General features: G+C 37.2%; 1 protein-coding gene and 2 long non-coding RNA genes across 3 annotated transcripts; 1 reads left to right on the top strand and 2 right to left on the bottom strand.

Moving 5' to 3' along the window:
• Nucleotides 1-90431: 90431 nt before the first annotated feature.
• Nucleotides 90432-436184, bottom strand: NRG3 (neuregulin 3). Its single transcript, XM_071563791.1, has 9 exons — nt 434545-436184; nt 299679-299808; nt 195241-195314; nt 162144-162170; nt 127357-127459; nt 122221-122347; nt 114903-115030; nt 106201-106371; nt 90432-101018 (listed from the first exon to the last, which is right to left on the bottom strand). Exons 1-9 carry the CDS (start codon nt 435239-435241, stop codon nt 100511-100513), a joined length of 1965 nt encoding a protein of 654 aa, XP_071419892.1. The 5' UTR covers nt 435242-436184; the 3' UTR covers nt 90432-100510.
• Nucleotides 154667-155223, bottom strand: LOC139675936 (uncharacterized). Its single transcript, XR_011698563.1, has 3 exons — nt 155098-155223; nt 154837-154980; nt 154667-154718 (listed from the first exon to the last, which is right to left on the bottom strand). It is a non-coding gene; the product is annotated as an uncharacterized lncRNA (long non-coding RNA).
• Nucleotides 273595-312250, top strand: LOC139675742 (uncharacterized). Its single transcript, XR_011698533.1, has 4 exons — nt 273595-273708; nt 294483-294718; nt 307468-307547; nt 308573-312250. It is a non-coding gene; the product is annotated as an uncharacterized lncRNA (long non-coding RNA).
• Nucleotides 436185-576716: the final 140532 nt, after the last annotated feature.

Raw genomic sequence — 576716 nt, 5'->3', positions numbered from 1 at the left:
CTAAGAATTTTCTCTTAGAAGGGAAAAGGTTGAATTCTTTGCAGAGCTAAACTAACATATTCTTTAGAATAGGAGAGGTTATATGTGTGATTGGCCAGACCAACAAATGGAAACCGGCTCTCTCCTCTTTCAGGAGAGAGAAACCCTGCACTGACCCCAAGATCCCACTGTAGGTAGACATTAACTCTGTTTAGAGCACATGCATCTACAGTGCCCTGACCAGCTGCAATTGCCCTGCCACATCAGGTCAAATGTTACACAACCAGAGCCTAAGATATAAGAAAATACTAGTAAATTCTGGTAAAGTGGGAGGAGACAAATAGTCAGGGAAGGCAGGGGTAGTTAATAGCAAGTTTTTGTTCAATCCCAATGTTTCTAGATAGGATAATTGATCTAAGAAGCTCTCTAAAGATGTCTGTGCACAGGTGTAGGCAGGTAGTTAGCACCTGTATTACCAGTAGATCCATTGAAGGGTGTGTATGGCTTAGACTTCATTGAAGACCAGTATATTGTGTATATATTTCCCATGGCTTTTAAAATACAAGTGTTTATCTCAGCTTTTTCATATACTATGATCATTAACATGGCTGTAACGTAAGCTACAAATACGTTCCTACAGCAAACCTTCAGGTGGGACTCAGGCTTGTGGTTTGTCAGTAATGCAGCCATCCAAAAAAAACTGCTAACAGAGACGGAAAACAGAAATAGACCCATTTTTTCCATTTCATTAAATTTTAAAGAATTGAGAAATTACATCTAAAGGATGTAAAAGGTCCTGCATAAAGAGAGGAATGGATCCAAATCACTATCTAAGTAGGAAAGTTCATTTAATTTTGAAGAATTCTGTTCAGTTCTAATGAGTTCTGGATGCAGAGATGGGAGAAGTGACTGCCAGATGGAATTTATTTCACACTGTCTGAACTATTTTCCCCAGAGAGCCACAGGATTCTGACTACAAGGGGGTAGAATACTAAGAAATGGAAACTGTCTCATCTGTCCATTGTATCATATTAATTCAGTGGAAATATTCTGTTTTACTTTGAGCCAAGAACACAATTCTGAAGGGGGTTTTGTTAAAACAATATTTTAAAATTTTTAAAAAGTGTATATTCATTAATGAAATAACCAAGACAAATAGTGTTAAAAGGTACAAGCCAATCGAAGCCTGACTAGGAATATCCATGTAATCCATCATTCCACATTTATCACCTCACCCACATTCTTTCAACATTGTTGTATTCTTGGCCTGCCTAGAGACTGTGAATAAACTCAGTTGATTAAAAGGATAAGGTAACTGCAAGACAGGAGAAAAGAGGATGAAAACACTAACTCGTTTCACAGATTATCCAGGTGCTGATAGCTGCTAACAAATTCTGGTTATGCAAGAGTCACTGAGAAGAAATCTAAAGGCTCCCTTGGATTTGTGTTGCTGAAGTGTCTCTGAGAAGTTCCCCTTGGGTAGAAAAGTCACTCTGCTTAACTGTTTCTTAGCCTTTCTAAAGCAACGATCGACCTTGACCTAACTTGGGAAGCTTTTGACCAGACTGGTCAGAAGGTACAAAAAGGTACAGAGAATAGCAGTGCCACAGGGCCTTCTGGTTTATAGAAAAGCATGGAGACACCACAGGAGACTACAAAATTGCAACCAATACTGCAAAATTTTTGCCTTTCACAGAGGAGAGCACTCTGGCATTGAATAACAAAAACTTTTTTTTTTTAAATAATATAGGGAATCTATTATAGATCTGGAAATTGCATTCAGACCTCCTTAGGACCAGCCCTAAATTTAAACTTCTGTTGCTTCACATGTTTAGTGTCTTTCAGAACTGCATATTTTCAATGCCTTTATTTTCCATATTAAAACAGGAATGTAGCTTAGCATAAAATTTCGAATACCTCAGGCTCTATCGAAGGTCATTCTCAATATAGTTCCTTTATATCTACACGTGTACATCCACATGAAATACACAGAATATGTTGATGTTGCTACACTTCTTAAAGACAAAACATGTCCTGGCTTTTCCAGAACATTAAAGGTATTTGTGAAAATTGCTGAAAGCACATCTCATACACAGCACTCTGGCATTTCTGTGAAGACTGGCAGCTTTACATGGCCAAATGTGACCCTGGCAGTCATAAGCTCAGCCACAGATCCAGAGAAAGCAGCTACAGCGTTCAAATATACTGCACTAAAAGTATTGAGAACCACACTCCATTTGTTCAAAGAGGGAAAGACAAATGGAATTATATATACTTTCTCATAAATAAGTATTGCAGTAAGTATTCTGAATGCAACATGAGTGTGAAGATCAAAAAAGATAAATGACTCAAGACTAAGAGCATTTCAATATTGAACATTGTGAAGGCAACACCACAGCGTTCCAATCAGGTTCACAGTTTATCCTTTAGCTCAACTAGATTTGGCACCACGACTTGCAACAAAGCACGTAAGAAAAAATGTGCCTGTGACCCTCGAGACCAATTGGTGTCATTTTGTCAGCAGAAAGGTTTCCATGCATATCACATTACAGATGCTGTAAAAAGTCCTCTATATCCTGCAGCTGAATAGTCAGGCCTAATAACACATTTGACCTTTACAAATATACAAGCAGGATGGCAGAAGAGATTATTTTAATCAGATCTGAATGCATATGAGAGGGCAACATGCGTTATGCAATATGAGTTATGCAATTATGCTTCTATGTAAAATTTCAGCAGAAATCAACTTAGGAAGCCAATAGAGATTCCTGTTGCAATTGCCACGAAGCACAGTAGCACTTGGATTATAATTTAAAATCCATTTTATCAAACACACATAGACTTTCACTGGCTAAAAAAATAACCACCTCAGACTGACTTTTAGAGATATGACAACACATATCCTACTGATGAGTGTACAACTGAACTTCACAAGCTCACTGATCTTTGCTCCATATGTAGAGTATGTGTGCAATTATTTTTGCTGCAAGATTTCTCCCCATCTCTGGACGGTGAGAAGTTTCTGGTGAGAAGCAGGAGCTCCAAATAAATGGTATTGAAAAAAAAATACACATTCTCAATCCCTTAGAGTACTGCTTGTTGAGCTAGTTCTACCATCACAAACAATAATCTCCTAGTCCCTCATGAAAAACTCCTCATACATACATAAAGAATCAGAATAGATGACTATTGGATATGCCCCAGGGTGAGCCACGTGTGTGAAGGACAACACTGAAAATGGGAAACTTAACGAAAAGCAAGGCAGTAATGCCTATCCAGAAAGAACCAATGAAATAAATAATTGAACCAGATAATAATTCTGCAAATTCCACAGTCTTCAAGAGAATTATAACAAACCATTAACATAGGAAGCAGTTCAAGAAGAACAGAGTACAGGGATAGATTCTCATCTTCATGGTCATCTCCTGATGTGGTAGAAACAACTGAAATCCCTGTTGGGGATGAACTGGAAAGAGAGTTGGCTTATAGGCTGGCAAGCCAGTAGGAGAAGTAGACTTTTAACTACATTCTTTGAGGCTTTTACTTTCCTATTTTAATCAGAGCACTTATCGGGACATGTCTATCTTCCACCCCGTTCCTAGAGATATACCTACCAGATTTTGCCTATGGTTACCCTGAAATGCAACATTCCTATGGGATCACTGAAATTAGCATAAACCACACATTAGCTGTTGTTCCAGACCATAAATGCTGATTTTACTGCTTTGCTTCTGCTTTTGATCAAGCTAAACCTAAGTTCACTTTTGACCCTTGCCTCATTTCAAATCCTTTTTAATGATTCAATAGCACAAAACCCAGCCATATTTTTCTTTACTCACACAGAAATTAATTTGTTTTCTATAGCAACACTATGGAAGTGCTGCTAATATTCTGGGAGACATGAGCTGGCATTTAAATAGATTTTTATAAAATCTGTCATTTTGTTAGCCAAAAAGATGGCTAGGAGAATAAGGAGGACACAATTACAAATACAGATTAAGGAATGTAGCTCAAACAGCTTTTCAGGGTTTTCTTTGTTTTTATTTTAAACTTTTTCTATTGAAATGCCCACCTATTCCAATAAAGGAAGAAGAGATGTATTAACTACTCATGCTAGACACTATACACATTGAATCTGAACTAAACCAAAAGGGTTTAAAAGGATAAAAAGGAGCCATACATTACGCAGGGGAAAAGCCACTGATGGATAACTGTTATCGAACCAGAAAGAAATAATGAGGCCATGGCTTGCAAGTGAAAAAGATGGGTTTAAGAATGATCACTTAAGAGACACAGACACACTGCTTCAGGATCCTTCCATTCTTTCTCTGAGAATGCAAAAGACATAATAAACAAGAAAGGAGACCCTCAAGTATGTGAAACTAAGAAGAAACATGAAGTAAATTGCAGCACATGAGACCTGGTCTAATCAGGAAACTGACAGAACTGCTTAACTTCCGAACAGTCTATAGAAATTATGGATTCCTATAGGCAGAAAAGGATGCAGAGATACATTGCAGAAGGAGGGGCAGCACAAGGCAGAAGAAAGGAAAGACATATGCATGCTGACTGCAGCAGCAATGCCAATTTGTACTGAATTGAAAGATGTATGGTTGGAATTATATGGGAAATTGCAGCAGAGCTCCAGGGTGAGATAAGAAGCCAGACTTGGCAATCTTTAATAGGGGAAAGGAAAGAAAAGTTATAATGGTGACCAAGAAGAGTTTGGAAGATGTACATCCTAGATAGGATAAAGATTGCAGAATGATACTGAAAGAAAACAGTTTTTCTGCAATGCTAGGATCATGTTCATGGCTACTTCCTGCTTGACACTAAGAAGTGAACAGAAATCCTGTGCTTGGCAAAATAGCAGGTAGCTGATCAAAATGTGATGAAATCTAAGAGTGTTTAAAGTCATATTTACAAGATGGCACTGCAAATTTATTCTATTCCCTTAAAGCTCATATTTCAGACATATATAAAATTGAGAGATCTGCCTAAATCAAATGCCTTTTAGGAAAAAAAAATCACAGAATACATTTACATTTCAATTGAACCATCACTTGTGATCAAAACAAGAGACCAAGCCCAGTGCAACCTCAGAAAAAGAAAGAAGAGTTGCAGGGAGTTTCCAGCTCTGAAATAAAAAATCCACGTTTTGTGTGTTCTGTCAATCTTTACTGGGAGATCTCAGACACTGGCAACACTAATGGCAAGGACACATGAGACCACAGAACAATAACACTGCTGTCTATGAATAGGGAGGCAAAGTAGCAATGGGTTTATGTTTTCAAGGATGAAATTTTTCTCTCTCAAAAGGACCAAACCTAATTCTGAACTCACTCTGATGAGAAAAAGGTTAGTGTCTATCAGACTAGGTGGTACCACTCCTATTAGTAGAGCCAAAATAATATTTTGTCACATCCGGATTGATCTATAACCACTGACAAGTTATTTGAGAATCCCACAGTTTTATTTCAGAAGTCAGGCTCACATTTCATTACTGAGTAGCTTGTCAAGCCTTCACAGTTTGTTACTTTTTGCCTCCGTTCAACACATTCAGCCAAAACTGGACAGGCTGGTGATGAAAGCTATCAGACAGGGCAGGTACCAAAGGAAAAAGCTTCTACATTTCATTTGACCTGCTTCACATATGAATTTCCCAAATCCCATGTGGTAACAAGATTTAGAATGTCTGACTTTCAGTTACTGACAAAAACATGCAGGAGCCCATTAAGACAGTCTTAATGTGGTAATATATTGCAATTTTAACTCTGGACTTTGCTATTGAGAAAGAGCAATGTCAAAAAAAATAAATTAATTTCATAGAATAGCATACATTTATTTTCTTCTTAAATCAAGAAAGGTTTTCCCATCACATGTTAGATAAAAATTTTTGACTTAATTTTTTCCTGCCTGTCTTTCTTCAAAACTATATAAAAATCTGTCATCTCTGATCAGCATTCATACTAGTTGTATTCTTATGCTACAGCTTAAAAAGAAAAGCATGTCCTCAGTCTGGAGCAGTCCACCTACCAAGCTGCCTTAGAATCATGAGTCTTAGAAACCTGCAAGTTTCACCTTTCAGGGAGAGATGAGCACAATTGCCAGAAACCCCTAGTTTGTCATGCTCTCAGTTGCTTGTCAACCTGCCAGGCAATTGCCAAAGGCTGAGGAGGAAACCCAGCAGGAATCTGTCAGAACCCAACCTCAGCTTTGCTGAACTGAAAATGGTCTGTGCAAAATGGTCTGATTTCAGCAAACCAACAAATTCTAATGAACCTGCACAGTGGTTTGTTACTTCGAAAGGAAGAACTATGACAGAAGTTGTTTTTTCCTATATTCCTATGAAGAAAATATTTATGAGAATTTTCCTGGTCTGTCTTTCTCAGGCTAAGTCAGACACATCTTCCCCAGGTCACCTTCAGAGACAGGAACTTGAATTGTATTTTATAAACAGATTCATCTCCTATCTAAACCAAACATGCTTTTCCTTCCTTGTGTTTTCCATAGATGAAGGGATAATTATTTTGGTACTAAACTATTCTTTCTGTTCATATGTTATGTTTGTAACACCAGTGAACTAGACTCATTTAGCTTTACTGCCAGCCTTTGCTGGTACTTTCTTTTGGATTTTTAACCAGACTCTGCTCTTCGTTGGAAATTAACTTAAGAAAAAAACAGCTAAAAACCAGAACCCATGAGCTAGAAATTGAGCAGATCTTCCATTTAATTTCTTTCCTGATCAGCACTTCTTTGCCTTCTGATTTGCTATTAAGTGGTTCGTGTCAGCTGTGAGGGAAGAAAATTGTGAATGAACAGTGGAAATGTATTCTGAGTACCAGGGGGAACTCAAAGTGGTTCTGATCTTTGGCTTATCCAGATAGTGACAGTTTTGATACTGAGAACAATTCCTTTTCAACAAGATTGTGAAACAGAAGAATGGAGGAATGATAGAGCAATACAGAGATAATGTTTTCTTAATCTGAAAGGTCCATGATATAAATTTAAGAGTTTCCAGGCAACTTCAATCTTTAGGATTGCCCAATTGTTTGAAATGCAACAAGAGGTTTCATGTATTACATTAGCCTTTAGAGAAGACAAGGCACTACAGGAAAAAACCCAAACCCTGGCACTATCAAATCAGAAACATCTCTTATGGTAACGCTAATTCTACTAAACAGAATATTTTTGTTAGGACACCAACCTTCCATTAGATACTTCCATGCTGGCCAAATACTTGTTTATCTAGGTCACCAACATATTTTGAAAATCAGTATAAATAATGAGGAGCCAAGCTCTGCTCTGAAGTCAATGCAAGTAACTCTGAACTACTAAGACTGTGAAATTTGGTTCTGTAAGAAGGCTGGTCACTCATATGATGAGTGTATTAAGCTCACTGGGTGATGACAGTAATCAATCATTCAATGTTGGTCTGAGCCAAGGGGTGGAACGTGTCTGCACCTTCATGATGGAAAGCAGCTCAGAGGAGATGAGAAAACATTATGAGCTCAGGGAATAATGTAAAGAATGACCAGCAGTTATCACAAAGCAAGCTGAAGTTATCTCAGTGCAAGGAGGGCTAGGGGTAACGTTTGCTTTTAGGTATACTGCTGTCCCAGCACATCACCTGGTTGTATAACAGCTTTTTCTGAGGTCATTAGCTGGGATGGGAAAGCACATACGTGGCTCAGGCCAATAAAACCTCTAAAAATTGGAAAGCTAAAAAACTTTGAAGACAACAGGCTTCAACCTACGTATCAGAGTAAGGTTTCCCTGCCCATGGTAGAGAGGGTGGAAACTGGATGATCTTTATGGTCCCACTCAACCCAGACCATTCCATGATTCTATGATTCCTTCCCAGTAATTGTGGACAACCAGCATCATGTGAACATATAGGGGCTGGTCTTGTGATATTACATTTGTGTTATGATTTCAGTATACTGCTGTATCACTGCACTAAATCAAAATCCCTTGAAACTCCAAATACATCAAATGAATAAACTTGATAGTTAATCGTTAAACCATCCTTGCATGGAATACCTAAAAGGAACCTGGTCAGACAGTATTGAACTCCCTTACTTTCACTTCCACTGAAAGTCCCCCTTACTTTCACTTCCACTGAAGAAAACTGGAAGAAAAAGAACAGTAATGTTACAGGGCAACCATCAGAGCCTTGGCTTTTAACTGAGTTCCTCCATATGAAAACTATAGTGACAAATGTTGGCTGAATCAAATTCCTGCCAGCCTTCAACTAAAGGCATCAGACATTTCAATGAATGTATCTTAACAACACTTTACTTCATATATTTGCAAAAAAGGATGAATGAAACAGCTGCTACTAAAAACCCACAGGTTCTCGCTTTTGTTATTTAAGCTGAATCTGACTAATAGTAAACAGAAAATTCTATATGTTAAAATTGTCAGTCTTTTGTCCATTGTCATGTATCTTCAGTGTTGCAGGGATGTTTTAAATCTCTGCCTTGATTAAAATCATTATAGGATTTACTTGAATTTGGTTGCATTTAACACAGAGAAAAAAACCCCACCAAGATAAATACTTGTTCTTTTCCATCTAGAAAACATGAGAACACCATAGAGCAAGGAAAAATTTAGTTGATTTCTTTCAAATAGCACAAAGCCTTGTATTCAAGAAAAAATAATACTGCATTTTACAAAGAGCCTGTAATAGTATAGAAACTTATTCTATACTTCTGACCTGACAATAAGCATGTTAAATCTTTCAGATATTTGATCAAACTTATGGTTTCAGTATTCCTGATTAAATACACCCTCTGTCTTGCAATTACACTAACTAGCATAGATCCAACATGCCAGCATCAGCACTCACCAGAAAAAGGATTTCTAGGAAAAAAAATTGAAAAACATGAATTTTGAAGAGGTTGGAAATACATACAGTGATAAATGTGTGTAACAATTCCAAAGATATGTGACAGCATGAAGAGGAGTGGGTTGATGAAGAAACACTGTAATTATAAAACCCTGTAATCTGGAACAGGGCTAGCTGATTCCTGTAATGGTGTAATTCTGCTGTTTTTAACATTACACTGTGCAGTTCTGGTATCTGATTAGGTAATTTACATGGAGTGATTTGACAGGAATTTTAAAACATCCTTACCACTTTATATATCTATTAGAAAGGAACATTTCTATTTTACTGTCTATGCAGTGAGGCAAGGATTCTTATATCTGTCAGAATATGAATCCAGCAGACTAGAATTTAATTACAAAATGTGTGCTACATAAAGACTCAAGTAAGACTTTTTCTGCAAAGTCCTCCAAACACATTATTTTTAAATTGGAGAGATTCACCCTTTTAAATTCTTAGATTTGTCTAAACCAGTTCAGATTTTCTGCTTGTTTAAAACTCTGGTCTCCCTTTTCCATTTACTTTGGCCTTCTTTTAACACCACTATAAGACCATATTTTGTTTTCCCATTGCTGTTTCTCCTCCATGATCTGTCACAGCCTTGCTTTTCATTAGAGGCTCATTCTCCAGCAGTCCACATTTATGTTCCTTGCTTTGCTTTATCTTTGTGCTTTTCTCTAATTGATCTTACACACATACAGTTTCCCCAACTGTTTCTAAACTTGCATCTCACAGTTCTGTTGTTTATTTCTGACTTGCTTTTTCAAACTAATATTTAACTTTCCTGTACAGATACCTTCTCCAAGGTAGCATAGGTCATTAAAAGGGTTGATATCATCTACTTGTGCACAGTTCTGCCTTATGAACTGCTTATATATTAGTGGAAAATTCTGGCAGAGAGGTTAGGATAGGAAGGATAAATTTGGGCTTTCTCTATCAGCCGTAGCCCAACATCTTATTTTAGATTCCTGGCTTGGAAAATGAACCCTATCCAAAGGTACATTTGTGCTAGCAAATTTAGCAGTGCCAGGAACGAGATACCACACTGTCAATGAGCTTTGAAACCTGTTTTCACTGTTATATTTTTAAGTCTCAAATAGTTTTCCCATGTAGCAAATCACACTCCATTAAACAATTTCTTTGTTCTGGAGACAGCAGATAAGGATCATTCCCAGAAAAAACACATCAGCTTGGATTTTGCCTACCTCTTCCGTATGCTGGAGTCTAAAAATATTTCATAATACAGACACGAGTTTTTCCATGCCAGCTTGTCTCACTCTGAGAATGGTGCAAAGCACATCTAATTTAACTGAACAGATGTAACCAGTAAGGTCACTACTATCTGCTATCAATCCTGCCATTTTAAATGACTTTGGAGTTTACTGATGGGCAAGAGAGAGCAATACAAGAGCAATTTAGAATAAAATAGCTAAGTGGGTCTTTAATTATTGAATCCTCTGGTGATGTCATTTGGGATCAATGAGGGAATTTCCACTCAACATCACATTGACTTCTCCAAGAGGTTTTTCTTCAATGTCAAATTTCTTTATACAGTTTAACCACTGGAAGCTTATTTCTAAGTGATGGAACCAGGAGTTAGCTACAAAAAGAGCAAACATGACTGATGCATGTGAAACTTTCTATCTGAACTTTGCATGGCAATTCAGTATTCATGAGACAGATGCAGTACATGTTTATGGCTGCCGGCATACTGATAGCACAGTGCTATTTTACACTGACAACACAGCACTTCGGCAATCCAGAATTCGGAGACGTTGCATGGATTCAGGTCAGGACTGTAAATCCAATCTCTCAGGAGTTTCATGCTGAGTAACTGACATTTCAGGAGCTCTACCTCTTCCCTGATACAAAACTGCAAATTATAGAGGGTTTAAGTAATAAGCTCAGCAAACAAACCTTGCTAAATACCACTCTGTCATTCACTTACTTCATAACAACTCAATAAAATACGTACATCTGATGAACACAGACAGCATTACAGGCAAACTAAAAGTGCATACAGGAAGAGTTTTGACAGTCTTGTTGTAAACCAGTAATATGCAATTGTGGGAAGACCTCAAAGGAAAAATAGTCTTTGTCGTTTCTGCACAGCAGTTACACAAGTGTTCAGAACTAGACACACAAGGGTCAAACCCAGTTGTTTACAACACACATATTAATGGTTCAGAAATCTCAGTTATTCTATAGTACTTGGGTTTCAAGTTTTCTGAAGCATTTAAGCCTTTCAAACTATTTTCCCAGTATTTAGTTACATTAATAGCTGGATTGCCAGCTGTGGAAAGTGACCAATACTCATGATCTAGCACTATGCTAGAATGACCTTGGCAGTGAGGAACCCTTACAGAGCAGTTAAAGTGATCCTTCTGCTGGAGTCAGTGCAGTATCACTGTTTTTAAATTTTGTCAGTAAATAAAACTAATATTTTACCTTTCTAAATTTAGCATCTCACAAGGTATGGTCCCAGCTGCACAAGAATGATGTATCTGCATTTTATCACTAAAGGATTCTTACACAGTTTATGTGCCACACTATTTAAAAGCAAACCTTATGACAAGGAAGAGGGATGTCTCCTCTCCTGTCTCACTCATCACAGGAGAGCAGATGAGACCTGTGAGAAGGATAAGAGGGTTGCATATTTGCCAGGAAGAGTGAGAAGAGTTCTCTGTTCCTTTACTTTTCTAGAAGTGGTATGATGAAGGAATCGCTGAACTTTGACAGGCCTTAACTACATTGAACCGGAAGTAGTCGAGGCTCCTGTAAGATGACAGATAAGTCAGCTGTTACAAAGCAGTAGGTAAGAGGACTTTGGAGGTGCTGTTTTCTCGTTGAAAACCTGGGGAAAAACCTGTTTCACATAACACTGCAAGCAACTCTGACTTACATAAGCTAAGGAGCTAAGACTTTGATTTTTGAACATGTTTACAGCAGCTCCTTCAAAGGTTTATATAACAGTAATTTTCCAAAGGACAACCCAGGTTACTCAGTAATAAATTCTATTTCCTCCTGCCAACCTTATGTGTATCTGGTTCCCCAATACACTGACATTCACCAGAGTTGTATCCTTCCCTAACTGAAATTGTTCTGTGTGAAGAATTTAACAGTCTGTAGGTTCCAACATCCTCTTACAGCAAATATTTTTTAATTAATGACTAAGAACAGTTGGAATTCAAGGAAACCCACAGATGGAGTAGTTTATGAGAACAGGCACCAACAAACTATCTGTTCATGTTTATCCAAGGGATTCAGTTCAGAATTAGCACACATCATCATTTCGGATGGCAGAACCATGAAATACATCAATACTCCTGTCAGTTTAAAGTGGTGTAATGATGTAGTATTGACATAACCACCTAGGATGAAAACAAGATATTTAAGAACATGAAGCTAGCAACAATTTTAATAGTTTCCTTCAGAATCTACATAATTAAGATGAAAATATCCCTTTGAGGTTGCACTAAAACTTTATAGCATAAAAAAGTTAAAAGAATTTTATGTTTAAAAATACCCTAAAAGCAGGAAGAATTATAATTTGTTTGAATAAATGCCCGATCTTCAGTACAGTTTTAGAAAATGTGACTCTGCTTTAGAGTCCAGCATGATACACATGTTCTAAAGAACCAGCATTCCAGAGACAGGAGGCCCTACTGGCAGATGGCACTAACTAGGAACAGAAGCATTCAGGATAAATCAGCATGTCCTCAGGCTGCTGGTTTTCCAGTGAATTAGAGAGAAACTTTTCCTATTCATACATTTTGGGCTTTGGGCAGACTGCCATTAAAAACAAAAACAGTGAATCAGTAAAATTTATGTCCTACAATCTGCATGATATTCATGCTAAATCTGTCCTCTCTCCTCATGCCAGCTCCTTTAACACTGCTGCAGGTGTCAACTTTGTACATGACCAAGACAACTGAAGATAAACTGGCATTTTTTTCCTATTTGTGTTCCACACAGAATCCACTGATTGAATTTTTTTCATGTCTAATAGTAATTAAATTCTGATTGCTTGACTTGAACCAAAAGTACAAGAAAACATAAAAGCTCAACTTAAAATTTCATATTAGTTTTCTAGCTAAAACTTTCACACTTCCCTCATTATTCTGAGCTATTTTCAGCACAAACTAGCATGAGAAAATAATTCCCTTTTTGTCAAAACCCTCCAAACCGAAACTTGGTCTTCATCCGGTTCCCATTCTCTCCACATTTTATTTTAGTTATAAAAGATCTTCAGCAAGTCATTTACTCACACTGCACTTTTAGCTTTGCATAGGTATAAAAAAATCCACAAAACCCCAATGTATTGCTGACTTCATACATATCTAATTATGCATTACCACAATCATCTTTCCATAGAAAAGAAAGTGTCACTCAACTCTTGGGGTTTTGGGAAGGTCTTTGGTAGATGGAATTCTTCCACATTCCTTTTGTTCCTCTTGGGTTCTTCCACGATTCAATCTGAGGGGCCAGAATTCTTCCCTTTTGGAATCCTGACAATTATTATAATTATAAGGTGACCTCGGATATAAATATTAAGACTTAATGAATCACCTTCCCAAATCCTCCACCTTGTGGTGTTTGGATTTTATTACATTTTCTGCAAAAACCCCATAGATACGGATTTAACAAATTCTCTTTAGAAGCTATTGTGTTGGTATTTACTGGCTATCATTATTTCTTAACTGCATCACTACTGAAGCTGAAGGAGCTGTTAATTCATGGTGTCAGATGAACATGCGCTGCTGTACGTTACTAAATAATCACCCAGTCTAGAGCAGAAAATTTTACCTGTGCAATTTCAATACTGTAATTTTGAAATAGTGAGTGCACAGATATGACATTTATTCTTACAGTATCTACTTCTATAAATTCTTCTCCAGGTTGGATACTAAACTCTTAATATTTGATCAGCAGTCAGAGCTTTTCCTATTACAACACAATTACCTGTTTGTATTCTTACATACAGTTATCAAGATAATTCTTTTCAATAAATTCCCTTAGTTTAACACATACATTGGATATTTTGTTTGAAACAAAAAACACTACACAACGCGGCACCTCTGTGGTCACAAAAGACAAGTTAAGATGCTGCCAGAGATCATAAACCTCCTGTCCAGAGATGTGCAGGACCCTTCATTTCTGTTCATGCTAAACTCTGCCTGTCTGGTAGTGGTCACAGTTCTCACTCCCTTAGGAGGGTAAATGCTAAAATGTGTACTCATCTGCCATTAGTTCACAGTGATGAAAGGGATTCCTTAAAAGTAGCAGCTATTCCCAGAGCTGCTTCTTCACCACATTATATCAAGTTTATGACCGTAGCATTATTGACATCAAAATGGGCAATCAGACACTACCTTCTTCGTCTCCCAATAGTTGCTTTAATTAGAACTCAGTATATTAATAATAATTACCTAGTAATAATGTTCATCACCTATATGCCATCATTTTCAAAGTAGTGCATACATATCACATTAAGCAATTAATTCTCAGAACAACTTTATGTGACAAATAAATTCCATCTTCACTTAAAAGGCAGGAGAGCTGTAGCTAAATGATACTCCCATGAAGCATCATTTAGAAGTAAGATTAGACCGCAGCAAGTTATGAATATGACCATATATTCATGCTTTCATCTTCTGCCAATACTACACAAGCCTTTCAAGGTAAGATTTATAGTACAATTATGCTAAAATAGGAATAATTTGCAAGAAAAATAAAACAGAAAATTAACAGATCGAGTAGCTCAGCATATTATACTTTCAAATACTGATGGAAACCCTGGGCTATGTTTCAGCCTTTTACACAGCAGAAATAAACCACCACCAAGATTTCCCAAGTATTTATTACAATCCTCACTCCCAAAGTGACAAGTTCCATGGAAACTGCCATGCTGAATTTAGTTTTCATTTTCACTCCTTAGTCGTTCTAGTATTAGAGGCCTAATTTCCAAGTACATTAAGGTTTCTAATCTGTCTGAAAAAGAATACCAAAATATCTTCACTACTAGAAATTACAAACTTGTTCTGTGAATCTGTATTACCCATGGGACATGTCAATGCTTTTTGGCTATTTTAAAGGGAAAAGGAGCAAGGACCTGCATGAGGCTAAGATAACTTAGTTACCATAGCAATTCCCTTCCAGGAGCAAGGTTTTGTTTGAAGTTGTTCCAGGTTCTGCTCTTTTTTTACCAGATGCTCCTCCAGCAGTGCCAGACTGAACAAAGTTTGGTTTTGTAAGTGTCAAATATTTGACAGATGCTTCAGTATTTCCACACTAGAATTGATGGCCAGGTTTAATCTCATCTTTTGCCTCTATTTACAGGAGGCAAGCAGCTGGTGTTAGCTATATTTCTCTTGTCTGTACCATGCAAAAATAATTGACTTGCTGCAGTTCCTTGGTTCAGGATTGCATTTCCCACCTGCTTCATTTGCAGATGGAGTTCACAATCAGGTAAACTAAGACAATTTGGTTTTGTTTGTTGCTCTTGCCCCTGCTCTGATCCCAATATTATAAACTTTATGAGCTTTAAAGTTGAGTTCTACTATTTGTGCATCTCAAGTCACCAAAAAGGAATTCAGTGACTTTGAGCTTGATATTCAAGTCACATATTCAGGCTTCCATAACCTCCAACTCCAGCAATCTTTCTTACCAGTTATGACCATAAATACTTTGTTTACTTCTATAGGATTCCCTTAACCTTAAAATATTAAGAAAAACGTTTCTGGCTAGTTCTACTGCACTAAGACAAATGCACAAGTTTCTTCCAAACACCAGCTAGCAATGCCAAGCATTTCTCTATGTAAATCCTCTTGAAACAAATAAGCTGTGGTGTTTGGCTGGATTTCAGAGGAGAAAGCAGCCACAAACTCTGTACCATTCAGATCAAGTTACTTCTTACCATTTTACTTGGCACATTATTAAAAGATAATCGTTCCAGCTAAATTAGCAAAGCATGATATAAGCCCTGTTCTTCATGCAGTTAGGCACACTACAGGACAAGCTTTTAACTGCCCTTGTCCACAAAGACATTTCTAACACAGCTGTGCAAAGCAAAGGGGCTATAGGATTGAAATTGTACCAAAGACAGTTAACTCTTGAAAGACTTGTGGAGCTTAGGAACAAGGATATGTCTACAGCTCTTGTATTCCGAGCTTGAAGTCTCTGGCTGAAATGGTTACATCTCTTGCAGTACAGGCTGAGAACAACTCTCAAGCCTTCAGAATGCCTTTTGCACTATGACCTTCGCAGTCGTGTTCTCTTGAGTAAAGAAAACTGCTCTAATAAGACTTCATTTATACAATCTCTATTCAAGTTATTGCATGACAGAGGCAAATGCAGTATTAACAATCATGTTAATGAAATATAAACAAGAGGTACTACAGAAAAATAAAATCACATTTCATTTGAAAAGAACCATATTAAACCAAATCAATTTATAAATATAAATACAGCTGTGGAAATGCAAATATAGCCATCCTGTAAAATGAGAAATGAGTAAGTGGATGGAACCATATCTATAGCACCATTTCTGAGTATTCCAACACTTATGTCATCACATTTCCTTCTCTAAACCTCCTAAAGCAATACTGCAATACCACAACACACCAGAAAACCAATTGCTCAATAAGTTTTGATTTATGGTAACACAATCCTTACCTTCTATTTTACCATCCTTCTCCAAAGGATTCAAAATGCAAATGACTGAATTGAAGAGGGAGGAAAAGGAATAAATTACTATGGGAAGAACCAAATCCTTTATCTTGACAATAGGCAAAGGAAATATCTCACATGCACACAAACAGAAACTTGACAGTGAAGGCAGATTTCATAGCTGTTTGTTCAGGGTTTTATTTCTGCCAGGTAATCTCCACACTTAGACACTATGATAAAACAAAATAGTTATCCAATGTAAAAGTTTCAGGAAAAATCCCTAAAAATGAAGTTCTGAACAGTTCTAGTTCATATCTTCAACCTAACTACAAACTTCCTCTCAACTTTTAAAAGAAGAGCTCTCTTTGGCCCTGCTGTCATACTCTGTTTTGGTTTGCATTTCAGTCTTCTCAGTCAGAAACCAAATATTTTGTATTTTGATTTTTTCTATTTGTGAAAGAGACATTATCCTACCTGTCGAAGTAGTTTAGATTTTTCTTTGAAAATCTGGAAAAAAAATCTGAAAAATATCTATATCTCTTTCAGAAACCAGCAAGTTTTCCCTCAAGTCTTGCTAATTTCTGGGTAGCAGTTTCTAGTCACACTTATTGAGTTCAGCAGATAGTTTTAGATGAGATAATAGAGCTTAACATGAAGGCTAGAATAAGGGAACCCAACCCTACAAATGTATTAGTATTATTTATGACAGTTACTACAAAGGGACTTCAACAAAAATAAACTTCTGTAACACTTTATTCATCATTTTCTTTCTTACATTGAACCAGGTTTATCACAGTAATGCAGAACAGTTGGGAAAAGATTTATTTATTTTGAGCCATCAGGCAAACAACACAACAGAAAGCAGAGACATTAAAAAAAGTGAGCACCAAATCACAGCAGGTACACAAGTGAAATCCAAGAAGCAAAGCCAATAGGAAACATTGATGGAGGTTTTTTGCTATGTGGGCCTTGGAAGAATTCTCTTGCAAGTCAAACACACACCATAATGAAACACTATAGATACTCCTAACACTTTTAGGTCAGCATTTCCTTCCCATGCCAGTTTAACTTGGAGCAGTCTCATGTATGTGTGCAGAGCTGGGTATTAGCTTATCAGTAATAGTCCATGCCTGATACAATCTGCACTGGAGATTCTATATATTGCCCAGAGACCTTGAAAAATGCTAAGTAGAAGAAACTGCGAGCTGCAGATTAGTTACTGTTATTAAAAAGGACAATTATCCTGAGGGATACATTTCGCACTGAAACGTTTAGCAAGTTTGCTTCTTTTTCAGCTGAATAAAGAGCCTGCAAATCCCTGCCTGACATTAGGATAATTGGGATGCCAGAAACTCCATTAGAATGACAATCCAAGAGTGTTTTGTTAAAATACAAAACTTTATTTGCATTTCCTCCTCACAACAGCATTGAAAACAAACCAGATGTTACTTCCATATTCAAAATTTGGAGACTTTGTTTAAAGTAGCCACGAGTTAGGATAAAAGCTCACAAAACAGACCAAGAAAAAACAAAGAAGAAACCCTTCTACCACCTGACAAAACAAAAACGTTCCTATTTGGAATTCATGATGGGGAACGCTTGCAATGAAATTATGTGGTATAGGAGACTTGTTAGGCTGAGTACCCAAAACAGCTGTTGGCACTGCACAGGCAACCGCACGGAGGACGGACTACACGGGACCTCCCGGGAGCTCAGGGCGCTGCCTTCCCTCCACTGCATCGCACTCACCCGCGGGCGGCTCAACGAGGGCCAGACAGACCTCTCCTTTTGCACCAACTACGAGCAGCTCCAGAAAAACATCCCGAACCACCCAAACGGGGAGCGGGAAAGCCCAAGCGCCGGCCCCGGCAAAACAACACCGACAGCAAGAGCGTTAAGACATTCCAGAAGAAAAACAACAACAACCCCAAAGAAACAAACCAACCAAACAAAAGGCCACCGCGGCAGTGGATTGGTTTCGATTCTATCCATATGCCCAGCGAAATTCCCAGGCACCATTCACACGGCTGCCGAGGCACGGCGGGACGGGACCCGCGCCCGCGGCCACGGCCACGCCGCGCCCACACCGCCACCCTGCTGGAAAGTTCTCCGCGACGCCGCCGCCGAGCGAAGCCGCTGCTCGCTACGACAGGCACGGGCGGCCCCTCCCCAGCGCCCCGCCGGCCCGCACAGCACTTACCGAGCAGGTCCCGCAGCCGCCTCGGTCCGGCCCCGATAGAGGGAAAGGCAGCACCTGCCCCGGTCGCGTTTAAATAGCCCGCCGGCGGCACGTGACCCGCCGCGTTAGCCCCGCTCTGCCCGCACAGCCCTGCGGACCCCGAGGGCCTCAGCAGCGCTGGCTCCTCTGGCTCAGAAAGCACTAGAAAGGCACTAAAACACTAAATCCTAAACCCTAAAATGGTTTTTAGCTGACCGCATTAGCTATTTTGGCGTGATCGGAAATTCAGCTCTATGGCCCTGGTCAGTTTTTCAGTACTCAGCAGAGCTCCGATGTGCGGTGCTGCCATTCCCTGCGGAATAGGCTGCTCCCTCTGGGGCCAGATGAACCCCCCGGTGTTCAACCCATTTAGAAAACAAGCCATCAAAAGTTAAAGCAAAAGGCTGATTGCTGACAGAGGAACAAGAGCCATTCTGGAGCCACATAGGTCTTGCTGCCAAGCCTTACACCAAAATTAAATAGAGCTTTAAAACAGCCAAACTTGTTCTGAACAACCATCTAACCATAATAGTTCATAGCATTCCCCATTAAAATTTGCTGTAAAATGGGAAACAACTAAGTGTAGAGCTCACTTTCTCTGTGCCTCCCCACGTGCCGTGGCCAGGGTTCGACGCGGCACACTGGGCTGAGCTCTGAAGGGAAGGCACCAACACGGTGGACTTTCCTTGGCACTTGCCTTTTCATTCTTTACTAATTCTCTTCAAGTTGAAATTGCTTACCATGGAAGTGTACGGCATTTTTAGTTATTAAAACGCCAAGACTTAGGGCTGTGTACAAGAGGAGTTCCCTTTCAGGGCCTTTTCCCAATATTAAGGCATCACTCTCAGTCACAAAACTCTCTGTGTAACCTTGTTAATGCATAAGTTCTCATGCATAAAACTGCACGGTTTCTTAAGTTTGGCTGCATTACATGCACTCAGCCATCCGTGGTGTGGCAGTGTAGATCTGCCTGGTGTCCAGGTTGTGCTTTGTATTTCTGCCAGGGCTCATAGAAGCTTTTGCCTGACTGTTCTATTTGCTGGGCAGGTTCTGTGGTACACTCACTGCACTGGCTTAGGAACACAGAGTTGAAAGGGGCTTCCTGCTCCCCAGGGTCCTGGCTCCAAAGGTTTTTTTTTTAAATGCCAGAGATGTCTCCTGTAGACAGGTCCAAGCACCATCTCACAGCTGAGGAGAAACAATACTACCTTGTGCCCATTCACAAGGCCTATTTAAATATGCTGTATTTGCACATAAATGGAAGAGTAATAATGAAGTCATGGGGCTAATAACATCCCTATAAGAGCAGTGGCTTTCTTAGATAAAGGTCCCAGGTGAGCTTGGTGTAATATCATGACTCAGTCTGTAGAAGAGGGTAGAAAACAAACCTTAATACCTGCTCATGATCTGATGCAGAGAAAATTCCCATTTGGCTCTATATCTATGCTTGGCTTTATGCTAAGTGGATTAGCAAAACACCAACAAACACATCTGAATTTCATGCTCTTTGCTTTTTCTGTCAGCTTACTAACACATGTTCTCCACAGAATTCAGATTTTCTCTTGTGTGAAAAGCATAATACATCAAGTGCAGGTTATTGTGCGTACCTTGCCAAAATCCTATGTGTAACTGAAGCCAAACTACAATGCTGCAGAGGTTAGCAGATACAATATATCAAAGCCAGAATGTCAAAATCAATTAAAAAATCTTCCTGATCTCCCATGAGTACATCAGAAGAAACATGGAGACCTGAGATTAGTATGGTATAAACACTAAGCAAATAAACTATCTGATTTTGAGCCTTCTACTATAGTTCTGCAGTTATGCAAGTACAACAGAAATCTAAACATTAGCAGGACAGACTAAGGGAACAAATGTTTTCTTGAAGAGGGCATGGTTTATGAGAAAAAGCTAGTAGCCCCACTTCTCTCATACTGTCCTTTCCATATCTTTATCTTTTAAATTAAGTTGCTTCAACTGCATGCATCTGCTGGATTTGAATGCCATTATTTAATTACCCAGAGTCCATCTCTCTAAATATAAAACATCAGGCACATCTCTAGGATCGCTCTTTCTCCAAATATTTTGGGGATAGTCTAGTCTGCTAGCAGCACAGCCAGCCAGACCTTCCCCCTCAGAGTAAAGAGAGGCTCTACAGCCTCCTTCTATCTTGTTACAATGAAAGGATGGGTAAGGTGGTAGCAACCTATACTTGATTTTGTCATGCGGTCCTCACCCCTACAGAACACACATGCAGGGAGGAGGTGATAGGTGTGCCAAGCAAGAGCCATGGAGCCAGCACTATGCAGATCAATAGATGTCTTCATTTCACATCCCAGCACTTGGGTGCCTTACAGAAACACCAGTCTTATGAACTTCTGAACATTAAAAATGCTTCTAAGCAAAACATTTGATATTCTACTGGTTTGTTTGACCATAGCTTAGGAAAGCACCAAGGGAGTTAGATTTCAATGCCTGGGTCGACAGCCTTCTCCACTAGTCATATTTGGCATACATTTCCCAGCTATAAGTGCTTCTGTTTCAAGAGTTGTTTTAAGTATTCCTAAGCAATATATATGGAGTTTATTAGGATTTGTGCTGACAGTTCTTAAATCTTTATCTAGAAATAGTGTCTTTTTCCAGCAGTTTTCAGAGAAAAAGACATTCAGCTAGTACAGCTTTCACTAATAAGGGCTGACCATCAGGCTACATCTCAATGAATCAGTCTATTATATGAGATTGTTTCACTGGTGCAAACATTAGTCAGAGATAACTTTCTTGTAATTCTCTAGTATTCCTAGAGGATGATTAATACCCAATGTCATTTCACATAAACTTGTGTTTTCCTTGCTCCTCTGTGTTTTAGGGAGTATATGTTGTATACCACAACAAAATCACCTAATATCTGATTTTGGACCTAGAAATTCCTTTTAATAGAATTACAAAAGCAAAACCAATTGTCATAACTTGAAAGAAATCAAACTCTCTATGGCAACTTTTGAAAATTTTTGAAGTATGCTTCTGTTGGATAATATGCTATCTTTAGACAACCACATTTTGGGAGAGGAAGACAGAAAATAGCTGTCAGACTTCAAAGCATTTCTAATACTTGGGATGAGGATTGCATTAGGAAGCCTAATGCTCATTTTTATCATGAAATGCTTCATAAATATTGTTTTCTCTTCTATTGTAATCCATGCTTGTTCCTTTCAAAAAGCCAGCCCTTCAGCTGTTTACAATAGCATAGTGGCACCAAAAAAAGTCTCAATTAGAGTTTGCCTATTCCTGCATAGTTGTTTTCATATGTTTGTATTCCTTGTAGGTGTCACTAAATACCTGTTTTGTTTTTTTCCCTTGCCTCATTATAGTTATCTCTTCATTCTTCCTTCTGTTCTATGTTTTTCTTAGTAATTAGACACCTTTCACCTGATGAGTTACAGAAGGAAAGTGTCTCATAATTCAGTCTGCATTCATTATATCCATGGCCACTCCATGTTCTTTGTGTAGTTTTGGGATAAAGTGAAGGGGCTCTCAGGCTCAGAGTGTATACAAATCTTGGCAGATGGTCCTTTGACTCAGGAGGAGAATCAAGGGGCACAACACTGGCAGCATGTGAAGGGGCTCATACAGTAGCAGAGGCCAGGAACTGTCCAGTGTGCCAGAAAAGGGATTAAAACTTCCAACTGTGCTCTAACTCTAGTCTTGTCAGGATTCAACCTTAGATCCTGTCAACTATTTTAGGATAAGTGGGAGAGCTCAGTTGCAGGTTCTTCCTAGGCATTAGAGGAATTAATGAAATCTTTAATAATCTTTGCAAAAATCAGACTGAGTTTTTATCCAGCATACATGCTAAGCACTGAATCTGGATCAGGACTCATGTTGCAAAACTGTACATTAATCTGCTCTTCTGTATGGTCATCTTTTTAAATACTTAATGGGGTTTTGCTGCTCATTTAGTGTATAAACCTGGCTGTTTGCTGTCTTCTCCATTGCTTCTCTAATGCTGGGTTATACCCTCAGCCTTTTAACCAGGTAGCCTGGAGGACTGAGGTTTTGAATGGCAGCTGCATACTGTGTTTTCTTCACAGAGATCTTAGGGTAGCTCTGTAACCCTTAATTGTGACTGAAAGACTCAATTGGTTCCTGTGTGCTTCTTTAAAACACCATACAGATTAAGAGTGGTTCTCCTTTTTCATTCACTTGCTTCCCATTGAGAGAGACTGCACAGATATTTTTTATTTCTTTATGCTAAGTTCATGTCTATGAGGAAAATATGCTTCATGCACAATTCACCCTAATCTCAACTGATGTAGCCCCCTCCCTGGGCATTTCACTAACTGCAGCTTCATGCAGTTAGAAAATACTTTACCAGAGCAAGACAAAGAGACATAAACACACCCAAACATAAATACGTGGAAACTTTAAAAGATTTTGTACAACCTAATAAGTAACAAAAAATAACAAAAAAAATCTAAATTATTTTTACTATGGACTCATTTGATAGATGACCAAGCCAAATACAATCCCACAACGCGCATTGTACTGAGACAATGTTCGCAAGAAAAGAGGTCTAGTTTTTCAACCTACTTCTCTAACAGAGAGATCAAGAAATCCCAGGGTTAGATGTGGATGAATCATTGTACAGATACAAGTCCTTTGAATTAAGTCTTCCTTAATTTACATCAACAAGTTCAACTTTGAATTACTACCCTTAGGGATATAGATTTAGGTTTGGAAGTATCTACTTGCATTAGTTCAAGTCAGTGCTGTCTGGGAAGCAACAAGAAAAACCCAGAGGGAAAAAAACATCATCCACTGATTAGTCCCAGTTGTAACATTGGTATGGGACTCATGTGGACTAGTAGGCTTCAAAGCCAATATTTGCCTTTAATTCAGACTCTACCAGCTCACAGTCTGTCCATTATCACTCCCTTAGAGTGGACAATAAAAGAAGTGGGGTCAAATACAGCCCAATTTCAAATAAAAACACTATATCTCCCCCAGAGAACTGTATCACATGAGAATGAGCCTATGTAAAACCTCAGGAGCTTGCTCATTTTCCCATTAAAATTAAACCTACCTCTTCACCCTGAATTTCTGTCTTGAATCACTTCCTCATTGTTATTTTCACCATTTTCACTCTGCAGTTCTTATGACATTGACTTATTTTGCTGCCCATCATGCCAAAGTGCAAGGGCTGCTCTAATGTAGTCATAAAATGTCATTGGTGGTAGCCTGCCAGCAAAACAGAAAGAGTGGGCCTTTAAAAGCAATCCTGGGACACTTTTAGGGATAACATGGTATTTTGTGGCTTTTTGCTGATATTACCTACAAGCCGATAGATTGTTATGAGTTTTCAGTAAAACCATTCTGGACTGGAAAATAAACTGAGAACCCAATTGCTCATCCCCCTAGGAATATGAACAGTTCTACTTACTGAGCTGACTTCCCCTGAGCTTAGACCAGACACAGAGAGATAAAAGGCTTGTATCTTTCTACTAATAATTCTGTCCACCTCAGTCATCAATACCTTAATACTGCCTGAAGAAGTAAAGAACTGCCTCTCACAGCAGTAGATTAGAGCTAATGAAAATCTTATTTGTCTCAGACACAGGAAAAAATAAAAAAGATTCAGCAAGGAACAACTGAAAATGTAATTGTATTTACAATGAAAATAATGACATTAGTATTAGTAATAGTACATTTCACTGCTTTTCTACATTTCATATTATCAACTTTACCTACACTTTAAATGGATTAATGATATCATCAACATATTTTAAAAGCAAAAAAGACTTTAATAAAATAGTCCCAGAGTAACTAATTGGCGGGTGGTAGAGTGTTATCCACAGTTCATAGAACTACCACAATACACTAAGGCACAGATGGAAATACACACTCAGGAGAGAAACGAGGCAAATGAGTTGAGAAAACTGATTTCTTCTACAGGGGGAAATACATTCTTTTAATGAATTGCAAATCTAAGCATTAATCTTCTACAGCCTTTGTCGTCAAAGAGATCAAGTTCTAAAATCTCTGTTTTGCATTACAAATACAAGTGGTACTTTCTGATACAGTGTCAGACAGTTTAGCTTCTCCCCCAGTGTTCAAGTATCATTGGTGCTGGTGGTTGACAAGCAAAGCTGAGATTGCACATCACTGCCATGGCTTGGGGTGACACTGGGGTGCTGCTTCATTGCATCACAGGCAAAGCCAGGCAATTCTCCCACAGGTACAGCAGGCTGAATCTGAATAACTGAAGAGGCATTTTCTTGAAGGTAAAACCAAATCTGAATTAATGAGCGGAATGAAGGGCACTCACGTAGGAAGCACAGAATGAAAGGGTAGTCCAAAATGTCCAGGGCTTGTGGTAAGAAAGGAGATGTTCTGTGCATAGTGAACACTGGATTTATTCACATTAATCCAAATCACTTGGGGTAGAAAATGAGTTCAAATTATGCTTCCATATCTGTTCCTCAAAGGTTTTAAATGGCTTTATCAAAGGAAATGGGTGGACTTTGAATTTCCTTCCTAAAATCATTTGGTGTTAGATTTAGCTATTCATTACATATGAAATTCAAGATAAGGAGGTCAGCTTCTGGTGGATTCCTCTTTGTAGCAGCAAGTGAAATTCCTGAAAAGAAGTGGAGCTTTATGAGATAGCATCAGGAAATTTAGCTTTTTCCTTGTAGAAGCAAAAAAAATGTTTGATGAACTTTAAAACAAGAAACTTCTAAAGCTCGTTTTGCCTTTGCTGTTAAAAACACCATGTCAGATTCATGAAAATCCATTTTAGTTTATGCTTCCTACATTAGTAAGAGGAAATAGTAGTTCTGAGCCTTATCACATGGGAGCTTGCATGAAAGAGAAATTTGACTTTGCCAGAGCAGCATCTTCTGTCTTCTCTGCATAATGCATTCAGTTCAGCTGCATGCTGCTCTTCCTCCTGGCAGTCAACATATGCAACAGTGTGTTTATGCAAGTTTGACCTTCCTGTTCTTCCCTGTCTCATTTCTGTTTGCGTGAGCACTGTGAGCTGATAAAGTCAAGTACATTTTAAGGTCTCTCTATTTTGAAAAGCCTTGGAAAGAAGACATCTCTTTCTCTGACACAAAGCTGTTAAAAATAGACCAGACATATTCCTTCCCAGCACAGTCATAAAAGAGCACTTAAAGCCCTTCATTTGTTGAAACAAGTAGGCAAATAGCATACAATACACTTTGTCCTATGCCCAGCAAAGCCTCCATGAAGCACGAAGTTAATAAAGCTGCATTCCCTGGCAGCTGGATAAATGACTGGCTCTATATGGACACTAAACCTTGAATGTTTTAAGGACAAGTTACCATAAATCTATATCAATTTATAATCAAAGTTGACTTCCTAATTTTCCTTTTTTTCCCTCTTCAAAAGAAGAAAATAGTTGCCCTAAACACAGCTGATGGCATGCACCCACACATTTTGCCACCTCTGTCTAGCATTTCAATTGATTTTATCAAGGTTCCAAAATTATTTTTTTTTTATTTAAGCTACACCTGAGTGCCTCTTTCCTAATAAACAATTACTGTCTTTAACAAAAAGAAAAATTAGATTCAACTAGTTTGAACCTACAAACATTACTGTAATGTTGGCTTCACAGTTACCTTTTCAAAAGCATGCTCAGTGGTACTTGGCAACTAAACAAAATTAGCTAAATAAACATTTGGGATTTTTTTTTCTGACTTTTGAGCCAAAAAAACAGTTGATAATCACAATTATGAAAGGAAAAGCCCAGCTGTAGCTTTTCTACAAATCAACATGAAATAGTGAGAAAGGTTTAATTTCCAAGTTCACATAAACATAGTAAAATGTTAACATTTCCTACAGAAAAAAGTACATTCGAAAGAGATCACATTCCTGCAGATGAACTCATAGGAATATAGGGATTGTCCTGTTTGATTAAATCAGCTGGACTTCAGATCATGTATCATTTCTTGGAAGCATATTTCAAAGATGGACAAAATAGTAAATGCTACAAAAAATATAGGACATTGCCAACACCAAGGCCAGCTTTTCCTAACTGGAGGTTGATTTAATTGAACCTCCAAAACCAGCCGTGCTAGTTTAACACTGTCAGTTGTGGAAACCCATTATAGTAGCTTATGGCTTTGCTACATTTTAGCATCATATTTTGCATAAGCTTTACATATATCAAGAAAAACTTTTCTGTCATTTACCAGAAAGATTCTGGGGGAAAAGATCATAGGTTAATTTTTAACATGAGTATCTTAAACCTGCTTAATTTTAATACCTCTGTAGTTTGGTAAGTGGACTTAAAAAATTGTGACCTTTTGTGGATAGGAGAGCTGTTTCTGTTGGAAAACATAATTATTATCACCTCACTTTCTGACCTATACCGGTATGTGCTTTCAGGAGAGAATATTTCATTGTCTAGTAATATTTTGTCGATATGAGCTCTGGATTGTGGTCAGAGGAGTGGAATGGCAACCTGTATCATTAATGTTGCATTTGGGGCAAAAAGTTATAGTATTTAAAGTGGGACAAGGAGCTGAAGAAAAGAGAAGATAGTCCTATGGCTTAAAAGAGTACAATCTACTCTGGTGAATGGAATTTTAACTCTGCCAGAACTAACCCCTGATGTGTATTGTTGCACAACTAAGAAAACCAGTACTTGTTAGAGACCCTTAATAAAGTGAACTGAATTCTTTGTGTAAGAGATATCCAGTTCTGGTTTGCAGAACTGTTACTTGAAAAGTAGCCAAATGGCTAATTTATGCTTTATAAATTGTATATAAAAAATAAATCTATCTCAGCATCTTTTAGTATTGTGCCTTTGTCCTATCCTTCAATTTCTCATATGTAAAATGGAAAGCATAATATCTCATAGAGGTGTTGTGAAGATAAAAGCATTAGTTTATGGTAAGAGCTCAGATTTCATAGTAAAAAATCCCAAAAAACCAACCACAAGCAAAAACCTCTGAGGGCATTAGTAAATTTTTTATCCACAGAGAGAGTGATGCAGTGAATAAGGCACTGACACCACAGAATGAATGAGAAAGATGTAAAAAAAATATTAAATAGGTGGTTGTAGAATAAGCCTAGGGCATGAGAAAAGATGTCATGAGCCAAGAGCAGGGGATGACGAATCTGGTGGAAGAATAAAGCAAATTGACTTAAATAGTGAGTTAAATGGATGCAACAATACTTTTGATACTCTCTAACGTCTTAGTAAATTAATTTTATATTATTTTCTTTGCCCTATCATAATAATGTCAGCAGTGCTGTTCCACAGATTTGGCTTTGTACAAGAAACACATTATATGCAAGCAGTTTTTACAAATAGGTCAAAGAAAATATGATAACAAATGCTGTAATAATACTGTACCTCAGAAATAATAAATCCCTCTTAAAAATGCTTCAGCATATATATTTTATTTTATCATGTCATGAATTTAGTGTTCTTGCAGCACTCCACTCACCAAGTTTTCTTTGTTAATGGAGAGTATGAGTAGGAAAAAAAAACAATAGAAAAACACAGTTGAATTATTCATGGTAATGATTTCACACCTAAACATTACATGAAAAACACTAACTGTGCTGTTAAAATGAAAGGTAGCTTGACTTAGTAGATGATTCTGAGAATGTTTCACTTGTGAAAAGGTTTTCTTTATGTGTTACTTGATGTGACATAATTGAGTATTGAAAAAGTTTAATTGCAAGATCTTGGGTGTTGGAAAGCACTGGCAGGCAGTGGGTTTGCATTTGTATTCCCTTAGGGCCATGTGGACAGGTGTGCAGAGGTCCTTAAAGAGAAGGCAAACTTATGTCAGCTAATCTGAATCTCTGCGGGGTAATTTTGGGAAAGTTAGAAATTCAAGAAAAGAACTGGAAAGCACTAGCTTGGAAGACCTGGCATGAGGCACCAATTTAAGGTGCCTGCACTAAATATCCAGTCTGGGGCTCAGCCTCATAAACACACAACATGCCTCAAATTGCATAAAACAAAATGCAAGTTGTTTTAGCACAAGAATGTCAAATTCACATGAATTCATAACATCTTAATAACATCTATGAAAAAGTTAATTCTAGTTCTCATTGAAGATGAGAGCTTAAAAGATGAATGGGCTTAGACTATGCTATCACCTATGGAGAGGCTGTCTACATACATCAGAGTATTCTGTGCTTTTGTTGTGTTTGTCCAGACCTCTGTGTTTCACTTAACACAAAAAAAAATACGTCCCTGCTCTGCTAGTGATGATGATAAAAATGGTTTGCAAGTACGGTCTTGCTCCCCGTTTCCAGTTCTTATGGTAAGGTGTGTACCATAGTATGAAGCTGAAACTAATGAGAGGGAGCTCTAGGTGGGAGTTTGGTGTTTGTATAGCACCACAGCCCCCACCAGCTTTTTCATACCATGCAGTCAGAAGGCTGAAGTGCTATCACTATCCTGATGGCACGTGGAACCAGAGCAATGCCAAAGACTTAGGACTGCGATGCTGGTTCTGTGGTCTCCTTTGTTTTATCTTCTTTTCCCTTTCTGGATCCTGGAAAACAGCTTATATAGTGTCTTTTGGCTTTCAGTGAAATGTTGTAATTGAACTATTTTCAGCCTCAAAAAACATTACATTTTCAATTACAAATTTAAACTAATTGCTGGTTGTGCTGTTGCTTCAGCCTTGGGTTTTGTTTGATTAGCTCAAATATTTATTTGTGGGTGCCTCTCAGGAAGCAATTTAGCCCATCATCTCTTCTACAAACTTGGTTTTCAGCCAGAGGTTACCCTGCACAAAAGAAGTTACAAGCAAAAGTGGCAATTTGGCTCAGGCTGAGCTCTTCCTGGGATACTGGCTCTTGCACGAGGAGCAACACTTTGGTAACCCTTGAAAATGGCAGCATTGTCTTACAGGACAACAGCATCTACCTAGAACTCTACTTCTCCTGTTTCAGGCCTGGAGACTGACTCTGACCTCCAGCACAGAGCTAAGATGACTACAGACTTCTCGGTTCTGTAGACAAAACTGAGTTTTACAGTAGAAGTGGAATGGGAGAGAAAGGAAGTAGAGGAAGGAAGGAAAATTCAAATATAAAACAAAGATTCTTCCTCTGCCATAACACTTGACACATCTCCTACAGACCATCCCTCCTAACCTTTCCTGTCCCCAAAAAGTGTCCCCATCCCACAGCTGTGCTTCCCTCATTCTCAAATATCTCTGCTGATATTCATAGGGGAAAGAAGGAAGTTTGTTTCAGTCAAATATAAGACGGCTCCTGCTGTTCCTGGAAAGATCCACCATCTGTGAGAGCTGACACCCTCATCAGCACCCATCAGAAGAGCAGGTTAAAGGTAGGGGCAACTCTTCAGGTTAAAATAGCTGATATCAAGCTTCTGCCCTTGTTTTCCCATGCCTGTGCAACAATGCAGGACATTCAGACCTTTCTGGGAACTTTGCTGGACGTGTGTGTGATCCTTCTGTTCATGTGAGATCCATGCTGAAGCAAACCTTCAGCCTTTTAAGTAATAGACTGCAGTTTATGTTCCTGTATGCTAAAACCTGAGGGCCGTTTTCATTTATTTCTTACTAAAACAGGCTGCCTCTCAAAATGCTGGGAGCTTGCCTTAGTGAAAAATATCAGAGGGAAAAAAAAAGATGGTACTTGGCTCACAGGCAGGGCTGAAGGACAGCAGAAGAACACGATGCTTTAGCCATCTCACTGGAAAAATGAAGTAATGCCATTTGAACAACAGTAACCTCTGTAGGTTCCCCTAATTTAGGGTATATATATATATATATATATATATATATACACATATATATCATTTGATTTTAGAAAAAAAATTCCTTCAATCTGAAGCAGGAGGAATGGCAGTGAAACATACCATGAATTTTGTTGTGATTGAAAATGAAAAAAGATTTCCCTTTTATGTTTCCTTTATATCTTTTTTGTTTTGGATGTTTTGGTTGGTTGGGTTTTTGTTGTTTTTGTTTTGTTATGTTTTTCTGAGTGGGGAGGCAGTTTAATAAAAGGTTCAATGTGCATGAAAGTGAAAGAAAAGAAACAAGACCTGCATTTTAGTCCTGTTTTCCTGCTATGTTTCAAAGAGAAAAGTATTAAATTTCCTCAGATACATTGCAGTCTTCCTTTTTCTTTGCCTCATTGTGTATAGCATGTGTTTGTGGAAAATATAAAGAAATCTTGTCTAAGATCTCTCAACTGAAAATTTGGGCAGTTACAGTTTTTTGGGTCCAATTTTCACATGACAAAACAAAATGTATACATACCATATCGAACATAAGGGAGAGTAAAATGATGTAAGCCTCACTGGGGCTTCCCATTCAACAATCTAGGATGGGGGTCAAGGTGACTTCTGAGCTGCAGGCAGTGTCACACTGTAGGATAGCTGCTGCATGGCAGTAACTTAACTATACCTGTGACAAAATATAGACCACAGGGCTGTTTCGCTAGAGGAGGCATCAATGATTCAGATTTTTATTACTTAAAAAGAAAGGGGGAGAGGGGGGACAGTGAATGAAAAACCAACTAAAATTTGGATAATTGCTCTTAGAGTTCATTCAAACTTCCATCTTTTATTGGATCAAAGTCAGAGGAGTTTTGGTTTGATCTTGAAACCCAGCTAAGAGATGGTCTCCAAATCCTTCCAGTCCTTCAAAGTCACAGAACATGCTAAGCTGAAGGGACCCACAAGGACCATCAAGTCTAACTCCTGGCCCTCCACAGGCCCATCCCCAAGAGTCACCCCCTGTTCCCCAGAGCATCATCCAAACCCTCCTGGACAAGCCCTAAGCCTCCAACAGGACCTTCTACACCAAGTACACTATTCCCAAGTGCATTTGATACTTTCCAGTCAGACAAAAACCCTGTTTAAACAAAGGCTAAAAGGTATTTTGTCTTCATTAAGCAGATCTCCATTAAAACCAACTAGCCAACCCTTCAGCAAGGACAGAGGGACAGTGAGGTGTGGCAGGGGACACTGAGCTGCCTGGTGTGCCCTGGCTCTCTGGGGAAGGGTCAGAGCAGCCACAGAAATCAGGACATCTGTTTTTGAGAGAAGAGGCAGTGACTGTAACCCATGCAACAGGAGGGTGAGGTTCATGCAATCATCATGACTCAAATTCCTCCTTCAGAGCTTGGGTTTCATATTCTCCCCAGAACTACCTATAACATGACAAATCAATAGGTAGTTTTAGGCAGTAAATGTCACCAGGAGTGCCCAAGGTCCTACTGCTGCAGCCTCAGTACTGGGGAACATCCTAGAATCTGGGAAAGTCATCCTGCAGAGGTTGTAGAGGGGACAATAGACACATCAGAAACACTCAATAAATATGTATTGAAGTATCAGATCAGGTCTTATAGTTGTAGATCTGAAGAGTGAAAGAATTTTTGAACTCCAGAAAGAAAATAAGAGATGCTCTGTGATGTTTGCCACTCATCCTTTTCTGAAGAAATACAGATCTCAGCACACATTCAGACAGAGCAATATCTCATTACAAGTGATCTACTTATGTAGGGCTCTGAGTGCAAGTCCAGATTTAGGAAAAGGAAACTTTAGAGACAGGACTGCCTGGAGGACCTTAGTCCAGGGACTGGCATTCTCTAAGCACGTCTGTTCAATGCCACCGGATCTAAGACACAGCTCTACTTGGGGTGAATGCAAGACAATTAGTATTTTCATATCATCTTAAGTGAGGCACTTAAAATTGATGGATGCTTCTTTGGGGACTCATATTCCTTGACAAAAGTTATTTTAACCAGGAAGAAAAAGGCAAAAATTTGGTGAGGTTTAATTATTTAGCAAATAATTTGTTTAGTTTCAGATGTTTGTGATAACCTTTGCAGTAGGTGCACATAAGAACCTGGCCTTTTAGATTAAGAGCAGCATCATTGTGTTTTGCTGAAATGCCTCTTGGCAGGCAGTGAAATAAGTGGCTGCATATTTACATGCAAAATGTCATTTATATAAATCAAATCTTGAACACAAATACCTGGAGATATTGTTTTCCTGTATGCAAAGGTTCATCATGATATTTTGTGTGTTCTTGAGTGTAAGGCATGAATTAATCAATTGAAGCAGCATTCAGGAATCTCAGAGAGTCAATGCTCCTATCTTGGGCAGCATGTAGAGAAATGACAAAATCTCTTCCCCAAACCAAGGATTTTAAGATTTTATGCCAGAATGTTTACTGTGTGAAAATATCTTGAGAGCAGAAGCCTATGAATTTAGGAACTCTAAGCTGGAAATAAGGCTAGTTAATACCTTAAAAATAACTGATCACTCTTGAGAGCTAAAAACAGGAAAAAAAAAGGAAAATGGAGCATCTTAAGTGAAATAAAATTATATAAGAAAAAATGAAGTACAGTGCTACTTAAATTCCTCACCTGGGATTAGACCCTCTGCTATGATCTGTTCTATACAAATATCTCATGTTTTAATACAGAAAAGAGAGAGGGGATTTGAGTTAGGGAAGGGCTAAAGGGAATATTTTTTAAGATATGCTTGTGATGGTTTAACACCAGCCAGAAATTAACACTTCCCTTTCCCACCTGCCTCTCTGGAAAGAGAGGGACAAATGCAGAAACTATGGGTTGAGATAGCAATTTACTGAAAGCAATGGAAAAAGAAACACACAGGCACAGCAGAAATAAGAATAAAAAAATACACAAAAGTAGAAGATGCGTTACATACCAAAGGTGTTCACCACCTCAGCTTAGTTCTGTGTGGCTGCTGGGACAAAGGCAAGACAGCAGATACTCCACATAGGTCATGTCCATGTGGCCTCTGGGACAAAGACTTAATGGCAGGTGCTCCCTGCAGCTGGCTCTCCCATCCCTGAGCCCAAGCCAAAGAAAAACAATGAACCCCCCCCCCCCCCCAAAAGCTGGATTGTCCATGCTGTGCTGCCCCTGAAGTTTTTTACCTGACTGCAGCATTCTGCCTGGCTCTGCTCGAGCTCTCCCTAAGAGTCATTCTGTGAAAATGGAGTCCACCAAAGGACTGAACACTACTGAGCACGGCATGGTACACAACAGGATCTCTTTTGTCTTTTGTCTGTAATTCAAAAAGTCACCTGCAGGTTTCAGAGACAAACCACTGTTGAAATTTGCAGTTACCCTTAATAGAAATATAAGCTCTTTCAGATGCCCATTGTAACACTCCCCCATCCTGAATGGTGTAAGAGGGAGGAAAATAATCCTTTGGGATTCATCCTAACTGGAGCTACTAATCTGTTAGCAGGAAAGATAGAAATTAGTTTTGCTCTTCTGCAGAGGCTCCTCTTCACTGCAAAGCAATAAGGTGGAATAAAAGATTTTTGTGTCAAAGTCTCGAGAAGTGACTGCAGTGACTGCAATAAACGTGGAACGTCTTTTGGTCTGAAATGCCACAGGTGCTCAGATGATTTTCTCCCAAGTTACAGACATTATCTTCCTAAAAACTGCTTCCTGTGAAATATTCAGCAATTTCAAACTGGATCCAAAAGCAACAGGACACGTTTAATCCTCTCTGTCTCCTTAATGAGGAGAAATGGAGACCTGGAACCCCATTGAACAGGTAGAGAAGTGTTACTACAGTCTTAATGTTAATTTTCTGAGACAGCCCACGGGCCTGATATGAGTGAGCTTCAATCAGATTTCCACAGAGAAGTCTGTTTTTATTTTTTCCATCTGATATACAGAGAGATTGTCTTGTCACGGTTGTTTCAGTCGTAGACATCCACTCTGCTTTGCTCCATTTGGTTTTACAAAATGTCTAGTTTCTACAAGAAGACTGGTTTTGCTTTTATTTCTTCAGCTGAATTGCCTCTTCCTGCCTTAAGCAATTTTACTTGAAGAAGCTTGACATACAGGGATAAGGGATACTTATGGTAGCTCTGTTTGCAGGATGCCTTCCTGATACAAAAGATTAAAATCTGAGACTAGGTGATTTTTATGACATTTTTACATCCTTTTTTGTGTGCTTGTTCTGTTAGCTACAGTGTGATTGTTATCAACAGATTTTGTTCATTTTTGGGATCTCCCAGTGCCATGTTTTATGGGGAGAATAACTTTCATTGGCCCGTCTGATATGACTGAAAAAAGAAAAAAGATGTTTGCTTGGGCCCATCACCTTTTTTCAGATCTGAAAAATAATTTGCATGCTGCAGGAAGAGTCCTAGCTATGCAGCTGGCTCTTATCACACAGTGTTCTCAGCTTTAAAATGTATGAACAAATGTATTTGGAATGATGAATAATAAATAATCTTTATCTCAACACATTCTTTTATTCCACAAAGTCTCAAGAGGCTTCACAAAAAGTAATAAACTTTCTGTAAAGAATAAAGACCAATGTGCTGCCACCTCCACAAGGAGAAGTGGCAAATCCTTAAACATACACAGGCCTCTGAAGAGTATGGATGCACACTCTCACAGAGAGCATTTGTGTGTTGAAGCAAGCATAAAAGATAGGAAGAGTATTCCTCATACCCACAAGCACTTGTCTGTTTATGAAAAGTAAACTGGAAATGGAAGATAACCAAGGACAAAGGTTGCATTATCATTATTTCTAAACTGAAGTTTTAATTTGGTTTTTAAAAACAAATGGTAACCCATACTTTAGATGACCTTTAAAAACAGAGTGGGACTGACCATCTTGGAGTTTCCCCAGAACACCAAGTTTGAGACACTTGCCCATTGAAAAACCACCCAGTTCCTGTCAAACATCTGCCTTACTCTATATTTAAAGAGTGCAGGAGCTGCAGAAGGGCAGTGCCTTCTCAGGCCAGATTCTAGGCATTTGCTAACCACCAGCTCAGGAACCTACACTTAAGAATTCCCTGAAAACGTTACTGCACTGCAGCTTCATGCACTTTCCATGCAAGTTTTCCTTTGAGTTTTATGCTGCAGTTCTTTATGGCATTGGGGCAGCGAATGTGAATTGGTTTGAAGATACAACCCTTGATACCCTGTGGCTGAAGCCCCAGCCTGGTTTTACAGAACACAATTGCTATTGTGAGAGAGTTTTATAGAAAAATGCTTTTAAGGCATGAGCAAGCCCATGAGCTAAAGCTATGAAGGCTAAGAAAAGCAAAATAATAGACTCAACAGCATTTGCTGAGATGGGGTTACTTAAAGCTCAGGGATTCAAGAGGAAAATACTGACATGAAAAGCTGTAAAATCCTAGGAAAAGAAAAGAATAGGAAGACAGCAAATCTGCAACATCAAAGATCAGTCTACACCAAGGAGCAAAGGCAGATTCTTCCTCACCTGACTGATGACTGCCTTTTCAGCAGGCACTCATTCAGAATCACAAGAATATTTGCCTGACCCTGTAGCACAGTAGTCCCAGCTGTGCACTGCATGTATCCACCAATAAATAAATGCCATGTAATCTGAAGAAGTTTTTTTTTTGCTTGCAGATTCAACCACAGTAGAGAGACCCAACCAAAAGCAACTCAGAGGCAAAACGCTAAGGAGTAAACAAGCCTTTGGAAGAGGGACATGTACTTCCATCCTTCTTCCCCTCATTAATTCCCTACTATCTGTTTTCTCTGAGAATCCCAAACTGTCAGCTAAGTCCATGTTCATGGCAGCTGGTCATGTTAGGGCAAGAATGCTGCTGATTGAAGAGAGGAAAGGAGATACATGTCAGGTCTTTTCTCTCACTTTCCTCGTGGCTAAAGGAGAAGGAGCAGACATGGGGAATGAAGCCAGCAAGACGAGGTAGTTCAGAGTAGAACTAAAAATTAGTATTGCTGCCTTTGGTATGATGGTTGTGGAGACTCAGAGTATGCTAGTGCAAACCTAATTAGGCTAGAGTCATATTTGTCTCCAAAAGGAAAAGCAGGACACAGTCTAAAACTAAGTACTCCCCGAAGAAGGAAAACAAATGCTTTTGTCCCCTTCTAGTTGCTCTCCCCAAAAGAAATACAGCAGTGCAGTAGGATTTCGACCTAACCCAGACAGTAGGAGCTCGGGTGCTTGTTGCCAGCACCTGTGGGCTCCCAGTAGCCCAAACAGGAATGAGCTGCATAAGCAGGGCTGTGGAGAAGGAGAAGGCCTGTGCTTTGCAGAACTGACACCCCTGTGCTGCCGTACAGGCCTATTCAGATCCACGTTAGCCATGAAACCTGGCTTACAGCCCAAAGCAGGAATCCTTCAAGCAATGCAGATTTTCTAGTTCAAAGGAAGTGTTCCTTTCTTCCCATTTTCATGTTTTAGAAACCTCTCTTTTTTAAATCAAGGTTTAATCACAAACAAACAAATGTTAATAGAAAAGATCACATGCATAACCCCTGCAGTGTATTTACCTATGTAAATAACATGTAATTTTCACTCTTTAATTACTGTTTCATGTCCCATTTCCTCCTGTAGCCTATATTTAAATTGCATATTTGCCTCTATCTACTTTCTCATAATGTGTCTTGATATGAATATTCATGCCACCATTGAGTGGTTGATTACTTCTGTGCTAACCTTGAAAATGCTTCCTTTGCAACACAGCAAACAACCGGGTGCTGTGGTTGCATAACAGCAAAGAAAATAAAATACAATAAATAATGCTCAGGCTGTTTGGGATCAGACTGTATTCTCCTTTGTTTTTACCTCAGCAGGTTTATTTTTCATCTTCTTATAAATTAAGCCAAGTTACTCCTGACTGTAGTTCCCTGAATTATAACTCTAGAGACTGGATTTCCATAGGAAAGAAGTGGTGCAAATAATAGGCAATGAAGAATTCCTGCACATTCCTCTCCCTTTTCTCATATGGGAAACAGTTTCTGTTGCAGCTGAATGCGTATTTCTTTTTAATCGTGAAATCAAAAAGAGCATTTTTACAGTTCTAAATCAGAAAAAAAAATATTACAGTCTGAAGGAGTTATCTGAGGGCAAAAAAAGAGAGAAAGACCAATGGAATTAAGCCTGATCAAGTATCTTGGAACCAATCTGAATTTGAACTTACATCCATTATGATTGGTTTGCATCATAAAGATTTGATGTTCAACAAAGGGGTTTTCTTTTCATTTATTTTTAATGAACAGAACAATTTATTTGGAAAAAGAGTGGGAAGACTTTATTTCAACACTTCTCTATTTCATAATTCAAGATCTGGGAAGAGAAGCAGGCTAATTCCCTCATCTCTTTTGTAGTTTAATCCCTAGGATGGAATGAACCATGGCCTGGCAGAGCCTGTTTCCCCTACACTAACTATGGAGAAAGTCTAGAGACTCTCAAACACAGCCAGGTGTGTCCTGGGCAGGGTGACTCCCCACATCCAGGACTAATAACTTGTGACAGAAAGACAGACAGGCTTGCCTGTGGTGGGTAAAAGGGTTATTTTATGATAATGTCATATTGAGTGCCAGAGACACACCAAACAGGCTGTTACTCTTCTAAGTCCTTGTTTACCTCCTTTTGCACAAAACCTACACACCACAGTTTCCCAACCTTGCAGAGTTAAGCTCCTTGAGGGTGGTTTAAAGATGCCTACATACAAGCTGCTGTTCACCCTTGGAGCACTGAGCTCAAAACTAAGTAACTGTGTCTACTCTTTTTTTTTTAATTTTTTTTTTTTTTTAGACGAACTCATTACTTTAGGCTATGCTGCTGATACCTTCACCTCTAGGGGTATCTTGTAAGTGTCTTCACACCTAAGGCATCATTCCTTAACAGCTTTGCAGTTATGACTCATGACTTCAGAGATTTCCAGCCTACAGAAGAGTAAAAACTGGTCTGAGGTATGAATTTACTTCTGTGAGAAGCCAGGGAGAAGTCATGTCCTAGTGAGACATGATTTTATTTCATGACCTCCACTGATTTCTCATGTGCTATGGAGCGGTTAAGGAAGGGAATTATAGCTCCTGAGAAAATGCAAAACATTTAGGTTGTTATGGATCTTCACGTAATTAACGTGCAGTGGTTGAGACTCATCCAACTCCATCGTCTCCCCTTCTTTTACTGTCTCCATTTTTGCCTGTAAAATCACAAGTGAGGCTCTTTAAATCTACCAATTGATAGAGCTGCACAGAGGCCAAATATATTAATTCATACTAAGACCACAAATGGACACAATCAGTATGGCAAGATTTAGATATGACAGCCTTTCCCCTGGCTCCTAATTACCAGATTTGTTACAACATTGGCTAATAATCAGGCTAAAATGTATCCCCACTCTTCCACTTGTGGGTTTTATGGAAGGAAGAACTCTAGATGACAGCACCTTATATTGCTCGGTGACAAAGGTGCACTCACTGGCAGAGCCCATTATTGAAGATCAGATCCTAACCACTTCATTTTTGGCCAGGTGAGATCATTCTTTACTGAGGACAGCTTTTTTTCCCACATGATAATTTTTAAAAGAGTTCTACTGGTTATAAAAATGCCAAAAATACAATTGCCAAAATTATTAAAATTAGATCATTGCTATGTAACATACATCTGTTTTTAAATCTGTGCAGGCTGCATCTTGCTCTTTTACACAGTTCAGTGTTGAGATGGACAAACGCTAAGTAACTATAAGGTACAGCAGGAAACTATAAGATCCCAGAACTGTTCTGAGCTTTAAATAAGTTTCATATTTAATGATTCTATTCTGCCTCCAAATAAACTGAAAAATGACTAGAATCTAAAGCTTATTTGGGAAGTTGCCATAGTAACAATTAGCTACCTCTAAGCTTTTCAGCTTTATCTTTTTTCACTGAGGTGCCCTAAATTACTTGAATCCTCAATAGCTACAGTAATATATCCATGTCTTTGAACTAAATGACATGGTTTTGCTAGAGCCCTCATTATGTGAATATTGATTGAATTTCTAATTGGGACTAGGCATCATCTTGCTGACAGCATCACTGCAAGAAGCCATGTAAGAGTGAGGAAGATTAACAAAGAAGTAGAAAAAAAAAAGGATGCTGTTTCTCAAGGGAAGCAGATAGGGTGATCAAACTGAAGAAACAGTGAATGGAGTAGAATTAACTTTAATGATTGAGTTTATATGGACTACGGATCTCCTCTAGTTGCAGTGCTGTTTGTTTCTGCTATTATCCTCTTACACTCTATTAGAAAAAAGTATCAGAGGAACCCAAAGAGACTGATTTGATCTGTGGATTAAATAATTGCACATGCCAATGTAAAGGGCCTATTAACCCTAATTATTCTAATTCAGGTGCATTTTCCACTCACTTTGTCCTGACATGAACAAACCTAGTAAATTGTTTAATGAACTACTGTGACCTGTATTTTCCTTTATTACTTTGTCTGTTGTCATTTGACTTTATCTTTGATGAAGCAGTTTCTAAAGTGATAGTGCTTCTTATGTAATTAAAAATAATTGTCATATTCTCAAGGATGAAATTGTGCCCAGGCATCCATTCCTGGTGTTTTCCCTACTAACATTAATTCTCAGATGGATAAATCTGAGCTGCAGAAGCCACATCTAGTCTGGTATGTGGAGATCATTCTTGGATGGAAAATCCCTGAGAGGACCATACCAGTGGTTTTTTCTTTTAGAGACTCCAAGCATTGCTGAGGGCAGAGTGTAGGAAAACATGACATGGAGAATACCCTCACCAGCTTGTGTGCAAACCACTGCATGCTGGTGCTACTCGGTGTACTCCATGCATGTTCTGTTTTCTAATTATCTTTTCATATTACTTCTGTGGATTGTTTTCTTGGAGTTCCTCATAGCTGTAGGTGCCTGGATTTTCTATGTTACCTCTCCTGGGCATGGTCTGGTTACCAAGGAGAACTGCAGCACCTCATAAGGAGCAAATAACAGCACCTCTGACTAATGTGGCTTCTTCTTCTGTTTGCCAAGGCAAAGAGGGGCAATGGAAGTGCCCCGGTAATTGTGATAGCTCCAAAGCTTAATTTGGCTCTGAGGAACACTCTGGGTAGCAGTCTCAAATCTCACTTTTTTGTTGTGTGTGCTACTTCTCCATCCAACTTTACAGTAGGAACCAGTGGCTTTGAAAAGAAGTTTAAACATCTCATTCCTGTGCTGTAGCAATTGCCACCTTGCTTTCAGCCCCTAAGGTCTTCTGGGATCAGAGTTAGCACCTGGACTGTTGCATTCCACAGTCAGTAATGACCAGAAGCAGCCATCTACCAGTATTTCTTAGTTGAGGCTGAAATCTATAGCACTAACACGTGCTGCTGCTCTCATGTCTGTTCTGCATTCACAGCATTTTGGTCACTCACCTTTCAAATCACTCTTGTTTGTTTTGTGCATAGCCTTTATTTATTGCTCCAGAAAAAGGAGTGCATTTCCCTCTTGTGTTTTGTCGTTTTTTTGTTGATTTTTTTTTACCATAAAGACAACATATTTCTAACTTCCCAAGTGAAAGTGGGAAAACCATACCCATCTGAGGCACTCTTGGAAAAGGAAGTAGCCTTTCTTACATCAGATAACTACAAACAGTAACTGATAAAAACTGAACTTTAAATGAAGTGGAGCAAAGTAATTCCCAATTTCACTTGATATGCCTTTTCTTATGTCAGTCCTAAGGCAACAGCAAAAAAGCAGATGACTTCAGTATTGCTTTGATGAAAACAATATTCATCTGGATTACCCTTAAACCTGTCCTGGGGTTTAGTAATCACTTTATTTCTCTTAAGCTATCTGCAGTTAGCTTAATACTGGTTCTGTATTATTTTCTCCACATCTGAAAAGAATGTCTGCAAGTTTGCTGAATGTCTTTTTTGATAATAAAAGAACAATATCCTAAAGCAAAGATGTTAGCTCCATCCCTACATCTGACAGGAAGAAACACAATCATACAATGCAAATAAAATCTAGAAGAAAATGGTAAGGTATGGTCATTTTTGAAGCAGAGAAAATGATTCAGCAACCATAGATTTCTTGTCTGCACTGCAGTTCTCAACATTTTCATAATTTACATGACTAAGAGGTGTTGGGCTGCTCAATCTTGTAATTCACGGGAAAATAGCATCTGGATATTAAGACTGTTATATTGACCTTGGAGGGCTTCCTGTACATATTTTTCTCTGCAAAAATGCCTATTGCTGTCAAATAAAGCAAAAAAAACCCAGTGACACCAATCATCAGAACGTTATATAGCATGAACTGGAATCTTTTCCTGGGCCATACATTGTTTGCACTCAGCATAGGAGAGGACACGTGGGCTGGCAGAGTGAATGGAATTTTGAGCCACAGCTGCACTCTGTCATGAAAGGTGCAAATTTGAACAGTACAAAACAGTATCTATCACCCGAACACATTCCAGCCAAATCACCCTTCTCCCATACAACAGCTACTAGTTTCTATCTCCTCTTATTGTTTTGCTAAAATTATTCTGACAGACCCTGCCTTTAAGGCAGGATATCTGGAGGTGGCTGACTGTGAAACATCTGACTTGCATTGCAGGGAAGATGGATGAGTGGATGAGGGAGAGCCACTGGGGCTGGGGACAGTGTCAGTGCAGCACTGGCTGTGGCCATTACTCACTGCCTAGCAGCAGGCTGCCTTACTGACAAGGGGATAAACGGGGCTTGAGAGGCTGGAGAGTACAGGCACTGCCTCCCCAGGTGGTGCAGGCATGCTCTAGCAAACACGGGGATGGAAGCAGCTCTGAACAAGCTGACCTCCCACGAGCAGCAGGTGAGGGACTGCCCACCCACTCTCAGCAGTACTGGGACAAAGATCACTTCTATAGACAACTTCTACAAGGGCTGCTTGCGAGTCAAATGGAAACAGCTAGAAAGGCAGTTGCAACATACCCTGCATCTCTTCAGCGTCAGTTTTCATCAATGGCTTCTGAAAGCACCTATCCCTTCTTTCTATTTGTTTTCCCAGGATAGGCAAGCTGCATTTTCTGAAAACTTCTCACTTTGGAAGCAACTTCTTACCCTGTGCACTAATCTCACAATTAGCTACCACACCTTTAACTCTTTTGGTTCCTGAGGCCCTCTGATGTTCCGTCCACCATCTCCTCCCTCCTTCTGCTTTGCACACATGGACCTCTGGCTTGATGGAAAGGCAGTTTGCCAATCCTTTCCTCTGAGACCTGCAAGCAGAGGAGCATCACAGCCCCAGAGCCCCTCTCCATACCTTCTTTTCAAGGAAGGCTGTGACCATGCACATGAAGGGTCTGTCTTCCCTCCCCTTCCTCTGGCCCACCTGCCTTTCTCGGTCAGACAGGACAAGACCTCCCCACTGTGTCCCTCACCACATGTAACACTCAGCACAACACCTGAATGTGCAAACACATGCTTTTTCAGACATATGCTTCATTTGTTCGGCCCTGTTTAATTCAGACACATTGGTTCATGCATTTACTTTCCTTGGAGATAATAATACAAGCTCATACATACAGAATGAGAAAAGAAGTAGAAATAGCATTGAAATTGGCCTGTAACAGATGGTAGCAAAGATAGCTGCAATGTCTGCCTGGCATACATCTTTGTTTCTTGGGTGATTAGACTGGTAGAGAAATAGAGGAGAAGGAGAGAGAAACATTGTAAACTTTAGGTGTATGTCTGGAAATGAAACAATTTTGTACATTCATTGCTTCTGTCTGGAGAGGAGACATCTTAAAACTCACTGAATTACACCCTGAATCTGAGGAGAAAAACTATGCCTTTGATTTCTTACAGAAATGTGCTGAGGTTTTTCTATAGTGAGCAGAAAAAAAGAGTGTGCTTCAAAAGTATTTGGAGTAGGTTACAAAAGGAACCAACTGTTAAGGTGTCCCAAGGCTGGAGCCTGGCACTGAAAGGCAAAACGCTCAGTAAAAACCTAGTTTGTATCTTCTGCGGAAATAGTTTTAGACAAATGCACAGGTATTTTCCTTTGGTATTTGTGAAAACATATTTGGATACCACCAAGGAAAGCATTTATAGCTACTAGACATGAGAGATGCAGTAAATGAATGACTGGTTGTCAAAAATGGTGGTTGAAATCACTGAAGTATGGGCTTTATCTTTTTTTCTCCCCCCTGCTCTCCTTACTTCTGCAGTTCTCATATTCCCAAATTATACTGAAAAAGCTTTGCAATAATTTCTAGACTGAGCTGCTAATTTACGTTACATTACCCAAAACACACACTAACACTTGTAATGTTCATTATTACATATAAAGGTGTTTGATTTTTCATGGTGCTTTTCATGGTATCTCATGATGTGTAGCATCACTGCAGGGGGATCCAGTGGCTGTAGAACATTCATGCAAAGGCACAGTCTATAAGCATCATTATGTCCCTTGTAAAGTGCTTGATCTTTGTGATAAGACAGAAAAATTCTTTTGCTTTACTGACTCTCATTAAATGTTTGGTTTAGATTTGTCTTCTGCTCTACACGGACCACTGAAATAAGTTCACATTCAGTATAAAATAAGTATAATGCAATGAAAGATGCACTGGAAAATCACAATGCTTATAGTTGTCACATATCTTAAACCCACATAATTATACTTCTCTTCAGAGGCTCAGGTCCACCATTAAACTCCCTTAAGCACATTTGTATTAAAAGCAGTTATTTAATAAATTTCAAGTTCTGTTCCTGAAATGATAAAGAACAAAGTTACAGAGATATGCAAATTTCTTTACTACGTATTTTGTCCAAAGGATGGTACATTTTTTATTAGCAGAAATTTGAGAGCTACCTTGCTTTAAATTTTTTTGTTCATTCACAATTTGTTAGCTTGGTATTTAATAATAGACTTTACTATTTTCATTTGACTAATGTCCATTGTTAATTATTACAAATAATTATTTCTTTACATAATCCCCCTTTTTATTTCTTTAATTAGACCTCTGCTGTCATACACTAAGAGTTCATGTTTTCTTTACATACGTAACCCTGTATATTGCGACTAGGTTGGCAAGGCTGTTTTGCATTTTGTCCTGTTTCATGTAGCCTGGGTTTATCTTGTGATATGATAAAGTAAGTGATACGGGCAAAAAATATCTGATAAAAAAAATCTCTTCCTGTATTTCATTCTGTTTTCATAAGTGGCACAGTTGAAGGATGCATGGAAAATAAAAGAGGTCAGCAAGTGAGGCTGAGCCCAAAGTCCTGTTTGTTTTTTCACCTGTATGAATTGATCTAATCAAAACTATTACTTCTTCACTAAATTTGATGAACTCTTAAGAAGGGGCTGTGTGGCACTTTAAAAAGGATAGGGAAAGACAAATATAGTCCAGTAAAGTGAAGCAAATGCCCCAAAGCCTCTGCCTAACTTCATCATGTACGATGAGCCAAGCCTATGTTTACCTTTCTGTATGGTCTGTCTCAATCACAGGAACAGAGCAGCACACTTTCAAAGGTATATTTCAGAAATACCACATTTGTATAAGCAGACCCCTTCTTCCAAAGTCTGAGACAGCCCTGAAAACTGAAAAGACTTACAACAGAGGAGGGAGAGTCCTGAGCTCTGCCACTGCTACATGGATGAGTTCTGAGGAGTCAAATTCTCGGTCTGGACATCACCAAAAGAACAGGTGATAGCTTTGTTGGAAAAGAAATTGTTAAAAAGTCAAAAAAAAAGAAATCCAGTACCTCTAACTCTGTATTATTTAAACAGAAATCAGCATTTTTATAAACCTCAAAATGTTTTGAGAAAAAAATAAAGAAAAATTATGCATGCACTTTGTACCCTTCAATACACTAATCACTAAGAAGTTCTTTTATATTTTAAATAGAAACACAGATTGACTTCCGCTTAGAAATCTCGTATAACCTTTCAGCCATTTAAATGGCTTACTTTTTTTTTTTTACTGGAAACATTTCCTCTGATTAATATTCATTGAAGAGTCTCATTCTTTTAAGCAAGGTCAAAGCATAGTTTCCCTGGTCTCAACATGCTTGGACTTCCTAAGATTGTTAGATTTTACCTTGGGTTGGCTTATTTGCATTTCCAGCTCGATCTCTGACCTTCACTAAAGGGACTTCAGTTATCCTTCATGCAGGATCCAAGCTCTAGTCATTGCCTTCATCCTTTGCTGATAATTTAAAAATCAATAATATTCTTTTAATAAATTATTTTTAAAAGAAAATTTAATTACATGTCAGTACATGCCATTACAGCTGCTTTGTCTTACCATCCCTTGTGACTTAGAAGAAAGAAAGAAAAGGCTGGTCAGGCTAACCACAATGGGCAGCAATGTCTTGTTGTTATTGCACTTTTAAAATTCTAACTTTTCAGGTTTGGTAAGAATTGAGCATACAGCTGGGCAAGGAAGCAAAATCTATTATAAAGGTTTTTCAATAGAATGCTCCTAGGGAGAAATTTAGAAAAGGAAATGGTAAAATTTTCGATGACAACTATTCTCTAGAGATACCTATTGAACAACTGTAACAGTCAATACAATCATGAAACACTGATTATTGCTTTTTTTAATAAAGAGAGATTGAAGGCAAGTTTGTTGTGCCCTAACCAGTAAAAGTGTTTGCTCAAATCTCCTGTCTATCAGATTTCAGAATATCTTTAACAACAGAAGCTACCTAGAGACTCTAAGTAATTCAGTTTAGATGATGTCATGAAATACCATTGATTAGGACAAAAGCTTATTCTGATTTCTTATTCTGCAGGCTCAGGGACAAGTTCTGAAGTATTTCACCCAAGACAACCAAGTTTAAGAAAGTTAAAGTTAGAAAATTAACAAAACACAAGAAAGCATGCAGTAAAGCAAAGTGCTTTTTTCTCCCCCTAGTTCCCCCAGATTTGCTGTTAAATGTCACGTCTGTAAAACTAGCTCTTGACTATTTAATGTGATAACCTTATAGGTGAACACTTCTGAAAGTAGAGAGGTTTTAGATACATGCAGCATAATTCCAACATGCCCCTGCCCTCAAAATGACCTAAAGAAATAGCTGGGACATTATTGCAGTAGTCTGCATACCCCCCATCCTGCCTGGTATCTCTCCACTGCAAAGATTTTTCCTCTCTAAGTTTAATTATGAATTGTAAATATATATGAGCCTTGCTAGCAACTTTCTCTTTTATGTGAATTTGCAACCTATTTAGAAAATGAAGCATTACAGCGGAAATAGACGCATTCATGATTCATGAAAAGCTTTGGGCACAGATTCAGGAGGACACTTCTCAAATCTGCACTGTATGCTCCTCCCTATTCACAATGTATCCATTCAGATGTACATTTCAAGATCATAAAATTCAGTAGGAATTGAAAACAGACCTCAATACCTTCCTAAGAAGGCATTCTTTGTAAGTATCAGGCTGAAAACTCTTAAAATAAAAATGCCTGGCTGTGATTTATTCTGGTATTTGTAGTTTAGGATCCCTAAAAACAACCTGCAACGTGTCCCACTGTGGTCCATAGTTTTTGGAGCAGAACCTTAGTAACCAAGTGTTTCACAGTGGTTTTATCCTCAATGATGGGTCTCACAGTAATCAAAGCGTCATGAAATATTAAAAATTGATGACAGGTTATGGGCAATAATAGGTGCTCAAGAGATTTGCTATGTCCAAATCTGAGTGTAAGAAATTGTCTTGGTAAAAGGGCAGGAAATTTGCTTTCCCAGCAATTAATCTGTTTGGAGATGTTCTTTTTAAACAGAGTTCCCTGGCTAAATCAGTAAGTGTTTGACTTGCTACTTAAAACTGTGTATCTTAAAAGGGTACTTGTAGTCTGCTTTTCATCACCCAGAAATTCCAATATTTGAACCACCATTCTGCAAACAAGGCCACTGCCTTACCTCAGAGCTTGCAGTTCCATACACTGAAAAGGAGATAACATCCTGTTCACTTGCATATCTCCGTAATTTACCTTAAACTCCAAAGGCATCACCAACTGAAGCACATTATGGTGTTGTGCTCATGAGTTAATGATCAGAGCTAGATTTCAAGGAGTCACTCCCAGTTAGGCACAGCATAGAGCATTTCTTCAAAAATCCATTATAATGATCTGCAGGCTATTTTTCATGTGCTTTGAGTCAAGGCTTACACACATCTGAACTCATCCCAGATGGGGTTCAAATAATCTTGAGACTGATATTGGAACACAGTGCATCTTGCACAAGTTGCTGAGTAATTTCTTGTCCATATTTTCATATATATAGATTTATATTCACACCCTTAGTGACTATGTATGTATTGGGCTAGACAGATTACCAGATTCATCTGGAAGGGCATGATATATGTTCATATGGATAGCCTTCCTCCAAGGAAACAGTATCTCCCAAAACAGTACAAATATTCATCTCAAAAAGATGTTCCTACTCTCTCTGGGGAATCCTGTCTTCCATACTGGCAAATGCCACTATCTTACAAGGGGAGAAGCTCAAGACAGTGAAAACTAATTCACAATGGACTTTCTGGATTTCCCCCTTTTAGTTAGGCTCCTCAGTGAATGCTACCAACTTCAAGGTAGTTCACTATTCCTATTTTCATGCTCCTTAGGTGCACATAGATGGCAAATAAACTTGGTTGATTCACCGTGAAACATTTATTTGGGACTTAAACTACAACTGTTGCTACTATGGGGTATTTAAATATAAATAGTAAGTCAGAAGTGATATAAGTCAATAGAACAAATATAGTGGCAAGATACTCTTTGCAACTACATAACACAAACCAGATCCTAAATCACATTGCATCTTTAATTGCTGGTCTTAGACTACATTAAGGAAACAGTTTGGAGACAATTTTTTTTCTTTTCTTGTTCTATCGTCCCCAACTCTATATTGGTGAATAACCCTTCATAACTTGAAATTTCTACAAACAGCTGCATGACAGATAGTCACTGTCACTTGTAGAGGAAATGGAGGCTTGCAAATTATCTAGAACAACAGAGGCAAAAGCTTTTTACAGCTCAGCACACTCGTTAAATGCTTGTGTTGTAATTGGGAATCTTGGAAAAAATAAAAGAAAATCCAAAGCAGAGGATTGTTGCAGTTTCTGACAAAATGAATTAAAAAAAATCACATAGAGTTAACATTTTACATTGCTTCCTTAAGAACCTATTATGGGCACTCCTTTCTGGTGCTGCTTTGCAAGAATATTATGGTTGCCATTGGAATAAATCAGGTAAAAATTCCACTGTTCAATGTACTAGTTGATAGTTGCTCCTTTTTCATAAATAATATTTATTTTAATATGCAAATGCATGGATCACAGACCTCTCTCACCCCTCCTATTTCCTTCATGTCAATTACAGCTTACAATTGTTTCTAACTCTCCACATTATAAAGCACTCCAGTTTCCTCATTTTAAATTTGATTTGGTAAACTGACTGTGCTTCAAAATCACATTCCCGTTGATTTTGTACACTGTAAAAAATGAACTTTTTGATAATGTTTTGGTTTAGAAGGTTTCACAATTTGCATAAAGTAATTCAGACTGGACAAAGCAGTAGCCATCTAGAATTCTTATGTCAAATTGATGAATGGATTTTCTCTTGTGGGAAGGTTCATATTTCATCCAGATTCAGTTTCCAGTAGTATTTGAGGTATCAGCAAATCAGAACTATGCCAGAGCTCAATCAATTTAACTGTGAGTAAGAACAGAACTGGAAGCAGCTCCCATAAGCCAGAGAAAGTGAAGAGAAAAAAAGGGGGAGTGAGATAATGTTAATTGGCTCCTTGACATGTTACCATTTCCTGCTGAGCCAAGTTTCAGGTAAGACATTTGAATGTGGATAAAAATGTGATAAGCTAGTTTTAGATGATTTATAGAGAAACTATGTTTCTTCATCTACCTACGTATCGTTACATTTTACCATTAAAAACACTCAGGCTAGATGTATCTACAATTTAAATATTTCAGAGCTTACTATGATTAAAGTGTTACATAGCCTCAAATTTCTCATCTGTAGCATAAGCTTCTTGAGGAACCTGAAGAAGGAGCTGTTAAATGCTATAGTGAGTTGTGACACTGTGTGAAGATACCTACATATGATATTTAATGCATATTTGAAGTATATCTGCTCTCTTCTTAGAGAAATTCAGTGGTGAGAGGGAGGCGAACCTCATGAGAAATCACTAGAAAGGATCTGATGATGGATGAGAATCAAACGAATCATCTGGAGAAGCGTGCAATCATTTGTAAAAGATAACCACTGTCTGTGAATACTCACAGCTTTGGAGAAACACTGCATGAATTACAGATGAAAGAGAACTTGAGTTCTGAAGAATAGAGACAATGTTTACAGTGATAACACACGTCAGGGTGTGCTGGCTTTCTGATTCACCTTAGCCTGGAAACAATTGGCTGTGGGGGTGGGAGTCTGTTATGCTCAAATTCTTTGGAAATGAGTCCATGGATTCTTTGGGGCACGGCTCCAGATTGAGCTAGGAATTTGGTAGATTTCTCTTAGTGTATGTAAGCATGAATACCCTGCAATCATTACTTTTGCATTACTCTGCCTTTTGGTTTTAATATAGTAGGCTAAGAAAAGACAGAATTTTGAGGGTATCAAGGGCAAAAGTGAGATCATTATCTATTATATATTATGTGATATCATGTGTTAAGTCACAGCCTCCTTTAATCTCTTAAAGAACTCAAACTGTCTTGTTTGACCCAACCTATCTCTTTTCTCCCTCAACTTTATTATCCCCATTCTCCTCAGATGGGCCACTGGTAGGATAAAATAAAACATGACACAATGACTAGACGATTGGTTCAGACAGGTGAAAAGTTAAACAGAGAGCACTGCTTTTTAAATATGAGAGCTTTTAAACATTTTCTGCAAGAAGATGCAAAAGAGAGTACTTGGTTCTTGACTTTTTAGCCATCACCAGGTTTGCTTCAACTCAGACAGAAATCATGAACCTGTTCAGGGAACTGGCAGGTGAAATCCTCTGGCCTTTTATAGAAACTCCAGTTTCTTATCATAGTAGTCCCTTAAAATCTACTAATCTGTTTTCAACCATGTCAAGTGCAATAGCTCTTCATACAAAATGGCATCTCTGTTGCCTTTATTCTCTTGTCAATGGATCCTGTTAGCTACAATTTAGTTTGGCAAATGAAGAATCTAGAAGACTGACATATGAGTTCTTTTTAGATTGCCTGCTGAGGCTTTAATTCCAGGAGACTGCAATATAGGCAGCCCTTGCATTTCTTTCAATAGATCTTGCATATAAATATTTTACTGTGCACTGATATAAAAGTTTGATAGAATTTGAACTGAGAAGGCATAGATGAGACAAGGATATTCAAGCTTATCTTTATAAAATAAAAGCTTTTTTTATCTTGGCTCTTATACTAAAGCAATTTTGAAGAAAGTATATTTGGTGCTCTAGGTTTTGCAGAGACAGACATATTTTATAATATTGTATTAATCAGGAAACACATGTTTGTCTTACATCTACTTTATAATGACAAATGACTGACCTCAGTGGATAACCACACAAGCAATGTGATTTTTTCCAATGCCAAAAGGGAGATTGTTAAGCTGTTCTGAGCCATAACAACTTCAGAAAGTCACACCCACAGAGCATATTTTCACTATGACTGTAGTGTTAAGAGGCCAGGCCTTTGTACAAAATTATACTAATTTACTAAATGTCTCTGTGATAAGATTTCTCTCATTTCATCATCAGCAGAACAGTGGAAGTAGATGACAAAGTTTACAAGTAAATTGGTTATGAAATTCTGGCTATTTTGTTGATAGAAACAAAACAAATTTTGACCTTGTAGGTAGATAAATATACTCTAAGCTTGAAAATATGGATTACTGAAATGAAAAATTGTATCTTCACTATAATTGCATACCCCTAAAAATAGCAAAAAGTGTATTTAGAGGGTTGAGTTTCAAGAGTCTGAAAATTAATGGTGAAGAAGTGATGTAATTTGGGACTAATGTGTTTCAAGTTATCAAAATGTGAGACATGTCAGGATTTTTCTAAATAGAAACTGAAAAATGCCGCCCACCTTGCAGTTACCAGCTCCAAAATAGCCAATGCTATAAATAGTAATACAAGTTTATGTGCTATTTTCCCTTTTAGTAGAAGTTTAAATGCATTGGCCTTGACACCATACTCATGCTTCTGTCACTTAACTTTGTTTTTCCATTTCCAGAAACAAGATGCTTGTACTGCAAAATTTGCCCACAATAATTCCTTTAAACATGGTTTATTTTTATCCTAAAAACTAAGTTTAAAAATTCAAGTCACTATACTTCTAAACTGCTCAATGTTGTTAACATTCTCCTTTCAGCTTTGCATAATATACAAGGAGCATTTCATTTGCCTAATGAAAAACATATTTAAACTAATGAGTACACAGTGTTTTTATTTACATATGTAATTAAAATTTACCACTATTAATAGCTGACAGAGGGAAAGGGAAAGTGTGATTATTTCAGTAAGTTCACACTCTTTCAAGAGGATAGCACTTCACAGGGAGCACTAAAGTTAGAGATTAAAAGTTGTCATCAGTGTGGAAGCTCAGAGGTGTCCTAATCCCCGTGGTGCATTCCTGAAGACAAAGCCTTTGGCACTTTCCTCCTCCCAAGGTGCACCAGAATTGATCATCCCTTTATAGAGCCCCTGGCTCCTGTTGCTGCTGCTCCCTGGAGGAGTGCGGGAGGGTTCTCCTACAGAACCCATGTCATGTTTTATTCTGTGAAAACAGAGCTGTGGGCATCAGGCAGACGCTGTGCTTCTCAGAGCCTGGTGGGAGGTCGGGTAAGTGAGGGAATATGCTCCTCTGCAGACATGCAGGAGAGAAAAATAACACCAAGTGTACACTGAGTGAGGAAGGAGAACAAGGATCACTTGCTACAAATTGCACAGGGGTGAAAATGCTAAAGATGGGGCTGCCTTGCAGCAGACAGCAGCTATCTGACATTGACATACAGGCAGGACACAGAGAAATGAGATTAATCAAAGAGTCAGAGTTACAGAGATCTTTAGCCCACCCCATTCTTCTTAGAAACACAGTTCAAAGACAAGCATCAGACATCAGCTATCTCCACATGGACAAACATGGCAAAGAGTGCTAAATCTTCCACCTTTCTGCTGTTATCTTTCACAGATTTTACAGAGCCTGCCAGGGGAAAGCAGATTTCTGCTTAAAGCTGCACTATGTGCAAACATGCTCCTGCTGAACAGTGCTGTTACTACAGCACTCTCTGTTCTGGCAAGGGAAAATTTTACCAGCAGCACTATGAAAGTACTCATATTGAATCCTTCATTATTGATATGCACCGATATGCATCTTTCTAAACATTTTGTGAATACTGTAATCATAGCTAGAACAAAAAAGTATTAGTAATATACATGAAAACAATCTTACTGCAGTTTTACAGGCAGCAATAACTTCACTTTGATTTGAAACTTTGGGTTGAGTTACCCATTATTTAGTTAAAGGAGGACTTATGAAGAGACAGAAAAGATAAAAATATAATGATACATGTACTGAACAGTGGGATTTCTTTAAACTGGCAATCTTGATCAAAACTTTTTCAAATGAAAGAGAAACCACAGACTATAAAAGCAGCTGAATGTGAGTTTACCTTGCATGGTTGGATGCAGTCACTCCATACTTAGCTGGTCTCCTCCTGTGTGAGTGGGAGAAGGGTCAGCAGCACCAAGGCTGATCAAAATAATCATGATTAGTTTGCTGGCATGGACAGAAACTCACATACTGCAAGGTAAAATGGTTTGAAAGACTGAAAGGGTGTGAAAACTCCAAGTCCTCATGTCCAATGATGAACTGCTACTACAGTTAACTTTACTAAGGTGGAAGACTTTGAAAAAAGGTAAATACACTGAGAGGTGCATATGCAGTTCTGAGGTATAAGTGATTAATGACATTAGGGATAATTTTGCACATACAGTATCTGTGTAAATGCCTGGACAGAACCATGGCTAACCATTACAGCCCTGGATCTGGATCATGCAGAACGTCCCTTGCGCTGACATGTGGTGCAGGTTTAGCGGCTGTAACATTGCTGTGTCTCCAGGTGGTGCTGTTGCAAATGGAGTCGTACATTATTATGTGAACTCGAAGGATTCTGTTGTTTCGTGGAGAAACTTGTGAGTTGTGAAGATCACTTTAAGAGCTGAATCAGTTGTTTATTACCTGTATCGTTCTAACTCTCAGCTTCAATGTGCTGTTGCTGTTTACAGCATATGAAGAAACAAAAGGACTATCCGATACCAAAAGGCTAGAGATAACACTTCGGAGTTAAACAGTCTGTAAGGAAATTGGCAAGCAAATCTGTAAACACAGACTAGAGGAATCACCAAGTGCTATGTACACTATAAAACCAATCCTCTTCACAGTGCCAGAAGACAGATTCAGGATCCTACAGTTAGGTAATAATTTATTCCTTTCTTCCTCTTCTCTACTTTCATTGATGGTCTCAGTGTATGTGATGGGGGAGAATAATCAAGATGATGGCTCTGTGAAAATACTGTACTATGTAAAAGGTGCCGTTCACATCTCTGATTTGTGTATTTCCAATTATACAGTATCATGAAGCACGAGCAGGATTGTCAGCACAACAGACTCAATATTGTTGTGAAAGACTGAACTGTATTCTTTCCCACCTTCTGCTACAATAACAAAATTCTATGGTAAGTTTTTATTCTAGGACATTTGCAGTAGCTGATGATGATGTATTAAGCAGAAAGAATATGTGATTTTTAAACTGCATTCAGTTGTTACAGTAGGAATACTTGAAATTATATTATTTCCAAACTCCTAAGATTCATAGTGGAGTGCTCTAACTATATTAATTATGGAATACTTAAATTTTAAGAGTTAACTTTTAACTAATTGCTGTGTTAGAAGTGCAGTTCTAGAATCTCTTACCTCCCCCCATCCTCCCCAGAGTTAATTAGTATTTCAAAATTAAATAAATTCTAAGGCTTTGGTTAACTGACTCAGGTAGGTTCCAAATAGTTGTAACTGATAAAGTTGCAGCACCTTAAGTTCTACTGACAGTTTGAGATCCCAGAAGAAACATTAAAAAGCATCTCCATACATGCTTTATACATGATAATCACTGAGTTACATTAAAACATATATGGTCCGGTTTGAAGGAAAACAGTTTATGAATTAATATGAAATGGCTTTCAAAGAGAAAAAACCCACTCAGTATATGAAGATAAGTTTCACCTCGTCTTTCATTTTCTTTAAGCTTATGAATTTTTGTAAGTTTTTCTCCACCCCCCCCTCGAAATCCATTGATGATTTTGCCTTGAAAATGCAGCATATTTTCATAAGACTCATTTCCAAAACAGCATGGGAAACGTATTGCTCAAATACAAAGATATTGCACACAAAAATGAACGGGTCAAATAACGTAGCTGCTCTGAATTATTCACAGCTATCTAGCAAGCATTGCTTGCAATACAGCAACCAAGTAAATGGACAGAAAATGAGTTTTGGCACGATTCTAGGAATTAGCATTCTTCATTTCTATGGTAACACTGATAAAGAGTTGTTACTAATAATAATGAAATGCATACAGAATAAAAAAAACAAGGAAGCTAAATAGAAGGCATCTATTGTAAGCTTAAGTGTTTTTCCCTTTTTAATGGGAAACACATGTACAAACTTGCACACATCTCAGCTTTGGTACAGTGCAGACTAATGCCTATATTATTAGCTTATTTTGCCAGCAAGTAAGGACAGATGTTCCATGAATACATGTGCAACCTAGGATAGATATAGGAAGACTATTAAAATAGAAAACTGTGAACAGAGATTGTGTTGGTTTCACAGGCATTTTGTAGAATCATAAATTTATTATGAACTACTATAGAATCCAGGGTACATTAACATTTGTGGAAGATTTACTCTGACAAGAATGACACAATGGTAAATATACCCAGAAGAAACTTTTTCAGATGGGAAAATTTGCCTAACACTTTTTTAGTGTGACATAGAAAAGAACTTCCTTTGCTTCCAGCTACTAATACAATGTATTATATAATTGTTATCAGTGGGTATATATATATACATATTTATATATTTTCATTGGTTTATAGATCTGTTTCAAGGGGGGAAATAAAAAGCTTCTCCTAAGCAGGGATTCTCACATCTCAGTTGTAGTGGAAGGAAAATCACGAAAACCCCATAAATGCAAATCTTACCATCCTCTCCCCTCCCCTTACTGGAAAATGTGTGAAGGTTCTGATGATAGAGGAGAGAAGTCTGATCCCATCATCAAATAAATCAAAATCCATTACAGGGAGACAAGAAAGAGCAATAGGGATGAAGAATTATAAAACTTCACCTTCATGTTAATCTTTGCCTCAAATACAAATTGAATGTTCAGGAAAGCTCTACTACATTTACATAACCAGAGCTTCTTGTTCATTTTCACAGGGTTCTGTATTTTTAAGTTCCAGATAGAAGGAAAAAACACTGAAAGTTACCAGATATTTTCAGCTTTTGGGTAGAACTGAATGCCTGATCTGAAAGACATTTAGAAAGTCTTCCAGGACATGCTCAAAATCACAAATAATTTAGAGAGACTGTGGGGAGATGAAGCATTTAAATGAACCAGCAGAAGCGAGAGCAGTTGGAGGAAAGTATTATCTAAATCATCTGGAGATAAGATTAATACAACACATACCACATGTACACTAGGAAAATAGATTTGGACAAAAGATACAGTGTGAAGCATGGCAAGAACTTCTGAAAGGAGCTACAGTCAGTGCTGTTAATGTCTCAGCCTATGGTCCTCAAGTGCCCACCTGCACCTCCCTGTGCTCTCTTGTGCTTTTGCTTCTCCTCCTTTACGGGCTAAACCCCTACCCGAACCTTACATGCCCTCAGGTCTGTACCAAGGTTCACACTCACCCTCTGGGTAATGTAGTTTGAAAACTCTGTCTACAATATTGTCTGTTTGATAAGCTTGGTGAGGACTAGACACAGGAGGCTCCTTTGAGAGTCCCAGCCAGGAGAGTGGCTGGATGACCACTGTAACTTCCTGTGGAATGCACCCTGTTTGCCTTGCACCCCAGGCATACCACACAGCTGATCAGTTCAAGGTAGGAAGTGAAACATTGCACATGTATTGTTTGTCATAGCTGCATAAAAATCATGAGGTTATTTCATTCTGCTGGCTATTCCAGTCTGTAACTATTAGAAGGAATTGGATGACCAGCATCCAGTGGTCATCCAGGTCATTCCAGGGCAGAGCTACACCAGGGTAACACCTGTCTGGATGGGCTGGAGCAGTCAGGTCCTGTGGAAGGAGGTTGCAAGCCCCTGGACCAGACTGGTTTTCTCTAACAGAAAGGTATTTGTAAGCACCAGTGGTAGCAGACCCCACCTTGCTCCTAGCTTTTCTCATCAAAGAAATTTTGAGACTAGCAGTCTTACCTCTGGAGATTAGGAACCATCAAAGACCAAAGCCACTGGAGACAGAAGTACAGCACTGAAGTCTTGATATTGTCATTTGACTAATTTGTTTGATAAGTGCCTACTTTTTTAGCTGTTACCATTTAGATTATCATGAACTGCTTGCCAAACAAGTGTCTGCTTGGAGTTTAGAGGTTTATCTGGTTTCTCACTCTATCAGAGAATCTCAGCCATCATGGCTATCCCCCAGTTCCCTTTTAACAACAACCAAGACAGTGCAGTGCCAGAGAAGCTTCATTTTATTTTTGATCCCCGTCACTGGAAAACTGTCAGAGTTAACTGAAGTGGTAAGAAAATGCTGGCAGGTCTGAGGTGCCTTGAGTTGACTCTCCCAATCCAAGAACATCACTGGATATCAAAATTTTGTAAGAATAAAACTTGCAGCAATAACAACTAATTAAACATGTTTAGTAAAGGTATTTCAGTCTCTGTTATGTCCCACCACACCTCAGTACCATGTGCCTCATTTTTCATGGTTTTCCCATGAAAGAAAGCCTTTCCACTTGTTTCCCTGAGAACCCCATCTCTTAAAAAAGGTGTTAGGAAAGGCTGAACTGTTTGCAACCAGTATTACTATGGAAATAAGCTAATTTGGAGAGTGAAACACAAAACTGAAATAATAATCTTTTATTTGCTCAGAGAAAACATTTCAAAAGACTATCCAAAATGCTCTTCGGTGAGGGATGTAGGACATAATTTAGATACCATGTATGTCACATGAGTTATTTTGGAAATTCAGGCTGGAACTTTCTCTAGTCATAGCTGTACACAAATCAAGATAATTAAAAAAATTATAATGCATAAGATATGGGTCTTCTAGGGATGAAGAAAACTCATTTGAAGGGTAATTTTCATAAAAATGAAATAAAGAACAGATTAGAAGATGTGCAATCCATGAAATATTAAAAAGCTTCATTTAGGTACTTGCTATAGGACTTAAAGTTAAAAAAATAAGGCAGTTTAAAAGATTGACTGGCCTCACAGGTTGAGAGACACAAAAACATTTGGATTATTAGTTCTGATGGATCTCTCATCTTGCTGTTTCTTAATCCTTTTCAAAATGTTAGGTTTTTTTCAGGATCTTTTAGCTTGTTCTTAGATTTCCTTACAAAGAGAGGTTTATAGTGAGCTCATTTACACTCTAAGCATGCAAAGACAGAACCCCCTCGCTTTTAGTATTACACTATAAGTAATGCAAACTGTATTTGCATTGCAAGTTCTAACTGATGCCTTAACTGGTCAATATCGTTTGTCAACTTGGTTAATTAACAAAAACCAAAGCCACGTCACAACCTCAGCACTATTTATGTAAATTATTGAACAAACCTGGACTAAAAGGATTGACTCAAAAGATAAAGCAGAATCTGTTGATTATCACTTCTGTGATTTTCCCCCAAGACTTGGGAATTTGCTCCTTTCTACAAGATGACTGTTTTTGTCCTTATTTGCATGTGTGTCTCTATATATACTGATCTGTAGAAAGTATTTGTTTCCATAGATAATCAAAATAATATTTTACTAGTACAACAATTTTTCTCCAGAGTGGCTGTATGTATTCTAATTATTTACCCTCCTAAAAACACCATTCTCAGATGATTCTTACTTAATGCACTTTTTTCATCACTTCTCATGTGCATTTGTCTTGACAAATGAATTCCTAAACCTCATGCATTAAAAAAATTCTATTACATCAGTGCTTTTATTTATAAATTGAGATTGAAATTGGTAGAGAACTACCTTTTCTCTTCCTGTAACCAGTGACACCAAGCCTAGATTAATGCCAGGACTTCAGCATAGAAACACAGCTACAACACCTTACATCTTAAGTGTTTTCTCTTTTTAATCAATTTTGCCCTCAGCCAAAATTGTGGTAATGTAGAAATAAACCTGTCAGATGTAATTTTACTTCTGCAGTTTGCCCGCTGCAAAGCACAGAGTCGTGCTGTTCATCAGCGTGGGTATAACTGCTGGGAAGCCTTTAGCCAAAGCCCCCTTTTCAGCATAACTCTACTTCCATGTTTTAATTCAAAAAGAGTATTAAAATAATCATTCAGATGTAGAACTCTTCCTCCTATTCAGAGGGAATGCAAAGATTTCACTGCTTAGATCTTGCAGCATCCTCTGGTTATCCCATTAAACACAGAACCCAGAATGGGACATTTTTAATAGTGCATTGATTCACTTCACCAGACAATACTTTTCCATGATTGCTTTTCTCGTATCATTTATCCCTTCAAATAACATCAAAAGTTATTCACCAGCTGAGATTTGTTGGGCCTTCCCAGTGCTGGAGCCAACACCAATGCTATTACAGAGAGCTCTTGAAGAGACAGAGGCCCCTATGGCGAGTCAGTGGGTAGATGAAAACCCAGAGAACTGGAATGGCACATCAAAGAGTTTAAGAAAACTGCTGAAGTGACTTATAAATAAAATCTGGGATCCAAGGAAAGGATCAGCTCATAGTCTTACTAGGCTACTTACATGCCTTACACTGAGCAAAAAAAATTCTGCTCTCCAGGTGTACGTGTGCCTTGATCTGTCAGTTATTTGGGGTCCCTGCTGGTATGTTTTTGCATAAGAGTGAGCACAGTATCAAGATCAGGGGGTGCCTGATTGTCACACCTTCTGCACCTGGCACCCCTGGGGGCTGCACACTGGAAGGGCGAGCATTGATGGTCTTCTCAGAGATTGCCCTTGATCACAAGTCTAGTGTGGGGGGAACACAGACAAAGAGCATGTGAAAAACATCACAAATCTTTTAAACTCTCCCCCCCCCCCTCTAACTTTGTGCTAAGTGTATACCTGGCAGCAGGTAAAATACTGAAGGCTGTCTCAGAACAGCCTCTCTCTGCTCTTCCTTACACTTCGGCATGTGCTTTCTGCACTTTGCCAACAGCCCTCTTGCACAGCTTAATCCTTATCCTGAAAAATCCTAATGCACGGGGATTTACAGGACACAGATGTAGGATTTCTCATTTAGGGCTATGTCATATACACAGATTTCTCCACGAGTCCCCTAAAGTCACCTTTATGGGAACAGTGCAAGGCAAAGATGCAATGGCAACAGCCAGAGTTTGGCCGAATTTATTCACCCTTAAAGAAAACCAAGAAGCTTCAGAGCGTACTGAATGACAATAATATTTGTTTGCTGGACTAATGCCTGGAGATCCTTACTTGCTACAGATAATGGAAGCAGTTTCGTGGTGTGCCAGCCAAGAAAAACATCCATTGCTCAGCATGACATCCAGCTAAACTAATCTTTGCTTTCCACAGGAGATGCGTTTTCAATAATTTCTAAGAGCTAAAGGACTTCATTATGAACCATGCAGGCATTGATCCAGATGTTAAACCTCTCTGTACAACAGGAAGCCCTCTTGGAAAGCAGAAAAGAATAATTGGTTCACTGTTATCTGGTCTTGAGAAAAGAGAGCAGTATTGCCCATTTATTTGATGTTACTATATGGAGGAATTTATTTCATTGTGTACATGCTGTTTGAAATGCATTTAATTAAAATGTGTTTGTGTAACTAAAGTGTAGGTAAACATTCAATTTCCATCTAAATGCCTTACTGTAGCACTGAAATTTTTTATTGTTGCTGAATCTTATCCCAAGAAAAGCATAACACATGAGAAGTAAAACAGGATTCATTTTTAAATAATCAGTGATAACCACAAGTAATACTTCCCAGTTTTTCTTAGTAGAATTTTCTTTTTATATTGCTTTTCTGTCATCTTTAACTTTGGAAAATGATAATATTGTAAAAATAATTCTTAGATGGGTAAGTAAACATCTAAATTGTAAAGTAATTGTGTCCCTCATGCCTAAGAAACTTGTAACATGCTAATTTCTCTTGACAAATTTCTATATAGACCTGGCAATGCCATTTGAGGTATGGTCATGATGATATGTTGCCCTTTACCAATTTACTCACACTTAAATAAACTATGATTAAAGGAGAAATAATTCTAAATAAACTTGGCTTTGAAACCTGACCACTGAGTATCTCTAAAAAGCAGCTGTTTGGAGGCAATTTCTTTTTCAGTGTCTCAGCAAGTTCATCACTTTCTGCTCCATTAGTGGAATTCACTATGGATTTTCAGGAGAGTTATGCTGTGACCTGCACTTCTCTTTATGTTTCAGACATGTTCTTCAATCTGTCCTGCAAAGCCACATTGCTTCACTGTGGTGCTTATAAAGGAGCTGACCAAGCAGGCATCTGATGCCTGCCTTGTTAAAGTCAGTAGAATTATGACCAAATTCTTTTCCTTGATTTTTTTTGAATGAAAAGAAATTTCTACACTACCATGTTGCACATCAGTTTGGTGCATATCTCAATTTCCACTGTGCTGCCCCGAATCTTCCTATAACACCTTTCAGCCAAGAAATTCCTATGTTTTGGGAGATCAGAAGGCATTGTATGAGTGTTTTCCAAGGATCTGAAATGTGACACAATAAATCACATACTCTTTTGCTTCTGAAAGGATAAACCTAAGCTAGCTAAAGTACATTGTTTGCAAGAGTCCTATAGATAACTGCTTCTAAAAAGAGAGGGCAAATTTTTTAAAAATAATTGCAGAGCTATTTCCACAGCATAAGAATGTTGATGGAGAAGTTTGAATAGAATAAAAAAAATAGAAGCCAAACCTTTGAATGGCAATGACTTGAAGCCCCATTATTTCAGACATTGGAAATGGGACTGATTAAAGCCATGGAATTAGGTAAAAGCATCTTCCTCTTCTAGAGGAAGAAAGGTTATATTACTCAGTGTCCTTCTCTGTCTTTCTCTACTTTGCCTCTCCTTCTGAACCAAAAAATTCTCTTTGTTTAGCACCCTAAATGATTCTTGGCACAAAAAAATTAAAAAAAAAAAAGGGGGGGAAGCAAAAAAATCCAGCTTACGAGATGGTTATGGCAATGATGAACCACGAAATCACAGCCTGAACTTCAGTTTGCTTTACCTCAATATTCTTTTGCTTTGCAGTCCTTTGTGATACATGAGACTCAAATGTGTGAAACTCTCACTTGAAAGGGTAATTACACTTTATTCCCAAACTTGTCTTATTTGAAGATGATTACAGCATCATACATTTTTTCTGTAATCGCTATTTCCCTATCCATCACAGAAACAGGTATGCTCATGAAAGTCTTATCTCCTAGAAAAAACAGATGTTTTAGATGCAACAGAAGTAAAAAACTTCAGCATTTCCCATTGTGAAATGTCACACACATTTCAATAAAGAAAGGATGTACATTATAACTATATATATATTAAATACACATACAAAACAGCATATATGTTTTTGGTAAATCCTGTGTAGTAAGTTCCTCATACTGGCACCCTTTTCATATATTAATCTCAAAAGAAATAAGGACAGGGTTTGGGGTTTTTTTCCCCCAATAGAAATTTCTAATTCTTTGAATGCAACTTTCCAGTCAAATTATAGAAGCTTAAAATTTTTCTAATAACAAGAGACATTCCTTTTTATGACAAAAATAATGGTCTCTAAAAATTTTGATAGCAAAATATCAACCACCTCCATTGTGAGGACTGTTCAATTAATTATATACAATGGATATATGGGGAGAAAATCCAAGGGTATATTATTCCCCTTTCTTGAAAAAACTGCTATTTTCAATGGCAACAGCTCAAACAAGGTCATCTCTGGCAAGTAAGTTCATGAACTTCAGGAAAACAAAACACAGAATGATTGCATTAATCCATAAAAAAGAATAAGGAATACTTTATCACAGAATGCGTCAAGTTGGAAGGGACCCACAAGGATCACCAAGTCAAAATTCATGTTTTTCCTTGGATTGTATTTTTAGCTCATTAGTGCATAGTTTCAAGCCACAGACCAAAATAAGCAGTACTTGGAAGACAAAAAATACACTCAATCCTAGGTCAGGTTTCCTCTACGAATTTCAGAGAAAATAACTCACCGGGAGAATAGTGTTCAAACATTCCCAATTTTCACATTTTTATTTCTCTTGCTATCTCAGAGACCCTTCTTTTCATGGCCAAAAAAGCAGCTGCATCCCATGAACACACAACGGCAGAGCTCCAGCAGAGACTCAAGGCAGTGTGAGGCCATGATTTCTTAGACACTGAATAGTGATGTGTCTGGCAGCCACTCCCCACCAGTGGGATCCTTCTCTTAAGGTGGTGGATCCTTAAATTGAGGGCTCCTTCTTTTAAATACATTTGTCCACCAACCACATTAAAGGTCCCTGATCCCTGGCTGAAAGTTCTCTTTTCAGAAATAGGGCAGTTCTTTCAGTGTGTAGGCCTGGACATGTTCAACCCTTGTAGCACATGATTTTGTTTGAAGATGTGTTTAAAAACAGAAGAGATGGCCTGGTCAGAGTCCCCTATTCAGTCTGTGATTAGCCTGTCATCTTCACCACTGCTTTGTTTAAAAAAGCAAAAGGATAATACATCTAAAATAATGAATGAGAAGATTAAGGGACTGAACAAATGCAAAGAAAACAAAATTGTTTTCTTTATTTTAATTTTTAAAATGTGCCAGACTCTTGTTCTAACAGGCAGTTTAGAAATGCTTATTACTGCAGACAGAGAGAGACAGGAGAGGAAAAAAGTATAGATCTAGCAAGGCTATAGATGTAATTATGGATGTCCTCAGAGCGACATATTAGGAAATTCTGGAAATTCATTCTTAATGAAAATACATTTAATGAAACATATTAATGAAATCTGCGTTGATATTACTGTAGGGATCCAGGCAGAAATTTTCTTAGAAGAATTACTTCCATGCCAATCAGCTTTTTCAATTTAATTTAGAGCAGCCTGAATTTACTGAAAAGTACAAAATTGATTGATTTTTGAAGATCACATCTTGTAGAAAATGGCATTGCTCTGTCTGGGGAAGGAATTTGATGCCATTTCTCTCCCGTGTTTGTAGAGGTTGGATCAATGCAGTTTCAGGCAAGAGTCGACTCTGGACTTTTTTGCTGGAGAGCTCTTTGGAGACTGGACTGCAGGTCCAGGGCAGGGGCTGGCTGTGGGCACTGCTCTCTCCAGCTGTAAACCAAAGCTCTCTCTGCGAGCAGGCAAATGCTATTCCTTCCCAGCCACAAACTGTATGAGCACATTTAAGCTTTCCATAATTTCCTGGCCTTTAAGATTACTTTCTAAGGTGTTTTTAGGTAAAGGTAGAGTAAGCGCAAAAGAGGCCATTTAAAAAGGGTCTGTTATGTTTTGTGTTGGGGAAAAATCCTGTTCTTTGTGGTTAGACCATCGTCACTATTAAACTTGAACTCAAGCCACTTCTGATTCATAAAAAGTAAAGTGTAATTGCTGATAGCTATCAAACTCTAAAGGAAATCCACTAACACTTCTCCCATGTCACAACTAAAAGGAAGAAATAGTGTTGGGAAGACCTTCATAGATCAGCAATGCCACAGAGGATTCAGGCAGCCATATCACTCAAAAACCAACTCATGCAAATAACATGAAATGAATACGACAGCCTTCAAAAGTGGCTGAGTGATGAACTCAAGTGTGTCAACTCAGCTCAAGCTATCAAATATCTCATTGATGACAACACTCAGATAGAGGCTATTTATGGCAATGGTAAGCTGCCATCACATTCCTGTGTCACAGTAACAAGAGGTACACTCTGAGCACTGAGACAAAGTATGCTTTCCCCCTCACTTTAAAATGCAAACCAATATCAGAAACCAAGCTGTGGTGCTCTTTGCTCCTATAGATCTGCTACAGAATTCACATAGGTACCATTTGCTAAAGCAGTAAAAATCTCTCTATATTATTTTGCCCATGACGTAGCTCCTGGAAGCAGATAAAAGTTATTTACTAGAATATGCATTTTCAAACTGTTTTCCAGCTCTCAGAAGTATTCTTGATTATGGTTCTGCCCTCTGTAGTAGAAAGCAGGTCTGATATAAATTGAGATAGGGTTATAAACGTTATATTTTACTTACTCAATACAATTCACCTCTATTTCAGGTGGCACATATATGCACACATTCATTTTTAGCCTGCAAGCATTCATCCTGAGACACCACTCAGCCTTAGCTAATCAGCTGGGGCTGATGTTTGATTCACTTGCCAGTTCCCTACTGCCACTTGTGGGTTTTTTTGGTTATTACAATAGGCTTTTCAGTTTCTACAAAAGAGAAAAAATTCCACCTGACACATACTTTGAGAGAGAAAAGCATATTTGTTACCATAAGAAATACAAAAACGTCCTCTACTTCAGACATATGAACTGAATTTGTATTAAAACATTTTCTTCACCTGACACTGGGTACTGCAGCCAGAAGGGATATTGATTGCTCTGTACAAATGCTCTAGTGTTGGCTTTAACAATACTGTCAGCCTGCTTCGCCAATCATGCTAATATATTTAGCCAAACCCCATCTGTAGTGTGTCATTTACCCAACCACTGCACATTCACTATTTTAAATTCTCATTCCATCACATTTATACGGTTACCTCCATAGTCCCTCCACAGCACACAGATTGCCACATCCATTTGAATTTCTGCAGCAGGCAGAAAAAGCCTGAGGCAAGGATTTTAATGGAGCCACACACACACCTAGAAGCTCCTTTCCCTTTTATTGGAAACCCAGCATCACCTGTCCATCTACAGCCAGCTTTCAGATGCAGTTTCACTGAGCACCAGAGCTCTGCCATTTCTATTCTAAAATGAAACAACTCATCCATGGTGCCAGAGCAAACTGATCAGACCCACTCCCTTGGTGGGACCATGGGGCACCAGGTGAAGGGACACAGAATCTGTCCACTTCTCCTGTGACATCCTGTCACTTGCATCCTGTGATTTTTGATTCCTGTGCCATAAGACAAAATTCTTTCCTCTGCACAATTCTTTCAGGAAGCATATGTGTGATCAACACCTAAAGTGGGAATTATTTATAAAACAATCATTGTGAGGGCTGAGGACTCAGTAATTACACTGTGCAATTAGTCCCCAAAGTAGTGTGAGACTGCACTCCCAGGTGATCTAAGCTATGGAAACATTGTGAGTGCTTGAGAGAAGATACTTCTCTCTGAAAGAGGTTGGCTACAAAAAACAATCACTTTGAGGAGGGAAGGAAAAGGACTACAGGTAAAAGGCAGATCAAGGAATTTGAAATTCCTTTTCCTATATATCCTTTTGTGTCCTCTGCCTCCCCTAGAAGAAGCAGGTACCTGCCATAAGGTGAAGCAAGTGCTTTTGCTATGGCAGCTATTGAATAAGAACACAGAAACTGGAATACATTTAGACATTATCAAATCAGAACATAAAGGTTTCATGCCCCTGAATACTGCTGCCATCTCCTCTTCAGTGAGCAGCCACCAGCTCAGAGACTTTTTTCATATTTTATCATGGGAAAGCTTCATTCCAAACATCTCAGCAAAGAAAGGACTCATCTTGGAAAAGGCTGTTCAAAATTATGTTTGATTTTTAAATTAAAATGTGCTCTTCTGCTCTAGCTCAGTATTTATGAAAAAACAGGCATGAGATGAAGCACTTTTTCCCTAAGAGATGAAGTCAACAAATGGTAAATCTTCCTTCCCCACTGAAGAAATATGGCAAGTCGAATTTATGAGTGTCACGAGACTCACTGACTCTGTGCCTTGTAGGGTGATCACTCTGCTCAGGGTAGTGCTTGCCAGGCAAATGCATCACATCTGCCCCCCAAGAGCAGACCCAGGACTTTTAATCCCTCAGTCCTTCTCAAATCAGTTTCTGGTCTCCTGTTCATTCTGATCTGAATTGGCAGAAGAGGTGAAGCATCTCCTTTCCAGTCCCTTGCCCCTCCCAGACAGCATCTGCCCCATCAGATACCTGCGTTAAGGGCTCAGATAGAAAAAGAAAAGTAATGCTTTCCACTTTTGGGATGTTGAAATATCTCCCAAGCAGATGAATCAAGGAAAATGTAGGTGGCTGTTTGGGAAAATGCATTTTGTTTAAAGTGTAGATGTCTGTACTTAGATGAGTCATGCTCCATTGTTTTCAAATCAATAATTTGAAGGAGTTACTCGAACACAGGATAGACAACACCGGCTCTCAAGGTCTAGACAAAACTCTGAACAGTGTGGGACTTGTTATTAACTTTATGCATTTTTTAAATCATTCCATCAGGAAGTTGATCCCCCAGCAAAGGCCAGAGATGAGGTGAGAGGACTGCAAGGGGTAGGGTCTCACAAAAGGATCTGCACTGCATCACAGCAGAGGGAGACAGGAGAGGTTCAGGCGTTCTTTAACGCATATTGTCACCTGATGGGAAAAACTGTGTTTCCCAGAGGAATACTTCATTTGATTACCCCCAAAATGTCTAATTGTCCTTGAGATAAAATAACACTAGAGTTAATTAGTATTGTATTAAACTTAAATCTTGACAGCTTGGTCTGTTGCTTCAACTTTTAAGACTTCTGTGCTTGGATTTACTTCTAAAAGCCTGCAGGTGATTGTCTGTACTTTGTCATAGTTCACAGGGTAGACAGAAACTCAAACAGAACCATGTCCTTGCAAGAATATTATTTGATCTGAAGTGCAAACTAATAGGAAGGTCACATTCTACCCTTTTTTCCTCCCCTCTCCCTTAAACACCTTATTTGCTATAGTTACAGAGATTTAGAAAGGAAACTCAGGACACTGTATAATGATTCATAGGCAAGCACAGCAGAAGCATTAATCATTCACATCCTTAACTCTAAAAGCATATAAACTTCCAAGGGTGATCAGTCAATGTGACACATTTATATTTTAGCTGGAAATCAGATTTAGAAATGGAAGATCCTGAACTTCTGACCAGACAACAAAGTATATGAAATGCCACAGAGTCATTCTCAAGGAGGCCAAATGTGTGGTTTCTACTCATGGAAAGAGGTAGCCTTTCATATGAGCAATCCTATTTTTTGAAATTCAGGTCAGGAAAATATCAGGAAAGATGAGCCAGAGGAGCAGAACTGAGCCAAATGTGTCATGTCTGTCTCTCTCAACAAGAAGAGTAAAAGCAGGATGCTGATGCTTGACAGAGTTCAAAAGCGGAAGAGACTTGTGTAAATTATTCTCCTATACAAATAGATCTTGGTGATCTTTCTAATGATTCTCACATATATTTCTAGTGGGTCTTCTGGGGTTAGAAATTTTGAAAGAGAAGGCACTGAATGAAAGCTCCACCCAGTGACACATGGCAAAAACCATAGGAAAAAGAAAATCCAGCAGACAAGTAGCCAGGAGCAACAAACATCATATGTAAGAAATGAGAAGAGGACAAGGCATGCTATATGATTTTTTAAATATCTCTAGTAGCATTTTATAAGGGTCCATAGTCTGGAAAAAATAGAGATTTCCCTTCTATACTTAGTGTCTGGGTTTCATTGCCTGCAGTGGTGATGCAACAAGAAAAGCACAGGCCCACAATACCAGGATTTCCACTAGACATTCAATATGTCCATTTTGCCATTCTGTATCTCCCTTTGTATTCTTTACATGAAAATGAAATGCCTTCATATACTCTGTATTGTCTTTTATAAAAAAATAAAATTCTGAAAAAAAGAAAAACTTTTTCCCATAACACAAGCTGAATTTCTGTGTAAAATAGAAACTATCAAAGTTGTTAAATTCTTCCCAACATACAAAATTTTATAATTAACATTAGGGAAGAGGGTAACAAAATATAATGTCAACACCCTCTCAGCAAAACAAAATTGCTGTTGTTAAAAAGAGTTTAGCTTCTATTTATACAGATAGTTTTCTGATTAAAATAACCACACAATTTATAATTATGTGCCATTTGCATTATTTAACATGGAGAAACATGAAGAAATATATTGAAAAAGTAAACTATTGTCTTTTCCTTTCTTCCATTTTAGGTTTACCGTATCAGTAAGTTAATATACCATGAGTCATATTTGAACTCTAAGGCTGTTCTATCTATATAGTTGTCACAACAGCAGCAGTATCTTCTAGAAACACAGCAATAGGAAAAGAATTTTAGAGATAAGAAAAAAATTTATTATACTGTTGATGTGCCTGTTCTGCATTATATACCAGAAAATAAGCTAGGAACAATGAAATTTAAAGCAAGTTTGAAAAGTAGTAGCAGAGAAACTGGCAATGAGCTCAGTTTTGTGGCTTAGAAGCCTTGGGAGTGTATTTCATTGTTTATTGATACTCCTGAAGCAAAGCTTTCCTGGGAGCCTTGATACTCTATAAACAGAGGGCATGGTGAAGTTTGCATGTTTTCTGAGAACCCTCCACTAGTTAGAAATCTTGGTTTTAGACTGTAGTTCTTCATAGTGACAAATGTAGAAGGCAGTATCCCAATCAAACAGCATCCTGTATCCTCCAGAGTCAGACCCATAGCTTGGCATTCAGGGCATGGGCCCCTCCCACTCACAGAGACATTGCCCACATCAGCATTATCTATGGAAAGTCAGCTTTCTTCTGTTACTGAGGAGAAACACTTACAGGATAATAAAAAGCTACTAATACAAGATAAGAACTGAGAACTGCCTTGGCAGTCCTGTCTTACCAATACGGTCACTGGGGAGAGGAACTGCTTTACATTCTAGATAATACTCCTCCTGCAGATACATCTTTCTGCCTGTTCCCTGCATGTTATCACCTGCTGTTTTCCAAGTTCGAGTTTCAGCTGTACACTTACTGATGTCTCTCTCTTGTCACCACAGTCCACAAACAGACCACAGCAAGCGCTACATACAAACAATAGAAAAAGGTTCTTCATCCAGAGGGTAGTTGGGTGCTGCAACAGGCTCCCCAAGGAAGTGGTCACAGCACTGAGCTTGACAGAGTTCAAAAAGTGTTACTTCAAGGGTGATACTCTTGGGCACATTGTGTGACTCTTGGGGATGGTCCTGTGCAGGGCTAGGAGTTGGACTTGATGATCTCTGTGAGTCCCTTCCAACTCAGCATACTCTACAATTCTGTTCTGTGACCCAATTAAAGTGTGTGACTGTTGTCCATCCCTGCCTGCCACGCTGGTGGAAAACACACCCTGAAGGGGTCTGTCTGCACACAAGCCCAGCCACACATGGCACTGCCCTGGGGGAGCTTCAGGGTCTATTTGGAGCAGTCCCACCCCTTCCCTGCACTAGTACCTGCCAGAGGAAAGCTCTCAGCTCAACACCAGCTCCAGGTACGACCAGCAGCAGCCTGGCTTCACCCATCCACCACCATCCCAGCAGTGCTCTGGCAAAGGAGAATTGATGACACTTCCTTCTGAGTTGCAGTTCACTTATCTTTGCATAGTAACCTGTGATCTATGCTCCTTTCTCATTTATAAGAAATAAAAATATGGTAAGATGGTAAATATACCATCTTCTATGATGTCACTTCTTACTCAATAATACGTGACCAAATGTAAGAATTATTTAAAGGAAAATCAGAAATTTAGCACAACCTTTATCATAAAGCTTGTTAAAAATAAGGCCAGGATGGTGCCTGTAATGGTCAGGAGCTCTAAGTATCAAAGGAATTTAGGAAAAATTGTGCCATTTGTTCAGTTGGAAAAAAGCTGAAACAACAACAAAAAAAATCAGGCTATGACAGCATATTATTAACAACAAAATCTCTTCTTAGAATTAGTTTAGTGGTACAATTGTGAACCAGGCTAAGAATATATGGAAGAGGAGCTGTAGATCCTTTTTTAGCTCAGAACCGCAGATGAAAGTGTAGATTATTACTAGTTTGCAGTACAGGGCATTTTAAACATCTCTGATGATTTTAGCAATTCAGGTTTCCAGGACTTAGCCAAGGACCTGCATAAGTGCAATTGGTAGTCATTAATTCCAATTAAAATTATTCCTGCTCAAACATCAGTTATCAAGACAGAATGGCAAGAATGCCAGGGAGAATTTCATTTATCAAATAACTAAATCAAAACATAAAGTGACATAAAAATTACCATTAGCATTTCATATGCCTGAAAGGTGCACAGTCAAATATAATTCTCTGCATTTATATGGAAATCAAGATAGCCTGCCAACTGAATGGATTATTGCACTCTGCTTTAATATACTGACCCTTGGCTTTCTGCCATTATGAGCTTTGTCCCAGACAAGCCTGTGGTGATGAAAGTCTGCTCTCTTCAATATCTCCACTCAGGTCACAAATGGTAACTAGTTTGGAAAAAACTCACAGCAAAAAAGTAGGTTTCCATCAGAGAGAAGGAGGCTCAAGTGCCTGTGCATGAGAGGAGGAGGAAAATACTCTTGGAATATGCTGGGCATCAAGGAACTTGGTAAGCACAATGGCATGCCCCTTGCTCATCAAGCAGGTCTGTGGGCAAGCAGAAACACAACTCAGCTGACCAACAGCCACCTCCCTGCTCTGATTCAAAGCAAGAGCCCTTGCTGTGCGTGCCAAAGGAAATCTCCCTCTGATTGCTAAAAGCTCAGATGAGCTACTTCAAAAGAAAATAAGCTTTTGTTGTTCCCTCTCTAGCAAAAACATATCTGGGAACCTCAGGTTTATTATAGACTCCTGTATTTGTGCTCCACCTCCTAATAACATCCATGGTGAAAGTGCATTAGCATGGAGAGTGAAAAACAACAGCAAAGCAGACAAAAACCTGAGCAGTATGCTCAGGAACAGTGCAATCAGGTAGCAAGTATCTTTTCGATGATTTCCCCGGGTTCTTGCTTGGAATTCATCAGTCTGTGATGCCCTAGTGGGTACACTTGTAAAGAGTGCTGAGTACATGCTGACAAGCATGACAGAAGCAAAGAGGACAAGGGCCTAATACCTGACCCCTTCCGCAGCTCAGCTGGCTCATGCAGTAGCAGCATAGGCCAAGAGGAGAGCACAAGGAGCTGTTGGACGCAAATTGCCTGAAAAAGTATGATCTGCAATAGCTCTCTCCTCCTTTAGTCTCAACCAAGAGCACCACAGATAATAAGTATCCTAGTCTTGTTATCTATTTTTTTTTAAGTCCCCTTTCTTTGAGCTCCATCATGGCTACACTTCATGAAGGAATACTAGGGAAGGGCACTACCCACACTTGCTGCAAGTGTGCTGGTGGCTAAAGAGGCTGATGCAGGACAGGCAGGTCCAGTCACAAAACACACAGCAGAACGTCTCCTTTGGCAATATTGGTGAGGAATGTTTTTTTCTGCATTGTCTTTTCTCCTCAAGACTGACTCTGTGTGCATTCTCAAAGAAGAAGCAGTGTTGTGAATGTGTCTCCCCATGAATCCCTGTTGGAGGCCAGAGTGGACCATTGATGGTCCACGAGCTGCTTTTAAGCTTCTTATTGATACTGAATGCCACTATGATTTGTTAACACACACACACCTTTTCTCTCCCTAAGCAAACAATGAAACAAAACCCTGTCCCATCTGATGGGGTTGTCCTTTCTGAGGTATAACTGCATGCACACAGGGAACAATTCTTGTGCTCAAATGCACTTAGAGGGGAGTCTCCAATGCAAGGAAGCTGTTCTAGCACATGAGGATATGCTTAAGTTTCCATATGCCGAAGTCCTATCACCTGTAAACACTTTCTGAATATCATAACTGAATATACATTATGGAACCCTCACTGCACAGTTACAAATAAAGGACCTTCAGCACAATCTCTGAATTTTTCCTAAATTAGTTTACAAAGAAACAATGCTCTGTGTGGCCCAAAGATTCTCTTAACATTAACAAAAAGTTACTGAAAATCTCCCAATATCTACACTGGTTGTTCCCTCTCCCCCATCCCTTAGCTACATGCCTTCAAAAGATACCTGCCTGACTAAATCAGAGGTGAGTCCCAGAAGGATGCTACTGGTGCCCTGAATTTTGTTTTTATTTGACTGTTCGAATTGGATCTGCAAGAAGCAGCTGGACAACAATAACTCACGATGTACAAGGCATTTGGAAATGAACTGACATGCTGATTAGTAAATCCTGCAATCTGTGCTAACTGAGTTTTAATTTTTTTTTTTAAATAACACCTACAGTATTAATGAACTAAGTAGCAATTTATCCCACTGTTAACCCTCTCCTTGCAGCCACACACCACCCTGAGTAAACACCCATCACGAAGTTGCAGTTTATGGCACATGGATACAAAGCAGGTCAGTTACGGCAGCTCTCAGAATGCTATCACATTCTGGCAAATGCTGGCAGGGACAGGACAGAATATCTCCATGGAAAAACCAACCCATTATGTCAATCCCTACCCTAGTGCTATCCCACTCCCATCACTGGCTGAGAAACCTCAGGGAGCAAGGCTGCTGCTTCATAGCTACAGCTATGAAATCAAAGACCCTTCCCAGAGCCTGCCACCCATTATTCATGACACTATTTTGCTTTGCCCTGTAGGAATTTTACCTGTGTAGGAAGTTATTATTAGTGTCACATGTGATGTCAAAATGTTTAATGATTGCACAAGTTCACCCACCCCACAGCTGTGGTTCAAGCCAGTAAGATTTAGGTTTGAGGTTTTTTTGTTGGTGTCCCTCCTATTCTGTTCCCTCAGCCTTAAAAAAACTGAGTACTAAAGGGAAATATGCCTGGAAGGTTTGTTTTATTTCTTATCTTTTTAGCCTGAACAACATAATATAATTAAACCAGTAAATTCTTACGCAACCACATAGCTTATTATAAAGCTGTTATGGGACAGTGAAATCAAATAGCCTTTGGATCTTTACAAGCTACCTGCAGGAGCATCAGCAGGGAATTAGCAGTGACTGATACTTGGCCTTTACTTGGCTTTCCAGGGAGGTTTCATCAAGTGCCTGGCAGTATGAAGTGTGAGTGGCTCCTTATCTAGGCTGCACTAGAGCCATATCAATTTTCAATTAATTGATGTAAACCCCCTGTTTCCTGTGAGGTTGTTATCTTGGCTTGAAAGTGAACCAACACAAACTATATTTTAATATAGCCTATTATACAAGCACTGACAGTTTGCACTGCTGTAATTAGAGGCTTCTAGTGCTTCTCATACTCTGAAAAGAGCAGTTTCTTTCAGCAGGCTTCTGCATATAGTTCACATGGACTCCAGAGTAGTTCTTTCAAAGCTTAAATAATAATCAGGAGGGATGGTTTTAAGCATGTGGTTGCACTACCTAGGAAATGTGCTAAGTGACCTGAACTCAGTTTTAACTATTAACAGTCCTTATCATATTTATGATGTTAGTGGCCTGTGAGGAGACAGAAAATTGCACACTGTGAATTTGTTTTTCTTATAAAATGTTTTGAAATTTTCAATTGAGAAGAATGCTGGTCCATGGCCACCTGGGTGCTATTTGATACAGCCACAGCATCCTCTGCAGACTTTTAAAGTGAATCTGTACTTGCAAAAAAAATCTCATAAGAGGGGAGTCTTCATCTGTGATCAAAATTGTGAATGTCTGTACTGTGGGCAGAACAAACTGACAAATGCACACTTGTATATACGAAAAACACATTAGTCGATACTGCTGCATGAGGGGGAGTTGGAGTCCTCAAATTTAGAGCCAGGCGTTAAATACGTAGAGAAGAGATTTCTTTCCCACCTGAAGTTATCTTTGACTGATTTACATCCTGAAGTATGAGCAATTGATTCTGCCTCCTGCTCTGTCATGTATCCTCTTCACTCATAGCACTGAGCTGACACTACAAAATACACAGTGGAGGTTTTACCTGGCGGAGGACAAGTCATGCAGCTTTGAGTCTCAGCAAATCCCACTTGAATTTCAGAGGAGAAAAGAATTTGACACCTGTGCAAGATGACGCTTGCAGATATTTAGAGGCTGAAGACGACTTTTCCCCTCCCCCCCCTCCTTCCTCCCCCAACAAAAAGAATATAATTCATAAACTATTGAATACGGCATCAAGTTTTTAGCTGCTCTGTTCAAGTCTTAAATTAGTTCAGTATGAAATATTATGTGGAGAACTCTTCTGCTCACTGCTTTGGTTGTGGAGGGTCCTTCTCTGCACATTCACAGCCCTGGCCAGATCCTGCTGGATTCTACACATGTACCCACATATGTACACGGGAGAACTGGGTAAGGGTACAATAGCAGCATGATTTGCTAATTCCATTGGGAAAACTTTACATAATGGAAATAGCTCAGAGCTCCTGCTTCCAGTCCTTAAAGCAAACATGACAAGTTTCCCCTGAAATAATTTGAACAGCACTTTCCCTGGCACAGCAGTGATGAAGACATTCTAACTGCATCTCTAAAACACAAGGCACCAAGCACCCCTGTTAATTAACACCTGCATTCCTGCAAACACAATCCACCTTCTCTGCTCCTGCTGTGCCGATGTACCTGGAGACTTATCATTAGAAATGGTGACCCATCACAAGAACAGCTGAAAGCAATTCAGGTTTCTGTGTAATTTGAATTCAGTGGGTCATTCCTCTTACAGCCAGCCAAATGATGACACTTAATTTTAACTAGATTATTCAGTGCATGTTTGAATTGTGAGCTAGTAAGTAGTCTAAAAATAGGAAAGAAATCCATTTAATCTCTTTTTTCCTCTTTGAAATAGACTTAAAATAATGCTCAGTTCATCAGCCAGGAGTTATTGTTCTGGTGGGTTACAGAGATAAGAATAGATTCATGTATAGAGTGGTGACCAATATTTGATCTATGTGTAACACCAAAGTCCTTAGAGACTCATGAACAGAAGGGATATCTTCAACATGGAATATACATGCCATGCAAAGAGTAGCAATAGCAAATAACATACATTTCTTGATATCATCCTGGTCTTATCCAGAATATAAACGAAATTAATCTTCAAACACAGGGATGAAAACATTTGCTTTCCTAACTGCATTCAAAATATTTTTGACATGTTTTCAAACCTGACTGTCTGTTAATGGAAATGTAATGCTTCTTTTAGTTTAACAATATCAAGGTAGACGCTTTCCTTGTATTTACATGAGAGCTGTTAAAACTATGAAAAACAAGAGTATCAAAGAGATTTACCTAGTAAATAAAGTTTATTATTTATGTTTCAGAGGTTTTCAGTGTGACAGGTTGCTTTATTTCTGTGCTTTGTTTCATTTTCCTGTCTTTCTTTTCAAACAAACATAGAGAGGGAGAAAATACAATGCAGCTGACAAAGACTTTCTTAAAAAGAAATCTGCATGTACAACAGTTGGAAAATTCATAAAGAAAAGAAACATGAAATGACATGTAAAGAAATTTGACGAGTATCTTGCATCTCAAAGTGTTCTGAAGTCTGATTTCTGCAAACACAGCTTTGATACCATTGCCGTTGTAGTCTTCACTGATAATTATGTTTGACAGAAGTTCCTTTAGAAGTCAGAATGAACCTATTACTAAGCACATTTTCTTGACAGGGGACAAAAAAGGAGCTTTTACCAAGCTATTCATTTTTCCTGCATATTTTCAGAAAGTGTCTCTCTCTCTCCATTTGCAGAAGTGTTCATAGCCTATTCTTTGCTGTGCCATTTGGTCCCTGCCTGCTGCAGAAGGGAGGATTCTGCATTTCCCACCGCTGGAGTCATGCCAGATTTCAGTACTCAGAGAACAAACACTACACGCCCCACTCACCTCAATTTTCAACTGTTGGCTTTATCATTACTCACACAGAGGAGAACTGCAGTTCAGGCCCCAGGGGAATACTTAGAGATAACTGTCAGTGCAAGTAGCACCCTGAGCTCCATCTTGTCTGCCTTAAAAACCTGGAGCATTTACACTCATTATCATTTGGAAAGAAGTTGCAGCCACCCTTCATTAAAGATTGATTCTAAAAAAGCTGCAAAGGGAAGACAAAGTTTCATGGTTTTTCTTTTCTCTTGTTATACTGGGCTTTCTGATGGAATTTAACAGAGGTTAATTTATTCTGCTTCTGGATGCTCTGCCTACTGTTTCTTTGATTCTCGGCAACAAATTTGCAGTCACAAAATGTTTGAAATTGGCCTCCAGCCAGGATCTGCTAAGGTTTCCCCAGGTAGCTTTTCCTCTCCATTTAGCTGATGTATGCCAAACACTACTGCACATCTGCACAAACACCAAAACACCCCACCAACCCTCCACTGAAAACTCTGTGCTCCGAGACACCAGTACACTCCTTTTTTAGCAAGCCATTAAAGCAAACAGAACAGACATCGCTCCATATATTGCACTTGACCTGCACTGAAGGAGTTGGTCACATAAGGTGAGTATTACTGGTATCTGAATCAATTTTATGTTTATGTTGTTCTCCTGCTCTCCAGTGCTGATTCATATATTTGGAAGCCACTAAGGCCACTAGCTGTGTTTGGCCATTAAGCAGAGATATGTTTCTGTAGCCCCTGGGCCACAGAAATAAGCTCTTGCTCCACCAAAACCATGTCTGGACAGAGATGCCACGCCACAGGGAGAACCACCCAGTTCTCATCTTACATTTTTGGCCACATTTTATCCCTGAATTTCAGTGGCTGCAATTTTTGTCACCATAGCATTTAAATTACTTCACTGCTCTTCAAAATAAGACATAAAATGGGATTTTCCACTTTTTAAAGTAAGGTTTTCCTTTATTTGTGCATAATCCCTAAAATCCAAACATACACCCACTGAAAGAATTGCACAAGTGTAGTCAACTGCTCTGCAAAATACTCATAGCAGAAATCCTTGTAGGGAAGTGCCATAGGATGGAGGCCCTCAGTAGCCTCCAGTATTTCCTGAGAAAGCAGAGGGGGTAAAACACTAGAGATTTTAACTATTAAAATGACATTTTCTTTCTATAAGTAACTTTCCACAGTGATTAGAAAGCAATGGAAAACTGACTTGACTAGGTCTGTCTCACTGCCTGAACTCTTTAGTTCTGAAGAATGTACTACAATATCCATCTTTCAGTAACAGTCCTGAAGGCAGATATCCATTAAAGTAGATTGTCCACATTAAAGTCTACCGTTAGTCATTAGGTAGAAAAATTAGATTAAGTTATTTTTAAGAGGCTACCTGAGTTTTAATGAAATTTTATAGTGTTTGGTTTTGTTCTAAATCAAGACTGTCTTAATCTGATTGCAAACAGGAGTTTCTTCTGTTTCATATCTTCTGCTTCCATCCATTCCACATGGTTGTCTTGCTTCCCTCAGAATACAACTTTTAGCTCTGCTTTATGTCAACAAATAAGCAAATGGGGGTACCCACACACCAGGGCAGCCCATTTAGATTCAGGACTGTTCATCTGCCATTCTTTTTAGCCCAACTCAGTCCATTCCCCATTCCTTTCACTTTCTTCAGCTAAAAACTGAAAGGAAAAACACTGACCAAAACCACATATCATGACAGTGTTATAATCACAAGAGAAAATAGATGCTCTTGAATTTTCAGCTTGAGCTCTGAACCCAGTCAACAATATCTGAGATCTAAAAAAGCAAACAAACTATATACTTTTCCCATGTCTTTCTTAAAGTAGTGCTATCAAAACTGAGTTAAATTTTCATTAGCAACCATAGAAAGTACATGCATAAATGGCAATTTAAGCATGAATTGTAAGTCTGAATTGCAAATCACCCATAAACATGAGAAAATCTGAAAGTGAAATAGAATGCAGTGAGATTTAATTAAGAGCAAATTTTAAAGCATTGCAACCACTCTTAATGTAACTCTTTGCTACCACGTTCTGTAGAAAAACAAGCAACTCATCTGCCAAACTACTGAAATAATCCAACTATTGAGGAAACACATAGAGGCTAATTTTACTGTGTATTAACCTTTCTGTGCATGTTCTTTACTTTTTTCTCCTGTTCCTCTCCATGCTCTCCAAGATCCTCTTGCAGAGTTTTTTCCAGAGGGCACTAAGAGCATTCCTCTGGGTGGAGAGCTTTCCAAGAGGAGCAGTGGGGACAGGAGGAACATTTGCTTGGAAACTGATGCTGTGGATCTCCAGCAGCTTCAGTAATTCTGTCAGTCTTTCTCTGCAGCCTGAGACTGTACACATATCCAAACTGCAGTCTTTCACTGCAGGCTGTCTCCTTACAGTCTTATGGAAAAAAAAATCCAGGTTTTATGGAAGGCTATTGATGGCTAATGTAAGTTCTTTTGAAAAAGTAACATTTTGATTCAGCTTTGGCCACTCAAAACACTTACAGAAAATCAGTAGATATATACAAAACCCAACTATGTCTAAACAGGATGCTAAAAGCACATCCAACTGAAAAACCATTCTCAGTACTACAACATGAATAAGCTTTGAAAATTTCATCCAAGTCTTTGAAGCTCTACTCCCTGGGTGCAGAGGCTCTATTTTCTGAGTGGTGAGTGGTAAAATTCTGATTAAACAATTCATTAGTACCAGCAAACTTTTTATTAACTACTGAAGGATAAACTGGAAGCCCATTTCTGTTCAGATAAGTAATCTAAAGGGTTCATTCTGGTTTTCAGAAGCATTCAGGCCTTGGTACAGTAGACTTTGATTACTAACTGGGAAGGTAAGATTACTCTTCAGCAGTGTGACTCAGTAATTTCCTACTGACTGAGGCAGAAGAGGCAATCCTATTCATATACATTCTAGCTATTGTCCTGATAGGAACAGTTGTTCCTTCCTATCTCCTCTGGAAATATACACAGCACACATATCTTGAGTATGTGATGTCACTGGTGAGTCATGAGAATGCTGAGAAAACACACAAGTGTAAGTCTTTATTACTGTTATTCTCAGTTTTCCCCAAAGCTAGTGTAGTGTAAAGATCCTTGATTCCACATTTACTGTGCCACTTTTAGTGTCTACTACATATTACATATCTCAAGACGCAAAAATTTATTTCCTGATCCTTAATTTTGCCACATTAATTATGAAAAGTCTGTGGAAGAGTCTGGCCAGGCTTCTGTTCAGTCAATAATTGTATTTAAACATTTAAAATGTCTAATATATTGATCACCTTGAACTAGCTAAAGAGCAGCAACACATTAAAAATTAAGTAAAACTACTCAATTTCTTAACTCCCATGAAGGGCATTAAAAATCAGAATTCTGAGAACACTAACTAATCTGGGATAATTTTTGTTAAGTATTCAAGGAATATGTGTTTAAAATGCACATGTAATATCACTAAGGTTTAGTGCATCTGTTCTTTGAAGTCCACAAAACCTGTGCTTTAAATCATTCTCTTTGAAAAACCAAGTGGTGTCTTGCTTACAACACTGTCTGGAGTTTGTGTGTGGCAGCATCAGAGCATACACAGACCTGAAAGCCTCATGCAGTAGAAGCATCTGCCTGGGCAGGGTGGGCACTGTCAGAAGGTGGGGGAACACTGTCAATGCTGCCTCAAAATACATCCCTCAGACCTGCCAGGACTCTGGCTGCAAGAGAACTGCCTCATTTCCTTTGCTGTGTAAATAAAGTAGAGCTATCTGGTTTATCAGCACCTACAGGAGGGACCTTTTACAAGGCAAGGAGCCTCCATTTAATCTGTCACATTTCCATACTGCCTGCCAGAGGTGTTTGCTTGTGTCTCTGCCTGTCATAAGCCTCAATACTTGTGTTTTGCCACACTAGATTCTGTATTCCTGCCTTGGCAAATGCTTCCCTCGGGCTCTATGGAATTTGCCTTAGAAGACATTGCTGGAGTCAGTTTCTCTCCAGACAGTTATACATCACTGTTGAGAGCTCTCATATGAGCTGGAAACACTGAAAAACTCAAGCAGAGTGTCCGTGAGAAATAAGTGAGGATGGGAGGAAGGAGGACATCTGGGCTAACCAGTCTCTTAAGGATACCAGAAGAAAGAAACAATTTGTGGGCACACACAAGGAAATCAAAGCATTTCTGCTCTTGAATTCAATGATTCAATTCATTTGGTTTAAATTTTACTGGGGTCTGCAGATACTAATAAGAAACATGGGTTTGTCAAACACCACCTGTATCAATCCAATCTCCTTCCTGGATAGGACAGCAGACCCTGTAGGCAGAGAAGCCTGGGCAAGTAGGTACCTTGATCATAATAAGACTTTAGTTACCCTGTCTGATGAAAGAGAAAACATGGGCTAAGTGAAAACAATGCAACATGAAGGTTGATTTTAATGGTAAAACTGTACTTGGTAATTATCAAGTTTTCCTTGTTGTAACTGGGGGAAGACACTGGCTCAAGCCTTCCTTGGTGGAAAGGAGTTGTGAGGGCAAGGTGGCTCCAGAACACACCCAGGGAGAGGGGCAGCCCAGGCTGAGAGAGATCTGCAACAGTCCTCAATTACTCAGGGAGCTACAAAGTGAGAGATGGCAAACTTCTCTGCATGTCAAAGAAGAGGCCATTAAGTCTTCATTTACAGCAAAGGCAATAAAGGATTAGAATTTGAAATAAATAGAAGAGGTTGTCCAGGGAAATTGCACAAGCTTTGGAGTAGATGAGCACTGATCCAAGGAGCCAATGTTACTGTGGCTTCCTCATGTCCCTTCTCAGTCCATTTCCTGGAACTCCAGAATAGACACTCCTTAACTTTAGAAAAAAAGGCTTACTTATTTAACAGGTATTTACACTTCTAAGATATAAATATTTAATATAAACGATGACAAGTGACCAGATCACTTCTCAGTCTTTTTCATCTTAGCAGCCCTTAACTAAACAACTCTGATTTAGTAGAATGATGTTTATGTGTATTTAGAACTTCTATTTCACACACACGCAATTTATTTTTATTATAGTCAACAGTAGATTTACTTTCAAAGGTTGCAGTAATTTTAACATCAACAAAAATACCCATTATAAATGCACCTATAGATGTAAATTCTCTTATCCTTTAAATGGGTCAACAAGACACCCTATGCATGAACTTGCTGAAATTCTGCCATTTTGGTGGGAGGTTAATATCTGCCTACTCCACTAACCGGCTGAAATGCATCATTTGTGTCTCATACAATAATTGTTTATGATTCAAGTTTCAGTTATTTGCACTGGTGCTTAAACTCACTGGGTTGATGTCTTTTAGAACATGATAGGGAATAGCATGTCCCTCTCCATCTGCTCACTTTGACCACAAAATCAGATCAACTAGAACAGTAGTAAAAAAGAAACCTAGAAGGAAGTATGTGGGGGAAATATGAACTATGCAGAACCAGACAAGTTCAGTAGCATTTTTCATTATAGCAGCAATCAAATCCTTTCTTAAAGTACAGGCATAACAATGCTCTCCTTTTGCTCAGAAAGCTGTATGCCATACTCAAAAAAATCTGGCTGGCCTGCTCTGTACTTGTCCTCAATGCTGCTCATAGACACCAATTTGGTGACTGCACTGCCATAGTACTAATTGCAAGTGAATTAGGAGCTGAGAACTACCTTGCCACATGGTAAACTCCTTCTATGTCACCATTTTAGCAGACACTGGTCCCCATCCTGAGGCCCAGGGGAATCTCCAAGCCCAGCTTCTAACTGCACAGAGGTCAGTGTGGCTGGTCGCAGAGCAGTCATCACTAGAACTGGGAGCTGCTGTCAAGGCATATGCAAGACTACTGCTGATAAGGCATCAGGAACCATCAGATGTGCTTCACTTTTGGCTCTCCTGCAATCTGCTGCCAGTTATTTGCTACATTTAGAAGGTTTCATTGTCCTCCTGCATGGGAACAGAAGCCTGGACTCCTCATTTCAGGACACTGAGGCAGTCGTGGCCCCAGCACAGCCAGGCTTTGGGGTTTGCCAAGCCCAGCAGCCATCCCCAACACAGTCTGGCTGTCTGCAGCTCATTTCTCCTCTCTCCAGAAAGTCACAGGTGCTGTTGCTTCAGCAATTGCCAAGCACACAGTCACTCCAAAATGCTCTCTCAAAACAATGCTACCACCATAAAAAGCCTGTTAATGGTACCAAGTGCTCCTTCTAGGCAACAGGGATAACAACACCCCACTGGGAAGGAAGGGTATGTGTCTATTAAAGCCTACCTGCAGGGTCTGAAATAAAGATATACAGGAAAGAGATAGACTATCACTAATAAGGAGTAATAGAAATAAAATTCCAATATATGTTTTGAAACAGCAGCCATGAGAGGAACTCTCCTTTGAAGCAAAAACATATCGGCCCAAAAAATAAAATAAAAACTTGGTTCAATCTCTCCTGCCTATGTGAGCAATAACAAACCTGATTCAGAGCTCTGCTGCAGCAGCCCCAGCTGTGCAGACAGCAGGGCCAGGAGAGGAGCCAGGTACAGCAGAGACATTGACCAGCCTCAGAAGGTGCTGGCAGCATTGCTGCCATGCTGCCTTCACCCAGCCCTGCTCACTCCGGAGGGTAGAGAGGTGGAGGAACAGCACAACTCTCTATGCACCAAAGAAGGGTAACTGTGCTGGTGGAGAAAGCCTCATGATATCCCTTCTGCCAACTTCAAGTTCCAGCATATCATCTCCATGTACCCTGTGATGGCAGAGAATTCTGTTTTGGTTTGGAGGAGCTCTACTTACTGCCACAAAATACTTTGACAGCTGGCAAGCCACTTGTGTGAATCTGAAGAATACTCTGGGAAATATCCCACCAGTAATGAAAACAAATACTCAAGACCTCCGCAACCAACAGATATGGCACCAAAGAGGCAGAAAAGCCCTGGAAGATCAGGTACTGGAAAGATGCCATCACAGCTGGGCAAAATGGCTTTCATGGAAAGCTGAGCAGGATTGACACAAGTGTTCCTGCTCCACAAGAGAAAAGATTATGGCTGTTAAATCACTACATATCTTGGTCTCAGGTGGCCTCTTACATAATTCAAGATGAAAAGACCATGGCTTTCAATGGAATAAATAAGGTAGGGGAACCACTTATTGTTCTCCTGTCCAAGAACCCTTCTAGGCCCTTTATCCTTGCTTTCCCCACATTCATTAAATTCTCCATGTTGCTTTCCTTTCCATTCTGCCTGTCATCAAGCTTAGTTTGCAAGCCATGAAGATAAATAGAAGATTTTCATTAGTTTCCAAATCATGTTTTTTCCATACATTCTGAAACCAAATTGAAACTTTGTCCCTCTATGCCATTTTGTGCATCACTAAGGGCCCTCCTTGTTACTTGGTTGATGTGTCTTCGAGAGGGCTGCTGGGAACCATTGCCTTTCCCACAGTGATCACTGCAAAATGACAAAAACATCCTTGGTTTCCTTTCTCCAGTATCTTTCTGAATACAGATGAGATGTATCACTAGTTCTTTTAAAAAAAACAGTATGTTGAAAACTAGAGCAAGAGGGCTGCTTTCCTGATTAGAAATAACTTACCTTCAGTTTCACACAAATTCCTCCTCCCCAAGGTCTCTGGCTGGATGGATTCATCACCTCTACAAGTAACTTGTTATGGTGTTTATGGTTTTTTCAGTTGCTTATCAGACTCATTTTTATGCTCCTGAAACCTTCTTAATACTTTGCTGCTGCTTATACGTTAAGTGGCTTATTCTAAAGAACTTCACAGAAAAATTCTTTTTTCCTTTACCATCCCCAAATACCCCAGGGGTCAGCTACATATGAGTCATGTGTCTTACTACTTTATCTTCTTATTCCGGACAGAGAAGCTTCTATGTTAACTTGCAAGCTATCATTTTGGTAATCTTGCCCAGGTAACAGGTAATATTGCCTTTCTGTTGGAGCACAGATCAACCACCTGTCCCCCACATTGCTTTGGGATTTTGTTGTTTAGATGATATTTTTTTCTTTCCTTTAGAAACTTCATTCCTTTCTTTCATATTTTTTTTCAAAACTGTGTTGAAATATTTAATTATTTGTATAGCATTGGTTATCAAGCCAAGAAACAGTCAGACTTTTGCAGTCTGCTTTTATCAACAAGCTTTATATATAAATACTTAGGTATTTGTAATACAAAAGTGTAATTATTTTGAATTACACTGAAAGAACTTTAATATAAGGAAAAATCCACATGCACTCTAGCAAAATACAGCAAAAACACCAGGGCAGATAGAGTCAGACACCTCTGACATCCTTCTAATGAGCAGCTCCAGCTTTAGTGGAAAGACTACATTCAGTTCTTGCTAATCAGTTGCTAAGGTAATGATGGTTTCAATCACCCTGATGAAGTTGATGACAATGATTAAGCTGGCTATTTTAAATGTCATTTTGATTAAAGTGATATTTAATCCATAAATCATGAAATTCACTCCCATTTGGTCTCATGACATATCTTTCATGAAACTCAGGTGAGAAGTTTTCATCCAGGGTGACAAACTGTTTTTTCCATTTACCTTTATTCGCAGTAAATAGAATGAAGGAGGCTTTGCCCAACTAAGAAATTGGGTATCAGCAAGTATTCAATTACCACCACTTCTTGCACATAACAGTAGCTCAGTGTTTCACAATTCTAAATACAAGAAAAAAATAATTCAGCCTTTGGCATTGTGAGTTCTTGGACTCTAGGCAATCTCAGACTGCAAACATGCAGTAAATTATCATCTTACCTCTCCATCATCTTTAACTAGACAGAGTCAATTACTTCCAGCATACAAAAGAAATCTAGTGGATACTAATAGTGAACACTTTCTTTCTCTTCTCAAAGAGGCATGGAATACCGCAGTGTGCTCATGTGGGGAATAAAAGGGACACTATTCTGCTAAGGTATCCTCAGCTATTGCTCTGAGTGTGCTTATTGAAATTCTCCCTACGCACTGTTATTCCTTCACAGTATTTGTAAGACATTAGTAGAGCAGTAAATGTCATGAGAAGAGCACTAAACTAGAAGGCTTCAACTAATATTGGGGTCATAATTACTTCAGGTCACTGTAGCCATATAAAAATAGTAACTGATTGAGGAAAGGAATTAATAGCCCAGTACAGTAAGATAATTAATGACAGCTTTCTAAGAAAGGTTAATCCATTTAATTCATGGAGAGAAAAAGCTCTGTATTAGAGAATTTAAACTGCAATTACCTAGATAGGAATGAAAGGTTCATTTGATTGAAATAAAAATTTGCATCTCTATACCTTGCTGGTCTAAATTAACAGTAAAAATTATCACCAGTAAATCTATAAGTGCTGTTCAATGCAAACTAAGAAATCTTCCAGAGCAAGGTATACCCCATAGAGTTTGGTCAAGAAGTTGTTACAGTCAATTGTAAAATACAGACTGCTAAGAGAAGCAACCAAAAAGCACCTGATCTCTGCAGTGCTCTGGAAAGCTCACAAATCAAGCACATCTGAGAGTGAAAGGCAAAAATCTCCCCCCTTATCCCAATTGCTCTGCTGGCTGGATGGAAATGATCAGATACCTGCATCCATCTGTCCCACCCACCTTGGTGATGTATTGTAAAACCAATGTAGTGCACACGTTCCTTACTCTGCTGGTGGCAAAGAGGACAAGCCAATGTCCATAAATCGTAGTTCACCCTAAAAATTTGTACCAAATTACTGCTATAACTTTAGCTCTTGGGGTACTGTTAGCACAGCAGTGATTTCACAAGTCATCTTAGCAGGTAAGTCTCCACATCTCCCAGGAAGGTCCCCAGGAAGTTTCTCCCACCCCCTGTGTAAACACCTCGACCCAATCCAGCTTACTGGCTAGAAGGCCAGCCTCAGGCCCTCCAGAATTCCTGCAGACTTGGCCAAAACCACAACTACCCTTTATTTTAAAGAAAGTCCTGAATGTTGTCATATCTGCTATCCCTGGTATAAATCACAGCCAAGAATAGCCTCACTATTTTTAGAAGAGTAGCAGCAAACTATCAAGCATGACATAGAAAGAGAACTAGAGCATGAGACACATAGGAGAAACCCTGAGAAGGACAGCTGGCAACTTCATGTAAGACACCAAAAAAGATAGCAGGGGCATGCTGCAGCTATAGGGATTAGCTGTTGGGAAGAAGCCATATTTTCTCCATTCCCACCAGCTCAGGTCCACTGCATCAGAACATTTTCTGAAAGAAGAAAGAAATAGTGGGAGGAGACCACTATAAATGAGTGATGCTGAGTGCAGCACGAGAGGCACATGTATGCCTGCAGTACCCAACCTGACTGCAGAATCAGTAATGTTATCTACTATCCCAGGCTACAGGAACTATTTTTTAAAGTTTTTTTTTCCTTAAGTTAGTTCCTAAAATTAAATCCCTGAAGCCTTCTCTGGCCTGACTTCAAGGGGAAAAGCAAATTAAATAACTAACCAAATATCTCAAACTGAACACCCCCCCCCCCACCTCTTTGATTCCTTAAAAATAAATCAGTTGTGCTGGAAAACATCATCTTTATACTGGATTTGTCAATCTACTACCTTCACCATTCCCGATGCAAGCCATCTGACAGTTTGATGAGTTAGGAGGTACAGCTGTGGGTCAAGAACACACGGGCACCAAACATCACAGGCTTCACCTGCAAATCTCTGTTTTGCTCACAAGATTATGTTGAGGAAGAACTTGCATTTGGAGCCACCCTTTTTTCTGTTAGATAATTACCAAGTAGAAAAACCAAGAAGTCTTATTTTCAGAGTTTTGCAAGTAGCTCCCCTTAGCTGACCTGGAACTGTCCATCTGGCTTACATCCATCTGAATATGGAGGAGATTCACAGAGTTTGTCCTCTAAATTCTTGGCACACAGATATCCCAAAATCTGTCTTCATCTTAGATGAGAACCACCCTTTCCCCAGGCCCTGGCTTCCTCCAATTCCTCTGCTGCACACAGCCAGAGCCTCCCAAAGAGCCAGCCTCTTCCTTGCATCTTTGCATCTCAGTAAATCCTACTGTAATAATGCATATGAACATTTAAAAACACAGCTACAAACTTGTGAGAAGAGGGTAAACCCAGGATTTTGTGAGTGATTGCTCTTTTATTGCCTGCCCACCTCCAATTTCATCTCTCACCATACTGAAGAGACTCAAGGCTAAAAAACATCCAAAACCTATAGACATAAGTACACTATTTTAAGTAATATTAATTTAGTAGCAAACCCTTTTTTGGGGGATCAGTGCTACTCCTGAAACCAAATAGCTTCACCATCATCTTTGCTTCACCTGTGGTGGAGCAGAAACAGTTTGCAAGTAAGTAAGCACTTCACTGAGAGCTGTATGTGCAAGTCCTAGCAAAAAATATGCTTACAATAAGGCTTACTCTTATTTTTGCACAGTACCAATGACATTCCTATAGGCATTTTGCTAGCAAGTAACTGGAGTGTTTGCCATTAGCAGTAGACACTAAATATAGCTTGAGAGGCATACCTGTTAGCATCTTTAGCAAGTTGCTATGGATCTGTGAAGAGCATGAATTAAAAACACTTAAGTGATTTGAGGAAAATTTTTGTTCTGCAGATGACTGCCTAAGCCAAGTGGTCTCAGTAATTAGGATACAGATCATCACAGGACATTCCTGAAGCTGTATAATACATGCAATAACCTTACTTCAGAAAGCACTCATAATTAACATCTTTTTGGAAATAGGCATTCCATCAGAACATGAAATTTTAAGTAAGTATCAAACATGACTCTCAATGGGAATTTTATGAGACCCTCTAATGAATTCTTATTTGTTAGAGTTGAAGTTACACCCTTGGAATTTCACAGAGTTCCTTAGCACACAGGATGTTTTATGGGATGGCTGGACACTATACAGTGCCCATCATGACATAAACCACGCTCTAGGTAAGCTTAACATTTTTCCATTCTAGAAAGGAACAGAAAAAAAGAACAAAGAACTTGCAGTTTACCCTTAGGTGAAGAGGAAATCTGAGGACATCTCTTACCAAGCACACACATTTTTAAAACAGTCAACCATAGCTTTGAATCAAACTTCAAGATTAAGTTAAGAGACTCTTGTACTCCAATACCTTAATCTCTGCTCAGTCTAATAAACTCAGTTACTACATAGAATAAAAAAAATACCTACTCCAAGAAATACCAGCACAAACCAAATGGTAAAAAAGAAACAAACAAAACCCCCAAACACCTCCAAAAAGCATATGCAGGGAACAAACTTCCTCCCAGAGCCATACCTTCAGACCTGCCTCCTCCCAGCCAGACAGGGCCCTTCTGCTGCAGGAACGCCAAGGGAAGAGACATGAATGTGTGGACACTGGTGGGAAGACAAAGGTTGTCCTCAGTGGTTACAGCTGTGACTGCAAACCAGGTGAACAGCTCCACCTAACAGCTGTGGTTTGCCTGTGGGTGGGGCCCTTACCTGGAGCAGCATTACACACCCACCCAAATCTGCCCTTAGCCTTGAGCAAAAAGAAAAAACCTTCTTACTAGGCCAGTGGCTTTCAGCATCAAACTCACCTCTGCCTCGGCCTCAGGGTATGAGTGGCCTGGAAGAGTGGCTTGAAAGTAAAGCTTTCTTTTTGCTATTTCGTAACATTGGTGTGCTCAAAACACTTGGACTTCCACTGCCAATATGCACTAGTGGAAACCAAGTGTCAGGTTCAGAGAGCTGTTCTGAACCACACAGGATGAAAAAAAAAAAGAAAAAAAAATGTACTTTGTATCTGCAGAACAGTGCCCAGCAGTGATGTGGAGGGAGATGAACTGAGGGATGGAGGAGCTGGGGAATACTCACAGCCCAGCTGAGATTCCAGGCGGTCAGCACACTGAGTGGAGCTGATGGTGGCAGGGAGCTGCAGCGAGTCAGGGCTTCACTAAGGGGCCCCTGGCATCAGCTGGAGAGGCATTTTGGAGTCACTCAAGCAGAAATCCTCTTTGGGGTTTGGATGATGAATAAGCTCAGCACAAAGTACAGAGATGTGCTTGAAAACACGACCCCAGGCACAGGAGATACATCGGCACAAGGTGGCGGGGGCTGCGAGGGGTGGACACCACATCTGCTGGGGCTGCCCCACCTGGGGGCCCCTGGCTGGTCATGGGTGGATTGCACTGAAATTTTGCTCTGACCCCACGGCTGCTGCTGTGACACCTAGATATGTTTCACTCTGTTCAGGCAAGTTACTTTGCAAAAAACTTGTGCGCTTTTTTTTTTTTTTTTAATTGTGACTCCAGAATTAGGGATAGTGCTATTTTTGCCTCTCTTCTCAGCTGATCCTCCCTGGGAATGTGTTAGTTTGGACAGCTCAGCCTTTCTGCCTGATACATTTAGCCCCAAGCCAAGAGGCTAGCAGGTGAGACTGGAAGCATTGAATTCTGCAGCAGAAAACTTGGGCTTCCCAGATAGGTGCCTCTCCACGTGCCGAGACATCAGAGGTTCCTGTACATCATTCTCTCCATCTCCAGCTAACCCTGGCTGATCCTCCCACCAGCAAGGCTGAATGAAGAGAACTCGTGTCTTCAGATGGATTGGTCTCAACCCTCTTTGTGGCTCTGTGAACAAATGAAATCTCTGCTTGGAGTGAGAGATGACTGGTGACAGCAGGAGCACACCACTCGAGCAGGGAAAAAAGACTGAATTAAGTAACACAGTAAAACTCATTTGTAAGACTAAATAGAAAAATTATACTGTTCAGTGTCACTTACACATATGGTAAACCAGCCTGGGTGTGGGGAGTATAAAAATGAGTCAAAATACAGGTTGATTCTGAAATCAGTTCTTTTTTTATCCTTTAGAACCATGGACAGGAATGTACAGCTCCACAAAAACGGAGGCCAAACATATCAAACCAAAACATTTCCTGGGATGCTGCAAGACAGTTTTTCTAAGGATATTTCCTTTCAACCACACTCAGTCTAAAAGCGGCTTTCATTTGCAGTTAAAGTAATCATGGTACACATTGCACACTCCTTAAAACACAATCTTTGTCATAGGCACTATGATTATTTTTCTTCTCATTTGTTTTTACCAGTGAAAAAATAAACATGGGTGAAAATAAATACCTTTTACCCCCTACTTCAACGTGTTTAGGCTATGTGGTTAAGTGGATATTTCTCCAGCTATTTTGATGAACAAAATTTAAGTTGGAGCATTCATTTATGTGTTCTAAAAGAAAATTTGTGCATGTAGCTTTACATATATGTATAATCAGAAGCCCCAAATCCAACTCAAGTGTTTATCAGTGATTTTATTGACAGCAGAATGCATTTTGTTGAAATCAAATAGTTATCTTATTTCAGTGAATGGTTCAAGACTTTCAACTGCTAAAAAAGAAGGTTTCACAAGACTTGCCCTGTACATTGAGAACACTCAGACTTCATGTTTACATTAGGTGCTGTCTCAGGCATATCCACAGAGCAGTTCTTAGGCAAACAAAATTTTATGTGATATAGAAAAGATCCAGTGATCAATAAAGGAAAGCACAAAATCAGGTGTAACTCTACAATAAAAGTTTGCCTATTAAATGAAGCTTGATTGACTACTTATTGAGTGCTCAGTAAAAAATCTGAAATATTGGATTTGTGTCCATTAACATTAGTACTGGGAACCAAGAATTTAATTTTTATTTCTGGGCATCTTAAGGTCCTTGTTGACTAAATAGGGAGAACTGAAAAACTGTTCAACCAATAAATCAGGCACATGATTTGCAAAAGCAACTCTTCCCTTGCTGTTATTCCAGCTATCCTAGCTGGATATACAGAGTGAACAAACCACATTTCCACCACCTCTGTTCCATTTTTAAATGCTTCTAGTACAGGGGTTTGCTCCAGGTTTCAGCAGCAGCCAGCAAGCAAAGAGTACAGGGCACTGTCTGGTCTTCTCTCAGCTGAGTAAGGGAGACAGGCTGAGTGCTGATGCCCAGACCCCATCCACAAGGATGGAAAGCTGCCCAGGAGCTACAGCACCTTCACAGAGCACAGCCATTCACAGTGATGCGTTCTCTTTGCTCTCTGAAGCCATCTAGAGACAGTTTTAACATAATGTAAAAGCAAAACTACTGCTCACTAGAGAAATTGAAACGGAAATCAAAACTTTGTTGCAAATCTGTACAGAGAAGCCTTGTTTTGAAGGACTGTGATGTCTAGTGGTTTATTCCAAGTTGTCCTTTTATCTCAATATTGGGAGGCCTGTTCTATTGTGAAACCTGATTCCTTGCCTGTGGGATGCTTCCCCACAATCCAGAGAACTGCTCAAGGCTTAAGGAAGGACTGGCTTGCTCTGCTTGCCAGAAGATGATCTGGGGTTTGCTGCAACACCAACACATCTGGCAAGGGAGAGTCACTGCTGCCCACGTCATAGAAACATTCATTAGACAAATGAAACTGAGGCGGAGGATAAGGAGAGTGGTAAATGCTGACCTGGGCACTCTGAAAGTCCATCTAAGATATTACAAACCAGAGACAATTTCAAACAGGTTATATATGCCACAGCCTGTAAATGAATGTGACCAAGCCATACAGTCATTTTAACATCACCTGTCTGTGCAAATATTTGTGGAATCAGCTGGAAAGGTTTTTGGTAATTAGCACTTACTTATGTCCCTGTCCCCTCTGCAGAGAAGACAGAGCACTTCTCTAGCCTTACCCTTGCTTAATGTTTTCAGTGTTTTTAGGAACAGAGGCTCTTAGAAGAAAGAAGTTTTCTTAGGAAGAAAGACAGATTAGATAACAACATATCTGGACATACATGGACAAAACCTGCTCATAACCCTGCTCTGCCCAGGTAGATCAGAATGGGTCTCCTGAGCTGCTTTGGAAAAAATCATACTGTTGAATGCCGACAGGCTGAATTTGCCTTCATTGCTTCTCTATACAACGTACAGAGCAGCAACAGAGAAATTATATACAGGAGATAGTTACCCTGGTGGGCATAGATATTTCTGCTTAGCTTGCCCTGGTTCAGGCAGTGAGAACTAACAGGTCAGATCAAATGATGGGGCCATAGCCTCAGAAATTGTAAATCAGCATTACTGCTGGCACTCCATATAACCTGGCAATACCTGGGAGAATCAGACCCATCAATTTTTAGTTCATAGTATTTAATTTTGATTTAATGAGGAGCCTTCACAGAAGTCAATGCTGTCACCTGCCTTTTGGTATAGTCACTGGTGGAGGAGCTGCAGACACCCTGTGGGCCACCTTTAGAAAGGGGCATAGGTTAGCACTGCAGAGGTAGAAATTTGGGTTTTATTTCAGCCAGCTCAACTGCTGAGCCACCATAAATAACCTCCATTGGGAGTTTCATTCCCTTCATATTTACTGTGCTTTCACTGAAACAGCTGCCACTCGTACAATACCAGTCTGACCTGGAAGTTTTATGTTCCATTTTTTTCTTTGAAAATATCTTATTTACCTTCCCATGTAAAACTCAAAGTTGCCATTGATGTGCACAGAAGTCTCCAACATTTTGTGGGAAATTTGATACATAAAAGAACTAACTTGAATGTGGTTAGCACAGTTTGGATTGGAAGGGACCTCTAAAGGTTGTCTAGTTCCAACTCCTGCAACAAGCAAGGGCATTTTCAACTCTAGGAGAGAAACACAGATCTTACCCACCCTCTAATAGCATGATGTAAATATTTGTAATTTTGATGTGTAACACCTAATTTTTTTAAAAAAATAGTTAACATAATACAGCATTTCAATTAAAGATTGCTTAAAAAATCACAGAAGAAATTTTACTTTTTTCTTCATAAGTCTTTGCTTCCAAAACTCAACACTTTAAAGGATCTCAGAATTTTGAAGGCACTGAAATGAGAAAGATCTGAGGAAGAAATAAAGGGCAAGATGACGTGACCTGGTCTGATGCAAATTCATCCCTCCTCACCCATGGAAAAAGCTGTACCATAGCCCAGAGCAGTTCCCTACCCTATTCTCCAGTAGCTCACAGTGTGTATCTTAGTAGGGTGGTGGGGGTTGTAATATTTCTACTGCCTGCTGTTTCTCCCATCAGGAACAGTCAAAAATCTCAGCTATTTCTAGAACACTCAAGTGAGCAGATGGCTCCAATCTTAAAAATTGATAGATTTTTGGGAAAAAAAATTACTTATTCTTGCCTGGAAGTGATCAGAGAATCTAAAGTAAGTGAGTTTAGCTTGAGTCAGAAAGCCAAAGTGAAACCTATGCTGTGTTTCTGTCCTGCTCATGCTGAGGGATGCAATACTTGGATCTGTACTGGAGTAAGCTTCACGTTATGGAGGAAACATCTTCTTAATGTATTGTCAAGCCAGGCAAGCTCTAGGCTTGAATTCCTTGAGAAAAGTCTTAGACACGTGACTTATGAAACATCCTCACTGAATCTTCTTCATATCCCTAAAGCATTTCAATAACCTTCAACTAATATTATTTTAGAGAAAGCAAGGAACTGTTTTTTATTTTATATTATTCTTTGTATTCTTTTCTATGCCTGTATTGTTGCTTGTATTTTTAGTTTCCAAATATTTACACAACTGGGAGCTCGTTTCATATTGTTTCAAAGCAAGACAAACACTAAAAAAATAATATTTGCCACATAACTCTTAATTTTATGAACTTTGGCATTACTTATAATACATAATGAAATGAAATGCATATTAGAGAATCTTAACCTTGGAGACATTTTAGTAGTAAGAGACAGGAAGTCACATCTGAAGCTATAGCTTAGGACATTTCAGATGACTTCTGGTCTTTGGTATGCTAAAAAAAGGTCTGAGGCTTCTGGTCTGTAATCTCACAGTACTTCCCAGTGCTGGGCAGGAGAACTCAGAGAGACCAGCTGACTGAAGAGACTGGAAATGTTGGTAGTGGCAGGTATGAAGGAATGGCAGGAAAATGCCTTGCAGCATGGGCTGCATAAATCCTTCTCTGAGGGGAAGATTTCCTGTTAGGTCAACCCAAAGCAGACAAATGTAAGTGCATAAAATTGTTTTAGGCCTTAAATTTACTTAGCAGACATCTCCAGTGTCCCAAATGTCCAGCTGATACTCTTGATTCTGAAGGTGAGGTAAAACTGAACATGAATAAAGATACCGAATCATTACAAATTCAGTGATTTCAGTAAACCCAGAGCAGGCATGGGATAGCACGGAAGTGGCCTTGCAATTCAAGAGGAAGAAATAAGGACAGGGTACATCAACATCCGGGTCACTATGGAAATGTGGTACAAGACCATTGTCCCTGTTGAAGAAATAAAAAATATAAATAGCATGTAGGTCTTCTCCTGATGGTGTTATGAGAATGTATTATTAAAAGCTATGGTACAAACACGGGATTTCTATATATTATTTACATTCTTCAGTAATGAATAATCTCTCTCCATTATAGTTATAAAATTAAATATAGTTTCTTACAAAAAAAGTCCCACAAAATTATAGTGCTCTTGCTGTATTTTTACTTTATTATTTATCTGGGAAAACCTGCACAAGAACAGCCTTGTGGGGTACTAGAAAATCACTCCTTGTTTACAGACTGTTGATCAAAGAGGAGACTGCTAAATCTTTTCAAGCAAGTGAGCGTCACACAGGCTGTCAGTGAGGTGTGATCACTGCCTCTGTAGCACTGAAAACTGTGCTGTAATAATAAAGAATCAAAACATAATTAATTTTGTCCCCAGGGACAGGAAAAGCATTACAAACTTGGGAATTTCTGCCCCTTTTCCTTGTGTCAAACACTATCACCATGGTTCTTAATAAATTCAGATAATCTACCTTTTATAGCAATTTCACAAGAAAAACAATTATATTGGTTTTTACTATTAAGATGAAAGCACTTTTATCCCCTGCAGCAGACACTGGATGACTGTCCTCCTCCACTGCAGCTTTTGTAGTTCTGGGCTACAGGAATGAATTTCCACTGCCACTAATATATTCTGTGATTGTATTTTCTTACAAGAGACTACCAATTCCCATGACTCAATCCTCTAATTGCTAAGGAATAAAAATGAAAAAAAACCCCAAACCACAAACCCACTTTCTTAATAAGTTTACTGCTGTTGTAGCTATTTCATTTCCACACCATGTTTTAACTCTGCTATTTAAAATACAAAAATCCCATTTGATATAATGATTTAGAAGTGTCAAGTCTAAAACCTGAAAACTGGGTGTCACAGTTGTTTTCATGTGAGTAGACATCAAAACCGTGGCAGCATAATCTTGCTGTAAATTCATCAAAAATGCAGTACAAAGAGCAAAAAGCTTGTACCACTTTATGTTTTCAGAAAGATAAAGAAATATTCTATTAATAAATTTTAAATAAAATTTAGAGAAAGTCTCGTTCTCTTTAAAGAAATCTAACAATCCAGTATTTGGACCACAAAAGGGACAGACTTTATGACTATTTGTCAGACAATACAGATAATTGCATCATTGACCTGTTGGACTACTGAAATTAAATTAAAAAAAATAGATCACAAAAGCTGAAAAATCTATACTAAATATTTGCTTTTCCCCAATCAGCTTGAAGATGAGCATTTTAAATTCAAGGCAAGATAATAAATCACTTTAAAAGCTCACTGTTTTCCCAAGTGATAAACAGTTTACAGGGAAATTCCTTTTTATTGAAAGGCAATTGATATTAATATCAGTGTCAAAACCAGTTTTTATTCCAGGTCTGGTCTTTCAAGCTTCACTTTTTTATTTACTGCACTAGCACTCTGGAAGAGTTCTTTGGTTTTCATTTTCAGGATTTCTTACAAGAGTGAAAAATGTTCAAGTAACGTCCAAAATTAGACTGAAGGAAGCTGGGGATGAATTGGGAAAAGGGATCCAGATTTTCTACCTACTCACATGAGAAGTAGACATGAATTAATTGAACACTGCAATTCAGGAACACATGCCTGGTCATAAGCACATGCCATTGACTCACTGTTTTTTTCAAATTTTAAACCTGGAGCTGTAGGATTCTGATGAGTGACTTTGGAATTAGCCCCATGGTGGTAAGTTCATTGCTGTTACAGCCTGGTCAGGGACACTCAGCCTCTGTGACAGATAGACCTGACAAACCAATCACTCAGCCAATGGACCTCACACCATATTCCACTGAGAGTGTTCACACACTGCTGTAATTTTCATAAGCAAAATGCAGGTAGCTCCATAAATCACTGCAGCAGTGCTTGCATCATGTGATAGACTAGTAAGCTTTGTCATATTAATTTGGACTTGGAGCAGTACAGATTTGGGATGTGATCCCCTATTAATATGTCCTGTCACTGCACTAACTGCCCCAGCCAAGATCATGGCCAGGTGGCTAGACACTAAAAGCATCCTGGACAGCTCTTTCTCCATGGAAGCATTTGTTAATCTAAATATGATCCTGAAAAAAATTAAAACATTTCAGTTTGGGTCATGGGGTACTGAAATGGAAGAGTTTTTCAATGGTTAAAACTATGAAATGTGCCCATACTTACCCACATTTCCCATTTCAAATGCTGGGATGGTTCCTTTTTTTTTTTTTTTTTAGAGTTTGGATTGTTTTTGAAGAAATTCTAAACAAAAGATCAGGATATACACCTCTCACAATTCTACTCCACAGGATTAAGCTGAAGAGAGACAAGCTTTCTCTGTTCAGTTTGGAGAAAGCTGAATTTATTTAGTCAGCTGTTTGCCCAGTCTGCTTGAATGCAATGCTACATGGGTAAGTTTTCACAGCAGACTACACCTGGAACTTCATAGGTCAGATGAGCTTTTTAATTGTGTCACAGTTAAACAACTGAGTTCACAGCCTCTTCTAGGGGGATTGCAGATTGCTTCCAAGGTTGGGAACAGATCTAATTTTAGGAATGAACTGCATGTCACACTAACTCACATCCCTTTCAATCCATGGAGTTCAGTGGGACCTGAAGCAAAGCAAAATTTGGCCTACCATTTTGGCTGTTTCAGTACAACTTTCTTATGGATCCTTTACTTAATTAGTTGTCAGACCTCAGAGAAAATGTTGTCCCATTCACTGTAAAATAGGAAGGTCCACAGAGGAAAACAGTTGCATTAGAGAACCACACAAATGACGTTAAGGCTATCTAGTTTGATGGTTTCAAACCTTTTTGTTTTCCTCTGCAAACAACGACAGTTTCAATAGGATCTAAGTGATACTCTCAACAAATAATACAATAGTCTGTCATATGGTTAATATTAACATCTCTCTATTCAAACATGCTGAAAACTGAATAGAACAGTTAACATATAACAGTCACACATCCTTTGCTGAGTACAAGATCGCATCTCTGACATGAACCAAAGATAGCCTCACCATTTCAGATCTTCATCTGTCATTCAGTTAAACATTTCATTCTCTTAAATACATTGCTCGTCCCCTCTTTCTGATCTTTCAGGGGTGCAGCTTGAACACATTCTCTCCATAAAGGCATTGCTTATGTTATGCTTCTTTCTTCAACTGAAATCTTGTTGTGTGTTTTCATTATGTTGCCAGAGGTGAATTTGTAGAGTTTGGAAGAATTTGGGGGTGAGAAGGTCTTATGTCTGGATTGAGAAGATTTAATTTTAAAACATAAATTTGGACAGAATTCTGCACTTTACAGCAGAAAGATCATCTCAATAAAATTCATGGTGTACACTAAATTAATAGTGATCACACTTTACAAATTGTTGAACCAGAGCTTTATATAGTAACCAGCTTTTGTATGACAGGTATATTCACAAAGCTTATGGGCAGAGTCCTCAGAGGGTGGGATGTAAATGGGATCGACAGAAAAGTCATGATTGTAGGGATGAAAAGCTGAGCACCACCAATTACCCCTTGTCTTTGAAAGGGTTTATGTGTTGTGGGCTTGGGGCCATACCCACTGCAGGCGGCTCAGTTCCCACACAGTGAGACTGTGTGAGGCAACCACACAGGGCAGAAACAGGCTGGGGTGAGACCCTCATAGTAATCCACCTCACTGAGATAACAAAAGCTCTGTATTTTTGCAGAAAGGAGTCTGAAGAAGACAGGCTCCAATCTGGGCCATCAAACAATAGCTTGCCCTCAAGCATATTTCTACTGAAAACACACAGCAAAGATTGCAGCCATAGAAAGTTCTGTAAACAAGACAATTTCATCAACTTTTCCTTTAAAAGAAACTCCAAAATCAAACCCATAAATGAAACCCAAAATAAGACTTGCTTAATGAAGACTGTGAATACTAATTTTTTTACTGCCTTAACAAAAAAAAAAAAAAGACATACACCTTCAGCATTTCTTTTCCAAATTTACTTGACAGAGGTTAAAATATTGCTTTATTCTGACTCAACATACAACAGCACGGCATGATTGGATGTGCTATTTTGGGAAGTCTTGAGACTTGTGAACTAGAAAGTGTAGAGCACATTAATAAATTTAACCATTAATTTGCTGCAAAGAAATATTTGAATACATTCCATATATAGTGTAATTTTTAAAAATCAATCTTCTGACATTAACTAGGGAAGGCTGTCCAGCAATTAGTTGTTATAGTTGACTTTTTTCCCATCAAGAATAAGCAGATATTTTAATACTAATAAAAACAGTAATGTGTGTCACTGAACCCAATTCATTGCACTATTGGGTTATTTTGCTACAATTTCTGGGGGAAAGAGGGACTCAAAATAAAGATAATGTGAAAAGTGCTTATAATGTGTCAGGATACAGCAACCAGGGAATGACACTTCTCTAGGGCCTTGATTCCCTGCAGGGAGAGACTTGGTGGAAACCATCTGCTCTTATACAGTTCCATTAGAATGGGATCTGTGCATGCCTGTGAGTCTGTCCATTCTGAACCATCTGCAGGGTTGAAACTTTGAAGTTCACAAGCCTAAGACATAATTAATTAAAGTGACTGGATAACTGAATGCAGGAACAAATTAGGCATCGTGGACACTTATCGGCTGGATTTTGATCATATTGGATCTCCCTGACTCTTCTCTGAACAACCCATAATAAAAGTTTAAAAAAAATACACAGACACCGAGAAGTTCTCCTTGAGAGCTTACAAATGCCTTCAAAGTGTAAAAGTTTAGAACTGTCAAGGGCTGCTAATAAACAACAGTTTATGTTCCCACTCAAAAAAACCCAAAAAACCGAAATCAGAAACCAAAACCACCCCTATTGTAATACACACTGCTGTATTTTCCCTTGATCCTCCTAACTCTCCACCAAGCCAGCTCTGACAGGCAAAGCTTAGAAGACGGAGCAGCCACAGGCTTCTAACCACTGAAAATCTCCACAGATGCCAATCCCTCTCCACACCTGGCCAAACCCAAAGCTCCTAAATGAATCTGTTGACTTTCTTGAGCTGACCGACACATTAAATTAAGGCCAAGAGTTAAGCATCTGTTCAATTTAGGGATGTTGTTCTCATTCCACAGCAGGTACCAGATCTCAGAAGTAGGCATCTGAGGGCCTGTTTCTGTGGTATGAACCTGGAATCAAGAGGAGAGGGGATGGGATCTGTGCTGGACTTACAGGACTTGGTCCCCAGGGTCTGAATCCCTGGCCAGTAGCTCACTGCAGTGCTGCCCTGAAACCAGAAACGCATCTAAGAACGGTCTTGGCCTTTACTGAAAAAAAGATGCATAGCCTAAGCCTTTGGACAGCTGAACGGGACTGTGGTAAAATCCACTGTAACTGAAACTGTGTAATCCTGCCTGGAAAGCACCTGATGCACACTTCATGCCTCCTGGAACTTTTCCCTTAAAAAAATATTTTGTTAAAAAACACTATGATATGAGGGCAATTGACTATTTGGTTTCTTCTAAGTAGATGCTCTTAAATTAATGCATATAAATAATTTGTATTTAACTTCCTCCCTTCCTGTTTAGCAAAGCATCGAATGCACAGATCTCTCATTTCCCCTCCCATAACCCCCACACAAAGTCACTTGGTCAATACTGAGTCTCTTTGCGTTTCACTTTTTAAGACAAATTGTGCCTCTCGCTCTGCCTTGGCCAAGGGGCTCATGGGCAGAAAGGCCGTGTTCTCACTCGCGCTGCTCGCGGCTGCTGCGCTTGCCAGTTCATAGTCCTCCGACCGCCTCGCGTCCGTCAGGATCCGAATCTGCTCCTGCACAGTTTCTAGCAATATTTTCACTTCATGTTGTTCTGCTATAAGACAATTACTCACTGGGGAACTCACATTGACAAGTTCAGCAGAATAGGAGTTTTTGCACCATTTGATGCCTGTTACTTCAGAAACGTTTTGCATTTGCATGCAGGCTTCATCCAAGCCCACAGACGGGATGATGGGAACGGAGTTGGCCCTTGAAGATGAATAGCTGACCAAGTCCTTCTGATCCATGTTATTAAAATATGGGGTTGTCTCTCTTGAAGGCAGTTGCATATTTATTGAAGAATTCTGAGAAGTTTTTAAACCACTGGATGAATACCTGGAAAAAGTAAGAGAAAGTTTTCATTGCACATCAAGTGGTCAGATCTAACTGGTAGCAGGGAAACTCTAGGAGGTTTAGTGAACTGTGCTGAAAGGACACATTTTCCCCTCAGTCTACAAGCACTTGGCATTGGTGGGGTCCTGGGGAAAACAACCATCTCTGGAGACTGCTTTTGATTCTCAGATCTGCTGGTGGCAAACCACTGCTTTTCTCTCAGTCTCATTTTGCTCACCAGTATATGAGAATAATGAAAACTTCTTTTAAAATATTTCAAAAGTTATAATGTATTATTAATTTGCTTTGAAATGAAATTTGAAATTCCATTCCTACATTTCAGACTGGATTGATACTTTCAGACTGGGAAAATGGATTGATACCTTCTTCAGTGATAGGACTCTCAATGTCACATGGTTATTTCAGTAAAACACTTCAAAAGAGATAAAAGCACTTTAAACATACATGGCTGCGTATTTTTTGTTTACATAGAAATTATTGTCTGTACTCCCCTTCAAAAAAGTAGAGCATCTAAGTGCAGTGTACCTCTGAAAAACACTTGTTTTTTCAATAGCCCATACTCATAATGTTGGCCTGATTTGTTTTATTAGCTCTCATCTGGAAATAGAGCTAATATATAAGGCTTTAGCAAATATCTGTGTTCTCCTGTTATTGTAACATTGTTGGAAAAAAAAATTCCTTTATCCCCCTCTAATACATATCATAGCATGATTTTATTTATTGTGAGGCAACTTGGTGCCTTTTTATCAGCATTTCCATTTTGTTTCAAAGCCAGATTCATTATTTTGATAGGGAAACATTTTGTTTACAAAAAATACTAAAAAAACCCTAGAAATGAAAAGTATGCTAAATATAAAAATAAAAGGAAACAATGAAAAAAAAAGATGTTTCCCATCTGAAAAGAATATTACTAGAAATATGGTGCTCTAAGAATTACTATATCTACCACTTATGATTGCTAAGGACCACAGACATTATCTTAGCACCAGAATATACTTTATTTATAATCAACTTATCACTATTTAATAAGGCAAGCTAACAGTGAATCTAATATGTTTTATCCATGGATGAAGAACAGCAACATTTAGATCTGATGTGGAAGCAGATGCTCTGACTTGAAAGCTCTCTAAGCCTGCTAGACCTCATTAGGAATATCCTTCTACTCATATGTACCTCCCTGCTTTTTGGTATGAGCAGAAAAAAGCTAAGGAAAAGAAACTGAACCACACGAAACAGCCATAGTACAGTATTAGCACACTAAAGTAATTAACTGGAAAGGCTTCTCTGGCCCCATGCTCCTGGCCATGTGTCAGACAGGAGAGGGCAGGAGATATCTGCAGGCTCATTTCCAGCAGGGCGCCACTGCCCTGTAATTAACTCATCTCTGGTGGCACCGTGTTTGTAACAACTGCTTGACACATTAACCTGCACACGTGCACACCTGAAGGTCTGTACAGAAGTCTCCAGGCATCCCCAAAAGACCAGAAGCTGCATCTGAGAGCTCTGTGATAAGGAGGAGGTGTGAACTTTGCTGCTACATGATGGAAAGAGATACTGCTTTGGAAAGTGGGACCCTGGGGAATAATAAAGCAAGCAGGGTTTTCAGATATGTGCTAGAATTCTAGTCCATGCCATACAGCTGCAGTTGTTTTACAGATATCTGAGCCAGTGGAGACAGCGTTGGTTAGTTACATTTGCACTACGCTTAGATACACCTGTAGCCATTCATGGAGGGGTTTTTTAGAATGGTTCTCAAGACTCAGTATGAAGGAAATACTGATCAGGGATATTATTCTCGAGGTAGGACAATTAAAAAAAATAAACGAAAACAAAACAGTGCAGACCTTTGGGTTGTGCCCATTCTTGTTTCCTTTGCTTATATATAATTGTTCAAACGACTATAGCTGGAGAGATCGCATCAGTTGCATTAGTCCCTTTTTTGGTAATTCAGGCCCTAAATATATTCTGGGCTGCACCCTGAAAACAAAGGGAGTGAATGTTTTTAATGAATTTCACATGCAATGGATGCATTATATGGATGATATATAAGCAAAACCAAGAAAAGACTGAATTAAAATGGTTTGGTGAGAAAACAGTAACATTTGCCAGTTCCATAATAGAGATTCAATCATTCTTGGTATTTTGAAAACTAACTGGCAGCAACAGTAACATGTAACGCAATGCCTGGCATATTTCCACAGTATTTTTTGAAATACAGATAGACACGCCAATTTTATGCCAGAATTACATGTTTCTGCCTTGTGCTCACAGGGCTTTCGAAGGAGAACTGAGGTTGAACTAGAGTGTATACACTGTGTGCAACAGGTGAGGTATTAAACTAGAAGGGATATCACAGTTAAACCATGTGAGACTTGGCTTTTGGTTAATTACAAACTGATCCATGCTTCTATGTGTGACACCAGACTGCTGCAGTTTTCAATAGATTGAGCCTTAGAACTATAATTGCAGAACCTTAATTACATTTTCCTATAATTAACTTTCTCAGAACCACAGTTCCTCCAAAGAAATATATCTGTTTTTTATCTGAAAAATTATTTTGTCTGAACAAATTAATTCATCTGCATGTGTTTCAAAGTGTAGCTCTCTCTCCACCCTACTCCTAAAACCAAGCAACAAAAGAAAAGCAAACATATATAAATATTCAACAGTAATTATGTTATACAGTGCTTAAGAGTCTAATTTAAAGAATGAAACAGAAAGAAGCATAATAATTTTACTGCCCCTTTAAAAATAGATGTTAAAGAAAGAGAGAAGGGACTGGAACTTAAAATACAAAATGGATGTTATTTAGCATTTATTTTAGTCCCAACAGCTTTGCGCTAAGACCTATGGCTAAAGATGTGCAGTGTATGAGCCTGATGACAAGGTCCATTAAGATGAATGGGAATCATTCCAGTGGTTCTGTCAGGCTTTGGTTCATTGTAAGCACTTACACTGATATATTCACATCCCCCATTTTCTGTCTGTAAACATAACACACTGGGTCTTGTATACAGGAACACATTAAATCTGTAGATGTACACATTCCCAGGCTGTAAGGCACTGCTGCTAACCCTTCCTGCAGGCTCACTGACAGCTGGAGATCAAAACACTGTCCACTTTACTGCATGTGAACCCTTAACACCCCCAGGGACTCACACTAGCTGAAATCTAAGTGACATGTTGATGGTTTCCTTAAGCCACACATTTCAAGCAGATTTTTCTACTCTTTCAAGTAGTATACTGAATAAATAACTGGTATTAGCTGTATTTGACTCAAACACTATTAGATCATACTGCAAATAACATGACCTGGTGCTTTTTGAAAGCAGCAAAAGCTTTCTTCTCAACATGGAATGTGAAGAGAAGCACTTTTGCAGGAGTAAATAAACACTATCAGGTAATTTATCCTCTTTCCTATCAAATATAAACATACAAAAATCTGATTAAACTTCAGCCAGACCTGCTGATGGACAAAGTATAATAAGAAAGGAAGTAGTGTAACTTCTGGAGGGGACAAAGGAACTTTTCATTTGAGCTGGAAATCCAGTGAGAATACCAAAAGTGTGAAACCAACAGGTATTTAGATGGTAAACATCATTAGTGCACAAAATCGGGATGAAGTGACGAGTGGATTGAGGCCAGGTCAGTCTGGTCCTAATATCAAACTTCTGCAGAGCTGCAAATTTAAAACTCAGGCCAGTTCAAGACAATACTTGTAGTATTACACATTTCCTAGATAAGAGTAAATATAACTACCCATGGCTTTGCTGTTATGTACCTCACTTTTCAGCTTAGGATGATGTTACAGCACTCCCCAGAGCCTGTGTTAGGAGACATTGCTGCCAGAGGGGGAAGGCTGTCAGCCTGCTCCTTTCAGGAAGGGTTGAAATTTCAGCAACAATTTTCACAAGGACATATATGCACATTACCATACAAATTAACAATAATACATTTACTGCAAGAGGTAATAAACATTTTTTTTCTCAGAGGAAGCAAATGGTAACAGTGACAGAAATGTGAGTCAAACTTATTTAAAAGAAGTCACCAGACATGCAAATCTTTTGCTGCTTTGCTTTCTCCTTTCCCAGGTAAGGCCTGTTCTTGGTTTGTCTTTCCTAATGAGTGTGATCAGAGACTTGTTAGGTAGATTCAGCTACCACACAGTGAGCCAAGGGCAGCACTGGAGGGTGTGTGCCTACATGTGTGATGATGGCCACGTGCACACACAACACTTATTCTCAGTCAGCACTTGTGGCTCTCATTTCTCAGGAGGTCAGATTGATTAGTGGTAATAGCTCCTTTCTTCCCTGAGGAAAATTACATCCATAGGTGACCTCAGTTCTGCATTTCATAAAGTCAGTTCTGATACAAAAACATGGGGCTTCTTTCTCACAGTGTAACTCTTCACTGTGACTTACAGGTGTGCAGATAAAACTGGAGTTTTTTTTATTCCATTCCAAATACTACTCCTGTTTTTATATAATATACTTGCAATGATTCTAGAAAATCTTTGGAAATCTGTAGGGATATGTAAATATTATGCAAAATATCTCAGCAGTTGCAAGACTTCAAAGGCAGCTGTAGGTGCTCAGGAGCATTTCTGAAATTCAGACCCTATGTACAGCTGAAACTCCCAGTCAATGTTGCAATAAACTGAAATAAAAAAGGGGGAAAAATAGTGAAATTTTGGTGCATTTTCAAAGACAAACCTGTGTGAAGTGACTAGTCTTCAGTCTATAGAAAACCAATTTCACAATGTACACTGATTTATTTAAAAAACCCATGAAAGTTGGACTTCTGAATTATTTTCTCTTATTTAGCCAATGCTGATTGATGGAAGAAAAACACTATCCATAAATTACTAGAACATCACAGTACCACTACAAAAACCAATTATAATGAGCAATGTTGCCAATCACTTAGTTTGTTCTAATCCCTCCCTCTACAGCCTTTGAAAGGCTTAAAAAAAGCAGCCAGCCAAATAAAATCATACTACCTTCAAAGACCCAGTATACTGAAAACATTCTTCCACTATCAGCACTATAAACCCTGGATCCACAGTACGCTACGACAGAGTAGGAAGGGCTGTAATGGCAAAGCATATTAACCTCCTAACAACAGCCACTCACAAACTGGATCACTCGGTTATGTTATTACTTACCCGTGACAAGGTATTGTGTCCTGGTCTGTGATCCTTGACTCTTCTAGCTGTTGATATGCTGGTCCTGTAATTCCATTGAACCTACCCCGAGGCAAGGGAGGAGTTCTACGAAAGGCATTTTTATGTAGCATCCCACTTTTTTGTCCTGGGCTGCAGCATGAAGAGAGACTTCTAGGAACAACATCAAGAGTACAGTAAAAATTATCACAGCGAAAGCATAAAATTCTGCAATGTAAAGGTTCAGGATTAATTATGCATGGCTTACTGTTCCTATAAACTTTGCTGTGGCTGTCTATGATGTCAGTAGAAATTCTCTACGGAAATATAATACTATTATCCACCATTAGCTCTTGTTTATGCCATATTTAATACATCAACCTCTCTTCTCAGAATGAAAATAATTTTCCAGTATATTAAATGTTTTCTTGCACTTGATGAAGGATGCTTCTTTTTTCCATGCTGCATATCACAATCCTGCTACACAAACTTGACTCCTCAGACAGTATAAACAAACAACATAGCTCTGTCATACCCACAGCTGAATTCAAAATCAGATCTGAAATTCAGAGCCCATTATATCACCTCTCAGACTACAAGTGTTGATTCCTGATAGGAAAACACTGAGGAAAAAGTATAAGTGAAGAATACAAGTGAAGCCTCTGAACTGCAGCTTGAAGAAGCCATCTAAGTTTTCTCCACCTTGAACAAGATTTTTGTATTGTTATAATCTTGTTTTATATACAGATTTTTTTCTTGTTTATATTCCTTGATAAATACTGTGTTGTTTCTTTATGTGATATAATACAAACTTGAATATGATAAAAACAAGTAATATTTTTTTACTTATTTTAGAAAATTGCTTTTGTAAACATTTTTCTAGTGTTTTAGGAGGAGAATGGATTTTTTTTTTCATTTCATGCAGAAATTAAAAAGTATCTAGAATCCACAGTTTTGGTAGATAAACCATAAATTTGACTGTTGCTAAAACAAAAATATGAGAACACAGAATGAAGGTGAGGCATAACCTATTCTTACTGTTAACAGGTCCCAGTACTGCATGGCATGACTGACTACTCATTTTCCAGCTACTCCTATTTCTCTTGGCACCTTCTGGGTCTCAGAAATGCATGTTACCTAATATTCTGTTGTATCTTTAATGATAACACAGGCTTTGTAGATGCCTTTTACAAGTCATTATTTCTGGTTTTATGAATAATTCCAACTTTTGATGAATTAAGCAATGCAAAAGACTTTTGATAAGTTTGCCTCTTTATTCCTATTACAATATGACTTAAAAGTAATCTGCATTTTGTACCTACTGGGAACTTTATTTATACTTTGGGCCACATCTACTCCCAAAGCAATTCTTGCTTGGAACAAGTATCTTGGACAAATTCTCTTGGACTGTACATATCCATTAAAACTAACCTTTTCTGCCCAAAGTTAAAATATGAAAAAAATTCAAGTCTCTACTGCTCAGGCTAGGAGTGTTTTATCAGTCTCAGCTGTTTTTCACACCTTTACTTTTCTAGGGCTTTTTAATTGAAAAGATCAATAACCCATAGCAACAGCATTCCCTCCAGGATTTTGGAATGCTTCCTTAAATAGATTTTTCCTTTGCTACTAAGGAAGCTGTGAAAAAACTTTTTTAAAAAAATGAAGTACTGGTCTTTTAGTTCTGAAGGCTGAGTTCAAGTTGCAAGTTACAGTTCATATTCTGTAAAATAACACTACCAAGTCACAAAATAATTGACAATTTCTGCTCAGGAGAGTCTGAAATTATTACAGCAGGGGATCTTGAAAGATGCAGCTGAATGAATAATTCTGGATGGATAATGAATTTCAGAGTTTTTTACCGACTGGAGCATATTCATCAATGTACTACAAAAGTAAAAAACTGATTAACTTATCAGACTTTAGACTGATTACAAATATTTGAAATTAGAAATTTTAATTTTTTAATTGTGATTGGCTCGATGCCCTTCTGCATCTTCCTTAGATGAGAGCACACAGTCTCCTATCTAATGCGCACATGCGAATTCGCAAAAAGCTCCCCATTCGGAAGAGCTATAATTTCAACACACACAGGTTTATACCTGAGGTAACAGCTATAAACTGCAGTAAAGATGCAGGTAAACAACTCATCTGGACTTCCTCCAATCTACACTGAAACTCTCACTGCCTCATGGAGCACTACCTGCTACAGGCTGAGAAAGGTGCGTGGGCTGGTCAGACTGAAGGGATCTGGCACAGGCAACAACAGCATCTCCAGCACCGACAGTGTTTGAGCAACTGATTTGTTGCTAATGGGAGGTTCTTATGCTTTCAGCATTGCTCACACACACACACAAAACCAAAACGCAGAAAAATGAACAAAAATCATTTGTAGTCATGGACAAGACAAACCCACCAAGGACTGGGAAATACAGACAGTGCACCTGCAAGCTGCAGGGTAACTCTCATTTCTTCAAGCACCAAAGACAAGACAGTAATAATTTCTGTTAAAAGTTCTATGAAAGTGTAACTCCAGCATAACGAAGTTTTTCCTGTTTCACAAAACCGGTATGAACATCAGCAACATCTTCCTCTAAAAACGCTAATACAGTCCCTCTCAGACTTCTGCTCTGTTGCTAACATGAAGAATTCCTCCCTCTCAGGCACACAATGCCTTTCAGATTTCTTCAGGGAATTTATTGTCCTTTAGCCACCATTACGATGTCGTCCTCCCTGCACTCCACTCTAACTGGATAAAAGAAACCAGCCCACATAACTGAGCCATTCAGTAAAATAGACCAATATATAAAGCTGTGGTAGACATGTCCTTGAAATCTATTAATCAATGACTCCACAACAAAAAATGAGAATATGCATGAGCTAGTTCACAAGTGATGCATGAACGAGGAAGAAATACAGTTCTGATGAATCAATGGTTTGAAAAACTCAGTTAATTAAGAACTTCGAATTTGTTGTTGTAAATTGCTTTCCATGAATATTTTCTTTAGGCTGAGTAACCAAGTAAGAACAGTCTGTTCCTGCAAGTGGAGTATTCTCTTCTTGAGGCACATACACAACCCCCAAGTGCAGTTAACTATGTTCATGAAGAGCACTTTTACAGGAACTCTGTGAATATTTCTGCATTACCTTTTAGCTAATTACTAAACAGAGTTGATTTTATGTCATATTATGAACACATTAAGATGCAAATTTGCCAATAGAACATGAAAAAAGAGAATGATAAGGTGTTGAAACTTTAGATGGGATGCAAATCCTTCGACCTCTTTGTTTAATAAATACAATGGGGCTACAAAATAGTGCTAATAATCATTACTGTGTGAATATATAGATATTTTACTTTTCATGATTGCAATTCATGAAAAGAAAGATGAAAAGTTGAGGAAGGAAGGAAAGTTCTATAATGGATTGTAAATACTCTGCCTCTGTACCTGCAAAAACTATACAGAAAGGTATAATACAATACCTACTGGTCATGAAATGCAAACGTTAGTGTTAAATACATGGGTTTTGTCCTTGCAAAAAAAACCTGGTAAAGACACACCCCAATGACAGAGCCAGCTACCAGACAGACACTGTCCTTTGATGTTCCCCAGGAGCCACATTTGCAGGCTGTTAAGAGAACCTACTGCTAACATTCGTACAGGTCAACTGCTCAGACTTTCAACCAATTTTCATCATGAATAAAAAGGCTCTGTTATACCTGAGAACATAAGCATCCCTCAGTAAACACCATGCAACAGTAGTAATGCTTCATCACTACGCCCATTTGTCAGCCTGTTTACAAGGCTGGGATGGTACATGAGCACTTCTCTGTTGGAGCCTGTGCTACAGAGGGCTCCCCAAAAGGGACTTCTGCAAAGCTGTATGTGATTGACAAAAACTAAGATTGTAAGAAGACTTCTATGTTAAAAGAACTGAAATTAATAGTTTGATCTCTTTTTTCTCCAAGCATTTAAACACCATTCTTTCTCTCTTCACTCTGTCTCACTACATGAAAACATCTACAATTGCATGATGACCTGTGTTTCCTAGATTGTGATTATGAACTGCTACAGCTGGGCAAATTCTCAGCTCAGGTAATGTAGTGCTACTGTTTGCAAAACTCTCTTCCCACTGTGCATATGCAGGAGAAGATTCCCAGCAGCCAGCCTGCACCTACGAATTGACTCAATTTCTGAAGTGTGAGCATTGCCCATTCCATTATATATTCTAGTATTCAGCAATAGGTAATTCAGGACTAATTCAGGACTTTGGAACTCTACATAAATCCTTCAATGTTACCTATATCCTCTGATTACCACCCTGGTGAGAGGTACTACAGGAAAAGAGAACAGAGCATTTGAGGTACCTCAGTGGCACTGAGTTTATTCATCTGCCATAACTTCAACATATACTCCCTGTAGTGCATTGACCAACCTCCATCTACTACCACAGAAAGTTCTGCTGTATTGAAAACTTTGAGACTTCTTTTTAGTTTAAAATTATTTCTTATGAATATACAATGGTTGTATTAGACCATACTCCTTCACTTTGAACAGGTCTTTACTCCTTGTTATGCTTTCTGTGATGTATTTATACACTTTTCCAGTCTCCTGAATGGAAGACTGACACCGTCCAGTCTAACACTTTCCATTGAACATGGATCATTAATTCCTCATATTAGCTCATGAATGCAATTTGAATCCATAGTACTTGATTGTCCACTTTAACCAGGTAAGATAATAGTGGTTCATTCTCATGTTATACAAAAATGAAGTGACAACGGTATCTTATGAAGTGGTATTAATGAAGAAAATGTCATGATTAATACTTTCATCCCATCTACCTTTTGCACAGCTGCATAACTTTGTGACTTGGTTATCCTTTAACCAAGTAGTATATACTGAAATTTTCTTCCTCATTAGTTTCTTAAATTTTGTTATTAGTTCCCAAATTCTTGACCTTGCATTTAGTACTGCTGAACTTCAATCTGCCTCTGTTAGCCATTCTTTGAAGTTATGACATTCATTCTTTTTATCTAAATCCTTATCCATACTGAGCCTATGACTTTTAACTCATTTTTTCAGTATGTTCTAACTCTTTTTGTGCAAAAAGTCATGTACAAAAGATTAAGCAAAGTTTGTACCCAACATTAACTAATTCCTTTAGAGCTCCATTAGTGCTTTACTGGGGAATGTCTTCAGCCCAGCACTTACCTTCTCAGCATAACTCCTCACTATATCCCTTTCAACCACTTCTGTGTATCCACATGAGAGTTTTTCTGTCTCTCCCTCCCTTCTCCCAATAAAGGCATTAGACACATGTGACAACAGTGACAAAGGCCGTGCAGAGATCGAGCTCACCTACACCAAATACAGTCAGTGATATGATGCAGGAGCTGCTGCTGGTAAACTAATCTACCCAAGAATTTCCTTCGCCTACATTTGTCCTAAAGCTGTGATAAGTCTAATTCAACATAATTGGTCCTCAGTTAACTCACTAAATTTGCCATACTCCTAATTATGTGACGCTGTTCCATCATCATATGTTACAGCTCCCATTTTAATAGATTTTGCTACTAGACTTGAAATTTCATGAGCTGATTCTCCTTCCAGATTTCTCTGATCAGGATTAACTAGACCAACTTGACTTCAGAGCTTTGATTTCCACATTTTACTTCCACATTGACTGTAGTAACATCAATTTTTGTACATTTGATTCTATTCCCATTCTGCCTTTGTCCTCAAATAATCATCCTAATTTCAAAAAATGAAATGCATTAATTCAGGATTGCCCTAACTGCTTCATTTATTATTTTTGTCCCACCATCATCTTTACTTTTTCCTGTACAGCACTATTTTTTTTCTTTCACATCAGGAACAATTGATTGCTTTCAGTATTACCAGTAATTCTTAACTCTCAATGATTCCAGAAAATGTTCACTTCTTGCCCTCTGTGATAAGGTTTGTTTCCTTCCCTAAACCCTATTCCTTTTAGGAATTACTCTTCTAAAATTTCTGCAGAAAACTATGTTCTTTCTTTGGGAAAATACCAGACTCATTATACTTTCTTTCTTTCTTTCTTTCAGGTTTCCTCTGCCTTTACATTCTCAGTTGCTTATCAATACATGTCCTTTGAAATTCAATAGCCTTATTTACAGAATAACTGTAATTTACTCTTTCCCCTAATTTAAACTGAATCAATTATATTGGGAGCATAAAGAGTAAAATGCTTAACAATAAAAAAAATTCTTTTTAGCATGGTTTTCATAATGTTAAAAGCACATAAAAATATTTTTAATTTTAGATGAAGTTTATACTACTTTGGCATTTTTGTAAGACAATACAACTGCTCCAGGCTGAAAGCATCTGCACTTGGCTTTCATCATGTTATTCTCTGAAATGAATCCTGCTAAAATCAATGATGGCAGAATCAATGAATGAAAGTCAGGATGACTAATTACCAAGAAAACTGCTATTCAAAGGGATCACAACTCAATCCCATAATTAACTAAACTCTAATTTGTTTCTATCTATTACCAAATAAGACAGTATGGGTTTTCTTCTTACCTAAATCAATAGATAATCCAAGATGAATTTTTGAGTACACTGTATTCTTTACAGGAAGTTTACTGATTAAATACACTTGTTAAGTTTGAATTCTGAGAGTACTAAGAGTTATTTTACATATGCAAGCAGATGATATAACATTCTTCTACTGTAATAGCAGTGCATAATACAGGCAAAATATTTCAGGAAATTAACAATAATACAGGCAAAATATTTTTGGAGATTAAATTTCAGGTTTTAATTTAATCTCTACATTAATTATTTGCATGAAACTCACTTTGGTAGAGATGGATAATTGCTGTTATCTAGTAATCTGAGTGAAATAATTAGGTGATCTCTGTTATTCACATCTCAGCAACTCCAAACAATTCCCTGTGCTGACACTCTTACTGCCAGGCAAAAATTGCATTAATTTTAGGAACTGGGAATAGCCAGCTCCTGATATTAAAAAGTGATTGCCCATCATTAGCATCCTTGGAACCACCAGCAGAGAAAACAGGTCTGGATGCAGAAAAAAATACTTCCGTAGCAAGTAGAAATAAAACAATATAATTTAATGACAGCATAAAAGAGAGAACCTGCAGAGCTGCTACAATTTTTCCAGGCTCATTTCAGGTTTGGAACGGAATGAAGGGATATTTGGGATAAAACATATCCTTGTAAAAAATGTTTCCTCATTTGGTCACAGTTGACCATTCTTCCACATTGAATGCTATTTAGAAACAAAAATAGGAAGCCTTCACATGGTGCACAAATTAAAGACAATCTTACAAATCTTAAATATTCAAGTCTGTTGCGTGTTTTATAAAAGAAGGGCCTTGTATAATAAATCTTCAGTTATAAAACTACAAAAGATTTTTTTATAAATTAACTAGTCCTTCCACTTCTTAAATTAGTTCTGAAGCAAAGACATTTCAAACTTGGATATTTCAATCATACTATTAAATGTAAGGGAACATCACTGTGTTTTCTCTGAGCTTTACTTTGTGACTAAATTGGGATAAAATGCTTCCCAGAACTTCTGTGGAAAGCATTCCAGGCAACAGTCCCGCAGTTCATCTATGTTTAATAAAATTATTAAGCATATTTTCAAAATCTCAGTGTAATAAGACCTAAGAAATGGATCTGACATGACAGTTGGCATTATTTTTTCATGCCAAATTAAAGGCTTAAGTAAGGTAAAAGCAGATAGGACCCAAATATCCCTTTCTGGCTCACATGCTGCATGTTAAAGTTAAGAAAATTACTCATTCAAATGAAAAAGAACAAGCAGTTGGCTAAGAGACTGCAATGAAAAATGCACCAAATATGAGACAGATCACCACCTCATGCAATCTGAGACTTTTTCTTTTTTTAGTAATTTTAAAAATTAACCTTTTAATAAACAAGTCTTCCACTCCAGATTAGCTGGCTGAAAAAATTCCAAACTCATTTTTTCCAGCCTTTTTTCTCTCTCTGTGTGCACTGGATTAGATGTTACCACTGCCATTTGACCAACCAGACACCAGCTTATACCAGACACCAGCTTGGTTTCTAGGCTTGTAATAAAGCACACACACTCTTTCTCATCCAAAAAGGCTCTAGGCAGAACTCTAATCTGAATGCCATGCAGTGATGGGTGACATTCCTCTTCTTTTAGCTCTTGGAAATAACCATCCAAACTTTTTAAGCCTAGTTTTCAAAGGCCACCATTCTTACATAAATAAGTCATTATCCATTTCAAGTATCATTTGTTTAAAAAGAAAAACCACAGTAAAAAAGGCTGGAAGTTTGCAATCAAGTCTTTATTCAGAAAATGACTCATTAATGTCATGAATCTTGATAAAGAAAGTCTTAGTTTTAATGGTTTCTCACACTACAGCTGTTTTGTCCACTGGGCTTTGTCTGCAGCTTGCATGGTGTCTTTAAATGCTTCCTCCAGGAGTTTTACAAAACACAGATGAAGTCAGGAAGCACTGCTATTACCGTTTCTGTCTACAACTAAGAAAATGCTTGGACATCTGCTTGGTAAGTGGGCCGAGGCTCTGCTGGTCCCACCACAGCACTCTGCATCTCGCCCAGTCCCAGCACACAGCAATCCTGCACACCCATCACCCCTCGGCAGCCACCAAGGCTCTCACCACACAGCCACTTGCTCACCTGTGTTGCTTGATGGGCTGGGGTCCTCTGTCAGGAGACAAGGCCTCTGGGAAGGACTGAGGGCCTGAAAAACTAGACTCCATAACTTTGTGCAGAATAGGTGCCGGATGCCTATCTGGTTTTGAATACTGTAGCAGAGAGAATAAAGTTAATTAATATTCAAAAGACAAAGTACACTGTTGATGCCATTCAATTTGAATTCATATCAGAATGGGGCAAGAAGTGCTCTAATGCAATTTTAAATCAAAATTAGTCACTGCAAGTAATACATTCATTCGGTTCTGTTTACACATGGAAAGCACCAGTACTCATTATGCCCATTACGTTCTCCACATCAAAACGCTGAGATCTGCATTAGTAGCAAAATTACTGACTGATCTGCCCATAATGATAGGGAACACTGGCCCCGTTGACTAAAAGCCCGTTTTTGTGGCTGTCCATGCAGAGACTGAGATCACAACACACGTCTCAGAGGACAGTCAGCAACCTCTTGTGTCCTTTGGTGATTTCAGTCAAACACTGCATTCATCAGCATGTAGAGCTATGAAAACCAAACTGAAACAGCGTTTGTGTCATCAGATAAGTAAGAAAAATATTTGAATCCAATCTGCAGAGCCAGATATCTCATCTGAACAGGTCTAAAACTTTTGACCTGGGAGTATCTGCGCTAGAAAGAACAATGCAAACATAATTCTTCTTGTGACAGGTGTAGGTGGAGGGCAGTCTCTGGGCATATACTGAGAAACAAAGGTCTGCAAAACAGACACCAGACATGAACAAAACCAGATTTTTTTCCTTCTTACTTTGTGATTCAACTGGAATTTCAGGGTAAAATAAAACCAAAATAAAAACGGTCTCTGATCCCGAAGGGAGCCAGAAAGTCAAAGTATAGAAAAAGCTACACTTGGGGTTGTAGGAAGAATTCACGTTGCTAGTGGTTACTGGGCAATATCTCAGCTATGAGAGGTTAACCCACATTTCCACTGAGGTATGAAAAATACATCACTTTGCAGGTTTTTTACATTGCATTACAAGGGCCTGCACTAAAACTAATTGGTCTGGTTTTCTTTCTGTATTGAGATTGTATTTTTAACACTAGATACCTAGATATCCATGTAATCTTTAAAATAATTTGATACTGGGAAGCTATTATATGATTGCATACTTTATAAAGAAAATACAAATGAAAACTCACTGTGGTAAACAATGCCACACTATGATACAATAGCCTAAAGATCCATGAAGAAGACAGTAAGAATTCTTTAAAAACACAGTTCTTCATAATTATTGTTTCTGTCTAACAAAAGACAACTCCTTAAAAATACAGAATTATTTTCTGATTCTCACTTATCTACAGCACTATTCTGTTTTAAAAATGAGTTACATGTATTTTTAGTCCATCTACTCAGACCAATTTCTACAGATAAAGTAAGATATCTTCAAACTTTTCTCCAATGATCTTTTCCCTCTTTCTGCTGAACAGGACCAAAATCACTGCTTACATGAAGGCAAAGCTATGAGAGTGGCAATATGCAAAATGTTGTCACATGCATAAAGTAAACACAACTGAAGTAACAAGAAGAAACATATTCCACTTCCATTTCTTTCAGTTACCATGATCTTAGTTGTCACTTGTAAATGTTGTAGATAAAATATTTAGACAGAAGTATGATTTTTAAGGTAATCATGTCTGTGAAGGTTTTAAACTTTAATAGTTATCCTGCCAACTGCAGAAATGAAACTGGCTTTGATTTGTGACCTGAATAAATCAATTTGAGCTATGTTAAGAATGGGCTGTGAGTACCAAGAAGCTACTTCTGTCCTTTTTTTGAGTTTGTTCACGAAACAAAACTGAAGACTGAATGACTTAGAAGATCATGAGTATGACATGAATTATGAAGAGGAGTTAGAGATAAGCTGTGCCTTTTATTACATCTATGTTTAAGGAGGATGTGGGCTGGAGCAGTGGTACACAGTCTTTCCTCATCACAACTGAGGCAAACCAGGACCCCAGAAGATGCTCTGATGTTGATTAGCAAACTGTATTGGAGGTCCAACACCCAGGAACACTCAGGCACATTTTTTCAGTGTATTTTTTTTCCCTTAACCATTTATCCCCATTTCAGATACACCACTTGTTACACAATTACTGTAACTGCCATAACATTCATTACAATTAAAATATGAATCATAGTTTAAATTGAGGGTGTGAATATGCAGAGAATTTGAACAATGTAGTTGAACATATTTGGATATATCACATTACTTGTACGTTTTAATAGGTTTAAACCAGTTGGGTTTATTCTCCTTTAGCTTAATTTTAAGGACCACATCCCTTGTCTAAGATCATGTCTGGAGAAAAATATCTTCATATTTTTGTGAAGAGTTTACAGCACTATCGGTTGGTGCCCCCAAAAGTATAGGATAGGACTATTCCCCAGACATATCCTAGCAGACCACATCCTGTTGCTTCCACAGCTCAATTTTCACCTGAACCGAGTTCTGTGGAGACCTCCAGCTGTTGTGAGCTGCTGAATACTCAGCCATGATGGAGAGAAAGCTGTGAAACAATTTCAAAGGGCTGTTTCTAGTAGCTTGAAAGCATCACTGAAAGTTTATGTGTATTATTTGGGGTTTTTAATGGTTTTATTGTTTTCTTGGTTAATTATCTGTGTTTGTTTGTGCAATTACTGAGAAACACTGATGCATATGGCTAAAAAATGAAAGAATAATGTTAGGTTTTAAAAAATATTTTTCAAATTTTCAATTTTTCATGGTTTCATGAAGAAAATCATCTGTTACGTACAATTACTGAACTCTCTGACAGAAAATTCTACCCCTTGCTACTTAATGCTATGAGAATCTCTGAAGGCAGGAGACAAGTCTCTGCCACTGACCTACTGTATTACTGTGAGCACATAATTCCTCTGCTCCATGCCCTCTATTCCTTGTTCTAAAATGGAGGATTCCTGGATGAAAAATGCCACTCAAATGCTGCAGAATAGCTTGACACTGTTGTCCTAGTGTTATGCAAACCAAAATACCCATCCCTCCTGCTGGCTTTACTTAGCTCTTCCCCCTCAATGATTTTCCCCAAATAGTAATAATAAAAAGTCTACAAAGTCATGTGGCATTGGAAGAGAGGTGATGTGGGGATCCCATTTCAAAAAGAGGGGACAGTTTTAAATTACTTTCAGAGAGGTCACCTCAAGGAGAAAAAGAACCAGTGATTTTCCTGGATGGGCTGACCTTGCACAAAAGCCCATCAGGTGGTACATTTAACGTTCTCACAGCTGTTCCCATATGGTCTGTATGTTTTGTTGCCAAACTAGCTCTAGACAGAGGACAAAAAACCTCATGTTTGTCTATTCTGCCTATTCTTCCTAAGTATCTATGTGATATAGAAATGGGAAATTTGCCCTTGATCTTAGCTGATAAAGTAAATTGTAATTCAGCTAAAACCACAGAGTAGTCCTTCAAAAGACTTAAGTGTATCTGTTGCTCAACATATATTAATTGCATTTCTACCACAGTGACTAAAAAGAAATTTATTTCCTACTACTATCAACAAAAAGCAACAAGGTACAAAAAGAGCAATGCCCCCCCTCCGTTATAAGGATATTAGAAGCCCAGAGCTAGTGACTGAAAGCCATTAGAAACAAGTGCAGTGAAAAATGAAGCCACACAGTACAGCATGAAAAGCATATTAGCCACCTCAGAGGAAAAGCGATGGGGAATTAATAGATCCACTTGGTATCATGGGAGAAGGTATTAAAACCCACGAAGGTGAAAAAGGCCCCTTTAAACAGCCATGACAATATTCAGAATCATTAAACGAATGGTATGGTTTCAGCTGCCCTTTTTTTTTTTTCCCCACCCATGAAATATTTGTCAAGTTGGAAGAATTTAAAGAAACTCTACTCAAGGTGTAAAAAGGAGGTAGCAATCAGGAGCCACCCCAAATCCTCCCATCCCTATGTGGTGTGTTAGTGCAGAGAGGGCCTCTGGGAATGACAATTTCCTTTGCTTTCCTATGAGAAGATTGAGCTGTTTGCTGCTGTCCTGTGCAGCACAGTCTAAATATCTCTTGAAGAGAGTATAATCTCTCTAGGAAGGGGAACGGAATACTTGGAAGCCCTAGGCTTCATGCATTTAGAAAAAATAAATCTGAATCTCCTGCATACCTCAAAGATTCTGAATTAAAAACTGGCACATCTATCTCTTCCTGGCTGAAGATTTATAGCAAGATTACCAGAGCATTAGTTTCCAAGAGGCTAGAAAACCTAGCAAGAAATTAAGTGTGTTGCTGCCAGAACTTTGGGAAAAGCAGTGAACTTGAGAGAGATTCAGGAAATCCTAGGAGCTGTGTTCAAACATTAATTATGAATCCTGATTGTAGTACACAGTATTTTCCGTCTAATTTGAATGTGTAACAAAGTAATAAAATCGCTACAAAGAGAAACAGACTTGTTACAGGTGAGCACAATTACCAGCAACGAGCAGCAGGAGTCCAGAGAGAACACAGCTGTCCTAACAAAATCTGACCCTTTACTTCACTCTTCAGGCTCACAACTGAGCAGAGGAAGGGAATGGAGCAGATATAAAGCATTTGAGTGTGGAAAGAAAAAATACTTAGCTGAGATTGGTCAAGCTCTTTACAGCCACAAACCACTTGAAACACTATCTGCTATACTCTGTGTCTCGGGATTTAAGTTAAACCTCTTCTAGAGGAACACACCATTTGGAAAGATAAATGGACCCTTTACTAAATCTAGCAACCTCTGAGTCAAAAGGTGATGGCTTTCAGAATAGCCATCAAGAATAAGGATCCTTACTCAACTATTCTCAGGTCTACATGAATATATTCTACTCTTTAGAAGAAGAAAGAGCTTTGTGAAAAACCTGAAAGCATCACCAGGTCTATTCAAAACTGACAAGGGAAATGTACAGGAGAATCTTCTAGGGAAAAATACAGAGGTGACATAAATGAGAAAACTGTCTTGCTTGTAAGAGGAGCACATGGAGTGGGAAAAGAAACAGCTTCCAGGATTACATAAACCTAAATGCCAGTCTGGAAGAATAATCTCCAGAAAATAACTGGCTTAATTTAAGTTTAGTTATTAGCTCCTGAAAATGAAGAGAACTGAGATTTGTCCCCAGACCTATGTGGTGGCAGCTGCAGATGGGAATGGCAGAGATCACATCCAGCTGCAACCCCCAGCAGGGAGGCAGCAGAGCCCTGGAGAGCTCTCTGCTCCACCTGCTGCCTGGCCCACCCAGCAGATATGCCCAGGGCACGTCTCTGGGCTCTGAGGGGCAGTCACTCAGCCATTCCTATGAAATACCTTTGCAAAGTTCCTTTTCTGCTGCCTCACCATACCCTTGCCCTTTTTTTCTCCTCCAATCTGCCAGGCTGTGTAAATATTTCATGAGCTGCCTGCATGAATTCCTTCACTAAAGTCTTCCTAACAATAGAAACCATTATTACCCTGCATTGTTATGCTATATCGTGCACAAGGTCATTCTGTGTTTCTTCCTTAGTATCTTTGTTCCCAAAGGGAGAATGCATTAACAGCAAGGAGAAAACAGTTGCTTGCAAGCAGCCACAAGAACAAGAAAATGGTGTGTTAATTACCAGCACTGGAAATGACAGTCTGAACAGCAAGAAAACTGAAAACAAATTTGGATTAAAATAATAAATATAATGGTGGCTTTTAATCTCTAATGTCCAGAATCTACAAACTGCTACTTCAGTCATTTTGGCTATTGCTATGGCAAAAGAAAATTACTGAAATAAATGTGGTTGATCTGTTTGTCAGCTGTTCAGAGGACAGAAAGAGTTCATTGAAATGATGGGTTGACAAAATACTACACAGAATTACAGCAAGAAAAAGGCAAAAACCAATTTGCTAGTATTAACCAAGGCTGACCCTATCGAATAGAACAAAAAGGCAAAAACCAGTTTCCCAGTGTTAACGAAAGCTGACTCTATTGAATAGAACAAAAGGATCTTGAACTTCACCTACGGTTGCCATCATTACAACCCAACAATGCTCCCAAGAGCTTCTTTTTTGGGGGCTAGAAATAATACATGACTGAAGGAACTGAAGGAAACAACTGCAAAGGTTCCCTAAACTGTGACGATGTCAGTTTAGTGGAGCTATCTTCCTCCTTGAAACAGCGTATTTTTCCTGAATCACAAAGCATATCATGAGTATATACAGGAGCTCCACAATGGTGGTCCTACAAAACAGAACTTTCAGTGAACACAAGCAATGCTTTGACAACTTCTCTGTCACTGCAGGAAGGCTATGCTTACTCTAAAATGGTTAAAAGGCTTATATTCATATCTAAATTAATTGGATGTAATATAGGAATTGAAACATCTGTGGCTAACTAGGCATGAGCACTCACTTTTCCTAAACTCACACTATTTTGACAGAATCTGGCAAATAAAGCAGTCATCCCTTTGAGCAATGCTAAGATACTTTAAAAAAGGTAATAATTGAAAAAGGCGTTAATATATCTTCTATATTTTCTTATTATATTGCTACCAGGATTCTTCTCAGTTCTTCCAAAGACTTTGTCCACAGTAAGACAGTACTAATTTAGTGTGTGACCAAGGGGGAAGAGGATGACGTGCTGGAAAATACCTTGCATCCAGGGCTAAATAAATCACTTGTCTCAAGTTCCTCATTTTAAATATGCTGTATCCATTTCATGATTGTGAGACTATATTAACTTACATATAACTACATACACAAAATGTCTAAATAAATTTCAAATTTAGATTGAAAAAAGTAATTTCTTTCTGTAATCTAAATCCCTTTAACTAAAGACCCAGAAAAATGAGACCATCTGCATGGTCTTCCCTTGGGCACTACTTTACATGAGAAAATTTAGTCCTACATTTTAAATTTACTCTAAATTAACAAATATCTACATTTTTTTCATGCAGGTTCATTAAATATTGGAAGACTTGACTTTATGTAAGATTAAGGACCCCACTTCACCTCTAAACAAGGCATATGAGCTAAGGTATTGCTGGAAACTATAACAGTAATTGCCACTGCTGGATGCAGAGCTGGAGGGCTCAGCAAAGTCTACAACATGAACAAAATGTACCAAGATCCACTGAAATAATGTCAGAAAAAATTTCCTGCTTTCCATTAACAGGCCTGATAAAAAACATTTTATGAAAGAGGTGAGAATTCTTGTTCCCATTGCTCAGATGCTAATAGCAGCATGACGCTGTGCTGCCATCAGCAGCAGGAACTCAGCCAGGCTATTAAGTGCTGGAGCTGGCAGCATTACTTACATTTTGCAGCTGGACTTGGCTTTGTGCCATACACTCCGGCTTTGCCATCATGCTGGAAGCATTTAGGCTGTAGGTTTTCCTATTCTGTGTTTCTTTCAGCTGTTCATGAATTTGCTTTGTTTGTTTCCTGCAGAGAGAAATAAAATTCATGTAAAGAAATAACTAACTTGATCCTCTACTATAGCCATGATATTTTTATAGCCATAGTTCCTTTTGTTCCAAACTTCACTGTATTAGATGAGCCAGCGGAACTAATTCACTAGTGTCTAATATTTCAATGCAGTGGTTGTTTTTTGGCAAGGCTTATGAAAGGGAAAAGAAGAGCTCTTCTGTTTTAAAATATCTTCTATTCTCAGATTACCATAATAACATGCTAGTTGTTTTAGTGCAGAATTTTGTAAGATCATCTATCACACATTTAACAATAGCTTTGCAAGTAGGTCTGAATAATTAAAAAGCATTTTGCTCTGATTTGGAAAAAAAGATTCTGGCAAATAAAACAGGCATTAGCCCCTGTTGGTTATAAAAATGATGAAGAATCAAAGAATTCTGCTAGCTGACTATGCTTGACCTATCACCCATCTTGTATAAAGCAGCTTTTGCTTTCATGCTTAAACCTGGAAAAAAACATCACTATGGCCTCTGAGGCTGTGTTTTTGACATATTATACTAGGATCCACTATGTCAGAGCCAGAAATACTGCTAGATGAATCAGTTGTATTATTCAGGAGATAACTGCACTGGTAATAAAGGCTTTCTGTTTCTGACACACTGTATTGACCAACTGAGTTTTTAAGTTCTGTACATGATAGAGGATATGAAACAGCAAACTTTAAAAATTACTTTTATCTTCGGCAAAGAGATATCTTAGATGGGCAAAAACTGTTAGCAAAATATATGTAAGGTCTTTTTATCAGCTTTTGATAAGCTACATTGCCTGTGACTATCAGTTTTAAACGACCATGAGAAATAACTTCACAATACCACTTTAATTCTTTCCTTCTTTTTTCTGCCCAGAAGATGCATCTCCAACAGTGAACTTAAACCAGACCTGGAGACTACCCAGTAAGGTCAAGGACTTGCCAGCATCATCATCATTTTTTATGCCACCAGCAGCTTTTGGACAGCAGTGGGGTTGGAGCCAAATTTCAGAAAGAAGTGATTTCAGGAAAGTGTTGCTAAGAAATGAGATACACCTTTTCTATACTGAAATTGAAATTTTAGCAAAGAATGTTTAGCCACAGTTCGAAACATTTCTGGTGATTTGGCTGCTGAAAGCTTTGTGACACTGTCAAGTTTGATAACATCTTACTTGAGTCAGGCCAGTGAATGTGATACTGACTGATTAATAAAAGTAATTTTAACTTGTTAACAGTGGAGTCTGTGTCTATTGCAGGAAAGCATAAGAAACCAGAGAAAAATTACTTCCTTAGGTGGTCAGTGGGGGAGCCTGTGAGAAAGGACAAGTTCCCTCAATATTTAAGCAGGAGATGAAAAGTATCCCAGTACAGATATTCAATTTTAACAACATAGATTTCAATATATTAAAAAAGCATATCTAATTTTCTCTGCCTTTGAGTTCCTTAGTTTTGATTCAGTGTGTCACAATGTAAGCATTTGCTTCAATTCACAAACTGCAAGTACCTACTTAGAAGTATTTGTTATAGCATGTTTTTTTAATATAGGTCATAAACTATCAATAACTTGGACTGTATACTTATCACCTAGGCTTCATATTTACACTGTATTTTGAAATGGCATGGCAAATGAAAAAGAATTATTTTACATTATAAACATATTACAGATACGAGTGACATCTTTTGAGTAGAGCTAGAAGCTCATAATTAGTAAAATTTACATGCATAGAGGTGGGTGACGATATAATTTCTCAAGCACAAAAACTTCTTAAAACTTTCAAAATTCTTCCTTAGCCAAAACTTCTGAAGTTAATATTGGAATAATCTGAATAGATATATAATCTGAAGGATTAGAATGTCAAATTAAATTAGTCAGCTGTATCTGAAACATCTCTTTTAAAACATTTTTGATATCTACTTATTTTTGAAACCAATGAAATTGAACAATTTAATTTGTAAATCATCAAAATGAACTCTTTGGCTTCTAATAAAATTCCAGAGGAGATGCATAAAAGCAACTCTAGAGTTTGTTTAACTATTTTCTGAACACCTCAATTATCTACAACTGAGGAAATAAGCATAACTATTCATCTGTCCTACTGGAAAGTCAACCACTTGCATGTTGATCTCCAGAATGCTAATGAAATATCCAGCAGGTTTCTGAGTGCAGACTTCATGAGGTGTAAACCATTATAGTGAAACATGATCACAGCATCAAACTTTGGGAATTATCAGAATTTAATCAGGAAAATAACAAAACAATTTTTTGAACTCTAATTTGGATTTATTTAGAAAACCTGGATTTAGAATTGCTTCTATGTATATAAACATATGTAAGTAAACTGGAATATTCAGCTTTACTACTGCAATCTTTAACATTCCTGAAGGTAGTTTGCTGAGAAAAAACCCCCAACCTAATCATTAATTTCCTTTTATGTTCATGCAACCTAACATTAATAATAAGTTTTTGCATAATCATTTTGCCAAACTATAGGATGCACAGTTATAAAACTAAAAACTATTAATAACTGAAAGTTCGTCACTGATTAATAAATTTATTTTATAATTTTTGTTTTCAAAACAAATGGGCCTTATGTGTTCTACTTTAGACTTATTTGGCAATGAAGTGTTGTTACTTCAGCAAGATATAAAGTCACTAGTCATTTATTAAAGTCTAAACTGTAAAGGGCAGCCCATTACTGTACTCTTATCTGTTGCTAACACTTCTAGCACTTTCTTGATTAACCTAAAAGGAATAATTGGAAGGGCATAGTTTAATTATAGTCCTAAACTTCCTCAGATTGATTCTATTTTTAAAGGACTTTTAATTCAATGGTGCATAGAGAAGTGCCTTTTCTAGCAGATGGTATTATGGAATTGTCAGACTAAGAAAGTGAGGGTCAGTGTCTTCATGGAAACTTTTCAGAGTTTCTGTGTCTATTAGAGATATTTTAAATTTTTTATACATCAAATGAAACCCAAGGATTATCCCCTATATAGGAGGAATGCTTTGATTATGCTCAGGCACAGTCAGGATACATATGCCTGAGAAAGAGGCTCCCCAAAATCTGCTGACTAAAAGCTAACACATGATAAACATTGAGGCACTTAAAATTTGTTGGGTTTTACAGGCTTAAGACACTGGCCAATATCACACTTACAATACTACTTTATGTGGCCTCTGTGAGACCCAGTCTAGACACTGTTATTCACTTTTTGGACAGTTCCAGATGGAGCCACAGCCAGGGCGCTGGGGATTGATTGGTATCTCACCATTACTCTGTTCATATATTGTATAAGATAAGACCTTACTGAACCAGAGGTGCTTATTTCCTCCTAACTTCAGTTCCGTGAATCTGCCATAAGCACACTTCAGCTATGTATTTATAATGCAGATAAAATCCCAAACCCAACACTCCCACCTTCTCCTCAGTTATGATACACTGTTGTCCTGTGAGTTCATCTTTGAAGTGTTATTTCCACTCATTATTTTCAGACATAGCTCTCCTCACCACCTTGGCAAAGTCATGGTATTTGGAAGGTTGTTCCAGCCCAGCTCTCCACTCCCTACACCAGTGCAAAACCAAAGGGGGCACATGCAGAAAACAGAGGGGCATTTTATTCACACTATGTTCAGTCAGTGAATACATGTTCTTCCTACTGACAATCCCATTCTGCCCTTTCTGAATCTCTCTTCTTCAGCAAAACCCTCAAGCCTTTCCCGGTGGATCATCTCTTGCTCTTTCTTCTCTAGACCTAAAACACATAACAACATTTCTAATGCAGTACCAAAATGGCTGTCTCTGCTCACAAATTACACTTCAATGAAAGAGTCTGCAGAGAGGAACTGTCCTGCCAGTCTGTCTTTTCCAGACAACATCACTGATGACCTGATGTCCAAAAAATAATTAAACAAAATCTGCTGAGACATTAGAACAGGTAGGAGTGTTCTGTAAAAAAACCTGTACCAGTCAAATCTTCACTCAAGTCACGTACAAACTACCTCTAAAGTTTGAGGGAAAGAAAAAGGGGGAAGAAAGACCTGGTGACTTTCCGGCTTCCTATTTTTAACTTTTTTTTTCTTCCTGACAGAAATGCCAATTGAGATTTATTTTAAATGAAAAGGATTCCTCATCAGATTACCTAGCCACTAAAATAATTTCTAGAAAAGGGGATTCAGATAAGTATCCAGGTTTTTAAACAGTGCAAACCTCCACATTTTTGATGCTCAGCCACCCTCACTAGCCTCATGTAGGTACTTCTTATATTAACATGTGTTCTCCCCTTAGCTCCAGCTGGAATAGGAATGAAGGATGACAACCATACAGAACATACTTATAGATACAGTGGCACTGACAAGCAGGTCATGTAATTGCTGTGAGGTTTTTGCAACTTAAATTACACACATGACAATAAATATTATGAAATAATTTTCAGTTGGGAAGATAAAAGAGTAGAGTTGACAGTATTTCTCTTGAAACTAGTTTAGTACCGGTGATTTCATCACACTTGGATAGGTCAACGCGTTTCTATATTACAGATACTCATTATGCATTCACATTAACAGTTTACAACTATTAGCTACAGGTTGCAGATATCTGCAGAACTTGATTCTTTCTGCATTTTCAACTGTACTTTTGTTTTCAGCATACAGAATAAATGGGACTTTCAGGGATATGGAATGAAATGTAAAAAGGAGATGGTATGTTTAAGCTGTCATTTTCAAAAGAGGAAAGCGATTATTGCACTGATAGCAAAAGACACAAAATTATTGCTGTTGAAAAAAACACAACAACCTGGAAATGACGCAATTTATTCTTTCCTGATATCAGAAAAAAAGAAAGAACAACACATATTACTCCTGATTACTTCTGGGGAGATGTAGCCATGGGAACTACCTGACCAGAGAAAACAGTAACTTCCGAAGGAGGTGAGAAACTGCAGAACTCTAAAGCCACAGAGAAGCTAAATAAAGAACAGGCCAGAGGAAGGCTCTTACTTTGCTTTGAAGTAGAACGCTGCACAGAGCATGCCCACCACGACTATGCCAAAGACAATGCAGGCAATGGACAGCACCTGGCGCTGGTACACCTCTTCACTCTCTGTGAACAGCAAAAGGGAGAGTTAGGAAAGCAGCAGAAAAAAGGATTCGGCAAAGTGGACATCGTGCCTTCACTAATGATGGACAGATATGAGAGACTTGGAGGTCTGTGTCATCCAACTGCTCGATAGAATGGATGCTCCTCTGAACCTCTCATCTATATAAGGTTCATAGGGTTGTGACCTCCTAGAAAAATTTCAGAAAATGGCTCCAATACACATGACAGATAATAATGAAAATCAGCACAGTTTAATATTTTCTCTGCCCCACATGCCATTTTTCAGCTTATTAAAAAAAGATTCTACAGTCAATAGGATAAAAATCCCTACAACCATGGAATTTTTCTGGCTTAAGGAAAGAACCACCAGAACTCTTGCAATGTCCCATAAGAGTCAGAGTTCTATTTTAGCTACCCCAAAAATGTAAGGATTTCTTTTTCTTTTTTTTTTGAGTGGTGATTACAATGCCTTATTCCCAAGTCATTCCCTGTACTTGAAGCTTATGTACAACATACCACAGTAAAAAATTAATTCAATGATCTTGGACAGAACCAAATGAATACTTTGCTACAATGCACCAGATATTGCTTTGATAGGCATCTATTTTTTATAAACAAATTTCCTTTATAAATCTCATAACAGTCTAGTTCATTTTAAAACAGGACAGAATGAAAGTTAAAAAAATAGCTAAGAATATAAGGAAAACATTCATTCATGACATCATAAAGAAGCTGATAAACAACTGGAGATTCACACACTCAATTCATCAACAGCTCCTTAAGCATTATATTTTATTTTTATGATTTCAACTACTTTTCACGTTCGAAATGCTAACATGCTAAACAGACCGTTATTTTTTAAGATCAGTTTCTCCAAACATGTAAGACACAAACCAGCATTTTCATTAACATATTTCAGGCAGAAAGTCAACATGTAGCATTCTCAAAGTACATGACAAGCACCGTGCACTGACAAACCTGCATTTCCTTTCTGGGTTAGAGATTTTCAGTGCAGACACACCCATCAATATGAATACCAGACACATAGGTCAAGTAGGTGGCAATAACTCCAAGTTAATAAATCTCGGGTTCACTACAAATACTATGTGACAACACCAAGGTGAATTTAGGCAAATACTAAAAAGAAATCTACACTTAATGGGAACATCAGTCAAATACTACCTAGTGTTATAATGACTAAAGACTATGTATAGTATCCTAATCATTACTAATTATTATTTTCTCAAGAATGAACATCACAGTGCTGTTATTAAAGATTTGGAACCTTAAACACAATAATTCGTCTCTTATAAGTCATAGTTGGTTTTTTGTAAGCTATTAAAAATAAAAATGCAAGTACCAAATCTTTATTTTTTTAGCTACTTCTCTACTTGCTCACTCAAGGAACACTGTAGTGATGCAGAAGCCATTTCTAAGATACAAAATGTCCTCAGCGTCTGTTGACAATTTCCCCTCATTTAAAATTGAAATTCTACAGGTTGTAGTTTTGCAATACTGTCTTAAAAATAAAAATAAACAAATAAACTTTTTATCTGTCTGAAGTATAACTGGAAATGTAATTCAGGAGAAAATCCTGTTCACATTGCAGTAAAACTGATTCCAGTAGAGCTTCAGGCTCATTCCTCATTGGCATGTACAAAACAGTAAATCCTCACTGGCAATGAACTAAATGTTTGGGGGGTTTAATTTCCTCTTCTGTTTTGTTTTGTTTGTTTGTTTTTACTAGCATGTGTAAACACAATTACCCACCTCCCATTTCCACTACAATACACAAAGGACTGATCCTATAAATTTTGAATTCATATGTTGAGGTGACTCACACTGAAAATAATTAAAGAATTCTTCAGTTCAGCAACTGTTAACCTATTCTGCCTGAATACTGATTTTGGACCCTACTGCCTAAGACACAACTGAAAAACACATGATTATGAACTGCAATTTCACTTCAACATTCCATATAATTAAAAAAGCCCCACTGATTATTGAAAGTGATTTAAGTAATGCATGCAAACAGGCTTAATTTTGTTTTTCTTTCAACATAAGACCTCATAAAATATTTTTTTTCAATTTTGCTACTCTTTTTGAGAAAGGGTGAGTTTAATTCAGCTATGCTCTTTTGCCAGTCCTGAGGAGCGATCACTGTCTTGTTAAAGATGCTTCAGAATAAGTCTTACCAAGATAAAAGTAATTCAGAGACCAGACAATATTATCTGGCTCCAACAACTATGTGAAGATTTATGTCTTTTGTGTAGGGAGATTAGTCCCTGTCACTAGCTTTCAACACATGCTGATCAATACTTTCCTTTTTGTTTACTTCATACAGCACATATTTAAAGAAGTACTTATTGATTAACTGTACACCATTTCTTAGACACCTTTGTTCATTTTTTATATCCTTTAAGTCTGTATTTATGCATTGGATGCCATCATTTTTAAATATAAACACTCAGGCAACTTTCCATTCTCTAATCTTCCGCATTGGCTTCATTTAAAAATCTCCCTGATACTGACAGCCATGTAATATGCCTTTCTCTGCAGACTTTGAAGGCCTCCTCGTGGTTGCCTTAATTTGACCTTAGGACTGTGCTAAACACACACAGCCGAGCTGAGATCCTCTCTGGCCAAGGAGCACCGAACAGGGCCTGATTCAGGCAGATGGTGATAGCTCAGTACTGCAAAGCACCTCAGCTTTCACAGAACAGAAACTGTAGAAAAGAGAATTGCAAATTCCTTCCCCTTCACTCAAGATTTGCATCAACTTGTGCATACACGTATTTACACACTGGAACTAACTTCTCAAGGTAATATAAAGCGTGACTGAAATTATTACTCTCTCTTTATTCGCATATATTCATATATTCCTTGTGAAGTACATCACCTCAATTACAGTCTATTGAAATAAATACTCTGGGGAAAGGATTCCTCATTTAATGAGCAGCCAAGAAAATATTTCTCCTAGAAACTAAAATATAAACTACCATGGATATTCCTGGATAATCCATCTGAGGACTCAGATTACAGAATGTGAATTCCACCAAGCATTCAAGTGACAAAAAATACACAACCTATACCACGATAAATGACTGCAGTGCTGAAAAGTAACATAGTAAACTGTTTAGATGCAGGCTATTCATTTAATAAAAATTATGGAAAGAAAGGTCTTCTCAGAACATAAAGTCCATTAAAATGGGTTCCCATAGAAAAGTCCCTGATCATTGTGTGCCCTGTCACATGTCCAGCCCATTGCAATTTATGCTATCGATTCTTTCTTATTTTCCACCATGCTACAAATTTTTCTGTGCTTATCTCACATATTTGCCCATGGAAGGTTTTGGTTTTTTTAATTCTCTTGTTCTTTAAAATTTACTCTTAGAGGCTGTGATCTATTTGCTTTATGCATATGGAAAGAGCCACTGAAACACACACATGCATCTTTGGAGGATTAAATAGTGTAGAACAGATACATTCTTCTGATTGTTAATTTCTAAAACATATAGTATTTTGTGTGTGTGTACAGAAGCTGAAAACTTGCCTCCTCTTTGTGAGTTTATTATAAAAGGAAGAATGGTGGTCCTTGAGTATGTAACTACATTACAGAGAAAAAAAATCAGCTAATTAAAACAGATTATGTTAGGCTTTGTTGGGACCTAAATCCACAATATTATTACCAGCCATGATCACTGGATCCTCTAGCTCTATTGTGTATTTTGAGTTGAAATATCTTTGAAAGAGATTTCAAATATGAAGGACAGCATTGTGCATGTGTCCTACGCAAAACAATAACAAAACACAAATAGTACCTTTCCCTCTCGTGATAATTTCAATGGCTGTTGAATAAAATCTCAAAATGGTCACAAGCATCACAGAGATTAATTACTAACTACTCAAAGTGAGCCAACTGCGAAATTATGACATTTGCCATACAAATGCATAATTGAACCTTTGCTCTATAAAAAACCCCAAACCCTAAAAATTAATAAATGTACAGATGAATTCTTATCCTGAAGTTTTCACTCTCAGCCCCAAAAGCACAAACCCTTGGAGCATTCAGCATCCCCTTACCTTCCTCACTCCCTTCCCCAAGAGGACCCAGGGCATTGCGGCCAAGTAACAACACGCTATAAAATCAATATGGAAAGCACTGTATCTTGTCATTGGTATTTCTGAAATTCAATAGCTTTCCATGTGCTTTATCCAATCAAAAAATGCCAATGAAAACTTCATGAAAATAATTTTATTACCTACTTTCACAAGGAAATTTAGATACGTTCTTCACCTCTTTCTCCATCTCTGCCATTGATGAGCCAATGGACAGAATACAATAAGAGCTTTTCTCAATAAATTACAAGACAGCATGCAGGCAGGGTATTTGTTTTTTTTTCCCATCCCTGTGCAAAAACTGAGCTATGCAGGTGCAGCAAAGTGGGCACTGTGACCTCTGCTGTGACCTCACAGCCCTGCTTTTGCAATTCCCTTCATCCTCTGCCTGTGCCTTTCCTCAGCACACCACATGCCATTGGAATGCCTTGCAGAACCAGAACTTCACTTCGGAAATTACTTCAATAGTACCATTTGACACTTAAACTCTCATTTGTGTCCTCCCTCAACGTCACATGTAGAACAATGGAGGAGGACTACATGGACCTCATATACAACATCAAGATTCCCAATAAAATATGGATTCTGTAAGTTAAAAGGCAAGGGAGTAGCTAAAGCATATTTCTCAATATACTGAGATTTATGTGTGACAAGTACTGAACCATATACAGCATTCCAAATTTAATTCATGAAGAGAATAAAAAAAGCCTGCATGTTCCACAAAATCTGTGATTGCCTCAGCATCAGACATTCAACTCTCCCAAGAGTTTTCTCTGTTCTTTCACTTGCAAAAAACTACTGCACAGATTCTCCACCATATGCTGTAGCTTGTGCTAAGGCAGAGTGAAACAGCTGAAATGCTACAAGACACAGTTCACAAATTTCTTCTTTGGGTAAGTGAAGACCCTTGCTTTTTCTGTAATCACAAGAATATTGCCTCTTCCATTTCCGTGATTAACATGATAAAGTGCAATATTAACATATTAACATCTAAAGGAATGAAGTCTTTGCAAACACATGAAATAGATAAACCCACCCCAGATAATTCTATTTCAACAACTTTAAGAGCATATGGATTGCTCCACATAAAATACCATGCTTTATTCTAATTCTCAGCTACTTTTATTAGACGCTGACTTTTCTTCCTGAGATTTTTTTTTTTTCTGTCTGGGAAGAATTTCCCATTTAAAAGAGATTCAAGACACTTGAGTACACAGATCAGAAGAGGAAGTTTGTATCTGCCATGTTTCTGGAAAGGACAGAGTCAAGGTTAATTGCAGAGATTCCCATTTCAAAATGGAACCAGAGCAGGCTGACCTATGCTGGTGAAAGTTCATAAAGCATTTCATAGTTTTGACAGTGGTTCTCTCTTGGGAAGAACAGTTTGATAATTTTGATTGTAACAAAGATGAAGAAAACACATTTTCTTCTACTAGTGCAATGTCCACAGCAGAAGGATTTTAATGAAAGCAAAGTGAAATAGATGTAGCCTATTATATATTACAATTGTATGACATTATATATTGTTAGACTATTGGTATTCAACACCAGTAAGACCATGTTCTGTGTACACAGAAGGCAGAAAAGCAAGGGATGAGCACCCAACCTGCCTGACAGGCCTGTTTTGAGCACTTAATTCTACAACATTAAGTTGCTTTGGTACTAGTTTTGCGTGAAATATTGAAAATTAAGCATAGGTTGGTGAGTGAAAAGCAAAGTCGCAATCAAAAAATAATGAACAAAATCCTCTCAAGTAAAATAAGCCAAACACTGCAAAACCAAACCAAAAAACAAATCCCAAACCAACCAACCAACCAAAAAAAAAAACAAAACAAAAAGAGAAAAAAGAGAGGCTAACCTTACACAGGAATATCTAGTGTTGTCTCTGGTTACAGCAGGAGTGAAAGAATCCAACCACAAAAATACACTGAAAGAAAATTCCAGTGGAACGGTGGGAAGGTTTTAAACCTTTTCAATGCTCGGCAAGTTTAGGTGGTGCACAATCTCTCTATAGCACCATTACTTGCTAGAACCTCAATACTGAATCAAGAACTAAAACTAACAGCTACTTGTCCTGGTTTTGTCTGGGACAGAGTTAATTTTCTTCCCAGGAGCTGGTACAGTGTTGTATTTTGGATTCAGAATGAAAATAATGTTGGTAACACTCTGATGTTGCAGTTGTTGCTAAGTAGTTAACACCACTACCGAACTAACAGTTAAACCCACTTGCATGTTAGGTACTGAAACCTCTCAGCTAATATCTAAAACTTCATCTACTTGATCTACCATTAACTCTTAGTCTTTATGTCACTTGTGCTTACTATCACAGCTCCAAGTACCTCCAGCTTCTGCTCCAGGTCCAAGGGATGCAAATTCAGCCCCTTAAACAAGGTCTTTCACCATCAGACCACAGTCAGTGACAGGATCATGGCAAGATGTCAGACAAGGAGGGTGTGTAAGATGCCAATAATTTGGTTTCAAAGCCAAACACCAGCCAGAGTCTGCAAAGTTCCAGCCACCTTTGTGTTGACAGAACTGCTGGCCATTCTCATATAAAGCCGTTGAAACCCTTTGAAATTTAGGTAAGAATATTCACATAACTCTAATCATTACAAAGTCTGAACGTAACCCACTGTCCATTAAACAAAGAATTTTGCAGTATTTTCTGCATTGTAGAGAAAAAAGCTCCCAGCCTTTCACAGACACACTAAAAGCTTCAAAGCATAAATTACAAAAGCTTAAGGACTGGAAAATATTACAATTGTACCATGATTTTTTTTTTAAGTAAATAACATTTTTTTCCAGAAGGATTTTGTTTTGGTGGTTTTTGTCCTTTTTTTCCAGTGGTTTTTATTTCCACGTGTATTCTTCCATCTCTGGCAAGACTCTTGTTCAGCCATACTTTCTGCTGGTAAATGGAGGAAGCAGCATGAAGGACATTTAGACACAAACTGAATGAGTTATTGTAAAGTTTATTAAGGTTTCATAAGATGTAGACATATATACAGGGACTAATCCAAAGACCATTAAGTGAAATAGGAAATGGATAAGTGACATAATCATTTTATATGTAAACCTATAAAGAGAATTTCTGAGAAGTTTATTACATAAAAATATTATGGCTTTATAAAGCAATAGCATTCTTAATTCTGCCTTAGTAATTCCTTAACTGGCGAGGGTTGTTACTCCTAAGATCCAAAACATCACTAACATGCAATATAATAACACCTTAATTTCCCAGCTGATATTTGATCTCAGAGCTTGCATTTCTATTATCAAATAAGCCCTGCCACTGGAATTTCTCCCTGTATCTTGCTTGCTTGCTGGTACTGAACATTCTACTCAAATCTCAAGCTAACAGCAAAGCTGCCAAAGTGTATTTGACAGTTACTGTTGATGGCTACATTGTCAGGAGCTCAGAGCAAGTCAAGCAATATAATAATTAAGTGCCATCTCTTTTGACTGCTGGTGCTTTAAACAGGGTGCATTTATAGATTTTTTTTAACAAAAATATGGTGTGAGCAATGACAGAAAAATCACAGAAAATGATGGTTAATAACTTGAAATATTTTTTAATTTTCATACACCTAAACAGAAATGTGGTGCTCTGCCTGGGAAGGCTCTGGAGGGTGAGGGCACAGAGGATAAGGACAAGAGTTTAGTCAGGTGCTGAAAGATGTGACAGGGGACACTGTGTTGCTACTCAAGTGCGACAGTTTCCGAACAAGACTCTGCAGGCACAGGGCTATGTACTTATGTATTGCCTTCTTTTTGTTCCTAGCTCCATCTCCTTGACCTGGCTTCTCACAAGCCAGTGACCAGGGATGGACATAACAAGGAAAGACTGAAATGTCCTTCTTCACACAGAGCAGTGTCCCTCCGTGTTCCCCTTGAAGGATTAAAGAACTGTACACTTGTGTGCCCATTACTCATTCTGTTGATTTTCCTTGTGTACTCCATGAGCCAGTGGACCTTGGAGACAGATGTGGCTTGGTGTGCTCTGTCCCTCATCTCTACAGGTGCAGTGGCATCCCCCTCACCCTGTCATGAAATATTCCTGTCATTCAGGCCCCCAATCACAGCAAGTACATGTTTGCTTACCATAATGACTACAACACTCAAGTCCAGGCTGGATAAATGATCAGAGAACACCAGACTGTGCTGGCAGAGATAGAAAAGGAACCATGGTGGCTGTAAGCAGCTACAGTCCTCCTTTAATCCTCCAGAGGCTTTTTGCCAACAAGAGGGATAATATCCAGTTGTTCATACTGAGCAATGGCAGATGCTTAGTTTACTCATGTAAGCAACAGTGCTGAGACACAACCAAGCCTTTAGCCCACAGAATGTCTCGCAGGGTGCTCCCAGCACTCGCCCACGGGGAGGGATCTGCTCCACACGCTTGGCAGTGGCTGCAGGTAGGCAGCAAGCTGGCAAAGCCAGGCTGCTTAAATGCCAACTTCTATGTGAATGGCACAGTCCTGTGCTTCAGAAGGATTGAAGAAGGGGATTAAAAAAACAACTGACATATTGCATGACATCAATAATACATTCTAATTGTGTTTCCAGTTAAAAGAAAATTCTTAAAGTACCTGAAAATACAGTTTTACCTATTCTTGTACTCCTCTTTCTGGCCTTCCAAAGCCAAAACCCATTATATGTAGCCCAATCTCTCTAAATTAATACATTTAGGTGAATTTTATACACTTACAAATCGTAGCTCAAAAGGATGCAAGCACATTTTTAAGGGCAAGCATGTACATTCACAAGGTATGTAAACTTTGTATTATCCTTCAGGAAAGGATAAACTTTCTCCCTTATCAAAAATACACAAAAATATTTTTTATTAATAGAATTTTAAATTTCGAAATCTCTTACACAGGCTTATTTTTTTCAGGATTAAAGCACAGTAATGTCAGAAAAAATTTATAAACTTGCCACTTCAAAAGGATGCATGGTTATCCAAAACCATACAGTGTAACATAATTTCTTATAATCTATAGAAGAATAAGAATCTATGGAAGAATAAGAAATTAAACTCAACCATAGGAAAAATATTTTCAGAATGACACACACAATAACTTTAAAGTTGAAAGTGACTTAAAAAACCCAAAACAAATATCAAATTATCTCTGACCCCTAGGAGGTTAATGACAAGATGAAGCCAGGAGGACAAGACAAACAGTAACTGAGAGTTTCCCTCTGGGTATAAGGAAAAACCTTTCCCTATGAGGGTAGCTGGGTGTGAACCAGGCTGTCCAATGAGCCTGTGCAGGGTCCATTCCTGGAATCACAGAATCACACAACATCTGAGTTGCAAGGGACCCACAAGGCTCACTGAGTCCAACTCCTGGGCCCTGCATGGGACCATCCCCAAGAGTCACACCATGTGCCCGAGACTATTGCCCAAATGCTTCTGGAACTCTGGCAGGCTTGGTGCCATGACCACCGCCCTAGGGTGCCCAGCCACCTTCTAGGTGAAAACTTTTTACCTAATATTCAATGTAAAACATCCCTCACATATCATTCCCACATGTCCTCTCACTGGTCACCAGAGAGAAGAGCCTGCCCCTCACAAAGAAGCTGTAGACTGCAATGAGGCCTCCCCTCAGTCTCCTCTTCCCCAGGCTGAGTAGACCAAGTTCCTTCACCTGCTCCTCATATGGCTTCCCCTCAAGGCCTTTCACCATCTTCATAACCCTCCTTTAGATAGTCTCAAATAGCTTTATATCTGGTGGTGACCAAAACCACACACACTGGCTGCACCAGTAAAGAGCAGAGCAGGACAGTCACTGGAGGTTTGTGGCAGCCAGTCAATTGACCAGAGAGCTCCTGACTTATTTTATGACTGCATGAAAGGCAGCAGCTTTACAAAATCTCTGCATGGCAAGCTGAAGGACGTATTACACCAGTATCAGACATTTTCAAGTGAAGCCTGACTGGTGGTACCAGTAATAAACATTTCCACACAGACTGCCTGGTTGGGTCTAACAAGCCAGGAGCTGTCATACACAATAGTGATTGTGGCAGCACAGGGCAGCTTTTGACATTCTCTGTAACATATGTAACACTTCTGGTTATGATTTATATCTAAAAACTGCAAATGGAAATACTGTCTCAGAAGTAAGCACTTCCTCTGGTTCATCACATTTTAAGACAAAGCTCACTTTGCAAAGCAGTAATGGTCAAGTGTTGTCTGACTCATGTTTTAAACAACAGCCCTTTCTGTATCCCTCAGCTTCACATCTTTTAAAAACATCCCCATTACTTTCTGTGGCAGTCATGATGGACAGCTCATTGCTATAGGGCCAAATGAGAGCTGAATCTTGAACAAACATTGCTGAAACATCACAGCTCTGAGTGTGGCTTAATGAAAAGAATAAGCAGACTTGAAGAAGCTGAACAGAACTCAAACAAAAGCAGCTGAATAGCAATAACTTGCCCTACTTGGGCTTGCCTGTGACCCAGTTTTCTTCCCTGCCTGGGAGAGATGTATTTTGAAGAGCTTGCGTAGCGCTGAGCGACCAAGGGCAGGCTGAGGGGGAGGCAGGAGGCAACAGCTGCTGCTCTGCCATGGCACGAAAGCAGAAGGTGAAAGAACACCAAAGAATAGACTGCAGAAAACAGTGCTGCTTACAATCCCAAGGCCATGGACAAGGTGTGAGAGTTCATGGAGAGGCCTTGATGATAGCAACTGAAATTCCACACAAAAAGGCTTCCCTGCTGGCCAGCCTTCTGCCTCTGCCTCTCATTGTTCTCTCCCCTGCAGCTGAAGTTACTCGTCTTTTAAAGTGAGGTGCCTTCTTATTTCCCAGCACCTTTAGACAGTTATGTCATTAATTCAGGAAAAATCCAGTTTGCAAAATTATCAGGAAACCAGCTAGGTAAAATAATTGCACATCTTAACTGTCTTTGAATTTTTCCTTTGCTGTCAGGTGTTGCAAAAGCCAAGGAAAATGTATTGCCTTTCCATGTTGCTCTTCATACATCCTCTTTGACAGCTCCTATCTGTTTTGCTTTTCTGAGCAGGACTAGAGAGGAGATTCCTTCAGATGACCCTTTCTCACTCATCACCCTAGTGATTGTCAGAGAAGGCAGAGGTGATATGCAAAAGTGGTAGTTATGAACTTAGATAAATGAATTTAATTAAGTATCATTAAAAAGGTAAGGATTTACAAATTCCTACTAACAATAACGGAGACATCAAATCTCAGTTTAGATGCCTCTAAACCAGTTTTGTTTATGCATGCTATATATACAAGAAATATGTTTATACTATGTTAATAGCCAAGAACCACATTCAAGTACCTTCCAGATGGACATTTCTCCACCCCTAATTCTTCTCACTCGTAGCTTTTATTAAATCTTACTGGGTATTTCCACCTTGTTTAGACTCATTTTGGATTTGGAAACATGTAAGAACTGTTTTAGATGCATTATTCAGGGAAAACTCCCTATGGGGACTGTTGTTCAGGATAGAGCAAGAATTGATAAAAATGGTGGGACTGATTCTGGTCTACTTGCAACATGCAAGAAAATTTCACTGAAAACTAGAGTCATAGCAGAATCAAACCAGAATGTGCATAACCTGCAATTACTATACATTGGCTGGAACAAGAACTGTCACTCAGATGTGAGCTGCCCTCATATTTTGTCTCAAAAAGCTCTTATTGAACAAAAAAATCCATTTCCAGGTATCTTAACTGGCACATGGAGCATCAAATGTTCCAATAATGCAGAATTAGACTTAGAAAATACAGACAAGAGAATCAACAACCACCTACGCATCCCAATTAAGCAAAGCCTTCACTGATCATGCCTCTGTTGGGAAATGGCAGATTTCAGCTCAATAAGAGTATTTGCACAGAAGCAAACTGCAATATTTGCAGAAAGCAAACATTTTTTGTGGCAAAGGGTTATGAATCCTCTAACGAGACATTTTGAAGGGATACAGAAATGCTGACCAGGATGCTCTGAATACACTGTGTATTTATGCTCCTCAAGTCTTACTGTTAGTTGTCTCATTATGAAATGACATACTGAGTCATTTCTCCCCTAACTTGCCTCATTTCATTTTAACCTTTTGACAAAAATAGTTTTATACTCCAGGTACTCTAAAATCAGCCTAAATTTTCATAACTTTCATAGCCAAACTATGTCCTGCAATGATTTCTGACCCATGTTACTTGAACTTACAGAGACAGCCATGACTGACACCTCCATCAGGTGCTGTGGATGCTTTCAAATTCATCTAGTCATTGAGGTCATTTATGGGATGTTGAATTTTAGTAAGTGACTGTGTTAAAGTGTGTATTTCAGCTTCAGTGGATTCAAAACCATAGGACAGTCAGTGGGAAATAATTTAGGGGTATGCAGTACATTTGTAGCTTGACAAAATTCAGTCTGTGCAATCATTCTCAGCTGTATCCAGTTCAAGTATAAAACACTTTGGAAGTAAAATTTTCCTTCTGGAAGGCACACATAAACAGAACTTATGTTAAACACTTGCCAGAACTCCCCATATAATTTATACACTAAATAAATAAAATTTGGAAGTGAACCCCTTTCAAACACAGAAAACTGAAAAGTACTTCAAGTAATCACAATATTATTTCTATTTTTAGAAACAAACATTTTATGTAAGGGCTGTTTATTTACTATTTTATATTTGTGAAAATAATTTTAAAATTCTGTTAAATACTCACTGCAAGTACTGATGAAACAGTGTGCTACATCAGTAGGAAACTTCCCACCTACTTGAAATAGGTTTCTTTAATTGGTTTAAATTGTTAAAACTACCTATGATATCCAAGACTTGTTTATAGTAACCAAGCCCAAATCACTGAAGAAATTAAATTATTTTTAGTAGTATAATTATATGAAACTGTCCTCTTGCCTTCAAAAGGTCTGCAAACAGGATAGAGAGAGGCTCTTCACTGATTCTTCACACTGAAGTCTTTCTTACAGAAAAAATAATGTTTTAAATAACAGAGAAAGATAAAGGGATTTTTTTTCAGAAGGGTCCTTAAGTTTTCTTCTTCAGGTAAAAGCCAAGCAAACTGCAGTGAAGGCTGCCATCATTTTACTGCTATGCAGAGAAGAACCACAGCCCTTAAGCAGAAAAGGAACTTTGTAGATGCTTCTGAAAGAAACTCTGAAAAATTAATTTCTGAAATTTTACAACTAACAGCCAGTATCACAAAAAACAAGTGAAACATCTTTGGATGTAAGATCAAAATTTACCCTGGATCAAAGCCCACCCTTCTACACTTTCTAGCTTAGTGTTGGCTCACTATCAGGAAACTGTTCCAGTGTCTGAGGAAGGAAACAGAACAGAGGACTCAGCTGAAAATTAGAGTGCTTTGACAGTCTGTAAGTTCTGCTGAATCCCATCGCTACCTCAGCTGTCTTGGTTAAGTTCTTGTGGTCTATGTGCTGCAATTACACACACATGGTGGGATTTTCCCAAAGCTTCCACAATGGTTAAAGAAAATTCAAATCTTGTTAAGGAATCTTTAATATGAAATGGGTTAAAAATGATAAAACAAGTTTGTGGCTGGCTAGGTACAAGAGATAGAAAACCCTCTCCAATGAATAATGGAGCAGAAATGCATGAGATGAAGAAAAGAAATCTCAAGGTTTAAATTCTTGTCCAGAGGCATTTGGTTTGGTGCCCCCTTTTTTTTTTTTTAAATTACACTTCCAGAGCCTAAGAATAAAAATTTTCAGATAACCAGTGAAGAGACACATGTAAACATTCTTCTATTTTAGGGACTTAGTTAGAGTAGGAAAGAAATTATTAAAGACAGGGAGGGAGGATTTCAAGAAACAGGGAAAACTTGATTTCTCAGAACTTCCCACATACATACTGGTCACTTCTTACAATGCTGAAATGCAGCAGATACCTGCTTACGTCTTTGCAAATTCAGTAAATGTGTTGCTATCAATGAACAGAGGTTGAATAACATGCACATGATGTGGATAAACATCAGTATGTCTTTTAGAAAGACTGAAGCTGCAGAATGCTGGGCTAATCACCAGGATTTTTGCAGTAGGCATTATTAAGTTTTTATACACACGCAACACACCTCTCTGACAGTATTTCTTAAGTGTTTCTGTTCCTCTGTGCTAAATCTCCTCTGGCAATATAATTCCATGACTAATAATTTGACCAAGTTTAGGTGACTGAAGCAAGTACCCGTGGTGAAAGCTCATCCATAGCACAATCAAAACGATAGCACATTTCCTAAGAAAGGTTCCAGCAGCCATTGGTTTTTCCCAGAAGAACAAACTACTTCACAGTTTGGAAAGACTCTTAGGTTTAGCAGAAACACAACAAAGAATGATGCCAGACATCTCTCTTCAGAAAAACATGAAGCTCTTTCTTTTCTAGTAAAAATCAAAAAATGGACTAAGCAGCTCATGTAAATATGTATGTTCAAGACACAGTGGTACAACATGTTGCCTTAGTGTATCTTACTCTAATTGTCTAATATTACAGTTGTCTCTCCTAATCTATAAATACCCCTGTTTGTAGGTATCCAGGGGGATCTAATCTAATGTCTTCTAAGTTGCCTTGTCCATCTGCTGAGCTTAAAAATCAAGACACTTCACTTTATTATGGGCGACTGTTCTCCACATGGAATGCATAATTTATATTGAAATACTATATGATTTATTTCAAGCTTTCTGAACGAGATCTTTGCCTACTGTTAAAATTACCAAATGTCTAACCAGACATTGTAATAACCTTATCTGATTTTTATTTTTAGAGAAAAATAGGATGCTTATATCTTATAACAACTAATTATGATGATTTAGTTACAAAGATTTTTGACAAGACCACAAAGATGTTGCTCTTAAAGAAAACATTAAAAAAACCCCTCATAGTTGAAGCTGTGTATATTTATTTTTAATTCAAACCTCTGGTTTCTGTGTAGTAATCTATTACCTTCTATTAAAAAAAGATCAACCACAGTAACTTCTCATATAAGAAGTTAATTATGAAGCTTCTAGAAAACGTTAGCTATTTATCTTTTTATTTAAGAATTCAATTAAATACTTTTGCTTGACTTGCAACAAAGCTGGTTTGTTTTGATATAAAAGTCATCTCAGGACATAAGTACCTTGCAAGACCTACAAAGTCAACATTGCCCAGAATTTTTTTTGAGTTTAGAATTTCCTTTATTTACTGTCACAAATAACTTTTATTTACTGTATATTTTTACTCAGTATCAAAATATTGTTCCTAAACCAATTTATAGTAAGATTCCAGTGAAAACCTCTGGTGGATAAAGAACTCCGTGATCTCATAAGACCTCTTTAAAGACAACAAACAATACCATCTACTTTTTATATATTCCAAAACATTCAGATATGAAATGAGGCAAAAGCCTTTTAAGTTAATCAAATAGCCTGATCTCAGCAATAGCTCTGCTATGTAGCAGCTCAGAGAAACTGCAGTGAAGAGGGAAAAAAGTGAATAAATCCAATCACAATAAATCTTTTCTCGTCAGCCAAATTGTACCTTGTTAAACTTTCTCTACTGAAACATTTGAAGTCTATGAGAAACTATAAATACCACCATTAGATTAATTATAAATATATAAATATACACATATACACACACACACACATATATATATATATATATATATATATGTGTGTGTGTGTGTGTATAATGACTAAGCACTGCCTTCTGGACCACTGAATAGTCTTCTATGTCCCACAAAAATTTCCACTCCAAACATCACAGAAAGAAACATTTCAGAAATTTATAGCCATGTGACATAAGAGATGGTACAAACAAAACAATTTTTTAGCCTAAATTGTAGCAAATGTTATCAGGTAATAAGAATACCAAGTGAAGTGCCAAGGGAGGAGGACTTACACAAAGGCTGCACTGGGGACATCAGGCTTTGTGTTGCTATTTCTGTGATGTTAATGCATCGATTACACTTTTTTTTCACTAATGAGCAGCAATTATCACTAATTTCACTATTGAATGAGTGAAACTATTTGGGAGATGCAGATAATCAATTGACTAGGTTTACCTGCAATGCATGGTAAACCAGTTGAATTGTATTTAACAGCTTTTCTTTTTGTTAATTGAAAAAAGTGAGCTTCCCATCCCAAGCTATATACTTACTAACTGAAGAGACAGATTAAACACTTAGTTCTTATATTTCACTGAAAATTGTACTTCACATCTTTTTAAAGATACTTGTTATCTCATATCCTAATTAATTTTAACTTCACAGTTATTGCACTCCACTAAGATGTGCATCTTCTTCCTGGTTTTCTTTTTGGTGTGTGTGTTTTTTTTCTTTAATGCAAATGCTCTTTCCAAATTGAATAGTAATTTGTATGACCTTTTCCATATTTTTTGAAGAGCAGGTTGATTAACTCAAATTCTCTAAATATTTGAGTAAAGAAAGAAGTGAATTAGCTTCAGTTGTATCAACCACATTGCTTTCTCTGTGAATACCTACTGCTTCTTTGCAGAAATATTTTCCGGAATTGCAAGTATTTGAAGCAAATCTTAATTTATTTTTATTTAAGTTCTTAGGAGACTTGTATTTCATACTGTCTGTGATGAAACATGGTAAACACACTATTTTCAAAAGAAATCCTACAGTATCCCTTCCAGGAATCATAAACAATCCAATGAATGACAAAACCCCCATTATTTGAAGTAGAAAACATGTTTCCAGCCAGAGGATTCTGGAATACTGGAAATGAAGCAGTAACCTTATAAACCCCTGTGGCTTACAAAGAAACAAGACAGGAAAAATCCATCCTTCTACACACCTGCTTCTCTCTCCTCTACTGTCCTGTCACAGAAGTTAAAGGCAGTCTGTCTCAATGTCTCCCCTTGCAACAGCTTTCTGTGTCTGCCAAGTCCAAGACTTGGTTTGCTCTCCACGTAAGTGAATAGTTTGGTGGCACATGACGAGTTCCTCTGTGCAGCATCCCAGACATAAATGTCACAAGACCTACCAGTGATTCCCATAATCATACTGCTACTCCATCTGAATACAGTTAGGAGGAACTCAGTTGATGAGCAGAAAAATATCAGTTCTTGATTCAGGAAGCACTGCTTTACATTGAAGGTCTCAGTTAAATGGTACTTAAGACATTATCCAATTAAGTTCAGTTCAGACATTCTTCTAGCCTCATGAGCAGTGGCATCCAATCAACCCAGTCCAGAAGTTTTTAACACAAATCACTGATGTTTTTCTAAGAGCTAACTATGTATAAGAGTGGTAACACAATAAAGGAAGCAAGGATTTGAGGTCGAAAATAGAAAACATACACAAAAAGGTAATTACGTTCTACAAAATATTTACTCAGCTGCTCTTGGGAACAATCTGGACATAGTCAGTGAACACCAATCACAGCCAGGATTAACTCTTCAAGTGAATGGCAGATATTCTGATATGGGGAAATGACTCAAGCTACATAACAGGTGGGAAAAAGAAACCAACAGAAACTCTGTGGTTTATGGTACTTTTCACTACTCTTGGGCTAATGGTATCTGTATTAATTCTATGAATAATGTGTTTGTCAAAGATCACAACACCATTTAAAGCTCTGTGGGAGGCATGGGGACAAGAGTTAGAATTCACATTACCCCAAGCTGAGACATTATTATTTTCAGTAAAAAAATTGTAAAGTAAACAGCCTAGCTCTTCCTTCAAAAACTTTAAGATCTAAAACTTCAGTCAAGCTTCAGAATTAGTACTTTTAACAATTAAATAAAAAACAAACCAAGAACAACTGGTGAAAGTATTTAGTCTAAGCAGTTGAGATTTTTCAAGGAGCCTAAAGAATGCTTCAGCTGCATTTTGGTTTAAATTAAGTGGCTAATTTGTGTTGGGCTTCTTTCTGAGCTGCTACTGATGGGCAAGCACAGCAGCTGACGCAAAATGGCGGTAAAAGATTTTGCATGACATGATTATTCACCAGTAAATGAGTCTGGGGACAGTTCAGTACTGCTGTCACTTAAATCTGTATTAAAGTGCCTGACATGGGCATGTTTAAACACTAAGATCACAGCTCCCAGAGTGATCATTGTCAGTGTGTGGTTAGGAATGGCAAGATTCAAACCAAGGGAGCTCTGTTCAGCAGTAGAAACATTGAATTTTGCTAATAGGCTTTTTAAAAATTACCTATCAACTTCTTTTCATATAATTAAGTCCTCTCAGATGCACTTAAGGTTTACTTCTTCCTTCACAATGCAAACTATTCTCCTTAATGCTTGCAAGACTAGACAAAAGTAGCCTGACTGAGTATGAATGTCAAAGTCACCCAGTATTTTCTCAGAGACCTTGTTGCTAGTTATGACTCAGACTATTCCATGCTGAATAAAAACAATAAAAGATATGAAAGAGCATATGAAAGTGAACTGCAGGTAGTCTTCTGATTCCCAGTTGATCAGATTCTTCTGCAAAAAGAAACAAACCTGAAAGTATTGCACCCCTGCTATATCTGTCTTGATCTTCTATTTTAGTTTGAGGTGAAGAAAAATATACATATCTGCAGTGTCAAACCCACATTGTCTGAATAGCACCTAACAATATGCACAATAAACTCTCTGGGGCATTGAGCACAGTTGTATTGTGCTTAACATCCTGAACTCTGGTGCTGGTTCCCACACACTACATAAAAAAACCCCAAGCAGTTATAAAGATGTAAAACATTTGAGGAAAAGCAGCAATACATTAGTCTCTCCACCTCAAACTTAGTGTATATTTGTTGGGATGTAATTTGCATAGATAGAGCTTCAAGTTCAGAGAAAGCTGACTGGAAGAAAAAAGGTCCTGATAACTTTCAAAGCTCTGCACCATCACTGAAAAATGTTAATTTCCCACACAGGTCTCCAATGGATTAGCAGCTTTGAGGTGTGCAAGCTCTCCCCATGGCCTTTCATTATATTTCAGAGTCACTTAAGCCTTTTGCTAATAAAAAGACAATGCCACAGGTGAGATTATGAAATACCCCAACGTTAAGCTGAGAGCGATTTAATTAAATGTTGCTTCCTAACAACATTTCTGGTATGGCTCTGGCAATAATAGGAAAAAGTGAATGCTGCAATTGCTTCTTTTGCTTTTCCCATGACATTGCCTTTCAGAGCATGCTGCAGAAGATCTGGTTACGTGACACAGCTGCTCAATTCAGTTTTACAATGAACAATAAGTTCATTTTGGCTCTGGGTTTGGTATGGAGGAGGATCTGTATGATCAGACTTTGGCTGCTGCTTTTTAATTAAAATAATAGAGACAGGTCCTCAAAGGGAGTAAACGAGCACAGCTCTGTTGAAGTGCGTATTTACCAAGTCTTCTCCCAATGTCAACAGCAACAACTTCCTATTAAATTCAAGCTGTGCTTTCTGGGAAGATGCACATCTCTGTACAGAGAAAGTTTATGGCACATAGAAGCAAGATTCATTTGCCTAAGGCACAAAATAAACACAAACTTCTTTCCTGTATTTATTCCTTTAGATGTTGCTCCATTCCTTGATATGCTGCGAGTAATGCATAGCTTGTGCTCTGAGTGCCTCATAGCCTGCTTTTACCTTATGATCCACCCATGATGGATAAGCAGATTATGTTTCTTATATACTATTTTTTTTTCCAGATGTGAAAAAAACTCTGATTCAGTGTTGGCTTGGAAAATTTACTTTGATAAACAGCTTGGGCTCAGGGCCTGATCATCTCATGTTATTGAAACAGTCAAGTTAGTGACACACACCAAAATGTACATAACATTGGCTATTTGCTGTGGAAAACATGGAGAGGAGTGATTAATTTTACATTTCCCCTTACAACCGGACTAGTGCTATGGCTTTGAATTATATAATACAATTATCTTGAACATTAAACCCCTATACATCTTTCTAGTAGATTTTCAACATAATTATTCATTAATACCAGCAAAAAAAATAAGGATACACTTAGATTGTGTTAAAACTCTAGTACAAGGGGATATGTAAGAGTTTTATCAGGGCAAACCGAAAATCTAAATAAAAAATGCATAATATCACAAAAAGTAAACCAAGAAAAAAGGTATGAGTTCATTTACAACAACAGAAATGCCAAAGAAAGATGCACAAGAAATATTATCACATGAAAAGCAAAATTGAAAAAATCCCAGTATGAAACTTTGCAATGGTACATTTACTAGTATAGCTAGTATACAAACCCATGAACTTCTCAGAATCAGACATGCCATCTCACGTACAGAATAGCCAGGAAAGACATTTCTCACATCTGCAAAAGCAGAAACTTGCAGCAGTAGTTCACTGTACAACAAGTCACCACCAATGCTAGAACAACCTTCACTTCTCTCCTGATCCATAAGACATGTTTTATTGATGTTACTCCCCAGATCAACAGTTATTTTCTGACTCAGATGCAGTCTGGCTCTAACACTCACTCATTTTTTTTTCCTCAGTAAAACTCCTGGCTTCACTTTTGCTTGAGAACCATCATTCCCGGACTTGGCTTTTATAGTAACAACAGAAAACAAAATCCTTTTCCTCCACAGCAGCAGCATCACAACTGGATCACTGCTGCCTTTTCCAGCTGAGCATGCTGCATCCTAACCAACAACTGATGGGGTTTTTCACCTTTTTCCTTGGCTTTCCCCTGCTCTTTAACTTTACCTTTCCTGCCTGCATCAGCTTCTGTCTTAACCAATTTGGCATAAACACATGGGTCAATAGGAGGGATTACAGCATTTTACAACCTTGATCCACTGTGCTCCATGCCGAGCAAAACAACACTGGGAAATAATCCAGCAGATAAGAGTGTTTTTCAGACACTACTTGTCTCTCCCTAAAAAAGCTGCAATTTAGCAGTAGGTGCAGAAAGGCACAGCAGCAAAGAGAAGGGCTCAGGCACTTCATTTACAGTATTTTGGACAAGAGAATATTATTTCTTCATAAGAAATGCTCTTGAAAACACCAAGTGTAACACTAACAGTGAAGAATAAATGGAATTAGCTTATTTTCTAAAGGTACCCCTGTGGTTTTCGACACAGCTTCAAATGAGTCAATCCCGACTGTTAATCCACTCTTCAAGTTTTGCTCCTGATTCAGGCTATTGCACAATTACATGTTGCTTAATAAAAGCATTTATGGAACAAAGTGTGTTTACTTTAAGTTGCTCACTTAAAGCTAGGCCTTATTTTGATAGCATTCTCTAAAGTTTGTAACTCTTATCATGGAACTTTGAAGAGGAAACTACATTGTTGAAGTTTCTAATTCTCTTGTGCTGGACCCAAAAGATCTTTAAATTTAGAGCCGAATAAACTGATGGTGAATCCTACTGTTTCTGGTATTCCTATGACTAAATTGTGTTAAATGGCTTATATCGGGAATCACAGCAAATTACATATAGTATTTCTGTAAACTGTCAAGATTGTTAAACTGCTTTGTATGTCTTTGTGGCCATTAGAAAGCTCAATACTTTCAGATTTTTTTTTAATATTTTTGCCTAAATGCAGAATTTATTGTGAAAGCAGGTACCAGGTGAGAAATTCTTGATATAATAAAACTATAGTACACAAGCAAAGACATCTAAAATAGAATAACTTCCCACCATTTCAGTTATGATGATCTAATCTGAAACAATGTATTGCAGCTCATTAATTTTAGAACTTGCTTTTACATAAAGCCGATATATTATAATGTAGGCCTGGATAATTACAAAGCTGCAGAGGCAGCTTTATTTTGGAATTATATGACATACTTTTTCTAGTACTAAAATGACATAAATAATTGAGGACTTGTATAGATTGGACAGAACAAGAAAAATAGGACTATCAAAACTAAGACTAAATTCCTTTTTACCTACCAAGAGCACAACATTGTAAACAAGCAGAGAATTGGGCATTAGTAAGCAATTATTTGTCTGAATTACAAAATTTCAAGTAGCAGAAAATATATTATTCCAGAGTATTTCTAGACAAATAATAAATTGAGACATTTTATCTTGATATAAGGAAAATCTTTTCCCATTACAACAGTCAAGCATTGGAACAGGCTGCCTAGAAAAGCCCTGCAGTCCCAGGTTTTTAAAGATTAAGGTGGATAAAGTGCTGAGCAGCCTGGTGGCACCTCAGCTGACCCTGTTCTGAGCATCAGGTTGGACTAGAGACCTTCAGGTCTTCAGGTTCCATGCTGAGCCATTCAGTGGTTCTGTGACATCCATTCTACAAATACTTTTTAAGCAAGTAGGGAACTCGCAGCCACACCAACTACTGCTCTAGAGGGCAGAAGTTTCAGACAACAGGGAACAGAAATAAAAAGGTACATGTGGAAGCAAAACAAGTGGCATAAAGCAAAATAAATCTTTTTCCATAATTAAATTAGCCCCTCTTTAAAGTTAAAAGGGCAATAACTATCAAGTAATATTCTCTGATAAAGATTAAGAATTGGAGAAAAAGATTTGTATGCTGGTCAATCATATAGAATAGCTAGTACATAATATATCCTAGGCTAAGAACCACTTCAAACATATTGCACAGGTAGTGAGTGCACAGAGATCACAAAAAGGGAAGGGATACTCTACACTTTTACCAAGACTGTAGCTCCTTGCACTGTAGGGCTCTGCACAATTAACTAAAAGACAGTTGGGACCTCAGAGATAAACATAGGGTCAGCAAAAAGAACTCTGAACAAACTGAAGGCTCTCATTTATTACTGAATTATAAAAGCGGTTTTAGGCTCTAGCAAAAGAAATAAGAAATTCTGAATACTAGATGCAGGTATTCATATATGACTTTATGAATAATTCAGAAAATTCAACATTACATACTTTTTTAGGGAAAAAAATTAGCATCAACAGCAGAGATATTACTACTGATACCAAAATAACCAGGGAGCAAGAGATGGCTGCAAGCATAGCTGTGACAAAGGAAAAAAACCTAAGGAAGTAAATAGGTGAAAAGCTATTCTCAAGAACAGTGACACAAGAGTAATGACAGTGAGGGAAACACGCCTTCAAAAAGCAGAAGACCTTGCAAGCAGGTCTATCAGCACAGCTGTGCCATCAACACAAGCATCAATATTTTTTAGAACACTGAGAGCAAAAGAAAGAAGGCTAAGATCAAGATATCAAAGAGATTGAGCAAGCAATAAAGATGGCAAAAGGATAAATGGAATGATTGATGGTACACACCTTGGCACCATAAAGAATAAGGAGCACAGAATGGAAGAACACAGCAATATTACAGGGATGTATTCACAGGGAGATAACTCCCAAACAAGTGAATAATATACTGCTATTTTTATGAACTTTTATTAACATAGTGTATTGAGAGAAGAAACTCTAAATATTTAAACTGAAAAAAGAATTAGGGAAATGGAGCACATTTTGGGGTGTGCGAAGGCAGGGAAAGGGCTTCTTAAAAAGTGAACTGTTTCCCCACTGTTTACAGTACCAAAAAGGAGAATAGACTATATCCCATTTTTGCTGCATGGGTGAGATGGTAAACCAGCACCACTGGAATCCAGAAACACAGGCTGGACATGCACTAAGGCATCTGGAGCACATTTCAATCCTGGATTAACAAGGCATTTGTCACAGTAAGAGCTACAGCTGCAAACTTACAGGTGATTCTGAATTTTCTTTGCACAAGGACTTTTAGATTTTCACTTCACATGAACAAACAGACTGAACAGGATGATTACCTAACTGATTCATGGCCTAGAGATGCTAAATCCAATCCATAAAGTACTGAGGCAATAAAACAATTAAAATAGCTGATACATGAATAGTATCAAGACTTAAAAGATACAGAAAAGATAACAAATCACTTGAAAAAGCAGACCAATGGCATTACTTTACTCACCCCTTGTGCAGAACAACACCTGCCATAAAAGTAGCATTGATGCCAAGGCATACATTTTAATTGTCCTTGAGATGTCCTCTATCCACACCAACTGCATCAGAGTCAAATTGGAAACTTTGACCCAATACTGACAAGTGAGATATTGGTCATCTAGTGTAGTTCTCTCAAATTACCAGTTGCATTCATTAAAAAATGAGTAATAGAATTTCCATATTTTCCCTGTCCTGAGGTTTTAATGAATTGTTTTTCTTAGTTTCATTGGAACAAAATTTTGAATAGAACATGTAGTTAAAAATAAGAAATTTGTAGAAAAACCCCACATGATTATCCATTTAACTTCAAAGAAGCAGCATAACTTAGGACAATTACATTACTTTTTCTCTCTGGTTCACCTTTAAGATACTTAATAGAATAAATTAATTGAAAATAATTCGATTTGCTTCTGTAGGATTTTTAGAGGATTTACTCACCTTCTTCCAGTAACAGTTAGCCATCTTATTTCATGACACGATTCACCAATTGAAAGAATGAGATGCTGTGGTACTACCTTACCTTGAAAAGAGACTCTCCATCAGGTAAGAAAAATTTTAAAACACACTAGAAAGATTTACAAGGGGAAAAAAAAGACTGAAATAATCTGTTTAATTGTTTTGGTGACTTTCTCTTGAGCATTCATTTAACACTTAACCAAGATGTCTTTCTTCTTTTAGACTTAAGCACATTACATAAAGTACAGATGCATAAAAAAACTTAAAGCAGCAAAAATCAGCAGGTCACAATTTTATTCTCACTGAGGTGGGTTATTAGTTTGAACTTAATAAAGTCTTATTTTTCTTATGATGCACAACCTAACAATGCACTTCATGCAACTATTTATAGTTCACCAATTTTAAAGTTCTACCCTGTCAGTCCACTTCAATGTACAAAATTTCCAGCCCAGGTGGCTTTGTATTCAGTGCATAGACTCTGCATTACAAACTCAGACAAAAATATAGCACAGAAGACATCAAAACTTTTCTCATCAGGAGCAAATTGACCTTATCTTGAAAACAAATTTAAATTAGTCGAATGAGAGTAATAAGCACAGTGTAAAATAAATACAGACAACAAAGTATCTGGTATTTTTCATTAATATCCCATGTCAGTATATATTATAGTGATAAATGCATATTTTGTTGGGTTTTCTATTTGTGTTTTTTTTTTTAAGATGATTAACTATATTTAACACTGTTGTATTCATTTTCCAAGCATTCATATTTTATGAGCTGAGCAACTTAGTGTATATCGTGACTTCCATTTTTCAAATGCTGCGTCACTTCTTGGTACAGGAGGGGACACCAGGATTATAAACGAGCAAAACTTCAGTGTGTGCGCACTGTACTCTCCATTAAAGCTGAACAGAGCAGTTGTGATACAACTAATTTGTAGTTACGACAACACACCTAAACAGAGTAAGTGCATTGATCAGTAGATTTACGAAATGAACAGAAAAGGAAAATCCACAGCAGTACAGAAAAGAAACAATCAGGAGGATAAAAAAGAGAACAGGGAGGAAGAAGAAAAATGCAAGTTCAAGAGAGGAAAGGAAGGTATTCCCAACTTTGTACACTTGCACAAAAATACTATACAGACTAGGTTTTGTGACTACTGTTGAGAGATTTATCTGATTTTTTTTTTAGATTTAGATAACTTTGAGTCAATCAAGAAAAGGAAAGGCTCATTACATATGTGAATCTAGTCACATACCTGGTCCTGATTTCAGATTATATAAGTTATATTAGAAATAAAAGAAATGATATTATAATGTCCACTGATGTCCATGTGTTTCAGTCAGAAGTTATGAACAAGACAAAAGTATGTCCTATGAAGTTCAACATCGCAATTCTCAGAATTTATACTCTGAAAACACCCAAGTCTTTGTAGTCATCAATTTACAATATTCCTGGCTTGCACTGAGATACACAAATCTTTCCAGCACTGAAGAACTTTATCCGATGGCACAGGGCCTGGCCTGGCAGCTGCAGGTGGCACTGGCTACCGGGCACGATGGAGGTCAGGCACAGGCAGGGCAGGGATCGGCACTGCCACACTGAACCTCTTCAGAAGGTTTAACTCCAGGTTCTTTGCATTACTTAAAAGCTTATTCTTTTGGTGACTAAGATCATTATCTCAATGATGGAAACAACTTACAGTCCTAGCAATTAACATCAATGTGTGTGAAACTACTAATAGAAGTATTAACACTCTTAATTGCAAATAAACTGATTTTGTCTTTCATCTCCTTTACAAACTCCTTGGTCTAATTAATTTTGTCTAGCTCTTCTCTGTTACTTTGTAGTTCACTATCAAACAGTGAGGACTCTAAATTGTTTCAGTTAATTCTGATGAGAACTTAAATACTGTCCCATTTTATGTTTCTTCATTACCAGGTTATTATTCTATATTTCCATTTTCATTTTCCTTTCTAATTGAATGTTAAATGCAAAATTACCAGAAGACGTAAAAGAATAGCCATACAGCAAACCTGTATTACAAGAGAGTTTACTTGCTAAAGCAGACATGGAGTGATACATAATTTACTTATCGCAAAAATAGAAATAAAAGATCATATTAATTCGTATGAGAATTACTGGATGACTGATGCAATAAATATAACTGTTGTGAGCAAATTATACGAACATGATCAAAACAGTGTTCAAAAAATCTGAATTCATACTAAAAGAGAATACCTCATGGTGATTTATTTAACCATTCAAAGAAGAAAAGTCAGCAGTGGAAAACAAAGAAGTTCATCTGTCATCTCCATGTGACAGTTTGCAATTCTGTGATCATCTCAACTGTTGTCAAGAACTGAGCACACAAGAACAATACCTGTACACTGACATACAGTTCTTGTTTCCCCCCACTTCTTTTCTGCTGCTCACGTTTGTTTCCCAGGTAACTGCTCTTGAGTCTGAAGCACCACTGACAAATACCCTGGGCAACTGGACAAACAGCGTTCTTCAGCAGAGACAGGTATGAAATGAGGATAAACTGATGCAGGAAATGGGATCATAAGACAATTTTCAATTACCATAAAAAAACTTCATTAAAAACAATCAGCCAGAGTAGGAATATCTCTGCATTTCTTCACGTGCCAATATCCTATAGCTCCTGCAAAAGAAAAGAAAAGGAAGTGCATGAAAAAAATAACTTAGTGCTCTACACAGAGCATTGCCAATTTTTCCACGCTGCTTACCCTTCTCCTCTGCCTCCAGCAATTACTGGCAGGACACCGTCGCTACCCATTCTAGGCACAGAGGACACAGAAAGATTTAGTTCACTGTCAAAAACATTGATTTTTCTATACAACTGTAATATACATTACAAGCATGCTGCTGTCATGGAACATTTATTGAGATACTTACCTTCTGCTTTCCAAATCCTTGCATCATTCACTCAATGGGACTTGACATCTCCATAGCACCTCCAAGCAGGAAAAGGACAAAGTAACACTGATTCAGGGTGGCTGCACAAATATGGCGCAGATCAGGCATTTGGAGCCTCTCCTCCTGCAGCAATATAACTTCAGTACACAGTGAACAAACTTCTACTCACAAAAAAATCCCCACCCCAACGGGCTAACAATGGATGCCAAGTTCTCATGAACACATTCAGACTGTACTTACTGCTTTGAAGCCTCCTTCAAGGTCATCTCTCAGCAGGAAATATAAAGTCTCACTGGCAAATCTTCTGGCAGCTGTCTCTATCATCACCACCTTTGACATGTGGATCTCACCTTTGTCCGGCTAGGCTTGTTTCAGTAGCATACAAGTTACTGTCTACGTATTTTTGCATCTGGTTAAACTGTAACTGAGCCCAAACAAGGCCAAATCTCAACACTGCAAGTCATCTAATTGCATTAGCATACCCTTGTGGTGTCAGTTTTAACAATTCCTCAAGCTCAGTGAAGCATTTACTTAAATACCATATTCAAAATGCAGGTTATGAAGCTGACTGGGTATAAGGTCACATTTAAATACACAGCTGTCTGTTCAGTGTTGAAGTCATCCAATTACCTGCATTTCACAATAAAAATTGTTTACCCCGTGCAGGACTCCAGGGCACATGCCTAAGCTCAAACCAGAAAGTACCATAATATGCATACACAGAGACATAACACAGCAAAGCCCTCTGTATGAAGACAAGATGCTGTGTCCTCAGCTGAAATCCAGCCTTGAAGCACACACCCTTTGCCCCTGAGGTGCCAAGACAGCATCAATTTTCTTGAAGCTGGCACCATGCAGAAGAGGCTTGTACCTTGGCACTAGGAGTACATGGAAACTTACCTGGAGGCTTATACATAATATCTATTTTTGAGGCTTCACAAATTCTTTTCTAATCCACAGATACCACTTTGACCCTATCCGTACCAGAAAATCAGCACACAGTGAAACTCAGTATATATTTGCCTTGGAAGAGACAGACTAATGGTTATATGCAGCATTATGGTGACACACACCCACTTTTACAGACTGATACCCCACTTAATGCAACCAGCACCTCCTCCTAAGCCAGCTGCCAGGAAACAGAGAAACCCACACCAACAATGACTTTCTAAAAATGTCAGTACACTGTATTATCAATTTTTTAAATTCTTTTTTTTTTAATTTCCATAAGTCTCATCACAAATGATCAGGAAATTCAGCTAGAGAAAGCCGCAGAAATCAAACACTGAGCAAGGTCACCAGAATAAGTTTTATATTTTAACATTATTTTATCCACCCAGTTCACAGAGTTAGTCTTGATAAAGCATTACAGGCAATTAACAACATACATAAGTTAACTACATGGTAAATCTTAGTCTTGCCTTTTAAAAATAGCACAAATTAATCCAGCCAATACAGAAAATGCAGATAAATTGAAAAAATGACATACCAAAAAAAGTAAAGACAGAAGCACTGAAACAGCATGATAGCTAGGTCACAAAGCATTTAGGTAGAAATCTCTCCCTCCTAACTAAACCATATGCTCCAAACTGAGCCAAGATGTGAAGCATTCTGCAACTTATTCACCAAATGCATGTTGACTTTCATTTAAGTGTTATGTTTTCTGAAACAGGTAACAACTGGCAGAGCTTTCTCCAGCCCCTGAGGAACCTCTGCTTCATCTGTTACTCTTATAGCACACAGACATCAGCTGTTTCTATAAAACTCTCTCTTCTGGTGTTCATGTCTCTTTTCTCCAGAGATGACAAATGAATCTTCTTCCCAGCTAAGAGAATACCGTGGAAAGTGCTGAGGATCGAAAGCCATTTCATGCCTCAGGATACTTCTGTTATTTTGCAACATACTTAAAAAGGACAGGTATTTCATAAAGCAAACAGAAAGACAAGGTCCCAAGAGAAAAGCCTTTACTGAATTCTGAAAAGGTGACATGAGCAAACCCTTTACTGAATTCAAAAAGATTAAATCAGGAGAAGGTAATGAAAATCTGGGGCAGGATGAAGAACAAAGGGATTCAAGGAGTGATGATAATGATGGTAATAAACATTCCAAGTACCAGTGCCTACCAGACTAGTCCTTCGTAGCTCTTTTGGAATTTCCTGAAGGAGTACAGATAAAATACTTTAAATGCTTATGATTAATAACAATATACATATAAACAGATATGCTTTCATAGTTCTGGGGGGACTGTGACCTAAGAATAAATTTTGTGCAAACAGGAGCATAAAAATAGACAGCGTGCCATATTATCAGAACAGATCTACCTTCTTTAAAAAGGAATACAGGGAAAACTTAACTTTATTTTTTAAATATACATCCTTTAGAACACATACATTCTTATCTCATGTGATGGAACACTCATCCTCTCTTCCAGTGAAAACCTGGAGCATTACAGGATTTTGTATTAGGTAAGAGCTGCTAAATGTTAAATAAGGAGAGGACTGTCCATGCACACACTGGTTATTTATTTTCATTGTCTGGTTGCTGCTACAAGACATTGAGTTTCAGAGCTCACCAGCTCCACATTTTTTGAGCTGTGCAGGAACTAATGGACTTTACCTTTTTATTTCTTGCAGACAGGAAAATATGAAGTTGTTACAATCTTGCTTATCCTGCCCATCAGCAAAACCAACTTTTGGAGTTTGGAAAAATCAAAATGCATCTGTCACAGTGCATGACACGAGGTCACAGAGTCCATTTAGGTAACTGGATCATATGTTCCCAGAGTCTTAGGCATACAGCCATCTTATTATCTCAATGAGGGGGCAGCGAGAATCAGCACAGTGAAAACACAGCATACACCATCCTCTCCAGTGCCAACAGCTGCTCAGAACGCAGAAAACTGAATATATTTCACATTGTAGTCCTTGCAAGGAGATAAATGAATTTTAAGAGGATCCCATTCTTGAGTTACTTTATTGCTCTGCTGAATTAAATGCTATTTAATGATTCAGCACTTACAAGGTATTATATATCATTCATACTCCATTGATTTCAGTGAAGCTTCTTCTGATTTTTCCAGAAAAGATAAGTAGTTCCAAGGAAAAAAATATTAATTTTCTGTATAAGGCCTGAGAGTAAAGAAGTTTAAAGTGTCACTAACTACAGCAACAGCTATATTGTTTTTGTAATTCGCACATGAGGAGATTCAGGTTATTGCATTAAAATTGTTTACACCATTGATAGTGGTTTAACTGCTAAGCAGCCCAAGGATGGAGACTACTTCATGTTACGACTGTATTTCCATCAAAGCTGCAGCAACCCAGCTGTTACACTTTATTGGAGCATTTTACTTTCAACTGTATCCATCATAAATCACTGTTACAGAATAACAGGTAAAGATTCTGGATCATCAGATTAGGTTGTGTAGGAAAAATGCTGAAACAGTCATGTTTGTTCATGTGTTTTAGCAGGTTATTCCAAGACTCACTTGTCATCATGTTTCATCTCTTAACGTGCATTAAGTCCACTCATTCACAGTGTAAGAAATTAGTAAAACAGACAGCTCCTTGCCTCAGGCACTGACTTGCAGCCCAGTATACACATTGTCAAAGATGATTCTCAGGCTCAAAGGTTGCTCTCAGGCAACAATTTCGCTCTGCAGCTGGGACAACACGCACGAAGTCAGTTTCCACAACTCAGCTTTCAGCTATTGCACCTAAGTGACCATGTTTGCTATCAGAGGTATTTGGCTTCAACAATTTTGCCATCAGAAAAGTAAACTATTCAGCCCTGATGTGCAGTTAACCACCTGGGACAAAAATGACAGTAAGCTGTAGATACTTGTATCCCCATACTATCTAGTGCTAACAATACATCACTTAGTTTTTTCATTGAATAAAAGCTGCTTCTTTTGCCCTCTCTCTTTTTTTCTTCCCCCCCCCCCATAATCTCTCTTGCTCACATAAGCATTACCAAAAGCAATCCTGCTTTCCAAGATGTGAAATGGTTAATAGAGCTAGTAACTTTCCAGTTTGTAGGAATATTGTGGCAACTTTTACTTACTTCTGTGTTGGAAATCTAAATATAATCATATGCATCATCATTGCTGAGACACAGAACCATGCAGATGTGCACCAACGAGGACCAGGAAGCACTGCCCTCCTGTGGGAGCTGTACAGAGTTCTCCCACTCCCCGCTGTGCTCCCTCATGAGGAACCAGGGAGCACAGGCAAGGAGACTGAAGTTGGCACCCTCTTGCAAGGAAGAAATAGTTTCTGTGTTACTGAAAGATAGTCTCCAGAGAGCTGAGGAATCTAAATGCAGAAAGCCTGACAAAACCTGCAGTAATTGAGAATCTAAAGCACAGATAGATTAAAAGACTTTGCCCAAAGCATCTCTGACAGATTGCATCAGAGATGGAAATTGAATGGAGTATCAGACACAAGACTTTTTTTTTCCTTTTTTTTTCCTGTGAGATACTAGAAAGCATCAATCATTTCCTTATTGCCAGAAATTCCATGAAACTTGACCACTCTGATCACAATTCTTAAATCCACATTTTTAAGGACATAGTGTCCCTTGAACACATACTTGGCTTTCATTTAATTCAAGAGGCGCTGCACACGAATACATCAGAACTGTTCATTAATTGCTACATATGCAACATTTTAAAACAGACATGGCACGTTAATATGCCTGCCTTTATTTCCACTATCCATACAAAGAAACAGACAGTGCAAACCAGTATCAGCAGCAATATTAAAGTATCAGGCGGAGAAGGGGTGTAAGACCATGACAGAAGTTAACACAAAAGTCAATGTGGTACATACACTGAATACCCAACTCTTATTTCTCAAAGTACTGCAGGTGAGAATTAAGAATCTGACAGGAAGCAGATTTCAACAAGTAATGGAAAAGAAACATACACACCACCCTCTACTGAGCTCTGGAATGGGTTGCCATGGGTACTTCTTGGGGAAGACAGGATTGACTGGTTCACAAAAGGATACACAAATTCAAGGACAACAGATCGCTAACAGGACAGTAAAAGTAAAGGTATATACGCCACAATGATTCTTGAGAGTCTAACAAAAAAAGGGAATGACTACACTTCTCTACTTTCCTTGGCAAATGTACACGCAACTAGATGTGTAGTTATTGTACATTTTATCTGTCCCCTGGGGCACCTCTGTAGACAGATGTTCCTACCTACATGAGATTTCAGCTTTCTCTACTGTGAAAAGAGTTCAGCTTTCCCTGGCAATCCAGGTTTACATGGTTTTCAAACAAAATTTCTGGGACATGACTTTGTAAATGGAATTTCTAAGGAAACTGAGCCCACAAATACAATGAAAACATTAGAAAATTTGTTCCCTGAATCATGTACAAATAAAGTTAAGCTCTGCAGCATCTATACATTGCTATTTTTTTATAAATGAAAAGTAATCTTCACACTGATTGTCATTATTCTCTGCAATACAGAAGTAAACTCATTGGAGAGGCTTTGAATAAGTGCACCTAATTTGATGAGTATATTTTCACCAATATTTTTATATATGGGGTGAGGATTTGTACTTTGCACGTGTGTACGGTAGTGATTCCATACTTGCTTACACTTCCTAAAGTAAATCTTCACAAAGACTAGAGGAGGATTTAAGAAGCACAGTCATTTCACTTTTGCATACAATTCTGGAACTTATTCTTTTCTAGCCCATAGAAAACAATCTCAAACCTCATTTTAGATCATAGTCATAATATTTTCAGGCTTGAGACAAAAGCCTCTATTAATTTCTATACCATCAAGATCTGTTCAAATATTAAATAAGACAATCTGAAAACTACTCATAGGAGAGGACTACTTTGAGCCAAGACTTTAGGGATTTGCTTTAGTTCAAGCCTTAAAGAGATGTCTTAAGAAGAAAGAAGAAACTGAAAGCCTCAAAATAAAGTTAAAATAATTCTGCTTTACCCCCTGGGTAATATTTTTATGCTTCTTATCGAAAGGTTCACTGGAAGACTCCTATATATCTATATTCTTTATCCAGTTTCTTTTATGTATATACTTGTCCTTCAAGTTGCATGCCTCAAGACTGCTGCTCACAATTTAAGTTAAGCAGAAAACCTGAGATATATGCAGAGCCTTTAAAGTAATCATTTCCCAGCTGTGCTTGTCCACTAAGTCCATGAAAACACCTGCATCGATTCCACTGGCACTTTTAAAGCTGCAGATAAAGTGAAGTGAAACACAAAACTGGAGATCAGAAAAGGAGTTCTCTAGAGAGAACAGTGTTTTAGTCCAAAAGCAGTAGGAAAAAATCCTTCAACCTGCTTGGTATCCTCTAGTTAATGCAGCCTGCCATGCAATTAATGCTCATCACCATACTGGTTTCTTGATAATTTACACTTAATAAAATCCCCATATTGCCACTTAGAACTGATAGGCTATCAGACTCTTATTTTTAAAATCTGAAAAATTAAGTAAAACTTTATATAGACAAAGGATATAACAAAAGTAATTTTTAAAAATTACTTAAATATGAATTTGCAAGCTTCATACTATAGTGTTTTCAGTCATATTTAATGGTTTATCCAAGCAGTTTTTCCACAAAGGATGCACCAGAGCAGTAAATGTTAAGGACAAATCTCGGATTCCTCAAGGATGTTACCTGTGCTCTCTGAAGATCACCAGCTGAGAGGTGAAATGGTGACCTAATAAGCCTGTCATTCCATTAGGTTATGAATATATCAAAAAGCAGGAACTCAGCCAACAGAACTTCATCTTTTCCTTTCCAAAATTGTAAGAAGCAATTATTCACTCATACTTTAGCTTTTCTCCTAACCAATTTGACTTGAGATGAAATGTTTCTTATTAAACCTAGTTAAATTTGATATTGCAATCAACACCAAATTCTTAAAAAATAATGAAAAATTCTAATTTAAAATTTACTTTCCTTTACATGACAATAAGCCTTAACTCTCTCATAAAATCTCACATAAAATATTATTCCTGAAATGTCATGATATGGCCACATAATGTTTATGTTATGCTTCATTAAATAACAATGAAGTACTAAATCATCATTATGGAGTTTTTAAGCTCCATAGCAGTGAGCAAGAAAAAAATTAAACCTTCATATAATTTCAAATGTAATCAATAAATATAATAGGCGCCCAAAGCAAAATCCACTGATGGAGGTCATGGGAGTCTTCCCATTAACTTCCATGTTCTTTGGCCTAAGGTACCAAGAGAAATATGAGAAATGAAAGGAAGAGAAATTAAAACTTACCCATGAATTCAATTCCTAAATGGTCCGCTGTACCCATGAAAGCATGTAAAAGAAAAAAGAGAAAAGAGACAGAAATGTTAGAAACAGACTAAAATGTAAATATAACCTTTCTTATCTCTGGCAGCATTCAGTATTTACATGGCAGTGCTGCAGAAGACCATGTGGGGTCAGGGGCCCACTGTGGGGGTACTGGTCCCAAAGAAAGGCACAGCCCTGCCCTTTGAAGGGCAATCCTAAGGCGAGAATTTAGGGCACTAAGCTGTCACAAGAAGGAAGTGTATTTATGCATGTATATGAATGCCTTTACTTGATACTCAACAGTGTCCCAAAAGGATTTGGTTTTCTCATCCTCCTGAAACTCCTCTCTCAAGTTAACTACCATTGTTAGTTAGACAAGGTTCTTGCTTTCATTTTCTCTGACAGAGATCAAGCCTTTTACTGGGTTTTGCAACTCTCACCACAGCACAGCAGCCACACTTGCACCCAAGGTGACTGCAGACATGGCTGCTGTACAGCAGAAACGCAGGAAAAGCAGCCATGTGCCCTGCTTAGTCATCAGACAGGAATGAGGCAATAATTTCAAGACTCCTAGAACTGAAGCAAAAGTGTTAATGCTTTTATTGACTGAATTACCACATGGACTTCTAAATATTTCAGGACCCTCTTTTCACATGATAAATTAGGATACATGTCTTTAATAGACAGATGTTTTAGTGCAAAGTAGATTTAAATTTACACCAAACACTCATTAAATTTTAAGCCAATAGGAAGAATATTTAAGTTGATATGCCATTAAAGAACAACAAGCTCTCCACCCTGCAGGGGCAGGACAACAGAAAAAGTTTTAACTGACTTCTCAGAACTGAGTGTGCAAGGAGGAGTAGGTTCAACTCCAGACTGAAACTTTGGAAGGGCAGAAGTTCAGAAAGGCTGCAAAATGCAATTCTCCTCTATACTAGACTTGAAATACTTTGCTTTTCCTTGGGAGGTAATAACTGGCATTATAAAGAACACAGGAAGTTGGTTTTGCTTTTTTTGTTTGCTGTTTTTTTTTCCTAATGAAAATGCAGTATTTCTCTTTAAAATATAATGAAAGAAAACATTTTTAACTGTGTTTTTCTTCCTTTCAATTTATAGTCACATTTCCTTAATACAGCACAGATTAGTACATGATTTTGCCAAAGTTTGCAAGAGCAATGTGTGCAGAGAGGAAGGCTGTAGGAAACATGTCAGGTACAAACAACCCTAGTACATTGAACACAGAAATGTCATTTTTATAAAAGCATGGTATCAGATATATCATAAGTGCATTAAATATACTGTATTCACAGAGATTTGAAGCATGTGTTTTCCCCCTCTAATTTTCTGTGCCTGCAATGAAATCTGTCAATATGATCCACATGGAATTCACACCTTTGCATCCTTCTGTAAATTAGATCAAAATGCAGTTGAAAACTGCTTACCATAAAAAATGGTAAGAGAGATCAAAGTACCATAATCTGGTCTCCAAGGAACTAAGGATATGGACACATGAAGCAAGACCATCCAAAATCATCTTTTAAGTCTGTGCAGAACAGCTGAAAAAACAATCCTTGTTTCCTAAATGGCCTGTACATGTTCTCTACATGCTTTCCATTTGCAACATGTAATCCCCCCATTTGAGTTCACTAATATGGTTAAAAACACTTCCTCAAAATATGTGTATAAAATATTCCCCTAAAAAGAGGAAAAAAAGTATTTCAACTCACAGTTTAGTGGCTTATACATAAGTGAGAGTCAAGGGTATAAGTAGCCTTCCTGGGAAATATGTTGAACTGGAGTGGGTGGAAACATGTGAGGTGATTTATTTTAAATATCTCATGTGAAGGGAAAAGAACTTCAGCAACCAGCCTAATATATACAGCGGACAAAGCTGATTTACCCAGATTACAATGAAAGGATGTCCAATGGGATAAACCTTTACAATAAAATATCCAAGCTGCCGATCATTAAGCATAGTTCAACAAGCTCTGTGAGCAGCTACCTGGAAACAGAAAACACTGCCATTGTAACGCTTGCAGATGAAGCCCACGCTGGCCCTGGTTATGACCATCATGGGGCTGCCCCTTGGGGAGCAGACACCAGTCCCAAAATCACTCTCACTTGCACCTCTGTGTGCAAATACAAGATGCTGCAAGCTTCAGGTTTGGAGATGGGCTTCCCCCCTCTTAACAGCAGCAAGGAAGTCTCTCAGCAGGTCCATGTCAGAGACAGGAATAGCACTGGGAACTCCACAGCAGGCTAAGCAGGGAAGTGAGCTGTGGTGGTGACGTGAGACTGAACCAAATACTGAAATGTGAAGTATTGACCCCGGTATGCCATGGTGTGACAAAACGCTGTTATATTGATATACAGCTGTAATACACAAAAGATAAATTGCCTGCAGAGCACTTCCCTGGACACAGCAAGTGCAATGCCAAGTAATTCACCATCCAGAAATGTAGTTTCTTTAAGGACTCAGTTAAAAAAAAATGAATATGAGAGCTGTTAATGTGCTGAAGCGTGGGCGCTGCTCCACAAGATGGGGTCATTAACCAAATAACCCAACAGTATTTTATGTTTGTTATTATGATTTCTTCTTTTTGTTTGGTGTTGTTATATTGTCAGAAACTAATATATTTTTCAGACAGGAAGATAATTTCATTTTATGAATATTTCTGTATTTTCTTGTTGATGTGGGAAAAATACTGTGCCTTACGGTCATTGCACTATGCAAATGTGTTGATAATATTAAAGCCCTTTTGATTTATACTTCATAAATACATAAATACCTGGGAATAGTTTATAACAAGGATGAGCAGATAAATTTGCAGTCACTAATAGATTAACTTATTTGTGCTTCACAAAAAAATCCATACATCCTTGTGTTTGGATTGTGGTTTGCTGGAGCTTTTTCTTAGCCATATTAACACCAGGAATAGAAACATAAACTGAACATGTAAATCTAACTGATTTATAGAAGAAAAATCTTGGACATCAAAGCACTCACCGTAAACCACTACAGACATTTTAATCTGTTTTAAGGATAAGTTGACTTTGGCATGAAGCAGACAGCTTTAGGAAATCAGTGCAACAGCAAAGTATTTTCCTCTGCAAATGAAATTTGTCGTTTCCAATAAAATCGTAAGATTTGTTAAATTGTCCTTGGTAGATTATTGTCTTGAACACAAAATGCAACATGATAATATGCTGCAAGCTACCTTGGGACAGCTCAAGTACTCTGAACAGATTATCTGTCTGGAAGGCACAGAACAAAGTTTAGCTCATAAGTATTAGCCCAATAAAACTTGGTCAGAAATAAAGAAAAATCCTTCCATTCAAAAGACGGCTAGATTAGGATGCTACCTAAAGATACAAACCACTGCTCTCTTATTCACTGTTTCATTATGTTTGACAGTACACACTTATCAGCCAATTTGTATATTTAATGAAGTTAAAAAACAACCAGTTACAAATAAATGTGTCTAAAAATATAGATTTTTTTTGAACCTTCAAGTATATTATTTTTCTGGTTCTTCATTTTGCATTTGAGTACATAAAGTAATAGGAGAAGGAATTTCTCTATTCAGTAGGAAGGGTACATTGCTCCCATTTTCTCTCTCTCTTGTCAAACTGACTAATGCTCTCAGAGGTTGGTTTATTTTTTTTAGCATCAAAAGAAAAAAGCAACAGCATGTAATAATGTATTTTAAAAATCTCAATTATTAAAGAGCATAAAATTTTATTTTGTTGTTTGTTTTAGAGAAGTTCCTGTAGTTTATTTCTGTAATTAATTTACATAAAAGTAGTCTTCAAAACATTTGTGGGGGTTGTGAAACTGACTGAGACTGTTCAGGGGAATCAGAGACATAAAAGCAAAATAGTTCAACTACTGATTCTTTTCAAAATAACTTTACTGAAGGACATGACGGAAAAGTCCCTCAGTGAGACCTTTAAAAATGGACGAAACTAAATCCTGAGAGTGACCTTGAATCAATTGTACCTGTGGCCTCTTTTTATCCTCTCTGACAAAATTTTTCCAGATGAAAAATTTCATTGCAATAGGTAGGCTGTTCACACTTTAACTGGTGTAAGAGTAAGTATACAGAATATCTTGGTAATTTGGCCTATCCATGTCAAGACACAATAATGAAAATCCTACAGACACACATCCATTACAAGATACTTGGTCTGGTTTTGATGAAATTACAAATCACAGTTAAAGAAATTATAACAAAGGAAGAAAGAATGCTGTAGAGCTATAAAAAACTTTACAATCTCCTCTACTCTCAGTGTAAACAATGAGAAAAGATTCACATTCTCAATTTGCATAGATACAGTTCATTTTATTTTAAACCAAATTAAAGTCCTCAATCTGCAAATATAAATATTGAAGACAACATCTAAAGGTTAATTGCTTTGCCCATTTCTTCTTAACGGGAAAAAAAATGTACAGGAGGAAACAAAACTAGGCTTGCTATCAATGCTTGTATGGCTCTGGGAAGTCTCTAATACAGCCTCAGGACAGAACCCCCCACCCACTATCAATCCCATAACAAAGGAAAAGCTGAAAAACATCCAGCAAAGCCTCTTGTTATATAAATTATACACAGGGCTAAATAATGGAATGAACTGTTGATTTTCTTTCCCTTTGAATGCTTGCAGCCTGTGGCTGTGGTTTTCATCACAGAAGTGGAAAGACTGTTTCTAACTTGTGCAAACAAATAATAGCAATGCTTCCATCTTCAGGTTCAAGATAAGTTGGAAAATTCAACTACTTACCTGACCTGCAGTATGCAGACTCAGAGGATGAAACCTGCCTCTTTTCTATCATTTTAAAGACCTTAAATTATCATCTTTGCAGCTAATAGACTATGTTGTTTCTCTTTGAGGCACTATGTTGGATATTAATGAAAAGAACTTAATCCCATCAAACAACATAAGCTATCTCTATTGATATTCATAATATTGTAAATCAGTACAGATTAATTTTTACTACTATAGCTATAAATTCAGCAGAACAAATGGGTCTAATTTCAAATCAATGAATAGCCTATTGAAATTACCCTATTAAACTTACTAAGCACCTGAAGAATTTATTTAAGAATTGTCTCAGATCCTGGCAAAAAATGCTTGGCAACAAGTGTCAAACAAATGCAACAATGTTTTATTTTTATTCTGAATAATCAATTGTTTTCAGCAATGAGATGAGAGAGCAGGTAAGTGTTAGCTGCTGTTGCTTTATACAGATATATTTTTGCTGATTTACTTAGCATTCTTAATTCAACAGAACTGCTCAACACATATAAGCACTTTAATTCATCCCAGAATATTAGCACGTTAACAGTGTGCTCACACTTTGTCTTCAGTTAGGCAACTTGGAGATGTTTTCTTATTTTATTTACCAAAAAGGTAATGCTGTTCCTATGAAAATTACTAACAACATCAAATGTAACTGAAGCTGCCCGATAGACCTCATAGCTCAGGGTGACAAGGTTATTTATGAAGTGTTCCCTAAATACATGTTGAAAATGATAAACCAGTGTGAACAGTCAGATCAGCCTCCCCTGGCACAGTAAGACTGCAGTAAACATTGCACATTAGAGCCTGGCTACTTGATTACTGGTATTAGCATAAACTATTACAACCAATGGTTCTGATAAACATTCCTGGAAAAAAAATCAAGATTTGTCTGATATTATGCAGTTTTCACAGAAAAGTAAACCCCTGTATATGCAGTGCAACTGCAAAAATTGTCATTTTAATTTTATGTTCCTGTTGCTTAGTGAAGCCTATCATCTCCTGCAAAGTTTCTTTCCTCCCCACCTCTCTTTCTTGGCTCTAAACATTACACTTATTTTATACTGCCATCTAAAAGTTTGGCCTCACATACCAGGTTTTCTGATTCTGTTAAGGACTACACAAAGACAAACACCAATATTTCCATGCGACTACGATTTTGAATTCTTTTCTTGGCTTCCACAGCAGATATAACAATGACATTTATCCCAAGGTCTCAATTGCATAGTGGGCGATTGCATCACCACCACACCCGAGGAACCACTGAGAGAATTAGGCTATGGAGAAATATATTCTTCTCTCCATCTGTGTCATTAACACAATGGTTCCTGGAGAGCCAAGATTTGCACTGCGTAAAATCCTCGAGCCTGATCCAGGTTAGTGCAGTGGCATCACGCTGCCTCTGCAGATGGACCTGCCTTTATCTGCAGGAGTGCTGGCCAATGGGGCTGAGTGCATTCATCTACATTGGGCTGAGATGTTTTAAGTCATTAAGCACTTCCACTGAATTACAGTAGCAATTGGCATAGTTAGTCATGCAGAGTCCTCTGAAAATGCCAATCCCTACACACACAACACTGGTCCTTTCCTAACTATGTTGTGACAAGGTCTCGTAAAGCTAAATATCAGATGGGAGTGGACTCATACTTTTTGTCAAAACCCCAAAGCATATTTATTAGTTCCAAAACATATGGTCTGGAAAGTTTTTGGAACCATATGTACTGAATTAGATTATTTATCTTGTCCTAGGTGTGAAAGATTTCACTTGAACGCAGTGTTCTGTGGGAAAAGAATCCCGTTCTGGATAAATAAATGATGCAAAGTGTCTATTAAGATGGCATAAGTCAATGAGTTTCTTAGAATTACTATAGGGATTTTTGCACTATTATTTCCAAATGGGTGTTTGATAATATGTGTCTGTAAAATATAACCAGTCTCACAGAAACATTAAATGAATTGCTAATAGCTGCTGCATCTTATGAACATATGACATTTAATAAACATATTTCATGCTAAATGTTACTTTATTCCTTCCACAGATCATTAAGCTGTCCTTCACTTGCCTGCTACAGGAAAATGTTTCAGATGCAATCCATTTTACTGCTCTCTAAAGGCATAGAAAATTTTGTAGGTTTTTGTCAATTTCTTAAGACCTAATTACTTTTGTCAACTTTAGGACACAGAATGTACATCAATTTGTGAAAAAAATGCAGCTTTATTTCCCAACATTTCAAGTAATCAAGTAATTTATTTCTACTGCAGTCAAAAAACAAACAGGCAGCAGCAGAGTACAGGTATCTACATCAAGATTTTACAATATTAATGCAAGGTTTTAATGGCTCTGAACTATACATTGTGTGTCTGCCTCCCACAGCATTGTTACTGAGCCTCATTTCCAGCAGTGCTCTATTACAGGCTCAGAAGACAATAAAAGAGCATAAAAGTTTCAGTTAAAATTTTATCAATGTTTGTGGAATTTGCTGCCTTATGGGCTCCCTGGTCTTCTGTGCAACAGGTACTCCCATATGTCAGGAGTCTCTCAATCCACCTTCCTGAACCATCACAAGTTTAACACCAAGACCTCCGATGCTCTTTCAAATTTTACTGAGAGTGCCTTCCTTAGGAAACCAGGCATGGAATTCCCTTTATGCCTCAGATCCAGCTGCAGGGAAGCAACTCATACATGTGGGATGCTTAGAAGGGTTTTATTTATAAGAGGGTGTTCTCAGCTACACAGATATGCCCTATTTAGTGAGGAAGAAGAGCAGCATCCCTCCTTCTTGTTATTCCTTTCAATTTCACAGGGCCATTTAATTGAAAGCTTTAAAGACTATTGCAGTTCACTTTATCAGAAAACACAGCATTTTCCCAATGTCTTGTATGATTCAATAGTGGAGATACCAAATGCCAGTTCACAAAAAAACTCCCATTACTCTGCAATTCTTCCATGCCTGCAAGATGCATAGTAAGAAATTACTCCAACTTTGTGCACCTCTCTCATTTCTTTTTTCCCAATTCTAACTCCCCTTAATAATTTTACAACTCAACTATAGTGTTATGGTTTCTTCAAAAGAGCTGCAGCATGTTTGTTTGCTGTCAGAGTGTGCAAACCATGGACATACATAGCACTGCTGGCACTGCACTGATGTACTATGTGGTATTAAACATTACAAGGACAAAAGTTCAGGTATAAGTGCTAGAGTGTTAACTGAGAAATTTCTATCAAAACACTTTGCAATTAAACAAAAAAAAATATTTAAAGCTGGTGGTTATACACAGACACTTGAGGTGAATGTTTTACTATATAGTGTTTTCAGATTCAAAAAAGGCTCCTGGAAGTACAGGATATTTCAGTACTCCTATCTGAGTGCTCTCTCAAGTCACCTACCAAATGGCTTTGCCAAGCTCTGTCCTTTGAGGTTGGTGAACTGTATGAGTAGTCAAAGTGGAAATAAAGTGGTCATTCTCAACCAATTTATGATATCAAAACCCAAACAGCAGATGGGAGCAGAAGAGCTCTGTTTTTCTCTAAGTTAAAATCCCTTCCTGACATCTAAAAATTATTTTTTCAGGCTAATCAATACTAAGCCAGGTCTGATGGAGAAGCACAGTGACTTGGACAACAGGTCTGCAATGTAGAGAGCACTGGGTCAGAATTACCAGACTTTTGAAGTGAGATAGTGAGGTACTTGTTGAGATGTGAAAACTACAGTGGTATATTAACAAGCACCAAGGAAATGACTCTCTTACCTGGAGGTGTAACAGGTCAAATGGTGCCACTCCTATTTGACTGTGGGTGTTGGCACACACATCCTGACAACACTGGACTAACTGGTGTTTATGAACCCGCAGACAGTATAACAAAGAATTCCCCATACCATGCAGTCAGGTACACAACACGCAATCACGGCTTTTTTCCGTGACTATGCTGTTTTGTTTATGGAAATATATTCTGCTTAAAAGCCAATAGCTAACCATGTAAGCAACAAGTAGCAGAAAAAATGAATGGCAAGAAATGACCATCAAAACTTCCTCAAAGAGTCTGAGCATATTGTGTAATTTTAGATACAAGCCACGAATTTATAAATTCTGACATGTAGGTAACAATTGGAAAATGACTTAACTGCTTTCGTGTTTGAAAACTGTAAATGTTCAAATTCTTTGCTACTATAAATACATTAGAACATTAACTGCTAGAAATATCCATAGCAAAGGTGCTCTAAAAAGTTAATGTTTGGGATGAATAATATGACTCATCCACCAGATTTGAAACAGACAGACTATGATAAAAAGAAGCATTAGCAGTTATCACCAGCAATAAGAAATAGCATATCGGAACAAAACTGTATGATGTGCACACAACCCAGAATCACTGACAGCAAGAGCAGCAAAATTAAAGCTGTTGTTTGTCCTCATTTGTGTATGGTGATACACTGCAATTAATTGTTATGAATATAATGTGAGAATAGTGCCAAAGGGCCCCATCTATAGAAATATTAAATTAGAGTGTAATCCCTCTGTCAGAACCATTCAAATAAATGAATTGCTTCTGCACAGACCAGATGTAAACCAAAACTACCAGAATGGTACCTACGTGCTGACACCTGCAGCACTGGCATCTCACATCTGCCCCTCGAGCCAAATCACAATCACTGCAGCCCCCTCACAGAACAGCATATGAAAAAAAAAAGGAATAAAAAGGAGGAGAATTCAATTTATGACCTTCATAAATGCAAATTATTATTTAAAAGCTAGGCAAACGGATTTAGATGATTGTGAAGCTAGTTTGTTAAAAAACTTCACACTGAAAAAGGCAACAGCCAGTAGGTCAAGTTGGAAGAGCTGCTCTGGTCCGTCCCTTGTGAGACACCTCAGTGACACCTGCGCTTTGGATGAACAAAGGGCACTTGTTTTCTTTCTTCCTGTTTCATTTCCATGACACAAAAATTCAGAGACCTCTTAAGAATTTAATAGCTCCTAATAAATCTCAGAGAACACTCCCCTATCAAAGATCTTTTTCCTTCCAGGTATGAGATACAACTTCATCTTACATTGAATTAGATCTTAATAGTATCAAGGAATTCAGTGTTACCCTTATAAGATATTGCTACTAGGGCATAAATTATTTTGGCAAACAAAAACAGGGCAAAAGGAAGGTCTGTATTCTTTTCCGCTACAACAAATAAGGTATTCAGTAAGTAACTAGTTCTCCATGTTGGCCTAGAAAATGGAAATAAAATAATGTTATAACTGGCTCAGATTTGTGGGGGTTTCTGTTTGTTTTGTCGTTGTTGTTGGGGTTTTTTGTGTGTGTTTGGGTCTTGGTTTGTTTGGGGGTTTTGTTTGTTTCAAATCAGTAGGTCTTTGCTGAGAGCAAAGCTATGAGCTGAAGTCAAACCTTTTTACTCCCCCGTGGGCTATTCAGCTTTTACAAACCATTGACGTAGAACACAGAGCTCTCCCTTTTCATGCTTGGCTCCATCTCTTCACACCCTGAGCAGCTCTTTAGCCCTGCAAACGGGGAAGCCACCACAACAAGTGCTGTGCTGCTGGGCAGGTGTGGCTCTGTGAGCACTGACCCAGCACAAATGGGACTCAGGAGCAGGGTGAACTCTGACTTAGCCACACCTCAGAGGGCAGAGAAACACCCAGGCAGGGTTAAAACACATTAACTGTTCCTGTACTGCCCAAAGCTTTTGTATCTCTAAAACTCAAATACAACCCAAGTATAGAAAACATATGGGATTTTTCCATTATTATTGGTGGATTAGAGCCAGGAGTATGGAAATCACCCTTACAGAACCAAGATCTGTACAAGAGGAATATGAATGAACATTACTACAGCTTCAACTTACACACACTTTGAATAACATGTTGCCCAGATGAAATAGGGTTTCCCACCTTGAAACATACCAGTCTGAGAAACTACATGTGTATGTGGTCACAAAATAAGGACTATTGTATCTCATGTGTAAATTCCAATAAAATCTCTAGAAATACCACAAGCTATTTCTAGTAGCAATACAGGACTCTGTATGGAAAGATAATATCTTTTTAGGAAGTTATAAAACCAAAGATGCATGTGACCCAACAGGAAGAAAAAGCTTTCAAATTACAAGAGCAATACATAATTCATTGGCATTTCAGAAGGAAAGCAAACAACCCTGCTACCTGTGCACATTTTTACTTTATTCTTGCTAAATGCAACTGTATTGTGAATTCATTCATTTATGAATACAGTTATATCGACCACAGCAAGGTGGGGAAAGCCCTAGGTTATCAAACAGACTTGTATTTTATCTGTCAACACAGCCTGCTAAATTGAGGCAAGAAGTGGCAAGTGACCTCACAATGGACAGGACCCTGGTTACTGGGCTGGGAGCCTCCATGAAAAATTCCATTTTTTTCAGTGGCAATATTACAGAGGAAATAGTTATAAATGTGTCAAACAAAGCTCAATACAGGGAAAGGAGAAGGAGACAAAGACACACTTCCATTGTGATTTATACTTAAGGGTCAGAATTTCAGGTAGTAAATAACATCAGGTAGAACAATTAACCTGAGAGAAGGTGATAAGATGCCAAATTTCAGCAGGACAAATTTCCAGTCTCTGCTCCAAACCCCACTGAAGAAGAATTGCTGCTGACCTGAGATGAAAACTGATTTCACAGCAAACTTTGGGAAGCTGAGTCCATTAACTGAGTATAATTTTTTTTTTTAAATTATTTTATTTTGCCTGTATATGGTTTCAAAACTGGGAAGTCTTGCTATCACCTCTTCTTGCTCTAGCTGCACACCTGTTTTACTGCTATGGTGGTGGCAGGATCGAGGAGGAGATTTAAAGGGGTTGTAATCAGTAAGAAAGTCAAGTCCCCTTACAATGGCATGAAGATGCCAGGCAGTGTAAAGTTTGTGTTCACTGAGTGGATCCCTTGCACATCACTCTACCCAAATTGATTAATCAGATTGTGAAGGTACCTTTTCTTTGGAATAGGTCTAGGTCAGTAAACAGCAGGAGGACTCTAGAATTTGTTTCCAATTGTCCCTTTTCCAGAACAGTTAAATGAGGGGAAATATTGCTCTTCACAGGAGCTTTAAGGCTCTGGCAAAATACTATCTTTATTTTTTGGGACTCTGTCTGCAGATCTTCCCAGTCAGCTGTTTCATTCATTGCATTTGCCAAAAGCAGTCTTTTTGCCTAAAATGCTGTACAGAATAACAATTTCCTCCTGCTGCTTCCCCAGTCCATTATATCAAATGTGGTCTGAAATCTGTGTTAAGAAAGGATCATATTGCTGCTTGAACTGACAATATCAGCAGACACAGGTATTTACATTTTGGAGTAGTTTTACAAAGGATTTGTAAATACTCTGATACCAATGAAAAAGGACTTCCTATTATTGCTATAAAACTATTACCTCTACCAGGTATGCAGATAAAAGCAAGGTTTTTTTTTTCCAGACATGTAGCTTGTAATATCAGAAAACATTGTCAGCAGCAGCATTGTTTCCTCAAAGGAAAACCATTGTCCACTGCACACTGCTGTGCTCTCCTTTTTCCTGCAGCTGTGCACTGCACATAACTATCTTCTAAGAATGTTTCAAGATGAAAAAACAGCTCTCTCTGCTTTTCATTTGCCAAATTCTCTTCTCTTAAATAAAACAGGAGAGTCTAACACATGATTAAAAACACACTTAGACACTTAAATACGTTTGTAAAATACAAAACTCCAACACCTTTACAGTTGTAAAACAAGCTGAAGTCACTTTCAAAATGGAAATCAGTCATCTTAGGCTCTTATCTGTTAAGCTCTCCTGAAAATTTCAATTATTTGGGGTAACATCTACATTGTGAGAGAGACAAGTGACTTTGCACCTAGTCTCACATTCTCAGATTTCGCTACTCCATAGGAGGATGTACTCCTGCGTGTCCTTGTTGGAGCATGGAGAAACAGCCATGCATGAACTATTGCAGTCTGAGAACATCTCATGGTCTGGCAGCTGCTTCTTCCATGACATTGCTATTACTGCTCATACCAGGTAGTTTAGGTTGGCTTTCAGACACCTGCATTTCCTATGGATATCCATCCATATCTACTACTTTTGCCAAACAGTTGCATTAGCAGAAAACGAGCAGGGTACCAACAGCTGGAGTCTGTACTCACATGGGAGAAATTTTCTTGGAGATTCAGCAACTACAGAAGGAAAAAGGCAGCCAATCTGAGACACCTGTACAACCCTACTATTATGTTGGCCAGCCAAGGTCTTAAACACATCTTAAGCTCCAAAGTGCAGAACCTGATTTTTCTAACATGTAAGAATTTTGCTTTGATTTTCACTCTAAAATAATCCTGCACCAACTTAAACCCATCCATATTTGCACCAACTTTATCTTTCAGCTTCATTCTTATATTTCCTTTATATTTATTCACTTGGTGTATTTACAGACCCCATGGCATCTCTTTGACATATTTCCCAGACCATCATTATATACAGCTGTAATTTCCTGACAGACATTGGAACATCTATTAATTACTGTACTGGATCAGCAATATATTCACTCAAACAATGGTGTTCAAATACTTTTAAAAAACTGATCTCTGCTTCTACCATCACTTCCTACACTCCTATAACACACAGTATATTAAAAGAATAAAAAATATATCATGTAGCTATTGGTGTTGCCAGAAGCATCCTACCATTAAACAAGAATAAAAGGGGTAAAAAGCTATGACCAGTGCTTTTGAGTCAGACTTCTCATAGGAGAGAATGTAAGATCTACCCTCAAAAGTGCAACTTCACTTTTACAGATCCATCATGGACTGTGCTGGCTGGCATGACTGGTCGATCCATTGCCAGTCCAGCTCTGACAAAAGTGTCAGAATGAATACGGAGATTTTCCTTAATTCTTTTTGGCCTGTGAAGGAAATTTCTGCCCCACTAACTGGATTTTATCTAGAATTATAAACTGGAGAGAATTTAATAGAAAAAATGCCTTCCCATCATATTTACATGACAATTTACAGATAAAATAAATCAAAACAGTTCGAAATCTAACTCTCTTCCATAATCAAGTTTTGCACTGAGAAACAATTTTTAGAATAAAAACTACCTTGGTTTTAGAAAGGAATATGAAATTTAAGACAAGGGTTTTAAGATTGCATTTCTAAAAGCAACTTTTACAAAACCATGTTGTGATAATTACAGGTTATGTATACATATAATCATATAAGAAATATCATCATATGCTGTTGCTTTTCCCTGTGTCTTGTGTTGGTGCTAAACATTGCTGCACAAGACCGTTATAACAAAAAAAAATTGTTTATTATTTTTGCAACTGCTGTTTAGATTGTTTGGACAACTTAAAATAGAAATTCTGATGTCTTGTTGACTTCTCTCTTCCTTTTAGTATGCCATTTAAGCAAGTTTAAATACATGCAGATTAATTACATAGGAGTTTTTAAATATTTGCCTACCAACTGTTGCAGTACCTGAAGAAATGCTTGTTGAAGAATTAATATGAATTGAGACCTGCACCATGAACCTTATATCTGGCAGGTAATCTCATACAGTGGTAGAGTCATATATTAATCTCCAGTATAAGCATCTGAAGACAGACAGGTATGACAAGTGCCATTAGACAAAAGGCATACAAGTCCCAGAGTGCTTGAGTTGCAGTGTCACTCTGATGGAGTCTGATTAGCTGCTATGCAATTGCATATTTTCATTTTCTTACAGTCCATTAGGCTGTTTTTAACAAAATTAAACACACTGCAGGGCAAAATAACCAAGTAAACCAAACCAAAACACTTACACTGTTTATGAACGTTTTCTTAATGCAGTATTTGTACTGCTGCTCAAAAATTACAAACCCAGAGTAACAAAACTTAGAGATGCCAGCATGCACTGTGCATAAGATGACAGGCAATAAAACATTTCCACATTGAAATATTTATAACTCCAAATTGTTCCAGTGTCGTATAATGAATTCATATGAAAAATCTGGGATTGAGGCTCAGATTGCTCAGGCTCTGTTCTCCCTCAGTGCTCCTTCCCTTCCTGTTTATCTTTGTATAAAAACCTCCACGCTGGAATGTGACTTCCCATGTTTTTACATATGCCACCAAGAGAAACGTGGTGGTGGCATTTTAAGTGTCTGCAAAAGTTTCAGTGTCAGGATCCTCTCCACTGCCACAAACTCACACCTTTGCATAATCAATGTGAAACAGCAAATGAGCTAAACAAGAAAATGGACACCACACCTTGTGCCTTGCCTTGTCAGACACTGTCCCACTCTTACTTGGAATGCTAAAAGGAAAACCAGAAGGCAGTCAGCAAGAAATAGCAGAAAGTGCCAGTACAAGCAGATAAAGTGCATCCCATTTGTACGTGCTGGTTCTTCACTTTCAGGTAGTGTTTAATGTAACTGGAAAAGATGCTTTTGTGACTGTGATGGAAAGGTAAAAATCTTTGTAGTTTCTTGGATTGCACTTTACTGTTAAATTGTGTATTTTGGTGCATTTTCATCTCAGAAAAAGAGCCTGACTGCTTCTATTTTTTTTCTCAAGTTATGCCATGAAGGAATATAATTTGCCTTTTAATAGAAATGTCAAGGACCCATTCTCTCCAATTTACTATATAGATTTTTAAATCCATACAAAAATGTTAGGTGTTTAATTGAAAAATACAGCATGACAGCATAATTTTATAATACTGTTTACAATTATTACAATAGCAGTTTCCATAGAGCTCTCAGTGATTTTTCAAGAGCATTTACAAGCATAAAGTATGTGTTACAAAAAAAAATAGCAATTTGCTACAGCTGTGGAAAGTGAATTAAGGAAATCTATCAGCAGTGACACAGACATTTAGAAATGGGGGATATTTTGCCCATCTGAGAACACAGCTTTAAGATTCAGTGATGTTAATAGTTTGTTTCTTTAAAAGGGCTAGATTAATTTTTCTATTTTAGCCTCAGATAAAAGGCACATGAGAAAAAGGCAGACATATAGGTTAGGAAAGTACTTTATTTGTTTTTTCACTTAAGGGAGGAGTGCGATTGATATGACTGAGTATGGGCTTCGGGAAAAATGGTAACAAAAAGCAACTCTCAAGTGGCATTAGGGCTGCAGTTGTGAACTTCCTTCTGTTTAATGTGTCCTGTTCACACAAGCAAATTTGCTCAGTCTTTTGCAACCATAACTGCATCAAATATATTTGCTTATTACCAGCTTGTTTTCCTAACTGCTAATTTCACAGAATCTTCAGTTCTGGCTAAGCCCCTGGGTCATAACTAATATTATTATATGCAAGAGACAAAAAGTCTTTATTTCATCTGATGACGCAGAATGGAGACTTACATGGAAGACTAGAAGAATGAGCAAATGCCTTTTCTAAAGGGCATGTTGAATACAGATACTAAAAGAAGCTTTGAGAGCATAAGGGCAATAAGTGAACACATCACTTTGCTTAATTAGCCAATAATGAAAAAAAGCTCATTAGGGAAGTCTAATGCAGTAACAGAGAACTTTATAGAAGACAGCAACCCAGTTCTTTTCCTGAAGACATTTTATGGTGATATAAGTTCTATAGATTCATTACCCTATGGATTTATTCTTTATTTACTTTTGAAGATATTCTCATGGGCCAAACATTCTTTTTGACCTTGAACTTTATGTTTTTGTTGTTAGATTTGTCACCCACTTGAACCAGATCAGAATAATGCAATAAGGACAGGCGGTGAAAAAAACTGAGCTGTGAATGTAAATTACATTGAAAAAGGGCCTGTGAGAGTTACTGGGTTGAAGATGGACAAAATTGTTTTTCTTCTTTAGGGAGAGGGGCAGGCAGAGCAGTATTTATAGAAGCAGGCAATTTAATTGGCTTTTGTGGTGTTGTACTGCTGCAATTGAACTGCTTCCTCAACCTGACCTACATATTTTCAAATTTGCTTGGGCATTTCCTCCCTCAACCACAGCACACAGTGCACTGCAGAAATGATCCCGGAAAGTCATACAGCTCCATATCAAATAAATTTGTCGTGAGCAAATTAACACATCATAAAATATAGATGCAGCACAAAATTAATCAGTCAAATCAGAAATTGTTAGATTAAATCTCATATAATATAGGCAGACTGGCATAGTAATTTAAATGCACTGCCAATGGCAATTAACAAGAAGTTAATAAGTATCTAAGATACAGGACACTCCATATCCAAGTGCTTCACAGCAATAGTTACCATTATGTTTATACACTGATGGGTCTCATCTTCTCTACTGTACCTATTTCTCAGTCTCCTAATTTCCCTGGTATACGTAAACTAGAAAAAGTCTGGGAGTTGTTCTGCCATATGAAAGATACAAATTCATTTTACAGATTGCCTGCTTTTGAAGATGGCCAAAAAGAAGTTGCCACGATGGGTTTGATAGCAAAGAAGTCTCATGAAAGAAGAATTTCTAGACAGGGGAAACACACTTACTTCCATTCCCTTTCTGCTATTCCAGTAATATAAAGGCTATGTTATGAATGGGAAAAAATATCACATTTTGTTTGTAGATCAAGTTCCTACCTCTGTGCAGGACATCAGTGAAGGCAGCAAAACACTGAGTCAAGAGCCAAAATTTAATATATAAAATGTGGCTAGGTCTTACCAATTCTACTGAGCGTGTCTCCAAAAATTTCAGCTCTAGGATTCACTCTCTCAGATTTTTTTTTTTCTTTCATGAAATACAAGCGGAACAAAAAACTTTACCCCCGTGACAACACAACTTTCAAGAACTCAAGAAACAAGCTGAGAAATAGGAAAATTCAAATCTTACTTTTAAGCAGAAGCTACTGTTTATAGTTTCTTACATATTACAAAGCTAAGTTAGGTTAGAGTAAGTTTGTGAAAATAACTGGATTAATTAACTGAAAAAAGAGAAAAGCGTTTTTGCTTAGATTAAGGGTGTAAAGTAATAAATGCCTATGTACCATACACAAAATTTAATTTATTTTTGAAAAGGTGAGTTTAAAGACAGAAAAAGTCTACACTCAGTGTACTTACTGCTAAAAAAAGAAGGGTTAGAAGTGCCCAGGGCAAGCACATTTTTAAAATTTGTCTGCACTCTAGAGCTTCAGCATTCCCATCACTTAGTGGCCTGAGCTACGTTGCCACTAAACCTTAGAACTCACTGATTCAATTTCATACCTGCAAAGAGGATGAGCTGCCCAGTGGTAGTCCTATAAAACTGTCTGCTCACAATGCAGATGTCCTTGGGAAGAAGTACAATCAGACAAACCACATTATGTAACTTGATCTTATAAAACAAAACCCATCCACCCAAACAAACAGGTATACATGGTTCCTTAGCTGACATTCTTCTATCTCTCTGCCTCTTCCCTGCTCTGCACTGGTGGTCCTAAGATTCTCTCTGGCTTTTAACCAGTTTCAGGGTTGATAAAGGCTGCTTTTGTTTTTTGAAAACTAACAATAATGGTTATTTGGTAATACAACAGAACAATTTCCCCAACTCAGTGGAAAGAGGCTTGTACACCAAACACTGGGGTATCAGTTTGCTATCTATAACACATTTCTGTAAGACTACTGAAAACTTGTTACTCCTCAGACCTAATGGCACCCTTTAAAAAGGTTGTTTGAGCTCTGCTCTGTCACAGTTGCAAGATTCACACTCAGGAAAAGTCACTACAAATGAAATTTAAGGACAGATTACAGGAAAATTCTGTATAGGTTTTGGGGTCGACTATATCTCCACAACCCTGCATATATCTATAAGGCCTTCCAGTAACTGTTCTTTCTTGTGACAACCAGATGCTGGGAAGGGAATCAGATACAAAGAGCTGCCACCTCACTGAGTAGTTTTCATCTTACTTTCTACCCATTACCAGCTATCCAGTCAAAGGCTTGTTCTCAAATATCATATCCACCACCAAGATAACCAAACCAAGCCACACACTAAAAATACCATTTGTGACTCAAAAGAAAAAGCATCCAAGCCCTAAAACTGCAAACAAAATTTACAGCAACCATTAATTCATTCCCAGGTGTTTCGGAGGCATTAAGGAGTTAATTTTCACACAGCTTAGGTATAATTTCAGAATATTACTTAAGACATATAGGAGCTCAAATATTACTAAATGTCCACAGGTGCCAAAATTCCCCTAATAATTCTGCACTTTTTCTTTACTTTTTTTCTTATGTGTATGTGATTTTGCATTCTTACACAGCAGCTGCATTGTTTTACATTAAAATAGTGCAGCTGCAACCACCTAAAGCTTGAGAGATTTATGAATAATAACAGGAGTGCAAAATAAATGAGTACATTTGGATGTATATCAAACAGAAGCTGCATCAGTCAATCAAATTGCTGGACAACTGATCCGAGTTTACAGATAAATGTAAACCAAAATGAAATTCTTTAGTCAGCCCAGCTTCTTCTTCAGAGAAATACATTATGCATTTCACAGAACTGACATGGATAATGTAGTACTTTCCTCTTTGACCAAAGCATACTATAGAAATTTGTTTTTTAAGACAACATGTTTTGAAGCAGAAAAGAATAGTCATTATTCTGCATTGCTATCAATAAAAAAGGAGCAACCATATCAACCAGCTTGTCTAACAAGACAAAAAAAGGTATGTATCAATGTCAGGATCTCAGCATACCTCACTTTGCACACAAAATATCCACACTTCATCTACACAGTCACTGTTGTACTGGGCACTGCTGCTTCCCAGGCACTCCACTGACTGTGACATCTAATTTTTGCAGTGTAAATAGCACACTCTGTACAAATGAAAACAGCTCTGTGTATAACCTTTTTCACAAAGAAAAAAAGACTAAAATAAAGAACCATAGCAATTCCACTCCAAACCTGACAACTTCATGCAGTTCCTTTTCAGTCTTTATCAACCAAAACAAATGAAATAAAAATAATGGTATAGAGGAGAGCTCTGAATTGAATTACTGACTGTTAACGTTTACCAAAAGCCAGCCTTGTCTGAACACAGCTCTCATCAACAACTCTGGCAGAAAGTGGCGTTTTGAGTTTAACATGCACCAACAATGAGCGAATATAAATCAGGGCACCCTATGGTTAACACCTAAGGATTAAAATTCCTACTACATTGATCAAAGGAGCTGTGTCTCTTCTAATTTTTCTTTCACTTCTATCTTTTTACAGCCAGCAATTTAAGACACTCAGCAATCTTTCAGAACATCCCAAAGTCCCTCTTCAGCAATTTGTCTGACCCCGGGGCCAGATCCTGACCATGAGCCCAAGGCAGCAATAGCAGACAGGGCTCTGCAGACCTGAATGCCAAGTTTGTTCACATCCATCACACTGAGAATGACTTTCCATCTGCTCCTCCTGGCCTCCTACCCTGACTGCTCCACAATTAAACCCCCATAAAACTCATCTGAAAATGTAGTACTTTTTTTGTATATTCCCTGATTTGGTTTTGTCTTTTTTTAGCCAACAATGTACTGTTTAAATGTTTATCTTCTGTTACCACATACATTCTGCTGATAAGGGATTTTGCATAACGAATAAATAGGATGTACTTAGGCAGTAATATTAATTCTTTCTCTTATCTCCTATTTTTCCAAACTCCCTCCTCCTGAAGGATTTCCTAGTTAATGCATAGAACACAAGCTACTTTTATTACTTTTTAAACTTTTCTGTTGCACTTTGCAATATTGTTTCCTTTGCTGCTGCTTTTTCTTCCACTCAGACACAGGCCATCTGTTATGGGTTTAGCCAGCCACCCTGTTCTCCAAACTATTGTCCACTTCAATATCTGTAGGCACTGAAGGATATGAGAGATGTGAATTACATTCATATTTTTCTTCCTAGACTATGGGTTAAGGAGAGTACTATATTGTAACCAGGAACTGGCTACAAAGAAAAGGTGAGAGCCCTTAGCAGTCGGGACAGAAGGTACATACCCTACATTTTCAATGTGCCCTTCCTATCCCTTATGACAAACTTATTCAAATTCACCTGTAACAATCAACTTTAAATGGTTTTCAGCACATGCAGAGAGTAGGCTTTAGATTTCCGCCCTAAAACTGACTCGTTTTCATTAAGCAAAACATAGGAAATGTTTCAGTGAAAAATATGCAGTTGATACTCAGAGAAGACTTCCCAGGTCTTATTCTGGGCAAGCAAAGGCTCATTTGAAATTCATTTTAACAAGTCTGTTCACTCGGGTAAAAACTGATTACATAGTACACTCTAAAGCCTCAAAACAACCACCACAAAACCACTCACTGCCTTTTTTTTTCCTGTTTAAATTATATATATATATAATTTAAATTATATATATATTATATATATTTTTTTCCTCTTATGGTAATGTTGTTAATGGGGGAGGGGGGGGAATTAAAAATATATTTTCACCTTCACATGTGCTGCATTCCAGCAGTCAGCTTCATGATGTTCCTAAGTCACCAAGCTCAGCTGAGCCCCTCAAGATATGTGATGTTTTGCCAGCATAGTAGGGTTGATGTCTCTGCTCTCAGTGCAAATCTGCCCCAGCAGATACTGAATAAATTCCCTCTGATAAGAAGCAGACAGACATTGAGCATCTATGACTCTGAGTCTTCCTCAGGTTGTCTTGTTGAAGCTTCCTAAATAGTCAGAAGAGCTAATATTCTCTACATATCACTCTATAACATCTAAATTTGGCTTTTGCTTAATTTGCCATATTCTAATTAGCCCCTGATGGAGCAGGAAAGTACATCTTCCCCATTAACTACATGGGGAAGTTAAGGTTATCTTAATTCATACATCTGCAAAGTAGTATAAAAAATCAGGTAGAGCTTATGCTTCTTTCACAACAACCCTGGTAGGAGGTTTCTGACTGATGCAGGGTTGAGGAAAGGAGAAGTCCTACAGGGAGAAGTAGGTTATTCCGAATGTACCCTCTAAGGCACAGAAAACTCATAAAACAAGAACCAACTGAAATAGGTCACAATCTTTATATTTAGCAACACCTCTTATAGCTGTTGACACTTTAAGAATGTGTCCTTATCACTACCCCAACTGGGCTGAACTTGTTATCTTTCTCATTACAAACAAATGTAGTAACATTGCTCCTTGGAATTACAAAATCATAAAATCATTTAGTTTGGAAAAGACCTTTAAGATCATCAAGTCCAACCATTACCCAGTACTGTTAAGTCTGCTCCTAAAACACGTTCCCAAGTGCCACGTCTACATCCTTTGGGGATGGTGACTCCATCACTTCCCTGGAGAGACTACCCCAATGATTCACAACCCTTCTGTTGCAGAAATTTTTCCTAATATCCAGCCTAAACCTCCCCTGTTGCAACTTGAGGCCATTGTCACTTGCTGCCTGGGGGAAGAGATCAATCCCCATCTAGCTACAACCTTCTTTCAGGGAATTGCAAGAGAGCATAAGGTCTCTGCTGAGCTCTCCTTTCTCCAGACTAAACAGTCCCAGTTCCCTCAGCCAATCCTCATCAGACTTGTGCTCCAGATCCTTTACCAGCTTTGTTGCCCTTCTCTGGACACACTCCAGCAGCTTCACATCCTTCTTGTAGTCAAAGTGCTTAACCCGTTAAGGACAAATATTCTGTTGTCTGCTAATTCTGGGCCTCTTTTCCTGTATCACATCAGAACCATTTTCTTCTGAACCTGAAAAAGTTTTCCCAAAAAATCACTGCTGAGGCACAGAAAAAGCTTCTGTATTGAAAATGTAACTTTTTCTTTTTTTCAAGAGAAATTCAGTTTTATTAAAACAAAGCAAAAATCCAGGTTAAATTTAGATGCTGCCTTTCACAAACAGCCCACACAGTGGATATTTTCTCCATATAAGCATCAGGTATCAACGTGTCTCTGTATCTTCAGAGATAATTGGAGACAACTCCTTTGGAAACAAATTAAATATGGACATCTGTTCACTGTAAATATTTAAAGAATATTTTGGATACTAAATTAAACTGCAAATTATATTTTTTATTCATTATGGGACAAAAGTAAAAATTATACATAAGGAAGAAAGGGAAGCCTAAATAAGACAGACCAGACAGGCTGTGAAAAAGCAATTTGTGACTGAGGTATTCATCTGGAAGATGGGAAACAGAGGACTCAAACCTTGGTTTCCAAGAGGAAGTAAAGGCCACACACTGATAATGTGGGAAGGAATCACAGCAGAAGCACTTGGCAAATACTGAGGGGTAGCAGAGATGAGCAGAGCTTGAGGACTCACTAGCAGAAATACAATGAGGATGCTGAAGGGCAAAAAAAAAATAAGAACTGGTATCTTAGAATACGTGGTACACTCAAATCTTTTCCTCTTGATGATAGCTGAGAGGTTAAAATGGTTGGGAAAGACAGAAACAAGATCAAAGAGCGGAATTTCTTGCAAAGAGGAAACGGATAACCACAGGCGGAGGATGGCTATAACATTCTATGTTACATGTTTCAGTTCCATTTTCTTCATAGGATCATTCAGATCTTGATTGTCAAACCTGTTACGCAGGTTGTGTACACAATTCAGAAGAGAAACTTTCTATTTCCCAGGCCCTTTGTTAACCTGCAACTCTTCATGGCAGCAAATAATTGGGACTTTTTCTCTACAGCAAACTAATACCTGCAATGAGAGCAAAGAGCCAGGAGCTCTGGGAGCAGAGTGCTCCCTGAAAAGGCTGGAAGTGAATCCAGTCCTTCCAATATAAACAGCCTCATCAAGAACTGTCTGTTACAATCTGTTCTTTGGTTTGCTCCTGGGACAACACTAATCTGGTTTGTCTTGAAGAAACTCTTTCCATGATCAAATTTATCACTGAACAAAATGAGTGCATATGCTCATGGCTGGCAAATTCAACTCTCCAATGGTCAATACAAAAATCTCCAGCAAAATAGTAGTCACACATGGCATGAAAGTCATGAGAGGACAATGTAACCTTCAATGATTCATTAACAAAACATTTACTACCTCCAGTGAGACCAGGATTTTACCACTTGATCTTTCTGATCCAGAGAATAATAGTTTCAAAAATTGCTGGGTTTGCACAGTAAAGTTTTAACCAGAAATGGCTAATCCCAGTTGCCAAATGTAAGTGCAATGTTAGGCCTAAGCAACGAGCCCAAAAATACCTTCAGGAGTCTCAGTACTATTTTTAATCTTAGAAAAAAGATAATTACTTTGATGTGCTAATCAAACTCATAGTAATGCTGACCCTTAATGTTTTCAGTGACTGCCGTTCTCCTAGGAATGTGTGGATACACACACAACACCTCAAAGCATTTGGTCTTCACAACAACAGAGAGATTTACTACATTAATTCTGAATGATACACTTCTTCCAGGTTCTCCTTAATAAGCAGAGATTTTTCAAATTAGCTGAATCAACACTGGTAGAAGCTCCATGTGAAAAGTCTAACAACAATAACTGCCATAATAACCATCCTTGTAGCAGACTATGGACTTGATGCAAAGAGTGAAGATCAGCTTAGAGCACAGAGCCTCTCACAAAATACTAGTTTTAGGAAGATGATTGGCACACTCAGCAGAAGTCCTCCTGGAGGAAATTTTAACTCTCATGTATGAGCCTTGTTATGTTTTTACTCTCAAGACAGTGTGTGTTGGACTGAGCTTTGTGCCTCTAAGAAACAGTACAGAATTTGTCTTCCTGATGTATATTATTTGCAGTCATATAACTATACTATGGACAGGACAGATCACACTCCACGATTTACTTGCACACATACTATTGCATTTTTAACTAGAATCATTTTAATGCAAAACCACTCATAGAATATGGCAAAACATCCACTTCAGACTTAAATTTAATGCAGACAGATACAATCAAAGACCTAAGATTAGCCGCCAATAGGAGAAATCCATTTTTTTCCCCCATGTCTTCTTACTAGCACCTGCAACAGGCTATGACATCTTTGTGAAACCTGTACCATCTCAATCAATCATGAAGCATTTAACATCAAAAGTATGATATAAAGTGAAATAGTATTGTTAAAGCGAAATTTTCTTTGGATAAATGAAGTAGCTAATTTACAAAGACAAGAAGTCAACAAAATGGGTGCTTTTCAGCTAAATTACTGTCATGTTCTATGCAATTTTCCTACATGTCATCTCATGATGACCCATCTTTGCTTATAGTATTCTCCTTCAGCACAAAGAACTATAGCTGTTGCACTGCTAAATTTTCCTCTTAGAAGGTCTGCAAATGTGATCTGACAAGTCAAGTGATTGACTGCACCTTGTCCATCCAGGCAAAATCAGGGAAGTCCTTCCAAAAAACAGTGGGAGATTGACACCAACCATAGCATATCAGTATGAAGAGTATACAAGTCAGAAAAGTTAGTTACTTGGGGCAACAGCCTAACTTAGATGCTTCCAGAGTGTCACAGAACATATACTTCAAAGCTGTATTTATACTTTCAGCTTTCCAGACATGGAATGGCCAACAGCAGATTTAAGAAATCATAATGTTTGTGTTTGTAAGAAGAAGGGAAAGGAGAATTTGCTGTTTCCGAGGCTCATCACTTCCGAAGGTGCTTGTTTATTGGAAGCGCTGCGCCGCCTCTCACTTGGGCCCTGAGGTGTGCCCAGTGCCCGTGGCAGTGCCAGTGGGAGGGCGGCTCACAGCCCAGCTCTTACGTAAGCCCATAACCTCCACTCCCAGCCATCTGCTACAGAGCTGAGTGTTTCTGCCATCATATGGCCAACTGCCTTAAAATACATGTGCAAAAATCACTACACAAAAGCCCTACAAATTCCTTGACTAGTTGCAAGTCCTAAATTTCACAGAGGAATGGTAGTTTGGAAAGGCAGCCTTCAAACTCCTGCATAAGGTGAATTTAACTTCCTTCTTGAGTTCCTGCAACTATGGCTTACAAAAGGATATGCTGATGAAAACTCCTTGTTGACTGGGATTTGCATTGCTAGATATCTGCATTTTCTTTCTTCCTTGGGATTTATGCTGAGACCAAATAAAAGAAATTTTCCACTTCAGTATTATCCTTCCACATACAAGCAATTTTTGAAGAAGGAAACAAGTAATTTTGAGGTTAGAGTGGTTTTTTCCCTTGCCATGAAAGATACTGCATCTGCCTGATTCCAGCTTCTAAGAACTTCTACAGTGATACAGTTTTCAAAACCTGAATTCCAAAAGACCACCTGTGGTCTAAGAGCCACGGCAACTGAATACTTCAAATGAAAAGTTTTATAAATAAAACAGTGTTGAGTAATCAGATGCCAACACATTCTTGTCATCTAGGTGAAAGGTTGAACAGGGAAAAATAAGGAACTGATGATCCTTTAAAACTAATAAAAGGATTTTGCTCAAATTCAGACGGCATTTTTTCTATTTTCCAAATAAACCTATATGCCTTTTTCTTTCAATGTTATTTTAGTTTAATCCTAAATAAAGATATATATATGTGTGTGTGTGTGTGTGTGTGTGTGTGTGTGTGTATGTACTTAATAAAGGCTTACATTTCATTTAAAGCAAAAATATTAATGGAAATAAATTGTAATCCCCTTATTGATTTTTCCAAAAGGAATGCCAGGAGGTGTAGGGAGCACTTGTGCAAACCCATTGCTGGCTTTTTTTCTAGAAGGGCCAGTAATCCAGTGAAAGTAGGGAAAAAAACACCTGTTATTGCATACAAAAGTAATGAAAGAAATTTGGAAAGAGCTTGCATGCTAGTGGATGTTTTGTTGTTGCCCTTTTGGGTTGAGAAAAATAACACAAACTTACAATCCTAGAATTAATTTAAAATAGTTTCTCCCTCATTAGAAACATGAGTATTACTAATACTCTTGTGACTTTCAAAATCTATTTTGCAGTACTGAGAAAAAATAAATTAGAAAAAAAATCATAATATCTATAAGGCACATTCTCCACAAGTCATTGTTAACTTCCTATAGAAATAAATATGACTAGTTGTTTCCTATTAATAAGTTTTGCTTTCAGGATTGTAAGAAACCATATTATCAAAACTGATAATGATTTTCTTTGCTTACTGCATTAGTGGGAAATTTGTGATTTCAATTAATCTCTCTTGAGCTTTAATGTTTCCATATGTTCTGACAACAAATACATTCCCACTTCCAGTTATCACAGGCAAACACTTTTAGTAATGCTTTGTAAAAGTTGGACTTCTGGTTTTGAGCATTTTGTTCCAGTTCTGCAGGAATAAAGCTTAAGTTCCTATTTTAAATAAAGAAAACAAAAAAGGAAAAACAAAGTAAAATCACCACCACCAAAACAAGAAGTTTCATACTATTGACACAATGAAAAATGTTACAGCCTCACCACAACTCAAATTTGAAAACACATCATCTTTGACAGATGCTATCCTGAGGTCTCTAAATACTTTATCAAAGAGGACAGAAAACATGTCCCTCATTACCCCAGGGATATATTTTCTTTCTTATTTTACCTTGCTGAGGTTTTATATTCCCAAGCCTGTCTCTCATTTGATACATCTTTTCTCACCTGTAGTTAAACTCATTAAAACTTCTGGAAGGGCTGTGCTGCTTTTCTCCTTTATTAATATTTTTATTAAGTCAACTCCTTCCTTTCAATCTTTAATGCATCATGACTAATCTAGATTGATTTGTGATGCATTTGAACTGGAGGAACGCTGATTAGAGATCCTTATAAAGAGACTGTAGTTAAGAGAAATGTCATTTTCACTTGATAGAGGCTAACAGATCTCATACTGACTTGTCATTTTCAGGGAATTCCCTTGACCATAGTCACCACATCTTTTAAAGGCAATCTCAACTTTGGATTATTTAATTTTTATGAAAGTCTAATATTCTAGAGCAACTTTAATAATTTTGCCTCCATGAACACACAGGTCATGTGGCACTCTGCCATTAGTTTGATAAGACAGCATAAAATGACAGTCACTACAAAAGAAGCTCTGTCTGCAACTGCTCTCTCCATATGCTTTTTCTGAATACAAAAGTCTTGAACAGATTAAGGCAGGAGGGCTTAAAACCTTTTATTTTTAAGACAAAGTTAAGCCACAAAATTCAGATTTATATCTAGATTTCAAAAGTTCTCTCGGGGATTAAACAAGTCCCATGTTAAATGTATGTTTTAGAAGGACTTTTCATCCAAAAAACTCGGACATCCATCTCTGTGTAGTCTCTTCCACTCTTAAGTGCTGCTATCTACAGGCCACCTTCAAAGACTTTCCAAGAGCCAAATTTTATTCTCTCCTATGCCTTCTAGAAAACAAAAAAGGAGGAAAAAACAAATTCAAGAGTAATGTTGACAAATTCAGAAAGCTTTAGTAAAGTTGACAAAAAAAATACTCAGGACTTAGAAAATCAATCATCAGTGAGGGACACAGAAATTTCATGCTATGTATTCAAATTATTTGAAAACAAATTCTACAGGTATTTTACCATTGTGATGCTCTTTATCCTCTATTCAATAAGTCCCTTTGCATAACACCTTTGTGCTGTCCAGTGTAGCTGGCATAGAGTTCAAACCAGCTCTGCTAGAGCAGTAAGCTGAACCTCCTGATTTATCCAGAGATCTCTAGACTTCTCTTTCCACTTCATTATCCTAGGATCTCACCTATACAAAACTTGATGGGGGGAATGAAAAATAAAATAAAAATAGTTTAAAAAGGTTAGGTTTGTTGAGGGTTTGTTTTTTTTTAGGGGATGAGTGCAGGTCTTTTTGAAAAAAAAAACCAAACATTTTTTTTCCTTTGGGAAATATCTGGAGATTTTTTACATATTTACAGTACCAGCCTTTCAGAAGGCTTTCACCCTTTGCTACAGAAAGAGGTAATCTAAGAATGAGCAACCACAGATTGCAGACATGACATTTGCAGGTTTCTCTTCAATGAGATTCAAAGAGAAACGTGATGTGTGCCCTGCTGTCACAGGGTAATAAAGGATTATCAGACCACAGGCGACAGATAACTCCATTGGAACAAGACTTTTGACATTTGTGAAGGCCCTTTTAAGAGACATAAAGCACAACATCATGGAAACCAAGAGAAAAAATAAATCAATGTAGAAACGAAGCATTTTAACAAAGAACATAATTGACAAATTTGGACATCTGGTTTATGTGGAAGCTGAAAAGTCTCGAAATCCTCAGAGCAGAGATGATAAACAACCCCCTTTTGTAGTGGCTAGTTCACACTGATTACATGCAGCTTACAAATGAAGTATGATTAGCTTCCTGAAGGAATTACATGATGGGGTCAACTGCAACAGCAGGAGCATGGCCTACTGCCCTATAAGCTTTCCATCATATTTTTCTTCTTCCAGAAAATATTGCATTTCTTTTAAGAAAGGATTGAATAACATTCCCAATATTTGATAGAGGATCCCTTTTTACCTAAGCTTCTGAGTCAAATGGGACAACTTCAATGTTAATATGGCAAATAGAAAATTAATACTGAACATAATAAAAATGAAATACAAATTTTACATAGGAAAGTTTCTTTTAATGCTAAGTTAAGGACAAAATACTGGAAAGCAGAGTTCAGCAATTTGATAAAATGAGAGAATCTGACAAATCCATTTTCAATGCCTTGTTCATCTCTTTGGAATACCCACACAGTACAGTCAAAGCTTTAAAAATTACACTTTGTCTCAGTACAAAAACTGATTGAAAGAAGTATCTGCAGCCTACATACAGCTTACCTTTCAAGACTCGTTGGGCCAGGCAGGTCTACTCCAGAACACTATAAAGGACAGTACATGAGTACATTTGTACAATTTATGTTGTATATAAGCTCTCAACCCTACAGATACACACAGGACTACACATGCCTGAAAAATTATTTGTACCTAAAGTAATATTATAATGTTACTTATAATGTTGAAAATGTGTTTATCACTGCCATTAGCTGTATTTATAGAGAAGTTAGCACAAATGAGGAAAGCTGAAGCAACATTCCAAATATATTCCTGTCCTTTCCTTCCAGCATGCAACTGCTATTTCTGTTCTTTCTGTTCCATTATTATTTCATCCATAGACAACAGAGAAGGTGACTGAGAGAGTTCAGGGATTTGTCCTGCACACCAGTAGCATGGCTAACAGATTCCCTTCTCTTGACAGTGACTGTGAACATGGGTTGCGTTGCCATGTAGCCTTTTCCTTATTAATTTTGTTAGGTTACCATGTGTTTGTGGCTCTCATTGTTTAGGCAGGTTTCTCTCATATTCCAAGATGAACAAACTTCTTAAACCACTCATGTTTTGATTTTAAAAAAAAATATATTTCTCTTATATCCAGAAAACCTTGCTAAGAGTGGAAGTATTAAGGGAGGTGGAAGCTGTTAACAGCAATGATGCTTGAAAGTTGAGTTGCAAGGCCTGTGCTTGGAGTGTCTGGATGTTGTTCTATGCACGTTGTACATTTTTTTTTTCTTAGGACCTTAATCCTAACTTTGAGCTGAAGGAAGGTAGCACGTGACAGATCTGACTGCAAGAAGCCACGGATGCCAATTCAGGAACTCTGAAACACCATCAGGTAGTTTCAGGACGCTTCCTGAAAACAGAATCTTAAATACCTTAACCAATTAGTTTAATTAAATGACAAGTACATGATCTAGCATGCGTTAATCCATACTAAGTATTATAAAATTTGTATTCAAATCTGTGATGTAAAGGCAAGACCTGTCTAAATATACATCTAAAATTAGGTAAGAAGCTGGTGTTAAAAATATTGCAGAGCCATAATGCATTATTTGTCTCTATGCAAATAATACACAGATATTATCTATGCTGAACAACTTTGGTTTGTTTTAAAATGCTATTAAAAAAACCCAAAACACGCAACGAAGAACCAAAATACTCTGGCAAATGTAAATAATTAACTATTTTATAACAATATTGTTGTTATTTTCCAAGTGACTGTGGTCCAGATTCACTTCTTATGTAATGACAAGAGTATGTTCTGAAAATGCAACCTGTGCTATCACAGGCAAGGTAAGATAAAAATATTGTTTCATTATTTCATGCATGCAAGCTTCAAATAAGCTAAATGTTAGCAGACGCATCAGTAGCGGCACATTAACTACCAGAAATACCCTCAGCAATCCCATCAAACAGATGAGCTGGACTTGTTTCTTAAAGCTTGACTGACATCCATCAGTGCTGGCTACATGCAGCCCAGGCACCAGAGTCCCCCTCTCAGTGTTCGGCTTTTGGAAATTAAGTCCTGCACTTTAAAAATTGCTTCTCTCTGAAGCCACCTCCAAACTCACCCTTCAGCAGTTCTCTTCCTAATCCAAACATACTTTCAACAACAAAACTAAGTTTTTGCAAAACAACCCCAAAACCTTTGGAGATGATCATACTGTGCTTCACTACTGCATCAAATACCTTTTACACTCCTCAGGTTATGCAAACAGCAATCATTTCTGCCACTGAGTGCTAATTATCAGCATGGTATTAATTTTATTTCCTCTCCAGAAGGAAGATAAATACATTACTGATTCAACTCATGAACAAAATATTGTCACTGTCCAGTTGCAACCTCCCTTTCAGGCTTGGCATGCTTAGAACAAGTGCATATGCACACACATACACAGAGATATATCACATTATGCCAACACACAGAAATGTACCTGAACATGAACTTTTCCTTTTTTGAATGTAAGTTAAATTTCAAAACTGACTGAAAAAGTACCTAACTTATGTTAAAATTCTTCATTTATATTGAAAGAAGGGCTCCTCTTGGCCCATAGGTGTGTCCAGTGGATCTACTGCAATGTCAAACCAAAGTCCCCTGTTCTTACATACCCTAAATAATATAATTTTGAAAGAAAACCTCAATAAAAGAAAAAAACCCACAAAACCAAACAGCTTTTATTGTCAGAGGGTTCAAAGAGCATGACTGAACAATGCTGTGGAAACACTACAGTCAGAACCCAACCAGAGTAAGTATCTCCTAAGTAAAGAGAAGCAAGTCTGTGCAACCAACACAATGCTGCAAAGAAACAACAAAACTGTCTGCAGGAGGTAAGTACTGTGGGGCTTTTGATTTTGTTAGATGCAGCTTAATCTGGGAGCCTTTTCTGGGCTTTGTATTGTATCTATAAGGATTTCAGCTCTGCTTTTGAGAGAGTAAAGCCAGAACCCCCTATGAAAACCAAGTCAAACAGGTACCACCCTGTCCTATTGTTAACCAATAGTTCTTTCTCACACTTTTAGCAAACTACCTTTTCCCCTGACAAATACTCAGCTTCTAATACTGACACATGCACATAAAACTTGGCAGAGGTAAAATCTGCCTATTCACTTTAAGCTTTGCACTTTATCATTAAAGGTCAAGCAAAAGGAAAAACTAAACTAAACACAAAGCAAACTATAATGGGAGCTATACAACACAGAGAACTACAGAACAACAGGTGCCTTTGGCAACAGGTTTTCACATGGAAAAGAACAAGAAAATAAACAGAAAGCACAAGAACTCAAGCATTTAAAAAACACAAAGAAAACAAATCAAATTTTAAAGAGCACTGAAAACAAGAAGACTTAATACATTACAGCTTCCAGATATAAAAACAAAACCAAAATATTTGATATGACCCTTTGCTGTATGTCTCCTCATTTAAAAACTTAAGATAAAAACCATTACTTCGTAAATAGATTCACTTTTAAAAAATTAATCTTGAATATTTTTGACAGTTTTACTAATGAATACAATTTAGAAAGGGCAACAGTGGAGTAAGATATATGCAGATGTTATTCTGACACATATTGATCAGTGTAATAGAAAGTTATTTTGCCTCCACATCATTACCTGAAAGTACACCTTTATTCTGCAAATACACAGCAAATTCACTCCTCAAAGTGAAAAATAATTGAGTTTTGGGCAAACTGATATAAAGTATTTCCAAGGAGATTATAATCTCTGCAGTGCCAGAAAACAGGAATGTATTTTCTTTTGAAGGAATCACTTTGCAGCCTACACTTGTTTTCTTTTCATATTACAGAATTTTATTTGTTCTTGAGTCAACAGTAGAGAAACACAAATGTTTTGGCAGCGACAGTATTATTCCACATCATAAGGAATCAGGTTCCCTGATGGGTTGCCCTACTGGAGCATCATATGTTTTATAAGAACAGAGACTGAATGATGTGGTTTCATCATATCAACAAAAGCAACACCATTCTTTCCACACAGCTGCAGTGGTCCAGAGCATGGTCTTGCTGACTACAGGCAAAGGGTCATCTCACATGGCAAGAACAGCCTCTAGCATGGATTAAAAATATAAGAAAAACATTTGACGTACTTGGATCTGACAAGATTGAGTCGGTTTTCGGCAAAAATTGGTCACAGCGGACTCCTTGGTAGCCCTCTTTGCACCTGAGAAAAAGGGGATAAATGACAAACATACGCATGCGGTAGTAAAAGGTTAATTTTAAGGTACCAAATCAACTGAAATTCTCCCTGCCAACACTGTGGGGGACTTGCATATCTACAGTATGCAAATATCTACAATATGCAAGTTATTTCAAATATTATGGCAGCAAGGTTATTACTGGAACACAATGGAAGTAGGAGAAATAATTTGTATTTCAAAAAAATTGCCCTCAAACCTTTTTGATGATTTTTCTGGTTATGAAAAGAAACATCATTTTAGCATAACCATTCTTTTAAATATCAATTCAGTGAATCAAAGAAAAATCCTCTACAAAATAGACATATTTGCAATAAAATAATCTCCTTAGGTACCATAATGCTTTATAAAGCTTCATACCATACAAACCATCAGACAAACAACTTATCTTTGGCTGTTTGAAAAAGCAGGGAACAGTTAGCTAGCCATTAATTTTATTATCCGTTTCTACTGTACTTAAAAGATACAATGTTAGACAACATCAGTCAGTGTTTGTAAGCAGGAAGTTTCAGATGTCCATGGATTAGATTTTAAAGCACACAAAATAGAATAATATCCTGGCTCAACAAACAAGAACTGGCTTTGACTGAGATTCTAACACTATCATTTATCTTGAAACCTTACTTTGAAAAAAGTCCATTTACTGCATTTGGACTGTTTTCAGAAGTCTCATTTTCAACTAAGTATATCAGAATCAGAGCTTTAATTATTTATTTGACATGCAGTTTTTCAGAGAAAAGTGATGGACACTTTAATTATAAATGATAGCAGCAGGGATTCCTTATCTCCCAAAGCTTTTGCATGTCATATAAGCAACATGCTCAAATCAGCATCACCACCATTCATTAGGGTTGACAACTGCAATTTGAATGATGTGATAACACCAGCACCAGGAGTTATCTCCTCCACAATGTTTTTACTAAGGTTTTCTTCTAAAAGTTGCCTTTTAAAATGCTTTTGGGCTAATAATGCTTCAGTGAGAAGTGCATCTCACCAGCATTAATTCAGGTATCTGTACGAACATTTTTGAGCAAATATCTAAATTATGTTCCATCAGACCAGAAAATGCAGTGAAAAACTACAGTAAGGACAAGATTTAAAAACCTCATACATACATTATTTCAAAACCTCCCTTTTGGCCTTTCTCCCGATGGAGGCCGAGGTGCTACCTTGGAGATCGACCAGTACTCGTCTTACCAGTACTCACTTTTCTCCAAAATAACTGACTGAAAAAAAACTCTTCAGATTTTTTTTTTTACGTTCAGATTCCATGGCAGTGGTCATAAGCAATCAGTCAATGAAAAAAAAAAGAAGTTCTATTAATTAAAATAGTCCACTACTCACAAAAACTGAAAAAGTCCACATATACTCAAACACTGCTGCATCCATATTTTGCCTCTGACTGTGAAACGTGAGAAGTTGCCTCACATCAAACACAAACACTTCTCCACAGTCTTGAGGAGAGTTAATAAACTTAATAAAGCTTAAGAACAGCCTACACAGGTGAGGATATTCTTGCCTTTGCCGTAGCACTTTCTATTGACTTTTTGACACACATTTGCACCTGCCTCAGTTATAAATACCCTATTACAGACTTAAAACTCTCTATCCTAAACTGTTGGTCTGCAAGTCATTAAAGCATGTGAGGATAAAGAGTCACAGAGGGGTTCTCCTGAAAGAGTTGTACTGAATGCTCATCACCACACATGAACACCCAATGGCCAGGAGCAGGCAGAGCAATGCTACCAATACCCTCATGCCGGTAGGAGCCACCCCTTCTACCCATCAGAGTCAGAAGCTCGGCTGCCTTCCTTTCTGTATTACTTTATTTTTCACATACTGCAAGAGAAACTTTAGATTATCTCACTTCACAACTGAGAAACAGTTTGCACCATTTATTCCATCTGTCAGATGGTTCAGGTAATTAAAATGGACTGCCCAGGGAGGTGGTAGAGTCATGATCCCTGGAAGTGTTCAAGAAATGACTGGACATGGTGCTTAGTACCATGGTCTAGTTGAGAAGGTGCAGATAAGTCAAAAGTTGGACTCAATGACCTTGAAGGTCTTTTCCAACTTAAATTATTCTGCAATTCTCTACCTAATTTTGGTACAGCTAATTAATCATTCATGCCAGAATTCAAGGAGAGAAATTTTGCTATTGTTAACTGCTAAGGTAGATTTGGGTGTATCTATTCAAATCCTACCACAAAAAAAAAATAAATAAAACATCCCTCTCGTAGTTTAAGAAAATATTTTTGTATCTTGCACAACTGCAAAAGAAGCTGTGGATATTTCCACCTTGCATTTAAGGTTGTTCTCAAGGATTACATCTTTTCAGTTGCAAAACCGGCAGATGTAAATAAAGTTGGTGGCCTCAAAAATAATCTGAAGGGAAACTTCTGTAACTTGTAAAGTATCAATCCAGTGCAAGACACTAACGTGTTTCTGTGTCTTTCTCTTCCAGATATTGTCAAGAGTAGTCAACTAGAACGGAATGTATCACTGAGTCACATGATTTACAACTCCTCCCTTGCAAAACAGCATCCCTGGTACCTCATTGAGTTGCTCACTTCCACAACTACACTATGCAATCTGGAGATGACAATGAGGGTGGTTTTCTTCTCCTTTTTAAAACACATAGTGCTGCTTTTCTTCACTATGAAACTGCGGCACACAGCAATCAGTTGACTGACTGACCTGAATGACTTTAGAGCAACACATTGACTTGCCTGTACCCTCCAATAAACATACAGAGGAATTTGTTACTGTTCAAATTTAGTAAGGAGGGGAACAATATATCAAAGAATAGATAAAATCTTTTCAGGTAATAACATACTCTCAGATAAAAACTATTATGCTGAGGCTGCACCTCAAATTCTGTGTCCAGTTCTGGGCCTCTCATTTAGAAGAAAGACATTGAGGTGCTGGAGTGTGTGTCCAGAGACGGGCAACAGAGCTGGTAAAGAGGAGAGGCCTGATAAGGAGTAGCTGAGGAAACTGGGTTTGTTTAGCCTGAAGAAAATGAGGCTCAGGTGGGACCTTATTGCTCTTTTCTACCTGCAAAGAGGCTGTAAGACAGCTGGCAGTCAGTCTCTTCTTCCAGGTAACAAGTGACAGGGTAAGAGGAAAAGGTCTCCAGTTACACCAGGGGAAGTTTAGATTGGATATTAGGAAAAAAAGATTTCACTGAAAGGGTGATCAGGCATCAGAACAGGCTTCCCAGGGAAGTGGTGGAGTCATCACCCCAGAAAGTATTTTTAAGGGCATACAGATTTCACTCTTAAGAACATGGTTTAGAGGTAAACTGAAAGAGCTGGGTTAACAACTGAACTTAGAGAACGTTTCCAACCTTAATGATTCTATGTTTCAATGGCTATATACAGCTTGTGGGGTTTTTTATTATGTTAAGTTTTCTAGCAAAGATTAAAACTAAGACTTCTAGTTTCATTAAAAACTTATCTTTGAAATCCATGACAGCAAATAACAGCAATAACTGCTCTGCTAATGACACTGAAATTCAAATTCTTGCGATTAAGTCATGAAACTGGTCTTGTAGAATATACATTTGACAGTTATGTTACAATCTGATAAAAGTTGATCATGTTGTGGAATCCTACAATCTTAGGCAAAGCATCTGCCATCTGTCCTAAATAGGCAGATGTGATAGTTGTGCCTACTAACTGACATGCACACATGCGGCTAATTGGCATCACACCTCTACAGAAGAAATCACAGCAACCCACCACAGAGAGCCCTACCAAAATAGCACAGCTATGACACATACAAAAGTTCAGGAAAGTCCAAATGAGGTCATACAATATCACCATATGCAGTGTGAATGATCACATTCATATTTATGGATGTATTAAAAAAGCTATGAGTAATCAGAGAAATCTTCATAAATGCTTAGATGCAGTCAACAGTTTCAGAAATGATTATTTGATTCTGTGACAAACAAATGTTTATTAGATATGCTTTAAAAAATAAAGAGAGAAATTAAAAAGAAAATTAATCTAGAAGACAACACTACTTGTAGTGAAGCAAAAAGTCTGATATGCACATGGGACCCCCACAGCAAAGGCTGGACGGGACAGACTAAGGTCCATTCCAGCACCAGCGAGCCCTCCTGTGTATGGGCAGCCTTGGGCACACGTTTAAGCACAGACCGTGGCAAAGGGCTCTATAAAGAGCGTTAGTTAGAGCCTCTCTTCAAAGTAAATATGAAATGGAATTCCCCATTTTGCATTCAGATTTTCACCAAAACTGTAACTGTCTAGGCTCTAGACTGAAAATATGAGCAGAATTTTACTGCATGGACAGAATTGTTTAAATCCTTCTGATTAAATTGTATGAAAACAGAATCACAGGTAAAGCTAATCTGCAGCTGCTAAAATGCTTGCAAACAACACATCTCTGAAGAATATCTGCTAAATTCAATAGAGATTATTTTATCATATGTTCTTTACATCTTTTATTGCAACTTACTTTCTCTAGATGATTTTTTCAGGTCACCAGTAACAAACTGTACTGTGCATTGCACTTCATGAAGTCAGCGACAATGATGTCTGTAGCAAAACATACACGCAGAGACACATCTCTCATTCCTGCTAAGTTTTTTTTTTCCTTTCTATTTAAGCATATTTGTACTTAAGTATTACAAAGTAAGTAGAGTATGAAACTGTATTCAGTCCTTTTGTCCTCACTGTTAACATTAAATAGTATTAACACACATTATATTCTAGTTAAAGAGATCACAGACATTTTCTGTGGACATTTTTCAGAACTGTTTCTTGTGTATTCAAACCTTATGGGGCATCAAGGAAAATTTCAAATAGATGACTGCATCACTTGTAGGATTAACACAGCACTCCAATTGCCTAGATTTCAGATTGGAAACACTAGAATAAGTAAAGTGAACAGGGGTGAGGGTGTGGCAAATTGCCTTATAAACAAAGATGAAGAATAAAATATATTTAAGTCAGCAAATAGAGAAGGAGAACCTACTTGGAAGAATTAGGGAAGGACATATAAAAGTTGTAGCCAAGAAGTCATTATCATCACAATGTAGAATTTCCCAAAATACCTCCATATAGAGCTCCATATCCATATTAAACCTAAATATTTAATTTTCAAGGAATGTTACTGTACAGAACATGGAAGAGAGAGTGGCACCAGCAAACTTCAGGTCCAATGAAATATGGCAATGGTGTGAATTCCCATGTCTCTCCTCCTTCCATATGATATTCATCCACTTGAAATGGGAATAATTCTTCTTTCCCAAGTGTGATGATCACATTGCCTGTGACCATGTGAAGAAGTATGCACAATTTCTGTGCAAAAAGTCCAGAATTTGACAAACATAAAATATATGAGTTCATCTGAAATGACAATTTTGAAAATAGCATTCGGGATCTCAATGGCAGACTACACGAGAAGAGAAAGCTTATCCTAGGCCAAGCATGATTTGTGACATTTAGCAAAAGTGTCTTATAGCACAGTGCCCTTATAAATTTATAATCTGATCCTAGTCTCTTAAACAGGAGTAATCCAATTTGAAAACTGGAATTAATAGCACCTATGGAAACTGAAAGCTAATTTTTATAATGAATCCAGACCAACACATTTCCTTCCACTTATAAAACTAGAAATCAGCCTTCTCAAAAGTACTATTAATTAGTGATCCATCTTATAATCTCAGTGGATAAATTGCAAATTATTTTCTCATGACATCATTGCAGTCACTGTACTAACAATGCCAATAAGAGAACATACTACATCTCTTATTTACTCTCTAAGAGAGAAAGCTGAGATCATGATAAAGGGATGTTCTACTGGTCTATAATTTTGATCAGGTATGTATTTTCCCACAGAGATGCAATATGCTTTATCTTGGGTCAGAGAGTCAGTTATGCAATAAATACACAGTAGCAATCCATGACATCACATAGGCTGTCCCACAATGTAGACTGAAATAATGAAACATATGAAACAAGGAATAATAATTCCTCTGCTCTGCAAGTAAACTCAGTATAGACTTCTGTGCCTGCAACTAGAATGACCTTAACTGGAATAAACAGAAATTTGTGTTTATTCCTGTTATTGTTCTTAGGTGAAGATTTTATTCATGTGGGAAGAAAAAAACCCAGTCTTAATAGTAAAAGTCAGACAGGATGTCTTGTCATTCAACACATGCAGACACTAAAAGCAGATAGCAGGCTTCCTACATTCCACAGATTAGACCCCTGAATCACAACTGAGAACAGTGTGGATACCATGCTCACAGCCAGACAGAGAAGGAACCCTTCATAAAAACCAGTAGTTTGCAGTTTGCTGGTTAGGCACTCACCTAAGATTCACATTCAGTCTTTGGTGTGAAAATGAAACATTCAACAACAGAAGCCAGGTTTTCAATATTGCATAAATGTTCTGATCATTTTAGTGTTATATATTCCAGGAAGGACTGTTCTTGTATTGTCTTAAAACTAAATTAGAGATATTCAATTTCATCTTAAAATAGATGGGGGGGAGGGGAAGTGGACAATGATGAAAAGAAAATTTCTAACATAGCTCTCACCATGCATAAATGAGTGAAACAATCATGTGTTGAGAGTTGGATAGAATTCTATCATTATCAGGTAATTGTCTACATCCAGAGTTTGTAGCAAAATACAAAGCAGAAGCAACATTTTAACTGCAAATCACCTAATGGTTCTTGGAGGCTTTTCCAGAAATTGCAGGACTCAAGAGACAAGCAACACTGGCAGAGACGACATTTTTCTCTTTGCAAATCTGCTCCTATAGTTTCCCAATGGAAAGACTTGTCCAAATTGGCAGGACTTTTCCAATGCAACAATTTAGGAACAAACTGATAAAGAGAAAGGCTTTTCTTCCCTGTGAGAGTGACTGTGGTTGGGGCTGTTGGGAGAACGTGTGCAGGGCAGAGGCACAGACAAGAAGAGGTGCAGGAAGAAGGGTGACAGCCCCTAATACTTACCAGTTATAAAGCCTACCAAAGCAAAAGGGGGAACTGCCCTTTATTAATTCCTCCCTTGATCTATTTAATGCTCCAACATATGTAATTGAATAAAGGCCAGTCTTTTCCTGGAAGGTGATGCTGGACTTTACAGATGGATTAAAAAAATTCAGCTTTTTTTCTATTGTGCCCATGAATTTTATGGTGCATCTACTTACAATCTGACCTATTTTAGAGAATCAGTTTTTAAAACATGCTTCTCCCTGGCAGGCTCTGTGCTTCTTTCTTGTCCAAAGATGACAAACTGTAGCTATGTTGTAACTAGACTCTTAAAATGCACTGGTAAGATCTTCCATATGTATTCACTAGCACAGCCTTCAGAATTTGGTGTGGTACTTTTATAAAAATCCATAATGCAATCATATAAGTCATATATGACCACAAAAATCCAGTAGCCTCTACTACATTGTATTACTACAGTAAAACAATTTCACCAGCCAAACCACCTATTTACCAAGTATTTACAGGCCCCATCAGGAAGTGGAACAGAAAAAGCAAACATGGATTTCTGATCACCCTCAGTAACCTCAAGTACAAATAGTTAAGAGCCTTTTAGCATCAAGAAGTAAAAATTATACCTCTGGTGCAAAAAAAGTATAACAGAATTAGTCATTAAAAGTTATATTTAGATATGTGGGTCTTTACTTTTGAACTCTGTGATTTATGGCTGCTGTAACATGGACATCTTTGTGACCAGCAGGCTCTTGGGCACTCCTTGCCTGAAGGACTTGCCCCTGTAGTCCACATTATGCACAAAACATAACTTAATAACTAAAATTAAAGTCAATATAAATAGATAAAATAAAAAGAATGCATGGGGTTAGAAAGAACAAACTGGAGACCCTGTAAGGAACTGGGTAAAGACACAGTATTGCTCAAACACATTTGTGAATCCTTTAAGATGGGAAGGCCTGAGCACTTCAGCCACTCAACCTCCTCCTATTTACCTTTTTTTTTCCTTTTAAAAAATATTTTAAATAATTCACCCAACAGAAATGCAACTTACTGTATGATGAAGGCTTCCTGTCAGAGTTTGAACATAGATTATTTTTTTAACACCTTGCAATCTCTTATGTGATTGAATTAAGATATACATTTGCCTTTTTCTTTCTTTAAAGAAATAAGGTTGACTATTGTGCAAAAAAATAATAGTACAATTCTTACAGAATGGACAGTATCAACTTTTTAAAAAGAAGCTAAACCTCCCATTTTTCTTTCAGTTTTCTTTTAAAATGTTGTAGCTGATAAAAATAAGTAGAGGAAGTAACCAGAAAGGAAATTATGTTGAAAAGGCAGAAAAAGAATAGTAAGAAAAGATTTTTTTTCTACAGCGTTTTCTGTAGAACCAGTCCAGCTGAATCACTCTAACATATGCAGAGAAAATATAGAGTTAGACTTCAAAAAAATTCCTGTTTATGACTGGTATAATTCACTATATTTTAGAGTGGGTAAGTTGTCAGTACAGCTCTCTGAAATAGGGAAGTATTATTATGCTTCTGGTGTAAGTGGCATAAAGATTAAAAGTCACAGCTACAAACCCCCGAGACATTGCCCAGATTTAGATAATACAACTTTCAACTAATTTGTTGACTCCAGTGTTTCAGGATCCTTTAAGACTTGGAGAAACTAAATGGGCACTTCAGTAAAGTTTGAGTTCTTAAATCCTCTGTAGGAACCACTGAGTTAAATGAGACTTTTAGCATTTAAAAAGGACTTATGTGGATTTGCTTCATCCATAATTATGCTGGAACTACTGAACTATCATTCCTCTCCTGATTTTAGACAGTTTTCCTTTTTTGTTTTTCATAAAAGGTGGGTCAGAAAAAGAAATAGAAATTAACAGGATGTGTTAATTAAGCCATTCAAGTCACCTGGACCTATGGCAGCACCTGAACTAATAATCATTTCACTCCCCACAACAACAGGCCAATTTTATTTAATTTCAATATGTTCCCTTATATAAAAAAGAAAAGGACAGTTTCATATTCTTCATCAATGCACATAATACACAATTGCTAAATAATGGTTCTAGACTACAGTGTTCACTTAAAGCTCAGGTTAGGTTTGGTATTCAAAAACATATAAAACTATTATTGATAGTTATTTGATACCCAATTTATTTCACACTGATACACAGGCTTTATGCTTTTTGAGGGATAAGAATTATCTTCTCCATCTGCCTTAATCTCCTTAACAACAAACTTTAATCTATAAACCACAACAAGCATTAGAAACTGTCTCTGAGTATCATCTAATAAACAAAATGCTTAACCAACTAACTGAGCAATCATTTTTCTGCTATTTTGAGTTTAACCAACCAGAAAAAAATGAAAAGCTTTGATTAGGTTTTTCCACAATATACCTCTGTGATAAATGAGTTTCTGTGGATGATAAATGAATATAGTCTGTCATTATGAATAGCATTCATCAGCTGTGAGAAAGCTTTTGAATAAATGGAAAGTGATTTCATACCATATTCAAAGTCTCACACTAGATGAAAGCCACATTCAATACTTGGAAAAAAAAAAAAGAAAAGGAGACCCTTGGTTTACATTATGTCTACCACGATTACCATCTTTATAAAAAAAAGCTCTTCAAAACTCTTCTTGAAAATATCTGTCAGGGACTGGACTCAGAAAAGAAAATATCTAAAACAATCAATAAAAATGCCTAAAAGGTGTAAGATTTATAGATGCTATCACAGTGTTTGGTATGAACCCATCTGCCCTTCAAATGACCATTTATTAAAGATGGCAATTGTAACAATAACTGACATAATTCTAAAGAGAGGTGCAAACTCACTACTAAGTAGCATAACAGGCTTGCTGGATGTGTCTTTTCCCAGTTTCCTCCCCACAAACATTACAAGCTCAACACTGAAAAATTTTGCATCCACCTACTCAATAAAAGCAACAGCCCTGGACTTTTTTCAAAAACTTTCAAATACATTTTTGACTTAGTTTCACTGAATATTTTCCAATTCAAAAGACCAAAAAACACTGAGAGAAATTAAATTCTGTGTTTCAAACTCAAGCTACTCAAGTAAAATGGATCCTTTGCTTATGATGAGAATCATGCAAGGTTTCCAATCCAGCAGTGCAGATTCAAGACCATTTTTCAAGCTTCAGCAAAATGTTCTGATTAATATTTTTGGCAAAATTAGAAATACACACAGGAACTCAGACGCTTGTCTAGTAATGGTATCTACATGGAATACTGCTTGTCACAGACTTCTCTCCTAAAAAGCTCATGGTCACATCAAGTCAATGCCTGTCTACAGAGACAGAGTGCCTCTGCCAAACACTCAAAATTCCTCAGTAATTCACTGATCTATTTGCTTCAAACCTGTTTTTATACCTAGTTTGGAAAGAATAATTGAAGCCACTCTGGAGGTGTCAGTTAAAATATCCTTAACTACTAACAGATGGTCTATACCAATGATGCCCTCTCACTTCATGGCTGGGAATAAACATGCCGCTCCTTCTGCACTTCATATGATCTGCACACATCACATTTTATAGATAAAAATTTGACATGCAACATAATGGCCTAGAAAAGTTCAAATACAGAAAAAGTTTCCAGAATAATGCTTCCGTAGCATATAAAATATAATTCAGCCCCCAGAAAAACAATAGTTTTAAACCTCAAACATGCCACTCTCTGGAGATATTCAAAGTTGTGAACTAAACAAAAACTCCAAATCTTTGAACTTGCCCTCTTATGCAGAAAGATTCAGTCTTGTGTACAACATAAACTCAGCTAAAGCTCCCCTGCTAACGGATCAAGAGCTTACCAGTCAGCAAAAGTCTCGGGGTAAACTGACCAAACCCAGCAAGTTTAACCCCTACAGCAGGCAGGAGGCTGCAGCGTTCCTCCCAGCACAGCACATGCTGCAGCTCCCACCCCCTGGCTCACAGCTGCAAAACACACAGTGATGCCTCCAGCCCAAAGCTGTTTGAGTTTACTCTGCTCTCCTCTCAGTTCAGCAGCAAAACGAGTTCAACTGTAAGAGCTAAGGCTGGAGAAGCACAAAGCAATAGTAACAATGGCACTACCTTCCCCTGCCTGCCAAGAAAAAATACCTTTACTGTACCTTATCCTCCCCATAAAATGCAGGCAGACATCTCCAGGAGCAATATGGCAAGACCTACTTTACGAAATAAGCAGAAAAATTATTTGAAGCTGAAATTACATTATTAGAAGAAGGAAAAAGCTCCCTTTTTGTTCTACTGTGAAATCTTGACCTGAAGCTTTACTAATGAGTTTCTTGTTTGAAGAACATGGCAAAAAAGTACCAGTGATTCAAGTGGTTTTGCCCAAAAGTTATTAATGCAACTTGATTAAGTTTCACCAGTCAAAGTATAAGTAATACAGTAGGGTTTGGATGAATATGTTTCAGACTACAGGATTTGTGTTAATTGCAGGAAATACCATTTGACTACTGACAGTACCTGACCCATCAGTGACATCATTCTTATTTGTGGAAAATGGAAACTTTGCAACAGAAAATAAAGACTACAGTTACATTCCATAAAAGGTAAAAAGTCCAAGCTTTTTAAAAGGTAGAATTTCTTCAGAGCAAAGAACTGAACTGTACCAAAGCCCAAGGATGTTGTGATGCTGAAAGTAAGAATAAAGAGTTCTTGCTCAGCTTAAATTTAAAGGTAATAATTCAGTTACCTGGCAAGTCTTGAATAACCCCCAAATCACTGAAATCATAGGAGGCATGCTGATAAACACAAGCCATGCATTATTTTGCAGAAATATATACTTTCTTTAAGAATAAGAATGACATAATATAGTAAATATTGTTAATAGAAAACATTTCTAAAGAATGGCAAGTGGTTTTCCAAAACATATAGCAGAGACACAAGCATGGTATATAGCTCCGATGCCAATATTTTAAAAGTTACTTTTAATACAAAACTTCCAAGTAAGTTAGTTACCCGAAAATATGACATGCAGCAAGTAGGGGCAAATTTTTGGTTCTGGGTCTATTTTAATAACTGTCCAACACACAAAGCAGCTCTCCAGCTGACATGACTCTCACTACCAGCTATGTGCGAATGCACAGAAATGCTAAAGGTTATTCCACGGCTACTTGTGGGCAGAAAGTAGTAAAACCAGGACATTTTAATTTGCTGACTTTCCTGCAGCTTCTGTAAGAACAGCAGAAACAGAAACATTATTAGAGACAAGAGAGCTCCCAAGAACTGTGCCAATATTTACACCAGGTCAACACTACTGAGACAATTAAGTCCTTTCTGACAGTTCAGTTCTGCAAAATGTCAAAATCTCTTAGATTAAGACATATAAACAATAGGGCTGTCCTATGCAAGGCTAGGAGTTAGACTTGATCCTTGTGGATCCCTTCCAGCTCCAGATGGTCTAGGATTCTGTGCTTGAATTCAAGCAAATAAATGGACCAGACATGAAAAATAATTATGCATAGAAGAGAACAGCATTCACTAAACATTTGAGTTAACAATTTCCATCTCTTTTAAATACTTTTTTTAAAGATAGGCAGTTGCATGAGATGTCATCCATGCTCTGGCACCACCTGCCAGGCCCTACATAAAAGAAAACTTTGAGATTTGGAATAGGTAGCATAGATCTGATGTGCTTGCTGCCAGAAAATAATAGTCATAAATAAAAGAATCTTGCTTGATTCAATTTTCAAAATAACGGCAGCAGAGAGCAACAATCAGGAAAGTCATTATGCTCCATCTAAGATCATTTTATGGATTAGAATTAGTCTCTGACTCAATGAAATTTGAGGAATACATTTGCTTCTCTTGAATTCCTAATCATAAATCAACTGAACTCAGCTACGTGCTTCTGATAATTCTCTTCTAAATTCAGGTGAAATAAAGGCAGCACAGCTCACACTGCCTGTAGGCAGTGCTACCAAATTTTTCCTGTCACATACACACAAGAGCAGAACAGGTCATTCTGATCTTATTCACTCTTATTTCAAAGGAAATAATTTCTACAGAAATCAGAAGAAAGAAAGCAGAAGATGCCTGCTCTTCAGCTCTGCTCAAAGAGCCACACTACTCTCCCCCTGGGTGTCCTTCAACCCATCACCAGCAGCATCACCACTCCCTGTGCTGCTGGAATAGCAGCTTGGTATTCCCATCAGCTGGAATTTTGTGAGGAGAAATTATCAGACACATGCAATAGTGGTGGCAATAAAAGCGTTAAGGCTATACAGGTAATAAAAGAAATACACCTTTGTCATTTTCTGAGGAAAGCAGAAATTGTGCATTGTCAAGCCCACTCACTCATTGTGGTTTTTTTCAGAGAAAAACATATTGAGAATTTTTAAGGAGTGAAGCTATGTTAATAAAACATGCATCAAACATTGCCTATAAGGAAAATTAGGATATTCTAATTTTCTTTTTTACATTTAACTTCTAAAATATTAATATTTTATTTATGCCAAGTAATAACAAAGCAAAGCTTGGCATTTGCATCCACTGTCACACACGATATGAGTCCATTTCTAAAACAAGATATAAAGGCTTCCTCTGATTTGGAGCACAGAATAGTACCATACAGTGTCGTGCTCAGCAATGTAAAATGTTGGGGGAAGAAGAAGGAAGATGGTAACATTCGGGGCAATGACGTTTGTCTTCCCAAGTAACCACCTCTGCTGGAGATGGCTGAACACCTGCCTGATGAGGGGAAGGGGTGCATTAACTCCTGGTTTTGCTTTGCTTGCATGCACAGATTTTGCTTCCCATATTCAACTGTCTTTTTTCTAAGGTTAGCTTGGACATTTTTCATTTTCTTTGTTACAGACTAATCTAAATAACATATTGCCATACCTGGTATTTTCACACCATTGCTATTTCCTGCTATGTCTCTCCTTGTAGCTGCACAGCCAAATAACTACATTTATATAAAAATTTATTTTTCGAATCTGACCGCTCCTGAAGTGAAACATGTTAATCTCACTTTTATGCATGAAACTAATACATGAAAATATTTATACTGTGGCTGGAGTAATTACTCTGTAAATTCATCATCATTATAAGTTTACCTATGCCTCTGATGAGTTGCTTTGTTTTTCACAATGGTAATAATTTAGTAAGTTCTTTTAAACATCAGTATGCAGACGAGAAAATTAAAAATAACCAGGCTTGTTTTTTCCAATAATAGCCAAATAGCCTTTCCCTTTTTGGTTGTCTTTAGCATCTTTCAAAATCATTAGAAGTGATTTACTTATTTTAATAATTTTATTTATTTTTATCAATGCAGTGTGTACCTAAACAGAAGAGAACCACTTTGAAAAATATCTTCATTATGTTTTGATTATTGCCAAAATATTTGGCTCTTCCTGTTAGTTTTTGCCCCTTTACTTCTCTCCACCACTTGAATGATCTATGTGGTAAATTTAATTTGGATTATATCCTGCTAAGAAGATTTATAACATATTTTTCACATAAACCAATGCTTACATTTAAAAAAACAAAAAAGGAAAAATAATGAAAGCTCTTTTAGTGCTGTGCTATTCCATTTTACAGACAAAGGGTAAGATTCAGCAACATAATAATGCCTTGTTTCATTCACTTGATGCTAAAACCCACAGTTCTCCAGCCCCAATATGATCCTGCCAAGTTCTCACGGTGGAAAAGAACTTTTCAAAACATATGACTATGATAATATTTTAAGGAAATTGGAAAGATAACCAGCACAAAGCAAGTAGGGAATCCATATACTTGTAAATTATACTTCTCATTTACTTTGTAAGAGTCTGAGTTCAGGATGTATAGAGAAAGAAACATCAGCTGCACTTAAACCTGGTATCCTGTTCAATTTGTTATGTGCTAAATCATCTGTAAGCATTCACACAGGATTTACAGTGAAATGGTTTAATTTGATTTAAAATTTAAAAATGTACCCTGATGCAACAGATATTATTACAGCTGTGTTACCAACTTGAAGCCAGCACAATGATTATACATTTGAAGCCTTAAAATAACATTAAGGAAGATACACACTGCTGTTATTTTCTTTCATAAAGTTATTGAACTTCTTAAAGATTACACACTACGGATTTGAATCCATGGGTTTTAAATCCATGTCCACTGTAATTTGTTCCTAGTATTTCTCTGGAGTAAGAAAATGCACAAAATAAATGAAAGCAGGTATCTCTGGGGCAAAAGTCCAGTTAAATCTGAGCTAGAAATCAGCATTTTAAAGCCTCAGGCAAACTAACGGAATGCATAAAATAAAGTACTTAGGTTTGCCATGTCAGCTTCAGACTTTAACATTTAACATAGCATTTAACTGCTAAAATTTAAAAACCAACAACAACAACAAAACAAAAACAAACAAACAAACAAAAAAACAAATAAAAAAAACCAGGAAGCCTAAATCCATCCTGGCTGCTAATACATAAGAAAGTGACATTATTCCATTAATTATGGAATATGTTTCTTGCATTCTAAAGCATACGGATACTACACAAAAATAATATAATAAGCACATCTGCATTAATTTTAGCAGTCACACAGGTAAAAATATTGTGTATTCCAAATTATGCTTTTCAAGAGTTTCATTTTTGATGGTAATCATAAATGCAAGAAAATTGTTCATCTTCATCAACAACAAAAACATCTTCTTGGCTTCGTAAGTAATGGTTTTCCCAGATATTAAATATAAAATTATGCCCTATTTAAACAAGCTCAACCTGCAAAGATTTACGACTTAATATAAAGGCTTCTGTCTCCAGTGCTGTATCATGGGAAATTAAATCCATCAATCCTGAAAAACTGATGGATTTTTTCTTTTTTACTTTTCTTCAAAGCCTAGCAGAGCTAGGAAAGAAGTTTCAAGTATTTAGAAGAATTTTGCATATTTATCACTGCTAATAAGCTGCGTCCCAGAGCGCTGCAGAAGGGAATAAAGAAAATAAAAAATGTAGGTGTCACAGGGAAGAATAGCTTTCTTCAGCACCTTCCTGGAGCTTGCTTTGGGAAGACTAAGGCCTTTCTCTCTCCTCCTTTCCCTCCAGCTTTCTGTAGTTACGTTTCAGCAGTTCTTACAGTTTGGGAAAGAGAATCCCTGGGAGAAGGTTTGGAAATCTTCACCCCTTCTTTACTTCTTGTAAACCAAATTTCTTCTCCTCCTCCTCTATTTCACATGTTTAACAGCCACCTCAGGAGCAGTTTATCCTCTAGAGCCACAATCACCTACATGGTTCAGGTCAATGCAGAACTCCATCTCTCAAAGATGCTGTCTTGGAAGGGTGTCATGTAGGATCTGGCACAGAAGCAGCTGCATGGGGTCTAAAGCACCAGCATGTCTGGCATGAGCAGAGGCTGAGGGATTAGTGAGCTTGAAGAAAAGGCTCAAGGGGGACATTATTGATATGCAGAAATGCTGGGAGACACACTATAGAGGGCAGAGACAGACTCTTTTCAGTGTGATCCAGGGAAAAGACATGAGAAAACAAGACCACATTGAAATACAGGAGACTCCACTCAAACCCCTCTGGTTTACTGTGAAGGTGACAAAACTATTGAGCAGGTTGCCCAGAGTATCCATCATTTGAAATACCCAAAACTCAAGTGGACAGTCCCACACAGCTTGCTGCACCCGATCTGCTTGACATGGGTCTGGACTAGATGACTGTAGAGGTGTCTTCCTACCTTAAAAATTCTCTGATAAACAGAAAGATCACTTTTCTGAGAATTACAAGAATTCCCACAGTAAAAACAAAGAAAACCCCAAACAACAAAAAACCCCAAATCCCATACCAACACATTCTCACCCAACCCAGAATAAAATCTTCAAAAAAGCCATCAATTCTAGAGAAGCTTACTGAAGTCCATCAGATTTCCTAAATTCCAGTACAACTGTTACCAATCATTCACCATCGTGAGAAACAGACAGGAGGAAAACAAATCTCCATGTATGAAAAAAAACCCCCATTCTCTGCTTTCTATGTGAATTGCTCATATGAATCATGGAAATCAATCATACAAGCTCCTTTACTTTAGTAAAGAAAGATCTAGGATCTATAAATATATATTGTTTTCTCCCCTCCATGCCCTGGAACTTGAGGTCTGGTTTCATCTTCCTTGCTCTCAAAGCAACTCACCTGACCTTGAGCTATAATACAAAATAAATGACATAAATGAAATGCCATGTATGAGCTGATTATATTAGTTTCATTTTTTCCCTCCACTTTTAGAGAAACATTTAAGGACTTTTGACCTTTTTATCCTATTTTGATCGATACAGTAAATTGCTCCCCAAGGAGACAAAGAAAAGAGGAAACATTAGCTAAATCAGAGACAGAGGCAAAGCAAAAGATTGCATACAGCTTGGAGAAAGCATTTTACAGCAAAGCAGATGGTTGTAAAAAAACAAATCATTTTTCTCAAGTCTAGCTGATGTGATCTGTTCTAATTCACCACTGGAAAGCAACTACCAAAACCATGAGTAAAATAAAAACATTTCTACAACCTTTCCTTATGTTCCCACTATCTTGGTATATGGAGACGTGGATTTCAGAAAAAGAAGAGCCTTTAATAATTCATAAAAGGCACTAGTTAGCACTAGTTAGAGTGCAACAGAAGCACAGCAAAGCCAGTTCTAAAATTCACTGTATATAACCAAGCCTATCCAAGCCTTAGGTCTTCCGTGGGAAGAAGAAACAGGTACACAGGGCAAAAGTTTCTTAGAGTAAGTGGAAACGAAAGTAAGAATCAGTCACGGGACTGCTCTTTCAAAGTCGAGCCTCAGTTTTTTTCATCATCACTTTAGCGTCCAGCCAGTATCCAACTACTATCTAAATGACAGAGTGAGAATCAAATTTAATGCATAGCCTTTCTACTGCTCCTGTACTCCCAGGAGGAAAGGATACTATCTTGTTTCCATTCACAGGTTAGCATCTGGAGGGGGTATGTAGCCAGATGTGGACAGTGTGTGATGACATCTAGTTTTTAGCTGGTATACACCATTCTGCTCACCTCGATACAGTGGGAATAAAAGGCAACTGTCAAAATTACTGCTCTGTCCTACTAAATTGAAGCTTGACTAGCAGTCAAATGCTAACATAATGCAAGTCTCCTCACAAGCATTAAGCCCATCATTTGTTTTTCATTCCCATCTCCCTACCACAGTTTTAAAATTTTAAAACCCATGATGACTTCCAGCGACCACAACTACTCAACAACTCTGCACAACCTCACCTATCTTCAGGAGGACAAACACCAGTGCTCTCAAATCCCCTTATCAGTTTAGCACTTATTTCTCCCTCCCTAGCCCACCACTCATGTTTACTTAAGCCCATTCTAAGATGTGCTTAATTCAGTTTTAGAAGGACAATATTACCCCTTAAGCATTCTGCTCCACATACGGATACGGCCACAAAAGCTGCTGTCTAGTGGTTGGATTTCAGTAAATTAAATCAATGTTTCGGGATTTCTGGCCATCTGCTGAGACAATAAAGCTTCCTTGCTATGGAAATGTAAGGAAATGTGCCCAACTGAGCACACACACTTACCAGTATGATGCCTCTTGAGTGAAACCAGTTCTCACTCTCAGTGTTCCTGACAAGCACCCTGGTGAGACCCTCCTGAGATGACACAGCTCAGGTTACTCTGAAGTAGAATTCATGCTACAGCCACCTTGAAGTTTTGCTACACCAAGACCACTGTATTTAAGTGAAAAAGTCTGCAGCTCACATAGGCAAGTCTCTTTAGGTGAGTCTGAAAATTAAAACATAGTGTGGGTGCACACCTCTCATGGCGATATCAAGTTTTCAGAATCCAATAAAAATGCAAGATGCAGATGGAGTCACCAGAACTGTTGTTTGATTTTAATATGTTCTACAGCCTACATACCATGTTATGAGGCTGAGCACTTACACCTCACAGAACTGTCTCACTAACTGCCTTAGATTTCCTCTGTGCTGCAAGGTGGATGTGGCTCCTTTCCTATGTGCTGTGAAGTGACAGCCCTCTGCATAGGCAAAATAACGAGTTTAAGAAAGAAAACTACAACTGTAGAGAGAACAAAAGACTCCCAATTCTTTTTTTCCTTCTCTTTTTATGCTAGCTCTATGCTAGTTGTTTGGCACTTTATCAGTTTTGTTTGCCTGTTTATGCACCTACTTGAGCTCTCAGTAAACACAGGTTTCACAACTATAAAAAAACCTATACATGAAATATGTTGCTGTCTACAGTTTCAACTCCCTCTGCAGTTTCCTGATCTTCTGCATTTATTCAGCCTATGTTCTGTAAACAGATCCTGGGGCAGTTCAATACTCGTGTGGATGCTTCAGCAGAAGAGGATTGCTGTCATTTCTATTTTAAAACTTTGAACAGATGTTAGAGTGCACAACACAACAAATAACTTCAGATGAGTAAGATGACACAAGTTTTCCAAGACATTAATAAAATTTAACTGTTTTTTAAGTCCTATAACTGTTCCAAAGCTGAAAATGAAATTTTACAACGATGTGCATATTCTAAAGCCTACCTGAATTTTTCCTTATTCCTAAAATAGATAGTGACAGAGCCTACAGCAATCACATGTCTTTTTCAAATATGAAGTATCGCTGAAGGTCCCAAAATGATAGTTTCCAAACTCTTTATTTAAAGCACAAAAGAAGATCCCTTTTTATGCACCTGAATAATTAGTCCTTATTTTCAAAGCTCTCATATGTGAAGGTCTAACAGTCAATGGAAGTGGGACTTGGCCTCAGAGGCCGATCCTGCCCCACTCTGAGCTTAATTCCTGGCTCCAAAGAAGCATTTAACCACACTCACCAGAATCACTCCCACATCCAAAACTGAAGGGATTTTTGGAAAGGCTGGATGGATAGTACATATATTGATTGCAAAAAGATTGAGATAACATCGCCAGGCTTGAAATGTACAAATTTACATTACACAAAGGATTTTAAGTCTTGTACATAACTCTGTGAAGTGGTTTCATTGAATGTTTTACATGAGTAAAACAGCTCAGGTGTGGTGTGTTCCGTGTGCCCACTATTTTTGGGCTGTAAGAGAATTTCACAGAGTACCTTTAATATAAATGACATGCAATTGCACTGCATTATGTACAATATTCAAAAAATTATTCATAAGAATACTACTTTTTTTTATACAAACTTTTATTTACAAAACCTGGGGTTTTTTTGAGAATGCTTACACAACATCACTCATCACTTTTTGCATCCTGTGGCAACAGTGAGATGTGCCCTCGTGTTCATATTAAATTCAAACATCACATATTGTAAGGTTCATGCCACTTGGCTTCTAGGATATTAGAGGCCCAAAAATTAGTATCGCCAGATTTTCTTCAGAAAAGCTTGTATCTTGAAACAAGCTGAAGTCATTCAATTGACATACATAGAAAGACAATATGAATATTGAAATATAAATACCTAGAATGAGGGTGGAAAGGACAATCAAACATTAGACTGTGATTTTCAGTTGCAATTGACCATGAGTGCACAGTTGGCTGACTTTTATAAAAAAGTAATTTAAAAACATATTAAAAATAAAAATTGAAGGTGCCTCTAGCATGTTCTGGTGCTATGCTTCTCATGGTTGGGAACCATCTGGACCAGTTCCAGGTGATCAAATCACAGCTGGATTAAAACTAGCTTCCCAACAGCCTGTAATTCAAACATGTATTCATAGTTGTTGGGTTTTTTGTTGTTTTTTTTTTTAATATACATTTAAATCTTAAATGAAAAAAAAAAACGCCACACACAGCTGGATTCCCCCCATCAATTTTGCAGCACTGAAAGATTTGTTGTGTTTTATTCCTTTCAAAATGCAATATGGATATAGACAAGTGTGTATTTAGCCCATAGAGGGTTACCTAACCAGAACAGTGGGAGACCTCTCTCTTCCAGATAACTTTATCATTAGTTATTCCTGGATTTTTTTTGGGTTTTTTAAATTCTGATTTCAGGAAAAGCAGCACCTTTTTCACCACCAGCTCTTACTGAACTAGCTGTCATATATATTTATGAATACCCACATATATATATTTTTATATATATATATATTTATTTATATATTTATATATGTCACAAAGATTGGAAAAGGAGAACGATCCCTTAGATGTCTCTGGCTTGCAAGCCACATAAATGACTGGAAATGATTTAAGGGCTTCTTCAATTTTGTAGCAAGTCAGTAGGTTTAGATACAAAAGAACCAGAAAAAATACAAGAAGGAACTGAGAAATATTGCCCTATCATTGTCTTCAATAAAACATACAAATACTTCAACTAGTACTGTATTCTTTCTACTTGAAGAAAACATTTTGTAAGAAAAAAAGGCTCACAATTTACTCTGCAAAACAAAATTGTCAACAACTTCCCCTCAGTCCAGTTTATTAGAGGATCTGTGGGCGCAAACAGCAAACCACCATGACAGAACTGTGCTTCATTGATTTCTCTAAGGCTGGTGCTACAGTGCTAATCATAGTTTACTTATAAGAAAATGAAATGGTTGGATCTGGTAAAATATACTCAGCATCTTCCAAAAGAAAGCAATGGGAGTTGCATGTCAGTCACAGCCTACCCTGAGGATCACCTCATGGTCCCTATTTTATTATTTTTTTAATTTTCCAAAAGATTGTATTCCATCAGCCAGAAACATAAGAGAAAAAGAAGTTTTCATGATGTTGAATCCTTGTCATCACACAGAGCTTGATTTCATTTTGGCATCTCTGCAACATGATGCTGCTAAAAAGCAACAACTACTTCACGGTAATTAATTAATCCAAAGAAGTGCATGAATAATTTTCTTTTCACTGACAACACACAAACCTACACAAATTTAGAAAATCCAAAATATTGTAATTTTAAATCTGTTTTCCCATTGCTGCTTTTATTAATTTCTATTGATTATCATTAAAAATATCAATAAAGCACACAGCTGACTTGATGGTGCCAGTTTAACATTTGCAGTTTAATCATGAAGCACCAGCTAAGCTTTACTTCTGCATTCTCAGGGATAGAATACTCATTTATTGAAAAGACAACATATATTTTGGCCACGTGCAATCAGGTTTTTCATTGCATTCAGATTGACTTAGCCTTAACTTCAGGAGCCCAAACCTTCCTTACTCTGCACATTTTCACACTCAGTGTTTTAGATATGAAATGGAACCATATTCCTAACTATAACAACATTATTAGCCAAGACCAATTTGATGAATTTCATTTCTTGGGAAAGTATTTCACCTAAAAGAATACAAATATTACAAATATTAGAGATAGGTGTGCTCTTAAATCAAAATGGGAAAAAATGGGTCTTAATGGAACAAAATGCCTATGCATAAGTTACACTTTAAACAATTAACAGTTTTACTTTGGCTGGGACTAGTCTAAAACCTTCATCATAACTAAATTTAACAAATCCATGTCTTCACAGTCTATTAGAGAACCTGAGGAAGCGTGGTCATGGCAAGCAGTGGCCACAGGGATATGCAATTGGAAGTTACTGTGTGTCAGAATTAGTCCTTCATACTGGGCTTACAGAAATGGCTGTAAAATAATCTGCTTTCATCATTATCATATTTAGAGGACATTACAGAAAATAAGCACAAAAGGGTTATAATTGAAGTTTTAGTTGTCCATGCCTTCAGAACAAGATTTTTATGGAGATAAAAACTGACACTATCCAGCTCTAAAATAACTGATTCCACAAAGAACTAAACCTTATCTCCTAAGGAAAGTCAAATCTAATATGGAGAAATTTCCAGAGTGTAAGTCAAAGAATCAAAAAAGTCTAATCTGGTCATAAGAAAAGCCACTGATCAGAGTCGATCACTGCTGATCTGTCACGTCAACTAAAGTTGAAAACATACTAACCACTGTGACATAGGCCCATATCTTCAAAATAAATTGCTTTAGTGAGTGAATATAAATTGGAAGAGAAGACTAAGGTAAGATGATTTACTTAAAAGATTCCTAGCACACTGATATTTTCTCTGTTTTTGGTAAATTCAGTTCTGTTAAAACACTGAAGGAAAAGGTTAATGCTCACATGTCAGCTTTCTGACAGACTAAAACAGCTTTGCATCAAATAGCAAAGAGAATGTTCTGTGACATTTTACAGTCCAGGGAAGGAAAAGTTAGAATGATCAGCTTCACCGAGAGCAGTGGAAATCAGAGAGGGAAGGACAGGTGTGGAAGAAAGCACACATGGGGAGGCACAATAACAGGAACTGGAAACAAGAGTAATGGGTTAACAAAAGGAAGGGAAACTGTGCTTTAGCCTCTGTGTTAGGGGAAGAAAATGAGGTGGTAGAGAATACATAACAAAGTAAAATGAAAGTACAAGGAAATACCATTTTAACTTTAATGACAAAAGAAGAAAAAGGAATCCACTGCAACACACAGAGGCAGCAATCAATGAGAAGTCGATTTTCCAAGGACTGCAGAGAGATAGAAACCTTTCTTTTAGCTAAGAAGCATCAAGGACCACAGTCATTAAAAACAAAAAGAATCATGAAGTCCTGCATTAGTTCCACAGCTGTGACCTCTGAACAGAGACAGTGAAACCTAAACAGAAGCAATCTTTTCATGAAATAGCTTATTAGGCTTTCAGAAATACCTATATTTAAAGATCAATAAAAGCACAAGTTTTCTGAATGTAGATGGGTCCAACAGTCTCCCCATCTCCAGCAGAACTCAAACTGCTTGCAAGATCAATACTTCAGGCAAGTGTCTCACAGAACAGGCAAGGCTGGAGGGGACCACAGCAGGTCATCCCAGAGCCCGTTGCAGAGGAGCTCAGGAGTCTCCCTGCACTCATGGTTCTTATTCCTTTCACTGGCATGCAAATGGAATGAAGTTTCCAGTGGGTATGAATTCCATTTTCAAAACAGAGAGTTTAAGACCACCTGGTGGAGAAAGCTTTTACCTTTCTACCCATTACACATAACAGAGCCCAAGGTTTTTGTACAAAAGAATAGCCAGGCTCCTACAGAGCCCTACTGTTGCTTGCCTAAATTGGCCACAGAGGAATTTCTGTGCCCTTTAATAATCCCAGTCCTGAGGACTTCACTGGCACCGTCCAAGCTCGCTCGGCCGTGGCAGATGAACCTCAGGACTTAAACGGTGGGGCCAGTTCTGCGCACGCTGAGCCTCACCTAAAATCCACTGCGCAGGCTGGAAGGGCACAGCCACGTGGGGACAGCCCTGCCCAAATCTTCGTTCGCGAAGTTTGGCCATACATAATAATCCCAACAGACAAAAAAAGACAGACAAGTAGGAGCATATGGTTCCATCTAGGTTTAATTCTTGTTTTCACTGACACTCAATAAAAGAAAAAAGTGATATATATTGGATTAAATACCCTAATTGCTATTGCACAGCTATGACTATGTTGGATTAAACATATGTTGTAAGGATATAGAAAAATAAGATATGTCTCATGCAAATGGATCCATCTTAGATCTTATTTTGTCATGGAAGCCCAATAAAGGAGTTATACAAGATTTGGAAAATGTCCTTTATAGTACCCTGAATCCTTCTTATTTATAATATGATAGTCTAAGCATGCAATACCTTATGGAGCAATATTGCCAATTCTGCTAGATGCCTTTCTTATGTTTTAATTCAAAGTAATAGAGTTCAAAATTTTTGACTGTGCTGTATGACCAGTTCTAATTATTAAAATTTCTTTCGAAAACTGTATTTGTGCCACATTACAATTCTTGGATTTTTCTTTCTAAGCTGATACTCAAAGGTACTTTTCATGCTATCATGTATTGTCCATCCAGTCTCTTATTATTTTTATAATCTTCTTTATTATTTAGGACTTTTGAAAAAAACATAAATTAGATTTTTACAAAATAGCTGTTATAACATTCCAAAAAAAATGTTTTTTTTAGAGTTACCTACATGAAAACAACAAACAAATATTCAAAGTCTTGGAAAAACTGCCATAAACCTATAAAACATTGCTTTAATGCCAGTGCTCCAAGGTTTCAAAACTAAGCTTATTTTTTTGGCATGAAAACATGTCTTTCCAATTTATTATGTTCCTGTCTTACATATTTTTTTCTCTAAATAATAAAAACAAAAGTCAGCTCAAACTTTTAATTCTGTGATTTGCATCAACTTGTCATCATTATTGGTATTATTAACCTCCTACTGCATTCCTGCAGACAAAAATCAAGGCTCATTTATAGCCACGCTGGTGAGCTGCTGCCTCAGTTCAGCCAGGTATCTTATTTGATTGGTATAGCTTAGTTTTCTGAAAGAGGGATATTTTATCTTTTTAAGAACATTCAATGCTGTAAATCCCACTGGGACAAAAGAAGAAAAGGTTTTTGACTGAAGACATGGTGACATTGACTAGAATATTTTAACAAATTTTCATACAGATTCCATGTCTGTATCACTCTAACAGGAATAATGAGTTGGGTGAAAATACAGTTGATCAAATCCAAGTGTAGTCAGAGGAAAATTTTGTGAAATATGCAGCACTCAAGCTCTACTTGTCCACAACAAAAGGAGTTACTTCACAAAATAAGTCTACTGCTAAGCTTATCCAAATGCAAATATAACCAGAGGGAACAATCTTGTTAATTGAACAAGAACATGTATCTCAGTGATCACATATAAACACCACGCCTGAACCCCCTCCAACCAACTCAACAAACAAAACACTTAAACAACCAAAGGACTGAAAAAGCACATTTTATTTAGCCCAACTGTGAATGAAATAATACAACATTGATGTGCTTAAGTGTAACCTTATATGACCAAGAACCTGAACTATCAGGACTTACAAGCAAAACAGGTATTTTTTTTGCTCTCTAAGCAATTTCATTTAAGATTTCATCCTTGACATCTCTGTTGTTGAATTAATAAAGGGCAGATCATTTTAAAATTGAAAGACAAAGCGAATGAAGAAAAAACAAAGTAAATCTTTAATTAGGTAAGTCCTCTTTTGTTGTCTGGTTCAGGCAAAAGCCCTAGACCATATGTTTCAAGTGTCTAAATCTGCCTTCAGGTTTCAGATGAATATGTCTCTGTGGGGCTGTTTCTGTCAACGGCAACATTTTTTTTTTTACAGCTTGGAACTTGGTTGCTGGCAGCCACCTGCTAATAACACCACTGCAAATTAGTAGGGTTCTTGGGAATTTGGACATAGATGAAAAAGTAATTGAGAGGGTGGGCTAAATCACATCTAGAAACCACAGCAGCCACTTCAAGCCAATTCCTTCTTGTCTTGGAAATAATTTCTCTTTAGGACATTCAACCCATCAAATAATGAGTAGAAACACAGGCTATTTTCAGTTCAGTAACTGAGTAGTTGGTAAGCTCAGTTGCCAATTCCCCCTTCACCACTGCCACACACTGTTTGTTTCAGGCATGCATAGATATTATACCAATAACTCAGTGGTGAGACTTACTATGAATATCAAGCTATAATCAATTCAGATCTCCATGTTGCTGCAATGCCACAGTGCATCCAGAAGATGGAGAAATCTAACTACGACAGGACACTTAGATAGATAACTATGGCTGAGCACAACACAGGGCCCCATCTGCTTCCAGAGATTCCAGATGCACCCCAGCCAGGGCTGTCTCTCTCAGCTCAAGTCTCTTTTCATTACCTCCTGCCAGTTCCACCACTTGTTTCAAATCTCTTTTGACTGGTTCAGCCTTGCACACAGCCAGAGAGCAGCACTAACCAAAGGCACCATCACATCCCTGGGATTTATTGCTCCCAGTACTCAGCCAATGTCCTCTCTCAAACCTCTCTCTGCCAGACAGAGTGCTCCCTGTGCATGTGTTTATGATTTAACTGACTTACCTTGAATCTAAGCATCATTTTTGACTGAGCAACTGTAGTAATTGACAAAAAAAGAAATTGAGAGATCAGTGGAATATTGAAAGACCACTGGAGAGACTGAACAGTATTCCAAGAACATATGACTCTATAAGTAACTGAAATAGAGTTTCCACGGCATTTACCCCTCTTCCCACCACACATTTCCAATATGCATTTTATGATTTAAGTTTCATACAACTGCTATTAAGGAACTGGAGTTTGAGAAACAACTCATGTGAAGTTTCACAAGCACCTCAGACTAGTGTTGCAGTTTCATGTTACATGGGACTTTAGTTCTTTTTGTCATTTTTAAAATCCAAAGGTTTTATCCTCCTGCAATAGGAAATAAGGACAAAAAAATGTTAAGAGTTCAGCAGGAAATGGTCTGTTTGTACAGAGCCAATGAAAGTGCAGAGCCAATGGAAGTGCAGGGTTGTTTTTTTTTTTGAAGCCATTGATCTTTGAGTACTGAGGTAGCTATGAATAATGTTCATGTTTAGCCATATTTATGTCATCATTTGTCTAACACCTGCCTATAATAAAAGGAGAAACACTGTTTCTATAGTTCCTATTGTTTTAGTGATTGGACACAGTTTATTCTGGACAAAGCCAGTGGCTACAGCAGCTTACACAGCACTGAGGTTTATTCCAGCATATCAGTATTGCCATATGGGGCAGTAACCCTAAAGAGAGCACAGCCCAGGCTGTGTGTGAAACTGCTTCCCCCTGCTGGCACACACCTGTGAACAGTAACGTTGCTGGAACCCAAGAGCCCCGAGGAGACCAGTTCCCTCAAAGCACAGCACTACAATGTTCTACAAATTACACTTCCATCTACAGTTTACCTTTTCTGCTACTGCCATGACAATTAACTATTTTGAGAGCAGTTAACTGCAGCTTGCTGTGGCAAAAGGGATGTCTCCACCATCATGTTGGTGAGGAAATGGAGTGCACACTTCAGCTTGATCTGCTCTGCCTCTGCTGAAGCTGCAGCCACATCACCAGGGGGATTTATTACTTTAGAACTTAGTTTCTAATACAAATTCTTGCACACAGAGTGCTAATTCTTTACTAATTATTGCCTCAGCTATGATGAAACGTATTCATTAGAAGTAGTAAAAAAATATTTCAGTAACACCATATGATTAACATTTAACTCAACAGAGCAGTAAACAGTGAAAATTGGTGTTAGAGTTTAAATGGGGTACTTAACTGAAAGGTAAATGAATACAGAACTTTCTCACTGCAGTACAACACACGTTCCACTGCACTTGCACAGTCATTATTCTTGAAAATCCTGACATTAGCAGCCATGCAAATGATACCATGATTTACTGTCTCTCTACTGATTTTTTCCTACATGATTTTCCTTTAATTGATAAATGTAACCTACAAATTCTATACCAAGTTTCACTGAAGACGTCAAAGATCTTTACAAAGTGAATTAATCAATTAATCAGAGTATCTGAGAGACGCATTTAATGCAAGGCTAGAGCAAAATACAAATGCAAATCTGGAATACACATAAAAGGAATAAATTCAAATGTCATGATAACAAAATTGTACAACATAATTTGGGTGTAATTGAGCCTGAAAATTGGTAAGGACATAAAAACAGAAGGGTTTGGGTAGGGTTTATTTCAGCCACGGTATAAAATGAGAGAAAAATAAGGAGAATGGAGCTCTGTGAAAAGTTATTTCCATTCTTTATGAGATAGTCTTAAAGTAATCAGCAAAATCTGTATCTTGAATAAAAAGAATCCTGGGTACTCTGAAGTATGTAACTGATTATGGACCATGTTTTACTGCTCACCTATTTGCCTTTTCCAAATCTTCCCAGGGAGTAGTTGTGTTTGTAGCTCCCTTACAGCCACACAAATTGTGGAGAGCTCCTCCCAAGTCAGTGACATGCTGGGCATTTGGGATTTCAGACAGCAACTGAACTGCAAATCAGTCTAAACCTTTGGCACTCATACAATGATAAACAGCATTGTATAATTAATCAAAATATTACCTATGTTCAGAAGCCTCATTACATTAAGTGCAGATCTGTCCAGAAAGTTGAAGTGATTTGCCCAAAACTGAAGAAACAGCCCTACCTCAGCTGCAACCACAGAACACAAGGCATGGATAAGATCTCATTATTTCATTTATAACACTGTAAAATGAAAACTGTTCCTTAACTTCTTAAATTTTTGGTAAGAAGCAACCCTCCCAAAAATACCTTCCAGGTCACCACATTCATGAAAAAAAATAAGGCCTACTGATGTTCCAATTCATCGTAATAAATTAAAAACACTTCATTTTTTTTCAAGTGATATAGCAAGAAGTAGGAAAAAGAATAAATGGATGAGTTTCTACTACATATTTTGTTAAATTTGCTCTTAACTAATTCTCTTTTATTAGAGAAATTGGTCATAAGACAAAAAAAGATCTTAAAAACGAATAGTAAAAATCCCCAGCCCAAACCCAAAGCCAGGTTATTACTGTAAGGAGATAGCAGAAGTCTTCCCTATCAGCAGAAAGGAATCAAATTTTAAGAAGACTTAAAGATTCTATAATTCACTTTCTGTCTCTCCACATCTTTGTCTGGAAAGCTTATGCACCTGCACAAGTCACCAAGTTATGGGTTAAAATCTGCATCATGAAGGGACTTCCATATCAAACCATAAATAAAGAGTGTTCTTTTTGTGCTGAGGTGGAGTCTATGATAGCTCAAATCAGCTTGTTTATGTGTGACAGATTTCCCATCAGAGCTATTAGCAAAATATTTATCCAAAGTATTAAAATATGTGAGGCCTCATTTCAACAAAACCCAGAAAAATGTGTTAACTTCAAGCCTATGAATTCGAGAGAATTAGTTATTTTCTTTAAGTGATTTTCTTGTATCAGGACCTAAAATCCAAATTCCACTCCACGGTTTCAAAATATACTCAAAATTCTGCTAGAGTTTCCTTTATCTCTACATGCCATACATATCCCACACATGCCTTTCTAACTTTATTTTGGCTGAAAGCAAATGATCAAAACTATTCCATAAAAAAAGACTGCACAACATTATTTTTCGGGACAAGACAGAATGAAATGTGTATCTCAACACAGAAACCTTGTTTCATGCAACACTGTCCATTTTCAAGAATTAAAATGGATTATGATTCAGCAAGCTGTAATTACCTACTCCCCAAACCAAAACTATTTAGACCCACATTCACTGTAGAAGTAAGTTTGTCTCTCACAAGACAATCACACTGTGAGTCACCATTACTCTTGCTGCTTTCCTAAGCACACACAAGCTCTATCCAAAGCATATTTACACTCCGCTGACCAAGAAAATAATAGGTGGAGAGCCACGCAAAAAGTGGGGTCTTCTACACTTCAGCACCACTCTAAACAAGTAAACATGTTATTTAGAAAGACCTGCAGGCTGACCTGATGTGCTTCCCAAAAAGCCTGCAACAGGATAAAACATGCTTCATACCAATAAAGCAAGTTTATAGTCCTTTCTCATTTAGCACCATTTCTGCTCTACACTGCAAGGCAGGGATGCAGGGAAAGAGGCATGTTGGACCTGTCACAGTGATCTACTATCAGATATGATAATATCTGGTGAAACAGAGAGAAGAAAATGTTGGTTGTGGTTCTATTTCACAAACCCTAAAACTGCAGAAATAATTTATTTCTGTTGCAAAATGACTACCCACACACTCTTTCCCAGCTACAAATTTTGGCTGCCACAGAAACTCTGTCTTGCCCAGTGCTCTGAAACTCAACAGTGGCACCCAGTGGCTTTTCTTCATCACATCTAAGTGCCTATAATACACTAGGAGGGACTGTGAAGCACTTAAAACGTAATTTGCATTTTTGCAGCCATCTAAAAATATGTACAAATTATTCTCACTAAAAAATGCTTTGTTATCTCTGCCTAGTTTTATAAGGTTAATTTTCAAGAATCTATTTCATGTTCTGTTCTCTGTTATTTGTTTTGGGGGGGTTATTTTTTAAAATTTTATTTTATATGACAACTCCCTTCTAATCAGCAGGACATTATTCTAACAGCCCATCTCTGATATGTACAACAGCAGCTGCTGATTAAACTTTTCCCTAATTTAAGTATATTTTAGATGGTTGTTTTGACTAGAGAAATTTAAACAGAGAACTAAAAGCAAATTCTACATTTAAAAATATGAAGTAGTAACATAAAAGCCAAGGAATATAGAGATAGATTAATGAATTGATTGGTTAGCTAAAGAAAAAAAACCCAACAAAACAAGAGAGCTGCTAAAACCTTTTTATATTGAATAACATGCCAGATCTTTTCTAGAACTCAGTGTTGAATTTTTGTCCCAAGGAGTTCAGAGGAAAGGCAGCAGGAGTATGGGTGCTAAAGACACATGACAAAAATATGTAAACATGCACAAAGATGATACACACATTATCTGAGCATGTTAAGTTGGATTTATATGCATTTGTTCTAAGGTTTAGAAATAAGACTATCTTTCTTGAGGTAGATCAAGCTTTAAGCTCAGGACCCAACATGCCAGATAACAACATGCACATGTGTTGGACACACCCAGGAAAATCCCTTCTGACAGCATCAGCTCTGTATTTACTGCACAAATTTGCATTTATTATGTCTATATGAAGATGCCATGCCTATTTTTTGCTTCTCTTCCTTCCTATCTGATTCTCTGCAATGTCTTGCTGTTGTTTTCAATAAAATCTTGCATTTAAAGGATGACAGTAAAATAACCTCCTCCTCATCATCAGTATTGTAACAGGACACTGGGAAAGGGCTGGGGAAGGCTGCTGAGGAGCATAGACTGGCAGGGGATGTGTGAGAGTGTACTCTTTCCTCCCCAGATTTTACAGAGCATAATAAGCTACCCACGTGTTAAGCGGTACAAAGCAGTACAGTTCCCTGAGCAACAAAAATGGCCTGCTTGCAAAAAGCAAACAGCTCACCTGGCTCTTCTTCAGGAGGTCGAGTGGCCAAAGCCTTTCCCTCTGGAAGCTGTACTTGTCTGATACCCACACAAGAGAATAAAAATGGACAAAGGTTTCCATGGACACAGGCTGAAACAAAACAGTGCTCTGGTGACAGCATCAGTTCTTTCTCAGAACTTTCTCAGACTCATTGCAGGTATTAAATGAGGTAAGCACCTCATTACCTAAGCAAAAAATTAATAATTTGCCATCACTATAATTTACTTTTCCTCATTAAAGGGGCTTCTAAACACGTATTAAAAACAAGTAGCTCAAACAACATCAATCTGAATAGTACCTCATGGAAAGTAGTTTCTAGGCTCACCATATCACCACTTCATTAGATAAAAGCTTGAGTGACTAGACAAACCTCATGGCACATCTGTAAGGTTACTAAAATATAGCGTAAATGGAAAGAATTCCAGAGCTGATGAAATTCTGTCTCCATTGAGAAAATTCTCCTTTAGTCTGTGCTTTAATTTACAGGTTGCTACTGAAAGCAACTCATTTACTTCCAATATGTTAAGCACTGCAAAAGTGCTTTTCAGGTAAAGCTCATCACCTTGACTCATATCCACAACCAATTAAAAGAGTTGCCCAAGCACCAGTGAGCAGGAAGCACAGAGTCTGCTGTGAGCACACCAGTGGAGCCTACACATCCCCAAGGCATGGAATGTAACTGCACACTGAATGCCTGCTCTGCAGCAGCTCCTGCTCTGGAATGCCCCATAAACCCAACTAGTAAGCAAGGTGCATCAGTAAGTGTTCTGAAAACACACCATCCTAGTCAAGCACACGTAAGGATGAGATAACAGCATATTATTAAAAATACACAGCCATATATAGGACAACAATCTAAGAAAACACAGAGCAAGTGTGGTTTATATAACTGCCAAATGCTTTGGACATATGGCAAAATATTGGGCAAATACCTACCCATTTTAAAAATATTTTCCTGAAAAAAGATGCCTCTAAATGCAGTATAGCCCTTCAAGCATACCCTACATCAGAACCTTTCCACTGAGTGGAACACTCCTCACATTAAACAGTCAAAATTTCCAAAACACCAAGAACCAAATATGATACAGAACCTGTGGAGCTGGGACCTAAAATTACTGACTTGATGGTGTAAGTTTGTGTAATTACTGGCTGACATGTCTGCCTGCCACATCACTACTCATCTAATGAGAACATCTGAGTAAAAATTATTCTAAGAAGGCCTCAATACCTTGCATTTTGATACTAAAAACAACCAAAAAAACCAAAAGAAGTTATTCCAGGCCCCAAGAAAAGAGTATTTAATTTTCTACTGAGAATATTAAATAAGAGTTATGAGCTTAAATGCCTCATTTAATCCAAACTATAGAACACAATGCTGGCATAGCTCTTACCTATGATCTGAGAAGATGCTTCCCAGGGCAACTTCATCTCCAAATTGACACTAGTTATGTGCCCCCTTCCTACTTCAAATCACACCTTTTTGCATTGAAATCCTGGTAAATATGTTAATATCAGAAAAGGTGAAGCTGTGATTTTTCTCTCAATTTTCAGCACTGTTCACTCTCCAGTTGTGAATTAAGCCTTTTTTTTCATGTTTCAAAGGGGTTCATTAGCCTTCTTTGGCAATAGATGCTACCTTTCTAAAAGCTGGAATCTAAACTGGAAAGTACAAATATACATATACATTAAAGGTATATAAGTATAAATATTCAGGTTGAAAAGGGAAACCCCATTCATTTTCAGAAGCATATGTTTTCCATATGTGGCACTGCTGAATCAAACGGTCCCGGTACTGATTTCATATCACTTCTACAACCTCTGGCTCCTTGTACTGGAATACCAAAAACCCCCAAGGTCCAGCACCTACCAGCAATCTGTAGGCACAGGGCTCAGTTTTCAAAGGAGTGATAAGGTTTGGCTGGGTGAGATGGTACAGAAAAACTCATATGCAAAGGTTTATGAAACACAGGGAAATAATTAATCATCATCAGTGCTTCTTTACTGTCCACAGTAGCTCTGAAGAGTAACTGATGTAGGTATGGAATCCACTGTCCTTCTTGCCTTCAAGGTATGCAGCAGCTTTTTCAAAACACAGTTGTTTTGAAAAATGCAATGTATTCGGAATAATTATTCCAAACACTCATAGCAGTTCTTTGCCATGGTTACAATAACAACAAAAAAAATGTTATTATCTATTACTTGGTATTTTTTCTTGAACAAACTACATCACTATCACCCTTTCTGGTATAAAACCAACACTTTTTAAACATCTCTCTAAAGGAAGCTGCTGGGCTAGACTCTCAGCCTAAAGGAATTTGACACACAGTTCCCACTGAGAGGCTGTGGATTCCTCTGAAATGCCAAGTCCCAGACTAGTAGGATCACATAAATACAATTGCATTTGTAGGAACATATACAGATCCATGCTTTTCTTAAATAATAAATGTTGACATCACAATCTCATTCAAATCATCCAATTTAATTTAGCTCTTGCTTTGCACCAAAGGATTTTTAAAGAAACCCTCCATCTGTCACTGCAGAAATGACTCCTCTCCCTAAAATACCTTACATGTTCAGAGCAAACTAGGCCGAAATAATGATTCATTGCTATAGATTAACTGTGCAAAAGGCTGTGGTAGTATCTGCATGTGTTTATTTCAGAACAAGACACTGTGTAATTACTCAAAATACATGAAAAACTCCGGTGTGCATTGATAGGATTCCCAACAGCATCCCACTAGATGTGGAATATGCTTTCTATTAAAGTACTCCCTTCCCCAATTAAGAACCAAATGCAAAATTCACTAGGCTTCCAAAAAGTTGGAGAGTACAAATAAAAGATCTGTTTTTTATTACGCTGATCAGTAGATGGCTATGGCTTAAACTGCTTGTTAGAAGAAAAATATCTTGCCAAAATTAACATATCTACTACCTTAATCTGTTGTACCACATGCATTAGCCTATTAGTGGGTAAATTATGGACAAATCCAGAGAGAGACCCACACACCATAATGTGCTTAGTAAAGCCAGGCAGTGGGTTCCAGTATCTACAATTAACTATGAATTACAGAGACCTCAAACACCAACAGTTTGCTCAGTTAAAGCCTCATTTTGTTTCCATGCTGATTTTACTGCATCTCAGAATATGAGCTGTTCAGAATAGGATCCTTCCTATCCTTTCTTAGGTACAGTGTGCACTAGTACTTGTGACAGGTTCAATTCTATCAGATGAAAGTGTTATTAGTAGGGTGAGAAGCAAGCAACACTGGACCCCTAAAAACTCATGATGATCTCAACTAGGCTTCTCTATCCCCTGAGAAATTGAATCAAAAACATAACAAGCTTTGTTTTTTATGATTGTTAGAAGTCTTATTACTGAAAAAAGCATGAAAAGTACACGATGTTGTGACAATTCATGGATCTATTCACCTGCTTTCCTAGCTACTATTTCTTCCTGCCCTGTGTCTGTCACCGGATGGCTGAGGGCAGTGCCAGCAGTCACAAGGATGGCCTGGACAAGCTGCACAAAGCCCTGATTAGCTCCTCTACTTCACGTTCTGTTAGCACAACTGCTGTGACAAACAAGCTTCACATAGAGAGACCTGAGTCTTTAGAAATGTCAGCACAGGACTTTCATGATTACCAAATTCACTTGAAAAAGTGAAAGTCTTCAAGGTTCCAATGATACAACGTCTGTTGAAGGTGTTGATTCAATATGATGGAAATGTTTCATACATTTGTATTCATATTATATTCCTAATGGTTCCAAAGAAGTTATTTAGTGTCAATTAAATGCTATTATAATGTCAAAGGGAGCTCATTTTCAATAGATATTATTATTCCTTAATAGTCTGTTGCAGTACTTCTACAGCAAAGATAACTGACTACAAATGAACTGAAATAACGAACAATTTCCTTTTGTTCACATAGCGAGTTATACTGGCACTTGCCTGTCAGCCTGTCCAGTCTAAAACATGATCTCTTCTCTTTGTCCTCCATTACTGAACAAATCAAAAGGATTAAATGCATAAAAAGTGTAATAATAAAAGAACTACTGCCTGAGAAGGTCCTCTTCCTCCTTGAATGATTTCTAATGCTATCTTGCCTCTTTTCTAGCTTCTGCATTTACCTACTAAAGATAGACTTAGTTATTTTTGTCTTTTTATTTATCTATGCTTCATTGTACTACCCTTCATCTGGTTTTAGGATCTCTCTCACTGTAACCCATCCTCTGGTATTTCCTCAGCAATTCCCTGTTTCCATTAACAAGTCACAACGGCAGTTCTCTTGCCTCCCCCTGCCATCAATTGAAAGACCACAGTTCCACCTGGCACTCAACTGCTGCTTTTTGAACTAAATTTGCTGTAATATCTCTTTCATTTATTCCTTTCAATAAGACTCTCTAACAGATCTGCACTCTGTAGATATTTATTTAACTAAATATGTGTTTTTTCTCAACTTTTTCTTAGCAGCAGGACACACTACTATAGGCTGGTACTTGTTAACCAGTCTCCGATGTGAAGGCAGTTTATTTTATTATTTATTTATGAGTGCTTTCAGATTTGTCTCACATCTGTTCCATGTGGATTGGCACAGAAATGACTGACCCTGAAGTGCAAAGAATGTGATTGAAAAGCATGAAGTTCTTTCCAGGTTACATCTGGTCTGATAGATGAAGGTTAGATAGACGTGAGTGAGAGAGAACAAGACTGAGCATTCCTCTTCTCCTACAAGTCCTAGAAAAGGCTGGTTTAATGACAATGTCACAATTTGCTGTCCTCTGTCACTGTTAAGAGACATGTTTCAAAGATATGATTCAAATACATTTTGTTGTTGTTGTTGTTAAAAAAATACTTCTTTCTAGTTTCCCATGTAGAGGCACCTGCTTCACACAGAAATGCCCTGACTCAGAGCCTTACAGAGAGACAGTTACTGAGAAAAGGTAAAAAGTCAGTTTTGCAGCAGGGTACCTCATTCCCAGCACAGCTCAGTCCAGCACCATCACTTTCTTCAATGGAAATCATCATGCTTGCCAGGGAAGGAAACTGAAAACTAGGTCCCATAATGACATACTAGAATAATTCTAAACTTCAGGTTAATTAACTCAAAAGCTTGTGATTATCCTCTCTCCTATGGCTCAGATACAGCTGCTGTTACCCTTTTGCCTCAAGGATGTCATAGATTTGAGGCTTCACAACGTGTGTGTGCTATTAGGAATTAATGATGGTGTCTATTCTTATTAACTCACTGGCAATTATATGCAGTCTAATTTTGTAACCCTAACAGTTAAGCAGGGCAATCACCTTGTTCAGAGTTTGACATATTTTTCCAAACATTTTGTCCAAAAGCAGCTCATGTGCCCAAGAACTTGCTCTCAGAAGATTTTGTTTTACAAGACAGTGAATGCTCCGTCTTTCAACAGCTTTTGATCCAGAGATGCATACAATCCCAGAGTCTTTAAATGGAATTTTTCTGTCTCTGTTTCATACTAGCTTTTCTTTTAGTCTAGTACTTTTGACTTCTACTCTTTTACTAACTTGGCTAACAACCAGTATTAATAATTACATATGTTGAAAAAAGTATCAATGGTAACTAGGTTGCTCAGTATCTTCAAGACAACCTGTGTTTGCCTGAAGACATTCCTACTTAAAGCATGTTCAGTCACAGTAATATACAATTTCCCAAGATGACTCATAAACTGTAGCAGGAATACATTCCGAAACATCAAGAAACTGTAGGTCTCTCCAAAATATTTCTGCAGGAAGAAATGCCAAAGAAATTTTGTATGTGGTCTTGAAAACAAAGATAAGGTACCATTTTCCAGAGATGGTTAAGGATGGATGAACAGAGAAAGACTGCTCATGGTAAAGGGTACAGCTATAAAATGCCCAAAATCTGAAATATGGAGGATTAACACTGAGTATTTTAACTAAAATTTCATTAATTTAACAAATAATATGTCTTACTCTCTTGTCTGTTCTCAAGCAGGCAGGGATATACTAAAGGTGATCTACAAGGTCGCTGTCTTTGAGTAATTATTCTTAAATGTGACACAGAGTCTCACTACCCTGAGTACACACTAACTTGGGCTCTGACTTAGAAGAGGTTTAGTGTAACATTCACAGCATAAAGACTTGACCAATTCAGACAGGCTGGCTGCGTCTTTATCATAATAATTACAAAACTCAGAGCAGATATTTTAGATTACAAAAATTGCTTTATGCCTTGCAGAGGCTTAGCACAATTTTTTTAAATACCAGCAAAAATAAAATGGCAAATTTGGTGCCCAAAACAAATATATACTTTTGAGAACATTCATGCTCTTTCTGAAGTGTTATTAAATCTTTGAATTCATACCTTAAAATTTCTAGTTTCATCATGGATTCCAAAAGCTCTCATTTCAGACAGGAGCTACAGCATACTATGAAAGTCAAAATGGTAACCTTGCCAAGGTTCCAAATGGAACAAGAAAAAAGCCCAACACTGTTTCTGGAGTTAAAAAACCAATTTTTCTCCTAACAATTCGGATTTCATTTCTCTATAATCCAACAAATACCGTAAGATTAAGGCACAGTAAAGAGGGATCCCTCATCAGCTCCAGCTTTAAAAGGAGCTTTTTTGCAGAGTTTTTTTGATTTTTGTTTTCCTAGCTTGCCATCAACCATTAGACAGTCAAGCACTGCCAATGTTTCCCTTTTCTTCTGGTGTCAGTGGCAAAAATGTTCCATTAGGATAAAAATGAAACTGGGAAGTAGGCTCTGATGCAAGTTGCTTTTGCACAGCTCTGTCAAAAGAACAGAGGAATAGAATGATCTTCTGTACAGTCAGAAACCAGATGAAGTAACTAAGAAAAACCTCCCCAAAACAGCTCAAAGGGATTTGCTGAATAAAGAAAGAAGTCCTGCTGCTTCTCTGACATTTTATGAAAAGATGACCTCTCTGAAGATTTCCAATGAACAGACACAATAGTTGCAACCAGAATCTGAAAAGTCATGATTGCAAAATGGGATAAAGACAAAAGATTCTAACTGAGTCTGTATTTAATGCCTTGAAATACTGATTTAGCAGAAATACCATTATTGCTTTTTGAGTCTTCACTAGGAAAAAAGTAGCACATTTTACAGAGTACATATGCATAGTCACAATACCAAGTTTATTGCAAATACTTTTAAGAAACTCACCGCATGTGTTAAAAACAGTTTCTTAAAAGAATCGTATAAACTTACAACTGAAATTCTACAAAGTTTGCTTTCTTTCCTGGATGCTGAAGGATGATTCAAACACTACTGTCAACTTTCCTGCTGCCTATCTTTTTGGAAACAGCAATAATCATAGAATCATTGAAAAGTTTGTGTTGAAAGGGACCTTAAAAGACCATCTGGTTCCAACGCCCTTGCCACGGGCAGGGCCACTTCACAAGACCAGGTTGGTAAGAGCCTCAGCCAACCTGGCCTTGGACATTTCCAAGGATGGGGCACCCACAGCTTCTCTGGGCAACCTGTGCTAGTGCCTCACGGCATCTGCAGTAAAGAATTTCTTTGCTGTATCTAAACTAGATCTACACTCTTTCAATTGAAAGCCATCCCCCTTGTCCTATCGTTTCATGAGGGAGATGCTCCAGCCCTCTGATCATCTTTGCAGTGCTCCCCTGGACTTGCTCAAACAGGCCCACATCCTCCTTACACTGGGGACTCCAGAGCTGGGTGCAGTCACCAGAACGGAGTAGAGAGGCAGAGTCACCTCCCCTGACCTGCTGGCCATGCTGCTTTGGATGTAGCCCAGGGTAGAGTTGGCATTCTGGGCTAAAAACACTGCCAGTTCACGTCAAGTTTCGCATCAACCAGCACATCCAAGCCCTTCTCCTCAGCACTGTTCCCAACCCATTCTCTGCCCAGCCTGTATTTGCCCTGACCCAAGAGCAGGATGTTGCACTTGGTCTTGTTGAACCTTATGAGGTTCACACAGGTCCACATCTCAAGCCTGGCAAGGCCCCTGTGGGTGACATCGGTCCTCTCCAGTGCACCTACCACACCATGTGTGGGGATTTGCTTCATGATCTTGCTGGGTACAGAGCTGAGAGTAGCTTGTAGTTCCACAGCTCGTCCTTATTTCCCTTTTAAAAACAGGGGTTGATCACATAAGCTTAACACCTGTGCTTTCAAAACCTAAGCTTTCCAAGTGTTCCTTTAAGCCTCTACTTGTATCAAAGCATATTAGCCAAGTCCTTTCAAACTGGGTCAAACTGTTGGGATTTGGTACTACAGAACATAGTTCTACTATCAAGAAAGATAATTCAATTATTTTTATTCAAATGGCACCAGAAACCCAGGTTTCTGATATATAGAAAGCATATTATTTTAATTTTAAATTACTACTACTGAATATCTGCTGCAATGTTAATATTTTATTGTAATACATGGAGACCTCCAAACATCTCAGGTCAACACGACTCAGAAAGCTAGAAGGAAAGTGAAAGAAAGTTATGCCAAGAATCTTAACAAGGGATTCTGCATCTGTTGATCAACTTGGTTTCCCATGGCAATCTTTCATTATATGACTGCAAATTACTCATGCATATTCTTTCTTCCTCATTATGGGCCTCAGTTTTATGAAAGCCTCTCATTTATAATGAACAGGTTACCCTTTAGATTCAATGCAAAATGAATGAGCCTTAGAGAATGAATCTCTTGTAGCTCAAATCTCTTTTAGCCATATAATTTGACAGCAATATTATTTCAGGAATATTTCTAGTTTTATTTCTGTGAAAGGCAATACTGAGGAAAAAGCCAAAGAGGCTGACAAGCTGTACATATAATGCACAAGCAAATATAATACTGAAGAAAATAACAGTAGTAATGAGGCACATTGTCACAGCACCTAGACATAGAATTCAAAAGCAAGGTCACAAAAACACTTATTTTGTTTTGGTGAGAAGCAAAATCTTTATGTTTCATTGGCTTTAAGCGAGCCAATAACAAATAGGATGAAATTTAAAAAAATAATATATCTATTTCAAGATTAACCTACCCTTTAGAGGATAAACCTGACCATACTTCCTTTTAAAGCATCTGCCATGTTTCAACATCAAGAAAGAACTCTAAAAAAGTGCTGCTTCCTTTGATTTTCACATTGAAAAGTAAAACCAATGGTGTATGCAGAATATCTATGCTACTTATTATCCAATGTGTATTTTTTGCATCTTTTTTTTATGTTGAGGCTGCTCGTCCAGCTTGTTTTAAATGCAAAGGAGAAGGTAGGGCCGTCTGTGTGTGTAAATGCATCAGTCAACAGGATTGTTACAGTGTCTCTTGAGCATTAACTTTTTTCCCCCTGAATTTGCTGTGCTGAAAATAAAGCTTTGTTACACGATTTGACTCCCTAAGGCCATCTCAGTGTTAAACAAGAAATCCAGATTCACCTCTGTACCACACACTCTATATATACTGTATGACTGAAATTTACAGCAATTTCTCTCTGGAGTTTCTGCTTTAATATTTTTTATTCTCTCTGTCATGAACATCTCCCAATTAGTTTGCATAACAAAGCAGAAGATGAGTCAGGCACCTAAGAACAGACAACATTTCTAGTGTCAGGCACGCACCAAAGTCTGAAGCTTGGAGAGACCACGGGCTTCCCCAAATTCAGTCTGCAGGACCGAAACACAGAAGCATAACATTAGAGAACAGAGGCAACATGTATGGGTTCAAGTTTTCACTCTTTTAAAAAATTACCGTCTGAATGCCTGAGCCACTAGTATCCTTTCAAAAACACAAACAGGCACTTCTCTGCAAAACCTACAGATTGCCCAAAGCCTGTCAGTCATTTCTTCCTACTTTGTCCTCACTAGTAATATTTGAGCATCTTTACTGGCTCAGCAAAGCAGGTTGATGAGGATAAACACAGTAGAGACTAATGAATACAATGGTCAGATTGTGGCAACTAGGTAAAAAAAAATGATTTTCATATGGTTGGATTCTGCCTTTGGGGTGCTGCCTAAAATCAGGGAAAACAAGATTATGAAAAGTTTGCAGCTTGCAGCTCTTTCATGTCTTTACTGTCTGAACTTTATATGGCACAGCTGTTCCTCATGCCTTTTTGTTCTGAAGCAGTGAGGAAGCCTTTCCAGGGCACTAAAGACATATCAAAGTGCTGACATAAGCTGAGTGTTCCACATTGACATTTAGGGGATTGGAGAGTATCAGGCTAAAGCTCATCTGTGTCTAGAGAGACTTATTTCAGCAGCATGGTTTTATCATGTGTTCACTGCATTAGTCCAAGACAGTTCATCCAGATGCATTTCTAAAACTGCTAGCGCACTGAAGACAGAGGGAGATTGTTCTGCCAGTAAAACTAAAGAATAACATACTAATCAGCTAGAGCTTTAATATGATAGGTAATTATCTGGACCTTTAAGAAGAAACTAGAATATCTAGCATCGCCTTCAAGTTGTTGACATCTGGAGTCACAGACTTTAAAAATCCTGAAACTACAGATGAACCAAATTTTAAAGGGCCCTTAATTATGAACCACAAATGGTATAAAAATTACCTGAGAAAGAAGACCTTTTTTTCCCTTTTCACAGAATCACTACACCTTTGTCTATAAAGATGAAAAATTAATCTAATCAGAACACAAATATAATAGAATATCAAGTGTTTTTCCAAATAATCTTCCTCCAGCAATAAGCAGTAATCATCTGTTACAATTATCCATAGCTAGAATTATTAAATACAAATGTGTAATGTCAATGTGTAATTTTGCCTGTTTCTTTTGTAAAACATGCAGAAAGATTAACATTTTAGAGAATTCATACTAAAGATACATGGCAGAAACACTCTTAAACTGTCAGATTAACGCAGAAGAAAATCTGACTCTCATATTCTGGTCTTTTTACTTTTACACTATTTTATTTGGATTTAAGGAGCAATGTGATGTTTCTGCTCCACCTACCTGTCATCTTTGAAGGTGATTTTTAAATCCATTAACCTGATTAGCGAAAGTAAATGGTTGCTTAAATAGTAATTTAAACACAGTGTAATGCAATTTGGAGAATACAGAGTTTATTTTTAATGACAGTGCCTAGAAATATATATAGTCTTTTATACATACTAAAACAGGCACAAGCATTTTAAATTCTAAGCCTAATTCTACATATTAATTTAGACTCAGTCAGAAATCATTAGGGAAGTTACAGTCTCCAAAAATAGATTTAAGGTAGTAACACCAAAAATGTATTTCTCAATTTTTAAAAAGAAACATCTCAAATGTATTAAAATTTAAAGATTATTTCAGGCAGACTATTCTGATTTTGGGGGATAAATTCTTCAGAGACAAAATAAGTAATGCAAGTAATGTGCGACTCTGTGGTCCCCGCTGCCAACCTGAGGTGACATATGGTGACATACAAGTGGTTCCTTGAATCCTTTAGGAAATGATGGACTGCAGTAATTTTAAGTTTCCGGCCATATGGAAGTCAAGATATAAGTAAAATTTATGTTAATAGCAGTTTAAGGTGGGAAAAAAAGTTTGGTTGTGTTTTTTTTCCAATACAAAATCAAGGCAATGCAAAAAACCTCATATCAAGTGTTTTACTTCCAGCAACACCACTTGATATGGGTCCTGCTCTGCTATTGTTCTGGGTCTCTTCACCACTGCACAGAGGCTCTGCAGGCACTCCTCACCAGGATCAGGAGTTATTTTTAAAGCACTCCTACTAGCTAGGGCCATTAGATGCATCAGAGATGAGATTTTAGGACCATTTGCAAAATCTGCTTTGGCAGCCTCAAACTTTGGAAGCAGAACCAAAAAACCAGAAAATTCAGTGTTTCATTGGGTAGAATTTTCTGCTATTTCTAAGTTCCTTTTAAGGCTTCCTTTCAGAGATTTGCATGCTGTTTCCCTTTGGATCAGGACATTGGCCTAAATACAAGAGGAGCCATCCTTCAAAATTTGGTTTAAAGCTAAGTAAAAAAAAAAAAAGAAAAGAAAAAAAAAGGTGCCCCAAACTCCCAATCTATTTTTAGGCTGCATAACTGACAAATAGACCAAGTTACTCCACACATAGGAGATCCCACCCCACTCCAAAGAATACAATGCCTAATTTTATTTCACTTTTGTAATTGTCATTCATTTCTATTAGCAGCAGTTTTATTTTAGTCTTTAATAATTTGCACTGATGTCCTCCCAGCACACCTGTACAGCAGTTGTCTTCTAAAGGAGAAATAAATGAGTGTCTGGTATATCTAATGCCTCATACAATGTTGGAAACATACAGCTTTTAAGAAAGACATGTAACTTTGTGTAAAAATTCAATAATTTTAGCCATTGGTCTCTGAGGCTTTCATAGAACTATGATACACTTAACTATGTGTTGTAGTTTGGGATTATTATGTAAATTCTCTCCCCTGCCACTTAACTGCCCAGGCCAGCGGTTGACAAAAGAAGTAGTTAACTGTGATCGCTGGGGTGGGGGCAGGTTTGTCTCTTTTGGTTTTTTTTTTGGATATTCTCCTCAGTCTTGGCTCGGCGGAACGGGGGAGTGGGGGCTCCAAGGAGGCAGGCTGCCCTGCTGGTTACTGCTGGGGTTTTCCCTGGCTGTCTTGCCGCTGCCTACTTCGGATTACTTTTTCCTGCCGTGCTGTTACCTGCCTTGGATTTGCTGCTGGTCGCTCGTACCTTTTCTGCTTCTTGGACGGGGAACACAAGGGAAAGAGACTGAGTCCATCTGAAAGCCCACTGCTCGTCTGTTTCGCTGGAGAGGGACTGAAACTCACTCTGCAGCCAGCGGGCTGTGACAAGGACACTTAAGTATAACCTTTTCTCCCGGAGGAAAACCTGCTGGGTTTTGTTGTTGTTGTTTTTTTTTCCCTCTTATGGTGTTGGGGAAGTGGGTTGCACTAGTCTGTTTACATATATATATATATATATATATATATATAGCAGTTATCCTTCTTGTATTAAAATTCCTTTTCTTAAATTTGATAAAGAGTGGTGTGATTATTGAGGAGGAGGCCCCTCCCCTGCTTGTGGGTAAAACATTTTGGTTTTTCCCCTCAAACCAAGACACTATGTTTCAGGCAATAATGAAAACTCAGAACAAGATTAAAGCAAAACACTGGAGCTTGTAATAGCCAAGGCAAGTATGAAAGATAAGGAATTTCAAGGAATGAAGGATAGCACTTGAGCCAAGATGGAATAGAACAGGAGACTTCTGACAAAAAACGGGGGAAAGGCTTTGTATACAAAGTCTTTTCCATGAATCCTGCAGAGTTGCTCAGATTTTATAGAGAGATCCTGTGTTAGAGGATTCCTAATCCCTATCATCATCTTTACTAGAAGAAGTAAGAATACTCATCAGGATTCTTCTGTCAAAGGAGTCTTCAAGGGTCTATTTCTTCCTAAGATACAATTATAAAGAGAGGGCTGTTTCTTTCCAGTATAAGATTGTTGGACTCTTCAACCTGGATGTTTCAAGAGCTCTACTGAATAGATTCAGTTTTGAGTTGTAAGTGGATAAGAAAGGTCAAGTATGTCAAACACAAGATATTTTTAAATCACAAAATAAGAAACAGCTCACAAATAACAGAGCAATAAATTAAAACAAGTGCTATATCCTCAAAGTTGTCAGTAGAATGTTGGAGACAAAAGCATTTATTCGACAATACCCAATAACATATTCATATTCTACTAATTAAAATATTTCCCATTAACATTTTCAAGGGCATGTATGTAAGAATGTAAACCTGTAATCCTTAGACAATGCCAGTATGAGAGTGGACAAAGAAATAAAAGCTTTATGCTGCACATATTACTGAGCTCAGGTCACACCTGTGCATTATCTCACAAAGGCTTCCCTTTACTCATAGAAAAGCTCTCAGAATAAAAAAAAAAAACTCCACTGACAGTGATGTTACTGTAAGAGATGCCAAAATCCAGATGAAAATATGGCCCAGGAAACTTGTGAGGCTTCAGAAACTGTCCTCATTCCAGCAGGCTGTAACCGGTATTTTTCACATCTCTTGCTGTAACCACAAACCAAGTGGGAGGCTGGGGAGCCTCAGCGCAGTCTTGCAAGAAAGTCCAGAGCACAGCAACTAAGAGTCCCATCGAGAAACCAGGAACTCCTGCTATTGTATTTTGTGCTACTCAAGAGCTTGAGCATGCATTTTTAAAGAGAAACAAAGTTAGGATGTCAAAGGTGGTTTGGCCAGTAAGACTTACTTTCTAAACTTGAAGAGATAATTCACAGTTCCATAAATGACTTTTGAGGTAAATCAACTGTTGTCCCTATTTTAATCTCTTCTGGAAGCTAAAGAAGTTCCTGAAAGAAATATGCTCACAGTAGGTGTCTACTGAAAAAAGGTATATAAATATGTCAGCTTGATCCAAACAGCCCTGGACAGCCTTTTGCTGCTTTATCTGCGAGACAAGTACAAAAGTCACACAGATAATTTATATCATAGCTTTATAAATTACGTAATTATCAAAGTAAATCTAATTTTATTTATCTCTGTCGAAGTCCACATCTCAGGTGCAGGTGATATCCATAGTGAGAAATACATCTGACCCACCTTACAAAGGGAGGTTTGAGTCTGGTGCTTTTAGGGAGGTATCTCTTGTGTTTTCAGACCCTACTGAGAAATCTTTCCATTTTCATGAATCATTAAGAGTACTCATGGAGCACAGCACTCAGACTGTCTGCTCAAGCCCTTACATTTGCTACTTAGCTATTCTTCTGGAGATGATTACTATTATTAGGTTTTGGAGGATGTATGACTGTCTATTTTATTTGTGACCTGTAGTGGATCTATGGTTTCCTGCAATATGATACTTGTTAAAAAGTCTTCCTTACCCTGCTCCACCAAGTATCGCTACTTGATTATAAAAGTGATGATCATGAGCTGTCAGATTCTTCCCTCTAGAGCTCTGCCTGACAACATCAGAATGACCAGACTACAACATATTCAACCTTTTTTTCCACAAGCTGATAAAGAAAATCAATATTACACATAAAATAGCACCTTCCATAGCAAGAGTATACATGAAAATTGATAAATATAATAAATTCTATGACAATTATTTTATAAATTAAGCACATTACTTAAGACATATTGCCCTTTTCTAGTTATATTTATGCATTGACAAATGATGGTGGCAGTATTTTTATATCAATTACTTTTTCACATACCCAAAAATATCACTACATAAAAAAGTAACGCAAAATAAAAAGAAAAAACAAACCCAAAAACCAACGCCCAAAGCAAACACCTCTGCTATTGCTTTTCTGAGAGTTATGAGCTAATGTTAATGCCATCACTAAATAACATTAGAATTATGCATCACTGACAACCATAATTAATGAACATTTTGTCACTGAAAAAGAGAAAATAGGATCATGAAGCAAATTAGAGGCAAAAAAGGAATCTGGGACTAAATACTAGAAAGACATTCCTTTATACCTTTTTTAGTACTGGAAAAGGATCATGAGTGATCAACCACATCAGTGTTATACCTGATATGTGGTCAACTACCTTAAAATATCAAACACAAGAGAATTTTCTTACTCTTTGTTGAGAGTGAATCTTCCCCTAATATCGAAACATCTGAGCTCATGTAAACAGATGATTTCTTCCCATCCCACACACAGCTTTCTCAAAGAACAATCAATCAAGACTGTAAGGCTGTTCTGCATTTTTAAAGTTCTGCTTATATTCCATACAGTCTTCTCTCATATAAAACAGAACAAATATAATCCATTAATGTTTCCTTATGTATTACTTTAAGTAAATTGCCTGTTGCTCTTCTAGGTGTTGCAATGGAATTTAGTCAACTGACCAGAATTTGCTTTAAAAAAGAGGCTTGAAATCTGGACAAAGCCTTTTTGCAAAATGCAAACTGGAGTTCCAATAATACATCCTTAGAAGGCAATTACCTTCATTTCCAACTACCACATGATTAACTTATCTAGAGGGAGTCAGACAAAGCATAAAGACTGATTTTATCACTCAGCACTACTTCCACTTTAGAGTTCATTTTCCCAATTACAGCATTTTGTATTTTCAGGGACTGTCCTTTCAATTTGTTGAAATCATTATCCCACAACCAAAGAAGTTTACAACTCTTTCCACAACAGCATCATTCACAAATGTCAAGCTCCACTACTGCCTTTAAAACAAAAATAAAACTCTAGATCAGGATATTAACCTGGGTGCAAAAAAATCGCTGACCATTACTCCTTAACATTTGTTTTCCAACCAGATGTATTTTTTTCATGGTTCATCTTGGAACATACCCTAATTTGCTTAAGAAAAGCAGTTAGATCCCTATCAGAATTGAGGTACTGACACATGGGCTCCCCCAAATTATTCTCTAGACCATATATTCCAGTATGGAAAAAGAAATAATCTCCCTCCCCTGAAGCATAATTTTACCAGAGCTCCACCACAAGAGCTGACAGTAATGGCTCTGCCATCAGGACTATTATGTTCAACTCAATAAAATCAAAATTTCTTTTTCATGCTAATAAAGAAATCCACTACAAGCAAACCAGTTTTCAGCATTCATTACATCTATATGGGCTGGCATAATTTTTAACAGGGAAAGTAACTCAGCACAAAGGAGAGAATACCTTTATTCATCGACTCAAAGTCATTTGACACAAATATTTATCATTACCTGTGTTTTACAAGCATTTTAAGAACAGGTAAGTATTGTCTACATCTCCAACTATAAACTGAGCAGCCTTATTCATCAGCTGAAGGTTATACCCAATTTATTTTGGCTAAATATTATATTTCTGTCAATGAAAATGAAAACATATAGGACAATGGACAAGATTCCTTTGTGTGCCAGGGAGAAATACAATGGTATATTAATGTAAAAATGGAAATAAACTACATTTGGGATGCTTCATTATCCCATTAAAATACACTTCCCCTTCACCAACAGGGACACCCCTATACCTTTACATGCCAGGTTTTTTACTTACCATTTCTAATACAATCCACCAACCAAAATAAAAATTACTAATGTCATTTTGCCTTGAATTACTTCAGATTCCACAGGCAGACAAATCTAACTCTGGATGGCTACAGAGCTGTGATCATGTCACACAGTGTGACTATAAACACAGAGATCAGCAAGAAAATTTTTTTGTGAATTCACAGTCCTTTCATTAGACAACACAAAAGTAAAAAGAATAATATGGTGAAGAGCATTTTAAAATGCTACTGAAATATTTGATAAGATTATTATTCAGCTCTAGCTGTGACCTATTAGTCTCTAGCCATCTATCTTCTACATTCTCCATAAGAACAGACTGGAAACAGATTGCTACAGCAACTTCAATTAAGTATAATTACAGGTTTTTCAGACACATTTTCACCCTTCAAGGAATATACATGTGATGGATAAAGCCACAGCTACATTCTTACTTTCACTGCATCAACTTAGGTAGAGGAGAACTGAAATATTCACTAAAGAATACAAACTCTACTGGAGTTCATCTACATGGGAAGGCAAAAGGTCCACAGTATCATACAGTTTATCATCATTAGTTGCTCATCTTGCAAATTAATCTAAATCCTTCATTTCCACCTGTGGATATGCAAACACATGACAGAGACAATAGCTGATGACAGGATGGTCACCTCTGACTCGTAAGGTAACCATCTACCTTACTTTGGTTTCCCCACAAGGTACAGGGAATAGTAAGTATGGTATTACTTTTACAAGTAATGTCCTGTTAATGTTACTATACTCTGCTTCTGAACCTCAAAACCAAATCTGAGTTTGCAGGGCTGTGAGCCAGTTTCTGTCCTGCCTTACACTGGGCCCACTGTAAGAAGCTGTGATGTGAGATACCAGGCATGGCACCTGGCATTGTCTCTGCTCCTGGGAAATCCTGCCCAAGGGCTTAATCTGCAGACCAGAGCCAGCAGAACAGCCTATGGCCAACTCTGGCACACAATGTACCCACCCCTTCGACACATGTCATGCAGTCAAGGGATTCTCATTTGAAATTATCAAAAAACACTTGTTACACCTATACATATAGGTTGGCACTTGAAGATGTAAGACTCACACCATTTCACATTAGAAAAGGTAAAGGATCTCAAAGCACATTTTTGCCTTGAACCATTTTGGACCAGACAAGCACCTGTCCCTTCCAGCTGCGGAATACGTATCCTTCTGCTCGACACAGCTGCTTTCCAGCCTGAAAACAAAGCAACTCTATAGCTGACAGACTGCGAAGAATTTCCAAGAAATGTATTTGCAAATATTAAAGTCTCCCTATGGGTTCGTCAAAAGAAGAAGAATTGTCTAAATTTCAAGGAAAATTTCTACCTAACTTGTTCAGATCCAGACATTTACAGGCTGTAAGAACATCTACTCAGCTTCCTCCTCTGTTGTACTGGGGAAAAATCCTCCAGTAAACAGACCAAATCTATTCATTATTTCCTGAGTAAGAATTTACGGCTTCTGGTGAAAAAAACATAACAAAACAAAACAGAATTTCAGTAATTGATACACTATTATGTATTTCACAGTAAATTTTGATGGAATATAACTCTACAAAATTTCATAAATCACCCAGATGCTATTCCTCTATTCAATTACCTCCATCAAGCCATATTTGCTCTCACCAAGGGCATTTGTTCCAAAGTAAAGCACTTGATATCCTGAACTCTGAAGCATATGCTAGGTGAATGAAAAGTACCATGTGGCTAAAAAAAGCCTGCGTGCAACACTTCTTCCACTTGAATGAGAGATGGGCAGCCTACCAAAAATTCTGAAAATCTTTTCACGAAGAACGATCATTTTTGTACAAAATTCTACAGATAAAAATAGATTAGGAGTATGTTTATAGAGCCAAACATTCTACTTAACAAGCCCTCTAAGAGACAAGGTCCACACCACAGCATGGGGTATATGCAGCACAACGTGGCTCTCCTGGGAAGATATCCAGTGACACAAAAAGCATGAGCATTTCCAAAATGGGCCCCACATGCACTGACAAATTCTTAAACAAGCCTTCACAAAGTTACATGTGAAGAAAGCTGAGAAACGTCTCCCTGATTCTGTGAAATCATTGCTCCAAATTACTGACTTGGACTCACATGTGCTAAAGAGCATTTAGAAGTGACAGGGATGAGTCCTCCTAACACCCTGATCTCTGAACTCTGGGGTGGAATGGGAAAGGAGCAGGAGAGTAGGAGCAAGCCACCTCCTCCCTGGTTGCCAGTAACAACTGAGGGGAGTTTTTACATGACAGGAACAATGAGTGGATATAATGTCACACTGAGTTGGGCAGGGAAAGGGGTCAGGGTGTCCCCTTTGAACTACGTTTTCTTAAGCATACAGTATTGTAATTCAAAGAAACCCTCTGCCTTTCTTCTCCATGACATTTAAAATTACAAATGCTGACACCAAGCTAATCTTTGCGTACATTTAAAATGGGAATTCATAAGACAAATACCTCAGAACACTTCAAATACATGTTACATATGAACATAAAGAAAAAGAATAGTTTCCTTGTCAACAGCATGAAACACGCTGGATGAGATGAGGATTAAGACTGCCAAAACCTGTCAACAGCACTTAGTATTTTCTGTGTTTCATTGCATATATTTCCATGTATCTTTGTAAATGCAGATAATATTCTCAATGACTAGAGACCAGACTGGGATTTGCAAATGTCAAAAAATGGCTGTGCCTTGATCATAAGCAAAACAGTTTTTAAAACATGCATTGCCTAAGAGAAAACCTCTGCACTGCTTTGTACTTACTAAATTAAAAATGTTATAAAAAGAATTGAATCGGCAATTAAAAAGGAAAAATCTTCTATTTCTTCTCTACTCCATAAATCAAGAATATATTGCATGCAAGAGTACTCATAACTGCACGTAGGAATAGAGTGTTAATCAGCAGCTAATGAACAATATAACTTGCAACAATGACAATGTTAATAGTGAAAACAATTTCTATTACTTCTTTAACCATTAAGAACTAAGTCCTACATACATGACTGTGAGAACAGATAGAAAGTATTTGTCATCCCTTGCAACCATCCAAGTCAGTAGCATCAAAAGAAATTGAAGAACTGCCCTAGAGCTGCCTTTCCCTGGATATGCTCTCTGGCTCTGTTCAGCACTTTATCCCATCACTTTGGTATCCAAGAATATGCAATGAAGCGAGGACTCCTCTCTGGACATATGAAAGGTAGTTTCCTACACTGGAGATGGGAGAGGTACTTTTTACATTGAGAGGTACATTTCATTTGAGAGAAGAGAAAAATTACTGTTTTGTTGGGGAACACCTCTCTTTCCCAAGGCCAAAGAAAATGCTTTCCTCTGCTGAACGGAAAAGCTGATCTAGGAATACTTAGGCCAGTACCAGTGAGCTTGAAAAATAAGATATTTTGACACATATAAGTCTATTATCTGAAAGAAGCTCAAGCTGGCTCTAACCTTGGGAAGGGACCTGGAGTAGCACATTTATCACAGTTGTTATAAGAAGAATTAATGTTAACTGTGCATGTTGCTACATGATCAGGCAAGTGATTACATTTCAGGAGTAACATTTCAATCAAAACAGTATGATAGCTACGAGTACAATAAAGCAGTCAATAATCTTCAGTATAGCTGTCAGTCTTGTGATTTAAAAGGAAACATTGCAGGACAGCATGTATTATATACAAAGAATTCATTATGCAAGTAAACAGAAGTTTCTTTGAGAGCCATTTGCATGTAAAAGATGACATTTTCACAGATAGCTGTTCTTCTCATACATAGTAACATTCTGTTATTTGAAAACAAACCAAAAAAATCTTTCTTCTCTATAGAGGAAAAATTATTTCCCTGAATAAAATGCTCTGAAGTTTCATCGAAGTTTTAAAATGAAAACAGATTGTGTTTTTCTATATAGTTAATTATAACACAAAATCCTAAATTATTTAGAAAGCTTCATGCACCTTAAAAATTCCTAAATACTTATTTCAAGAACTGTTATAACAAGTACTGTTAATTTCTCTATTTTGATTAACAACTGTGAGAAACATTAAAAACCTGGCTTTTTTCCCCCCAAGCACTTTATTCCCAGCACATTTCTACCTACTCAAGCAGTAGCACTTGAATAAATTGGAGATTTATATTCCAGCTTCCACAAGTTCCAGACATTTCACATGAAAAAAAGTGGAAGCATCTCTTTGCATAAGTTTAGCAGGTTTCATTCTTTCCTGTTGCACTCTAAAACATTATTCTGCATGTCTATTTATGTCTGTATGTCTATATATTTCTATCTATACACACATACATATAAATCAGTGTATCATTGTGGGTATGATGTATATACATATAAACACTATTTTAAAAACATCCATGATATGCAAAACAAGCGTGATTAATACAGAATAATAAACAATAATTTTGATAGTGAATACTACTAAAATGAAAGACAGGCACAGGAAGCCTGCATACAAAACTTCATGGAAAGAAAACAATTAAAAGTAATCAGCCATTATTGTCCCCCAGCTGAGTGGTACCATTTTCCGCCATGAGCCCACCTGTGCACACAGAGAGACGTGGGCAATCCAAGTTCCCTTTAATACCCTTCAAGCATTTGCCTACAAGGCAGCAGCATCCTCAGGGCTTTAGCATCAGCATTTATAAACAGGTACAGATTCTTGTGCCAATCTTACCATTTATGTATGTATTTTGTAATAATTGCCTGATAAATTTGCTTTGGGCTTTTTCAGCTTTTTAGAATTGTTATTTTTATAAGAACACAATCACTGTAGCAACGTGAATTGTCAGTGTTGTTTATTGCAATTTTGCCACTTTATTAATCAAAAGTAAATGGAACATATGTATATAAATCCAATATAGCAATGCTACTGTTGTGTATTCTGTTATCTAACATTTTTGTATTGCAACTTACTGTAACATCTTTATTGTTATTTCTGCATAAAGGAATTGAAGAGAGAACTCTGGCGCAGAACCTGTCAATTCAATAACTCAGCAATATTCCAATTTACTAAGAACGCATTATTTCTAAGGAGATTACCAATTTCATCTATTTCACTTTCAACAAGACTTTTGTTTGAATCATTAAAAAATACATCTTAGTGACAAAATTCTTCCACTGAGGTTTCAGAAATCTGTTCACTTTCAAAATGAAGTCAATAAATCTGATTTCCATTGTACAATGGTTCAGACTGGGGCAAGGCAAAGTGGCCCGATGTATATTTTTCAAATGAAAAACTTTAAAACCAGAAGACTAAAAAAACCCCACAACTGAGTAATTATTTTCACATACAAGTTAAACATTTTAAAAAGTCAACATTCAGTGTCTTGCAGGGACTGGAAACTGTATGAATAAAAGTTCATGCCAAATTTAAGAGACTAAGAATACAAATTAAATGTTTTATCCTCTAACATTTTCCCAATATTTAAGAAGATCCAGAAAGAATAGAGAAATTCTGCATGATGAATCTCTTTGGCCTTAAACTTTCATTATGAAGAGAGCTTGGTTGGGGGTTTTAAATACTTTGGACTGCGTGCCAATGCTGCTGTGGTGAGCCTGCAATGCGTTTGCTCAGCCTTTAATTCGGACAATTGCAAAAAAACATTTATTTTCTGTGGCCTTACTGCCACTATTGCCCTAACACATTCCCTCCTCTTTGTGACCAGAAGCAAATGCTATTTACCCAGTAATAGAGCAGAGCAACACTGTAAACAAAATTAACGCTTGAAGCTGCCAAGCTTGAACAGCACCTCAATCCCTTACTAGACACAAGTAATGTGGCTCATGTGCAGATAATGCAGGTCATGCCCTCAGGAGTGAAAATGCTGCCACCTCATCTTCCCAGCACTGACCTTCGGCCTCTCAACTTCATTCCTTTCACACAGAGGAACTGTTTCCACTTTTTTTTTAACCCAGAAGACAACTATGACTCTGATAATTGTTTTGCAACAACCACACTGCAAAAGCTCAGTGTCTGAAAGGACTCAAATGCCAATTAATGAGAAGGATCAGAACACCCTTAAGTGACAATGTGCCAGAGGATCCTATCTGTTGAGTGATTCATCCTAAAATGTTGTCACCTCTGTTCTAACACATATGTGATGAAAAAAAAAAAAGAGTGCTATTATACTAGTTCACTAACTTGACCTTTTCTTACAGAGTGCTTTAAACGTTCTTGTATAACTCTTGTGCATTCTGCATTTGGATTCTCCATAAAATAATTAGCAATACAATATATAAAATGAGGAGAAAAAACCTTTAAAAACTCATACTAATAGAAAAGTATGTAATGAACAAGTAGGTGGCTTATTTTTCCCAGATTGATATTATACAATAAACACTTTCAGATGAATCATTAGTTTCAGTGCTTTTCACACCATTTCACTTGCAGTCTTAAAGGGGAAAAGAAAAAAGCTATTTTCAGTAACAAATATGACATAAGAACCAGAATTCAGAATGGAATGGGAAACAACAAAACTAGATTACAAACCATTCAAAAATTGCAGTTACAACAAGAGAGTGGACATCAAATGCTCAACACCTAAATCCACATAATACAGAAGCACAAAAGCTACATGCTTTTAAAGTCCTAGTGTACTGAAATACTCCAGAAAACTGAACTTTCCAAGAGAACTGGGTAAAGACAGAAGTATTTTACAAGATACAATACTTCAGAAAAATATTCAGAAGTGAGCATTCAAAGGTAATTGTCAAGCAACACTCACAAAAGTCTGGAAAAATTGCATCAGAAATTATCGTAGACGGATCAAAAATAAAGGAAAACCATAAAAACAAAAAACACTAATGGACAGCCATCTCACAGGAATCTTTTGAATTAATTTCCTAAAAACACTAGACTTCAGGGTACACATGCATACATCCTACTCCAACAGATTATTGAAAAATGTGCTTTGAATTTATGAACTCCACTTTCTCAGTAGTCCTTAAGTTGCTTCACAGCTGAAAACAAAATACCACCAAAGACTGCAGCAGGGTGGATGGTAAAGCTGTTATTAATTTTCGGGATGAAAAATAAGGGGAAAGAATATAACCCTAAATGAAGATTATGACCTGAAATATTCTTGAACCATATTAAAATACAAGTCTGTCTGCCCATTTAATTTCTGGATTATCTTATGAAATGAAGTTTATTGCAATAAGCTTGGCTCTTGAATTAACAGTGCAAAACATAAATATACCAATGAGTAATACAATATTTATTAGTTAGAGGCTCATCATTCCAAACTTAGTCACAGCTATGCTGCAACATTAACAAGTTATATGCATCCTAAGGCCATGTAATATAATTTTAATGCATTACCAGTGTGGGGCTCATGCCTGTAGGGCAGAGGGAAAGCTCCCATGACAAGCACACCCTCAGTCACTTGCCCAAACCTTTCAAGCAGTTTTAAACAGATGGTCTGTAAAATCCAATACTTTCATATCATTAGAATTTTTTTTTCCATTAGGACAAGGCTCTTGCTTCTAACCTATATAGGTCAGAACAAAATAATGAAACATTACTCAGGGAAAAAAGTTATTTTGAGTAGGTTATTTAAAGGTCTCAGAAACATCTTGTTTTCCTTTTCCCTTCCCATCTCAGAAGCCTGTATAATTGATGCATGACACCAGAGTCCATTTTATACAACAGAAGAGCTTTAAAAAAATCACAAAAATAAGACTTTTTCAAAGCACTAGAAGCTGAGCAGAGCTTTAAACAAAATTGGTCTCCAAAGGCAGTAGACTGCTGATCAGAACATAAGATAAAACTGTCAAAAGCAAGTAGTCATCAACTTTCTTTTCAATCTTTCCTTCTCTTTTGCATGCCTGAACACTTAAACTGAATGTACTAAACTGAAGGCATACACCTACTTCTTTTGGGAAGTGCAATGATGTAGTTTCAGTTTTCCCACAATAATAAAACAAAACCCTGCTAATTACAAACATAGAAAAGAGGATGAATTGAGAGAGGCACAACCTTTGAATTAACTGTGATTTATGATCATCTCTACAAAACAAAACAGATAAAGGATGAGCTGACAAAATACCCATTTTCCAACTGTTCATTTTAATGAAAATATCATGGAAAAGTTATAAGGTAAAGCTGATGGTGAATAAATGTTTGATATTCAAGAAAGAAAAATAAATCTGCAGAGATAAGAAGAGTATTCCATCCAGAACCTGTGCTACTCTAAAATAAACATCAGAATTTAGTCATTACTCATTCTGAGCTCATAGGCATGGAGTTTTGTTTGATATTAAAGTGATAAAAATTCCAGAGATACTGGAAAAAATTTCATGTGATAGTGGCTCTGAGCATTTAAAAATGTCTAATGTAAGGATAGCCAAGTTAATCTTCCCAAAAGGGTTTCCATGCATGGAAAACATTTTGTTGAATGCTAAAATATAGCATTGTATTTGCTGCAAAAGATACAAAAATATTCTAGGATTCAAAGAAGAAAAATGATAAGAAGCAGCAGCAGTCACAACAAAGCTCAGTAGTGACAACATGGGGCTAAAATGGGTCAAGACTTAAAGCAAACAGGTTTTTGCATAGAGAGAAAATTAATTTAAAAAATTTAGCTAAAGCTCTGACTGCAGACTTGCATTTCCCTCTACACAAATGTTTTTACACAGTCAAGGAAACTTTTCAAACAACGACTGATCTGTTTTTATGGACCTAGTGAAAATATGTCCCCTAACAGCATTACACAAGCAAATCCAACCACAACTCACCAGAACAGAAGTGGCATCTATTGTGCACTTCTTTCTCTAAATCAGCTTGAGAAAACTTTCTTTAAGGTAAGATATGACATCATTGATTGAGAACCAGAACAAAAACTGGAAGTGAAGCCATCACTGGAAAGGAATAATATTTTTATATTTCTATTCTATTTGATTGATGCAAAAAAACCCCTAGGTATATCACCTTTCTGTTCTTGAACATTTTTAAATAGACCTTTTAGGAACGCATTTATAGTTGATAAGTGTGACAATGGGGTTTGTTTTGGTTTTGAACTTAAAGTGGTGTTTTCTTCCCCTTCACTATCTACAAAGCAGTCTACTAAAATTCAGAGGTCAGCTACAAGAGCTACTTGGTGTCATTCAATGCTACTTTTCCAAAACCCTTCCAGTCTCATTTATTAAACAAGAAAATTGTGGGGGTTTCTCATGTTACTTGCTTGGAATAGTAACTGATCAGGTGTTTTACAATTCTGCTCAAGGTGAACATTGTTTAGAGTTTTCAGAATGTAAATATCCAACATCATTTCCATGAATAACAGATTTTAGTTTATTTGGGCTATCAGTTTGGACTGAATGTAGTGTTATTCCAAATTCTGCACAATCTGTACAGCAGTTAAGGTGTTAAAGACAGCAGGATCATAATGCTGAGTTATTTTGTCCTTCCTGAATGCTGCATGATACACCTGGTGGGTCAAATTGTGATTTCCCTTGTTTGTGCACAAAAGTACTTGTAAGCAGACAGTACATAGCTCCTTTGGCTTGCAACCATTCTCTACACATCAACAAAAATGCAAAAACTAATGTCAATGTTCCATGCCAATAAAATAAATGTTGTTAAACAATTACCCATTATCATAATATAGATTTGCAAACAGGAATTCTTCATAAGAAGTTATCCCTATCAATGTAACACCACTAGGTAAGGCTGTTTTCATTTCCAAAGACAGCACTCTATCAACCTATGGTAGTAACAAAGCTTGAGGATTTAAATTTTTGTTACTGTTATAGGTTTCCTTCTCTTCTGTGTTCAGAACAACCCCTTCTCTTCTGCCCTGTCCCATGTTTACTTGACTACAAGAGATTGGATTATTGACAGAATTGCCACCACAAAAGCTCAAAGAAGAGCCAGAGCTTCTGTGTGACCTTGCTGGAAGAGAAGTGGAGTGTAGAGTTTATTTTGTCGCTGCCACTCAGGGTGGAACACAGAGGGTACGATACAGGTGACACTGATGTGAGCGCAGCTGAGGTAAACAGCAAACTGATGCTGTTTGCTGGCTTTTCATTCCAACAAACTGAGAAAGCAGGCACAGGTCTGGCAGGAAAGGCGAGAGAGAAAGTTGCCTTGAATCAAAAAGCCACTAAAATTGGTAGTACAAACCAGTAGCAAATTCTAAAAGGATGAGACAAGCAGGATAGAAATCACACATTTCCCATGCATGTTAGATGTTGCCTTACACATCGTTCTTTTTTCAGGTTTCTCATTAAAAAATAATCTTTAGTTATCCTTGCATCTTTCTTATATTTTTAATGCCCCTAAAAAAAAAACCAAACCAACAAACAGTCAACTTTCTTCTTTGGGCAAACCACATAATATCTTCTTGTAACTTTAATTAAAATATAAAAAATATAGTCAGGTTTTCTTTTTCTTCTTAACTATCAACATAATATTGCCTTCATCTACTATTCCTCTCCTCCCTACAATGTAAGTCAATAGCAAACAAGGTTTGTATTGAACCATCTTCTCCCTTTATTTACTTCTCTCCCAAAATTCCAGTGTTCCTGAGGGTTTCTCTGAATAATGACTCAGCCATCTCTGTAGTTTTACCATACAGCTTTAGCTAAAAGAAATTCATCATAAATTATTACCTTCAGTGTGCCATCAGCAAAGATCCAATGCATAAGAGACAGGCATCACTAACTAAGAGATTATTGAATTAATGCCTAAGTAGAGTTGGTGTTGAAACTCTTGCATCCAGTCAGACTGATATTCTGTATAAACACATCTAAGAAGTATATCTTTTGAAAAAAAACCCTCATATGTACTCCATTTCTGGTTTACTTTCCCATTTTGAACTCTGCATTAGAATTCTTTTACTTTCCTTCCAGAGCAAGTAACAACACTAATAATGTATATCTAATCTTGCATTGAGCCTTTTACCCTGCAGGAAGAATGTCCTGAAATATTCTCCTTACGTTTCCAATCTAACTCCACATAACCTCTTTGAAAAATTCTCAAGAGTTTTGACTTACTATACGGTATGAATACCAATCCATGCAGTATATTAATATATATAAAAAATTCTACTCCTGATTATCTTCAATATTCAGAAATAATACTTTTCCAAAGGAAGAAAATAAGCACAAGGGAAAAATGAGAAAAATATGAAACAACAGACCAAAATAACTTTGGAACGTGTAGCAACAACCATAAGTTCAGTCTTAAATATTAGCTACTCTTCCATTGTGAGACTAACTTAAAGATTAGTGACCTGAACATTACTTTATCAAGTCTCACACAAGCCCATTGACTTCACTAGAGTCATGTGCAGCATAGCAAGAAAGAACACAGTCAGTCTCATTAGGAATACATACCATATCATGCCCTGAAGTTATGCTGTGGGAATGCATTAAAAAATAATGTACAACAAAAAAAAATCTCAAACATTTCAGAAATAAGTATTCAGTAGTCTTTCCGTCTGAGCATTTCTTTCTGTTTACTTTAGACTTCTTGAGTGTTTAGAGTCTGAGTTAAAGCAATGAAACACAATCCAGATACACACTCTATAACTGAAAATAGAAGTAATGACAATTGAAAATGCTGCAGTGAAGCCCTATTTTAACTTTGTTAACAAAGAAATTGTATCAAGGACTAACAGTAGGTTAAAAATTTGATATTTGTAATGAAGAAGCTACAAGTGAAATAATTTCTGATTTATGCAAATTTACTTTGCCTAGAAGCAAAATTAGATTTAGAATATACATATATATATGCATATATATAAATATGTATATTTAAGAAAGCCTATGCGCACACAGACTCACACAAAGAGCCAAGCTGACTTCGAAGGAGTCTTTGCAGGGCAATGACTTTGTTATGGAAACAGACCTGAAATTAAAGAAACGTTTCTAATACAATAATACGGGACATTAATAAAACCACTTTTTGTTTCTAAAGCAGCAGAAAGGAAATCAGATTAAAGCTTGATTCACTGTGGGTGCAGGTGGGAGGAAGAACCACTGAGATTGGAAAAGACTAGTATAACTTTAAAGGCAATAGAAGTATTGTACAAGTCAACTTTTTTTTTTTCCTGGAAAAATATCTGTAGTGCAGGCAGCATTTATCAAATGGAAATTTTACAGATAAGTAAAACAACCAATTCAAAATAGGCCATATATAATCTTACCAGAATAGTTCTGCTCTGATTCACCTGTCATAGTAAAACTCAAATTCTTTTCTACATTACTGGAACCCACCCCCTCATCTACTTCTCCAATCTATACAGTGCCATTTAACATCACATCACATGCTTAATAAAACTTACCTATAATTAAAATTATGAACTAACCCTGAGCTGAGTTCATCTAAGCTGAATGCAGGTTTCTTTTTCAAAACCTGTAGATCTGTTTAATAACTTTTTGTCTAACAATTTTAACAAATAATTTCAATACCTATTTATAATTTTTGCATGAAAAGTACATGTGCATAGCACCTTAATTTTCTAAGTTGAAATTATATAGGATGGGCTTGGTGAAACTTCTAACTTGCATCTCTGATTGCAGCATTCTGACAGTAATCACTGGGTTTTCACATGCAAATCAGGACACCAATCCTACAAACCAGCTTTCCACGGGGATTAACATCCACGTGGCTACGTTTGGGCACAGCTGTATGGACTGGATGCAGAGAGCATGACTGGAACTGAAACATACACAAAAATTACCCACAGTTTTTAAATATATATGACTGCATTTACACATTTCATATCTTGTCTATTTCCAGCATCCTTGTTTCTGTAAATAAGGAGAAAAAAACCCCAGAATTAATGTTCACAGTTTATTGTAATTTGAGGGGTTTATTTTACCTTTTTCCTAATCCACTGTTCCAAAAAGGTATCATAGCACTGAACTACTTTAGTAGGAAGAGGAAAATTTACTCCTCAGTGTAATAGAAAAAAACCCAAAAAACAAACCCCAAACTCATAAGAACAATCCCAGACTGGATAGCAAGACAATTCTGACAGAAAATAAAAATAAATAAGGTATGCTTTTTAAGCCAAGACAAAACTATTGCAATCTTCCTTTCACGGAAAACTTTGAAACCGAATGCTTTCTGAAAAACGTGGTTTAGTCCATTTACTTGGATGGTGGAGACCTGCCCATTTTCACAGAGAGTGTACTTTAGTTATCCCACAGATGAACAAAGTTGAATTGGTGATTTAAACATGTGGCCAACTGCCAAAGAAACCACTTGCTCCAATTTCAGGCTCAGACCAGTCAGATTCTGTAACTATTTTTATCTCAGATGAAGAGTTTTCTTATTCTCAGTAACTGATAAAGGTCAGGTATGTACAATTATTACAAACTTAGAAAGCACTCTAAGGCTGTTTGGAACCAGAAATTCAACATCACTTTATTCCAGTGTCACCTTTCTGTAATACCAGTTCCAATTGCAATTTTACCACTTAAAATGTTCTTATAGGTACAACTTCACATGGCACAATCAAATCACTCACCTCTCAAGTTAACAACAAGTGCAAAAAATGCAAGGCAATCTAGTTATTACACTGTAATTTTTGGTATATAGCAGAAGTTGGCCATTTGTCATTTATATTCTGCTTGACATTCAATGTATGTGAACAAGAAATGCACAGCTGTTACTTCTTGTACACTAAGGGAGAAAATAAGATTCTCATCCATTTCAGCAACATCTATTAGATTTCTTTATACACGCTCCTTCTTTTAGATGTAAACTGACCTGTAAACCCAAAGGGACACCGACTAAAGAAATGACTGTAACAAGAACAAAGATTTGATGTGTTAAGAGATTACAAGGTCATTCTCATCTTTAATGAAGTATTTGAGGGGTGGGAAAAAAAAAAAAAAACAAACAAAAAAAGAAAGTAATTTCATTAGCCCTAAGAAAGGCCACAAACCACAAACTGGATTACTGACAGGTCAGCAACAGTAAACCTGATTCACAGCTCAAAGCCAACTAACTCAGGTGTTGGCTTTCCGCAGCTTGTACAAAGAGCATGAACACTGGGGAGTTTGTACCTGGTCATTTTTTGTAGCTGTAAGCAAGAACACATGGACAGATGTAGTATGATAATTTGGGTATACTCATATCAGCTGCAACTACAAGAACTGAAAAAATTATGTGTAGTGGTAGAAACACCATATACAGATGAAGTGTAAAGATGGTAGAGTGAGCTTGAGGATAACTCCACTGTTACATATATAACAGAATTGCTTGTATTGAAAAATACCTTAAAGATTGTCTAGTTCTAGCACCCCACCTTTCACTACACTTTGTTTGCTCAATGCTTCATCCAACTCAGAAGTTAACATTTCCAGGGATGGGGCATCCACAAAAAGAAAATACCCTTCTGCACATTCTACTCAGTTGATGAATGTCGGATTCTAGAAATTTAGAGATGAAGAAAATTCCATCACCAAAGACCGAAGTCTGTGTTTGCTCTGCTTGTGTATATAAGCTGTCTCCTGCCTTGAGGTAAGATAGAACTCAGTTATCAGACATGTTGTAATCCTTTGCTATCTTCCCTTAGCTAGAATTGTGTAACTCCCAAATTAAAATAAGCTCTCTTTGGATTACCATAACCCTTCCTCTCTATTAGCATATGTCTCCCTGAAACCTTAAATTGTGATCAAGTGTTCAATAAACCATTCCAGTTTTGTCCCCATAGCTGGGATTGTTGTAGCTTTTATTGACCTTCACAGATGAATACTAGTCTAGGGTATTGCTTTCTGGATGGGTCATATACATTAATACACTTGAATAAAAATCAGATCCCAAGTACTAGAGATAGCTTCTGAATTGGACATTCACCAACTTAGTTAAATTTATCCACACTGTTCCTCTATCAAAATTTAAACAACAAATGAAAAATAGTCACATTTTACTTCCATACACTTTGAAATAACTAATCAGTCTATGTTTTGTGACACTTGAGCAGCTTCCCCTTCAGAACACCAGTGAACACTCCTGTAGGTGCAACTGCAGCCAGCCAGGGCCCTGGGTCTTGGACTGAAGGCAGCAGAAGTGATCACCGAGTTACAAAAACCTTGTGTGCAGAAATCTGGTTCACCACATAGACAGGATGACAATGAAAGTCCAGCAGTGGACAGAGGAGATGCTCTCAACAGAGCAACTCCCACTGTCTGAAGTCAACAGGTACTGGAAAATTGCTGTCACAGAAATTGCACCACAGAATTATCATGAAGAGGGTTTTTCATTAAAAGGTCTGAATAGATCATACTTTCTAAAAAGATGCATTAATTCCCTTTATGAACCTATGATCTTCTATTTCCTTTTCAAAACATGCACACAGAGTGATTTAAATCTTCATATGATGATTGACTGTAATGGCAAGTGCTCAGCAAATCTTGAACAATAAAGGGCTACAATAAAGGGTCCTATCCTTTCATTAACACACATGGCCACACACAGTTCAGCTTTGCAACATAACTTCTTGATAAACAATTTTAAAAAATCATTTCAGTAGTTGGTTTACTTATTTATGTCATTAAAATATATTTAAAAAAAAGAGTTTAGAATGTCAAGGAAGCGTGGTATATAAGGATAAAACCTGGAAGGCAGCAATTAACTTCAATTTTAAAAAGACTTTTCAGGAAACACAGCATCCAGGTGAAAAGAAAGTGATTCTCAATCCTTGCTGAGGTAATGATGGCAGTGAATGTTTGGTTCCTCAGCAGAAGGAGGTTTCTAGCAATGGAATTTGGCAAATGTCTGTGCTGGTACCAGTGACAGGAAGCACTATCATAAAAAGATCACATGCAAACAGGCTGAAGAGTGAGGTGCCAAACCTCTCCTAAGTGTTTAGAAAAAAAGGTAAGAATCAATCATGGGGCAACACAGGAACCTGAGTGGCCAATGAATGACAGGTGAAATAAATATAGATGAACAGAAAGAAATACAAATGGAGAAAATGTTTAAAAGTATCAGTAGTTGTTCAGAAAAGTGCACTAGAAATTAGGAACTTTCAGGAAAACAACACAGAACTCATTTTGCCATTGTATAAATCCATGATCTGTCCATATCAGTGTTGTGTGTCATTTTGGTCCCCAATCTTCAAACAGGATACAGCAGAACTGAAAACAATTTGTAGAAGGGAAGCTCAAGATGGACAAAGTTAAAAGAACTTCTGTGCAAGAAATCCTTACATAAAGCAAAACCCCACTTCAGTCTCTTTCCTGAAAGATGTGGCTCAGGGGAGAAACAACAAATGCCTATAAAACCACAGTCCTCAAGGTCAAGGTGATAAAAATTGATTCTTCCCTCTGTCTTCCAAAATAAGGAGCAGGAGGCATCAACTGAAACTAACAGGAAACAGCTTCGAAACAAGATGATGTGACTCATCACTCAGCAAATGGTTGATCTCTGAACTTCCTTGTTAATGGATGCTTAGAGAGGTGAAGGCTATATCGAGATTTAAGGACGACAGAAAACATTTGAGTATGGGAAGGTGTTAAAGATTAGTAAGTACATAGAAACTACATCCAGCCCTGAAGTGCTTGATCCAAAAAAAGAGTTGGAAAGGTAAAAGAGAAACTTCAGCCATTTTCTACACCAATCATTGTAAACAGAATAAGGGACTAAATGGGTCTGCAGACTGACCTGCTGCTCACACTGATGCTACGTTGGATATAAAACTGTAGTACTACAACATAGCCATAACATCCCTCAGTATTATTTAATGAACTTTAACAAAAGAAATCCTGCTGCATTTAATGTAGAATAGAATGGAACACTGAACAGCTTGATAAAACTCTGGCTGCAAAACTACTTGGAAATGTTAAATCTTTGCCATATATTTAAGAATTTTTATTGCTCTATTATTCCATTGCCATTCTAAATGCAGAATTTTAAGGCCAAGTTTAGGGCCATTAATTTTAGGAGATTGATTTTTTAATTTTCTTCTAGAAGCACAAATAGAATGTTAATTCTAAAATTCGCTTAATATTTGTTATGAAAGCTGAAGTATTTAGGAAAAAAGTAGGGAGGAAGAGTCTTGTGGTGGTTTTTTATAAAGTACACTATATTTTGAGTGGAGGAATGAAAGAACATGAAAAAAATACCTCTCCCAAACTCACATCATCTTGCAAAAGACACTAAGATGCAAAGAACCATATCCCATCTGCCTCAAGCATTTCACATTTTAATAATTTCAAGACCGAATTCTGAAAAATATTCTACAGCAGATGAAGCAACTTTTTAATGGCTTTTTTACTCTTTTTTTGTTGCTTTTTTCTTCACCTAGCACTACCAGGCATATGACAGCTGGAAACATCATGTCTCAGCCAGGAACACACATCCTGAAAGCAGATGGTAAATAAGCTTACTGCAGAGCCATAACAGACTGATAGAAATAATCATGTCAGCAAAGCTACCTCAGAGCCAGACAAAGGCAAGAAATATTTTTATGGTAAAGTTTACAATTGAGAACAATTTCTTTGCATTACAAACCAGGTCCTATAGCAGTGATAAAACTGAGACACACACCCCTGAAGTTTCATTGTGTTTTTTTAAGCAGACAGTGCCTTAGGCACCCATGTGCAGGAGGCAGAGCAGGGTAGTGTGCAGGATAATGACTGCATTCAGAGACCACCTCAAGGCTTGGGAGAAGCTCAAGTGGGTACCTCTGGCTGGAAAACCCCTTGCTCAGACTCCTATTTCCACCTTCTCAGCACTAGAGTCATGGGAATGTAATGTGGAAAGTCAAGGGGCCCACCTATGTATATATCCCACCTATCCCTTCCTCCACTACATTGGGAGTTGTGTGTATTGGAGTGAACACTGAATATTGGAAAGAATAGTAATCCAACACCAAAACACACTCTGCCCCTGGTATGGACCAACAGTTTCTGAGTACATCCCCTATTTCAACAGGATTTCTTAGCAAAAAAGGCAAAGAAAAAAACACATCCCACAACCAGGATGAAGAACCCCATACGAATAATAACGAAGGAGCAGAAAACATAGTTACACAGGCTTGTGTTTCAGAACAAATAATGTATTACAGGCAATTTTCAGCACTAAGTTCAATGAAATACAAGCTCAGATCTTAATATTTGTTAACTTGGTAATGATTTTTTCCTGCTATTTTGTGTTAAAATGCGAGAAAAAAACACTAGGAGAAAATGTGGGGTTTAAAGCAAATAGCTGCTAAATGCCTTTTCATGAACACCCAAATTACCTAAAATATTTTTCTGAAGAAAATTTAAATACTCATATGGAAGAATTGAAGATACCAGTTCATATATTTCCATGGCTTTCAAAAAAATTTTGCCTACTTAGGATGGAAAAACAGCAGTTAACCTAAAATGAAATTCTCTCTTGGTGAACTCCCCAAACACTAACACTAATCTCTTTTATTTTACAGAATTAGGCCTCTACATAAAAAGAAAACAAACAAACAAAAACCCCAAAAAACACCAACCAACCAAAAGAAAACAATAAACCCCAACCCAAACAAAAACAATTCCACCACGAAAACAAACAAGAATATTAAAACATACCAGCGAGATGCCAATATTAAACAGTGATCACAGCACATTCAGGCTGAAAGGTACACAAGTGCTTCACAGAGTATTCCCTTCATTCTTAGTGGATACGTTAAAAAATTCCAAAGGATGCTATAGCTTTTATGAGGAATATGTAAAGAATTCTAAAGGATGCTATAGCTTTTATGAGGAATATGTAAAGAATTCTAAAGGATGCTATAGCTTTTATGAGGAATATGTAAAGAATTCTAAAGGATGCTATAGCTTTTATGAGGAATATGTAAAGAATTCTAAAGGATGCTATAGCTTTTATGAGGAATATGTAAAGAATTCTAAAGGATGCTTTAGCTTTTATGAGGAATTTATAACAGCAACTATTACTTTTCCATGCTTGTCTAAATGCAAAGGTAATGGCATGAAAGTATTTCTTATACATTCAAAACTATCTGACAAACCATCCCAACTGCCAAATCAACCAATGTATTATTAATGTGTCATGTGTAATATTTTTGAAAAGATAAAATTATCAAAAAAGTCTAAATTACTCTGTTTCACTATTCATATCTTTCATCATATGAATAAATTTCAAGCTATTTCTAAATATGAATGTGAAACCTTTTGAGGAAAGTCAACACAACAAATACCCACTATATCTGAAGTTACCAGAGTTGATACAAATCTTGCCTTTTGATAACCAGGAAAAGTAAAGCAAGTACGTTAATTCACTATTGCCCAATCTTGCTGCCCCTGCTCATTAATTTACCTGGAGTTTCTTTCCAGTACACAGACTAAGAAGATATTGAATATTATCAAGGCTAAAAAGACATTTTCTATGTGGAAAACCACATTCACTTAATTAGTGTAAAAAAGGACTTTTACAGTGATTGGATTAGCCACCTACCTACAGAGAGATAAAAATTCAAAAAGGAAAAATATAGTTACTAAAATACAATTATTTTTGCTAGCTGAATTTCATTAAATTAATTTATATTAATAAAAAGCATAAACCATATTTTCCTTCCAAAGCATTATTTAAATAGAATACTCAAAGCAAATTGGTATGCAAAGACTGACAAATCCACAAGCAAAACCAGCCAACAGAATATTTTATTTTATACACTTAAATCAATAGCATGGTCTCCATAAAACATGCTTATTACTGAAATGCTGGGCAAAAACATAAATCAAAACAACATAAAAAAATTCCAATTTTACTGAACAAAGATAAAAGAGGTAAATCAGAATACAATTATTTGTAAATGTTACAAATCTAAAAAAAACCCCAAAACTCTAAGTACTAAAACTTCCAAAATATTTCACGCTCCTTTGCCTCAGGGCCCTCTGAACACAAAATGGGAGATGTTCTGTGGCTCTCAAGCTAAATATGGTCCTCCTCTAACAGCCTGCACAACTCTGGTTACAGTGGATCATCCCTATGCCTTCCTAACTCTGTGATTCCTTCTGTCACAAGTAAGACCAATGGGCAAATGAGCCCAGGAGAGATGGAGGAAGGAAGGCAGCAGAGGAACCTCAAACCTGCTGCATCTTCCATCGCTTGGCTGGTGGCCACAGCTGGGGACCTGTCAGATGCTGCTGCAAAGGCAGATGGTGCTGCTCTACCTCCAGCCTGTTCACATATGCCAAGTCACCTTCACCACACACTGCCAAGTACAGCACTATGAGATAAGGATTTCATTTTTTACCGTTGCTAACCATTAATATTTTCCTTATTTTTATATAAATATTTGCATTGTTAAGATTCTGTAACCAACAGAGTTTTGCCTCACGCTCATTTTGCACTCAGTAATCACTACTAGAAGGTTGTTATTTTATAATTATTAGCTTTAATATTGTAATTCAATGTACTTGAAATACTAATTTCCAGCATTCTGATCCTTACATCTTACTTCTTTTGAGTTAAATATACACTTGAAGACCGGCATTAGATATGATAAATACATTTTTAAAAGCAATTATATATATCTCATTGTCAAAATCAGGCACTAAACCAAGATTCAACACATTAAAAGCAAAAATTTGCACAAACTAAAGAGAACAGATGACATTCACAAAAAGAAAATAATTGTAAGAAGACCTCAAAGAAGGAAATTAACAAAATCATTCAATCTTTGATAGGCTGATAGACTCATCTAGGATGAAAGGAGGATACTGAAGAACTTAAGATGGGACCACACAGTGTGATTCCACCCAATTAAGCCTACAATTATTCCCAAATGATTCTTTTGTGCTGATGATAAAAATGATGTAAGGGTATTGGCAAAACTCTTCACAACACTAAGAAGGCTGAAAAATTTAAAAACTAAATCAGTCAGATTCTTTTTCTGTGTATTACTGACAAAAATAAAACCCCACTTTATGGCCAGATTATTCAGCTATTTCTCAGTGCAGGAAGATTTACATGTAAATCCTGCTATACAGAACACAAGGAGGATTTTAGATAAAATCTTTTTGGATAACCCTGAAGACTTCTAGAGTTGTTTTTTTCAGCTGTTAGAACCATCCTTTCTTTCCTTCTTCCTGAATTCTCCCACAAACCTGAAGATAAGTGAATTAAAACACTGGAGCTGACAAACAAGTTTGGCAGACTTCCCATGAGGAACTAAAACTGACACATGGTATTTTGGTCAGATGTACATGAACGTCTTACAGGCATTATTAAAATGCACAATATAACATGTGAAATTCAAGGGCCTGCTGGGAAAATATGAAGTTTGTAAATCTAACCTGTTGTTGCAATATAGCAACTTTAAAATCCCCCGAATGACAAGTTACATGGCAGACAGTAGAAATAAGAGTAGAGACTTAATAAAAACAACCTGATCAGCTTTTCTTCCCCTCCATCACCTTTCTGGAGTTGTCTCTTTTGTTTGATTTCTTGAATAAAATGGTATTTTCAAAAAGGAAATTTGATTAGCAAACATAAAAATGGCTAAGTCCTTCTGCTTAGATTTGTCAAATATTCTTCTTTTATTTACAGGTCAGAATAATTGTCAGCAAGTGATTCTTCAAACATCCACACCTCTGGATGTTGTCCTACAAGATGCAGAATCTTATTCCCAACCCACCTCAAGTAAAACGCTGCATGAAGTCAGCACCTTTGCCTAAAGCTACACAGCATGAAGCACATGACAACCAAAAAACCTGATGTTGCTTTTGGAATATTTTCATTTCATTGATTAGATTGGTCTACCCTTATTTTATTTACTATTTTACTAGAGATTTCTGACTGCTTTCACAACAGAGTAAGCAGAGTAGTAATGATAATAATGGAATGAATTCTTTCAGTTTATCTAAGGATAACCACCCAGTGGGATTTTTAAACTATATTACAAGCCATCATCACTTAAAATATCCACATTATCTATGCTCAAGGTGAAACAAAGGAAAGTAACTCCTAATGTTTATTTCTAAAATATGAAATCTTTGCTTTCTCCAACACTATGCCCACAGTCTTGCCCATAGTATTCTTATTTAATTGATGCACAAGAAAATGTTTGAACAGGACAAAACATTTGTGATGATGTTAACAAGATTTTAAGACAATATCCTGTTGCCGCCCACTGACTCCAGTGGGTCCAGAAGAACCACGTGACACCGAACTCAGAGGTCAAACAACTACAAGCCCAACGTCTCACCTGGAAGGGGCTTTGGATTCTACCTTATAAGTACATGTTTCTAACCTGAGCCTATGCAGTCAGATGTGCTGTGCCCGGGGCGGGGTTACCTTGGGTTATATATGTTGTCCAATTTGAATAAAGTGGGGATTTGCCTGAACACCATATTGGTGTGTGCGATCTCTTTTGGACCCATCCATAACAATATCCCATTGGTTACATTAAATCAAACACAAACTAAACACTGAGGGTGATACAATAAGTATTTCTTCCCCCAATCCCAACCCCCAAAAATGGATGGGCTAGAATATCTACTGTCTTATTAATTTAAGATTTATCTTGCCACACTTTCTCACACGAGGTACCATAGTTTAAATGCAGATTTTTACACCATACTTTGTTCCCCTTCCTTCCAAGGGAAAAAACAAAATGCACCTGCAGAAAAATACAAGTTTATTTTATCTCCCTTACAAGGGAGCAGAATTTTCTTATCAAAAGATATTTTTACTTTCAGTTTACCTCAGGGTAACCTTTCAGATGGCCTAAATTCTGGATAGCTGTCTTGGATACTTATTTTATGTTTCCTGAAGGGCTTCTGGATTTAACACTGCTGACACAAGCTCCTTTAAGAGTAAAAGCTCTAACACTGACAAGCAAGCCAACAATAGTTTTTGTTGATCATTTCAAGCATCCAACCCCTTTGAGGCTCACCCTGCACTCCAAAGCAGTCCTTTCCCAAATATAAGGGCTGGGCTTTATATTGTTTCCAAGCCCAGCCAGATCACCCTGCATGTATTTACACAAAGTTAATGAAAGCAACTTTAAAAGATGAAGCATTCAACAGCCTCAATGCCACTGAACAGCCAAGCAGTGTGTTAAGTGAGAACTGCATTGTTTCCAAAACAATTACAAAATTCAGTGCATTTTGCCTATCCTCAGAGACTGTTTTCCAGCGTGAGGGATACACAATTCCTTCTGAAAGGCAGGTAGAAACCTCTGTTCTTTAGGTAAGAGTAAGGATAAATATAGCATGGAAACCAGATAACATATGGAAAACTTGCTAAAGAGAATGTATGTTTCTATCTTTATTAAAAATTAGGAAGAGACAAAACTGAAGCTATGTTCAAATTTCAAGCTCCTAACACTGCTGGGCAATGTCTTTTTTGAGATATTTCACTCACAAAGTGACAGAACACCACAAGAGGCCATTCAGACCACGCGGTGTAATCTCTGCCCCTCAGACACCAAAACTCCACCTGAGAAGGGTCACAAGAGACCTGATTTCAACCTTACATCATCCCTGCTTTGAAGAGGGTGTTGAACAAGCTGTCTCTGACTTCAGAGTGCTAAGAAAGTTCTCCTAAGCATCTTCCCAGTGAAAAAGCAATTACTGAAAGCATTTATGTCAAGCTCTCTCCAAGTACAAACAATGGAAGATTTTAATTACAATTCCAGTAAACATCAGTATTTTCCAGTGCTTTATTTTAAACTGCAAATCATATACTAAAACACATTCTATTTGGAATGAAGAGATGTGTCTAATACTCCCGTGAAATGCTTTTCATCCACAAATCTGCTAAACGCCAGCCCTGCCACTCTTACAGAGCTGGCTGTAATTAAATAGACAATAAAATAGCTGTCACTATTGCACACAAAGCATTCAGTTGGAATTATACTAATAGAAAAAGCAGAACTGTATGTTCCAAACTGACCAGAAAACAGAATGTTTTTTATTTTGTAATCTGCCAAAACAATCTACACATTAACAAAAAATAAAAAAGTCAAGTTCCCCCTTGAAGTGATGAAGATGTTTTAAAAATACCCCAACCAACAAACCAACCAATAAAACCCAACAAAATCCCCCCAAACAAACAACTAAACAAACGAAACCCACAAGTCACTGCCAACCACTAAAGAGAGGAAACAAACTTCTGATGAAGTCTGCTTTAATTTTTTTTCCCCAAATTTTCTAATCTTCCTGCTCTGCTGGATCGAGGTACCTAATTATACTATGAGAATTTGAAAACTAGTGAAAAGTTGAGTAACAATAAGCTTTTTTTGCTTAACTGATAGGTTAATTACTGCTTTAGCTGTAGATTCATGGATCTAAAAGGTAGGAAAATGACATAATTTGCTTAAGGTTTCAATGAGGCTCCCATCCCACCATCCTGTGCAAGTATCGAGATATTCATTGGTACCAATGCTACCTATGAGACTGTTCTGCTTCATATTATTACAACATTGTTTTGGATCTAATAAAGCCTTGAGGATGCAGACAAAGGTAAACACGCTAAAATCCTGCCACTTTAAGAAACAAGGAGTTTATTCATTTCTCATTACCTACTACATGGGCAGGGTACCCAACTCCTCTATTTATGGAGGACAGCAGGCATGTTCCTAGGAGCTGTAATTCTACTTTTTCAATACTGCTTCTGAAGAAAGGGGTTCTCTTAATTTTGCTTTAGTACTTCTAAAACATAAGCATTTCATCAAATCTGTGTGCTAAAAGCAAATTAATCTGTTGGCCTGTCAATGATGCTGGTAATGTAGTAGCAAAAAAAAAATATATATATATGAAAAGATATGCTAATAGATTACTTACATGTCTTTCAGAATCAAATAATTCTACTTCTTTTGCATTTAGTTTTCATAATATGAATTTTTATTAAATATTTTACACCTAGAAAATACCTTTTCATAGACAGAAATAAACTCCACTATTACTTTTTTACTTTTTCTTTTTTTAAAAGGCAAAGGGAATTTGCCAAAAGCTGGTTACCCAACAGACTCAGAGTCCTCTTCATCCTTGCAGTGGCACTGCAGAACGTTAATTCTTCTGTTCACTTTTTACCTGTATTTATATTCTTTCATCACAGAGAGGATTACCTGCCAGTGCTTTGCAAAGTGATACAAGCTATTAGAAGTAAGGAGCTCCCCACCAGGAATTGCAACATGCCTTATTTTTGCAGCCCTCTGTTAGTAAAGCAGCATTGGAAATTCTAATTAGAAAGCAACTACAAAACAAAGTGATATTTCACTAAAAGGATCAGAAAAGGCCAGCTCACATTATTGGACTGTTCAGCAATCGAATTCCTACTTTGTCAAGTAGCACATACAACTGCCAGGGTTAAAACTGGCTATTGCTGATTTTCAAATGACAGCCACAGGCCCCCACTCATTTCTGTTGTTTATTTCATCAGAGATCACCTACTCAGATCACTTTACAAGGACTTTTTTCATTATATTTATTTTATTATTACTATTTTAGCCCCATCCGAGGAACTGCTATACAATTTATTTCCTTTCAGTGAGGCAGTACTTGATCCCAGCCCTACAAGCTCTCTTGAAATTGGTAAATCACTCCAACTGCTACCAGTAAGCAGAGTTCTGCTGAGATTAAAAACAAAGAAAAAAAAACCCAAAAACCAACCAAACAAAAACCTCCACAAAAAACACGCAATGGTGCTTACAATATATATTTCTAAGTTATGATAAAATATTCCTTGAAATAGCTGAATAATTGAAAAAAAAATCTTTATAAGAACCAAAGAAAATTAAAACTACTGCAATGCTAAATGTCAAAGTGAATGGAAGAAAAGGAAATAGCAGGCAGCTAATTGAAATGCGCATTATTACCTTACAGGAAAGGAAGAGTTCCTGGTTATTTGCTTTGTTCAGTGCAGAGTTACACTGATGTATGATGAACTTTAAGGGTAACTCAACTTTCTTTAAATGTGAAATCAAGAAAAAACCCCAACACTAACGTCACCGGTTCCATAATGACAAATAAATGCATGGTACTCAAGTTTTCCACAGCAAACACTGCCCAAGGGCATTCTGGTGAACCTGTCTGTGATCCCAGATCAGAGGGACAGAGGGGGACAACAATCACCTGAATGGAATCCACTTCTCATGAAGGATCAAACATTGCTGTCTAATGGAAGCCTCAAGGTTAAGCACCATGAGCTGCTTTGTCAGGCTTTGTGTTCCCTGTTCAGAGAAACCAGCAGAGCCCAGTACACACACAGCCAGGCAATACAGAGAGTACATAACTCCAGGTGTGGAAGGACTGGGTTAGCCAGCACCACACTTTAGCTGAGCAGACTTCAAAAGGCTGAATATCCTCAGAACCTGATTCTGCAGCATTTCCTTCTGCGTACAGAATCTGTACCTTTCTTTAACTCCAGCTCAAAAGTATGCTACTTCCCAAATGGACTCAGAATGTGAATTTCTTTCCCAAATGAAGATATCTGTGAAGCCTTCATTATTATCTCTGCTGCACTGTATTGTAAACTACCTCAAACACTAACATAGTGCCACTGTAAGTAAAAAATATCCCTGGAATAGGGACATTGTGCCCAGCCAGTCGTGGACACTATAGCTCCAAAGGAATTACCTAGAACACTACGGCCACATGTGGCATCAAAATATACATAATAATAGACAATTTTTACAATGTGAGGTTAATGCATTCCTTTTTAGATCTAATTTATACACTCCCAAGTAATTCCTCTGCAGCAAACATTACAAATTCAGTAACACAAACATGTACAGAGGTCAGATGACTCAAAAGAAGATTCAATACAATTTTTGGGGGGTGATATATGGTATATTTATAATATGGAGTATCCGCACAGACCTGCACATATAAAACATGCAAACCTTTTTTCTAGAATGTGGATCAGAAAAAGGCCTGAACTAATAAGGGGAATTCATTCAATCTAAAAGCAGGAAGGGAAAGAAATACATTAATTACAAGAGCAATTTTGGAACAAGGTATCTTTACAGCTCACCGGTTAGAGGCTTTAGTGGCCCTAGATAATCTTTAACCCTCAAAACTATGCAAGAATAAAATATAACTAAACTTTCAAGTGCAAATATACCCTATTCTGCTCGTTCCTGGTGTGTTTGTAGAACTCCTATGCAGCCTAGAGCTCAAAATATTTTATATTTGTGGTAGCAGATGGGCTCTATTTCTTGGTAAGTTTGGTTTGGAAGAAAGCCAAAAAGTCTAAACTTGGAACATTACAACACATACCTTTAAATGTAAAAATGTAAGATGACCTTTTATGTGACATGTCTGCATAATACACTGTCAAGTTGCCAGTTAAAAATGTGCAGAATACAGGGAATATGTTAAAAAGTATAAGCAGATTGAAGATACACCTTTTTTTTCTTAATACTTATACAGATGCAGGAATTAATTTTGAGATAAAGTGTCCACAGTAAGAGCTAACTTTCTGAAGCATAAAACTTTGGTAAAAATCCACTTAGAGCTATTATACTGATACTGATTTATGACAATTAAAATTGTGGCCAAAAATGCATGAGTTTTGCAAAACATGGATTTTTGTTTTAAATCAAAAGGCAAAGTAATACTGCAGATGCATATAAATGATGTAAGCAAACATGCTTGTTGGAACTGCAAATAAAACATTACCTAACTAGACCTCCAAAATGAGGAAATTAACTGTGCTGTATGTAAAAGAACATTATCTGCAGCTCCTACTTTTTCCATGTGGCATGAGGACAGCTTTCTGGCTGTAGAGTTGTCAGAAATTTCAGTACTTCCCATATGACTGAAAAACTACAACTAAATTAATTCCTCAAGACACTGTGGAGAACACATACAGTCTGTAGAAGAGAGTGGCAAAACAGTGGCTGTTAAACTCTACAAAATTCTGGAGTTTCTGGAACCACCCTACCCAGTGGAGAAGTTAGTGGAGCTGTCTATCACATCGTGCTTGCCTGTGGTATAATTCTGTCCTCTCTGTAACCAAAAGTTACATGGATCTCTACAACAAATCAAACTTCTTGTTATTCATAGCATAAAATAAAAATCTCCACCATGACTAGGGACGCTAAAGCTACAAGAAACAAATGCCCCAAGGCAAGCAAGTCACAGCTGATTTATTTTTTACCAGCACAGAACGAGCAATAGTGCCTAGAATGAATTCAATGGTCCATCAGAGATGCTGGTTCCAGCAGAGGAATGTGCTCACCCCCACAGCCTGACCAGCTACCTATGAAACACTCTGAATTTAACCATAATCACAAAGCCCGAGTTTAATCCATTAAAAAATGCAAGGCTGCAGCACAACAGTGGCAGTATTCTTGCCACATGATTCATCAGACAAATAAATTGAGTCGCCTTTGGTAATGAAAAGTATATCAGTAAATTGTAACTTTTACTTCACATTTATTGCTTAACTTATCTTTTTTCTTGAAGCAAAAGTGTTTTAGTTTTGAGTTAGTGCAGCAGAATTCTAACAGGGTACTTTTGACTTTAGGAACCTGAGTCAGGCAATCCTCACTCATAACTGTATTTAGACTTGAGTAACAATGTGACCATGTGAGCCACTGTCCCTCAGAAACAACCAGAAGTCACAGCGTGCTACAGCTCATGCTTCTAATGTAACTGTGCAATTCTCTTCATCCAGTTCTCCAAGTCATCTAACTTGGCTAATTCACCCTCAGCAATTTCAAGCTAGCTTGGCTGATTTTGAACTGATAGGATTTTTCACACAATGCTCCACATAATCTTGATAACCACAACCTCCGAACAAGGAGGTTTTTCACTTCAGATGTTTAAAAAAAAATGTATAATCAAGCCCTATGTAACTAAGAAGAAAACCTGTGCTCTCATTCATATCTTAAAGATCACCACACTTTGCTCTCTTTCATGCCTGTATTTTTCATTTTAATATGCACCCAGCTTTTAGGTTATAGGTACTACCAGCAGCACAGCTGCCGAAAATTCTCCCACTTCTTCCAGAGGCTCTTATGGCTCAATTGCAAATATGAGAACAACTTGATATCATCTGTTACCTCCATTTTTTTCAAGCTTGACTTGTCAGGCTGAAAAGGTCTGGGAAAAAAAAGCAGTAAGGTTGTAGTTCTTCTAAAGACCTGAAAACAGACAGGGAGATGGAGTTTAACCCACAGACATTCACTGAACCGTAATGCGGAGCAATGACTAACCAGTAGTTCAGACTCCATGAGCTCATAACCCGAGGTGATAGTAAACTCTCTGACAGTGGCACTTAAACACAAAGTACAGAAGGGAAGACAGTTTGCTCCCTTTGACCTGAATGATATGCAAGCACTGAAACAAACTAATTATTTGAAATATGTCAGTAAAGGAAACCTCACAGTCAAATCACAGTTACAAAATCTCAGAGCAAAGGTCGTGCTGCTCGGATGAAGCTCTGCAAGGCAATAGGAAGACAACAGCCTCAGTGTCACTGCTGAATCCATTTATGGCTTTTCAGCCATCTAAGATCAGTAATTCAAACTACACGCAAGAGATACCAGCCAGTGAAAGTCATGCAGAGCTGCATCAGATGAGGTGAGTGCAGGCTCAGTGCTATTAATGAAGCTGGGTGTTGATACCTCCCTTAAGCAAGCAGAAGAAATCAATATAACTGAATTCAGTAGCTATTTTTGTGCTGTCAGCAAGGAATCTGCTTGTGCTAGGGTCTTTCACATGGGGGATTACTAGAATTAAACCAGAAACCTCTTGTTCATGAGATAAGTGGACAAGTGTTGAAATTATAAGAGAAACCTCAAGGTTGAGATCTAATAGCATGTCTAGAAGGAGCCCTTATCTTTTATACTGTAAAGTGAGTCTAAATTAAAATGTGATTTTATAGTTCAGGCTGCTCAAATCAAGCACTAAAGAAAATTGATTTCTCCTCCTAATTGCAGTAATTCAGATCAACGCCAGGGGAGAAAATTCCAAACATTCAGCCTACTACTGAATAAAGCACCATGGGCCTGGAGCACTGAAATGCAGTGCCTGACTTGGTTCACACCTCAGCCTCTGGTGAAAGGGTGGATTCTTGCAGAGGATATTCTCCTGACCCTTCACATTGCTTGTACGTGGCTGAAAATACAAGGCACCTAACCTGTTATTTCTTCTCCAGAATTGTTTATGTGCTCTGAAAGAGAGGCAGGCACTTACGCAGCAGAGGCAAATTACCAGGCAGCAACAGATACAATAGTGCACAGACACACAACAAACTGGCACGCAGCCTGGAACCCTACAGAGAAAATAATAGTTTTGGGCCGAAAAGCCTCAGAAGACCCTATCAGAGTTTTGCACCAAAGAATGGAAACAGAAAACTAACTGTTCTGTAGACTTGACCTTGCCAGAGGAAGCTGGCTTGTAGGTTATAAATTACACATTTATAGAAATTTATTACAATTTGCCCGCAAAATAATGAATGTAAATTCTTTAACCCTTCTGCTTTTCCAAATAACAGTTTCAAGCTCAGCCCTTGTAAACTACATAATTTGTTTCTCTTACATAGTATGTATCACACAGGCTGGAAGATGGCACAGAGGTGTTAGAGGGATTAAAGAAAGCCTCTGATCTTCAAACACAGCTCTGGGCCACCACAGGGGCAATGTATTAGTTATGTTAGTAAGGGAACACAGGGGTGTTCTGATAAAATGCCATATACATCAGCTAAGCTGCCACTACAGAAATACGCGTGATGCACGTGCTGGTTTACACAAGAGGAAACCTCTCCAGGATGGATTTTTTCATATGCATCACTGTTTCCAGCTTCAGACACATTGGGAAACTATTACTTTTTCCATAAATGAAGAAACACAAACAAAACCCACATGTGCAATACATACCATTGAAACGATGATTTGTTGCTTAATGCAGATGCATCTACTGCTGACCTAACAGGACAGTCACATCCTAACCACCAGAAACATGAGTATTTGCCTTCAATGGACTAGAAAGCTGTTTTTCCAGAAAGTTAAGAAAAAAATAAACATGAAATAAGCATAGGCTCACATACAAACTTTTTTTGCAGAACATACATATTAGTTGTGTTTTACACAGGAAGGCAAAAAATCAGAACTAATTTCAGAAGTAGATTTGATTGACTTAAAACTTTAGGAAAACACCCAAATGATGTCTTCTCTTCAAAACTCACACATTTGACTTCTTTCAATAGTACATCCAACCAAGAACTTTTTGTGCAATATCAAGAGTTATCAGCATTCAGATACAGGTTCACAACCGACATCAGAAGTTCATTTCCAATGGGCATTTTATATAAGGTAAAACAAAGAAAAAAGTAGAGAAATCTTTCCTGTGAAAATCCTCACTATTGTGTGCAGTGGCAACATACCCCGTTATAAAACATAGCATGATCAACAAAACAGCACTTTTAGAAAAAGAAGAAGAAAGCCCTGCCACTGAACCAGACAAAAACTGAGAAAGGAAAAAAGATTTTTAAGAAACACGGAGTATTTTTCACATTAAAAGGCCTCACTCCCTGATTATCTCATACACTGCAATGTCTAATTGAATTAACAAAAGCCAGTTCTGGGCAGAAAGAAAACATTTTACTGTAAATAAAACTCCTGACAGAGATTTTTAAAGATTCTTGCTAAACACAGAGTAGAAAGAAGACAGTGATGAGATTAGGATCATTAAAACTGCCAGAGTGACATTTCAAACCAAGGCATGAAAAGGCTGAGACCATACAAAGCACTCGACATTAAGCATTCCTCCACACCTGACCTTTAGCCAAATGGGAGAGATGTGAAAATAGCTAGGCCTGCTACATACACCTCATTCAATACACCCAAACCATGTGTGATAGAACTGAGCACCAAGGCAGAAATTTGGTGTTAATGTCTCTTTGTTCTTTCTAAAAAGACTAGATAGGATGAGGTAATCATTATGTCAGATAATCATTCCCATCCTTCCATCTTTTCATTGGATGTTATGTGTAATACTGATTTTTATATAAATATTCAGCTGCTCTGGACACTTTCTGCACATGAGTGGGAATACATACTTGCATTTGTGGACTTGGAGGAAATCAAACTTTTGCCGGATATGATCAAAGTAGATTTATAATCCTACCCATTTCTTTCAAATAATAAAAAATGGTAAAAAAAAAAGAAAACCAAACTAAAGCCAGGCAACAAAACCAAATCAAACCAAAAAAAGCTTCAGTAAAGTGGGAATGGGTTACAGACCCGCAACTCTCTTCAACTCTTGACTCTTTTACTTTTTCTGATATTTCCTTCATCACTCATGTAAAGGAAATTAATGAATTATAATCCTATCAAGTAATAAAAGTGCTATGGTCTCTTCAATACCTTATCCAGAAAGGATTACGTTAGACATCATTAATAAATACCCTTTTTTATAAAGCAATGCATTTAATGTAAACCCAGCATGGGTAGGCAGCTGTAGAGAACTCTCAAAAAATGCCCCTTTCCATGTAAACAGGAGCAGGGGGTTGGACTCTGCCTGCCTTTAAGAACAAACTCTCCAATGCTCTGAGTAAAATGACTCTGGGAAGGTGTCAGATTGAATCACGTAAGGAACTGTACAACTACCTCTAAAGCACATGGTATTTTCAGTGATATAACTAACACAAGCCACGAATAGTTACTTACATAAATACAAAAATTATTTGCATTTTCCATTTTTCTTGAATACATACTCTGTAAACATCACACAGTCTTATACATCATACTGAGACATCTTGGATAGTTTAATAATTTTTGGCTTATAGAATTGAAATTTTAAAAATTCATTTTAGATTATAAAGAGTTTGAACACAAACTCTAATGAATGATGTTCTCAAATTTACTAGTACTTCTTTCCGTTTCCTTTCTTGAAAGCCCAGTACTATTTTACAAAGAAAGAGTAATAGTAAGAGGTTAAATTAGCAATAAAGATTAGATTTCTTTAGGACCTAGAGCAGGAAATAAAAGCTAGGAGTCCAATGTGCTCATCAGTAGTCAATATGTCTCACTGCTTAAAGAATAACATGGGGGAAAAATACCCAAAGTAAATGTAACTTATTTTGCCTCAAATTAGATACACATACCGTATTTTTTGGAAAAAAAAAGGAAATAGAAAAAATAATTGTTTCCTTTCAACAAACTAAACAGTATTACCCCTTCATGAAACTATCCCACTTGTACCCTCTCTCTCCACAAATATTTTGCACATAGACCAAACTCTATTATGTGTCAGAAATAACAGCTGCATACAATGTCAAAGCTTTGATCCTATAGTTTTCTTTCACTTCATACTATACACAGTTATGACTATGAAATGCACATGTACACTCAGAAAACTACACTATGTAAGTAGTTTTATATCTTACATCAAATAATAACTGAACATAAAAATACCACATTAATAGAGGATTTAAAATTTTTAGGTTTAAAGGGGCACTTGTTCCATTTAAAAATACTGCTGTATTTTACACTGCTACTCCTATTACGAGCACAAGGAGAGACCTCATTCTCATGCAGGCATCTCATTCCTTATGCTCACTTGCCTGTTTTCCTGAAGAAAAATTACTATCTTTTATTTGCCCATGAGAATATGTAACCATCTTAGTACCTTATATGGAAAACTGGTGAACAAGAGTCTCCTCCCACTCCATTTTTAAGTGTTAGTTTTGAATTAGGCAAATATACATTTATTAGTACAATTCTGTCCCTTTTTGCTATTAAAAATAGTTTATCATAACCAAAAGCTTGTCTAAACATCTTTTGATCTAAAAGTTATAGACTAAATAAGTAATAGCTAAAATCAGTGTAGAAGTTCTGCATCTACCTTACTAATTGCCAAAGACCTGGATTAGAGATTGAGAATGGAGTGAACAAAACCAGTGTTATCCTCTCAGACCTATTGGCCTTAAAGTCAAATTACCTGATGTATATCTAAAGAAGCAACATTGATACCAATCTGACTGTTATAAGACTTATTTATGTTTCCTTGGATGACTGAGGTGCAGCTGTTAGGTAAATAGAATTGGGATGCATTAAAGCAGTACGAGTTTGGAATCAGTAACTGAAATTAAATAAAAAAAGAATTTATACAGAAGAATTAATTAATTTTACAAACAAAACCAAAAATAGTAGAAAACCTCTCCCTTTAAATCACCGTCCCCCCAAATTCCCAGATCTCCTTAGGCAAAGGGAGAGCTTATTTGCCTGCAGAAGAAAGGGCAGAACAAAGTGTACAAATTCCCCAGGAATCACAGGCAGCCCAGAAAAACTACTGTCAAGGAAAAGCAGTACACTGGTTTTGACACTTGGTAACACAACCTGTGTACCTCTACTTTTTACAACAAATGACTTTCCCAGCCTCTAGAGTTATGCCATAGGATAAAAACAGGGTCAGGCCTATTTGCATAGCAGTCTTTCTTTCCCAGACTAGAAACCTGTTAAGTGATTCTTCTGCAACTCCAGAAAGCAGAAATGGTTCTGCTACATGGAACCTTATCTTCAGTTGTTTTTAGGGGAACACAACAGCATGCACTGGCCCCAAGTGCAGAGAACTTGGGAACACACATGCAGAGAGATACTAATATTTATGGCCTGAAAAGCAGCTATTGTCATTTGAACTTCTTTATGAGAACAATAAACATTTTTTTGAAACCTCTAGCTGACAGAGGAAGTTTCACTATTTTCATATAGAAGCATCAAGACTCCACCATTTTTCATTTTTTTGGGGGTGTTAAGGAAGAGCAAAGAATTAATGATACAACCTGGAGAGATTTCACTAATGTATTTTGACTAGTATTCACATTACGTGTCAATGCTGTGTCAATTGTTAAGATGAGATCTGAGAGATAAAACCCCCAAAAGGAAGTCAATATCTATCCATGAAATATATTCATGCCCAGCCTCCAATATCTTGACTAAATTGATATGCAGTTTCTACCTTCATCTCTTTTTGCTTTTTTAAAGACAAGCATGGAGTTCATCCTTTTCTAAAGTTCAGTATATCCATGAGTTAACAAAGATAATTCTCACTGGAACTGAGATTTTATTAGCAGCTGTTTAAGTACTTACTCAACCATCTGAATACATTTAACTTACTGAAGTGTTCACTAACTGGAGATTGGATTTTTGTCTCTCAGTCCCTCTGTTAATTGTAGACGATCACTGCAGTTATGAAGATTAATGAAAAAAGGGGGTTAGAAACTTCTTGGCATCACATGCACATGGTTGTGTATTACAGGCACACTGCTAATACCAGTCCAGAAAGAAGATGGAATACTTTTCAAACAGATATGAAAAATTGGGGAAAAACATCAGAAACCTGAAAACTATTTCCATGCATATAAATAAAGCAAAATGCAACTACTATGTACCATGATTTCTGTAGTATATTGCTGGTATTTTTTTAGGTATAAATACCAAAAGTTACACAGATGGAAAACTAAAAGGACACTGAACGCAATAGGAAAGGATTTAATTTTCATTATTTCAACTTCAGTTACTAAAAAGTCTCTTTCACATATAGTCAAAATTCTATTTCTTTTAAAACATAGATCTTATCACAACTAGACCTAAGCTACATTGCAAATACAGAAGAATACATTTGGTGTGGATATTGGTAGCAACTTCTTAAAAGACACTAGAAAAGTAAACATAAAATTAGTAATATAAAAAAGAATGTACTCATCAGGGGGTTTTGCAAACCCCAACCCCTCTCTAAAATTTCCATTTTGTTTCATCAGTTAATTATCTGGTCTTTATTTTCATAACTAACACATTTAGGAAACAGGAAGGAAAACAGGAAGAATTCTAATATTAACTAAATGGTAAGTAGGTTTACCCCATAGTGTATATCTGGCAATATCACCTCACAATAATAACATAAGAGATGTATTCTGCTATGCAAATATACAGTTTTCAAAAATGAATATATGGAGTCATCTCAAGCACTTTTTTCCTGACAAAAGAAACAGGTAACCTACAACCACATGATCTGATATGGTAGAATTCCAGGATATGAAGCCACTTACATCTTTGCCTTTCTGCTTCAAGTGTTCTTATGAAGTCAGGACAAGATACACTGTACCATTCACTGAGTTTATGAGTGATTTGTTTTATTTTTATTTATTTATTATTGTGTGTCAGAAGAGAAACTATGCTAACTCCTCAGTTGGATAGAATTGCTCCAAAAATCAGATAAATGGATATAACTTACATTGCATTCTGCTTTCATTCAAATCAGACATTCAACAAGAAATTCGTATAGATGAGCTACTTTATAGTAAATAAACAATCATACAATACAAAACTCACTAAGAGATTTCACAAAACCCCCTTTACCAAAACAATTTCACTAAGTCACCCTTGTCGTGCCAATGACCATCATAACTTAATAGGTTATGGAAACAACCAGTGCTGAATACTCATAAAACCATGGCCCACAATAAAATTCTGTGTGCTATGCTATTCCCCTCTTGAGTACCTTTTGGGCAGCCCCTTTCTGATCCCTGTTAGCGCTATTACCGGGTGCTTCTTTCAAATGCTGATCAGACTTTTAAACTTGAAAACAAAAAAAAAGGATGTTCAATGCCATCCTGCAAATTCTAAATCCAGCTGTCAAAAAGATTTGTAAAGTGATAAACCATGAAGAAATTTTCTTTGTTCTGGGAGCAGATATTCCCAATCAGGAGCAGGTAAGTACCAATTAATACAGAACAAATATGGCCAGTATCGGTCTTGAAAATATCTGTGAGAGTTTTATGGATCTCTGTTGTATTCTCTTTTGTCCTGCAATAAAGATCTGTGTGCAGGTCATGTTTTACTGCTTCAGGGATATCTGTTTCTGTATTGATTGAAAATTAAAATGGTAATTTATGTCCCATGCTTCCATACTGGACCACCACAATGTTTTATTTTATTGATTTCCTGGCAGTTCTTTGCATACATTTAACAGCTTATGTGAATCCCTGACAGCAAGGTCATTTCAAACAAGCCATTCCCTGCTCTGTTCCCTTCAGCTCCCCACAACACCAAATCGTTAGCTTCTAATTAAATTTTGTACATTTGGGGCTTTTTTAATCTATAAAAGGTTCTTAAATATTAAGTCAAAATTTCTCTTTGTCCTCTGGTGTGTGCTCTGCTTCCCTCATATACCCAAGCCCAGCAAAGCTTTTCTTTAAAGGATTTCCCTATTGACTGAGTGATATTTTTTCCCTTCTAAGCTTTTAGCTGCTGTTAACCTTGTATGTCAGACCTACAATTTGTTACAATTAGGCTGACAAACTTTCAGCTTTTAAATGTGGCCTCAGAGCTAATTTCTTTCATATTATATAAGCTTAATTACCTGCCTTGCTAATTCTGTTAAAAAAATCCAAACCTGAAAATATTGAACCTGGCATGAAAAATATTCCAAAAGTGCACTTTGATAGCCTAATAATTGATAAGGCTTTGATTCTTCTGAGCATGTACTGATTTTGGACTGAAAGGACCAAGATTAAATGATTATCTTTTCAATAGCACAGAGGGTGCTTGCAGGACCCACCCTTGGCAAGTGTTTGCCTAAAATGGATCATGTCAAAGGAGGCTTCTCTGAGCCCCGTGTTTATAAAGCAGCTGGGTTACACACACATGTGCATGCACACAGAAATCACACTTCATCTTTCACAGTATCTCTTTCACCACTTTTCCTACTGTTAAGAAAAATACCAAACTATTAACACATTTGGGACATTCAAATGAAAAACGAAACAGGTGCAAAAGCTAATCTCATATTCTCTTCATGTTATGATATTCAGTAATTACATTTTGCCATTTCACTATAGTGTTCAGAGTTTGAAATTTAGGAATTACTTTTCACATAAGGAACTCTAGCAGAGAAAGTGTCATAAAAAAGAAGAATTGGATCACTTTGGGATGGTTACAGAACTATTGGAATTTTCTTCTACATATGACAGCTTGTTGCTGCTCCACATATGTCCTCCAGAAAAGGAAAATGCTCTTACATGCAATATATTGCAATACATTATTTTATTATATGTATAGTCTTATTCCACACATAACCAGCATAACTACATATACCATACTCAATTGCCGTAAACTTGTAAAGTTAACATCTTAAAAGAGCTCTGCTGATTTCTACCAACTGCTGGACATTTCAGTAGACACAGTGAAGGCACAGATACACCAAGAAAGCACTTACACCAGATGTAATGAATGTTCAGTAGATGGGGATTATAACCTCTTTTAGAAACTGCCTACAGACAATAAACAACTTGAAGCATTAAAAGTTGGTCTAAGAACAAGGCTACATTCAGCATCCACAATAAGGGAATTAAAAGACAAAACAGAATCCCAATCCCTCCTCCAAGAAAGGCTGAATTTCCATTGTTAACAGCTATCAGAATATAACCGGAAAAAGCTGTATGCCAGTTACAGAGACCTAGAGGTGGCAATATATGTGGAATAAGTTTACACAGGGAAGATTTTTTCATTGGCCATTTATTTTTTATCTATTTCATATTACATTTTAAAAAATACTAATATTTAACTATATTTTAAATAATTAATGTTTTCACACACAGTATTCTTATCTGATATTCTCCACTTTGCACTTTCAGTCACTGGATTTAATGAATTTGGCCAGTATTTATGGGTTATAGTTCTAATTGTCATTTACAACAAATGTGTTACTGCTGAGATGACATCTAACTTTGCACACTGATGTGGAATTGTGAGCTTGCTTAAAAATTGAGGACAGTACTTTGAGATCCTTTGCAGATATATATCTAATTCACAAAATCACATGTATCCTAAATGATAAGAGAAATAGGTGACAAGAATTGATAGGTTTACTAATTCATTATGATTTATCATGGGGATTATAAGGAGCTATTATATTGGCTTAATTACAATTCAACCCAAAAAACCCATTTGCAAGTAATGAATAGTTGCAATAATAATTAAATGTTGACAATGTTGATAACAGCAGAAAACAAGTATTTCATAACTATTAGTTTGCACTGGTTTATGTACCTGATTTTATAAGGGACACCAAGATTCAGTAGATAGAACTACTCATAATAGCTAAGGAAAGTTATTAAACATGACTACGGAATTCCACCTTCATTACTGCATCATGATACCATATGTACGGTAAAACACACCCAAACATACTGATAATTTGCCCATGGGGGGTTTAAAATTATATACCACCATCCTGGTGCTTAAGCTGAAGCAAGTGTTCATACAGTCAGGATAGAAATCTAAGCGGAACTAAATGGAATATAAGTTTGGTGATATTCTCAGTATTACTGACCTGTGACTAATCATTCACTGATCAACGGAGCCATTTATAATGGATCAACCTCAACTATTAAAAAACCTCCAAAAGGCAACAACAACAAAAAAAAAAACACCAAAAAACCTGAAAAAACCCTCTACAACCTTGAAATAGTCTGTAAAGTAAACCATTTCCCTGTCTTCATTTGTTTGCTTTTAAGACTAGATCCTGAAAGAGACAAGTGCATAAGCAGAAAATTGATTTGGTGTTTGTTTATATGCATAAGGTATGCTTTTTAAGCTTGATCATATCTAAGACATGGAAATGGCAATCAAAAAGGATTAAATTCCAGTAGGAGCTAAAGGAAGATAAATGAAATTATGTATAAAATCTAAAGTCAGGAGACAATGCAGTCTTCAGTCTTGAAGATCTACATCTGACCTTGCAAGGTAGACAGATTGGTTTATAATACCATGAAAAGCAAACTAACAGATAAAAGAACAGATTAAAAGAAAAACTCCCAAAATATTAGTGTCTGAGATAAGACTGTAGGTAAAATTTCACTGAGTGATAGATATACAGATAAGACTTTTCATTGCATTAAAAGCCACTTATTATTTATTTAGCTACTGCTTTGATTCAATAGTATCTAAGACACTGATCAGTCTCAGATTAATGTAGCATCAGAGAAAACAAAAATCATTGCAGCAATCCGCAGCGCAGCATCACATCCCACCCCATTTGACAACAGACACCTGACAGCTCCCCCATCAGACTTGCACATGCATGAGTCCTTATTAATCAGCAAGGAGTTAATCTCAAAGACTTGCTTGGTAATGATTTCTCAGGTCAAACTACAGACAATCAGCTTGGCTATCAAGAAGTACAGGGGCAACTCCACCTAGTTTCATCCATCAGACAAAACTGTAATGCATAATCAATTTCCAGTGCAGTAGCATTGATATATAAGCCCATTTTACAGAGTCACTGGAGCTGTGTGTTCGAGAGGTAATGATAGAAAATAATCCATTTTATTAGGAAGGTGTTTTAGCATAAAGGTATTCTAAGCACACAGAGAAACCAAGGGTGGGTTGAAGGTACATGGAAGACTCTGACTGTGACACTATTTTCTTGATCTACAAATCCCATGAGATCAAGATATCTCCACAGCAAGTGCAAACTTCTACCAGAAGGGAGTCAAAGTCCCAGAATTACTGCAGTTTAGAGACCAAGACAGGCAAAAAGGCAGAGCAAGTATTCCAAATGACCTTTGACTCTTGATTCAAAAACAGGACAGACAAAATGGATAAATGTCATCTAGTCAATAAACATTACAGGTTAAGAGCTGTGGCCTGTTTTAGGAGTAGATGACTACTCCTGGAAAGTTCAGGATTAAGTTACTCCTAAAAAAAAAGGAGCCAAAACAATGACATTTAATGCATATCACAGATTCTTCTAACAGATATCCCAGGAACATACCTTTGGATTTTGACAAAAGAGCAAGAGTTCTCCATCACAATGAAACATAGAACAGTGTTAAAACTTCAACAAACTCCTTGTAAGAAAATGGATGTGTTTTAATTTTTCCACTTACACACCTTTTCAGAAAAAATAAAAAATTAACTACCTAATTATTATAAAGGATAACACAGAGTTCCTATTAGCTACACACAAACTGCCTTATCATTTTAGGATTCATAATTGTAAATTTTTCATATGACTATTAGACCTCCCTGTTATTACAGCTGAGTAAAAAATTGAAGAAGAATAGAGCTTCCATAGCGGACCTTATGGATGATTATAATAAAGATATTAATTGACACTCCTGTGTAGCAGAAATGTAATGAAAACTAACACCTATGCTGTAAGGATGAAGCTAAAAAATCCATCAGTCTCCTTATTTCCCACAAAACACTAACAGAGCATTAAAGACACTTGCACAAGTCTACATGTGTCACTAATTAATACAAATCCTACTACTGTAAATTATAAGGCAATCTTCTGACTGAGGATCCATTCAAGTAAGTTTTTTTACTAGCTCTATAGCTTGCACAATACTTAGTTTATAACATGCCACCTTTTAAATTTTATTTACAAAGCGGAAAAAAGTCGACCTTTATTTTTCAAGCATTACTTGCCTGTTTTCTGAAATGTCAACACATTAAGTTAGTGAGAACAACTGATGGGTACTACATCTTGCTGGGTTTTACTTCAGGGAAGAGCTGAATTTCAATGCAAGCAATACTGGAAAAGCTTATCTGGAATCTTGCTCACTTACAGACACTGAGCTTTTTTCCTTCCTAGTCTGCAAACATTTTCAAGTAGTAAAAGAGATTTTAGTTTTTCTTTTCTACTATGCAGTTATGTAACTCTGATCCTTTTGTGAACAATGATTCATTAAGCATGAATCCTTGTTTCCTTCCAAATGATGTAAGCTCATACTGTCATGTAATGTTGCATATCTCTCTCCCCCTAAAAATTCTGTTCCAGGGTTAGCATGGTAACACTTTTAAGGTTACACACTCCCTAAGCAAAAGTAAATTATAGCAGTAACAGGAGACAATTTTAGAGAACACCCTTTTACCATCCCACTTGATCAGTCAGTTTTATCCATTCCTACTTTCTCCTACAATGCCTTTGAACTACTGAATCATTTCTGTAACTATACACAGAGCAACAAGTTTGGAAGGAATTTGTCATTCTAGAAAGCAGACAAAAGGTGTTGTTCAGAAAAGCAAACAAAAGATACTTAGATAAAGAAACAATCCCTCAAAGCTTCCAGAAGAAAATGAAAAGTTCTCTAACTTCTGTTAACATCATCACTAAAAATCTTTCTATTTAAGAGCCCCAAGTGTCATGTGTAATTGGAAGCTTATTTGTGAGCATTATATTATGTTTAAAATTTAGATCCTGTATATATAATTTACTTCCCTGCTAAGTAATAATGACTTTTCCAGTTTGTTACTACTGCAAAAGTCTGTCACCTGCTACTTATCGTGGCATAGCTCAAACCGATGCTGTTCATACATGTTGTCATCATTTATTATAGTTATTTTTTCTCAATTATTGGCTTAACAATTATTTTTTCAGAATGCTTTACCATTTTTCACATGCAGAGAAAAGATCGGCAGCTAATCTCCAGCAAAATGGCAAATTACAATTACACAATTTCAACTTGCTGCAAAAAGAAATCCAGTGATTTATTATGGATTTGAAGTTTACTATTTACTAGACAATTTTAATTTTCCTCCCATTATGTACTATTGCTGTTCTAGCATGGAGTCAGAAGGCCTTGATCAGGACTCCTGAAATCAGCCAAATAGTGCACAAAATTTGCATCCCAGCTCCAGCCTCCTGAACTGTGCAGGCTCTGCACTTGCAGGGAGGGAACTGCAGCATTTGCAGGTCCCTACCAGGAGAATAAATAAAGCATTAAGAAACACAGACTTGCAGATATGCAGAAAACGACATACAGCAACAACCTGAGAAGGTCAGGACAAATTTCCTTTCAGATCTAACATCAGAAGAAGACAACAATTAAAAACACAATAATCTGTGCAGAGATACTGAATTTTCTACTTGCATTTATTTCAAAGGAAAGACAATGGTAAATGCTATAACACAGAAAGCCCAATTTTTTTGTTTGGTTATCTTTTCAGAACAAAGTAATCTTATAATCAATTTATATTTAACATCCAGTGCTTCTGAACTTTTCAACAAGAGTAAAATAAATAAGGAAACATGCAGTGATATGCTCAAAATAAAAAATTTAAAAGCAGCACTTTAAAGCTGATTTTATATTCAACAATCAATGCTGATAAAAAAAGAAAGCATAATTTAACAAAATTTGGTTGTGATACTCTTCAGAGATCTAAAATATACACATTAAATACAATATTATGGCTGTGTCCAGAATTAAATCTCTGCTGAAAGACACACAGCTAAAGCTCTTCTGAGTCTTACAGTACTTTTTAGCAGACACAGTAATGACCTTACTCTACAAGGACTTTTTGACAAGTGCTAAACATTCACAGTGTATACACTGACCTATTTGTAATACTTTTGCTCAGTTACAAAGTTTGGTATCCCCCAGAGTAGTAGGATACCTGGGTGTCCTCAGGTTTGCTTCCCATGGGAGCTGGTTCTGTGTTAATGGAGAGTTAAAACATGACAGGAAGCTACACGTTTACTCCAGAGATGATCACCTTGGGAAACAACACACGAGCAACACAAGTTAAGATCACAGCAAGTCATCTCCTGTGGCTACGGTGACTTTGGAGGGAACAGCAAATACCCTACACAACATGTGGGAGTCATCATTACATGTCTCTGGGCTTTAAGAGTTTACTGAGAGGTTAGAAAAAAGGTGTTATTTTGATTCTGCCTTTTGTCCTCTTGTTGTTATTCCAGAAGAGGATTTTTACACTGATGGAATGTTTTGCTAGCTAATGGTGGGCAAGAAGAACACGCCTTGCCATCAGAAAAAACAGAGATTTGAAAGCTGGATATTTTAGAGTTGCATTGTAAAAATATCATCATCTGTACCAGAGTCACTATTGAGCTTTACACAATGGTAAGAACACTGTTGGTCCTCCTTAAAAAAAAAAAAAAAAATAAAAAAAAAAATTGGTTCAAAAGGAAGAGCTGGGGGAGGAGGGGGCTGTGGGAGCCATGTCACTGGGAAAAAAAAATAAAAAGGTTCTCCTAAGACAAAATTTATTAAATAAGCTCAAATTTTTACTGGTGACAGTTTTGTCAAGAAAATAAAACTTATTCCCAAGGGCTTATGAAGAAAATATCCAGAAGCATTTTATTACTTGGAGTCATTTATTGTTAACAATTTTAAAGAATGCAAAGATTACTTTTTTCTCCTCTCAGTAAGCATTTTTATGCAGAGCAGCCATCTGAGTGACTCCCAAAGAACCAGGTAATCTCACACTGCACAGACCGGTAATTCAGAGTAAGAGCTATGGTATGGCGGTTAGCACGCCCAAAATTGGAAAGCAAGTACAACAGCTACACAGCCAATCTCCACAGATGCAGCCAACAGTCACTAATGAGCCTGAATCAGGCTTCAAATTCTGCCCCAAAAATGATATAAACTCCTTTGTAAAAGCCTTCACTAATGTTAAACTTACTTAAATGCAGCAGACCAAGACTTCAAGATCTGAAAAGCATCACTTTTCAGGTAAGACATATTGAGTGGAGAAAGCAATAAATTTAAATACACTCGAAAAACAAGGTACAAAGAATAGCGTAGGGTTTCCATGCTGAAATGGAAATGAATGACAAGTAACAGGCTTGAACTTCTGCTAAAAATCGTTAGACTAACCTCAGACAATACTTTCCAAGGGAAAGACAAGAGATTACTCCAATGCATTCCCTGGAAACACCATAAAATCTCCAGTCTGAGAGGTCTTTCAGAGCAGGTCAGACAAATATCTACCAGAAATTCACTGCCTTTTTGGGACCAGGAATGACATTCCCAGATCCTTCTTGAGCCCATTGTTTTGACTCTATTAGACATCTACTAAAGATGACAGAACTTCAAAGAGAAGTAAATTTCCAACATTGGTGACAGTCGAAAATCAGACTCAAAAATGCCTCACAAATTTACATTTTAAGGATTGGTTTTAGTTGGGTTTATTCCTCAGTTACGTAGCACATGTATTGCTTTTTTATGTCTGTCATTAATTAAACACCAAAGTGATTCTAATGACGTAATACTCCCCTTATTGCAATTGCAAATTCAGTATTAAGCAGAAATACTAAAAGAAATGTTCTCATAATGCTGATCTTTAAAATCCTTCCTCTGGCTCAATGCACATGGACATCTGTAATATTCTGTAACACCAATAACCGTGATTTTCAGTAAATGCATAGCAAAAGTTGGAATTCACATTTGGACTCTGAAACAGATGGAGACACTGGGAATGGGTTCCATCCTACTCAGAGTGGCCTTAAAAACTTTCTGTCAAGTTTTCATTACTGAAGAACTTGTAACTTTTTCTCAGAGTACTTACATTCAAGACCTAGAAATCTTGACAAAACAGAAATTTATTTTGTACCATAAACTAGCAGTTAACTCTGCTGTATTTTCTTTTCCTGTTTGCTCTCTATTCCTCTATGGTTTACAAATGCAAAGAAACCAAAAGCCTTGAAGGTTTTGGCTGAGAGTTGTTTTGGGGTTTTTTTAGTTGAAAATAACAAGCTCTGCCTTTGAATTCCCCATATATATAATTGAAACTGATTTTTTTTTTTTTAAGCATGGAGAGAAATCTGTAGGGAAATAGAAAAGGCTATATATTTAAAAACCAAACTGATTTCCACCCTGCAAAAACAGGAACAAAACTTATAACCCTATTTTCTGGTGCATCTCTCTATTGTCCCAAGACACAAAGACTTTTAAATACTTAATTTCATACATAATGTGCCGAGGAAGGCATTTAAAATACATAAATATAAAATTTATATAAGATATATTAGATACAGTAAATTAAATATATAAATAACCCATTAACAACATTCTTCTCTAGACTATACCAGACACTGTACCTGCAATTAATTGAAGTGTCTCTGAAGAAAGATAACGTTCAAGCTTTTTTTGTCTCTAAATTGACTACTGTGGATTGAACTTGCATGAATAATATTGAGATTTAAGGGGAAAAAACAACCCACTTTCTTCCTTATTTACTGGCATAGTATCCCTATATAAATCCTAAAACTAAAATCCCTTCAGATCTCATTTTTCCCATTACAGCTGTGCATGTAAATGACATCATAAACTTCAGGGGCTACACAGGAACGAGTTGTGAACAGCATGGAAGGGTATCTAAAAAATCTTCAATATGTGCAGTCAAAATTCCCTTTTTCTTGTGAATTTTGAAGACATTCAGAGATAGCTGCTTTTTGCATTTGAAACATCTGTACTGCTTTCACGAGCTGCAACTTCAGAAGAGTTAAAATAAAGTGTTTGAAGGCAGTAACACATCCCCCCTGTTCTTTCAGCAAGCTTGATGTCAAGCAAAAATGCTTTCTCCAGCTGTTTACTGATAATAATCTCCCATCATGTCTACTACAGTAATACTGACTGCAAAACAGACAAATATTCTTTAACTGTTTTTAAACTTATTTTATAAAGCCTTTTATAGATTTATAACAAATGCTTGCCCTTCAGAACCAGTTCCAGAGGCATTCCTCTGCTATACATCCTTTGAATTTTATTAATTATACTTTGCATTTTTAACTAACAAGGTATCATTGGCACACCATAATTATCTTAAACAGCTTGGAGTTTGACCTCAGATTTTTATGCTGACTCCAGTAAAAATGAAGTTATTACTCTAGGCTTCTGACTTCTACACTGGCCTTCTTCAACAGCATAATTCTTGTAAAAACTGCAGTTTGTCATCTAACAAAGTAGCTGAGGAGACACAAACACAGCCCAAAAGAGGTTTCATTACAACCTTCTGGCATTACCTCTGAATACATTTTACATAAATCGACTTATTATTATATACTGTTGTCAGGTTGCCTAAAGAGTTCACCAGGATAATTTCAAGGAACATGTTTAAAATTCAAACAATCTATTTGCTCCTAAACAATACCTTCATGGTTACAAGGTAAGAACCAGATCATTTATTGATTTAGTACAACTACTATGTAACAGTTCACCTGTCTGATCTCAGATACTGCAGTTACCACAATATTACACAATCTATACATTTTTGCCTCACTTCCCCTGTTCTATTTGAGATAGCAGAAAGGCCTTTCTTAGCACTGAAGGATGGAGGAAACAGGTGGTTTTGTTTGTTTTTCTCATTTAGCTGAACCTTGAGTTCTGGTGCATTAAAGTTCTGGTAGTTAGCATTTTGATATAGTTGGCACTTATTCCTCTTCAAAGGACTCAATTGTCTAGTGTTTATTTCTTCTCCCAGCAAGGTTTCTTTGTAGGAGATCTTCTGGGAGAATGTCTGCAGATAGGATTAGACTGGAAATGCTATTGCTTTCAGTGTACTTAAGACACTGGCAAGGATGAGAATTCAAATGAGAGATTTCAGATATCTGCATTATGCACTTCACAAATTCTTTCTTGCCTAAGGGAAGTAAGAAGAACAACAACCTTAACTCATTTCCAAGTTAATTTAAAAGCAGAATATGATGGCAGAATATTTGCATACGTTAGCTTCAAGACAGATGCAATATATGCCATCAATATTTGCATGCATACATACTTTCTGTATACGATAAAAGCTATATAATACTTCCACTGGAGGCTTTGGAAAGTAAGGGGGGAAAACCCAGTCCTCATAAATGAACAGAATATTCCTTTGCAGGATAAGGACTTGACAGATTTGTATTTTTGCAATTTTCAGAATATACCTCTTCATCCTGTGTTTACTTTCAGACAGTATGTACTGAGTAATAGCTTTCTGCACATGTCACAACTTTATTTTCCTTTAGAATTAGGAAACAGAAACCAATACAGAGGCAATTTCTTCCATTAACAGATGAACTTTCTTAATGGAAGCCTGTATTTTGTATAGAATGGTTCTGAGTCATCTCTACAAGTGATGTACTACACAATTGAAATGCCTTGGATACCTGTAATGACAAGACACAGCTTCAGAAGCACAGGCACAAGAAAAAGTGGTGATAAAAATGAAAAGTTCCACTAGCTTTAAGTATTCTTGATAGTGTGACATGAGAATAAATGGTAGCACAGCACAGTTCCCTAATCTTCCACTTAGGTGCCAAATCAAGAAACCCAAAAACTATCAGTAGCCTCAAGAAGAAACCTATCTCAGCTGCTGAGCTGGCAACTACATTTTTCACTTCTCTCGACTGAAATTCAAGGTTATAGCCCAGCTCTTGATTCAACCAACTGAAGGGATCTTGCCAAATCCACACAGAGATGAGTTTTCTCTCTTTCTCTTCCAGTCCTCCAGAAGGAGATGACAGTTTACTTAGAGCTTTCAGAAATATTTTTGTTTCACTCACATTACTAGTTGTTGTGAGAAAGGATATTTCTCTTATGCCTGGAAAATAGCTGTGTACATACCTAAATAAAAGAATTAACATTGTTTCATTAGATGCTATTATCTGTTAATTACAGATACGTGGCTTAAAAAATTAGGCAGAGGGATGTGCTAAGTCTGTAACTCTGTTTTCCCATCCTTTCATAAACTGAAAAGAGATTTACATTAGACTTTTAGTATGCTCAGGAAGAGAAATGAATTTCATGGCTTTTTAGTGCACCATAGTGAGACAAGTTTAAAATGTATTCATTTTCTTAAGCTTCAACATTAACTTTGGATCCATATCTACAAAATTTCTCCTTTTTTTAATTCTCTTCCTCAAACTCTTTCAAGAATATTAATTTGAATAAACATTTTGAACAAGATGAAATGGACTGAGAATTTTTTTTAAGGCATATTTGCTTAAATCAAATGAGTCATAGGTGAATTAAGTTAAATTAGAGTGGAATATAATTATCTGGGAATGCATTTTTTGTGTGCAGCATTATGAATTTTACCTTATTTTCGCACTGGAGAAGTCATCATAATCTTAAGCAGGAGTGTAAACTTCACAGCTTCAAAAGACAGAAACGAAACCAGATAATCATAGTTTTTAGAAATAATTTTTTTTTTCAAAGGGAAAGTACTAGAAAATTTGTACTAAGGTGCTCAGTAGAAAGCAAATGAAACCTGAAATACTATGAATACAGACTACAGCATCCCAACAGAAACTTAAAACTGTCATTAAATACAAAGCTTTGGTTTATTCTAGTTTTTTGTTGACTTTTTTTTTACCATTGAAATAATTTATCCTCTACAAAATAATAAGACTAACAGAAAATTTTCTCAGAAGATGTTTTAGAGGGATCAGTAGCTAGTAGATGTTTTGCCGGTGACTTCTCTGGTGCACAGAGCTGCTTGAATGACACTATGTAACACTAATAAACTCTGCTTTACTGCAGGACTCAATCACATGCTGAAGGGTGAATTTTTATAAACACATCAAGGGAAACATCAAATGTCACGGGCTATGAAACACAGACCGTTACACTGCTGCATTAAAACTCTTAGTTTTGCCAAAGTAACCAAACTTCACAAAGCTTTTAAATTTGCAGACATATTCTAAAGCTGAACATATTTTCTACCATGGAAGTTACAGCAGACTGAAGGCAAGTATCTGCTAAATGCAATAATCTAGGTGAAAATCTGTAAACAAAAAACACTGTAAAATGGAGTGTTGATACAGAAAAAATTAATCAATAATTAAAGTACTCTGACAAGAAGCTTTCTCAAGAGCCTCAATCTTCTGAATGTTAAATTATGAAAGCATCATCAGATGTTAGTGAATACAGCAGCATTTCATGTGAACATCACATAATATCTTCCTGCACTATTGCACCTGAGTTAAAAGTCTCTAAATTTAAAAATCTGTTTGCTATTTATTGGATTCTTATCGTATCAGACTTGAAGGTGTTTTATTTTAGAGCACTCTAAGAAAATGAGTCGAGATAGCTGAAAAACTACTGGTTTTATATAATTGAAATTTAGTACTCAGAAAAATAATTTAGTTTTTACTCTGAATAACTGATTCTAATTGAAAGAGCTCAAGGCATATGTGTTAATGACAAAAAAATTCAGACCAAATGGTAAAAATTATATAAGATTGGATAATACAGAAGAATTCTACAGGTGTCTTGGGCTTCACACATCATTTCACCTTGAGGTTTATAAACTATTTTTCTTCACAATTCAAAACTAGAAAGGTTTAAAAGAAGAAACCAGGTAAGTGACAGCAAAGACATGAAACCTCTTCCAGTAATTTCAAGGGGCAGAAGCTTGAAAGCAAATGCACAGAAGTGCTTTGGGGTTTGGGAGTGTTTTCTGCTTTGGTGGGATATTTTATGAAGGAATAGAAATATCTAAAACTAGACAAGAAAAGCATTATGCTTTCCAACAAAAGAGGGAGAAGCAGGTAAATGGTTGATTTGATTTGATGTTACTTAAGGCAGTAATGGTTTTTAATTCTTTGTTGTTTACCAGAACTACCTGAAGTATATGAACATAGCTGAGCTGATTCTCCCCTGGGAATGTGCACTCCGTGTGACAGACTTCCTGGCCAGAATTCCAGCTTCCCAGTTCTTACAGGCTGAGTTTTGAAGAGGCTCACACGATCCCAACACTTTGAGCACACAGACTATTCCATTTGAGGTAACAGAAACAACCGCGTTGCTGAGAGCAACAGAGGCTGTGAAAGCACCGCTGAACAAGCAAGTGAGGTAATAATAATGCAATGTGCTATCTATATTAAACTTGCTAAAGAGTTGCTTAACAACAGCTTGGAGCTATGCAATGCAGTGTTTCAAGTTCATTTCAGGTTTTCTAAAGTGAATATGAAAGTAAAGATGGAGGCATTTCAAGATAATCACATTTGCATCTACACAAATATAACCCAAGTATGTGCTACAGCTATGCTTATAAACCAAAAAAATTCCAAGAGGAGGTCTGTTGGTTGCCCTTGACATGGAAAAAAATCTTAAATTTCAAGCATGGCCTTCTTCCATCTTTAAAATTTTGTAACTATATCCTAGGGTGTCAGTTTAAGACAATGGATTACTTTTGACTAAACTAATCTTGTGAATAACAGTGAATAATTTTAAGGCCTTGCTTTACTTACACGTGGGAATCTCTTTGGAAAAGTGCCAGAGAAATAAAACATGGGGGAACACACAAAATGGACTAGGTGGTATCTTGAATCACCTTGGTCAGACTGTGAAAGCCAAAGCAACAAGCTATGTAGCTAAATCAGGAAAATTATAGTCGTAGTTTTTGGATTTTTAACTTATGCTTAAGTTCAGGTATCATATACCATACTCAGAACGGTTCTTAAGTCCCATCTGTTTGATCCCTTTCTCCTGGTTTTGCTGACAGCAAGGGCTATGCCTGGATTGCAGTCACTACTACGCAGAAGACTCACAGTAAAACGTTACAGTGTATAAACATTTACCCAAACTGGACTTTCATTATATGAGGATTCAATCCCCTTCTGGCCTCACGACAGATTTTAAACATAGTTGAGAAATGCTTGTATAATTTTTTGATGCACTAAATGTAAAAATGGGAAATTTATGCATAAAAATGTACAAGATCAAGCTCAAAATTCACCAGAATAAGATTCATGCATCAGAACCACATTATCCTATGAAATCTGAAAACTCTGGGATTGTAACCACGGTAGTGCAATTTGGATGCATATGTATAACCTGCTGTAATTTGGTCACCTGGAAATGATGCTTTGTTTACTGTACATCTCTGACTCTATTCTTTCACTCTTTTCTGTTAAAGAACTTATTCAGGTTTTATACTGTTTGCTTCATGGAGGAGAGATGATGGACAGGAGTAGAGGGTGAAAGGAGTATCGCACACAACATACTCAAACATGCAAAGAGTACGGCGGAGTTCACTGCCAAAACTAAGACTTCCTGTGCACACACAAGTGTCTTAATGGCTTCTTTCAGAGGACACATTTTAAAGGTGTAATCCTCTATCTCCTTCTCCCTTCAAAACTTTTAGCCAATCATTCATACAGTGTTTTCCAGTCCTAAATGGATAATTAAAAGAAAATGCAGGGACTAAAATGAAAAATGTAGAAACATTCAAGGAAAAAGAAAAAAAAAAGAAATCAGAACAAAATAAAACCCCAACCCAACAAACAGAATAAAAAAAACCCACTGAAGGCAAACTCAAAAAAATCCCAGATTGACTTGATATGGGGGTCTTTGAAATTAACTTGTACAGAAAAAAAACTGAAGTTTTTTTAAAGCCTATATTATGTAATATCCAGTTAAATGCTGACGTGTCAGTGTTGATTGCGTACTCCATTTGCTTTGTGTAAATTACAAATAAAGGCACTCTCAACATTCAACTTACATTCTCAAGGTAGCAACAGTGAAAAAATTTCAGCATATGGAGAAGCTAAATATGAAGTTTGCCTACTGCTGACCTACCCTATCCTTAAAACAGGCTCATGTTAAACCATTCACAAAAATAAATGCTGAAGTCACACCTTTAAAATAGCACAAACAACATCCAGTGTATCTTATTTGTTACCTAACCACGCAGGAGAACTCTTGCCAGTTTACATCCCAGGCAATTTTTCACCAAGAGATAGTGAGCAAAATGTAGAAGTTTGAATAAAAGTTGGATTATGGAATCTGAACCTATAATAATCCTCCCCCTCCCCCCCCCCCCAAGTTGTCAATTAAGTTTAAAAAAAAATATCCCATGGCTTCACGACACCTCCTCTGTAGGTGGATGAGAATGAGAATGGAAGACGCACAATCAGGGCTCCCTCTGATCTCCTCATGTCCTGCATTCCCAGTGTTCTCCTGCAGCATGGCCTCCCCCTGCCCTTTGCCAAGTGTGCATGGCAGTGCCACTCTGCACAGCAGCAGGTGCAAAGGAGATAAGGCACATATCTCACAGAACAGAAAGAAGTTATCAAGACAGTGCTCTACCACAGCCCATTGCCAATGTCATCACTGACAGCTGGAGGCTGACACATGCTCATCTCCTATTTTCCAACAACAGCATGATGAATTTTGTAAACTTGGAAAGGTGCTTGAGCTGCCAGTTGAGTCAGTCTGCATTGGCATTACGGTTCATGAGGGTACAAATGAGGTCTGAGATCTAACTTCAGTATTTAATAATTCCTATCAGATCCCTCTTTTTTTTTCCTTTATCCTTTAGCCTTAAACATGTACACATAACCAGAACGATTGCATAACTTTCTAAGCATATCATCTACTAAAACTTTTTAAACCTGACAAAGTGAGATGAAAGTTTTTTGCTCCATCAAGGTCTTCTATCTGCAGCTGTTCTACATGGCATATTCCCATTTCAGTAAATTGGTGCTCTGTTCCCAGAACAGATGCAAAATCAAACTTACAATGAGAATATACAATGCAGCTTGATTCTAAGAACAAAGTATCATTTTGTCTCCATAATTCTGCATTCAAATGATTCTTCTTAATTGCAATGGGAATTCCATAACCCTAGTAAATTCTTTTTCTTTTTTACTAGTTAGAGGACAAATACAGTACACCAATATTATATTTTTCTGTATGTGTACATTCTAGCTGTTATTTCTGAGCATTGTTATAGGCTACAGATAGAAAAAACCATCTGCATCCCACTCACTATAGCACCGGCTCTGACAGAGAGACATAGTCTGTTACCAAGGTACAGGTACAGTATTTGAAGGTCAAGTTTAAAGGTTTCTCCTCATTAATGACATACATACCAGTATAAAAGTGATTCTGAACAAGCTGCTCCTTGCAGTGTTGAAGGTCCTTATACAATTAAACAAAGCCACACAACCAATCAACTTTTAAATTTTAAAATGCGTCTTCTTTTGCAATATGAGTTTTGCTGTATTTTACATGTCTTCTCATGTTGCACAAAGTACCTACTGGAACAAGTAGTTTAACTCCCAAAAAACATGCCAATGCCAGAAACCTGTACAAGCAATTGAAACCTGTTACACACAGAGGCTAACAAACCCACAAATGATCCACAGATGATCCCGGTGCTTACCTAGGGAAGGGTAACACAAGAGAAGGTGATGAAAACCTTCATTCCGCTGGAAAGAAGGAAAATCAGCATTCTGGTGGCTTACTTAGTTAAGGGGAAAAGATTGGATGAAAAAGCTTCTAACCATTAGTCAGACTGCACTATCAGAATCACAGCAAATAAACAAGAATTTGGCAAAGGCAGGTAACAGGAAAGATCCCAAAATTTAAATAAACAAAAGAAAAAAGCAGCTCTCTTAAGTGATAAACTCCTGCAGGTATTTAAAAATGTAATCTACACAGTTGACAAAAACCCAGTCTATTTAGCTACTAAAATTACCACCCTAATTAAAAATTCTCATATAAATCCATTTTCTCTGCTGTTAATTTGAATCCCTTTTGTCCAGTCTGAATACAATGAAAAACACTTAAATATTTGAGTGATATAATTCCCTTAACAGCTCATGATGTTTTTAAAAAGGACTGAAAACCCCCACACATGCTTTGAGAAAAAATTACCTGTAAAGTTTTATGATGGAAATAGAAAGATACATCAATTCTCCATAATAAATTGCTCATATTTAACTTAAAGATGTCATAAGAAAACAAAATAAAGAAGGGAAATGAATGCTCACTGAAAAATATTCAGCAGAATGGGAAAAATCACCAGAATAGGATTAAAAATGGAAATCTCAGGAATATTCTTCCGATGATAAGCAGACTTTCACCAATCTCTAAATGCATAAATTTCCACTTTCAAGCCAGGCACATATGATTTTTTGACTTTTTTTCCTGCTTTCAGTGGGATATAGCAGCTCAAGGCACAAATCCTTCAGGAAAGATCCTTCTGAGTGTCTTAGACACTTTTTATTATTTAAGACTTCTCCATATATTTAGACGTACAGTTTAGATTTGAGTGTCTTCAACTGACCTGCTGTATGCCATAGATAATATCTTAGAAGTCAATTAAAAGATCACAAGTACAGCTTTCCATTTTAGACTAGTTCTATTGAAAAGATTGCTTGAACAGTTCAGATTTTTTTTACATATGTTATCATATTTAGGAAGATGCTACTGTATTCCTTCTGCATATCACTCCTTTTTATTGGCCACCACAGCTACAATAATTTTGAGTCATCTGATTTTCTTTTAAATAGATTCAAGATAACCATACCTAATTACAGCAGTTCAGAAGTATAAACCAGTACAACAGATAAAGACCTATTACAGTCTATTTTATTTTTCAATAATTAATCTTAAGAAACCCTTATTCCTAAAACTACTCACCCCTACCCTCTCTCAAAGAACAGAGCTTACAGCTTTAGCCAAAGCTTTACTTAAGAGTACCTAAAAGAAGGGAATACTTCTGGTATGTAGAGGAACAAAAGATTTTTCATGTAAAAAAAAAAAAAACAAAACACCAAAATGAAACATCAGTTCCGACACATTTATATAAACTGAAAAGAGAATATTGAAGGCTTTTCTTATGTATAAAAAGACCAAAGTGTTGCTTCTTGTATTTCCATATTTCTATTTATAAATATTACAGACTAGTCAAAAACTCATCACCTGGGAGGCTTCCTAACATTCCCTCAGTGTTTATTTTTCCCTAATGCTTTCTCCCCCTTGGCCAGAACACTCTTCATGGAACTCCTTCCCCATGACTTACCGGCAGTGTTTATGTGAGCCTGTTAAGGTTTCAATCACAAAGCATTCCCCGTCATTGAGACAATATGCAAGATCCTTGTCTTTGCATGGCTTAAAGTGCTCAGATCGCTCAGTGGAATACGTTGTAGTATCTGTAGAGAAAACAGAAAAGGAAAGAAATGCTGTAATATTGGATATTCTTAGAGTATGTTAAATACATTTGATCAAATTGGTCTCAGTAACATCAATGGACCAAGACAGACTAATCAACAGAAAGGAAAAGCACGGGGCATGCAAACTTCAGTGCGACTGCAATATTATTTGCAATCAGGTTTCTTAAATGATTCACAAGGAATGCTTATATTTAGAGATATCTGCAGAAAAATGAACTACACTGCACCCAAGTTGGAGTATAATTTCAACCACTTACAATTTCTAAAGTATCCCTTCTAAAATGTAAAGACACCTACTTTGTATCCTTTCACCAGAACAATATTTTCATATTCATACACTGGGATATGGTTTTAAATAAGGTACAAAATTTTTTCTTGAAAAATAAGCCAAAGTAATTAATATAGTATCAACCTAAAAAACCTACATAAACCACAGTAAAATAAAAGGGGGGAGGGAGGGGGAAGCCAAGTACTCAAGGCCAATGCTAATTTGAGTTACCAGTCAAACAAAAAAAAAAGCCTAAAACATAAACAAAAGCAACATACTACAGACTGTGTGGTTTCAGGTACCTCATCTGTAGGTTGCTATATGTCCGTCTGAACTTCTCCAAAATGCAGTTAAAAAGGCTTCACTACAGGTTGAACTATTGGCTGTGCCTTTGGAATATATAGTTAACTAGTTTTGGAACAGGCTGACAGCATGTCAGAGTGAGCTATCATTCTTGTCTTCTAATAAATTTCTTTAACCTTTTCAATCCAGTTGGATTAACCAACAATAAGGTGAAATTTTCAGAGGAAGATGTCTGACTGACAGATATTTTAATTTTTCTTCACTAAGACGTTTTTTTTTTCTAATGAAGTGTGAGTTTTCAGAGTAGATGATGATTTCCACAGAGCCATGGTTCAATCTTCATATTCAATCTTAATTGAAAAAGTTTAAAGTCCTAATCACTTTCTGGGATCTAATATATATTGAACAGCAAAAGAATATTTTATTGTATACCATTCAGACCCACAAAATATTATGTTGCCTTCCACTAAAGGAATGGAGCAGTTCTCAATAGAAGAGAGCCTTGCAAATCTGAAATTATACACATACATTGAATTGGTTTTGCTCACAACTCAATAGGAAGTGAATATTCACCAAGGTAACACGAAAGTTGAAAACCAAAACACTGAACTACAAGACACCTCTAAGTATGTTTCTGCAAGAAAATTCAAATAATTCCATAAATCTTTCCCAGTAACTTTTTTCATTCTTAGCATATTTTAATTAAACAGTGCTACAAGTTTTTCTTGTATACAGACTAAGTGACAGAAGTTTAATATAACATTTTTGCAAAGAAGAAGAAAATCCACACCCTAATATTTGTATACAATACTTTTTTTTTTTCCTTTCTTCTCTCCAGTCAGAAAATATTGATGTTCAGTTTTCACTAGAGACAAAAAAAATCCTGGAAATAACGTCTAACAGTCTCCCTTCAAATGTTTTCACAAATTTAGAAAGAAAGGTCATGCCATTTTGCCCTGTGCCAGCACTTCCAGAAAAGATACAAGCTATATAGAAGGTACTATGTTTTAATGATAACAAGCAAACCCTGAATTGGAATCTATCAAGATGAATTTTGGAGATGATACAAGATGTTTGTAAATGCAAACAGTTATAAGCATCTCACTGCTGATGCTTAAAGAATGATCATGATTTATGTAACAAAAATAACTTTACATAGAAAATGGTAGCCCAGTTACTTTTCAAGGTCAGTTTTACATAGGAGGGCTTAGATGACCACTTGAAACTTGATTAGGAGAAAAAAAATCTATATAAACATAAGTAATCAGTTATATTTCTATCTTATTTAAATAAGGAAAACTGAAGATGTTGTTTGAAGGTACTTGTGATAATTACAAAAAGGTAACTAAAACTGTTTGATGATCAAAACCTCAGCTTGATCCAGCTTTAGAGAACACAACACTGGTATTTACCAGCCTGCTCTGAAGAAACAATCTGTGCAAATACCTCTCTGAAGGCACCTGAAGTACACAGACCAAAGTAATCTGAGGTGTCCCCAAAGGACAAGAGTCAAAGGAGGGAGACAGGCAGTATCCAAAAGCACGTCTTTGAGGTAGTAACACACTGAATTTTCAGAGCACAGGGTTTGAAGTGCAGGATACTCCTGTCACAATTAAATACCTTGTCAAGGTCAACATTTTAAACTTCTAGATTAAATATATTCTTTAGAAGTTTTGTTCTATTTTAATTACTTCTCTGTTCAATATTAATCAACCTTTCTGTTTTCTTCATAAACAGGCATAAGTTGTGATACTTCATCTTCACTTGGACATGGTCTCAACCTTTTCTTTTTTTTTTAGTTTTGGGTTCTGCCTCTCATCTTTCAGATTAACCACAACAGTTGTAGGTAACAATGATGCTGGTAGCTTCTTACGACAGCCTTGGACTGCACTCCTTATGCTGAAAAGTACATAAAAATTTTGTTGGGGTTTGTTTTGGTTCGCTTGTTTGGTTTATTTACATCAAATGCTGTCTTATTAAGAGCCAGTTTTCATTCAAGTCTAGCCATGTTGATGTATACAGACACTCTGCACAGCTGACTGGTACACAAATCTCCAGTCTGCAGAGATCACATGTCTGAGCTCCAAAGGTCATTCCCAACATTCAGAGGCTGTGTTACTAACTGATATCCTGGATAACCCGAGAGCTGGTTGGTACTTTCTGCCAGAAAAACACATGTATGGGGTATGTGAGTTTTGTGAAAAGTTACAATCCTGCTAGGGGGCGGGGTCCCGTGGCGTAAAGGAGAGCGCTCTGGACTCTGAATCCCAAGGACCTGAGTTCAAGTCTCAGTGGGGACCGTCCCCTGGCAGTTCAAGCCTCCCTGCCATCCCATCCCATCAGATCTTGGATGCTCAGCAGGGTCAGCCCCGGTTAGCACCGGGTGCTGTGACAGTTCCAAGGACTTCACTGTCACTGTCCGAGCTCGCTCGGCCGTGGCAAATGGACCTCAGGACTTAAATGGTGGGGCCAGTTCTGCACACGCTGTGCCTCACCTAAAACATCCACTGCACAGGCTGGAAGGTCACATGGGGAAAGCCCTTCCCAAATCTTCCTTCACCAAGTTTGGCCATACATACACAATCCTGCTGTTATTTCATACCACATTCATATGAACCAACACTGCTACAGCTCCATTAAATATTAACAAAATCTAAAAACTTGTTCTAAATAGTACAGAAAGAACAAAACAACAGAAAATACTGTAGAGACTATAGAGTTTTCCTAATTCTTTTTCTAATAAATAATAAATGCTTTGGTTTAGACTCTTTACTCCTCAACAAACACTGAATTGACTTTTCCACAATGGAATTGCCCTTCATACCTTCAGCAACTTGGTAAATAAACACCATTCTACTGTGATGCTTGACTTTCTTAGTTTAGGTGGGTTTTGTTTTTTGTTTGCTTGTTTTTTAAGAATTGATAAAATCTAGGCATTCACAAGTTTACTGATACAGCTCCATAATTTATTTTCAGTCTTTGAACATGGGTAACATATCCAAATATTTACAGGTAACAAAAGGGACCTTCTATTAAGCATTTACATGTTCTTGAATTCCCTACGTATTCCTTAAGGTCTTTTTTTTTTTTAATTGCCATGTGTCCCAGTGTACCACGCTAAAGCAGCAGGGCCTATTGATTTCTGCTGGGATCTTTTCAACTAAATTGAAATAAAGAAATTCTAGGCACTTTTGCTCTGTTTTTCTTTCCTTGTTATAGCAGCAAAGGTTTATGCATGATTCCTGTACTTCAGAAATTGATATACCATTGCCAACTCTCAGATACTACTGTGTAATCAAATTAACAAGGATTCAGTTCACAATTCAAAGGAAGGCTTCAAGATCTCTTTTTTTATAAGCATGGAGTTGGTTTTAAAAAATGCAGTCTTTGGGAATGTTGAATAAAAAAACAGCAGGAAGGTTACAGATACTCTTTTATTTTTTTAGAGGTATAAAACTAGGTCTAAAAAAAGTGTAGTGAACTTGTATTCTTGTCTCATTAATATATTTCATCTTATTTACACCAGCACATTATTGCTAATTTATTGAATGATCTTCAAGGCATGATATGGTTACTAGAAACACTATCTGCTCCTTCAAGGCTAGAAGTTTGATTGTTTTCACTACTGTGCTCTGATATCAATAAACATGAGACTGCCAAAGAAAAATGGAGGGAAAGAGAAAACAAGATTTAAAATATCCTGGGAAACAGTGGCATTCATGGCAGCTGTTTCTGCACACACTGCAGCAGAAGCCATTCCCATCTATCACATCTGTCCCACAGCATTCTGACTTTAGAAAGAGATTGTTCTGGTTACATCTCAAACAAAAAAAAGTTTTCCTTGCTAGCTTAAAACGATACCCACACTGTATGGCCCTCACTGTAAACATTTTTTCCAGATAGACAGCATTAGCTGCCATAGGGAGAGTGAGGTAAATGACCCAGGGGAAGAGGTGAAAACACCTCACTTAACTATCTGAACTCTCTAGTTGATAGGCATCCAAATTCCGTAGCTACATAGTAACATTCACTTACGAGCCTGTCCAGGAAAACAATTGGTGCATTAACATAGAGGAATATGACAACACCTTTGATTTAATTCCAGAGCTTGCACACTCAAAGGCTTTTTAAAAATGCTACATATTTTGACTAGCACTGGGTATTACCAGCTCTATAGATTCGGTATTGACACACAAACTGGCTTTTCCTTTATCTTTTTATCCATTTATAACTGATAATTTCTCAGAGAACCATTTCTTACTGAGACACCAAAAAACCAAGATGTTTATTTTGAGATCCTGATCCCATTTTTAATAAAACACTGCAAGAAGTCAACCAGTTACAAACAACTGAACTTCCTCTGACAATATAAATCTAGTTACCAAAAAAATACCTTCTCAAAAGAACACATTTTTTACAATGTATTCTTGTATCACTACAGCATTCTATAAAGAAGGCAATGTAAAAGGTCAGTTAATATCATACAGGGAGCTAAATCTTATGTTAAGTCAATGGCAAAATATTTACAATGATTTGGTATAACCAGAGTTCCCTGCAGAAATTTACACAGAAAATAGTTTATGTATTGCTTTGTTTACCCACAATAGAGTGAGCCTTAAAAAAATACAACCTAAAATATTTATTTCTGTGCTCTTAGAAGTAAACAAAAGGTGGGCAGGGGGAGAAGATGCCAAGTCCCAGCAAGATGTTCATTAAAGGAGAAGGAGAGGAAAGCCTAAATGTGTACTTGCAAGTGTTATGATTTACTCCTAGCTGATGGCAACTCTTCCTTAAGTTGTTATTTGTTAAGTGAACATTTCAGACATAACTGTTTTTAATGGTAAAGCAGAGAACTTGCTTTGTCTGTGCTGATTGAACAGTAGTTGGCCTCAGCCACAGGAAACTGCTGAAATAAAAATTCTAGTAATAAATTAGAAGAACTAAAAAAATAAAACTTAAGCTTTCTTAAATAATAGCACACTTCTTGTTCTAAACTTACTTGAATTTTTGCATGCATTGATCTATGATTAAAACAAAAAGTTTAATGAAAAATTTGAAAAATATTTTATTGTATTTACAGAGACAGTTTTGTATAAACTAGCAATATAGTTCTGAATGCAGATTATTCCAAGAAGCTTCCCCTTAGCTATTTTGTGCCAGAGAAAATTTTATTTAATCCACTAACAGTTTAAAGGCTTTGATTGCATTGTGATATAAAGCAAAATTGTACTATAGATATAGGACTTCTTGGAGCTTTTCTATTATCCCTCAGATTCAAATGAACAAATCAGTATAATTTAGGAACAAATGAATAAAGCAGCTGATGCACCAAAACAGTGCCATTTACAGTAGTTGGCCTCCCAGTAAGATGGTGGGGGTAGCTGAAATTCTCGTTGAGAAATGGCATGAATGCTTTTCCTTTGTATTAAATTCAGAGGATTATATAAGAAAGCTCATGAGGTATTAACTCAACCAGCCCATTCCTGTGAAACATTTCTGGCAGTATAAACAAGCACACCCTTGAACAGGCTGCTTTCCTCCCCGTATCACCAGGACACAGCATCACATGCACAACTTCTTGGAAACAACAGCTCAAGCTCTAGAAGAACAAATTAAAGAGTTATATCTCCCAAAATCAGCACATGCTCCCCAGCAGTCAGTGACTCCTACATTAGTTCTTCAAGTATGACCCTGTTCCAGAAACAAATGTTGCTCATATTTTCTAAATGTTTTAGCAGTTTGAAATCACAATACACAAGTACTAACAAATATCTTGGGAAAAATACATGAAATGACTTTCAAGTTACTAGGGCATTATTACCAAAGCTCATATGCTATTAGAGAACTTCTTGCTTCCTGCAAAACTCTTTTTCATATAAATATATATAAATATATATAAATAAATCAAACCAAGCAACCACTATTTCTAAAAACAATCCAGAAAAGTATGCCCACCTAATGGTATCTTGCAACTGAAACTCAAAAGAAGAAAAGGAAATAATGCTGGCATCACTTTGAAATGTACTATCTGATCATATCTGTCAGAACTCAAATACTGAACCCTGAGCACCAGTGAAATTCATCAGAATTGCACATCAGAGGCTGCATCCTTCTGTACAGCTCCAGCTGAAACCAGTGAGAGCAGAACAAAAAGATGAGTCAGGAGGAAGCCCCATGGGACACAAAAGGCCAGGGTCTTTCAGAAGTTCACTGTCTAGGAGTCAAAGAAACAGCAGTGACTAAAACTCTAAAAGGTTTCAGCATTCGAAGTGAAGAATTATATTGAAAATTGAGCAGTGACAATTCTGATGGGCACTCTAAGTGCAGAGTGCTTTTCCCAATCAGAAATGTATTCAGTTGTGCTTCAGTAGGACTTAATTGATCTAAAAGAAATTAGTGGAGGAATTCAGTGAAAAGGCAGTATATTCAAGATTGTGCCAGAAGTGGATTGATCATTCACACCATGGTTTCTCTCTCCTTTGACCTAAGCACTCCCATCTCAGCAAACTGACATCTCTGGAGATTTCAAAGGCCCTTGAGATTGGATGGCACCATTGAACAAAAAAGGGACAGCCCTTTTGGGGATGTGAAAATAGCTCTAGGAAAGAAGCTTCCAATAGATGGAGAAACTGAAATACTCTTAACTGAAGTGACATTGCAGCACAAAAGCAAAATAGTAAACTATTAAAAAACAAACAAAAACAACACACCAAAACCAAACCAACCAAAAAAGAGTTCCAGGGGTGCTAGAAAAATTTGTGGGGGCAGGAGGGACACACCCAAACTCAGAATAATTCTACCTAGATTAAAAGATGACAGAAGAAAGCAAGTATTGCACCTATTTGTGATGTTTGCAACCACCAGTGTTCTGAAATTTAAAAAAAAAAGTCCACCTCATACAAAACCTACTGAATCAAATCAAGGAAATGTAAGAAAATACAAGAAGTGCAATGACCTAAATAATTCTACATTGCTACAACACAAGTATAAAAGCAGTGTTACAACTCTTATTACACGTAGTAAAAGAAAACCCAATTAACAGCCTTCCAAATCTTCTTCTTCCTTAGATCACATCTGTCTTCCTTCTTCTGCCTGTGAAGCATTGTGTTGGGGTGGGAGTTAGATGAAAGGACCAGAGGAAACTAAGGTAATGATACAAACCTGAGATCTTGAAGGTAAATATTGCTGTTCAGTACACAGAGGGGTCTTTAGCTTCCCCGGCTATTGCTAAAGAAAGAAATGCTAAAATTGATAATGGAGGCCTCATCACTAATAGTACCTGACAAGTGTTCTCACTGAACATCAACACTTTTTAAATCACAGATCTGTAATAATCTGTATTTGCATATCTTTATATGCACTATGATACATGACTATTCTGGAAAAACAGTATTGTGTGATTTTATAGATGTTTTATAGTAAGCAGTAGCACAGGGAAAACCCAAGCCTATGGCTACACAGGGCAGGGAAACTGGTCACTAACACTGCTGACAAGGCTGAGCTTACCTGGGCTGGTCTATGTGCTTTGCTTAACAGTTCTTCCAACTGATTTACCATTTTCTTCAGTTGTGCAGGAATTATCCAGCCCTGTGTTTTCAACATTTAATTAATCACTTCTTACAGTCACTGTCAAAGTACTGTAGGCTAAAAGATACCTAATGGAATAAAAGCATTTTACTAGTTACATGGGGAAACACTAAACTTTTTAACATAAAAATACTAATTATCAAGAAGTCATGAGTAGGTTGGTTGATTAGGAGGGTGATCTTTCTCCAAGGAACTGAAATAGGTCATACAATGCATCAAGTAGAAGCAAACTCTAAGTTTGTGCATATTTCTAAGGCATACAATCTAAAATTTATTCACTGCTGCATTTATAATTTTGGCATCTTTGTTTTGTGGACATGCCAAGTCAGGCTATGAAACATTAACATTACTATCAACACTTGCTTTCATAAAGAAACCCACATATTCAACATTATATTTTATTTCTTAATCTTATTTCCTCACTTTGATTCTTTGAATTCAGTCTTCCAAAACAGAAAGGGAATAGACATGAGAAGGTAAAGTATTTTTGCAACAGTTCCCTCATTCGGTACTGCTCTGTTCTGGTGTATGGATTACCTCACAAGGTTTGTCTTGTTCTCTTTCTCTTTTTTCTCACTTTTCCAGCTGTTTCTGACATGGCATTGTAAGAAGTTCCCATGCTGCAAATCCCCTTCACCTACTACCAGCACACGACAGAGTGCTCAGCTGTTCTAATTTCTACGATTAGTAATTAGCTAAATCCCATATAGCTTTTTAATTTCAATCCATATGGCTTTAAACATAGCAAAGAGTCAGTGAACAGTGGCAAGGAAGAGCCAGAGAATGAGGTTGTCATGTGGGCTACTACAGCTTCAGAAACTAGACTTTGGTCAATAAACCCCAAGTTAGCTCTCAGTTTGACTAGAGATGTCAAAGGTATAGCTAATATCACATCTGCACAAATATTCTGCAATATTTCACATAATAATATAAACATCCTTTTCTATTTCATGAATCCTTGCCCTTTGACTCACATTCAAATTATATTTAGTTGCATGCCCCTCTGGTATTCGATTTAACACAAAATTATGAGTTCAATATCCATTATACAAATCTATGTCATTGCCTAATAACTGAGACAGATTTTTCTGCTAAATTCTCTGAAATTGAAACTATTATGTTGCTACAAAATGAGTTTAAAATAATTGAAACCTCTTACTCTAGCTGCTTACTATTAAAGAATACATAGCCTTAGTGCAATAAACCAACACACATACAGTCTTGCTAACTGTGAACAAAGGAGCAAAGGGAAGAGAAGACATGGAGTTTGCAGCTATAAGGAAAGAAGCTTTTGTAGAGACAGTATAATGCCCTCTGAAATCTCTCGTGGGACCATGGCCACTACAAACAATATGCTGTTAGGACTCCTGTTCCTCACCTCAGATTCCACAAGCCATGGCACTCTGCAAAGTTGCATTTGGAAGCACACAAATTCTCCTACATCCAGTGTGCTCTACAGTTCTAATTTTATAAGCTGTCAACATACCTACACCAAGTGAAGTACCATAGGCCTCATATGTTATTGACTCAGGGCTTGATTATCAAGTTCCATGAGATGTAATTATTAGGTAAAATATGCATTTCCCATTGCAGTGCATTTGATTCATTAATTTAAATGTTATATTAAAAGTTAACTTACATTTTCTACCTACACTGCAGGTGGTTTAGAGCAGGGCTGACTGTCAGGCAAGAGAAACATGCACACAGCTCTCTCATATAAAGCTACTGAGATGATTATAAAGTATCAAAAACTAAATTAACATGAAAGCTAGCTACCAAAAGGTAGGCTAGCTTACCTGCCAACCACATTTAGTAATCTCTACAGCATCTATATCCTACCACAATCATCAAGAGGACAGATAAATCAACCTTTCAACAGTGACAAGCTAGCAAATGAGTAAGTTATCATTGTCACTCTGCTCTACATTGATTTCAAGTCCTATTAAGTCCTTCTGAGACCGGAGCGCCAGAAGCAAACGGAGAACTCAAGCCTTTGTGTCCACATTTATTCTGTGACTTGTAAAAAACCCTAACACTCTACCATCTGCTCCTTTTCCAGTCATTCCTTCCTTGTTGGATACAGAGACCTGCATTACATATTGTATACAAACATCCAGACAAAATCAGCATCGACTGCCAAAGAGTTCTGATTATCATCAGCTATTTCACTTCCAGGCACCTGTGATATGAGACAATGGCACCCTGAGTTACTGCTAGCACTGCATCTCGCTGGCAATTCCAGCTGCCAGGGCATTTGGGGGTTATGGCTATTTCTGGGCATCGTATTTTTCATCCTTAAACAGTTTTTATGCAGGCAAACATAGTGCTATGCAGTAAATATACTCTCGCTCCTGTTTTTACAGTATAATCCCTTTGTTTCCGTATGAGTTATGATTTTTTGGTTTTACATAACTAAATCAGCCTTTACAGAGACTCTTCAACAAAACAGTTGTGAAAGATGTGATTAAAAACATTCCAGCAATTACTTAACTCCACTGAAGAAAAAAATGACCCTGAGAACTAAGACTAACTAGAATTTTCAAATTCTCAAAAACATTCAGATTAATTTTCTATTCATTAATGACCAGACAAATTCTGTATGTCTTCTGCTTTACCATCCCCCCTTTTTAATTTTTAAGTAAAAATATTTTATATTCTATTTAAAGCTTACCAAAAAAACCCAAAAAAACCCACAACAAAAACAACAAAAAACCCCACAAACCACCCCCCTCAAACAACACCCCTCCAGTTTTATGTACCTGAATAAGCAGTGCAATTGAGGGCAAAATAAACGGTCAGTTTTCCCCTCCAATGCAGTACAAACTCACAAAACATGAGAAGAGCAGGGTGGGCTTCTAGCAGTGTAAATTCCAATGCTACACAGACCCCAACCTTCATTCACACTTGAAGCTACAATGAAAACAGCATGACAGAACAAAGTCACTGTTACCTGCATGTCAGAAAAGGTAAAGGCGGTGCTACAATAGCATCAACAAATTCGAACTCTTGCAACATTTTTATTATATTCACTATTTTCCCCTATTTCATATTAAAAAAAAGATTGAAACATCTGTAGCAGTTTCTTGCTCCAAGAAGCATTAAGATGCAGTCTCACCCTTCAGTTCTCTCCACTCTGCAATTAATTGGTTTAGATAATACAGACTAAGCATAATTGTAGCAATCATCTTTCAATTAAAGTCTCTTTGCAAGACACTAGCCTCAGAATAGAAAACAGAAGTATTCCTTAGCTTTCCTACACTCCTGTATCAAATACATGTTAACCTAGGTTATCTACCAGTGGTAACTGGCACAGAACATGAAATTTTCCATACTAAAGCTGCATCCCTGTTTTATCACTCAGCTTAATTCGGTATATAATTGAAACTGAAATATCTCCTACCTTTACCCGTGAGAAATTTGGGCAATATCACAAGCACTTTGTGTCTCACTGTACCAGTCTGATGGTCGCAAAGCAGTCAGCTTTGCACTGCTAAACAAAACAGCTTGAGGTTCAACAAATCAGCAGTGTTGGCATCTGATATAGCTAAAGGAAGGGGGAGGAGAGTCAGTGCGAGATGTCACTGACAACTTCATTTCCACTTCTGTGGAAATTAAATGTAGGCTGGGACACAGAAATGGAACATAATTAGACATAAGAAGTAGGACTGCAGGCTCTGGTTGACTGAAGGTATTAGTACAGTAAAGAAAGCCAATTAAACTAGTAGTTTAACTTACAAAATGCAGCATTAATAACCTTGATAGAACTATAAAACAACAGTAGAAGTCCAGTTCTGGAAATGCAATACAGAGCACCTCCAGTGGTAGACAAATTCCATTATAAAATCTCTCAACTGGAAAATGCATCACAAACACTGTTCTAGTGCCACTGCACTGGGGAAGAACATATTGAGAAGCAACAGCTGTGATCACTGAAATATGAAAATACAATGAGTGATGCTGAATTTTAGCGTGTATTTTGGAGATTTTTAGAATTATATCTGTTACATGGATTGTCCTAGGTTGTTTACATTTTAGGTGAGTTATTAAAGCTCTTTCTCACAGATTCTTAAGCTTTCTCATTGCCCTGCCAAGGTCTTGGTGTTTATGAAGAATCGTCTGCAGACAGCTTTGAGACGAAACACAAGAACAAGGCCTAGCGGTCCTGGAGCTTCCCCAAGGGGCAGTTCTGAAGACCTCTATGGGTGGGGCACCAGGGGAAATGAGAACCATGGTTGATCACAGATAACATATATGCTAATGGCTAGAGAGGTTATAAAACTGTAACAGCACTGTCACACATGTGCACGTGCCTGTGCCCAGGGTGCGTGGGCATGACGGTGCATGTGCACCTTGAAAGCTTTCAATAAAGGTGTACCATCTATCTTTCTCCATTAATATTGTTTCTCAGTGTCTATTTTCACAGGAATTCCAGCAACATGAGAAATTAACAACTAAGAAAACATAACAGAAAAACTGCATTATCCTCTTTTGATGGCTTATAATTCTTTAAAGCTTATACATACAACATATGTAGCCAAAACTGAGGAATTGTTCTACCTTGCACCACTTACACATCTTTCAACCTGCTAACCAGAGTAATAAGTGCAATATTTCACAATCATTATTGTGTTCGGTTATTTTTAATGACGCTTTATAACTAGTAGGAGATTTATTGTCTACTCAGAAGCTGCCCAATAGGCAGCTAATGTATCATTGCTGCAGCTGTCTCTGAATTTGTCATGTTACAAAGCTGACTCAGACAAGAATTTTGTGCCAAAAGATCTTTGGCAGCAGCAGCAAAAATCCTAGTAATATCCCCTCTGGAGAGCACAAGTGCTACTCTTGGAAGGGTGGAAAAGGCAAAGAAAAAAAATAAATCAGCCGATAAATCAAATAAGCTGGTTTCAAAATGCTTCAGTAATCACTGTCACAAGTTCACAGGAGATGAACCCTATCACTAATCAGTTCTTCTAATAACATCCCATTTTAGTTTTCTGGAAAGAAGTCCAGGCAGAAATACTTAGTCATTACAGCATTTTGCTCCCTCCTCTTCCAATGAATGGTTAACTTTTGACTTTTTTTTTTCACAATCATGTTGGTTTTTAAATTATTCTCATGTAATGTTGCCCAGGTTGCACACATCTGTACATAGATACCTAAATATGTCAGATTTTAAATAATGGGAAAACTGGATTGAAACAGTGGTTCTTTACAGCAATATTTCACCTAGTTCATACTTGAAGTAGGTTCAAGTTTAGTGCTTAACTGGAGATAAGACGCAAGTGTCTGCCCTAATCAAGATGCATTTGCTTCTTAGCCATTTCCAAGAAAACATGAAGATCATTTCCTTTACAAACTATCTGCCCTGCTGTTCTCCTATATAAATCATACCAGAGCAAAGACTGATTTATTCTTCCTTTCAATTTCACTCAGCCTCTTACTCCACACCCTTTCCTGGCACCCTTCATCAGAGCTTGCACAAATAAATCAATCAGGTGCAAAAGCATAATTTCTCCAAATATATATATATATATATATATGGCATAGGGCAGCAGGTTTTAAAAGGAACATGAAGTACGAGGCAGGGGAAGGAAAGTGAGAAAGACAACTAACAAAAAAAATGCTGAAAATTCAAGATGTCCAAAAAAACCTGCTCACACTAACAATTAACAACTCCCTTCAAGAAAGAACCACTGAGAATTCTAAAAAAACCCACCTTATATCTCTATGTAAGCCTATTTTTTGCACTGCAAAAAATATAACACGGATGAGCTCAAAGCTGAAGAGGTATAACTCATTAAATAGTGGAGTACTTTAAGTTTGTAAATAGGAAGAATTCAGTATTTATTTACATTATGTATGTATTTATATCTATATAAATATGTAATTTCATAAATCAGTTGAAAATTCCACTTAATCTGCTATAAACTGGGGTGTAAGTGCAACACTGCTTTCTTTCCAATCAGACCTCTACTATGCCAAGGTTACCAACATTATTCATTAAAAGGGGAAAAGTCTCCAGCGTCTAACCAAACATTAAGCCTGGTTTGGAAGTACTTGTTCAGAGTGAAATTACAAGGTAGTTCATTTTGAATCTGCATTTTATTGATTTTTTTTCCTAAGGAGTTATTTTTACATCGCCTCAGTTTTCACTTTCTTTTTGCCAACAGTAAATTTAGGTTGAATGCTCTCAGAAGCAGCAATGTGTGATGGTTTGGACATAATTAAAACCTGAGCAAAAGCAGGGAACTTGGGAGTAGGAAAAAGTACACATTCAGAAGTTCTAGAATGCATGGGCATGTGAAAATCATTGGCTTCAACAGAACATTGGGTTTAAGTAGCCACTTCTGCATAGGGAAACACCTTATTAGTGTAGAGTTGTTCCAACAGATCCCATGCCAGTTCCCTCGAACAGTCACTGGCATGCACAAGATATATATATCCATGTCTAGGCGAAGGAGAGAGTTAGAATTTCTTTTCTTCCAAGTTAATCTCATTTGTGCTGCAACAGCCTCTGCAGGGCACTGGAGGCTGGAGTAAGCTAGAACAATTTTCAGACTATCTAGTTTGCATGAGCAATAAGGCCGGCATCTGCTGGCTCTAAAAATAAATATGATTAAAAAAAAATCAGTCCTGAGATGGTGGAATTAATGTTTCACATCCCTTTTGGCAGCTTGTATCTCTCCATTTGCCAGCTACTCTGTTTTCTTGCTATTTTCTCCAGTTGAGTATGCTTCATGGTTATTCAGAAGATTTATGTATTTTCTTATGCTACTGCCTCAGTAATGTCAAACATGCAAGATGATAGTTTCTGCTAGATAATTCTCTTCCCACTATATGACAAGGACTTCAAAGACAGAATGAACATCTTGAGTCTTTATTATCCAACTTCCCACTTGAGCATACACTGCATGCAGAGTTTGTTTGAGGTGGCAACTTGATAGCAAAGCAAGACACAGAGCACATCAGTTCTGCATATCTTGTCAATGCAGATGAGCTGTAGGAATTCAGCATCAAACAAAGGGAGCAATACACCCTGTCACACACTTAATCATAAGAGTGGCAGACTTATCTATGAGAACACATGAAATATGGATATTACTGTAAATCTCTGCACATTTTAGTGGTAAATCAAAGTTCAAATCAGGAAGTGGCTTTTGAGTACCAAGAACTAAATCACACCTGAACTGACATACAAATGAAAAATTCACTGAAACACTGAAATCCAGTATGGATTTTCAGACATCCTCTATGACTGGATAAAGTCTCGGCTGGTATCAGAAAGGCCCACAGATCTGTTGCATACACCATGACTACCTAGACAAGTATCTGAATAGTGCTAATACTTGGGACATTCCAAGAAGCATTTTAAAAACCTTTGGATCCTTAATTACCTTAAAACAGCCGATTAGGGCTCCTAATGGTCATTTCAGAAGACAAACAGATCACTGATGCTGTCTTTTTCCATGCCAACATGACTGCACATGAGGCCATGGGTCTGAGAAATCTCACTTCATACATCACATCTCAGCTCCGAACCTGCAGTGTCCTTGCATGGGCAGCAATGTAACAACTTCTGCTGATTTTTGCAGGCTCACCCTTCACCACAGCACTGTCAAACAGAACCGAGATGTCTGAGGACAGCAAATAGCCAGGCAAACAGTTGAAAGCTTGCATATTAACGAAACTTTGGCTGAAATTCAGCCTTCTAACAGCTGTAGTCATGTCCATGCCATCTTGAAAAAACCCCGAACTTCACTCCTACGAAGATTTGCTTTGGTGTGCAAGTTTTTGCTGCCCTATTTTAGTCGTCCGGAAGGAGTCAATGCTTCACATCTCTCTCTCTCTCTCAGGGTGATGCTTAATTTTTAATGAATCGTAATTAAGATCTGAAGCCCCACCCTCCCATCCACCCCCGCAGAGCTTACAACTCCAGCAGCCACCTCTTCCCTCACTCCAGCACTGGGGGCAGAATGTACGGGGTGTGGGACCCTCCCACCTCTTCACAGAATCAGAAAAATGAAAACACCAGGAGCACATCAGGAAGCAAAGCAGATTGGGGCATTATTTCAAAAGCTGTGTACTTTGAACATTCCTTGAAATGCCGGAAGAAATCTGAAGATCTGTAATTTTTTCAGTTTTCATATCTGGGACACATTATACATAAGGAGAAGTTTCAAGGGTTGAGAGTTTAGTGTTCTGAGATATCCTAAAAGTCAGAGTATAGCTAAAATGAGGACAGAATGTGCCCTAAAACCAAGAACAGAAGTCTCACATCGTAGATGTTAATATTCTCCATGTTGCTGTGAGCTATATTTGATATTATTTGTCTAGCATCAGAGCTATGCAGAGTACTTCACAAAATGCAGGAAATGAATATCTACTCCTAGAAAATTTGTCTCCCAAGTTTTAAGAAAAAAATACACCATGTAGACGGTCATGAACTGCAGAGGACTACTGAAGCAGCTTTCCCCCCTCTGATTATTATTCGAGTTGTCTTTACAGATGGCCTTTAATGAAAGGCTTTAATGACTGAAGAATTACATATGCAGTCATTGCAAACATTTAAGCTTTTAGTATCATGTTCATAATTACGACAAAAAGATTAAATAAAACCCATCAAAACCAATAGCAAAAACCCACACCACCATTCTTATTTTTTCCTGTAGACTCACAAAAGAACTTACAATCTTCTCCCCCTACTCAGTTTTCAATTTCACTGTTTCCATACTGCTTTCATCTGGGTTTGTTGACAGACATGCCTTTCCCAATCCCTTTTTGAACTGGAGGTGTCTAATTTTGCAGATCGCCTTCATTGCTTTCCATTCATTATTGACTCTTCTCATATAATTACGGTATTCAGGAATCTATATATACAAAAACATCGTTTATTTTCACTAGAACAGAGGCTAGAGCTAAGGATATATATTGCTTGTCTGCAGCAGTAAGAAGATTTAGACTGGTGGGTGTCCCTATCTCTGATTGTTTACAGAATCAGGCAGGTGGCATCAGTATTAACTTTTGACAGTCATATGCAGGATTTGTGCTTGACAGACTGAAGTCATTAATCTGACAATTTTATAATTCGCCTGTTTTTTAACCAAAATTCAGTCATGCACATGTATGTATGCATATGGATACATATAAGCACTCTGGCTTGCATATTTATGAATGTATTAGTCGCTTGGCCTGAGATTTATGGGATGGATTGCTGGTAAACAACTTTGGCATCTCATTTCAGTTTTATCTGGGGAGCATCAATAACATGAAAAAGACTAAAAAATTATTCTGTGCTTCAGCTAGTATTTTAGAACTCCAATATCCAAGACCTCCCTCCCCCTGGAGACATTGGTATTTCAAGAGCTACAAGTTTACTTTGATAGAGGTACTAGAAAAAACAGCAAAGATCTACTTCATTATTTTCAATCCCAGCAATAAACATGGTATGTTAAAGGCTTCAGCACATTAGTTACTGATCTTAAATCTCTTTAATGATATGAAACATTTTAAGATCCACTGTTTGTCACAGAATATTCCCTGGGTTTATTTGCTATGATCTAAACGATCATATTCAAGAGATATTTATAAAACTGTTGATAGCACTTAACATTCCCAACTTGTTACAACTGAACTAGAGAAGACAAACTTCTTCTAGGTAGGTTAGCACTACAGAAAATTTTATTCCTCTAGATGAAAGTTTAGTTAGATATTCAGTGGGCAAAAAGCATCTTGAATAAATTTCTGTATCATGACAGCTCCTTGGCCTCATTTACTGCTACACTACAGGACTATAGAGGGGGTGGAAAAAATATAAAAAGAAAAATCCCTCTATTCAGCCCAAGTCCATTTAGAAATGTACAAATATAACTAACATGTTTTTTCTGCCTTCTCCATCTTTATTTTTTTCCCTAGTTCTATGAAATCCCTTCAAAATGCTAAAGATTAGAATTTGATCTTTGAACACTTCTTTTACAGAGATTTTTATCTCTAGAAACACATGAACTTCTGCCATCCCAGAGGCATATTAAAAAAAACCAAAAAAACGAAAAACCAAAAAACCCAAAACAACTAAAGCACAAAGCAGCCCACAATTCAGGGGTCAGGGGGAGAAGAAAGTGAAGCCTATTTTGGAAGAACAGCTTTCCAAAAGTGCCCTCTTTGCTCTAACAGGATAACTTTGGACAGGAGATTTAGCCAAACTTCTGTCTGGACCACTCCAAGCACAGCAGTGACAGTGGCTTCTGGCAACTCCAGGCATAATTAATACAAAATCACAACAAAAAGTACTTGTTTGGGGTATTTTCCCCTTTCTTCAAGAAAGTACAGAGACACAAACCTTGTCATGCAAAAAAGTAATGCAAATCAAAACAAAGAAGAGAAAAGTGATGTTATTAACCTTCAACAGAAATAGAAGTGAGCCACGGAGAAACTGCATATGATGATCCACTGCATGTGTCATATTTTTACAGTACAGCCAGGAAACAAACCAAGTATACCTGGACCATTCTATATCCAATTTAATTTTCATTTTCACCAAAGCCTTAATAAATGAGAATGTGCACCCCAAACACCAGACTCAGGTGTAGTTAGAAGCTTTTGAAAATGCAAAAGCAATTAATCAGCTATTTCGCATTCTAAATTAGGAAAAAGTCACAGAATCAAAGCTGGAAGAGACCTTTGGGAGGGTAGCTACTTCAGCATCCCTCTCAAAGCTGAGTCAGACACAGATTGGGTGCTCAAGGCTTTGTGCTGAGAAGTCTAGAAAACCTCCAAAGAACTGTGTATTCCATATGATATTTAAATGAAATATATCAAGGAGAAAATATCCTGAAGAGATATCCTATCACACACCTTTTGAAGCATACAGGCATAATAATCCTGATCACAAATGATGCCATTTCCCACTATCTTTTGACAACAGTTAGCCTGGCTTAGTTGTGAAGCAAGTGAGGGGCAACAGCAGAGCAAAAAGGTAAGACAGTACATGAAGTTATAAATCCAACCTGTCTTCAGGTGTATATATATATACACATTTTTTTAGTTTTAATTCAATGTAATGACAAACTGGGTTTAAAACACAATAACAACCACACCCCTCAACCAAAAAGGCTCATAGCAACCAGCTTTTCCAACAGGCACTGTGTGTGTAAATGTGTATATTCATACCCCTGTCCTGCTATGTGCAAAACCCACGTTATGATAGTTGTACAACATAAGGTTTTCCAACCATTCAACTTGGAAGCATCTGGGAAAGTAATTAGCTGAAATAACAACTAGGGCACAGATTACTGAAAGGGGAATTACTATGAAATAATAGTTTAAGATATTTTGAGCTTATCTATGCTCATTTAATATATTCAAGATCATGTACTTTGTAATATTTTGTGAGACAAAGTTTTTCAACTACAAGACCCGTATCAATCTTCTTTCTTCCCTTCCATAAAAAATAAAAATAATGTAGAACAGTATTTTAAGAAACTTCTTTTCCAAGGAGTATGTTCTTGAAATAACTCCTTGTAATGGTGGTGGACTGTAAATCTTCAAACAAATGACACATTTATTTCTAAGAACACTCTCTAGCAATCATTTTCATTTACCTCTTTAAAGAGCACACAATGTTGCCTGTATAAACATTATTTTGTTCCTCTGATTGGTTTCAATAAAGTAATTTTTCCAGGCAGAACATCTAAATTACCACATATTGAAAAGCACAGTGTCTTACACCCATCTGATTTGGATTTGTGAAGTGGATTATTGTTCACACATTTTCACCTGTGTGAAATAAAACTGTGTTGATGAAGCAGTAAATATTTGTTTTTATCGAAAACAATGAAAGATGAATTCTGAGCACAGTTCAGAGTTAATTACTACAGGTACTCTGCCAAATATTTACTTAAAAAATCATCAACAAACCAAGAAAACAAAGCAGAAGACACACTTGCACAGCAACCTATGGGGTCAACCACACAGCCCAGAATCTTCCTGCACATCAGACAGCCTAATTAGACACCATTTGCAACAGGAACATCATCTTACTTTTTCTGACCTCTGTCAGACTAGTATTTATGCACCTGAGATGAAATCTATTCCTGTTTTCCTTTCCATGTGCTGGAGGGTGTGCTGACTAGTCATGGCAGCTACTGAAGGCCCAGTTTACAGAGTTGCACAATAGCTCTGCCAAATCCCTGGATAAGAAGTGCTTTGTCATTCAGTTAAAAGCAAAGCAACCATTCCAGCCAGTAAATCCCACCCACCAGCTCAAGAGAAAATAAATTTAATCCAAAGATATGCAACGAAGTTATACAGTAATAAAAGAGATGAATTAAAAAAACAAACAAACAAAACAAAAAAATCAGACAACCTCAAACATTTAAATTCTTTCCACTAAACCAAACAAAGAACATGTTCTTGCTTTTCCTCTTAACCAGCTGGCATTCTATCTTCTCCAGACAATGCAGAAACCCTGGTAACCCTTTTTGTATCTCTCAGTTATCTATGTTCACATTATGCATATCAGAGAGATCAGAATCTCTAACAAAGAGGTCCCTCACTGTTGAGCTTTCACAGATTGCTGTACATCAGTCTAGTCTTGATTTCAATTGCTGATTCAGTAGTGTGTGTTTAATTCAAGGCACCTAGAAATGACAGTTACACAAAGCAATTAACTTTACTCATCTAGTCTGGGAAACCTCACAGTCCAATCTTCACTAGAGTATCATGCCTACAGATTAGATTACCTGCATGAATAGTACTCTTGATTTCACATACCTAAAATCAGGACCACCTTTGCCCCTTGAAGTTAGGTGTCCATCTCCTTTGGACATGGTTTTGCAATGTAGACTCTGCAGTAGCCTGTGCTGGCAGAGAAATACCCAGCACACCAGTAACAGCAGCAGGTGGGTTGCTGCATCTGCTGGCCTGGATTAGAGGATTATCAGCATCTCCAAAACCCAGAGCACAAGCCCCAGGAGTGTCCATGCAAGTAGAGGAAACAAGTACTTTGAGAACTACCCACTGTCTGAAACACATTCACACAGAAAGCTGGTGCACTGCACATCTGAAACAGAGGTTAGTATTAAGGAACTTAGGTTTGCACATGTTCATTTAAATGCTCTCATTTTAAAAATAAAATCACATGACATTCTATTCCAGTGCATCTGTAGAGTCAGTGATTCATCTAATCAGTTTGCTCTTGTGCAGTCTGATTTACTAAGATGCTGCAAGTACTTCTTAAATTGTTTTACTGAATTATTCCATGGCAGCTACATGAGCATGAGCTGAAAACTTATCTCCTGTCCAAAAGCAGAGCCCCTGCAAGTGTAACCTGTGTTGGGCCATGTCCTAAATTTCACTTACATACCTTCAACACAGTTCTTTAACCTAAAAGTCTCTGGATTCTGGGAGCAGGACTGTCTTTTCATTGTGTTAATACCAGTTGTGTTGAAAAGGGATTGAGAAAAATGTGTGTGAGTGTTCCTAAAATTAGCTAGTCCTGATCTAGTACTCTGCCTTCATGTGACTGATAGTCAAGGAAGTTTCTGAACAAGAAAAATATAATTAAGTTATATTAGTATTCACATTTTGACTGCATTTACTACTTTGATACTGGCATCTCTTCAGCAGTTGCTGCCTGATCTGCTAACTCGGCCATCTGCAGCAGCCCCCACTGCAGACCATTCACAGGTTTGAAGGCTCAAGGCAAGAGTGCGGAACAGATTCAACTGTTCCAGGGGCTGAGTCCAGCCTACAGACGATGCCTCTGGCTCTGCACGCTCACACCGCAGTGACTGCAAGGAGTTCTGAACTAATTAGCACACGTTCTGCTGGCAACGTACACCCTCAGCAGCACAAAGCTCTGGTCAGCTGAGTGTGAAAATACATGCTGGGTTCTCAGGTTATTGCTGCACGTGATGGGCCGCTGTGGTTAAGAAGGAGCTGTATATGCAAACCCGTGGAATTCCTGACTGCTCTCATCTGCTGGGAGAAGTCAGCAGGACTGATCTCAAGCAGCATTTTAGATGCAAGCTGTTTACATTACATACCTACATTTCTAATGACAACTAAGCAGCACTTTAGCGTGCAACCTTATTTCCCTCCTCCTCAAGAGTTTTAATCTTAAAAAAAAAAATTAAAAAGAGCAGAACTGCACAAGGTTTGTGATTTATTCAAGGCTGCAGAGCAAAGTACAGTAAGAACTGTAGTTATCTCAGCTCACACCCAGCCCAGCACATAGCCATTGAATTAGTGGCATTACCATATTGCAGTGCAATACGCATTCATTATATTCTTTATGCTTGGTTAGAAACAAAGAGGGAAAAACACCCACACTTCCATTTAAAAAAAGAACAAAATAAAAATTGGCCATTGTCAAAGCTTCCCAACCTGTCCCAGTCTTCATGACATATATTCTGCAAGACTGCTCCCATGATTGCAAAGGTTACTGGCTTTAATGGTAAATTAATGACAAGTCATTTGAGTGACTTGACATAAAAAAAAATATTAGTAGAGTTTAAATTAAAAGAAAATAGTAGGGCTTGCCCTTATTTTTATGAAACAATTATATAACTGAGATCTTTCAACTTCACATTCTTCAACAACAACTATGGCTTCTTCTATTCATAACAGAAAAAAATTATGCAGAATATTTTTACAACTCAGTGTTCCAGAAATTAAATTACTCCTCATGAGATAAAAGCAATAAACTGATACCACCCAACATTTAATGAAATATGAGACAATTGTATCAGTCCATAACAAAAGGGCATGTCTGCAGGCATATGATACTCATTTCATGCTTACTACTTTAGCATAAAATCCTAAAAAAATGCTATGCATCAAAATCACTGATATGTTTTTTAGTTGTTGTCTTGTTTGGATTTTTTTACAAGTTCATATTTTCGAACAATTTTTGTACTTAGTTTATTTTGAGCAATTCAGATAAACTATCACTCTTCCCATGAAAGCAACACTTAAAATTATGATAAACAACCTACTTCCAGGCACCGACCAACATAACTCTTTGAAATAGATGCCAATTCATAGAATGTCAACATTTCCAAGTCAGCCAATATCCAAATGGTAGAGGTTTTGAAAAGCACTCAGGATACCAAAAGTTTAATTCCACTATTCAAAGGACATTTTTTTCTTAGAAGCTAATAGGTTCCTTTTGAAAACCTGGAACCAAGTCTCTGATATTAGGTAGATGAATTTAGAAGTTAATCTCTCTCATTACACACAATCAACTTTTAAAGTTTTCTTGTATAAAAATCTTGGTCAAAAAGGACTCATGCATACATGTTTATGGGTAAGCACTTCATAATGATCCCTTCCTAGGAGGTGCATACATGACTGAAAGTAAAACAGAATTCTATACTATCTACACTGAAATAGCAAATATTCAGAGCATTTTGGACACCTATGAAGGAGGATGCTTTCCCTAAAAACCTAGTGTTTTGAGCTGAACTTATTTCGACTGTAACCGATTTTACAGATAAGATTAAATTTCAGCCAGTATGACTTGCAGATCTGTATTTCTGATCCAAAACTTTGTTACAGGAATTCCTAACAGAAGTCTGTAATTTAAAGATGCCTTGCGCTAATGGCCAGTCTAACTCCACTGCACAGGGACCTGGATGTCACCAGCACCGTTCTCCCACCAGCCTGAGAATGGCTGGCTACCACAGCAGCACAGCTTTGTGTTTCACAGAGCATCTGCTGCTCTCTAACCATGCAATATCCACCCTGTGCATGTCCTGTGGGACTTCTGAATAGCCATACAGAGGGTTGATTGCACAGCACAAAGCCTCGATGTGGATTAAATTAGGCAACTTGAAATGAGAAGTTCCATGAAGTCCAGACATCTGTAGCCTTAAATGCCCCTTTAAGAGCATAGATATGCTGTCACAATTATATACATCTTAAAAAATATATATGCACATAAGGCTTCTTTGTATGAATAAGACCCAAATAAGCCCATAAATAAATTCAGCATGAAGTATAACTAAGAGAGACATTGCATTAGTCACATAACTTCATTATGATTTAAGATTTCCTGTTTAGACCTCTTGTAACTCAACTGAAGTCATGTATAAATCAGATAGAAAAGAAGTTACAACAATTAAAGAAAAGCTGCTCTCTCTTACTTTTGCCTTAAAAAGCCCTAAATCATTACAAAAGCATTTTTATAAGAGTTATAGCTTCCTGATGTGTAATATCAAAACCAAATGAACCAAAAAATTGCTGAAGAGTTATGCAAAAAACCCCAAACAAACATAAAAAACAGAACAAACCAAAACAAACCAGAAAAAAAACAGACTGTACTATTTATTCTAAAAATTTTAGTGACTGGACATCTATTTGGCTATACTTGTTGCTTAGGGAGAAGACAAACTAGAAGGCTGGGTAAAGAAATTCCCAGTGTCCCTTTGCTTTCCCTCAATGCTTTAAACATTGAAGGAGATAAACAGGCAATGTCCTTTCCTGCTGAGAGCTGGTTAGCAGACCGTTTCTTGTCTTCTGTTACAAAGGCCTTGCCTCAGTGATCCATACACACAAGAGGGCTACTCAGCTCTGCTTGTTTGGGAACACAGCCAAACAGCTGAAGAGGCAGAAAGAAAAACCCACAACCATCAGCTAGTGCAAAGCACAGCAGCTATTTGCTCAGTGACACAGGTCGTTCTGACACCAGTGCAATTCTTCTGTTGCACACAAGTCTTCACTCTAGTGAAGCAGAGCTTGCCTCTGACTTTCTATATCCTGCAGAGAACTACCCTGAGTCAGAATAAATGTCTCTCCAGCTACTGTGCTCATTTGCCAGCACTCTACCAGAACAATGAAAAAGGATGCAAAAGGAGGAACCTTATGAGAAAGGTCACAGGAAAATGCTCATTAGGTAATAAACATAACAACATAATGATAGGGGTGAAAAAACCACTGGTCAAATTAATTCCTTTGACTTAGCTTCTCTACATTACCTACAGGCAGGAAAGAAATCTAATTTAGAAAAGTAGTCAGAGTTACATTGCTCATATATGTAATCTGTGAAAGAAATTGAGAGCTTTCTAGGCCAAACAGCTGCAGATAATACTGTAAGGATGCAGCAGTGACACTGCTTTTAAGACTCTGAATCACTAGGGTTGAAAATGCTTTTGGGAGGTCCAACCTCCTGCTTAAACAGGGACAGCTTTGAACTCAAACAGGTTGCTCACAGATTTGTTTGAACACATCTCAAAAACCTTCAGTAAAAGATAATCCACAACATCCTAACAGCCTGTTCCAATGCTTCGTCACTTCCAGAGTAAAGCTATTTTCCTTATATTCCATTGTAACCTTCCTATTGACATTTCTGACGACCATATTTGTTCTTCTGCTGTGCACATCTACCAGGGCTTAGTCCTTCCCACACAGAGGACTTGGCATTTGTCCTTACTGAACTTTGTAAGACTTCTGTTGGTCCATTCCTTCAACCAAGCCAGGTCCCAGCCAAAAACAGTGACAAAAGTAAGGATACAGAGAGCAGGGTAACTCTGATAGAGGGAAGAATCTAGACGATTTTGGAACACAATCTCTGAAGGTCCAATTTAATGACTAGGTTGTATCATTTTTCATAAATATAAAAACACTTTCAAGTTTTAATAGGCTTAGAGTTAGATATAGGGGAAGAGCTTTCTAACAGTTACAGCAGGCTACTGGAGCAGATTATTCAAGGAAGATCCAATGACACCTTCATCAAACTACACATGTACATAAAATAACCATTGGAGTAGGAAAAATAATCAATTTTTCTATAACAATAAATATGTGCAATCAAAACATTCAAAAATTTAATTTAGAAAGCATTTCTCAAGTTTTTTAAATTTTTTTTGGTGTTTTGTTGGGATTACCACCCCCCTCCCTCATAGTTTGGAGGAAGTTTCTTCCCTTACCTCATCAGAAGAGTAATCTCTAGGTAGAGCATCTAAAATAAGCATGTTTGTGGCATGGCTGCCTTACAGTAATATTGTTGCTAGTTTAACTGAATTCATAAAAAAGAAAAATTACTTCTAAAATTTAAGCCTATGTAGTTTACTTTCCAGAACAAAACACAATAAAAAAATTTGAGGAACACATTTTATTACATCCATTTTGACAATGAATGGGATACTTTATTTCATTTATTTTCCAATCTAGTCTCTTCAACTGAGATCTTAATATTAATTATTTTTAGCAATTAGAAAATCCATTGGCAAATTATTTCTTTAATCTTGTAAGTGAAATGAATTCAAGTCTAAATGTATTTGTAAATACTTCTAAAATTATTTTTTCAGATGTAAGCAAGTATCAGTATTTGCCTGTATTTTTCCTTTTATCCTGGGTAGTCAATAGAGATGTTATTACTTTTGTACTCTTTATGGAGTAAGCAAATAAATCTGCATGAAAGCCAAAAAAAAAAAAAGCCTAGAGATAAGCAGTGAGCAGCACGCGATGAACAGCTTGAGCAAACTGCAGTCTGACAGCGTTCTTTACAACAGCCTGCAGGTATTCTTTGAGCTGTACTGTGTTTACCCAGAAAAAAATCATCTAAACCAGAAAAATCTTCACCTTTGAAGTTGCAGGAAGCCCAAAAAAGTAGTGTTTCATTGGCTTTTCATCCAAGACAATGTGACATAAGAATTAAAAGTAGGAGGGAAACATTTCATTTTTGCTTCCATAGAAAACTAATGCGGCCTTCAGATGTACCAAAAATATGGCTCACTGTGCTGCTCTTTCTCAATTAATTTTGTAACATCACAGCATGTAGCAGGGTGAATCCATGTGTCCTTGAACACCAGAAGGCAGCATACGTGCCTTGATGAGCAAGTTTTGCTAACATGCCATACGTGGCACAGTGAGTTCAACAAACCTACCAGCTCTGTTCAGCTGCAACCAGGACTTCCAGAGCACACAAACCCAGAGACAAATACTCACATGTCTGTATGGATAATGTCTAAAAGCATTATTTCTTAATCATTTGTATCTCTTACCACATCAGTCTATACATCAGGATAATTAAAAAAAATTAAAATTAACTTCAAGTTGACAGAAATTTTATACATGAAATTTTGGGTTTGTCTTTTTACCATTACAAAATGAACAGACAGGATCTAATTTCCTTCTCAACTGTAACACTTGTTTTTAATACATTCATCAAATATTAAAATTGTAATTTTTCTCTATGTTTAATAGTAGTTATTCCCTTATTTTTTTCTAATTTAGTTCTCTGCATTTATTTTCTCCAGTTTTATAATGCATAGGCATAGCTCCTTTGAACATTTAAAAAAAGCATAAATTCGTATGCAGTAATAAAACCTGTTTTATAAAAAAAAAAAAACAACATACAGTCTACCTAAAGTAAAAATGATTTGTTACTCAGCAGTAAAACTGGAGATATTTCAAAGAATATTTGTCATCATGCATTTCCTACAAGTGCTCATGTAGCTCTGCACCAGCAGGCAGCCTGTGTGATGCCAGCACTTGCTGAGTCATGTTTGGAGTCTATGACTAACTGAGCCCCCTGGAACTGGTTTCCCTTTCTCCATTTACACACACTGAACTTTCAGTGAAAGGTATTATATAAGAAGAAGAAAGCATCCTGCAGAATACCAGGGAAGTATCTCTGAGAAAGAGATGGCAGATAGTCATTCTATAACTGGAATAACTTAAAGGAAAAATGAACAAAGTGAATCTCTATTTAAAAAGGAAGTCATACTCCTATCTTTCAGTGGCTAATTTTTAATTATTAGGACACAGACATTTATTGCTGATTGAGTTTACAAGGTTATATTTTGATTGTTGGTTTCTAATCCTCTCTTCTCTAACTGGAGCTACAGTACAAGAGTAATCCCCTGGACAATAAAGAAAGAACAGTTTTAAAAAGTACTATCCCTGCCCTATGCACACACTTAGAGCTACTTTTTCCTCAACAAGTGGGAGGCAGGGACAGCTACCCTCATAGTCAGACTAGAAAATCCACTTACTGTTATGAAATCCATGATAGCAGCTAAAACATTTGTTGCTGAGCCTTTTGAAGTTATACCACCTTGTCAACTAATCACCCATCTTCCACTTGTCTTCCAGCAAATCCCAACAGGGTAAGCTGAAGCAGCATACAAGGCTCCATTCATGACTGAGCATCTAAATTTCTAGCAATGACCATAAGAACCCAACACTGAAATCCCAAACACACAACCAAGAAACAAAAGTAATCAAAACTATATATCCATAACCTTAAATTCTAAAAGTATCAGACAGTAAAATTTATTGTGAAAAGAGGACAGGGAAAGTGTAATCATACAATTTAAGAACAGGTCAAGCAGTACACAAATATTGTATTCATTTCTAGAGAAAAATAAATAATATGGCATCCAGACATGTGTTTAACAAAGTCATTGCCTCCCATAAAACCCATCTGGACCACTGTGGAGATGATCCTATTGCAATATGGTGGTCCCTATCATTCAAGGAACTATTAAGAAAAAGGCATTGGCCTTCCTGCCTTCATGATGAAAACATCCTTAAGTCTCCTCTGATACTCTTCTAGTGTCTGTTTAACCTTCACAAATAAAGTGAGAGCTGCATCTGAATCTGCTGTTGGTTGCAGATTTGAGTACCATGTTTACAAAACATGTGATACCCCTGTCTCTCCTGTGGCTTATTATCTTAAATCAAATAAAAATCAGATTTCCACAATGAAACACACAGCAAGACACAACCTTCATTTCTAATTGGCAGAAATCTTAAATCTATTGTCATTGTTGCAGTGAGAAAAAAAAACAAAAACCAAACATCTATATTGATTCACTCCTGACAACAAGATTAGGCTTCCTTCACAAAATTTCAGTGCTGTTAAGAGCTAACAGATCTAAAAGGACTGGAAATCATAATTCTCTGTTTATCCACCAAAATCTACACCACAGGAACTATAGCTGCAGGCAAGATGGGTCCTTTGCCTAAAGAAGGCATTTATACATATAAGCAATGAGGAGAAGGTTAATAGGATATAGATTGCACACAGGTTACTGACCACTACTGTAATAAAGCAGAGCAGCTGAACAGTTTGCCTTAAACCTGGTGTGCATTCCAATACCTGCAAGCATCACAGCTAACAGGCAAAATTTAAAATAGGTAAAGTTAATAGAATCACTTCAGTGATTCTACTAACTCTCAGATCTTCTCAATGTCCAAGTTTTCAGAAAAAATACAGACTGTGTAACAACTAACTATTAAAAGCCCCTTCATTTTCCTTTCTAACATATTCTCTCATGTACATACATCATGCAGGGTAAGATATGCACAGTTCTGTACATTTTGAAGTGTTCTGGAAAGAATTAATGGCCCTTGTGTACCTGGACATCTCCATGGCTTCCAATACAGTGTTGCACAGGCTCCCCCAGAGAAACTGATGTATGGTCTGGACAAGGGGTGGGTGGAGAACCGAACAACAGCACCCAGAGCGTGGGGGTAAATTTTTCCATTCCAGACAGGCAACCTGTCACAAGTGAGGTCCCCCAGGGCTTCATATTGAGCCAAAACTCTTAATGTCTTCATGCCTGCATGAGCTATCTGGAAGATGGGATCAAGTGTACCCTGATGAAGTCTGCAAATGATGCCAAACTGAGTAGAAAGTGGACATGTGTGCAAGGGAAAGCCACTCTACAAGAAGACCTGGATAGGCTGGAAGAATAGGCTAACAAGAACCTTATGAAATTCAACATGGACAAGAGACCTTATCATCATGTTCCAGTGTTTAAAGGGTGGCTACAAAGAAGATGGAGACCTGTTTTTACAAGGACTCACAGGGAAAAGATGAGGAGTAATGGCTACAAGTTACTCCTGAGAAGATTCTGGTGGACACACAAAGAAAATTTTTCACAGTAAGAACAATCATCCATTGGAATAACCTCCCAATCCATGTGGTGGATTCCTTAACATTAGACACTTGTAATATTTGGATGGACAAGGTGCTGGGTCATTTTGACCAGACTCTGCTTTTACCAAGAAAGGTTGGACCAGATGATCCTTGAGGTCCCCTACAAAATGGTGTTCTATGACTAAAGGCAAGTAAATACTTCTTGTAAGTACTGGTCTTCCTTAGGAGCACTACTCTAAAATAAGAATTCTCCAATCTACTGTTTACAGAATTCTCATTTTTAACTCCAAAGCTTTTATGATGACCTGAAATGCTTTGATGGGTGACTTAATTCATAATTATGAGTTTTGTGCACAAATGGTTCAATGACAGGTAACTCACATGCAGTGAATACACTGCTAGACTGCTGGGCTGTGTGCATGCAAAGATTTAATACTACTTCTTTCAAGGGAGGGGACTTCCTGACATACTGTTGGTTCCTTTTGACACTGAAGGTACCAAATTTAGTTTTGTTTCATGAAATATCTGGAAAGGGATTGCACATTGCTACTCTCCTTTGCCAGGAAAAAGATCTGCCATGCTTAGCTTCAGATGCTTCCACTGGATTGTAATCAATATAAACAACCACATTACTAGTTGATTTCAACTACAGTTCTGGGACAGGCTGTTTCAAGATGCTGGAACTGTCATGAAAACATACAAAAGTTGTCCCATGTACTCACACTACTGTGACTTTGGCAAAGCAAGTACTGGTGACCACACATTCCACATACACTGTAACCAATTTTTACTACATATTTGATCAGAACAGCATATGTCAATCTTTCCACACATTTCACATATACAAGATGCAAAGGAGTTAATTAACATTAAATATATGATATTAAGCAACAGAAGACATGTCAGAGTGCATATAAATACTTAATCTGAAGAATTACTTAGAAAGTACATTTCTGCAGTTGTAAATAATTAATCCTCTCTGATCAATAACGAAGTGACAGTAATTAGAGAAACCCTTTCAGCTTGTGGTTATCTGTGAAAATCCTGCAGCACTGTGGGCAGACTTATAGAAGGAAATATATTTTCCTAATTATGTTTTCATAACTGTTACATTCCTGTAACATTGTCTGGGAAGAATTGCAATTTAGTAGTGCTAATAGATTTTTTTTTGGGGGTGGGGGAGAAGGTGGGTTGTGTGTTTGTTAGCACACAGATGAAAATAGAAAAGTAACCACCTGACCAGAATGAGCGTATGTACTACTTATGATTACTGAGATTGTTTTAATGAAATTTTGAACTTTGCAGCAAGATCCAGGTTTGTATATTTCAGCCCTTGTTGGCATTTTCTCTTGGCTATTCACCTAAGGAAGTTTTTATTTTAACATAGTGTAGCACTTGTTTTAGATTCAGATATTTGAAAATTACATTTAAATGTGTTAGTTAGTGGAATGGGAGCATTACAAGCACTTTAATTGCTTTTAATTCAGCAGTACAGTAAAAGCACCAATCTCCTAGCTATCACTTCAGAGATCAGAATAACATTGTTAGCTTGAAAAAAAACTCTTCCCAGTTTCCGTGTGATTTTGTATCAATCTGTCTGCTTTGTAAAAAGCCACCCTTCAGTGGCCTCTGTCAGGTTGCTCTGTGCTGTTTGATAAGGTGCAGCCAGATATCCCCTCTGTATTGTGCTGCCACTGTATCTCGGACCTCATCAGTATTGACCTTTTTCTGGAGGAGACGTATCTCACAGACAACACCACTCCTGCTGTGTTTTGTGGTTTTTACAGATATGTCTTGCATTACACTGGCAGCACAGACCCCTCTCATTTGTCACCTGCAGTATGCTGTGCTTTCTCCTGGGTCACAAAAGGCAAAATGTGACCATGTTTAAGTCCCTGCACTCCTGCCTCTCTTTTGCATACCTTTCCCTTTTCCACTGCTTCCACATTGCTGTTACAGAACTCCAGAGCCAGCAGGGTGAGAGCTCTGAATCCCTGCAGCAACCTCGGTAAAAGTAAATGGGAAAAACAGCAGAGCAGGGATGCTGAAGCTTTTCATGTTCTACCTGTAATTAACAGTAATTGTAGATAAATGGTTCAAAGAATAAGGAGAGCTGCACAAAAATACTGGAAACAAAGACTATAGCATGCACAAAGTATTAATTAATTAGTAACTTAGATAACTGACACTGCTAGAAATTCAGGACAGGCGACAAATTGTTTTAAAAATTTGTTTGATTTGAACCTTCACAGCAAAGAGCACTGAAAAGCAGAGCAGATGCCAAAGCCATGCCTATAGAACTGTCTTAATCTGTACTCATCTGTACCTCAATGATGATTTCAATGGGACTAATATTCAGATCTTCATAGACAAGTATACAAAGAGTTTGCATTTAAATTTTCTAAATATGGACTTAGTTACCCACATGCATATGTTTTGATTTAATGTTTTGGTATCTGACATGATCATTTTCCCCTTACCCTATCTCCACAACCCATCAGAATTTTATTCATTTCTTCATAAAGTTTTTGTTCCCAAATTTGGTGTTTAGCCATTTTAAATTCTGCTCCCTCATTATTTTTTTCCTTGCTCCTTCCTCCTTTTCTTCTTAAACACTGGCTAAATAAGATATATAGCATAGAATTTTGAACTTGAGCCAAACTGATGTCTCGGTATTTGTGTTAAGACCATGGAAAATTTCCATATCATTTAAATTAATATTTCACAGACAAATTGGATGAATAGACAGCTGTTACTACTATAACTTTAGCTACATGTCACAGTATAAACTGTGATACTGCATGACAACTTTCAGATACCAGTTCTTTGTTCTTTCATAAATTTACATTAGCCTTTTCTGTCCATATCAGCAAGTGATCACTGGATTAAATGTAATAAAATTTCAGAATCCTTTTAGAATACGTATACAAAAATAAAATTGTATTAACAAAACTCAGTTTGCCGGGACAACCACAGAAGAGTGACCCTAGAGATCACAAAACAAGAGCATTGCCCATTTTCCTGAAGAAGGCAGTATCTACCCACTGTACACTTTTACCTGATCTCCACTGTAAAGATTTAGATTTGCACTACAAACCAGTATTCCTTATTCTGCTTCCATGTCTTAGCTTTAACCAGTATTTCCAAGTTTTGGACCCAAACTTATCCAGCTTGGCAACCTCCACAACTCTCTTTGATCCTGTCTCACTCTGCTTTTCACCTAGGACACAAACCAGTGTCTACAGAAACAAGTAATGCTTCTTTCCCCTTTTATTGCTGACACTTGCACTCATGACCCCTTTTAGAAGCAAGAGCTTATAAATGCTGTGAGCATGTAAAAGACAATTACTGCAAAGTTTCAGATTCTCCCAACCACAGAGCCACGAAAGTTGGCTCAAAACTAAAGGGGAACAAAGAAATCCCAAACCATTGTTAGTTGGGAAGACTACCATGCACACTGCTACAACAGGTACTCCATGCAGTCATGATTTCTTTCCTCATATTTCCCTATATAGACTGTAACACTAAATATCAACAAAAAAAATAATCATGCAGGGAGACATCAATGTAGAAAAGAATTCAGACCCCAGCAACAATTATTACACAAAACTCTCACCAACTTTAGAAGGATATACTGCTGCCTGAACTCATGGGCTGGAATAAAAAATTCCCCAAACCAATTCACCAGATCATTTACTCAAGTGACCCACTAAATACTCAGGAATTTCCATCTAGGCATGCTGGATTGGAAATGTCCCATCAAGGAAGACATTTTATGCACTAGCAATGAAAGGAAAAAAACCCCAAACATTGAATACAGTAGGCAAGTTCTGACAACCTTGGGAACCACGACTAAGTTTGAGAAGGCAACAGCTGTGTTTGCACTGCTGCTCTGCACCTAAGGCACGTCTTGAGTTGATCTTTAAAGAACTCACCTGATAAAGCTTTCCTCAAAGTTTTAGTTGTTCCTTGTATTTCTTTATGTTTATATTTTCCTCCATTTCTGCTGCCTTTTCAATCTCAATTCTATAGTTCCACACACTTTAATTAAACTCCCTGAGCTTTTGAAGTTTTCTATTAAATAAAGGCATATCTTGCACACCAGGTGGGCAATTACAAGCACTCGCTGCTCTGGGCTGCTGGTGAATTTTTCAAATTAACTTGCCTAGTTCTCCTCAGAGTAGAAACACAGCATTAGACAACATTCACGTTCAAAGGAGACATTAGGAAAAGTGAGACAACTGTTTTTCACTTATTTTAAAGATGTAAGCAAAACTGATGATACAGGCACTTACCAGGCAACAAGGAGAAGAGGGAAACACCAACAAGATAACGTGGAAGAATTTCTTGGGACTGCAATATTTACACTGTTAAAGTCTTAGTTACTTCTTTCTTGTTTCCTGCCAGAATTTTTTGGCAACCACAGTAGACTACTACAGAGTCAAACGTGACACTATCAAAAGCGGGTAGCTCAAATGAAAGTATTATTTTGATTTAGATTTATTTTATTTCAGTTCTGCATATCATGAAAGCATTTACCTACTTCATGCCTAATAAATAAGTATTAAACCAATCAAAATTAGCAAATACTGTATAGTATCAGTCATTCATTGGGCTAACACGACAGGCAGAAAATCTACTTGAATGGACCTCACTGAACAATATTAAGCAGCAAACTGCTTATGTGTTGTTCCTGTTTGTCCAAGCAAAAGAACCAAAGGATGCCAGCATCACACTTGACATTTTTTCCTTAGATTAAAGCCAATATACATCTGTTGATATTGAACATTCACCAATACATAGGTGATATAACTTCTGGAAGAGACACAAAATTCATGGCAATTCATACAAGCACAGACTTTTAATCTTTTTCTTTACCCTGTCTGATTGGTCAGACCATGCACAAAACTGTTAAAAACAAGGTATAGAAGTGCAGAGCGATGGAGCCCTGGACAACCAGCCAAACTGCTGACAGAAAGTGGTAAAAACTGACATGGATGCAAACATATTCCAGCTCTTGGGACCTACAATCCTGCAGAGATGTACATTTCTACTGAGGCTGGACATGCACACACATCTCAGTGAAGCAACAATCCTGTTAGCTGCTCTGAACCTCCACTTTCTAACTGAAATGAATACACAATTTGCAAGGATGTGTGGACTATGAAGGTATCTAATTAAGGGCAATTCAGCCAAAGAAAACAACAAAAGGCATGAAAAGTAATGTATTAACCAACCCAGCTGTACAAAACTTAAGCAGAATAGGATCAAAATGGTAAAGCAGTGAAGGCACTGCTCTCAGACTCTGCTTTGATCTGAGTGTCCTCCATCCACAACGTGGAAGCTGCACTCAGCCTTGCTACTGGGTGAACCCACACATGGCAAGAGGAACACATGCATGAAAACCACAGGATCTATAGTCAGACTGTCCAAAGACTTGTACCTGGAAACAGTTCCTCAAATGGCAGAATTTTTTGGCCTCCCTTCCTGTTGCCTTCAGAGATTATATAATCAATAAAAATATGAGGATCAACACTGATTACAACTACAAAATTGGCTTTTAATAGCAATAAAGGACCGCAATCAACCTGAGTTATAACTGGCTGCTCTAAATTAAGCTGCAACACAGTACTGCTCCAGTGTCTCCACACACAACTGATTTTTATTAGCAATGTTAACTCCTTAAGTGGAGAGTAGCCCTTCTCAAGCTACTGCTGTTATTTTAAATACCTCTCATACTGTGAACAAATTTAGTTACAAATACTATCAAAGCAGTTCTCTAAATCTTAGATCACTAAATTAGGCAGTTATTCAAGCAGCTTATCTCATTAATCACAAGGAGTGAAAGATGTTATGGTTACAATCAAAACCAAAACTAATTTTTTTCTCAAAGGCCAAACTAATTCACTTGAACATTCTTAAAGGAAACATAAGAATGAGACAGTTCATAATAGCTTCAGACAAACCTACTGAGGTTTGAATGACTACATTGGCTCACATGACTGCATTTTTTTCTTTTCACACTTTGTCACATTGGGTAACTAAGGAACAAAGCATATATTGCCAAAGCATAGATTTTTGGCTATGCTTTGTGGCTTTTCTGGTTGAACAGAATACAGATCTCACATGTTCCCAACCCACCATCCCTCATTTTTTTCTTTTATTAGGACTTTTATACATTGATGGGGGGGGGTGGTTAAACTTATTTGGACCCACTTAGTCTATGTAGCCAACATCATGAATGGCCAACAATATAAAGTCCAAAACTTATACCAGAGCTATGTGCAGCCTCACTGTTATATCCTCTATTCAGCTTTATTGTTTAAACTTAAACCCTTACCCCAAGCTTAAAATTTTTTCCAGAACTTATTTTTAATAAATTTCAAAAGAGAATCAAAATGAGCATATCTAAAAAGAAGTCAAATATTACCTGGAAGGAGATAGAAGATTTCTCACAGAGAACGTACAAAAGGTCAAAGAAAACCCTTTGCCTCATATTTACTGCAGAATTGGAGGCTTAAAGTACTTATGCTCCTTTTATGAAGTATATAACATGAACCTTTCATCTAGCTATAGTCTTTAGGCTACACACTGTGGTAAGGTTGAAGGAAAAGCAGCTGGATGAAAGTGGATTCTTTCTGCTTGCAGGCACATTTCTTATAGCATCCATTACAGTGAATAAAGCTAGAACATATTGACATTTCTGGAAGAAAGTTAAAAAGAGAAGCTCAAGAAAATTGAGACTTTTCACTCCATTAGCTGAGGACAGCATATACTGAAACTAGAAATCATTACTAAACCAGACTATAGTGAAAGAAATCTTAAGGTATTAACTTCACACCAGAACAGTATTTACTGTGCAAGGAATCCAAGGTGGGCTCATTTCCTCCCTTACTTGAGAAGATGAACAAGATTCTGCAAATTAATGAAGCAAGATGAGAGTGTGACACTCGGTGATGGAGTTCTACACACTTCTTCATAATTATATAAAAACAAATGACTGTATTTGAACCTGCTAGGAAACAGGGTTGATGGGTTTACATGCTACTTTTCTTCACAACTACAACGTAAATCAAAATTGATTCTTCTTCAGTTAAATAACGTCAGTTCTACTCCATTTGAGCAAATGAGCTCTCTTGCACTGCAGATCACATGAAACTACAGGAGCAGGTGGTGCACTGAAGAGGCAGCACACTCAACTTTGCTAATGCACTACTAACATAATTGAAAATTCAGCAATACTGCACAGGGTAATTGAAAGATGCAAACAGCTTTGATCTAATATTGCCATTATCTAATACTGCAAACATCCATCTCTTAATCAGATACATGGTTGTTTTAAGATCATAAAAACAATTAAAATACAATTATAATGAATGTTCAAGTCTTTTAATTTAATATGCCTATACCTGATTTTATTACATCATATTTCTTTTAATGTTTATACATTAAAAGCAATTAGGAATTTACAAGCAATACAGTAATGGGAAAAATTTTTATCAAAAAAATTGTATTTGGTTAGAAGTCTTCTTACAGTAGCAACATTGATAATGCTTATATTAAGGAACACCCACCTTTGCCAACTTTTAGAATGGGCATCATCACTTCTGCCTGATAATAACAGGAAAGGGACCATGATCATGGAATATTTTGAAAACTGAGTACTTACATTATGAGCTCTGGAACTGAGAGCAAAGAAGTCATCAGCAAAGCTGTGGAGTAAGATGTCCTTGACCATAAAAACACAAGAAACAGCTCTACTCATCAACTCCAACATATAGGTGTGGCCTGACATGGGCACTGGAGAGGAATACATAGTGATGGGCTGTAATGTCCTTCCTAACCAAATTATATATAACTCCAGGCATCAACAGTCTAGCATTAAAAAAATTCCTTGGTCCAATAAGGTGTTATGTTGGAAAAAAACTCCAGGGGAATCCAGTGCACAAGAATACAGAAGCACCTGTGCCCATGTTCAGATCTCTGGGGATCTCAGGCTGCTTATCCTGAGCCCAGGACTGACATGCAAGGTCCTAGACTGTGCTAGTACTGCAAAACACAGTAGGCAATGTGATCTCACCATCAAGTCCAACTGGCTTTCCTATTGATGGTGTAATAATTAAAACTCAAGCTGCAATGGATTTAACAGCCACTTAAAACTTAGGTTGCCACGACCCTCAACACTTTGTGTTGTAGAGGAGACTATAAGTGACAAGAAGAAGTTTCACTGTCTTGTAAGCCAGAAAACACTAACTTATATTTAGAATCTGGCTATAGCAGATTTTGCAAAAAACTAACCTCAGGCTTCAAAGCTAAAAGAAATAATTCCCTAATTTCTATTGCTTGAGCAGGCTGTGGGAGATGATAGGTGGCTTCTCCATCAGAGGGAGACAAAGGAGCACATTTTCTTATCTAAAAGGCATGGTCGCTGTGCAAGAGAGAACCCAATGACGGGCATTGCCACCAACTGTAGAGGCTTTGGGGAAATGAGGAATGAAGAATCAACAAGAGGAAAATAGGAGGCCACTGTATTATTTCCCTGATCCCACTTCCTCCCTCCACCCCTCTGTTCTCCCACCAAAGTGTGTACATTTCAATACTGGAAAAAATTATCTCTATATGTGTTTCTTTCATCAGTCTGGCACACACTGGGTCTAAGATAATAAGGAGAATGAATACATTTTTTTCTCCTGCTAGATGTGATCTGGAGTCAGAAATACTTCAGCTACAAAGAAGTTCTACCAGCTCTGCAGGAACCCTTTATTTTATTTTTAAGTGACTTAAATAATCTGAAAATTATTTGCATCCATGAATTTTCAATCACTGAATGGTTGGAGGCTAATTAGAGAATTATCTTTCCAGCAGGGAAGTATTCGCACTTATTTTGCATTGGCAGGTTCCACTCACTGTTAAAGTAATGTTTGCTTATTTGTTCTGACAAAAGTATGTTGATAAATGCATGGGTTTTGAAGGAGCAGATAAAAACCCTTGGAAACAGAAATCCATCCACTGCTGCACATACATTCAAAGAGTTGAAACACATACATTTGCCACGCCTACAAATAAACTCGTCCTTCTCCACAACCTTCAGGCAAATACTAACCTAAAGATTTTGGAAATATGCTTTATTAGCCTTGTCCCAGATAGACATTTTTATTCTTTTAAACATTCTCTTATTACTTATTCATATTGGCAAAATTTCTGCTTATCTAATTAAAACTCCATGAGGATACTATGCTGTGGTTCACCTCATTTGTCAGAACAAACAAAAATTACAGACAAAAGGCAGTAACTCCATCTATGCTTCAGCAGACACCAGAAAGAGGCAAGATCTTGCTCAAGCCACTTTTGCAAATCTCCCGTTACTAACACAACAGTTGCAGTTGAATTGAATTGGCTACAGACACAGTTTCTTAGCCGTGTCTTGGGTGGGATTTGCCCCTACACAGCGAGCCTTAGCTAGGTTAGGTTGACACTCATACTTGTCAGCAGCACAGACAGACCTCTGCCCCTCATAAGCCACTGCATTTTAACAACACACAACAGAATTCTCCCATCAAACAAAGCATATCCCCTTAACCCCATAGTACAACTTATTATTCTCTAACACACTAAGACTTCAAAGACACTAGTTCAGAAATTTATTCAATTTTATCTTTTGAGAGATCAGTTCAGAGAGCTTAGCTTCACTATCTGTCCAAGAAAAAGAGCTTTATGTGATCCACGCTGACATATTCTAATAGGGAAAACTGACAGAATGATGAACATTAAAATAAATGAGGAGTGGGAGTGAACTGGCATAAATGTACCTTCTCTCATAAATGCAGATCAAAAATTATGAGGAAGTTGATTACAATGGGGAATTGCAAGATTTTAAGTAAGGTAACACTAGTAGCATTTAGCAAAAAGAAAAGAAATCTGTAAAAACATGAACAGCATTAATAAAGTACATGGAAAAAAACACCTGATACTGACAAAAATTGTCTCAGAACATAATGATGAGGAACAGTTGCACTTGTCTGAAGTCACAACTATTAATAGAACAATTATATTAGGACAATTGTATTAAAACACCACTTTCAGGTGTGATGTCACACTGCATTAATTCTTATAAACACAAAAAACTCAAGGTAAAGTCTTGAACCCACATTACTCAAAAGGAGAGGTGCATCAAGAGCTCAATGGGGTGGATGTCTCCTTGCTTTGGACACTTGGGAGAGCTGGTAGATTTGCTGCACTTCTGCAGTGATTCATAAAAAAGTACCTAGAACATGTGACAGGCACACACTGAAAGTATGAACAAAGATTTGCAAAAGCTTCTATCTAGCAAGAAACCACACTGTCTACAATGTCACAAGTATTCTCAGGTTGCAATTCAATTAATGCTTGCAATAACACAACTATTAAAAAAGAAACCTCTAGATGTATGGCAATATCAGTATTAGTCATCAGGAACTTTGCATCAGAAGTTTTAAAGCCAGATTCATGAAACAGAAGTATCGGTTTCCAAGTAGTACTGTGTCTACTTGAGCTCTTCATATAACTATTTGAATTAAAAGTTATACCTGATTATATAGAAAAAATAATGATTAAAAGGACTGAACCTGCAGATATATCTCAAATTTAGCATGGCAAGTATTCCGAAGGACTAGAGACATGATGAATGAATTCATTTTGTGTTAATAGCCTATATAACCCAATGCCTGACTACACTGATTGTACCAGCCTCCTGCAACCACACCATATGGTTTAAGAACACCATACTTTTTACCAATGGCCAAAAGCAGGCCTCACTGCTTTCATATATACTTGTTAAGCCTTCACTTAAGTAGAAATACCTAGCCCATGCCACCATGATAGACAACCTTGTTTTTCATGGATGCTATGGACTAACAGCTAAGCTATTAGCCTGTGAAGGGACAAACCAGAATTTGAGGGATTTTTTAAAATATTATCTGTTACACTACTTAGAAACTCCATGATGTTTTAAAAGCAAAATAAAAGTTGAAAATCTTCCATTAGACTCAGCAACTCACAGCACATAGTTAATTCTCCATTATAGAATGGTTTAACTTTTTTAACAGTTATTTTAATTATATTCACATTTCTATTGAGTTTAGAAAGAAGTATATATGCCATGGTTCATACTGTAAAATGAAAAAAAAAATTATCTGTTTGCAATATATATGAAATCAAGTCAATGCTAATGATGCCTAAGGCCTATTGCCTATTTTCTGCTTTACTACAGAAGCCCTTAGAAGTCAGCAGGTTGCATAAATGACAGCTATTCTGCATCTCTTGTCATTGCACTTATAATTTCTTGCCTCTCCTTGAGGTTTAAGAATCTTCTCATCACTGATAATACTTTGCATACAATGCAAATATAAGATTGTGTGAGACAAAAATCACAGACAGCAAAATGCAAATTACCTTCAGCCTGTGTCTCCTCACTGTCTAAAGTTAGTAACGCTATTTAGTTGTTCCTTGCTTTTATGAAGAAGTTTTGCTTCTCCACCACTTTCCAGGTTCTCATTTACAAATCAGTGAGACATCAAAAGAAATGAACACATTTTCCTGAAGGTGTGCACAGTTCTTCTGGAGCACAGGATCAAAGCTGGAGTAAATTTCTGTAAATACTTCGCATTATTTTTGGAGCGTTCACCAACTCTTTCAAGCATGCTGGGGATTTCAAATAGGCCAGTAGGAGATTCAATGGATCCAATTTCTATGGTTTCACAGAAAAATTTAACTTTTCTTCAGGTAAATGATTACGCAAACAGTAGCCTGCCATCAGTCTCTGCTCCCCAATTATTAATTGTCCATGCATACATTGCAAATCAAAGACACTCAAAGTTTTGAGCTAATCAGACTCAAATAAGCATTTGAAGAGTCTAAATTAAGGCCAGTACCTCCTTAATGCAATACTCCCACAGACTACTGTTTGGCAGGTTCATTCTCATTAAGTGAGGCCACAGACACCAATCAATGTGCAGAGGTAAGCCTAATAGTCAAAGGGATCAAACTCCCATTAAGATGTCCTTGCAGTACTAATAGCATACACTTCAATAGGTCAGTGGTCCCATTTTATGATCGTTCTAGAACAGTGAAACATATTAAAGCATATCTCAAGTTATAAGACTGATAGGAGTTGTAGACAGGCCATTTTCTTTTCATTTATAAATAAGGCTAGACATGATATTCTTAATAAACATACTTGCACATACATCCCCTCTACACAATCAAACAGAGAGAACGCAGACTAGTCACCTAGGCAGAATTTCCTCTGCACAAAAAGAAGCTGCATTCAGTGGCTCAAATAACTTCTTCAAACAAGGCAGCTCATTGTAATTTCAGAAGGCAATGCCAAGTGGCTTACAGGGAGATCAAAGCATTTTACCTTCTGCATTGAGAAAATGACAGTGTTAAAGTGATACAAAGACTGATGATAGATCAATGAATTTTCATTTGGAACTGAGCAGTTTGGCCATTTAAGTATTTGGACAATTTTATATTAGAAGTCCATATCAGAACCAGCAGTCTCAGTTCTAACAATTAAGGTCCTTCCTCTCCTAAGTTTAGAAAAACACTTCTAAATGAATGGATTATATTAAGTATATTCAGTATTATTATGTAGTAAAAAAAAAATTGTCTCAGAACTAGCTAATTGCTTTTTGCATTGTTAGACAGTCTTTCGACTTTACAGGGTGAAACCAAATTTTGTCTCATTTTCCAATACAAAATAGGAAGAAGATTATAGTCTATTGGTCCAGATTTGCACCCTTTTGCCTAATAAATGAAGGATTGAGTAACATACTAAAATAGAATCAGGTTTCACAGAAGATTCTGCATTGAAAGGAACCCACAAGGACCAACAAATCTCTTAGCTTTACACAGGACTACCCCCAAGAGTCATACGATGTGCCTGACAGTATCATCCAAATTTTTCTTGAACTCTACCAGGCTTGGTGCTCTGACCACTCCCCTGGGGAGCCTGTTCAGTGCCCATCCACCCTTCAGTGAAGAACCTTTTCCTAAAACTCCACCTAAACCCCTCCCGACACAACTTCAGGCCATTCCCTCAGATCCTGTCACAGAGCAGAGATTAGTGCCTGCCCCTACTCCTCCCCTCCTGAGGAAGTTGTAACTGCAATGAGGTCTCCCCTCAGTCTCCTCTTCTCCAGGCTGAACAGACCAAGTGCCTTCAGCTACTCCTCATACAGCTTCCCCTCAAGGCCCTTCACCATCTTCATTGCTCTCTGTTGGACACTCTAACAGATTAATGTCTTTCTTATATTGCAGTGCTAAGAACTGCACACAACATTCAAGGTGAGGCTGCCCCAGTGCAGAGCAGAGAGGGACAATCCCACCCCTCAACCGACTGGCAATGCTGAGCCTGACGGCCCCCAGGACAGGGTTGGTCCTCCTGGGTGCCAGGGCACTGCTGACGCACATTCAATTTGCCATCCACCAGGACCCTGAGGGACCTTTCTGTGGCACTGCTTTGTAGCGCCTCATTCCCCACTCTGTACATACAACCAGGGGTGCACCATCCCAGGTTTGTCACATTCGTGAATAGAAATCCTTATCCTGACCTTGCAAAACTGGCTAGTTCCCTGACCAATAAACTCTGCACTTGCTGGTACTTGCACATGTTTATAATACAAGCACAGAAGCGGCAAAAAGAAAGTGGTCAAAGCTTTAAATAACAGCCAGGCAAGCACAGGCTTTCTGGCAAGATGGTCATCTAAGCAGGGAAGGTGAGAGGTTCCAGCAGTTTCACACCAAAAGCTCTGAAAGACAGGGGAAACTGGAGAATGCAGAATTGCCCACAACCTTCCAATGATGGGAAACTCATTACATGTTCTTGCATCTCTGGCAGGCTCAAAATGCACACATCCTTCTATAAGCTCATCTGTAAGCCTTAACAGAATTCTTAACCTCCTTTATTCCAAAACTTAACTGTAAATATTTGTGTGCTCCATTGTGATTTGATGAAATGAAACCTTACATAGAAGGTAACAATATTCTCACTCCATAAAACATGGTTTTTAAACTAAGCTGAAGAAGATTCTGTAAAGGCTTGCAGGCTGCCTATTCTAACCAGCTAAAGGCAGTACAATTCAAACATAATTGCCTAGTTCATTTCAGCAAATCTTGTAAATATTTTATTACCCTACTTTACAAAAAATGCTCTTTGAATCTGCCACTGAAGCACTTTCTACACCTACTCAGCTATTATACTCAAAAGAGTATACTCAAAAGCCAAGAACACAGTATCAGAAACAATACAGCAGAAAGAAAAAAAAAAGAAAAAAGGCAAGTAACTACAGAAAATTTATACTGGCTGGTTTCTCTGCATGGCAGCCTAAAAATTTAAGTAAGTCTCATATAAGTGTTGCTTGTCAGTAGTTCATTCCTTCAGCAGAACCCCTGTCCCACATCAGGATATGTAAAAATTTGCAACAGAAATAGCACCAGAGCAACTCTAGCAGAAGCCAGCTACATAAACCACACATTTTAGATGAAAAAATAATACTATATTGGGATTTTACTTCACAATTCCAAAACTACTATTCCACACAGTAAACAACACTCTTAGCTTCCTTTGGCCCTATGGAAAGCAGGCAAACATTTCTCAGAAATAATACTATTGAATTTGGCTCCAGTCTACTTCACTATAGTATGGGGCATCAGAATTTATACAAACTATCTTTCCACACTTCATTCACAACCTCCCTACATCAGCTTGTCTTCCTCTCTCCCAGTTAGTTAAAAAGCTATTAAAATGTGTAGCTAAAAATGATTAAGGTGTTCCCTTCTTATATACCCTGAATGATACAGTATATTGAAAAAAGACAAGTATCAGGTTTGTTAAAACATTTTGTACCACTGCTTGATTATCTCCTTGATTTAAGATACATTTTCTTGCATTTTGATTTTCATGTTTTTGTGACTGAATTGTGACCATATTTTTAGAATCACTATTTGTGCCACAGAATCCCTGTTTTTGGCAGATACTTAAGTTTATTATCACTATGACTGATGCCTCACCTATTACATGTGACCGCTTAACATTACCCAACTTGTGGTGAACAAGACATGGAAAATTCTTCTACTCTTCCTATATTGTTCCCATAGCTTTTTTCTAAATATGCACCTTGGTAACTAATGGAGCAGCCAGTCAATACATTTACTAGAAAAAAACACAAGACCACATCTTTATTGTTTAAGAAAGGTGTTTTTTAAGTGGGAATATTAACTGCCATATGTTTTGATGCTGTCAGGATGTCCACTGTATAATTATAAAATGTGACTATTTAGAGACTACCCACTTATTTCATTCAGCACTATATTGTCTTCCTTCTTTAGGAACAGGAATAGAAAGCTCCTCCATCTTCTACAGTCCCTTGAAATGGGCCATTTCCATTCACACATATATTCTCTTAAGCCTCTTCAAGGTACTTCTCTGTCTATTTTAAATAACACATATGGCAAAACCAGCTGAAGTATAGATGAGGTTACAGAAAATATGTACATAAGCTTCAGCAGCAAGAGCCAACTTCCAAACTATTTTGATGAAAAATTAATTTTAAATAAAAACCCTGATTTGTTCTACTTTTTTAGTAGTAACAACTCCACAAAAGTGATGCTTCTTTTCAGTGACATTAGCTGTCATCTAAGCAATTCATTTACCAAAGACAACCATCTCTAAGTCATGCTGACCTGAGCCGCTACTTATGCACAGGCTGAATGCTACAGAACAACATGCATTTCATAAAGGCAGCATGTCAGATTTTGATCTGTATCAATACTGCTATGCAATCTACATGCAGCAACTTGGTCAGAAAACATCACTTAAGGTAAACTGTACCCATTTCTAGGAAAAGCCCATGTCAGTATCAAGAGAAGAGCTCCTCCACAGCTCCTACAGGACGTGTTTGACAGCACAGACACTGTATTAGATTATGATTCAATCTCTCCACCATAAACAAGAAATAACATTAACAGGTACTTGTTAGCACTGAATCACGTCTCTTTATTACCCTGTTTCTCCTTATTGCAATATAGTTTTAATTAGCACTTACAAGACAGGCCTGGGAGATCTAGTGAAGCATGGGGCACACACGAAGGCTTCTTAAGGCATCCATTCCTGTCTATTTAATCATTATGGTGATATGCTGAGCACCACACAGGATATTAGACACATTGATTAGGATATTATCTTTGCTCTCTAGGAGGGATTTTATTTTTTCATATTACTTAAATATATGATGTGGAGTTAATCTATTTTAAATACTCATAAACACAGAGAAGATTAAGTTTTATCTGTGTTTGAGTTTCATAAGCTTACACTATTTGAAAAACTCCAAACTTCAGATCAAACTCATGCTTTTCATTGAGGTTCTCTGTCCTTGCTTGATCCCCAAAAATCTCCCCAAACACAGCAAGGCTTTTCATATAAGGGGGAGTGGGAAGGAAGGATAAATCACTATACATCTGAATTTCTTATGTAAACTTTGAGTCCTAGAAAAGGAAGACACAAATACTAATAGTTTCCTGTCACTTCAGAGCAGTTAACAAAAGCAGAGCTTATCAAGACTTGCTGGTCAGAGAGGGTCCATAATCTATTCACAAAAGTAATTTAATTTAGTGAATCTCAAATGAAACAAGAAGCACAGATGAAATTGCAATTCAGAAATGTTTTTCTCCAGTGTTTCTCAGGATCACTCTGCTTTCACTGTCCTTACTGAGGGTTGTACCTTACATCAAAACCAGCCCTTAGTTTGCTATTTTGATCCTCTATAACCTTTCCAATTATTCATTTCCCCTGACTTCTCAGCCATCACATATGAATAAAGAGACCTTAATAGATGAAAGCAAAACAAACAAACAAACCAAAAACAAAGGACAGAGCAGCAGTGCAGTTTGTAAAACCTACTTGCACAAATTGTGAACATTAGTAGAGCATTGTATGAGACTAGTTTCAGGATTTTCTCACTAAAAACTTTAATGCAACAGTATTATTAAAAATAGTTTAAAAAGAGCATTTATAAAAAATATTGATTTTTTTTTTGCATCATCCCTTAAGTCTTGCACATTTTTATGGCAGACTATAAAAAGTAGAGAAAAATCTTCAATCACACAAAATCTTTTCTGGGTTTTAATTGTCAGGTAAGCAAAATAAACTTTAAATCCACACTCTGCTAGTGTAGAAAAAGGAATATGGCCAAACATCTTGCTAAGCCTCATAGTTTTCTCTACAAACATTGGTAATTTGTTTTGCTCAGGATTAAAAACATTTTCTTTTCTCTCTAAAACCAAAGAAAAAAAACCAACCATTGGAACCTTACTGGCTTTATAGAAAGGATAGCTCTTTTCTACCATTCCATTCCAGTGAAGGTACAATTGGATCCCTGTTACACAGCTTTTTGTGTAGAAATGGCCATTTTTTAGATTCAGAAAAAGCTGCAGAAAATATGTTTTACTCAGAAATGAGAAATACTTTTTCCCCAGGATCACATCATTTCAAGTACTTTAGCTGAGGATTGTACACTGGCTTAAAAGCTAAACCTTAGTTTACAAACTGAGATGGAAGACTATGGTTCATGAAAGTTAAAGTGACTGCATAGCTTTCATTAACAACACATAGAAATTCAAGCTCTATACTGTAAATTTCTTCACCATCTTAGATATTGCTAAGAGGGATACTATCGTAAGATTTTAAGATTTATGAAGAAATCAACACAATGGAGAGATTAAAATGTTTTCATAGCAGTTTACTAGGTTTTATAAATATCAACACTCACTAGTTTCTATATTTTACAAACATCAATATTTACCCAGCATCATGAAAATAGTTCAGTGTTAGTGATCTCATGAGCTGCATTTAGCTGATGTTACACAAGTTACAACAAGTCTTCTACAGCCCCATCCGGCAGGATACATTAGGTCCCAGATTTTCCTAACCTGCCACCAAAAGCAGCTCTGCAGAAGCTGTGCAGGTATTTTCAGTCACGTCTGACATTGTAACAAGTTGCCTGTGCCAGACACATAAAGCCAGAGCACAGGGACTAGTAAGAAGGCAGAACACAATCATCACTCTTTTTTAGACTTGAAACACTGGTAGCAAAGCCAGAAGTAGCATCTTCCTCTACTCAGGTAGCACACAGACATAGCCTTCAATAAGTTTTCTCCTTATTGCTACTGCCAGGGACTACAGCCTGTTTCTGGAAAAATCCACAGGTTTTAAATGGCAGTGGATTACATGACTTGCACTAAATACTTGCTTTTTCCTGCTGTCATCTCTCTTGTACTGTAAACCCCTCCTGGCACAGCACCATATTCACACATACCACACATTACATAGGAAGCATCAACATCTACTGCCATTACAACAACAACTGATTCAGACAGCATTTCAGCATAAAAGATCCTTAAGGAAAGAAGGCTGAAGGGCAAATAAAGCATCATAAAACATAGCCTGTGGGTCACTGCATGAGCAGAGCCATGACAAGAGAATATATCACAATACCACAACACAAAATAGCACTTACTTACAACAGGATCCACACGCTGCTGCTCTTCTTTCATGCCCAAATTGCAATGTAAGCCCCTGCCAGGGCTGCTACATCAGCTCTATCACCATCAGCAACCTTATACATATTTTAAAATTGGCAAGTTCATCTCTCTGAGGATGAAAGTACAAAAGTCCCATTGCCTATCATGAACCTTTCCATAAGCTCAGGGCTCTAGGTCACTAACATCCTTTATCATTCGGCTTTTAGTTTTCCTTTAAGAGACGCCAAAAGTCCCCATGCGCTTTCCCCCTCGGGTTTCCTAACGAGGCAATCAGCGAAAATGCTTTCACCTGCCCTGTCCTAGGTGTTCTCAATCTGCTGGCACTGCCCCGCCCGGCAGCCCCTCCCAGGCACAGCTGAGGCTGCTCAGCTGCTTGGCCACAGAACCAAGAGGTAATTAAGGTCATTAACAACTTTCAGCTGGGCTGGGCCGGTTACGTATCTAGCAGATCCCTCTCCACGAATGCTCCACTATTCAAACACACCAGGACGGCACCTGGGTGGCAAGGGCAGGGCTTACTGAGACTAAAGCACTGGATAGCGAGGTGTGGGGGAGAAAATATTTCAGCGTAAAGGCAAGGATTTTAATTTTGCATAGGTGACTTACCCTTCAAGGTTACATAGTACAGTTATAGAGCAAAAAGAAAGTACATATAATATCGCAGCATACTAATAGTTTAGTAATCATACTAACTGAAACACATCAAAGCCTTCCTTACAGTCTTGATGTGTCCTTACACACCCAAGCAGGCAGGAAAGGCTGTCTCTGTGCTCAGCCTTGCACAAAAAAAGAAAAAAAAATTGGGTATTATTATTAAAACATTCATCTCACTAGACATACTGGAGAAGAAACTATAGATCAAAACTTTGATAGGTGTCACTGACTGTTTGCGTTTTCAGCACATTTGAAATGTAGAAATAACTCCCTAAAAAGACCTGTTCAGAGGAAAAAGTACAGGAAACAAGAGCCAGGAAGAACATATGTGCTTACAGCAGTGATTCATCACACGTGTGAATAATGTCAGGAGTCTGCTGGGGAGAGGAGGGACACTCCAAGCAGGTTATTCTTCCACAACAACATCCTCATTGTGGCTGGAGAGAACAAAGCAGTTCCTACTTAAGATGTTCTGCATTCCTAATTAGAGATAAATACAACTGCATGGGATTCATTCAAAGCAAAAAAAATTAGTTCAATAAATTTAAAAAAAAAAACTAAATAAATAATTAAAATAACAAATTCAGACCTGACTGTGATTAATAAGATCCAAAAATGACTATTTTTGTGTTGCTTATCAAAAAAGCTGGGCTGATTTCATTCTAAGTCATATGGCTGACTCATGTTTATCATGTACATAACAGTTAATGTTGCAAATAGTCAACTAAACATTAATATCATGATGGGATTCAAAATCTGTAGGACAATTAGTCTTTATACATTTGAAGCCCATTAAGCACTCCTACATTGAAACTAGATGGTACCATTTGAAAACCAAATAGCTCTTTGGTCTGCACTTCCCATGTTAGCTCAGTAAATTAATGCTTTCACGGCAATCTGAAATTTAAATTAATCTAGAAACACAAAGTCCTGCTGAAAATGCAGCAATATATTAAATGGACACTTTGTTCTCTGAGGAATCAAATTTTGAAATTGCTGTTTTGAGAAAGTCCAGGAAAGGTTTTTTGTGTTTCTTTTTTTATTTCACCTTTGACAGAATAAACAAAGCTTTGCTTTTCAGAAACTATTTTCCAGCATTTGCTGTTTACATGGACCTCCCGATAAAAAGTAGGGAAATGTCAGGTGAGTGCTGAAATGGCTAATGATATGTATTTCAGTGTTATTATACTGTTTTTCCCACACTTCTGTTATGTAAGAACACATGCCAGAAAACCTATTCATGTCAGAAGCTGAGAATGTTAAACAAGTTATATGTTTCTTTATAAAAATATGGACTATTTAGCAAGATAATAGATGTAAAGTACATTTGCTTCATATACTAACTTTACCTACAATCTGGAAACACTGAGATGTAACAGACACAGAAATATAATTAGAAGTATAATCTGGAAATAAAAGTTAATGCAGGAAAGTATCTTTGTAATAATAACAGCTTAAAAGAATGAGCTGAAACAGAGAGAAGCCAAGTGTGGATGCAGTGATGTCTAGGATGCATTAAACAAACAGACTCAGTAGTCATAAGAGACAGATTTTAAATCTTTTCTGTTTTAAGACACCACTGCTCCCCAGTTATAGGGAGAAATAAGAACTACATTGTTGCACACCATATGAAATGCATAGTTGACAGCTGTGTACAAGAAGTTGCACAGCCAGTAAATACACCATTCAAACAGCACAAATAAGCATCTGCACACAGTGTTTTAAATCACAGATTTTTTTTTCTCTGCCCAAAGTCAATGGGTTAACATTCATTCTGTGTCTGTCACAAAAATGTAAATTTGAACTTCTTTTATTAAACTTCCACAAGCTGGAGAATATTTTAAAAAGTAGTTTAGGTTACCTGAATAAGACAAGTTATAGAATGTTTCAGCATGTAGAAGATTTGCCAAGAAAACATAAGTAAGCAGAGAAATATCAAATTGTTTTGCTTTAAATGTAACTTTATAAAAAGAGCTGCAATTACTAATCAAGGACATCAAAGACAAAACATGTACCCTCCAAAAGACTTTAAATTTAAATTACTCCTTCAAAAAGACACAGCTTCATGCAATGTAATTAGATTCCTACCAATTACAGCATTAGAAGCATAATAGTAAAATACAAAACAGAAGTAAGAATGGGAACACATAGGATATAATAGGAACTTTTTTCCCACAGAAATTCTTTATTTTGATTTATGTTAATCATTAAACACACAGCAGGGCTACAAGGCTGAGGTTTTCTACATTTCTTCCCTTTGTTTCTGTGATGCTGTTTTCCTGATACCAACGCCTGTTCCTCAATGTTCTCTTCCAGCCCTTGTTCTTTCTCAGTCACATCTTCCTCTTCTCTAACTTTAATTTCATTTAGTGAAATCCTTCCTTAAATTAAACAATGGTGTTTGGCTTTACAGGTTATGTGCTCTTTGCTGCAGGTTTTACAGTTTTGAATAAACCATAGCAGGAATCGTGGCAGAACTTTCCTCTAGCGAGTATGGGGCAGAATGGGCTAAAATGAATGCAAGTAGATGAAATCCAAGCCCTGGAGTCTCTACTACAAAACTTTTTCCCATTCATAGACCAAATGCAAGACAGCATTGATTAATGACCTTTCTTCTCCATATATCACATTACACTTCCCTTCAATTAAGATAGATTTTGAAGTTTGTGGCTTGACAGTACAGTAAATCTGGCTTTAAAGCTGACAGGACTGGATCAAAATCAATACAGTCATAGAAGGTAAAAGTGCTGATCTAGCACAGGCTCCGCCTGCTCGTTCAGAATCATTCTGAAGCATTCATGGAGTAATTTTATTCTAACCACTTTTCTGCTGAATAAGATGCCTCAGCAACATTTTTCTACAAGGAGACATCACAAAATGAATCTTATAACTAACCAAGGTGACAAAATCTCCACATAATAAATTCCTCATTCTATAATGTGTCGGACAGGTTATTTAATTTCCCCATCACACCTACATCAACTTTTTACATTAGTGCACTATTAAATTCCATGGAGTAGCCTGTCCCCAAGTTAGACAGAAATACAGATGCTTCTGGGGTATGAAAGCAGCATCAGGTCTTCAGGGGCCAGGAGTGCAAACAAGCTGTTACTGTAGGTGAGAAGTGCGGCTGGTTCCAGGAGCTGGATGAACTCCCAATTGTCTCTCATTACTGACAATTCCCTTGTTAGCTAAATACCTGTTACCAATAGCTTCTGCAGTCCCTACTCTGAAGAAGCTGAGCTGCTGCTATCAAATCCAAATCTTGGCATGCCTAATTTCGCCTTCTGAAGGTGGGCTGAAGGGTCGTGTGCTTCCCAGTCACCGGAGGACAAATGAGCCAAATGATTCTTCTTTGGACAAGTTCAAGAAATACTGAACTAACTATAACATCCCTGAATGGACATTAGATTTACATTCCTCCAGAAAGAAGTGGGAGACAGGAAAGTCCAAACCTGCACAAAGGTGTGTGTCAGCTCCAGTAGGCTCCTGGTATCCTTCATCACCAGCTGCTGCAATAGCATCACCTTTTGGGAGGAATGAAAAAAATCCCAGAGGGTTCCAAGAACATGACAAGGCTGCTGCTGAGATCCTTGCCTAAAGCTGAGTTATCTCCCTAGGTGTGAGAACGCCTGTATGTGAGAGAAGCCTATACCCAGGCAGTAGGACAGAGATCTGCATGCTCTAATCACAGTGCAAACTGAGCCTCAAAACCTCCCTTTGCAATTTAGTTGTCTCTTCCCTGGAGTCCTTCACTGGTGTCCACTGTGGAAAAAGGTTAACAAGTACACTCAGCTATAAACATTCACAAGTAGGTCCACAAAAATAAACAAGAAACACAGCAGAAACCTAAAACATATGTTTGAAAAAGAATCCAAGCCAAATGTTAAGTGTTGGAATATGAAACATCATTTTGAGAGTGATAACAGTATGAAAACTGAAATCTGTCAAAAGTACGAATTTTGCTTTTGAATTATTTTCTATTTTCTCGGTTTATAAACACTGAGAGTCTACAGTTTAGCAACATTAATTCAGTTTTATCTAATATGGTTTTCCCATCATCTGCCTCCAAATAAATATCACAAATAATGTGTAAGCAGTTTTACCTAGAATAAAGGTCTAGAATAATGTTACAATGTAATAGTGGCATTTAGCAAATGCAACTAGGAAACAAAATGTGATTCAGTAAGAATTAATATTCTAAACTGATGCACAATGAAAACACACTTTCCACCAGACCTATTTAATGCAGCATGTTTTCTACAGTGCATCAAGACAGCAGAGCTAACTGGGATCCTGTGGAGAATAAGCCCACAAAGCCATCACAGATTTCTTGCCTATCCATGTTCCAGCACAAGGAACTAAAAATATTTATATTGATTTTTCCCTTATTTTTTAAAAAATTCTTTTAAATATGGTCAGATGCCTTCAAAAGTTCCAGCCTCTGCTTCCCTGACCTCCACCTTCTCCCCTGAGTAGTCAGAAGACAGAGGATGGCCTCTGAAGCAGGTCAGATCTAGAAAAGGACTGGTAGAGATTTCAAACTGATGAAATATAACAGACTCTACTATTCAGGTTTGGCCAGTGGAAAGTCCCTGAGTACAAAAAAGAGAGTTTTGTTCTAGGACTGAGAGTAGAACCTTCATCTGTTTATAGGCAGATAAGAAGCAAACCTTTAGATTATTACACCCTTGTGGGGTTGGTGTTAAGATCCAAGTTTTGAAGACAATTCACACAAAGATTTCAGAAACTCCTAGTTTGGGGTTAGGCCTCTATTTAATCCCTGTACTTTAAAACCTCAGTTTACTAATTACAGTAGATAAATGCTAAGAACAAAACAAAACAAAAAAATTATAGTGCTAAAACCATTCTATTTCTTTCATCACTGTAACAATGTTCTGTGTCATAAATACTACAGGAGAGACAATACATTTAATAAAGCAAATGGAAAAATTCTTTGAAGATCAGATGTAAGATTGGCCATATTTCACTGAAAACTTTAATGAAGTGAAGGAATTACTCTTAACAAGGCAGTAATAAGCCTCAAATTCAAAGAAAAAGGGCTGAATTTTTTTAATGAAACATGGTGAAAATTTCATATGACATAAAACATAAAAACCATTTTAAAATATTGTAACTCAAAGTGATTTTAAGCAGTACCTTTTCTCAATTCTTCCCTTTTCCCCATAAAAGTAGTGTGTGTTTTTTTCCAAAAGCAAGTGCCAATCACATTTTCAAAAATTTCTTATCAGAAAAAAACAAGTTGGTAAAAAGTGTTCTAGTTAGTAAGTCATTACAGGGTCAGATTCTGAGCCTGGGATCTGGACCTCAACAAGCGCAATTCTTCTTATCAACACTTTGGATTCATTCTGTGGGCAGAGTGTGAATAATCTTACCAAAATCCAGCCCAAAACAGATATGTAAGAGAATTAAGAATAATGTATTTGAACCTCACACATATAGAACATTTTTAAATTACTCCACTGGTGAATCTGATAGTTAATTCTGGAAAATATAGTCCTGCGAGGTGACCCATAGCATGAAAGAATTTGATAATTTCATTCCTCTTCAAGAAACTGTATAAACATATGTTTAACTTTAATCATAGATCATCTTACTGCTTTCATCTGGACGTAATCATTAACCATAAACACGTGCTTAAATGCTTCACTGAAAAGGGATGAGATTACTCACACTCTTACAGTTAATTTTAATGTTTCTATGTTACAGAGTGGCCTCTTGGCAGGCTGCACGGTGTGCTGTGACTGCTCGAAGCAGACAGAAGCTGTAATTCCCTCCAGCAAAGTTTGCCATTGTGCCCTTCTTGCATGCTCCTTAATAACTCATGAAGTGGGTCAGGTAAGAGAGTCCCTGCATGGAGTTCTCCAGTGAGACTTGGCCAAAAATGTTGTGTAAAAAATTACAACTGATGAATTGATCCAGTTCCAAGAAATTTTCTAACACTGAAAATTACTCCTTTTCCAGTAAGAACATTAATAGACTAGTAAGTCCACTTGTAAGACTCTAAGATTAAAGTCTAGTTGTTAACTAGACTAAATCAGCTATGATGCAGGCTGCAGAACCATGCTTTTGATATATACAAAGACTACCTTCTGTAAAATATCAAGCTTATTTTTACATAGAGCCTCAAGCAATGGTACTGGAGATGCATTCTGTGTGTCAACTCTTCTTCTCTCTCTCCTCTTAACACACTATATTTATTGCCTTTATGACTGCAATGTCTAACAGCCTTCCTAGAAATTGGAAGATAAAAGTACACCAGACAGAGCTCATAGCAGCAAGCTGAAATCCATTTCCAGGGAATTAAATTCAATTCCAAACATGTATCAAATATCAAGCCCTTCTGTTTGGAATAAAAACTGTGTTACCAAAGGACCAAGCAAATTCCTTCTAAATCTCCCACAATTTCATATGCAGTCATGTCAAATTGTTTAATCCAGTAAAAAGCTGATAACCAGCACAGAGATAGACAAACAAGCATATGAGCACTTTAAGAAAATAGGATCTGTGAAACTAATAGAGATCAACACTGTAACCCAGATGTTTGGTTTGCAGCCACTCACAGACATTGCATTTAGCATCTAAGCCACTTGTCACAGCTGTTCTTGCACTTACTGCACTGCTCCTCCTAACTGGATTGATGTACTGGATTCCCATGCTATGTCAACTGTCATGATTTTTTTTTAATTTATTTTTTTATTTTTTTTATATCTGGGCAAGTAAACAGCCTTTGATAAATGCTACCACTTGTTATGAAAATGAGCATCACCTGTCTCAAGGAACAATAACTCCAGACTAAGTCCATCACTTAGAAAAGACTTCCACCTACTGTCTGCCACTCTTCTGTGACGGTTCCTGAAAAATTGTCTACCTGCCTCATAATATTTCTGCAATTAAAGCACCTGTCATTTTACAGTCACAAAGCAAAAACCCAAGAATTTCAAGCATATATCTTAAAATAATGCATCTTGAGTACCTATTTTACTTATACTAAACTGAAAATATTTTTAGCATCTATATTGACTTGACCGGTTTTGTTCCTGTAGTCAACCTCATTCCCAAAATCAATTCTATTTTTACAGCGCAGACTATCTTGAAATGAGATATTCAAACAAACAGCAATCCAGAATTAGCTTTAGGTCTGTCATTTGATTGTTTCTCAGCATTTAAGAAATACACAGAATCAAACTGCCAGTTTTTATCTGTGCAATTTTTTAGTCAGCTGAATTCCAGCCTGATTTAAAGAGCAAGAATTCAGGCATCTGCATGGCTATGCATTTATTTTTTTCCAGACAAATCCTGCAATACAATAAGGATTTGGGTAACACTAAAATCAGTAAAAGATGCTAGTTAAATATTGTTAGATAATCTTTGGCCCATAATATGTGAGGAAGAACACATTCAGTGCAAAGGAGAGGGAATAACACAAACCAATTAAGAAGAGGGGGCCCAAAACGAAAGACCACCACTCCCCTCCCTCCACCTCAAATTTTGAGACAGTGATACAATTACATTTGAGGTCTTGAAGCTGAGAAAAACACTTCTACCCTGGGTGGTATATTGTCTATATTTAAACTTGCTTTAGAAGTAACTGAAAAGGTTCATCCATGTCATAATACTACATTATCTTAATTTAAAGTTCTAGCAGTTTCTCTGGTGCCTCAGCCCCTTTGGAAATCCCAGCAGGAGACTGGATAAACACACACAGAACCCGCAGCAACTTTTTGAATCTATTACATCTAAGACTTTTAAGGAACATTAGCATGATGGTGAGGGAAAACCTGAATTGCCTTTAGCTTTATTGTATTTACAATAGTAGTTGTTTGTAAATAGAATCTCCGGAGAGAATTCGACGTTAAGTTCCAAAAATAAAGGAAGAATTTAATTGAGGAAAGGGGGAGTATTATCTCTTTGAATGGTTGTAGGGCACAAAAAAGATGGAGCACAACTGAAACGCAGAGGCAGATTCCTGCCAGGGGGTAACCGCTACAAAAAAAGGCTTGTGAGTGGTGAGGATACAGACTAATAATTAGTCTGATTCTGTCTGAAGGAAGAGCTGGGCCCAGAAGCCTCGACAGTGACTGCGCCAGCAACGTGAGCCAACTCGTGGGTGAGGAGTCACCCACTGTGAGACACGTATGGCTTGGAAGTGCTCAAAGCAGACAGTACTGCCAGGATCTCCAGGGCAGGCACCCAGCATATACCTCTGAAAACTATAGCCCACTTTATTCTCAACGAACTTGTTTTCTAAGCACACAAATGAATTATTTCAAGCAAACCACTGCTCCCACGAGGGGCAAAAAGAAGATTGTTATCACAGAACATGAATCAAGCTGATGTAACCTGCCCTCACAAATTTTATGCTGCTCAAAGAAAGAATCCACAACCCTAGTTATTACTTCTAAATTAGTCTGTGAAAGAGCAGCTATGTCACTGCTTCCTAAGCAGTACTCTTCAAGACAGACAAAAGCACACTGTCCAAAATTCCTCCTTCTGTATTTTTTGTAGAAATTCTTGCTTCATAGACATGTGTAGATGCCTTAATCTTCCTAAAAATCCTAAAATTACTTTGGAGTAGTGTGATTTTTTGCACTAACTACAGTCATTTCAACAAATTAGTAAAGAAATTAGTTATTTTTATGAAACAATCCAGATCTACTGACAAGGAGGTGAATTACTGATCGTGAATTTTAAGGTCTAAAACAAATCTAGTATAATTTGTCAATATCAAATTATGTGTTAAACTTGAGAGAAACAGATGGTACATTTTTTCCACTGAGTTCATCAAACAAAAATATATTTTAATCTCTTGGGTTTAGGTAACTGTCCTTTATTTGAATAAATAAGTATTGCCAGAAGTAAAATAATAACAGTTCTTAAACTAACCAGTTCTGTCAACTCCCAGTTTGGGACAAAACCAAAAACCAGCAGATAGATTCACTGGCAGAAAGTAACAGTTCTGTGACTCCAGGCTCACTTAGGAGATTTTAGAGCCTCAAACTGAAGCACAGACTGATCATTATTAAAATTAAATGCATTTTACTTTTACTAGCATCACAACTCAATAAATTACTTTTACTGATTCCTATTTTTCTAAAAAAATTCCTGCATTTTCTGGCATACAAAAAAACAGCATTTCATTTAAAAATATACAGGTTTTCCCAGATCTGTCAAAAATTATTTCTAAATGCTACTAAAAAATGGTCTATAAAACTAGAAATACAGAGAAGAGCCCAGTTCTACCTATTCACCTCTTATAAGTGGAAAGATGAGTCCTGGTTGTCCCTGTTCAGTTTTATATTTTACCTTAGATTAGTAATGATTATAAGTAAACACAAATGTACCACACAAGCAAAGCACAACTGAATCACATGCATGAAGGTCAGAAAGAAACATGTCAACTCAGTGTCTTTGTGACAATTCAGATCGAATCAAGTGGAGACAAGGAGGCTCAGAGAAGACTTACCCTCTATTACCACCTCAAAGGAGACTGTACTGAGGTGGGGCTTGGCCTCCTGTCTCAAGTAACAAGCAACAGGACAAGAGGAAATGGCCTCCAGCTGAACCAAGGGAGGTTCAAACTAGACATCAGGAAGAATTTCCTCACTGAAAGGGAGGTCAGGCATTTGGAATGAGCTGCCCATGGAAGTGGTGGAGTCATCATCCCTGGAAGTGTTCAAGAAACAACTGGATGTGGCACTTGGTGCTATAGTTTAGTTGACACACTGTTGTTGGGACAAAGGAACTGGAAACTGCTGAAAGTTTGGATGGAAGGAAGGGGAACACCCAGCAGAAAAACAAATTTAATATTTGATAAAGGGTGCATGTTAGAAAAAGGTAATATTCATACTTGGCTTTCAATAATATCTATGCCTTACTTTTATACACCACACAGAGTACCCATCCACAACTCACAGCATTTGCTGGTTTCTGCTGTATTGCAGCCTGAGGTTCAGTAGGCTGATTGCTTCATGTCATCTCCTGCAATTTTAACAAAGTACACAGATCCCTATGGAATACTGATAGCATTTGCTGTACACATCTGTTTGTAGGAGACAGAGAAACTCTCTGTCAGTCACGTTGCATCTGCCTGGGATCACCATTCACAATACTGTTATTTCCAAATGCTTTGCTCTTGTTTTCTTATTCCTGCTATTTGAAACTGCAAGTGATGAGAGAGCACTTCCACATTTCAGACATCTCTTCACACACAATGGAACCACAAAGTGTATGTCACTTAATTATGACAATCCCAAATGGACCAAAGCTCCAGGTTCAGGTAAGATGTTTTTGTAGTACATATACATAATAGCTGTATCACCAGGATCCTTCACTTCAACTGCTACAGTCAAACAAACAAACAAACTCTTTTTGGCATGTAAGATAAAAGCCTCGCTCCAGTCTTCTGGCCTTTCCTATGCAGTAATTGAGAAAGTAAGCACAAGAAGTATTCAAATCTGGCTGACTTTGCTGAGCAATGAAATTCAAAGTTCTAGATAGAATGTATTCTGTTCTTTTAGTTTAAATGCAGCATTCAAATCTGTTCACCTGATAAATAAGGCCGTTCAGAGGCCCATTCCAAGCTCTATTATATTCATTCTTCAGTAATACCCCAAACCACTGAATAAGAGCAGGAGTTGTCCTTGGTGTAGGAGGTTCCAGAGGAAAGGGAAGGAGGGGAGGAAGACAGGCAGGCAAGGCAATGCAAGGCAAGGCAAGGCAGGTAGGATGGAAGGAAGGCAGGACGGAAGGGAGGACGGAAGGGAGGACGGAAGGGAGGAAGGAAGGAATCAATTCTCACAGTCTCAGATGTAGGAAAATTAGCAGTGAAGAGAGATAAAAACTGTATTTTTCTCTCAACCATCAATACTTGTGAATAAAAGTAAGGACACACACAATGACCACAATGTACTCTGCAGCCTCTACTCTTATTTTCTGACACTTTTTTTTTCCAAAACAAATTGGTGCACCAAGCTGCTGAAATCTTCCTCCCTTCCATTTTCATAAACAAACTCTTTTCAAAAAAATGTGGTTTTCAAATTAGATACCATGTTCTTACTAATTAGCTGTTTACTCAAGTCATGCTTCTTGTATGAGACACTCACAAAACAATCTACAAGATGAAGATTTTTGTACATGTTAAGAATAAAAAAGAGACTTTGATCTCCAGATAGTAGTCACAAGCATCAGATCAAGCCCAGAGCAATTACTCAGAAGCAGGTGCTATTGAGTTTTGTTGTTTATTGAAATAAAAGCCTTCATGGGTGGAAAGAGAAAACTACAACTGATAAACAGGACACAAATAATTTCCCCTGAAATACCTCATGTTTATAGTCTAAACAATTCCTGGATAATTTAACAGCCAACATATATATAAAAAGCAAAGCCTACAGAAAAATAGCGATGATTTTTTTTTCTTTGCTTTTCAATTGCATCATCTTCAAGTACAAAGGAAGGATTTAAAATATTATGTAAGTTTATGCTGGCTGAAACATTTATAAAAAATGCAAACACCTAAAGCAAAAAAATAACAAGCCTGTCAAAAATCTTAAAAGCAGATAAAGATTTAAGATTTATTATGCACACAGAAGAAATCTGGAATTTTTATCTGAGGATCAAAAGAAAAAGAATTATATTGATAATTTTATATTTTTTCTAACATCAAAAGTGTTGCCAGACTTCTAACAATTTTCCCTCTGTGAGGGAAGGAAAGCTGCAGGGCAGGTGTGGGGTGACACTGTGGGCCCAGTGCTGGGGGCACAGGCTACTGCTGAACTGTGTGATCCACCTGGGAGCTCTGGGTGCCACAATGGCAGATGGACAAACAACGAGGGAAAGTAAACTAACAGAGTAACAGAGGTGTCATGGGGACTGAACAACCATTTTCTCTTGATACAGGGAATGATAATGATTCATTATTGGATCAAGGAACATATGACTAGTTTCTGTGCAGTCCTTTTCTTAATTCATCAAGCATTTGTCACTCAGGAAAACAGGTTAGAAGGACAAGTCTATCAGAAGGCAAGAATTCCCTAAGTACAAGCCTGATATCTGATTGTTTACATGGAGTAATGAAAATATAAATACGAATATAAAACAATTTACGACATCATACTTTTTATTCAATCTTTAAAAGGTACTAGCTTACCAGAATAATGGGAGCCAGTTTTAGAAATTAAAAATGAGGTAAGGCAAAACTATGAAACTGGTAAACCAGCTATTTCCTCCAGAGCTGCGAGATTGCTATAAGTACTTTTCTACAAGAAAACAAAACAACAACAACAAACCAAGAGAACACATGTTTAACTTTCAGGTGTAGAAAAAAGGCAGATTAATTTCGCATGACGGAAACATCATAAATCTCAGAAAAGCACAATTTACTTGATAATTCTTTTATTCCAGTTGAAAGAGCTTTTGAACATGAAAATACTTTTCAACAGGTTATCAAATGTCTGAGAAATTATTCAAATAAAGGGAAAGAAGGCTATGTAAGTCTCTTTTATCAACTCTACTTGAGAAGTTTTTGGTCTTTTTCTTTCAATATGGTAAATAGTACTTGGTGCAATGATCTGTTGTAAAGTTTGTTTGTTATAGCATAAATTGAATCTTCTATGCTACATTGTACAGTGCATGACATGGAAGTACAGTCAAAATTCAGGTCTCTGAATGAATTTTTCACTTAAAAATGTCTTTCAGCTGAGGTGATTGGGAACACAATTGTGTGCTCTCCATCACTTTGCTGTACTAAGCATTCATCTTTAATGCTGGTGTCAGCACTACTGCAGTTTTACTGCTTTCCTATTTCTTTTGTATGCAAATCTCCAGAATAATGAACTAGAAGCTATCACGTTTGAAAAAGTCTCCACTAGACATTAATGGCATTAATCCTGACTTGGCATGTTTTGTCAAGACTTGGAAGGTGGCAGGTACAGCTTTAACAGTTTTAACTAACTCAGAATATTTTAAATTAGATGCAACTTCATAAGCCTTGTCCTATGCCAGATGCTGCAGACAGCATCAGACAAACCTATTCATACAGCGCAGCATCTTGAGTGAAGAGATATTTTTCTTGAAGTGACTAGTCATCAGTCTGATCTAACAGCTTAACTATAGATGTCTGTGCTTGTTCAAGTCCAGCCTGGCAGTATGAACCTTGGCTTGCACACAGAAATTTCCCCCCTACTCAGAAGTAGATAATGTCTCATTGCTGTCTTCATGAATTTTTGAAATTGGTGATCCACTTGTAGACTCAAAATAATTTTTAGTTCATGTCTTCAAGGTCTACTTCTACAAAGGAACAGGTGAGATGCTATTGTTCTGCGGAAATAAACATTCCTCAAATGGGTTTGGCAAGCTGTAGAGATCCTGCATGTTCTACTGATAATTCCTAGTTGACTTAAATAACTACGTATTTAAATACTGCCACTTTTAACGTGAATTCTTTCTCACATTAACATAACCCTTTTCCTTCCCCCAGTTCATTATGGCTACTCTTGCAAGGCAAGTACTTCTCCATAGCTACTCCTGATTGTATTCATTCTCATAGTGTTTACAGCAGATTTAGGAATCATGCATGGGAATTGCTAACTCACCACTGAAATGCAAAAATCTCTCAAGTGAAAAAAGCAATTACTTAGGAGTGCCCAGCTCACTCAATTTATCAAAGCTAATTATTTGAGGTGTTAACTGATGTTTCACAAGGTAATTCGTAGAGCTTTCAGAAGTGTAATTAAAACTACAACTCTGATCTGGGTTCAAATATCCAGGCCATGCCCTGCACTTGTCTATAGGCTTTCTAAACAAGCAAACAGGCATGTTGAGATGCACACAACACGCTAAATCTATGCAATGTATTTTCTAGAGGCTGGATCGATAGCCTGTTGAATCCATTCATAGTTTCCTTATCCCCCCAAAAATTACATACTGTGAGGAATAAATCCCAAAATTTTCAGCTTATTTATTTAAACACTAAAAGAGGTCATTTCTGGAAAGGTTTCCATAGCAACCACCACTGTCAAAGATTGAGGGGAAAGGTGTTGGTTGAGCTCTTCCCCTAATAAACTGAAATTAGTCAGACTCCCTTTCCCAGCAGGAGATTGGTCAGCTCCTGTTGGCTTCCTCATTGATGCATCTGCCTACAGCCCCACCTGGAACTGCACCTAAAAAAGAGCTGATTCTACCTCATAAGCACGCACAAATATAAATTCACTGCAATGATTTTTTTTTCCTGTTGTGGAGAAGGCTTATTTTGGTGGTAAAGAATAATCAACAACCAAGTACTAGACTGAGAATCCATAGCTAATCAGAGCAGAAATCAAGAGATTACAGTAGTGCTCAATATTTCCCAGCTGGATTGGGGTGTTATACACTTTAGCTCTTCTCGTTCAATACTACTAAAGCCCATGCAGCATAATATTATTTCTGATTTGTTGTATCTAAGCTTGAGCACAGTGCCCGACAATAAAAGGACAAGTTGCTAATCTCTGCATCACACAGTTGCTATCACCTGACAATTTTATATTCATACTTTATTGATTCCTGTGAAGGAAATATTCTCTGCTGATTTTTAAATTGCATACATACAAGAAAAGGCTCAGCCTTATCTCTGCATTTGGCTGGATATGGCAAAGCTATCAAGATTTTTTTTTCAAAGGATGATAGTACAAAGGAGTGTGCTGACAATATGATTTAGCTGTGCTTAAAATCAGAGAGTACATCCAGTTTATGACAAAGTTGAAATAATAAGTTCATCTTATCTATTAGCACAGAGAGGGAGAACAAACATTACTGGAGAATGACGCAGCATCTTATTTAAGATTTTATTCTTTCTGAAAGACATGCTCATGTTTTGTTCTGTCATCAACACAAAAGCTTCCAAAAAAGTCAAGCTTCTACCATAAATGCAAGTCTCTGTGTGTGTTAAGAATAAATGAAACAAAAACCTGGAGGTTATCTAAGAAGCAATAACTTCATCTGTTACAAAAGCACCATGTGAGGTATCAGGAGTACTAGCATTGAAACCGTTTGACTATAGTGACAAATGCCTTATGCAACACAGTATCTTTCCATATAAAAATGCCTGATCCTGTTAAATGTCCTGTAGATGACCTGTATCTTTCTTAGTATCCTCATACTTCTTGGAGGATAAATTTCAGATTCCCCCTCAGTACCACAACAGTCAGTTTCCCAATAAGCTTACAAGTAAAGGATGCACAATTTGAAAAAACCCAAGTACCCCAGATGCTCTTCACCAGCATACTGGGAAATACTGCAAAAATCTGCCCTAACATAGCTTTAATCAGCTAATAGTCCCTAATTCTCTTGACTCACTTTTCATCTGGTCTTCTGACAGAAACAAGCACAACATCCTCTGGACACACAAGCACTTCTAGTACCGTAAAGGATTCAGCCCTGTCAACCTTCTTCTACAATTATATTTAAATCTCTTCTTGTATCATTATACAGAGATCAAGCACTCCAAGGAACAACCCTCTTACTCTAGGTCATGCAATAATAGCTAGATCCTGTTCTAATTACTGTGATGGTAATCCAATGTATAATTCATACACTGAAGAAACAAGTCTGGCCAAGGCAGTGGTATCAGTTCCCTTGCTGATTCAGAACTACTTCCAGAGTGGTTCTTTCATTTGTGCTCATCAAGAGTCAGGGAAGTTCAGGGCCAAATCAATAAAAAACATGTCCTCTGCCTACAGCCTGGGCAGAAATAGCCACATCGATACAGAAAATCAATTCATTTTTCTGTAGTTGAAAGGATTAGTATCAAGGAAGACAAAAGACATTTGACTTTCAAAATAAGTTTAGAAAAGACCTAGAGAATCACCTATAAAGTGAATATTTATGAAAAACATTATCATGTCTCCATTCAGAGGTAAGTTTTTCTAACTACTAGACAATACCCATTTTTAGAGATCCTTCACTTGAAAATCTCAGGCCTTTTAACTTTTGTTATTTTGACATATTTTTATCACTACAACCATGTAAAATGCAAAATATTTTCCATACCAGCACTATTTACTGAAAGCAGCAGCAATCAATAGCTTTCTGCTTTACAGCCGTTCAACTGAATCCTACTTCCAAGCCAACCCAAATTTAAAGTAGCATTGATAGAAGATAATCACATTAAATGATCTGATCTAAACACAAGACACCATGTGTAAGCAAAATCCATCTCCATTCAGGAAAGGTGGCTGGGAAGTGTGGACGCTGCCGGCAGATGGAGCCTTCCAGTCCATCAGTCGCATTCGCCAGTTAGCCGAAAGACTCTTCACTTCTGAGGTATGAACTTCCAGGAGACTTAAGACGTCCCTCCTGTCCCAAAGTCTGCTGTTTATAGCGCTCTAGTTCTAGAGGATCTCTTTGTAGCATTGCTCAAGTAGGATAAAGCTGGAAGCTTTCCAATGGAAACAGGTAAACAATGAAACTACCGTTAATGTATCTGTCTTAAAAAGGGCAATGCTCTGTTTGAAGCAATCACTCCTGCCCGTCTGGCTAGAAAGCACTAAGGAGAGCTTTTGGCATGGCAAGGAAAAACAATAACAGAAGGAAAAAATATTCTTAAGTTTAAATGTCCCCATTTCAATAAGAAGTTCTTAATTTTACTCTATTCTTTACAGAGAAGTAGTTACACAGTATAATATTACATCTAGAAGAAAGCTTAAATAGTAAAGAGCAATCAACATAGGGCAACAAGGCTTAAATGACTTAAGAGATGGCAGATGCCACACACCAGCCTGGGCTGTGAATGAAACACACCAACACCAATGGCATGGACATGCTGAGCTGATGCACATCACAGCCTATCTGGGACACCACTAGGGCAGAAACAAGGCCCTCTCCATCTAGGCTTCTTCCTAATTTTTGAAATTATCACAGAACTGACTACCATAGGATATCGCATTTCAGTTAGATGCAATGTCTTCTTCCTTTGCGTTGGGTTTTCTTTTCCTCTTATGAAAGTTCCAAGGTCCTTCACTCTTCTCCCTGCAATATTCCCAATTCAGTTTGAATTTTTCCTTTTGAGGAGTTCTCTCTCTCTCTCGCACACACACGCGTGTCCCATGTCCCCACTCCCTCCACCCACACACCCCTTCCACAATGAGGTTATTTTAATTAAAATTTATGCAGGTGGCTACCTTATATTTTAACTTATGCATCCTGTAGTCATACTGCAGAGTATATATTTTAGGAACATTACTGGAAAAACAAGCACATTTGTAAACTGGAAGATCTTCATTAGCACTGTTTTCTAGAAGGACGCGATCAAATACTACGTCCAAAGATGTGAACAGCAGTGTCCACCAAAACTCTCTCTTTCTAGAAATTTTGTTTGAAGATTAAAGAATCTGAACAATATATGTACATATACCATTGGATCATGAAATATAAAATACATTTGAAAGTCTGCTATAATTCTAATTTGAAGTGATAGCAAAACATATGAAGTTTGATCCAATGTACTTTACTGCACTCGGGGGTGTGACCTACTACATAATAAGAGCTACGCTCAAAAGGAAAATGCTGCTTTCAATACACATGAATCTGATGTGTTTCCTTTGTTATAAATGTTGCACACAACTAAAAAAACTCCCACCAAAACACCAATATTGGTGTTAAGGATTCCTCACAGTGTTTGCAGAATGTCACGAGTTTCATCATACTGCACTTGCAATAGGAGATATTGTTATTTAGTCACATTGCAGCTCCCAGAATAACGTCGTCATGTGTTTGCTAAGCAAGGGGAAGAGGCAAAGCAGACCTTGCAAGGAAGGATGTGTTCTTGCATTTTACCAAATTCAGTAATAACATGAACTAGATTGAGACAGTCGAAGACTACAATAAGTGGAGGAAAATGTGAAGTGTCTTAGCAAGCTGTGGTGGACATTGACTGGACAGAATAAAAATGAGTTTAATACAGGACCTTAAAGTGTTTATGGAATCAAGGGAGAGAAGAGAATAAAAAAGAGATGGTCCTAACCTAAAGACAAGAGCAACACAAGCACCCAACAAACAACACAGTAGCATGCCCAAGACTGAAAAGAACCCCATTTAATTGTGGATTAGCCTGTTATTTGTAGCAGACATTTGGATTAACGTATGTAGTCTGCAATGATGAGTCATACATTAGGTGAGGTGGTAGTGTAGTGTTTTGAAGCATCACAGTAAACTGGAATAGCTCTTTGCCTTCACTGGAGAAATTTTCTTGCCTATTCCTTAAAACCAAGTAGTGAGTAGACTAAAAGCATGCTGACAGCTGGCTGACCAGCCTGACAAGTGCAGTGGCCCTTAGCTGCTGTGCAATGTGTAAATCCCTGTGCATCATGGGGTAATAATGCACTGACTGCACAAATCCACCCTGGTTCCTAGCAAGCAACACACCTCATGATATAGACAATGCTGTTTTGTATTCTACAAGATTTTCATCCAGGTTCAGCCCTAGATTCAACCTTGAGCAGAAAACATAAAAAGAGAAACTTCCAAGTAAGTCAGTATAGTTTGGCTGAAATAAACCCAAAGACCGAATTTTGAACATTCACAATAAAATTATGCCAGAAATACCAGCAAAAGATATTCTGTCCTCATCCTCCACTTAAAGAAAAATAACAGAAATTACAGTCCTCTAGCATTTTTAGCAGTGGGAAATAAAATGTATCTATTCATCCCTCCTTTTACATTTTTAAAGAAATTATTTAATGGCCATGTCTTTCTTTCAGCTTTTCTCTGACTCTCTCATAGAATCTTTCACTTTGAATAAAAACTAAGTTCAGCAACCCATAGGCAACTATTTCCAGCAATTTCAGAACAATTTTTAAAAGTGTTGTAGGACATTTATGAAGCACAGTATTCACAAAATATTTTCCTACAGTCTTCCTCCAATTTGTAAATGTATCCAACAGAATTTTGATTAATTTGTATTTAGTGTCATGCTTTGTTTATCAAAGAAACTACTCTCCTAAGCTCCTGATCTCATTATTCTCAGAAGGGCTTGTAGCTTCAATATTTAATGTCAGGAAGAAAGAGAGTTATAAAATAACCACCACTCCATTACTCATTCCGTAAGTATATGAAATGAAGACATAACTGTGTACATGGTAGATTATGAACAGATCAACTGGTATTGCATTCCCTGCATTAGAATACTTCTTGCTGTAAAAACAAGTTACTTTTCACCCTTGGCAATCATACTTCAAAACTCGCTGGGATCAAAGCTAAAACTGCATATAGCAGTGGTTTCTAGTGTCTCCACTCTCCCACAGGTAACAACTCATAGCACAATGCAGGACAAACAGTAAACCTTTTTAGTATTTTCATTTTATAGAAGTAAGATAATAGGCCTCATAAACCTTTTCATATTGTTTAAAAAGAAGGACAAGTATGGATTGCAGGTTAAATTTTTAGGAATATTAAATCAGTACATCTTAACATTTCTTATTTTAAATACTTTACCTTTCTGACATGGTGAGGTATTTCCAATGAATGCTGAAGGATTCTTAGAAAAGTTACAGATGTGTCACAGGCTATGAGTAAAACAGACAACTGCATTCTACAAAGCCATTGATGCACAGATAGTCAAAACAACTCTCAATGAACTGGTCACAGCAACTTTTCTAAGGAATTCATGAGTTATCATGAGCATATCACACAACAAGAGCAACAGCAGGAGGGGAGCTCTAGGAAGGCAAACTGCACATACATTTTATCTACAAGTCATTTAACCCCACTGGGGAGAATCTTTCCAAATGCCATGATACTGAGGTCTGACTGTGTGGTGATGACACTGGCTCAAATGATGCATGAAACACGGGGCCTAATTATTTCTGTGTTAAGTCTACTAAAACTCAGGTCATCCAGCCCTTGTACAGATGCTACCACTCAAAGTAATTTCTTTACAGAAATTTTAAAATGTGGTAAAACAACAGACTATAGATGGAGAGGATCAGCTAAGCAAAATGGCTTTGAGAATAACAATATTTATTTCAATTGATAGCAGTAGGCTTGAAAGGTATACGGTCCAATTACTGCCCACTCAATTTATGCAGCTGTAACTCTTACCCACATTTTAAAATCCAAAAATTCAGTGTTTTCACTGGTAGCAAACATTTTACCAGATGGTTACTTAGTCAAATGTATTTCCTTCCTAATACAGAAACTATGAAACTACTAGCACATTTTAAAAATGTTGCTATATTTATAAATCTAAAAGCTGTTTCAGCTCTTTTTATAAGGTCATATATATGTATAATAAATACTTGAACAGAAATCCCAATTTCAAAGAGAGTGGATCTAATACATTTTGGTTTAGAACTTCTTCCTCTACGCTTGAGGATTTGCATGTCTGAGTACATTAGAAAAAAGCAGTTTTCAATCTATTCTCCTTGGAACACAACTAAGAACATAATGATTGTCTGCAGGCTTAATTTTGATATGCAGAGCTTGGGAGTACACAAAGAGATCTATGCAATTTTTACACCAGAGAAGATTCTCAGAGCAAGCAGAACCTCTAAATAAGAGCCTGCCAGCCATAAGACCCTTCTGCTTAGTGCTGGTTTACGCCACAGTCAATTGCTGTGCTAAAAAATCTCAACTGTAGGACTGGAAATTAATTTTTAGGGGAATGCTCCAGGTGGACCCTTTCTGACAGTGAATCTGATTCAGTCAAAACTGAACTCATCCATCACATTAGGTCTGTCTGATACAGCGCATGCCAAGACACTGAAAAGCTGAAAAACATAAGGCTCATTGCAAAAATTACCAGACTGCCAAGACAAAGGATATGCCATGTCTAGACATGTCCATTCATTTGTAACAGTTTCTCAGAGTGTTTAAAGTGATTTTCTTCTCTGCATAGTTCAGAGACATCATATACTCAAAGGAAAGGAATAGAGTGGATTATCAATGAAGCTACTTTGATGCTTATTATCCATACATAATGTTACGGGGTTTCTTTTCAAGTCTAGGATTCTCTTTGCAGTATGATTAATTAAATGGAGTTAAGCTCCAGTCTCTAGTCTAGTTTAAGGAGGTATGAGTTCATAGGACAGATGTGTATAAATGTATTTGTCCCAACAAATCAAAATTTGTCCTTTTATTTCTGTCATGTACTCTGTCAGTAGCTGAAAAAAAAGCTCAGAAAAGAAGGAGTTTAAAAACCCCTGAAAAGATGATTTCCATATTAGACCAGTGAAGGCTAATTATACAGACAGAGATAAACAGCATCACTTGGACTCTTTGTGTCAGTTTGAGAAGACAGCTTAGAAAAAAAAGGAACCACTCAACAACAACAAAACAAAGCATTAATGCTCCTTCTAACAGTGTCAGCAGGTTTCAAGTCACAGTTTAAAAATATGAAACCCACATTAAACTGAATTTGTAAACTTGCTTGCCACAACAGTCTTAAGTCAACATTCAACATGCTCTTTACTGTGCATGCTCTTTACTGTGATCTGGGAAGGAAATCTAATTTTCCATTTTAGTCTGCATATCAATACCATCTTCCTGTGGTAAGCCTGGGTCTCTTATTCCCATGCCATATGGCAAATCAAATTCACAACTGAAAGTCAAAAATCATAGTCGACTGACTGTAGGCACATTTTTAAATAGGAAATTCCTGTTTTTCTATACAGCCCTCTGCATTACCTCTTTTAAAATATTTATTTTTAGCTAATATTAATTATTAATTTAGCTCCAAATGTGTACCATTTCCGGTAACAGTATAGCTTCAGTTTAAAGTGTATTCAGTAAATGTTTTATTGATCAAATACTAGTTTTCTTTAGGAACATCTTCACTGATATGACAGAAACAAAACTTTAAAAAACCCTTTAGGATGACAAAATTTGAAGCAACTTCTTTTAACTACTTACTTTTCAGAATGATGTCTGAAGCAAGAACACACAAAGAATTTACAGGTGCATTGAGCCAAGGAAATTGTTCTCCTCAACATCTGAAATTTAAACCCAAATTATAATATTTAAGACAGATTCTTTGATTACCCTTGATTTACCTTTGAAATTTTATATAGAAAAGGATAACATGTATGTTTTACTATTCTAATTTCTGTCTTCCTTCTCACTTTGTCATGGAAGCATAGAAGCAGTATAAATTTGCAGGAACTTAGCAGGCAGTACACATTTCTTTCATCTTTATGTTTCTCGGTCTGCTGTCTCCTGTCCTTTGCAAGCAAAAATACATCTGTACCCATAAGAAAATATACCAGAGGATGCAAGTTTTTTTTCTTTGTTTTTTTTTTTTTTTTTTGCTGGGTGTCAATTTTTAGTTCTATCATTAAATGATAGAGCTTTCCAAATTACTTACAAAAATTATTTCCAGTAAAAATAAAATAAAATAAGAAAAGCAAACAAACCAAACCGAAACAAAAATCCCCTGAATCTTAAAAAGGTCTAAAGTGGTGTAAAGAACAGTTATTTTAATTTGTCAGGAAGACATGCCAGGAACCTTTGCCTCAGCAAGTGTTGCTTGATATTTGGCCTACTTTTTTCCATTATTGTTAGCAATTACTATTAGCAATCTTTTACTAGTATTGTTATTTCATTATATTGTTATATTATTCTGATGTTTATCGTAGAATGTTATGGTTCCCTGTATTGAGTCTGGCTGAGATGAAGCTCATTTTGCCCACAGCAGCCCTCACGGTGCTGTGCTTTGCTTTGGTAGCTAGGAAGGTGTTGATAACACTCCAGTGTTTTGGCTGCTGCTGAGCAGCACCGGCCCAGCATCAGTGCTGTCTCCCCAGCATCCCCCCCCCCCCCATCAAGGGACTGGGTGTAAGCAAGACCCTGGGAAGGGACACAAGGAGGCCACCTGACCCAAACTGACCAAAGGCATATTCCATACCATATGACATCAACTGTGATATAAAAGCTAAGGAAAGGAGGAGGAAGGGAGGGTTTTCATTATTTACAATGTTTGCCTTCTGGAGCAACTGCTACATGTGCTGAAGCTTCCCAGGAAGTGTCCAGACACTTTTTGGTGATTGGAAGTAGAGAGTATAATTTTTTTTCTCTTTGCTTGTGTGCACACAAACTTTTGCTTTCAGTAAACTGCCTTATCTCAACTTACAAGTTGCTCTCCATCCTATTTTCTCTGCTCTGTCCAGCAGTGAAGCGAGAGTGAAGGAGCAGCTTTGTAGGCACCTGCACCAGGCAACGTCAACCCACCACATTCCCTAACTGTTCCCAGACATCACTATGTCTACTGTTCCTTGTACCAAGGTAGAATTTAAGACATTTCTGCTACAGATAAAAAAATTCTTTAGCAAGAGATTTACAAAACCGTAACTCAAAATATTATCACGATACGAACATGTGAAATAAATACAGATATTTAGTCATTCATTCAAAGTGCAAATTCTCTGTTCCCTTATAACTGTTAATTCCCTCTGAATGCACCTGAATTTTTTTCAATTTGCCAATGCAGGATACGGTCAGACGTAACATAGATGATAGCAAGGTCTTCAGGCTCCTAGATGCAATTGAAAGGATCATATACATGCCGAGTCCTACCTTCTTCAGAGCAGGCACAGATCAAACCAGAGTGCCAGTTTGTGCACTGTAACCTTGTGCCTATATGGTACACACCCACTTGACTGAGTCCATGCCATGGAGATAAATGAAATTTTTCCATTGATATATTAATTTGTATTTTTGAAAGCAGTCTCTCAATTTGTTATGTTATGCTAATATTACAAATCCCAGTATTTTTCCTGACAATGAATTACAGCCAAATATCTCTCACTATTAATTCCATTCTAATGATATGTCTTTGGTCATATAAAGCAATTATTCTAGTTTCCTCAGAGTGGTGTCCAGCCCTTTCTTACCTTTGCAGCATACTGAATGATAAATGCTGTATTTACCAAATGCTAATATGGAAATTAGAGAGGAAATCTTCCAGAGTTGAAAAGGAATACTAGTATTAAAGTATGGTGATTCCATGCAGGAAGCTAAATCATTAGACCTTAAGAGCTAATGGCCTTAGGAACAGAAAACAGCTTATTTATGCATCAAAGATGCAATGTATTTACATTTTTCCAGTTCATGAGTTTTATGATGATTTCCTTGCCTGCACTTTGTTTCCTTTATAGTCTGTACAAAATGGACATGCTTTTCACATTTGGGTAAATATGAAAAAATAAACACAATAGCATGAAAATACCCTACATAAATTGGTTGTATAGAAAATCTGAATGTGACAAATTGGCTTAAAAGTATTTTTATCAAAATTTTTTTCTTTTTATAAACTAAATCTAAAGAGCCGAAGTCATATTATGCTGAGCTATCCTTTCTTCATACAAACATTTCAACTGTCTCAAAATGCAATGAAAAATGATGGTCCAATTTATTGTCATTTTCTGTGAAGTCTTTTAGATTAAGAAATTACAACTTTTTTTCAGTTTTTTTCCTAAAAGTTGGCTTTTCTTACATGGTGCTTTGTTTGCAGGGGCAGGACCAGAGGTTTAAAAAATTCACACTATTTATTTCAATTATAAGCTATTATTACATTTACAGTAACCATAAATGCTAATCTGAAGGCAACAATTGTACAACCATAGAATTCAATGCAGTGATGCTCAAAATGGCATCTATTACTCAAATACAACGGATAAGGAATACACCTGAATTCTAGTCACCTACCTTTACCAGGGTTGTCTTTTAAAAATTCAGTGTTTCTTTTCTAGAAGACAGTAATTTAAAATAATAGCACTCTTATACACAGCAGAAATCACCTTAGAACAGTATAACAATTAAAAGTCATGGTGTTCCAGAAAATTTTATAGGGTTAATTTAAGGACTTTTGAAAGATGAAGTTCTGCTTTTCTTCCTTAGGCTTAAAGCATTGTCAGAGTTTACCATACTTTATTTCATTAATGCATTATCACTGGAAAAGAAAGCATTGATACAAAAATACATGACTTACCCACAATTAATATGGAATGAAATTTAATGGAAGAGCTAATACCTTCCCCAAATGCATTTAAACCAGCTACAATTGCACCTGCCATTTAGGGAGGTTGTATTAAGAAAGATTTATCATCGCTATCTGACCACATCCCCAGAAATTTTCTGTGGACTCCATCTTATGTACGTTCAACAGCATGGTCTGCAGGAGAAATGGACAATGCACCAACTAGTCTATAATGATTTCCTTTCCACCCACTATTCCAGCTGCTCAAAACTTTCTAAAATTTCAGCTTTCTGGATGCAATTCAACAAACTGGATTCACGAACCAAACAGATCTAGTGCCAGATGTCTGACTAGTAGTAGAGCTAAAAGTGGATAAAAAATCCTCAAACAAGGTAGAAAAAAAGCAATTCCCTCCCATGTTTGCTTTTTAAAAGAGAAAACAACCACCCCAGTTCTTCAAGAAGTCTGGAGATCTTAATCTGAAAGATGATATAACACTACATATGAATTAACTTTTGAAGAAAATGGCTATTAAGTCAATACAATGGCTTCTGGTCTGAAAACTCTCAGCAAATTTCCAACATATTATTTGCTATGTTCCTGACACAATCAAATCTAACGATACTATTCCAGTTTCTAAAGTTGGATACCTTATAGATGACTGAAGGCAATGTGATTCATCAGTGAATGGAGAGATAGTCATTGTTTTTAAAGGACATTGTGTCGTATCTCAAAAAGGCAAATAAATATGAGCTCCTGGCAGCTGGTAAAGGAAATACAAATGGATCATGGGAAGGGAAAAAATCTTCTCATCTAAGAGTTGTGGAGCTGCATCTGCTCCAATATACACTCAATGAAAAATCAAGTCACTCACCAAGATTAAAGGAGGCAACACCTCACTAGTTAAGAAATCCCTACCTTATATTCCAGTGGAAAATTCTAGAGCTTTTTGTTTTGAGTCGAGAACTTCAAATTTCTGAATATGTCCTTAGTTCAGTTACTCTCCTGACACAAAAGACAAAGTCACAGAAGCAGAAAATGCACTCAACTGCTTTGCACCTCCCTTGTGTCGTGTTGTAGTTCCCAAACGTGATTCTTCTTTGTGTAAGCAAACTGTAATTGTTTTCTTTTTCATTTCAATGGGAATAGAATTAGACCCAAAGCCACTCAATTATATATGTTCCCCATGCTTCACTTTTCCACTAACCATTTGTGATGACCTGTCAGTGTGCAAGTGCCCCATTTGTGCCTGAAGCAATTTCACATTATATGAATCATGCACCGCAACAACTTAAGACTTGCAAGAGAAAGGTTGCCACGTTCACTGTTTCAACTCGGCCACACAAGGGGTCACAGAGCAGTTACATCTTGTAATGATTCTGCAGGCAGCTAAAGGATGTATACATACGTAACCCTACATAAAACAGGTCTAGGCTTCTAGCAAATACATTTGTTAATGCAAAATACAAATAAAGAATCCTTGTTTTTACTACAAGTCTGCCTCTGAAAAACCCTATTCCTTTCTTCACTGTTGGCAATAGAGAAAAATGTCCATTATTATTGGTTTCCAACATGCTGTTAACAAGACAAGTATTATCCATGCAAATAATTTTCATTTCTGAAAATATTTTTACTCCATTAAGGATATTTTCCCATTTAGTTCCCTGATGTTAAAAGTCACTAATAAAACATGGAACCAGTCAAGGAAGAAGCTTCTCTGTTGCTGATGAGACAACAAACTGAAGCCAGTCAAGTTTCCACTGAAGCATCAGACTGCTGACATAAAGAACAGCACTGTTAACTACTGAGTCTTGTCAATCATGAGGCAACTCTTCCTGAAAAAGTGTTTAAGACTTCACTTCCCTAAGCCACAGAAATGCTACAGTAATATTTTAAACAGTACACAACGTTAGGCTTGAAATGATATGCGTATTTATTTTTATCTGAAATACCTAAGTGAACAGTCCATGACGAGAGAATCAAATTTCACAGCTAATAGGTTCGCTGATTACAATGAGTTGTCAGTATTTAGTTAAAATACTGCTACTCAGCCAAGAAGGTCATTATTTTCTGATGGAAGTTGGAACATTTCATTGCACACTCTCTCAGTTCTCATCACATCTTTGGCACAACAATTTTTTCTCTCAAATCAACTGCACTTACACTGGAATTCTGATGTGCATGTAAAAATCGTTAGAAAATTTGCAAGTGTTAACCTGCAAAATGTGGTTCTGCAGTTTAAATGCAATAGGCCTAATTACAGGAAGAGGTGGGGGGGGCAACAGGGTGTCTTCTAATTCTTGTTCTTTGAAAGTTAAACAGTAACACTTGAAAAACAGCAAAAATATTTATTCTCAACAGTTTGTGTAAGCACAGCTAATAGTCTACCTATGCAAGCAGAACAATACCCAAACTGATGATTACACATGCATATCAGAGAGCTGAACATCTCATCCAGGACTTCTGAAGTTGCCTCAGAAACCCAGCGGTCTGCTTACCCAAATTTATGGCAATGTTCAAATACCCAGGAACAGATGAATTAGTGGTGGATCTGTGATGAAACAACTTGGCTTTAATTGACCATAAAGGAACCACTTTGCTGCCAAGGCTAACAGTAATGGTACATCTCAGAATTGGCAGGGTCAGCAGCCCTCTGGGACTGCCATCTTTCCCCCATGGTGCTCACCCAAGCAAGGCTCTGCCTAGCAGCCCAGCTGTCCCTGCCCAAGGCTCTCCCTGCCTCAGCACACGTGCAGCTCCACCACTGCTCCCAGAACAGGCAGAAAGGCAGAAGCACAGCAGGATGCCCAAGAACAGTCAGGGAACACAGGACACACAGAGTAACTCACATCAAAGGAGGATCTATGGAAACCCATTTGCATTTGGTTCCTGTGTCCTTGGTACAGGACGTGAGCAGCACTCAAACATGCTGGACCTGAAGCCATGAAACTGCCCTCAATGTCCAGGACATGAACAAATGAAACCTTGAGTCCCAGCATATACGTGATAAATCCTAACAAGATACTCACCTCAAAACATCCACTTCATCACTCTGCTGTAGCTTTTGTATGTTCAGCAAGGATAATAAGTGGTTACAAAAAAGAGGAAATTTTAAGAAATCACAATGGAGAGTTCCTTAAAAGACTTCCCTTTTCCAAACAGACTGTGCCTAGCATCTGATGGTGTCTGGCAGTTAGGTATCCTTTATTAAACAGCACCTGCTGCCAGATTCTTTCAATACATTTCAAACAAATGTTTGAAACAAATAGAAAACACTAGCATCTACACAAATCATACAGAAAACCACTAAGAATAGCAATTTTGTTTTATTAAATATTTGTATCTCTTTGAAACACCTATGCTTACTTTTTATCAGATGGCAACACTAAAGATTAAGAAATTGCAGACAGGGTAAAAAACTTTGGCTTAACTACAAATACTAATCTGCACACTGGCATCAGAAAGCTGTATTTCAAATACCATGCTGTAAAACAATAAAGTAGAAATTTCTGCTCCAGTAACACTGGTGAAATCAGTTTTCTGGTTTTCATTACTGTTGACAGAGGATTTACCTGTTCGCAAATCAGTACTGCTAATAAGATTTATCTCTAACCTGGTTTCAGGTCAAAACAGGCTCACAGTGGCTGACAATACTGCAAAGTAGTCAGAATTCATTTCTACACCCAAGCTCCTCACCTTCTCTCTTTCCATCTGAAATAAACCAGGTGAAGCAAACATAAACATCCATGGTCACAATTTCTTTTCTAAAGGAGATTAAATTTGCAGCTGGAATTAAGGATTTCATACTGTAAAATAGCAGGTGATCAGTGTCTGAAGCCTGTATGTGAGAAAGATGCATCCCTGAAAGTGTACTGGGATTTGAAGAAGGAAGTGCACAATGAAAAAAGCACAAAGCTTTCCTCTACCTGCGACGTAATCCTCATAAATCTAAACCTGATGCCACACTTTCTTACTAGTGGCTCCCCTGTGCCCACTGATGGGGATACTCTCTCTAGTATGGAGTACCCAGCCCAGCTTAAATTTAAAATCTCTACATACTTATCATGACTTCTAAATGGAATTGAATAGTGCATCAAGACAACTCAGTAATACAAGTAAACTGATAGCTAATAAGAATTCAATAATCATTTTTGGTGATTTTTATATTAAAAATATATGTAGTAAAGCAGGAAGCTACAATAACTCATTGTAGAATCCTGGAATTACACTTTTCTAAACCAAGCTAGCCTATCTTTCATTTAAATTAATTCTATGGAAGATCAGGGATGAGAATTATTAGAATGTTCTTTCTAAACATTTACAGGCTGCCTGCAGATGGGGAGTGTGTTTTGGATTCACATTGTCACAATGGGGAAAAAAACCCAAAACACTCTAACATTACTGTCATAACTCCTGAACATTTGTCTGTTTGGTTTATTAAGTTAGAAGTTACTGTCTGTGATATAACCAAACAAATAGCTACTGAAGTTGGAACAGCTCTTTCAATTAGCATTGTCATACAAACAAGAACATTTGCGCTGTGAATGAGTAAGTGGCTGGTACAGGCAAGGAGAGCGACTGCTGTCTGGGGGAGACTGAAGAACGACTGCAACATTAGGATGCAGTGGCTCATGCCAGCTCCCCCCACTCACAGACACCCTTTTCCAAGACTGCATTGCGTATGCTCTAGCAAATCAGCCAAACATTATCAGTCGGAGATGGGGAAGTATGACTGGCATTCTGTGAACGGCTGGCTCCCTTCCCTCTCCAGTGGGATCAATCCACAGTATCAGATCTTGAGCAGGGGAAGGTGGAGCTGGAGCAGCTTTACAGGCGTGTGCAACAGCAGCAGCAGCAGCACAGGAGACCCCATCACGCACACTCATTAACTACCCCAAGCCTCCTGCATACCCCTGTCAGCCAGCCCTACACAAGCAACCTCAGTACTCCCCTATCACCAGCCTGCCCTTGGCACTGGGACATCCCATGGGTTGACTCCTTCCCCGTGGTGACAAGGAGAAAGGGCATGGCATTAGCCCACTGCTGGGCAGGGAAAGCACCCTGCAGGGCCCTCTCAGGCAGACCAGCATCTGAGGGTTCCTCAGTGCTAGGGCACCATGAGGAAAACACCAACTGGGATCACCAGCAACATGCAACACATGGGGAAAGCCATGGGGCCATGCAGGTTCAACACCCAGCACCAAGCCTGCGAGGACTGCCAAACTTGTCAGAGGTTTTAGATAGTGTCAGTGTGAGAGTAGAGTGTTTATTCTTGAGAAGTAAGTAGTCTTCCCTTCCCCCTCTTCCCAGTACTAAACTATTATGGAAACTTTCCAGTCTGACCATTCACACGACTCTCTGGGAGTCACACTCCTAATGGCAGAGATTTTCAGTGCTGGGACTGAAGCCCCTTCACAGCAAAAGGCTCCAGTGACCCCACTGGTCCCTGCAAGGCTCCCTACACACCTCCCCTCACACAGAATCAGACTGGTTCGACCCCAGGTTTCCCTTCGCAGAGTCTCAGGTGTCTCCTTCCATAAAGCAATTTATTCAGGTGCCATAACACACGAACAACCTGAGCTGCTGCCTCCAAGGAGGGACCACCAAAAAGGAATCCTTGGGCTTTTATTCCCTCACAGTCTAAATGCATGAAAGTATCACTCTTCATTCCAAGCTCCTGCTGTATCTCTCAGTAAGGTGGCTGCGCCACAGGGCCCAGGGAACCTTTGCAGTGCAAAGGGTTGACGGTTCACACCCTCTTGTCTTGGGCTCTGCCACCCAGAGCTCAACCTGCAGCTTACAAACACAGCTATCTGCACCAAATGTACTCCTGAACAAAAGTGACAAGCACACACAAAAAAAACCTTACCCAAAGCATAATGGAAAATCATAAAACAACACCACGCAGCAACAATGGGACCACATTTTCACTTCTTATTTTCTGTACTATCTTCATGCTGGGATAATGCACTGGTATGATCCCAGAAGCTTGAGTACTGGTCCACAAACTGGTTTCACTCATTTTCAAGCTTTTAAATACAATGAAATCTTCCATGAGATCCTGTTATCGTTGAGTTGCTTATTAAAGACTAAGTTCACAGCATAAATTTGTGTAAGTTGACCTTGATAATTTCATTCTATTCAGATTCTTATTCTATACCTATTATTGACAGAGAACTTTTAACGCACATGGAAAGTAGTTTTCTACCAGACAATTTTGCTCTAACATTTTATACTGCTTTTCTCCCTTGAATTTCTGAAAAAAAAAAAAATCAGCAAAATCCAACTCACCTAAGTAGCCTCTGAAGGAGCCAAGACCACTATCTGCAAGCTTTAGAAGCTTGATGATGTAGGGTTTTTTGCAGGTTAACTTGTTTGCTTTATTCTGTTTTCAATTCCTCTTTTTTTTTTTTTTGGCAGCAATTCACCACAAGAAAATTACCACAGATAGAGCATTTGCTAATGGTATTTTCTTACACTAAATTCTAGCATTCCCTTGTAAGACCAAGCACAGAACTATCCTAAATATTTTTTCCAAGAGGAAATTAATATATTTAGTAGAGAAAATGGAATTCAACATATTTCATTAAATCTTAAGGCTATTTTCCTGTAATATCTTGTTTGTCAGCAACACATGCAAAACTCCAGTGGCACAGCTTTGAATCTCTTTGTAAATAATGACACTGAGAAAAATCAACTACATTTAGTTTCACAGAAAGCAGATATTGTTTATCAGAGAGGAAAAAATAGTGGGGAAGTTTTTGTTCCACTTACTACATACCAGAATTGATTAGTAAACTATAGAAGCAAAAGTCTGTATTAGACTGTGAAAATGCAAAGGCAGTTTTCATTAATATGACTATATCCCTCACAATGGAAAGCAATACAGTAATTTAAGAGAAGCCAATTTGTGTCTTTCAGTGGAGACTGTAAAAAGCCTACATGGCATCTGTCCACTCCTCTGTACTTTCTGTGACTTCTGAAACATTTCAAATCATTGTCCTGGAACTGCCTACTGCACACAATCATCAGATTCCACCTCTTTAGTAAACTGCAGAGTGTAAAACTACATACTGCCAATTTGTGATAACAGATGTGACTACCATTTCATAAAAGCTTTCAAGAAATGGCGTTTAAATAACAAAAATACCTCATGGTTTGAAATACCTGAGTGTGTAACAGATGGGATGACCTTTCTGTATCCCTTTCCCCTTTTTTCTGCCTACTTGCTGGATATGCACTAATGAACTGAACGTAACTGTCATCATTAATTCAATTTATATGTACAAGACCACAAGCAAAAAATACTAATGATTAGCAAATAAAGCATCATTACTAACTTCCCCCAGGTTATCTACCCACATTTCACTATCTTTGCATAAAAAATAATCCTTCCAATAATTCTACTGCTATGCTGTAATTTTAATAGTAGCGACCTCAAGAAATTAGCAATGTAATGACTTCAGGATGCTTTTTTAAATCAGTGATTTTCAATCAACAAATTTAAATTTTAAAATGCCAGAATACAGAAAATTTGCTTATTACTATCATTATCAAGTTGCTTTAAGATGTGAAAGCTTAGCATTTTTCACTAAAAATGTCATTACATGTGTTTTGCCTCAGTCTAGTTTTCATTTAATGGATCTGTTGCAACATAACCCATGTTTCGTGCTGTCCTTCAAATCACTCATACAGTGATCTCTGCTGCATTTTAATGATCACATTAAAAGCTTGCACAGGGGTTGGTGCAAGGTATGTGAAATCGTACTTCAAATAATATTATGACAAGGGCAAACCCCGGGAACTTAATCCTTTTCTTTGGACCTGCATTCCTCCACAAGGTATTACAAGTCTGTATCATGTTCTTGAGTGACATATTCAACGTATAAATATCTGTTTTAAAAAAGAATTAAGTAAAATTGTCAGCACTTTATTCTTCATTCTCTACATATCTGAGCTGCTCAAGAGCTCATGTCTTCTTTCCACATGCCAATAAAGAAATTATTTTAGAGCATATCCTTCACTACCAGTTTGTCCTACCTACAAAGATCTTCTTTCAATAAAGAAGTTTCAGTGCATTTTCAAATCAGGTACCTAATAGGCACACAAACACAGAAAGCTAATTCTGCAAGGCATGGAACAGACTCATCCTGTCCACATCTCCCCTCATTGAACTCTACTGGAAATGGGATAACTAGACCTCTATATGCAAAACACAAGAAATAGCATGTTCTCATTTTTTAGAACAGTATGTATACCTGGGTCTCCCTTACTAATACTAGCTTGATTGAATTCTGTTTGTACAGATGCAGTTTGTTACTCTGTCTGCAAATATTCTTCCTAGCTGGAAGAGCATAGCCTAGTGGAAGAAAAGCTGTTCATTGTTTCTTCACCTAACCTGGCAGTTCTGCCAAATCCAAATTGCTTGCACACAGGATGCTTGCAAATAGGTGTGAAAGCAACTATAGAGATACCTAGTCTATTTTTGCTTCTTTTTTCCTCCTCAAAATTTACCCATTTTAGAAACCAAAGGATTGGAATTTCTGGGCTTCAAAAGACATCTCTTTTTCTCTATCAGTAACACAGAAGTTGCAAGGAATCTGGTACTTCTCAAGAATAGCAGCAGATACACTTTTTGTCACATTTCATTTCATCATTATTTCTTTTTCAGGACTGACAAGAAGAAAGGTATTTCCTTCTGGTTTGTCAGAAGATTGCTTCCTGCAGTCTGTAGAAAAACAACAGATATTTTGTTAAAAAGACTTGGTGCAGAGGAGACCTGAGGACCATATGGTTTACTGCAAAAGATTCTCTCTGCAACTCTGACACATCCTCCTCAAACGCCAATCCTGTTATTCTGTGGCAGGGATCAATAATCCCTGTGTGGAGGGAGCTGTACTCCCAGTGAGGCCCAAGCACTTAAGAATCTATGATTAGCTGCAACAAGAACTGAACAAAGTTGTTGCAGCAGATTTGAAATCCAAGAATGAAAATTTATCAAGAAGTAGCTGACAGTCTTTTAATGAAACTCACAGCAATGATTCCTGAACTGAGACACTGCAGAGTGGCTCCACGTCCACAGAGCTACATGTGCCACAACTTTGAAGCAGCCTTAAGTTCTACCTGCTGGTTATCACCCACATTTTAGAGACTCCTCATGTTTTTGCCATGTTAAAAAGACAGGGCGAAAAAACCCTTTTACACACTTTACATATATGTTCATTTTGTTTCAGTCAAAAATAAAAAGGGAGTTTAATATGGTTCTGTTGGACACTTGATAACCATACAGTGGACAAAATAGCTGCGTTACAGGGAGAGATGATTCTCCTGCTCATCATGCCTGTTTTACTTGACATGAAGATTATCTTATCCTCTCTTCAGCTGTATTTTCTTACTTGCAAATAAGGACAGGGTAATTCTAAACATCACAAGTACATAGTGAAATGCATCTCACTGACAATTAAACAACACTGACTGCAAACTCCAACTACTTCCAACTGTTTCAGATGTCAGCCTTCCTTCTCAGCCTACAGTGTCTGTGTTTGCTAGAGGTATATTTCTTAACAAACATTTTTCACTAGGAAGACTTAATTTAATTAACTCCATGTATAGTATAAGACTGATTTGGTAAATAGCATGCTTCTACATTCTCAAAGTAAAGCTAGACCACATGAATTCTGATCTTAATTCAAACTTCAAAGCCTATCAAGTTTTAAGGAAAAAAAGAATAGTTTAAATTTAAATTAGAAACATGAAATATATATGCACAAAGAAAAACACACTAACTCCATTTTTTAGATCATTTTTTTTTTCCTTATAACGTTCAGGGACATAAATTTTTCAGTATTGGCCCTTCATGAGAAAAAAATTTCCTGAAATACTGAGCATTTACTTGAAGTGAAAATGCCATTTCTTACTTGATTCATATCAATAGGTTTTAACATCAAAATACAATCATCATTGTCATTTACATGTGAATGTTAACTTTTATGTGGCTGATGATAGCTATAAACATTTAAATACTTATCTTCATCAGTGCCTCTGAAAGGCAGGACTTGTCCTGGTTTACAACTCTATTAATTTGAAATTATACTCCCCTAGATTTAACACTGACTGTTAGCTTGTATGTCTACCTGCACTGTGTAACAGTTCAATAAAAATAAAAACGCTTTGTGTAGGCATTGCCTTATTCACCTTGCTATTAAAAACGAACAAACCAACCAAAAAACAAAAGCTCAACACTTCCAACATTCAATACAACAATGCAACCTTACTGTTTCCCTGTGAAAACACCCCAATTACTTCTTTCAGGAATGACAAATCATCAGAAAATGAAAAAAATCCTGTATATTACCTCAAAACTGCTGGATATTTTAATTTAAATCTAATCAATTATTTCTCTATTGTACACATAGAATCAGCTTTGGCTTCTAAGATTTACCTTACATAATTTTTTTACGTCCTATAACTTGCAAGTTTAATAAAATAAGCTTGAAACACTTTACAGGAGCATGACAGTATTGGTGTTATTGCACCTTCTGCAAACAGGCTGTAGAATTCCATAAAGCATATTAACTGCAGAGCTGTGACCCAAAGGTGGATGTTTATCTTCATTCTTGGCTATCACTACTGCAATCCTTTAAAAAGCAATTTAGAAATACAAGGAGTTTATGAACATTTAGGTGCTTATTTCATTATCTGACATGAAGAAAGGCAACTTGGGATGGAAGAGACACAGTCTCCTTTCCTCCTCCTCATCTCTTCCAGAAAGCTGTTCTGCAGCTGTCCTGCCATGTGCCACCACGCGTTTGGAGAGGACCAGGTAGCAGCTCTTTAAAGAGTTAACCAAATGCTTCCTAGAGGAGACAAATTATACTGCTGCAAACACAAGCAACAAGTTCAGCTGTACTAGAGTGGAAGTCAGATCCTAGCATAAAGCAGAGTACAGGGAAGGGTGACAAAAGCAATGGTCTCTTCAGATCTGCATATTGAATTAGCTTTGTTACATATTTAAACTAACCCTGAAAATTACCTACTTCTGTCTCTTGATTAATATTCTCCTCAATTTGTCTTGTAAATGAAATGAGACAGTGTTCTGAAGAAAACTAATATGAAGCCATTCCTGCTCTAGCATCACGCCATGCTTATGGCACTTTAAAATGCCTGGTACACAACAATTCTTGTCTCCTAGATCAGTGGGACACGTGGAAATGATCTAGTAATATCTTTGGCAATACCTCTGTTAATTGCCCACTGTGTTATAAAAGAAAAAATGTTTTAGACCAGTTTACTAAATGAGTAAATCAATATCCATTTTTAACCAGAGCAGCCACATAAACGTATTAAAGAATATTATTATTAAAAACGTTATCTTACAATAGCACCTGCCCTTGATATTCCTGTCTCCACACTGCATGAGAATTGCCAAAGCACTCACAAAAAACACAGGATGGCCTAACTAACTTTGGGGAATTTTTAAGAGACATTTGCCTGCCCAAGCAAGTGCTTGACATTCAAAAATAACCTCCCAAAACACAATCAGTGTGCAAGAGTTCAGCCAACTAATGGGTTTTAACTAGGCAAAACTTCGACATTTTTATGGGGAAATTGACAGCTCTGGCTTCACGCTTCATCTTTAAATGCCACCTACACCTCAGATGGGGCACATCAATAGCACCATGGATATTTTTCACTCCAGCGAAATTACTCATTTTCTGCAGTTGCAACATTACTGCAAAATTAAAGCGACTATTTGGACACTTGAGACCAATAGTTTAGTCTTCTTTTAAGGTACATGCCTTGACTACACCTCTGCATATGGTGAAAGCTTTATGGTATCTGTTCATGGCTCCTTTTCTTGTCTCCTACCGAAACTGTCACTCAAAACCCCCAGTATGACAAATAGTAATTATATTCTTCAAAAACTGAAGAGAGCGTGGAGGAAAAATATAACATGGATCAGTTGCCATGCTGTTTTTTCCTTTCTTACTGTTGAGAATAATCTCCAACATTATCCAACTTATTGCTTGATAGGTTTTGTGCTTCCATTGCTTCAAACTTGCTTCTTCCACAGCTAGAAAGCCTTTTTAACTGCAGGTGTGTCAGGGAAACAAACAGCTTTGATCTAACAATCATATCCGAATCCTGCATGTTCTCGGGCCTACATTTCGTAACAGTATTTTGTAATAATGGTCTAACAATGTCCACAGGACAGGTTACTGTGATACAAAACCTTCTTTGTGAGCTCAAGTCTACAATACTGTCAGCTGTCCCATTTAGGTTCTTTCTCTGTCATTTGAACCTCACCCCTTAAGCAAGAAGGACAAGTGCATGTCACTTATAAAGCTACATCTGCCCCTTCTGAAGCATTTGTAGCTGTCCATACAGGCTGCAATATGATATTAGGAAAACATGGGATTTCAAATAGGAATTGGGTATTCAAACACAGGCTGCTCCCCACAGTGAAGGGAAATCTTTCCCCTTACCAAGGTATGTCAGCAGATGATGCCTAACTTTGGGTAGGAATGAGTGTCTCAGGGTTATAAAACAGGGATGTATTTTTAATTGAATACATCACTCTCCTGATAGTAGAAAAGGGTACCTGTTATTATTTAAATGAAATTAGGCATTTTCTTACTCTTTTATAAAATGCTAGATGCAGCACGCTGAAACAGAAATGGTTACTTTACAAATAACTTAATTCATTTAAATGCATTCTTTACATTGATGGTATGGAATATATAAAATTTCAAATCAATAATGGTTTCCAAGTCATTCTTAACAACTAGGCTTTATAAAAACAGCATCCTCCAAGAGGTTACCACTCCCTCCCTGCTTTACACATGGCTGCTGTAACAATTAGTGAAATTTTGCCTTAAGCTTAAATTTTCTATTTTATTTCTGATTGTTATTTATTATTTATTTTTCCTGAACATTTTCTTTAAACAGTAGGGAAAACACTGGACAAAAGGAAATAGTATGTGGGGTTTTAGGTTAATTTTCCTTGTCTGTTTAAAAGTTAAGACTGGAATCTCCAGAGCACTTTGTAAAGCACAGCTCATATCAGTTTAGCTGTTTCTTGTGTGCCTTCCATAATACAGGCAAAATAAGTTTTAGATTATTTCTTCTTTGGTCTTACTAGATGGCAGGAATCTCTGTGTCATACTTATAACAGTAAGAAGTTAGGATTTTAATATCAGTAACATTTTTTTAGGGTTAATCCTTATCTTACCCAGAGTGCTTAATTGCTAAAGTATTACTGATCCCTAACAACTACCTCTGCATTAAATTCAACTCTTCTCTGATCCACAGGTCAAATTCATTTCTGCCTTTTCTTACAAGAAGAAATGAAATTGTCAGTCCGTATTATCACAACACTTCGACTCTAACCATAAATCTTGCACAGACTTTTTTACGGTGTTTTTGCTGAATAAGACTTTGTAGACTAACTTTACACAGGAGCAAACTACTCCTAATGGGTAGAGTTGGCTAGCCAGTAGTATCATACTAAGAAAGCTTACACTGTACAAAATAAAGAATATATGCCCCCGCAATGTCTGTTGAACTATTATGTTAATCTATATTTCATTTGAAAAAATACTTTTAAAATTCACTATTTTTTAACTACCAGTTTTTTAGATAAATGTCAAAACAAAAATAGACATTTACTAAATGCAAGACAGCCATAGCTATAGCCAGAACATTTGGAGGAGAAAAAAAAAAAAGGCATCAAGCTGCACCAAAATAATTGGGTTTTCTAGCATTCAAAACAATTGCAAAGCAGAAATTTTCTAATATGTGTGATCTGAAAAAGAAAATTCATTTATAAAGGCTCTATGCTTTGCATATTTTTACATGGTACCAAACTCCCTCCCTAAAGATAACAGTTACAGTTTGAAGAAAATATAGGAAATAATTCTTAAAATCAGAAGGAAATTTTCAAATTATTATGCTGCCCTCAAAAATAATACCTTGTGCACCTAATTACTTACAGTTTCATTACTTTGAGTTTATGTAGCTTTTTGAAAAAAAAAAAAAGATGGTATCTATTATTTTGGCTTGTGTCACCATTAACACTCAGCATTATGAGAGCATTCCTGCTTTCTCAGGTCTGCAGAACAGACCTCACCCTCTCTTCATGATGACTAGAGCTGCTGTCTCCTCCGGAACAGATGGAGGAGTCAGCTCCATTCTCTCTCTGACCTGACCTCCACTTTGAGGAGAACTTTCAAGACTGTATTGCTACTAACATAAGGAGATCTACCATTCCTTTGAAATTAAACTCTATATACTGGGAAATGGACTATTAGCAATCTCGTGTAATAATCTAGTGTACCAATTCTTGCATTTTTTCAACCATTACTTTCAAAAGAAAATTGTATGTCTGGCCAATTTCAGTATAAGGCTTTTTTTACTTTCAATACTTGCACCCAAAAACTTTTCCTTATTTGACTATTTGTCCTATTAATTGTTTACATTTTACCTGCACTGAATGCATCCTTCCCTGTACATTCCCATCCCAGCTGTGAGAAAAGCTGCACCAAAGCCTTTACAGACCTTACCAAACTGCATAGGTAGTTATTTTGATTAGTCAGGAGACAAAAAAATTGCTAGCTATACACACAGAGATTTCTATCTGTCTGTATAAAACCAAGGGATTTATTTGTTCCAAAGGCTTGCAAATCTTGATTACCCTGACTGCCATAGAGGCCGGACAAGTGTGAGGATTTGTAGTCTATCCTTACAGAACACAAAGCTAACTAAAGCAGCTTAGACAAGATATTTTATTTGATGGCAGAGAACTAATCTTGGATGCAATACAATATATGCAATCTCAAATCACGGTAAGGATTTTATGACCCTACTCCTTTTACCAACTTCAAGTTATAATTGCAGCCAGACTGTAACCCCCATTCTCCTACACTGCAGTGTCCCATCCATTTACAGCACCCAAAGCCAGTGCCACTCTTTGAAAAAAGCACGGTGAGATCTCTCCCTCATCTCTGCCTCCTCAAAGCTGTGGAAATCATCCACCTAAATCCTCCCTGATCTCCTTGGGGTGATCTCACTTCCAGAGCTGTTCAAACATATGGGCAGCAATCAGGCCATATCCAACCGCACACTTACCAGAGATGTTTAGAACAGCTCAGTGTCCCCTTTTTGTCTGTAATTTCAATTTATACATATGTTTGTCTGTAATTTCAAATTACACGTCATTCCCTTAAGACATCATTACCCTGCTGAAGTGGAATATAGTATCTGTAAACATTAGAAAAATAATTCTGCAACAGGAAATGTGAAAATTCTTGCATGATAAATCCTCCATGTTGTTTGTAAGAAACACGACAACTTACAAAACAAAATCAAAATATATTACCTTGAAGAAAGGAAGTACCTCTAATATTAGAAGGGAGATTCTCAGATTTCAGGCACCTTCATTAAGGAACAACATTTCACAAACTAAACAGATATATAGTATTTTTAAAGCACTTCTGAGAAAATTTTGTTTTATGATCAAGATACTTGAAACCACATTTAAGAAAAATGCTTTGCAGAAAAGCAAATTTATGATTTGGCCACTCCTAGAAGCTGCAACCATTGTAGCTGATTTCCACTGACTTTACTGTCATTCAGTGAGAACCGCAGAATTTGCAGAGAAAACCACAGTACTGAAGATCAGAATAATTAGAGACTGACACCAAATCAGGCAGGATGCTTATGCTGTCACTATTGCAACTCAAGGACTATTTACACAGGATCTCTAACACAGAATAAATGCATACATGGAAAAATTATTGCTGTATTTCCCAGTGAACACATACAAGAAATAGAGAAGCACGTATTACACACACACAGCAATCTTCAGAGAGAGCAGGAACTTCAGCAGGAATACAGCAGAAATTATGTTGTTTATTTGGTAAGGTAAAAGTTGACATTGCATGCAAGATAGCTTAGACCCACTACTTATTTCCTAATTTTATTTGGACACACTGCTACTGGATAAAGATGGTGTGAATATGAAGCCTAATTCTGAGCAAAGGATTTAAAGATCTATTTACAAGAGAGTTAAAAATATATTTCTATGAGAAAAAGAACTCTGTAACTTTTGCTAAAATATGTATAAATAAGCATACAGATACAAATACAGTGTATATAAAAGCATACATATATATAGTATGAGTATATATACTTGTACTTATACATATCTGTACCTATACACACTGCAAAATTGTCAAACCCAGACATTTCTTTTGTATTACACGAATATGAATATACATGTGTATATATATTTTTTAAAGTACGGTAAGCAGGTTATTATTTTATGTCAACTATCAGGCTAATTTCAATTACAGCTTAAGCATTAATATAACTATAAAATACTTACCAGCAAACACAGTGGTTTTAGATAGAGTGCCTTTAGGTAAAACCTGTTTAAGTACTCTGATTTATCCTAAAGGCTCTGCACCCATCATCCCACCAACATGGCCGTTTGTTTGTGTTGCATTAGTGGACTCCTCATTAGACATTTCTGAGTCCAGGAAACCATGAGATAGAGCAAAGTTGGAGCAAAAAGCAGAGCCTACTTGGAACTCACGAACTATCAAAATGGTTATTTTTGCACTGCAATTTCCATCTCTTGTTACTGCTTATAATTTCTAAGAGCATATAAATTAATTCTTTACTTCCTGTACAGGTAGAAATTGCCAATATAATCTTATTTAATCTTCCTTAAATTGCAAAAAAGAAAATTCAAGCTATATTGCTACTGAAAATTTTAAACATTAAATGCTAAAGGGTTAAAGGTGCCAAATATGAAATGAACCTTTTTGATTCTCATCATTTTGTGATATCTTTAAACACAGTGTGTATGCATTAATGGGATTCAGCAAAATCACTTGAGCTTTTAGTGTTCTGAAAGCCTGAACAAACGGATTAGCATGCAAAAATCTGAGCAAAAAAAAAAAACAAAAACATTTCCTTTTGTTTAGTTCACTGAGGGGATTAAAATGATATTTGGTAACTAGAATTATATCAGGATCCCAGACAGTTAACTCTAAGAAAACACAGTCTCAAAGGAATATTTCAGACAAACAAGAAGCTATAAAATAAACATATTCCCTTTAGCTACATAGGAAGAACATATGCAACACACTCTACATCAACTCCAGTTCTGTCAAATTACTTCTATGCCACAACTTTCTGCACATATTCTCATTAAAATATGTTAAAATCAAATGAATAGAAAAATACCACTGATTTGTTTGTACACCATTGAGATATTTTTAATAAAATTTAACACCTAGACTTTTTATCACACAATAACTAATAATTCCTTAAAATTAGATGTAAAAATAAAAGCTTGGTTGCAATCCCAGGCCTAGAAATGATGATTTTAAATTTCACAGCAAGTAAGCAAATGAGAAACTAAATTTGCTCCAACTAAATCAAAGAGATAAAGGCAGCGCTGCTACTGAACTGCTTTGGGTAGCACAGAGGCACTAATCTCTCCATCACATCAACCAGTGAGGGGCAATTGCATCTTCATTAGGCAGGTGTGGACCTGCGCTGCTGCCAGGGATCCTGCCCTGCTGAGCACAACCTGCTGTGAGGAACTGCCTAGGGAGGACAAGGCTGGAAGCACACGTAGGTATTGCAAGTCAAGACAGTCAAAATGTCTGCATTTTATTTGACAGAGCTAATGGTGATGACCAAATAACAGCCCCTTAACTGCCAGCTGGAGGGAGGGGCAGGCTGATGTGGAATAGGATAATTGACACAGATCTAAAAACATCACTTTGCCATGCACAAGAAAAATTATGTTTTCTGATTTTTCTACACTCACTGAAGGACAGCTTGTATGATTCATCCTTAAACGGGTACACAAAAGCGGTGGTCTGAACTTAATTACAACATAATTTCCTTTAAAAGCTTGTTGTGCACAGATAGCTACAGTGTATTGTGGCAAGGACTGTGAGCAGGACAAACATGATGCAAGCAGTGCAAGTATAAATGCACAGGACTAGTCTAATGTTGGAAATGGAGAAAGCAAAAGCAAGGACTAATTTCTGGGTTTGTAGCATCAATTTAACCCTTTGAAAATATAATTACTTTGCAGCAACAATGGTGGACTCCCTCAAGCCACACTCAAGACTCCTTCAGTAATTTACAAAGTAATTATGTTTGCAAATCAGAAGAAGTATGGTAGCAGCTTAGTATAGTTTCTATTTTAAAACCAAGCCTTGATCAGAGCACATTTGCACATCGTGTAGCTCATTCGGTGTTTAGAAGCCATATTGTGCAGGGGGAAAATAGCTAATTTATTCAGTCCTTTTAGAATTAGATTTCATACTCAAAACTTCTGAAAAGCACCCCCAGCTCCCATAGGCTTCAATGATGCCTGAAAGGATCTTTGTGATCTAATCTGCACAGATTAAGATCCCCTTATCTGAACTTTTTCATGAAGATAAATGAAGAGGCTGTGTGTCAACTAAGGCTCACAAAGGAAAACCTTCAAAATTAGTGTTTATTCAGCAGGAAAAATAAATGTTATGTCTGCTTTGCTCAGATGAATAAATCTACTTAACTCAATAAATACTAATGAAATGAATGGAACTAACATTGATTTCAGGGCAGCCAGGATTTTGCTCAATGTATTTACTCTAACAAAACTGTATAAACACATTAATTGACTGCAAGGTGAGGGTTTTAGAAAGACACAATATAAATTCTGCTGGCAGTTTTTTTTTAACCAATACTTTTGACAGAAGCCTTATTATTATTTGAACTAATTGTCTCTCTAAGTTCTGGATTTTGAATCAAATCAATAAACTATTATTAGCAAGTTCATTTTTAGGAAAATCGAAGTATACTTTATGAAGTAAAACCGTAGCTGCTTTCAATTCATTCACAGCACATGACCAGCCATGAATACTAATCTGATGTGGAGCTTTATTACATTCAACATATTTGACTTTAATAATTCATTGGGGTTTTTCTTAATTTATTCATTTTAATAATTATTCTGAAAAGATATTTTTGCATCCTATTTTTCCTAAACTATTAAATACTTATCAATAAATGTGTAAATCAGAATAAATTCTAAATTGTATCAAATCTGTGCTTAGGAAAATTACCATTTCAAAAGCAGTGAAAAAATGCTAAGTGAAGCACAGATAGCAGTGGCAGGACTACTTCCTAACTGCAGACTTCATGTAAAATAGACATTTTTAAGCTTTGAGAAAATACAAGTCAATCTGAAGAACAATAAGAAGAAAAGAAATACATCAGTCATTGAGAAACCATAAAGAAATGTTGTCACACTTCACTTCTTAAGCTGAAATGTAAAGTACCTATGTTCAAGTCGATTAAAATTATCTCCATGTATAGGGAAAGTCTTCAACAGAAAACTTTGGCTAAAGTTCTAATGACAGCGAGTTATATACACATATAAAATTTGAGGATAATATTAATTTATTTTTAAAATTATTTTTAAAATTTTATTTTTAAAATTTATTTTAAACCCTAAGTCTACTACTTCATCAAGGTACCTGCATGATAATTAAAGCCATTTCTACTAAGATAGTTTGTGCTTTTTAGAATTATGGAAAGGGCAATCAACTCTTCTCAATTTTTATGAAGACTTTTATCCTTTCAAAAGGTTAAGTGATTAATTATGAAATCCAGACTATTAGATGTTATCAAAGATATTTATCCTGAAGTTTCAAAGCCATGTGCTTTACCTCTGTCCTAACAAGGTGCAGCAGCTTTGTGACTAGATTAGACAGAATGTGAGAAAGGCGGTATCATTGTTCATCAGACAGGTCAGGCAGGAGAGTTTATCCCTGAAGCCACCAGCACTGTTGCAGGTGACCTGCAGTCTCTGACAGACAGGTACAGGTATGAGTTCAATGGCCATACAGTGGCTGCTGTACCTGAATGACTGAAATTCCTGTAAGGAAAATGAAAAGCATGAAGGCAAGGAGCAGCTACTGAGTATGAACCAGGATATCTGAATTGACTCCATCTGATACTTCCACTCCCCTCTCTCTGCAAAAGTGTGGTATAAGAACAAAGCAAACATGAGAAAGAACTGAGTTAAATGTTTCTGTTGGAGCCTGGAAAGAAAAGATACAGATTAATACAATGATTTTCCTTATTGAGTACTTTTAGCATAATTACAGCTATATTAAGACTGTCACAGTGAAGCATCAACAGTGCAATCATAATGCCTACATAAAAAGTGACTCATCAAAGCCCTGAAATTCAAGTGAAACACTTTCTGTCACTCAAAATAGTTTAGGAAATGGATGCCAATTTATGTAGACTAACAGGCTAACTCACTATGTCATTTTAATTATTTTTCATTCAGGCAGATTTTTCTTGGCACATAGAACCAATGCAACAAGGAGAAATTTCTTTTGAAAAACCACATAGCAAGTTGGTATCAATTAAGGATGTAAGAGCAAAAACAAAAGATAAAAAAAAAAAAAGAGAAAGGATGTCATTTAAGTTGCTAAATACAAGATTTACAGAAAAGGGAACAAGTGAAAGGAGAGCCTGCAGGCATTTAAATGTCACTTAATGACTGGACATATGTTGCTGGAAATCTATCTGATAAAGAATTATGCAACAATTATTCCTAAGCCTATAAGTAAGTAAAATTATAAGCCATCCAAAAAAAAAAAGTAGTATTTCAACACTACTACTTAGTATTCCAAAAGCATAAAGTCTGAGGGAAAAAAATCCATTGATTTTTTTTATATAACACAGAATATCATATATGTCATGTCTGTGAACATCCAGATATCTGGGAGAGTGACACAGTGACTCTCAGCTCACTGGGCCATGGCTCTCCCAGCAGCCAATCTCCAGCTCAGCCGAGCCACAGCAACGCTTCCCTCCTCCCTGCACCTCACTCCACTCCAGGGAAACACTGTACCCATTCTGGATACTCCTTATGGAGACTCCAGGTGCTTTCCGAATTGTTTGTTCTTTGTCAGGCTCACAGCATTTTCAGCTACAGAAAGGGATGCATTCATCTCATGTAGCAGAAAAGCACAGAAAGACAGTCTTACATACTTTAACAATCCTGTGCAGTCTAGTTCAAACTTTCTTAATTGTTGGATAACATGTATCTTTAAAACTTTTTGTGAGACACATGACATTCACCTCCCTACTCACAGAGTCGGTGGAATAGGCTAATAAAAGAAGAAAGAGATGCCATTGTAATTGCATGCATTTAGATATTGTTTCAGTTTTGAATTAGCCTAATAATGGAATAAGCTAAAGAACTATATTGAGGCTTTATGAATTTAATTTGGGTAACAAAAATCACTATGGTAAAACCTTTGAAAAACTATTTGAAGAAATACATACATCCTTTAACTTAAAATGAAAAGTACAAAAGGTAAAGTTTTATTCAGTTCTTTCTTGTACTTTTTAAAAACAGTCTAATCCATAAAATTTAATCTATAAAGTTATACTACTGAAGTGTAAACATAATATAGTTAAATTTTCCATTAAATAAAAGTAGGTAATTTTAATTAATTTCTGAAAAAAATATTTCAAAGTAATATATTCTTATTTTATCAGAAATTTCCATTTTACAATCAGTTCTTGAAAACATACTTCTATATCATTATCATACACCTGAGCTTGCATTCACATGACTTGAACATTTTGGGCTAAACCTATAATCTTAAACAAATCTATTTAATATGCTTAACAGTTTGTCAAGGTCAGTAACACACTACCACCCCAAATGCTTTTTGAAATTATTCCTCACTATCCATGTATTATGAAAAAAATACAAGGGAAAATGAATGGCTGAAAATTATGATACATACTGACTAACTGAGAAGTGATGACCACCAGTTTTTTACTTGAGAAATACTGAGGTAAACTGTACTGGAATTAAGTATCTGCTAGAAGTAGAGGATATGTTGGACAAATAATGGTGATTAATTGCCTGTGCATGGCAAAGCTTTTCAATGGAAACTGAAATAAGGTGTTTTACTAAGAGCCTTGTGAGTGGCTCACATCACACTGCTCCCTTAGGATTGTTAATATCAGACAGTACAGCCTGTTCTGCTTGGATGGGAACAAAGCAGGGAACTACATCTGTGTATGGAAATCAACAACAGACCAAGTATTCTTCATTTGGGATTGTAAAGTACCTTCAGGTAAAAGTTTTAATAACTATTAAACTTGTTAGATTTTCATTCCGGTTACACTATTAATAATGTAGGAATATAACCTACATAGTAGCTGCTTCAAGCAAAGCATCCCTCTTGCAGGCAACATCCCAGGATTAGACTGCGCTAGCCTACTCTAAAAATAAAGTCACCCATCATGTGGCCTTGCACCAGCTATGAGTAATCTGTTTTCTTCCATCTCCAGCTTTCAACTAACATGGCAGTTTTGAACACAAATCCTTTTCTGAGCAGAAAACAAAACAGATCTTAAGTGAGCCTAAGCCCAGGAACACTGCTTGCAGTGCACTAAGGGTTACCTTACAATGACAACTAGTTGCCTTTCCATGGGACTACTCCTACCCAATTCTATTGCCAAATACAGTAAAGTGAATTATTTAATGTTCTGTAACAAGAATCCAAAATTCACATACTCACTTATACTGTAAAAGCACAAAAATCTTCAAGCACAAAGTAGCATAGAGACCTTAATTAGATTTCAAGGGTTACATTTTCCTAGTATAATATGGGACAGAAACTGGGAAACAGAAAAGGCAGAACACGCTACTGAGGACTATGTAAGCATGTGAACAAAAATTTAGTCTCCAGAGTTCATCTTGCACTCATTCATCTTAAAGGAAGCACAGGGTGAAAAAACGCAATCACTTTGCTTGCAGAAAAAGAAGGAATGTAACAGAAAAATTGGCATTTTACAGATGATATTAATAATAGATCTAATAGATCTAGACTAAAGAAACAAAATCTTTTTCAAAGTACACATATACTCAACTTCTGTGAAAAAACCCCTACTGTCTGACAGTAAAGACAAGGAAATTTTTTTCTTTGGTTGTGGATTTGATCTTTCTTGTGCTTTTATTGGTTATGCGACTCTTCAGTGACTTCATTAGTTGAAGTTAAAATTACTTCCTTTGGTCTTTTTCTCTTTGTACATAAGCAGAGGAGACATCTCTGAATATGTACAGAAAGGTGGACAGACTATTAAAGACTGTTCTTTAAAAGGCAAATGCTGCTTTACAGCTCTAGAACTCATCTCTGAAAACCACCTTCGGCTGAAAGACAATTGTTAGAAATTACACAAAGTATCTAATTTTTACCTGGTAAGAGTGATGATTTGCTAAATAAAATACTTTTCAATTTTAACTCAAGGATTTTCCTTTTTCCTTAATTGCTCATATAAACAGAAACAAACACACACAGTTTAGAGCTTAGAATAAAGCTCAGTGGTCATTTTTGGTTGGCTAAGCCTTCATGGGCAGGTTGCATGAATTGTCTTCTTTTGTAAATGATGAGGAAAAGCCCAGGGCTATCAATTACAAATCCACATGTGTAAATGTAACTCACCAATAAACAGACAAACTTATTGATAGAAAAATTCATTAAACGTCTATGAGATTTATTCACATCTTTACTTTAGGTGAAAAAAAGTCAACCAGACAACTTCCTACTGGAGTCTATTTAAAAAAAAATTATGAACTAAAAAATAATTTCCAAACCTGACATAAAGAAGAGAGATCTAACCTAAGGTATCCTATCTGAAATCTGCATTAAAGTCCCACGTAGGCATCCATGAGCTGGCACAATTCACACCTCCATTAACACTGACTGTAGCAGCTGAGCACTTGTCTTTCATAAAGAAACAGCAATCATGAGCTTTCTCTGTGCACACTGCAAAAGCATAAAGGACTTTGCAAATTCGTAAACTGTAAGTCTCCTTGGAAGGTGTACAAACAAACAAACAAAACCAAACAGCTTTTATTAATCTAAACCATGTCCTTTTTTGTTTGAATGCAACAAGGCAAAACAAGAAAGGTCAAAACCCCATTTCAGAATTCAAATCAAAGCCAAAGGCGTAACAGCCATGGTCAGAGAGGATGGGTGAACATTAACCCAGGAATCTACAGTGACAAGCAAGAAAAATCAAAAGGATTGTTGCCTCTTACCTCTGAAACTAACTCTGAAATGGGATATTTTTACATGGAAAGACTCCAGTCAAGGATATGATGTACATTACCTCAGAAAGCCTGAAGATACCTTTGAAAATTAGAAAGGTTTGAACGTCAGCATCTGTACTGCAACAAAATAACTCTAATGAGGAAGCTGAAGCCTTCTTTAATATAATAACCAGCTGTCTAGCACATAAGTGAAAGTGCTAACAAAACAATAACTAGCAAAGGTATGTTAAATGTCTCATAAGAAGCCTAAGAACACTGGATAGGTCACTGAAATTTTACCTCTGCTGACACAAATCAAGTATTGATGTTCCCTTATCAGATTAAAAAAATGTATCCAGGAACTACCACACATAATTCAGCAAATCTGGCAGGATTAACACTCTGTTAAAGCAAGCAGACCGAGACACTACAGATAATAGGCAGGTTTGGGGTTTTTTTGCTTTTGTTTTTGGTTGTTGTTTTTTGGGGTTTTTTGGTTTTTTGTTTATTTTTTAATGTTTTACCTCATCTTTTTTTTTCATTTCTGCCTCTCATCTACTCCGGACTACTACTGATGACTAAATCAGTGACTCTCCTGGACAGTAAAAGCCAATTTCAACTAACTTCAATGATACTTATATCCAGAAAGATCTCATTCTTATACTCAAAACTTACTGAATCCTATGTCATTTCCATTACAATATGTTGAAGTTCCTGAGTTAGCTGGCGGCTTTTCCACTATCTTCTGAAATAATAAGTATATTTGCTGATAAATTTGTAAATACTTTTGACATGTTTAGCAAACAAACACCAATAAACAAAACTCAAATTAAAAATTTTTTTAAAAATCATTTAAACTGCCAGGACAGGCAATTTGAGAACATTCCAAATGATGCAGAACATCCCTCTGACTCATCCCTGATTTTCTAATTGCCTGACACTAGTTCACGTGTTTGCCTCACACACAGGACTTGCTTCTGAGTTGGAACCGACATTTTTAAGAGAAGTGACATGAGATTCCTCTCACTAATACCTAGTGTGTACACATCAACATCTAAACCAGTCTACTGAGCTTTTGGTTTTTTGCCAATGAAGGAGTGCGTATACAATAGTTCACCTAAACTTTCAGACAGAGATGAGAGAAAATGAATCACATGAAAATTATAGTCATCACACATTCATAGGACTTTTGTTACCCTTTCTAATCTCTTCTTCTTCTTTGTCCGCCTTCCCCAGAGTCTGATGCAGTCTAACTCTTAAATTCTCATAGTCAAGATACATCCTATATGACAGTAGAAGATGTTTTTCCATATCTAAGTAAATCATTAAATTCCAAAGAATAATGTTTTTTGAAATGTAGGGCTCTGCAGACTAAGATCCAAATTCCCTTGTCTCGGAATCCTAAATCATAATCCTACATTACATTAAAATAAAGCTCCAGTTACACATGGTGGCTTCTAAATGCTCTCTCCCAAAGCAGAAATGGCTCAGGCACCTCAGTGCCCAGCTGTCCCCATGGTCACTATTATCATCTGTCCATGCTGCTAGCCCTACTCTACTTAAATACTCCTATTTCTTCTGGGTTCTTGGACTGCGAAGGTCACACTACACAACATATTGATTCTGACAAAATTGTAGAAATCTGACATGAAGAGACAGTGAACAGCAACCTTTGCAGTGATTGAATTTAAATGCTCTTAAATTACACCAGATTTAAACTGATTGTATCCTATAATATTTGGGAATACACTGTATACAAAATTGCATTTTTTCCTTCCTATTCATCTAGACAAGAACAATTTTAAAATAAATCTGTAATTTTTTTTCCAACACAGTATAGTAATTACTTGATTTCCTGAGTACCTTAGCATTAAAACAATTCCCTTTACAAAATTGTAAAGGATCACCAAAATGTAACCTTTATGATAAGTCAGTAAACTTCAGATCTGTAAACACAAACATGCCTTTGCCTCCAGTGAACATATTCCATTTTAAGAGGCTGTGTTCATGCCGTCTACAAATACAATTTAGTGTACACAGTCACATTTCATTTTCTCACTTTAAAGATGCCCAGAGACCATCTCTAATATTTATACTTCAATTTGCTTGAAAAAAGGTTATTTTAAAGAGTTGGATACTAACATTTCCTGCAAATCTGGAATAGAAACCAAAATCATATTAAAGCTGGCTATCTGATGCATCAATTATCATGACTGGAAACCCATGAAATAGAAAAGTGTCTTAAAAAGAAAAGCCTCTTACAATGCATTTTTCTTTAAGCATAACTAATTTCTGTTCTACATACTTAAGAAAGTATGTAGAATCACAAACCAAACTGTGGAGGCAATTAGTTTGCATTTCACTACCTGTATCCCTGATTTCATGTGGAGAGGATTTTTTTCACTACCCAGCAGTTGTTCACTACAGAGGCAGGATTCATGCGGAGCAGCCACCATTCCCTTCGTGTTCCTAAGTACAGCTCTCCTGGCTCTCAAAGTATCTACTATGTGATTTTATTGTATTAGCTTAAGCATTGTTGTAACAATCTACAAGTGAATTTTGAACATAATACCATCTTGAGAGAATTACAACAATTACATGTTTTTGAACACTGAAATGAAGTGTACTGCACAGAGGGCAACCTGATACAACAGTGGAACATGTGCAGTACAGTGAAAAAGTTGATGGCTCCATGTAGAGATTTTTCTGCACAACAGAAACACAATAGTTCAATTGTTTGTATGATATGTTGACAGTCCTTGAAAATTACTAAACTCCTTCATTTTGATTTAGGAAATAGTTACAGAGCTCTGACTCTGGGATTTTAGATTGTTTAAGAAAGACAAGTTTATAAAATGAATGTGAAGTACTTTATTGCCATTTAAGATATAAAGCTGAAGATGGAGAGCTTCAGTGGCACCTCAGAAACCTGGGACAGACCAAAAAGTACCCGTGAACAGATCACTTAAAAGTGCTTAAAATGTTAAGCACTGTAGACTTAGAAGTTGCACAAATTTGCTGGTTCTGATTTAGCTCTTGCAGAGACTGGCTAATGCTGCGAAGTTGCATAATGTGTGAAGTACGGAAGAGCTCAGTGACAGCCACAGCCCAGGCCAGAAACAGGCATTTCATCTATTTTGGGACAAACTTGTCTCCTCAGGGGGAGCAGGTAAAGTAGCAGTTACATTGCTCCAAGCAGCACTTGAAAGAGCTGTGCAAAGGAATCACTGATGTGCAAAGGCGACTAGGAGAGCAGCCTGCATTCCTATCTGACATGAGAACAGGAACAGCACTAACATATTGGTGGTTAAGACAACAATCTGTGGTTAATTACTTGTGCTGTTGGTCCATAGTGATTTATAAATAGAAAAGGACCAGATGAATTCTATCTGACTTCCTGATTTTGGATAAAGGGGTTTCAGTGCCTTTGTAACAAATAAGAGCATTCAGTAAAACTTTATCATTGCTTCTATAACCTCAAATTTACTAAAAACGCAACTATTCTGAAGGGGAAAAAAATAAGACATTTCAGAATATGTTCTTCTTAAAAGGAAAAACCACTTCATCCTAAGAAAAAAAAGACATTTTAAAGACTTGAAACCATGAGAAATAATGGCTTTTTTTCATTCTCATTACAAACTCTATCTTTCTGAAGCAATATCAGAATTTTAATGACTCATATATTCTGTGAATGAGCATAATGAACACTACCACTATGACACTTTCAATGTTCTGTAATTTGATTTGTTGGCTATTCCTATTCTCTCCTGTTTACAACCTGCAGGAAACAGGTGAAATATCTAGCCAGTCAAAATAGTGAATATTTATAAGACTCAATTTTATGGATTCATTTTAACTCTCCCGTATAGTGGAGAGCTTTACCTTGTAATAGATCTTCAAAAACCATTATGCACATGCCCAAGCAATAGCAATTTTTTCCAAGAGCAGTCATATTATGAGTTTATAAAGCTTCAGGGGAGAACTCTGCCATATGTTTAGAAAATCTCCCAAAAGTTTAAATTCTTCACTTAATAAAGTAGACACATACATGTTATTGCCCCTTCCTTGGTACAGATCTAAGATAAATTTTTAAATTTGCAGTTTCTATGGGTTATTTCAAGGACATGAAGAGAAAGCAAGGGGATTCGCCCAGGCCATGAATGAACCAGCCAAAACGGGAAGGGTGCCCACTAGTGGGTGGTACGGCAGAGGGTCCAGTCTGTCACTTCATGTGCCATCACCCACACTCCCGCTTGTCAGTGTGGGTCCAGCGGTCGCCCAGATATGGACTCACAGCTACTCCTGTCATGGTATAAGTGATGCTCCCCATATAAATCATACCTGACTCTTGCTTGATTACAATGGCTGGAACTTATCTCTTTCCTCATTATCTCAGCTGTGCCCAACAGGACCCTTTGCACTTCCAGAAAATGAGAGATTCCTTTTTTAAAAGTTCCATGAATTAAAATCATTGACAAGGTCTGACAAAATTAACATTTTAAGGTTCTCAACTCCCTTTTTAAATGGATTAAACAGAAAAGCTTCTAATTTTATAACAAATACACCCAGCATAACTCCATATGTTTATTGTCTAAGCTTTCAGCAGATATACAGACACATATCACACCTCTAGTTTAGGAAATTTCTAGTCACCATTTCTCACACAAATATTATCTTACTGCATGGCCAGCAGTAAACACAGGGCCCTCTAATCCCTGCAGAGAGCAGAAGGTGGCAACAGAAGGTCTCCTCAACATCTCTCCTCATTCTGAACTGGAAAACTAAGAAACAGAAATTGCTGGGCAGGGTGGTTTAGTCTCTGTCCTCCAGTGTTCTCTGTTGCAAATGCCTAATTTGATAATTACTCCTTTAGACAAGTTAATACTGATATCCATCCACCTCTCTGCATTTCACCTATTGGAGGGTGGAAACAGAATTTTATTGCAAAGCTTGTTTTCCTTCATCTCTATTCACCTTTAATACCTGTTATTTTTAATATTTCAGATTTGCACAATTAACTTCGATATGAAAAGGTTTTCATGGCTTGGTCTCTTACACTAAGTTTTAAAACTAAGTAATTTTTATTTATATTTTAAATTTTTAGCTAAGAGTTAGAATCCTCATTTTCAAAGACTTCTCTGTAAATCTTAACAGCAGTTTCAAACTGTTTCTTGTTGCTTCCTCTGAATAACTCAACACCCCACAACATTTAAAATTATCTTTTTAATTTTTTTAAATGCTGTGTGAAACAACAAATAAATACCTCAGCAAGGAATAAGATACAAGCACCAACACTAAGGATGAAATCACATTGATACACTTCATATACATGAAAGATTAATGCAAGATGAATGATGAACACTGAATAAATGGTTTTTTGCGCAAAGACTTCCATGTCATATTTCTGGCTGGTGACAGAAGTCTTTTAACAAAACTAAGTAACAGCCATGTAAGTATATGAAATATTAATGCATCAAGAAATAAAAGATGTTTCAGGCTAAACAAGAAAGGTGAATGTGACAATGGTGAATGCATATTCATTTTATTGTAAAATACTATAATCTGATTCAGTCTTTAAACAGAAATATATCTGGCTGGGGGGAGATGGCCCAACCTGGATGGAGGACATGGGGCTGAAGGCAATTTTCTCTTTTTGAAAAGGCACATCTTCCTCATTGCTGAAATTAAAACAACAGTGTCATGAAACAAGGACAGCTGATTCTGATCCCTGTTTGACAGCTGTCTGAACTCAGCCCTCCTCCAACAGAGCAGCACCCAAATTTGTGATACATCAATTGCACTGAATGCATAGGGAGGTGCTAGGCAAAACTACCACATATAAAGCTCTGACCCACTGCAAAGACAGTCAGGTTAGAAGAAAAGAACCCTCCCCTTTCAGTTTTACACTCCTGAGTTTAGAAAACACTCCAGAATTTAAGAAAACACCGTATGACTACACAACACAAGGAAATATTGGAAAACAGAAGTGCCTTACTAAGGGTTTTGTTTTGATGTACAGGCAAAGTGAAAGGATGATATTAATGTACTTCTTTCGGTAGGTAAAATACTACTTAAAAATACTCATTTTTCTTGTTTCCTATCTATATATACATATATATTTTTAAAATATATTTTAGTTCCAGGTCAAAATGAAACACATTACACACTGAGTGGCAGGGAAAGCTGTTTTCCCTCTGGTGTTTAAGAACAGATCCATTACAACTCACCAGAAATGTGTGATGTGTTACAGAAGTAATTGAAAATAAATATTATACTTATTTTAAATTACAAACCACTTCACACTGTTAATTACTTCAGCAAGCTGTGTATTTTTACACTTGCAATCACTCATAGAGATAAGATTACTGCTAAAGCAGATTCAAAATAAATATACATGCCAATAGCTGCCAAAAACCAAAACAAACAAAAAAAAAAACCAAAAAATCAAAACTCCCAAACAAATGAAAAACATTTTCCAAAAACATGTTGATGATGTGGATTGGTGCCCATGCTTGCCAAGAACTGCTGTCCCTACTAGCCCTGTAATAGGATCTAGAGCCTCCAATCACAAATTACATTCATAATCCACCCTTTATGGCTACCAGCTCATAAAAGGGTTTACTACATTATGGAATCAATGTTTCCAATATGATACAAAAAGCAATTCCGATATAGAAGAGATGGCCCTGAAGATCATCTAGTCCAAGACCCTGCTCAAAGCAGGTTTAAGTAGATCAGGTTGCTCAGGCACTTGATCACCAGATAGCCTGGAGGAAAATGGAAAAAAAAAAAAGAAAAAAGTTCCCCTAAACTTCTGGGGTTAGTAAGCAATAAGAGTAATTTGGCATACAGAAAAAGCAGATAAAAGCTATAAATGAACATTGGAAAAGGGTTTACTTTTAAAAATACAGGAAAAGTTATATGCAACTGCAAGAATGAAATGACTAGCAGTATTCTTTAAATAATGTCACGACAACTTGGTTATCCCATGATTAAAATGGGTTACTATTAAATAAAAGTTCCCTGTGGCTTTATTAAAGATATCCACCCTTTCACAATTGCATAAAACAAAACCAGGCACCTCAGGGATGTATTTTCACTGAACTCTGTAACATTGTCTTCCTTTAATTATGAGTGAAATAACATCTTCAGGGCTATTTAAGATGACAACAAAAGCAGCACTTTATGAGCTTGTGAGAGGAAGTTTTTATGGATGTACATGAACTCCAGCACATGAAATCTTTAACTCAAGATTACAGGTAATATGGCCAAAAGGACCTTCACAGCCTTTGCAATCAGGGCCTAATTGACACTAGAAGTGTTCTTGCAGTTAAAAATACAAGTTTCCCAAAAGCTACTAGGATTTATGGGCTGAGATTTGGCTGTCTTCGGAAAACTTCCATAGCACAGCTTGTAAAATTACATCATGTATTCTGCTCCAGTAAGAAAGAATCATAAGATGAATTTCTATGTCTCTCTAGTGCACGACATGATGATACAGAGAATATTCCTTACTACCTCCACCTCTCTGATTTCTCATGCCAGTCCCAGAGTGATGCCCAATATATTCTACAAGGTCCCCATGAAAGTGTAGAGAAGATGCCACTGTTACTTGCATTTTAGCTATTCTACAGCTTTTCTACCTCTGCAACTCAGTGAGTGTTTGAGTGATTGATGTTTTCAGAATATGTAAAATCTTTACTCTTTCAAATGTGTGATACATCAACACTGTTTTAGTGGTAATATTCACTTAATATTTCCATGCATGTCTGGGTCTTTAGCAAGCTAGGAACTGTTTCAGAAGATAACCATAATATTCACTAAGCATGTCCAGTAATGACCTTGGATGTGGTTGATGCCAACTTTATTATACTGCCCAGTGGCCCAACTTTCTGTTCATTTTCTTCATTATAGGTATTTTTCTTCAAAAGGAAAAAATTAGAATTACATTTCCTTTCTTGTCAATTATATATGCTAATTTTTGTTACATTCTCTGACTATTATAATGCAATTTTCAGAGAATTAAATGGTACAAGAAAAATTACGTTTATATCAAGCCTGCAAAGAGAAGTCCTTTATACACTAAATGGAATTCTATGAAAAATGAGCTTCATATTAGCCCAAAACTCAGTTGCTTCAGACCACAGATGGTACAGTAACTGTCACCCCTTCCCAAAGCTCTATAGCAGCATTTCCCATTCTTATTTGCATATCTATGACAGATCAAGCATGAACAAACAGCGACACAGCAATACTGCAGAGCAGACTGAAAACAATGCCCAAGGTACCTCTGAACAAGAGACCTACAGGTTCATTTACACTAATATAAATCATGTTAAAAGCCAACAACACATAATGCTTTTCAGTGTCAACAAACTTTGCTAAATGATGCTATGATCTGCCAAGGTGTGGGTAATATAAAATAATATTGAAGTGTCATTGTTCTTTTATGCTTTTCCTTCTGAAATTAGAATAATTCCTTCCTATATTAATGATGGCTGTCAAGGGTAAGAGAGCACAAAAACAAACTGCAAAGAGCTCTTCTCAGAACAGCCAATATTCAAACATCAGAACTTTTTATTACTATTTTTAATTCGTTCTGGGCTTCAATGCTATCACTTATTTAAAAACTCCCACTGAAATAAAGTATTTTTTGCTTTCACTAAATTATTACCCTATTTCAGAAGCTGGACCTTAAACTATTAGGGCAGATACAAAAGTGTGCAATACTGTCACAGAGTAACCCACAGATGATTTGACACCAATTTCTACTAGTTTTTATAGATGTTGAGTATTTCTGTCCCTTGTCTGAAATCCCAGTTTGAATAACTGAAGTTTTTTCACACCATTCTCCACACAGAAGATGTGGTTCCAGTCTGAGTTTTCTGCATCTTCTTTACTCAATTTAAAGGACTTCCCAGTAGCATCAAACCTGTTGCCCTTTCAGAGTTCCCAGTCCTTCCTGACTTCCAGGCCCAGGTAACAAACACTGCCCTTGGCAATGACTCCATCTTCAACAGTTTTATTTGAAAACTCTTCTTATGTTGAGACTTCAGAGAAATAATGCTCTAATAAATTAGGCATTCTGTTTTGAAGAAACTCTAGAGAAGTATTTTCACCATTCCTGAGCAAGAGCACTGTACTGTGTGGGAAATCCAGCTTCAAGTATTAAAGACCTGGGGCAAAAAGCAAACTAAAAGCATGGAGACAAAGTCATCAATGTGTTAGGCCAGATTCGCACAATTCACTACTCTTGTTCAACAGCACTCACTTCAATTGGAACATGGTCGGGCTGACACAGGGGAGCTGGACCTCCCACTGAAGATTTGCTCTTGACAGAGCTGGACAGGGGTTTGTGCCTTGAGCATTAGCAGTGGTATTGGAAACACAAGTTCTGTTGAGTAAATTGGATCCAATCGGGGACTTAGAAGTCAGGTTTAAATCAGTAATCTACTATTAACCCCAGTTACTCACAGCTGAAATGTTCCACAGCAACACATCCCGCTTGATTTGCCTTGGCAACTAGGACAGAGTTTGTAGCACTTTCCGTTAATTACATGAAAATTATTATTCTTTAACATTTGCACTGAGACCAGTAATTTTCAGGTGCTAACTAATAAATGATTCATTCTGGTAAGCTGAAACATCACAATTGCTCATTCTGACTTGGCAAGCTCAGCATTATCACCAACAAAAAAGCTTTGTGAAACTTGACCAACATGGCAAATAACTACTCTATGTATATCAGACAGATGCACACTCACCTCTGTAAATAAGTCATACAGTGAGAGAGTTCCAGCTATCTGTATATCCCCAAGAATATTCTACACAGACTGACTGCAGTGCCCTTTTAATTACTACTGATTTATGTAGTGGTGTGTTGGGCACATAAAATGCTGTTCAACTATCTTGTGTAAAATTGCACACAGTTGCCTAACAGTTTTTGCTCCAGCAGCACATGGATCCAGCAGGGGGATAGCACAGAAGAATGCCCCATATCGCCAGGAGGAGAGCTAAGCCCTTGGCTGCAGTAGTGGTTTGCAAGGAGCTCCATTCGAAAAAGGAGTAGCCTGCTCTTATCGGGTACTGCTGTGGTACAACTGAAGGGAACTGACATATCACCTACACACAGATGACATTTCCAGGTGAAGCACCACATTCCCTGCTTCTGGTACTGATTCAGCACTCCCTTAAATATGTAAGGAAACAGAGGGTTCTGCTTAGAGCAGGGCACAAGTTTATTCTGTACCAGTGCAAGGCTCCTTTGAGAGATAATAAAGAACTAAGGGATGGATGGATGGATGGATGGATGGATGGATGGATGGATGGATGGATGGATGGATGGATGGATGGATGGATTTGCCACAGGTTCTATGCATTTCCTTTCACTCTAAGGGGCACGGATTTGATTTGGTTTACATGGTTTACTGACAAAAGTCAAAATTTAATTCATCAGCAACATCAGTGGTAAGATGCATGTCCCAATGATAAGAAACAGCAGGGATACATATAATGGATTGTAAGTGAAGAGCTCCCTGTGGACATGCATATCCAGAAAATGCCTTTTAAAAGTACCAACACTTAGACTAACTATACCAGATATCAGCACATATTTTATTCTAAAAGTTACCCTGTAGGTCCTTTTGGCATGATTTGTCACACACACTGCCTCAGGATAAGAAAAAAAAGGTATAAAAAGTGTTGAGTAAGGTTTGCATTAAAAAAATACAACTTAAAACTATGCACAACTAACAATCTCTAACTGCTACAGTTACAATCACCTGCAAAATAGTAAAGTGCAACACCCACAAAAGCAGATTTTACTTATGTCTGAAAAAAAAAAAAACAACCAACATTATTCCCCTTTATTTAATACCTCATACAGTGCTAGATTAATGAAAAACAGAAAGAGACACATAAATCTTCAATACATATTGAAAATATTAATTGTAAAGCACAGCACATTTGGCAACTTCTTCACTGCTACTTCCACTCAAGTGTAAAACAACATTACTGTGAATTCTGATGTGCCATAGTCTTTCGACCTCAGGCAATGATCTTAAATCTCATTAGCTGAGTAGGTCTGAGTGGGATCAGAACTGAAAATGTGCAAAGAGTCAAGATTCAAAGCTGGAGGATATTTGTATGTGTGAAGAACTCACGCACACAAACAGAACATTCATCTGAACATCCCCAAGCCTCTCATTAGATACAAGGACCTACACTTTCATACACCAGAGCAAACACCATGCTGAGACTGTTCCTCCAAAACCACATCAATTGTTCTGGTTTTTATTTTTGGTCTATTTAACATAATTTTACACGATACATACATACACTGACTTTGTACACCATTTGCTCATTCAAAAGCATTATCTCACTTTTTCTGCAATGCTGTGTGATGAAATTAAGTGAGTAATGCAAAGGCAAAGACATACACCAGCTGGACTTGAGATTCTGTCAGTATATTGCAAATCAGACAAGATTCCCTCTCCACTGCTATGATCAGATTATTGAGAGTTGACTAACAGGTGTTTCCCATATCACTTTTGCCATCATTTTGTCCAGAATGGCTGCCACTTTACCTCACCTGTACTTACCTTAATCATCACATTTATGTTTTTTTTAATATTAATTATTCATGAGACTCTTTGAACGTATGTAGAATACCTTAACTGATTAAAATTACACAACAGTCACTAAGGAAGCTCCCTTTACAGAGATGGAATATTCTTTCTTGGTGTAAGCAGTTCAGAATTTTCTAACTTTATACCAAGTCATTCAACACATTAATTACTTACTTGTAAAAATCAAGAGAATTTTTTTATTTCTGTATGACAGTTTTGCTTTTCCTCTCAATTATTTGAAAAAATAATGTATTTTTAGCCTACCTTTCAGTGTTCTCTACCAAACTTAGCTATGATTAGACCTATGCCATTTTTAGAATTCCACTGCTGCCAAATAGTTTGTAACAGAAACTACAGCCATTCATATTTGTTCCTTTTTAGCTACACACTGATATCATTTAGCACTTGTCCATTGCCTAACATGCAGCGCTCTCAGCTTTTCTATTTTTATCTATTTATGTACATCCTTATTGCTCCCTTGTTGATTAACTTACCTTTTTAATCCATTTTTTTTAATCCAAAGAAGTTCTCTTTCACGATTAATGAGCTGTATTCTCTGGCATCTAATGAATCAGACTTGCATAGTTCTCAGTTATCTCTGATATTCTTGTTTCAGTAGTACCTACCACTCCATTCTCTCCTAACTGTTTTCAGATTCACATACATATATATATTACACTGGAAAGTATGCCATGTTTACTCTGTGACATTGACTATACTGTGTTTTTACATACCAAACAAAATTGTCAATCACCTTTAGTTCAAAGATCAGTGACTTAAAATAACAGCAGCACAGCAAAATGAGGGTCTTTGTGTAATCTAAGGTATCTGTATTTTGCATAAAACACTAATTAAAGACTTCATATGATGTTATTACCTGTGACAACATGAGTCCTTTCCTCATTCCCCAAAGGGATAAATGGAGAGGAATCAGTATGTGAGGAAATGTGCTACAATTATTCCACTCATCTTCTAAGGTAGGATATGGGGAAGAAAATCCTGTGGTCCAGGAGGAATAACACTCAACTTGAAAGATGGGCCAAGGAAATAAGGCTCCCCAAGAACAAGCTACTGAGATGAACTAGAAACAGCTTCTCATGCTTTGAGAGCTGAGATGCAATCATATAAATATGCTTAAAGAGCTCTTCCCCAATGAATGCTTTAGGTGAAGTCTGGATTCTTAACAAAGTGTTCTCTCAGACTTATTTTTCTTTTCAATATTGAAAAAAATATTGAAAAGATGATAAATAAAATCTAAAGCAACTAGACAGGTAACTTTTACTCAAGTAATTGCTCTCCTCATTTTCATAAAGGCACAGGTATACTAATATATTTCAGGGGACCTTTTTTTCATTTGCAGTGAGGGAAAAATAGTATTGTTGAACTAAATTCCCTGGTTTATCTTAGGTTCTGTCTTCCTTAGCTGACAGATGCTGTTTTGCACATACCTAAAGTGTAAGTGTATGTTCTGTCAGCAGAGACTGCACCTCAGTTATGAAGAAAGTAAAATGTGTGTGCAGGCATGTATTCTAGCACCAATTAGTCAATTTTACCAACATTAAGTTCAAAGGGATGGCCTACACAGTAACACCAAAATAATTTACACGCACACGTTCCCCCTTCTAGGGATAAAGTTTTTAAGTGTCTAAATCACTACTGAAATGAAAATTGGGTACCCCTGAAAAATGTTACTGCATATTAAGGTAATAACAGTGTGTTTCCAAAAGTTGATAAAATACGGATTTAATTGTACAAGTTCTCGTACATCAGTAACTTGCATGTGAGTAAGCTCTTTGCATAATAATATTCATACATAATACACATCGATAACACACAATTATAATTGAATGCTTGTAATTATTTTCAGGATCAAAGTCCTTATTAAAAATTCAAATTAAAGTGTTATAATGGTAGTAGTCATGATGGACTTACATGTGAGTATAACGAAATAAAGTCCTGTAATAAGTGGGATGTTTTGCATATACAATTAGATAATCTTAAAAGTGATCAGCGTAGGACTGAGAATTGCTAATATATATATATAAAGTGGTGATCATATTACTAATATTTTCTAAGCAAATAAGAAAAATATCAAAACTCAAACCCCAGTATTCCTTAGGAGACACCATGAACCTACCCAATTAGCAAAGTGACAGAATACCTGAAGGAATGGGATGTTTGGCTCTCTGGGGCTAATAACCTCAAACGATTCTCTAGGTAATGACCAACATCGAGGGACTGCAGTCACACGCTGGCAGCGCAGTCCCTCCGCCCTTACGCCAAGCTACTCTCTCTTCTGCACAAGGAAACCAAACAGCGCACTAAGGAGAATTTCCCCTAGTTACACTGAAATTTGTTACCTAAGACAAGGTGTTTGCTCATGTTCCCTGCATTCTGCAGGTTTTTCAATTGTTGCTATACTGAAAAAAATTCACAGGATTTGCTTCAATATTGCTTGGCCAGCATTAAGATCACAAAACAAAAAGGGCTCTGTGGAAACAGAGAGGTGCTCACTAAAACATTATTTCCAGTGGAGAAGATTGAGACTAACAAATATTCTCAACTGATGAGGTATAGAAATGCTGTAAGTAAAGCCTGAATTCAATGTCACTAATTCAGAGGGCAAAAATATGTCAAGCATTTGAGCTGTGGTATCACTGATGCACCCTACCCCTGCTAAGAAACTGGACTTTCATGTCCCATTTAAATCACGTGCTCTTCGATAGCAGGGCTCCAAAATGCTCATAGTGTACTACATTTAAAGACCCTTTTTGTAAAGAAGCTCCGGACATGTTTATTGTTAGGGATAAAGTAACACTTCCCAAACTATGATTTCATATTAACTGAGACAGCAATGATGCCTAGTTTGTGCTTAAGGTCGAATATTCTTGTACTGATACTAGCAGCAGATTAATCACCGAACTGCTTTAAAAATAATAAACTATTTCTAGCGTTAACATGCTCTTAAAAGTGGTCTGCCATCAGCAGAGCCACAGGTGAAATGGCAATAGCAGAGAGCTGTTCAGAAGACATTAAAGATTTCAGCTTGCGCTCGGTGCCCTGAGCAGGCTGATGCTGCGGGAAGCCGGGGGCATGTCCGCAGGCATCGGAAGCCCCAGAGCTGCCCCCAGGCAGGGGGTTCAAAGACAGGGAGGTATGACAGCACCACACAGCTCTTCCACATTAGATACTGAGCAATGGTTTGGCAATCTGATACTCTAAGAAGTTGCAGAAAGAGAGGAAGGAAACTACTCAGGCGAATACCACCAGAGACGACTAATGTTTAGATTTTTTCTGGCTTAGCAAGGATTAATATTTGCTTTTGTGGAAAACAAAGGTTAAAGACACTTAGAGCTACCAGTTGGGTATAGCCAGTTTGCTTAAGAAGATTATACACAGCAATTTGTTTTAAAAATTGAAGAATGCATTAGACCATAAACCTATAAACTCAACCAGGTCCACCAGGGAGCATTATTTACAAAAAAAGAAGATAGGCATTCTAACATTCACCCAGATCTTAGGATTATGTTTGCTATCTAATTTATGCTGCATTTCAATGAGAATACACCATCAGTATTAGGAAACAAATGAAAAAACAAATGAAACAGTATCATAAAACTTAAAAAATAAATGCAAATTCCAACTCTATCCAACAGTTTGTGAGGGGCAGCTTTGCAAACATTGTGTCACAGCTGCATCTAACCAAAGGCATGGCAGGATGAGAAATGTTTCTTTTAACAACACCAGTCTAGAAGCTTTTGTCTGGTTATGACGTAAAGCTCTTGATCATTATTACTTAGAACAAAACTTTAAAAGTGTATAATGGATTATTTCTGTAGTATAAAGTGGCTTAGTTGGTAGTTTCTCATAATACCTCACCCATGCATTAATTTCTGGAATTTATAAAAATAGTGTCTAGGTAATTTTCCCTGGAAAATTTCCTTTCTAAATATTATTCACTCAACACACACATTTAGTTTCTCCATAAGTTTCTTACTAAAACCTTTCTCTCTTAATCCTGCCTACTGCAGAGAAAGAGCGCCACAGCTTGTTCCTGCTAAGGGGGAAATAAAAAAAAAAACATAGACATTTTTATTGTACTTTTCACAAATGTACTGGGTTTTTTTCACCTTTAAAAGTGCAAGATAGATAGATAGATAGATAGATAAATAAATAAAGTGTTTGTTTCTACATAAATGGTGAAAATACTGGAACTGAGATATTGGACTGTACTTATTCCCTGTCATTAATTTTTAAAGGGATGAACTGTCCCCCAGTCAATATTCAACAGATCCTACAGTTTCAGTTAAGAAGCAGAGTGCTTAAATTAGATTACAACTGTTGGAACACTAGTAGATTCAACATGAGGGCTGAGGCTACCTCACAAAAAGTCCTGCATAATTGACAGTTCCACAGTCTTTAACTCCTATGTATCAATTTGTAAAAATAAAGCCATTTTATACCATGTTAACTGTTTCTGTTGACATTTGAAATGTGCTTTGGAATTCTCAGCTAATAGTAAATTTCAAGGCAGCTACAAGCTTTCTAGTTCAAAGAATAGCAAAATGTAGAGCAAATTAAGGAAGAAAAAAAAAAGAGAAAGAACAGATTAAGGGAAAAAAATAACCACAGTTTTATTTTGCACACAGGAAGGGCTGAAAAAATGAGGAAAAGTGGGGTCTATTTATCTGAGTATTGATGAGCATGTGTTCTGTCTGCTCAGACATGCTGGGAACATTTTCCTTCACATTGTACAGTCCAGAAGGGAACCACTGAAGAAGAATTGGAGGATTAATCAGTGTGTTAATTGAGGTTATCTAGATCATGATAGATGGGCACAACTTATTAAGCAAGTTACTGTGGCAGCCATACTCATCTGTTAAAACCAAAATTAATGGATAAACAAACTTAAGTTCACTTTCTCATTGATTTTTATCCAGCTGCAGTGGACTATAAAAGAGCTATCGGGGAGAGCTATCCATTAACTGTCAATGCAGAATGCCCTAAGAAGCAATTGCTAATCCTCCAATGATATCTCGCTAAATCCTGATCTCTACAAATAGTTCTTGGAAGAAGCATTAACTAGTCATCAAACCAGGTCTTTAATGCTTCTTAAGACTTATTCAGACCCATTAGAGATCATACAAAGTACTAAAAATTTCAAAACACAATAAAAGAAATAAATCAGATGGATATTGTCAGCTGCAGGTCTGCTCCCTCTTGTGTTTTGTGTGCTGTGAAAATTATATATAGATTAAAAAATTATTTATAAATTATATATATAAAAATTATATATAAAAAATCTTAACATGCATGAAAAATAAGATGCTGCTTTTTGTTTCAAATTTGTTTCACAATGCAATCTTCTATTACAAAAAGGATATAAACCATTCTTGTTAAGTGGTGGAGATAGATTAATTAAAATGTCAGTGCTCGTATAAAAACTAAATAAAATGATATGATTTTTCTCACCTTGTTAAAATCTTGATTGTCTCATCTAGAATTAAATGAGACGCAACCACTAAAATGGGTACAGCTACATTGGTAAGAAGTTGATATAAATTAACAAGTTCTAAGACTAGCATCACTTTAGGAAAGGAGAAAATAGTAATAGATTTTGAAAAAAAATGAGACTAGGGATATCAATCACATGAAAGAACTTCAAAATTATTAGTATCTCTGTCATATGTTGGCAAAGGAAAAAAATCATTTTGCTTCCCAGAGCCATAGAAGTAGCTCATCTGAAGACTTTCAATTAGAGTTCTGGAGACAGCAGAGACATCAAAATTGCTGATTGCAGGTAACAATCTAAGAAACTGGAAGTCCTTCCACTGGGACAAACACGGGCTATGATCTGTAAGCAGAAATGGGCAACCACGCAGCACAGAAAACAAATGGCTGGCAGACACAAAACTAGGGAGACAATCCAGTCTCCACACCAAACCTGAGGCAAAGGGATCATCTATTCTACCTGTCCACCTTACAAAAAACAATAGTAGAGTCATACCAGACCTTAGACTTTCAATAGTTAAGGACTGCAAAAACACTAGAATAGAACTGTCTGTGTGGAAGAAAAGCTGGAAGCCACACACTGCTGTATTAAGGGCAACCTTCAATCAGGCTACTTCTGAGAGTAAAATTTTTAGTCTAAAAAGGTAATTGAGTATGAAGGGTACACAGTAAAAATATGTATGTAGACATACAAGTTAGTTGGAAAAAATAACTTTTCAACTTACAAACAGTAGCAGACCCAAGTGTATGAAATTAAAAAAACAAACAAACAAACACCTTACTCCCAGTGTTCTGCATTTTCAGAGACCATTTTGGGCAAACTGTTAAGGAGGTTTTGAAATGACTATACTAAAGCTTACGATGTCACAGAACTCTCCACAAATCTGAAAATCATTTTTTCATTTAAATTGTGTCTACTATTTGGTGAAGATAGGAAAATATTCTCCTCCCATGATAAAAAAAAAAAAAAAAAGAATGAAGATTAAATCCAGATGATATTTTTAACAGTGATGACTGGCACTGAGTGGGGCTGGGGGTCAGATACAAAAGTATGTACAGTAGGAGTTTTACTGCAAGTGACCTATGAAAAAACAAATGCATTCACATATATTAGAACATGTTGCACAACTGCAAATTAAAAAGGAACCCAGTATCATAACAAACAGAATATGGTGCTACCTAGTACACAATAAGGTGTTCTATTTTTAATATTCTGCATTGTTCTTTTAAATATAATATTGCTCTATGTTCTCCTAAATATTGAGAAATGCAAAGAAAAGGTAGAAGGTTTTTTCTTTGAAAATGGCATTATTCTTCATTTAATTATCTGCTCAGGGGAATAAAGCCACTGCAAATTAACTGATCAAAATAAAGCTTAGTTAGTACCATATCTAAGGAATAAAGGCAACCTACTGTATTCTTAAAGTTCTTTCATAGTGCATTGAAATATGTATTTGAATAATAATTTCTGGAAATTAGCCAGAACATCAAATTCACAGGTAGAAAATATCAAAAAGGTGCTAAACTACAAAAATAAATACTCTGAGAAGTTTAAATTATTCCTTGGGAAGCAGAACAGACTCAGAATACATGTCCTTTCCACCCAAATTTATTATTATAGTAGAATTTAAAGTGCCAGATAGTGACTTAAAGTGAAGAAAGGTAATGGACTGTAACGGAAATTAAGCACAGGAGTGGCAAACCAAGGGAAACCATGTCACAGCCTCGCTGGCATCCTCTAAGAAACCAACAGGAATCTGATCCCTCAGCAGAGTCAAACTTTTGGGACTGCTCCTCAGCCAACACATCATTGTGTAATTGGAGTTACAGCTCTCATGTGGTCATGGGCAGACAGGGAGGTGGAAAAAAAACCCACAAAAAACAACCAACCAACCAACCAACAACAACAACAAAACTCAAACCAAACGAAACCAAACCAACAAAAAAACCAGAAGTACCCAAGTATCCAAAGCCACATGTGGACTAGCAAGGAACATGAAGGATAAGGACTCACTTATTGGAAGGGCTGACTACATGTCTTCATCCCCTTGAGCACTACGCAATGCTTAGGAAAATACCATGTTTGTGCAGTATGTTCATACCAACAATGTAATTTAAGAAGTCACAACACAGAATTTGGAAGGTAGAGCCACATTGCTATTAGAAAACATAAATTTCTGGGGGTAATTTTCAAATATTTTATCCCCACTTCAAACAGAAAATACACTCTTAATGTGTAAAGGTAATGCAAAAATTAGTCACTTAAATGCAATTATCATGGGGAAACTACAGCAGAGAGGAAACTGAGCATTGCTAAAGGTAAAAATAGTCTTCAGACTCTTCCTCACACAATATGGAATGACTCAGAGGAAAGTGGATAACTTGACAACTTTCTACCTGATTGATGCAAGCAAATACAGAAAATTCTACTCCACTGTGGCCACTTAAAAGATCACAGAACATGATAAACAGGAAAATGTGATTGTATTCTTATAGTCTATCATTTTGTTGTTTCCAGCAGCAACAGCTGCTTCTTGGAACAGCAAGAAAAGGGTATCAGGCCATTAGTTTTGACTCAGTTCTCACACAAAAACAGAAGCTGATTCAAAACATGAGTGTGATGCAGCTCAGTTATGACAGAAAAGGAGGATGACAAGAAAGACAACAGTGATTACAAAGAATTAGTAAGCTTTTCAAAAGACTTGGCAAACTGGAAAAAAAAAAAGAAGAAGGAAATTAAATGGAAGGGGTAAGGTCTGAGAATATAAAATGTAAGAATTTCAAATAGCATTGTAATCTAACGCAGGAGAGTATGTAATTCTTCCTCTCCCTGAGAGCAAAAGAACACAGCAGGGGAAGACAGCAAGTTAAATAACAATATATCCTTGTCAAAATAAAACTGTGGCCTGAGTATATTATTCAGGAAACTAAGAGAATTTTAAAAGCTATTAGGAAAAGGCAATAAAGTATTTAAGCGTATCAGTCACAGAAAGGCTATGAAAGAATCAGATATTCTACTAAAAGATTAGGCATCAATTATGGATACTGCAGATAAAATAAATTACTTCTGTGCATTGATCTTTACCACAGAATATGATGGAGAAACATGTCCTACAAACTTTGTATTTCCAGTAGGAACCACTTATAGAGAAAATGGAGCACTCACATAAAAGAAGAGTCACGGAAAGATTCTAGAAGATTACTCTCTAAAGCTCATTGCAAATTCCAGGGCATTTGCAAAAAAAAAAAAAAATATATATATAAAATTCAATATTAAAAAAGAAAAACAACAAAAAGACCAAAAAACAAAACACCAAACAGATTATCAGAAAGAGATTTCAAACCGTAACTTTGATGCTCATAAACAAAGGTGGGCCAAGGTATCCCAAATATTTCTCTCCAGAGTTTCATAAGGTTTTTGTAGACTAAAAAGACCCATAAGAATTAAGCAAGTTTTGAATACAGTCAAGTTATTCTCTGCTTAACAGGAAGCAGGTACCAAATTTACAGTCTGTAGTTCCCTACATCAGTTTTTTTGAATCTAATACAGCAAGTGGCAGAGACATGAAAACTGAGGTTCCAGATGGAACTGGGCAAGAAACAAGCAAGACACAGCCATCATTGGATTTCCATAGTAACTACAAAGAATATTCTGAATTTAGAGTACTTTTCTTATTAGGTAGGATTTTAAAGGCAGGACTGTCCTTTGCAAAAAATAAAAAATTAAAAACTAACATTTTGGATTAAATAATACTAAAAGCAAAACAAGAATGCTGTGAGCACTATTATGGTGGACACAACCTTTTGGGGATCATTCTGTGTTCACTGAGACATGTGGCAGTTTCTCCACAAGGTTCAGGGGTGGAGGAACACAAAGTGCTCAGGTGATCATAATGACAATAAAATGTTCATTCAACACAATGAATGAATGGCAGAGGCGGCAGGGACCAAACAACAGCTTTGGCTGGCTAGGAAACCCTTCTGTTTGGGAAACTGGAAAGATAGACCAAAATGACCCATTATATGCGGACTCCTTCCTCTAGCTCATATTACTTTTTTCTCTTTGGTAGTGCCACTCATTCCAGGAGAATCCCTGGGAGAAATACTACAGCATCCTGCTGGAGAGCACAACAGGAATAGTTCCCAGACTGTATCACCCGATTGTGGGCACAGTGTATCATTCTGGGGCAATTTCCTTCTCGGCTCTTCAATAATTCACCTGCTGGCAGGAGTCTTACCATAATAAATTAGGCCTAAAAGAGAATGTGGCTAATTATCCACAACATCTATAGTTCCACTGGCTTTTCCAATCTTCTGAGCTTCTAAATTTGTCTTTCTCATTTCCTTTCAGCATAAGACCTCTGTTCCTACACCTCTACTGTCCTGTTCTCTCTGGGTATTTCTGGAAGAGCTTAACTGAACAGCAACAATGGAACAATTAGCACAGGACACAGAAAACAGTATTCACAATTTCACCACATCAGCAAGGCACAGGTACATAGCATATATAAAAAAAAAAAAAAGATGAAATGATGAAAGACAGCTTCTGTTAGTTTTACTGCCTACATATCCTCAAAAAAACCAACCAAACAAACAAACAAAAAAAACCCCAACCCATCACTTTGGAGTAACTGCTACATATCTCTGTTTAAAAAATTCTACAGAATGCATCAATGAAATTTTGACACAGTTATTGCAGTTTATGCTTTAAGAAGCAACTACTGCAGAATATATAGCAGAATATTTTAGATTTCATGCCTATGGCAAGTTGAAGCCCAAAGTACGGTTAATTTTTAAAATGTGCAGCACCAAATCCCCCTTTGATCATATCTTGATTTCATGTAAAAACTCCAAATATATCATGTGATTTCTTTTTTTAGGTGTGTTTACAAAATCATCTAATAATCACACTTTCTTTGACACACCTCACAGTGACTGTGCACACTAGTTACAGAATCAACTGTTTATGAGAAGTCAGCCATTCAGTCGAGTTCCACATGGTTTACAGAAAAAAGTACTTGGGACCTTGGACAATGGTAGATTTTTTTCCTTCTGAACTGCTTAATAAAGAGTTTGAGACTTCGACCCTTTTTAACATAAAACCTTATTATACAATGGCCTCGAAACCTCAGGAAGTTCAGTTCTTGTATAACTGTTTCAATCTGAATCTGCAAAACTGTATGACTTCACTTTCTGAAGAACAGACGCTTCCTGTATGGAGACTTCAGCAAAGAAATTCTAACCGCCCATGCCACTTACATGAAGCTCACAAAAAAGTACTGGAAGCAAGCAGGATTGTTTAGGGCATGGGGAGTCTAACTAAGTAGCCATTTGATTCATATCAAACATTGGGTCAAAAACTCACTGAGGAGGCCTTCGATTCTCCAGGACTAGTGCAGTGGTTGTTTAGATCAAAAGTGCTGTCATAATGGGTAAATATTACCTTACTTCAACAACTTATCTCAAACAATTTCATATTTTTTACATACCCTTTCCTTTCAAGACCTGATGTTTACACTGCAGCTTTCTATACAAATTCCAAATGTCATTAAAAAATTTGCACTTGCAGATCCCCGAGAAAATTCCAAGGCAAGGAAACCACCTATATGCAAGATCCCCACAAAAATCAATTTATTTCTCCTAGTGCTTACCTGACTACCATCTGAACGACTTGCCACGTGATCTCAGCTGAAAAATGAGGAAAGGGCACATACCAATTTGAAAGATTTAACTTTCACATTATTTTCAAAGCAAAACTATCTGAAAATGCAATTTTATAGTTTTGATGTTTTCTAATGAGGTTACGATACAACTGTTACAAATCAAGATTGACAGAACCACTGAGAGTCATACTGACTGTAAAAGCACTGTCAAAAGCCTTCTACACAGGTAGTAGCTTCTACACAGTACTGCAATTCAGTGAAAGGGACCTTGTAGTCAGACCCAACTGTTCCAGACTGGGAGAGTTTCACTGTGTCCCCTATGAGGCCATATGCAGCTTCCACTGCCTTCAGCAGTCAAGTACCCACAGGCACCTCCATGTCTGCCTGGGGAACAGACATCCCACCCTGCACACCATAGACTCTGGTCATAAAAACGATGCCAATCTCATTGCTAATATCACAGCTCTATTCATTTATTACTCCTCCTTGTTTTCAATCCATTTCATTATTCTATTTGCAACCAAAATACTCCCAGATCTCCATTCCAAACAGCAGATTGTGCCGCTTTATGGCAATTAAATGTCTTAAAGGCATTAAAAAGGTTATTACCAAAAATGGTTTTCAAGCACTAGCATAAATCATTTCATATAAGCTTTGAAATTCATCATGAGTGAGCCTTCAATGTCTGTGTTGGGGGTCATACATTTAGGTGTTAATACAATATTTATCTTCAGTAATAACTAATGATACGAAAGCTTTCTTCAAAATATCAACACAATCTGAATATATGAGTATTTTAAGATGATAAACAGTTTCTTGCCCACCATTAGTAAGTTTCTCTCATAGAGACACTGTTTTTAAACCCCAAACCTAACAGCTGAATAAGCAAAAAAAAAAAAACCCAAACATTTATCAAGCTTTACTTTTATCTATTTACACTTGAAAGCTAAGCTTATCAGTTCAAGTCATGAAAAACATTTTCAGCTAATAAAAAAAACCATCAAACTTTGTTAATGTTGGAATCCTACTATTGGAAGGAGGTTGAAAAGTGAAAAGTTACATCCCTTCACCAAAAAGACACAGAAAAAAACATTTGCCCATTTTTCTCCAATTGTACTGGTAGATCTACTACAATATGCTATAAAACTTGTCTCATTGCCCATCTCAGATCCCCTCTAATAAATGCATTTTTATTATTAGGGTTTTTTTTTAAGAGATCAGCATAATTACACTTCAAAAAAGTCAGCTATGAGCAAATGCAGTACAGATTAGGCTAAGCAAGTCGCTCCTTTGTAACTGTTTATTTTAAATGTTAGCTAGAGCCCACTTATTCTCACTTACCTCATTGGGTTTGGATTTGGCTTAGGATCCCACCTACTCAGAGAGCATTTTGACTCTATCTATAGAAGACTACACCATACTGAAAGTGTTTCTTCCTTTTGATGTGAGATATGGCAACAATAACACTTTGGTTCTAAAATATAACAAGACAGCAATATAAAGCATAGTAGTTACTAAAATTCCCAGTGACAAGTGATTATAAAGTTAAGCTAAAAAGATTTAAATAGGGTTGACATAATGGCAGGTTTTGGCCTAATGAGTGTCCCAAATTCAAACCTGACTCAACTCACTGCAGGACAAAAATAAAGAATTACAAACTAGAGTAAGTGGTGTGTTAGGGTATCTCACAGACAGCCCTGCCCTCCTGTCAGATACACCCCTGTCATTTGGGGACAGATCTTGGCTATACTTGGAGACACACTCCTAAATCACCAAAAAACCCAAAGAAACAAACTTCTTTCCCTTCCTCTTTAGTATTGAAGTCCAATAGATTTCACTGTCAGAGAATTGTTGAAAATGAAGAGACAAAAACTTGAGAACAATGAAGAATATCAGGTACTTTCTGAAATTTAAATGAGACCTGTGAAGTGTACTTCTTTATTACTTTTTGAATATTCACTATAAAACACCTGATTTCTCTTCTGTGCATCTTCCCCATATCTTTATTTCACAAATAAGACAACCTGAGCTTGAGGAAAAGAACTGACCACTCCTGGTCTCTGAGCTCCAATAATAATCTCTGATCTGTTACTTTCCTTGAGGTTTTAACAACTTTTTTGGAATTAAGAGCAGACTACTAAGCAAGTTGAAACAGTGAAAAAGAAGTCACTCTATAGCAGTTGACCACTGTAACAGCTCAACACTGCAAAAGTCACCCTTTTCCTGGTGGAAAAGGAAAGTCAAGGTAATTTCATTCAGCTGTAACCACAAAGGCTGCGCAGTTAAATGCCTCCCTGACATCCGATCCCGCCAGATCTCGGAAGCTAAGCAGGGTCAGCCCCGGATTAGTACTAGGATGGGAGACCTCCTGGGAAATGCCGGGTGCTGTAGGTTCTAGTCCCGAGGACTTCACTGGCACTGTCCAAGCTCTCTCGGCCGTGGCAGATGAACCTCAGGACTTAAACGGTGGGGCCAGTTCTGCGCACGCTGAGCCTCAGCCAAAATCCACTGCGCAGACTGGAAGGGTACACCCACTTGGGACAGCTCTTCCCAATCTTCGTTCGCGAAGCTGAGCCACACACACACACACACACACACAACCACAAAGGGCAGCACTCCAGCGAAGACAGTGCTGCACAGTTTATTCAAACCTGAGCACTGCCTTCAAACAAAATACCTGCATCTATGCACTAGAAGACATGCTTTTTCAGTACCTAGTGGGAAAAGTTACTTTTTTATGTAATGTAAGAAATCGTTAAACAAAGTCATGAAAGTAATGTGAAATAATGCTGACACTCATGATATTGTGTTTGGGATTTTGAGTTTCTTGGGGGCTTTTTACATCAAATAATTTTCCATAACTACTACTTAAATTGCGTATCACATATATTTAAAATGCTCTTAATTTCCTTTATTTATGTGTTTTGATTATCCCAACCTTCATTTATGCAGAGCTGAACAGAACTTAGAAGCTTTTAATTACCTCTCTGGCAGTGAAGAGTTCGACCAGAATCTGCTGATAATTAGAAGAAATTAGTTATGTTTGGACTCTAAATTCTTTAAGAAGCTTTAATTAAGAGTTCTCATGTAAGGCCTTCAATCTAATGCAAGTCTGTGGTCTATCCTGCTTCTTGCTGTGATTTTTACAGAACTGCTGAGCAGCCTACAGCTCCCATTTGGTTACATGAGATGAGTTCCTCAGATTTTAATTCTATTCTATGACACAAAAATACAGTAAATTTATCTTTATGTAGTATTTGCTAAGAAAAAGGTCCAAAAGTCTATGCTGTCATAAACAGGATTACAAATGTGAAAAAAATATTAAGAGTCACAATTTTAAGGGATGGTTGAAAAATACTCTCTAATTAAATAATTCAAATGTAATGTGTCTAATTAACTAGATACAATCTTACAGTATCTTCTTAAAAGCATTTAAAGAAATAAGCTTCCTAATAAACCCACATTGCTTTTAAGCAGACCAAATTCTCACCCTGCACAAATAAAATATCTCACAAGATTCACTGATCTTTTTTATCACCTGGAATACCTCACCCTCGCTGTAGGGCTCTTCCCACCATTGCCTCTTTACAGGAAGGAATTTTATCTCTAAGCCTGTCCAATACACTATTTTCTATAGGTACACCACTGACCAATCAGGGGCATTGCAAAAATCAGGGATAAATGTATTTTATTTATTATAAAACATAAATAAATACATGTTCATTTTTCCAAAATTTGCACTGTAAACAAACCAGGAATGAGGAGCTGAGTAGCTCCTCAGGCTGTGCATGTTCAATTCATATTTACAGATTCACCTTACTACAGTGAAGCTGTGGCTGGCTATAAATCCCCTACATCTGCCAAGGTAACAGAGGACTTTTGTATGTAAACACGAGGTGTAATCAAGCCTTGTTGTGTACCCAACTACTGAAATTCAGTAGATGTAAGTGATCCTATAAAATAACACAGTATCAGACTCTTCTTTCTTCAATGTATCACACACTAGCATTACGGCTTCATGTATTCAGATTAAATGCAGCCATCCAAGAACTAAAACCTGAAAGAATTCCCTATTGCAGGCAGATATTTCTAAAACCAATTTAAAATATTAAGTTACTTTCTTGCTTTTCATTTAGGACTAAGTAAGCCTCTGTAATGAATGTGCTCCAGATATAAAAAGGTATTAGTAGCACTTTTTTCCCTCTCTGCTTTTGCAGAGAACAGGGCAGAATGGTTAATGCTGACAGAGGCAAGGCAAAGGTTGTGTCTTCCCAGATCAGGCCAGAGCATGCTGAAGAGCTCCTTGTGCAGAAGTACAGGACAGGCACAGCTTCCCTGTCACCTCCACTGCCCACCAACTGCCCTTCTACTCTAAGGCAATGTGACAGCAGTCACCAAGTGGCAAATGCTAACCCTTCCCAGTACAAAGGAAACAGTCAGTATGCAGTGAATGTTGCATTTTCTCTGCTGTTTTTATTATGATGAGCACCAAGGTCATCATCTTCACAGTTCAGAAGGTAATCAGTTGAGGTAAAGGTACAGCCTCCCACCAGTGCTGCTTTAGTAGAAAGAGCCTGTGTGCACTGTTAAAACGTTGCAGAAACACAGTCCCAGTTCACTAGTACAGCGCATCCTTTCTACATTACTTTGAGATAATCACTATATTTCAAAGTGTATATGCTATAAACTTAGAAACAGCATCAATAATTACTTTTGCCTGTTAGCATAATTTATAAACTGGTTTAGTTTGCAACCTGTATTTTTCTAACATTTTTGATTGATGAAAACTAATTACAATCAACTTCATTACACTGAGATACAGCTTACAAATAAGCAGCTGACCCTGTGAAATATATGATATGCTATATTAAGGTAAGTTATAAAATAAAGGTTGAAACCTAAAAGCAAAAGAAACCCAATCTGCTTAAGGAAAAAGTCATTTTTAATGTATTTATCCATGGTATTTTAGCTTTCTAGTTATTATTAAAAAAGAAGAAATAAAAAGAGGGAATTGAACTTTTAACACTTATGACCATTATGTAGCTGCGCCAGATTTCAGGCTAAAGACTAATGGGGTTTAGCTACTTATGAAATAATTATAAAAGTACCTTTACCCTTCTAAATCAGCGTCACTGACACTCATCAGAGTAATCCTGTCAGTAAGTTTCTGAACCCCCTGCCCACTGAATCCTAACAGTGCAAATTCTGGCAGGAACATCACCATACCATTTCAGTGCAGACGATCTCTGGGTTTCAAACAAGAACCTGCTTTTGTAAATTCAATGACAGACTGAACAAGAAAAACAATTTGCCCTTCACACAACACTACTCTTAACAAAAACACTAACAAAGCACACCCCTTTGGAGGACAATTACTAGATTGTTTTTAGCAAGTGTTATATTATCCTTTCCAAGTCAAAACTTCTGGGATAGCTTAGCACTGTTCTAATGATGACCCGCTAACTACTTGTGTTGTAAGTCACCAAGGGAAGAGGAAACAAAGGTTCCCTACATCTTTTTTCAATATTCAACAGTATTACTCAGCCACCCAGAAGGCCAGCCAACTAGCTACAACTTTCAGCCACTCTGAGCACACTACTGAAAATGCTATTTTACTGTGCACAGAATCAGAAGACATAAGTAAACATTTGCATTACACAATGCAGTACAATTTTGTAGGTTAGCAACACTTTCCAGTACGAGTTTTGTTTTTGTTAAAATCCTGATTACATTTAGAAGCACCACAGCAACTGGAGTCTAGATTACATGTTTTCTACCTTCCTTGTCAACCACGGTAGAAAAGACTTGTCATTGCAGTAAAAACAGACCACCAACACCCTTTCAAGAGAATAAACACATCTCATCTCAATGCTTACTTTACAAGTACTGACATTAGTGAGAATAATCAGATCTGGAAAAGAGGCTATTTGCTATTAATACTAATTTAATGATTAGCTGTTACGCAGTGCTATAGCCCCTCTATCTGGTAACAGCCAGCAACCAAGGCTCAGCTCCTGCTCAACTAGAAACTTGAACTTGAACAGCAGTGATACTGTGAAATGAACAATGTGAAGATAATGTCATAATTCTGGTTTCAGAAAATAAATAAATTTTAAAATACATATTGCCATCTCTAATATTTCAGAAAACATTTTCTATCTGCAAGCTTCAGGAAAAAGTCAGTTTGGGCATATATCTAGCGGAGGACATAGTACAGAGAAAAACTGTACAAACTCAGGAGTATTTTAAAAAATTATGAAAAGAAAAAAATTCAGACATAGAAATAATTTAAAAGTGACTTATCAAAAGATTCATGACCCATGTGTATTGTGACAGTCCACAACTAAGCAACTACAGTTCCTGAGAACACAAAGATTTTACTGCAGATTTTACTTATTTCAGGCAAAGAGTAAACAGAATAATTCTGTTTTTCGAGGCAGTGTTAAGAACACATACATCCAAAAAGAAAATGCACTAATGGAAACCAAGTTCTAATAAGCACATTTAAATAATGCTGGTAGCTTTTAAAGGTTGATGTACATTTACTTACACAGACATGTTTTCTAAGCACTCACACTGCAATCTAAGGCAGAGTAACAGATATAATCACACACATGTTCACATAAACTAGCTCTCATTCTGCAGATGCATAACTGCAAACAAGAGCATGCATCACTCGCAGACCCTATATATTTGCAAAAATTGGCTCTATAGCAATAACATTATAAAAAATGGAAGACTGTAAACTACTTAATTCAGCACAACTGCTACACAGAATACTGTCAGGATATATTTTTTTTTTGCAATTCTTTGCTAACAGAGCTATGAAATGCCTCAGTGAAAGATCTGAATTTTCATAAAAAATAAAATATTAATTTTTTCTATAAAGAGCACTTACCATGTTGCCAATATAGATGCACTGCTAATATGCACCTTTCTTATGAGTGCAAAATACAAGCGGGGGGGGGTGGGATGGGACGCAACAGTAGGGCCCTTAGAATTGCCAAGCTACTCATTAAAATTTCAAAAGAAAAACCACAAACCCAAAAACTAACAAACAAAAAGATGCTAAAGTAAAAAGAGGAGAATTTGCAAGTGGCTGGTTTTATTTTACAGAGACTAAATCAGGATTTTCTTCAGGTATTCCAAAACGAAGTTTCACTTTATGTTTTTTTTACACAATTATATTTTTTATTGGACAGGGAGCCCTTTCTACCTGAGCTTTTCCCAAAGGTAAAAATTCTTGCAGAAATACAAAAATAACCATTTTGAGAAAAAAAAATCAATCAACTTAGACTTGAAAACCAGTTGCTTAACATGATTTGAAGTGAATTATCTTTGAAGCTGAATAGTTTGTCTTCTATAGTCAGCAGTCAACAGATCCACACCAAAAAAAAAAAGACCTGAAAATCATGGAATTGTCCTATGCTACATGATAAACACAGCTCTGGAAATGCAAACTACTGCTCTTGGAGGATGGAAAAATGAAATACTGGAAGAATTATTTTATCTATATTTTTCAATATTACTAGGGTAATACTGAGTATATAGAAAAAGTTTCAGAAATAAACATTTAAACCGTTTCCATCAAGCATTTAGTTAATATATTTCTCCCTACTATCTCCAAATTTCACAAGGAAGAGTTGATCCAATTAGGTACTTCTTCCATGAAAAGGACACTGAAATTTATAAATGCAGTTGCTATTTTAATTTTCCTCGTGGCTGCTTTATTCATTTTTTTCCTCTTGAATGCATTCTACCAGGGGGCCCCAGAAACCTGTGTGATAGAAATTAAAAACCCACTCAAAAAGCACTTGCCTACCCATGTGAATTTACTTTCTCTGTGTTACCTTCTGAATGCTCATCCTGTCTCTTGTGCAGGTCAGAAGTACCCTCACTCTGCCCTCCCAGGAAACTACTTTCTTCCACTGAAAATGTACTTTACTCAGTGGAGTGGCTTGAGATTAGGTATGAAGGGGAAGGTAAAAGTGAGAAACCAGGTCTATGAGCTGTCCACTCTGTAAATTTAGTTCTAAGCAATGAGAAAACTCAGCCTTGGTGTTAATCTGAAGCACAGCAACCTCATTGTGAATGACACTTCTAACTCTCATCGTATCAATCCAAGAACTAAGTCCCTCAGAGGAAGAAAACCCTTCCATAACATAAAGTATTTTATTGCTTTTCCTGCTCTTGTAAGACAAAATAATAATAAAAAAATCTATCTGTGCTTAATTGTAACCATGAGCACAAATCCCTTCCACACAGAAGAACCCGAACAAGATTTCCGAATTAAAAAAGATGAACTTCTACTTAGCATTCAGTATAACTAGCTACCATGAAACCTTCAGGTTTCTTTTCTGAACCACACTGCAGGACAAGCACCATACCAAAGGAGCAGTCTTGTTTAGCAAAGACTGGTCCTAGAGTTAGTACAGATTTTGAAGTCCTGATTCTTCTCAAAAACTGGCACCTTCCAAGTGCACACGTACATTCTTGTGTTTTGTGCATGTGCAAAATGGAGTACTGAAAAGTTGTTCAAGCCAAAATGATGCTCAAAAAGAAGCCACGAGGCTCAGAGACAAACAAAAGTCTCTGCTTTTAACCAAATTATTTATTTATTTATATTTGTGACCAAGTCATCCCACATGATTTTACTAGGCACTTTTCCTTGTGCAGTTTGTTTCCAAACAAGTCACAAAAGAAATCAGCAAAAGCAAACACTAGTATGCTTTAGGTACTTCCTGAAAGCTACATGGGCTATAAAATTTAAAGCGAAGGCCAAATCCACACCAATCTATGCATTTACTGGGCTCTGCAGGAGGTTTCAATGCAAGGAGTCAGATGATAAATGTACTGCAACACTAGACACAATACTGTAGATAGAGACAGGTCTTTGCTTTTATTTTTAATTTCCATTTTCTATGGGTTTAGACAAACCATTGACATTACTTTAGTATAACACTTTGCAATGAATCAATACTTTAATTTAATAATGGTATTCTGTTGTCAACATATATCACATAATGTCCTCGTACAGACGCAAAAAAATATTATGTCAAATACAATGGGGGGCTTTGCTTTTACCAGTAATCACAGGTTAAACCTTACAGTCCTCAAAAGAATTTTCTTCAGGGTTAAAAATCAGCATGGAATAATTTCAGCCATGTCCCTTCTGCTCTTCATGCCAGTGCTATGAAAGTTCTCCCAGGTCATTGAATTCCAATGAATACTTTAATAAAAAGAACAGAGAAGAAATATATCTGAATAGAATCAATGTACATATCTGAGTGGGACTTATTTGAATATTCTCCTTCTTTATGAATTCAGTGATAACTGCACTAGTCCCTAACTATAAAGAAGATTATTAATGGAAAATGGAATTAAGTCTGGTGTCATCCAACTTAATTGAAACAGATGAAGAAGTTACAGCTATAAAATGTGAAAAATAAAATAAAACTAAAATAATTTTCATTTTAGTAGTGTGGCTACAATTCTGTATTTGTTATTTTTATCTTCATGGTAGCCTTCCTGTTGACAAGTATCTAAGATGGGAACCACAAATCTAATCATGTCTGAGGGATGCTGACTGAAAGTATGTGAACAGAAACTAAGTGGGAATGAAAAAGCAACTGCTCTTAAAACTCCCAGTTGTTTGCCTCAGTATTTTTTTTTCAATTCTACAACTTTTGAAGCACTTAAAATTGATACATAACTGGCATATTAATCTTAGTCAATGCTACAGGCACATGCTTTACAGTCACGTGTGCTCCCCTCCACTTCAATGACAGCTCGTGGCCATAATGCGAAGCATTCGCAGATACATGTCATTTGCTGGCAGAACACTGCAGAGCTCTGGGAAGAGTAGGTCTGGTTTTACTACGGTTTGGCACTTCCCACAACACCCTCCAGTTGGCAAAAACCCCGCAGTTCCATCTAAGTGTCATCCTTATTGTGAAAAAGATATTTGAGTCAGTGCAAAATAAAACAAACAGCTTTTACCAAAATGTCAGTGCTGGTAACTGTGCATCTGCCAGATGCTTGTTACTTGAACCCATGTCGTGCATAACAAACAGTCAGAGATATGACTAGGACAAACGACTGGACCAGAAAATCTTTAGCAGCAAATCAAAGCATACTCAGGCAGAAGTCTGGACTCATAAAAAACGTTGCAATTGGACTTCACAAGATTTATTGATTAAGTGTTCTGTAACATCTCTTTTCTTGGTTACCATGCATTAGTTGAGTTCCACCTGCCTGACCTCAGTTCTGTGCATTAGCCTTTGGTCATATGAACACAAGAGAAACCACAGTGCTATTTCATAGCTGAATTCACACAGGAATTCTTATAAGTACAGTATCTCAATTTAAAGATAGTAACATTACTGAAGGACCCAGAATACCATGAAAAATGCATATTGGAAAAATCAGGGCATGACTTTTTAGAAATGAAACCAATGGCCTGATAAAAATAAAACCTCACTGGTATGTTCCAGTCAGTTGGTTGATTTTTCTGATCTACAGGCTGGACTATCCTTCTAAACCAGTGATTGACTTCTATGTTGAGCACTAGATGAAGAGGCTAATGCTGAAAAGCCATAGATCTCACATGATCATGGATAACACACGCAGGCACAAGATACAGAGTGAGATTTGATGAGTAACTGGCTTTTGCTTAGTCAAAACCTGAAGAATCTTCATCAAGAACTTTTAAAACAGCTTACAGATAACTTGACTTTGAGTGAAACACAACCAAGAATTATTGTCATTATACACACCCACAAAAAAGAGAGATTTCACAACATCTCCTCAGATGAATATACACACAGAGAAAAGGCTTAACCAACATTTATTCAGGTGGGCAATCATCTGGCTTTCTGGAGAAATAACTCCTGATTTGTCCTCAATTTTCCTAAGTCCTAATTTGAGCCTGTTTAACATGTTAAAACAATTAAATAAACTGCAACGCAAACCAGTATAAATACAGACAGCTGCTTCTTTTCTTAAAAGCTGTGAAATGCTAAATAACCTATGGCTCCTGCCCACATATGTGCCTTGCCAAGCCAGGGGATCACACAAAGGGCGTGCACTGTTTTGAAAGCTGAGGCATGGGATTCATCATGTCAGATTTGTATTCACATGGTACAACCAGATCCATGACTTTCATTTCAATAGCAGCTGGAGCAACGGGCATAGAAGGAACATGCAGCTCAACCTGAGCAATTGCAATGAGTTTCATTTAAAAAATTCCCTTTCTTACTCTTAGTGGCAGATGCAGATAACTTGCTTTGGGGTCACACCATGTCAGCAGTTCACAGTAAAAAGATTGCATTTCTCCTCCCTCTCCCCTTCAGTGGATACTGCAGCCTCAACGAATTTTACATGTATCCTCAGAGACGCTTATATGTATCTGGAGAGTACAGCTGTAGGCTTTAAAAAACCGTTCACATGCCCTACAAATTCAAATCCTTTTTTATGTAATCTATTTAATCTTCCATTAATGATAATCTCCGCTATCAATGTGCCCAAACAGGGTCAATTTCTGCTGGATTTGCACTTCTTGCATTTCCATCCTATAACTGAGCTGCATTTAATGAAGGGAAACACCCTGCTGTAAAAGGTATTAGCAGTCTTCCTAAACCAAAAATAGTTAGGACGCTCTGCAACTACCAGGAACATTTCAAGACTGTGGTTTTTCTTCTTCCTTTGTGTGTCTTGTATGGATGAGACTCCTGCCAGCTGAACATTATTTATTAATGAGGATATTCCTGCCTTCCAGACCTTGCAAGGAGACAGCATGGAGGGGCAGAAATTGCTGTGGATTTCTCTTACATACCCAAAGAGACAGAAAGGAGAAAAAGGAAGAGATTGCAAGGGAGCATTTAGACCTGGACAGATCCCACCTGGAAAGCCCAGCCAGACACACACACAGGTCACAGCAGTGTGAAGCACAATGTAACACATCTAATTCACACAAGGATTGAAAACAGAGACAGGGGTCAAAAATCTGGCTTCCTTTGCCATTTTGTTTTTAAGTAGTGCCTTATCCAGGTGTCTAGTCCTATGTGAAATGAGTTCAGCTCCACAAAAGATTTACCTTCTGGTAACTTCTGACTTCCTTAGGTTGCACCTACAGAACATGCAGGCTCAGACACACTTTAAGGGATGCTTGTTTCTCAATTTCTGTAGCAGACACAGGAGAAACGAGTTACTGCCTTGTTTGCTCTTCTGATTTAGTGATAGTTTTATTTGTAATCATGCCCAGCCATCCGCCACCTGCATACCCACCCACACATACATATCCAATTTGCTGTTCACCCGATTTTCTCAATTCACAAGATCAGCTTGCTCTGCATATACTCTCTGCCCCAGTGTTTATCAGCAAATAGATCTAGTAGACAAAATAAAGTTCAAATTACTAGCTAACAAAATCCTCCAGCAGAATAGCCATACATTAGCATGCAAAAGGAGAAGCCTAGGCTGTAAAAGTGATCAGGTGGTAGCATTTAGTAGAACTGACATTCCTAGCAGCAGCAACTAAGAGTTAATGGAGGGCACCCGGCTTTCATTTCCTCTACTGCATCCAAGAAAAAACTCAGATGATTACTATAACACTGTATAGTTGAGCATTCCACTACATAGCACCACAAAGAAGTTCTTTTGGCAAGGATTGCATTTGTCCTAAGCAACCTTTATGAGAAGCTGAAAGTTGATACACCTAGACCAAACGAATTTTCAGATTTAGCCCGAATCCTTAGGTTTGTGCTTGGGAGAGTGGAAAGAATCAGCCACAAAGCATCAATCGGAGAACTAGCCCCCTCCTCTGCTTGAAAAAAATATAGTCAGTTTCGGCAAGACAGTGCTGAGGCTGCACACGGGAGCCGGCAAAGCGCTGGGCTGCGTCTGCACATCCGCGGGGTACCCTGGGCTCCTTCCTGGCGGAGCTAGCGGCAGCTCCTTCAGGAGCCGGGCGCTGGGACGGAGGAGCATCCCTGCGGAGCCCGCACTTATCTGTTTCAAGGGAGACGAGTGTGCGGGAAGCCAAACTCTCTCATCAGCAGAGAAACACATGAACAACCCGCCCCGCACCTCCTGAGGACCAGTCTTCCGACTGCTCCTTCTGGCGCGGTCATTAGTGATCTCTCTCGCTCAGATACCTTCCAGCATCTCCTAAATACCTTTCGCAGACCAGCCTGCAAAAGGAAAAAGGGAAGGGGGTCTGAATCTTTCCTAAAAACACAACGAAAACCAGTCGCCTCAAATGGCTGCTCCTGCCTCAACACCCATCACACAAGCAGGGAACTTGAAAGGGGTGGGAGGGAAAGGGGGCGCAAGCCGGGGAAGGGAGAAAGAAACGCAAACTTCCAAGCTCTCCGGCCTCCCGCAGGGCAGCAACCGCACGGGAACGACCCCGCGGCCGCCTCCGACCAGCGCATCGCCCCGGCCCGACCCCGTCGCCGCTCGGCTACCCCCGGGGCTGGACGGGGCGACGCGCACAGCGGGCGACCCGAGGGCGCGGGCGGCCGGCTCCACTTACGGGTTTTGGGGGTCGTGCTCGCCTCCGGCGTGGTGGTGGTCGACTCCTGGAAGGGAGACAAGGTCCAGGACGGCGCCGAGTCGTGGACGTAGATCTTGTAGGAGGAGGTAGCGTGTGCCGCAGTGGGCCAGGCGGGCAGCGGTGGGGTGCTGGGGGCGGCGGGCGGTGGCCGGGCGCCGCGGCCGGCGGGGCCAGGGGGGCCGCTGGCGGGCGGCGCCGTGTGCGGCGAGACGGGGTGCCTGGCCGCGGTGGGCCGCGGGCCGCCCCGTGCCGGGCCGCGGGTGCCGGGGGGCCGCGGGGGCGCCCGGCTCATGGTGGTGAGGCGGGGGCTGACACGGCTGGGCGGCCGCGGCGTGGCCGCGGCGGTGGTCTCCGCGCCGCGCGGGGGGGCGGTGGGCTTGGAGAGGAAGAAGGGGTCCTGCCCCACGCCCTTGGCGTCCATCAGCTCGGTGGGGACGTACTCCTTGACGGAGCCCACCACGATCCACTTGAGCAGCATGAGGCTGAGCCCCAGACCGATGAAGCCGATGAAGAGGGGTACCACGCACAGCCACGTCTGCTGCCGATTCCAGACGATGCAGTCGCTGCAGCGCAGCTCCCGCGGCGGCCCCCCGGCCCCATCCCCGCCCGGACCCCCCGCTGCAGCCGCCGCCTCTGCCGCCCCGGGCGCCGCGGCGCCGGCAGCCCCCTCGCTCATCCTAGGGGCCGTCCGCAGCGCCGCCGCGGCCCCGGGGCATCAGCGCGCCGCGGCTGCGGGCGGCATGCGGCGGAGGAGAGCGGAGGGGAGCGCGGTGCGGAGCGGGCGGGCGGGAGCGCCCCGCTCAGTCACGCCGCCGGCACGGCATGCCGCGCCGCCCCGCGCAGCCTCCCGCAGCCGCGGAGTCAGCGGGACGGCCGCGCCATCCGCCGGGCGCCCTCCTCTAACGCTGCTCGCTGCAGACTCGTCGCTCTTCTTCTTGTCCCTCCGCTCTAAGGTTTTTCTTTCTTTTTTTTTTCCTCCAGGTAATAAGTCGCAACGATCAGCCTCCTCGGTTTATTTTTTATCCCAATCGTGAGGCTCCGGCGGTGAGCAGGTACATTCCTTCACATGCACGCACCTTCTCGTCTCTGCTCTTTTTTCCTCTCCCCTCGAGGTTGGGGCATCCTTTCTTTCCTTCCTTCCTTCCCTCCGCTCCCTCCCCCGCCCGCTCGGCTCCTGCCTATGCCCGGCCGCGGCGCAGCAGCATCCCTCGGCGGCTCCGCGGGGAGGCGGCGGCGCGGCGCTGCGCACCCGCCACTCCGCGGCCCCGCGGCCAACCCGCGGCCGGCGCCGGGCCAGGGAGGCCGATCCGCGGGCGGGGCCCGGGGCAGGAGGCACGGCTCCGCGCAGCTCCTCCGCGCCCGCGCTAAGTCCGGCCCGGCATCAAAACTCCGGCGAGGATTCCCGAAAAAAAAGATAATCCACACACGCGAAAAAAAAAAGTGAAGCTCTGGAAGGGAGCGGCAATGACCCAGTCGGCAAAAAGAAAAAAAATACGGATCCGGCAAATAAATGGGCACGCAGAGGCAGCTTCTGCCAAGCTTGCAGCTTCGGTTCGATTGTGTATTCCTCTGGCAGCGCCGCGGAGGCAGGCTAGCGCGCACAAAGTAAGGCGCCTCCCACCAAAGCCTAATGGTGGTTTCTTAATGCGCACAAGATAAATAAATGATCCAGGCAAAGCCCTCGGGAGGGTCTATGCTACGGCAAGCGGAACCTAGGAAATAAAGGAAAGGAAGGGAAAAGGCAAGAAAAGAAAAAGAGAAGGGGGCGGGGGTGTGGGCGAAGCGCCTGAACCCATCCTGTGGTAGCAATCCAATAGAGGCTGGTGCTGTATGTCAGAAAAGACATGTGTGCGGGGACGGGCGAGGGGTGTGAGTGTGCAGAGGGGAGGTGGAGGCACCTTCCGAGAGGGTTCCCAGAAAATCCCAGGCGAAGGCCAGGGCTCAGGACAGATGATGTTCTTCGACCCTAGTGCTATCCGGCAACAAACAATAGGCAACGTTTTATTGCTGTTGTTTCTAAAGGGACTTGCTTAAATAAAAAGCACCTGCAACAAAAAGAGTTCTTTTCACCAGCTGGAGGGCAACTGGAAAGCTTTCTGGACATTGCCATACAAGTTTTGATACTGAAACTACTATGGCTTATTTGGTCTACTCCAGAGTTGAACTCCCAGGTTCAATGTGCTCAAGAGCATGTGCTTTCCATTCACTTGGTGGACAAACATTTCAACAACTAAAATAGTCACTGAAGGGTTAACAGCAGTGTACCAGAGGTGGCCTAATCACCATTTTCAAAATTTTAGGAAATAATCTGTAGAATTATGTATGTTCAGATGGTTTTAAACCTTTGTTCTGACCTGTTACTTTATCGGTGTCATTTTCTGGTATTGATACATAATTTCCTTAGTCATTGTATTTAAAAGTGTATTAATATTTATACAGAATAATTGAGCAGAAGAGATGGAAACAAACTATGATGCGAAATACATTTTTTTATGTATATAAAGAGATAAATATTGCAACTGAAATATATCTGCTGGATTTTTTTCTCTAGAATGAATGTTAATAACATTTAAAATATCTGTACTATATTTTAGACAGACTTCTAGACTAAAAAAATGTTATTAGCATTTGAAATACAATATTGATATTATATTTTAGACATCTAGACTAATAATGACTAGACATCTATATTATTATAACTCCAAGCACTCCATCAATGAAGAAGTAGAAGGATTAGGAGAAGTTTTTAGAAAGAACCACATGAACATTACCCGGTACACAGATGGATGTCCAGTAAAGCAAGCAAATGAGAAAGATAGGGGTGGCTTGGTGATCCAGCACTTACAGAACCCAGCATTTCTCATGGAAATACAGAAGCAGGTGCTTTCAGTCTTGAGTGCCTGTCTTACACAGTCCTCACTTTTCTTGCAAATTTGGAATACCTGTGTCCTGCTCTAAGCTTTGTGTTTCCTGTCCCCTAGCTCTTCCATAACCATATTTCTATTCACTAAGCTCGATATGAATCATTCTTTGTATTCATCCTCAAGTAATTTGTACATGCTTCTTGGAAGAGCAAAAATGTTTTATAACCCTCACAAGACAGAGAGCTTTTATTTTTCTCACGACTATGTCCTGAACTCTTTCAGTGTTTCATGTGTCTCAACTGCATTTCTTCCCTCCACTAAGATTTTCGAACTGCCAGCTCCTAAATTTTGTAATGGTTCTAATGGAAGGCATCAGGATGATGATACCATTAGGATGACTCAAGTGTAGCCATCTCATCGATTAATATTGAAGGACTTCCTCTATTATGAGTAAAGATTTTCAAGCTTCTTTTCTTACAATTTCCCATTCTTATAATTCAGGACTGATGAACTTTTCTTGAAATTGATTGTGGAATGCTTTCAGTGTACCTTACTTAAATGAATTACTTAAAAACAGGTATTACCTTGATAAGGTAATGAAGATCTTACCATTGACCATTAGCCTCTTGCAGGTTCTTCAGTCTAAAAATATGAAATGACATGGATCTTGATATAGGAAGCTTCCCTTAAATGCAAATGTATTTCAAATAAGTTGTCCTTCAGTTAAAAAAAAAAAAATCATTCATCTAAACAGACACCCAAATGCAGGCAATATATGGAAATGTCTACCTGTAATAACCTACTCATGAGTTAAGATGCTATGATGTGTACTAAACCACAGTCTCTGAATGCTTTTACATTATTTTTCTGTCCTTAAAAATTAATATTCAAATCATAATCAGTTTCTCAAATCAGCCCACTCTTGTTAAACTGAATCTGTTCAGTGCACTAATTCTAATTTACGTAGGTATTTGGTAAATCTCACTTGCATTTCTTCCTACTCATTTTGTATCATAGCCCAGCTTTTTTACTTTTTCTGGAAATATGTTTATCACGATCACAAAACAATGTATAATTTATTTTTACTGACTTACTTTGCTTCATAATATGCAAAGAAATCCTTAGTATCTCCTTTGGGGCATCTGTGACTAGGATGGGTTAAAGTTGCTTAGCTATGGTAGAGTCAGAAGTGGTATTTTCTTAGGGTCTGGAGTGACACACACAAAACTGATGTACCATAATGCATATATCACTTTGTTTGTCACAGGGGGGTTACATTTTGGCTGTACAGTAGGTACGCCACAGCTGATGGTTCTGTTATAAGGATGCTGTTCCTAGTGGCTTCGCATGTGCCTCCCAACAGCAGAAGCACCTCCAGCCATTATTTCAAGTAATGAAATTCAATAAGTGAGTTAAGGGAATTAGATTTTGTTTAAATCTCATCATGAACTCCTAGAAACCTCAGGATGACTATCCTCAGAACAGCAAACAAAAGAAACAGAATCTCAAATTTGGAAAATAAGACCCTTTTGGAGCCATGTCCATTTCAGCATCAAAACAATATGCTTGTGGGATGCCTACATTCCAATCTCACATCCACATGCAGTTGGAAGCCTTTCTTTCCTCTCCAACTTGACAAAATATCTGAAGTCCTTAATTCATGTGAATATTATCTGAAGCTAAAAGCAACAAAACCTCAACAGTTACTTTGCTTTATGGTGTGATCAGCTGCTGAGACCATGAACATTCTCTCGAAACTGTGAGTTGCTCCAGCATCCACCTTACCTTCTGTGTTCTGGTACTTCAGCAATTGGATGTGGCAAGCAGAATTTCCCAAACAAAGGATGCTGGAATTGGGGCTGCTTATATAAATAGGTGTTACACTGTTTCCCAAACTAGGGCATTTGAATATTCTTTACTTAATTCTTCCTCTTGGCTTTCATCCCCAGCTCAGTTACAACATACACATCTCTAATGGTCTGCTCCCAGTTGGGGAAAACCTTGCTTTTTGTCTGAGGTCATCATGTAACTCCATTCCTTCTTCCATGTGAAATGCATAAATAGCATTCCACTGATCCCATTAACCTCAGAACTAAATTACTCTTTCCTACTCTGACTGCTAAAATAGCTATTATGCAAGACAAACAGTCTGAGCTTCATTCAGTTAATATACTTTCAAGAGGCTTGGACTATATACCTGTGCCTACTGTAGCACCCAAAGTATTCCAGCAGGAACAGCACAAGGTGCAACAAGTGAGAAACACACTGCAGAGTTCCAAAGCACAGCAGCCATTTGAGACATTAGCTTGCTGCCAGTTACCATTATTTCAGCCTCAGACAGGTGTAAGATGAGTGACAATTAATTTTAGGTTAAAGAGAAGAGTCTGCTCTCTCACACTGCAATATAAATTCTGAATAACAATGCCATGGCTAAATTAATTGGATAAACTACATGTATCCTTTCACACAGTGCAAGTGTGCTGATTCCTCCTCAACAGTCAGCAGCCCTCAGTTACTCCAATCTTGTGTAGCCCATTTACAAATGCCAGGGCTGCCACTAAATATTTAGAATTACATGAGAATGTACACCAGTGAATATATACAATTCAAGTATTTGTCTTTGCATTGCTTATAATGATGAAATGAAATATGACATGATATTTGCAAAAAATTCCATACACCAAATCCTAAAAAACATGCTTCAGTCAGCAAATATGAGTAAGCTCAATATTTTCCTTGGAGGAATTTTTTACTATATATCTGAAACCCTAAAGGCCTGACTCACTTTTTATCAAACCACATTTTCAGTACTCTCTACTTTTAACTGACTGTGAATTCTAAGGATTTCAATGGAATAAATTCTGTTTGGCAAGGTCTTTTTTAATTCTGATTTTACTGGTATTGTAACAGTCTCCTAAGAACACAAACTGATTTCATACTGAGAAATACAGTGACTAGTCTTAATAATACCCTTGTGACATATTGAAATCACTGCAACTTAACAGAGATGAATATATTACTCTTCAAGTCTTTGTAACCCCTGAGATTTTTATCAGGAGCATAAATTTAGGATGCCAGAAGAAGAAAAATTTGAAAGCAAATATGAAAATGCCATCAAAAGGGATTGCTCTAAAGTGTGAGGAAGTCAGCAGAAATCTCTCAGTATATTGTACACTAACTTGGGCTAAGCCCTAAATCAAATTCAAATATTTCCAAGAATTATGATAAAATTATGCCAACAGCAAGTGGAGAAGCCTATGAAGCATTCAGTCATCAACGGACAAGAAAGTTAAAATTATTTGCTGTCATGACTCACTTCCAAAGTTCTTCCTGAAAATCTACACTTTTTCCATCCCAATAAGGACGCCTGATCCCACTTAGGCAAAAATGGGATTTATACTATATTTCAGACTTTAGGATCTTTCCTTTTTCAGTTCAAAGTTGTTTGCTCTCCTATGTAACCTCTGCCCAGTGCAGAGAACACTGCTGCTAAATGTTGTTTGGTGGTTATAGCCACAAGCCATGAGACTAGATGCATTTCAGAGAAACTCACACTTTTAGCAGTCTGTCGCAAGGAGGAATGAATAAAGGTTTAAGTACCTTTAGTTCTGCTGTCCATTGTAAGAGCTTTAGTCGTTGCAGAGCGGTGACAAAGAAACTATTGTGTTTCTGCATTGATTTCCATATGCTACCGAAGAGGCAAAGAGTGGAAATTATAAACAGTTAAAACGTACCTGAGGAAAGGAGGGTATGTGTCTGGGTCCTCCTCTGTCCAGTGATCCCAGGGATGGGCAGGGATCTGTGCCAGCAGCCTCCAGGTGATGGCTGCTTCAGCAGTACCTCTACAACCCTGAAAACTCGTCCATTTAACAGGTCTGAAGTGTCCAATATATTCTTTCTGAGTTTCCCCTGGAAATTCATCCAAAATTGCAGGGAAGAGCATGAGGCATCCAGGTACTCGGTTTCAACTATTTCAGTTGCAGGGTCAATGCTCTTTAAACTGGTAAATCTGTAAGGGTAACAACACAGGGCAAATAATGCACCTCCAGATGACTTTGAACTAAGCCTTAAAGCATTGCCTCCTTTAAAGTTACAATTAATACTGACTTTTTCCAGTCTTGATTAGTTTTGATGGTAAATAATAATAATAAAATTATTATTATATAATAATACCTTTTGTTAGTGTCTCTGGAGAAACAGTACATTCATCATAACTGTTACATAAAGAAGAGACATTTTATATTTAAATAAATTTCAATTATTTTGTAAAGCTATTACAGTGATCAAACACAAAGCAGTAAAGCAGGGCTATAGGAGCACTGTGTTGGAGGAGCACAGACCTATCTAAGCAGGTCCAGAGAAGGGCAATAAAGATGATCAGAGGGAAGGAGCATCTCTCCTATGAGGAAAGGCTGAGAGATTCCAGGTTCTTCAGTGTGGAGGAGACTCCAGGAAGACCTTACTGCAGACTTTCAGTATTTAAAGGAGACTTATAAGAAAGATGGGGACAGACTTCTTCACAGGGTATATTGCAATAAGACAAGGAGTAATGGTTTTAAACTTAAAGAAAGTAGGTTTAGACCTGATATTAAGTAGGAAATTTTTTGCAGTGAGGGTGGTGAGGCACTGGAACAGGTTGCCCAGAGAGGTGGTCAATGTCCCATCCATGGAAATATTCAAGGTCAGGCTGTATGAGTCTCTGAGTCTCTGGCCTAGTTGAAGATGTCCCTGCTCTGCAGGATAATTGGACTAGATGACCTTTAAACATCCCAACACAAACCTATGGTTCCAATTTAACTGCAAAAGGAGAGGCACTAGGGTGTGACAATAAGAAGAAAAACAATGCCTAGAGCAAGAGAGCAGATTAATAAATATTTTGAGAGAACAACAGATGGAAAGTTAATTGATCTGTATTTAAAGCTGTGATAAAAAAAAATGTACTCCAAAAATTTTAGGATTTTGAAACCTTTAGAATTATGACAAGTTAGCCCAGCTTTAAACCTCAGACTTTTAAAACCAGAAGACTTTCTTGCCAATGTACAAGTCTATGCTTCCATTTACTGCCACTGCAGGTGTTAGCATTTGCCCAATGGAAAACTAGAGATCAATTAGGTGTAAAATCCCAGTAATTCTGAATCATAGTACTCTTTCTTTGTGTATACTATTACTACATTAAGGCACAACCTTTGTCATGGTAGTTATTCTCTACAGCTCAATAATTAGGGATTTAATATTTAATAATATTATACCAATAAAAATATACTTTTCATACTCTGATGTTTTAACAATGGTAAGCATGATAAACAAAGAAATACAAGATTTACTGAAAGTTTCTTTCCCTTTGTGTTTTTGGTGGTTTTTTCCACAACAGCTGAGCTAGTTGGCTAAAGAAAACAAGCTTTCAGTCAAACAAGGCTTTATTTTAAACTCTTTTCCTAGAAAAATACATTTTTAATGACACTATCAGATCTAAAAGGAGAGTGGCAAAGCTTTTATACATATGTGTTTATGTAGATAAATGTAGATATGTATATGTGTTTAAATGTAGTCATATATTTGAGAAGTAAGATGTTAAAGCTGTGGATTGAATGGAATACACGCCCTGGCTGTAGAATAAAGCTCTTTGACTTTGTCCCATTTGGTACCAAAGCAGACACCAATGAGCTGCTAGGCAGATTCATACAGGTCAGTTTTGCATCCAAGTACACGTGTGCTTCCTGGTTTTAGAAGAAACATAATACAGAGCCACTTCATTGAATCGTATTTTAAGATCGAATTACACATCCAGGACCCACCAGGAGATTCTGGCACTCAGAAATCGAAGCACATCTCTCATCATCAGCCGGCATGCTTGGAACCAAGGCAGCTATAAAATGGGGGTTTTGAGAACAAAATCATATAAGCTCCCAAATGCAAAGCAGAAACAGAATTTATGTATATCCTTTCTGTGTGAAATGAAGATTTTTATTTAGAATGGCTATCATCAGAGGCTAAGTGGCTAGACTTCACACGCTGCTCAGCTATTTGTTCTACACAGCCATTCACATTTCCTTTCATCTCTTTCGGGAAACCAAACCTATTTTAAGGAGAAGCCTCTCCAGTCAGTCAATGTCTCTATAATCAGAGAATCAAGCTCAGAAGAATGGTAAATCTGTACTCAGAGGTCAACAATTAAGATTTCAAAATTTATAACACCCTGATCATCCAAACCTGTGGTCAGGGAATCATGAGTGTCCCCAAGGTCTCTTCATAAGCTACTTTCTGCTGCTATTTCTTCAATTCCTATATTTCTATACTAGAATGTAGTAAAAAGTAACAATATCCATGATGCAGCAAAACATCATTCAAAACAGAGCATTTAAAATCTTCATTTTCATTGTTTATTTATACATCTTATATAAAGCATCTGTGTCAAAAATGCTGCAGATCATCTGTTTCCATTAAAATCACCAGTAGTTGCATGAAGTCTGTACAAACCTAACTCACAAATTTAGATGCCTGAAAGAAATGTTTAACTGAATTTCTTTAATTTTAATAGTCAGGATGTAGTGTAGATGTTTCCACTGCTCTCTTGAGCAAATGCCCTAAAACCAGGTGTTCTAAACAAAGCCCTCAAATTCAGCCTCCATTTTTCACTCCTGCAGTGCAACAAGCCAAGCTGTTCTCACATCTACAAGAAACTCTCTAGCAGCTTGTGACAAACAGCTTTTTAATAGAAAATTGTCCCTAAAAAAATCCCGCATATATAAATTCAAACCCATACATAGCCAGGTATACAAAGGACAGAAATCTCTAACCTTAGGTCTCAATGTACCTATTGCATCTCATGAACACAGGAAAATACTACTTGTAGTAAATCTATCCTTCAGAGTCACTATCTTCATTCACTGGTTTTGCACAAACTGTCCTTAAATACTGAGCTGTCTTTCTATTCTATAATGAGGAAGCTTTTAATGATTTAACGTCCTTTTGATAAAACAGAGATACAATTTTAATTACTTCTCCAGTAATGGTCTCACCATTAATTCTTAAGAGGTAATGTACAGAAGGGTGCCTTGCCTCTGGTCCTTGCTTCATCTCCTACGTGTTCATCCTAAAAGCTTCTTTTGACTGAGTTACAAAAAAATCAGGCAGACAAACGTACATATAGCTCCACACAGTCTGACTTCCTCCACAGCACACTGCTTACACACAAGTGAGATAAAAATTACTGCTAAGAGGAAAAGCACTTTTCATCTTAAGACACCATTTCCTATCACATAAAACTTTCTAAAAATATGTTACTTTTGAGATATACGCAATTTCAATGCTAGCAATGCCAGCTAAAGTGGGAACTTTGAAGGAAATGTTAAGCTCAATCAGTTCAATCATTAAAGTTATGCAAATGGGAAAACACATTCCTTCCTTTTAAACATCGCTACATTTCAGTTGCAATCTTAAGAAGCAAGGATGGCGTATAAATGTCAAAAACTTGACAGAATCATAAGGTGAAATCCAGTCCCAGCTGTGGTCAATAGCAGAGTTTCTCTACATTTCAACACGAACATGATTTTCTTACAATCTTCACAGAGCAACTGAAAACTGGCTCAAGTTTAAACATGAAACTGTTGAGATCACTTGTAAGAGCAGACAGCAAATTTTCACTGCATTATACAGCTCAGGAAGTTCTGAAGCAAAATGTACTAAACCAAAACAGTGATATAGCAAGACAGACTTGTACTGCCCATCATATGATGTCATTGTTACTACATATTGACAGTACTAGCTGTCTTGAGGAAAGAAACCATCCCAAATGTCATGTTCCTTGTCATGAGACCATGGTGGTGCAGCAGCGTCCTGCACGAGGCAAGCTTTATCTCTGAGGCTGAGGCTGTTCAGCAGCCACCATTATCTATCCATTTCAAAGATATGAAGGACAAGCTGTATAAATAGCAAGAAAACTGTTCAGGAATTATTCAGGATATGAGGTGTAAGACACTCTCCTAAAGCCAGCAGAAGTGTTCCCTGCATGACCAGAGTACTGCTCTGAGTGATGGCATGGGGCTTTGCTTTCCTAGGACATCCCATGTCTTTACTTACTGAATCAAAAACATTTTTAATTAGAAATTATTTTCCTCATTAAAAGCCAGTGAGATAAGGAGATTCACCATCTGATAAAGTATATTCCTCTTACCCTATCATCTTTCTTATTACAATAAGATTTTTAGTTTGGCAGTCACTGTCTCTACTTTATTTTTAAAAACCTATGCAAACAAACAAACCTAACAAAAAATTTTATCTTTTCAACTAATTCTAAACAGGAAAATTCTGAAGCACCTATTTTTGAAATAAGTGTTTAAAAATGCAACCTATGGCAGTGCAGTAATTTAGACTCACATTTCATACTGAATCTATTGAATAAAAGTGAACTTCCTTATTAATATAGACTATTCTATATTCTTATTATCAAACTTCAGTGAAGTTTGCATTTTAGTCAACAAATCAGATAAAAGCCAAAATTACTGTAAGAGCCAAATGTTGACATGCCCAGGTGGCCATGCTTACTCTTTACAAAATAACAAGAGACTTAGAATGCTCAGTTTTAAATGTAAAGTCCTCTCCTGTCTGAGAATCTTGAGAAACATTTAGAAGACACGGTTGCGGTCAAGAACAGTACAACTAAGGGCAGGAGGAATTGCAATCTGTTGTTTTTCTGAAGCTATGAAGATCAGTTTTTATATTCAAATCATTTATAATATACTATGGTATAAAGAGGTGGCATTTTTTATTCTTATTTGCTTTTCTTTAAAGTTCAGAATCACCAGCAAAGAAAATTGCTCTAATTGCAATGCTTTGCATACAAATAGTGATTACAGCTTAGGGGATTGGTAGGACACGACACCACACAACTTATTAGATCAAATTGAGTGATGCCTACACCATATCAATTTTTAAAATGTAGATAAAGCAAGTTAAGCTCTCTCAGAAAATCTAAATATTTATGACCAAAAAAATTATGAGTGTCAAGATGCCAGGCACATTATGTGATCCCTGATTCAGAACTATGAAATAATCATAGGGAAAAGCAGTCACAATGTAAGGTAACAATAAAAAACAGAAGCAGTAAAATCAATTTTAATTAGTTAAAAAAAAAAAGTGAATATGTAGAGACCAAAAACCCTTCTCCCGTATATTAATATAGTTTACTTTTTACTTAGTTAATTTTATGGAATTCATCAAAAAGCTTCTGAGTGACTAGAAAGTTGCACATGAAAGCACTGAAACAGTGAACTGTGTATGGATATTTTTACATTTTCAGATTTTATTTTTTTTCTAGCATTCTATCATAGAGGTAAATACAAATATCTGGAGAACAACACAGTTGTCTAAGGTGTACATTCTGAATGAAGTATCTCAGCATACTATTTATGACAAATTCAAAATTGTTTATAAGAAAACAAAATTGGCCACTTAATGTGCTAGAAATGTAATTTTTAAAAAAATGTTATTAGAGTCTACTTAAAATTGATATATATTGGATAGTATTTTACAGATAAGTAGTATTGTAGCAAAAATTAGCTAAGTTCTTTGTTTAAATCCATTTTTCTAAAACTAAATTGCCACGTGTTCCTTGAGGACCAGATCACAAGTCTAGATAGTGGCATGCTTATTTTGTTTACTCTGAATTTTAAATTTCTGGGGTTTAATAAAAAAATCAATATTCTGTTATATGCCAGTAATGACAGGATAATGGATTAGGTCAGGCACAGTCAGTACATATATGTGGGAGTGAGACGATAAGTGATCTCTTTCATCACTTTTGCATTTCTTATATGCTATAAAGCAGTTCTACAGTCTTACATATTTTCTATCATGTAAAGTAGTTTCTTTAGTCTTAAATATTTTATAGTTCACAGTCTACAGTTATTATTTACACTGCTTTGTTCATATACCTTTATCTTCATTTATTAATAATTCCTGACAGTAGTAAAAGACTCCAGGGTGTTAACACTTGAATAGCTTTAAGTGAGATGCAGCTGAAAAGCACCTTAAATACTTTCCAAAAGTCATACCTTTACTGGCAAGCTCTGTTTCACCACACAGCTGCTGCTCGAATGCTCATGATTCACTCATACTACATATCTATCTCAAGGCAAGTAAATCTGCAAAATTAACATTTTGCTATCTGTACAACTGGTAGAAAGCTCAGGTTTCCAATAGCATTGTAGAATGCATGCTGTGTTTTAAGGAAAAGTGGATGTAAGTTTATGGAACTAGTGAATTTTGGTATGGGTAAGTGATTTAAAAAAAACCCCAAACTAACATTCTCTCAGCATCTGGTATATAAAATGATATTTCTTTCCTATAAAGGGATGGTGTTGTAATTAATATTTAGTCAACCAAGTCTCAGCCTTCAGTGGGCACTGAATTAAATCAGTATTTCTGCAGTGTTTGTACGACATGCTAACCCTAAAAGGAGTACTGTTAACAAATACATCAGTTGTTCTCTGAGGAATGCTACTAAACCAAACGACTAACGAAACTGACATTTTGAGGACAAAAATAAATTTTATGATCAATAACTTTTAAAATATTACCTTTATAGAAAAAGTATTTTTTTAGATTAATCAGGATTGTAATGAGGTGACATGGGACTCCCCCTCATCAAAGCCTACAAGGTGTGCTATTAATATGTCCACAGACTATGATGTGAATATGTCCCTACAGCTCAGCTCTAGCTACGACACACTGAGACCCCCCCCTCCCCAGGTCAGCAGAGAGAGGTTTTACAGAGGACTAGCAAGCATTACAAAAAACAATTAAATTAAGGCAAGTTAATGATAGAAGAATACTCTGAAAGACAGTAACTGATATACCAAAATCTCTTGGCTTGCACAGGAGAAAGATGCTTTAAAATAAAAAGGCATAGGTAGGACAAGAAGTTGATAACAGGGTTTTTTTGTTTCCTATTCTTTTATAACTGTGTTGTTAAATTTATGATTAATAATATTTTTCTTTCATTTCTTTTTTTTTTTTTTTGCCTCAAGCTGAAAAACCTCCAGTGATGGTGGTAAATAAGAGCCCTGTTTCTTTAGGAAAAAAAACATAACCACAAATAAGGCTGGAGAAACTCTTTTTACTACAATCTAATATGAGTCTGGAAAATCTAGATGAGGTGCCCTTCCTACTAAAATGCTAAAGACAGTCTGGTAAGTGGCAGCATCTAGTGCCAGGACACAGAAAAGTCAGCCCTAGCACATATTACTTAAGGACCTGTGGGTGGGGTTCACATCAGAAAATCCTGTCACAGACATATAGAGTATTACTGCAATGCTATTTGTAGAATAATTCCAAGGCTGGGCAGTGACTAGAATATAACATGGAAACAGTTTTCTGGATTTCATTGTAATTGGTCCCAGGCTTAGAATTAAACTCAAGCTTATGTACTTAATTTACCTAATTGCCTTGCTGTATGAGATCTCTGTACTTAAATTGTTAGCATATCATCCTGACAGGCCGTAAACTATAGCTTTATATCAGCGAATAAATGTGAAAGTATTGATGTACAGTCTGCCACTGTGGGACACTGTGTAATTTACACATCCATTATGCAGCCACAACACACAGATCCATATCACCCGGAGCAGCTGAATCCAAGCTGTCTAGATTTTAGCCATCACTAACCATTTATTCTTAAATCACTTGTGCTAGAATTGTTTTAACACACTAAGAAGACATGTTTGACAGAGCAATCCTGAAAGTCATCTAACAGTACTTTACAGGTTTCTTTTGTATGGCAAGACAAAATTATCTGTCTGCTTGCAACGTTTTGTCCTCTCAGATGAGCAGAATTTTGTCTTTTAGTCATAATCACAGTGCTGAAGTAAACGGTGTTGTAATAACCTGGAAAACATTGCTATCCTGCTCACCTAGGCAGCATTTTCAATGCTCCCACAGAATCATGCATAGGGCCTCCCTGCCCTGGGGAAACAGCTCTGAGCCTTCCAGCCAATACCACAGCTCTGATGCAAAAAGCCCAGACATGATCTTGGGGCACAGGAATCTGTTCAGCCCATTAACTTGTTAGAGAATTAGCTCTGCACAGACATATACCAAAATACAGCAGAGACATGGAACATGTGGTTTCAGGACTATGACGTTATGTGTGGCTTTGTCCCACATTGTGCACAGCCATGACTAATGTGACTCTTCAGGGAGGTGGGCATTTTCAAGAGCTGAAGACAAGCACAGTTCTGCTGTTACTGTGCAAGTTGTGTCAGAGTGCTATGGAATGCAAAGATAACTTTTCTTCCAGTTTTTGCAGTATTTCTATCAGATCTGTAATGTACTTTGCCAACACATTTTTGTAGTGTCAAATACCTATCTGGCAGGTTGCATTTAAACACTGAAGGCAGAGACTTGGAATTTCCAATAGGCATTTACTGTTTTCCTTTTGCCTCTCTTTCTCTTTTCCCCTTTCCATATTTTTTGTTGATTTCATTGGCTGTTTTTTAAGTGTCTGGTCTGCAGCATGTGCTACAGAACACTAATTGCTTTCTAGGACACTTGGTGGATTCAGTCCAACCAAGAATGATTCATAGAGTTTGTTTAACCGTTTTGCAATGGATGGTACAAATGTAAAATGGTCAGTTGCTATTTGTTCTATGAGCTTTGACCTAATCATTGTGTTTGTAATTGCACATCCCTGAGATTTTTCACTCAGAATTAACCTTCTTCCCCCTCCTGTGCCACTCCTAATCCTGTTATAGGCTTTTAACAGAAAGTCTAAAATTAAAGAAGTGACCTTCTAATCTCAGACAATGAACAAACAAAAAGGATAACCTGGAAAAATCATTATTTGTCTTGAAGAAAATGAAAGTTTCATTCACTCTGAATTATAATTTGAAAGTAAATTTGATCCTACAGGAAGATTTTTATGCTAGTTTGAATCCACTATAATTTCATTCTTTGGGGAGGCCCTTTAATTCCAGGACAGCTAATAGTTTCCTTGCAGTGGCTCTACATCACTCTTCCCAGCTTTTAACTTGAGATTCTCTGTCTCTGGGCAACTTCATTCACATGACCAGGACCGCCACAAGAGCCAGCCCAAGGCTTGGTGCTCCCTACAGAGCTTAACCCACTGGGAGAAATTTTGCAGAATTCAGTTTAAAATTCAGTTCTCTGATAGCTTCCACATTTTCTGTGTGAAAGCTCTTGATATCCCTGAGGCCTCACTGCACAACAAAAAGGACAAGTGCCTTCACTGCCCCTGGCCTGTATCAGCAATAGTGTGGCCAGCAGGACCAGGGTAGTGATGGTCCCGTTGTACCTGGCACTGGTGAGGCCACACCTCAAATCCTGTGTTCAGCTTTGGGCTCCTCACTGCAAGAAGGACATGGAGCTGCTGGATCATGTCCAGAGAAAGGTAATAAAGCTGGGGAAGAGTCTGGAGAACAAGTCCTATGAGGAGTGGTGGAGGGAGCTGTGGGTGTTTAGCCTGGAGAAAAGGAGGCTCAAGGGGGACCTTGTTGCTGTCTACAACTACCTTAAAGACAGTTGAGCCAGGTGTGGATTAGTCTTTTCTCCCAGGTAACAAGTGACAGGACAAGAGAAAATGGCCTCAAGTGATGCCAGGGGATGTTTAGATTGGACTGCAGGAAAAATTTTTTCAGTGAAAGGGTGGCCAGGCATTGAAGTAGGCTGCCCAGGGAAGTGATAGAATCACTGGAGGTGTTTGAAAGATGTACTTAATTGTGTAGATGTGAAAGCCTCAAGGTGACACTGTCTTACACACAAACTTGTCCTGCACAAGCACTTCTCTGTCTTAACTAGACCTTCAGGCTTTTCTTTGACATGAATAATTATTGAGAGTTTATTTACTAGAACAGTACTAGAACCTTTTGTAAGAGACTGCTTTCCAGTGACTCCATGAATCAGAATAACATTACTGTAGTTAGTAAAAAATGTTACTGCATTTCATAAGATTCTTTGACCCTTCCCCCCCCATTTTATAGAAAACTAAGATTCACTCAGTGTTTTTTCTTCTCCATCCTCTTCCCCCCCCCCTTTCACTTGCTATGCTTCTTTTCAGGATTATAATAAGTCATGGCTAGGAGTCTTGGAACCTTTTAAATACTATTCTTGCTTTGTCATAGAAAGGACAGCAATAGACTAAATCCATGTGTAATTTTCTTTTTCAGAAGAATGAGCTATGACAGTGAACGAAATTTCAATATCATTTCAGCAGGGCAGGATTCAGCCTTAAATGTTCTTCCAGTCGCTAATTTCTGCTTTGATGACATGATTATTATCTAAATGTAGGAGAAAGTGAGAGAGTTTTTATACAACGTGGGTGTTTTCACCTGCTGTATGTAAGAAAAAAAAAGCCCTTAGCTTGAAACACATCAGAGTAACAATGGTAATGAGGGATTGGCATATCATCCAAGAAACAAAAATAAAGAGCTTGAGAAATGATACACTTAATAAAGACTTAGTATCCTACAGCTACACAAAAAGTTCTCAAAGGAAAATGTAAGTTGTGAATGAAGAACACTTCTGATTCTTAGAAAGGATAATCAATAAGAAACACAGGGAATAAGAACAAATTATCCTGTTTAAGTCTGGGTAAGGTGTATGGTCACACATCTGTATGCAGGTCCTCAAGGAGCCAGGTAGCTCTTCACAAATACCAATTGCCACATCACACATGGCACTCTCCTGCAGAAGTTATAGCTGTTAATCTCACCTAATACATGCATACAGTGACAGCATCTACCAGGAAACTTGCACCCAGCAGAAATGAGAGTATTATTTTCTTAAGCCATCTAAGACCCCAAAACATTTGGGACCAAACTTTTCATTTAAAGAAGTCTTTTACTGTTCTAATTTTTTAACAAGCAGTCTTCATATGTTTTAAAGCCAATGCTTCCAAAACATAATGTAACTGTGTTACTGATTATGATAAAAACCAGTTAAGCATTTCAGACAGATAAAATGCTGCAAAAATCTTAGAAGGTTGTAGTAACCACAGGAATTTATATATTTGTTTTCTGAAAGGAACTGACAATTCACCTGAAAGAAATATCAGGGTACCCCAATCTGGAATCCACATGGAAATTTGGAAAGATCAAGACAAGATTTTGAACAGCTTGTACTAGCTGGGACTGTCAACAGTGATCACTCACAGGGTCAGCTGGAGCTAACAGAACTTAGACCAGACACACCAGCAGATAGCAGGCTTTTGTTTGTTCCTATTCTTAGAGCCAGCTGCTCTGAGCTACCTCACTTGCTACCTCATTTTTGGCATCTGAAATTTCTAGCCTTTTCATTTCTGTGTTCAAGTAAAGCCTCCCAGACAAGCTCGCCCTACAATTCTAATTGGATACAGTAGAAAATGTTAAGATTTAAGCATTTGTTTCAAATTGGAAGGCAACCAAATTTTTGAAAGCTTCCTTAAAATGGAATTGCTTTTTTCTACCCAGATTGAAATGCTGGATGACACGTTAAAGAGAAATATTGAAGTGGCTCTCCTGAGCCCAGGTTTATATTCATTAGGGTTTTTTCCCCTTGTTCAACAAAAATGATTTCCAGATAAGGATATTATGGAAGCATATTTCATATATGGGTAAAAGTGTTCTCTGCTTCACTCTCCTTGATATTTCTCCATAGAAAGATACAGGGAGTCAGCCAAGCAGGAGTTCACTTTCTGCAGCTGAATTACGTTACAACAACACAGATGGAACTTGAGATGTAAAGCCATATTTTTAGCTAAAGCACAGTTGAAGCAATGTCATCTGATGTAGTCGGAGACATACAGAAAGACATTTGCAGTAATACACATTTATCACTTTTAGTGAATGGCTGACACACAGTACCCTGTGTACCATCTCCTTCAGAAATGCAATAATTTAAAATATACTTTTTTTCCTTTACTAGGAAGGAATGGGGTATTCTGTTCCCATGTGTGACCCAATAGTTGTGGTTCATTTGGTGAGCACACAAACTATTTCTGCAGTTTTCCCTTTGTACCTATGTGTGAAAACTGATCTTCTAATGGGCACTTGTGCAATTGCCCCAGGGTGAAACATTTGGTCAGATATTCATTGTAAGAATTGTAGAATTCCACCTCCGGAGCATAGGTGTGAATTTCCATACATTTGCAACTGTCAGAGGCAATGTTCAATGTTTTCATGGTAACCTGATCATTTCCAACAGCAAAATCCCCTCATTTCACAAAGGATTTGAGGTGGGATCAGAACCATTTACTGTTATCACAAAGTATTGCTCTGATGTTTCTCTGATATGAGAGATTTATTATTTCTGGCATATTACAGATCTGAGCTTAAAAATCAGAAAAAAAAATCTCATTAAAGTAGGAATTTGAAAGCCCTGGAAGTATTCAGAATTTAAAAGAACTAAGAAAGGCAGGAGGTTTAGAGCAGTTCTCTGCACAAACACATATTCACAGTTCTCACTTCCTGGGCTTTGATGTCCCATACAGACACATCAGTGAGGTGCTGGACAAAATTTTCTGGAAGGATAACTATACACCCCTCCAACAAGCTGATCAAGGGAATAGCTTGCAAATGTATGTAAGGGCAGCAGTAGCCCCTTGTCAGTGCAGATTGTCACTGGATTTATAAGATCAAAAAGCTGTTGGAAGCATCTCTTCACCAAGTCCTTTCTGGTTAAAGAACATTGCTGTTAGTGCTGTAGGAAGAGTAAAGAAAAATCTAAAAAATCTGTTAAAAGTTGAAGGTTTTGGAGCCACTTCTTGAAATTTGGTATTGCTTTATATTTGTAGTAAAAAGGATGCAGATCTTGGAAACAGGTAAGAGAGAATTATTCCTAATAAAAAAGAAAAAGAGAGAATAAGCCGAGGAGTGAAAAGGGGAGGAACAGGCCAGGCTTCTTCCTGGAAAGCCTGTTGCTGGTAGTAAGGAAAGAAATGCTTTTTCAAAGAGAAGATGCCATGGAACAGCCAAAGGACTGCTGCTTTTAACCTTAATGACAATAAGTAGCCATCACAGGCTAGTTGGTATTTTCTGAGGCATTTAATATTTAAGGAGATGAAAATATGAATTTCTTTTCTCTGCAAAGTTTCATACTTCATACTAAGAAGTCTTCAAGTGTATTTTATATACTGATATATCAAAGAAAGTCAGAAACTGCTTTTTGAAAGCTGTTTTCCTTGCCTTCCTCCCCTGTGGGAAATAAGAAAAGGGCAGGTAGCAGCCACACTAAACTGGAGAGTGTGGGCGGATGGTCAGGGGCAAAATATTAGATAACCCATCAATTTATTTGTCTCTGTTATGTATCCATGACTACTCCTTGAGTCCTCCCCAGAAAACAAATTCATCTCATAAAGGCAGAAAAGGTAGTTATTGAATAAATGATAGAGCCCCACCTACTGTTGTTTTACTGCATATATTTCTATATACATATACATGTAATGCAAATGTAAGTCATTAGTATATGTATGGACATTTCTTTTACAGGAGCCCTAATTATGTATTACAATCCCACAGTGTGTATGTTTTGCATACACACACAACTGCTTGTCTTGCAGTTAAAATCTAGAAATATAAATGGATTTCTTTCTATCACTTTTGTGAGTCAGGCTTTCCTGCTTAAAATGAGCATACACACATGCAAAAAGCTCCCTGGGGAAAGATTAAAATTTTTCAAAAAGACTTGAAAATCTTTTGGTCAGCAGTTGACAGAATAAATACTCATTTTCTTAGCAACACTGGTGTTCATGGTCACAGAAGCTCCATTACCTGTTACCCCCCTCCTTACCAGATTATCTAATGTGATATTTTCCACCCAGACTCTTGCTGCTCATGTGTAAAGGAGAACAAAATATTCCAGCAATGGGAACTTCCCTTGAAGTGGCACGAGTTTTGTAGTCCAGAAAGAAAAGTCTAAACACAACATGTGTGGAAGATAAGGTATGCATTATTCTAACTTTAAGTAAATGGAAGCACAGCACATTGGAAGTGAGGGAAGGTGCCATTCAGACAATTAAATGTCTTGTCCTTACCAACACCTCGCCTGCTCATAAAGAATGTGACATAGAAGTGAACTCCTGGCATGCCCAAAGCTTTTAAAAGTGCCTGTTTCAGCTGTCTCCTTGTTATTTCCTGTCCTTTTACTCTAGGTTCACGTGCACTGAAATTCCCATTGCAAAGGGAATTCTTTAAAGAACTTTTCTGAAATTCCAAGTCCAGAGTGGGAGGCGTATTTTGGAAACACCAAAATTCATTCTTGTAACCTGCAGCAATTATAAATCAGCATCACATTTTGCAGGTAACATCTTGTCTTTCAAGTGCTACCAGTTGCTACAAGTTCACAGTTCAGTGCAGTTTTAAAATAGAAGAACTGTGTCAAAACTACAAGGTAAAAAGGCCTCATGTAAGTGAAGTGAATTGAAATTGCTAATAAATATGACAGCTGGAGAAAAGGAATGATTCATGTATCTCATTGAGATTGGCAACAAGCTTCAAAAACCTGTTGTTACCTGGCAGCAATTGTTCTGTTCTGTCAATTTAATAAGTAATAAGCCAAAAAGGTGGAAGGAAACTCTCCATATAATAAATACTTATTTTCACAATTTTATCGTAGTGTTTTTGATAATACTTTTAAACAAAGCTGTCCAAAATATGATGTCAGTGTCTTTATAAAGCTAAATACAAATTCATTTTTGATTATTGGAGTTTTAACTTCTTCAAATGAAGTATAGACATCTCTCTAGCCTGACCTTTTGCCCCTTACTTTTTTAACTGTAGTATTTGCTGGCAAAGCCGATATGGTTTTACTTGCCCCTCCAAAGATACTAAAGCATTTGAAACTGGTCAAGTAAAGGGTGTGGCCATGAATACTGTTTGTTTGTTATTGAAGGTATGCAAAATATTTTATTATAGGATGCTGAAGTTTTAAATATTCTTGTATTGATGTTCTTACAATGCATTTCAACACTTCATATGTGATGGTATTTTCAAAACATGAGGGTTTATAAAATCATAGAATCACAGAATCATAGAATCGACTGGGTTGGAAAAGACCTCCAAGATCATCGAGTCCAACCCTTGGTCCAACTCCAGTCCGTTTACCAGATCATGGCACTCAGCGCCACGTCCAATCTGCGTTTAAAAATCTCCAGGGATGGTGAATCCACCACCTCTCTGGGCAGCCCATTCCAATGCCTGATTACTCTCTCTGTAAAGAATTTATTTCTGATCTACAACTTAAATTTCCCGTGGCAGAGCTGGAGCCCGTGCCCCCTTGTCCTGTTGCTGAGTGCCTGGGAGAAGAGACCAGCCCCCACCTGGCTATAACTTCCCTTCAGGTAGTTATAGACAGTGATGAGGTCACCTCTGAGCCTCCTCTTCTCCAGGCTAAACAACCCCAGCTCCTTCAGCCTCTCCCCATAGGACTTGTGCTCCAGTCCCTTCGCCAGCCTTGTAGCTCTTCTCTGGACTCGCTCCAGAGAAGACTATATAAAATACTGCAAACATTGATAACTCACAAATGAGAGAGGATACCTTGTTCTTTGTACTGCAAAGCACTCTAACCTCTTTTTTTTTCTGAATTAAAAACATATTTAAGAAGAGATAAGTTGTTCCCTGAGTATTTGGAGGATGTCCTTGAATAGCATGACATTATGCGCAAAGTCCACACATTTCTAAGTTCTTCTGTAGAAGCATATTTTTTTTAAGTATGAGCCACACAATACATTTGAAGTTTGCTTGATGCTAGAACAAGAGTACATTAAACAGTCTATTTTTTCCCTCAGGAACATCACTGCATAGATGTGGCAGCAAAAAGTACTTTGCTAAATACAAGTGCCAAAATCTAATGACAAACAAAACAGGAAACTGAAATGGTTACAAACAGTTCTGGCAAGTAAATATCAATTTAATTTATTGGCATCCATAACAACAGGAAGACAGACTATATAGTCTATGGACTTTCTTTAGTACTGGCTCAAAGAATTTATGACACATTAAAATGCTTAAATAACTTATTCAGGGAAAAAAAGAACAGTCTGATATTTAATGCAATAATTTGCTAAATAGTCAGAATTTTCACCAGACTGCTGAATAACTCAATGTTGAAACTTTTCTCTGATTTCTTGATCTGCTTTTACAACACAAGCCCTCCTCTGAACATACAGGCTGTAAATTTTAGTGTCACCTGGACTCTGTCTTGCTCTGTAAAAGGACAGGGCTTCCTGAGAGGGATTATATCTAGAAGGTAGGAAATAAAGCATTGTTTGGAGTAAGGATGATCAGAAGATAGGCATGTCATAGGCATATAAAAGAAGAAATGTGAGTACACCTGCTCCTAGTTTTCCAGAATGCTCACTGTTCTGTCCTTAGAAACATACCCTGACTAAATACACTCCAAACAGACTCCGAAGTCTGGTGAAGCAAAACTATTTTTTAAACTTATGCATTGCTACATCTACAATCCACAGAATCCTCATTGCCAGTTAGGGCCCTGGGTGAATATCAATTTTCATGTCACATGGCAGTGTGAAAAATGAAATTTTCTCTAGGACAGATCAAATGACTGGGATTAAATTTGAAGGGGCAGACATTTGGAATAACTGTTGACTTCTCAGAGTTTGGCAGCTTTACACCATTTACAAGTCTGGCCTAAGGTACATATTAATCTGTTTAAAGAATTTCAAGCATTCTTAGTAGTATCTGCTGATAGCAGCTTTACAAATGTGTTGCAGGCCTAAAAGTGTGTTAATATTAGGTGTACTTTTTTCCTCATATAACAGATAGAAGGAGAAAAGAATTAAGGAATATCTGAATTCCTGCAACTGCAAATTCCAACACTGTAACTGATATTCCAAGCCAGAGTCTACCTTACTGATATCAAGATGGAAGTTTTCCAATACTACTCTCATGAACTTCAACTTAAGTTGCAGAAGAGTGGTTTTGACTATCACACATTCAGAACAGTCAAATAATTTATCACAGCAAAGTGTAAAGTGAAATTGGAGACTACAAATAAAAGGCATGCAGGTTTGAGAGGCATATTTGTCTATAGTTTCTTTAGAATGAATTTAAAAGAAAAAAAAAGAAGAAAAAAGGTACATATGGCATATCTCTACCAACCAGATCCATTTCTTTCTCTCATGCATAATATTTTCTGAACCACAAAGATTTTGTTTCCAGCTTAAAGTAGAATTCTGTCCTAAAAGAAAAGCAACTTTTAATGGAAAATCCTAGGCAATTTAATTGTTTATGAATTTTAAATAAAGCAAAGTGAGAGAACATCAGCACAACTCAATGATACAGACTCTGTGAACAGACGTATGGTTGTACTTTTGTCTGCATTTTTATTTTCCAGGTTTATCAGCAGCATCAGTGCAAGAGATTTCAGACTGATTTCACAAGCCCATATTTTCTAAGTCCAATAACAAAGGTTGCAAACTCCCAAGGAAAGCCCTTTGAACACCCAGCATGTTCTGATTTCCTTTATCTTCTCATGTGTTACTACTTTAGTCATGACCTGTAGGGGAAAAGGTGATGTGTAGCAAGAGGGTTTTCCATGTCCCCATGGCCACCCCCGACGTGACCCCGGGTTTGGGCTCCCAGTCGCAATGTGCGTCTTTCTCATAGAGATACCGCCATGTGCTAAGGTTAAAAGCATGAATGGTCAGACAACTTTATTGAGGGGGTAAACATCTTATACAGGGTTTTGAAGGGTACACGCGAACCGGGGCAGCTTTGGATAGGCTGAGGATCTTTGTTCACGTGGTGGAGGGGTTCTCCCATTGGCTGGGAGGCAGCTTGCAAGTGGTGTTCACACGGCGAGCATCAGACCCTGGTGTCAATAGGTCTGGCCCACTTGCCTGCTCTGGGGTTGTTTACTACCTTTTTGGCTGCCCCAAGGTCACCCTGACCTGGCCAGCCTGTCAGCTCCTGACGGGGGTCGAGCAATGCAGGGGCAGGTGCCAAACCTCTCCTTCAAAGACCTAGCAAGACTATATAATAACAACTAGCAAAACAACTCCCTCTTTTTCTGTCTATACTGCCACTTGTCCAGTTACCCATCTCCTTTCAAGTTCCCTGTCTGTGTCGGTCAATACTGCTATAGAGACACACAGGTCAGCAAAGTTCCCAAGCCTCCCTGGAAAGCTCCATGGATTCTCAGCTGCCAGCCTGCAGGGAGCTCCTGCAGGAGCTGGGTAACCAGGTAAGGTCTGGCTGCTCAGTGGACACGCCCAGTGCCACTACAGACAGGACAGCAGCACCAGGAATATGCACATGGTAAATGCAATGGTGGAACTTTATGAATAACCTAAAGATCCTGTCATTCTGTGATCCTTACAAAGAGCCAGAAGTTACTTTTCCAAATTCCAATAAAAACTAGAAAAGTTTGAAGCAGGGTGAAATGAGTGCTGTAATTCTGCATAATCCTACTGTGACAGACCTTGAAATAATAAAAATGTCCAATTCTATTCAAGTAAATGTGACTTTTAAGAATTAGGATGGTATCACTTAATTTTAATAATTTAACAGCATAATGCAGAGTAATTAGTGAAGAATGAGCCAATAATGTGTCTTCATGAAATAAAAAATACCTTTAAAACATTTTGTGGGGCATGAAAAGAATTTTAATTTTATTTTTTCTCTGTTTTAAACCACAGAACATGTTGAAATTATTTGGGAAAATGGTATTTTACAACTCTTGAATATTCTGGCTGGTAAATGGGTTGCTCAGTATTAGCTTATGTGCTTGTTCCTTACATCAAATTCAGAAAAGGCATATTGTGAGCCAAGATCAAAGTAACTTAAGAGTGTTGTGTTAAATTTCAGTTTCCTCACTTGGCAATATTAATCCACGCTCTCTCAGTGTCATTTAAGCTGTGTGATATTGGGGGAGAAATCAATTCAGATTGCACAGAGTTTTCATAGTAAGAGGAGGAATAAGAGGAGGAAAGCCCCTCCCTTTTTTGCTCATAAAGAGACTTATTTAGGAGAAATATTATATGAATGCTGTAAATACAAAATGCATGCTTATTGTTCATAGTACTTCTCTCCATTATTAGGAAAGAGAGAGAAAAAAAATCAAAAGGAAGGGTGTATGAGGCTCTTGGAAAAAAAAAAGCACCAGCAAATGTGGTTCCACTGAGACAAGCCATAGTGCCTATGGGAGGTGTAACTTGCATTTAGTGTTGCATAATCAAAAAACAAAACAAAACAAAACAAAAAAAAACCAACAGCAAGCAACTACAAAGATAATGAGTGCACAGTTGGCCTCTGCTTGCCAGATTCAGCCCTGCCTATTTAATTCCTGACCAGCAAAAATGTGTTCCTTACCAACCTGTGAGCACACTGACGTCACTGGCATTTTGTGACACACACTCTGACATTAAGGACAAGGTTTATTGTGTTTCCCTTACACCTTGCAGAGGCTTCTGGCAGTAGCATCAGGAAGGTTGCAGTGTGTAATGGAGAAAACAGGGAATATACAGAGGTTTACAAGCAGCTTAAGCCCTTTTTCTGTCAGAATACTAAAAACTCGTCCCTGCACAAAGGGAACAAAAGAAATTTAGAGGAAGAAAATTTAACTCTTCTTGTATTTTCTTGTCCTGCTAGGAAAATAACTGAAGTGTCTGTACTGACAAGCTCTGCATTCAAAATGCTACTTGTGGAAATCAATTCATTTTCTTCACAGAAATCCTGGTCAAGTACCTATTCTAACAGATGTCCCGATCGAGCCACAGACAGTGGGAGATAGAGATGCTTCAGAAAGGGAGCAACAAGTTTCAGCAACAAGAGGCAGCAAAAAGATGGGAAAAATGTGAAGCATGGAAGGAGTACAGGGTTAAGGGGAAAGAACTAATTTTCTTGCCTTGCAGGAGAGCAGAATGGGAATTTAATCATCAGAAAAGGAATCTCAAAAAAAATAATTAACAGAAAAATTTTGTGTCATTTCACCAGTGTCAACTTCATTCTACAGTTGTTACTCATTTCCTTATAGCAATACCATCAAGATTTGTGTGTTTTCTGAGAACAAACATCCTTCTTTCCCTCTCCCAAAATAATGAATTTGCAAAAGAACTTTAAATCAAATAAAAAGCATTTTTTTTCCTGTTTCAGGAACTATTTTTTCCTTTTCAAAATAAACTCTGCTGAAGACAATAGAAAACAATAAATGGAATACATCAGATTTCTTGTAAGCACATTTTTTCAGCATACTTTTAAAGCTGAAAAATCCAGAACACAGGATATAAAAGTATTTTAGTCCACAATCAATCCATCATGCTGGCCTACTTTTAGGCAAACGTGTGCTAAGGAAAAAAGAAAAGAAGATGAAAGCAAGGTAAAAGCAACAGAGTGTAATAGCTTGTGGTGTGTGAATAGTCCAACCACTAAACTTCGTAGGCCCACATGGAAAATGAAAAAGGTGAGCTTGTAGGAAAATGTTTCATTTATATTCCTAATAATGAATCTCACTGGCTTCCCATACATAGCTGCAGACAGCCCTTCCATTTTGAGCAACAAAATAAAATAATTTTAGGAAAGGTGAATGGAAAATGATTCTTCTGTAAATAGATTTCACAGGCAGAATCATATAAAAAGAGACAGATTCCCCATGAAGAGCAACATACTGCAGCTTTAACTAAGACTGTCTAGTTTCTGCAGGATCCCAGCAGTGACACACTGAGAAAATCCCTATCAGCAATTTTTATTTGCCTTCCACCCCCTACCAGCTCTAATAACATTTGCTAAATTTATTTGCACACTCTGCTATAGAAAATAAAAAATGCTGTTTTGAATGATGATTTTTAAATCTCATCTGATAGAACAATGTAAAGTACCCTATGGAGGAAGTCACCATGTTAAAGACTAGCACAGTGGTCCCATTCTTCATTACAAGTGATATAAGAGCATCTCCCCACATCAGTCTGTATCTCTGTTGTTCACAGGCATATTCATTGTTTTATGGATCCTCTCTAGTTCCCCATGAGCCTCAGCGTCCCCTCCCATCTGTCCTTCCCTTCCAGTTGACTTCCATCAACACGTGGCTTCCTTCTTTAATAGTAGCACCTCTTGCTCATTTCCTTAGTTTATGAAACTGTTCATATTGTTGAAAGGTATAGGAATAAAAGAAGGAGAAAACCCAACCCCTCAAAATCCTGAGATACTGTGACTATGAAAAATAACAGGAAAAGCAAAAAGATAAGTTACTGAGACACAGACCTTCATGAATGAGAAGGGGACTCTCAATCCACTGACATTCCTTATCACCACTGAATCGTTCCTTGCCCTTACTCCTTGTCATAACACGTCCTACCTGGATGACTTTGTGTCAGAAGCTTTCCAGAGAGATTACTTAGATCAGTGACAAAAATAACCAAGTATCAATGGAATTAAATTAACTGCCAGAGACAGATTTTTGGCAAGAGGTGAAGTTGGGCGACTGTTACTCATCACAATTAGAGAATCTAAAATTAACGTATTAGTAATCAGCCAACTGCTTGTTTGTCACTCCATCCCTGAAATTACATATCTGACACACATGGTGCCATTTCAGGAAATGACATCAAAACCATGTAGGCCTTCTTATATAATTAGGACGTTCTTATTGGAGTGCAGCATCTGCCCTAGTAATTACTTGTGTGTCCCATATTCATAAGTACCCACCTTTCTACAGGCATACAGTAAGCCTGGATTTACAAAATTTTATATCATCATTTAAAATATTATGTATACACAGTGATTTTTCAATACAACACAGCAGTTAAAGGAGATTGCCTGAGAGTTTATGTATTTTATTTACATTTACTTGCAAATTAATTCTGATTTTTCTACACTCCTGATATGTTAGACGAGAGTAGAAAAGTAGGGCAAACCCTTATGACAAGAAAAATGCTAAGCTTGAGGGGAGAAATACAGACAAAGAAAACATGACAGACCTTTGAATCAGCATCCTTCCACTGTTGCTGCCATAAATTAAAAGTTGGGACAATTGCTTGTAAGGTAGCCTTGTTTTACTGCAACTTTTTCAAGTGTGAGCAACTAAGGTACTATAAACAGAAAATCTGTTTGGAGCTGATGGACTTGTGGTTCCTTCTGTTATGTGCTGAAATACTTCCCAGAAAAGAAACTTTGGTTTCAGCATATCTGAATATTCTGGATCCAAGTCCACTGATAAATCCCTCTGTTTATAAGACAGCTAAGGAGATTATTTCTATCTTTTATATCTGCCAAGAAATGCTGGTCTCATACACCAAGAACAATCCCATGCATGTCTGTACAGACACCTTGAGAATTTGATTAGCCTTTGTATTAAAAGGAAAAAGCATTAGTAATCATACACCATCTGATATACCTGACACATGAAATCAGCTCCTCCTTGTATGTAATAATTTTCCCCAAAAGCAGAGAGACCTTCATGTTTTAAAGAATATAAAGATGCATTTTATGATGCAAAAAACCAAAAGAAATAGGTTGATCGATGGCAGTTTGTCCGGAGTGGCAACAAGATTTCAAAAGAATCATTTGAGCCAATAATCAATAAACAGAGTATGTGATCAACTGCAAATGCCTCTTAGAAACCAAAGCTCACTACAGAATAAACAAACACACCATCTCCTCCACCATGTGTGTTTCATTGTGTGGATCTTTAAAATCCTGGTGGGAAATTCCATGTAGCTTCTAAAGTACATTAGCTTGTCCTTAATAAATATATTTATTCAGGGTTTAAAAACAGCGCACTTACTTAGATGAAAAAAAAAAAACAGATTTTACCTCTCTGTAAAAGATACAATAGAAAACTGAAAAAAATCCCCAATCCAGGAAATATTTATTAAAATTATGGTAGCTGGTGAACAACTTTGGGTGTTTTGGATGAGTACTTACTTTCTATAATAACTATGCTCTAGGCAGGAAGGAGGACATGCAGTGTCAGCACTGCACTGTTCTTCTGTTACTTGGAAAGCCAAACCCCACACATTTGTGTTATATTTAATTACAGTATAGTAATGTCTATGCATTTATTTATATCCTCTTTAGCTAATTGGTAACCTCCTCTTTCTGATTTTTTGTAATACGCTACTTCATATTCAAATGCTCTAAGACCAAGCTGATCAAAACCTCATGAGGGACTAGGTCCTGAATGAAGAGAACCCTGTCTGTTCAGCGAGACAAATCAATGAGATTGCTTCCTTGACTATCTCACAAACCCCTGGCTCACTGACTCCAGAAGCACAGGCTTTGTAGTTCCTTGTAGAGCTGATCCTCTGGCTCCAGCAATGCTGATAAAAAAAAGTGAGCTACAGAAAAAGCCAAGTATTGGACCTCTTGTCATTTACACTGCTTAACTGTTGCTTTAGCTTTCTTTGGCCTGTTTGGGACAGCTAAAACTCTCCCCAAGACAATATCCTAGGCAAGCTTTGAGGGATAGCTAAGTATTTATATGCGTGTGTATGATGTGAAATCATTCTGGTCCAAAGCACCTGTGATTCCAAACAGCCTGCTCTAGTGCTAGGTGTGTCAGTCAGTTTGCACAGTCTGCCTTGGAGCCAGGGCTCACTTTTCAACCATTTTAAAAATAACATTAAAAATTAAAGCATGTTCCTGGAGCTCTTAGAAAACCTCAAAACAAACAGCAGGAGTCAAAGCCCCACATCCATTCCCTGATGACAGCAACTTAAGACACAGCAGATTTTGAAGTCAGTATATCTCAGAGGTGCTCACACACTTTGCAAGCCATTTTTATTCATAGGTAGTAGTCTGTTCTGAATCGGACATCTTACTTGGCAAATAGCTCCAAATTCATTGTTTCAAGACTGCTGACTCATTATTTCCTTTGTCTGTCCAAATGAACCCCAGTCTCATAAATGCTTAAAATATTAAACCCCCCAACATTTGAAATGCAATATAACCTTGTAGCATTTCTAAACCTAATAGATGTCTGTTACAGTGGCCAGAAATTACAGACACTAAACTCTCAGGACAATTGTAGGAAATGCATGGATAGGCTTCAGCTTTTCTGAAGGACTGAACATGGAGCATCAACCCACACGACTGATCAAAGTGCTGTGAGGCTTTTTGTGTCCTTACATTTTTCTCTCTATCTCTTCCCTTATCCTTTTTTTCCCTTTTTTGGACATTGATCCACAGATAAAAATACTGAACCTGAACAAAACTATAGTTTTGATAAGAATTAAAATGACTCACTGAACTGTTCTGTTTGGGCCAAGACAGGATTACAAGGGATTATGTAGTACTGTTCTTTCCCCCTAAAGCTGCATGGCCCATGTGTTCCTGTATCACAGAAACAGAGAGATATGTGGCATGTGATTGGGTTTCAAATACTGTCAGGAAAACTGTTTTGGAGGGAAGGGGATTGGGAAGCAGAAGACTTACAAAATGTTTCCTTCTGCCTTGCTCTCACCACTGAAGACGTTAATTTTGCTTCTTTGCATCTTCGGTATGAATAAAAACAAACAAACAAACTTACTTTATTCTATTTGTGAAGACAAGTGCCTCTCAACTGGATTTTAGTTGTCCATCTGTCCATAATTATATAGCTATGAGCAATATATATTATATATATATATATAGCTCTAGCTCACCAAAAGGCACAAAACGGAACACATCAAAGGCAATCAGTTGAATGGAAATAAATTAGAATGTTCAGACTAAACCACTACATGTTTTCCACTTGGAGCATTTATTTCAAGCTACAGTGGCTCAATATTCCTCAGAAGCTTACTAACAATTTTTGTCTGAATTAAAAGAGTTTCCCAGGTTCTCCTAAATACCATTATACCCATATTCTGTAAACAAATGTCCATGGCAGTTTTGAAATTGTCCTACAAATCTGAGTACATGTAACCAATTATAGTTTTTTTTTTATTTTCCCTCTTCTTGGAAATAGTAGGGAAAAAAATTGCTCAAAGTGTTGGCTTTATGCTACATCTTAAAGCAGAAGAGAAGCAGCTTGCAATAGCCAGCCACACAGAAAAAACATCATGCTAAGTGTATGTTAGATACATACAATATGTTTATATCATCTTCATTCAGCATCAGAACTGAAAATCCCTCTAGCATATTTTTCTAGTTATTATAGTGACTGAAGGTCACTTAAACATATACCACACACCAAGCTGTGTAGCCACAGACATTACAAGCATTGAACTAAAACAGTGGATCTTAAACACCCCTTCTAAATTGTTCTTTTTTTTATCAGCTGTCACTTTTCCTCACTTTCATGCTTATATCACATGAGTCCAGGTTTTCATTTGAAGAGCCCTGAGATCAGATATCCTAGACAGTCCATACTTCTAGATTGCTACACACCAAATTAATCCATATTTTCCCCTTTGAATTTCTTTCTGCATTAGACAGCCAATTTCTTTGTGATAAGTAATTCAAAATTGTAATGTGTAAGTCTTTCACATCAGACATGAATTATGGATATCAAGGAAAAGGCTCAAAAGTTGATCTAAAATAGTTATTTCTTGCTATCTTATAAATATTTATCCAAATGTTGTATTATTTTATACAAGTGTTTGCTCTCTTTTATTCCTATAAATGGTTTACTCCTTCTAAACAATTAACTTATGTTTAATGTATGTTTCATTCATAGAAGAGTGCATTTAAATGGAGGGACATGCCATTCAACATGAAGTCACTCCCGTCTCATGTGTCCTTTCTTTTTAAGTCTCATAAGAAATAAAAGTGAAAGTTTGTTGTAGAGAGCTGTGACATCAACTGGAAAGGTTTAGTCAAAGAATCTGCAATATTAACTCTCTAATATTTATCTGTTCTTATCTCTGTCAAATCAGATCATAAAATAATGACTGCCCGAATACCACATCTAACCAGCTTGTGATTTCCTTATTAGCAATTACAAGTGAGACCCTATGGTTCCCTAATAAGGCACAATATAACATTTTCATAGTGTACAAACTATGTCCTGGAGTGCTTTAAGTTAAATAATATAATGGCAGTGATAAAAAAGAAAGTGAAAGCAAAAAGAAAGGATAAGACTTGAGAGAAGCAGCACATATTTTCAGGGGACTTCTAGAGAAAGAGGAGTGTCACAAAGTTATCCCAAATGCCAAGGATTCTCACAGCATCAGATGCAAGTTGGTAAATAGGAAAATAGGTAAATGTCAGTAGGAAATAACCAGGTCAAACAGAGGTAAGTGGGAACATGCAGAGTATAAAAAATACAGTAAATATAGTCCCTTCGCCTTTCACTAAGATTGTTATTGGTGCTGCATCTTTAGAAAGCTCAGATTTTTTACAAAACATTGATATTTCCAATCAGAAGTGCAGTGTAGCATCTTTTCGTATCTAGATTTTCAGGGCACAATGAACTAATGAGGAAGGTTAATGCAGATCACCAAAGTAAGCTTTTGGAAACTTCAGCACAGAATGTGTTGGTACAGCAAAACCAACACACACAGTCACAGACGTGCACAAAAGCACAGTAGAACAGGAAAGTGGACAAAAATAAAACTAAACTGTAAAGACAGAAATCTTTGTGCATCTTAGGAAATGGTACGGTGCTAAAGGCTGCACTGAGGTCAATGAAAATGAGCAAGTAAAAACATTCATCAGTAGGAGGGAAGAGGGTAGCACAGAGCAGAGGGAATTCTTTCCTTGGACAGATGGAGCCGTTATTGAAAATGGCCAGGGTTATTGCTAGTAAGTGGTGTTTGAGGGGAGAGGGAGAGCTATTGTGCTTACATCATGTAAGAGGGCATCAGACACCTCTGCCCTCTGCTCTGCCCGTTTGCAGCCGAGGTCAGCTTCTTATTCATTATCAATGTTGTAATCAATCAGAGATCCCTAATTTCAGCCTCTTACTGGGCAAAATAGACAGAATAGTTTATGTGCTACCTTGGTACTGCTTCTACTAGCAAGTTAAGTGCAAGTATTTTAAACTGGATTTTAAAAACGTGTATTAATTTGACCCTGTTCCCAGAGGAGACACTAGTACCATCAGTGTCTCAGAGCTAAGCAAACAGAGGGGAAACAGTGTAAGCAGCTATTCCCTAAATGTCAGCACTCAGGATATCATGTGAAGTCATCATATGATGCACAAGGAGGCACATTTCTGTACCTACTACTAATAATATTATACAGAACACTTTACAAAGTGTTTTCAGAAGTCCTAGAGTCCTTTACCAAGCATTTCAGCAATTTGCAGTTATGTATACACAGTATTTAAGTCACTTAATATTACAATGTTAGATCTATTCATCAACTCAACAACTTGTCAACACATTTTAGCCAAATCAATATTATGTTTCTTACATTGTTATATTAAATTAAACCTACAAATGAAAATCATGTGTATGTGCATCTAACCCCACAAAATGAAAATGACACTGTACTGGGGACATTATAATATTTGTACGTAAACATTATAACACAATAAAAATGTATCAGAATGTTACTTTTTGATTCAAGCATCAGATGTCTTTTTTGAATGTATAATTTGTTTTCAGTATACTTTCTGAAAATGTTCATTAAACATGCAAACTATCTATGCAATATAGTAAGTCTGTAATTTGGACAAATCCCAGAAAACCTACAGGGTGTTAGTCTTGATTTATGCATCACATAGAAATGAACAGAAATTACTCAAATGCATTTATGATTTGGTTCTCAGTGTTTCTGAAAAAAGAATGTAAGTACTGGATTCATGCACATAATACTTGGAAAACAAAAGTATTTATCTGATATGGATTGACTTTCTTTGCATGTGAGATGAGATTTACTAAAACTTGGATAACTGTGCATGGTAGTGATCATTTGCTGTTCTAACTCACAATTCATGTTAACATTCTTATAGCTGCTATTTTTCTTATGCATACACTTATGCAAATAAGATTGTAACTACATTTCTTTTTAACTCAAGAATCAATTAAAGTTGAAACATATTCAACATACCATGCTTTGGTATTGCATTAATCTATCATCATTCTCTGCTATAATCAAAATTGTGACTGCTGAGTTGCTTTCTTTAATAAGGGGGATGGACACTAGAAACCAAACCCAAAACTCAGAATAGATAAACTAGAGGGATGGAAACAATAAAATTAGAGGGATCATTATGAGATCCAAGGAATGCATAATGAGTAAGAAATAAATGGGAGAAAAATTAACATGATAAATAAAAATCAAAACATATGCCAAAGTTTACTTATCACTATTAGGAGTCAGAGAATTTGATTGTGAAAGTAATTTCTTGTGGCATTTTCTGCCCTTAAGGATCACAATTTTTCATCAGATTAAAAACACAAAAATCTACATTTGACTGAAAAGGATGAAAATATTCGGTTTCCATTTTATTCAATTGCCAAGGAGAAAATACTCATGATAAAAGGCTGACTTGCCACTTAAATTAGCAATTGTACAAGCACCACAGAGCTGGAATTTTAGCGTAACCACAAGGCAGCACTTCAGCAATATTAAGATTGTGAGTGCGGTGTCACACCAAAGAAAGATGAAACGTTGTCACTTTAGTCACCTTATACCCTACCAGAGATTGTATTTTCAACAATCTCTGAATTATTAAAACTATTTATGAATATTTTTTCCTTTATTCTCATGAAAAATCTTAAAAATTGGACTATTTTTATGGATAGTTATTATGAAGGGAGGAAAAAAATTACTATTTGTACAAGCTTTCATAGGTTCCTGAAGAATCCCAGGGCAAGATGTTCCTATGAAACTTAGAACACTCATGAGCAAAAAGTGACAAGTCTGGACACAGGCAAAATTTCAAGCCTAAGGATACTTTTAAGTAGAAGGACTTTGCAGTTTGGCACTAGGAATTAAGGGTCTCCTAGTTTACCTTAAAAATCACTCCCCTGTATATTCCCACAGTACAGATTACAGTTAACTTCTAGGGATCTTCAACAAGGTCAGATTTCCACTGATTTAGAGCTCACAAAGGAGTAAACATTATCCTGCTTGAGGAACATGAACAGAGGAGATAGAAGAAAGTTGTGAAAGCATGGTACAAATGCTGCTCATTTTAGAGCTGAATATAAAGAAACTAGATGCATTTTGCAGACTTCTGTCAGCTTAAAACCTTAATTGCTGAATGATTCTCTCATTTCAACTAACAGACCACTCTCTCAGCTGTATAACCCTGCCAACATGACCAAACTGCAGCGTTAAGCCAGTATTGAAGGGAACAGAAGGATGTGTATTAATGAATCCTCCTTTTTGTGCTTCACAACTTTCCAAACTGAAAATGGATTATGAACAAAACTCGAGTATGATTTTTTGGGATACGGCAGGGGGCTATATCCCAAGGAATTATGTTCTGTAAATTGATAGCTGAGAAAGCTATTTCCTTGTTGGATATTAGGATTTAAATGTTAAAATATACAGTTTCTGAAGTTATCAAGCTATGATTCCAGGACAATGTAGGAGAAAGGCAATAAGTTATGTATGCAGTTGGAAGAAATCATGTTTGGATCATAAAGCTTTAACATTCAAAGTTACCCAATTCTGTGTGTGTGTGTGTGGCTCGGCTTCGCGAATGAAGATTTGGGAAGGGCTGTCCCCACGTGGGTGTGCCCTTCCAGCCTGCGCAGTGGATTTTAGGTGAGGCTCAGCGTGTGCAGAACTGGCCCCACCGTTTAAGTCCTGAGGTTCATCTGCCACGGCCAAGCGAGCTTGGACAGTGCCAGTGAAGTCCTCGGGACTAGAACCTACAGCACCCGGCATTTCCCAGGAGGTCTCCCATCCAAGTACTAATCCGGGGTTGACCCTGCTTAGCTTCCGAGATCTGACAGGATCGGATGTCAGGGAGGCATTTAACTACCCAATTACTTCTGAATTAAAAGACCCTGACTAGTCCTCACTACTGTAACTTCCTATTTTCACACTTCAAAGTTCTCTAAAATATTTTGCCTCTTGCTATTATCTCCAAAGGACTTTGGTCAGATTATTAGAGTTCTGCAAACATTAACTCCAGTAAAGCTGCAATATGGGCACAGTCAGTAAGTCACAGGTATAAACAGCTCAGGGAGCCATCACTGTGCAAAGAGAAACAATAAAATCCAGTTAGGCTCAACATAGGACTATGTTTTCTTACACAGTCAACTGCAATTTTAATAGAAACGTGTATACAATTAAATGATGTCATTTAATAGAGTACAAGGTTATTTGGTTTCATGATTCAGGGAACAGCAAGGCTCTACACAATGACATGAATTTCTTTTCCATTAAATGAAAATGTCCTTTATGCTTTCTCTGCATTGCTTTTTTTAGTTTTCATTATCTGACATAGTGCTATTTTACTTTTACCAGACTAATTAGTGAAAGCTTCTTTTAAGGGAAGATTGAGTACCCTTGACCTCTTGTGTGTCACAAGATAAAAATGTATACCTATGTTCATGCCTTTTTGATTCCTGTAATTTGCTTGTGAAAACATTTTTAGTTTCTTACTGTTTTCCCTTCCACGTATTATTGAAACAATCTTCTTATGCCCCTTTACTCAAGGCCAGGTCAGAAAGAAAATGAAATGACACTAGAACAGCTTTTTAAAGAAACTACTTGCACCCCACAAGATTTACAGGGTGGCAGCGAGTAACAAAACAGACATATTTTTGTCATGGTTAGAGACCAGTGAGCAGGAAAACCTGATGGGAGAGACTTTCATTGCACTGTATCTGTGGTACAGCTTCAAATCTTGCAGAAGCTCTTTTTCCAGATATTGAAAGCTCCTTTTGAATGTTGGGAATAGAAATACCTGGGTGGCATGGGTGGGGGAAAGTAAAGGAAAACCAGCAATTTGAAAAGATTTTGCTTAAAGTACACACTTACTTGGACTGAATCATAAGTATGCAACACCTGGAGATCAGCTAAACTAGTAGATAGTTCTCTCTGTAAATAGTTTTAAGACCAGGACTGTGTGAGCTAAGCAAGAAATCAGGCAGGAATCTAGGAAGTTACTGTCTTATTAGAATTGAGATGCAAGAGATGTGAAAAATATGAGAAACTCTAGGTGACCACAACTGACCTGACTGTTCCTATTTTCTGGTTACAAAAACAGCCATTCCCTGTGACTGAATAGAAGCAAGTGTATCATTTGATTCTCCATACCATGTCAGGAGCCTTTTCCTGTTTCTTGGTAGAAGAGCTATTTGAATGCAAGGCAATGGTTTGTCATGGAATCTTAAAATCTTTAAGAGAAGAGTTGTTATTTTGGTGATGCATGATAGTGTTCCTGGTTATCCTGAGAACAATTCCATGCCCAGACAGGAGCTTTCACTTACAAGAGCAAGAGGAATTAGAGGAATCTTTATGTGAATACTAATTTTACTTTATGTAAATACTGTGTCTCTTAGCAAGTTTTATTAAAGTTTATTGAATTTTATATTAAATATCCCAATTATTTTCAGGACAACACACTAAGAAAAAAAATGTCATGGATTTTTAAAGCTTATTTTGGATCATGAAATTTGTATGTATGTTTCTGTGTCTGTATTTTTAACCATATGAATTTCAGAATATCCTCTCAAAACTAGGTTACACCATTTACCCCATGTCCTTCGGTGTTTCTTTTTTATTCATATTTCTGTGTGTGACAGAAAATAAGAGGAAAATTACTATGAAATTGAGACATACTGATTTCAAAAACAGAGTGAAATAGTAATTTTTTTCAGTGTCTATTAATGACCTCCTAAGTATCTTAATTACTACATCCAATAATATCAAAACTGTGGTAGAATAACAAATTAAGGACATTTATAATTTCCAGACAGTACCTTTAAGGAAGTAAAAGTTTTAAATATGAGTACTTTAGAATAAAATTTCGCTTCCTTGATGATTTTCTTTTACTTGACTTTCTATTTGAAATCTTGGATAATAATTCCCACTTAAAAAACAAACCAAGCCAAAAAACACAACAGGAAGCTACTCTCATTATTGCAGAATTTCTGCAGAAAGAACATATAGAGGTCTATATGTTTTTTTTTGTTGTTGTTTGCTGGTTTTGTTTTTGTTTTTTTTTTTCCTGCCAATGTCTTCTTTTGTTTTCATAACCCAGCCCATGTTTTGGGCTATATACCCTCAAGAGCTTGCTAAAACAGTCCAAGATACATGCACATGTTTCTATTCAGAGGGAAACAAATTCAGGAATATGTCCTTTCTAAGATATAAAATGGGACTAAATAGAACTGGCAACATTTTGAAAGGAATCAAAATGTTCCTGCCTCATCTTTCAAAATAGTTATCTTGACTCTAAGAAAATAAAAAAGTACTTTCTTCCTTATGGAAATAGGAGAGGCATAAGGTAATTTTATTTACTATGGAAGCAAAAAAAAACTTTAGCATCTAAAAAAAAAAAAAATAGAAGCTGATAAAAAACAACCACCTCTACTCCATTTTCTTTTCACAAGAAAGAAAAAAAAAGCCATTTTCATTCCTTGCTCCCTATTTGCAGCCTCTGGAATGAGTATGGGTATAATCAGAAACCACATAGCCAAAATACTATATAAATCCCATTCCTTTGATATTTCCAGTCTGACCAGAGCTATGAGATCCTAGTAACTTGGGAAAATGAAACTCTGAGATTTATAGTATAGTTTTAGATCTATAGAAGACCAACATCCAAGAAAAAAATGGCTATTAGTAAGCAAAATTACATGTTATTTATTTCTACAATGAACTTACGAGACAGGTAAATTGCTGTACTTCAATGCCCTTTTCATTTAGAGTTGGATTATAAAAAGATGTAGATTTAACACTGTTGCTTAGGAAAACAAAAGAGAATTTACAGCAAGACTGCTACATCAAATGTTGAAAGTTCTGGAGTAAGCAATTTAATCCTAGTTGTTGAAGTCAAATATTCAAGACCTTAATTTGATTAATGAGTTCAGAACTCATGTTAGTAAAGTATTTTCTTTTAAAAAGTAATTCCTTACAAGCATCATATTCCCAACAGTCCCCTCTCAGCCCAAAGAATCAAATCAGTGTGGAATGTGGCTGTTGTTCAGTACTTTTGGTACAACAACTACAGTCATTGCTTAAGTTCTGCAACTGTGCTTGAATGCATAAGCTTCATAAGCTTCAAACTTGTTTAGTAATCCATTCAACCTTTAAGAATGTAGAAAGGTCTTTCTGTTTCCCTCATACCTTCTAAATAGCGTGTCCTAAACCACATCTTCCCAATAGTATCACCACAGGATAAACATGGGAAAACATTTTATAATATTTTCACAAATTTCAAGCAAATTCTCAGCTTTCTATGACAAAACATATGTATCTGGTGCTTTTTCCCAATATTTAATAATTTATTCAAAATCTCTATCTGAAATTCCATGCACATGAGCTCACAAAATACAGATCTTAATGTACCAAACTCCCATAAATACACTCTTACATCACTACCATCCTTACATACTCCTATGCAAATCTCATGAATAATTGTCTCAACAGAAGAGCTTAAAAAGTGACTGATCCACTCTGCTTGCTCTAAGAAGTCCAATGAGCAGATTGAATATATGGGTATAACAGACACCAAACAAGCTCATTATTCAATACTCTCCTGAAAGAGTCTCTCATTTATTTTCCCAGAATGACTTTAGATTTTGGTCTACAGAGCTGTTTAGGGAGGGAAATTTCATACACATGGGGGCAATATGGGGTTGGGGTACAGCCAGGCAGACTGTAAACCTACTGCTGGTTCTGTGTCTCTGTGAGCGGCTGAATGAAAGTGTCCCACACGGGGGAGCAGCTGAATGAGTGTCCCACACTGGGGAGCAGCTGAATGAGTGTCCCACACTGGGGACCAGCTGAAGTTGCAGCTCCCTGTGAATGACGCCATCCAGGGTTGTTTCAAGCAAGAATTAATTATTTGTTTGGGACAGATCATGCTGCTTTGTTGAAACCCTCTTCAAGGTGGGGGAATGAGGAAGAAGGCCACCCTGTTCTCTGAGTGCAGCCTGCTTAAGCAGATGGGACTATACATATGGATGAAATAATTAAGATTCAACATGTAAAATGCACTACACATTCTGCCCTCCCTGCAATTAAGAAATTTTACTTTAGGCTACGGAAGCACACTCCTACAAAATCCAGCCCAAAATAACTACAAAGAACTTTCTATATGTTAAGCTAAAAAAAAAAACTCTCTAAAGAGGAAAGTAAGGCATGATATGTCTTAACTGTTTTTCAGCACAGTAATAGCAGAAACATAAAGGTGTTACTCCAAAACAGGATTTATGAATTGGTTTCACTCATGTTTATATATTGATCTATATGTTTTGTAACACTCAACCTTCAATTAAAACACCCATTTTAAATTTTATTTTAAGATAAACTATCTCAAAAGAGGAGATAGTTATTCAAAGAAAACTGAAGTAAGAGAAATTAGAACACCAGCTGGGCTGCACCACATTTTCTGGAGGAAAAGTATAATGGTGAACTTTAATATTTTCAACTATGCCAATGACACTCAAGGGCTTGCTGACAAATGTTAAAGAGTGAATTTAACCTTTAACCCAAGTGTAGACTTTGAAATCATTTTCTGAAAGCTTTCCTATAACAGCACTCTGCACCTTAATTATGCAGTAGCTATTGGTAGTTATCTTCCATTTGACTCACTTTATAATAAAGACTAATCATATATTATTTGTTACTTCACCTTAACTGAAATTTCCAATCAATTGTGTTAGTTTGCCAGTAAAAGAAAAATTTTGTCTAAACTACAGATTTGGTATTGGCACATCTAACTATGACTCTGCATTATAGATATTTTTGAACACATATTCCCTTGAAACCTTTCAAAAACAGAATGAAAGCATATTTTTCACCATCTATAATAGCATTAACTGAACAATACATATTGTTAAAGGTTCTCAATCCATGCTCAACCTCATATTGAACCTCATTCAAAATCTGTGCTTCCTGCAGTCATAAAACCAAGGGAAAATAGACAGGGGACACATTCTTGAAAAGTCAAAAGTACTTTTATAGAGATTTTACAGTCCATTATTGGAACTTTATAATTGACTGTAGTGTTGGAGAAAAATATCATTAAATATGCAATTTTATAAGCTTGAAATGTATCATATGATAGTAACTAATTACTTTAAATATCAGTGTTTGTTTTGACAATAACAGGAAAACATCTTCTTTCACCTACCACCAAATAAACAAGTAACATTTAAGAAGTCCTGATGCACCACTAGCAATGATTCTGGTGAGAAAGAAGGATTCAACATACTTGCTAAATGCAAATGAGATGTAGGTTTCTGAAGTTCAGTCTTATTCTAAAAGTTTTCCTTCTGCTCCTAATCAATCAGAAATTATAACTCTACTTATGGGAAATTGGGAAATTACATCTATCATTTTGAGTTAAAATACATGAATGAATGATAGAAATTTAATCCCAACAAGATGTCTGATGTTCTGTTCCTCTTTCTTCTGGATAACATATAATTGGTTTGACTATGCATTTAAAAGTTGATCTCTTGTCTGTCACTCATCCTGACAACCCTTCACTGATACTCTCTGTTCTGAGATTAATAAATCCTCTGCAGGCTCCTTAACCCCAGAGTGAAGAGAGAGAGATGAAAATGAACTCAAATTTCCACCAGAAAATTCCTTGGTTGTCCTTGCTAAAATGGGAGCAAAACATTTTCACATGAAGCACTCCATAAAAGGTAACCATTTTTGAATGATTTTAAGAACCAGATCAGCAATTTCCCATTTTATAGTCTGTTGAAAAGGTGTTAGCAACAATATTCTCTCTATTATGGTATTTGATGAAGTGTCATATTTCTAACAAAGTACCTTGATATAATCAGCAAAGTTAAACTCTAATTGAATAATACAGAAAATATGTTAGAAAGATGATGATTTAGAAATCTGATCTGTCTCTCTGATGCCACTCAAAACACAGTAAACATGGCAGTTAGATCTTTTGTCTCTCTCTAACCCAACAGTTGCACGTGTTGAAAGACGGAGAAGGTGTGACAATTAGGGCCAGAACATTTTATGGTCTGTAATCCATACAAACATTTGGGTTGTGGGTGGAGCCAGTTCATACTTTGCCAACTGCTTCACTGGGAAATTTTGGAGATATCTTGCCTCTATTACTGTATATTTTGTAAATCTGGACACTATTTTAGGATATGTGAGAAGAAGAAAGCCCCATGAAGTAAATGAGAGAGTTTGGTTTTATAGCACATGAAAACTTCCTACCTATTGGCATATCTTAACTTCATGCTAAAAGAGAAGGTCCTTTTTTTGAAGGAAAGAATTTCTTTTTCTGAATATCATGTTCCATGAGGCAGTTTAGGGTTTTTGAGTCAAGTCAGATGAAGACATGAAAACCTTGAGAAAAAAAGCATAATACAAAATTTTGGTTTGTGCATTGGCTTGTGTAAATGCCATTCAAAAGGGTCTAACTTTTCTCTGCATTTTGTAAAAACCTAAAACATACAGCTTTAGCAGGGACAGCTCTGATCTTCTAAGTCTCCATTTTTAACCTAGTCTACCCCTACCATTAGTTTGGGCTCTACTTTTAAGGGACAGCCCTTTTCTTCACTATTGTAAAAATGCTAATAAAAGATACTTATTAAAATAGATGGTAAAATAACTGCCTTTAAGTGCTGGTCAAAGTGGTTTCAACTAAATGTTTTTAATTGACTAATGCTTTTTCAGCCAACCAGAAGAGAACCATAAAGTAATATCAATGTAATCAGTTCAGGGTGCACTCTTTTTTTTAAGATGATATACAGAGGAGACTCAAGTTGAAAATCTTTTTCAATCAATTGAATTTCAGGTACATAGAAACACTTAGAATATTTTGTTCTCACTTTATCATGGAAGAAAAAACACCCATAAAAGTCAATATTGCCACCAAAATTTTGTCCCTGGACCACTTTGTCCAGTTACTAGTGAATGCAGCACTGTAGGTCTGCAAGATGACTTTTGAAAAGGGTGCCAAAACAGATGCTGACAGGGTCAGCTTTTAATGACTATCATTTTATTTGAAGCTGTACCATATTTTCATCTGTTTGTTGTGTGCTGACTGCCTTCAGCAAGTGAGGGAGGAACATTTGATTTAAGGAAAATGGCAATTTTTAAAGATAGAAGGAATATTTTTCAAAGTCTCAAATGGGAGTTGGATATTTAAGATTCCTTTCAAACTCCCACCAGTAAGATTTCTGGGAATTTTGTATATTTTTAAAAATATCATAAGGTCATTCTACTAGCTTTGCTGCATTTCTTTTTGCTTGTACACTTACTTACCCTATAAAGAGGTAAGTAGAAACTAATAGCAACAGCATGAAGGAACTTAGGCTAGAAATTTTGAGCTCAGATGACAATGATATCAGGAGCACTCAGTATGAACATGCAGAGGAATCAGACTGATTGGTCTGAGGAAGGTTCTGAAGAGTATCCATATCCTGTGGGAATGTGCATCAGTCACATTCATGGCCGTGTTTGAAAGTACACAAGGAGAGCTGATAAATAGGAGCTGACAGCAGACTCAGAGGGATGATAGAGAGATATCACACTGTGCCACGGGGGAGTGGGCAGGGAACAATAATGCGAATTCCTGCTAGAACAGGCATGAGTATGGTGAGCCATTGCTGCACAGATAGTGGGGCTCAGGTGATCTCTAATTACATGAATGAAAGAGGAAACTACTGTGGCCCATCTACACAGGACTGAACCCATATACACCAGATACTTTTGACTGAATACTGCAGTTTAAGCGACACTTTGCATACAAAAGAAGGAAAGAAAAACCAAACAAAAAACACCCTAAATTTAAGAAAATAGGGGAGAAAAATGTCATATAAGTGGTTCCCAGTCTCCCATGCAATTCATTCACAAAAATGTGTCACATTTAATGTAATTGGACTTACAGCTTTGATTGCATTTCTCCCTACAAAAGGAGATGTTCAGCAGGCTTGATATAGCAGCAACAACATTCAGATACTCAGAAAAAGAAGCCATTATAACTAATGTAAAGTCACATGCTTCATGGGAACAATTTACACAAAAACATTACAAATGTGTGGGAGACCATGGATGGGTAAATAAAGAATAAATCAGATTTCAAAGGTTAATGGATCCTTTAAGTAAATAGCAGAATTTGGGTGATCTGTTCTGGTTTGCACTGATGGGGTTATCTCACAGTTACAATGATAGATAAGCATGCTAAGGGAGCAATCATCCATGTAAATTTGTCTGACATCAACAAGAATCAAGAAGAGGGAGGCAAAGCAAGCTTCTACTTTCAATAAAGAATAAATATGGTGCTACAGTAGTGCATTTGTCAATACCCAGGCACAAAGAGTGTAATATTTAAAAACTCGAAGCGCTAACTGCAGCAGTCCTTCATCACACAGAAATCCTGTTGAGGACAATACAAGTCTTGCTTGATGAAAGGCTGACAAATCTGTCCCAGAGACATGATAAAACAAATAGTGGTTATTCCTGCTCCTTTCACACTGTCACACAAACATAAATGGGTGAATTTCAAGCACAGCAGGAGAGCAATAGAAAAACCATGGCTTCAGCAAATTGCTAAGTAACATTTCAGTGCCTGCAAGTCTCATTTACAAACCTCTGCTACCCCAACAAATAGAGGAATACTGGAGAAGAATTCTTAAAAGCCACCAAAAATTAGGTAAGTTCATAAGTCTTTAAGTCAGAATATAAGATAAGTTTATTGGCACCACCAATTCAGGGACTTCTTTAAATAGCTCTCTCCATCTTGAGCCTCTAAGAGATCTGGTAGCTAAACTGCTTGTAATACAAGTACTACAGGATTAATGATGGAAGCAATACCATAAATATCACTTGTAATGCAGGTAACAGGGTAAGTATGGTCTCTCTAATTCACAATACAAGCAGTACTTGAGAATCTTCAGGGGAGAGGTAGAGATTTGACTGATTTTTCAATTCTAAACTAGAAGTATCAAGATTTGTTTCCTGAAATTATCCTACTTTTAGATATACCATGAAATTAAAAGATTTAGGATTAGAGGTTTTTCTTTGTTTTCTGTTGCCAAATCGTGAATACTTTTAGGCTTAAGGTGAGGATTTTTTTTCTTTTTAAATAAAAACCTCCTCAAGTAATTACTGAGTTAATAATTTACATGCAAAACTCAAGATTATTACATATTTGCTTAAGCTACTACTTAAACTAGAATAGCAACATTTTGAGTTGCAGATTGAAAACTGCAGTGGTGGAAGTCAAATGAGTTGTCCAGGACAACACAGAAAGTCTGTGGTGCAAGCAGGAAAGCCCTGACTCCTGAACTGGTACCTGCATGACAGGTTCCTATTTCCTTCCAGCAAAAGAAGAAGATCCACGTGTGTGAACACAAATGTACTCGTGCAGATGGTGCAAAGCCAGAAGCCTGATGTTGCATATCACATCAGAGATGAACTTTCTTACATTGAGATCTAGTGCCAGTAATAAATCCCAGGAATTTCTATGGGAGGTTTTGAAATAATCATACACACCTAGATATCAAAATAATTCAAAGGAATGGTCAAAGTTTCTCTATCAGCAAAACCACATTTATTGTTATGCAAATCCTACTACTACTGTCTTTCATTATATCTAGTGCCTTGTTCAAAAGCAGGGACTAAGACCAAGTCAGGATGCATGTGCTCCATATATGCTCATACATCCCTAGGTAGAAAATCTATATTCCTTATGACTGGATTACATAATTCTTTGTTATAAATCCTCATAAACACTTCAGTCACCATTTTTTTGTTTTTCAAATGGCTTTATCCCAATGGCCTGACAACTGCAACCTGTGCTCTTTTGCACAATATGAACAAACCACAAGGTCAAAACCATCTCCTGAATAACTAGATAAATTACTTTCTACATGTAAAAATTGTTTATCTGTATGACCTTGAAATTTTGTAAGGAACAGCAAAAAACCCTCTTAGGGCACTTAAGGATATAAATCTCATCATATTTCATCCCAGTACCTCTTCCCTTTTCCCTTTCTACTAACCAGATGACTAACAGATCTGAAGAAAATTCAGGTTGGATGCAACCTCAGTAGATCAGGTAGTGTGTTTCTTCCTGCGGAAAACAGGGCCACCAGTGATGAGGTGCCAATGCCTTCTTTCACTTTCAAAGGTATCATGAACAAACAAAACAGTTGGAGACACCATCATGAACTTAATTCCTCTTCTATCATCAGCACTATATTTTTTGCAAACATCTGCAAATCATCATGTATCTTTCAGTCTATGCTGAATAAACTAAGGGTAAGTACAGATACAAAAAACAATAGTTTTAATGTTAATTTCTTCAGATTCTTCAATTATAAGATTTGTTCATTTTAGGTAACAGATTGCATGGTTTCTGCTCTATTGCAGAAATGCAAGCATATAGTGAAGTTCAGACAAGGTTCCAACAATTTGTATGTCCATTACATTAAAACAATAATCCTGATATTGTCTGAAAGAGTGGTTTTGAGTGTGGACACTGTAAACATATTAAAAAAAAAGTAGCACAATTACTTTGAAAATAATTTTAAATATTATATTACACTATAAGTGCTATTTTGAGAAATCCTACTTCCTTTTAGATTAATGGCACATTAGTATAATATCTGGAGTTCATGAATCATACAAAATAATGGGAAAGGATTGACTTCTCTGATATGTATTTCTCTTTAGTCAACAAGAAATGATTCAGATGTTAAATGATGAATGACTGCTCTATCTGCAGTCCCATATTCTGTTAGAGACTCCTTCAGCAGCTAACATTTCTGAAACTCCTAAAACACTTCTAAGAGAGTTTTTTATTGCTGGTAGCTGTTGGAACTGTATTTTCCATCTGGAACCATCTTTCATTTGATAACATGTTCTCTTTTTAAATGCAGTTTGAGTGAAGGTAAGAAGCATGTTTCCCATACAACACTAACCACACTTCACCTCTGTGGTGCTAGCACATCCATAACTAAAATGGTTTCAAACCCCACCATGATGTTCCTTTATATTATATAACTAATTTTTAATTTCTCTGCTATTAAATTGGTGGTGTCTGAGTTTCCCCCTTTGGCTGTTAGAGGATTTTATTTTACACACAGTTGTAGTATTAAGTTAATGGCAATGAAATGACATGTAAGAGCTTGTGATGTATGGGTGAGATAGGATCTCCTCAAACAGCAGGTGTAGAACAGGGAAATAAATAAATATTATACTAAATACACAAAAATACATTTCCTGTAAATCCTCACTGCAAAAACATTTTATGATGTTATGCTGGACACACACAAAGCATTAAGGCAACATTATTTATTTCCTAGTAGACATTTAATACTATTCTTCTTCTAACTTAATTCAAAATGTTGATCTGGGAAGTAAAATTGAAATGCAGTCTCATGTTTAAGTTTTATTTATAGTTGCCTCTATCACTTTCATTTTGTTTTGCTTTGGGGTATTTTGGTGTTTTTACCTCCTCTTTTTGCCCATAAATCTGGTCAGGAATCTATTCTTAGTTATGTGTACTTTGTTTTAGGAGACAGTATTCCCCTTTTCTTCTTCTTGGCCGGTTGAGTTACTGTTTTCCAGAAATTTGCGTTCTAATAGTATTAAACAGCATTGGGGTTTCATTATGCTGCACCTTTTAAATGTAGTGAATCCACTGTCCATTGATCTATCATGAACCCCTCAAAAAGCAAGTGCCTGTTGCTACAATGATATCTGACTATGGATTACCCTTATGGATGTCAGATGACTTACTAGCTCGATTTCAGATTAACAATATCCTTAAAATACTTAAGACAATAAGCTAGATATTATGTTTCCAATATTGCTCAATTTTTTCATCTATGCAAACAGTAATAAACATATATATTGTTTTATGAAAATACTGAGTTTGCTAGAAAAAAAATTTAAATTTAATTAACATTTTAAGGAAGTCATATGGATAGTATATTGAATGATGCCCTTCAGATAGAAAAAAAGTAAGCAAGGCACAAAAAGTCACTACCATAGTGCACAATCAACCATGAACTATAGCAACCAGTTATTAAAGCCCATCATTAATTATTCAAGTGTGTGAATTAAGCTGTGTGCCAGTTTTATTTCAGATGATTCCAGGACAGAACTTGAGTTATACTAGACATCTACAATTAATTATCTAGGATGTTCTTAGTATAGACATCTCTCTCTGACTTGAGGAAGCCTTGGTTTAGGACTCCTCATTTAAAGGAGCAACATGAGACCGTTACAGGCTTCTTAATGTACACTGACAGAGTCAGCTGTGAATGCCACAAAAAGTCAGAGGTGCCAGATGTGTCAGTGGAGAACCAGGCAGAACAGCAATAAAAGCAAAGCCTTGTGAGAAATTCCAAAATAATGCCTCAATTCTCCTCCCCATGGAAATCATAGGATCTTAAGATTTCTTCTCCTCTTCCTATACTGGCTGAAAATGGTTTTTTTAAGTATTTTTTTTATTCTAAGAGAAAAACCCCAACATTTTCAATTCCAAATAATAAAAATGTTGTATAGCAGGTTTTTTTTTTAATAAAAGCAGCTTCTTATTTCAATATGGAATTATTTCTGCTAGCTAAGCAGCATTGGAGAGCAGGCACAGCTCTTACTTTTTAATTCACTGCTATTCACACCTAAGATGATGCGTGACATCCATACTACTGACAGAATTTGAACTATGAGAAACTTAGTCAGTTATGTTTACGTTAGTCAGGTAAAACTGGCTTGGAACATTCCCTACAAGAGATGTGGAATGAGGGCTGGAATGGGTCTGACACTGAACAGAGGTCACTGCCTGTGGAGGATGTTTGTCACTCTCATGTGATGGTGCTTGCTGGGGTTCCCTTTTGACCAGATCTGTTTCTCTCTGGAAAAAGACGCCCCATACACAGAATCTCTTATATTTGTAAAACACCAAATAGGACTTCTCCTTCCAACTCCTTTTCAAAGCAACTCCTCTGAATTTTATTTGTGTATATTACTGCCTGTAGGCACCAAAAGACCCCAAGACACTAAGATATATACAGAGGATATAGGACAGTCCACATTCTGTTTATATTCCAACATAAAAGGAGTTAAAGTGAGATGAAGCAAGATAATCAGTTGACAATTTTTTTTAATACATGGATGCCATAGTTACCTCTGAGTGGTGTTCTATGTCTAGTACCCACTATATAATAGTAGATATTTGAATTTATAGAGAGATTTGAATTGAAGCTTAAGGAAAAAACCAAATCCAAATAAACAAATTCCCAGATTTTATGTAAATTAAACAAATTTCATATATTGGAATAACTTAGCAAAATATTCAATATACCAATCATCTAATGCATAGAGAATTATAGTAGACAAGTAAAACACAGCACACAGCTAAATGATAACATTAAACTGGAAAAGAAAAAGTAGCATTATAATTGCAAAATAGCTGATCATTGCAGAGAAAAGCTGCTATTTATCCACTGAGTATATTTTACCTCATAGTTCCTAAGACAGAAGAGAATCACAGAGCTTACAGCATGTGTTTCACAACATACTTCTAATTTGGCATGCAAAAAGCTAAAATGTATCTAAAAATTTTTCAATCTGTTTAAACTGTAGGGAGAATCATTCCACCATCCTAAGAACTAGCAAACTACAGAGGAGAAAGATGCACATTAATGACAGAAAGTGGACATGTTACTCTTTGTAATAATGTTTTTTTGCCAAGTATTAATTTGATTGGACTTAAACCAAACTGGAATGCAGTGCACCTGGCAATTCAGAGTTTTTATATATATTTTTTTTTATAATTCCCAGAACACATTTAGATCACTTTTTATTGATTATAATAATTTTCATCTTAGCATGCTGAATATAAAAGTCCTGAAAATAGTTTTTTGTTTCAGAACTAATTTTTTAACTTGCCTTCAATCTACTTGCCAGGTACAAAACACAAATGAAGCTTGAATGAATCAGCCACTAATTCTCTTTCTAGTCATGAATGTTCAAAATTGACTTAAATACTCATCCTGCTCTTGGACAATAGGGATTCCGTGTTCCCTCTAGTTAGACCTAACACTGCCCTCAGAATCACTGAATCACTTAAGCTGGAAAACAACTCCAAGATCATCAAATCCAATTATTAACCAAGCAGTGCCAATTCCACTGTTAAACCGTGTCTTTAAATGCCACACCTACAATCTTTTAAATACTTCCAGGGATGTGATATGCTAAAAATATCTCTGAACATAAATAACTCCTGTAAATACCATTGTATCAATCTAAAGGCTGTAAATTGTATTATTGTGAACAGGAGAATTTTTTCCACTGTGGACACAGTGACAGGTGAGGTCAGCACAGCAGACACAGAAGGAACCACTACTTAGCCATTAGGGAGACTAATGGGGTAGATATAATCTGATAAATGTACAAACAGGCTACATTAATTTCTGCATTTATGTATGCAGAAAATAGAGTGCATGACGCAAGTTGAAGAAAACATGCTTAGGATTTAAAAACATGTTTTGCTAAGAAGAACCAGAAGGCATATTAGAAAGAAGATGATAGGAAAAGAAAAATTAATGAAAGATGAATAACATACTGATTATTGTGCTTTTAATCATATTGTGCTGGATTTATTCAAAAACAGGTTTGGTTGCATGATACTAATTTTAGAATTCATGGTGTGAGAGTTAGAATACCTAGTTTTCACATTATGAATATTTGGCTCTGTAACATATTAATTATGCAGCAGATTAATTTGATTTTCAATAATCTTATCTGACAAAAAATAAATTTGAAGAGAACTACCACTAGCAGTAAGCCCAACTGCAAGCTCTCCCAGATTAGTTACACTCTCCTTTGCTGCTGGACCTATATTAGTTTCTTGGGTTTGCTCTCAACTCTGACAATAAAATTAGGCAGATGTAGGCTTTGTGCTTTGAAAGGTGTGAAAGTTGCTCCCAAATTTTCAGGCCATCAGCTATTTTCTGCAGGAAAATACAAAGAAAAAAACCACATGGTTGCTTATTGGATGTAAAGTATTTGCCTTTGTCTGCAGGATTAGGCTCCAGTATGTTTTTCTTTCTGAAGTATTTTTCCTTTATGGCAATAAAACAAGAAACAAAATAGGAGTTAAAAATTTTGTCACTATCCAAACAAATATGAAAATTCATAAATATTATGGCTTGTGCTATAGCACTTCAAAAATATTTTAAACAGATGGGCTAGTGAGACTGCCATTCATGTTTTACCAGTCAAGAGGCATGTTTAAACTGCTGGTTGAAACATGCAATATGAAGCATGTTCCACATATAGTGTGAGGGGAAAAAAAGGCTTGTTTGCTAAGAAGTCACACATTATGAAAAGCTAACTGAATGGCATAGTGTTTTATAAAACTGTAATTTCTTGGGAGGAGGTCAGTAGTCAGAGAAAAAAAATACTGCTATACTGTAGAGGTAAAAGAAGAGAAAAAGGGAAAAATCCTGTTTCTCTGCATAAAAAACATCCCAGTATTTTCCAAACAACTATCTGGATGAAAAGCTGAAAATTGTGCATACACTTCTACACCAGAAAGGCACAATAGCACTGCAAAAACCAGCCAGGGGGGACAACATTTTTTTTCAAGTGACAGAGTTTTAATGGAGATAAAGGAGTATAAGAATTTTAATATATATATTAATGAAGATAAAGATGACAGATAAAGGAGGAGGAGAAGGAGGAATGTGTTCTGTATCATTCACTATTAATTGTGATAGTCTCTTACATAATGGACATTAGTTAATATGAATGGTCACACTCCAAAATTTCGCTATGTAACAAATTCCAGTGAGCTCGCCCCAACGTAACCCGCTCTATGATATCATCTCCTAAGTGTGTAATAATTAATCATGTAAAAATATCCTATAGATCACTAATTGAAGAAGATTTCTATTCATTTTAAAGTTCTGCACTGAGTTCCACACACAGGTAAAAAATATTATGGGCAAAATCATTAACCTTATATGGTGATACTGAATTCAGTTTTACTTTTCACTCTCAAGTATAAAGGCATTCTTTTGCATAGGGCACAAAGTATCCTAGTACAGGTTCCAGAAAGGAATGGAGGAGGCAGAGCTGCCTCAAAGAAAGCAAAAACTACTGTTCAGGACTTCTTTCTGCATTTATAAAAATGAAACATATTGTCATTTATTACATTCTTAATGCATAAAACAGAGAAAGTCAAGCTCATACACGCTTGAAATTCTGTAAGAGATAAGGAGTCATGAAGCCATAGCCTTACACTCCACCTACCTACAGGATAAACTAAACTCAGATAACGTCTCCCACAGGACTTTGAATCATTCCTGTTCAGGTCCATTATCTGAGAGGAAAAACACGTCTCTTCAGTCTTAATATCATGAACAATAGTTTAAAGTCAGATTCTAATCTTATAAGCTGGCATTCATGAGCTTTAACAGATGATTCTAGGACACAAGTGTATTCATTGGCTATGCAACTCACTTTTTTTTGTCCAGTCAAAACAAGTCGAAGCCAATACATCTCTTACAGCTGCATCAGGAAGTGCTATGAGGAACTTGGAGCATTTGAATTTCTTTTCCTTCTCCTTCTCATATCTCATCCTTATTCTGTAACAGAATGATAAATAAAAAGTAGAGAATTTGCATCAGCTATTGTAAAATGATCTCTGCTCAACATAGTTAATGAATTTAATTAAGACAGTCAATACCAATAACTCTAGAAACAAAACCAACACATAGAAAACACAAATGACTAGTCAGTGTGTAAGGTATGATAGACCACTCAATTCTACTCCCAGTCCCTTACTTAAGTAACTGTCCACATTTGTAGGAAGTCATTTAATAACATCTTTGTAGGATTAATTGCTTGATTTTATATGCTTTCAGTAATCTTTGCGTTATTCTTTTCCCATTGTAGAACAGTTTTTGGTGGCAGAATGAAACTACTTTTAACCGAGCTGCCAATAGCAGTCATAGCTGCACAAAGTGGCTCCTGGCACCGTGAAAGAATCCACCAAGAGCTCCTTCAACCAATGGCTGTCACCTTTGCTGTCACCCCAAGCTAAGAAGTGCAGCCCCACACCTGGATTCCTGCAGCAGTACCCAGCAGGAACTCTTGGCTGCACTGCTGGCATAACGTGCACTTGGAAGCTTCTCAGTTCTGCTCTACTTTGTATCTCTGCCCTCAGTAGTGCCCACTAAACGACAATCAGTCATATTTTTCTGTGTGTGAATGAAGTCTGACCCTCAAATCTCCAAAGAAGCTGGTGAGTACCTGCAGTGGTGCAGGCCAGACCAATGCAGTTAAACTGGTAATAGACCCTCCCTTGATGCTGATAGGCTTTGCATCAGGAAAATAGACACAAATCAAACCAAACCAATAAGGGATTTTTTGGTTGTTCTTGAATGAGAGGCATGAGAAGTGGATATAAAACTAAATCCAGCCTTAGAGGCTTTGTTATGTACTCTTCAAGAAAGAAAATAATTCATATCTCTGTCATATAGATACATATGTGTCTTTCCTCCAAGTATTAGCCTTAATGTACTCCCCAATGGATTTAGGTCAATTTGCATAATTAACATCATTTATAGCACCAGAAATCTTGTAGATATTTTTAGAAATTAAGCAACCCTTATTAATAATACTGAGAGAATTATGAACACAGATAGAAATTCTTTCTGCTTTTCCTATTAAAAATGTGAAAATTAATTATATTTATTTTACTTGATATATTTTATGATGTTATAAAACTGAATGCTTATTTTAAATGAATTTATATTTAAATTATAATGCAAAATGTAAAACATATGTTTGATTAGACACTGAATATGGAGCTTCCCTAGTATTGGAAAATAAATTTAAAAAAAGGAAATCAATTAAAGTAGGCTTAAATCATGTGTTTAAATGGAAGAATAAGATCCTTCTTTTTTTGTTACTAATTTAAATTTAATATGAAGAAATATTTCCCAGCCATTAAGCCTGACATTTCTTCATATATCTGAACTTAGATATGAGATGGAACAGGCCATCAATAGATAACTGTAATCACAAATATAAAATTAGATCTTATCAAAGGCACAAATACATAAATCTAAACTACTATTAAAACCTACTGAACACTTGGAGAAAACATGAGAGAATTAAGAATCTAAGCAGAAATACCTAAAATGCCCTAACTGCTATCAAAATGTATCTTGCTGGAAGCATAAAGGCAGATAGCAGCATCCCAACCAGTCCTAACCACTGTGTGACTTAACGTGAGCTCAGATAACCAAGATGATTTTTCAAACGTTTACAGAATGAAAGAGGAGGAAGGCAGGGGAGGCTTATTTAATCACACTTATATGGGTTCTTTTCTGGAGACTGGCATTCAGTTCTTCTCACAGAACTTTCAAAGTGCTGGAAACTTGTTACCACCCTAAACTCCCCTTAAAAAAAAATGATAGAGTATCTGATTCTCTCTTTGGCCAGACTATCAAATGTATTCATTGTGGAGCAAATGAAAATATTACCCCAGAGAGGGCAATCTAGGAAAAATTTTAAAATATATAAATCAAAGCTTTCAGTGATTGAAATCTATTTTGGTAAATATGACTTCATTTACAAAAAGTTAAGTCCTTGGGAAATTAAAACATCCAGGGTTCAACAGTAAGGAAACAGATTTTAAAATTTTTATTATTTTCATACCGTAGTCACACCTAATATATTTTGCTATTTTACAATAATTTTAGAACACTTAGCCAGAAATTTTCAGAGATATCGTATGTCCATCATAGGAAACTAATTCTCTAATCTTTCAAAATCACAAGTGATCTGCAAGTCATTCTTCTTCTCACAACCCATCCACAGAACTGCTTGGAAGTTGCCTATATTTTTAGGCAACAGCTAAGAAGTAGCAGTACTTTACTTGAACTCCAACACAGGAATGAGGTATTGAATATCCTGTCCTTTATTCTCAGACCCGCTGCCCATACTGTGCTATGCTGCCCGTATGAACAGGATCAGATGAGGGTATGAGACAAAAATCTGTGAAATAGCTGTAAATAGATGGATCAGAAGTAGGTTTAGGCTTATTTTTCATTTTAAACCACACTTCTTTTGTCAGAGATTCAAACACATGGAGTTCTTCCTCTTTCCCCCCAAGCCCAATGTGCTGGGACCTTGATAGTAATCACTGAAGTGCAACTGTTATTTTCCTCACTAATGACTGTGCTAGACTATATCAGAAGGAGAAGGATTCTATTAAACACCAGTTCAGGAAGAAATTTAAAAATAGAAATTCTACCTTCACAACATTATGGCTGACACAGAGCAAAGATGGATGGTGTAGGCAGGGAGGACAGTAACAGGTGTAACTCTAACTTTCCCACCATTGATGTTTATGCTGCATATGAAGTGGTTTACCAACATGCTGATGGTAAAACATGTAAGCATACAATTTATTCTGCCATGTAGTAACTAGAGCAGATCACAACCACAAATGCAAGTTTTGGAACAGACTGTTTCAAGATAGAGAACTTTATTTTGATAAGCAGTGAACTACAATACAAGATTGATTATTCAGTGGAATAATTGTTGAATGCATTTATCCTATCAACATTTAACTATAATAATCCATTTAAAGAATGAAAGCTGCCCCAGAATTTTCATTGTTTTACATTAATTTGAGAATAATTTATTATTTTACTCTCATTTGCATTAAAGTAAATGGAACTAATAAATTAAATCTCAGAGTTGCATGCAACAAGAAACATAACACATTTTAACCTTCATATGCCTATTCTGCAGGCCACACAATCTCATTCATGGTGCACTTTAAACCAGCAGATGCTACCTGTGTTCTATGGGTTCTCCATGATCACAATAACACTGTGACAATGATTTTGCTAATTAGGGTATGCTCCCAGCAATCTTTGGTCCTTTTCTCATAGGAAGTCTCTCTAAAATTGGCTTGCTGTGACTGGCTTGCTCACCTCTTTGCAGACCTGTTATTAGCATCTTATTGAGACCTATCTAGCTCTGCATGCTTCATTAGCCTGTTTGCTCCAGTCAGCCATAAACTGCTGATTTTTGGATTAGCTGCTTTTGTCTGGTAATCTGCCTTTGACTCACAGGCTGAAATGCTTTAGCAGTAGAATTTTGAAGCATTTCAACAGTTTTTTCTGAACCACTTAGTGAGTGTCTTTAGAAAAGACCACATGCTTTGCCAAGACTTGGGAGTATTTGTAGACTCTCAGTATGTGAATCAATTACATAATGTGTTTGAATGCAATTCATAGCAGCAAATGTAACCTACCTAACATGATGTTATCAGGTAATCATATTCATCTCAAATTGAAAGCAATAGCATGAGATCTTTTGACTCTTGCCAGAACTGAGCAATGTTCAGGCTGCAGATCACGAGAATTCACTGCATGGAGCTGTATCAAAAACCCCACACCAAGTCAGTGGTATGATGGTACAAGTTCTTACACTGTTTTCAACAAGTTCTGGTTGTAAGGGATTTTGTATTGCTTGTCCTTTGACTAATGAGGCCAGAGAACAGCTTCAAAGAAACTATCAAAATAAGGTTTATCTACAACTTTATTGCGCAGAAAAATGGGGAAATTAACATGTAGAATGGTGAAGGCAAGACCTGCACTATAATTTTGATGCCAGTCAAGGCAGTGGCATCTGCATTGTTATTGAGGTAGAGAGAGAGAACAGGAATCCATGTAAGTTTTGAGGCTCCCTGGGGGCGTATACATATATATATATGTATATTTAATGTGTGTGCAGTACAGCGACCAGGACAGCAATGTGTGGAGTTAACAAATGCAGTCACATAATGTGGCATGCCCTCAGTGACAGATCAAACTAAGAAAAACACCAAAGATTTGACTGGATACTATCAGTAGTTTGATTCTTCACTTTGTGTCAGAATATCCAAATGGGAGAGAAAAATGCACAGTTAAAAATATTGCTGATGGTTTAATTGATGAAACTTATTGCTCCATCCCTGCTCAGTTGTAATAATGATCAGGGCATGGAGCATTACTTGAAGAATTAATGACCACCTGAGGTTAACAGCCCACAGCTAAGCCTTGAGACTTCAGCTTTCTTAGATAGCCATTAATCCCCAGGAATTGTCCTGTGACTGTGTCATTACTTCTAATTTAAAAAGTGTTTTTCTCCTTTTAATTTCCTTTTTACAAAATGAAAGTACTCAGTTAGACTTTGTCATTAAATCACATCTGCATTGATTACCTAGGAAAAAATAATGAGAGCAAAATTAAATTTGCCTATTTAATCACTGAATCCTGATTAAATATTTGTTATAAACATTTCATTCCAATTAAGGTTGCATAAAAATGCACATTAGACAAAGAATGGTATACAATTCAAAGATATAACATGTCCTGACATGCTGCCTCTACTTTCTTCCTTCTTTTGTGATGGACTTCACAAGTTAAATTCAACATCATTGGATTATTAATATATAACAGTAACTATAGAATTACACAGCTGCTTCAGTGATATGATAGTAAAATCAATTTAAACTGTAGTGATGAAGATATTCTTAAAAGAACCATGTTATCACAGAATTGCTTTATTTTTTTTAAGGCAAAACAAAGAACAAAAGAAAGCATCCAAGTTAGATTTGAGACAGTAATCCAAATTCTCTCACTCAAGAAGTGTGTGGTCATCACCGAAGGAAGTTACATTTTTGTCCATGACCCTGTTCTCTGGTGGAATCCCACAGGATTCCATATGCACCTAGAGATGCACGGTGCTCTGATTAAATTAGTCTATGGCTCAGTCCCTGAGCAGCCACAGAGAGGGCATTATACCCTAGAGCAGTGGGTGTTGAAACACCAGGGTCTGAATTAGAATAAACAGATTGATAGAAATTGGCATTTTACAATGAACTTTAGCAGGAAGTCCAAAGCTAGTTTTACACTGACATTTGTCAGCTTAGCTCTCTCTGCTGCTGAAAGGGACCTGCTATGCTGCCATGTGCACATAGTAACAACGGACTAATCTGCTTCAAAGTGTTGAATAATCACAGTATGTGTGTTAGTTCCCAGCTACCTTCTTGTTTGCATACAGGTTTGTCCTTGTAATTGCACATCCACGTGTGGACAATGCAGCCATTGCACACTCAGAGCTGGGGAACTGAGTCTGCAAATCAGACTGTGGCCGACAAAGTGTTTTAGGTCAACATCTGGTACAGTTCAGGTATAAGTAATCTAATTTTCTGCAAGAGAGTTCCATTTCTCCCTCCACTATCATCCAAATATTTCTTATGTCCCCTTTGCTCCCTGTCACAATATTCTTAATTTCCTTCAAATCCCATCTCCAGTTCTGGTCTAAACAAACAAGTCCATGCAATGAACTTGAAGTGAAGAAAAAACTGACAAGATTCTTCACCTTTATATAGAAAATTACTGTGCCAATTATTTTTTTTTTTAGTACAGTAATGGTCAATGAAATTAGTTGGTATACAAACACATTTGAACACATCAGTTGAAAATTATTGGTCCAATAAACGTTTGAAGATTTTTTTTCCTCCCTGTCTCATTTCAGATTCTCTAATATGAAAGCAGATGGAGCAGCATAAAACCAGCAACATTTAATCCTAAAATATACCTAAAAATTTTCAGGTTTTCTGAATGTTTCATTGCTCCTTCCAAGTCTTTTTCCAAAAGCCTGCTGCCTGCTTTTACAGTGTCTATATTTAGACTGTAGAAATCATATCAAAGGACTCCTCTTTTTAGCACCTTTTATTTAATCACAACAATAATAAGAATTATTTCAGTAAGAAGGTCACTTTCATGATTCTGCTGTCAAATGAAGTAACTCAGAATAATTTCAACAGCAACTTCCTGAAAGAAATTGCATGCATTCCTTTTTGCTGTCAGTAAATTAACCACAAAAACCATTTCAGCTCTGACACACTGGATGGTGTTAGTGAAGGAACAGGAAGGTTACCTGGAGATATAACTCTTGCAGCTGCCAGATGGTGTTGAACAGAACAAACTGCTATGCAGAGTATCTGGATTTTAACCAGATAAGTGCACCATTACACGCAGCCTTTTTATGTATTCAGAGTCTTAGGGGACTTATATATGCATATTTGATCCAATAAAAGAAAATATTGAATATTCAGCATGTTCTTTGTGTTGACTTTCACAAAATAAATTATACGCATAGAAACATCTTTCTATCAAAAAAATCTCCATCTAGTAAAAGCAAAAAAAACCTACTAAAAACCCCAAAAATACTTTTATGAGGCCTGACATAATTTAAAACACAACAAAGATTATTTGCAAGACCTACATGTATTTAATAAGAATAATAGAAGACAGCACCATTGACTGTTTTTAAAGAAATAATTTTGTAGATTGAATTATGGATTACAGTTTCATTTTACAATTCTGTAAACATACTAAGGATACAATTCAACAGACTTCACATGACAAAACACTAAACAAGAGTGAGTTTTCCCATTTCTTCAAAAAACCAAATGGCTACCATAATCAAGATACAGGATTCATTTTTAGGTGCAGTAGGTGGAATGAAGTGAACCAAGGCAAAGCAAAAATCCAAACCTCCAAATCTTACTCTTGAGGAGAGAACGGGGGAAACTTTCATGCATGCATATGGTCTCATCTGCAAGAGCACTTCCCACACTAACTTCCCACTAGTACTTCAAGAAATATTGGTTCAAAACTGATTCAAAAGAATGAAGACCTAGTGAGTCACCAGTATCATTTAAGGAAATCTAAGAAATATCTTCGAGACCTCTTGCCCTGCTATTTGACCTTATCCTATTTATAAGAGCACAGTCCAAGACTGCATACATTTATTCAAATACATGAGTGGATTTAAAAAAAAAAATCTGTGTGGAAAGCACTCTTTCCACATTTATTATGGAAGTAGATGAGAATCTTATTCTCCAGTCTTTGCAAGTAAAACCATAGTAATAATTTCTAGGCCTGTCACTGCCACCTTCTGAAACACTGAAATGCTACGGATTCATTAAAATTACCATATCCTATTTATACACTATTTACATAGCAAATGTTTACTCCAAACAGAGCGCCTTGCTTTTAAAACCAAATTTACTAATCTGTGCATGTTTTTAGCTTTTACCACAGACCAGGTTAGAGGGAAGGTCTTGCAATTTAACATGATCAGCCATTTGTGAAGGGTACTTATTTTTTAAACATCACCATTAATCAATTATTCTGTAAATAGATAAGGACCTATGCATGTTTAAAATGAAATTTACACATTAAACCACTCATGATGATCTTTCATTTCTTTAATAAATTAATTCAGTGCTAATGAAGGGTGAAATACTGACTGAATCAGTCATTAATTTAACCTTACCCTCTTGATAAGATCAGCTGAGCTACTACTTTTCACAAGGGTATGTCAGGGGAACAAGTCATTTTATAATAATTCAGTGAAATGTATAAATATGATAGTATTTAGAAAATGCATTAGCAAGAAATTTATTGAACTCCCTTCAGGTTATTAAAATAACTGATTAATTAGCCTTCTTAATACCATATGGGCATCATCTACAAACATTTTAAAGATTCAAATTTGAAACCATTTTAACAAGCATAATGTCTAAAAATGACTACATGTAAATTCTGCTTTCCCAAAAGAAATCCACAAGCTCCTAGAAGGATTAACATAAAGAAATATGTATACAAGTTCCTTGTAAAAGGCTTTGGGGGAAAAATAAATAAACAAAACCAAACAAAAAACTCAGAGTGACAATCAATATAATACCAGCCTGACCAAAAAGAATAAAAAGGAAGCAGCAATAGGACAATAAGGTAAGTTCCGACTGAGAGACCTTCATTTACATTATATATTCAGATGCAATTCCAGTCCAACCTTTCCCTTTTTTTTCCCTTTCAATTCTGTTATGTTATAGGCTCTGATTTGTACCAGCAGCATGTAGAAGGCCTTTCTAGAGCATAAATAGAGCACTTCAAACATTTAGCTTTATTTTCTAGTACAGACTAGTTTACAGAATGTTGCTGTGTTGAAAAACACTGAAGTAAATTTTTTTTGTCTTCTATGACACTGTTCCAGATCACACTGGAAGGCAGCTTTATTGCACACTTTACTAGGAACTGAGTTTCCAGTAGCACATAACCATCAGAAAAACCATTATTTGTTCAAAGAATTCAGTGTGTGCAACTACAAGAAGGAAAAAGGTCCTTAAAAGTTAATATCATCTCAGTCTAAAGCAAAGGCAACCTGAACCCAAACCAAGGAATCAGCCTCCTGTTGAACAGCATTTCAGTGCTGCAGACAATCTTTCGTCATACAAATCCAAACCACAAACCTCTATTCTGAAGCATTCAAATTATGTATTAGTATGGTAGTTACAAAGCTAATGCCCAGACCTGGGGAAGAAAAATAAAGTAGTTTATGGAAGAGAGTAGCTTGAACCACTTATGGTTTCCAACCCTACTGTCCAATGGATGGAAGAAACTACCTGAATGTACAAAAATTGGGCAAAACTTTATTTGGACTTTGGCCAATAATTCTAACTGAATCTGAGTTCAAAAAAATAAATGAACCTTCAATTTTACTAACCTATTAATCTAGGTTTTAGGAACAAAACCAGACAACTGTCTAGAGTTTATACTTGAATCTAAAAATATTAATAAAATCAGATTATTTTATGATCATTTTTGTGGGTAAGACATAACTTCATAAATGATAATATTATTATACAAATAAGTATTTGTACACAGATAAATACTTGTGTACAAATAACAGCCTACAGCTCTCTCTGTATATTCTTTACATGTAATTTCTGTAAATGGCAATGTAATTAGAAGTCTTCCTCATAGCAGTGAAATTTTACAATCATTTGCTATATGTGGTAATGGCCTATACATTTCCTTAAATTCTGGCAAAGAAAACCTCTGAAATACATTATTTTCCAAGAGGCACTATACATTTGATTTTCAACGTTGAATGATACCTTTGATTTCATTTCTGAGGATTTTTCCCCCTCAGCTGCCATTTTGCCCTCAGGTAAGAAATGTAAAGACAAACATCTATTAAATAAACCCAGGAAACAAGAGCACATACTGCTCACTAGCAAGTACTAGAGTATTCTTTGTAAAGAAATAAAGTTCTGTCATGTTCTTTAAATAAAATATCTTACTTTTATCTAGTAGTAACATTACATCAAGTCAAGGACAGAAAGACAGATATCCATAGATAGTTACAGAAATTAATTCCAGTTGGTAAAATGAACCCTGAAACACTCATTTTGCTCATATTGGTCCCAAAAGACAATTGGAAAGGAGGGCACCCAACCTCATTTTTACAATAGAGCCAAAAGTGTGGTGGACGCTTTTATGAGATATCTAAATGCCCTCAGATTTATGTAGAACAGTTGTGCAGCCAGTGCACTTTATTTTAAATGGAAACACATCTGCTCTATAGAGGTAAAATCAAACAACCCCTTGGAAGAACAAGTGAAACATTACAGCCATTTGGTCAGAATGGCTTCCTTAACTCTCATTGTAGAGCTAGGAAAGAAATTTAAAGGCATCAATAATGAAAGAATACAGAGGGACTATGCAAGAAGATCTAGGTTAAGATTATGTTAACACCAGATTAAGAATGTTGTAGTTTTTATTATTAAGAACTGAAATTCAATGCAAGTTTTAAAATATTTCATTGGAAAACTAGGGATAGCCACGTTAAAAAACGAAACAAAACCCCAAACAACTGTGAAATCATAAATTTGGTTTCTCAAGCTTCTAACACATACAGGAAAAAAGAAATACATGCTAACTTTAAACAGTATGGTTAAACTGCTAAAAAAATTATAATTGCTTGTGTAGATTGTTTGTGATAGATATACATTATTTCACAACCACATAAAATCTGCTAGAGGTGTAAGATAGGATAAAACAGCTCACTGTTAGTTACTGCCAAAGAGCTCAAGTCAATCCTTAGATCAGTTCCAGATCTCTCTCTTTTCTATAGCGCCTTCATGAATATTGGGGTGAGGGGATGCTTGCCTTTTCTTAAAGGGAAATATTAACCCTACTAATCTTAAATACTTTAAGATCACCAATTGTTCAAGTGCTTCACTCTTAGGATTTAAGTGAAGAAAAAGCAATCTCTGTTTACTTCCTTTTGGACTGTACATAAACAACATTTATCACAATAAGCACTATTGTGCCCATATACTTGGCCAGCTATCTCAGCCCATCTTCCTAAGAGTCAGAGTGAAAAATCCTTTTGTACTCTGATTTCATCAAAATACTATTTATTCTCCTCTCAGTTTCCTTTTCACTCAGCTTTTTTCTAACATATTTCCATTTCTTTCTTGCTTTTTCTCTGGTGTGTTTTGCCATATTTTTGAGTAAGACTTAGTTGCACCTGTCCAGCATAGTAGTGAAAATGTATGCAAGCAACTACAGTTGAATAAAACAGTGAAGTTTATTGGTTTTACCTGATTCTGGCCTGCCTGAGCTACACCAGTTCCACACTGACTTGGATTGCTGGGGAGGGACCTGAGCTATGCAAGGTGCCAGTGGGGCCCTGGTCACTGCACAGTTTTGGGGGAAGTTAAAGGAAATTGCTGATATTCCACACTTCAGGGGAATAAGCATCATTTTATTGGCTGCCTAAATATGGATTTAAGAGTTTGACAACCTGAAACCAGGACAGAGGCCAACTCTGGTCATATTTTAATAGTGTGGCTTTCCATAGGGTTCAGTACTATGTATACTGAAAAAATCTGTTTTCCTTCTTTCATCTTTTACACCTCAACATGTTTTTGTCACAAGAGCTCCAAGCAAGATTATTAATATTCAAAACTGCTTCACTGAGCACTGTGTGAGAGCTTCCTACAACAGCACTGTAACTCATTATTTAGTAACCTCAGCCCTCATGGTAACTGAGATGTCTGTGGCTGCACTCATGACATCTATAGTTCTGTCTACCCATGTAACTTTAAAACTATATGCATTCTGAAATCATTTGAAAAGACTTGAACAATCTTGAAAAATACAGTCATATCATAAAGATGAATGTCCCATTCAGTAACAGAGAAAATGGAAGTAACACCTTAGTCATTAAGGAGCACCCACAAAGAAGCTCCTGAGAAGAGCAACTTAAACATTGTTTTTGTTGCAAATTGCCGTGAGGCAGATGATACAAAGTTATTTTCCTACCCAATGATAAATTCTGTTCAACAAATGAGTTCTGTTAGCAAAGCCACATACTAACCATCTACACAAACAACACCATAGAAGAGATTCAATTCCCGTGCTGCCTCAAATGCAGCTTATTACTGTACTTGACTTGTCCCTGACAGGTAATACAGAGCTACAGCTCATTTTCCTACCAGTCACCCTTTGTTTGGACACAACATGACCCAACTCTGTGCATAAACCTTCTGCAGCAGTATCAGTTCATTCCTTAGGGTCAGTGGATATGGAATTCTGAATAAAGTGTTAGCATTTTCAAGGGGAAAAAATTACCAAAATATTTGGCTAGTCTTTCAAAATACTGAAATCTACATGTAATTGAAGATAGGCACCTGTATTCCACGTATATAGTTATGCCTCCATTCCACTGCAATAAGCATCAACTCACAGAGTGCTACATGCACCACATAAAAAGGAATGTTCCTCAGCTTTCTGACAGAAGGTGCAATTATTATAACTGTAATCCTGTCTACAAATCATAAAAACCACAAAGGAAGAATGGAAATAACTTGGCCACATCATTTCATTGTTCTGCTCTTGCCTTTGGTACAGTTTATAGAGCAAACACTTTCCTTTCTTATAAAAGCCATATTGAGATGACTCTGCAGGTCACCTGAAAACTATGCCTAGCCTTTGAGAGATTCCAGTCTAGTACAAGTTTGCATGCCACAAAGTATCCTATTGGTCATCCAAAAGTATTTCTCACCTCATGTCTTTGTGTGTCTAGTTTGCAGGCATGAAAACACAGGTAGGGTTAGCTCTAAAAAGTTCAGGTTTGCTGAAAGAAATAGAAAAATGTTCCAGCAGTGAACCTGTGGCAGAGCAATGATCTACATAACACAGAAGTCAGTGACTGTTAAAAGAAGCCAATATTACAACAGTCATCTGGAATTCTAGTATGGACCAGAATCTATCAGGCACAGCAAATTATTAGTGTTATCTTCCATAAGTTGAAAACCTGGATTTGGAATCAGTGAAAATTATTCCACCTTCTCCTTCCTATTCTAGTATTCTCCAAGGCATGTGTAATCCTAATGTGCAAATAATTAGGCAGCAGAGCAGACATTGTAAGAGATTTACAGAGTGGCAGCCTCTATGTTCCCAGCCCAACAGCATGGGATAGTAATGCATCATCATAACAGGGTACTAACACCATGTATGTGGAATTATTGACAATCTGCTACAACAGCAGACCTTGTGGGCTGTTTAATCCCAAAATGATGACAAATCAGATATGATAGTGTTGGGGTGGTGACCACAATTGATTACCTGCAGGAGATCATTGATCAGTCTTGGCAGGACAGTCTCAGTACTGTGCACTAACAGCAAGCCAGGTCAGAGTAGATCCAAAAAAACTGCCAGCCTGGAAAATAAAGAGCCTCTGGGTTCTCAGCAACATGTGAGCACACATGAGCTATTAACAGCTATTGACATAAAAGATGGGATCATGGGCTGAACACTGCTGATACTGGAAAACCTCAAAATTCCTCTGCTAAAAGAGGCTGTTCCCCACAGCTGGAGGCAGTTGGTGCCCCTGTAACTCATGCTGTCCCCCTGCTGTCTGGACTTGCCCTCTGGCTTTTCTGCTTCTAAAGCTGGTGATGGTTCTTTCAAATTCAGGCAAAATTAGGGTTTGAAACCACTAACTGGCACAGACAACTGAAACCTTGTGAAATTATGTGTCAGCCAACAGTGTCTTGACAGGTGCAATTAAGTCATTCATGGAAAATAGCCAATGAATGGATGTTGATCAGTGACATTTTCACTGCACTTTAGCTTTAACCCTTCCTGCAGCTGCTCACATTGCTTCAGCTATGTCGAACAAAGCAGCATTGGAACTGGCACTGAAGATAGGCTGCCTAATTCATTAAGCTTTCTACAGCCAAGATCTCCTACCCTGTTTCAAACTAACTTGCATAATGGGGATGCGTAACTTTGGCTAAGATGTGGAAAATGGTTTAATTCCTAAATAGGTTTTTTCCTTAAATCATGCCTTCCCCCAGTCACCTTCACAGCAATTTCTGCAACCTTTCCTTACAATCCAGTTTCCTGTAGCTAAAATTGTTTTCATTGTTTTGCCCAATACTTTTGCAATTTCTTCACTTTTTGATGCATGTAGTCTTATGACAATTTTCCAGCTAAGAATTTGCAAGGGTTAAACAGCTGCATTATTTAACATTTTACAAATTTTACCAATGATAATTTTGTTTATGTATCTCAGAATATTTTCATTTGTCTTTTTCTCACTGAAAAATCATGGCTGATGTAGTCACACCTTTGTCTTTCAAGAAATTACTGAGTCAGTTATACCCAATTTTGTATTTCTGCAGTTGAGTACTGCTGTCTGTAACTATATTCACTGTCACAAAATTGTGTAAATTTAAAATAAACCCCAGCATTTCTTTATTCTGGCATACCTTGGGCATTGTTTGTAGTTTTAAAAGTCCTTCCCTGCTGTATGATTAATGAAAATTTTGGATCCTAATCAGAGTCATGCTGAAGCTCTCAGTATGCTCTTGAAATCTGATGGACAGCTAATGTTAGCAATTCAACTGATTTGTCAGTCTTCCAAACATTCTCATCATAGCAATATGTCCCAGAACCCTAATTGTGATATATATATATATAATTACTATTTTTTTTAAATTGTAACATTTGGGGGTTTAGCTTGGAAAATTCTTGTTTTCCCTCACACCAGTGCCACTCCATAGATTTGACATCCTTGTCATCCTTATTCACTTCTCTGCCTAAAGTTTTATATATATTTGAGCTGAAAGCAGTAACTCTATAAAGAATACAAGATGTGATCACACCATGAATTTACTAAGTAGAACAATAATGAGATCTGTTTTATTACATATCGAATGTCCTAGTAGATATTTGGAATTTAATCACTACTAATGCCTGAGTTGTCTGTGAAAAACTTAAGGTCTCATATCTAATGTTAACAGTCATCTCAGAACCTTTTGTTTCTGCAAAGTTAGTATTAATTTTAGTACATTAGTAAATTTAGTACAATAGTACTAAACGTCAACTGAATGATCTCAGACTTGGGTGATTTTCTGCTGACTTTTATGAGGTGGCCATCCAAAGCTCCCCTTGTGCTGGTTACAGTAGCACAGCACAAAAAATGTAACAACAAAAAAAATGTAGTGCCTGATAAGTGCCCAGTATTGGTGACTGAAGAACCTTTGGGAGCCAAAGTCCAGATAAAACAGACCATACTACCCATCCATCTTACCTATTTCTGGGCTTCTTTGAATAGAAATATTTTGCTTGTACAAGGGAAAGATGCAGAACAAAATATATCAAAGAAAAAGTAAAGGAAAATTTTCAAAAGTAATTAAGAACCTGATTATACATGTTGGTAAAAAAAGGTTTTCCATAGACATTGAGGGAGATTTTGAAAATTCTGTCACCTGTCTTTAAGCTTTTAAAAATCTAATCCTAAATACATATCTGAGGACACAATGAAAGCATAACATTAACTAAATTTCCCTTCAGTCTTAGCTTCATACTCTGAATAATACTTCTTCTTGACTGTATGTCTTGAGTTGTACAACTAGCAGAAACTATTCTGCCCTTAAGGACAAAAGATTGTATTTCTGTACCTTATTTTACTTATTGAGATAGGAAGGAAGAAATTATGGCCAAATTAGGTTGGAAAATCCAAAGCATGTACAAAACTGCTGATCAGAACTCCAGCATCTGTCAGGATAAAAAAAATCATATACTATTAATTTATATTTAGGAGTCTATATCCTCCTGCAAAGCTGTACAACTTGCCTGCTTCAGCACATTAAGGCCTCAGGGAGGTAAATCACAACAGTCATCCTTTACAATCAAAGTGTGTTTAACAAGATTGTTAAGGGAATTTACTTAACATCCCCTTGATAGCTGAATGGGAAACTGGTCAACTAGTGAGCCATGTTCCTGGTTTTGCAGTTCCTGCCCCAATCATCACTAACCTACATGCACTTGATACTTGACAAGCTTTCCCTTTCAGTGGCACATGAACAGATTACATAATATCAGCTTGGCCTTGGAAACCTCGGTACCCAGCCCTGCATTATCTGGTTGCACTAAAGTGAAAGTGAGATCAATAAGGCAAAAACCAGTATGTTTTTTCTTGCAGGAAGAGCAAAAAATGGGAAAGAAATGAATAAAATAGTTCAATATTTCAGTCGATTGGCTAATAGTGCAGAAATGTCTTATAATATATATTAAAGAAACAACTAAAAAATCCATAAACAAACAAAAAAAAATTAAAATGCCTGCAAGAGACACCTTATTCTCCTTAGAGCAGAAAGCAGAATCCACTCTGCAATTTTAAGTTAAGGAAAACTGTAGCATATGAAGAGAAAGACTATGTCAGGTTGGGTTTTCAGCTGACATACCTCCCAGGTTGGATTTTCAGCTGACATCCCTCCCGAGTTTATCCTCATTGTTATCTTCAAGCAGAACACGTGAAGTGTTAAATAAAAAAGCATTATGTGTGAATACAATAGAAGAGTCAAAATTAGCCATAAAACTGTAGTGTTACATAAAACAGACAGTAAAGGAAATTAGACAGTTACCTCACAGTGAAAATAATAGTGCAGCTGTCGGAATGCTGCTATATCAAGCAATTATCTGAATTTCCAGAACATTTTAGACTGGTATTCTGTAGACGTTAAAGACTGGTTAGACAGACAGGTCAGTACTTGCCCCCCTGAAATTTGTAGTCTGCCATAAGGCGCTGCAGTGAATTCGCAGTGCTGTGTCAACTTCTCCCTCACAGGACATTGGAGGCATTTGCTGTGTCTGCTGGTGCCACCTACAGTTTGTTGAGCGCAGCTGTGCTGCTTTGGATTCCCCCTTTAGTCCAATCGCACTCATTTTAACAAGCAAGCTGGAACAGCTCTCCGAAATGCATCAAAAATGTATTTTGAGGAGAAAAATAGACTTTCATAATACAGATAAATTGGCATAGCAAATTAGAACAACACTATTCAGAAAAAGACACAGGCAGACAAGCATGTAAAAGCAGAGGGGAAAGGATCAACGAATAGTCAGACTAGCCCTGTAAGCAAAATGCAAGCCAGATCACCCGGCTTTTGCTCAGAGTTCTTCAAATAAAAAATGGATTATTCAGCTTGTAGAGAGAGACAGACCACAGACTGATATGATGAATATATATTTGCAGCTTTGAAATGAGACTTTTTATATTTCACTGTGTCTTCTTTATTCCATTTCCAATGCAATACGACTGTGGCTTTTGTTATTCTGTTACCCCATTCTGCATGTGTTTGATAGATGGCAAATAGTACAATCTACAGAAAAATACAAAATGAAAATTCAGCATCAAGAGTATCAAACAGATGTGTTTGATCATGAAGAACACATTGACAAAACTGGTGACTACTCATATCTTATGACCACTGCGTCCAAACATTTCACTTAATGAGAAGTCTCTGATGGAAATAAGTTAATTGGATATTTCTGAAAGAGAAGTAAGAACTGAATCCACTGTTTCACTGCTTATACACCAAGGGGCTCCAGTCAAAATGTACTCACATTGCTTGGAACCAGAAAGAAAGTCCCAAAGGATTTATATTTTAAATGATAGCGTGTGACATTCAAAAGATAATCACCCTCACTCCAAGGAAAAGAAAAATGGAGGACATAATTTGCCACATCAAAATGAAAACAAAAGGTGCCAACAAAAGGTTCAGAAGATATAAAATTTCCCAGGCCTGGAGAAGCTGGATGGACATCACTCTCATCACTATTGAGCAGGTCACGATAGAGCACAAGTTGGCAGCTGTATATATTGAACAACTTGAGACACTGACAGGGAACTAAAGACCAATTGATCTGAAAGATAAGTGATAATGCCAACATCTGTGTGGTTAGAGAATCAGTCAGAATTGTATACATCCAAATATAAAGACAGTCTGTGTTTTTACCAACCTCTGCACTCTATTTATTAAAGCTTCGCATGCAAGTCAACACAGAATTCAAATTATTCAGGCTTTCCTAAATCAGCTCACTCACACTGTAGTCAGAAGATATTTTAGACTGGAAAGTTCTGTGATATCTCATACTCATACCTCTTAATATTCTGGAAATACCTCAGACATAGCTGGACCAACAAAAATCATTAAGTTACCATTAGTGTATGGCACTAAGCAGCCTTTGTTTTCATTATTAGGAGACCAGAACAGTACACTTTCCTAGACAGAAACACCTAACCTGGTAAAAGAACTTCATCATTTCTTCCATTTATAGCATTTCCTTTTGATTTCAACTGCAATTTATAAATGCTATAAAATGCTATGAGATACTATATAATAATTAAAAAGAAATTCTTAAAGCAGATTCCATTTAAGAAGAATTCACATTCTTCTTAAAGCAGAAGAGTGTGGCTAAAAAAGGGAATTACTAGATCTGCACAACTGTCTTTTCCTTTAATTTGGTCGAGTGATCTCATGGTAAGTTATTTTTAAAGTGTTTTTAAAATAACATGTCCCACTTTGCAGTTTAAGAAGATTTTTCAACAAGATGCTACATTATCAATTTTCCTCTTAAACTTTCCTTCTCTTGCCTGCATTCACAAATTGAATTAGAACAGAAGGTGAAGTAAAGTTGGTGCATTGCTTTGGATAAGGAGAGAGAAAAAAATAGGAAATATATACGCTAACAGCTGAACAAAACAGAATTTTGATCATACTGATCTGAACAAAGGAGACATACACCATACATGCATTACTGAACAACAGGCAGTATATCAAAGCCACCCAGGATGACAATCGACACAAATTCCTGTGGGAATACTTTTTTGAAGCACTGTGCCTGTGCACAGGAAAAACTATGATGCATAAAATAACCACAAGAAGAAAGGGGGTTGGGTTGTGTACTAATTTTTTAAATGTTAAGCATAGGACAGGATCTGTTCAGAGTGCTAACAGATCAGGGTAATAACTAAGAACTTTACCACTAACACCAAACCTAGTTGAAGAGGTTGGACTGGTCGAGTCTGGTTGCATCAAATTCAAATCTGTAAAAAACTTCCTCTTCTAAAAGCTTTGCACATAAGCCTTTTCCATCACACAAATCCTTTTGCTTGTGGTCTACATCAGCTTTCTGCAAGTTTACCACAGTAATTCCTTAGATGTTCCTAAACCGTTTAATTTTCTCCAAATATTTTGCTTTGTCAGAATAGCTGTCCACACCTGGAATGTGCCTTCATCGTCCTCATCTGCCCAGAATTCTTTCCCAGTACTCCAAGCCATTAGAGACAGGTATTTCTTCCCTTCAGTGCCCCTTAAATTATCCTAACACACTCTTAGCATTTTCCAAATGCTTCTCCTAAACCTCAGCCTTTGTCTTGCCTTACACAGTTTATAAGTTTACAGCTTATGTAAATGCTTGCTCATAATAATAGCTGTAATATACACTATGTAATATATTGAAATTTTGGCTTGTGAAAAAAAAGTTTAAATAATGTGGGACTTGGAGAAATAGACAGATTTCAGCAGGGAAAAAATAAAAAAGCCCAGCCAAGTCAGAATGGGGCTAAACCGAGGAGAAGAAAAATTTATAGACTGGCCTTAGGATTATGAAAAACTTGGAGAAGGTCATATTTCTGCTCTAAGAGCTTGATATATTACTACAAAATAGTAATACTAATACTTCAGAGCACTTTAAGTTGCTTAAAGGATGCCTACGGTAAGGATTTTTGAACAGGACTATCAGCATTGCATTTTAATTACAGTAGTTGTCTTTCAAATTTTGTATTACTTAGTGTTACATACCAGAAAATGGTATTTCCCAATAATAGGCTGTTAGGTGATGTAGAATTTTTTAAAGCTAAAACAATGATATTTCTGAGTCTTTGACCCTTACGTGTGATGTTGCAGTGAAGCTTCTCTATTATTTCAAAGAGAAAATTAATTTCCTAAAACATGGAACTTGAGTTTGGGTGGGAAGCCATACTAACATTTTAGGATTCTCACTAAAACCCACTGAACCATTATGTGAGAAAACCTAGGAAGTTTCTTGCAGAGATACATATTTGTGTATTGCAATATGGTCTCATCCCTTAGATAAAATTGCTACTATTATTCATGTGGTATTTGCTAAATTAGGCATGCATTTCTATAAACACTGTTTTTTCACATGATGCTCCATATACATCCCTGACTGCCAGTTACAGTCCCTCTTGAGAGAGATGAAGCCATGAGCAGTAGAGATCAACAGAGTGGAAAGAGGCATAAAATGAAAATAAACATTAATAATCTTTAACCTCATGCTGATTAATTGACTCACACAAAGAAAGACTCTGGGATTTGGTCCCCATTACAGAGAAGGAAACTGTAGTGTTAAGTCTTTAATCATCACTTCAGCATTATCCTTAGCATTACAGTGAGGCCACAGAAGTGAGCTGGCAACTCATGCCTCAAACCTTCATTACGCACCTGTGGTTGGGCATTTGGGGTGGGCGTACTGTGTGGTGTTGCCATGTTACTGCTGCTCATTTCTATTTCTTATATTTAAAGGCTTTGGAAAAATTTGAGAGAGAAGTCTCCCACATGCAAAGCAACTTTCCATTTAGCCAAGAAGGGGAAGAATGCTGGAGCAGAAGCTGGGCAAAAGACAGGAAATGCTTTGTTAGGGTCAAAAGGATGAAAGAGCAAAGGGAGTTGAGAGCAGGGAGTTTAGTGAAGAGACTGCAGTCTATATGTCATCTGAAAAATAATTGTGAAAAGACCATATGCCACTTAATCTGTTCCTAACAGTAAAGTTTGAAATTATTTAACTGTAAGTGCTGGATCCAGTCACTTTTGTATCCTGCAGCTTTCCCACTGTTTGAAAGAGCTCTGTCTTAGATTTGTAATCTAAAAGACAATAAAGAGTTACTACTGCTTTGATGTTTTTATTGCTGAATAATTTACATACTTTTCATAATATTTTAAACTCCCCAGCTACCTGGGTTCATTTCTGTGTATTTATCCATGTCATGCTTTTTGAAATCAGAAACATGGATAGTTTCCTTCTGTGTAGTGGATAACATAATTTTAATTACAGTTAAAAAAGAAGCAGCCTTTATTTCCAAAGAGCCAGTGTCTTTATCCATGTGCTTTAAAACCATTTTTCTAGAAACAAAAGCCATTGTTTACCCCCTATGGATTTAGCATTGTTCATGGGCATCAGCACTATAGGAAAATATTTTTCTCACCATAATCTCTCAGAGGCCTCCCATTCTTCACAGCAGATTTTCTACAGCACAGCTGATTCAAATCAATTTTCCCCTGAAAAAATTCAGCTTCCCAAATAAAACACTTCAGTGATCAAGCACTTAGAAATACTCAGTCTTTAGATAGTACGCAGAGAACAGCAGAGGTGTTCAGAGTCTTCAGTACTGCTCAGTAGGACTAATAATTTTGTAGCACATAGCTACTAATGCTTGTGAATTTTGATGTCACATGATTCTTGGACTATGGTAATATCCCTTTAAAAAGGCTGCTACTATGTTATGCCACTATGCACATAGTTATCTTTTAGACTGAAAAAAAGTGTAAAATTCTGACACTGGATAGCAGAATGGATTTTGTTCTGCATTAGAAACATCTGGAAAATAGTTTAAAGTTTCTAGATTTCAAGTCCAGCCTCTGACTCCTAAAAGAACTGTGGAAACAATGGCTGCCTGGAGTATTTTCTTCATAGTGCTAGTATAAACTTCCTGCCAGAATGATTGCCATAATTTAAAATCAGTCATTTCTATATTTTAATTAAGAATTAGTTAATTAAGAAAAGAAGTGAAGCAGTTTCAGTCTCTTTCCAAAGTTAAATCCTTACATTTCAGTGTTTAATAACTATGGTGCATTTCCCATGCAGACAGTTCATTCATTTAGTGCTGTCTGTAGCCATAAACTATGGTTAGAGACTACTGCTTACACTACACCTACTGTATAGGATATAGTCTATATTATTGCAATATAGTTTATCTGCAATTCAACATCAACACACCAATCCTTGTACCATTTCTCTGCAGACATTCCTCCTGCCCCCGCAGCACTGGGAGGTGCCTTCAGAGCCACTACATACAGCGAGGCAGCCGCGGCCAGGGCAGCTGCAGCATCGCCACCCCCGTACCGCCGTCTCCTGCCCCAGCCCTTCCCCCGAACGGCTCCTGCCCAACCAGGCACTGCCGCTCCAGGGCGTGAACAAACCGAACTGCGCTGGGACTGGCTGAGAGGACAGAAATACCCTGGGTACCCCGGGCTGTGTTTTTCCAACTTGACACTTGCTGTATTCTGGATATTAGAGAAGGCACTTAATCTCACTCTTCAACAAACTAGATGGCAGATTTGATTCACAGCATGTTTTCTAAAACACTGTAGAATGATTCACAAGTTGTATATTGAAAACAGCAAGAGTTAAGTCCTTTTTCTGTACCCATGATTAATGTAAACACTGATGTTTTATTTATTGCCATATTTTAAACTCTTTAAACTTAATTTCTTTCTGCAATTTCTCATGAAAGTATCGTTTACTGACGGAGACATCTATTTTTAGTGCGTTAATTTCACATACTGACATTTCTGGCTAAAGGTAAACATTTACGACTTAGGCATTCTAATCCCTCCATATCAGAGTAGCACTTTTAGGCTTATGTTATTAAATGCAAGCTGGGGAGGGGGAGTAAGCTGAAGAAAGGTGCGAGGAAAAAAACCCAATTTTCCAAAACCGTCTCCCTGTATAGTACAAACTAGATAAATATATAAAAATGTAAAATACATAATAATGCATATTTAGTAAAACCCTACTGTAGAATCTTAACCTCTGAGACTTACCTATCAATTTATAATCAATTTAGGAGCTGCTTCTTGTGTACTTCCATTATATGGTTAATCTGCTGTAATCACAGATATTAGTGTAATGGTCATTGCAGTGAAATTAATTTCTAAAAAGTTATTTATTTTTACCATCACTCTACTTGTCATGGAAATGCACATAATGTTAAGAAGGGTGATTTAAGAGATATGTTATGCTAAATTATACTCAAGCTTAAATAAGTGGAAATGTGACCTGTAAGGGAGATATGACTGCCAAAGAGTCATTAGAAATTTGGCCACTGATCCAGGTGGGATTCACTCATGAATAGCCACAATCTCCCTGACATGGTGTGTGATCCTCTATCCTCCTTAGGAAAGCAGAAAAACAAAACAAGACAAATCTCCTTTTGAACACATTTATACAAATATAGGGAAACATTACTCAGAAGAACAAATGACACCAGTTTAGGTAAGGAAAGGCCACAAGACTCTCATAAAGTTTTAGTGCAGGGTTGATTTTGTTTGTATATCCATTAATATGCTAAATATATCACAGTATTTGGCTTCAATACTGACTGTAAAACGTAGGAAAGGCCAACAAGACTATAGGACACCATCAGAATTGCTAAGAAAAAAATAAGGGAAGAGGCAGGCAAGTCAAATTAGAGTGTTCTGAACACCCTTTAAAAGGTTATTGCTTTCAATTACAAATTTTCCACAAAACATACTGGATATTCTGTCCAAAAAATCCTAAAAGTCCTGGGGAAAAATGTAAGTTAAATTTGAAAGGTTTGTGATCTGCAGAAATTTTAAAATGTAAATACGATAATCAAGCATATCTTTGAAGAAGAAATATGAAAAAAATTAACCCCCCACAATTAACATATAATGTAGTTATAGAGTCTAATCAGAAGAAGAATGCCTTTAGTCAGAGCCTGTGTGTATTTCTGGAGAATAATGACAAGGGCTTGAAAAAACCCTTAGGCAACAATTGCAGCTTTTATCCAATCCACTTTATACATCAGTACAACAGTACAGCTCTGCACCATTGTGTTTACGCAGAAGGTCGACTGGATCTCCCCCAGCCCTTAGGGCAGAGCTGATGACAGCTCTTCATGCCATGCAAGGTTCTCTGATGGAAACTAAATTTAAAAAGGAAACCTTTTGCTTTGGAGTAACCACCACCTGCCCTACTAGGGATTTTACCTCAGAGACCTGTGCGATTCATCTTAATATATATGCTGTGTGAACTCAGTAGATCATTACAAACTTCAGCTCAGGGTTTTTAGCAGTAAATCCTGTATTTTTAACTGGCAGTGCTGATAGACATTTGTGTCTCCTCTCAGTCACTTCACTTCCTGCTACATTCATTTTAGTTAATAGCAATATTCATTGAAGTAACCACTAATAAACAGCTATCTAGGACTTGCTCCAATACACTAACTATAACTTCCATAAAACAGCTCTCAAGCCTCATTAAGGAAAAGAAAAACCATAAAGTAGAAGTTACCTTCAAGCTCTCTCTACCCATGGAAATCCCAGGAGAGGCTGACTGGGAAGCCCATTTTCCGAATGTTGTTGCAGGTCCAGATTTCCCAAGTTTCATTCTTGAATTCATTCCAGGTGATCCCACTAATTTTGATGGATTTAGTCTAGGCTTGCTGATAAAGTCTTGAAGCCACTATCTTGCTGCTGTTTTACATTCATCAAAGTCCAAAAATGGAAGGGACAATCCAGCCTTTGTGTTTACCTCCTTAGGGCTGGAAAACATCCCTGTCTTCTCATTCCCACTGACCCAGCTACCCTGAGCAAAATCCCTGTTCATTTTCACAAGGCATTTTCTGGAAAATAGCCCAAAGCACCCTCAGCACCTAAGATACTTCAGGGAGTCACCAGATTAGGCTCTTAGCAACTTGAGGATCAAGTCATTCTTGAAACACGTTGTATGATAAAATTTGGTCTTTTGGTCTTCATTTGCCCTGGAGAGCATGATCTATCTGTCCTAGTTACTTAGATGAAAGAGGAATAAGAAAATCTAACAAAGTTTTCTGCTATACTAAGCCTCATTCTTTGAAGTACTGGACTTTCTGATTACTTCTTGTGACTATTGCTAATAATAATAAGTCATTGCAGAGATATGAATTTCTGTTCAGTTTAAATGATAGGTAACTTCCCTTACTGCTGTGCATTTTCACCCCTGTAAACTAACTGGCAAATGTTTTGACCATATTAGATGTGATGACACTACAAATTGTCTGATGTCATTCTGAAAGCCCACAAAACACACTTTTCATCTGAAAACAACAAATCCCTAAAATAGGAGCAATATATTTTGTGCAAAGAGAAAACAGTGGAGAGGACAGGGTTGGGGGTCTGTGGGGGTGTTTATTTTTATTGCTGTTCTCAGCAATTTATTTCACAGGTCATGAGACAATAGCCATTAGTAGTCATAATTACTTTGGGCTGTATTTCATGAAAACAGCCTCATGGTGAAAGGCTGTCTGCCCTATAGCTGCTAAATTATTTTAGTGGTTGGTTAATGGTTTATGAAAAATAACAAAGTAACTCTACCACTGCTATTACTTAGAAGTATTCCTTGCACAGAGATTTTCTAAATAAAGTGAAGTATATGAGGAATCAGAGAGAAATCTGGGCAATTTTTAATGAACTTCTGGGTAAAGTTAAGGATTTTAGTTATGCCAGCTTTTCACAAAATGGGAAAAACTTCTAGGGAATCATAGAGTGGTTTTTGAAACTTCCATTTAACTGACAATCCAAAAGAAATTCCTGGACCAAGCAAGTTTGACATCAGTGCCATCCTTCCCCTGAGGCTTTTTGAGCCTTTATCTTCATTGTGCCTGTGACATTCTCAAGTCAGCAACTGAACAAGAATAAAGATTTATTCCTTAAGACATTCACTTGCAACATAGGAAACAAAACTTCCAGATCTTCTGGGACATAGATACTACTTCCAAAGGCAGGCAAACTATAGAAGACTGACCAAGAGCAGCTGAAACCATAGCGAAGAACGAGATATTCTTTTGACAAGTGAGAACAGAACTAAAATGCTGTATCTTGTATGTGTAAACAGCATTATTCTTAGTATGTAAAGTGTGAACACTATTCCTAGTCTTTTTCTTCTGTCACATTTGTGAAAAATACATTTATTTAGCTTTTATTTTGAGTACAAAATTACTCCCTTAATTTCTTTTCTTTTAAAGCAGAACAATCAATCCAGTTCCCAAACTACTATTTTAGCATGAAGTACATGAGCTTTTCCCCTATTTGTATTATTACAGATGTTCTTAGTGTGCCAAGCTGACTTTTGATTATTTGTATAGCCTTACTTCCAGGTTTATTATCTACCTGGAGTGAATTTGTAATTGTTTCCCCAGAAATAACCTCTGTAAATGCTAAGAATGCAGAGAATGATACCTACTGAAGCGCAGTGATAATGAACAAGTTAAGTCTAATGAACATATGGGGGGGGGAGGTCCAATAACAATAAAAATATTGAGTCCTTGTGATGGTTTACAAACAATCAATGCTAATTTTATGCCCATTTTATGACAGCTAGTAATTAAAAACATTTTGACTTCATGAACTTCTTAAACAAGATTAATGTGATTGCTTTTTTGCATACCCTTTATCTGTTCAATATTACATTGGTTCACAGGCCAATAAATTTCTTTTCATTGCTGTTTTCCTTAAATCACTTTTGCCTCACAGTTTAAAGTTTGATTTTTTTTTGTAAAAAAAAAATCCATTTCCATACAAGAAACTTGAACAAAACCTAGGAAAAAGGAGAAGAATATTTTTATCCTTTTCTTAAGGGACTGTTTTAAATATATTAGGAAAATGAGAATTACTGTCTGAATAATGACAATAAATCATGTGTATTTTCCACCGTTAAGTGGAAATTCATTGTTGAAAGGGATATTCAAAAGAAAAGGAGAAGGACAGTAATGGATTAGAGTGTGGATGGCTTTATTCATTCCCCTGCTGCACTGGTATCTCAGGATAAGCCGTTCTACTCTTTTGGGATAACAAGAATGCAGAGTTCATAAGAGTGATGTGCTATCAGTCACTGATGTGCCATGACTAATGAGAAAGATTGGCTGAGCATCACTAGTTTGTACAGGTAAGCAAACAGTCTGTTAGGGAAGGGTATAGTTTCAGGGCAATTAATCTTATAGAAGGTATTACTGTCTGGAGAGAGTATTCAAAAATTAGGAGAAAAGATGCATCAGAAATAAGGAGAAACTTGGGAATTTTATTCTCAGAGTCCAATTCTCAACTAAGGTAACACTGGATATACCCATTCAATTTCATGGTTTCATTCTGAAATGTGCTATGTAACTTTGCAAGCAGATAAAGTGATTTATTTTGTCTCCTAGAGACATACAGAAGTAGATAAACTTGATACTGCTCCATAAAAAACAAGATGAGCTTATACTATAACTTAGACTGTTGCATTTATTAACTCTAGTGACTTAATTTTTTGCAGACTAGTTTGCTCAGTCCATGAAGGAAACTGCTGGATTCCCAACTTTTCTTACCACTACAGTCCTGTTTGTTTATATGTTTCCTAGATTTTTCTTGCAGCAGTTAAAAAAGACACAATACTAATCCTATGGTAGATATTGCGCATAATTTTAGTTTTATACCTTCATAAATCTGGAGACAAGATATAGTGCAAGAGCAGTTATAGCAGAACCTTTCTCTAACAGATGCAATTCCCAGCTAGTCTGATAACTCTTTTTAAACACCTGTATTAGTTGAATGTTCAACATTTTAGTTACCTGCTTCAACTTCAGACTAAATTCAGTTTTATGTCATCAAGTTTCTCATCAGCAGTTTCTCTTTTTAAGTGTCAATGGCTGCCTGCTTCAGGGTCTTTATCAGTGCACAAGCTGTTAAGCACTAAAACATCACTGCAACACATCTTTATAAAACCAGAAATATTTGTCCAAGGAAGAATTAATTTGCTTTCTTTTAAGCAATACAGAATTTGCTGTAGTAAAATGTGATCCTTAATGCTTTGAAAAAGCTTAATAGTTTTCCATCAGGTTTAATGTATCTTTAATTAGAAAATAATCATTCCATGCACAAATGTCAGTTCAAAACTGAAGCTAAGTTATTTGCAGACAAATAAAGAAACAATGTCACAGAAAAATTCTAGAGCATGCAAAATAACCAAACCCAGCCAAGCATATGGGTCCTGACATGGGTGCAGAGGGAAAACATATGGCTGTGCTCGCAGAAGATATTGACTGGATTCTGACAAGTTTCGAGTATAAAAAGACAAGCAGTTTGAAAACAGGCTGTGCATTTTGTTGCACACATTCTTAGAAGCATCCTTCTCTATGATAGTTAATTTTACATTATATTACTGAAAATTAAGTGTCAATCACAAGGAACATATTAGAAGTAGAACACTATGCACTTTTATGTACAGAACACAGTCATCCAGATGTCTGCCGGCACAGAGTGGCCAACTCCAGGGAAAGCAGTAGATGCATTTCTGGACAGAAAACAGAGGTCAGTTCTCCCCTCAATTTGACAGAAGCCACCATGATGGGAGGGAACACAGTCTGAACGTGTCCAGAATCTCTAACTTGCTCCCTGGACAGTTGCACTGATTGGAAACATCAATATATATGGAATATACTCAGAGAATTTTTTACTTTTTATGAGTTTTATAGCATGAGCTGCTGTTTAAATGGTTATCCTATTCTGAATAAACAACTAATTCTCTTCAAAACTCTATTCATACAAATCAGTATCCTCTGAGGACTCCATTATCCACAATGTTCTTGCACTACCTAATGCAAATGAAAAACCATTAAAAATATACATCATTTTACTAATATTTCATATTGGATTTTTCTGACATCTGTTTAAATAAATTTATATTCCAGCCAGAATTCACAGATATTTTTGTAGCTTATAATTGCTTGATTCTAAACCTTCCAGATAAAGTAATTAATAGGAATTCCACATAGTCTCTCTCAGATACATTATTTTCCTTCTGCCAATGTTAAATTGGGACACCAAGACTAAGAAACATGACCAAAGCCTAACAAAATCCATTGAAGAAGGAAAATAATAGTCCATATTTTCCAGATTCCAGGCTACAAGTTCAACTGAATAGAATTTTTTATCAGGTTTTTCATCTTTCTGGATGTGGGGCAGAAGATCCACAATTAAATGCTTAAACCCCAAACTGTTTGGGTATCAAAGTCTCTCTTTCAGCATACATTACTTGTAATAGCTTTATTTTTCCTAGAAAAAGACAAAATCTGCTTGAACAAATATTTATCAGGTTACATCATGCACAAATCCAGCAATTAGTCAAATTCTAACCTGTTCTATTTAAATATTTTAACATCATAATAATTAAAATAATTAATATCAAAAACTCAGAGCGAGAGATTCCATTAGTGTTACTATTACTGTTTCTACCACTTCAGTGATGAATTATAGCCACAATCTTGCTCCTGCTACAAAACTGCCAAAAGTTTCGAGAGACGAATCAAATTTTTCTGTTTAATGATGAAAATTTTCAATCTCCCAAGTTCCAGCTGCAATTGCAGTTATGTAACAGAGGTAAATAGTGCCTTGCAGAATTTACTGCCTATTTCACCCTCAATCATAACTTTTTGGAGTATGGTGATCCAGAGAGTCAGTGCCTCCAGGAGAGGGGTAAGGGCCAGCTGGGCCCCTGCAGGTGCAAACCCAGCACACTGCTCTGGACAGAGGAGCCACACAGCTCCTCCAGAGAACTATGTCAGAGAAATGCTGTACCACACTTTTTCTTCCTGCAACTAAGAGGATTACAAAAAAAAAATTAAGTCTGAGATTTCAATGTAACCTTATGTCACTTATAAGTATGGAAATCCCCATTAAAGGAAATATTGACACCTTGGGATCATTCCCCAAGCTCACAGAACTCAGTGGAGAAAACTGGGGGATTGTAGCTTCGGCTCTGTTGACCTATTTAACAGCAAACAAAATCCTGACAACCGTCCCTGAAGAAACCTGTTGAGAAGGCACTGCTGGTTGAGTCTTTCTTCAGGAAAGAATGATCTTGCCCAAAGCAATTATATACTCCTACAGGCTGTTGGGGTTTAGTTAAAAAACAATTTTCTTGTAATCTACTCTTTAATTTAGAGCACACAACCAATTGTGCACTTGTGTGCAGTGATAGGGTAATTAATGTGTATCCTAATTGAACAAGCATTTGCCATATAAGAGAAACCTTTACATGATATACACACTGTAACTGAGTGGGCTTGGAAATATTCCATAACATTTGTTAGACTTGATCTCTCATTTAGCAAATCTGGCCTCACTAACCTTAATTAAGTCACAGCTCTCCTGAGAATTTCTGGTTCATTGTGTGGTTACTGTTTCCACTGCATGTTACTACACTTGGTGCAAAACTCAGTCTACAGATTCTACAATTTTCCCTAATGCTACCGTGTTTAGTTTACTTTCTTTTGATGTCTAGTTAGATTTTACTTTTGTCCAGTGGAATAACAGTGATAACTCTGTTCCCATCTTAAGGAATATGACATAATCCATTTCATGCTCTCCATAAAGATAGTGAATCACTTCCTTACGCCTCTGGATACTTTTTTCAAAATTTGGATAGTTTTAACCTTAACACTTTGCCAGCTGACCTTTAACTGCTTGTTTTGCCACGAGCTAGATGCTTTCTGAACCTTTTACTCCACAAACATATTCTTAAAATTTCTGTTCCATTCCATTATTTTTTTTTCTTTAGGTTACTTTACTGCAAAATTTACAGACTTCATTGCCTGTGATTTTGTATAGGCCATTTGTACCCCTGGATATTTTTAGTCCCTGTTTCCAGTATTTTTCTTCTGTTAGGCTTGGTGCACTTGTTACCAGTTTTTTGAATAAACTAGTTATTTGGTGACCACATTTTCCAGAATTTATCTCAAAATTATACTGCTAAGCAAGAATTCAATCTTTCTCTTTCACATTTGTCTCCAGTATATATTTAGATTTCAAGTAAACCATGATTTTATAAATTAATTTAATTATTGTTCCTTTTACTTAAAATGTTTAGGAGCATTTAGTGTAGATAAATTCTTTCCAGTTTTCAACTTCCTATTACATTTGGGGAAAATATAATGATGCAACCCCAGTACAGCTTACCTGACTGTGATGTACTACTGCATTTATCATCTGCAGCCATAACAGGCTGGAGTTTTGCACTGTTTAGAGTGGCCTTCGTTTGTAAAGCACATACCCTTCAAGCAACAATGTACTGTAATCTGTTCCTCCTCATCTGCAGTGGCTCTCCTGGAACCAAATGTTCTGATCAAATGCACCTCTTTATTAGAAACAAGCTCCTGCAGTTGCAATGCAGTGATGCACCTTCCTAGCACGGCTCTTTAGAGTGAATCTTGTGAATAGCTGCTGATATCTCATCTGACAGACAGCCAATGTCATGCTGCAAGCAAAGGCACTGCCAGTGAAGCATATGGCTTTTAATTCTTTCCAAAACTTGTTTGTCCCGAGATATTGTGAGCATTTTTTTTAAATTTTCAACCGGTTTAAAATTCAACTGGTTTAAATGGGTGAAATTCTGTTTGAGGTCACTATACCCTGTTTAAACTCCAGGGAAGAATTTAACAGTGTGGATTAGAGAGCAATAGGAAGGTAGTTTTATTTTTCAATTCCAATCAGTGAGGCTTCAGATCCAAAGTTAGTTTGCAAAGAAGTTGGACACCATTTATGCTTTAAGACTCTGCCTTGATGTTTTTTCATTAGACCCTGTGCTGGTGTTTTTCATTAGAGTAGTATAAATGTAGAATCGTTGCACTTTAGCCAGATTTATGAGAACGTCACAGAGCTCAGCTTGTTCCAATTAACATTCCAATTACATTTCTAGAAGTATTTTAGAAAGGCCATTTAGGAATACTTTGACAGAAATTTGATGCACAGTTCACTACTACAACAAATCACACTTGGAAAGAGAGTTTGAAATTGTGCATGCTTTAAATCTTGCATACTGATTTTGGCTGAGCAGTCACAATGGTTACCTTCCAGAAAATTCAAGAACAAATTGTCAGTGTGTGTTCCACCAGCTTTCATGCTGTCTAAATGGAAAATACAACACAGCAGACAGAAAGTGGGCATGTATGTAATTGTACTCTCATACACTTCAACTACACGACAATCTGCACTGATATACTCTCCTTACACAGCTCAGCCTTGTTTGAAAATAATGAAGAACTAACATACACAAAATGCTTCAGATTATTCTACACCTTATCCTTTATGTTGGGCACTTAAGTTTTATCTACTGACCATTATTCCTAATTATGTCTCTTGAATTCAAGGGACAGTGACACTCACCAACCTGCATCACTGAGTCACACTGAGCTGTGCCTTTAGCTCTGTGCCAATGTCAAGCCACAGCACGTGTGCCCCTGGTTCCCTCTGGAGAAAGTGGCCTCATAATTGAAGGCCACAAGTGGAAGTGCACAGTGCAAAGATGGTAGAAGCTGTGGCCCAAGGCTGAGGTGGAAGCGATGGCTCCTACACCTTGGGCTGGGGGTGATGGTGGCCTCACCCAAGGGGAGTGTACTGCAATTGGATTGACAGACAGAGAATCACAGTCATCTTAGGCTGGGAAACACCACTAAGATAAAGTCCAACCATCAACCCAGAACTGCCACATTTTTGAACACTTGATGCAAAAGAATTATAGGAGAAAGTGAACAAACTATAGCCCCAGGAAGGATGAATGAAAAAACAACAGGGGTTTAAACCTTGCAAGACACCAATGATGCAAGGAAGGAGGGACAGCTGGAAACTGAACTAGTGGTGACAGACCCTAAGACAGGGAAGGCTGGAACTTGTAACTTCTAGTAGTAGCAGAAATTCTCCCTGTGTTTCCTCATATCTGAATGCATAGGATTCTGTGCAGTTCTTGGCAATTAATAGCCAAGGAAAGGGAAGGGAACATGAAGGGAGGTTTCAGAGACATCCCAGTCTGACATGACCATCAAGAACCCTCTCTTCAACTTCCACTTGAGCCTCCAGCTCCAGCATTTCGTATTTTGCCAGCTGCCCCCTTTACTGAGCTGGCAGCATTTATGTCCCTTCAGTTGGGTACTAAGTTCTAAAAACCTTGCGTAATTTTACACAGAGTAATATCATTAAGCTCTTGTTCATAGGAGACTTGGAAAATCCTTTGTATATCCAACTGCTTCCTGATTTGAGTGTTCAAAGGCTTTCCCAGCTGGTCAGCCATGACTGCTGCACCTCCCTTCCAGGTACAGATGGTAGCTGCTGCCTGCAAAATTCAGTGTATTTGCTACCTGTTTGATATTTCCACACGTACCTTTGATTATTACCTTTGCCACAATTCTGTTTTTGTTTCTCTGATTTTTCAAGTGTGCTTTTAACAAAATCTAGTTCATGTCAAAGGATTTTAGCAAGTCTCCGGCATTCACCTTAAAGCTGATGCTTAATTGGACTCATACTAAATTACTTTAGGCCTTTTACATAAACATATGCCTAACATGCCTCGATCTTTTCCTCCCTTGGAGTTAACTCTTGGCTGGCATAAGTGAGTTAATGCCACTGAAGATAACAGCACTATGCCAATTCCGAAAGCCATCCAGTCCTTTAATGAGGCATAAGTTTAAAATAATATAGTCATCCACTTAAGACAAAACTACTGCATGACTGTCCAGACTGAGAATATTTTACTTTATTACACTATAAACTGGGATTGACAGACCCTTCATGGGCCAGGTTCTTGAAACTTAAGTGGCTTACCTCCCCTTGCCTCATCACAGTGTTTATACCCATGGATCCAAGGAAGGAGCTATTCCCACACATAACTGGAGAGTCTGAATGGATGTTGATACTGCATGATATAGCTCACTTTGAAATCAGGGTGTATTTGAGGGGAAATGCCATTCACAGACACTTTCTAGTTGCCTTAGAGAGTTAAAAGATTACCCTGTGGACTTCCCTATTAGAAATATTTGAGTACTTCCTATGAGCAGCTGCTTCATTTGTTCATTAAAATCTTAAGAATATTTAAGAAAGATCAGTATAAAAATTAGTTTTAAAAGAGACAACAAGAGAATAAGACAGAGTTACAACAGTATTTAACCTCGACCATTACTGCATTGTCAAGATGAGGCACATCCATGATGTTGGAAGCGACTGTGCTTTTGAAAGAGCTGTATTGTGTTCTCTACCCTTTGTGCCAAGCCAGGATGGAACCTGTATCTCTCCCAGTACTTTTATCCAACTTTCATCTTTGTATAACAAACAATAGTGAAACTTTATGCCTAGCCACTGCTGTCATGTTGGAAAGTAACACCTGAGGCATGAGATTCCCCCCATCCTCCTGTGGCTTTATTTCCATTGGCTATTTCATCAACTGCCACAGCCGCTGAGGGTCCTGTGCCCTGGCTCTGCTCTAGGAGTTGGCTGGAGGCCCCACTGAAATCCATAGCAAAATTATCCTTTCGTCTGAAGCTCCATATGGCAATACGCAACTTACTGCCAAAAAGAGTAACTATTTACAACTATTAGTAACTTTTTCTCACACCGATCTTTTTCTTGCAGTACCTTGTCTTTTTTTTAGCTGCTTATCAAACCATAATGATACCAAAAGTTATAGTCAAAAATCCATGAAGATGTACATCACATAGGTAATTATAATTTCCTTAGAAATTAAGAGTCACAAATAAACATAATTTGAGCAATGCATTGAAAAGGCAACATCTTTCTGATTAATATATTTATATTTAGAAGTCTATGACTGATGTGTTATTTTTCGAATGTCAAAACATTTTTATATTGAGGGGAAAATACATGCATATACAAGCAGCATTTATTATCCCTAGATAATCAGCACAGGAAGAGTGCCTAAATGTCAAATTCAGCTGTGAAATTAAGAGAGAAACTTTCAAAGATAGTGCAAATAAATAGGATAGGGCAGAGCAGGACTGAAACCTGATCATGCCCTTATGGGTATATATCTGTGCAGCAAACAAAAACTATAATCAAAAATCAGCATAACATAGAAAGAAATAGAAAAATTTTTACATGTTGTGCCAATGACAATAAACAATCTTTCTAATACAGAGCCTGGAGAGAAATGGGTTGAAGCATCCATTATTCAACTAAGTCTAGTCTTCTGAGGAATGGCTTTATGAATACACCAACAATGTCTGTACAGATCCTGCTTTTCTTGAAATATAACTTGCCATAAGTTCTAGTGCATGCTAGAAATATGGGCCACAATTCAAATTCTGTTTCTGATAACAATGACATGGGAGGTTTAGTGGAAAGCTTCATAAAATCTCAGAGAAACTGAAGTCCATAGGATTGTCAGTACGAAAAAGATGTCAGGAAGTTACCATCACATCTAAAACAAGCTAAAGTTGTTATTTCTCCAATGTTAGGCATGTATCTTTATAGGTTTGTATTTTAATCTGAAAAAAAGTAAGCCAATCTCCCCCAAGGTATTATTAATGTTTGTACACTACTTCAGAAAAAACCATAATCTTGTAATCCTTAAAATAAACTGCTAATTGATTTATTGAGATTTAATAATGAAGTAACAAAGTTGTATCTTTACTCACCAAAATAAATTGCTTACTGTAAATGTTTATATCACAGTCTTTTAAAATAAGTGTTGAAGAATGAACTATGGGATTAGTATCCAGTTTGTGATATTGGGATTTTGGGGTTCTGGGTGATGGAGCTTCTTTTTCCCAGAATATTGGAAAGCCATAGTGCAATAGCAAGCTTATAGTTTACAGAAGAAACACAGGCAGGTACAAATAAGTTTCTCCATAAGAAAAGAATGTTTCATGAAGATTATGAGAAATGCCTGTAAATCCTGTACCACCTAACTGCAAAGATACAAAAAGTTATAAGCTAAATGTTTATTTGTACATTATCTGTGTTGCTGTCACTGCATTAAATAATCTTAAAGCAAACGCACTTATATGACCATCTTTTTCATGTCTACAACACAAGGAAATAAGGATCCAAGTAAGAAAACAAACTAATCCTTTCACATTATGACATGCAAACAACAATAATCATAGGTAGAATAAAATCCAAATGCATAATGCATGTTCACATCACAGTAGAACATGAGTAAAATCCAACAGCAAAAATTAACTTACTCTATGCCACTGCTTCATTATGCACTTCCAAATAAAATTTTAAAAGCCATAAAAGAGAACAATAGTTTACTCAGTTAAAAAATATAAAAACAAACCACCACGCATAAAAAATTGATACTTTTGGTCTTAAGGCTGTTCTTTTTAAATGCTATACTAAAAACTGTAGGAAGATATATTTAAAAACAAGTTCTCCTCACAGTTAGAGAAAAAGAAGCCCTTGAATGAATGGCAGGGAGGAAGGAGAAAGGGAAATTAATCTCAGCATCTCACTCCAAAACCTTTGAATAAGCATAAAGTCTCATGGATAACAAGATAAATAAAGCTTAACTCAACTTTATAGAACCATTGAACATCCTCCTAAATTAAACAGCATCATTTTGCAGAGAACACAATACAAAGACCCAAACAAAATAATATTCAACAATGAGATCCTTTATAATATTAGATGTAACAAATGATGCAATTTAGCTTGCATAAGTGCAAAGGTGAAGTTGAAATCTAGTACCTAAGATTTTCATACCAGAAAGACATCAAAAATAGACATAGTACACTTCTGCAAAATGCCAGCTATACATGATTTCACCTTGAAATGCAAATGCAACATAATACTACATCCTTTCCATTTATCCTCATACTTACAAAGAAATTGCTATTCTGTTCTGTGTGTTCTTTTTCTCTTATGTATAATTACAGTAAGTAAAAGAACCCTAAAAATTTGAGAAAAACCTCCAATGAATAAAGATACTTCATTATATAGAAACTGATGACTTACATATTTTGACCTCCCATCCCTCTAAACAAATTGTTTACTTCCAATTTTACTAAAGTAAATGTAAAAGGAAGTTAGGCACAAATTCCATGTGAGTCTGGAATACTTTCCTTCTTTGAATTTCTTCCTCTTTTGTAAACCAACCTTGACATCCAAGGAACTTATATTTTAACTGTTGAAATTCCCCAGATTCTGTCTTGAGTAACCTCTGTGTTTTTCCTGTTCTCCACTCAGAGCTACAAAGTGCCAGAATATTACACATTACACAATGTTATATGTGGTGCCATATAAAGATTTCAAGGCTAGCAAACACATGTTAAAACAACAAACCAACTGTCCTTATTACTTTTCAGAGGTTTGTACAATGCAGGAAACACGTGGGAGCGGTGAGATGATGCTTTTGTTAGTGAAATTATAATATTGTAATATTGCTTCCAGAGAATCAATCTTTCTGAATGTCCCATTCTGAAGCAGTTGAATTAGAGTGCCCACACAGTTCTGAAGTAGCCATGCAAGAACTGCCAGAGCTTAAAACTAGAACTTCTGTGCTTACAGAGATTGATTTAAACATTTCAGTTGATGAGAAATTTCCTTCTTCCCTTGGAAATCTGCTTCAGTGTTAACTCACTGTCACTTTTAGTGTGTTGCATTACATTTCCTCTTCCCTACTTTAATATGATACTATGGAATCTTTCTGTATTTCTGCCTTTATATTTACAAATGCTTTAAAATTAAATTTGTTTTCCCTCCATAAATGTGTATTTCGAGACCATCTAGCAAAATACATGCCAGTTCTATCTTAACCCTCATCTTAAAACATATATATGTCTTTATTAAGAAACATAATTCTAAAATTTGTCGTGTTAAACAATGAACAGAACAATAAACGTTATTCCAGTAGCAAATTCATCTTTGCTCTATACAGAGTATTTCTTGAGTACAGTGTTCCACTCTTTCCACACTTAAGTCTCCTATTTACCTTTTGTCTCAGTCCTAAAATATGAGGTATTCAGTTGCCCAAAGGAATTTTTTCAGCTGCCTTTTCCCCAGATTATCTTCATCACGGAAGTGTGGCCTACATTTCCCTCTTAGTTGCATGCACTTACATTTTTCCATATTAAGGTATAGTTAATTCTTTAATTAAATAATTCTTTCCCAGATGGCTGAAGTTATATCAAGGGGATAGAGAGAGCCCAAGATATGCAGCAACAGCTCTTCCGTAGTAAAGAAAAAATTCTCATGTGGAAAAAAAAAAAAACCCTGAATGGAACAAGAGCACAAAGAGCTGCTCCAAATTCCATTGATTTCAGCATGAAATGGATTCAGCTCAGGAGACCTAAAAAGAACAGCACAATTTCAATTCTCTGGGTATCATAAGGGAAGTGGGGGAAAAGCACTGCTAATGACAGTGTGGGAGTAGAGCAATTGTTTCCACAACTATCAAATCAAAATGCACTAAATTGCATTTCAGACTGGGAAAAGCCTGAAACTGTAATGCAGAAAAGTGAGGTTTAATTTTATGTATCCAGGTCTTATCAAAACAACAGGAAGAAATTCTAAACATGGAAACTCTAGCTACACTTTGGGCCCAAAGATCCCTCAAAATATCTAACTGATGGGATACATGGCAGAAATGGTCTTTTGAGTTTGTTATTATCCTGGCTGTGATGTACACATTTCTTTGTGTGAAGCTTGGCAAATCCTCTAGATTACCTGTATGTAAGTTGATACACTGGATAGTTGTAGAACCTGCCTATTCATTTTCTCTACAAGTCTTTGACAGAAAGCCCCTTATTTTGTTTGATTCCTTATATAATAAGCTACACTTGTACAAAGGCACAAATTATGGAATACCTTGTTTAATTAGATCTGCTGTTTCCAAACCTTTTAGGCAGAGTGCTTTGGTCTAGTGCAACCTTTATCTTTACCCTCTTCTTTTCCACTTTGCAGTCTAAGAAACCGTAAAAGCATCCAAGAAATGATGAGGCACAGCTGCTTTGTTTGCTGGCAGTTTTTTTAGGGCTGAAATGGCAATTTAAAACAATATCTTGAAATTATATAGCAACAAAATGGAATTAGCTAAATCTACAGAAAGAACAAACTCTGAAAATGTTGCAGATACAGGAATGTCGTGGTTTGGGCACAACGGGGCATGGCTGAGGCAGATCTATACATCTCCAAAAGTGATATGTAGCATAGTAAGAGAAATTTCAGCTCCATTTTCCCCAAAACTGTAAAAAAAAATGTCCATAAATCACTTCCTAGTGATCACCCTGTACAAGTTACAGGTACCATGTGTAAAATCCTCTTTGGCTACTTAAAAACCAAAAAAGAAAAATAATTCATATATTTTCTGCTGCCAATCAAAAAAAAATGTATTCTCCAGGGGTTTCATTCAGAGTAGGTCCACTCCTAAATCGAGCACAACTTAAGGCAAGCAATGTCACCTTGCCCACACCCAGTACAAGCTTCTTGATTTAATTCATCCCATACTAGGTTAACGGCATGCATGCTTGGAGATGATTTTCCTGTACTTAAGGGGTTTCATTCTGTTCACAATTGAAATAACGGCCACAGTAACCCAACTGTCTGAGCTAAGGACAGGCCCTACCTGTGCTTATTCTCCAGCCCACCCTGTATCAAACCCCTTTAAACATGGGACATTCTAACAGGCTCTTGAAACTCCTGGGAAAGAGAATGGTTTTTCTTCAGGGCTGCTCTATCAGTGTCATGAACAGGAGAGTGCTAAAAGCCAATTAGCTACACAGTGAGAGATATTTTCAGAAGAGGCAACAAAGTCAGTTATTCCTCAGCTCCAATTCTGGACAAATAGTTTCCACAGCATTAGCAAATTACTCCTTGTACCCCTGCCTATCCATGAAACTGAGAAAAAGCTATTAATTATTCACAGGTATTCAAAGAAATACAACTGATGCATTTAATCCATTCTTTGTGGAACTCCGCTGAGTTCTAGGGTGAGATGTGGTGACTGGCTGATCATGCCTGCAAGTGAAAAGGGCTGCCACACACAAGCACTATTGCCCAAACTGAGAGCAATCCTCACTTATTCTGGACAACTCCTGGTAGACAGAGGTGTCTTAGAAATAGCTGTGAACATTGCGTGGAAAATAAAGAATTCCTTGTTAGGGTTATTCTTAGAGGTAAAGGTGGAGTAGTTAAATATATAACCATCCATTCATAACAAAAAATATTTTCTCCCTCAGTGAGGATGAAAATTGAATTCAATAGCAAAGCAATTTAAAGTGGATTTCCCGCTCTGCGAAGTTTATATGCCATGTGACAGATTATCTTCTGTCTGCAGGTACAACAATTAAATCCACTGAATAAAATTAAACTATGCAGGGTATGCAGATGAGTTTTGTTGCTATTTCTCCACCAATATATTTAATGAGGAACTGTGTCCAGCCTTGTGAGAACAAAGGATGTTTCTGCATTAATTCTTGTCAGCCTTTTTATTTAATAGAAGTTTCTTCATCACTCTGTGGATTTATGGGATTTATTATAATGAATAAAAGAACTGAGTCATGAAGTCTGATATCTAAATCACAGGAGTGACCACCTCAGGAATTATTTACTCTGTAAAATCAGGGAAATTATTTATTCCCTGAAGCATAAATATATTTTCTGTTTTTTCTTTTTTTTTGTACATTTAAAAATATTTTTAATGCAATTATGAATTACTAAGCTAGAATTTAAAAGCAAAAAAATTTTGAGAAAATACTTAAGTAGATGTGGAAATAACAAGAGGCCTTTGTGCTTTTCACATTGAAAAGGGAAAAAATATAAAGACTTTTTAAAAATCCAGTTAAGAAACCACCTAGGAGAGACATCTTCCTTTTTCAGAATGTTCTTTTCTCCTAAGAGAACTAGTTTATGAAACTAAGCATTATGACATTTTAGGTCTTCAAAATCCAGGAAAAATAAATCATCTGGAATATACTGTTAAAGACTACAGCAGATACCAGCTCAGTCCTACAACTTGTTTTGATTAGGTTTCTAATTTTAATAACGAGCTACACTTTGCATCAATAGGGTGAAAGACTACTCTGGTCTTCCACAGGACCTAAATACTATGTTTCAAATTAAAATGAAAAGTGAAATCTACTGTTCTGTATCCTCCTTATCTTCTCCTTATACTGGATCTACCTGTCTTTTCTGTTTTAAGTCCTCTTCTGCAAGTCAGCCTCTGACCTGACTCTCAAATGGAACACTCAAGGAAAGAATAACAGCAGCACAATATTGTGAGCCTTCATCCAACAGCTACATTGAAAAAATTATTTCTATACATGGAGTAATTTGAATTTAAGATTTCACTAAAATGGAGATTTCTTGAATTTTAATAAAGCAACAGAGTGTAATTTAACTTTTTAATGTATGCCTTCCATATAAATTCAGAAATGTTGACAGACTACTTTGAAAATCTAGTGATCACAATACAGGTTTGTTTTTTTTTTCTTCTAGCCTTTTCATCACAAAATTCCTAGACTGGATGATTGCAAGATGCAAATAGCTGCCTGCTTTCTGTTCTGTTGAAATAAATTAAAGCAAATTATTCACTAACAAAAGAAAGGAGAAATGTGTCATTCTTTCTATTATGAAACATACAACTATTTTTTTTTTTTGGCAGAGACATGCAGTATGAGAACACCCTATTGATGGTGATGCCTTTTGGCTTCATTTGTGGCAAGTTGCAGCAGATGTGGCTGGTTACAACTCTGCAGCACTTGGTGCTTCAGTGTGCAAATGGTGAGGGACAAAAAAGCTTTTTGGGGAGCAGCAAAGAATCAGTTTATTGGAGAAAGGAAAGCATGAAATTAATATGGAGTCAAAGCCAGTCATGCAAAGGATGCTGTAGGTAGCAGGTCACTCACAACACAGAGAATATCATCTACTGTCCTTTCTACATGGAAACATGCTGTGACGCCTCCGAATGCTGATCTTCACAAAAATATACATATTTCTTCCTAAATACAGTAGGAAAACTCCCTCTTGAGAAGACAATGGAGATTATTTCAGAAACCTGAGCAGAAACATGGTAAATATGCAAAATGCTTTTTCTCCACAACTGCTTGAGTACAAAGCTGACAACTAAAGGATAACTGATACAAAGTTTCATTTTGAAGAATGGTATAAAAATTGTTTTCTTTGTCTAAGAAGCATCAGCCTTTCAGCCAGGTAGCTCTGTTCTCACTGGAGCTTCTCATGGGATTCTTTTTCAGTTCCCCAGAGAGACATCAGTTTACTACCCTGTAGCACAGGTGACTTGGGTGATGACATCAAACAAGCCCAACACCGAATTTTCTACTTTTATATTCTATATGAACTCTCAGCAGGCAGTCTCTGAATCAGGCAGTAATACACAACAGAGAAACAGGTGTAGTGCTTGCTAAATAAGTGTCTGATGAAAACTGAACCAGACACTATGTCTGAAATGAGTTAACATGATTGATTTGGGTATCCAGGGGGCAATGAAGTCTACAAACAATATCTAAAACTTCTGTCAAAAATAATTTTTTAAAAAAATTAAGTTTATTTACACATAAATTTGATTCAACCACACAAAGTTCACATAAAAATACTATAAAGTCATTTGGTGGAAATCAAATAAATTCCTACAATTTAATGTCAATATCCACCACGCATCCAGTGTCAACTACTATGGTGATCTACAGGGGATCCTTCCTTCCCCAATGAATAGGCACTAATTAAATTACTTCAGCTAGGTGCACACTGTAAATGCTTACTTTTAATAGCTACAACCAATTCTCTCAGGACTCCCCCTGAAAAAAATGAAACCTCCCAATAATTGTGTTGCCTCCTTTCTTCAGCATGCATACAAAAATGCCACCACACTTAAAAGTTCATGTGCCATTTCATGACATTCTGAGGTGGTGCAAAGGTCCATCATTAAATAATCACAGAGAAACTCCTGAGCTATTCTAATCTGTTTCCAAGGTTATACCTGCCCTGAGCTTGCCTCTCTTTGCAGCACAGTTTTTCTTTCTCACTTTGCCCTTGGTTGAGCTGAATACAAATTCAATGTCCATTCCTTCTCCCTCTTCCTGTAGATGGGCACAACTATCAATGGATTTTGGCCGTCTTTTGAATTTACATTGACGAGTAAAACAGAATATAAAAAAGAACAAACCAAAGTGAATGAAATTGAAATCTAATGGCTGTCTGTCTTCATTAGAAATTTTGAAGCACTTTGTTATTAAAGTTGAAAAGTGCACCATTCCTGCATCTGGCCCAGAGTTCTCTTTTAGTTCTTTCTCAAGATACACATAAGGAAATAATGAACAGGCCTGGAAAGAGTGAAGGCTTAAAGGACATTACACAGGAATTGGTAAAGATTCCTTTACAACTGACTTTTGCATACTCTTTGAGCATATAAAATTGGTTCAACAAATGGCAAAGCCACAGTTTGGAAAGCACTTAGTGGAGAAAACTCCTGGACTGTTACATCCTGATTTAAACTTTGATTCAGTAAGCCGCACATCTATGAAGTTCTATATATCTTTAAACAAATATAGACTTGTGGGAGAAGAGATAAACTGTCCAATGCCTAAAATGTTCCCACAAGTCTTTTGCCTGGCTAAGCAAAAATCACCTGCAAATCCTTTAAAGTGTATTTTCTATTTGAGTTACTCAAAAATGCCTTTTTCTGCTAAAGTCAGGTAATCTAAATAAAAAATAAACCAAACTATTACATGGAATGCAATGTTTCAAAGAAACCCATTCCCACTTACACTCTTCCCAAATCCCTTCTAAATTCTTTTCAAAAATATTTTTGTCAGATTACAGATTTTTCTCTTTTTTTTCTTTTAAAGTTTTATTACAGATTTTTAACACCCAAGGTTTTACAAGCTAAGTAAATATTTTACAGGCTTGATAGTGTCAATGATGCTTGTATGTAATTATACTGTATAAAAAAGCATTTCTTTGACACACTGTGCAACTTTCAATATGTCAGAGACACTGCAGAGAAAAATGTAGCAAACATTATTTAATTAGTTGCATTCAAATAAAACTTTGTAGAGGAAATATATTAAACTATGGAACTTCTTAGTCCCTCTGCACTTTATAAAGGAAATGTAACAGATATAGAGTATTATTGTTTTACTTATTACTAGGAAAGTGAGCATTAGGAATACTTTAGCAATACAAAATATTTTAATAATATATCCATAAAAATTAGATACAGAAAAAGACAGAAAAAATACTTTTCTCATGTACTCTCAGCACTAGACCAGATTTTTACATATTTTTAACATTCTTTTTGGTTAATCAACTGTGATGCTTACACAAAATATTTATTTAACCTAATTCTGGTATGTTTTTAATAAGTGAGGGAAATAAATATCCCTAGTTTCACAATAGCACTGCTTAGAGGAGCAAAATGTAGCACCAAAGTCACACAGGAATATACTGCCTGATCCTGTGGCTGTTAAAGTTAATAGCAAGATTCCCACTGGATCTTCACAAAGACAGGATTTTACTCCCAAGTCCCTGGCAGGTAGTCAAACTGCTTGAATTAACAGGCCTATTCTCTTCGGCAAACTCTGGGGCATTGGCTCATTTTGAGCACTGCATGCATGGAATTGCTCTGTGGGTAACACAAGCTGTTCACACAAACTGCACGAGCACACTTGGTTAAACAGGGAGCAATTCTACCTGCATCTGAAATGGCTTCTACCATCACACATGCACAAATGCTCCATGTTACAATACTGAGATAATTATTTGTAACCGATTTGAAAAGTTATTCCAGATACAGGTGGAAAGAATTAAATACATATTTGTGTTTCTCAAAAGTTGGGTTTATTTACTCATTTTCACTTTAGTCAAAAACTAAAAACATTTCCATTTGCTGATCCTCTCTGATCAGTACAGCTTCTTCCAGTACAATTCCTAACACTAAATAACCTGTTTTCAAGGAGATGCTCAACACAAATAGTGTAGATCAGACACCAGTATATCACACCACTGCATATATATGCCCAAATCTCAGAGGTGCTAACAGAAAAACTACAGTCCTTTACCTCCCTTCCTCCACAATGTTCACAGTGGAATTCATAAGCCAGAATTTGGCACTCACATACATTATTTCACTTTCAAAGGAGTGTAACCTATTGGTGGCAACATATCTCTTCCAGAGATTTCACTTCTATGGATATTTGCAGAAAAAAACCCATTTTCTTAATTTCTGCAGAACATCAATATTAGAAAAGCGCACAAAAATAAATAGAAGAGAAACAAGGTTACAGGTACTTGGGTAGTGCTTACAAGTGTCACTGTATGTGCTCACCTCATTACTACTCGTTTAACATGCTTGTTAGGAGGGTTGCTAAGACAGTTGAGGAGAATCAGGACTCATTAGTAGGATTTGTACAGTTTTAACATTTCTCATGTGAGAACTGAAGGTGAAAAAGCAGGTTTCAAACTAATTCTAGCAGCATGAGGAATGTGACCTTCTATTGAATTAAAGTAGGTATATGTTGTATTTTCACACAATACACTAAAATGCTGTATACAGTAGTCATCCACTTAGTACATATGCTTCTGGAAAGACTAAGAGACTACTGCGCCTCATGTCACTACACAAGAAAAGAGCTGAAAGAAGTCAAAGTATGACAGTTTTGGGTAGCAAAAATTTTATATATTTTTTTCATTAATAAATCATAAGAGCATAATGTATTGAAAGGTGTTTCACCCTGTACTTCTAAGTGAGTTATAGCCAAATTATTATTCCTTGATCAGCAGGGTCTCTGCTCTCTAGCCTAATTTATAAAAGGTCTCTTTCCAGTAGATGTCAAAGGAATGGAAGGCAGCAAATCTCCCTTTAAAACAGACCAAAAAAATCAGCTTTGTAATTGCAACCTCAACAAGGGTAACTGCTCCCCTTCCCATAATAAGAGGATCCTTCCATCTCAGGAATTCTGTGTTTAACATCAGTCATACTACCATAGATAAATGATGTAATTTCAGCTAAGTAATTTCACTCAAACTTTACCTGGCTCTTCCAAAACCAAGAACTGACTTAAGGTCAGGTCTTGAAATGAAGGTGGCTTACCCAGGTTGTTCCTTAGGTGAAGAAACTGACTTCAATTCATCTGTGGTCAGGATTAATTCAAGTAGTGAGGTGTTTATAAGAGAAGAACCAAACTAATGTTGTTTGGCCCAATTTCCTTCCAGCTTTGCCTGCCCTTCCCCCCCCCCCAATTTAGAAAAGTGACTTTCTGGTGCTCCATTGCCTGTTATGTGCCCACACAACTGATTATTCTGGTGTTTGTGCCATATACAGCTTTTACACTCTGTACAAAATCTAGCCACAAGATCTAAAAATTTCCTCCTTTGCCATTCACATCTGACATTGGAAGGGGGAAAGAATAAACACCACCCCACCCTCTCCCATCACCGACTTTGTTTTGGTTGGAACACAGGAATTAGAGTTTAAAGGGTATAGAAGACAGCTGTTACCAGTGTGTATGCTGAAAAGCCAGAGGGGTTTCTACTCCAGCGTGGTTCTGGGGGCCAAGCAAATATTTCTGCCAATGCAGGGCAGAGTGCAGGGAGAGATACTACAATTTTTATGGTGCCTCTTCTGAAGCACAAGAATTTAGTCTATTTAAATGAAGCAAGTAACAATATCAAGTATACACACTTTGATTGTAAACCCAATATTTTTAAGAGTTTCTCAACCTGCTAATAAATCATCTTTAAAATAAATGTAACACTGCAAGTCAGAGAAATGGCTAAGTATTATGGAAGCACAGCTGAACCACCTCTAACTTCAGTTCTTGAATGGTAGAATAGTATTTGAAATGAAAACTGTGAAACTCTTCACAGCCTGAAGGTAAAGAAATTACTCAGCTCATTTCTGATGCCACAGTCACAATTATCTGTACGCAGTTTAGTTTAAGGCTTGTGTAATTCTATCTGTTTCAGTAGGGTTAAGTTCAGCTTCTTCCAGGCACAGATTCCAACAACCAGAAAACACTAAACGGCACCGCAACCCCATCACTCCCCTCCCAAAACCAAAGAAGGTATGTTTGTACATGATGTATGAATGTAGGTAAATCCACTGTGACTTCTCACACCAGGGAATGTTTATGAAATAAAGTTTAGGCACATTTCTTAAATAATCAGTCAGAATAGCTGTGTTTAAAAACAATATGAAACAGATACAGGCATTACAGATGGAAACCATTATCCCCATGAACAATATGGAGGTGAAAGAAAAAATGCAACAAAAGCTGTGCAAGGTCTAAATAAATAGACATAATATTAGATTAGCATCCACTCTCTCTTTGGAAAAGTAACTGATTGTGAGACAGACTTTATGAATTTAAATTTTAGTAATGATGTTTATATAATTGCACACAAATATTAGTTATGCTGGAGGAGGAGAAGCTTTAAAGGGCTACATATAAAGTTTTATTTAATGAAAACATGATAATGGGTAGTGCTAAAAACTATCAGACTGCAATGAGGTTATCAGATCTTGAAGGACTGAAACAGATTAATATTTCATGTTTACATGAAATTACATGGCACTTCAAGAAAAAAATATTATTAGGATTTCACAAAGGAAGTCTGATTGGGCTTTGAAAAAGAACCAAAAGAGATTAATATGAAAGGCAGAGACTAATTACCAAGAAGGAAGCTTATAAATGGAGGATGATGGACAAGGAAAAGCTCACCTGTGCTACTTGGTAAAGAGTCAAAACAATGGAAGTTTGAAAAAAAAGGACAATAAGAAGCTGAGAAAGTCTACAGCATCAGTCAAAACCCATCTGAAATATTGCAAAAAATATATGTTCGAGAGACATGAATTCAGACAAGTGGAAGAAAAAAGCACCAAACAGCCACATGCCCAATTCCTCCCACCAAAGAATTGCAGGACTTAATGTATCAGAGAATAGAAGACTAACCTACTTTGTATAGTAAACATTAAACATAAGTGGAGATGGAATTTCTGTCTATAAATAAGTCAGATGGATAAACTCCTGGGGAAGGCAGAATTGAGGAGAGCCCTATTTTTTGTATATTGCAAAACTAACACAGTTGACCTACTACTATTTACATTTACCTATTGGGGGCATTTTCTTGCAGGGCAATATATTAGCAAATTGCAAGTTTAATTCAACTTCTTAGCATATAATAACCAACAAAGGAACTGCCTGATCTGAAAAAAATCTGAAGTTGTGTCCCAGATCAATGATGGAAGACAGAAATAGTCAGGCTTTGATCTTTTCTTCCCACTCATCCCCAACAAGAACGCTTTTGCTCTTTCCTGCCAGTGCAAAAACCAGGAAATATTTCATCATTACAAAATGTTACAGAATCACAATGTTCCTCCTGCTACGTATTGATGATAACCTCAACCTAAGGAAAATATCCAGTTTTCAGCCCCAAAGAAACTATATCTGAGCATAATATTTAACAAACAGATACTATTAAGATATTCAGTAATTTCTGACAGCAATTCACTACTCCCTTTCGTTACCATTTGTGTACTAAGCCACTCAGGAAAAACAGCAACTGCCTCAAAACTCATCTGGGGGACACGAGACCTGGGCAGGTATTTCTGCCCCCTGTGCTGTAGTTCAGCAAGGTTGTAGGTTTGTTTGGGCAGATGTATGTGCCATAAAAGCAGATGAGAGGACTCTGCAATGCACGGAGAGCATGGTGTGGACAGTGGAACCTGGACAGTTGTGCCTTTGGAGGCAAAAATGTACCTTTGTGGCTCTGTCCACCTATGCCACGGGTGACAGACTTGCACTTACAGCAATGCCGGTCTGTGTGACCCAGGCTTCGCTCTACACACCTCCTCTGAAGAAACCACTGCAGCTATTGCTGAAACCTTTGTGGCTCCAACCCTCTCATATTGTTGCTGTATTCTGATATAACAATTATTTTCAGAACCTGACTGCAAGGTTAGTGAACATAGTTAAATTTATATCCTCCCATTTCAAAAGTATTTCTATTTTTAGTATATTGCCATTTTTTAATCTCTGCTAGTGGAGTTTGAAACATAATGTCTCATTTGAATACATTAGCATATCAGTACCACAAGGTCATTTCAGAATGCAGGGGGGGAAAGCAGTTTTACATGCCATTATTTCTCAAGCAAAACAAGGACAAGGAAGAGAGCAAATTACCTACTATTTTGTTAAAAAAAACCCCCACAATAACAAAACCACAGAAGAAAAAAACAAAACAAAAACCAACCAAACAAGCAAAACCAGAAAAAAAAGCAGAAACAACTCATTCAATAGTCATTTGATATATCTGTGTCATGGATAGCTCTGGTCTAAACTGTTCTGGATCCTTTTGCCCTCATGGATTTCAAAAATACTCATTTTTCTCATGCATAAATATCATAAGAGATCTATGATGACAAATACAACAAAATTAAAAGGATTCATAACATTTTACTTATTGTTGCTAAGCAACTCTGCATTTGTAGACCATTACATTTCTGGTCTCTGTGAGTAGTAGAACAATCAAAAAACAGAAGCAAAACAAAAGGAATGGTCTGTTCATTGTTTACCTGCAAGTGTACCACAGTTACTGGACTGTGTTTGGTCTTGCTTTGACAACTCATATTCAGAAAAATTGTTTAACCAACCACAGTACTGTAACAGACGTAATTATGGTCTCCTGCCTCTGTAAGTTCATACACAGTCTACCATAGATGAGCAATCCAAGAAAGAAAAAGTTTCCATTAAAACACCCAGTTAAATACTTTTCTGCAGTAAATATGCATCTCTGAAATGTTCAGAAACTATACACTGCACATAATCATGCCGTAATCTAAAACAGAAACTCATTATGGTATTTTATATTACAGCTGTACAATGAATTCCAGAAATTCAAGGCTAACAACTAGAGTCATCACGACATTCATTCTGTTTTGCTCATCAGGAAAACAACTAACTTCAATATTTGCCAAGAAATATAAATTTGATGTAGCTCACTGCCATTATGCACCTAGATCCATGGCTGTAGTTTGGATTGATCATCCATCCATCTAAAGCATGTCTGAGAACATACAATCCTGAATAGGAAGTGGACCATAAGCAAATAGAAAGGTCAGCATCAAATCAATTATTTTTGATGTTATTAGGTTCCTTCATCTCTCATTTGCTTTCATTATTCTTCAAAGAGACTTAAAAAAATATTCCTTTTTGATCAGTACAGCAATCAGAAAGACTACAAGGTAATAATTTTCCACTAATATAATGTGAAATTAAAGTGGAAAATAATTTAGGAAGTGTAAGGTTTTTCTTAAATTATAGGATATCTCACAGGGTACTTACACTGCTTCTTGAACCTTTGAATTTTCAGACTGATAGACTGAGCAAAATTGGCATTTTATAAGGTATTGATGTATCCACCTAAGATGTAGGAAATGCTACGAGATATGTGAAAAAAAAATGATTTGAGGATGCAAAGAAAGTTCTCTTTGACTTTTCAATTGTGATAGAAAAATAATGTGTTTAGGAGTATGATTCTTTAGGAAAGTAGAAATACATTAGTGTATACTTTAACCAAATAAAGTACAAAGCCTCACATTTCAACTTCTAAAATCTATCGCTTATTCCTCCATATGATCAGATGTGCCCTACTCCTTTTGACAATAAGAGTTGCTTTCCAGACTTCTGTCATGTAAACTGTGCTAAGTAGAAAGGAATCATCCCTTTCTTTGCACTGCTGGTTGTGTTCACACAGCCAAAGTTGTTGCTGGCCAACATTGCTGTCAAGGCACATTCCTTGCCCACATCCCACTTCCTGCACAGCAGGACCTCATAGCCTTGTCCACAGAGCTGCTCCCTGGCCAGTCGATGCCCAGTCTGCTCTGTTGGCAGAGGCTCTCCCTTGCTGGGCTAGGACTCTGTGCATCCCTGCCGAGTTCCATACAGCTCCCATCAGACCATTCCTTCGGCCTGTCTAGGTCTGAATAGCAGCCCTGCTCTTGAGCACATGACCTGATCCCTCCATTTCATGTCACTGCAAACCTTATGAGCAAGCCCTCCCTTCCCTCATCCACACCACCGGTTACGCAGTTGCCCAGGATACACCTCTATTACTGCACATCTTACTTGCACCCAAGATAGAGTGCAACCCTCCTATAGCTTTGACCATACAAATGATTTTCTTACTCATCTGCTTGCCCATCCATCTAGACTGAAACATCCCAGCTGGGACAGAAGGATGCTGTGTGACTGATCTGGAGACCCCAATAGAATTTTCCAAGCTCACAAGTCTACTACCTGAGCACTGAGAAATACTATGCATTCACAATTATTATTTCTTTTTTTCTGTTCATTTTCTTCTCTCAGCTCTAAATAATTTTATGCTCATGTATACAGTAATTATTTTTCACTTGCAAGGAAGAAAAATAAACTTCTAAATTACTTCAGAAAGCTAATAACCAGAAAGGCTGTTTGAGCTACTATGACTGCAGCAAATTAGCAGAAACAAAACACCATAAAATATGAATTTGACTTGTTTTAAAGAAAAAGAGAGTATTTATTTGAACCAGATAGAAATTATGAAGACTACCTTTTATCTGACAATGTGCATGACTCTCTTAGAAAAAAAGACTTGTCTTGTTACTATTTTGCTAACAAATGGAATTATCTCAGCAAAGTAGAGCCAGTTATCATCATATATTCCAGATCCACAAATATGTTACTTACAAAACCTTTAATTAATAAAAAAGAAGGCAGTTCATGAAGTTTTAATGGTAATTTTCATATCAGCAACTTTCAGTAAGTAGAAGAGAATTATTTTTGCCTGAAAGTTAACAGAATCCACAAGTCCCAAAGCAAAGTGTTGGCAGCAATTATTTGAACACAGGATTACTGACAATGGTTACATAAAATTTTCTTAAGGGAAATGCAAATTTATACTACATTACTTTAAAATAAATTTTAATGTCTTTATTAGAACTAGAAATTAGAAGCTTATGGACCATTTACATCATTACCAACCTATAGCAGTTGTTACTATAACTGCAAAGAACAAAAACTTAGAAGCTATTGAATTCATTGAACATGTTTTATCAAGTTTGTCAATGACACTAAGCTTGTGGTGCATTGACATGATGGAGAGAAGGGATGTGATCTACAGGGACTTTTGACAGGCTGCAGAAGCAGGCCTGTGAAAACCTCATGGAGTTCAACAAGACCAAGACAAGGCCCTGAACTTGGGTCAGGGCAAAGTCAAGCACAAATACCACTGGGTGAAGAAGGGATTGAGAGCAGCCCTGAAGAGAAGGGCTTGAGAGTGTTGGTTGACAAGAGGTTCATCATAACCCAGCATTGTGTGCTTGCAGCCCAGAAAGTCAACTGTACCTTGGGCCACATCAAAAACAGCGTGGTCAGCAGGTCAAGGAGGGGATTCTGCCCCTCTGCTCTGTTCTGGTGAGATCCCACCTGTATCCAGCTCTGGAAGCCCCAACATAAGAAGGACATGGATCTCTAGAATGAGTCCAGATGAGGCCATGAAGATGATCAAGGGGCTGGAGCACCTCTCCTGTGAAGACATGCTGAGAGAATTGGGTTTGTTCAGCCTGGAGAAGACAATGCTCCAGGATGACCTTATTGCAGCCTTCCAATACATAAAGGGAGTCTACAGGAAAGCTGAAGAGGGACTTCTGACAATGCCATGTAGTGACAGAATAAGGGGGAAGGGCTTTAAACTGAAAGAGAGTAGGTTTAGATTAGATGTTGGGAAAACATTTCTTACAATGATTGGTGAGACCCTGGCACAGGTTGCCCAGGAAAGCCTGGAAGTCCAGGCTGGATGGAGTTCTGAGCACCATATTCTAGTAGAAGGTGTCCCTTCCCAAGGCAGTGGGGGTTGGAATTAGGTGGTCTGCAAGGTCTCTTCCAAACGTTTTATGATTCTATGTTTATTAAAGTCCATATACACAGAATTTCACCAAAAATTAGTCAAAGAAGCTGAGTACTAAATTATGAAAATATTGAAGGAAGTATGATAATATTAAGAAAAGATTGACATCAGCAATATTGGTATCAGCAAACAGGAGGCCTGGGCAGTTTCTGAGGCAGCCTGTACTTGAAGTAAAATAGTGGCAGTTCTATAGTTCTTTAGTAAATTGATTGAATTCAATATATCTTTACCACAAAGGTTTGCACAATGTAATGGTGGCAAAAATCTGGCACATAATCAGCTATATAAATCAAATATTTAATACTTCCAACTCAGCCTGAACTAACAAGAGGACTGGTCAAACACTTGACCAGCATTGTGAAAAAGTGGATTCCCTTTCTTTGTTAACTTTTTCACTCTGTAGCAAAAAAAAAAAAAAACAGAAAATGATAGTTTGATAAGAGATATAGTACTTTAATCTTTTCACAGCTATTTTGAAGCTAAACTGACATAAAAAAAGAGTTCTTTACATATCAAACTATACCATAGAGATTTTTTTTAAGTAAAAATAGAAGCAAAAAGGCATAATCAACATTGGAAAACTTGAACAGGAATTTAAATATTTTAGGAAACAAACCTTCCTGTGAGCACAGCCTTAAAGACAGAAAATTTCAAGTAACCTGAAAATGCATGGTTCTCTTATGTATACATATATATATCTAGAATGATACCATCTATATATTATCTGTGTTAATGTGTAGGACTATTGCCATACAAGCACTACTTGAGCATGGGATTTAGTTCCAAACTTTATATACCTCTTACTTTCTCTGAATTGAGAATTAATAATTCCTATTACATTATTCACCACAGAATCTCAAAGTGTTTTATAAGTATCATTGGACAGATGGGAAAGCTGAGACAGAATCCCGAAGCAGCTTCCACAAGGTCATACAGCAAGATTCCAGTAAAACCGAGTACAAATGTCATGGTCTTACAGTGTACCTACGAGACAGAGAGATGTACAAATATTGCATCCTCCATCACTACTCCTACCTTACATTTAGAAGTAAAGATTTTTATAGATATTTTTGTGTGTTTACCTTCAGTATATATATACATACATATATATATATGTATAATAATAAACCTTCATATAATAGGGATTTAAAGTTTATCCTGCCATTTGGTTTTGTTCTGAATTTAATATTATAGAAAATATTTCCCATTTTATTCTTGAAGCTTGGAAAATGAGCTCAGGGAACAGAAACTGAAACCTACCAACTGATCCAAAACACAAGCTCTTATGACAGATCACAGACAGTCACAGGAGATTATTCAGCAGCCTAACACAAGCAGCTTGAAGAATAATGGATCAAAGACAGAAAGAACAATATATAGTCCTGAGTCACCACTGTTATTTTGCAGCAGGTGTGTGACTGCTTCTAACCTTGCTCCTGCAAGGACAGACAGGGAGGTGAACAGCACAACAAACCTCAGGTATGCAACAGTATTTTATGGTTTCTGTTTACTGTCTGCCCCTCACAGTCCATGGTCACCACATCTGTAAGGAAGGCAGTGATGGGCATCTCTTGAATTTCTGTGTACAAGCACTTTATGGATCTTTGTGATTTTATCATTGGACTCCCTGAGGTTGATTTAATCCTTAAGCAGCACTAGCAAATACCACTTGTGTATGAATCTTTTTATCTTTTCCTGAGGAATTTATCTCATTACTGCTATTTCAACATTTAAAACAACTTCTCTAAGAATATACAGAGCACTAGCTAATTAAAATAATTTTATCAATATCACTACTGACTCTTAAGATTTATTAATCTTTCTGGCAAGCATGCTTTTCCTGTAGCTTTTAGATAACAGGGCAGACTTCGTACTTTTCCAGTAACTCCATACAGGGACAAGAAACATGGTAATAGGTTGAATAATACTAATCTGGTATACTCTTGAGTAAAATGTGGGAATGGGGAATTTTAGAAACTTCTCTCCTCTCTAATTAAGTTTTACCTCTTAAGGGTCACTATTTACCACATACTTCTGATTTTTGTAGTTTCAGCTCTGTATAGCCATTAAAAACAAACAAAAACAAACCAAAAAAATTATAACAGTCTGTCATGTAATCCAGCGTTAGTAGCCCACCCAGGTCAAATATTTCTGGATCATTTCATAAAGGCCAGTTTACCAAATGTGCATGTGTCACTCTGCTTGATGCCCCAACTATCCAACCTTCAATATATGAGTGTATTCAATCAAGCCCAAGACATTTCTTCCTTTTGGTGCAAGCTTCTTAACTGCAGTGCCCATAAATTCTGCTACTATAGCCACATTAAAATTGCATAAAAATAAATTTGATTTCATTTCACCTAGAAATACATTAGAACAAAATACAGTGGAACAAAGAAGGAACATGTGGGAATACAAGTAAAAATACAGACTTCCACGAACCTGGAATTAAACACAATTTTCAGGGACAAACTGGGTCTTGGCTTATGGTAAGCACAAAGCAGATCAAGGTTATAGAAGCCATTAGTCTCCCTCAGAGACATCCCCTTTTCTTTATTACAGTGAGACCCTTGCTATATGATATCTCAAAGACACAGCATGAAACTTGAACTAAAGATTAGGTTTCAAACTCAGCCACAAGTGCATATTTATACATTCCCAAGTGGGCAAGTATCACAATGCCTTTGAGCAGCCCCTATTTAGGACCAAGCTGATTATCTTTAAGCAGAGAAAAAGTTGTCAATACATTTAACATAAAGAGTAACTTTAATGACTGTCTGCATATCTAGCAGTTTTAAAGTAGAACATTGCTTACATGTTTAATTCTTGCTCTGTATAGATTCTGCTACAGAACAGTAATTTCCAATTGCACTGGATCCTAAAGTGATTGAAATATTTGGAGATTTACATACTAGCAGAGTTAGATGAAGTATTTTGTAGTGAATGCTTTAATTATCTTGAGAAAAGTTCCAAAATTGAATGGTTTGAAATGTTATTTTTAAAACCTTTTTAGAGAATTTTAAAATCTTAAAATAAGCAAGAGACTATTATGATAAAATAAAGCCCCCACCAAGACATGAATTTTTTTAGATACAAATATTTTACAATGAGTATTTGCAAAGCTAAGACAAATTACACTTTTTCATGGAAGATTCTAATGCATGAGCAGATTTAGCACATTTACACATTTAATATAAATTCATCTACTCCTCATTTCAATACGGGCATTATTATTAACCATCCCCACAAACTACATTTACCCTTCTCCACACCCTAAAAAGTCATGAAAGCACTAAAATCTTTTGAAGATGTCTGAATTTCTACATATTCATTGTACCTTTATAACAGCTCCCACACATATGAATTATTTCAACTTTTCTAAACAGTTTTTAAGAATTTCCATTGAGCAGAACAATGAAAAGAAATAGGGGAGGAAAAAAAACTTGTAAAGTCCCCAAGACAGTTAGGTATTTATAGAATTGCACTTTCATGGTTTATTGGCAACCAAGAAAACAGATGTACACTGTGCACTCCAAAGTATACTTAAATGCCCAAAGCACCCTTCTGAAAATGCTGGATTTCCTTGAAAATACAAGTAAAAACTAAAATGCTGTTTTTAGTTAAGGTATAGATTCAAATCACATACAAGCTTGTTTGAAAACATTTTAATGACCTCATACAGATTCTTATTCCGTGGTTATGTATCTTTATTACAAGAAAAGTAGCATAGTATTCTGAGGGGCGATTCTATTTAAGCTTTAGACCTGATTTGTCATCAATAATCACAGATGGGAGCCCATTTTATGAGAGAGAATGATCAGGAGAGCAACCGCAGCAAAAATAAATAAAAAAAAAAACCAAAAAACAAAAAACCAACAAACCAGTAGTTCTGAATAGAAAAAAACAGATGTAAAATGCCTCTAGTGGTATTTACCTTATCAAGTGTGACACTCTGCATAGCTTTATATCCTTGTTTTTACCGTAAAGACAGCACCACATGGAATTTTGTACTTAAATAGTTAAAGTATATACAAATTCTTGTAAGATAACTAAAATCTAGTGTGCATAGGAGGATATGGAAGACATTTCTCATATACAAAATAAGCGCAGCTTCAATGCTAAAAACCTAAATAAGCAGCAAAATAGAAAGCAGAATGCGGGACTGTACTCTCTCTCTACCATTTTTGTCCAGACAGATTTGATGTAAAGCAGGTTTCACATCCACTTGTCAGAGAGTCACAATGGACAGATGTTCCCTGTTGTACTGGTTTACACCAGGTATTAAGATCAAAGACTGCCAGCAGGAATGGTTTTTCCCACCAGATCATCTCTACAAACATGAAGCAGCCAGATAAGAGCCATCTGTTAGTTTACCAGTACAGATGTTACCTTGTTTTATAAGGCCTTTTCTGCATAGCCACTTCAACTGAAATAAACTTCACGTGGTTTACACTGGGAACAGGGAGCAGTGAGTCCATTCTGAAAGGCACCTAACACACTTTTAATGGAACTAGAACTTTGTACAATGAGACAGAATGGCAGCAAGTACACTTCCAAAAACTATATTGAAAATAAGACCTAGTAAACAAAAAATCAAAAGCGACAAAAATTTTAAATCACTTTCGCCAAGAAATAGATGAAAAGTTTGCTTGAAAACTTGGTTTGTTAAATTTTAAATGTAGCCTAATTGATAAGAACATTCAGGGAATCTCTCAGCTACAGGTATATATACAGCTACACAAACATCACACTGTCAGAATGTCAACTACATTGTTTAAAAGCCCTGGTTTTTGCTGTCGCCTTTATCAGGAACACCTTCATTTGGCAAAACCCCAAAAATCTACTCCAGTACTGCTCTAGGTAATGAAATCTATGCAAAGTAGTAGGAGAAGTATTATTGCAAGTGTATGAGCAAAACCAATTAAGTATCCAAAAGATGTAGTGCAAATCTAGAAACCTGAACAAAGAAGTCTAACTACTGAAAGTAAATGTTTTTCAGTGAACAGTACCTAAGCATGATACACTTAATACACTCTTACTGTTCTTAATACACTTCTTACCCTGCAGCAATACAAGGTGAATTGAAATCCTTCAATTCCCAGTGAAAGAGAGAGAAAACAACTCATACTCAACACAAGGGCTTTGAACACTAAAACAGTCTAAACAGACAATTGTTGAGGAGACACTGATAAACGGTCAACTTCTACCCCCATGTCCTACTTGTATGTAGAAATCTCCTTCCCATAATACCCGAAAATCACATCAAATTCCATTTTGGAATTCTTCTAGTCTTCTCAGTTATCTTTTGACTAGACTTTACCCAAATTTTCATGGATTTATGCTCAATTCACAGGGATAACAAATGTAAATACTAAAAAAACTCCAAACAGCTGTGTACTGTTTTTCACAGAAGTGCCCAGATGAGACAGGAAAGAAAAATCTATGTCAGACTCTGCATCAGTTGCCAATTACACTCAGATGCGCAAAGGTTACTTACTCAGATACTACATATAACCAGAGACAAATGAAGAAACTCTTCCTTGCCACACACTGCTACAGGAACAATACAAAAGAAATGTGTGTATTTCTTCTGAATTATCATACTAAAATCACGTACAGGCCCCTGCTATCCTTTATTTTGAAAATGAGTCATATCAGTAGTTTTTTTCTCAGTGAAGACTGGTGTGCAATGTGTTTTTCTGTACAGAGACTGTTATCAGTCCTCACTTGTCAATGGATCTTTGGATCCACTGACACAGCAAAATCATCCGAAAACTTTCAGATTCTAGTGCTTAGCACAAGTATTGGAGAAAGAAGTTACATTAAAACATTTAAGGATTCTCCTAAAGGTAATAGGAGGCTAAGAAGAATCTGTGCTACTTTCCCCATTTTCTAATCTACATGTCAATGCAGCATCATTTCACTAATATGTAACACTTCAGGGCAGAACATTTAAAAGTAACTTTAAGCTATGCAGCTGTATTAAATCATCTTAATTTCTTGCTTATGCCTTTTGATTTGTGTGGAAATCTGATATTCCTTCTCTCTATTATAGTCTGTGTTTCCACAGGTATTCTGGGTTGGAACCAATTTCTATATAGATTAATAAGCATTCACCTGTGTCTCAGTGATTTTTAGTTCTGAAATATCCACAGCCAACTCCAGGAAAACATTTTTGCAGAGGAAAACTTCCTTTTCATACTTGTCCCGAGGAAAGAAACAAAGAAAAATATGCAGCCTCATAACACCCAAACACTTCCAGACACAGTTATTAATTATATGCTGGGAACACAGTTCAATTCAGTCAAATAAAATACTCACCTAAAGGTTTTGGGTTTGGTTTTCTGGTTTTGTTTGGTGTTAGAGTTTTCTCTTTGCTTTTTGCCTTATTTTTTATATAGGTATATTTAGATTGATTTTAGTCCAATGATTAAACAGCTCTGGTTTTCTGCCTGTCTGCGGGGTCATATTCTCCCAGAAATTATGATCAAAAGAAATATCAGTGTGCAGTGACCAGCTGTACCACAATAACCTGCACCTGGGAGAAGACACTCAAACCCAGAAAACACTTCTGGAAAAAAACATGGCCATACACATCAAGTTTGTTCAAGGTTGTTTAGAATCCCTTGGGATCTACAGCAGCAAGTTAGGTCTGAATAACTTTCACAGGGATATGTAAATTTAGCAAATGTTTACTCATTAAGAAGCAGACAAGAAAAAATAATTGTGGATCAGTTCACTTAAACATTGATGCTTTCAAATTTGAAAAGAAAAGCCTAAAGAATTAATTGTTTTCTTGTGTTTTGTTTTAATAAACTCCTACTGAAAGATCTGCACGTGACAGTTTCCATTTATTTAACTAGTTAGATTCTGCTCTCAGCATAAGAAGGTCACAATGTTAACCGTTGCTTGGTGTAAACCCACCACATCTATGTTCCTTTCTTTATTCCAAGTGGAAAAGCACCAGCTTTACATACCACATGTTCAAAGAATCAAGCTGCTCCTTGAGTAGGAGTTAATCCCAGTTTCATACTACTAGAAAAATGCCTGTGCTTCTAAACAGACTATAATGAAGTGCAGCAAAACCATTTAGCCTCATCTTGGCAAAGAACTACCAATGCGCACAATCCCTCTTAAAGCCCCACTTACAAGGAATTTCAGTTCCTAGGTACCTTTAGTCATTTGACAGACACTAAGGTCAGAAGAACCACATCACCAAGATGTCCATCTAGGCAGTTTGTCTATAGAAGGCACACTGCAGTTCCAAGCCTCAGGTTCGCTCTCTATTTACATGCCACGTTTCTCCCTAGAAATACGTGACTTCAGTTTTGCTTGGCCATCAGGGAGCATTCACAGGTTGCAGTGCAAATAGAGTGCACATATAACACTACTTTGAGATTCAGAGACCAAACCTCCATTTCTGTCTTGATTTTTTAAATAGAAAAAAGGATTTTTTCCTCACTCCTAAAATTTAAATTGCCATGAGGCTTTTATCTCCTTTCTTACATAGTTGCATAGACCACTAGTCAGAAACTCTCATGCTGCTTGATTGTGAGACTAACCAACATTCTAACTGAGTTTATCTGCTAGGTACATACAGAAGATTTTTTTTTTATTTGAACACAGACTTAAACCTCTTTCTTTGCAGATTTCTTACCCCAACAGAGATCAATCTCACAGATCTGGAAATCTTCAAGAAACTCTTAAGAATTAAGGTTTCACGCACTGTTAAGCCTTTCCTTTTTAATTACTATTAATGCTGTTTCAGAGTCCCAGTCTTCTTCTGAAAACAAACAACTCTAGAGGTCTTGGCTAAACACTAATCTTCATTACATCAACTAGAGACAATTGCAGAACACACATGAGAACATTATGTGCTACACCACCTTTTCTTAGGTCTAACCAACCAAAAGTTCCATATGTAACCAACAATACACTGAAGTCAGAACAGCAGTAATTTCAAAGACCCTTTGTTAAGTGGCATATTTGCACTTTCCATTGGCCAGATTGAAACACAGTTTTTCACTCAATGGAAAAATGTGCTCTGTATCAGCTGTGGATCCTGCTCTCTATTAGATACTATCACATGGTGCAAGGCTTCTTCTAGAGCAGTTGGAGAAACATAAACCAAATTTTTGATGAAAATGAAATCATAACATGGGAATCAGACATGTTCCATTATTTTCATTATCCTGCAGTATTCAAATTGAAAGTAATGCAGTAACATTTTGAAAGTTATGTGAAAGGCCAGTCATTACATCAGTACAAACTTATGCCTTACTACATTTTGAAAAATACATCTCTTCTGCTTGTTTTCAGAGTATTGAGAATAATTAGCTGATAATGACTAGATGTAACAACTTCTAGACCTCTGACATATAACATTTCAGCCATTTATAAACACAGGCTTGAACAGTAAGCAATTAAACCTGAGAAACTGGTAGTCACATAAGACTTCAGAAAGACAGAAAGATCTCATTTCTATATGAACTTCTATTTTCCCCCCAGATATTGGTAAATCGTATTGTCCAGGTCTAATATTTTAGTACATTCTGAAAGGGTCTTGTTGCTAACCCATGTGAGCTTCATAAATTAGGATTTGTACAGTTACATATTATTTCATATTATGGGCAGCCTGAGATATGGAATTGCATATACAGAAATGAGTGGGTAAACTGAAATGGTCAAATACAACATATCTTTGTTTATGTTTCACACTCTACTGCCAGTTCTCCTGTATATTTACTTGCTCACTCATGGGTCACCTCTGGCATGAAGTATCTCATTTCCACAACAGGATTGGCAGCAGCACAACTAGTGTTACAAACACTTATACCAACAATACATCAGAAATGATCAGACGCAAGTACAGACATGCTTTACAGTAATTGTGCATTTTTATTACATCTTCTAATGCTATAAGACAATCTTAAATCAGATGACAGAAAGCTAAAAGAGTCAGAAAACAGATGTTATATGACCCCTGATTAGTGTTCAGTAGGCATATCAGTACCCCACAGAAAGGTCATCTTAGTGATATTCAATAGCTTCCTGAGAGGGGAAAAAGAAAAAAGCAGCTAAGATCTAATATATTGATAGTGCTAAACTTCTACAAAACAGAACATGACCAATTTGTGTTCATCACTAGACACCACAAAAGAAATAAAGCACTGTTGAACTACTTTTGTACAGACTGCTTGATGTACTTTTGTTCAAATTATAGATGAAAACTTTCTGGATATTTATATTTTATAGCTTTTCAGAATTCGATATATAAGATATATATATTATAAAATACACATGAAATACGAATACGCAACAAATTGTGAACAAAAATGTGCAAACACCCCACAGAGAATAAGTTCTGATTTCTCTATATTTGCCTTCGGGGTTACACTACAAAGCCTCCCCCTGTCTTTACCAGGAAATCTGTAGCCATTCTACCTAATACTTGGAAACTACTCAAACATCTAGGGCTAAATGCTTTATGTATTTATAAAATGCATTTCAAGTATGCATTCATTGAAGAGAGTTGTGATTTACCTGGGCAAATAATCAGTGTTTGTCCATCTGCCTTTTTTTTTTTTTAAGTGGTGGTATATTCTCTTTAGTCTGCTTCAGGAGCTTTCTGAGAAGGTGTTAAGGAGAAATAGACCTCAAGAAGAGAAAACAAAATGTAAGCATACTTAATAAAACTAATGCTATTTGAAAACTTCATCCAACACAGCATTCCTTCAAAGCCGTCATGATTTTGGTTTGTTTTAATGCTTATTGATGGGGGAAAAATTAAAGGTAGGTTACCTTTTCCATGACAGAATATACTACATTCAATTCTCTCATTGAGAGAAAATAACCCAACCAAAAGACCCAGAGAACAGGAGGATTGTTCTAGTGTCCTACAAGGTCACATCTCTCACCGTTGCCTAGTTTAATATAAAGAAACAGAAAAAAAAAAAAAAAAGAAGCTGCTCTTCCAGCTCTCACTCTGATCTGGTGCATGTTGCCAAGAGGAGAATTCACTATATTGCTGCAATTTTTTTATCTCTTCAAGTTTATAGATTACAAATTCCTTTAAGTGCATATTGTTTTGTCCTGTACCCAAAACACTGGTTTGGATGGAGACTTTGTGCCCTCCTACAATGCAAGCAACAAAGAAAGACACAGCTAATAATACTGTTTGTTGAGAATACTGCACATCACACACTTAAACTGAGTGACCTTATCATCCAAAGGTACAACCATCAGAATCACTTTTAAGCCTATTTCAGGTCTGTTTAATACCACCAATACTTTGCCATACAAGAATATTAAATTTAATGGAATTGCTAATAGTAGAACATGATGGTCATGTGGAAATCAAAAACATGGCCTATAAGATTGCCAGCAGAATCAGGATTTCAAGCTCTTTATGCATTTTTAGTTGCTTTTTTCCTTAATTTCTTCACAGGATTAATTAATTATTGATGCAAAATCTGCATGAATAAGCTGTTCTAGGTCAAGCTAATAAGGTAACGTCAAAATGGCTTGTTAAATATTAAAAGACCACTCAAAGCTCTATTCATTTTAGTGCTATAGGTATACAGGTTTCCTGGTTCTGATGTTATTTCTATTTTTAAGGGCTGTTAGTGACTTTTTCGAGTTACTCTAGCGAGATATTTATATACCATATTAAATACCTGGAGACTAGAACTACTGTCTGAAGTATCATGAAACAGAAATAAAGATCAGAGGAAAAAGAGAAATGCTATTGTAATCAAATGTACGTAGGCTTTTATTACACATGGAAAGGCAAATTAGACTATCAGTTGGTATTTTTCTAGTCCACATTTACAGTTTCAAAATTTTACAAATTTAAGGAAGAAAAGTACTACTTGAAAGAGTAGCAACCATCTCACAGACTGGAGAATTGTGGTGTCCACAGTGCTGTGATCTGGAGAATGTTCAAGCTTGCTGAGGACTGAACTTTCATATATTTTTTGACAAGTCATGCTCAATAGCCATGGCATGTCACCTCTTCTACACCCACACACCTGTGGTTCACCAAACTCCACAGGACTGGGGCTAAATAGAATGGCAACAAGGGCTATAATAGAAACTGCTGACATTAAAATAGTGACACTAATTCATGGTAAACAGGAAAAATCTTCTACTGACACTGTCATGATCCCTGATCACTTAGAAAAGCAAGAGAGCGAACAGGCTTTATTTTCAAGCATTAGGAAATTACTACTCTAGCCAGTCTATTTAAGAGTATTTCAGACTGGTTTTACTTTGTCTGTGTAATCAAAAAACCTTGAGGTTTATCCATTTCAGGGCAAGTGAGCCCATCAGCTACTTCTCACCTGGGGAAAAAAAAATGAAAACCAAAACACCCTCTTGATTTACTGATTAATCTTCTAATAAAAATTTGGGTTTAGGTCTGTCTTGAACTAAATGTTTATACATTATTACCACCTTTGCTTGGCAACCAAATACAAGGACTGGCAATTAGATCTCTGTACCAGTGTTACTTTCCAAAAGCACAGCCAACACTGAGTAGGTTACTTCTGTGCCTTGTGAAAGGCTCACATAGAATATGGCATGTTACGCATGAGGCTTCACTGCTCAGAACATGAAAACATGGATGTGCAGTTTTGCCAGTCAGACACACTACTGAGTCATTAGAAAGCAGCATCACAAACTTCATTTTTCAGCTGGTATTTCTATTACTGCTACACTATCTTACACCATCTATGCTTCTGGATACTTGACAAGATCAAGGAGAAATTGCAAATTATTTATTTTAAAGAGTATAGATTCACTGAACAGCTGTACGTTTCCACAACTTCATTTTAGTATGTAGAAGAGCAGGAGCAGAACACTGGGCCCAATACAGCAATAAGAAGTGAGAAAAAGTCTGAAAGGATGACACTAAGTCAGCTATGAAATGTAAACTCTTAGGAAGCTAAGGACAGCCAGAACTGGCTGGTTGAATCTACACTCCTATGAATTTTACAGCTGGCTAAGGTTATATTCTAACCAATTAGGACTGAGAACAATCAAGCCATTCTCAGGTAGAAAAAATAAAAATAATTAACTAGATATATCAATAGAAGAGAGCATTGAGCACTGTTCATCAAGAGTTTACTGTATCAAAGACAAAGGAGGTAGAAGTTGTTGAAAATTAAAATCAGCTCTTCTTTCCCCCTCACTTTCTTTTTATAACATAAACTGCAGTAGAGAAACTCTTAGTATTTGTAAAGATCCCATAAATAGTATGTTAACACTGTGCTCAAACCTGTAGGATTTCTAGAATGTGCAGGAAATACACACTGGGAAAGGGAAGGAACACACTGGTCCAAATCCCAGGGGTTATTTTTTAAGCAAAGTTTTAATCACCATTTTAGCAAACCTGTACCTAATAATTTTTATCAGGATATTCAGTGATGGAAGGCAGAAGAGGAGGAAGCCAAAACTTCTCCTTTACTGTCAGACAGTGTCCTCTCCTGTTTTCTGCAACTGGCTAGCCCATTTCCTTCTTTTTTTCCTGGGAGCTAAAGGTTTCAGGTGGATATTATTTTCAGTCACAATCAAACAGTGCTGAGTCACTGGCTGCCCTCAGCGCTGCCAGCTGGATAGAAGGCAACAGAAAATGCCAGCCTCTCTAAGGAGAGAAAGATGACAACACTGACACATTTTTTGTACAGTTTAGCTGCCAGCAAAGTCTTCTCTGGTGTGGTATTAGAATTGAAGGAATGATCTTGCACAGACTTCAAGAGTGCAATATAAAATTAAAGAACTAAACTTGTAAAGGCTCCCCAAATCACAATCTAATTTTATGTTCATTGGGATATGAAAAATATACCCAGTACTGGATCAAAACCTTGTAACTCATAAGTCAAAGATCAGGCTTTTTGTGTCCATGTACCTCTGAATATGCTACATACTTATTTACTTCAAACTGAAATACTAATATTCAAATATTTTATACTTTGGGCAAGCATGTCTGTTTTTTCCCTGAGTAGATTTATGAAAGTAATCAGAATAAAAAGCCTAATATTTCTAAATTTTTATGATAGGAGCATTAGAATTTACTTGTCTCAAAGAAATATTCCTTGTTCTGATTTCTACATACTTTTTAGTTATAGGATTTTTAGCAGCAGAAAGATACGGACATCCGAAGCTTTAATATTCTATAGGACTTGTATTGATTTTCACTGGGAAAAATACACATTCCAAAACACTGCACACTTATTTTGATAGAGAGCACTTAAGCAGCTTTCATACTACTTTTGCTATACCTGAAGTCCAAGGTAAAATTTTTACACAACTTTTCATTCTATGTGAGGGTCATTCTTACAGGTTATCAAATTAGGTAGTGACTATGTCTCTTCTTCCTTTACATTTGTTTCTCTGAATAACAGAGCTGCAGAAGAATCTCACATATCTAAAAGTCATAGCTCTGTTCCTCGACCAAATAACTTTTCCAAAGGGAATCTGAAAAGTATGTTTTGACAAAGTATTTTTAATCATTGTCAGTTTCTAGAAGATGCTGTTATGTGACACAGACATGATGTCTGTCAAAGTTGATAAAATGGGTGAATAGACTGTCAAATTCTGAAATACCTGAAGCACCGAATAGCTAGGGTTGGAAAAGATATTAAAAATCATTTAGTTCTGGCACAGCAGTTGCATTCATATTAGAACAATTTCTCTGTGCCTTTTTCTACTGCTAGAATTCTGGGAAAGTTACAAATATGGCCAATCGTTATTTTAATGTTCTCCCAAATTTGTGTATTTAATACAGTATAGAGATAGTTGAACATTAAAGACACTTTATAGCATATGGTTGTTTTTCCAGTGCCTTAGAATATGTCAATAAGGAAAGCTAAAATAAGGAAGAATCTCTTCAGAGTTGGACAAAATTTCCTCTGGAAGGCAGACCTCAAGATATAGATACTTTTCTAAACCTGCCTAAACCCTGGAATCAGAGTTGGTGCACAGACCTTCTCTTGCTCCTCTTCTTTACATAAGGGGAAGCTTCACAAATCTGAGCTGGGCAGGCATCAGAAAGGGAAGTATAAAGTAAAACAAACCCTACAGTTTACATGAATTATGATTTAACTCTGCTTCCCTTACCTGCCTTTTTAGCTTTTGGCCACAAAAGAAGGGGAGTGGGAAATCTTTTCCATAAGAACCAAAGACATGACATTCTTTCAAATGTTCATTTTAATTAAGAATTTTAACCAAACTTTTGAAAATTCCAGCCAGTGGAAAAAAACCCCAAAACAACCAACAACTAAAAAGTAAAAAGGCATTTTTGCTGAATATCAATTTTCTATTTGGAAGTCTGAAGTAAACTCAAGTAAGGGGAGCTGTAGGGAGATGGTCAGGCTGACAGATGAAAGAGTACCATGACAATTAGTCCTGTCCATGAGAAGCAGCTTGGTACTTCTAAAGTCTGATGTTGAAAAGCTCAGTAATCTCCTATCAGAGCAAGAGAGGAACTTAAGAGTTTCAATTCATACCAAAGCTGTGAAAATAAAGCCGAAGGTTTTGCATCAGCGCTACAGAAAGTACATGGCACAGGTCAAAAGATCACCCACCTCCTCTAAGTGCTCAGGATTACATCGTACCTCCATTTTTTTCTCAGGATTGTTGCCTCCATTATTACATTATCTCCTCCCTTTAGTACTGATAAGTGAGTCCCCAGTTTCCATTCAGTATTCAACAGCTACTGTTTTACAGTACCACTATAGAGTGCCTTACTTATTGTGTCCTAAGAACTTTTTTTAAAAAAACCACCTTCTTGGAGGTGTGTGGTTGGGTGGGGGCAGTGGAGCAGGAGCAGAAAGTAGCACCTTTTCTTAATTCCATCACATGTAGTTCTGTTTTGTAGAAATCACCTTCATTTCTCCATACTACATAATCTACTCCTAGAAAAACCAACACACAAGAAGAGAAAAAAAATGACTATTTGAAACGCTTTAGCATGTTGAGAACACATTGTGAAGAGAGCAATTCACAGAAGCTGAGAGCTTCCCTATTTTCCATTCCATAGGCCTGGACTACATGTACACTGAGTTTGTGCACTAGTATTTGTGGAAGTAACTGTTCTTTCCCTCTTCAATTTTATTCAAGAAAGCATTTCATTCAGTTACCTATTGCTTCTAAAGAACACAACTCAAATTTATATTTATGTACTGGAACATTAAAACATTTGATTGCCTGTCACCAACATGTTATCTGAGTGATAAACACCAAGACTGTCAAGACACCTTAAAGGCCTGTAAGAAGGCTTAGGGAGATGCTTAACTACATCCTTTCCTTAAAAAAAGCAATATTGACTTATTTGTAATCAGAACATTTGAAAGAAATTTTTAAAATTAATTTTGGCAGTGTAGTTTTTGTGTTTTTCTCTTTTATTTACATTTTATTTTTCTTGTTCTCTATTCCTTTTCAACAACTGTTACGTTTTATCCAATCCTATTATACTTTTCATTCTTTTCCTCACATTTACCTCATCATCTACTCTAACAAAACATAGACATTTTCTGCTCTTTACCTAAATTGTTAGATCTGAATTCATAAAATGTTTAAAAAGATAGAGGATTGCTTTTGGTGATTAGAGACACATAGCACCAACCATAAAACATATCTAAATCAATACACTTCCACATATCAGAACAGCATGTGGCAGTACAGCATTATGAAACTTATAATTGCATCAGATCCATGATTTCCCAATAGCTCTACCTCCATAATAACTAATTTTAAGTGAGAAGTCCCGTTGGTAACCTAAAGAAGAAAGAGGGGAAAATGGGACATGTCACTGAGTAATGCTAAGCTGATAATGCAAGAACTATCTCCGAATTGGAGAGTGATTTGTACATTTTTGTCACAAGAACTAAAACTAATGACTTAATAAAAATTTATAATCTGACCTTTCCAGATAATTTTGAGGGGGATTTGCTGTCTTTTTTTTCTATCACTCACAAAAAACTCACCCTAACTCATGGAGCTTGATACACAGAATGGAGCAAGGAACAGAAGAGAATGAACTATCACTATAACATAAAATACAGGAAATATATTGCATTGCAATTGTTTGGCTAATTACACATCTTAGGTATACACTAAAATTAAAATCATAATCATGTGCAAGCATCCTCCAGGATAAAATCCATCACAATGCTTGGCTGATGCCCTCCCACACCGTGCTGTGAAGGCCACCTTGCCACCATCAGCACAGCACACTGGCAGTAAGGGAGGGGCTATGACTGCCCAGGGGAGCCCCAGGGCCTTCCCACTCCAGGGACCCTGAAGAGGTACCTACTGTCCTCATTTGATTACAAACACGTGGCAGTTAAAGGCACATCTATCCAAAGCCCCCAGCTAGGAAGTAGCACAGACCCACAACACAGCTTTACTCTCTCTGAGTAAATTATGCATTAGCAGCAAAGGAGGGGCACCAGGAGCTTTCCTGATGATGGCACCTCTTATTCCCAGAGCAGCCTTTACTCTCAGACTCCAGGAGGACTGGCAGGCAGCAGTTTTGGCAGGGAGCCTATGGGCCTCAGAAGCTGACAGTCCGAAGTCCGTTCACTCTATGGTATAACCTGAAACACATAACCCTCTCTGCTGGTCTTGCCTGGGTTAGCATTTGTTTTCTTCACAGTAGCTGGTATGGGACTGGTTTTAGATTTATTCTGAGGACAGTGACAATAACAGAGAGACATTTTTGTTACTGCTGAGCAGTGCTCACACAGCGCACCAAGGCCTTTCCTGCTTTTTGTGGTGCCACACTGGCACGGGAGTTAGGGGTGCTTGGGAGATTGAGAGGAGACACTGGCAGGACAGGAGACCCCCAACTGACCAAAGGGATATTCCAGACCATGTGGCATCATACTTGGTATATGAAGGAGAGGAAAAAAAGTGGAAGGGAGGTACATGTGGAGCAACAGCATTTGTCTTCCAAAGTCATCATTGCACATGATGAGGCTCTGCTCTCCTGGAGGTGGCTAGACACCTGCCCTGCCCATGGGAAGCAGGGAATGAATTCTTTGGTTTCACTTGTCTTGCAGGTTTGGCTCTTGTTCTCCCTTTTACACTGTCTATTTCAGCCCATGAGTATTTTCTAGCTTTTACCCTTCTGACTCCCTTCCTAACCTGCTGGTGAGCAATAAGTGAGTGGCTGGGGCTTAAACCACAACACCCCTATGGGCAAGTGTGGAACAGTATCTTAAGTCACACACCACCAGCAAGCCCCAAGGATCTGACCTCTGCTGAGTTCTAAAGCACTCAGCATGGCCTCCTAATCTCCTTGTCACAGGATCACAAATGGAGATCCTAAAAGCAGACGACTTTTCTCCTCCTTCCGAATGTTTAGCACAAGTGTTATTAGGCTACTTTTACAGTAAAAGTCACTGTGTAAACCTTATTTTGTTACAAGTCCTAAGGTGCACTTATTATCTAGTACAAAATTATCACATTATACAAGAACAAAGAAATACAGTTTTACAGATTGAGTAAAAGAGAAATTAAACCAGCTCCATTACAGAGATAACAAATTCTTCTGCAGGAGATCATGAAAATACTCATACACTCCCATTACCAAGTGGGATCAGGTTTTCTTTCATGTCAAAAAATTATATAAAAAGTTCCTATTCTTGTAATATTTCCCTCCCATATATTTATGTATCTATTAAAAGCATCCTAATTATTTGCTATTAAGAATGAGCTAATTAGGTCTTGCACTGCGTGAAAGAGACACACAGGATGTAACTCATGTCCCATTGCAATAGCTGCAAGCAGATGAAAAACCAAATTAAGAGTTCCAAGACAAATGAAAGAGCTGACAATGTCAAACCAACTAGGCTTTGGTTACCTTGGATGACAAGTTAATTTACAAATATATGTAAAATATAAATATCAACAACCAAATAAAATAACCCAATTCTATAATATTTCACTTCTGGTAAATATAACAGCTGAACAATCTGCAGGAAAAGCACCTCAACTACATAACAATTATTCAACAAATATCTTTCTCTCCCTCCCTTGTGACTGTCTGTAAACCAAGGAGTTACAATTATAGAAATGACAAAAAAATTAATCTGCCAATTACTGGTGGTTTACATTGTTAAAATTCTTAATTGAGGTGTAAAAGACTAAAATTATTCTGTTCATCCACTGAATGTCTAACAAAGTTATCCTCACCAGAAAGCAAGGGAAGATGTTCAGAATGACTTATATTCTAATGTCTGACTGGCCAAAGATTGATTAACCTGATACTGATTACAAGGTTGATCACAGGAAAAGCCTAGTTCCCATCCTGTATGGTTTCTCAGTAATACCCGTGCCAAAGGTTTGATTTTACAATGACAAGATAAATGAACCAAGTTTAATAGTACTTATTTTACTGCAATTGGTAATATACTTGATTAATTTTGTTAGTGATTGCTAAAAAGAAGCATACCAAAACAAGCTAAGCTATGAATTAATTAAGGTTTTTGGTACAAGATACATGCATGCCTCAAGGCTTGCATTTCCAAATGTCACTGTATTCATTTTAATAGAAACACTTTCAGATTAATAGATCTGTTTTGCAGCTTGCACAATTGATGTCAATGCTATATAAAAGGTAAATACTTCTGGTGTGAACATCTGATAAAGAAATATATTAGTAAAACATGATACGTCACTGCCATTGTACCATCTGTCAGGTAGTGTGCCATTATAGAAATATTCTTTTCATATCCTTGAAGAAAAAGACTATCTGGCAAAGTTGATGAATTAAAGGCAGCTTCATTCTGTAATCATTAAGTCAGCGACAGTTTTGAAATTCATTCATGCTACTTTCTACAACATCGTGCTAGTTAAAAGCAATAGCTTTTAAAAAACATAATTTAATTTATACCAGGTAACATCAGAACTGTAAGTGATGGTCATAAGTAAAAATCTTTAGCGTGTCTCTGTTCAGCAGACAACTGCACATGCCTTGTATGCAAGTAAATTTCCAGGAGAGCCTCAGTTCAAAATTCAACCGTAAAATGTGGTATTAGTGTTATTGAAAGCAACCGGTTATCTATTATTTATCAAGGTTCATATTTCAACACTATAAATTGAATATCTTGTCATATCAGATGTTTTACAAGGCAATAGATGTTGATGTATCCTACAACAGTGAAGGCTGTTTTGCTGAAATGTTTTGTGGTGAAGGCTTTTTTGGGGGGGTTCTGGTTTGTGGGGTTTTGTTCAACAGTTCTGTTTTGGGTTTTGTTAGAGAATTTTTCAGACATTGCTTCAGATGGTAGAAAATAGCAGCATATGAGCATTATTTAGCTTTCATGCACTTAAAATCTATTATCTCAGAAAAATCCATAAATCTTAACTACCTATAAATGAAAAAGTTGCCAAAACACTTGAAAGCTCCTGTTAGCAGTGTCATACACTTTTAATCAAAAAATCACCCACACATCTAGTCAATTTGAATCTTTCTTAATATCACAAGACTTATATAAATCAATGAAATATAAACAAATATTGGGATCATCTTTCAAAATGGTAGTGAACAACAAAAGTACTTCAAGCTTCCTTACAAAATTAAGGATTTATTTTCCATATTCAGAGTGGCTCACCACTGAATTTTCAATCAAAGTGAGGCTCAGCCTCACACATCACTGGACCAAATGCTCCTGGACATCATTAAATCTCGGTAAAACACAAGTGCAATTCAACACATTCGCTGAGGATTCTCCACATGCAACAAACCACTGCTGTTTGATATTTTTGTTTGAATAGCTTCCCACTGCAAACTCTGGGATTGATTGGATACTTTTTTTCCTATTAGACAGTATTTAGGCATCAAACTCACTAATAAAATGCTCAAACAAATCTTGAAAATATTCTCAAGTTAATTTTCACAGGGAAAAAAATTGAAAATTTTCTTTCAATGCAGTATTATTATGTAAGAGAGGAAGTCTTGTCAACACTTACTGTGGAATTATGCTATACCATCATACAATATACCATAATCTTTTAAATAATCAACTCTATATCATATAAATATTGTACAAGAGCTAACTATTAAGCAAGGCTGAAGCCATGAAGAGAAAATTCACTCTGCACTAGGTCCATCTGCAGCAGATTGCTGCAAGAACAACTTGGAAAGGCACACATGACAAGAATTTCCTTTATTAAACTTGGACTTTAAGGTGTTTCAGTTCAAGTTTAGTGCAATCATGTACAAGAAAATAATGTCCCATCAAGAGCATTCCAACTTTAGCTTCTTTGGTGCAATCTATGCAATATCTCTCCAGATGCATCTTTGAATTTGTTAGTAGCATGTGTAGCTCTCTGCTGTATCTCCACCTTCAGCATCCAGGCTCATTACCAATCTCCTGAGCCATCCAGGCTTCCTCAGTTGTGAAAACGTAATAAATTGCTTTTTTCCCCCAGTGTATTTAGCACTCATGGAAACTGACAGATTGACAGCTGAAAGGCTGAAGTATTCTGTTTAAATCACAGAGGAAAGGAAAGAAGCAGCAATGACAGGCAAAAGAACCAAAACTGAATTAACCCTTCTCAATAGCCCTTTGAAGACAGAATAGCAAAGACTCTGTGGAGCAACCCATGGCCTATGGAAATACAGATATCTTGTTCATGACAAATACAAAACAAAAGAACCCTCCTGCATTCCAGCATACAATTAGAGTTGTATATTCATATGTCCAGCAAAATGTTTGGTCAGTTTACAATAAAATTATAAACAAAATCTTAACCCACCAGCTATTTCATACATCAGCTCCTTCAGAAAGTAAAAATTATCAGCTGCACTGTAAATGTAATGTACTTATCCTGCAGTGTAAGTCGAATGGCTAGAACATAAAGAAAAAATACTACTGGGAAATGTTCACATTTTATTCATTTTTGTTGTTTGTTAAAGCAAGTTTGAGACAATTTAGGACCTACTGTCTACAAGTTCAATATTGAGCACATAAAAAAGTTTGATTTCATAATCTATCTCTTCTGCTAATATCTATTTCTTAAAAATTTATAAAAAAATTTCTTGCCTCAGCTTTCAGCATCAAGATGTAGCAATAAGACTGCAATACTAGAGTCTACCATTTACCTTCTGATTAAAAAAACCCAACCAAACCAAACCCCCACCAAAATACCAAACCAAAACAAAGAAACAAACCAAACAAAAAACCAGAACAACAACAAAAACAAACAAAACATACCAAAAACCCCAAACAAAGCAAAAACCAGGAAAGGCTTTCTTTAATAAAAACCGTCTGCAAAATTTGAAGGCCTTTCTCCATTTCATTTGTAAATGAGACACAAAAAATTTAAGAAATTCATTTGTACACAAAATAAACACAATTACGTGAGTGAAACTTTTGCACATCTTTGAAGACACACCAAGAACAAACTCTACCACAGTGACAGGCATAGCAAGTCAAACAGCACTTTTTATACAGTGAGCTGGTAGTTAACCATCAGCTTCCAGAAGAGTAACATATATCATTGATGAGTCTGAAAAATACATGGTTTCCCACAGAATGTGTTCCAAACACTAGGGTTGTCCAAAGTGTTTGTTAAATTAAGTTTGACAGAACATGGGAGAAGAAAGCTTTATGCTAGGGTTTGGTCTTTCAAAAACATTAAAGGAAAACAAAACCACAAAGTCAGTTCCAGCAAGACACAGGTAACTGTTGATGAAATGAATGTTAAAGCAGCATGGATTGAAGAGTATTCTGACCATCCCACTGAATTTACCTCCAATTTCCTATTTTGCATTGCTTATATTACAAGCCTAGAAAAGCAAAGCCCAGTGGTCTTAACCAACCCAAATACTGACAGTTCCAGGAATGAACTGTGGCCATGACCCCCTAGAAAGCTTCCTACAGCTCTGGGCTCTCCTCTGTACGGAGCACACTCACTGCTGAGCTGTGCAGGGCTTCTCTCTGGGGAGCTGCTCACGTGTGTGACAATCCTCTGCTCTGAGCTACTTGGGAACATGCTGGGAATTTCCAGAGGGCAGATGTCTCTTCCCTTCTGTTATATTTTAATTTCTCAAGTGAGTAGCAAAAGCAGATGTTACAACACACACAAACACACACACACACACACGTATTTATGGTCTCCTCTGTCTTAAGTTATTCTGAAAGAAACTGAAAGTCCTAAGTATCAACTGCTTGATTCAGTTTGCAGATTATATAAATGTATGTTTACTCACATGTACACATATTAAAACACACATATATACTTTAAATATATATGGCAGCAATACCTGTAGAGATTATAACATAAATATGCTTTCATATAGGCCAACATATATAACTTCCTAAATTGAACCAAGTCCAAAGCACAATGTGCTATGTGTTTCAGAGAATGCAGCATTCTGAATGACATAATAAATTTTGTACATATATGATTCCACATGAAAAAATTAGACTTTTTTCCTTAACTCTTTCTCTTGAATAGAGGACACAGAAACTTATCTGGCATCACCTGTTCTCTCTTTACTCTACAGTGCCATCCCTTTATTTTATGTATTGTGAAAGCTCAGGAAAACCTGAATGGCAAGCAGGGGCTGAAGACAGAGCACAGAGACAATAGGTTTTCAGTATAGTAGGATTTTACAGTACAGCAGGATCACTGCTGTCCCTGGGATTGCCCTCAGTACTGTTATCAAAGCTCAACCTAGTAAATTAATCCCATAATTTCCTTCAGGTCCCCACTTCCCTTTCTCCTTCAATAACTGAGCATCAGAGCTATCAAAATGCAGTGGGAGTGAAACACAAAGCAAATGGATACCTGAAGTAACATACCTGTCCTTTCTTGGGCAGGTGCAGCCACTTTCTTTCATTGCTCTGACAATATACTTAAGAGTATGCCACTAAATTTCTTTTGAATCTACTACTTCTCATGTTGTGTGCCACTTCCACCTAACTAATGAACTGACCAAAGCAGCTCTAACACACACCACAGCACAAATATGATGAAGTCCAAAAACCCTTATAAAGTATATCTGTATTAAAACAACAACTTTTCACAGTTCTCTGTCATTAATCTTCATAAATTATTGCATCAGTATCAAGGAAAGAACAAACAAAAATCTAGACTTAATAAAACATGGGCTATTAACTATAAAACATTTTTGTGGTGGGTTATGGTCCTGGCTTCTACAATGATTTCTTAAAATTATTATTATAAGTATAAATCAAACATGCCTTTACTACCAAGAAACACCACAAGTTACTAACAGAACTTGAAATATGTAATAAACAACTGCAAAAGTAAAAGCACTGAGCTTATATTATCTTAAGTCCTACCATGATGAAACGCAGCAATTGTGATTTAGTAAATGTCAGCTTAAAGAATTACTTGGGATTTTTTATTTATTTGTTTGCTCTTTAGAGTTCAGAAATTCTTCTCTAAGACCAAGAAATAAAAATTACTCCAAGTGCTTTAAAAACAAAAGAAAGCTTACATGGAATGTCTGGCAGCCACAAGTGAAAATTATGCATAATTCAAAGCTGACATTTGTGTTTCTGCTGTTGTTTTACTGAAAATAATACACTTTTTTATTAAGAGATACCAAAATTCATAGAGATGAGTCCTACTGTTTTGTCACTAGAATATTTTATCAGTAGCAAAGGGAGAAAGAGAAAGACCAAGGTCACTAATGCCCAGTGATTATTTAATTTGGAGTAGAAGGGATTAAAACACAAGCACTACATATCTCAAACATGCTTGTACTCCACTGAAGTATGAAAATACAAAAGCAATACATACAGTCCAAAGGGTAGGCAAATAAACATGTTTTTCTGACTTTTAAGTAGCACTTGTTATGACAGTGAAGAACCTGATGTAACAACACTTACAGAGAACATTCCCATCTGAGTTAGTTTACTTGAATCGCCAGAGCATTGTGATATTCACACTGAAAGCACTTCTGTTAGTTAATCAAGTAATAGATGTTTGGTTTGTCTTTAATAATAAAATGAATATTGCAAAGGGATTGCAACTCAATTTACTGTCATCAACTAACCTCACAAGTTAATCAGCATCATTATTTTGAAAATGGCCAAAAAAGATTTCAAGGTGAAATGCCTCAGAAACACAACAGCTGAGATTTCCAGCCTTAAACCCCAGCAATGGACACAGATCAGAGAGTAAGGGTAACTGCCACTCTAATTACTACGATATTTAAATCTGTATAAAGAGAAGGCAAAACTCTGAAATTCATTGAATGCTGAATTTATTACATGTGCACAACATACTGTCATTACCATCTGGAGCAGAACCTGCTTGATTATGTATTGTTTGGCTATTTGAATAATCCATGGTTGGAGCTTGAATATCTTAATTTTGGTAGAATTAAATTAACTGAAACACTTCAGCATGAAAAATATCTTTTCAGTCAAAATAAATTTATTTTAATCTAGTGTAAGGATTTTTGTATCATTTGAAAATAATACTATTAAATGTTATTATAAAAACCATTATTATTTAATAACTTCCCCCTATTTAAATTTTTTTCAGAGACTATTTTGTTCTCTGTCCTCCCCATTATTGAATATAAAGATGACTTTTACATTCAATGTCATTCAGAACTTCCCAAAACCCCAGTCAATACTTGTAGAAATGGTTTCTACCAGAAAGCTAGATGTTCATGTGACCAGAATACTGTAAAGTTGTTTTTTGCTCTATCCCAAGAAACAGGCAATAAAGGTACAAATTAGAAGGTGATTTCACAAAATTTTCTCTACTAAGCTTTTCCTTCATGAGTCAGTTGGGGAATGACATTAAATCTCTCTGCTGAGTAATTTCTTTCCCATAAGGAGGAGGAGCCTGCCTTTCATTGCTCCAGATACAGATAATTCATTTGATTGTAATTGGCTTTAAGGTTTTCTTTTGCTTGCTATAGAATTTCCTTGATAACAAAAAATAAACTGAACATTTGTAAAAGGTTGATTTTGCTACATAAACAACAAGAAATGTGATATTTCACACAATACTAACAGAAGAATTGAACCAAAAATGTATTCACAACTTCTGACTAATTATTTCTACATATGTAGCTGTAGAACCTGCACCACTCTATTACTTAATAGAAACTGCCACAATCCTATAACCCTGTGAGGCTACAAACTGCTCCACTGAATCCACAAAGTAGTTCCCACATTTATCAGAGAACTTACCAGTTTGTTCCTTCTCTTTCACACAACAAAAATTTGTAGACACCTCAACTGGCTTTCAGAATTCCATTGTCAACCTATTTGCCTAATACTGCCTGCACGGACAACACTCAGAGTGGTTGGACACACCATTTATTTGAAGGAGCACACTTCTATCTTCATTTATTTCATTCTGCTAGAATTCAGCTCTGCAAATCAGCTGAGCACATGGCAGCACCTTTACATCAGCATCTTGCTTTTCCATGGTGAACAGTTCTAGCTTTTAGTAACAAATGCTTACACTCGTTCTTCACATGTGTGAAAATTCACTTTACTGATGTTCTGATTTGAAAACATCTTGCTTTGGCTTTGCATTCATTCTATTTCAAGTGAAAAAAAATGTGTCCAATAGTTTTTCATGTTACTGTTTATTTTAAATGGATTCTGCAGGAATTACATTGCTGAGATTTTATCAGTTTGGGTAATTTTCCACACAGAGGTAATCTTCCACTTTACTAGACTGTGTATTAAAATCAGCATCCCAAAAATCCAGCTGAAACCTCAGAACACTTATATGAATATAAAAGTTATATGTAACAGAATATCATCAGAGGAATGTAAAAATCAAAACCAATTTCTGGTTCTGCTATCACCCAGTATCTCCACCTCCATTTTCAGTCTCTCCTTTTATGTCTTTTGTCTCTTTAGTACATAAGCTTAATCTGTCATTATGAGCATCATTAATGATCTGAATATGTTTTGCTTTAACCATAATAGATTATATCTATAAACCTTACTTTGTTCAAACTATAAGATGGCTTTATATGAATAGGTACCATCTCCATTTAATATTCTTCTGAAGTTAATACTACTGAAACTATGAAGACAAACATCACATGGTCACAAAAATGGTTAAAATATTTCCTAGTATTTCTCAGTGAAAAGACCTGAACCTTGAAGCAGTTCACACATTTCTAAGCTTATTTTATTCAGAAGCAGAATTTGGCTGGGCATTTTTGTTCTGTATGGTTTCCCTTTGCTTTGTTGTGACTTGAAGGAGTAACAAGTTTAAGAAAACATTGAAAACATTGATTTAAAAGTCCAAGTTAACATTACCTGACACATCCAAATTGCATGTAGTTAAGCTTGTTTCAATAATTAAATCTATTGTTTAGAGTTAAGTTTAAAGAATTTCTGTAAGATAGTCTAGAAACTCATGGTAACTTTTTATAGCAAATAATTAGTTTAGGGATTGATTTATACAAGAACCTTTCCCAAGTCCTTTAAACAACACTTGGTATTTTGCCTGACCTCTGCCAGGTTTCTATGCACAAAACTAACTTTCAAAACCAGATTGTCAATAGCTTCTCTATAAAACAAAGCAGTATGAGCTAATTAATTAAGACTGGTAACTATAATTTTCATGATTTACAGCATGAGAGGGAATGGGTGTGGGTGGTGTAGATATTAAGAGCTTTCTGAACTTTGTTTGGGGGCCAGAGAAGGGGAGGATGACTATTACATGACTCAAACCTGGATTTCTCAGACCCCAAGTCTGATTACATGATTTTTGTCAGCATTCCCACTGGGCCTGACTGTGCCACCCTGTCAGGACTCGAAGTCAAAATGACTCAGCTGAGCAGATAAAGGCGAACATTGTGCACAGCGTTGTTAGGAGTTTGTGCTGGCCTCTCTGTGCAAATTCAGTGACTCTGAAACTTGGTTAAATTCCATGCTAATTTGTAGGCACAGGAAAAACAAAATTAATATATTTTTGAACTATGTTATGATTTAGTATCTTTAGCGTCTAAAGTACACTAAGCTTTCATTAAAGGATTTTCAGTGCAGGATTTTTACTCCTCCTGTGCCCCCTCCCCCCATCCCCACGCCCCCTTTCTGGTATAAGAATGAGTTAAATAAGTACAATCAATTTTATACACAAGTTTTAAGTAAAAGTTGACAGGTTTGGCTAATCTATTTAAATACTCAGCATGCTTTAAGCAATGAATCAAAGAAACACTAATAGAAAAAGTTTTTTTCCTAAGCAGCAATAAGCAAAAGAAGCCCAGAAATCCATGCTTTTTTCTTCTAAAGCTCACTCATGTCTCTGGTTTGCACTAGTTTATGATCTATTTTTGAACAGTACTTCAACTCATCCACTGTACTGCTAAACATTACATACAAATGCTTAGAAAGATATAGGAGCATTAAACCCATATATGTCAGTGAAATCATTACATATTTTAATTGTGGGAGATCTTTAACTGAAAGGCCTTTTCTCCAAAACTGGGCAGCTCTGTGAAAGGAGCTCTTATTCATTTGCATACCTTAATTTTAAGGAGGTGTCATTGTCCTTAGATTGGCACTGGGGGATGTAACAGATCATGCAACAGAGCATCAAATCCTCTGCATTCAGGAAGCAGCACACTCTCCACTCCCATCTTCAACTTCATTTACACTCTTTGCCTAAGAATTGTTTCTTGTGTCAATCTTTCAAACCACTAAGCAGCATCACTAAGGTATTGTATTGACCCAAGATGCAGTTATCTTTGTGGCACAGTGACACCACCAGGTCTTTGACATCAGCAAAGACAGTGTAACAAAAACAGCACCGAGAATTAAAACATAGTATTCCTCACTTTCCCCCAACAAGATGCTAATGGCATTTTAATTTAAGATAAGAAATGCCTTTCCTGTTACAAGCAGACATAATTTAGACAAAGTATCTTGAGAGATGAACTTGGTAAATTCAAACAAAGGATTTAATTTTGGCAATAGTATTCATTAGTATGAGACTGCAGTGTAGTATTCATTAATTTCCCTGCCTGAAGACAGTTCCTTGACTTTCAAAATCTCAGACTAAATTGAAAGAGAGTTTAGGTAAGTAGTATGACTCTTTACTTTGATGACCTCTCTATGTCGCTGGCGATAACTAAATGAGGCTGAGTAAGGAAGGTGCCTTGGCCTCCTGCAAACAGAATGGCCTACCCTCTGTTAAAAATCTCATTACTGACAAAAAAAAATGAATCTGCTGCAACTGCAGCATGGCATGTTCTGTTTGAAACTGTTTTCTCCTAATAACAAATTGTCAGCATTACCTCTAGCAGTTATTTCAGCTATAACATAGGTTATCAGAGCAGTTTTCTTTCACATTGGTGCATTATGAGATGGAAAGCACACCCTGTAAATAGGAGGAGCAGAAAGAATCTCCTATTTTCCATTTGCCCCAAAATAAGCATTTTTGTTATTAAAACTAAAATATTAATAAACAATGAAAACAATAACTGAAATTTAAAACTATTCTCATCATTATTTCACCTTTCCCCCTCTTCCTTTATATTCTAGAAAGGCAATGTGTATATGCTCTCACCAATCCCAGTGGTTTCCTTACCATTATGCAGCTTTAAGCAACATGCCTTAAGGAGTACTAAGTTCTGGTCAGGGACATGGACAAAATATTTTTCCACTCTCATATGATGACCCACATTAAGAAGGTGAATGGTGCATTTGCGAGATCATATCTGACAGGGACTTTTTCAAAATGAGTACAATCAGCCATTGAAATCATGTTCTCAGGGAAACAGTGGATTTGGCTACACAGGATACTGGGCCATCTTGTCTAGACCCTGCTTTTTCCAAGAAAAGATTGGACCAGATGATTCTTCCAACCTGGTACTCTATCACTAAAAATTATGGTGGGGGAAAGAGCCAAAAGAGCCTCAAAGATTTAAGAAAAAGTAAGGACAATAAAGACATAAAAATCAGACCTGAGAAGAGCTGTTATGATTTTCTCTAGGTCATAAAGAGCCCTTGATCACCTTATATGGCTGTGTAGTAAATCCCAGCTCCTAGCAGGCTGGTTTGATTGGCCTTGGGAACAGTGCCTATTCTGTGGAAAGCTGAAAAATGTGTTGCCTTTGTTTGCTGTGAAAGTCACTTTCCAACAGATACAGGCAGCAGTGAAACCAAGTGGCACAGGCAGCAGCTTGCCTGAGTCACAGTGTAAGGCAGTCACACAGCTACTCAATGTGACAAAAAAAAAAAAAAAAAAAGAAAGTCTCTGCTTTGATAAAATGGTATTTTTTTCTGCATTAAAACCAGATCTGAAAGTTACTGAAATAACAGAAAGAAAAACATCAGGAAAGAGGCCAAGAAACGGGCTAACAGCAATTTTGTCACCTCCAGTCCCATCACAAAACTTCACAGAAGAGAAGCAGTCTACCAGGAATTATCTCAAATTGCCAGTTGGGCTGCTCTAGTCTCAAGTTCTAGATGCAGAATGAAAATCTACAGAAGTACAGGAAACATTAATGCTTGACATCATAGCACTCTAAGGATCTGTACCAATTCACACCAAATGAAGACCCTACACAAAAACATATCTGTATCCTCAATATAATCAAGTTAATTCTGCTAGCCAGAAAATCATGGGAGCTTTAAGCTCCTTTCCCAATTTAAATCGCCTGACCTATCTTGTATACAGTTATATCCCAATAAAACTCTTAGCAATGCACTTTTTGTAAAGTATTTCCCAATTATGAAAGTGCAGGTCCATGTCCATAAATTCTATGTGTACCATTTTATACATAATAATCTTATGTTGTTCCTATATGGCATAAATTAATTCAGAAAAACTTGAAATTATTCTACAATATCCTTCCTGCATTTCCAGACTTATTTTTATGTATTTGATAAACTGATCAGAATTGTTTTATGTCATAGATATTCATACCCATAAACTGAAGAAAAAGTTATAACTACAAAGTGGTTTGACTTAAAATAGAACAGAAGCAGTACAGACCTAATTGACTGTTTACCAGTGCCCTGATATTGCTAATTGACTGGTAAGGCACCAATTTATTAACATAATTCCTTAGGCAGCAAAATCTTGCCTAGGAAATCATCCTGAATAAATATTAGTACCCATTTGGCAAAAATCAGGTACTTTCTTCTTATCATTAAATTCTAACTGCTTATTTATAAATCATTGAATATCAAATACAGGTTATTCTTAATGTACTTCCTGGCAAAAATATTTATAACAGTATTACAAGTATGAAAAAGCAAACAGAATATCACCTATTCTTTTAAGCAAGAGTAGCTATGACTTCAGTTTATTTCCCAGACTAGGATGAAAATTATTGTATCTCTTTTACTCAAAATTTTGGGGAAAAGCTTTCACACTAGATCCATGGCTGTTTCCAAGTCATAAACAGACAAACCCTCCACTGCTTGAGTTTCACTGGCTTCAAACAACAGACAGTAGTGGAACTGGGCTGGACCAAGACAAAGAATTAAAACACCTCATTCCATGTCAGCCCTGAAAAACCTCAGACTCCCAATAAAATGTGAACTCTCCCTTGTCAGCTTCTTGAAGCTCAGAGAACAAGTTGGACAAAGCATCAGCATCACAAGAGCAATCTTGGTACTCTTCTTTTTACCCTCCAGAAGACGTACATTCCCACATTATTTCCCTCAGCAGGAGAAACTGCTACAAAAATTACCCAAATGCTTCTCAACAACTTTTATCAAAATTGTGAGATGATCTAGGTAAATATTTTTCAGTCAGTTATTTCTATGTCTTCGAAAATAAATTGGTCTTATAATTTAGATGTACATCAAAGAAATTGCATCAAACTGCTGAGAAAAGTGTATATGAGCTTTTTCAACCAAAGACACAAAAGGGAATGGAGGAATTAGGAGCAATATGAAGCATATCATGGAGATTCTGGAGAAAAGTAATACCTGTGGCAACCAATTACTACTCTTAGACTCAGTTGTTTTCCATTAACATAATTCATATCAGCAGAAGTAACAAGAATAAGCAACTTCTTGAAATCTAGGGTTTTGCCAGGTGCTATGTGGCAAATTCCTCAGGAGCATGTTCCTTGACACGTGGACAGACAGTACACAAAGGTTTCAATTACCTCACAGGAAACTTAGACTAATTTTTTTTAATCCAGCTATTTACTAACAATCATACAGAAAAAGCTTTTTTACAGCCTGTACTTTGCTTGGAGTTTTAAAATCACATTAACCCTGAAACCTACCTTTGATTTCCTGCATTGGGCATAGACATTCCCTCAAAAACATGACCTTTGGTACTCCTCTCTGTTTAGCCGCAAGATGTTTCAAGTCCAACACTTCCATTTAAGCTGCTGAGCTGTTTGTAGTCCAGCTGTTGGTGGAGATCCTCCTTCAGAGATTACTCTAGAGCAGGAAAAAAGACAGACATCATCAACCTTTCACAGCATTTCAGATAGTCCATATGATTCACTATTTACAGCTAGTGCCTAATTCCACTGCTCTAATGAATTTTTTAGGTGCTCTGATTTCAGGATTTGTCCAACTCTGATTGGTAGAGGTGGGTGCCATCAGTTTAATACAGCCATCCCACACCACTCTGCTCTGCAGAATTGCTGTGAGTGCATTTCATTATCAAATTGCTGGCTATGTCTTTTTGTACCAAGCACTAAATATTCCAGACTCGAAAACTCTTACCCTAGGAGATCAGTTAAATGCAAAACTTCATTTCAAGAATAACTTTGTGTGGGAAATTTGTGTGTGAAACTTGTGAGACCAGGCTGTCAGCAGAGGCTTCCAGAGCTGGCACACAGTGACCACAAGCTGTTCTTCCCAACTGAGCATTACAGAGGAGGGCAGGAGAGATGGACACAAGGACAGAGGGATGACAGAGTGCTGTGCCATGACCTCCCCCAACAGGAGGACCTGGCGCTGCCTGACAGTCAGTCAGCACTTCTTACCCCGGGCAGCTGAACTGAGGAGAGCGCCTTCCCTCAAAACCTCTGGTTTAGAGATACAAAAAGAAGTAATAACAAGCAAAACCTTTGAAAACAAAAGTCCCTCTGCCTGCATTCTGCTTCCTGCTACCCACCTCTACCTGCTTGCAAATGTATCCCCAGCAAACTGGGAGGAAAATGATCTCCCCTCACCTGCACAAGATGGGCACTGCCCCCTGCCCCAGCGCCCCACTGCCCTCCTGCCCAGCTGGGCCCTGGGCAAAGCCCCCGAGCCCTGTCACAACAAAACAGGCAGCAAACAAGGCAGTGAGCTAAGAGCAAGTGCTGAACTGCATAGCCACAGCACAAAAAGCTGGTGCCAGGGCAAGCTCAGTCTCACTGAGCCAGGCTCAGGACTTCCCCTTAACATCGCAAGATGTTTGGAGCTGGGACTGACTGCAGAATTCTCCCTGTGGAAATTTAATGTTGTCCAGTGTTTTTCGGCACATGCTCTGGGCTGAATACTGTCACAAGAAATACGCAGCCTGAGGGCTGTACTTTTTCCATAGGCAGAAATAATTATAGCTCTTAGAAACCTGAAAAAAAGTTAGTTATATGTTTCCATTTTACACCTATTGTATTAGCAAGAAACAGACATTCTGAGTGGTAGGAAATTTGAAGACTTTTCTGATGTTCTTCAGTAATTTTACAAGCTATTTTTCTATGCTTTCGAGCATGAATTTTATTTCATTATCTAATGCATGTCTTTTAATTAATCAAATTGCTTTAAATAGTGAAATTTGATCTAAAATCTTTTGTTCATTTGCAATCAAGTAAAGTCTGATAAGAACAGACAGTTTGGCAGTGCTTGTAAATCCTTGTGGAGCAAGGAAATTAACATCTTGGCACTCAGCTCTGTAATGATGTGCCTGATACCACTATGAAAAGGCAACAAATTCATTTACATGCCTCAACAATGCTACTCTTTTGCTTTAGCTTAATTAACTCATCGAAGGATGAAAGCTAAACTTTTTTTTAGGCATACCTGGTTCCTAGAACATGTAAAAGGGTGGAAAAAATTATAAATCTGAAGTTCTGTGATAAGAATACTTCAAGACAAAAAACATTTGCGTGCTAGGAATAAATTCATTGTATCTGAAGAGACAACAAAATGCTTAGCTATAAGTACTTCACTGAGTATTTTTTATATGTAATTATTTCACCATTGATAATTTATATGAGCTGTAGCCTGCCTGCTACTGTAGCTCATCCTGTTTCTGGGCAGTTTCATAGGAAAGAGAAAGGAACATCAAAGACAAAGCTGTGAAGGGCCAACCTCATCTGTTTGTTCTCCTCACTGACCACTCTGATGCAGGGAAGTCTGCAGTGTTAAGCAACAAGATAAAAAGGAAGACTTACATTGCTTGTATTATTCTCTGTGTGTTCCCCTCTGGCTTCCTCTTCCCAGAGAATATTACCCTACTGTTTACCTCTTCCCCAGACATCCTTGCAAGGATGCCCCAACATCTGTTTCTGTGCATTTGATTTCTTTCTGTATCCCTTTCCTTACTGCTAGAATACATTAGGATAAGGCTTTGGATATCACATAGGTGATAGACTGCCACCCAGTATTTTTAGCTGTATGCAGTTTTCCTTTTCTAAAATAGTATTCTGCTCTCAAAAATAATAGCAGGATATTTACTGTTCTCATTGTTGAAGCACCAAGTACAAGATATGAACAGAGACGTAGAATACATTCTATGTAATGTGCTCAAAATTTCTGAAATATTTCTGCTAATATTTCAAATGAAATCACTCACACAAACCATCCAATATAACATTTGCTTTTTCTTAAATTTTATATTTTCTCTTCAGTTTTAAATATGGAAACATGAACATTTCTATGTCTGGATCCCAATATGTGCTGGTCCATGGGGAAAGCAAAAGAAAAACTAAAGAAAAGAGGACTACATGTTTTGCTAGTTTAGTTTTAAAATACATTAAATGGGGGAATTATGTTCCCAGCTGTTGTGGTTTTGTCAAGGTTTAGTGAAAAGCAAATTCCCATTTCTTGGAGAAAAATCAAGCAGATCATGAAAAGATGAAAAAAATATTTTCCCTTCTGTTTCAATGCCCACAGAACATCTGTCAGCACACCTTATCTATCACCCAGGACACCATGGGAATTGTTTTGAACCAAATTAAGCAGAAATTACATGTCTAAGGAGGCAAGTACTTTTCCAACTACATACTAAAAATTACTTTTACATCTTTTTCATTTCATCAAGAGACAGAGGGTTCCTCTAATTGACTGGTCATGAAATCAACATGAATAGCTTACAAAATGGCACAAAAACACTGTCCAGGAGTAACATGACTTAAGACACCTACTTGGATAACTTGATCTTATGCTACAGAATGTTAAAGGAAACAAATTCTCTACATGCAAAAAAAAAATCATAATAATAAAATCTAGAAGATGGAGACAAAATACTGAAAATGTCATGCAAAAAGATTACGGAAATTTAAAGTCTAATTATAAGTTAATTTCGAAAATATTTCCTCAAACCTGATCCTCACTATCTGGATCTTTATTAAATTCAAGAAACTTAGATATATCTGTTCCCTTCTTGTACTCCTTAAAGTTCCATGTCAAAATTATAATATGCCATTCTCAAGGGTGTTCTCTTTTAGATGTTAACTTCTTTTCAAGAGGCACTTTTAAAACCAGATCTCACATTTAGGTATCTAAATTTTAAGTACTAACCATAGGTGCTTGATTCTGAATATTCAGGTTTTACCTTCATATTCATGAAATTAAAGTTACATTTTATGGCTGAAATCAATGAGTTTTAAACATATTTTAAATTCTGACATGCTAATACAGAAAAACTTGAAAAGTAAAACAATCTAAAAGAACCTATTTGAAGGGAAGGCTACATTTGACCTAAGCAAGAGAAACTGCATTATACTCATGGACCAACCTACAGGCAAGTTCATTAATCTCCCCAGCTACAAAGAAATGGAATGTCATGCGTTGCCACATGTTCTTTATTGCTATTCCTGTATAGCTTTTCCATAAAGTTCTTTGTTAAAGATAAAACCAAGAAAAGTGTAAATTGGATTTTAAGAATTTAAAAGCTACAGGCTCACAAATATTCTTCAAAACACTTGGAAGACCACCCACAGTCTGTCCAGCTATGTAATGTATACAGGAAAGATTTAAAACATGGGCTCTATAAAAGTTTACAGTAGCTCCTTATACATCAGTAGAAGATAAAATAATTATGAGTATCTATCTTATAAATACAATAACAAAAACCCTAAGTTAAGATATGAATAAAACAATAAATCTGATTGATAAGACTTACTTAAAAATGTAAATGTGCCATTATTTAAAGAAAGATGTAACGTATTGAACATTTAATCAATTTCTTTATTAATTCTAATCTGTTTTCCCAGATTCATAGTTGTCATTAATTTGGATTCCTGCTCTCAAGGAGTCAGAAAAATCAGTAAAAATAATACCAAAGATTATCTCTTTCAGGCAGAAAGGTCCCTAAATTTAGAGAAGATCATGCATTTAAAACAAGCATATATCAGTATTGACAGAAAAACAAATGCAGACTCAGGCATTCTCAAGTAAAAAATCTTTAAAAAATGTGACAATTTAATTACTCTTGACTTAACTACAACCTCAACCCAATAAAGTTATAATAGTTAACATGTCTGACAGAAGCAGTTTTAGTATAAAAACACTTATTATTTGAGATAGAAGCACAAGAGTAATTAGATTTCATATGGTAAATGTGTAATTACATTACTCTAGTTTTCTCTACAGTACAGTGTGTGCATGTCCATGATAAGAGTATTAGAAATATCCTTCATTAAAAAAGAAATCACCTGCAGTACTACTTTTGTTCTCTGCCATGTTCTTCAGTTTACAAAGACCCTGTGATTCTGCCTTGAGTCTCAATTTTCTTACTGAATATTTCAAGCCTTCTCTTTGTTCTTCCCAGTGAAACCCATCAGATATCCCTGCTATACCCACACAGCCGCTCAGCTCCCTTCCCAATGCTTATGAAGCATCACAGAGGAGCTTAACAGCAAGCATTATTTAGCACAGAGCTTGGGCTGTTCTGTCAATAGACTCCATTGCATTTTACCAAGATAAATCAGCATTACTTGCCTCAATAACAAAAGCAATACAAAAATGTCAGATGACTTCATCAACCTCACATAGTAAATACTGGGAGAGGTAAGGACATAACACTTTTGACTACCTGCCATATTTTCTTGGCATTGAATCTCATTATAGGTTGCTGTGTTTTTTCACTAAAATTTGTGAGCCTGGGCCAGGTGTCAACAAATTCTGTAACTCTGATGGACTTTCCTGAGTAATT

The sequence above is a fragment of the Pithys albifrons genome, chromosome 9 (assembly GCF_047495875.1).
Source record: "Pithys albifrons albifrons isolate INPA30051 chromosome 9, PitAlb_v1, whole genome shotgun sequence".
NCBI classification, from domain to species: Eukaryota; Metazoa; Chordata; class Aves; order Passeriformes; family Thamnophilidae; genus Pithys; species Pithys albifrons.
This window is presented reverse-complemented; position numbering and strand designations above follow the sequence as displayed.

Bases quoted from the DNA above. Each gene is read 5' to 3' on its own strand.
- NRG3 (XM_071563791.1), bottom strand. From the start codon at position 435,241: ATGAGCGAGGGGGCTGCCGGCGCCGCGGCGCCCGGGGCGGCAGAGGCG. The intron at 162,171-195,240 runs GTACGTCAAATG...TCATGGGTACAG, and splicing joins CTCAATCTTGTCAGATCCAA to CGGACCATTTAGGAATTGAA. The intron at 122,348-127,356 runs GTAAGAGCCTTC...TTCTCTCTGCAG, and splicing joins GCGTTCTACTTCAAAGCAAA to GAAACAAACAAAGCAAATTC.